General features: G+C 39.6%; 29 protein-coding genes, 3 long non-coding RNA genes and 2 pseudogenes across 61 annotated transcripts in view; 17 read left to right on the top strand and 17 right to left on the bottom strand.

Annotated features, from left to right (window-relative positions):
* Nucleotides 1-33,309: 33,309 nt before the first annotated feature.
* On the bottom strand, nucleotides 33,310-43,410 carry LOC139812974 (uncharacterized). The gene is given in 7 exon segments (XM_071778178.1): nucleotides 33,310-33,504; nucleotides 38,914-39,169; nucleotides 40,128-40,141; nucleotides 40,143-40,261; nucleotides 41,275-41,388; nucleotides 43,016-43,127; nucleotides 43,396-43,410. Coding segments are annotated over 7 exon segments (825 nt in total).
* Nucleotides 43,411-145,970: 102,560 nt separating this feature from the next.
* On the top strand, nucleotides 145,971-198,406 carry Twin (CCR4-NOT transcription complex subunit 6-like twin). The gene is made up of 8 exons (XM_071769516.1): nucleotides 145,971-146,044; nucleotides 163,833-163,901; nucleotides 173,194-173,506; nucleotides 178,252-178,403; nucleotides 189,894-190,124; nucleotides 190,253-190,430; nucleotides 190,501-190,640; nucleotides 190,719-198,406. The coding sequence occupies exons 3-8, from the start codon at nucleotides 173,208-173,210 to the stop codon at nucleotides 190,793-190,795; spliced, it is 1,077 nt and encodes a 358-aa protein (XP_071625617.1). The 5' UTR covers nucleotides 145,971-146,044; nucleotides 163,833-163,901; nucleotides 173,194-173,207; the 3' UTR covers nucleotides 190,796-198,406.
* On the top strand, nucleotides 187,270-189,024 carry Yip1d1 (Yip1 domain-containing 1). The gene is made up of 2 exons (XM_071769532.1): nucleotides 187,270-187,651; nucleotides 188,073-189,024. Exons 1-2 carry the CDS (start codon nucleotides 187,411-187,413, stop codon nucleotides 188,630-188,632), a joined length of 801 nt encoding a protein of 266 aa, XP_071625633.1. The 5' UTR covers nucleotides 187,270-187,410; the 3' UTR covers nucleotides 188,633-189,024.
* A 247-nt stretch (nucleotides 198,407-198,653) lies between the features above and the next one.
* Nucleotides 198,654-199,575, bottom strand: Mrps24 (mitochondrial ribosomal protein S24). The gene is made up of 3 exons (XM_071769544.1): nucleotides 199,421-199,575; nucleotides 199,069-199,249; nucleotides 198,654-198,991 (listed from the first exon to the last, which is right to left on the bottom strand). The coding sequence occupies exons 1-3, from the start codon at nucleotides 199,445-199,447 to the stop codon at nucleotides 198,702-198,704; spliced, it is 498 nt and encodes a 165-aa protein (XP_071625645.1). The 5' UTR covers nucleotides 199,448-199,575; the 3' UTR covers nucleotides 198,654-198,701.
* A 1,602-nt stretch (nucleotides 199,576-201,177) lies between these two features.
* Nucleotides 201,178-368,831, bottom strand: LOC139823365 (lipase 3-like; annotated as a pseudogene).
* Tsp26a (Tetraspanin 26A) lies at nucleotides 211,728-327,963 on the top strand. 3 transcript variants are annotated; one of them, XM_071795518.1, is made up of 10 exons: nucleotides 211,728-212,333; nucleotides 300,907-301,027; nucleotides 308,191-308,264; nucleotides 308,631-308,705; nucleotides 309,783-309,881; nucleotides 313,450-313,578; nucleotides 313,698-313,748; nucleotides 315,353-315,463; nucleotides 320,167-320,283; nucleotides 321,688-327,963. In XM_071795518.1, exons 1-10 carry the CDS (start codon nucleotides 212,244-212,246, stop codon nucleotides 321,754-321,756), a joined length of 936 nt encoding a protein of 311 aa, XP_071651619.1. In that variant the 5' UTR covers nucleotides 211,728-212,243; the 3' UTR covers nucleotides 321,757-327,963. The 3 variants fall into 3 exon arrangements, with proteins under 3 accessions (XP_071651619.1, XP_071651695.1, XP_071651741.1); XM_071795594.1 differs by lacking the exon at nucleotides 315,353-315,463 and having other exon boundaries at nucleotides 211,729-212,333; XM_071795640.1 differs by lacking the exon at nucleotides 320,167-320,283 and having other exon boundaries at nucleotides 211,730-212,333.
* On the top strand, nucleotides 343,745-362,812 carry LOC139823505 (uncharacterized). 3 transcript variants are annotated; one of them, XM_071796161.1, is made up of 3 exons: nucleotides 343,745-343,898; nucleotides 357,210-357,416; nucleotides 359,233-362,812. In XM_071796161.1, exons 2-3 carry the CDS (start codon nucleotides 357,251-357,253, stop codon nucleotides 359,592-359,594), a joined length of 528 nt encoding a protein of 175 aa, XP_071652262.1. In that variant the 5' UTR covers nucleotides 343,745-343,898; nucleotides 357,210-357,250; the 3' UTR covers nucleotides 359,595-362,812. The 3 variants fall into 3 exon arrangements, with proteins under 3 accessions (XP_071652262.1, XP_071652216.1, XP_071652181.1); XM_071796115.1 differs by lacking the exon at nucleotides 343,745-343,898 and adding an exon at nucleotides 343,905-344,364 and having other exon boundaries at nucleotides 359,251-362,812; XM_071796080.1 differs by lacking the exon at nucleotides 343,745-343,898 and adding an exon at nucleotides 343,905-344,364.
* A 17-nt stretch (nucleotides 368,832-368,848) lies between the features above and the next one.
* Nucleotides 368,849-370,549, top strand: Ccm3 (programmed cell death protein 10 Ccm3). Its single transcript, XM_071796231.1, has 5 exons — nucleotides 368,849-369,134; nucleotides 369,390-369,567; nucleotides 369,699-369,831; nucleotides 369,913-370,077; nucleotides 370,200-370,549. The coding sequence occupies exons 1-5, from the start codon at nucleotides 369,063-369,065 to the stop codon at nucleotides 370,282-370,284; spliced, it is 633 nt and encodes a 210-aa protein (XP_071652332.1). The 5' UTR covers nucleotides 368,849-369,062; the 3' UTR covers nucleotides 370,285-370,549.
* Nucleotides 370,550-370,967: 418 nt separating this feature from the next.
* Arpc5 (Actin-related protein 2/3 complex, subunit 5) lies at nucleotides 370,968-372,405 on the bottom strand. Its single transcript, XM_071796299.1, has 3 exons — nucleotides 372,138-372,405; nucleotides 371,978-372,050; nucleotides 370,968-371,389 (listed from the first exon to the last, which is right to left on the bottom strand). The coding sequence occupies exons 1-3, from the start codon at nucleotides 372,296-372,298 to the stop codon at nucleotides 371,150-371,152; spliced, it is 474 nt and encodes a 157-aa protein (XP_071652400.1). The 5' UTR covers nucleotides 372,299-372,405; the 3' UTR covers nucleotides 370,968-371,149.
* A 5,841-nt stretch (nucleotides 372,406-378,246) lies between these two features.
* Nucleotides 378,247-378,906, top strand: LOC139818090 (uncharacterized). The gene has a single exon (XM_071786527.1). The coding sequence runs from the start codon at nucleotides 378,247-378,249 to the stop codon at nucleotides 378,904-378,906; it is 660 nt and encodes a 219-aa protein (XP_071642628.1).
* Nucleotides 378,907-386,608: 7,702 nt separating this feature from the next.
* On the bottom strand, nucleotides 386,609-387,993 carry LOC139824019 (uncharacterized). Its single transcript, XR_011734979.1, has 2 exons — nucleotides 387,863-387,993; nucleotides 386,609-387,605 (listed from the first exon to the last, which is right to left on the bottom strand). It is a non-coding gene; the product is annotated as an uncharacterized lncRNA (long non-coding RNA).
* LOC139823949 (uncharacterized) lies at nucleotides 387,903-390,235 on the top strand. The gene is made up of 5 exons (XM_071796436.1): nucleotides 387,903-388,055; nucleotides 388,151-388,188; nucleotides 388,635-388,802; nucleotides 388,966-389,056; nucleotides 390,016-390,235. The coding sequence occupies exons 1-5, from the start codon at nucleotides 388,034-388,036 to the stop codon at nucleotides 390,063-390,065; spliced, it is 369 nt and encodes a 122-aa protein (XP_071652537.1). The 5' UTR covers nucleotides 387,903-388,033; the 3' UTR covers nucleotides 390,066-390,235.
* Nucleotides 389,988-398,326, bottom strand: LOC139822809 (uncharacterized). 2 transcript variants are annotated; one of them, XM_071794903.1, is made up of 14 exons: nucleotides 398,072-398,326; nucleotides 396,702-396,890; nucleotides 396,102-396,252; nucleotides 394,714-394,844; nucleotides 394,341-394,475; nucleotides 394,078-394,242; nucleotides 393,903-393,991; nucleotides 393,650-393,827; nucleotides 393,151-393,379; nucleotides 392,861-393,022; nucleotides 392,559-392,713; nucleotides 391,468-391,703; nucleotides 391,035-391,248; nucleotides 389,988-390,892 (listed from the first exon to the last, which is right to left on the bottom strand). In XM_071794903.1, the coding sequence occupies exons 2-14, from the start codon at nucleotides 396,757-396,759 to the stop codon at nucleotides 390,642-390,644; spliced, it is 2,154 nt and encodes a 717-aa protein (XP_071651004.1). In that variant the 5' UTR covers nucleotides 396,760-396,890; nucleotides 398,072-398,326; the 3' UTR covers nucleotides 389,988-390,641. The 2 variants fall into 2 exon arrangements, with proteins under 2 accessions (XP_071651004.1, XP_071651088.1); XM_071794987.1 differs by having other exon boundaries at nucleotides 390,710-390,892; nucleotides 391,168-391,248.
* Nucleotides 398,327-401,833: 3,507 nt separating this feature from the next.
* Gprk1 (G protein-coupled receptor kinase 1) lies at nucleotides 401,834-426,477 on the top strand. Its single transcript, XM_071769645.1, has 15 exons — nucleotides 401,834-403,114; nucleotides 419,312-419,388; nucleotides 421,578-421,651; nucleotides 421,780-421,881; nucleotides 422,018-422,092; nucleotides 422,198-422,259; nucleotides 422,349-422,400; nucleotides 422,489-422,680; nucleotides 422,781-423,088; nucleotides 423,166-423,340; nucleotides 423,814-424,191; nucleotides 424,282-424,336; nucleotides 424,417-424,565; nucleotides 424,748-424,840; nucleotides 425,155-426,477. Exons 1-15 carry the CDS (start codon nucleotides 403,002-403,004, stop codon nucleotides 425,311-425,313), a joined length of 2,064 nt encoding a protein of 687 aa, XP_071625746.1. The 5' UTR covers nucleotides 401,834-403,001; the 3' UTR covers nucleotides 425,314-426,477.
* A 244-nt stretch (nucleotides 426,478-426,721) lies between these two features.
* LOC139808044 (uncharacterized) lies at nucleotides 426,722-430,623 on the bottom strand. The gene is made up of 8 exons (XM_071769658.1): nucleotides 430,436-430,623; nucleotides 430,156-430,311; nucleotides 429,271-429,624; nucleotides 428,632-428,805; nucleotides 428,329-428,522; nucleotides 427,755-427,926; nucleotides 427,537-427,693; nucleotides 426,722-427,293 (listed from the first exon to the last, which is right to left on the bottom strand). Exons 1-8 carry the CDS (start codon nucleotides 430,505-430,507, stop codon nucleotides 426,878-426,880), a joined length of 1,695 nt encoding a protein of 564 aa, XP_071625759.1. The 5' UTR covers nucleotides 430,508-430,623; the 3' UTR covers nucleotides 426,722-426,877.
* Nucleotides 430,624-430,884: 261 nt separating this feature from the next.
* Mrpl50 (mitochondrial ribosomal protein L50) lies at nucleotides 430,885-434,606 on the bottom strand. Its single transcript, XM_071796008.1, has 5 exons — nucleotides 434,391-434,606; nucleotides 434,086-434,210; nucleotides 431,638-431,840; nucleotides 431,224-431,343; nucleotides 430,885-431,104 (listed from the first exon to the last, which is right to left on the bottom strand). Exons 1-5 carry the CDS (start codon nucleotides 434,463-434,465, stop codon nucleotides 430,971-430,973), a joined length of 657 nt encoding a protein of 218 aa, XP_071652109.1. The 5' UTR covers nucleotides 434,466-434,606; the 3' UTR covers nucleotides 430,885-430,970.
* Nucleotides 434,607-434,666: 60 nt separating this feature from the next.
* Skd (mediator complex subunit skuld) lies at nucleotides 434,667-469,966 on the top strand. Of its 4 annotated transcripts, XR_011734565.1 has the most exons (18): nucleotides 434,667-434,988; nucleotides 450,837-451,182; nucleotides 454,301-454,469; nucleotides 454,959-455,104; nucleotides 455,217-455,655; nucleotides 457,010-457,159; nucleotides 458,421-458,991; nucleotides 459,418-459,624; nucleotides 459,767-461,563; nucleotides 461,814-462,156; nucleotides 462,246-462,556; nucleotides 462,685-462,876; nucleotides 463,017-463,328; nucleotides 463,536-463,874; nucleotides 463,970-464,251; nucleotides 464,339-464,610; nucleotides 469,525-469,733; nucleotides 469,836-469,966. XR_011734565.1 is itself a non-coding variant. In XM_071794476.1 (17 exons), exons 1-17 carry the CDS (start codon nucleotides 434,920-434,922, stop codon nucleotides 464,829-464,831), a joined length of 6,078 nt encoding a protein of 2,025 aa, XP_071650577.1. In that variant the 5' UTR covers nucleotides 434,675-434,919; the 3' UTR covers nucleotides 464,832-466,356. The 4 variants fall into 4 exon arrangements, 3 of the variants coding, with proteins under 3 accessions (XP_071650577.1, XP_071650758.1, XP_071650695.1); XM_071794476.1 differs by lacking the exons at nucleotides 469,525-469,733; nucleotides 469,836-469,966 and adding an exon at nucleotides 464,699-466,356 and having other exon boundaries at nucleotides 434,675-434,988; XM_071794657.1 differs by lacking the exons at nucleotides 457,010-457,159; nucleotides 469,525-469,733; nucleotides 469,836-469,966 and adding an exon at nucleotides 464,699-466,356 and having other exon boundaries at nucleotides 434,676-434,988.
* Nucleotides 466,186-469,998, bottom strand: C1galta (Glycoprotein-N-acetylgalactosamine 3-beta-galactosyltransferase 1). 2 transcript variants are annotated; one of them, XM_071795397.1, is made up of 5 exons: nucleotides 469,858-469,998; nucleotides 469,554-469,729; nucleotides 469,149-469,356; nucleotides 468,935-469,073; nucleotides 466,186-467,585 (listed from the first exon to the last, which is right to left on the bottom strand). In XM_071795397.1, the coding sequence occupies exons 1-5, from the start codon at nucleotides 469,886-469,888 to the stop codon at nucleotides 467,042-467,044; spliced, it is 1,098 nt and encodes a 365-aa protein (XP_071651498.1). In that variant the 5' UTR covers nucleotides 469,889-469,998; the 3' UTR covers nucleotides 466,186-467,041. The 2 variants fall into 2 exon arrangements, with proteins under 2 accessions (XP_071651498.1, XP_071651421.1); XM_071795320.1 differs by having other exon boundaries at nucleotides 469,554-469,741; nucleotides 469,858-469,997.
* Nucleotides 469,999-473,715: 3,717 nt separating this feature from the next.
* Nucleotides 473,716-475,048, top strand: Trs20 (TRAPP subunit 20). Its single transcript, XM_071796372.1, has 3 exons — nucleotides 473,716-473,973; nucleotides 474,051-474,284; nucleotides 474,670-475,048. The coding sequence occupies exons 1-3, from the start codon at nucleotides 473,884-473,886 to the stop codon at nucleotides 474,766-474,768; spliced, it is 423 nt and encodes a 140-aa protein (XP_071652473.1). The 5' UTR covers nucleotides 473,716-473,883; the 3' UTR covers nucleotides 474,769-475,048.
* On the bottom strand, nucleotides 474,904-477,226 carry Taf7 (TATA-box binding protein associated factor 7). The gene is made up of 7 exons (XM_071795203.1): nucleotides 477,035-477,226; nucleotides 476,789-476,917; nucleotides 476,613-476,693; nucleotides 476,165-476,531; nucleotides 475,728-476,096; nucleotides 475,222-475,382; nucleotides 474,904-475,127 (listed from the first exon to the last, which is right to left on the bottom strand). Exons 1-7 carry the CDS (start codon nucleotides 477,119-477,121, stop codon nucleotides 475,107-475,109), a joined length of 1,215 nt encoding a protein of 404 aa, XP_071651304.1. The 5' UTR covers nucleotides 477,122-477,226; the 3' UTR covers nucleotides 474,904-475,106.
* A 2,808-nt stretch (nucleotides 477,227-480,034) lies between these two features.
* Nucleotides 480,035-485,969, top strand: Mfs10 (major facilitator superfamily transporter 10). Its single transcript, XM_071795092.1, has 7 exons — nucleotides 480,035-480,379; nucleotides 482,020-482,246; nucleotides 482,804-483,040; nucleotides 483,109-483,196; nucleotides 483,266-483,486; nucleotides 483,569-484,099; nucleotides 484,186-485,969. Exons 1-7 carry the CDS (start codon nucleotides 480,232-480,234, stop codon nucleotides 484,306-484,308), a joined length of 1,575 nt encoding a protein of 524 aa, XP_071651193.1. The 5' UTR covers nucleotides 480,035-480,231; the 3' UTR covers nucleotides 484,309-485,969.
* LOC139822749 (uncharacterized) lies at nucleotides 485,966-495,001 on the bottom strand. The gene is made up of 12 exons (XM_071794775.1): nucleotides 494,832-495,001; nucleotides 494,708-494,735; nucleotides 489,876-490,136; nucleotides 489,556-489,777; nucleotides 488,976-489,469; nucleotides 488,714-488,888; nucleotides 488,259-488,594; nucleotides 487,968-488,173; nucleotides 487,641-487,887; nucleotides 487,296-487,535; nucleotides 486,952-487,203; nucleotides 485,966-486,878 (listed from the first exon to the last, which is right to left on the bottom strand). The coding sequence occupies exons 3-12, from the start codon at nucleotides 489,975-489,977 to the stop codon at nucleotides 486,651-486,653; spliced, it is 2,502 nt and encodes an 833-aa protein (XP_071650876.1). The 5' UTR covers nucleotides 489,978-490,136; nucleotides 494,708-494,735; nucleotides 494,832-495,001; the 3' UTR covers nucleotides 485,966-486,650.
* Nucleotides 490,648-491,943, top strand: LOC139823302 (uncharacterized). Its single transcript, XM_071795753.1, has 4 exons — nucleotides 490,648-490,875; nucleotides 490,963-491,131; nucleotides 491,238-491,457; nucleotides 491,560-491,943. The coding sequence occupies exons 1-4, from the start codon at nucleotides 490,772-490,774 to the stop codon at nucleotides 491,853-491,855; spliced, it is 789 nt and encodes a 262-aa protein (XP_071651854.1). The 5' UTR covers nucleotides 490,648-490,771; the 3' UTR covers nucleotides 491,856-491,943.
* A 1,003-nt stretch (nucleotides 495,002-496,004) lies between the features above and the next one.
* On the top strand, nucleotides 496,005-503,535 carry Rab5 (RAS oncogene family member Rab5). Of its 8 annotated transcripts, XM_071788159.1 has the most exons (7): nucleotides 496,032-496,241; nucleotides 496,423-497,010; nucleotides 499,496-499,664; nucleotides 499,750-499,901; nucleotides 500,018-500,234; nucleotides 500,591-500,715; nucleotides 502,880-503,535. In XM_071788159.1, the coding sequence occupies exons 3-6, from the start codon at nucleotides 499,502-499,504 to the stop codon at nucleotides 500,701-500,703; spliced, it is 645 nt and encodes a 214-aa protein (XP_071644260.1). In that variant the 5' UTR covers nucleotides 496,032-496,241; nucleotides 496,423-497,010; nucleotides 499,496-499,501; the 3' UTR covers nucleotides 500,704-500,715; nucleotides 502,880-503,535. The 8 variants fall into 8 exon arrangements, with proteins under 8 accessions (XP_071644531.1, XP_071644260.1, XP_071644415.1 ...); XM_071788430.1 differs by lacking the exons at nucleotides 496,032-496,241; nucleotides 496,423-497,010 and adding an exon at nucleotides 496,005-496,025; XM_071788314.1 differs by lacking the exon at nucleotides 496,423-497,010.
* A 144-nt stretch (nucleotides 503,536-503,679) lies between these two features.
* Nucleotides 503,680-504,828, top strand: LOC139819332 (uncharacterized; annotated as a pseudogene).
* On the bottom strand, nucleotides 504,821-518,196 carry LOC139819268 (uncharacterized). The gene is made up of 43 exons (XM_071788509.1): nucleotides 517,811-518,196; nucleotides 517,468-517,650; nucleotides 517,201-517,394; nucleotides 517,081-517,096; nucleotides 516,605-516,684; nucleotides 516,221-516,404; nucleotides 515,717-515,926; nucleotides 515,382-515,522; nucleotides 514,078-514,125; nucleotides 513,966-514,007; nucleotides 513,736-513,855; nucleotides 513,457-513,603; nucleotides 513,298-513,348; nucleotides 513,080-513,217; nucleotides 512,906-513,001; nucleotides 512,643-512,774; nucleotides 512,448-512,558; nucleotides 512,256-512,351; nucleotides 512,011-512,151; nucleotides 511,668-511,700; nucleotides 511,481-511,564; nucleotides 511,197-511,289; nucleotides 510,965-511,123; nucleotides 510,791-510,883; nucleotides 510,650-510,709; nucleotides 510,378-510,467; nucleotides 510,165-510,308; nucleotides 509,884-509,979; nucleotides 509,545-509,607; nucleotides 509,371-509,466; nucleotides 508,750-508,833; nucleotides 508,509-508,652; nucleotides 508,021-508,068; nucleotides 507,795-507,945; nucleotides 507,499-507,728; nucleotides 506,956-507,204; nucleotides 506,779-506,859; nucleotides 506,555-506,692; nucleotides 506,256-506,444; nucleotides 506,034-506,180; nucleotides 505,611-505,858; nucleotides 505,311-505,503; nucleotides 504,821-505,233 (listed from the first exon to the last, which is right to left on the bottom strand). The coding sequence occupies exons 1-43, from the start codon at nucleotides 518,036-518,038 to the stop codon at nucleotides 505,027-505,029; spliced, it is 5,478 nt and encodes a 1,825-aa protein (XP_071644610.1). The 5' UTR covers nucleotides 518,039-518,196; the 3' UTR covers nucleotides 504,821-505,026.
* A 7,899-nt stretch (nucleotides 518,197-526,095) lies between these two features.
* On the top strand, nucleotides 526,096-532,276 carry Cycy (cyclin Y). 2 transcript variants are annotated; one of them, XR_011733435.1, is made up of 5 exons: nucleotides 526,096-527,217; nucleotides 527,307-527,527; nucleotides 527,723-528,009; nucleotides 528,158-528,517; nucleotides 529,113-532,276. XR_011733435.1 is itself a non-coding variant. In XM_071787189.1 (4 exons), exons 1-4 carry the CDS (start codon nucleotides 526,965-526,967, stop codon nucleotides 528,444-528,446), a joined length of 1,050 nt encoding a protein of 349 aa, XP_071643290.1. In that variant the 5' UTR covers nucleotides 526,096-526,964; the 3' UTR covers nucleotides 528,447-532,276. The 2 variants fall into 2 exon arrangements, 1 of the variants encoding a protein (XP_071643290.1); XM_071787189.1 differs by having other exon boundaries at nucleotides 528,158-532,276.
* LOC139817617 (uncharacterized) lies at nucleotides 532,051-545,238 on the bottom strand. Of its 4 annotated transcripts, none has more exons than XM_071785888.1 (20): nucleotides 545,032-545,238; nucleotides 544,063-544,258; nucleotides 543,749-543,807; nucleotides 543,395-543,578; nucleotides 543,132-543,304; nucleotides 542,928-543,044; nucleotides 542,460-542,585; nucleotides 542,254-542,384; nucleotides 541,791-542,152; nucleotides 540,846-541,707; nucleotides 540,444-540,753; nucleotides 539,504-540,310; nucleotides 538,123-539,016; nucleotides 537,479-537,856; nucleotides 537,229-537,329; nucleotides 535,719-536,899; nucleotides 535,092-535,428; nucleotides 534,442-534,561; nucleotides 534,229-534,354; nucleotides 532,051-533,714 (listed from the first exon to the last, which is right to left on the bottom strand). In XM_071785888.1, the coding sequence occupies exons 2-20, from the start codon at nucleotides 544,231-544,233 to the stop codon at nucleotides 533,173-533,175; spliced, it is 6,981 nt and encodes a 2,326-aa protein (XP_071641989.1). In that variant the 5' UTR covers nucleotides 544,234-544,258; nucleotides 545,032-545,238; the 3' UTR covers nucleotides 532,051-533,172. The 4 variants fall into 4 exon arrangements, with proteins under 4 accessions (XP_071641989.1, XP_071642192.1, XP_071642060.1 ...); XM_071786091.1 differs by having other exon boundaries at nucleotides 542,254-542,363; XM_071785959.1 differs by having other exon boundaries at nucleotides 542,460-542,576.
* Nucleotides 545,239-545,530: 292 nt separating this feature from the next.
* On the bottom strand, nucleotides 545,531-554,977 carry Ugp (UDP-glucose pyrophosphorylase). Of its 5 annotated transcripts, XR_011733374.1 has the most exons (13): nucleotides 554,961-554,977; nucleotides 554,048-554,206; nucleotides 553,876-553,918; nucleotides 548,190-548,426; nucleotides 547,666-547,848; nucleotides 547,343-547,548; nucleotides 547,191-547,266; nucleotides 546,970-547,116; nucleotides 546,749-546,887; nucleotides 546,498-546,635; nucleotides 546,180-546,346; nucleotides 545,806-546,081; nucleotides 545,531-545,723 (listed from the first exon to the last, which is right to left on the bottom strand). XR_011733374.1 is itself a non-coding variant. In XM_071786419.1 (12 exons), coding segments are annotated over exons 1-12 (1,710 nt in total). In that variant the 5' UTR covers nucleotides 554,963-554,977; the 3' UTR covers nucleotides 545,531-545,868. The 5 variants fall into 5 exon arrangements, 4 of the variants coding, with proteins under 4 accessions (XP_071642520.1, XP_071642639.1, XP_071642735.1 ...); XM_071786419.1 differs by having other exon boundaries at nucleotides 545,531-546,081; XM_071786538.1 differs by lacking the exon at nucleotides 554,961-554,977 and having other exon boundaries at nucleotides 545,531-546,081; nucleotides 553,876-553,923; nucleotides 554,048-554,210.
* Nucleotides 550,847-552,463, bottom strand: LOC139818819 (uncharacterized). The gene is made up of 2 exons (XR_011733540.1): nucleotides 551,982-552,463; nucleotides 550,847-551,654 (listed from the first exon to the last, which is right to left on the bottom strand). It is a non-coding gene; the product is annotated as an uncharacterized lncRNA (long non-coding RNA).
* Nucleotides 554,978-556,064: 1,087 nt separating the features above from the next.
* LOC139818795 (uncharacterized) lies at nucleotides 556,065-559,150 on the bottom strand. Its single transcript, XR_011733515.1, has 4 exons — nucleotides 558,964-559,150; nucleotides 558,786-558,876; nucleotides 558,609-558,681; nucleotides 556,065-558,470 (listed from the first exon to the last, which is right to left on the bottom strand). It is a non-coding gene; the product is annotated as an uncharacterized lncRNA (long non-coding RNA).
* Nucleotides 559,151-559,920: 770 nt separating this feature from the next.
* On the top strand, nucleotides 559,921-561,871 carry Dcps (Decapping enzyme, scavenger). Its single transcript, XM_071787308.1, has 5 exons — nucleotides 559,921-560,223; nucleotides 560,378-560,775; nucleotides 560,862-561,007; nucleotides 561,116-561,452; nucleotides 561,564-561,871. Exons 2-5 carry the CDS (start codon nucleotides 560,403-560,405, stop codon nucleotides 561,734-561,736), a joined length of 1,029 nt encoding a protein of 342 aa, XP_071643409.1. The 5' UTR covers nucleotides 559,921-560,223; nucleotides 560,378-560,402; the 3' UTR covers nucleotides 561,737-561,871.
* A 1,424-nt stretch (nucleotides 561,872-563,295) lies between these two features.
* On the bottom strand, nucleotides 563,296-574,263 carry LOC139817852 (macoilin-1). Of its 3 annotated transcripts, none has more exons than XM_071786154.1 (12): nucleotides 573,344-574,263; nucleotides 572,381-572,522; nucleotides 572,173-572,299; nucleotides 571,872-572,001; nucleotides 571,677-571,743; nucleotides 571,345-571,561; nucleotides 570,993-571,251; nucleotides 570,671-570,910; nucleotides 570,282-570,458; nucleotides 569,153-569,431; nucleotides 568,862-569,055; nucleotides 563,296-568,633 (listed from the first exon to the last, which is right to left on the bottom strand). In XM_071786154.1, the coding sequence occupies exons 1-12, from the start codon at nucleotides 573,421-573,423 to the stop codon at nucleotides 568,377-568,379; spliced, it is 2,169 nt and encodes a 722-aa protein (XP_071642255.1). In that variant the 5' UTR covers nucleotides 573,424-574,263; the 3' UTR covers nucleotides 563,296-568,376. The 3 variants fall into 3 exon arrangements, with proteins under 3 accessions (XP_071642255.1, XP_071642403.1, XP_071642317.1); XM_071786302.1 differs by having other exon boundaries at nucleotides 570,282-570,440; XM_071786216.1 differs by having other exon boundaries at nucleotides 571,348-571,561.
* Sting (transmembrane protein sting) overlaps nucleotides 572,444-576,716 on the top strand; it is a 6,236-nt gene continuing 1,963 nt past the window's right edge. The window contains exons 1-3 of one of the 4 annotated variants that reach the window (XM_071786971.1): nucleotides 574,470-575,037; nucleotides 575,396-575,555; nucleotides 576,030-576,716. The exon at nucleotides 576,030-576,716 is cut by the window's right edge and continues 1,963 nt beyond it. In XM_071786971.1, the coding sequence (XP_071643072.1) occupies nucleotides 576,088-576,716 (629 nt within the window). In that variant the 5' untranslated portion in view covers nucleotides 574,470-575,037; nucleotides 575,396-575,555; nucleotides 576,030-576,087. Of the gene's footprint in view, nucleotides 572,520-572,865; nucleotides 573,003-574,469; nucleotides 575,038-575,395; nucleotides 575,556-576,029 lie in introns of those variants that run through there. The other 3 variants (XM_071787060.1, XM_071786924.1, XM_071786886.1) reach the window with 3 other exon arrangements.

The following is a 576,716-nucleotide window of genomic DNA, read 5'->3' as shown; positions in this document are numbered from 1 at the left end:
CAAATATTAAATAGCGAAGAATACCTATTAAGAAATTAAACACAAGTTAATCCAGTGGTAAGTTAATCCAGTTAATCAAGTGTCGGACACGCAAGACAAATAGCGGGGGTTTTCGCTTTTCAAGTCTCTCAGCGGATAAAGTTTACGAATTCCGTTCTTCTCAAGATGCCAAGCTCGTCCAAGTGTTTAATTCAAGAAAATTTACACATCCGCACGAGAGAGCTGGGGAATCTTCGATGAAGTTTCCCCTGAGAAAGAGTCCGCTCGAGAGCGTTTCCCGCCGCACCAGTTTCCAGCTGCCACTGGCGCGCGCTTTTTTTGGGGACACCCGTAATAAAACGCGTTGCACGAGTCGCAACGGCGCGGCGCGGCGCGGCGTGATCTGCCTCTCTCGGAAGGTTGAGCCGAGCGCGCTACTTGAAATTTTCAGAGGAGGATGATTTATGGGGCAGGCCTCGAGACCTCGCCACTAGTCGACTCTCCACGCGTTCGAGAGGCATACATTTTAATCTTAGTCACACCGTGAGCCGCGAGTCTACGCGAGAGACATGCGTATACCCGGCACTCTCTCTCTCGAACCCCAACCTGCTCGAAACTTTTCCGCCTCGTACCTCGAAGAAATATGATACGTTAAGGCATAACCCCGCGGTTGAAAATCATCATGCGTTATCCCTTCGATATCTGATTGAAAACGTAATTAATTACGGACGTGTGTTTACGCATCATCCGTTGTCGGGGATCCGTATCCCGTGAGTTTCTATTTATTACATTGTTTCGTATTCATGATTGATCGATCTTTATTTATTGCCCGGAATAAATCGCTGATTTATCAGCGTAAACTTTGATTGATCGGAATTTGTTTTGACACTTATCAAATCGCGCTTATTTATTCCTAAGCTTTCAATCAATTGGTGATATGTTACTGTTACAAATAAATAACGATATTTAATGGTTATACACACATGTCCCAAGTAAAAATATTAAACGAAAACGCTTCTAAATCCAAACGAGCTATTTTCGAATTCCACCAAGATTCTCGAAAAGCCGTTAATAAGTTAAGCTTACTAATCAATCTTTTGAGGCGTTATAAAGCGTGGGAAACGAAAAGAAGAAATGGAGTGAAATATTCATGCTTTCTACGCGAGTTGGTATCGACGTTTTGTTAAATAGCCAAAGGCGTGTTCCTCTCTCGCGTTCCTCGAGAATCTCGCAAGGCGCGCGCGTTCGCTTTGATTCCCGGCCGGTTTTGACAAATGCTCAAGCCACCTGTGATAAAACGGGGGAAGTCGCGCGTAGCCGGGCAAAAATGCCGTGATGTATGATACCCGACGTCATCAGCCAAGGGGTTCCGAGATCCGACGGCAGGAGTGGCTCTAAAGGACCGCGTTGTATCGATAATGATCCCAACAATACAGCGTAATGAGGCGAGCAAAGACGCGCCATAGAGAGAGAATAACCCGATAAGTTACTCTCTTTAAGTGACTAGTCGAATAACGAAGCTGGATGCGTTAGAGAGAGAATGAACAGTCATGTGAAATAATAGATGGGTGAAAGATTGCGCCTGGAAGATGAAAAGTTTCGCGTTGCGCTGCTTGCGAAAAGTGCTAAATCCTGCATTAAAGAATATTTTAAAGCCCGTGTGACGTATCGTTTTAATATTTTATTTTTAAATGCGGTCTTTTCTCAGACATGCGGCGCTTTAAAAATGTATTTGTTCGATTTTCATTGAGAATAACATTAAAATTGGTTTTTATAATTAGTTTTGTGATATTTAATTGCTCGCATATTTTAAAGCATTCTGTCTGACTTTTAATTTAAATGTTTTTAATTTAAATTTAATATTTAGTAATATAATTTTCTCTCTTTCCCTCTCTCCCTTAACACAAAAACAGTATAATAAATTTTTCTTTATTTAAGCGAATTTTTGGAGGAGAAATTTTAACCGAGCTCCAGCAAACTATGGTTGCTTTTTATTGTCTATCATGTTGGATATTAAACGCACGCGGATCACGCGTGTATCTCGGATGCTGGAAGAACATTTCCGTTCCTCTTTCGAGATTTCGTCTTTTCGATGACGTCGTAATTCGCAGGACGGGCGTCTCTCCTCATATCGTCCCGTCTCGTCTCTTCGCGGCGCTTTCAGCCGGACTTTCAATTTGATTACGATTCCGCGGTGTGTGCGGTTTACGATGTACCGGCCGCGATGGTCCCTGATGAGAATTATATTGCGCTCTCGTCGCCGCCGTTCTTCGCCGGGACCGTATGTTCTCGTATTTTCCCGAAACGGCGCAATGTGAGCCATACGTTACGCGCAAACAGGGTGGTACTAGAAATACAGTAAAGTCTTCGTGGTTTTATTTGGATGGAGAACCGCGAGAGAGACGAGCTTAGATAAAACTCAAATTACACGAAATAAAAAATCTGCGAGAGAGAGAGAGAGAGAGAGAGAGAGAGAGAGAGAATGATAAATAACTTGGGACTATTATAAATATATAAAACGAAATTACATATAATAATAATTTAGATATTTAGATACTTTAGAGAGAAGGAAAAGGGAAGGGAAGATAAGAAAGTTACTTCGCCTCACTGAAAAAAAAATCTGGTTCGTTCATTTTCCACCAGAAAATACTGGTTGAATCCACCAGAATCTGGTTGAATTAACAGGAATTCTGGTTGCATTAATTGAAATATCTAGTTGCATTAATTGGAAAAATCTGATTTGTTCATTTTTCACTAGACGTCCAATTAATTCAACCAGATTTTTTTTTCAGTGCTCGTAAAAGTTATCAATGACTATTTTTAGCTTGCCTTGAACTATACGAAGCTACGAAACTATCAAATTTTGAAAATTATCGAATTTCCAATCACAGTACTTGAAGATATCGACGCTTTTGTTCCTTCAAGCGCAAGGCCAGAGCGAGAAGATAACGCGCGATTCTACGGGATAGAAAGGGCGACCGTAAGCTTCTCTCGAGCGTTTTTCGCAATGTAATTTAGAAAATTGGAGGCACGCGAGGGGATAAGCTGGTTTTGCCGGTGTCGCTGCGCGTCCGTTACTATTTTTATCACTTTTATAGTCGATCGTCCACCGCGCGTCTATTCCTTCTTCCCTCTTATCGCGCAGCCGTTTCTTTGAATTAATACAATATAAATGCAAATTGAATTGCGCGCGTTCAATGGCGATGGCAAGAAGATCCGTCGACTAATCGCGGAAGCTCCGCAATCGTCGATCCTTCTCGCGTCCGTTGCCTGTCGTCTTCTGATAATCAGATGCGACAGAGGATCCAAGATCGGATGAACTCACGACGGTGGACGATGTCGAAGATAAAATAATCCAATTAAACCAGCAGCGGGATTGATACTTGATATGAATCGACGAAGCTACTGACACATGTGTGCGTGAAATTAGAATAATTTAAGATAAGGTTTCAGGGAGATTGAACGTGTCACCTGTTCACGGATTTCAATTTTTTGTGCACGGTACATAACGGTACGTGCAAAACGTAACAGTGTACTTGGTATTTCGTTGAATTTACTGTTGCTGCTCCCCGTGGACACTATTGAAAAGTTAAGGGAGCGCATGTACAGGTTCGCTAGAGTTTACTTCGTAAATTGTATACACATCATATTTTAACGTGCATTTTGTCGAAACGATATTGTTGACGAACGGCAATGCGAGCTTTTTACCAAGATTTTAAGTAAATCGGCCGATCGGAGCGACAAGTTTTTCCGCGCTTTTCAATTTTTATCCAGTTCTTGACGACGAGAGTCGCTCTATCACCTGGCGTGATCCTCGCGTAACGGGAGGACGAGTTCTTCTCGCAAGCTTGAATCAAAAGCGATTCAGAGTAATCGTGTCCGTGCACATCGGTGATACCATTTAGCTTAGACATCCTACCGTATTATTACCTTCTACAAATAGCGGGCAGACGGACGGCTAAAACACTAATAGGACAGTGACCGTTGCGCGTAGAAACCAGGGCACTCGAACGCGCGCAGCAACCTTCCTCCCAGTCCCCCCTCTCTCTCTCTCCATCTCGAAGTGTCAGTATCGATTACGAACGCGCGGGTACACATCCCACGTCTCTCTATTTCTCTCTCTCTTTCACCCTGCCTCTCGTCTCTCTCGCTTGTCACGATCGATCCTAGGTGGCGATCAATCTTGCACCAACCAATTTCCCGATGTCTAATTAACTTGCGATCTTTGATGGCTCCTCTCAATCTACTCTACTAATTCAAAAAGGCGTATCCCAATAATTCATCGTTTCTCGATACTGGAGAGATTTCGCAAATTAGGGATGCAAGCACAAAATTAAATTTTAACTGTGCTCCAAATACAATTTAATTCACTTTTAATTTGTTACATAAGTAAAAGGGAAACTAATTTTATTACAGAAGATTTAATTTAGTGTTGCTAATTTTATTCTATTGAAATTTTATTTTATTGAAATAATTGATTTAAAAATAAGTGGATTTTCCTTTCTGGCTCAAAAGAAAAATCTGTATCTCTTTTATTTATTTCATTGTGTTTAAAAAAAAAAACTTTTAATGCGCTTTGCATTTAAAGCTTCTTTGTTTTATAAATTTAATACAGGTATACGTATGTATACATTGGAAAAATTACGAGAAAGTAAGTTTCCAAGATTGATTCGCTCGTCATTATTTTTTTATTTATTCTTTCCTCTTCTTATCTGCATAAATCTTAATCACGCTCGCAAGAAAGGGAACTAGAAATTTCTCCTCGAGGACTCGCGTATTATACGTCGTCGCAACGAGTTTCCAGCTGGTCGTACTCGCGCGTAACTCGCGCGCATACCTATTATCACGCCCATAAATTTTTATGCGACGCTGGATGAGCCGTCGTCAGTTGGCAGAGCACACTTCCGCCCTTATTGTAACTCCCGAGCGCGAGATTGCGAGTGCACCTCGCGCAGTTTACTTATGTTGGAAACAATAAAATCGTCCCGCAAAGACGAGTTCAGTCACGAGTTTATTTGCGTTATTTTCCGAGTAATATATTGAATAAAAAGTACATCTAATAATCATGAGATAATAAGGATATTGAAGCGCATAATGAATATATGAGACAATTATAGCTTCGCGGAGAAATGTACATTTACAAAACTTGGACCAATTTCTAGCCGCAAAAATTTCACGAAGAAGATTTTTTAATTATGAATATAATGGAGCCTATCGACTATATTTCAGTGAAAACGCGATAGGTAATCCTAAAAACTTCTCCCGTTTCTGTTTGGAATATTAACGAAGCTTTTCTAGCAGTATATCGTAAAAATATCTCATATAATATCGCGATCACGTACTCTTTTATTTCGAATTCCCGCTCTTTGTAAAAATCCGACATACTATCCGTCCGCGATTTTGCCTTCTCAAGCTTGATCATTTACAGTGCTTAGAGCATCGGCGAATTTTTATCGGGAGACCGGAAATTGCGGGGATGACTCCCGCTGGACGAACGAACGAACGCCTTCCATCATCGTCATTATCGTCGGCTAAACGGTCCAAAAGAGAATTTCGGTCGACTCACGAATCGTTATTAATGATCGCGTATCGCGCGACGAGATCTTCTCGCTTGAGCGCCTCGGGCGGGCGCCAATATATGCATAAATCGATTTACAGGCCCGCTTCGTTGGTCACGTTCGTGCGTTCATCTCGTCACGCCCCCGAGCGAATGTGATGAAAACATTCACTAGACTTGGCATCCGCCTCATATCGATCGCATTACCGAGCCGCACCACGTGGTGCGGTAACGAGATTATGCGCTGTCAATTTTATTCATCGGCTACTCGCCGACGGAGATTCGCGAGGCTCGAGATGCGCCGCTCCACACGTTCGTGCCGCCGCGCCGTGCCGATATCGTGAGAAAGTGTTACTTGATCTTCGCGATCAGTATACAAAACGAGTTCGATCGATATTCACCTCACGATGGATATTGTTACGTTGCAATCGCTGTTCACATGTCCTCGAATATCACTTTTGTCGTTTTGATTTTCTCCTCGTCGTGTTCCCCGTCTCGATTCATTCTCACGTCTAGTCTGTGCTGCCATATGCGCGCACGTTTCATATTCATTCGTTAAATAATAATTGCTTATCGACTTAAGAAGTACGCGCTGCAGAGAAAGCGTTCTTTTTTCCTTCTTTCCTTATTGAAAGATACTTCGTATGGTAGCGTGATCATCTGCCGATGCCATCTGCGTTTCCCAGGGTTAAGGACGACACCGCGTACCGCGTGTGAGAGTTAGAGAGTGATAGGAATCCGTTAGATTGGAGAGGACGAAAGCGCCGGAGAGAGAGGAATGGACGGGTGGAAGGAGGAGAATAGGCGAGAGACAGGCGTATAGGCAGGTCGAACGGAGTAGGTACACACGTGGCTTATTTGTATGCTCGCGTAAGGTGCTAATTTGCGAAGTACACGGCGTATATACGCGCGTGTGTGCATACGAACTACACAACGTGTGTCCTCGAGCGAAGCGTGCACAGGTACCGCAAACTGCGCGGGACCAGAGGTCGAGGGGAGGGAAAGAGGAGAGCTCGTAGGCGAAGGGAGGAGGCGCGGGAGGGACGGGGGAGAGAGAAACGTGGAGAACAGCGCGCGGAAACGTGTGACTGCATACTCGCCATAGTTAGGTGCGTTCGTCGAGTCCCGATATCGCGTACTTATAGTGCGAGAGCCCACCGCAAAAATTTGGGTCCATCGCTTTTATGGATAAATTTACTTGCAAAAGGTAGTTTATAAGTCGTATTATCATAAACGATTGTCAGCCAAACTCGTACCCCCTGCGTTATGAGCAATAAAAATTTATTAACAATTGGATTTCTAAGCGATTGGGTCCATCGCTTTTATGGACGAAACTTGTTTCATTCGAAAGGGCATCAAATTCCCTTTCAGAAAATACCCGGCTGATTTGCCCTGGCCCCTGCAAAACCCAGGCTGATCATGATTTTTGACTCAACGCGCGAGTCAGATCGAGCGTGGCGTTTGAAATGCGCGCCGTAAACAAGGACAGAGCGTCACGCTTTTATTTATACTTTGGATACTATCTAATATTATAAATTTTTAAAGATCATAATTGTTGTTATTGTTATTATTTAACGTTTATGATATTATAATATTGTGTAGGGATTATGAATATTTTTGATTTTTTTATCATTCATATTATTATATTTTATATGTTAATTATATACTTTTATCATTTATCATAGTTAAAAATATCATATTTCCAGATAAAAAGTATGGAACTGTCAGAGAACGTAATGTAAATTGGAATTTTGTCGAATATTTCCAAGTTTTTTACATTTTTTTATAATTAATTGAATTTTAACAAAATCATAGCAAATACTACACGGAAAAAAATAAACTGTAAAAAATCGTCAGAAATCTGATGACTATTTACAGTTTATTATGTAACTCGGCCACGGGTAATGATAAACTCGTAATTTTTCAATGAAATAAATGAGATACTACTAACACGTCAAATGAATTTTTGATATGCACATCAATGCTTTTTACAGTGTATAATAATATTACTATATATTCAAACAATAAGATTAGATGTTCATACATCAATTTATAATAAAAATTCAGTAAAATGACTAAATTACAGTGCTAAACAGTATCTTTTATTGATAATTTTATTATTTTTTACATATCATTTTTTTCCGTGTAGTATTTCTTCAGCGATTTTTATCATACTTTTTTTCCATACTTTTTATCTGGAAATATGATATTTTTAACTATGATAAATGATAAAAGTATATAATTAACATATAAAATATAATAATATGAATGATAAAAAAATTAAAAATATTTATAATCCCTACACAATATTATAATATCATAAACGTTAAATAATAACAATAACAACAATTATGATCTTTAAAAATTTATAATATTAGATAGTATCCAAAGTATAAATAAAAGCGTGACGCTCTGTCCTTGTTTACGGCGCGCATTTCAAACGCCACGCTCGATCTGACTCGCGCGTTGAGTCAAAAATCATGATCAGCCTGGGTTTTGCAGGGGCCAGAGCAAATCAGCCGGGTATTTTCTGAAAGGGAATTTGATGCCCTTTCGAATGAAACAAGTTTCGTCCATAAAAGCGATGGACCCAAATCGCTTAGAAATCCAATTGTTAATAAATTTTTATTGCTCATAACGCAGGGGGTACGAGTTTGGCTGACAATCGTTTATGATAATACGACTTATAAACTACCTTTTGCAAGTAAATTTATCCATAAAAGCGATGGACCCAAATTTTTGCGGTGGGCTCTCGGACTATTATACGAGAGACTTCCGGCTCGCCGATGTTTGAGACCGGAAAAATTCTATCTCTCGCCTCTTCTTTTCTTTATCGGTACCATTTTTTCGCGCCAAATTCGCCGACGCAGCATTTGATGGGGTAAATGGTCCGTACGCGAGTTGACCCGAGCTCAAATGGTTCCTAAATAAAATAAAAATTAGTTCTTCTTTTTTAAAAAAGTCGAAGTAAGAATATATTTATAGTCAATTTGGCTCATATTGAAACCCGTCCATTCTTGTGTACATTAAACCTCCGTCTATACGTGGGTCTACCGGCGTTTGAGCCAAAATGATATCTGCTCGTAAATTGTAAAACGTGCAAGTCTGCCAGGAAATATTAAATAATCGATGATTATTAAAATGAAAATAAAATCGTAAACTACAATGTAGACAGATGTTTTGTGAATTTTTTCAGATACTTTAAAGTCGGGAAAAATAACGTATACGCTCCAACGGTGTAAAAAAAAAACGATGCAGACGGAGGGTTAAAATAAGTTGATTTACGATAAATTCTGCATATAATTTTTATTAATGAGTAGTTATAAACTTTAATGAGAATTATAATTATGTGTGTCAAATTCAGTTTCAAAATAAATGAGCTGATTGATTAAAATATCTTTGCTTTGATTTAAGAGTAATGAATATGTATTTCGCTCTCTGCGAAATTATCTCAAAGCATTAATTTGCCAAAATTTTAAATTCTAAAGACAAAATAATAATGTCAATAGATCAATATCGGAACGACCGTTATTACTTGTAGCTTAGCTAAGCTTCTCGAGTTTGAATAACCGAGAATCTATAACCGAGGAAACGCGCGCGACTTGCGAGACATCCTGTACATTGGCGACCGAAAGGAAGAAACGGAAGGAAGCGACCGGTGGCAGTGGCGGATATCCATATCGCGATACATCTGTCGCTGACACGGACATTTCTCCAGTTTCCGTTGTGCACCGGCCGGCCAATTCCGCTTCCTTTTCTATCCACGCGCATGTACATGTGCATTTCTTTCTCTCCCACATACACACACTTATGGTATATACATGTATATATATCTGTGCCACCGCTTCTTTTCGTTCTTACCGTTATGAACTACGACACGTCCGCTCGTAAATCCCGTGGATGTCGAACGATCTACTAGCGGTTATCGATCGCCGATCCGAGAGACTCGTTGATTACACCACCGCGAGCTTAGGCCACAAACCGAAGTAAATACACCTTCTATTCTCTGACCTTCGCAGCCTTTTCACACGACCACACAGAGGGAGGGATAATTATCGGCGAACGGGGCGCATTAAAGCGCACGACACGCGCGCGATCTCTTCGGCGAGTTTTCTTTCTCTCCTGCTGACCCCCTGCGAGATCGGCCGGTCTTTTTTTTCCTGAAATTAATTGCGAATGATTGCGAGAGCGCTTCTCCGATGATTAGCCGATCTCTGCGGATTTTCGGACCGGTCCATGACGAATCGCGGCGTCCTTTTTTATCGAGAATCGCTTACGCTAATTATTTCTTCGTGCCGAGAACTTGTCAGACAAATTGCGGGGTGTCGTGTCGACCGTGATTTTGATCGATGGATTTCTCTTGAAAGTTACCCGCGTACTATCGATATATAAAGGCGATGTTCCATATGCAGGCGACCCAGCATATTCCTCTATCCGTGTATCCCGGATTTCTGCTGACATCTACCTGCTTATCTAATTCCCGTGGACGGCAGACACATAAACCCGTCAATGTAATAATACGATTCAGTAACTGGAGACTCGACGACTTCTATCGAAGTACCAGCCATTAAATTTTTTCGTGCGAGCATTCATATGCGCGGCGGCATCGCATTCCGACGTCCGTCGTCATCGTTGGCGTCGTCGTCGTCTTGGCGCATGAGATGCGCAGTTAAATGACCGTCCCAATCCCGCGCGCGACTATGCAACGCAGTCAAAAACACGTTTCCCGTTTATCCCGCGACTTCTCTCGCGGATACGCACGTACGACGACGACGGACGACAGACTTTCTTCCCGCGTCTCGTCCGATCATATACCTCGATCCTTTATGCGCGCGTGCCATAACGGCCGTATAAGTGGCACACAATGCGGTAACCGTCGAAGATCGCAGTTAGGGGTTAAACGTGCATCGCCGTCGGTCTATCGCCATCGTCGCCGTCGCGCTCTCGCTGACAAATCGCTTGACACCCGGGTGTATGGGCGCACGCACGCGCACGCGCCTTAATGATACGCTGCCGCGCGCGCGAGAGATGCCTCCTTTGCATCCGCATGACGTGGCCGCATCGTACCGTAATGATACACCGTGGCGTGCTATTAATTTAGTCGCGCGAAATATTCCCGTCCAAAACTAGAAAGAGAGGAGAAGCAAACGGGAAGGAGAAGGGGAGGAAGGGGAGGATAAAAAGGGAGACGAGCGGAGACTAGGAAGACGACGGGAAAAAAAGGATATACGATAGGATACGCCGCGATCGCTTAATTGACGGCCGCGTTCGCGTTCGCGAACAAGGATGGGAATTGTGCTCGACGATGGAACAAGTACACACGGCATATACTCGCATTATTCGCGATCTTTCGCGAAACGGCAGGCACAGGGGGGTCACGCTATCCTCGGCGCCTTAGCCCGCTGGCACACTATCTCGGCGCGTTCTTCTCCGAGAGTTCCTTCTCGAGAGCGTCTCTGTCCCGCGCCTTACGGTATTCCTCGACCTCCTCCTCCCTCTCCTCCTCCTCCTCCTTCTTCGTCTCTTCTTCCTCCGACAATATGAACCACCGCCATTACTCATCTTGTCTCGTTGACGATTATGCGCTCTAACAAATTGTACACGGCGTTATACGCTCTACTTCTCTTCCTCCTCCCCGCCTGTCCCCCCTCTCTCTTTCCTTGACCAAGATTACGACTCCGCGCTGAGAATGAGCGCGTTGTTCGTCAGTTATTTGCGCGGCTACTTTTTCTTCCTTGAACGAGCTACAATTCGGACGCACAGGTTGTGATTAACCCTGCAGTTGTGACCGACGATCTTACTGACCTCGATCTTGTTTTTTTTTTAACGGAGAAGAGTATATTTTTTAATTGCAAATTTTTCTAAAGATACACGTATAACAAATTTCTTGAAAATTAAGCAGGAAGACTTGAGATACTCTATGTACGATGCTTCCATGTTTTATCGAATCGTTCTAGCCGTAGCAATTTTCTTCATTTTTTGGGAAGAGTTCTTACAGTTTAAAATTCTCAGAGAGAGTTAGCTCGCAAGTCACTTCCGTCATATTGAACACAACTCGATTGCCTATTATTATTATAACAGCGCGCGCTGGTTCGTTGTCGGTTCGTATCGCGGATAACCGAAGACATTTCGCGACCGCCTCGGGCGGAGACGCGCGAAGAGACGCTGACTTCGGGACCTTCGGGTCTCTCTAATCACAACGCGGACATTATCTCCGGCGAAGCTGAAGAAAATCCCCGAGATACTCGCGCCTGCCATCTCGGCGATTTTGCTGTTGCATTCTTGGGGGCCAGGCGAACGTGCGCGCGAAATTGACGTCGGCCTGATAAGCCGAACGCGAAAAAGACGCGCGGACAGACGTGGCGTGCGCACGTCAACAATCCACACCGTTATAGAAAATCCACACCGCGCCCAGCCCAGTGCACCGCCGCGCCGCGCCGGCCGGCCGGCCCACATAACTTCACCCGGATAGACAGGGATTGTCTTATTACCGCAAACAACCACGTGGCCACGGGCCACGGGCCACGGGCGGGCGGGCGTGTACGGGTCCGCGCAAATTGTCTCCGCAAGAGAGACGCGCGCAGCCGTATATATGCGGGTCACCGCCGTTATATACAGAACTGTACGCTCTGTATACCGGGGCTGGCGAATACAACTACGGCATTCCCGGGCCGGCTCTGTGCAGATTCCTTAACGAATTTGGAGTTGACATTTGATGGCGAAGTTTAATTGTAATTCTACCTGCGGCTTTGTAAATCCAGAACTGCAACTGTTTACTCCCGTATAGTTGTTATATGCGGCTACGACATAATCTCGCGTCTGTTGGATTGGTTATACGCAAATTCCTGGTGAGATAGATTTTCCGATTTACTATTTTAGCGATTTAAAAACTGACGCGTACTCCATATTTGTAGTCATTTAATTCGCTCTCTATTATTTTTAAGAAATATCTACATTTCTTACTTCATTTTAGAATTCTCCCTCTTTTCAAGCCTCTGTACTCAGGCTTGAGATGATCTAACAGCAACGCAATTATAAGTTTGTAAACCTTAATCTCGAATTATAAATTACGCGCATACATAATTACAGTATCGACCTAAACACAATCGTAAATTACAATTATGCTCGAAGGCGGTGTCTAGTTTGTGTCACGTCTCCTGTACCTTATGATTAATCGCAACTGCGACTATTATTTCACATCTACAGACGTATGCGTTCTCGTATTCAGGAATTGTATGTACGTAGTAAAAGTCAAAGTGAAGTCGAGATAAAATCATGGCAAAATACGACGACGCCACGCGGCATCCATTTAGAATCAAATGCTCCCGGGCACTTTTTACCCTAGATATTTCTAAGGTTAACGATTCCTCGCGGAGATCGCACGAACGATCGCGAGTGGTTAAACGAGCGATCGTCCGATCGCGGCGAGGGAAAATTCGGCTTTAAATCTCGCCTAGCGTCGTAAACTTTAATCTCGGTACGAAATATACAGCAACACGCTAACGGTAATCGAGCAATTACCGGCGAGCCGCTCGGTTCCTCGCGCTCTAGCGACTCTTTTATATCACATGGCTCTCTTCTCCTCTCCCCCTCCCCCCACCCCCGTTCTCTCTTTCTCGGTCTTCTTTTTTTTCGCGTACGTCACCTTTGCCACGATGTATATAAACATGAGAAATCACGACGCGCCGGGCTTCTTCCAAGCCCGTCAAACTCGTACGCCATACGCGCTTCCCGCCGCGCCGCCGATTATTCCTAATGCCGCCGCTCGTCTAATAGGCTAATCCGTACACCCGCTCACGTCGACGCGATATTCGAGACTCGAAAGTCTCGAACGTGTCGACACTTGCGAGGCACGGAAGCAAAGTCGCGATCTCGACATATGATTCTCTCTGGGGGAATTTAGATACGAATTTGGAATCGAATTAGAGCGCGCTTCAGAACGTCTATATCTGCAAGAGGCTCTTCCCTGTTGGCAGAGTCCGCTTTACTTGCGGCGTTGCAAAGAGAGAGAGAGAGAGAGAGAGAGAGAGAGAGAGAGAGGGAGAGAGAGAAAATGTGTGCACCAATATTAATTTTCTCCTGCCCTTGTAACCCGTGAGGACAGAAATTTGCGTAGAGCTCTCTCTGGCCGTGCGCGCTCTAAATCAGCGTTAAGAAAGCTGTATAAAGCAGCGCCGTAACGTGTACCGTAATCGGTTGCTCTTTGTAAGCGCCTAATTAATGGTGATGCATCCTAATTCCGGGCTTTGCTCTTAGCACGTAGGTACCTACCAACTCGGGCAGTTATGCCCGGCACAATTGGCGACCCTCGCCTCTCCGAGCCGTGCCGTGCCGCTGGCTGCGAAAGTTGCGCGAAAGATTAATGCCTTCGCAACACACGCTAATTGTATTAGCCCGCGAGCATTCGCGTTACGAGCGCCGCGCCGCGCGCGCTCGTAAAGAAAATTATTTTTATTATCATATTTATGTGTGTTTCTGCACATATTCTATTTACGTTTTATTATATTTTACTGCGTTTCGTATTAGTAGCCTACCTATATCCTTAGTGGGCCGAGCATCGTCAAGTGATGAGAAGAAAAGTGGCCTTATTCGTATTATATCGTAGCTTTAGGAATCACGCTGAAACTCTCCCACTGGTTTTCAATTATTCCGCGCGACGCGATGGTGTCACCGGCAAAGGCCGGTTTTATATTTGTTTCAACGCGAGAATTATTTCGCCATATCGCCTCAAAAAAAAAAAAAAAAAAAATGGGCGAGTGAAAAGACCCTAAGCGAAGCTCACGGGAATTCTTCGGTAACACGTTTCTGCGATATGAATGAACGAGTGGCTCGTAAAAGGTTATTTCTCGATGCCAGGCCGACCATCGAATGCCGGATGAAGATCCACCATGGGGCATTAAAATTTCCAAGTGACGTTCGCGTGATGGATCGCGATACTCGAACGAACGAATGAACGAACGAACGAGCCCGTTGTGCTAGCTGTGCTTGACATTACGAACGCGTTCTATCTTTTGCAAAACCCGACGCCGTCATTGTTACGATTCCAGAGATAATCGACGTGAAAATGTGCGGACCTGTGGAAAAAAATCGCCTTTCCGAAAAAAACCTGAAAAATATCAGAGGGAAAATATTTCTCATATCAAGAATCGAAAGAATTTGCTCAAAAAGAATCTCCAATATGATTTTATTTATTATTATACTTGTAGCTCGAACAAAAATTCGAGTTATTCGACAATCATCAACGGTACATTCCCGGGATATCTCGGCGCGCAAATAAATCAATTTGCGTTTAACGTTTTCCGGTAAATAGCTCCGCGTTTGAATTATTGTTTGCAATTCTCGCAGTTTGTTGCACGTGATAAAATCCTTTGTGTACCGCATTTTTTTTTTGCACGTCATCCGTGTATCGCTTTACCACTCGCGCTTTTAAATCGCGCTCGATTCCATCGCATCGACACGCGATGAAGCGCTCCTGTTGTAACTTAACCCTCTGGGAGCTGAGCGGCCGCCGGTGTTTCACCGAAAGTATCTTTTTGAAATTCTAGTTTATGCGCGGCGCGGTGGTGGTCTCACTCGAACGAGGACATCACAGGGTTGGCCTCAAAGCGAAACCACCGAACCTTCAACTGTAACAGTATTAAATTTAAATGGAGTAACGGAGAAGTCGAAGGGAAAGAAAGTAATAATAATAGCGATTTATTTATTATTACTGTAATTCCGACATTTGATTCTAAGGCTCAATTTGGAGATGCGCAATAGCTGGATTTAAAAACTTTAAACTAGCTGCTTCAAGTAACTGAGAAGGATGTCGCATTTAATTAAATATATATTATTATATGTGCGTATGTATATGGAAAGTCCCGTCGTTTTTCAAATAGAAATATCGTTTTGCGCATCAAGCGCACGTATGAACATTCGAACATTCTGCACGCAATTCTCTCTCTCTTTCTCTCTCTCTCTCTCTCTCTCTCTCTCTCTCTCTCTCTCTCTCTCTCTCCTTCTCTTTCTGTGTCTCGTCAAGTGCGGCGATATCGTGAAGCCACAAGATAAAGCCGTCTCCTCCTTTGTCCCCGGTAGCTGCACCGGGACCTCGTTTCCATATCTCGTAAGTTATATATCGCGCGTACATCTGCCCGCGGATGCAAATGCACTTCAATATGACGGCGACGCGACATTGCAAGAGAGGATCAGAGAGAGAGAGAGAGAGAGAGAGAGAGAGAGAGAGAGAGGGGAGAGGGCTATTAGTCACGTTTATGGACTCGTTGTCCGGCAAGCACGATCCCACAATGAGAATCGATTTACGCAAAGGGGATATATGAAGGGAATAAACTACGTTGCGCTTATCGCAAGGCTGCCGGCGAAGGTTGAAAGGATACCTCGTGTTGACCCTGAAATCACGGACAGCAGCAGAAAAAGCAGAATAATATAAGATTGGATTGAATGGGATATAAAGTTTATATTGTACGTTCTGGGCAAGTCCTTTCAGAACGTGAAAGGGAAGTGACGTTAGCAAAGTAGATATTAACAAAAAATTATTATGGATTTTAAATGTATGAGATATAAAAAGATAAAAAGCGCAAATATAGGCATCGAAATTAGACAGAAAGGAGGAAAAAGAAGAAGAAAAACGATAGAAATTTATTATCTATCATTATTATCTCTTTCTTCTGTGTTATTAAATTGATCATTAAGTGAAAGATCAGAGTTTGAGCAGTACATGTATTTTGCCATAAAAATTACAGATATATTTTTACCTAGAAATACTCGGATACATTCCATCGGGCTCGAAATGCATAATCCTTTATTGAACGATACTCCGATCAAAGTCTCGAATTCTGAAACTCCGTCAGCGAAATGCTGACTCGATTGCAGACGAGTGAAAGTCGCGCTAATTGGGGAGCTCACCGAAACGCGTTTGAATCGTCCGTTGCAAATTAAGCTGGCGCACATTCAAACAAACGCGGATTTGCGCAAAAAAAAAGGGAGAAAAATTGTGACAGATATTCCTGATTTTTGCGAGTTAAGCTTTAGCTACCGAAAGCTTCGTTCTGGAAAGGATCGAGAATAAAATTAAATCTTTTATAAAAGTATTAGGAAAAATTATATATTGCAATTATATATACTGTTACGTAATAAAACTCATTATTAGTCTCTTTAAATAATTTTTTTATTTATGCGTATTTTTAAGAGAAGGACTCAAAACTCCAAAGCCATATTTTTAAATCAATTTTAAAAATTGATTTTTTCGCGACGAACATTTTTTATTAGATGCCATTGACTCATAGTTTCACAACGAGTTATTTTAACGAAGTTTAAATTAAATTTCTGAGTTTAATATTCCGAGGAAATTAATTTTAATCATCAACGCAAATCGTCTGCACCAATTTTATCCCTAATTTTTATTTTTCGCTCTTGCTCGTCTTGTTAGCGGGCAGGTGTAAGCAAGTAACAGATGCCTGCGATATCTGCCTGCGGCGAGAGCAAGTTCGAAACACGCGGAATGACGTCAGTCAACGTCACTGGATCGCCTGTCATGGAATCAACCGCCGCTAGGCTGACGCCGAAAAGTTAGTCGAGCGCGTTAGTCGATAGTCCGCAACTGCGAGACCTATTAGGCCAAAGTGGCGTGACTCCTCCTCCCCCCACTTTCCCCTTTCTCTCGCTCTTCTCTTCGCCTCTCTCGATTTCTCTCTTAGTCTCGCTGTTCCTCTCTATGGTTGGCTGCGCGGTCGTTGGCGAAGTTTATGCCACGTCGGTTATCAATGGCAGTCGCGTCGGAGCTGCCGCATTATGAACTTATCACAGAGACAGTCGCGGACAACTTCGCCATTAAAGTTCCAGCACGAGCAATGTTACTGACTCTCCTCCGCTTTCGCCTCTTCGTCTTCATGGTGGTGATACGCCCTTCCTACACACCGCCCGCGCCGCGAGAATCCCGGCGAACAATGGGTGGTACACTCGTACACTGTGCATTGGTACAAGCGTGCAGCTGCAGCAGCCTAAATCTCGTTTCGGACCGTGATAGAGCTAAATGTTGGAGAGAATCATGGATTCTCTTTTCAATAACAGAGGGAAAGAAATAGATGCCTCTTAGAGATTCTTTCTCTTTTTTTTTTCGGAAAATCTTTCCATTTAAAAGCTCTCTTATCTAGTACGCTAAGATTTATTACTTATTACGATAATATAGGTTACCTGTCTATATAAATTGTTAAATGTTGCAATAGTTTTGATTATTAAAGACAAATCGAAGACTAGACTTTCATCAAGTTCATCCGAGTATTTCACTGTAACATATTGCTTCCTTTGTTACATCTGCTAGATGTCATTTAAACGTGTCTTTGAGCATCCGTTCAATAATCGATAGACCGGTATTCAGTGAACTAAATGGTAAATAACTGATTTTGTTGAAAAAAGCGGACTTGCGCACAGACGACTTCCATTGTCGACGGAGTCTCTCTCTCTCTCTCGCTTCATCGGCGAACCTCCGCCGTGTTTGCCGGGCCGCGCCGGGTCGATAAAAAGTTGTTTTAATTGGCTGGGAATCGTGGAAACTCGACGACACGACGACTTTTCAGCTTTGTCACTGCTTCCTGGAGCGTTAAGCGCCGATATAAACGCGCGATATTGCCGTATCAGGCGCGCGTTTTAATCCTTTATTGCCGCCGAGAAGCTAAGTCATTGACATGGTCCCGTTATTTATTATCGCGTCGAGCGCGCAATTTATACTACATGACACCCTTCGTAATTTTTTTTTATTTGTATTTTCCGATCATTAATTTATTCTGCCTTCTTTTTTTCTTCCAGGTACGTAATTCCCGCCAACAGCCGCTTTTGCACGCGAGATGCAGTTTGCGTTACGACAACGTATATGTTTTCAACCATAAGTAAGGACACAGTAAGTCGTTAGCTTTTAGCTGATATACAGCGGGATAATATTGTGTTGCTAATAATGTTACATATTTCGCTATACGAATTACTATACTTTCCGGGTTATCCGCTGGGATAATTGGCTGCTGAATAAATAGGAAATTATCAGACTAAACCGCCTGTCTTATATTATCCCGGCAAGAATCGCGCGTTCTTCTCTTCTCTCCTTCGCGATCCGCAGGGACCTTTCCGCGAGAAAAGAAGCTGGAATCTAATTAAAAACTTGAAGCCGCGGAACGAACCTCCGCATGTTTCTGGACACTCTCCTTTTCCTTCCTCGTTCCCAGGAAGCGCGACTTAATTAACTTCGCGAAGAATGAACCGCGTTATCCTCGCCGGTACTCTTAATACATCTTTCGCCGCGTTTTAACTTTATCGGCTCGCAAAAAGTCGCGCTTTCGCGCGATTTATGTATTCCTCGCCGCGCGCGTGCGCGCGCGCTTGCCGACTTCCGAGAAAGCGACGGCGATGTTTCTAATTGGCGCAATTACGATTGCTTGTACTTGGTATCGCGCGCCCGGCGTTGCATACCGAAGAACGGGGAACTTCGCGATTCACGCGAATGCGGTTATTCTTGTCGCGGCAGTTAATCCTAAAAGCGAAAATTTCCTCCGGCAAATGAAGCGCGCGCGCGAAATAATTCGCGTGGCGCGAGACGGGAAATTTGCGGCGTGCGCTTTCATTTCACGAAAGGAATTTGTAATCTGAAAATTTTTGTGCAAATATGTCTTGACGCCACAGACGGTTTCTTACATTTCTCCGAGGGAGAAATATGCAGATTTCCATATTACATCAAAGACCTGTATTAATATTAAAATATTTTATATAAAAGATTCGGCGACCTACTTTTAAAGATATTTTTCAAAAATTATCATACAGACACATGACTGTGAGAAACTAATTTAGTTTTATTTTTTGTGATGTAATCTAATACTCTGTTATGTAAGAATTAAAAAAAAAAAGATTATTTCTGAAAAATATATTTCAAAAGTAGGTTGCCGAATCTTTTATATGAAATATTTCAAATATTTTAATATTAATATAGGTCTTTGATGTAATATGTGTATATATACATACCTAGATACATAGAATATAGATACCTAGATACATGTCCGTAATATTCGGGGAAAGTTGAATATTTTGGAAGGTATGCATTTTTGAGAAAAATATCTTACACAAAAGTTACAGGGTACAAAAGTGATATATTTAGTGATATTAGTAGTTTGACATTGGGTTGTGCCACCAATCAGATCAAAGTAAAATCGATTTTTTTTAAATAAAACATCCTATTTTTGATTTAATAACTGGCGTTAAGAGCTTTTCAAAACATTAATAACATGTTTATTTCCGTTTAGATTTATGCGAGTTATGAGCTTTCGAAATTAACTTACCGCCGACATTCGCTTTGCCCAAAGTGTACTATGTGGAGATTGCGTGGTTCTATTTACACCTCTTTATGTGCGCGTGTATGCGTGCGTGATTCTATGTGTGTGTAAGGGTGACAGAAACAAAGGTAGGGACACACGGTTCCGTCATTCCCGTGATAGTTTGATTCCAAACCTTCTCTGTTATGAGTTTCCTACCTCTATTTGTGTCACCCTTATATACACATGAAATCACGCACGCGCACGCGCGCGCACACATACACAAAGGTGTAAATCTGACCGCGCAACTTCTACGTGGTGCTCCTTGGATAAAGCGAATGTCGCATAAATCTAAACGGAAATAAACATATTACTAGTATTTTGAAAAACTCTTGACCCCAGCCATCAGATTCTGGAATGAAAAATAGAATTTTTTATATAAAAAACTGATGTAATCTTAACTCGATCTTGTTGACACAACCCAAAGTCAAATTATTAACATTACAAAATACATCACTTTATATCTTGCAACTTTGTCTATAAAACATTTTTTCCAAAATTCATACTTTCCGAAATATCCCGAATACCTTGTATGTACAATCACACAGGAAATAATTTGTTATAGACGAGGGAGTGTTATTCTGAAAAATATTTTCAAAGAATAATTTTTGAAATTAATGCGCAATATGGTATTTAGATTATAAAATGGTTGATTATATTCGGTATATTTAACACTTCTACAGAGATAAACGCGAGGATAAACGTATTAGATTCCTTTCGGTATGAGTTCCTTGTAAGACAGAAAAACTTAGTTACAACGAAGATTACGTTCCGCTGACGTGGCTGACATATTTTATACGTCGAACTTTATTATACCTTGTTCGCGGTTTCTCTTCTTTTTTTTTGTTTATTTTCCGAACTCCTTTCTCCTTTCTAGTTTGACATGAACAGCGAACTTTATTGAAGAAAATCTTAACGGATCTTTTACTCTTCCCACGATTTTGATTCCGCAAGGAACAATCTAAAAACTATTCGAAAAATCGAAAAATCATACAAACAAATTTTTGGATTCAGTGGGAAAAGTTCGGGAGTGAAATTAGGGAACCAATATCGCAAAAGCGGTAAGCTTTCCTGTATCAACTGCGAGCAACGGTTTCTAATGATTAAAGCACAATATAATCTCGATACCCCGCAGAGCTATAGTCGGCTTATACATTCGTTGCGTATAGTGAAATCAAAACTTGACCTGTAAATCGTCTCGCAATATGAGGCATTATACCGACTCGTATTAACTCGCGAATGAATAGAAAATGTTCCCTCGAGGGATTGACTCGCCTTCGCAAAACGCGAGAATTCACAGATTGCGAAGAAAACGCGTTATTCACAGCTGAGGGTTGAATGTTGTGATAACACGTGACTTGATTACATACGGCATCAAAGAGCTATAATAAATATAAACATGCTAATATAAATTAAAATATAGAACACAAGGTGAATGCTATTTTTTTCTTAATGAAAGCTATTTTTCCTTGAAGGAGAAATTATTCCATGTATATGGAATTTTTATAGCTTTGCAAAATAAAACTGTAATTGTGATCGGAAAATTGCAAGAATATGAAAACCGTGTTTGATAATTTCTTGGAAAATAATTTAAGGAAAGAATAATAAAATAGATATCGAAAGTATTTTAGGTTCTCATATAAAATCTCTCTCGGCGTTAATTTCAAACTGGACGTTCTTTAGATTTTCAAATTAAAGTTTTATTGAATTTTACGCGAAAAGATTTATATACTTAGATAGATCTGGGCTATCGGTTATCGGTTGCAAAAGGTTGTTATCAGAAAGCAGATATCTCGCGTGCGCGCTAAACTCGGGATAACCTTATCTCGAATAAAGCATGAACACATACACAATGCTGCGTGTTGCGTCGATTCTTTTCGCCAATCGCGAACAAACTTCTGCCAATCTCTGGCGATCAAACACGCGAACTGTGATGACGTATATCGGTTTAGCTTCTTAATTATTACGTGTTAGTATCATAAAAAAGCAGGATTAAAGAATCAAAATTTTCTATAAAAATTGCTCCTAAATTGTTAATTACGAATTTACGAATGTCCGAGCATTGTTTTTAACATAATTAATACTGAAATTAATTAGCAGGAGCGAATATTAATTTGCCAAATGATTTAGTTCTCTCACGGATTGATGAGCTCTGAAATAAAAAAAAAACCCTTAATTTAATAAATAATTTATTAAAATAAAATTATTATGCTGCATAAACTAAATTTAACCCCATTCTGTTTCTTCAAACATTAATTTGTTTTCAAATAATTTTCCGATATTTTTGCTGGAAAACCTATCGTTGGTTACATTGCTGTTCAAACTGTTAATGACAGAGCGCTCATCTTCATCTAGCAAAGCTCATCTCCGCGCGGATGGCAACGACAGGTATATGACAACAATGCAAAAGCGCGCAAGCCATTTTCCCGTTCTTTGTACAACGCAACGATCACAACGGGGCAATATTCACGGTGCTCGGCGACGACACGGGGGGATGGTTGAATGCGGTAAAAACACTCGGCGCTGTCTTTCATTCTCCATCCTGTAACATTCTTGAAAAGATTATGCCAGCGCGAGATACAATTGCGTTGAAATGTGCGTTTCATTTGCGTTAATGGAAATAATTCTCAAATTCGCGAAACGTGCGCTGTCAAAAACACGCTTATGGTTTTAAATTCAATGGAGGATGGGGAGGTAATAATAATTTCTTTATATTAATTAATATGAATTTAATATTGCTGTCAATTAACTTTTTTAATATTAATTAATCGTAATTTGAATTAACAAAACACTGATTGTCTCAATATCTTTTCCCACGTTAATAAAAATAAATTGCGATTGATTCTTGCGAAATTATCCGGTATGGTACTTTTTATTATTTGATATTTTATATTATATATAAAAATAAAAATTCCAGCAAATTAAAATTTTGTCAAAATAAAGTCAATTCAAAATTAATTGAGTAATAGCTTCGCATCATTTATATGTTTTTTTAATCTTGCGTTAAAGATTTAATTTCAATACCCTAAAAGTAATGTTTCTTCATATTTCAATCATTACAAATAATGTCCCGTACTATTTCAATCTGAAGTAATGTTCAAATTACAAGTTGCGTATCGATATTGTCATAGAAACGAAAATTTATCTCGAATTGTAATTGATGAAACTGCCATTAGAAAGTAACGCGGTGCAAGTGGAACACTTTACATGATAAATTGCTGTAAGATCGCTTAAAGCCATGCGTCAACGCGTCAGCGCAGCGACAGCGGTCTCAACCGCGACGATGCAGATCGCGCGAGCATCCCGCGTGCCGTTAAAAGAACAGAAAGGAGAGAAAGAACGGTGACTCCAATAGAATAACTTAGTAGCCTCGTTTATATCCTTCCGCTCGTGCTCGCCACTCTCGCTTCGTTTGTTCTCGAACGCGACGGGCGATTAATTAACGAACGCTCGACAAACGATCGAAGTGCTGTGTCGACTACGACAACGACGACGACGACGACGACGACAACGACGACGAAAGAGAAGCGGCGGCGTCGCGAGAGTGTCGTTCAGACTGTATACCCGGGCATCTGTCCCGCTCCTAATTAAACCGGAGTTGAATCATTACTGCGCGACTACCGGGAAGTAGTTTAGGCCAGAGCAAAAGAACGAAGGACTTATCTTCTCTTGTGCCGACAGGATAATGTTTTTAAGCGCAGCTCGCGCAAGTTCACTTAAGATGATTCCAAACATATTTGTGTCCTTATGCCTTTACCTTTTTTTATATAATTTTTTTTAAGATATTCAATCTACCTGCTGGAAGTAAAATTTAATTTCTTTATCCGATATCTGTTAAATTCTTAAGATCATTAAATCCAGTTAATATTCTCATGATATTTTCCGATACTTATATAACAATCTGTATAATATAATCTCGCAGTAAATCATCGTTAGCGTTTGTCAGTTAATAGCCCCTTGTAAATTAGCATTATCCCGTCTTTGCGAATCTATTGCTCATTCATCCGATGCACTGTGACGGGTTGGCGAATTATCGGCTCGTTTCTCGACGCGCGTTTCTCCCGCTTCTAAAGTGCTAATTATCGCAACGCAATTGCCGACGATCTATTCATAATCCACGAGCGCCTAATCTAAGTTCAATTACGCGCCAAGCGGATTATATGCACTCACTTGGAACCAAATTAGACGTAATCTCCTCTCCCTTTCGGCACGATCCCTGACGTTGATCTGTGAAATCGCACTCGATGTACCTTGCGCTCTCAAACGCGGCTTAATTAGACGCGCGCGTGCAAAAGGCTTGCCACGAATCTTGAATTTCGACGCGGCTCGCTTACTGTTTCCGATACCGCGCGCAAAGTGAGGGTATAATTTAATTCGCTGTCGTGAGTCGTACCTATTACCTATAATTAACATGCATCGAGAAAGCGTGATGCGAATGATCGAAATCAAGAGTAATCTAATCTTGCCCTTTCACGTGTCTGTACTTATGTCACTACTAGAGACCAATTCAGTGAATTCGGAAAATAGACTTTGTCTTAATCATTTAATTATCAAACTAAATAAATTTCCGATTTAAACGAATTTCTAGTATTAATACACTGAGGAAAAAATTGTTAATCCCAAGAAATATTTAGTTCAATACGTTCAACTAAACATTTTAGTTAGTTAACTAAATATTAGTTGTTTCAACAATTTATTTCGTTTTTTTAATCAAGAATTAATTAATTCAACTAATGTTTAGTTAACTAACTAAAATGTTTAGTTGAACGTATCGGACTAAATATTTCTTGGGATTGACAAATTTTTTTTCTCAGTGTAAGTATCTGATTTCTTTTAATAAATACTACCATATATTTTTATAAAAGCACGTTACGTCGAAAGTTATGTTTTCGATTCCAACAATATTAGCGTTTAAAGTAGCGGTTAATCAAAATTCTTCGTAATGTAATGAAGAAAATCGTAATTCTTTATATTCCTCCTTAAGATTTAGAGTTCGATCGCTTGGCGACCCGACTCGGTAGATTCGTCGCGCTAATTAATCCGCGCCCCATTTATAAAGCTGTAACGTCGAATGGAGGCCAAGTCTGAAAGTGGCCGCCATCACGAAGTTACGGTGGACGGGACGGCGCGGGCGGGTGGTTGGTATATTAAAGGGTGCCCGATCATTCGTCACCGGGGGGACGATCGTTTATAAGCTGAACAGGTTCATGATTCTCCTTGGTTCTCCCATATTTTGTCGAAATTAAATCTTCCAGTGGACCTAAAACATTTTTATTATTCTATCTTAATTAATGTATTACTGATGGTTTTCTAAAATTGTAAGATCAAGGATGATGAACGAGAAATAAAATAATAAATATAGTAAGAATAATTAAGAGTAATATTTAAATAAAAATCAAAGTGTATCTAATAATAACAAATATAGAGTTATATTTTTTGAATAGTTAAAAATATGTTTTTATCTCTAGTCTACTGTAACAAAAATTTATGAGTAATCCAATGAATTTCCACGAAGGGTGAGGATTAACTGTAAATTTGTCAGGAAATATGCTTCGGGAATTGATAACGCTAAATCGGGATATATGCTATAAAAGTTGGTAGTTATATTATACGAAACGTTCTGTGTGCACTGAGAGAAAAAAATAGTTGCAGTTACTACAATTTCAATATAATTTTCAGTTATATTTTCGATGCCAACTACATTTTTATAGTTATTTTAACAATGAGAATTGTTGCTGACAGATATACTCGATGATTCGCGATTATTGTATGACGCGTCTATAGAATAAATTCCTCGCCGAATTTTAAAACGGAATTAAAACGGAAATTCCAAAAATGTCATAGCTTTGACATGCATTTATTCAACCGTAACATGATTTCACTATAACTTGTGATCTATACATAGTAAGTCGTACTATAAATATGATGAAAATTACTATAATCAAAAAATCCATACATATAAGATTATTTTTATTAATATTATAGCAATAATAACTATAAAAATAAGAACCTCATGCAGTTATAATTATTTTATTACTATGCGATTATAGTCGTAAATACCAAATACTTTTCTCTCAGTATAGAAAGAAAATGCAAATTTTTAAATCTTTGAGAATTATTCAGAAGCTCTTAGGAAATCAAAGAGATTACACGTTCCCACAGCTTGAGTAACGTTTCGATCGAACCCTTGTCTATTACCTTTTCCCGAAGTGCTGTGGTATTTCGATTCTTCGAAATTCAACGCTAAGAGATCATCAAAGAGAGACCGAGATGTCAAAAAGAAGAGACTCCCGGAAATATGCGGAGCCGCCGCAAGGAACAACGGTCGTAAAATCCGACGAGGAAGAAAATATCGGTATCGTAGGTGGTCATAACGACGGCGATAGTGCATTGATTACAGGACGGCCCGCGAGTTAACAGCATAGGATTTCTCGATGGGAGGAGAAGCTGAGAGAGGGGCGGTCAAGGCTCCTTGTTGGCGCGACCAGTCAAGTATGCCGAATGAAAAAAAAAAGGGAAAACGCTGTTACCGCGAATGATATTCCAGTGAAACGGGAAATATATCACTGACAAAGAGGAGTAGAGACAGATATACTCGATGATTCGCGAATATTGTATGACGCGTCTAGAATAAATTCCTCACCGAATTTTAAAACGGAATTAAAACGGAAATCCAAAAATGTTGAAACACATAGTTTTTTATTCATGTATAAACAATGAAGAGTAAAAATAATTTCGCGAATTGGAGCTCGAGAATGTAGACGTAGACTTGGAAATAGATGAATAACGAAGCTCCTGTTCATTCCTCGATTTCGAGATTCGGGGCTAAATTTTTGAAAAAATAAAAGATGCAATTTAAACGTGCTAATTAAAGTTACGATAAGACAAGAGGAGTAAACAACACATAAATATGTCAGCATTCTCCAAACAATTAAACATTCATTTCTTTTATGAAGACAAAAATGAGAGATTGAGGGCCATATATTCATAGTCAGAACTTATTCGACCATCTTAAATTTGGTCTTAAAAGATTTCTCTATAACACTATTATAAAATGTTTTATTTTAGATATTATTTGGACATTGAAATTGAAATATATGTCATTATGCATTAATGTCATTTGTAATATATATGTAAAACTTAAAAACTTAACAATGTAAAACTCACATTCTCTACAATGGTTTTTACAAATCATTAAAGTTGTGAGTACTAAGCCTCTCTGGAAATCAAGAGACACGGTAGTGTCTCACGCCAAGTATACGCGAAGCGAGACCGCACCATAGACCTTTTACGCGACGCGACGAGTTGCGAGTACCCGAAATTTTGAAATCTCGATAACCAGTGATACAAGTTTACCCTGAAGAAAGAAAAAATAATATATTTTTATGAGATTGTAGTTTACAGAATATATTATTTTATATAATTTGACTACGATAAATATATAAAGCTTAACGTTTAGAAATAGAATACTTTATACGCGTTATCTCTCTTCTATAATATTTTTACAATAGAACTTTGGTGAAAATCTATGCAATTGCTCGGTAATCCATACAGAGGTTAGGTTAGGTTAAATTAACTAGTTAACTTTAAATAGAGCGCTGTGAGTAGGTACAGGAATGTAGGTCAGACAACCCTATTTACAAAATTAATAATTATGTATAAAAATACGGCACATAAGCAATTACATTAAAAAAATTAAAAGCACGTGACACGTGTATCTTACATATATATCGAAAAAGCTATTGCTTAAGATATATATAAGATATCGGACATGTCTTGGCGAAGGTCGTCTTAATTTTTCAATAACTGCACATTGAATTCAATATTCCCATTAAAGGAACTAACGGAAATATTACGGAAATATCCGAATCGAGAATAAGCATCGTCTTAAGAACGTCTTCGCCAAGTCGATCTCGAATCAAATAAGACTTACTTGAGCAACATCTTTTTAGCGAAGATAATCTTATTTCACGACTATGAAATCTGCTAACATCAAGACGGTCTGAATTGGATAAGACTGCCTTGGTCAAGATCGTCTTAAGTGCCGACTTGAGGTTCGACTATGAATACGTCCCTGAGTCAGGGCTATAAAGTTCTATGCAAACTAATTAATTTGCTTGTTAGGATGCAGAACGGAATATAAATGGTCAGATTTTTTCGAAACTGGGAATAGAGGTAGAGACCGGCGTTAAACGAATTCTAAGAGAAACGAAACCGGAAGGGAGCGGGAGCGAGGAACGTTTGCAATGCTAATTATATGGCTTTTCTTATAACACTCAGGTACCGCTTTCATGGCCCAGTTTAACTGACGATCTCGCATTGTGTTCTTCATCCCCGCGTGATCCGCGAACGTATCTTCGCGACCAGTATCGTGCAACTTACTCAACGGTCTCTCTTTCTCTCTCTGCCCTCTCCCTCTTTTCCTTTCTACCTCCCTCCCTCTCTCCCTCCAGCGGTATTGTGCACTCCCACGGTAGATTGAGGTTTAAGAGTACTGCAGTAGAAGATTCATATTCACGTATTTCGTATACTCGCAGTTCGTTATTTGCATTTCGTGTTTCATATTCGCGATTCCTGAAGCTCATTCACTCGCGAAGGGACGGCGCGTAATTTACATTTTTCAAGAATATGGATTTAAAGTGACTCCGAAATAAGCTCCTCAATTGTTAATTGCTGTTTGCGAGTTGAACTAAAACTACGCTCTATTATATTAATGCAATGTGTTCCATAGATTCTTACGTCCTCGTTATTATTATATTGTGTTTATGATGTCTAGAATTTGCATTTGATGCAAATTATGCAAAATATTGCGCCACAACTCAGCCAATAAACGTTTGCCGCTCGCTTTCTCTCTCCCTGTCTCTCCTCTCTCTCATGATTATACGATATTTATTATATTCGAAGTCCATAAGTTTTGTTTCCTCATCTCATACTATTAATTTCGCCAATTCCTTGGCTCATACTTAGCAAGTTAAATACCTAGGCCTTTTTTTAGACACCCGACGATGTGGAGATCACATAAACAACAAAATACAAACAGCTAACCAGTGCCTAACTCAACTGTTTCCAATAATCGACCGCTCTGCCCACTATCCTCATCTATAAATAAATTTTACGCCCACTTATTACCTATATGCGTGTCCGATATGGGATAATATCGCTGCCTCCAATCTGATAAAAATCCGAAGATTTCGAAATAAAATTCCCCGTTTTATCAAGTAGGCATTTACGATTCAGATATTTCAGTCTTGCCAATCCAAACATCTAAAATAGATTTTTGCTCCACAAATTTCTAATCCGACTATTTGATCTACTACTATTTGATCTAATAAACAATAACACAGGTAATACTATACTGTTTCTCAAATCCCCTGCAGTATCAATCAGAACAGGTAATAACCATACACCTAAAAATCTTTCCATTTTACATCCACTTTTTGTGGAGCGTTATCGCTGAGCTCGAAATTAATTTAAAAAAGAAAAATTTTGTCATCAAAAGATAAGCTGCAACGACGCGAAGACAATAAGAGGGACTAAACTCTATTAGGAGCAACGTGAATGGAGTGAAATCGAGCCATCTTTACGGGCGCGCTCCGGCGTATCGATCGCCGATTCTGGTAACCGTCTACGAGATCAGAGCCGAGATTACTTTCATCGTTTTATGCCCGTTACGTGCCACGTCGCTGGCTGGCTAGCTGGCTTGGCCGTGTTCTCTCGCTCTCTGCTCGGGGAAAACTTTCCTTCCACGAGGAGCGAGGACCCTTCATCCTTCTTCCTGCAGCCGGCCAATCAGCGCTTGCGGACGTACTATCGGCGACGACAATAAAAGGCGAAGAGGTGGCGGCCCCGACGGGGGTGACTCATCTTTTACGCTCGGAATGGAGAACTTCGCTGAGCCACGCGTTTCTCCTACGTGCTTAATGTGACCGTCGCTATAATTATAGCGCCGTTAATTCGCTCGGACAGAGGACGAACTTCGGGGATTGCTAAAGATATCGATGAACTTCAGTTTAATTCGAAATCGATAGAGTTCCGTTTAATTAACTGTTTCGAGGATAACAATCAATTCTGCCAATAGCGATTAATAAAAGTAACTTGCGTCCGATCATTAATCTTAAACATTAATTTCAATGGAAACCATTAAGCATACTTTTAGATATATATAATATATATATATATATATATATATATATATATATGCATAATAATCCGTATAATATTTCGTATATTAATATTTCCGTAAATAAAACGAATGATAACAACTTGCATTACTCACTATACTTTCAACCTGAACGTACGCGTAATTGCATTCATTTAGTTACGCGGTGCGATACGCTACGTCCATTACGGAACATAACGTATGCGGTTGTGATGGTGCATACTAATTGTTTAGATAAGCGCGAATCCCGAGCACTCATTTAGAAACACCGGAATCGGCGGCTGGTGCGAGACTCGTCGGTGCTTTTTTGCGACTTTTTTTCACGAGGATGCGATTTGCATACGTTGCTCGCATCCTCCTGCGGTTCACTTTTTGTTTCCTTCTTCCCGAATAATTTGAAACACATTACGCAATCGAGCGTACCTTTTTCAAGGGTGAATGTTGTTGTGCGATATTATGTGTGGCGGATAAGTAAATTCGTTAGATGAAATTTGCGACTTGTTTGGATAAATCTTTAGAGAAACTTTTACACACTTTATATTACTTTTATCTTGACGTATGTTGTATGTAGGAAACTCATTACTAAATAACTTTGCTTTAACAATTAGGTAGCGGTCTTTTATAGTTTTCAAGATATATGTTAAAATTCAGTAATTTTTAAACTGCATGAAAAATAAACTATACAAGAAAGCGGGCAGAAGATATAACCTTGATCTTGATCTACATATACTATATAATCAAGGTAATGATTCGATCTGAGTAATCTTAAAAAGTTTTTAATCGTCGCTCATTATTTCTTAAAAAATTAACGAGCATAATATTAACGAATAAAGTTGATGCAAATTAATATTAAATATGATAATTTCAGCCTTCTGCCTTACCGAGTATGAATTTCGCATTAGCTGCATATTTGCATATTTAAGTAAATGTGAAGGAGAAGTGGAGCCCTTTCCTCTGTACCCCTCCCATTTCTAAAAAATTCTAATCTAACTTAAACTAAATTTTAGTTTTAAATTAGAAATAGGTTTGGATCAAGTTAGAAATTTTTCGGAGTGAAGGTGCAGGGAGAGCAGCGGAGTCTTTTCTGCATCCACGCATTTACTTCAGAAATAAATATACAAACAGTAATTCAGATGTCTGCTTTCAGTTCGGAAGGCAAAGACTGTATCTGTAAAGCCGGGTCCACATTATCGAGCAGAACCGCGAGCCGAACTTCGCCGCGAACCGATCATGCGTCCACATTATCGAGCCGAACTTTGTCGGCTCGACATTCGACAATGTCGGTTCGCGGCGAAGTTCAGCTCGCGGTTCGGCTCGATAATGTGGACCCGGCTTAAGGCGTTAGGTAAAGTGTACTGAGTAGGAAACAACAGCAAAACGTAAACACTTCTTATTTCTTATTGTTTTTGTGTATAGCACATATATGTTACGAGAAAATAGCATTCTGAGATGTTTTACAATTCTCGGTTTTAGTTTTTTAGTTTTAGTACATATGTATTTTGAACGTAAAATACTTTTAGAAACCATAAGAGACCGCCACCTAGTTATTAAAGCAAAGTTACTCAAGAATGAACTTTCTATAAGATAGGTATATTGAGATTAAAATAATCCGAGTTGTGTAAGTTTTTCTAAAGATTTACTGAAAGTTTTAATGAAACAAGCACAAGGTTATATAAATAAAATCGCTATGTTAACAAACCTGTCTCTTAAAAATTACAATTGTGATAACACTTGTAAAGATTTCTGAATATCAATATTTATAACATTGCCTCATTTTTTATATGAAAAGGAAATTTTATTAAAAATCACGAGTAAAACCATTTGTGGAAAAAGTTACATTAGGTAATGTAACATATAACATTATATAAAATAAAATATAGCTCTTCTCTATATATTAATATAAATTGAGATAGTAATCTAATTATTATGTCAAAAGGCGCTTGATAAAATTAATTATATCACACTTTGATCCGTAATTTGTTAATGAATAGCCGAATTTGAATTTTAAAGGACCTTCTATACTTCATCTATTTATGATTAATAAAGCGGCCGATTATAGTAATTGGGGTGCAACGTGCGCGATTACACTTTCGAGCCGCGATTTATGCCGGCAAGGTTGCATTTAGCGGGATTCGCGCGGTTATTCATTCCGCGCGCGAGTTTTTCCCGTTTTACGAGCTAACCCCGGCAAAGAATTCTGGAAAATTATTATCCGGATGCACTCGGTAGACAAGTCGGCCGGCGTAAGATAATGAGATAATAAGGAAATGAAACGAATGTCGTCGTTGTCCGACGGAAAAAGGAGGCAAAGAGAGAAAGAAAGGTATATAGAGAACCATTCATTCGTCCCGGCGATCCGTTTATTTCATGCCTTAAACGCGTCGATAAATTGGAGTACGCCTATTAAATCTCCCGTTAGAGAATACCCTCGTTTATCCGAAACTCGCTCGCTTTAACGTAATTTCCCGGAATTCTTGCGGTCTTTTGCCGCACGAATATCGCGAAGAATCGCGTCAATAATTTCCAAGTTTCAAATAATTGCAATAGCAGGATGAAATAATTGAAAAATTGTGTACTATCATGTAGAAATCCTTTCGATTTACACGATTAAAAATGAAACTATAGAAGCTTCGAAAAAAAGCATGAAAAATCGAGATGAAAGAATTTCAGAGTTATAAAACGCAGAAATAATCGCTGGAACGTTATTTCATTCGGAAACGGAGGCTTTAACACAGTTTTTAGAAAGTTTTATTTCACCGTTTGATGTCACAAAATCTCTTTACACGAAAGCTCATCTAAAAACAAATAAATAACGGCGTAAATACGTCTCAAATACAAGAAATATATATCGTCGGTTGTTCTCGCAAAAAAGCAAGCGCTACGCCTCCTCCAAAAGTAGGACAGAGAAAAAGAAACGCGTGTACTTGAATATCCGTTAACGATGATTAATAAAGCAATAATAAGATGTGTCGCGTCTTGTCTTGTCCCGTTCTCGTCTCGTCTCGTTTCGCGAAGTTTCCCCGCGAAATTGTCAGTCAGCCGGGAACGCAAATCGCGTCTCTTGCAGCGTGAAACTGTTTGTGCCGCGAGTTTCCATTTAAGTTCTACGACGGGGGGAACTCGCCTTACCGCGGAATTCCGCAGAATTGAATTTGCACGGAATAACGAAGTAACAGTTCGCGTTTCGCGAGCGATGTGCAAATACATTTGTTCCGTTCGCGTTTCCTCCTTCGTTCGGCCATCCTCTCTTCATTCGTTCCTCTCTAGCCGCACTCCCGACAGCAAACCTGTCTCGCATAAAAATCGCCCGTCGCCGTCCCCGCGCCGCTGCTGCCTTCGGATTCGCTTTGTTCCCGAGCTTTCGAAGCTCTCGATTTGTCCAAGTCGCGCCGACGATCCCATCTTTTGTCGTCCACGCAATCGTCGCTGCTATACTCATCATATGGTGAACCACGATTCTGCACACGATAAAAATTGCGAACATTTGCAAGACGCGATTTTGGTCATCCGTTTTAAGAATTTGAAATAGCGCGGTATAAAAGATGACAGTGGTTCGTTTCGTCTACGCAAAAATCAAAATAATGCAAAGCGAAACGAGAGCTGATCACGAACTATATGAATTTTATTATTGTTTTCATAATAATAAATAATAATTATTATGCGTAATAATTATATTTGATATTTTCTAATAATTATAACAAAAATAATAATTAATGACCTCAAAAATGCACATGCATTTCTCAAATAAATGAAAAATTATATAGTGAATTTTTTGACGAATTTACAGATTTTTCTTCAGCGAATTTTCCGCGAAATTTCTAATTAAAAAGATATCTACAACTTCGAAATATCTATCGTATATAGGGAGCGTTGTTGTATCAAATTTCCGTCGCGTGAAAATCTGCGACAACCTCGTCAGAGCCCTGAAAATATTTTCCGGCGACGACCGGTGGGGCCATCCTGTATAGAATACCGCGATAACGACGACTCACCGTGACCTGGTTCGCACAAAAGGCGTATCCGCGCGATAGCTTCGATTGCGACCGGCAGCGACGAGATCCACCTTCTTCTCGCCGAGGACGCACCTCCGGGACCCTGAGAGTCCTCGTAGCCTCGTCACCCATGGAAAGTGTTTTCTTTGTCATACGAGAAATGTCGTTGACGTTAGCACTATCTGCGTATCGCTTTTCAGCCGATAAATGGAATAGATATCGATTTTTTTTTATTCCCCTCCGCGTCGACGTAATGACGCGTAAACGAACGCACGTGAGACAAGTGAATGAGGCGCATAAAACGCGTGTGACGCATCAATTTCTCTTAGAATATTATTAATTTTACAGAAAGGTGTTTTGGAGTAAAAGATTGATGGGATTTTAAAGACGAATACACTTAACGGCAAACGTAACGGTAGTTATATTTCAAAGAAAACAATAAATGCAATCTTTCATTTATGATAGAACTAGCTAATAAAAATTCCATCTCAAACGTAGATATTATTAAAATTAAATCACTGTAAACGTTACTACAAGATTTGTCTGATAATTTTTTTATAAAGGGTGTCCAATTTTAAAGTTTACAGTGTTATATCGCGAACTGATAATTTTATTGAAAAATGTTTTAGACAAAAGTTGCATGGTTTGGAGAGGGAAGCAATTATTGTAAAAAAACAGAAAAAATTATTTTAAAAAATTTGATTGCATTTTGTAGACGCATTCAATTTTACAAAATTGCAAATGTAAAACCTAATATTATTATTTGATTGATCCTTTCATTATTCTACGTATAAAACTATGCAGGTAAAACTATTGAAAAGTGAACACTTTACGAGATATTTCATATTTTCTATTAAAAACGTTATATGACAAAATTTAAAATATCTCAGGAGCTTTATTACAATGTTTTGAAAACGTCTTGACGAGATCTAAACTTTTATCTCAAGGAAAAAATCAAGTTTTATTTAAGAAATTAGTTGCTTTTAAAATGTCTTGAAAACGATGACGTCTACGACATGACTCACATCTGGATCATGTGTCCCCCTCCAATATTCTGTATATGCGTGTTGTCGATATTAGCATTTCGCGAGATAACCAGCAAATATGCAACGCGCTGGAACCAATTTGCTGACGTGATTAGCGTACAACAATGTGATACCATTTTACCTGACGACGTCCTAGTTCCATTCGCGAGCCACCGCACTTCGTCCGAAGATGACACGTTCGTGAATTTGCGAAATCACTTAATTTCCCGCGGCTAGACGCGCATTCGGGCGAACAGGCGATCAGCTTGCTCTCCGCTTCCGTACAAATTCCGTAATCGTGGCCGCAACACGGGCACAGCGTGCGCACGCTTTTGTCTCGTCTCATCATCAATGGTATAAAACAGAAGGGCCAACATCTATAAAAAGAAGAATGCCGATGCTATGCCTCAGTTCTTCGTGTAAGACTTAATTTAAAAAAAGAGAGAGGCCTGCAGAATTTCGCAAGATTTTTAAGGAGGTTCTACAGGTACTCTCTAGTCAGTTGAGAGATGAAGAGAAAATCTTCAAATTCATCGATTCTAAGTATTCATAAAATATTTTCGTGAATTTTGATGACGTTAGAGCTTATATCATACCCATATTAGTCAAAGCGAGGAATAATTAAAATATCGTGTAAGTGCTCCTTTGACTCTGGCGGCTTATAATGGAAGAAAATGTGGTAACGTCGCGAACTTGACAGTTCTGCTCATATGACCGTGGTTATTTCACAATTTCACATAATTCTAGAGCGAGTACTTCTCCGTAAGCGTTCGTAAACGTTAGTGCTTAAGTTTAAGGTGCTGTCATACTGTGGTGCTGTACTGGCTGTACACTTTTCGCGCGGGTGCAGTCGCTGCGATATTGCCAAATCTCCCTTGTTATTCGAAGCACGCTACGTGAACTGTGATATGCCTGTTTCAATAGCCAATATCACAAAATTTACGCGATAACCCTTGTTTTTCTCGATATTTCTGAAAAGCTTAGATTAAGATCTATAAGAGCTCCGTTTTTTGAATCTCTGGTAGGTCGCCTTTACATAATTAATATCTCGTTCCTGTCTCCAAGAGCCCCTCTGCCATATGTAGCTTATGTTAAAAACTGTGATTTCAAAATTCATTTTTGCAAATTTTTACACGGTAACCGATGCTAAAATTTTTCGAGCACTTTTCTCGCATCTCAATTTATACGTCCATAAAGTTTTTCCAATTTTTAGATACATCCATTATCTGTAGAACCTCCTTAAAATACAGAATTGTAAATTTTATGAATCTAAAGTTAAAAATAAACACGTTTTTCTTTTTTGTTTAAAAAATTTGAAATTTTTAATATACTGAATCTATTCTTATTATGATTTTGACACTGCTTTGTGTGTACCTTTCTAGATTCTCATCCTGAAAAGTAGTTCTGAGTAAGACGCGAAATAAATCATAAATGACATGCTCAAATAGTACATAACTTTGTACATTTTAAAATGATCAACGGATAATATCACAAGTGCCTTATTTCTTTCATTATGTCAATTAAAGGCTTATGTATAATTTAAAAAAAAAATTGCACAAAAAGATAGAATTATCTCTATAAATGCACGTAGCGAAAAAATCATGTAGATGCACCGTAAATGAGATTATTTCCCGATGGAGCTACATCGCTACATAAAATCGTGTTGCACTTCGCTAATCAGGTTTAATGAAGTGAATATATTTCATTTTGAAATACGGCATTACACACGCTTATCGGCAGTCGCCGTGATTTATGAGAGCGAGTAATTCCGCGATTTCCGTCGCGTATGAATTCAATTCGCCGAAAACGGACGCCGCCGCCGCGCCGCGACCAGAATTAAATTTAACGAAAGGGATTTACTGATTACGATTCGCGGCGATTCTCGCGTTTCAACCGTTTCGCGCTATGGCCGCGCACGCGTTGGTCTTTTGAAAAACCCGTATATTACAGCAGAGAGACTATTCAGAGAGTATCCGCAGGTGCGCCTCGCTAATTAGCGTCCTTTTTACCGCCGCTAATAAGCGATTATCGAAAACTTGTTTTACCGCGGTATTGCTTTATCGGCGCGAATTTATGCGAAATATGGGAGATAATGGTCGCAAACGAACGTTAAAATCCCTCTTTTTTCCCCCGATCGCCTCTATTTATTTAATATTAAATTATCGATTTATCATGCACTTTTGTGATTTCGCTCAGTAAATATATGAATATTATTTTACACATATACGCACGTACACACTGCAATCAATGATTGATATCAAAGTTACATAACATGCAATTTACATTGCTTTTCGCCACGTATTAATAATATCCAATCGCGGCACCCTTTTTCGCCGCTTTTGTTCCATAGTTAATTGAAATAATTTTTTAAATAACTAACCCCATTAAGCAAAATGCAGTCAATCGGGAGCTCATAAATTTCTGCTGTTTTAGTATTATCGGCACGTCCTTCACGCCACATGCTGGACAACGAATTGATTCATCGTGGTATTTCCATATTTCAACTGGAAAAAATAATATGTATATAGCGTTAAGACTTATGCTGGCTTTATATATTCAGATCTGTAATAAACTTCTCTTCTAATTTCGTAATAACGTTCGCACAATTTTTAATTAATTTAGAATTGAATAAATCCAAAAGGGAAGGGGGAGGGGAAATAGAATTCCCGCATCTAATTTAATTATCTCTTTGCAATTTTTAATTTACTCAGAATTAATAAGTGCTGTTGGCTCTGGTGCAGACCTTCCGTGGAGAAAACATTGTTCGGCCGTTTCGGCGCGCGAGTTTTACCATCGGGCGCTTTCAGTGTTGGAATCCACGGGAGCAGCATGCCACTCTGCGACGGCCCGCTCCGCTTGCATTCCGCCCTTTGTGATTTACAAAAGCGCGCTGTTTTCTAGAAGCATAAATTCATTCAAGAGCTCGCGCGCGCGATAAACATAAACCGGCCTGCAATGGCGCATCTCGCAGCAAAATGAGAACGCACGCTCGCGGGGCGTAGCGGATTAATGAACAGAATTTACGAATGCTATTTCTAATTACTGTTTTAAACGCGCGGCGCGCTCAATCGCGTTGTTTGCGGTAAACCGATTTGGACTACCGCTACGGCCGCTGATTACAACAAAATCCGCGGTTTAATTACGGGCGTAATAAGTCATTATGGAAATTTCCATGGAGCTGATGATCGCGCGCGTAACTACATATTGAAAGCGACGATGCATCGCGCGGATCGCGCACCAACTCTCGCGGCTTTTTCTTTTACCATCGTTGTATTATAGACCGAGATCGTATCTTTTTCAATGATTCAGTACATTTTAACACTGTTTTATGGTAATACATGTTTGTAGACAACCTTTTTCTCACGGAAATAACATTATTTTAATATTGCGTCTGAATTGTATATAAAATTATCTTCGTGTTTCCGGGAAATATATTGTATACATCAGCGAAGTACAAACAAGTCTTTGACCTTTCGACGTATCTTTGTATTCTTGTAAACAAATTTACAACATTGAACATATTTTAAATTTATAGTCTTATAAATTAATTTCTCGTTTTTGAAACACGTTCATTAGCAGAACGTATAAATTTCAGTTGAATGACAGGCCATTTGTTATTTAAAATATCAAGCGGGGTCTTAATTATTTACGTAGACAACAAAACCGTGTATTGATAAAGTACTTTATTAAAATGTAAAATAACAAAACGTTGCGCGTTAATTAAGCTCTCTCTTTCGCGTTGAACATAATTGCGTCCCCCTTTGATCGATATCGAAATATATATTAGTTTTAAAACGAGCTTAATGTTGAAAACTGCTTTATTCGGGAAAAGCACAATGACGTTTGTTACCGTCGATGTGTCAATAATGAACGTCCGCGGAGCGCTCTTTGTTAATTTTCCAGCTTTTCTTTCCTCGTGGCTCGCACGCGGAAACTCGCGAGTCCTAGCTGTCGCTTTCAAATCCTCGGAGTCAGCGGACTTGCAGGGCGTCAGCTTCGCGTTTTTGTACTCGAAGCCGTAAACGTGTCCGCACAATAACGGACAAATCATGCTAACCCTCTTCGCGCGCTTTATCATTAACGGAATAAAGTAAAACGGCCAACATCTGTTACGAATTGTTCTGCGGTGAGAAGCTGATAGCACGATTGTGCACGAATTGCGAGCATAAGACTGATCAAGTGCAAAAATTGCGTTTCACTCAAAAGGACGTATAGAGCGACAATAATGAAGAAAGAAGGGAGGAACACTTTTAAAGGAATGAAAATATTTATCTTAAGCACCGAAGAATTTACGTTCAATTTCAATCAACTTTAGATTTTCAATTTCTTGGATTTTCTTGGAAATAATGGACTAATATATTATATCTTATTGACTATATATTGATTGCGCGATAATTTCCGCGCGTGGCTCTGATTGCCTCTTTCACTATTTCCTATTTGATTTATTCAGGAGAGCCTAATACTTATAGTTTGTTATTCTTTTTCTTGGATCAAATTCTCGGAACAGAAAGTCTCAAAGTGATGCAGAAGATTTGTCGAATAGCGGGCGCGAAATTCTTGGTTGTTCACGCGCGACCCAAAAAACCGCAAGTTCTAAATTTTGTCTGGCCGATCATGCGTGTCGTGAAAAGATCAGCAAAAAGCTATCTCTCGTTAAGGCGATAACGACGGTCGCCACGGAAGAAACGGCATTACATAGGGAGCAAAAAGTTTTATCAGATAAACGCGAGAGTTCTGTTGGAGTCTATGTTACCTTATTCAAAAGAAGTATGATAAATCATATGAGATACAGCAGCAGGACGACCTCCTACCTGTCAGTAATATTACGCAATATATTTACCAGAGATAATGCTTTGAATTAACGTACGATCGATTAAATTAATTGATTACTTAACGAATTAAATATAAAATGATTTTCATTTAATTTTTTGTCATAAATTATGTCATTATGCGGTTAAAATATCTTTTAATAATGATTTTTTATTCTAACATTTTCTTCAAAGCTCTTCTTCTGTCAATCAAGTTAATTAAGTTAATTGATCTTTGATCCGAAAGTGTACGTACCCGAAAAGACAGAGGGGCTCCAATGTGTGAGGTCGTCAGTTTGTCGCCGCCCGTATGAAGCGTCGGCACAGCTTCTCTCTGGCATTGGGAGCAGACTTTCCTCTCGCCGTGCAATTTCCACGTGTCCACTGTGGGCGACGAAAGCGAGTGTTAAGCCTTAAAACGCTTTCACGTTCGACCACAATCGACATCACAGATTGTCGTCGCGCTGGATAGACCGCAGACGACAAAACATTCTTCCAAGGGCCAGTTTTACTAACGTCGCTCAGCTTTAATCATGTTTCAACCGTTTTTCTACATATTGTACGATTGTATCAATATGTATAAAGAAATCTTTTAAAAGAAAGGATTTAATCGCGACTAAGAATCCAACGTCACTATACACTGAAAAAAAAATACTTAGATCCAAGAAAATATTTTTTCACATAGTACCAATGGCTTATTTACTTAATATAATCACATATTTATTTAGAATTAGATATCTTTACTTAAATTAAGTAAAAATAATATACATAAATGAAGTAAAAATAATAATTTATTTAAATTAAGTAAAAATATTTAATTCTAAATAAATATGTGATTATATTAAGTAAATAAGCCATTGGTACTATGTGAAAAAATATTTTCTTGGATCTAAGTATTTTTTTTTCAGTGTAATGACTGGACTTATATGAAAGTTTTAATGACGATTTTGTGATTTCTGTTAACATTACAAAAAAGTTTAGATCCTATAAATTATTTATACAGTGTGGTGTACATATTTTCTAAATGCTAAATTAATATAAGATACATAATTAAAATTAACAATAAAACATGAATGAAAATGAAAAGTAATTATACTACAAATGACAATATTTGAGAATTAAATATTAATATCGCAATGATCTTTGCTGTCTCATATGATTTGTCTCGTCCGTAATTATTGGAATCCGAATGTTTCCTCGTTAATCAATGATTCTTTTCGTATTGGCCTAGTTCAGATATAGCGAGCGACAACATAAATTCAAGACGGAAATAGCTACGACGACTCACGCCAAACATAGAACTTTAGCATTTACCGTATCCGAATAAGGATATATCGCGAAAGCTCTCTCGGTTGCCGTGCGGCACGTAAGGCTTAATCGCATCGGTATCTACCGCGAAGTATAAGCGTAAACTTTCTTCGGCTCGTTCTTCTTGCTGCTACCACTATCGACTGGTGTGACTCGAGACGAAATCCGATTCGACGATATCCTAAACCCCCCGTTCTTCTGCAAAAAGTCAAAAAGAAGTAAAAGAAGTGTAGTCGTCGTCGTCGTCGACCGTTTCGTCTAACGTCACGTGATTCAATTTGCGAGTGCAAACATGCGAAATATTCGTGAAAAGTTCTTTTTAAACGTGACTATAGATGATCATTATAGATGGTATTGTTATTTTTTAAATTAATTTGAAGATTATCTTGTGATAAAAAATTATACATACCCAGTAAAAAAATTTGTGTTAAATTCAATAACACATTTCACATGTTCCAAACGGTCCACTCAAATTTTTGTGTTAATTTAACATAATGTAAATATGTAAAATTATGACACAAATATTATGTCCATAATTTAACACAAAATAAAGAAAAGTTTGATGATATGTGAACGAAAAATTTTGAACTAACATCTATATAATGTTAAATATAAATGAAAAAAATTTTAATTTAACATTTTTATATGTACAATAGACATCTGTATAATGTTAAACAAAACTGTATAATATAAACAAAAAGGATATTTTTTTTAACAAAACTACATTATTTTTATGTTAATTTTACGATTAAATATAAAATGTGTTATTTTAACATTTGATTTACTTAAATATGAATTTAACACAAAAAAATTACATAACATAATCAAAATTAAATTAACACATAAGTGTCACATTTTTAACACAAAAATTTTAACAAGGTCCATTTTTAACAAAAATACACAAAATTTTTTACTGTGTAGATGAGACTTTGTGATAAAGCGATATAATATATGTAGTTAGGTAATTAGTAACAATACATTTTTCATCAAGATAAACTTTTGTTTGATCTTAATCTATTGCAAAAGACAAAGACTTTTCCATAAATATGAAAATTAAATTAAAAGGTTTGGGGATAATTTTTTGCAAGTTATCATTGAATTACTTAATTACTTCAAATAAATTATTATAGATATGAAAAATTCTGTTATGAAGCTGTGTTTATCATAGGAATTTTCAACACTTATTGCGCGTGTAGCATTTATTTTGAGAATTATTTTGAAAATACTGAGTCACACTCTTATATAGTATATCCAGTTTAGAAACTTTATAAGTTCTCTCGACCCAAGAGACTCATGAGTTGAAGGACTGCAGGATGGACAAGAAGAAGGTCGAAGGTGGAACGCGAGACGATAAGGCTACCACAAACATGAACTAGCAGTCTCCACCTTTTTTGCGCGTAATTTCCGTAAGATCCCATCTATCAAGTTATCTATCCCATCTATCAAGATATCTAATTTCTCAAGCACCTCCAGGATCGAAAAACGTGGAAGTTTAAGAACCGAAATTGACCGAAATTTACGTTATAGATTTTTATCGTCACTAAAAGATAATATGACGTGAAATACGAGATATTAAGAGAGCAGTGTTAAGTACGTAAAATATAACATTATAAAAAAATTTTTATCATAAAGAATAATTTTTAATAAAATAAAAATTAAGACAAATATTTATATATACGATAACATTTTGTGTGTTTATAGCGTTGTATCAACATTTTGAGATTCCTTTATTGTTATATTTTACGTTTATCTTGATACAGAGGAATTGGAAAATATTCCTCTACGTTAGTAGAAAAAGCGAACATGAACGTTTGCTTTTTACCTGATTGTTCAAACATTTGCCAACGATCTCGAGATGATATTTATGGATATGTATAAGTCTGTACGTGTCTCGTTCCTCGATGCTTACTTGCTTATCACATATTGGGCACCAGGTTGCTACATATGACTATATATGTTAAGAATAAACATTTGGTTACGATGAACACGAAACAAATATTACTTTCTAATAATTTATTAGATAACTTTATTTTAGCTGCTCTATTTTAGCTATAATTCAATTTTCTGATATTATGAGATATCTTTTATTTGGCAAATTGAGAATTATTCGTCTCGTTGTGGCAATTTGACGACTAACCTAATTAACCACGATTACACATTTAGCTTTTCCAGGATTAAAACATAAATTAAAAGCCATATATGAAAATTGAACCAACCTTCTCCTTTATCATGTTCTTGAGAGCGTGTATTTTCGGCTTCCTACAAATCCATCGACAAACTCAAACTTTCTGACTATGATTGATGTATAGTTACATTGACAAACTGAAGGTTCGCGTGTGAGTGGCGGATCGATACCAGCGAATCGAAGTTGTTTTTCGAAAGCGATTCCATTACGTGCACGAAATTACTTCGACTTTTAATTTGAATCCCTCTGGAATTTGAATATTTAGTATGCAAAATAAGGAAGTTGGAGGCGAAATTAATTAAGTATAGAAAGTGCGGATGATATACAAATTTATTATTTATAATGAATGATAACTGTAATAAATGAAAATATGTAAACATGAAGTACAAATTGAAATATATGTTTTCGACAATTAATTTTTTATACGCACGTGGAACACTCACATATATTGAATAATAAAATAATAAAATAGATATTATTGTAATTAATAGTTAATATGTTACGAATCGCATGCATCATACGTCACGCGCGCTCGTGATGCAGTAAAGTCCTCGTAACCCGGATATTTTCGCGGCAGAGACTATTCTGAGTCTGGTGAAGACTTTGTCACGTTTTACAAGTTTCTCACCGGCGCGGAAGTGCTTCGTGAAGGAAGCAATCCACGAGGTGTCGCCGAAGGAGATACGAACCGGTAGGAAAAAGGAGCTTTTCCTGAATGCGCTATGAGAGGTTGAGTCAAAAGTTTTCGCAAGCGGGAACAAAGACGCCGGTGCAAAAGCTCGTCACGGACGATGGTCTTGCACGGTCTCGCTTCCGCTTTCACTCGCTCGCGGGAGGAAACTGCCGGTGGTAGTCGGGCGCTTGCTTCCGTCGAACTCTTTTCGCCATATATACGCTCTATTGAATCTTAGATAACGCCACGTATATAACTGTATAAGATTTCTCCTGGTGTTTTCTCTCCCCGGCCGACCGTAGAAATTATCTCTTCCTCTCCCTCGTCGACTTTTAGAGCGTGCCCTTGACTTCACGACCGGGAAAATGAAACGAACTTCCGCCATTTGCGCGAGGGTGAAAGTGAGAAAAGGGTGCTTTATAATAAGTACTTAATATCATGAAAAGTAGAGAGATGTAAGGTTAAAAGCTCATTCTCTCAAGCAAAACCTACAAAGACCTCGAATCATGAATTTTTGCACATTTTTGAGATAAATAAATATATAAAGTAAGACTATTTGAAAAAAAAAAAAAAATATTTTTCATTTTTCTTAAATATTTCCCAAATTTTGATGGCTGAAATAATTAAAAAGTAACAATTTTCAACGAATAATAAAATATGTATATAGTTTTTCATTATTTAAAAAAATAGGAACTTACTATTTCTCTCTCTCTCTCTCTCTCTCTCTCTCTCTCTCTCTCTCTTTCTTTCTTTCTTTTAAATGCTTTTCGAATATCGTGGCTAATCTCTCGATTTTATCATTATTTGACGTCAAACTTGCACCGTATTCGTGTTATGTCGTGACTTGGCAATAAGAGAAAGCAGCATTATCTGTTCGGAGATATAGGACAGCCGATCATTAATTATCCCTCAACCGCAGTGACTGACGTCGTTGTGCGACGTAGCGATATAATGCCTGAAATATCATAGCGCATGTCTGTCTTTCGATATCGGACGGACTACAAGTCATTGAAAATTAACAGAGGTTCGACGCGAAAGCCCGTAATTGAATTAGTGGCCAAGAACACGTCTCTCTCTCTCTCGTTCCGGTAGTGGGTCAGGAAATCAGGTCAGGTAGAGGAAGAAGAAGAAGAAGCAGGCAGGCGGACGTGCCTGGATGGAGTAGTGCCAGGTGGTGGTAGAGGGACTCTTCGAGTACCGTTAACCGCGTCTGTATCGCGTCGGCCGTTTCTTGCGGACAGACGTGGGCATGAGGAGACACCGAACCCACGGCGCCTCGTAGGTGAGAGACACCCACGTAGATGATCGTAAACAAAAGCTTCGACGCGTAAAAATGTCAGCCGGAAAAAACCGCGCGGCTTATAGGCGGTCGCTAATTGAAAGACATAATGGATGGAATGATATAGACCTAAATCGTATTTATCATGGCTTTGAATCGATATAATCGAGAATGGCTAACCATAGCTGTCCGGATATCACAGTACGTTTATATAATAGCGCGCAGCGAAAGGATTTCGCTTTAATCACGTAATCTTTGATCAATTTGTTGAAATGTTAAGTGGAGATTTACTTGAAATTGAATTTTTGAGTCTTATCTTTTATTTGATTATCAATACTTTATAATGTTGAATTTTTCTTGATGTATATTAGATATTCATTATACAAATCCCTCTTACACAGGTTCGTGTACTGCGAAATTTAGCCAAGTACTTTAGTTAATATCCTGTACTCTTTAACTAACCATCTTATCAGATATGACGTTATTAAAGCATCGTTTGTCTTAGGGCTAGTTGTTCCAACCTGTTAATAAACTAATTAATAATTCAATCTTATATCTATCTTTGTATAATTTGAAGGAAAGATAAAGACATATTATATGATTTAACTATTAGTTACTTTACGAACAAGTTGGAACAACCGGCCCTTAATCGCATTGTGGCACAAAGACGACAACTCGGGCCAGGCCCCGGGCATGATGCCTTCTCGATGCAAATCTTGAGAAAATACGTTTGCGTATGCCGCCCAGGGCGTCATTGTTGACTGGGAATGTCGTGCGTGGGGTTGCGACCCAAGATCCGTCGTGATCCGATCTGAGAGAAGCTTCGCCGAGCTGAAATGTATTTTTGCATATATACGCTCGCTACATCGTGGAGGATATCAGGGGATTCTTGATGCGTCGGTTTACGGTTAAGCTCAAGCTCGTACATCATTGAGTCTCCATTTAGTGGTAATACGATTTTTATAGGAAGAGTTGTTACATTTAAAGACTTTCTAAATTATATATTGATATATGAGTTTTTTTATGAAAAAAAGTTATGCAAGAGAATATTAATTTATATATAACAATAATTAATTTAATAGGAAAAATAATATTTGTTTATCATACCTGTTATGAGAAAATCGAAGAATAGGGTAAACTCGGGTAAGATGGCCATAGAGGAAAGATGGCCAACCTGTGTTCTTTCAATCTCGTCATGATACATCAAATGAACATGTGTTGGCCATCTTTCCTCTATGGCTATCTTACCCAAGTTTACTCTATTCTTCGATTTATTTCGAGATAAACGTTTATTTTGAGATGCAGAATTTAATATCGAGATTTTTATAGCAAGTCGACGTAGCTAACGATGCGAATATTTTGTTTCTTGTTATATCGGTCTTTATATATTCTCTCACGCCAATCTTCTATAGCTCGACAAAGGAAAATTTATCGTAATTAGTCTCTCCTGCCCAGTCTCGTCGATAAACGAAAGAAATATCCTGCGCACGCCTTACTCCCAATAAATATCACCGTTAAAATGCCGATAATCTCGAGTCAATTACTCGTGAAAGATACTTTGCTTCATTTACAATGAATCACGTGTTATACACACCCTTTATACTCCGCCACGTGGTCTCGAGATCCGGCGGATGCATTTCGCAGGCGGATGTATGGGCCGTATACCGCGATAGTGTCAAGTTACTGCGAGAGGAGAGAAAGGTATACATATAAGCAACGTGTTCAAGTTTCTTTAAAAACATTTTCTACAAAGTTATTATTCTATTATTCTTCATTACGAAAATATTAAATTAAATGCCTCGTAGAAATTGTTGTAGATGCATTTCATACGTTATTAATCAAGACTTATACTTGACTAATATAGAGCTTTTTTAAAGCTTGTATTTTTCTTAGAACAACAGCGATTTAAAAACTTTGAATTGGATAAAATTTAATTTTATATTAAATATCACAAATTTAAATTTTTCATAATGTAAATTTCGTTAATCGGACAAGAAATATATTACTACATTTTTTGTTAGTGAGAAAGGAGCTTTGTGTGTCGCGATGCACTCTCAAGGCTCTAGTAATCCGCTCCGGAAAAATCAGGATAATTGCAGCCCCACGTCTAACAATAAGATAGAGGCAGGCAGCTAGCCAGCGTGGCTTGGCCAAAGCCACCATGAATTAGCGTACACACGATTGTGCCGCGCGCAAAAAGCGGTTGCACATCCAGTTGTGGATGTAATTGCGGCAGCGTGCACGACCGCGCGCGCGGTGTTTTGCCCAGTTTAGATAATTGTGGTAACAGGAGGTTAACGTGTCCTCAGTTTAAAACTTCCTTTTTCTTCTCTCTCTCTTTGGGAGGGGGAATTAAGTGAGCAATTAAGAAATATACCTCCACCTGCCGTTCTCGATCGACACCTCGTGACATCTCGCGTTGGAGGAACTTGGCGCATCGCTTAGTTTATCAGTCATTATCAGTCACTTATCAGTCACTTTTTGAATATCATAGTTCGAGTTTTTCACGGAACTCAATAAAGTTCTTTTCTATTTTACAGTTTATACTGGAAAGCCCCAGCATTCCATTATCGCAACTCGACTACGTTGTCAACGCAAAATGGCTTATCTCGTCGGCTTACCAATGACAGATATTATTATCGCTTATCGCGTCGGTAGAGGCAGACGCTTAAGCTGAGGGTGATACCATTAGGACTACCTTGTGCCTTCTTATCGCACGAACGCCAGCAACTTAGTCATCTTCATCGTTTACGTGTGTTGCTACCACCCTTTTGACACTGAATCTTGAGTTCGAAATTATTAACACACTTAAGGTATAAAATTAGCAAAGTACTTTTAAGCAAAACATCACTATAATTGATTAACATATAAATTTTATGACAAGAAAAATAAGTATAAATATTACTCAATGAGATAAAAGACAACCGTCATACCATAATTATCCAATAATTGTAATAACAATAAAAATATGGAAATAATAACGATAATGGTTCATGGATAATGATTAAAATGATGATATTAAAGTTGCTGCAATGATAACGACAAAGCATCTCGCGCGAAAGTAACAACAGCTCTTCGAGATATTTTACACGTAAAAATGCTTATGAACGAGGAAAATGGTGCGTTTTAATATGCATAAAAATATGGCTTAAGGAAAACGCTCGGAGCAGAATGTTGCTTGCTGGACGACAAAGCATCGTGGAAGACGATGCGCGCGGAACAGGCGCGAGAAATATTACGGTACCGAGAGCGTGCACGCGCCGCGTCGTATATCTATAATAATCATTCCCCATTCAAGGCGAACGTTTCATTCGCGTGGATGCGGCACGCTCGCGCCGCAAATTGCGATAGAAGATGCGCGTGGTTGCAACGGCGGCGACGGCGACGACGACGACGACGACGACGACGACGACGACGACTCCCATAATCAACGCTCGCTCTCGCGCTCGCGCAACGACATACTTTCCAGCTTTCTTCTTCGTTTCTTCTTATCCGATCTCTCTCAGTGGGGTGCTGCCCGACACTCGCAACGCCGCTGTAACTAACAACGAGGCCGCGTCATGTATCATCTCGCCGCGTTAAAGCTGCCAGAACGAATGTGTATGTGTGTGCGCGCGCGCTTGGAAACGGATAGCAGAACGTGTTGCAGCGGCGGCACCACACATTGTAGACGACACAATTGCATTTTTCCGCGGTGTAATTTACCGGGAGATGCGCGATATTATTAGTCTTCCGAAGTGAAAGCGATTTTGCTTGCAGTTTTATCATTCGGGCTTTGAAGAATACGTTTTAGTGCGCGACAAAGTAAAAACGGAGTAAAATATATTTATCTTTGAGGAGAAAAAATAAAATATTAAAATTAATACTAGAATTTAATATATTCAACCATGTTTTATTTTAATAATGATGTGTTGTACAATATTGTAATTCCGAAATACACACGTATATGAACTCTGTTAATTACTATACTACAAAAAATATGTGTTTATTTTTTTATTCTATTTTATATCAAGATTTTCCTCCGAAATTTCCCAATTTTCTCAAGAGACACTTTCTAACAAAATTTTATAACGATATTTCGAAAACTCATGCCCCGCACATCGATCAATCTCGCGATACTGCCAAATATCGCTCAAAAGTCTCCGCTCAACATGAAGAAAAATTTGATACAAAATGCAGCAGTTTATACGAGCTAGCTTTTGGGCAAAAGACGCGGAATCAATTCGTTGTAAGGATAGGAAAGAAGGAGAGAGAGTACCTGACCGATCGAAAGTATAGACTATCACGACATCAAACGTAACGAACGGAACGAAACTTTTCGAGACTTATCAACGATCGCTGCGGGAATAAGATTTCGACTCGTCTCTTTTACGATATGCGGGGATTTTATGACTGGGACGGCTCTCTCACGTTACGGTGCTCGAAGAAGCTCTCGAGTCTTCTGTCGAGTTTTACGTATCGCCCCGACTTATTCTTTTTACTGCTTCTCCGCTATTTCGGATAGGAACTTCAGGATTTAAGACGAACATTTTCCGGGTAGTTTCGGCTTTTTTTCCGAGCACGTCGTCGCTCCCGAAGGACGCGCGAAAAAGTCGCATGAAGTTATATCTCCAAGTTATACAACCAAGAATCTCCATCATTTCGCGGGCGTTCAAGACCGACATGCACCATGTAGAAAACCTAAAATCTTCACTTTTTTTACGATATTGTCAGTTGAGTTCATAGATTCACGTGTATCTTTGAAGAATTTTGAAATTAGACGGGAAACGGAATTTACTTTTCTTAAAATCAATAAAAAAAGTATTCTTTTATAAATATTTCTTAACTGTCAGTGATTTATGCTTGGTAATAGTAATTTTTCTTATTTTTATCTGTATCAGAAAAGCAGGATATTATCTGTATGATAAGTACGTATGAATTTATGGTCCACTTCGATATATTTGACTATATTTGATTGAAAAATTGAATGATTGAGTGTATAATATGGTAAAAGATAAATTCGGTCAAAATCGATCTCTTCTTCTTTATTAAATAATAAATATATAGTGCAGTTTCATACATCTGATATTTATACTTTAAATAATATATTATTCTTATTTATTATAATATTACGTAATATTTCTACATATTTTAACGACTCTTTTTTAATATTTCGTTTAACAAAGAACAATGTACTCAACGTCAGCGAAACTTTTAATTGTCGGTGTCCCTTTGGTATGTCGACATCCGCATTCGCTCGAACCGTAGTTACGAGTAATAAAGCGGGATTTCGTCCGCGGTCAGTGGACGGGCGGCGAGAAATCTAGTCGCCGACACGTACCGACTTTACGAACAATCCGCCATTTCAGCCACGAAATCCGGCGCTTTGATCGCTACTGCGTGATATCGAATTAAGCTCAAAGAGAAGCCCGTTATCGCCGGAGAGACAGAGTGAGAGTGAGAGAGAGGATAGCGGGAGAACAGATAACCACGGAAGCGGGCTTCGTGCACAAATTTGTCTGTAGACATCCGGGAACATTGAACTATGACCCTACCATGCGACGTCATTCTCTCCTTATCCTTATGCAGATATTCCGAAGATTGAAAGAGAGAGAGAGAGAGAAAATAATTATTATCCATACGTGCCGAGGTGAGGAAAATTTGCCCCGTATCATTGCATAGTAGGTAGAGAGCCCTCAGTTAAGCCTCTAATAACTAGTCGTCTAATTCCGAGCAAGAGCGGTTTTAGCTAAAGCAATGCACACATAGAGCGTAGAGAGAGCAATTAAAATTTAGATTCGGATTAATATATTAATCCGATCTTATTGATGCATAAAGTATATTCTTTTCTTCTAATCTATCTCAGTGAGAATATAGTCAGGTCATCATGCTCAGGTAGTAGATGTAAATAAATAAATAGATAATTTTCTGATAAATATTGTTCAACGTAGTTTTTTCTAGAAATTTTTATTTTACTAATTTTTTAAAGACGAACGGATCCGGATTCCGAGAAATCTCCTGTTGAAAAATACGAGTTGTTGATGATGAGATCGAGCTTTAACTAGTTCGCGAGCACGGTTTCTGCCGTTACAAAGAACCCGGGGCCCGTTTTAATTTCCGTGGCCGGCACCCGATGATCGACCACCGCCACAGCCGGTGAAAAATACAGGCCCGTAAATAATGCCGTCTGCGAAACGGAAGGCCACAGCCGTGGGGCGGCGATGTGGGCCAAGGGAGGCCAACGAACCCTAGCTCTCCACCGCTTCTGCCGATAGTTGACTTCACGGAGATCGACATGGCCCCCATTGTGCCACCCACACAATCAGTACTCGATGCAATCTCAAAGTGCAACGACGACAATGACATTTTTAACGGATTTTTTTTAGACAATTAGCCTTGAAACATAATTTTAATGAGTTCAGAAAATGTCATATTACAGACACATGAAAACAGATCAGTGTATTTATTTTGTAACTGTAATTTGCAAGTGCGATAGTTGACGTAAAATAATTAATAATACTTAAATTTAATTCGGATAAATATTAATATCCAATTTAAATAAAGCTAATTGTCTGATAATTCAATACTAATTAATTCTAATTATTGGAATTTGCGATAGTAGAGCTGAGAATATTATAGCCTTAAAAAATCGTAACGCTTTAACTCGTCGCGAAGTTATTAATCGCAAGAGCACACGTCTTTCCGTGAAGTTGACGCGACGAGAGAGGGAAAAAAAATCATCTTGGAAAAGTTAACGCATCGTGAAGCGCGTCTTTAATACAGGATGAGCGCCTTTTCAGGTCGTTCGTTGAAAGAGACACTCCTGTGGGACGAGGAAAAACCGGGAAAATGGAGGAAAGGCGATCCGGTGATACGTAGACACGTAGTTGGGAAGAAGAGCACGCGGCACAGAAAGGGGAATTCTTTCCGCGAGAATGCAAGCACGCTTCGCGCTCCCTCTTCTTATAACCCGAGGACTCCTCTTTGTTGGTCGGCAGCAATATACCGTGATATGACATTCTTTTCCTGCTCGCGGCGTGCGCTGGCTCCTTGGAAGATCGCGGAAACGCTGCCCGACGGCTACACGCCGGAAAAGACACGCCATCTTTAATCGTCCCACCCCGGCCCGCTAAGAGAGAGAGAGAGAACTGCGCGCTTTTATTCCGCCGGCTATGTACTCGCGACTAGTATAAGATTGGACTTCGTCGCGATGGATTTCTTCCGGTCCGCTTTGCACCTCGTGCCATTTCCAAGAAACGGAGCCAGAGATAGGGAAATATATTAATCAACACGTGCATTAGGAAGAAAGTAAAAGCGAGAGATACACATGAATTCACTTTTTTAAAATTATTTATATATTTTCTGAAAAACGGTTGTAAAAAACGATATAAATTGAAAAAATTTAAATTTAAACTAATAAAATTATGGATAGGTATATTTATATTAATTTAATTTAAAACGCGAAATCCTGCAATAATTCGGTAATAATTTATCGATTTTCTTTTTTTTTGTGTGAAAGTTATGATTTTACATCCTGACGCTTGTAGCGAAAGTGGTCGAGAGAAATATTATCGCGGCGTTTGTTGATATGGGTCAGTAGGACGATCAGGTATAACCGGAACACTCTTTCCTCCATCATCAACGCGTGCTATCGCGAGCGTTAAATGGAACAGTCCTTAAAGGCCGAGGACTGAGTCATCAACTGACATCCGTCGTGACCCTGAGTACTCGTTCTACTTCGACGAGCTGAACTTATACTCAAGTCATTAGTCGACAAGAATGATCACGTTTTAAGCAACGTTAAAGATAACAAATACGTGTATTTTATCTGGAATATATATTAATAATGTGAAATTGTAGACTGAAATCTAGACGCGTCATACATGGTCAGCCTCTTGGCGCTCGTAAAGGTTAATGTAGCAAATTCGTAGACACGTACGTACAACGACGTTAGATGTTTCATGACGTATCGATTTATCTTCATACAATTCTGCTATTTGATCTACCACCTGACACCGCCAATACCGCGATGATAAGGGTATTTTATTGGCCGACTGCGCGTTTCCTCGGAGGGAAAGCAGATGTATGGGGAATAGTCTGCAAACTTCATGGAATATGGCCCGGAATATGTCAGCCCGTCGTCGTCATATATGCGGGAGGATGTTAAATCGATATGAGAATGAATTGGGTGATTTCGGGTGTTCGTGCATCGTTGCCTTTGAAGCGAGGGCTGAATAACGCGCTATTTTATCCGCCTGTTCCTTCAAACGACCCGCTTACAGAAATGTAACCCGAACAAAAGAGAGAAAGAGGGAGGGAGAGAAACAGTCGAGAAAAATCTTTACAGCTCACCAGCGCGATATTATATCGGTGAGTCGAAAATCGCGAAATATTACAAAATTTGATATACATGTATAAGAACATGTACAGATATATTAAAAGAAATGTAAGATACGAAAAATTTGTCTACTTTAATTAAACAAAATCGAAAAGAATATATAAAGTAAATAATCTCACAAGAAAAATTTGTACTACTTTGTTCCTCTCATAATTTTTCGTTCCGAAACTAGAACTCCGTTTCTTGTATAGGCGACTGATCTCTGTGACGCTCTCTGTAATTTTCACCACGTCGACTAGCGAATTTAGTGGGCTTAGAGGCGCCGGGATTTATCGCAACAGCATTTTCCGCAAGACGAGGTTTAAAAGCCACAACTCAGGGAAAATTCGAGAGGGACGAGAGAACATTTCGCGCGCGAAATCCACGAAAATCTCGCTTCGCGCTTTCAGCTCAGGCACGATCTTTCTCGCACGGCGCGTTCAAAGATTTTAATGCTCGGACCTGTTTCCTTCTTTCCTTCCTTCCTACCTTTCTTGAGGACAGGCTACACGATTATTTTCCGCTCCGTCTTTCGTTCGTTCGTCAGCTAATTCTTCGTTTTTTTCCCGTCGAACGATTCATCCCGCTCGAAGAAAGCGGATAAGCGCCCTTGTCGTCCCGAATCTTTTTACAGGAAAAATCCGGAAAAGCGTTCAAGGATGTTTAAATATAATTGGATATCGAATTTTATGTCCTTTAATCATATATGATATTATGTAATAGGATAAGAACTTCTCCATTCTCCATTCTCCATATTTTCTAAGTTTTTAATTAAGTTAATAAAATCTCTACAAATTTATTGAAATAATTTGTTAAATTATAAAAGCAAGGTATCGATACCACTGATAATGGCGCGATTTCGTTCGAAACTCTATACATATACCTAGTCACGTTTCGCTCGCCGTGATCCACTCCGCGGTAAATCCGGCGGTTAAGAATGCGCTGCGGCCGGTCTATATGGGAGGCAATTCCGACAGGAACACATTGTATTTGGTCTGTTAGGGCAGTCTTAATTACTGGATAAATTTACCATCACGTCTGGATCAAACGGACGTTTATTGTTTGCCGCATGTGCAACAATCGGCCGTAATATCGTGCCGCTGGATTTCTATTTGAATCTACCATTGCAAAGGGAACACATGCCGTAACCGAAAGGGAGCAATAGAACGAGAAGTAGCTCTTGAACTTGTGTATATTATTGGATTTCTCGTTTCGCAAAATATAAATCTTGTATCTGAGATCTAAACCTTTTTCGCAGTTACTTTCAGAAATCTTTCATATACGAAGATATAAAATACTTTTTTATTTGTAAAATAATTTGATCGCGTTCTTTTTTTGCAATAATTTAAATAAATATAATTTTACGCGCTTTTAATGTGCTTTATGATGACGGTGCAGATTATGATAGAATTTAAGTTTTACTGGATATAAGAAATATCCACCGACTGTGTATATATAGAGTACTGACTTATGTCCGATATCGAAAAAAGATCTTATGTTTCTTGCGGCGAGGGAAAGAGAAATCTGCATTCTGCTACTGGTTTTCTGCAAATAAGTTGGATGTTCCCGGTCGGTTATACTTACTAAATCCACAATAACGACGACTATAGGCGATATCTGGCGAAGACGCGTAGCACCACACATCGTACATCGGCGATATTGATCATGAGGGGTTGAAGGCTAATACGAGAGCCAGGAGCGAGTCGGGACGCGAAACGGCAAAACCAATTTCGGCGATGGCCAAACACTTCCGCCTCGCGGGCTTATTTGAGCGTGTGCCGCGCTGCCCGCGCAGCAGTGCTACACAATTTCATTCGCACGTCGAGGGCGACCGGTGTGTGTCGGCTCGTCGTCGATACACACGGCCGGGCAAATAAAATACCATGGCTGTATACTCTCGATCGCCACCGTCGTCTCCGCCGCCGCCGCCGCCGCCGCCGTGTGTACCCGATTCTCGGTGTATGCACGTATGTATATGCAAGCATGCACAGGCTCGGATTAAAGGCCTTTGAGCTGCGCGTCTCATGCATACGGTAGCCTCGTGCGGCGATTATAGCCGCGAGTGAAATCGAGCGCTAGAACGTGAGAGAAAGTTCTGTCACCGGATCGTGCATCGATGCTATGCAAATGATATATTTACAGACGATCGTACAATTTTTATTCTATACGATATATAATTATACGTGTGTAAACATTGATTAGCGATTTTTTATGTTATATTTTGGAGAAGTTACCAACTTTATTTCGACCAAAGATAGGAAGGAAAAGATAGCAGTCTCGTGAGAAAGAGATGGAAACGAATGGTGAAAAGTTGCCGATAGCGACATTTCAAAAATGTTTATGGGGGTGCTGATGTCAAATTTTTTAATTTGGTCGTAATTTGTCATAACGAATGCAGTTTGCATTTTATAAAAATTCGCATTTCGGGATACCAACTTCAAATCAGAGCTCGATATTTCCGTTGCCGTTAACGTAGAGTGCCAGAATAATATCGCGCGGTAACCGAAGAAGCGCTCTAATGAGAGAAAAGGACAGGGACTAACAGCTCCCCGTCGACTTTTTTTGCACTCGGGAACTTGATTTCCTGCGAGAGGAAACCTCGATGTATCTCATACCGTGAATTTATCTCCTTGTAACCGAGGTAGTCGGGTAAGAAATAAAATGACGCCAGATCCCCGCGGCGAGCCCCAATCTGCAGTTTGGCAGGTTTCGCGCCGCCGCGCTCATTGTTCCCAATGAATTATCCAACCCTGCATCCGCGCGCTTGCACGCTCCGTACACGCGAGCGCACACAAATGCATCCTCACCGGCTCACGATATGCTTCACGAGATGCCGCCTGGAAATGGAAATGGAAGTGGAAGTGTGCCACCGGGTCAATGGACCTTTCTTTTCTCCGTTCTCCTCCTCCGCCTCCTCCTCTCTTTTTCTTTTTCCTCTTCCTTCTCCCTCCTCCTCCTCCTCCTTCTTCGTCTTCCTCTTTCTGCTCCCAGGCCGCCTAGTTTCGTGACCCTCCGGACTCTACGGATGCATTAGCCTCGGACACGAACCGTTACCTTTTTGTCGGGCCCTTAGCCTGCCCCTTCACTTCCTGCACTCTTCCCTCTTCGTCGCTTCAGCGTTTCTCCTATTCGCGTCAAGGACGCAACGTCGTCGGTCCCCTCGAGTAAAAGCTCTTTTCTACCGAGTGAAATCTCACTGGTGAACGAGCTTTCCGACATCGTGCGCGTATCGTGATTTACCACGATTCTGATAAACAGGAATCGCTCTACCCCCTGGCGGGGTGGCGCCAAATCCCCACAGGGGTTCCGTTTGAATCACTTGCAATCATACACTTTTATGGAAAATTTAGGAAAAAAAATGAAATATCTCTGTTAAAATTTAAATTAAAATTACGTTGAGCAAGATAACCGTGAAATTAAATGAAAAAGCATATTTAACTGCATGACTTTAATTTCACAAGATTTTACCAGACTTATTCCACGAGGTAAATTTGCTTCCTCTTTTTTATAATTGGCAACTCCATTTTGTGTTAAGTGAGAATTTTTTCAGTCGAATATCAGTCCGAGAAAGATCGTTTGCATACAATAAAGAATAACTCGAAATTAGGACTGACACTTTGGACTTAGTGTAAAACACGCCGAGCTATACTCCTCGGCGCACAACAGACACCGGAATAAAACGACGTGACGCAGAAGAAGCCATCTGTTTTCGTAACGCAACGCGCGATACATTCTGAAGCAATATTTTTCACTTAAAATGCATTACGCTCGGCGTGACGCTATAGTATATCATTCTTACTTTAGGCCACTAACCAGCAGCCGCACGCCGTCTTGGAAATGCAGAGTCGCGCGAGACGCGGATAAAAGCGAATATGTATAGCGCAGCGTATAGATACTCGCGTGTACATTCGCAAAATATCGGTGACGTGCGAACTCATTAGGTATTGAATTGTGAAATATTACGGTTAGGAAATTGAATTGGTAAATCAGTCTATATTAAACGCATCGATTGTCCAAATGAGCAACTTCCTCGTGAGACACACGTTAATGGCTCCGAAATATCGTGTCGATATATACGGCACGAACGAGCCGCCTGTTCGACTCGCTGGGGGAATCGCGAGTCGATATTCAGTCGGGGGCAATCGCGTACTCCTCGTCAAGGTGTTCGTCTTGAAAGCCTCAGAAACGGTTTGCCTTCGCCGCATTACCCTCACCCCTGGCCACGTCGCACACACGATTTATACAAGTTTTATACTCCCTTTCCGCGATCGAGTATCCCCCGGGAAAGATCCCGTATTCACAAGACGAGAGAGGGGCGCACGAGAAGCAAGAAAAAGAGAGAGGGGTGGGGAGAGGGGAGCGACGACCCTCGGCACGGAAGTCTGGCGCGTTCCATACACTTTTCATGAAGTACATTTTCCAACAAAACTTCTCGACGACGTGCACGCAACCTCGTTCCGACAAGATCGACGGGAACGTCTACATATGGGGTAACGTGAAAAAACTGTACCCGCGGTAGTGTGGTAGTAGCGTGGTTTATTCTACAACGAGGCTTCAGGTCGGCGATTTATTTTGTTGCAAGTCCTAAATTACGACGTGAGCGAAATGTTTTCCTTGGCAAAAAAAATTGATTGAAAACATTTCAATGACCAACGGCACCAACACATGAAATTCAAAATATAGGAAAATAAATCGAACAATGTTAATAAATATAGTAATAAGCTAAAGTTAAATTACTTGCATTCTTAAGATTGTGTTTTAGTTTGCAACTTATTTAGCTCGTATACGTGTAAATACGATTGTATTTGATCACTTTTCGCGACGAGAAGCAAAGCGCGAGAAGCGATTAATTTTACTTAATCTCGACTCTAATTGATGAATCTTCGAAATTTGATCTTCGGCGTCGCGACACGAAATTAAATATTTCATCGCATTTATTGTACCTGCAACTGACGTGCACCTGTTTTCAAGCGAACGATATATATACGGTCCGCGAAATATCGCAAATCGATAGGATGCAGCCATAAATCTCTTGCCTCGCGTACCTCAGCGAATAACAGTTCCCCAGGCGAGCCGACCGACGTATCCTGCCTAGATATATCGAGTGTCCTCCGTGGAAACATCTTCGTCGGGCATCAGTCACGACGCTTGTTATACAACCGAGATTGCGATATGAAACTTTGAGCGGGTACGGCAACTGCGGCGAAATTGATCGTACCTTAATACGCCTTTACACGAGGACGCAAGTCGAAAGTGCGTGGGCTGGGGGTTTTGCAAAAGTAATGAACTTCTGCAGACCACTCTGCCTCGCAGCTTACTTTCTACGCAACTTATCTCGTTATATCTGATGCGATAAATACTATCTAACTTTTTTAACTAGCTATTAAAAACCACATTTTTTAATCTATAATTTTTATGACTAATTTTCTTTTTTGACTAAATTTCGTTTTATTATAAAATACACAGAGGAAACACAGATTTGGTAATACTAGTAGATAATATGTTAATATAATTGTTATTAGGGTGAAAAATACACTATACTGAATACTGAAAGATACAGAGTTCATGGTAGGTGCAATCTAGATGTCTCTCTCAGTAGCTTTATGCAAGAATCAGACAGTAGCTTCTGTCGAGTGCTGTCCTACGTGAAACTCGTTGTTGCAGTGCACGACGCTGCACAATGCGCATGTAAGGGAACAACAAGAGTATGTTGCAGGACGATCGTCCTTTATGTGCCACCAGGCACTTTATAATTCTTAAATATGGAGGCGCGCGAACAATGGAGAAACGACTGACTGACTAAAGGATGCATCTGTACGACTCGCCTCTGTGCTATTATTTTCGCGTTGTCTCGTATTTCCTTTTTTTTAGGGCACAGCCATTGTACAGGGTACAGAGTCCATTGTCGAACCAAGTATGATCTTGATAGCCCAGTAAAATGACAAAATCTTGAGGAAATAATACTGACTGGACTGAAACTTTGTAAACAGACTTGTTTTAGGGTACTATTCAACATATTAAAAGTCCCCACGTGTAGGCGCTACGTTGCGGGGAGGGGAGGGTCCAAAAGATTCCAAAAATCAGTTCTTTGCAAATAACTCGGAAAATATCGACTTTACACGAAATAAGACGCCTCATGCCGGGTATCGGAATCGATCGTATTATTATGTTAACATAATCAATTTTTTTTATAGAAGCTCGAACATGAACATATATATATTATATATTTTTTAAAATTTTTATATAAAAGACGGGATTATATCGGATATATGTGGCTTTTGCCTTGCGAAGGAAATATAACATGACGAAAGTTTGCGCGCCGTTATGGAGTTTGTGTCGGAAAGTTTTCACGTTATTATGAAGTTTCTCGCAATGGAGCTGTGTATACGTTTTTCAGGATAGCCGAGAAGGAAGATTGATTAATGTTTGAAGTCAGTCTCTCGAAAATGTTTTCGACGTCGTCGAAATTCAGGTCTTACTCGATTGTTCGAGAGCTTCGGGTGCCTCGGGTGCAGTAATGAACCTGGGAGATGTAATCAGAAGAATAGTTTTTAATCGCGGGAGAAAAATATATATCGATAAAACGCGCGAAAATATACTCGTCGCTTAAATGATGGGAAAGATTTATTACTTTCAACGAATTGTATTTATCGCGCTGCATTTGATATGCTGGTGCAAGCTTCATGAATTTACCACACGCGTGATATTAACGCTTCAATTTCCATATTTCCACGTAGCGTCATAAATGTATGAATCTTAATTAGCAACGTATTCATTTATAAATTAACTTTAACATAATAAATATTTACTGTTTGCAAATGATATTTGTTTATGTTCTTTTTACAACTGTAAATCCGCAGACAGCTGCGATTTAATTTATATACGTTGTCTATTTCAATTTTATTCTCTATTTTTCCTGATTATTTTTTTTTATTTGCCTTATTTACTACCGCCTTGTTTACTACATTTTTTTTGTTTATTTATTTGCCAGCTCGTTATCAATTTATCCCTCGCAAATTTATCGAAGCAGATACGAGCGTTTCACCCCGGCGAACTTTATATCGCATACTGATTTATGCGCTCGCATCGCCTTTGATCAATCACGGAATTCACTGACGGAGAGAGAGAGAGAGAGAGTCGCGTCCAATACTCAACCCGCATCGATGATTGCGCCTCATCCAGATGACGCGCGGAATTATCTGATCGACATGTGTTGGAGTCGCAAAGGGATTAAGGGTCCGGTGAGGGCAGCGCGCATTATCGCGCGCTCCTCGACCGCCAGGAAGCTTCATTTAAGTCGCGCGCTCATGCCGACAAAAAGGAGCAGCGCGAGTGCGCGGAAGCGCAAGTGGACACGCAAGTGCATCCTGCTGTCCCGGTGAATCTATCGGTGGAGAGCGCGGCATATTTTATTGAGCGGTCGATTGAAAGTAAGAGAGGACAGAAGGTAGATAAAATGCAGATAAACTTTTTTTCTCTACTCCAGAGAAAGCCGGAAGAGTACAATGCCGGGAGAATAAATATGACTTGCGCGAAGGTTGCGTTGGACGGTAGGAAGGCTTAATACGTATTATTCAACATTTATTGTCGCACCACGTATCGATTCCGGTAGAAGCGTCCGCGATGTCCGCGTCGCTACGTTTTGCGCCGTGGAAGTCGCAAGTTCGCCTCGCGTCAATAATTCCTGATTCTTCAGTGGTAGCCGAGGACGAACGGAGACCGAACATCTGACGGTCTTCTCACGATTTCTTCTCCGCCTCTGGGAAAAGGGAGGTCTATCTTTTCCGCGGAATTATTACAGGCCGCCGAAGAAGGACCTCGCAAACGACGAGTGGCATGACGAGGACGAAGGGAATAGAATCCTTTCGAGAATAGAGAAAGAGGGGGAGAGAAAGAGAAAGAGAGAGAGAGAGAGAGAGAGAGAGAGAGAGAGAGAGAGAGAGAGAGAGCGGAAGGGACTCCGTCGTCGTCGTCGTCGTTATCGTCGTCGTCGTCGTTGTCGACGCGAACGGAACATTAAAGGACGTCCTCGAACTCGCTGACGCGAACGCGGCTTTGAGATGCATCGCGTAATGTATACACTCGCTTCTACACATTGAGTATATGCATCAGTGTATTTGTGTGTGTTACGTGAGTAACGTCCTTATATAAATGCGAGCCGGGACGAAAGGAGTGGCCGGATATTACTTCCATGCAAACCTCCCGTCTTTCTTTTTCGCTCCTCTTGTCAGGGAGAACGACTTTTGTTTCTGACGGCCGTCTCGCTTTTCCGCGCCCGACTTTGGCTCCGCTCCATCGAGTTTTTCCTTATCTCAACGGGCCTCCTCCGAGAAAACTCTCTCTCTCTCTCTTTCAGTAAGAATTACTAGGAAGAGGGAAAGAAATATCGCCGAATAGAGAACCAGCGGCTTGCGATCGGTTCGATGCTCGTCGATACTTGTTTTCTGTTTGCTCTAAACGATCGCGCCGATTGAATGAATCAAGTGATGACGGCGCACGTATGAGTTCGACATATACAATTATTTTTAATTTACGCTGAAATTTGTCCAAGTATATGTCATATCGATGGCATCTCAAAAACATGTAGGTTACTCTGAGCCTTCGTGTGGAAACCGTTTCCGTTCCTTCTTTGACTTTTTTACGTGAAAAATGGATGTAAAAAGTACTTCTTTCTGTTAAGAAAATCTTTTTCAGGAGAATAAGCATTTTATTTTTATCAAGAGAACGTTTCTTTGGTAAGTTTCGGGATATTTAACCAACTTTTTCCACGTTAGTCACAAATTGCGGCATGTCGCAGCAAATTTTTTGAATAAAAGGAAATAGAAGGTTTAATTGCAGTATGATGTAAAATTGTGGCGTACATACGGCCACACTTAAGTTCAATTTAGAGTAGCATTTATCGTGATTACGAACGATTATTGTGCCGCATGAGATTCTCGGCTGTCGTTTTGCATCGCGAAATAAAGCCGCACGAAAATATGCGCGATGATGAGTGGGTAACGCTGTAACGTTACGATCGATATCGCGCAGTTTTACGTGCATTCATAGTGTGATGCCGTGCGACATTTCGCACAATGCACAACTAGAGGGTGGTCGAAAATGCGGGTTTGCATGCACGCGGCGGTTATATATGAATTAACGCAACATAACGAAACGATAGTGACATAGAAATTGGAACAAAGGGCTCGCGAAACATCCCTGATAATGGACTATCAGAGGGAGAGAAAGAGAGAGAGAGAGAGAGAGAGAGAGAGAGAGAGAGAGAGAGAGAGAGAGAGAGAAAGAGACAGACAGACAGACAGATTCCGAATTTCCGCACGCCAGCCTGATCTGCTTTTGAATCGATCTGTTGCGCCGTAATAATACGTGCTCATAAAGCGTTATATGAGCCGTTGGAATTGGCACAACACGAACCTTGAAGCACATTGGGCTTAAATAAGATACAGACGTTAATCGTTGCAACGTGTTTATTTTAACTTGTTTCTTTCCAACGTGTCGTTTATATCTCGTCTTTAAAAGTAAATAAAAATGAAATATTATTATAGGAATTAATTAACCGGAATTTTATATTCTCGGGTAAGTGGCATCGAATTATCAATTTTGCCTCCATATTAAATACCAATGTAATTGAGTAGGTAACTAGTAAATAAACTTTAATTATTCTTGCACGCGTAACATCCGGAAGCTTCGGACCGATATATTATTATAATTGTCGAACGCATGCTGAATATACCTGGTTCATCAGTAATACAGCGATATATTTTATTGCACGAACACGCCGCGCGCGGCGCGCATCGAGGGTGACGCCACTGCTGAAAATAATTGTTTTGCGAGCGCGCACGACGAAATAATGAGAATGTCGAGTCTCCCTGCCGCAGGTCGCTTAATCGAATGCATATTTATGCATAGCGCTTGGACGCGTCGCAGTGGATCGACGACGCGTCCGCCGATGTTTTATGAGCGATATTTTCATCGGCTTTCCATCCCGCCCGTGTTCCGGTATTAAGCGTGACACGCAACACACACGGCTGGTGTGTGTTTGCAATTTCAGTCAGCAAGTCATTCACAGCGAGCCGCGAGCCCAGAGGCAAGCCGAAATTCGAAAATCGATCACGCGAAATTAATCTCGTGACTTTGCCTCCTCTCCCCCTCCCCCGCCCTTACCGTATTTTCTCCATTCATTTTGAGCTTATGATCCCGTGTCTCCCGCGTGCCGCGGAGGGAACATTTAAAACGAAACGAATTCACTTGTGTGTGTGTGTGTGTGTGTGTGTGTGTGTGTGTGTGTGTGTGTGTGTGTGTGTGTGTGTGTGTGTGTATATCGCCACATCCATAAAGGCGTCCATTACTCATGCACGCGGATTCGCATTTGAATAAAGTGAATGCATGGAGTTTAACGCGTTCGTTCCTCGACTTCTGTCGCCGCGAATGCTCGCTGACCGCGAGAGTGATCGATTATTAATAGACACGCGGGCTTGCTTCCGGACTCCCCGATATCCAATCGCGCCCTTCGATTGCAATCTGGGAAGATATCCTCCCAGATAATGGCGGGGGGACGGAATCGGACTTTTTCCCCCCTCGGTAAAATCAAGCGAGGTCATCGTCTTTCCGCGGAGTTATACCGATTCCGGCATTCGGGATCTCGGTAATCAAATTTCAAGTCAGTTTCCCCAAGCAGATCGTTCGGATATTCGCGGCCAGCCGAACCTCCCACGGGTCCCCGGATCCACTTCGTCGCAGCGCTCGCGGCGGTGCCCGCGACGAAATGGCTCTAAATCGACCGACGGTCGTTCGTCGACGAGGAAATATGAGTCCGGCGACGAGTGAGTGGTATTCGCCACCGTTTCGCGCGCCGGGAGATTCATTCCGGCCGTCGCCGGTAATTGCGTTCTGCTCGATCGCGCCGCCGTGATTGTTCTATGAATATCAACGCGGCGATAAGTGCACTGAGACATTTGTTGCTCGTTACAGTGGATTGGGGTGTGTGTGTATGAGAGAAAGAGAGAGGGAGAGAGAAAGGAGGGGAGAGAGAATCGCTATTGATTGTCGACGAACAGCTACCTGATAATCGTAACGCGACTGTCTGACGTTAATTACTGACTTCCTCGAAAGCGCCCTCGGCTCGCGAAAAGCGGCTCGTTTGCTATCGGCTATGTTGCAGCGAACGACGTGTATCCGCCTTGACGCATTTATCATTCTACTGAACTAAATTGCCGGTCATTTTTCAGCGCACTTTTACGCCCGTCACAAAGACTATATCGTGAAGAAAACTCTGCCGACCGGCCGACGTCGTTTTATTGGCTGATTATTGACAGATGTAGCCAACTTCGGGATAAATTATCGAAAGGGTCTAACGCGAGACTGTAGAAAATATTTCCCTTTTTTACGGTAGACCTTTCAACTTTTGTTGAAACAAATTACATGATACATCCAGCAAAATAACAGTTTACTCAGACGAATTTAATTTAAAAAAGAAAAGCATAACTTGTAAAGGATAAAGGATAAACTTGTCAAAGATATAGCTGTTTTTTATATGACTATACCAACACCAATAATGACAAAAAGCATTTATCTTGCTGGAGATAAAATTGATGATAAGTGAAATAGCGACGGCTGACGTTTATATGAAATATTATAATTCGTCACGCGACAGTAGAAAACGAACAATTATGCGAAATAAAATTTCAGTTCGTAAAAAGAAGAAGAAGAAGAAACGGGCTCTCATATATCGGAAAGGTGAATCAAAATATCTGAGATGAAAATGGACAATTCGCGTCTCTGCGAAAAATAAGAGTATCGCTTACAATCCGGCGAGAGAGAAAGAGAACTCGCTGATAATCGTAACGGAAAAAAAGTATGATCCACCGGTAACAATTGTCCGGAGATTAATCACGCTAAGCTAAGTGACTGACAATGAGAAGAGTTAAGATGCACGGCACAGTCATGGCTGATCCCGGATAAATCGACGTTACAAAATCATTATGTTAAAAAATTCATATCGATCGTTCGCATCAATATTCTCGGTGCCGCGTGAAACGCAGAATATCGCTCTCAGTTCCGCGCCATTATTCGCTCGTTGTCATTCAGGATTGTACGCGCAATTATATATTTTTGCGAACGCGCGCCTTTTTAGATAAAGCGTAAAATCGCACCGAGCCCGATTGAATCGTATATCTAGAGGGTACATTGCATCTGTGAGATGCGGTGAAAGGCGCTTATAATTCCTGTCGTTGTCAGACGTAATTACAAAGACTGCGTGTCTTAAGTATGCGTTTCAGCTCGCGCAAATACGTCATCGTCATATACGTATGTCATATGGATCAACATGTGTATTTATTCTTGCACTTTTGCTTTGTGAAATGGGTATTCGTATCTTTTTCCGTTATTAAATCTGATGGCGATTTTATTTCAAAGTCGTAATATTGTATTTCGCCGCACGCAAACTCATCTGCGAGCTTGAAAATAGGTAACAGTAGAAACTTGGTTAAATTATTTTAAAAAATTTGGCGCAGCATATAGAAGAGATTGAATTTTCTTCAAAATTTGCAGACAAACTAAATAGTCTTTGTGTTTCGCACTTTATACACTTTTTAAAACAGATATTTATAAATATCGCAGGCTGTTTTTATTCTCTGAAATAAAATGCGTTTCCCTTCGCTTTCTCCTGCTGTCTCCTTCAATTTCTAATTCCACGCTGTCCCAATAGCGAAGCTTTCCGCCCTTTGATTAATTGCTGATTGTCGACGATCGCGGATTCCGACCGGGCAGGCGGAGCGGTCGGTTAATTGGTTTCGAGTCGCTCGTGAGACCGCCACAATGTTACTACTAGCGGCGTTACTTACGCTGCCCGAGCCGGGGAGAAAGAGATGACGGACGACGGCCGCGACAAGATTCATCGAGTTATGCCACGGCGCGAATTAAAGAGATTCTCGGACAGGACGCGCTCTGTAATTATTGCCGTTCGATTAATCCTTGCGCCATCGCTTCTAATTGCGGGTTCCACCGTTCCACGCAGAACCAGAACAGGACACGCGAAGAACACACGCACTTAGATTCCGTCACACATTCGTATTCGCGACTGTTTTTTGCACCGCCAGGATCTCAAAGAAAACGATCTCGCTCCGATCGCAAGCGACTTAATTTGTCTCGCAGCTGATCGCAGATCAAACATGAATGATAATTGCAGTGAATTTTTTCAAGAAAAAGAACTCTTCAAAACATAAATTTGTTTTTCTGTCTTAAATAGAAAATTATTGCTGCTAGAAAAACAAATATACGATTAACACACATCTTGTACATATAAGTGGATGAAAAAAACTAACTTAAATTAGGTAATGCCCATTCGCTGTCGCAACGGCGAAACGCGATAGCGTTGAGAAACAAAGCGAAGGATAACCGAGCGACCGTGCGCTATCATTACTCTTCGGTTTGCCGCGTGAACCTGACGAAACGCATCCTGTACATCCCGCGCGATTACGTTATCGGTGATCCGACACCGTACCGCGCGGCGCGGCGTCGGCGTCGGGAATCGACGGTAAGCGTGTGGAATTCGCGCATCCGATCCCGATCGGCCTGTGCGATCATAACGAGAACGGACACCCGGGTGGTGGTCCCGCCGTGCTCGCGGGAACGAAAGCCGACATTATGGCGAGGCGCGGATATACATTTACCACCTGTGTAAATCTACCATATTCGCGAGTCGATCGGAGTCGACCGAGTCGCCGTTGCCGTTGCATCCACGACCGCATTCAATTGTTCGCCGCCGCCACCGCCGTCGACGTCGACGCCGACGTCGCCGCCACGAACGGACGTTTATAGGACCCGGTGGTCGAAGTCCCTATCGATCGTATCGTATCGATAGAACGAGGGGAAGCCTCGCGGGAGCTGCGCAAAGTAACATATATACAGCACGAAATGGTATAGCACGAGCATAGGTGCCCCGGTTGATTTAGCCTGACAGCTTAGCGAAATCCACAAGCTACCTACCTTCTCTCTCTCTTTCTCTTCGACGAGTTATCGAGCGGAAGCACCGATCGATGTGTATGCCGATATATCGGCTGGAATACCAAGAGAGGAACCGTGTACTTTAACCGGCGAGAAATTGCACGGTTTGCGAATCGTCGTTCTTCGTCGCCGGAAATTTCACGGTGACGAGCGAGATTGCTAACCGCGAACGTTAACGTCGAACGGAAACATTAGAGGAGAAATGTGGACGTATTTGTTATTTTACCGTATATCTTTAATATACCTTTACGTTATTAGTATCTTGTTTCATTATTTATCATTGAATTTCATCTTCACCGCGCATTCGATAAATAACAAAAATCTGCTCGCGTATACTCTTCGTAGAAAACGGAGAAGAGAATTTCGCGGTGATTCTAACGACGCCGCGCCGCGCCGTCCCGTTGTTCGATTCGCATATACGGATACATTCTCAATGCATCTCGACGATCGGAGCTAATGCTACGGCACCGCGCTGGTGCAGGTGGGCGCACATGCCACGATCCGCATGTCGCGATAACACCGACTTTCTCTCTTTCTCTGTCTCTGTCTCTGTCTCTCTCTCCGGTTCTATCTCTCGACAACTTAATTCCGGTACAAGAGAGCGAACCGCCCGGTCGATGCCGCACACAAGTCCGCGTACATTCCTCTGGTATGAGACGAAGACCGAAAAAGAGGAGTAAGAGTGTGTGCGTGGCAACAATGAATACCCCCCTCAAGTTGCATACTTTCAATTAAGATAATTAACTTTCCCTCCCCTCGTGATTGCATATTAGTACTACCGTTATTTCGGCTTAATCTCTCCCGGAAGAATTTTGTTAAAGAATGAAGACAACACGATGAAATTTTCATCAACTCTTTCGACAAGATACGCGTTGACGTCACAACAGCGAAAAATCAAACGTTTCGATTTTGCCGCGATGCAATTTGTTCCACGCCGCTTCGTTTGGCGCCGTATATAGTCGAGCCACTCTACTTTATTTTATCGCGACGCCCCGCGCGATAGAGCGCGGAGTTTTGAAAAATTCAGGACGTAGCACAGCACAAAGTGCAGCAACGCGCGCGCTTTCCGACTGGATGCACTCGCTCGTTTCTTTCGCGCGAGATGAAAAGCCGGGCCGCGCTTTTTCGTCGAAAGGATGAAGAAAAGCGGCGGCGGCGGCGACGACGTACATACGTACGGGACAAAAAGACGTCGACGAAGCGCCGCACCGCTCCCTGTACTGGCGCGCGCGCTCATAGATTAAAAATCACAAACTTTTCGCGTCGCATCACACACGTTGTACAAAGTTATCTCCTGATGTAAACTTTCGGCGAAACTTCCGAGGGTCTCTTGCGCCGTAGTAGTTTGTCCAACTACGTGCGTCGCAGTCCGAGCGAGGCGAGTAAGTTCGGATCGGCTTGAAATTTTTACGACACTTTTACAACGTTTGTTCGGCTTCCGCAACGCGAAGCTGCGCATAAACGCGAGAGCGTTTTCCGTTTATATTATGTATAGGACGTCGCGAAAGCCGCCGTCTTAACGCCGAACTTAACTTGCTTGAAAGCTCCTCAAAAAAAAGTCCCTTCGTCGAAAATTCTTTTAATCACCCAAGAAACGTTTATCCCCGGTTCTCGTTGCGTCCTGAAAAAAAAAATGTGCTTCTCAGATACCGATATCGATGAATTTGTTGAACGTTTTTCCTTTCTCTCATTCTCTCTTTCATTCCGCGCGTCAACGAGACGACTATTTTTCTTCGCACGTCACCGTTAAATTTCTACGTGAATCGTGCAATTTCCTTGAAATTCGCCGCGAAACACCTCCGCTAAATTCCCCGTTTGCGGCACCAACGTGTTCTGCGCTTCGTCTTATCTCGATTAATTTGTACCGAGAAGAAACAAAGGTATACGAAACCCTGGACACGGAATGCGACAACTTATCCTTATCTCGCGGTGAAGCCGCGTGCCTAAAGCGTCTCGCGTTAATCAGGCGACCAGCCGATTAAACGTCTCGAAGCGGCGAAACGAGATGCGAGCCGCACTCGTGAAAAAAAACCAGAAACCAGGGACGTATCTATATACTAATTGCAAAAATAAATGAAGCAATAATGACAATTATATAGTATCCTTTTGCAGCTATTTTTACTACAGAGGAGAAAAATAAGATTAACAGGAAATTTTTAATTAGGATGAGTTTATTTAAATATCAAATCACATTATGATTGTTTAATGTAATGTGCTTTCTTTACATACATACTTATTTTGCAGGGGATATAACTTCATTTTTTTTTTACGTTATTTAAAATATTTTATATTTACCGGATATATTTAAAAAGATAAGAAATATTAATAGTAAGAAGAAATGAGAACCTTGTGTGCGTTACAACTGAAGGGTCTAAAAATTTCAGCTATACGCTGTTGCAAACGAGCCGATATAAACGAGCGGCGATACGAAACGACAACTCTTGCAGGGATCCTTCGCCATTCCGATTCTCTTTTTATTTTCTCGGAAGGAGGATGAGAGTTAAACGAGATAATGGGGTGGACGACGAAAATGGAGAGGTCATGTTGTTCGCGGCAATATATACTCTTTACCAGACATATTTTAGTCGTTGACTATGTACATACGTGCCGAATTTTCGCGATAAAGTGTGACATAATTGTCACAAAAGCAATATTATTTTCAGCAAATATTTTTCAGCAAAATATCGAAAAGACACATTTAATAAAATAAATGTTAAAATTGAACGTTGACTATACTAATTTTAGACTGTTATTTTACTAAGTTTTTATTATTTTTATCTCAATGTTTAAAAATTATTAAAACAGTAAATGTTTTATGAAAGCTTTTCATATCACATTAAATAAAAACGCATTTTTATGTTTTTTATTTATCTATATCTTACTTCTTTATTGTCTCTTTCTTTACTTTTATAAATTTTTATGTTCTTTCGACGTCTTTCGCCGAACACGCTCATAATTTTCGTACCTATACTTTTTTCTCTCACAATAATCACATATCTTTGTCTTTCTGTAACGGATACAATACTATATAATCAATATTATGTCAGATATCATGCGTTTCAAAAAAATATCCGATTTCTCATTTGTGTGCTTCCCTATTGTCTCGTTTTGCAATTACGATTTAATTGATCGGCTAAACTGTGTCTGCGCTTAAAACTGGTCAGATTTCAATTAACGCCTGTCTCGCAGTGCCGAAGTGATGGATATCGCACGATTCGTCAATCTCCGCCCCCTCCCTTCCCCCCCCCTCTCTCTCTCTCTCTCTCTCTCTCAATTCTTGCTTCTCGGCGGTTCAGATGTGTTAATTTAAACTATCGGCCAGTAATTAAATGCCACATCGTTAAGCTAAGCTGGTATGCGGAGAGGCAAAAAGTGATCACTCCATACGAGCAAATTGACAGCGTGTGGGAAATCAATGGAGGTATCGAGATACATAACGAATCAAGCAATTAAAACATTGTTGCGGCAATTTTCATGAAAAAGAAATTTATTGATAAATTATTCGAAAATTTTGCCAAAGGTGAAAATTTTTCCCGACAAAAGTCTTGCGAACAGCTAATAATTCCTACTGTCTGTGTTCGTGATAAACAACTTATGTAATATACTTAAAATTATTAAGATTATTATTGTAGGTATTACACTTTTCGAACGAATTAGATCTAGGGTGAGACCTAGATTTCCGGGGTTAATATCTGATTCACGGATTTTCATAGCCGTCCGATCTGTGGACGTGTGTACAAACTGGAATATGCGATCTGCAGTACGCTCAGAAGCCATGAAATTTCTCTCTCTCTCTCTCTCTCTCTCTCTCTCTCTCTGTCTCCTCCGCCCCCCTCCTCCTCTTTGTCGCTCTCTTCATCCTCTGACTTTCGGTAACGAAACCGCATCGTGTTTCTGGCGTTTCCGTTCGTGCGCTGTCTGTCTGTCAACAGTCTCGGAAATTACGACCTAGATGCAGCGATACGAATAACGACAGCACCGACACTCTCATGCGGGAAGTATCGAATCATATTCACAGCACACACATGAGGCGTGTCACTAAAGTGCCTAGAGAAACTTCGCAGACGTATCGCTTTATCGCAGTTCGCGGGTGATTTTTCCTTAACAAATACTTTTCGAATTTAAGTGTCGGTGATTTTAAAGTTATAAGAAATCGAGAATGAGGAAATGATTTTTTGGGAAATTGAACTTTAAAAAGGCGGAGGTAATAAATAGAACTTTTGGCATCCGACGCACACTTCTCTCCGATTTACCGTGCGCTTACCGATGCACTTTTGTTGCGAATGATTGAAGTTATTACCGTGTCCCTCGGGCATCCTGGCGGCGATAACGAATGTGTTCCGGCGATCGGCGTTCAATCCTACCGCACTCGGGCGTCCCTAAATCAAAGGCAAGGTGTCCCGCGAATAATTTGGAATATCCCAAACTTTGATCCACCGATCAAAGTGCAGTAACTCGTCGTTCGTGATTTACGTTTGTACGCGCGATCTGCAGCTTCCTGTGCCCGCGTATCCCTCTAACTCTCCGCTCAGCTACTTTCAAACGGTAATCGATATTTTACTTGCCATCATCGCGAAGAATGTCATTTAATCGAAACCTGTTGCTTCTTGCCGGGCGACCGCCGCGCACGTTTTTTATGCGATTTATTAATTGCGATTAAAAATCTAAAGTAGCGTAGGGAAGACCGGAGCAAAGTCGGCCTTTTTTTTTGGTGCCGATTTTTAACAACAAAATAAATCATTTTAGTGAAATATAGTATACCATTGTAAAGAGTGAACCCTTGGCTACAAAATTTATATAGGCATTTTTGGTCTACGTCGCTTTGTTCAACCGGTATAGAGTAAAAACGACAAAGGTGCAAAAATCGAAAAGTCAAAATTCCCGGGGCGGAGTCGTGTCTTCATTCTCGGACTGGATTTTAAATAAAGATACATAATTTTGATCATAAAAAATAATAGAATACACTTTATTCATTGTTTTTTAGTAGAAAAATGGAAAGCGAAAAATAATTTCAAGAAAATCAATTTTTTTTTCGTTAAGAGTTTTAATGTAAAAACAGAGTCTGACGAGCGCACGCACTCGTTGTGTACCTTAGGTACGCCTACACGAAATGCACTGTTTTTCATCGGCTTTGTTTTTTATTATCTCCGAGCATACGCAGCACATATTATTTAGTTTTCTTGACTTCGTTTTGGCTTGGAAACGACTTCGCCCCGAACACAAATTTTAGGTTTGGTCGCTTATAAAATAATAGAAATCAATGAAAAAATAAAAAAACTGCACTGGATTCGTGTTCAGCATGCATTACTCTTTAGAATCACTTACTTTGAGATTCGGAGAGACAATAATACTTAAGATATTACAAACTTTCGATGCGGAAGAAATTTTACTTTCGACCTGCGAAAACACGTTTGCTTCGATAAGAATCACATGGCACGTAACCTCACTAAACTCCGTTGGTTACGTGGGCACCATAAGCCGCGCTTACAGTATTAATGATGGCGAGTTCACACAACATACAGATTTCGAGATAATTGCAAAAACGACTTCGCCCCGGTCTCCCCTGCAGAATTTTGTTCAAAAACGCCCGGATTTATCTAAAGTAAGGAAAAATTAAACTTTTATAACTCTATGGGCAAATCAGCATCATGAAATTATGAACCAAGCTTATAATAATCTCTTGCTCTATTTCAGAAATATTTAATTACATTGGAATAACAAAAATATTGTAATGAATCGGTTGATTATCGATTGATTATCGGTTGATTATCGATTCAGTTTTTCTCTTCTTTGACACACACTCATATGCACATACGCATGAGAGAGAGAGAGATAGAGAGACAAGGAGAGATTGCGGGTGATAGGGACGGGCAGCCCATCGCATCGACGGTCGTGGTTCAGCTGAATGCCAATTATCTGATCCCGCGTATTGGCCGTATGTACTCCGTACGCCATTCAGACGCAGTACGTACGCAGGAGCAATATCTAGATGATTATCGTGTAGCCGGCGTGGCGTAATCTCCGGACCGGATCACCGGCGAGCGTGCCATTATGCGCCCGCGGCAACGCACCGCTTTGCGCAGCGCCGATTTCGGGGAGGGATATCTCTGCCCTTCCCCCCCCCCCTTTCTCTCCCTGTCTGTTTTTCTCTCGGGATATATCGGTTACATTTTATTAACGCGCAATTACGGCGGGAAGGCGGGTAGCAGCCGAGATGCCGGTGGTATAAGGCACGTCGCGCTCGTCTAAATCAGATGATCGTATATAATCGCATTAATGATGTATACCACGGTACCACCGTGCGACAGCTTTGATTCCATCGAGATAATTGCACGAAACACTTTGATCTCGTCGAGATGCCAGATTTGGTGTAAATTTAAAACGGACGTCCATGAAGCGTTGATCAGGTTTTTATCTTGTTGTATCGTTGTGTATCGCATCCTTGATCTTACATTATTCGACTTTGATTTAAAAGAACGATAGCAATAATGTTCCTTCATAAAGAAACCATCGATGGGCGTTTTGTTAAATAGATCATATTATAAACAGTTTTATTAAATAGAATTTATATAAATATATATTTTTAGAATCACGTTACTTCTTCACTTGTGTATATATGTGTTTATATTATATAAAGCAATCTTTATTTAACAAAACTCTTATTATAATTTTAACAACTTTTGCAGTTAGTGTTTTATCATAGTATAATTAACAAGCGACATATACTGAACTATAGATAGACGCGTTATTTAGTTAATATTCCTGCCATCTTTACATTCAATAATCATTTAATCCACCGTAAATCCTATCCGAACCGGAATTAAATTAACTTAGACCCTCGAAAGCTCTACTCGCGAGTTTCGCGTCGAGAATGTAAGATTAAACTGAATCCCTTGAATAGTAGTAGAATAGTAGCGGAACGAACGGGCCGGGCGTCGCGACGATGGCCTTTTGAGTGGTATCCTCCCCCGTTGTGCCGAAGTGGTCGTCGGTACTTAACCCGAGTTTGCCCCACTCGGTAGTAAGTAAAATAAAGCCCGACGGGGAGAGGAGAATCAACGACGGCATCGACAATGTAATCGCATTGCGACCTCCGCGATCGCTTACAACTTGCCGTTAACCGGAGCAAGATGAAGCGGAAACGAGGCGGAGGTTCGTATATAGAGCGAACGACTCGCACAAGGGGGGCGAGTCTCTCTCGCATTTCTTCCTCCGTCCCGCGTTTTGTATATATATAGCGTAGAGGGAGAGAGATACATCTCTTCTTTGACTGAAACTTTCCACATAAAATACTATGACTTCTTCGAGTTCGCCTTTAATTAAACGTTATCGTCCGCCATCGAGAGGATCGAATGTTTCACCGAAGACGCGCGTTGGAAAAGTAAAGAACGAACATTTAATTTGCAGGAAGTTTAGCCCGTGAACGGAAATTAGCTTTGGCTTTCGTTTAATTCCATCGCTATGCGCATTATGTACGAAATTTCGTTACAAGTACGAGTCTTTTTAATGTATATAACCGATTTAATGATATATTTATTGAAAAATTTGTCAAAATAAAAGTTGTGGCGCCGAGTTATTTTACATATCTAAGGATAGACGATTAAATTTTGAGTTTTAATAAAAATTTTATTAATTTATTATGTTTATACCTGTTAAAACGAAGTTTTATTATGTAAAAAATCTTTTCATAAATAATTAGGTATTTTCCTTAATTATTCTTAAATAAAACTGTTGTAAAAGTTATACAGTATAATACAAATTTTGTTACTTTGCTAAAATTTAATTATTCGAGCTATCCAAAGTATTCGCGCCTTTATGTCGCTATTAAATATCATAATACGAAAAACCATCTACCCGCTACCGTATGTAGCTTCGAATACGCCGGCGCGCGGCGTGCAAAATGTAGTGACATCTAATTTCGGTATCCGGTAAATGTGGAAAATTTAATTAACCGTGACAACACGGAAATATATCACAAACGTAAATAGATGTAACTAAATAAACTGATAAAGGATGGCTATGAGAGTCAAACGCAGTTATCGGTGCGTAAAAGATCCAATTCACTGATTTATTTACAGTGTATATAATCGAACGTTTCGGCTCGGGATTGAGCCATCTTCAGCGAAATATACAAAAATTAATTAGTGATTGCTCCCCTTCTCCATTCTTACTCAGTGAGTTTCACGATTGGAAGATCCAAAAACGACATTGACTATCGAATTGATGTCTGTAAAAATGTTAACTGTAATTCAAGTCGTTTTAAATGATATTGTAAAACTCACCCGATAGCCAGGAGAACGAGACCATTACAAAGCCATTACGAGTATGTAACTAAATAATAAAACGGGTAAAGTCAAATAATATAACAAGATAATAATGGCACTGGTTAAATATTTAAATTTTTATTTAATATTTACATAAGATACACGTGATCGAAATATGAACACGAAATATTGATTTTGCTACAATTATTATTATACTATAACAAGATAAGCGACGATTGTAATCTTATTGTTAGTATTTAGCACGTTTTGGAGTATGTGATTAATTGCATGCTCTCCAGAACTAGGCTACCTGGATATTACACCCGTATGTAGGTATGTGTAAATGCACAGGCAGAGAGAGAGAGAGAGAGAGAGAGAGAGAGAGAGAGAGGCATAGGTAGAGGCTAAACATTGGGCTACGCACAGAGAGAGGGTCAATACGATGTAACGGCTACGCCGTTTGTTGCTTACACGCTTGTGCATAGCAGCCGGATGCAATTAACTCAGCCGTCTCTGCAATTGAATGCACGAATTACATGTTCCGCTACATTTGTCGCGGGACGAGACTGATACGCGAATCTACGAAGGAACGGAGCAGGCATTCGCGAGGAATTGATTTGCGATTATTACTAACGATATTATACATCGTTTCTGCAACAGTTTTTTTCATTCATGTCTGCCTCGTCTATCTCTTTTTAAAATTTTATCGAAATTATCTTAATTACAAACTTGCTCTATAATTCGTTGATCGTCTTCTTTTTCTTCTTCTTCTTCCTCAGCCCATCATCATCCACTCCTGGATGTAGGCTTCTTCCATCCTTTTCCATGAGTCTCGGTTTGCTGCTATCTGCAGCCAATTTTTCTCCGCAGTCCTTCGAATGTCATCCAGCCACCTCAATTGTAGTGGTTGATTTATAATTTGTGTCAGATTCTAAGATAGAATTCTGTTTGTAATTTTATGTGATGTGTGTAATATGAAAAACGGGGCATGATTGCCAGTAATTTCCGAGAAACGCTGCTTTTCGCAATCTTCTCAAGTCGACGAATAGTATATAGGTACTTGGTTAGTAGCAGATCTTATCATATTTTAATTAAGGTTCATTAAGATACTATTTAATTAAGATATTTGTGGATAAATCTTGGTAAAACTAAAATTAGGAGACCTTCGAATTTATTAAAAATATATTATATAATGAAATAATTTTTGAAAGATTAAAAACGTTCGACGAAGAAATGTGAAACGTGAGACGATATTGAAGTTCTTCTTTACGTAGAAAAGTTATAAAATACTGATGGACATTTTAATAAGAATCTCTCTCTCTCTCTCTCTCTCTCTCTCTCTCTCTCTCTCTTTTGAAATTACTTTTCAATTTAGGTCTCGCGTAGTCCGAATTTTCCTGATACCGAAATGGAAATGCGAACGCCGAGGGACGTAGAAGTGTAAAAATAAGTGAATTAGTATCGATCGACGCACTTATGCAACACTTGAATTCAATTCTTACTCGTCAAGATAAGAAACAGAGGAAAGGAGCGCTTGTTTCTCGTTATCGATCGAAAAAGAGCTCGAGTCGATTCGCGGTTGAATCGCCGCTTTTTCGCAAGTATAGGTATGCCGCCGTTGTTCGTGTTTGGCCGCGCGTGGTTCTATTTACATACGCAACGCGAATTGTGTGGAGAACTCTCGGAGCTTTCTGCGAGATCGGTCTACCGTTATCTTGTAATCATATCTTCCTTTGACCACACTCGGCATCGATTGCCAACAGACCGACCGGCGGCCAACTCCAGCAACTCTGTTCTCTCTCTTCTTTACATTTGCGTGTTTGTGTGTGTGTGTGTGTGTGTGTGTGTGTGTGTATGTATGTGTGGCTGAATTTAATTCACTTAACTCGAACTATGCACTACTCCTCATGCCACCTGCCCGGGGATAGGAACTCGCGCAATTCTCGGAGACCTAGTTACCTCGAGAGAAGGAAAATTAAATTGGCATCCGGATGTAAATGTAAAACATCGATTTTAATAATTTGTTATATCATAATGAGCATCTCGAGAAAAATGTACAGGATTATTGAACTGACACGTTTTTGTCAAGAATAATTTGCGATATTTAATTGGAGAATATATAATTCGTTCATTGATAATTATATTCTTCAATAAAGCAATAAAGCAATAAAAATTTTTATAAGCATATTAAAAATTTCAGATGATAAATACATATAATAATAACCTATATTATATTTATATGCTTCTTATGTCATAAATATAATCATAGTAAATTAACGATTAATACTTCATTATCCGATTTTTCACGAATTTTTATGCTATTACTTTCATGTTACTTATCATGAATTTAAGATTATTCTATAAATCGTCCGAAATGGCTTTCAGTTTTAAAGAGATAGAGAGAAAATGAGAGAAACTACTGTTCTCAGAACTGAGCGAACTTTATCTTGCATCCCATGCCTTTTATCTCTTTCTGAAATATCTCTCTCTCTCCCAGTTTCTCTCCCCCTTCCTCTCTCTTTAGTATTTGCATAGGAAAGTTAAACGGTGAGTTCGATTGAGTTACGTTATCGTATCTCTCGTTGACCACTTGGACAGCGTCGCGGAGACGACCCGTACATGGAGGTGCCTTACCGTCGAGTGGATTTAATTCACTTAAACCGAGGTCCCGGTTTAATTGCGTAAGCTCTCCCGGCCCATTAAAAGCTCGAACGCAAAAGAGGGTGGGTGGGCGAAAGGGCCGATCCATTCGGCAGAAGCGAAGGAGATCGAATCGATTGCTGCTCCGAAGGTGCCTAGGTCTGACCGCGTCCGAGAGAGGAGACAAGGGTAGGAGTTGGAGGGAGAAAGAGGAGCGTATACGTTATCGCGATGGAATAGAACACCGATCCTTTATATATTGCTAATGGAATCCCGCTGGTCGACCAATTCTATTAACGATAGGATTACCGTCCACTCGCGGCGGCGGCGGCGGTCACTTGTGTCCGTACGAGAAGTTTTGCCTTCAGTCGGCATTCATTCCGTCGCGACGATTAACGTGAAAGGCGGTTAACGCCCGTGATATCTCATACAAATCAAATATCTAGTTTCTTGGTATAAATTCTTTTAGATCGACGATTTACGCTCAAATTCCTGAACTTGTTAAGATTCTTGATTTTATAGAATTTCGATCTTATACAATTCAACGAATTTTTGTTAGATTATCTTGGTGTATTTAAGAATCTCTGTCCTTTATATTTCAATTTTTAATGTGCTCTTTCTTCATTTTTATTTATAACATCCGTAAAGATCCTCGGATTTTTAAACTCTAAGAGAAAGATTTAAACTCTAAGAGCTAGATTTATGAGTTTTTTTTAACATCATGGATCTAAAAAATTTAATTTAATTAATTTGGACTCTAATTTAAATTCCATTTGACTTGATTCAAAATTTAGATATGCTTCCTAAGAGTTGAGGTCTTTTTATATTTCAAGATTTTGAGACAAGATCTTTGAATTCTCGGACTTTTCAGAGCTTTTTAAACACGTAAAACGTTGCAAATTACGTTTTCGTAACCACGGTTCATTTTAACACGCTCGTTAATTTGAGAGAGCTGCTCGTCGCAGTTGCCCGACGTGATGAAAGGCTGATTCGCGCACGTGGTTGACCATTTTTTAACTTTTTGCCTCTGCGGCCAGTCATGCACGTGCGCCTGTGGGCCCCGATACACGTGTGTCGCACGTTATTTTGTCACGATGAACGAAGTTTCGAATAAGCCGCGGCGAATGGAATCGCAGCGCGTTGCGTGCGAGTCTCTTTCCCGAGGGTCGGATATTACAGATATTGGCCGGAACGTGGAAACACGTACTACAATAAAACACATACCTCAACAATGTGTTACAATAAAACACAACACTCTAATTTGAAATAACGTGTGTCAGCTTCGTCACGGCAATATTTTTTTCCTCGCGGGTAGAACCTGACGTTTATCGATTTATATTGTTTCTGACATTATATCACGCATCTTTATATTTGTTGCTTTATATTATTAATTATATTATTTATTTAATCTTATTGTTTCTTTATTAAGTTTATCAGAATACGCGAAGAAGAGTGAGGTTTAACGGTAACACATATTTATTTATATACCACGTACGAAAGAACGACTGTTAAGTATTTTGGATGTTCCAGTTTACGTTTAACTTTAGTTTGGTTTTTAGTTCGGAATCCAACTCCTTAGATTCTGATTGGAATCCAAATGCGCTTCGAATGAATCACGATCCCGTGGGAATTGGCCTTAAGTGCGAGCCGAAAACGCTATTAGACACGTTTCCGTCTTTCGGTTAGCGTTGTTCCGCACCCGGGTCACGTCGTGTTCGCAAACGTAAAACGCGACGTACACAAACTGCGTTCTGGATTTAGGTGTGTGCGCGAGAGATACGCGAGAGTATCATTCGGCGAGAGGAACGTATCTTAAATATTAAGCGGTTCATCGACCGCGACTAAACAGAGGTAGAAGAAAAAAGAGAGAGAGAGAGAGAGAGAGAGACCCTAAGCTAGTTTTGATGATGCCCCAAGAGTGCGAAAAAATTATTCTTTCACCGAAATCGCAAACTTATCACCTCTTGCCATTCTTCCCTGCCCAGTTCTTTTCGCATTTCAACCTTCCAGAAAGAAACTCGCTTTTACGACGTTACTGATTTATACATTTATGGAATTTCTGAGTGACTTTCCGCAATACAAACCATTTCATCTACAATGAAGAAAGAACGCATGAGTGGAAATGGTCGATGAGCGAACGAGAGATTTTTTTATAATTTTATATCAATATTAAAGTTGTGTATTCTAAAATGCAATATCTCGAAAGGCAAGGATATTAGGATATAAAAAAAAGACTTGCGAATTTGTAAATAGGGTAGGGAGCATAAGTTTAACATATATTGAGCTATTAAACTCCCTATTCCATCCCTCAATTCATCTACCTGTTTATCTTCGCGTCGAACATCGTGAAAGTGCGTCGTTAAACCCGTCAACTTTGACGACTTGATCTAATCTAAATTGCCCGAGCAAACCCCTCTTCTGACGAAACCCATTATGTTACTCGACGTCTTATCGTCGAGAAGGCTAGCGAGCGGCGACAATCCGCCTTTATCGCGTGCGAACGCGCACCAGAGAGCGCGTTTTATCGATAATATTCAGGTTTACTTGTTTGCATTCAGACGGGGAAGCTTGTAAAATGGCCGGCGCGGCGATATACGCCGCGGAAAAGCGTTCCGTACAATATCGCTCTTGAGAGCTTAGAGAACAAAATTCACATTTTGCGAGGGAAATTCCAACGTGCCGCGAATACTCGAGCGGGAGCCGGCTGCATTATGTAGACGTAAATAATTTTGCGATTTGTAACAATTCTGGATCGCTTCCGATTCGATGTGCATTCTCGGGATCTCCATTTCTAGCGATACTGACAGTATATTAAAGGAAAAAATAGTTACAGGTGCGGAAATCGGTGATTTTTTTTTTTTTAGATCTTATACCGAATAACAGCTAAAGAATATTGAAGAGGGAACGAAGTTATATGGAATCGCGAAGAGTAATTTCGTGAAAATGTCATTATATGCGCGGATTATTCCGAGTAACTTTTCTACTCGTGATACTTTTGCGCGAGGATTTAAAGCGAGAGAATTCTTAGCTTTCATTTCCCATTCACGTTGTCGATCAGAAATAAGTACCGGGACATCGGGCGCGAAGTATGGATTCATTTGCATATTCTTGGCTCCTCAGACAATCGAATCCAATTATGACGCTTCGATGACCACGATTGTAGGATTGCTCCTGGCAAACGCGTCTGAATCTGGTTTTCAGAACCATCGTGCCGGCAGAAAGAATATTACTTCGCGTCCGGAAATCCGTTTCAATTACGTCCAATGGCTGTCATAGATGTATCAGTTCTTACTTTACGACCAATAATAATAAGTGCGCAAGAATATATTAACGGAAAAATTAAACTAAAAATAAAAATTTTGATACATGATACTTGTTGATATATATGATAGAGCTTTTATCAGTTCATTTGAATTCCATAATACAATTTTATTTTGAATGTTTTCTACTATTTAAGTTTGAGATATAAAGGTATATATTATATAACGAACTTTATTAAACGTCTTATATATATAACCTTCTGTCTGTATACGTGGGTCTACGACGGCCGAGCCAAAATGATATCTGCTTGTAACTATGAAACTTACAAGCCTGCCAGAAAATATTAAATAAACGATGTTTATCAAAATGGCTATAAAATTGTCAACTACAATGTAGACAAATGTTTTGTGAACTTTTTCTGATTTTTTTAAATACTTTAAGGTAGGGAAAAATAACGTCAAACGTGACAGATTCACGTATGCACTCCGAGAGTGCAAAAAAAAACGTTTACAAATGGAGGGTTAAAATTATTTTGTACACTAATGAAGTTACCAAATCTAAGTTCTCCTTTTTCTTTATATATGTTATCTATTATTTCATCTTTTTTATCTATTATTTTATTTATTTTTCTACTGTTGATCTATGTATAATGTATATATATATATATAAAGTTTTGCTAAAATAACTCTTGACGTAATGTGTAACACGCTCCAATAATTATAATCAATTTCGCGATGAGGAATGACCGTTCGAACAATACGCGTAACAGAATGTCGAATTGGGAAACGTTCCTTACATAAAGCAATTTTATCGGTCATTAGCGGTCGTCTGATCCGTATCGACACGTTCGTTATTAATGTATCGCTACTCTACGAGCGGATAAATCATTGCCCGAAAACTACAGTACTCGTAAAACGTGATCGGTTGACGGATTGATTCTGAAATGGATATCGAAAATTAACTTTTCACGTTTCAATATCTCTACGACAGCTACATCATATGCTTTCCGCTGCACATTGATCTTAAAAAGGAAGTGTCAGTCTCGGGCTCTCTATTTATTAATAAACCTCGTTCGCTTCATATATACAGTAATTTACAGTAAATCAACATGTTTCTCTCATGTACACAGGCTTTTTTCCCTTATACGCGAAGATACATATTGATGCATGAGCTGCCAGTTTGAATGGAGAAATATTCACTCGCGAGACCCGCGCATCCTCCGCTAAATCAGTTAAAGCAGTTTTTCACTTGCCCCCGACACGCATTTGCATTTTGATTGCCGCAACTCGAAGGCTGCAAGTTACGCTGATTAAGGATATTCGTGGCTTGATCTAAAGTATCTTTTTGATATATGACGGTTGATTAATAGGCATAATTAAAATAAAGCGCGCGTGTACGCGGGCCGCTAGTCTATTTTCTTCGTTAAAGCGCGATCCGTATAGATAAATAAGTATCGCGTAACGGTGCGGATATCCTTTTGCATCGCGACACGAGAATCCGCCATAAAAGTGACGAGTTACGCGATACGCTCTGAACTCGAGTAACTCGATCCAATGAATTAAGATTCATACAAGCACATCCGCTGATTGGGTGTTAACGCAGAAGCTGCAGCTTGACAAGATAATATGCGAGCCGATGGCGAAACGGTCTCGTGATCGCGATCGGAAATCTTCTTTGCCTGAATAACGAACAGTTGCGCGAGTGCACGCGTGAAAGCATGCGTGATAGAAGCGGCAGCGAATATCCTGGCAAGATACATAATCAATTAGTTCAACTTTTTCATGAAATAAGACCTATACGTTCATACACACACACATTTCTTAGAGACTAAATTAATAATTCTAAGATTATTTGAAGGATGTATAGTCGTTGTTCTAATTTTACAAATTTTGGAAGATTTATGATTTAGATCTCACAAATCACAGTACTTCAGTTTTAAATGTACTTATTTTATGATCTTTTAAATTGTAAGGGTAAATTACACTTTTTATGTAACTACAACGGCAATTCGAATTTATCTGCACTACTTCTCGTGTCGAACGTAAAAATGAGTATAGATTCAGTGGATGTCTTGCAGAGGCGTGTTAAACTTTATGGCATCTTTAATGGCGTTGCACGCGAATGCGTACACACGGCCCTGATATCTTCCTCCGTTATTCGCGATCTTCTCGCAAAACTTCTGCGAGAAGCGCGCGCATGTAATGGCCGGGAAGTAACGACAACCGCGTCGTCGTTTATGTCGCAACGAACAGTCCTGTGCGGTATAAGCCGTAAGGAATGAAGTGTGCTCGCTCGCACTTTTCGTGAGAAAAAAAATCGCCTGTCTTTTAAGCGCCGTAAATGTGTTTATTTACGCATACAGCGTTTCCATTTACGATTGGCGCGTGAAGTTGTTTTCGAGTAGTACCACCATTGCGCGCTTCATGAAGGACATCGAGACTTTGCTCGGAAATCATTTTCGTTCCGAAGGATTTCAGCACAAAGTTCCCAAGTAGTGCAATAAAACCGATAATAAATCTCCCAAGAAAGATATTCGCTGTAAACGTGAAGATAATGTTAATATCAATGTACGAAGCAAATTACACGAGTAATTTAGATTTTTATCTAAATTGCAATTTATCTCAATCTCTCAGTTTTCTTAATATCATTCATATGTCGTTTCATTAAAAATTGTATGAAAGTCCGTAATTGAGAGAAACTTCCTCAGAAAACGTAATTGCGTAAAATTTAATCGGTGTAGATTGAAAATAACGATGCGTTAATTACACGCGACATTAATATATTTACTTAAATGTCCCACTTTGTAAGGTGTTTAAATATATAAGCGAATGCGGGTGTATAATTAATCGGGAACATAATGCAACCGGCTATTTGATATCGACCATGTATTTCGATATCATGCTAACACGTCTACGACATAGCGGAACGAGTCGAGAACCGCCGCATAATATCGCACTCGCGGTAATTTGGCGAGCATGAACTTAATTAACGGGCAAATTACTTTGGAATAACGCTGAAGCCGTGCAACGTTACAACCTGCCCACGATTTTGTAAACAGCGATCTGCGACAACGCGTATCGTCGCGTCGATATGAAATCAAATTCAGTTTCGACGTGGGCGTTATCGAGAGAACGGGGAGGTATTTGACTATATAAATCAAATGGAAAATTACGAATACTTGTAACGGGGGTCGGTAATGCGATTTCATAAAGGCGCCAGGCGGAGTGCGTAAGTACATAGACAGAGCTACCGGAGTTACGAGCCGGATGATTTATGACTAATAAAGCTACCTCGCGCGCTTCCACGAAAACAGCCGCAATATAAACGTGAGATTACTTTATTATAGCCTTATTTTACAGATCGGCGTCGTTAACGTCATATTTGCCCTCATTCCGCACAAGCCCCCGCCCCTAATTATAAAAGACTAGATCTGGTATCGAGAGTTGGCGGAAATATATAGGATAACATTAACATTAACGATATAAAAAAGTAAGGCACTGCATATACCTAATACTAAAATATCACTATAAAGTGTCTCGAAAGTGTCACTTTCTGGGGATATCATTTTATTGAAGTACTTTTGTACCATGCTTTTTATTCGTTGAGTACAAATCTTTTTCTGTTTCCAAGATACAACATTGTTCCCGTTCTACGAAAACATGCACGTTTGGAGGACGTGTTATTGCTCTATCTCATTGTTAGAAGCACTTCCGGGAGAGGGACGGGCGAGTGTTGCGCGTATGCGGACGTGTGCGTGTTTTGTGTGCGAAGAGAGAAACGGGTCGTCGCACAGCACACGGCATGCGCGCGCGGAGAGCATGTGGCAAAGTGCGGTAGACACTTTGGTAATGGCGCTGGGGCGGCGTGACGAGATTGGCGATGCTATCAGGTGTATCTCCGCTGATGAAGGTTGTAACCTCGCGCGGACCCCATTTATTAAAGCCGCGTCTCTGCCACGGCAGATACAAGGTTACCGCTGCTGCCAGCATCACCGGTTACGACGTTGAGAGCCGAGAGAGAGAGAGAGAGAGAGAGAGAGAGAGAGAGGGGCAACGACGAGAGAGCAGCCACCCTGCTGCAGCCCGCAGCAACAGGGATGGATCGCCAGAGATGTGTTGCCTTTCTCTTCTAATACGATTTTACGCTACTTTTTCATTTTGCATTTTGCCCAAGCTAATTTGCCGGCCCACACCGACTCACACTCGCGCGGCTCAGCCTATACCTTAAAGATTGAGGCTTACGCGCATGGCAGAGATTGTATAATTAAGACTGATTAGAGGTCTCCGATTATCGAACGTAATCACAGAAATTGCATACGAAAATTGCGTCGAGTTTAATAGCCGAGAGTTAAAAGTTTCATTTAGTAATTAATTACTAATTTTCATTTTACCTTTCGCACCCTGTGATGAAGCTTGACCTTAGGAATAGGTAGAATTTTTCATAGCACATTCAGAAGAACCCGAATAAAATTCTTTGCAATAACGCAATAAATTCTTCTAATATAATCTTATGATAATAATAAATTATTTTAAAATTTTGTTGGACTTATTACAATTATTTAATCGTAGAAAAATACTTACGTTAAAAAATTTTATTTTGCAGGAGAATTTTCTTTAATTATTTATAGTAATGAAATATTTATGTCCTATATCCACGTACTGCTTTATACTTATCATATCAACTATCAACGATATACTACAAGTAAACCGAAAGTTGTTCCGTTTCTGACTCGAGTGCTCTCTCTTGTCTCCATTAATCCCGGATTAATCTCAGGATCCCTAGCAGCGTCCAGGGCACGCGAAGGCCCACTCCGGCCCTACGTCTTACCGGGCAGGCGTCTCTCGCGCAGATTGCAATCAGTCATATTAGCCGGACACACCTCGGATATGTGCGCGCGGCCATCTGGCACGTAGAAGCTCGGGGTTGTACGCCGCGTCGGGAGTAACGGGTCACCTGACGTAATCATCGGTGCCGGCGGCTCGACATCACCACCGCCGCCGCCGCCACCATCATCCGCACCGACATCGTCGTCGCCGCCGCCGCCGCCAAGTGCAACACGTTTCTCCGTCGCTGACTGGCTGCCCCCGGAGACCTGGCTCCTGCCGCCGGCTGGCTTATCGGCTCCTCACGGCCCCCCGAGATATACGATATCGCGGAAAATCATTTTCGAGAGACAGCGCCTGGCGAGAGATGTATCGCCCGTGACCCGGATCGCCTCTGAATGTATCGCCACGCCTTCCTCCAGACGTGTCGGTATTCCGGAGTCTATTCCCCTTTTTCCTTTACGCTCCCCTTTTCGCTCTCCCCAGTCTCCCCCGTCTCTTCCCTTCGCGCGCGCTCTCGCGCGCCCAGCGACAACTGTATGAAAGTGGTGGGATACAGCGGGAGGGTCGACCATCGATCACGGATTCGATGCGGAATGATTTATTTTATAATCAAATGTGGAACGAGGCGAGGATTACTTGAAAAATTGCAGATGGACGCATAGCATACCCCCGCATGCAGTTGTCGGCGCGCGGAAGAGGTCTTGACGTTCCGTTCGAGAATTATGACGAGGATGAACGATCGCCGTCACGAAATCTGTACGTTACCGCGGGGGCCTCCTAATGCATAGCTCAGTGGCATTGCCTTCATTAATCACTTTCAATTAAGAGCGCGATAAAGCCACGGCGGCGTGTCGGACATTCGGTCAAGTTAGCGGTGCCGTCTCTTCGCGAGATAAAATGATCGCGAGAGCTACCAGCTCGCGCGAGCGAGCGAGCACGTTGCCACGGTTCGCCGCTCGATGGACGCTGTAAGTACGCGCTCTCGCAAGCTGTCTCGGTACCCTGAGAACCCTGAAGAGCCATCCTCCGTACACAGCATCCTACGACGGCGATACGATATCGCAGAAAATCGTTTTCGAGACCGAATGCGAGATAAATCATGACCCGGCCATTGCCGCCACGAGGCGGCCACGCCTTTCCTAGACGTGCCGGCATCCATTCGCCGGCATTCGGATAGGATAGGCAGCGCAGCGCAGCATCCCGTTTTCTCTCCCGGTGGAGAGAACAGCTCTCTGCGAAAGGTTCATAAGGTCGCCGCTGGGTGATACATGCGCCCGGGGGAGATGCGCTTCTTCTTTCCGCACACGGGAGAAAAGCTCTTTGCGCGCACCTGCGATTATATACTTAGCCGGGCGGTTTATAATGCCCGGGCCGCGTATCTACGCCAGGAAATTATCGCGATAATTTCATCGGGGCGCGGCGGACGCGATTAGGATCGGGCTTCGCTCCGCGCCGCGCTGCAGGTGTAACGAATCGAAAATTGCATCGCGCCAGCTCCAAATTGCACGCCGTTCTTTTTTCAACAGTTGTATATTATTAGCGTTACGATTTAATTAGTCTCTCTTATCGCGCTACTGCGATCTGTACACTTTTGGACCGCGATTTTTATTGTATCTCACGCGCGTTACCTGCAGTGATGCGTAAGTGTACAAGGTAGAACTATTGAAATAGAGAGAGAGAGAGAGGGGGGGGAGGCAAGCGCTGGAGATACCAGAATAACGCGATGTCGAATGAAATTCTCGTTAGGGAAAAATCCACTTCGAGTTAGACGGACAACGCAACGCTGCCGTAAACGAGAAGCGACAGTTTCAGGTCATCCTATATACCTTTTCCTCGTTCAACGCTGATGGGAATTTCTGGTGCGTTCTCTCTGTATATGCATTTAGATTTTATAGAACGCGATAGGTATCTATTCCCCTTTCCTCCCCTATCTGCGTTGAGATAACTTCGCCGTTGCGAGCCACGTTGGATGACACTTGAAATGAGAAATCTCGCAACGACTCTTTCGAGGTCATCCACGTTGCGGAAAAGACGGTGTCCTCGAGGATACGGCTCAGCGAGCGACGCGAAAAAGCGACCGCTCGACGGCGCGGCGGGACTCGACGATCTCGTTAAGATTCGCATTACTCGCGGATCAAAACGCGAAACTTCTACTTTAATACTCGTTTCCACTTCCGTTGCGTAACGTCGTTCAGCGTGCCGGAATTAAAAACGAAGACATTCAAAAGGGCATAACAAAAAGTAGATAAATTCGCCGGAAGCGAATATCTCGATGTGAGAGATGCAACATACTTTTATCGTCGTTTTTAAATTGAGTTTTTCTAGCAAAAAAATTCAAAGAGGATTAAATGCAGCGTATTTAATCCTGAAATAGAATTTCGTAGTAATTTATTATACTCCGAAACAGGAACAAAAAAATTCTCTACGGGCAACGATACAATTTTACACTAATGTTATTAAAGTCGCGTAAGGAGCATATCGTGCGTATATAAATGGTAATACTGCTGCTCCCATCTCCGGATTAATTTAAAGCCCCTGAAAATACCCCGATAATTGGTCGCGCTTTTGCCTCAGTTTAATTCTTTGACGACTCCACCACGTCGAGAATTCGTTCCTTTCTCCGTAATGAAGAACGTCGGCTTATTCGCTTAACTCGATTATCATATAATAGGCTTACGTCTGCCAATGAAAACAGCGTTTAATAAAGTCCGCAGAGCATAATGCAGCTACCTTTTCGATCGTATGACGAACATCTCGATTAAATATTCTCGCGAATTAGCATTATCCGTGGAATTATGTGCTAATGTACGAGCCGAAGAGAGTAACTAATGAATTTGACCAATATATTATTATAACGCGTATCCTGCAAATAAAACACTTTGTCTAAATAAAAAATAAAAATGAAACTAATAACTGTAAATAAATATGAATAAATTAGATAAATAATAAACATATTCCATATTTTTATCATAATTTATTATTATCTATTTTTTAATAACTTATATTTTATTAAAGCAATATGATTTACATTATATAAATTTAAATATTGTACGGAAAAAATGCAAAGAGGAAATTTTTGATAACCTTTCAACGGCGGAGCAAGAGACTTCGTGATTTCGGGAACACCTGGTGCAGGCGGGAAACCGCGGAGATGAATTATGCAACGGCCAATTAATAAAATTCCAATCACACTCGTCGGTCACGCGCGCGCCGTCGCCTCATAAAAACGATTCCATTGATCGAACGCCTCGAAGCATCCGGAATGAGCTCCGAGCGGGCTTTAATTCGCTTCGAATCAGCTGCGGAAAATTTTACAGGCATATTGAAGATAGATCGGAGAAAAGATTGGTCCTCCACTAGCAAGAATGTAATAATCTCGTCGATGTTGATTTCTATAGATGGCATAAAACTGTGTTGCACTAAATTAATTGAAACACACACATATGTGAAGCGAGCATTGTTTTAAAATAAATTTTTGCTACTTTGCTACTTTTGCTTATATATGTCTTTATCTCTTACATTAGACAAAGATAGACATATGATTTAACTATTAGTTAGCTTACCAACAGGTTGGAACAACCTGCCCTTACACACGTATCCCGCGATGGATTCTGCGCGATATCGGCCGTTCAAGTTTACGCGGCATTCGAGTTTTACGCTGCTTGTGTATAAAGAAAGAAAGAGAGAGTTGCGAACTTATCGAGTGCTAGAAAAATTACCTTCGACTGCGCCTGAAATTAGATCGAAGATTCAGATTCGCAAACGACGGACACGATGCCGCGCGGAATCCGATCCCGGTATGTGTTAATTAACGTTTCTCCCGCGTGTTGCTCGCTTCGTTATAGATTCCGCGTGGTGATTTCAATCGTTATTAATTAGCACTCTTTTTGCTGCTTCCGTGATCTCTAACCCTGCCGCGAGATAAAAGTGATTCACTGCGCATTTGCTATAAAAACATGTTAAAAAATATTTTATTTATTTCAAAGTAATAGAGTTAATTTAAGTAAATTGTGTATTATTATTATTTCACATGTTATTTATGTATTTATACACTGAGAAAAAAATATTTAGATCCAAAAAAATATTTATGACAGGTGGCTCCTAATAGCTTACTTAATATAATACACATATTTACTCGTATTTAGAATTAGATATTTTTATTTAAATTAAGTAAAAATATCTAAATAATGTGTATTATATTAAATAAATAAACTATTAGGAGCTACTTGATAAATATTTTTTTAAATCTAAATGTTTTTTTCTCAGTGTAATATTACGTATTACTTTCATGATTTATTTTTATTAATCGTGATTTTTTTCTCATGATTAATACAAATACAGAGACTTTCAAAACGTCTTTATACGTATAAAAACTACATCTCGTATCAATGCAACGTTATACTCCGAACACTCGTCTCTTATACAAGCATGTTGTCGATTGTTATAAATATTTAAGAGAACATTTCGATCATCACTCAACTGATATCTAATCCAATCCTCATTCGTATGTTCCAGGTAAGAAACGGGACGTAATAGAAGTCGCACTGCGCTGCGGTAAAGTGCTGATCCTTCGCTGGGTACGTGCCACGCTTGCCTAACAGAGTACATTTTCGTTACCTCGCACTTTTCGTCATACATTTTATATTTTATACCCCACGATCTTGAGACAAGTCTCCTTCTTCAACGGGGAAAAAAAGAGATATTTTCGCGAGTGCGCTGTAATGGTATTCGAAAGTTTCGCGGCACGCGACAGAAACTAGTAGAACTTTTCACAAACAAAAAAGAATCGGAAAAGAGATTGCATTTCCGACAGTTAGTAAGTTTGAAATTATGACAGATAAATCAATCACAACGCGATGTTAGACAAGTCTTTTGTGTTACGCTCGTGCGCAGACACTCGGACAAATCGCGAGATCATTTCCGGGATAACAAAGATCAAAGCTTTAATCATCCACCTTGGATTTCCGAGCGCGTTCACTGCCGGGTTAAGGCCGCCACGCCAGGAAAAGAGAGAGAATCGTCGGTATTCGAGTCGGGCGAAAAAATCGACCTCTCTCTCTCTCTCTCTCTCTCTCTCTCTCTCTCTCGCTCTCTCTTCTCGCAGCGGGGCCCCGGACGGGGCCCGGTCGGGCCGGGCCCCTATTGTCGGCGGCCCGCGGGGCCGCCCGCTCGCCTCGTGTCGGTAACAAATGACGCTGCGTGTTCCACGCTGGATGTCACTCGGTATCAGACCGGGCAGATCGTCTTTAACTCGAGCGGGCGCGGGCACTCTTGCGAGACGAGATTCCGCGGAGTGTTCTCGTTACGATTCCCGCGAAGAATCCCATCCCGTAGTCGTCGTCGTGCTTTGGCGGGGTGCGCTCTTGATGATCGCGCTGGATGAATCATGCGAAATGAAATGCCGCGAATAAACGAGAGTTTCCATTTGAACAGTCTGCCGCGAGATTTGTTCAATGGCGCTCTTATTCGCGCGATTTATACGTAATCGAAAGAAATAAAGTCTACGGCGTAAGCATGCGCGTAGAAAATTGTCGCTCCTTTCTTTCAACGAGAGCCCATTTTTCCTTTCCGCGATATTTAGCGCGTATCGCATGCACTCCTCGACGTGTGCAACGCGTTGCTTAAATCGCACAAACTTGTACGCCGGCTGACCCGCGTATACAGTTTATAGACGGGTATTTTCTTTTACAACTCGGATAGTAAAGACTTTTACGAGACGCCGTGTTCGCGTGTGTATGTAAAACCATCTCAGCCGGTCCATCCTATTCTTTTAGGTTTGTCTCATTCCGTCGGTCCAGCGATCCTATTTAATCCCTCCCGGGGCTACATTTGCCTCCGGAACCCTCATTCGGCCGATATGTTTGCGTAGGTCTTTAGACTGATTAAACGTTCAGCTTACACACTGCTGTGATCATCCCTAATTTGTAGCTCCTCTCTTTCTCGTCCCAACCTTCCGCTTTATTTCTGGAAAATACTGGAAAATTGCGTATAATTATCCCATTAAATTTCGGTAATACCTATAAATCACATTTTCCATAATTCATAAGATACTCAGAAATATTTCGTAGAAATATATTATGTAGGAATTTTGTTTCATAGATGTTAAACACTAGCTGTAATATCCTCGTGATAATATCTATTCTTGATGTGATGCCTTCATATAGACAATTTAAATTCAATTTCATTTAATATCGAGTCTACAAATTGATATAATGCACGCCGTTTAAGATACATCATTGTAACATCAGAGAACATAGTTCCCCCAGCCAAGTTTCACGCTAGGCGAGGGTTTAAAATACCACCTGCTACTTAAAGCGTGCAAAATGTCGGGGATCCGGAGAAAAAGGGGGAAGAAGGAAGGAGCACTACCGCCGGTTAAAGGAAATGGCGCGGTCTCGCGCGGAATTTTGCCCGCACGCAACAAGGCAGCAACATTTTAACACGCTCAAGCGACAAATAACCGCTATTAAGTGCAACAGCTGTACCGCGATCGCGATGCAAGTATGTGCCGCTTGCGGCTTCGGCCCGTACCCTCTCGTCGTTCTGAAGAATAAGGGTCCGCCGATCGAGAAAGGGTCCCCCTAGCTCTTCCACTTGTGTGGTCGGATCGGCGACGACGCCTCCGTATAGTGTCTAGAAACCACAGCGGTAGTTACCGGTGCGCGGGATCGATCGACGGATACCAGACATATGCCCACTGCCAATCCGTTCAGTTCGGTTTGGTCGAACACCAAGGGTGGAGAACGTCACATTCTTTTCTCAAGATTGTAATGTTTCTGCCATCTGTTAACTTACAATCTTTTGGAACGTTTTAGAAAACAATTTTTTATTGTCTATTAAAGAGGAAGAAAGAAAAACGTCGAAGACATTATGTTCAATATACTATACTCAATAAAGTATAGTACAGTTTTGAATTTTAATTTAGCTAAATAATATAACAAATTAAAATATATAATAATATTCAGCAGTCTGTAAATTCGACCTATTTTTCTACAAAAAATTACTGACTTCTTTTTTAAGAAGCAAAGACAATATCTACCTTGTAATTTTTTGACATTTTGTTGACAAAACTTGTTCCTGCGCTGTAGTTTTCAATTCATAATTGCATCAATTCGAATGATCGATCGAAAAAATCGTAACGCTGCGGAACTGCCGCGAATCGCGGGGACACGATCTTAAATGATCGGCCGCGAAGGGAGCTCGGAAACTTTTATTTCCTTCTAAAAAGACGGAAATCGCTTCGGTGTAGACCGCAGTAATCCGCGCGATATGCTACACTGTGTAAAAGAAAAAGTGGCAGTTTCGAGATCGCGACGAAGTCGAACATTATTGCTTTTTACGCTTTACAGTTCTAGTGCGGCTGGGATTTTGACATATTTTTCTCATTGTTAGCCATTTGGCTAAAATAAATCTATAGATATGCCTTGATCGCTGATTATTCAGTAGTTATAAAAGAAATAATATTATTTATTGTGTATTTAAAAAGTGGCAAATGGACTTGATCATATATCGTTCATATAATTTTCATCTATTAATATTACAATACCACCAATAAAATGGGATTTAGCAGCCACAAGTGTGTCGCAAGAATTGTTCGCGAACTCTTCAACTAATTTGGGTTCAGTTTTCATTAATAGAAACTTTAGCGGACATTGCCTTCCTTCCTAATTCCTTAATTCCTCATCATATTAAATATTTCCGTAACTAAAACTTCAGTTGGAATTTTATGAAAGTTTATATACGTATATACTTGAAGTTAATTTAATATGTAACTGTCAGCCGACTTTAGAACAGTAATTCTATTTTAGACGGGTGGATGTTAAGTATTGTACTTTTACGGACATAAAAATTTACTTTATACAATTATAGTAGTAGGAACATTTCTCATCATTTTTGTGTTACCCGTCAGTTGACGTTTCTCATAACAAAGCATTAAAAATAAGATTTTAATTCAATCAGTCTTTTGTACCGTACAATACTCATCTTCGAGAGAGAGAATCCGTGAAAACACAATTAATTTATCCCTTTTCACTCCGTTAGAGGTCGAATTTCTAAAAATCCCTTCTGAGTGGGTGCTTACATCATGGAATTGGAATATACTCCCCGAATTTCATGTTTCTGGATTTAGAGGTATGGGCTGGACGTTGATGAGTCAGTCAGTCAGTCAGGACATTGTTTTTATATGTATAGATAGATTATATTTAAAAAATTATTTTTAGGATTCTTGCGTTTAAGAGTTCGTTTAAGAATAGGTAGAAAAATAGAATGTTACCTCGATATTACATCACTCATCTGACATTTCCATCATCCGTCTCGTCTAGGCGAGAGTTTCGCGATTTCTCTTCCTAGTCGCAGGCCGGAGAGGCAATTAAAGCCGCGCGCTCGCGGGTACTTCAGCGCACACTAATAATTATTACTCGAAGCGACGATTTGTGTCGCGGTCGAGCTCGCGCACTCTAGATTGATACCACGGACGCGGCAGGACAAATAGCTACAATCCCCCGTGTGTCCCATGAAAAGCGTAATACGCGTAACGTCCGGTCCGGCGACCGCTCCATACGAGATGTGTATTATACATAGACACGCGCGCGCGCGACGGTCTCAGCACGCATGCACCTCGACGACTTCTGGGTGGTAGATCGTAATTACCATAAGTCGTGAAATATGACTTCATGATGATGCGCCCGTGCACGACAAATGGAACGGCGCGGCCGGCCGACATCGGCGGCCTTTCGTTTTGTTGCCGGCCGGTTGGCCTACCGCTCCACCTTCGTTCCTCTCGGCCACGGCCTCCGTCGGAGATTACCTCTAGCTCGTTGGACAAGGAAATATAGAGGATATTCCGGAACCATCGGCGTATTGCTATAGATACCGTCACGTCGGCTAAGGGACATTACGCTCTAACATTCCGTACTCGCGGGAAAATAATGGCCCTTCAGACGATCTCATCGCTGATCGTCGCGCGCGTCTTCAATAATCCTTAATGAAATCGCGAGCATAATAATCGCCGTAATCAAAATACTAGAAGTACTTTGACTACCGTACAATTTTCCCGCTCGCCGCTGTTACCGTAGCTCGGCGCGCACGATAAATCCCCTAATCTCCTCCCTGCGGTCGAAGTTTATGCGTCGGGATACGTTGCTGCGTAGACTAGCTTTCCATCGTCGATAATAACCAGTTTATATATGATACTCGTAGTTTACGCGAGTATAACTCTCCACGAGCTGCTGGGACGGACAAGTAGAGACGAGTAGACTGCAGCAGAGAGACTCGCTCGATCGCTCATCTTTTTTTTTTTCTACCCGAGCAGATATCACTCTCTTCGACGGAGAGAGGACGTTTCAGATTCTTGTCCCGTGCGCGCCGTAATCGAGTCAACAATCAGCCGCCACCCCGCTCTATGCCCCGTCGGCTACGCGTGCTACGATAGATATCTCGATAATATCTTCATTGTGATAAATGTCTCTCCCCACGACGCGATCCGTTCGATTCGCTCGCAAATTAATGATACGCGCGAGCGTAACAAAACGAGGACCATGACGCGACAGTCGCTACGGCGATCGGGTATCTTCAATCATAGCTTCGATCATATGAATACGAGAGAGGGAACGTTCGGCTATCAGTTGCTAGATTTTGCTATCGAGTCACTCCAGAAAGAAAAGATATCTAAGACAATATGTCAGATTTACCGGGCAAAATTATAGTGTAAAGTTGGCAATTGATGCTCAATCAAGCGTTATTCATACGAGACTTCGTCATCAATCAAGAAGCGCACGGGTGACTTTCCAGTTTGGCTAATAACTCTTTGCAATTTCTTGTCGGGTAATTTTTTAGATACTCGGGCGGAATATAGATAGACCTTCTCCCCTTTTCTTTTGGAAACTTGGACGAGCTCGTCCATTGTAATTGAAATGAACTCGACGGGATCCTCGCACGAGGGTGGCGCGACGGAAGCAGCGGCGAAACGAACATCGGTTTCGAAAGTTCCCTGAAAACGTAATAAAGAAAAATAGCAAACGTTGGAGGGAGAAACAATTAGTATGCCCGTCGCGTCGTCGCCGGGACAACCCGCGCACATACCCGCGCGAGGGTGCACGTAGAAATTTAAATATAATACCACGGACAATGACAGCGCGTGGGACGACGAAAACGTAGGTCTCGGACGGATGGATTCTACGAGGACTCGATATTACTCGCTGGTAGCGACCGATTAATATTCAGTCTTTGCAATATGAAGAAGGAGGAGGAGGAGGAGGAGGAGGGAGGATTTTTATTAAAACGTAACAATACGGAAAAGTAATACTCGGCATACGCCTATATACGAATCGTCTCGTCGAACCTGTCGATTTCGTCGACCGCCTCGAAAAGTCTTTTCCTCCTCGCGCGGAACGCATCGACGCTGCAACAATGTCGCTTGACAACGGATGCAGCATGTGGTCTTGAGATACGTTAACGACGTTGCGCCCGTTAGAGTAAAATGTATCGGGTGTCAGCCGGTCTGCATTCGGAGTAATGAGCGCCCCGAGCTTACGATTGAATAGAAATATATTTTCGAGAATATATTTACATCGTCTTTATGCGCACGTATTCACATGGAGTTTCCTCGTAAATGCGTACATAAAGAGTGTTTAATCGTTAAAAACTCTACTGGTAATTTGTGAAAAAATAGTTTTTTACATTTGTTATTTTATTTAGCGTCCATATATTACACTCTTTAAAAAATTCATTAATTGCAAGAAGATTTCCTAGAATTTAGTTTTCTTAGGAAACTAAATTTAAAGAAATCTATTTGCCTGCAAATAATAAATTTTTTTTTAGTGTAGGTAATTAATTAAATTTAATTGTATGAGAAATGTAATCTTGTGAAAAGTTTATGAGAATTATATTTAAAAATATGTGACAATATACGACATATAATTTTGAAAGATATATTAAAAATATAATTATATAAAGATATAATATTAAAGATATAAAATTTTGAAAGATATTAAAGATATAATATAAATTTGAAAGATAAGACGTAATAATGAAAGATATTTTACTGTGCGATAAACATTTAGCTATTATTCTTGGGATATGAACGTATATAAATTATCATCGCTTATTAATTTTATGACAAATGTTACGTCACAAGTCACAAACTTTCGACATATGTGAAAGGCCACAATAATATACGACGTAACGTCAGAAGTCGTTTTCCAAGCGGAAGTAAGTAACCCGACGCTAGCGAACGAGGAGGGCAACCGAGGAAAGTTATTTCCCATATAGAAAATTGCTTCCCTTGAGTTGTAACTTTTCCTTCGCACGCACGAATAAATTGAATTTCGGCCAAGTTCCGGAAATCATCCCGTTACCCTAACGAGGCTAACTTGTGGGGTAACTTGCGATCGTCACAAGCATTTGAAGGGAACCTTGTCCATCGAACTCGAAGTTACCGCGTAATTTCCCTTTCGCCAAACAACGGGTTAAAAATTACTCGCGCATTTATTTCGATACAATTGTCCAACGTCTGGTTAGTATATTTTCTGCCTTTCGTTAAGCGGAGTTTACTTTTATCACGTTAAATATAGCTCAATTTTTTCTCGTCTCCACATGCGCGGGCCGCGCCATAATCGTATATTACAAAACGCGTAATGTATATGTACACGCGACGTGATGAAAAATGTGCTTCTGTCGCGAAAATGTCGCGCCATGTCTGACAGATAATTTTACGCGATACTGCCGTCCGCGTTCTCCATTTGTTATGTGGCAATGTTTATAAAATAATACGAGTTCGGATGTGTTTTGCCTCGGCGTAAAATGCAGCGAGACAACGACTTTATTAATCGCCTATGTATCATTTTTATTAATATTTATAATATAATACTTTTATACGATATGGAATTCACGCGAATAATAGAGAAATACGATATAACTTCTATTTTACCTATACGCATAAATATAACAGATACGAAACGTTACACGTGATTTTACGTAAATAAATCATATATGAATATGCAAACGGACGTTTTACATATAGAGCGCGTCAGGGTCGCGCTGGAAAGCGGAGTTAGTAATTCGCCGTCGAGATTAATTCCGCTTCGGATAATCTTCCATTCGATCACCATGCGCCTTTTTCGAGAGAGCGCGCCTTTTTTCCGTGGTACACTGTATTATCATGCTACCATTTCCCGCGATCATTATCGGAGTAAGGGATATTCTATGAGAACGCGTATTGTACATTCTAACCACGCCGGTGCCGGTCGCGTACTACCGGCAATTTCATCCGGCGCACACGCCATGCGCGATATCTCTCCTTTGTAACGAGAAAGATTCGCTTGCGGACTCGCTCGCGGGCGGATAACCAAGCCCAGGGGGATGTATTGTGCTCGGAGAAGGAAATATTGATATTTAATAATCGGTTGAGTCGAGAGCCGGCTACTGACGGAAGATCCTTGAACCCTAAAACGGGCTCGAAAGCGCGAACTGCGCAAGATGAAACCACCCGAGAGCAGCCGAACAACCAAAACAACCGCCGCCGCGTTTTAATCGCGACGATGACAAAAGCCGCCGGGCTTAAAACTAGAAAATTTTAATTAAGTAAGTCGCGCACGTACCCGCGTTTCTACCGGGTGCGTGGAATTAGCCGCGGGAATTCTGCCGTTTGGCATTGTGCGCCTGTTACACGCGGCTTTCTTGCACGCCAACTTGCGTAAAGTAGTTTCTCGAGGGGAATAGTAAGGGGTAAAGGCAATTTCATTGTCCTCTCCAATTTTGTAACTAGCAGAGCTTGCTTTTTCATTACGACTACGAGGAAACGATGGTTTTCGTTTTATTTGCGCTCTCTTCTTCTCATATTTCAGTGCTCTAACATTTTGTCTCTTGAATTATTTACTGTTAGCAAAGTTCGCCTGTCGACGGAAGACAAAACGAAGGACTAAATAATAATTTTACTGCAAAGTTAATTATGATCGATATAACGGAGCTCATATGAAGATAAGTATTTCGAATTATTATCGGTTGGTACTTACGGTAATGCAGTTGTTAATGATTGGTTTGGTGGCTTTGAGGACCATTATTAACGATCTGTTAAAGTTTTATGATGTAATAACTGTCTCGCTTGTTATTCACCGGAGTTACTTATCAACGACTGCGATCGTTTTCTTAATTGCATCTCTCCTACTTTATTAATTAAAGTTAAGTTTATGCCTCCTACGTGCTCGCGCAGCCACGCGACAGCGTATACAAAGTGCACATCGAAACTCCCACACTTCTATTGTTCGTGCATTTGCGAAAAATGCACGTTTTCTGAAACGTTTTCCCATTTGTGATAATTAATATACATTTTCATCTCATTTATAAATTACTACGTGACTTTAATTAGCGACATTTATCTTGTCACTATCTTATTTTCAGTGAAACGTGAATTTGAAAATCTAATTTGCAATATATAATATGTCAGGTATCAAATTAAATATCTCTCAAGACAAAATTCGTTATAAATTATTCGTTATATATTATATTTTGTCAATGTTCTACTTTGATTATGGATATTAAACCGTACGATTATAGCCCCATTATAGACCCATGAACCTCGATATCTTCGTAACTGTAATATCCTCAAAACAACAGAAGCGTGCAGTTGCGAGCAGAATATTACAAAGGGAGGAAGATCTCTCCTCTAGAAAGAGGAAGGGGGTTTTTACAACTGGCGCGACATTTCACGAACGCGAAATGGCGGAAAGGACATTGAATAGGACGATCGCCATTGCGGGTATGTATGTACGAGCCGTTCCGCGACGATGACATTCTTTCTCTCTTTGCGTGAAGAGAGCGTGCTTGCCCTTTACGGTCGCGGCACTCGTATTTGCAAAACGTCCTTCCGTCGTTTTATCCCCGCACGCCCCATAAAGCACAAAGATCACGCGCGAATTGTCCAGCCAGATGTGACCGATGCTGGCTCTTCCCGTCCTTTTGATGGTCGCATTAGCGGACCGTCTCGCTTGTCTTGTCTCGTCACGGTGTTCTGTCTCTCCCCTTACGACCTTCGTACGATCGTTCATCCTGCAATCTCAGCTTTCTTAAAAGTAAAGGAGCTTGTTAAGTTACTTAATGAAGAGCTAAACAGAGTATCTGCCTGAGAGGCAGTTGGGCTTAAAATAGGAATAACGCGGGAATACGGGGGGGATGTCGCGTGTAGGTTGATTTGATTCATCCGCGGCAGTTAACGATGTTAAAGTGAGCGACGTAAAAATTGTCTGCCTCGCACAGCGAGCAGGGTGTTTTCCATCACGACAACGAGACGTTACACGGCTGGTCGTCGAATGAAAACGCGAGATCTACGTGAGTGGACTACCTGGTTGTCCCGCTGTTTGTTCTTCGCCCATTTCTCTCCCTCCCTCCCTCTCCCCTTTCTCCCTCTTCCCTCTCCCGCCGCCCATTAATTAAGTATCACTTCTCGGAAGAGCGGTGCATCGTTGACTTTTTCCCGTCGACTCGCCGGCCTATACACGCGGCGGCTAAGAATAATAATCAGGGAAGAATAATAACACCTGGCCCCGAGAGACCGCGCGCACGATAACGCACTCTCTTTCTTTTTTTCTCTCTCTGTCTCTCGCTTCGCATGCAGTTGCACTTCGCGACGTGTTACTCGATGAATCGCGCACGGCGATGCGGGATAATTATCGTGCCAGATCGCGTAATCATACGTGCGACGTGGATGCCGATATGACAGAGCGTGCGTCGCGTGCTCTCGCGCTATTTTTCTGGAAAGACGCACGACAAGCACTTGTTTCGCCGATTGTGAATGTTCAAGACGAACGTAAGAATGATCAAACATATATAATATTTTCTAATGTTCGCGAAATAAGAATTAACTAAAAATTACAAGTAAATGTCTTTTCCAAGTTTCTACGAGTCTTAAGTAAGGAGAAAACCGTGTTGTACTTCGCGTCTTTATATACATTCGTCTCATTAATTTCACTAATATTCGTCCCCTCGTTTCCCGGAGGTCCTTTTATCATCCGGTACACTTTGCTCCCGACGTTTACATTGTCGTAACACGGCGGAAATCGTAAAGTGGTCGTTCGAGAATGCGCTAAAGACGTAAAACAAACTGCAGCGAAAACGTGATCGCCCTAAAGGGGCTTCCCATCCACCCTTCCATCTGCCTCTCATACTTTCTCGGTCGTTATGCAAATGACACGCGTACGATAGGGACACGAAGAAAAAGAGCCTCTTTTCCTCTGGCTCCTCCTTTGCTGGGGAATACTCATTAGGCAGATACGTCAAGTATTCTAAATACCTCACCCTAAGATTCCTCGGCTAACTCATCCCTCACTCCCTCCTCTCTTTTTTACCTACCTCCACCGTTGAGGTGTAACAAGATCGTTTCTCGAACCAATGAATCTTTCAGTCTTTTCACCATTTTTTTTTCTTTTTCAGGAGATCTACTTATTCTAGGAGTTCTGAGATAAAGTCTATCCTTCAGTCTTTTATTTCCTCTCTTTCTCTCTGATGATACAATATATTACATTTTCTATTATTCAAAGAACTGGTATATTTACCTATTATTTGTATTGATTAATCAAGTAAAAGAAAATTTTTAGAGAATTAAATCGTTCGATTTAATTTCGGGGATGGAAGGGTTTTAATGTTCCAACGATAGCTGGGTTCAATCCGACATTTATCGGCTCGCAGTTATTGAAATATTATTCGTCGATTGTAAGATATAATTATAAAGCACTACGAACGAGCTTGGTTCGCTAGCCCCTTTCATGAAATTATTTATAATGTGCGAACATGACAAACTAATCGTTTAAAAGAAAATTATCTAAATTATTTTATAAATATAGATATAATTTATTATCGGTAAAATAGGACATTAGGAGAGAAAGAAAGAAATGGAACAAAGTAATTTCTGTGTTATTAAATTTGTGTACAAAAGTCAGCCATAGGAGATAGCTATAGAGAAAAGAAAGATATAAATCTATAAATAAGGCAAATCAGAAATCTTTTTCGACCACGTTAAAACTGATCTTTTATGCAGGTCTGGTAACAAAAAAATTTACTTTTTTGCAACTCCTTCTCGCTATCTTGTTCTTTGTCCCCTCTTATAATTAGTCTCGCTTATCTTCTGGCTTTTCCGACGTGTTTTGGCTTTCGATTTTGCCGACTCCATCAACTAGTCAGTACTTACAATTACCCGCGAGTAACGCGTCGCGCGTTAGCGCGCTATTATGGACATGCACGGGAGCGGGGAAGTAAATAGGAAGAGGGAGAGAGAAAGAGATAGGGAGAGAGTATGTAGGACGTAAAGTGGGTCTCGGTAGACACGTCTAGATGGATAGATCCAGGTTGCACGCTCGGCGAGCTCTCTTCCACGAAATCGTTAGCATACGCCGGGATAAACACGCGGTTATTTGCCGGCGACGTGAGGCCTCTATCAAGTCTCTCGATTCGCGCGAGGCGATCGAATCGTACTCGATCAACTGCGTACACATTCCGCGATTTTTTTTACTCCCGCTGTCCGGTGGACGATTCCCGACGACTCGCGAATAACGTTCTTGCCGAGCATAATCGATTAAAATCATCGGGGACATGATGTGGCGGCACTGGCGGCAGCCGCGGTTATAGCGCAACTTTGTTGTGTACGTTGTTAGTATAATAGACCCGCTCTATATGACGGGAGCCGTCTCGTCCGCGATATTTTATAACAGCCTGTTTTAAATTTCCTGCTATTAAATTAACGAAGCTCAAACGGGGGCCTCGAGTGCTCGACAGTGTTCGTGAAGTATCGCGCTTATCCGAGAAACACATCCGCAAAACCGTGTTCATAATTTTTAAATTAACGAGGAAATGCAATCCTTTCTTTTTTCTTCTTAATTATCTTATTTAATATCACACAATCCTTTCTTCTTAATTATCGTATTTAATAGTAACGCGTATTCCATAAATAATAATTTCATACATATGTGCACGCAACGGAGTTGAAAAGAATATTTTGTGCATTTATCTATTTTCCCGATGATATCTTCGAATGGATCTCTCTCAGGTTTTCGTGGTGAATACAAGATGTACTATCTTTAAGAAGGGCGCGTGCGTCACGCTGATCGTAAATTAACGCAGTACGCTCTACAAATGCCAGGGGGGGTTTAACGATCTCGTAGAAAATCGCGCGCAAGAGAGAGATCCTGATGGCGATATTTGGTTTCCGTTGCCGTGTTCTCCAGGCAGGTAGAAAACGATTGCGAGAGGCCAATTAGACGGGAACGCAAAACATCGATACGATGTTACATATTTATGCATACGATCGTCCCCGCGCTCGCGCGCGCGCGTCCATACCTCCGTATACACGGGGGTCGTTTCCTCCTTCGCGTTCCGTGTAATCCGATATGCAGATGCGTACGCGAATCGCCCGATATGGCGCGGGGGACACGCGGAATTGCAGTGATTTATGAGAAGGTCACGGCACCGTAAATGAGTGAAAACCTTGAAATCGCCAGCGGGACACCGCGCCGCGACCGCGGCGAACTGGCGGAAGAGAGCTCGCGTGGATCGCGAAACTTCTTACTCGAAAATATGGAACAATCCACTTTCTTCCAAGTTGCGTACAAATATTCAAATATAAATGAATAATTCACTAATGACTGTCGATGTTGAAATCAACAAGTAACAAAGGAAAAAGTGTAGAGCTCCAAGAGTCAAATAAATCGTCGTGATAATTTACTTCGTATTGAATTGTTAAATTAAATGTTACATATAACGTTATGTCTATCTCACGCTCATAGCTAACCACGTTTCATTTGCACAAATCCCATATTTCCTTATTACATACAAATATAATACATATGAATGTCGTTGCGAGATTGAGAAAGAAAATCGGAGGATATTCTAGAAGATAATTGTCTCTCGGAGAGATTATATATATGTAAGACATTTTAGAAAATTATTTAAAAAATTGTATTGATTGAAGAAAATAAATATTTTATTTTTTTGTTGAATTTTTATTAATTGTATGACAAATTCGTCCGGACAATAGCCAAACGTGCTATAGTGATACGGTCTTCTTACCTTACGACCGAAAAACGAAGGAAAAATATACGAGTGGATGTGCCGATGCATCGCACCGCCGTGCATGCCGCCCCGAGGCGCAGGCCGCGATGTAAAAGTGAAAATTACAATGAAAGCCGCCTTTCGATGCGGAACACAATGGGCTGCACGATGTTTTGCGAAACGTATTTCGGTGCCGAAGTAAATCACGGCCGCGGCCGCGGGTAAAAATAAGCGATGACGAATGGAGCGGCGGACAACCCGTAATCCAGAAACAATGTGCTGAATGAATAAAAATGAGATAATGGCAGGCGGGCCCGGTTGCGGCAGCGGCGCGCGGCGGTTCCCTCAACGAAGGGAAAGAAGAAGTGAACTCGGGGATGTCAGACGCACTCGACGCATTTGGTATAGAGGTGCACTCACCTCTCTCTTTCTCTCGTCCTTTTCTCGATTCACGATCACTTCCGCTCTTCCTTCTGCCGTGCATGTATATACGGGGTGTATCGTAAGTCGGACGTTTTCCCCTCCAGGACCGAATCCCCAATGAACACAGCATCGATTTTTCCGCGCGGAATATTTTATGCATTTATTCTGAGTACAGAATCGTTTAGCGTTGGAAATTTATTTTAAAAGGCGACGAGAAAAGAAGATATATTTTCTGGCATAGGATATATTTTTTAATCTTAGACTTGATCAATGAACGATTTAAAAAAACATTAGCAGCTGAAATAAAAAAGAGAAGAAACGATTTCTATTCGAAAAAATATCTTTATCGAATTTTTTCCAAAGAATTTCCAATCGGAAAGACAGCAGCGAGACACCGAGTATATCAATCTCCACATATGCCATTCTCTTTTGTTTTTTGCTGAGTTATAGATCTGAAAACGTATAACTCGGAGCGGGCAGCACTTATAATTTCATACTCTTTATACTTGTGAAGAAATGTGTGATCCGAGAAGAATGACTGCTTTTTGCAAGAACGAAACTCATGGCTTTCATCTTCGACCCGGGCAGAGTCGGGCGCGTGAGGAAATCGCGCGTGTTCGCACACAGTCGGCGATCCCCGAATAATATTTGTTCTTAGTTTAATCTCTTCACCTTTTTTTTTTTTTACGCTATTTCCCTCGCGCCTGAAGTTTATTTGCGCCGAGGTGAAACGAACGTGCCGAATTATTTTTCGCGAAAACGTGGGCGTGTTTATCGGGCGCGGTATTGGTTTTCCCGTAAAAATATACAAATATTGATACAGCGCGGAATAAGCTCGATTTAGATTCCAGTTCGGGCTATTTACGGCGAGGCTGATGGGACAAACCCGAATATAAACCTTCGATATAAACCTTTCTGACCAAATAACGCAAATTTTATAAATAACATATCTGTCGTTCTCCTTTTTTAAGCGAGCATTTGGGGTGTCGTACAAAAAATTCCTTCCACGTGTAACAGCGCGATGTAATTTCGACTATGGAAGTCGCTAATCAAGATCTCTCCATTGTTCCGATTTTATCGGGCCTGTGCCTTTCTTTCCTCGCGCTCCACGTTTCAGCGTTTTTTGCGATGCTAATGTAATCCGGGCGTTAATCAAAGCCCAAATTAATGTTTGTATCGGATCGGAGGCGAGCCCGCCGTGCGCGTCACTTGTTTCACTCGGGGGATAATAACGAGCGACGCGCGCCCTCGCGCATTTTTACAAGTGCGCTCGTCGTATCTCCGTCTCTCGGTCGGTCGTCGGACGACCGTGCACTGTGATGCAAATGTAATCCGGACACTGATATGGGAATTTCACGGGTGGCATCGGAAATTCAAATTTATTCCGCCGCGCCGTCTACTCGCCCGTCGTTGATAGAGATGCGCACGTGTGTGTGTGCGTGTATTGTGTGTATACTTGGTGTGTATATGCATGTGTGGGTGCGCGCACACGGTCGCGTTCGCACGGCAGGTTGTGCATCCAGCATCCTCCAGGGCGCATGAGGGCTTGGCGAACTCTTGCGCGCGCGGCTCGCGGAAATCACATATGTTCCGTAACAAAGTTGCGTATCTTGCATACCGGGCTGACCCGGTAACGGTAACGTATAACGTATCTGACATTTTCAGACAGATAGCGCGCGTCGAATTAAAATGTGCACCGCGCGAAAGGTTTTCGGTATTTTCGTATTTGCGGGGTATTCACTCGCGGCGCGTAATAGCACCGCGTAACGGCAGAGTTTACCTTGTTCGATTCTCCCTACACGTAATACGAGGAATTTTCATACTTTCTCGAAAGGTACGAATCTCATCGCGAAACGGTTTCAAAGTGTTCGCGCTTGGGAAAAATATCGCGCACGGCGGTTAGCTCTGATCGTGTCTTCGATAATCACAATTTTCAATTCGGTACGGGGATAGAAAGAGAAATAGAAGAGTGGAATCGAAGCGCGGCAACCCTGCCCGTTTGGCCTTCGCGGTGATGATCGTGCCACGCCATAGCCGGTCGCCGGCCTGGCATCGTATCGTGAGTGTATCGGGTGGCCGATTACCTCTTTGTGAGATTACCACTCGACGCGTCTGTCCACCACCGGGTGTGCAAACGGGCATACCGCGTACGCGACGGCGCGGCGGTGGATCAATTGCGCGTTCACTCGCTCGCGTTACCCGCCAGCTAGAAAATCAGCCGCGCGCACGAGGCCGCCGAGTGACGGATGAGAGCGCTCGAGCAACGTGCATAACTATGTTTGTGCCGAAACCGTTAGCCATTTTTGCGGTTCCGCACGATGCCCGGCGCGAGTGGTCCGCGCGCCGATCAGCGAAACTGCAACCGCGATGCGCTGTTTGCATAAGCATCTCGTCCCGCGATATCGGACGCGGACCGTCAAAACAGCCGCCGAACGACGCGCGCTGGCGCTAATGCCACCGCAAGTGTCGCGTACAGCCGCGCGGACATTGCCGTCGTTGACGTGCGTTACATCGTCGAAATAGTTGACTACGACCGCGCTGCGGGCTCGCGATGATTTTGCCACTTGAAAGGAGAATAAGTCCGGAAACGATTTTGACGCATTCGTACTGTTCAACTACGAAAGAAAATAAATTTAATAATTGAAAAAAAAAAGAATATAATTAAATACAATGCAGATGATTTATCTTCTGATAACACAGTTTAAAAAAATGTTGTTTTTTTTTCGAATACCAGAACGAGACTAATCATATTCTAGTTTTTTGGATGCCGAATACAAATCCGGTTTCCAAATTGCTCCATCATGTCACAATTTTGAGAAATTTGCAATTAAAGTTGCAAAAATAATTTTCAGATACTTTGACAAATATGACAATTATAACTACGTTATATGTGACGTATTTGGAGAAGTTTGGAGGATGAAAATTAACACTGCACGGATACTGTGTTTTTGGAACACTCACCTGGACATTCTGGGACTTTAAGTCCAAAGCGTTTTTGATAAATTTATAAAAATTCATGTATTATCTTTAAGGTTTCAAAAGTGATTTCTATACATACATAGGCCGAAACTGTTGTATTTTTTTCCTTATTCCCGGAATCATATATGAAAAATCGACTTATATGCTTTAAAAGGCCCATGGTGTCCACGCAGTGTTAAATCATGTTTGAATTATAACAAATAGTCTTGTATAGGAATTTTTTCACACATTACTTGATACAAATTTGATATTTAAATTGACATCGGATTTTCGTATTCAGCGAAAAAAACCTTTAAGTTTAAATAAACGTAATTGAAAGTTATTTATTAAATCGTCAATGATCTAATTCACAGCTTTTCCGCAATAAACCCCATATTTAACCACGAATATCTTAACCACAGCCGACACAAAAAATTCCTTTTGACAGCTGAAAGTATTAATATGTTTAATATTTCGAATGCAATAAAACTTCTCTAGCACGTCGCATATCGCAATTATAATATAACAAACTATGTGAAAATAGCCCTTTTTGCAACTTTAACCGCAAATTTCTCAAAATTGTAACGTCATAGAGCAATTTAGTATTCATATTCTGCGTCTAAAAAACTACAGAAAATGATGAATTGTGTTCTGGTGTTTTTTTTGTTTTATTTTTTTACTGTGTAATAGTGCTGTGATTTTATATAAACACATATTGTGTTTTCTAAAATAGAACTGCAGTATGAATAGAAAAGTTCCCGTGATTGAATTTATCTCTTTATACTTATTTATCTAATTTGTCTTGAAAGCGCGCATTCGCGTTGCTATAGCAACGTAAAATTGAGTCTTTACGTCATTTCAATTTTCTGCAACGATTTTGCATACCTATTGAGATATTTCAATAGCGTATTGTCTTCCATGACACAATTTCGCTTACGTAAGTCTACAAAGACTTCGATCGTCACATCCAATCGCGACGTATGAAATTTATCATCGGGGACGATTCACATTGAGCTCTTTGTAACGGATTTCTGAAATTCCGTTGGTGCATCAAAGGGAGGTTCTTAATGAGGATTTTCCGTCGGTATTGTCCGCTTCCAATTACATTTCCTACATGGAAAACGCGGTTTTCCGCGGCCGCGCGGCTATACGTATACCGCGAGAGTCGACTCTTGTAACGGATGGGATTTTAATCCGAGCCGAATGTATCTCTTGCGGAGACAAAAAAAAAAAGATCGCGTCCCAGAGGCAAACGTTCGTCGGTATTTCACGACAACGAGACGCCGAGCCGTGTCTCGGTCCGTTTCCAGCAAGGGGAGAAACACGCGTGCATTCCCTGAGAGACCGCGCTCTTCATTAAGCGAGTGCATCGAGTAATTGGCGCGACTGGTACTGTCAAGTACTTAAACACCAGGTATCTAAGTACCACGCGTCGCGATTTCAATCTTCATCTCGAAGTAAACTTCCGAAGAACGCTACATTGTTCGATCCGATGTAATTCTGGATTACATGTCTGTTCGTTGGTATTTTCTCAGCTATATCGAATCCAATTAATCTTAATCATCGCCGCCTCCTGCTTTCATTTGCCTTCGTTTCCATAGATGTATCGTCTCACGCATTAATCTTCCTGCCTGTACTTACATTATTTCGCAACCGACACCCTTTTTTTTCTCTTTCAGCTTGGAAGAGGAAAAGAGATTTAAATCGCGAGACGGTATAGTAACTATTCGCTAAGTCGAAATAGGAAGCGCTTGTTCTCTCTCGTGAGGTTCGTCTTTTGAGGAAATATGGAGTGGCGCACGCACATGCATCGCGACCGTCTAGACGGTCGGTTCGTTGTGCGAAAGGCGAAAGCTATCTGCATCGCGAATCATAACGCGAACGACGGAACAAAGTATCCACGGATCATAAAGCATGACAGCCATTATATCCCGCGGACAATAACGTCTCATACGAATGCAATGACGCATGCGGGGAAGTGCATCAATTGCATCAAGTGTATCATCGAGGAGCGCTCGTCGTTTCTTCTCCCTTTCCTCCTTCATTTCTTAACTGTATACGTCACGCACAATCCTTTTCGCCGACAAACCGCTTCGCTTCTTTGTGATGCGTGTGAAAGGTTTTCACGTTCATATTATTTTAAAATCGTTAAAATAAGACAAGTATATTTAGTTTATTTCTTAATATGTATAATGAAACAAGTATTAATTATTTGCTTCCTTAATACATATAAAATAATATTTTATGTGAAATTGATTACATTATATTAAGTTGTAGGAAGTATAAAGAGAGGCAAGTATTTTGCGCATTTAATCGAATTTGTTTAAAGCTGTTCAGAGTTTTTTTACCGTAAATATTTATCAGATGCGTGGCGTGCGATAAACATGGAATTCGGATTGCGTGTAAACGCACGATGCGATTGCGTGTGTCGGAGAATGGATTACGTTGTGCGTAGTCTTGATGCAACACGGACGCAATGATTTTGTTCTGCCGTGAGAAAAAAGGTGTACGTAAATTACGGCGGCGAGACGGCGGCGGCGGTGTTTTTGGTCGAGGTTTTACATATACCCCCTTGTTATGTCACATCGTAATGGTCGCATGATTTTCCTCCCTCTAACGAGCCGTAAAGGAAGCGAGACTATTACCAACAAAATATCCCTTCTAATTTACTTTAAAAAATAGCGACTTAAAATGAATGCATCACAATAGGCGAATAAATATATATACAAATTCAAATAATGAGAATGCAAAACTGATGAAACGCAGAATGTTGCGTTATTTCTTAAAAGACAGAAATTTTCTACACATTTAGGGCCCGTTCAGATAAAAGTGGCTTCTCTGTAGGGCCCCAAAGTGTCTCGTCTGTCCGCGCTCTAACGGTGCAAATCCCGAACTCCGACTGGCGAGATTCAAATGGATTTTTTTGCGTGCAGGAGCATCGCACGACGCGGCATACATCATTTATCATCTCTCCGGACGAGTTACAATTTGCAGCTTTAATTCCCAGCTTAGCTCAAATGCGATGTTACGTGTTAAAGCATTTCTTTTATATTATTTTTTTTTCTTCCTCCTTTTTGGCCACATGTCAGATTTACATCCTTTCCATCGCACATCTTGCCACATTCTCGTCCACTCGTCTAATTTGCTCCCGGATTCTCTCTATCTCTTCTAAATGTCGGAGAGAGTAGGTACATTACCACCGCACCGTCGCGTATCTCGGGGCGACGCGATTCAAGTATATCCCCTGGATTCGGGGGAAAGTACACCCCGTTTCTCACCCCCTGTCGTCACCGAGATGCATCGCGCGGTGCAAATCCCGATAATAGAATCGTTTGTTACACGATGGTTCTCCTCCCGCGGCAAGGATTCTCGCGCAAAAAACCCCGCTAAGCTTCAGCCTTCGAACGAACGGAGCAACGGGATTCGCAAATAAAAAGTTAGTTTCACTCTTTGCGTTGCAAACAAAGTTGAGTAATTATCTGACTTAAATATACAAATATCTGACAGGTATATGCAGAGGGGTCACGACGACGTTTGCTCGAAATCGAGCAAACGACTAAGGAGGAAATATACAAAAATAGTGTTATATAGTTTCGACATAAATAGAACGCTATTTAAATACTGTAATGTGGCAGATTCTTTGAAATAATAAATTAATAATAATTTGACTTTCAATAATTATTTTGTACAAGAAAGTCGAGGTGCTAATAAATGATTTTTTAAATAATCATTAGTTGAAAGTGAAAGGCGTCTAGCTATTTTCGCGAGGATTTTGAGAGATCGCGGTGTAAAGTATGCAGTGCGGAAAAATGTTTACATATAACGAAGAGTACGTGGGGAAATGGAGCGCCATCATCCTCGACTTATTATCCGTGACGGCGGGCGTTTCTGACGGGGAATTCGCGAATTTGTTATCCGCTCGCTAGATCGTCGGGCAGACTGCCATTTTTATTATTTTCCGCGCGCGCTGCTCGCCAATGAGGAACAATATTTTCTCGGCCGGCGTTTTCCCATCAATTTGGAGTACATCACCTAAGTAAACTTTGATGTTGATAAGACTGCACAGGCACTAACAGAGCGAACAGGGTAAACCCATTACGGGTACGACGAATGAACTTGCATCATCGTGAGAAACATGTCATCATCGAGTGGGGCGACAACCTCGATAAGCGCGGAAATCTCGATATAAACGATTGCGATGTGTTGCGATTAAATGCAACGTAATTGACTAGCATTGATCGTTAAATATTTTAATTCTAAATCTAATTACGTGAATATTCTAATCTCAAAAATTGTTATAATATTCTGTGATATTTTAAGTACAATATATCAAGAGACACGGTAGTGTCTCGCGCCAAGTACACGCAAAGCGAGACCGACCGTGACTCTTTTACGCGACGCGACGGGTTGCGAGTACCCGAGATGTTGAGATCTCGATAACGAGTGAACGGATCAAGTTCTAAGTAGGCTTGATCGATAGCTTGGGGTCCAATTAGGGGGGGGTTTCTCTCATAATATTCCGCTACGTGCTCTACGAGCGGAGATATTGCGACGCAAAGTCCAAATGTGAAAATTTATTTTTAAGATACTTCTACTTCTAACGCCGACGTTCTTGTATGATGACGTCATAATCAGAAACGTTACTTTCACTTTTCGACGCTGGCGGCGCAGGTATCGCCAGTTTCGATATCGCGCGCGTATTTCGAAATTAGGTCGATAGACTTATCGGTCAGAAGTAAGATTTCTATTTAGGTATTTTAGGTAAATTAGGTATATACTTATATAATATATATTGAGTCAATTCCTTCATGTTTATCTGGAGAGATTTCGTATCCTTACATCGTATTACCACCGCTGCCGGAAAAGAAGGTTCTCTACGCTTGGCAGAAAGTGCCGCTAGGGAATTTTTAAGTCGATTCTTATAAATCAAGCTTGAATTCGATGTTGAAGTATCCCAGGTTGCCGATGACGAGGTCCAGATAGTGCGCTTCATAGTTTTCGGTGTCCAGGTGTAATAATACGTTGAATTCGATGTCTACGTGTCCCAGGTTGCCGATGACGAGGTCCACATAGTGCGCTCCGTAGTTTTCGGGGTCTACGTGTATTAATACCTTGAATTCGATGTCCACATGTCCCAGGTTGCCGATGACAAGATCCAGATAGTGCGCTTCATAGTTTTCGGTGTCCAGGTGTCATCGTACGTTGAATTCGATGTCTAGGTGTCCCAGGTTGCCGATGACGAGGTCCACATAGTGCGCTCCGTAGTTTTTGGTGTTTACGTGTATTAATACCTTGAATTTGATGTCCACGTGTCCCAGGTTGCCGATGACGGGATCCAGATAGTGCGCTTCATAGTTTTCGGTGTCCAGGTGTAATCGTACGTTGAATTCGATGTCTAGGTGTCCCAGGTTGGCGATGACGAGGTCCACATAGTGCGCTTCGTAGTTTTCGGTGTCCAGGTGTAATAATACGTTGAATGCGATGTCTAGGTGTCACAGATTGCCGATGACAATGTCTAGATAGTGAGCTCCGTAGTTTTCGGTGTCTACGTGTATTAATATCTTGAATTCGATGTCTAGGTGTCCCAGGTTGCCGATGACGAGGTCCACATAGTGCGCTCCGTAGTTGTCGGTGTCTACGTGTATTAATATCTTGAAATTGATGTTTAGGTGTCCCAGGTTGCTGATGACGAGGTCCAGATAGCGCGCTCTGTAGTTTTCGGTGTCTAGATCAAGAGACACGGTAGTGTCTCGCGCCAAGTACACGCGGAGCGAGACCGACCGTGACTCTTTTACGCGACGCGACGGGTTGCGAGTACCCGAGATGTTGAGATCTCGATAACGAGTGAACGGATCAAGTTCTAAGTAGGCTTGATCGATAGCTTGGGGTCCAATTAGGGGGGGGTTTCTTTCATAATATTCCGCTACGTGCCCTACGAGCGGAGATATTGCGACGCAGAGTCCAAATGTGAAAAATTTTTATTAAGATACGTCGTCGTCGTCGTCGTCGTCGTCGTCTACGTCGACCGCTCTCATCTCAATATTATTATGATTATCAGAGAAACGTCACTTTCACTTTTTCGACGCTGGCGGCGCAGGTATCGCCAGTTTCGATATCGCGCGCGTATTTCGAAATTAGGTCGATAGACTTATCGGTCAGGAGGAAGATTTCTATTTAGGTAAATTAGGTAATATATAATATATATTGAGTCAACGGAAAAGAAGGTTCTCTACGCTTGGCAGAAAGTGCCGCTAGGGAATTTTTAAGTCGATTCTTATGAATCAAGCTTGATATAATATATATTAAGTCAACGGAAAAGAAGGTTCTCTACGCTTGGCAGAAAGTGCAGCTAGGGAATTTTTAGGTCGATTCTTATGAATCAAGCTTGAATTCGATGTCTAGGTATCCCAGGTTGCCGATGACGAGGTCCAGATAGTGCGCTTCATAGTTTTCGGTGTCCAGGTGTAATAATACGTTGAATTCGATGTCTACGTGTTCCCAGGTTGCCGATGACGAGGTCCACATAGTGCGCTCCGTAGTTTTCGGTGTCTACGTGTATTAATACCTTGAATTCGATGTCCACGTGTCCCAGGTTGCCGATGACGGGATCCAGATAGTGCGCTTCATAGTTTTCGGTGTCAATGTGTAATCGTACGTTGAATTCGATGTCTAGGTGTCCCAGGTTGCCGATGACGAGGTCCACATAGTGCGCTCCGTAGTTTTCGGTGTCTACGTGTATTAATATCTTGAATTCGATGTCCACGTGTCCCAGGTTGCCGATGACGGGATCCAGATAGTGCGCTTCATAGTTTTCGGTGTCCAGGTGTAATCGTACGTTGAATTCGATGTCTAGGTGTCCCAGGTTGCCGATGACAAGGTCCACATAGTGCGCTCCGTAGTTTTCGGTGTCTACGTGTATTAATACTTTGAATTCGATGTCCACGTGTCCCAGGTTGCCGATGACGGGATCCAGATAGTGCGCTTCATAGTTTTCGGTGTCCAGGTGTAATCGTACGTTGAATTCGATGTCTACGTGTCCCAGGTTGCCGATGACGAGGTCCACATAGTGCGCTCCGTAGTTTTCGGTGTCTACGTGTATTAATACCTTGAATTCGATGTCCACGTGTCCCAAGTTGCCGATGACAAGATCCAGATAGTGCGCTTCATAGTTTTCGGTGTCCAGGTGTAATCGTACGTTGAATTCGATGTCTAGGTGTTCCAGGTTGCCGATGACAAGGTCCACATAGTGCGCTTTGTAGTTTTCGGTGTCTACGTGTATTAATACCTTGAATTCGATGTCCACGTGTCCCAGGTTGCCGATGACGAGATCCAGATAGTGCGCTTCATAGTTTTCGGTGTCCAGGTGTAATCGTACGTTGAATTCGATGTCTAGGTGTCCCAGGTTGGCGATGACAAGGTCCACATAGTGCGCTTCGTAGTTTTCGGTGTCCAGGTGTAATAATACGTTGAATGCAATGTCTAGGTGTCCCAGGTTGCCGATGACAATGTTTAGATAGTGAGCTCCGTAGTTTTCAGTGTCTACGTGTATTAATACCTTGAATTCGATGTCTAGGTGTCCCAGGTTGCCGATGACGAGGTTCACATAGTGCGCTCCGTAGTTGTCGGTGTCTACGTGTATTAATATCTTGAAATTGATGTCTAGTTGTCTCAGGTTGCTGATGACGAGGTCCAGATAGCGCGCTCCGTAGTTTTCGGTGTCTAGATGTAATAATACCTCGAATTCTATGTCTACGTGTCCCAGGTTGCCGATGACAAGGTCCACATAGTGCGCTTTGTAGTTTTTGGTGTCTACGTGTATTAATAATTTAAATCTGAATGTAGGACACGTAGATATCGAATTCGAGGTATTAATACACGTAGACACCGAAAACTACGGAGCGCACTATGTGGACCTCGTCATCGAAAACGTGGGACACCTAGACATCGAATTCAACGTATTATTATACCTGGACACCGAAAACTATAGAGCGCACTATCTGGAACCCGACATCAGCAACCTGGAACACGTGGACATCGAATTCAAGGTATTAATACACCTGAATACCGAAAACTATGAAGTGCACTATGTGAACCTCGTCATCGGCAACCTGGGACACCTAGACATCGAATTCAAGCTTGATTCATAAGAATCGACTTAAAAATTCCCTAGCGGCAGAATCAAGAGACACGGTAGTGTACACGCGGAGCGAGACCGACCGTGACTCTTTTACGCCACGCGACGGGTTGCGAATACCCGATATGTTGAGATCTCAATAACGAGTGAACGGATCAAGTTCTAAGTAGGCTTGATCGATAGCTTGGGGTCCAATTAGGGGGGGGGGTTTCTCTTATAATATCCCGTTCCGTGTCCTACGAGCGGAGATATTGCGACGCAAAGTCCAAATGTGAAAATTTTTTATTAAGATACTTCTTCTTCTATCTACTTCTAACGCCGACGTCTTATATGACACTACAAAAAGGCGTGATATTCGTACAAAATTACCTTTTTCAAAAAAAAGGTAAAAAAATGCGCCAAGTACACGCATAGTAGTATATATGTATTATGTTGTTACCTCGAAAAAAACAAAGTGGTAGTATTCTCGAAATAACACCCTGTACATATTGTTTATACAATGCGTAATACTACAAAAAGGCGTGATATCTGTACAAAATTACCTTTTTTAAAAAAAAGGTAAAGAAAGGCGCCAAGTACACGCATAGTAGTGTATATGTTGTTACCTCGAAAAAAAAACAGTAGTAGTATTATACCTTAAAAAAATCTAAGTAACAAGTGGTAGACGAAATCTTTGTATCTTGAAAAATCTCGAAAAAATCTAAACAGTAGTATCTTCACCTCGAAAAAAAAAAAACAAAGTAGTAGTATTATACCTCGAAAAAACCTAAGTAACAAGTGGTGGACGTAATCTTTGTATCTCCAAAAATCTCGAAAAAACCTAAGCAGTATTATTTTTATTTCCAAAAAATTATTACTCAAGTGATACACATCACAAAATTACGTTACCTTATCAAACAATGAGTCGCGCTTCAAGTGATTTATTATTGCAATTACAAAAAAGAAATATCTCTTTTTAAATTACAGCGCCAATTACAGAGAATATATATTTTTCGAGATACAAAGATTACGTCTACCACTTGTTACTTAGGTTTTTTCGAGGTATAATATTATTACTGCTTTTCTTCGATTAGAATAAAAAATTGAATCATGAAGAATTACACAGAGGTAACAGTACAAAATACAAATATTTTATTAAAATATTTAAACCCAACAAGGGAATACAAGGTATTTAAATACAAAGTTTATATATGTATTTTAAAAGATTTAATCGCATCGCAAAGAATTACAGAGGTAACAGTACAAAAAATAAAAATATTTTATTAAAATACATAAATTTTTCTTGTCAAAAAACTTGGCGCTGCTAGAGAGAGAGAGAGAGAGACCTTTTACAAATGTAGATATTACTTATTCTATACTTATTCTATACTTAATTCTAATCGCTTTAAAAATCTAAACTTATCCTAACTTATCCTATACTTAGTAATAAGCCGCATTATTCACCGTCACACACACACACACACACACATCGCCCACACCCACTCGCTCGCACATACACACCAGGCTGACCTAATTTTGAGGTCTAGCAGCGCCAAGTTTTTTGACAAGAAAAATTTATGTATTTTAATAAAATATTTTTATTTTTTGTACTGTTACCTCTGTAATTCTTTGCGATGCGATTAAATCTTTTAAAATACATATATACTTTGTATTTAAATACCTTGTATTCCCTTGTTGGGTTTAAATATTTTAATAAAATATTTGTATTTTGTACTGTTACCTCTGTGTAATTCTTCATGATTCAATTTTTTATTCTAATCGAAGAAAAGCAGTAGTAATATTATACCTCGAAAAAACCTAAGTAACAAGTGGTAGACGTAATCTTTGTATCTCGAAAAATATATGTTCTCTGTAATTGGCGCTGTAATTTAAAAAGAGATATCATTTCTTTTTTGTAATTGTAATAATAGATCACTTGAAGCGCGACTCATTTTTTGATAAGGTAACGTAATTTTGTGATGTGTATCACTTGAGTAATAATTTTTTGGAAATAAAAATAATACTGCTTAGGTTTTTTCGAGATTTTTGGAGATATAGTTATTTACATTGTAATATTCTGATCGTTTGCATCTCCTAATGCGAAGAAATTTAATTATAATATACTTAATAATAGATAATTATAGAAATTTTTTTCTACACTGTTAAATTCGTAATGTCAAGTTATACTCAATTTGAGTTATTTTTAACTATTCTTATAGGTCGCTAATGCTCTTAATCAATATGTCGTTAATTTAACTAAAACAATATTAATTCAACTAAAAATCAATGGCATTGAAATAATATTATTTTATGTTAAAATAATAAATTCCGACGCACATAGTAATTAAAAATAACAAAATGTTATTTAACTTAAGGCTTAAGGTATTGGTTTAGATTTTATCTTTTAATATTTAACAGTGTATATAAGATTTTTCTATTTAATTAGAAATAATCGCGATGATTTTGCGCTTGTTTAAAGTACGTTGCGCCTACGTATATATTTCGTATTATATAAATACGTGGCGCGAACACTTTTCCAATTCTGAGTTCGATCAGTTTTCATTGTGGTACCTTTGCTATTCACTTCCGGCGTTATGGCTCAAGCGAGGATCGGGCTCACTTGCGAGTTATCGTAACGGGACGCAGCATATTCAGAGATTTCCCTGAGGAGGGTGCTCGTAACACTATTACGTCGTAAAATTTCAAGAGCCACCGATCCGAGGCGAGATGGGAGCGCGGTCGCGTGCGTCCAGGCGATTTCTCGAGGAACAAAACCCGTGTGCCGCCTTTTCGCCCACGCATACGTGATGCATTTGATGCGATAGTGGCTCTGACCTGTAAAAAGAAAAAGAAGCGAACTGTGAAAAGTTTTCTGTATCAAAACATCAAGATCTATGGGTGTAAGAAACACATGGTCTAGATCATTTTATTCTAAAACAGAGGAAAATCCCAGTACAGAGTTTTCGCTATTATTCTTCAGTTATCATCTAATACTGGCATTTAAAGAAACATTAGATGATTCCGGAATATTCGGAGAGCGACGAATGTGTAACGCAAGAGTACTTTTCTCTTGTGATTGAAGAATCGAAAGAGCCATCTAGTCAGCTTCCACATAAAAGCTTTTCGGTTAAAAGACTTAAAAAGAGAGGGAGAGAAAAAGAGAGGGATAGAAATAAAGGGGGAGGGGAGAGAATCAGATGCTCCGCTGTAAGAGAACCTGTAAGAGATTGAAAAAGAAGTAAACTTGGAAAATTCACGGTTCTCGATTTGCCATCCCTTTTGCGAGATAAATTTCTAGGCGGTTACAGGTTGCTCACGGCTTGCATCCCGTGTATTTGTCCCCCGGGCACATCGTTCCCCGTGTCATCCTTGTGCACTAACTTCTCCCCTTCTCGATCTCCTTTCCATCTTCTCTCCCCTGCATCCCCTCTGTCCCTCTTCCGAGACCGCGAAGATTTCCAAGATTCCCCGGCAACTTTATCGACGATCGACTAGCCTCCGGGTGTTCTACAAAGAAGAAGAAGAAGGAGAAGAAGAAGAAGAAGTAGACGAAGGGTGCTCGCAAATCGAATCGATCGTATCGACCTGGAGCGAGTCCGAGTCAGCTCGGCGCTAGTAGTTAACGGCGTGCCGATGTAATTCATCGATCGGTCATCGATATATCGCGTTTAGACATATAGGATGTCTGAAAATACTGCGCCAAAATAGCGTCAGTTGCTCGGTCAATCTAGAGTCTTTACTGGCACAAATAGAGTCGATTAAAAATTATTTATATGTGTCATTAATTTATTTTATTTATTAATTTATGTTTAATAGAAAAATACATGAATTATGCGTTTAAAGGTACATTAATGAATAATAACATACATATATATAGATATTGATTATATATGTATACATGTATTGGTATATAAGCAAAAATGTGAACTGCTCGAATAATAAGTAATTAAAGAAAACATTCTCTTTTTGTTTCAGGTATGTACGTCATGCAAATAGCCGTGATTTATCGAACTTCAACCACAGGATAAAATTCGCATAGGTAAAGATAACTGTTATACTTGGACTTCGTACAAGTAAAAATATTCCAACGATAGATCTTCTTTAGCACTTCTGGTAAGAATATTAGAGTCAAAATACCACTTTGAGCATAGAGGTGATATCGAGCGGAAGTGGCAAATGGCGGGACACCCTGTATATCAATATTTCTCGGCGGATAGGTTGTAGTCCCGGGACGCTCTTGCGACTGACACCCGATGGGGCTCTCGACTTATGAGCCAAGTATCGATCTCTCGCGTCCATCGCGATGTTTTCCCCTTTATCGGCGCGTTAACCGGTTGTCGATCGCACCCTCTCCGAGGAGGAAGATAGAACAGGGAGAGAGGGGACAACCTCGACATTCTGGATTCGTTCCCTTAATCGTCCGGGATAACTCTCTGCCTTTATTTCGTTATGCTGATCTCTCTCACCCTCTCCCTCTCTCGTCGGCAGATGTATATCTCTCGCTCTCCGCGATCGCCGCTCTCGACTTAAATTCTGGAAAGTTCAGCAGTTTTATTGTCCCCGATCTCGTATTTACAACTCGCTTCTGCTTGTTCTTACTTATCTAAATTGCGAAAATTTTCGAAAAATATCCCCGGGGAAAACTTTCTCAATTCTGCCTCGAGCAGCCACAGTTGCTGCTGTTTGAAAACGAATGTTACATTCGTCAGTATTGCTAATCTGCTTTTGCAGCCGTGCTCCGCCCTTAATTCTCAGCGACGAGGACCGCAGAAGAATTCCTCGCACATCGTAAAAAATATTGATATAATTAATAGCACGATATAAAAAAAGTGCAGACTTTTTTACAAGGTGATTAATCATTTGATGGCTATATAAATCTTATGATTTTAATAAACTTTTTTTACGGGCCGTAAATATCCCACGGTGGTAAAAGCTTAACAGAATTTATAGTCTGCCGAGGGCTGAAGCACAAGAGGAAATAAAAAATATGAAGAAAATTGTGTACAAAAAAATATCATAACTTTCATCTCGCGCGAATCATATATCTTATGTCTATCTCTCTCTCTCGGAGAGGGTCGGAATAAATGAATTCATCATATTCATCTATGCACTCTATACACTCGCCATATAGCTACAGTCAACCGGCCAGAGCAACGACTATTTCATTTTTCAAAAGGCCTCGATCATTACAGTAGCGAGCGGAGTTTCCCCACTCGTTTCACTCCCTTCCGTTCGATATTCCTCGTTTATTGCTCATGTCCATGGAAAATGTTCCGCGAATGGTAAACCCTCTCTGTGCATCGATCCCGAGAGGCATCGATGTCCACGGCAAAGCCGTTCATGGACACGGCTATACCGGCGTTACAGCGCAACGCTACTGATACTCCCCCTCCTCCCAACCCCTCAATCGAAACACAACCCGTCCGTTCTCTCCACTCGAGACGAGAGAACGGCGAACCGGTGCCGGTATTCACGGAGGGCCCCGGAATAATTTCTCGTCCGCGTCCTCGTCCCCCCTGTCCCCTCTCACTCGAACGATATCAAGTCAACGTGAATTGCGCCATGAATCTCCGCGGGAGCGTTTATTCGCGCGGCGGCCGCGTAACTCTCGTAGATTTAGTGCGTTCGTCGTCGGACACACCTGACCGGAGCGCGCCGGACAGAGCGCCGCAACCGGTTGCCAGTCCGGCCGATTCCGCTTTAGTTAGCCTGCCGACGGACGCGGAGAGCGAGACTAATTTGGGGTCGTCTCTCGACGACGCGAAGGTTTCCGGTAAGGTGTGCGGGCACGGCCGATCTTCCGGTGAATAATTTCGTCACACGGAACACAAGTACTCGTGCACATTATTCTTATTATTTTTCCATGTGTCGAGAGTTTATCCTTTCGAAAGTTACGACTGCAGTAAATTAAAGGGGCACACTTCCGCGTATAGTAATAGAGAAGAAGATAGAGATGGTTATAGATGCCAAAAGATGTTAATATTTTTCGGAAAATATTTTAAAATGTATTATTCAAAAATATTTGTCAACTCCGAAATGTTCAAGCTTTTCATTTAAATGTCACGTTTCGGTTCGCTAAAATTACGCACAGTTTCCAACGTTAGTAATGCGGACCCACGATCGCTGCATCTGTAAAACGGCAGAAACACCGCGGGTGTCTCGATTATATCGATCGCATTCGACCAGCGGTAGTCGGAGTCTAATTAAAAGTGGGGAGGTACGTCACGGACATGCCGGTTCGTTTTTGCTAATTACACGGGCGTAAGGGCATTATCGGCCGTTCGTACAATGAGCAGCGAGAATAATACGTCGCTCGTAAAGCTCGTAATTCGATTCTTCGTCGAGGCGAGGCATTGTTAACGGTTTTAATCAGCATCTCGCCATGCGCTCGCGTCTCGCGCGAACACAGGTAGCATCGCGGCGCATTAAGGGGAACGTGACGATAAAGCGGACGCGAGCCGTAAAGAGGCGGTCGGTGAAAGTGTTTAAAAGGAGGGTAACGAGCTTAGCATTAATTTGCCGGCGGTACAATAACTCTTTGTTAATAAACAATAACGCGTACGTTTTTTATTGAACGAAAAAACGATGAAAATAACGACGTGATATTCGCGCTATCGATGGCGCGAATTATCGTCGGTACCAGCCGATATTAAACCTGTATTTGGGATACAATCTAAAATCGCTTTTTTTCTCTGCTTTCCTTTTGTAAGTAAAATAATACCGTTTTCTCAGAAACTATTGGCTCAACTTCAAAAAACTAATTGTAAAGAAAATTAAAAGATTTTTAAAATGTGTCACTTGACTTCTGTTGCCATTAAGATTTTTGAGAGAATTGCTACCCCGCCTAGGGGGTTAATCTAAAGTGAATTAATTTTGGTATAATAAAAAATATATGCATTTTCTTTCTACAGTAATAAGTTTTACATATATATACACATACAAGCAGGTTTGAAAGTATTTCATTTGTAAACGCATTTAAAACTTTGCTTAACAAGTAATTCTCAGACGGTAAGTTTTAATAAGTTAAAATATCATGATGTATACGCCGTTCACTTTCGCAATGTGAGCGCAGTAATATTGGAAATTAAATATGAGAGATTAAAGCTCGAGGAAGAGAACGTCCGCACGGTCTTCCCTTCAGTTCCTTCCGAAGCATCGTGGAGAAAAGCAGGAGGAAGGAGAAAAAGAGAGAGAAAAGGGAGAAGAAAAAAGGCGTGGAAAAAGGAAGACAAGGATAAGCATGAAAGCTGAGCTCGCCGGCGGCTCGTTATTACGCCTTTCGTTTTTTCCCTGCTTGCGAACTTCATAAAGGGAATATGTATACCGGGATACACTGCCGCGCCGCTTTCCGAATTGCCTTCCCTTTTACTGAAATTTCTGAAACCCATAGGTTTCTTCGACGTAACTTTGCACTTCCTGCTTTCCACAAGAGAAGCCTGTACAGAAACTTTCTTATTATCTTTACCTTAAGACTCGAGAGAGCTCGACACTTTTCTTGCTCTTTCTCTCTCTCTCTCTCTCTCTCTCTCCCTCTCTTCTCTTTCTTTCTAAATTTCTCTCCGACTCGGTCTGACCAATGCAAGGAATATCCACTTCGGTCTCAATGTTGTTGCCCTCGCTCATTCCTTTTCCCTTCGAACGACTCCCCGCGGACTCGCTCTTCCGCTCGTTTCCTCCATCTTTTTTTTACACTGAAGACCGGGTTTGTCTGAAAGCGCAATTCCCGATGCAGCTTCCGCTCTCCGCGAAAGGCCGCCTAGACACATCCGCTTCTCTCGATGCATCCTACGCCAAGGATATCTCCGAGGAAATTCGATTCGTTCGCAAGAAGGAACACCTCTGAAAGATTTATGATTCTTTGTCCTACACGTTATACAAAATAAATTAGAAACAAATAGCTTGAATTTATATCAGGATTTTTTTTATTTAAGAGAAGGATTTGTTTTTTTAAGAAATAAACTGTGAAAAGTGCTTAAAGTGCTCAAGTTAAGCGCGAGCCGTGTTGTATATAATTTTCATCTTGCTTAATACTTACAACTTACAAGTAATTCATTAGCGCCGGAAGTTTAGTCCCTCCTCGCGATCCATTAGCCTTGAGAGAGGAGGCGAGCTGCGAACGCGTCTCGTTTTCGAGAAACTACGGGCATTAATTTTCCGACTAATTTCTCGGAATAGTTCTAGCCATCGGCGGCGGATATCCCACAGGAATGAGAAGTAAGTCGGTGTACTATTGCACGCGCTGTCCCCTACCCTGCCCCTGTTCCTGCGGAAACTTGGGGAAACAGTCTTCCGAGTATAAAGCCGTCCCCGGGTTATCGTGAGATATTTTCCTCGCGACCTTTCTGACGACATGAAATGTTGTCGGAGACACGCTGGTTTACATTTAATAAAATATACTTGGACTTGGTACACGCAGTATTTTAAAGGGATTAAACGTCGAGATTACGTGACAGGTATAACACATATGCTTCACATGCACCAATTAAAACGGCACGATTTGCATAATGCTCGATTAAGTTAATACACAGTACGTAACACAATATGCGTTTTTCACATATACAATTTCTACAATTTCATTACATTGGAATATATTATCATTAAATTACTTTAATTTCATATAGTTTTTAATTTCTAAAATTCTAATATGCGAAAATGAATTATGAAGACATTTAACGGCGAAGATCGTTACGCCTCGTTAGCTAAGAAAATTAATTAACAATGATTCCGAGAAACACGAATATCATTCAGAATTAAAGAGAGAGGGAGAGAAAGAAAAATCGTATCAGAGTTCTTTATATTATCCTCTATTACTAATCCGTTTTCAATAAGTGAAACCATTCCTTTTACAGCGGGGGAAAAATAATTGCTTCCGCGACGGGGGGTTAATATTGATATCCGCGCGGATCGATTCCCTTACGAGCGTGCACCGGGGCCCTCGTACTGCCTCGTAGTCGTCTATAACGTAGCGCGATGCACCATGGGAAAGCAAGGAGTTCGCAAGGAGGGCTACCTGCAGAACAAGGGGATGGCAAGGGGGTCAGGGGGAGGAGAGCGGAGGCAGAAGGAGTATCGTATATGCTGCGACTAATTCATTACGGTTCGCCGGCGTGACTTATTGCCCCGGTGTTGCGGAGCGCACGCGGCCACCGCGTATATATCCGCGCTCCGTGTATGTACACACACCCGTCGTGGACTGCCCTTCTGCATATGCCGCATATAGTGGCATATACTACGCGAGCTCTCCTCTATTCACCGGCAGCGCGCACAACAGCCCGCCGTATTCGCGCGACGTATTCGCTGAATCCGCCAATTATTTCGCTCGATCTCTAGTCGCGCGCAATGTCGTCGGCTTATCCGGCAAATGGGGGGATCCGATTCCGTTTCGCTTGGCGTTTTCGCTACGTGAACGTTGTGAACGACGGGCGGGCAAACGCTAATCTCATGAAAACGTTTCGTCGAATCGTTCAAAGATCCACCGGGATTTCGTAGCGTCTTTCTCCCGTTCCTTCTTCACGTTGTTGCTCGTACATTCGAATCGCGAAACACGGATCGAGATTTTCAGCGGCAAAGATACAACGAAATTGCATTCTCCAACATGCATTTACCTTTTATACATTGTTAATTATTATACCGATTCGTTATTTATCATTATCACGTAATGTAATTGGTTTTGTTTATTGTGTGCTCGTTTCATAATAAACGCTGGTGAATTATAGCGCGCTTTTGTACCCGACGAAAGGTCGACATGCACGGCGTTAATCTCATTTGACATTGGTTGTTTGGTATACACGGGGTGGTAATGCGACCCGGTGCAATACACCGCAATGCTCGTAAGTTCGCGTTGCCAGGTATGCGTTCCGCAAAATAATAGTTTAAATTGCTTTTGGCAAACGCGCGCGCGCGCGCGGGCAAGGGCAAATAGTAACGAAAACATAATGGCGTTTCCGCGGCGGACGCGGCAACCGCGTCTATATCAGCCCACGTGGTTAATGAAATCCCTGGTTAATGAAATATGTTGGCGCACGGAGAAAAATGGCTTTGAAGAGCTGTTACGCCGAGGGAAAGGGCTGAATGCGCCTGAAACGCGGACGAGACAATTAGTCAGCTATTGCCTCGTAGCAGTAATTAAACTTATGGAAATTACGTGCCCGGCGCGAGTGAAAGAAAAGTGTAGGGAACAATTAAAATGTGTGCGCGAATACATATTCTGCGCGCATATTAAATTCTGCGAAATGCGACATAATGGAGAAACCTGGCGCGGTAACTTATCGTGTGTAAAATAGCATATAGCATTGTAATGAAATTTTGCCCGCTATTGTAATGAAATCTTCAACCAGCGATCGTTGTAAAAATGTAAAACAAGAAAAATTCATTTTTCTCTTGCCCATATATTGTTTCTCAAAATATCAGGTTGTCTATGAAATAAGGGATTGCTAAGTGCTGGGACGTACTCTATAAGAAAATCTCCTCACTTAATATGTAACACCTGATTATCCGGAAGCATAATTTATTTTCCAAGTTTCGTAGAAACTGAAATTTCGGAATCCCGACGTTTTGTACGTGATCGTATAATGCCTTCTCGGCGTGTTTGCTTACCCGCGTGTCAAGCTTATCCGTATCACCGCGTATATCTCTAAAGCTCCGCATTGCCGAGCGCAGAGTGCGCGCTCGGATCTCTCTCGCACGTCCTAATTTTGACGTACCTTGCACCGGTAGGAATAGATTGATTCTCCCGTTTCCCCCCTCCTCCGCTGCTCTGTCTCTCGTCTTCATCTCCGCGTTTCGCGTTGCTTGGAGACGCAGAACTAACGCGGTTACGGAAACCGCTTGGGTCAGCCCGGTGGCTACGTAACACGCGCGCTGCGGCGGTGCATCATACTTGTGCCGAGCTGGACACTAACGAGCATCCCTGGAAGGCCAGTTCGAATACTCGGCTGACTGGGCGCGTGCAGTTGGCCTGTCGGTTGGTCGGTCGCTCGGTTGATCGGTCGGCCTTTGGTTAGACCATCGTTTCGGAATTCGCTGCTCGCGTAAGACGTGAGAGAGAGAGAGAAAGAGAGAGAGAGAGAGAGAGAGAGAGAGAGAGAGAGAGAGAGAGAGCTGATGCCGTCGAGAGAGCTTGATTGAACGTTCTGTGTGCGCACGCTCCCCAGTCCTTTCACCGCCAGAAGTCTATAGAAGCGTTGCGAAAGGACTGCGTATTGGCGGCTTAGAAAGATATTCTCCGGAGGCATCTCCGGCTGACCTGTCTTCAGCGAATAGCGTATCTTTATCTTAACGGCGGTGTCTTTCTAACGGAAAATTGCGAGAAGGCCAAGGCGTTTTAACGCTACAATTAACGTTAATATAGGCGCATACTGTCAGTGACGTTGAAGTTCCCTGGGAGAAATTTTATTGGAAAACTGCTTTATTTTACTGCTTTATTCATCGTTTTGCAGAATATTTACAATATTTCATTGATCAATGCCAAAGAGAGATTCTTACAAGGCTGGCTTTGTAAGTCATCGAAAGCAGATGTACTCGCGGGATACGGGAAGATGAGCCTCGTAGATGCCGCGAGAACCAACAATGCTCGCGGCGGCGTGTCTTTAAAAGCTTAGTAAATTACGCGTTGTAAAAAGTTCATGACGCAGTCATTGAGTGGTCATTAGCGACAAACCGCGCCGGTACATAGTAAAGAAGGAGATCGCGGTCGTATCCTACGTACATACACCGGAATGTACCCTAGCCGGGGCTTTTCTTTTGTTTCTCCGAGATAGGAGCGCGTCGCGACGAAAGAAAGAGAGAGGGAGCAGGGTGAGCGAGAGCGCGTATCTCGATATTTCATCTTGTCCGACTTTAATTAGCCCGCGTGGCATATCGCCGCTCGTATAGCCAGGCAACCACACTCGGGACTTTTTCGATGAGATTAGATCGCGATTACTGGGCCGAGCGGATAGAAAACGAAAGAGAGAAAGGGAAGAGAGAGAGAGAGAGAGAGAGAGAGAGAGAGAGAGAGAGAGAGAGAACGAAGGGAGCCTGTTAGCGTTTTTCAGAGCTTCGCTTTGCGCGTCGAGACGTACGTTTCTTGCGCGGTAGAAAACGAGGTGTATGACGTGAAGAATGCGCGACAGTGGAAAACTGATGTGCTGTGTGCTCGGTAGAATGAGATACCAAGTTTCGTTTACGAAGCGTTTAGAGAATGCGCGGGCTGCACGCAAAACTGCCAGAGCGCATCCTTTGAAAACTGGAAAAGATGTATAATGTACGTTTTGCGCAATTTGGGATACAGAAGTTGCTCTTTGAAGGTTGTCTATAGGTTTCTGTGTTGAATTGTTATGCGCATATTTTGATAGCCTTTCGTCTCACTTCTTTGCAATTTTCGCAGCACGCATTATTAACAGTCTTGCTAACAGTTTCCTGTGAACTATATATGACTAAAATTTTCTAAACGTCCCACAAACTGTCGAATTAATATTATTTACATTAATTTTTACATATATTATTGGGGGGCGCTGGTGTGATCTAGTGGTAAAGCGCCAGACTTGTAACCGCGAGGAATCGGGTTCGAGTCCACCTGATCACAGGAATTGGAGGGCAAGAATGCCTCGCAACCAAACCGCGTCCCTTGCACGAGTAATTAACGGGGGACTCTCGTGCGGAGAAACTGGACGTCGGTACCCCGCAGCCCCTGCCTGCTACAGTAAAATAATAATTTGAAAGGGAATTGTTACAAAAGACCTTCTAGGGGTGACCAGGGGCTTTGTAGCCTACTTCCCTCTTATTGTTAGTACTAACTACTAACTATAACATATATGTTGTTTCTCTTCAACATTGTAAAATACAATAGGGTGTTTTAATATCATGTACGATTATAATGACCATGTTTATCGAGTGAAATTTAATCCGTTGCTAAACAAGGAAACCTTCGAAATGCGTTCTTCAACGGAGTACCCTCCAAATACACCTCCGGCATTTATGCACATTGCGCCGCGCTGGTTTCCTTGTCGAAGCATTATCTTCCGTCAAACTTATTCGACCGACATAGCGAGCGCGATGGGCTTGCCTCTGTCATACACAAACATATTAGCATGTATGTAAATATGGTGGCGGTATGCAAACAACGGGTGGCTCATGAGTTGCGCGATGCATGCAACGAGCGCATCGCGCTGGATTAATCGCGAGATTTTGCGTGTATTTCGCGTGTGTGACTCGAGCGAATCGTCGCGCGAAATATACGCGCGCGGGGACATAGAAAAGCGGAGAAGCAGAACGAGCGATAGAAAGAGGAAAAGACGACTCCGAAACAGCGCGGTCTCGCGTTAAAGTTTTATCTCGCGAGTAATTTACGATCGCGGCATGGAATGACCGCCGCAGCGCGTCGGGTTTGTTGTTGCAAGATTAGACATGCGCGTATGCCCGGAAGTGTTATAACGGTACTATCTCTTCACGCTGATAAAAGTTTGGTACAGCTGCCAAATGTGCTACCAGGCTTCGCCGAATATGCTAATGCGCAACTACGTTATGAATACAAAAAGCGGATAACAACATGGAAATGTTTACCTGCATATGTTACGTGTATCACATAAAATGCATTAATTGAAAAAAACTCAGCTTTACAAAACATGACAACAAGTTAAAAAAGTTGCAAATTTTTTCCAACAAGTTTATCTAGTCCAACGCGTTGCATTAAATTTGAAAATTTTCACATAAAATTTAAAATTTCGTTCTTTATTAGTTTTGTCAACAAAAATAAAATTTGAAATTATGACATAAAAATTATTTAGAATTTTATCAATCTTCTGTATTTACTCCTTGATACTTTAGGAGTAAATAGAAGTGACTGCTACATTTTTGTATTTGCTAGGAAGTTACGTACACATGCAGGAAGTCCTTTCCTGTAACAGACACACGGTCAGAATGTCGCCAAATTATACGCTGTTTACGATCCTATCAGCACCGCCTTAATCTCATAGGCGGTTATATACTAACGGTGAGGGAAGATGTTAAACTCTTATACACGTATAGACAGTAAACACAAATTTGCCCCTATTAACAGTAAGCGTCCGTGCTGCGAGAAAGAAGGCGATATCACGCTCCCGTGCCTCTTCCATACTTTCTGCTTTTCGCTTAACCAAAATCAGGTAGAAACTGCCGGTATTGTTTTGCGTAACTTTTCATTCGCGATCAATTTAGTAAAGGGCACAATTTGCTGGGGTTAATAGCTATTCGCAAAAACTGTGTAAAAGCATATACGGAAAAAATAGATTCGTGAATCGAAGTAGGATAGGATGGGGGAAAATATTTTAATCGGGACTGTCGGAAGTAATTACGGAAAGAAATATTTTATTTTATATTTTTTTTATTTAAAAGCGCGTTGAAAAGTTTATATATAAATATATTTTATACATAAAGAGTGATGGCAAATTTCGCCCATTTTTGGGACCTCGAATTTCAAACTTTTTTTCATGGCAAATAGTACTGTTAGATAAAACATTAATCCTAGTAAAATTTCAAGATGAGCATATAGGCACGGTTCCGGAGATTTTATATATATTATATATATATATATATATATATATATATATATATATATATATATATATATGTCATAAAATTTATAGGTTAGCTTCAGGCTAGAAGATTGGGGAGCACATGTGGCACATGTATTGCCTCAGGTGTTTTGCTCCAAGTTCTTATCCGACAAATAAATTCTCGTTTCGAGATCGGTTACCATAAAGCCGCATATGTCGCGCGGAAATGTCAATCTTTCTGAGCTTGAAAGACAAGTAGGTATTCCAATTTCGTCGCTCGAGCCTCCCGTCATATCTTCCGGGAGGCAACGACGACGCGCAGCCTCCGGCGATCGCCGTTATCGAAGAGTCAGTAAAAATTCTGGCCGTTCGCCTCGTGGGTCGCGCGGCCAAAATCTTCTCTTGTTTGTCTTGCGGCTTGTGTCGCAATCGCGCGCTGCCGCCGCGAACAAAGAATTTTACAAGGGTATATTCTCTTCTTCTACACAATCTACACCCGCCCTCGTGTAATCTCGTCTATTAAACACACGAGCGCGCGGACGCGCCTTTATATATGCCCGGGTTCTGCGCTAGCTCGCCACCGGCTATTTTGCCCGTTCGTCTAACAAAGGAATCCACCCACCGGCCCCGGCTTATCTTGTGTGCCGCAATAATGAAATAATGGCCGATGCTCGCCGATTAACGAAACAATGTGGATTGTTTGACGGCCGTTTTCTCTCCCTCTCCGACGGGCGCCTTGCAAACTCAGCTGTTATCGCTTCATTTTCCGTGGAAAATGAAGAGGGGTACCCTCCCCTTCCGCCTACCCTCGCGTCCCGGAGTTGCTAAGACCAAGGGGGAAGGTAATGTCTTGGGGATGGTGTCTTTGTTAGGAGTTTGTCGTCGTTCATTATGCATAAATAACAGACGTTAATGGGGGAGAGCGGATCTACAAGGCTCCGCTGAGCACGTTGTAATCGGGAATGAGTGCAGTCGAGAACTTGAAGTGTCTGCTAGTTAGCGCGATGAGAGGATACTCTGAAAATGTTTTCAGAGCGTGTGCGAGAACAAGGATACACTTTGAAAAAACTGTGGTATATGAAGAACATTCTGTAAGAGAATACTTTAGAAAGATTTTTTGAGAACGAGGAGGATGTTTTATTTTTTTAAGAAATGGAATTTTCTGAGAATGTTTTACGTACTATTTGTATATGCAAATAATATAATTTGAATTAAATTAATTAAAATTAAATTATTTATTATGGAATAGACTGATCATTGCGTTATTTTCCGTAACAAAATGTTCAAATTAATTATACATAAGAATTATTAAACAATTGTGAAAATACGCTTTTATATATTTTCTTTAATATTTTAATTTTTAAGGCTTAGTCAGAATAAGATAAATATCTCCATCGCTAGGAAGAAATAATGATAAGATTTTCAGAATTTGCTATGAGAATCAACAATCCAACCATCACGGTTGGCTCATTAAAACTCTTGCGCTCGTTACGTAATCGGAATTGCCAGGGCGTTCCCAGTCAGGAAGCGCACAGCTGAAGCAGACTGTGCATCGCTGATGCACATCCGCATGGTCGAATAGACTCTCTCTGCCCTGCGACCCTTCGGGTGGTCGTCGTCCGCCTGTACGCGGAGCCATTCCCGACCGCAACAGCATACAATGGCTGATTAAGCCGCTTCCAAGCGTTTACAATGTCCACGTGCTGATTCTCTCTCCGTTTCTCTTCCTCTCAATGCTTCAATCAGACAGCCAGATCGAGCCGACGTGCGCTGGGAACGCGGACTCTTAGACCTTACCGCTGCACACTGCACTGGTAAAGGAAGATCGTGCATTAAAGTTTTCCATAAAACTAGGAAATTAATTCGTAATCTTCTATTTAAAAGATTGTTACGAAAAAATGCTCGGAGCCATTGTTACTACGTAAATTATATTTGTAGGAATGTTTAATTTAAGAGAAAATAAAATATTTTCTTTTTTTTTAACAGAAGGAAAGAAGTAGATATTAGTTAGTCTCGGCATTTTCTTTTGAATCTCTATTTTATATAATAATATAACTTTACATGTTTTTTTTTTTATCTTTTTGTGGTAATAAAAAAACAAATATCTTTATAAATAATAAGTCGAGAAGTAATTAAGATTTACGAATATAATCATTTAAGAAAAATAATAATTTTGTAGAAGTTCGAAAAATATGTAAATGAAGAAGATAAATATATGATCGCAATTTTTATTATAGAAAATTAATTAGCTTTTTCGTAGTTTTTCTTTATTCATGGACTTTACTGTTTTTTTATAATCTTTAGTCAGTCAGACAAAGTCAGTTTTAAATACATACGTCATAAATTAACGAAAGAAAGATATACCTACAATCTAAAGGTAGACTCTGAAAAATCAAATTTAATTGTACGGATTCTATTATAGTGTGTTGAATAGGATTGACGAGCGAATCGAAATCCTATACGGAAAACTCTCTCGCATTTTAACTTACTCCATCACTAATCCCTCAATCTCGTTTACCCGGTTTTACCGTAGTGTCGAGAGTTAAATAGCGAGCATCGTGCGCCGGCTTGTGGAATTTCGCGAGGCCTGGCTCCGCATGGCGGACGACGGAATTGCTCTTCTGACAGATTCAAAGCGGCTTTCGCGTTATCCGCAGCTGCGCGTATTGTCGTCCCCGCGCGTAAGCTCCCGTCTCTGAGAAATTTAAGCCGACCGCAATTATTCTCGCCGTACTCCGGGCTAGATTTCGGGCCGACGTATTTATGACACGCGGCGATGTGTTCCAAGTTATCGCATGTTAACAGACATTTACTGAAGAAATAAATAATTCATGAATTAATTAATAATAAACGGCTATAAAAACGTATATGTACGCATTTTTTATATTTCCACCAAAATACATTGATAAATGATTATAATTTTATATTACATAACTTTGTAACTTTAATTAATATTATATTGTAAATAAATAAATAAATTACATATATTTTTTACATATAATTTATATTACATATAAGAGTTTAATTTAATCTAAATCTATACATTTTATGATTACTTTTACATGATGGTATATGGTATTGACACGCAATTTTTTACTATTCAATTACGATATGAGATTTGATTTTTATGCGAAAAAGTGATGATAAAAATTTCTTACTTTTTATTTAAATATAACGTATGAGCGGTAGAAACAATTTATGAAATTATATTAATTAAAAAATGCAATTATTCTAAATAGAATTATTGATATAGAAATAGAAATTGAATTAATTAAGAAATAAACGTTTAGACTTGATATAATTTTAATAACTTTTTTATAAAATTTTATTAGTCACACACGAAATGGATTTAAATAATTTCTTTTGGCTTTTCGAACATTGCGTATAGCGATTTTAGAAACTCCTTCTCTCTCTCTCGCTCATATCGGTACAACGTGAAATATTAATCAATTATTGAAAAATCCAATCCGTTATGAAAGCTGTCGACAATGCCACTGAATATTACACAAGATGTCTCTAAAAATTTCCATACAAAAATTTTTAAATTTTTGATGCGGCGCTTTAAAATCGGAAATGTTTTTGCAATATTTATTTAATAATTTTTCAGAAAATGGTTCCACGAAAACAGAAAGAAAAAAAGGAAGTATCGCAATAAGCGACCCCAAGAACCATCAATCGAAGGCGGTCGAGTCCATGAGAATCCTTTGCTTGTGTCGCCTCTGTCTCTGACGTTATCAGAGACATGTAACAGATACACGTGTCGTTAATTTCCGATGACACGTGCATCGTACCTTCAGAAACTTTTCGGATATGATGTACCCGTACATGTGCGCGTATTTCTAAGTAAGTTTCGCCCCGACGCGACGCTTTGTTGGCGTCACGCTGATAAAAATCCGTCCATCCATCCATCAGCTCGACGTTCGCTGACAAATGCATTCGTTCCGATAATAACGTATTTATATCTATCTACGGACAGGCAGCGTAATGGCGAAACCGCGAAACTATTCTCGCACCGTGAATGTACTGTGAATTCAGTTCTATATGCGCTCGCGCATCGTAAGAGAATGACAAATACATTTTGCAGGGAGCGACGGAGAATTTGCCTTAACTGACTTTGACACTCGCAGCTTCCGTAGTTTCGTGTGATAAACTGCTAGCAGATACCTGCAGTCTGCACATAGATGTATAATTTTTTAAATTTATATACGTGCAGATATCTGTACACGGAAAGAACAATTTTGCTGAAGTATCTGAAAATTTAGCTACATACAGATCTGAAAATAATTTTGTTGCATCAAAATAATTATAGTAGGTCGCTGAAGTATAATGATAATGCTGTAAAAAATTTCGACATTTTAACAATCAGTTTGAGTGTTCTACATAATTATTTTAATGGTGCAACAAAATTATTTTTAGATAGCTAAATTTTTAGACTTCAGCAAAACCGTTCTTTCCGTGTACATATGTGTAGTTCAACTGTGTTTTTAACTAGATTATATCGAGTGAAGTTATTAGTCCGAATTATATGAAATGTCCGTGGAGGATAGCGACTTGCGCCTCGAGGTTTACGATTGTCGTAGTATGTTCGATCATAAATTTCATAACTACGGCGAGCACGAATGTGTCATTTAGTTACATAATGATGTCCATCCGCGCAGGCGGGATAATGTACCCCACGGACTAAGAGAATAACGACAATTAACCTCGGCCATTCTCTGAGAATTCTCTGTGTATCACGGTGTTCTCGTGGCGCGTCCTCGACCTAAATGCATCTGGTACGCTTCCTACTGACAACATATAAGGTTTCGTAAAATTAATCTCGTTTAATTTCTTTTCTCTAAATGATCAATTAATTCAGTAATGATCAGTTAATTCAACGAAGATTTCGTCATTAAAAAAGTAACACGATATAAATGGGACACTGTACAGACGCTATACTCTTTACACGATTATGAAATTATATAATTTCGCTTTTTCCAAAATTCCAGTTCTGCAAAATTTCAACGTAATTCCATTTCAAAAGCTTGCTTCAAATTTTAAACAGACGGCGGGCGGCTCGCATTGAATAGATTTATTATTTTGTTTTCATTCATTTTTCATCCGCAGGGCAGAGAGTATCCCTCTGCGATGTTTCAAAGCAGATTTCACATATTAATTCTGAAAAATTACTATCCATTGTAAATGAAAGTTTGTTCTGTAATATTACTCCGACAAAGTTATCTTTTTAACGAGCCGCTTTCCATTTATAGCAGATTTGCATTGATGGCTCGGCGTACGTTTTGCTGGCATTGATATGATACGCTTTAATCCATTTATCGTATTTATTGCACAAATATATGAACGCTTTTATCTTAATAAATTTGATGCAGGAAGCTCTGTTTCCGCGAGCTTTGCGGATTAAAGTTGTAAGCCATTATTGCGGCGATATATAGAAAAAAAAGAGCAAAACGCGCGCGGCGGTGATAGCGGATAGCAAATTGGAAATCAAAAGCCACTGATTTGTATAGAATTGGTAGCGTTTTATGTGAAATTATACCGTTTATTGTTAACCATTAATGTGTAAATCCGAAGCCTTTTAACGAAGCATTCAAAGAAAATGGATTACCCGAATCTGCCAGATGAAGAAAACGATGTTCCCGCTCGTTTTTTTTTTTTGCGTCGAGAATTCTGCGCTAATCACAAAGCGAACGCCACTAATTAATTTGGCGATGCGGACGAGCCGTGTTTCGTAAGTTGCCCGCGCGCAAACTGCTTATATCTCGACCCCGCTGCGAAATTAAAAGCGATTCCAACTTGTATCCCATTTAAGGAAATTAGTTTTTGAATCGGACGAAAATCCGCGATTCCTTTCACGATCCTTAACTTATATCTATTCGTTCTACTTCGTGCTTTTTTTGTACCGTAATCCCGCGGAATTTCGAGCCATCAAGTCGGAATTACTTCGATTTCTACGACAGTCGTTTTAGAAAAAGATTTACTTTGAATTTCTTGGTCCAATTATAGAGATCCTTTCATCAACATTATATTCGTAAATATCGTTTGAGAAAAGAAAAAATATAGAATGTTTCCTGATTTTTAAATCAATTTTGTATGTCGCTTATTTATCGTGTTAGTTAAATTAGTTAATATTAGGTAATATTATATTGTATTAAATCCAAATAACAATGGTCTGCTATTCGCAGTCGTGTATTATTTGCAATTAATACACGTTATATGTACAATTATGTTTTAACAATACCGCATTTATACATATCGACTATTGTGTTAATTTCAGATATCAATTCGTCATGATTTAATCTTCCTATACATATTGGTATATTTCACAAATAATACGCGAGTCATCGCTTTTAACTCGAAATTTCCAATTTCTCGTTTCCCCAAGTGCCGCGTTAGCGGTTTCGTCTAAGTATGACCGACGTCTGCGGTGTATTCCCGCGTGCGCGCTCAGAAAGAGCGGCGCGGTAACATCCGTTGACGACACGATGAGATTAATAAATAATCATTAGACGGCAATAAATAGCCCGCCACGTCCGACCGGGGGACCGGACCGGACCGCGCACGGGTGTCTCTAATTATTAATGGCGAGGCCAGAAGCGCCGCCGCGTTTGCGGACCGCACGTGGAGAGAGATCGTCGTCGAGAAGCCGGTGCGCTTCGGGCCGGCCGACAATTTATGATTTCGACGCGGCCGGTCCGAGCCGCGATTACGCTCGGGCCTGCATTCGCCGCGCACGCATGTTCGCCGGAATACGTCTCTATGCACCGCCAGTGCAGCGCCTTTGACGTTCCCTTATTGTCGCAACTGTGGCTGAAAGCTCTGCCGAGATAGCGACCGCGTTAATTCATCTCGCGCGCTAATGGGCGCGGCAATTTTGTGCGAACGTCGAGAGCTCGACGACACGCTTTGATTGCGCGAAGCAGAGCGATCGTCGAAGGGTTGTTTCTCGATATTTAATTACTGAATTAAAAGCTTAAACTTTGTATATGCGAGTAAACGACAGTGACGTCACTTCGAGTTCGATCACGGTAATTTAAGGCAGTTTTGTTTTGATGATATATTGATCCGCTTGGACGAAATTTCTCCCTTCCGTTTGCACGATGTCAAATCATTCATACCGCAACAATTGTTTGAGATCCGAGGAGTTGGGCAGCTCGCGATGCGCCCATTCGTCTCCTTTATGTATACGGCTACCATTAGAGGGAACTTCATTACAATTTGATCGAATTCCGCGCGAAATTACGCTACATTACGTTCCGACAGCGTAATTGATAACAACGGCAACGGTTACACGGCTATTAGTTAGTTTCCGCCTAATTTACGGAATATCTCGAATTCAACGTTAAACACCGCCACAGAATCTGTACCGTTCATACGTGTGTGTAGGTGCGTTTGCGGGATAATAGCAGCAGCAGCAGCAGCAGCAGCGCAGCATATAGACATCACGATACAGATCACCGTTGTTATTATAACGGAGCAGCGAATATATATATGTATTTCGGCTCCGTTATCCGACGCCATCGTTCCGCTATCGAGAATGCGTTGTTACGTTCGCTATGTTACCGCTAATATAATCGCGTGAATTATTCTGTTGTAGTTAGTAAAATACGAGACGCGTATAATACGCGTAACGCGCAAAACGAACACCATTATGGGCTTTACTGCATTCGATGCGCTCCCGGGGGCCGTTATAATCGTTGCAATCGATGTTTCGTGATAAACGCAATTGAACAGAGGGCTGCCGAACGAGCACGCGCTGTCGCGAGTGAGACTTCCTATTAATGTTATTAGGGGAGACCGGGGCGAAGTCGTCACTATTTTTTCCGTGATTTTTAACAACACAACAAATAATTTTTGTAAAATGTGGTATACCGTTGTAAAGAGTGAACTCTTGGCTACAAAATTTATACGGACATTTTTAGTCTACGTCGCTTTGTTCAACTGGTATAGAGTGAAAACGACAAAGGTACAAAATTTGAAATGTTAAAATTGCCGGGGCGGAGTCGTCACTCCATTCTCAGACTGAATTTTAAATGAAAATTCATAATTCCGATCATGAAGAATGATAGGATACATTTTATTAATCATTTTTTAATAGAAAAATGGAAACATTAATTAGAAACACGATGGCGAAAAATAATTACAAGAAAAGCGCACACATTTATGTGCCCTACGCTCGCACGTTTTTCGTCAACTCTATTCTGTCATCTCTGAGCACACACAGCACATATTATCCAAGTCCTCGCCGGAATCCGACCTGCTGCTTCTTTGACTTTGATTTTCGCCCGAAGCCTCCATGATATGGCTTGGTGACGACTTCGCCCCGGACACAAGTTTCAAGTTTGATCGCTCATAAAATATTAGAAATCAATGAAAATAAAAAAACTTCACTGGATTCGTGTTCAGCATGCATTCTCTTTAAAATCACTTACTTTGAGATTCGGAGACACAATAATATTTAAGATGTTACAAATTTTCGACGCGTAAAAAATTTTACTTTCGACCTCCGAAAACACAACGTTTGCCTTGATAAGAATCACAACATGGCACATAACCTCGCTAAACTCCGTTGGTCACGTGGGCACCATAAGCCGCGTTTACAGTAGTAAATGGCGAGTTCACACAACATACAGACTTCGAGATAATTGCAATGACGACTCCACCCCGGTGACGATTTCGTCCCGGTCTCCCCTAATGGTAAATCAGAACGTTATCTCTCGCTCTTGTACCCCGAGATATTTTCAGATATTTTTCCAGTCCGGGATATTTTTGGGAATAATGTCAATCGAAGCTCTCTTCGCGACACATATTTTATTCCTGCTTTTACTTTACTTGGCAAAGGAGAAAAACCACAACCGGGTTAAAACGCGCCCCGCTCCACCCTCGAAAGATTAATTATGCACTCGGTGCGTTCCTTTCCGCACGGAGCACGAGCGAGAAAAGGGAGCGAACAAAAATCACGTTTTCTACAGTAGCGCGCAAGAGGGCTTGGCTGCAAAGCAAATTTGTTTACCCTATTTACGTATGAGCTTCTTGTTTGCGTACTTCCTGTGTGCGGAATATACTCCGTGAATACGATTGTTGTCCCAGTTCTCCATTTCAAATTTATTTTATCGCACTTTGCCTCGCGAAACTTTCGCATACTCTTTTTCGCATAACTTATTTTTAATTTATATAAGAGCGGATTTTATGTCATCGCGCTCGGCATCGTGCTGCTGAAAATCATAAACAACCGCGCGCCGCGTACATAAATTTAAAAATTTTTATGTTAACTGTAAGTCACAAATTTTCACAAAAGTTCTAATAATCTAGATTGCCGTTTTATTTTGTACTTTTTCTCGATATAAATTATATCTGATATCTTTTTAGTATGTTTTTATAATAATGTTTTTTAATTTTGACCATCTCTTAATGAAAACTTATAATAAAAAATTATGACAAATGGCAGACCTTATTTTATAAATTAAATATAAATTTTATAAATAGAAAATCTTTATCTTGGATTTTGTATGCATTGATAATCGGCGTTTTAGTTCCACTTCCAATCTTTGACTGTTGCCAGGCTTTCCAAAAGCTCGTATTACTGTTCCGCAAACAACCAGAAGGAAGGGCACACGAGAACTGTCAGTGGATGGTCACCGGCTCTTTTTCCTTTCAGCTTGATTGCCGAGATCGTTAGAACGCGTGTCTGTGGCAGTTAACAGCCGTGCTTCAGGTATCATTCTCCCGGAACAGTAGTCGTCGGTTAAACACAGGCTGCATGTACTACGATTGTTGGTCTCTCTCTGTACTAGCGCGTAACAACAACCGAGAGTTTATGGCTTTTGTACTGACGATACTGCATCTACGTCACGTCGAATGCCTCTTGACTTTACACGAAATCCACTTCGAAAGAACGAATATCACGAGGAATAGTACAGAAATAATTTTGCATTTGAGCAAAAATATTTAAAATTCTAAGAGCGTAAAAAACTTCAAAAAAGATTTTTTAATTTTGATTTTATCTTCGTAAGCTTACATTGTCTTTAATATCTCCGCATGATTTATATTGCGGATCTTTCTTTTTATATTTTTTCGATAATACATCGAAAGTTCTACGTATTTCTTTGCGTTCCGCATAACCCGTTCGATCTTCGATACAAGTAAAATGTTAACGTCACCGAAGCGCAATGATACGTAATGTATCTTTTTAGAACGACCGAAGGATTTCTTTCGTGCATGACGCACTCTCGTCATTGCCTCATTTTGTTCGGCAAGAATTTGCTCGCTGGTTCGCTCAATAAGCATAAAAATTAGCGGCCTCGTAACTCTTAAAGAGCTGTGGCGCGTGATCCATTAACTCTCCGGTTACCTTGTACCTACATTCAGCTTGACGCGGTTCTCCTTGAGCCTCACCTTGTGTTCGTGTAACACATTTCATATACTGTAGGACCATTCCATAATGATCAAACATAAATATAATTCTGAAAAATGTTTTTATAATTTGAAGTTAAGTTAGTTCTTTATACGTTAAAATTATTTTATATTTAATATTAATTATCTAATTAGTACCTACATTTTTAAAAGAATTCCTACCGGCGTAAAATTTACTTAAAATTAATCAAGGAACGAGATTTCATTACATATATATTTATGGTTGTGAAACACTTTACCCAAGTTCACCAACAATACTCTTTGATATTGAAAAAATTTTCAATATCAAATATTTGCTAGTTGAAATTTTTCGCAAAAATGCATCGCAGTTTTTTTTCCTCACAAACTTGATCATCAAAATTTCATGCATCGTCGACGAAACGCTTCATGGAGACATGATTGTAAACACTTAACCGCGCGGCGAAATCGTAAAAAACAAAACGGAAAAATTTGGTCGTGTTGCCGCGATACGGTAGAGAAAAAAAAACGCGTTACAGCGTTTAATTGATCAGACGAATTGCGCAACAACGATTCGCACGAGCACGAGATATCATCGCATGCAGTTGTTACCGACCAATAAAACTGATCGCTGCGATTTAGTCGTGTTTAACGTGGCGATCTCCAACAACCCTATCAATAGCCCTTCGTGCAATTCGGTTTTGTTATACAAATCATAGTGTATTATAGTTATCTAATAATACATCTATCGGTGCATACTCTCGGCTCCATATATTCGTTGATGTTATGATACTCACGATAGCTCGACCGCTACCAATTGTCCAAAGTGACGGTCCTAATGAAAATTAATGCGGTTCGACAGTATATTGACAGTCGGTTTTGCGTTAATCCACTACGACCGTGAGTTTATTTCGAGCAACGAACGTAACAACCATATCAGATGTAATCAGATAAATGTCATAAAAGTAGGAAGGTAATTAAATATAAGAGGTACCATGACTGATCTCAAAATTTATTATGCAGAATAGAAGAAAATCGAACAAAGATACAACTGTTAAAATTGAGATTTTTTAAATAACGATCATATAACATAAAAAAGAAGAGCATTTTTGTTACTAAAAAAACAAAAATATATTCTTCAAATAAGCTTAAAAAAACATGCAAAGTTTATAGTATTATTCGCTTTTTCGTTTTCCCACAAAAAATTTCTGAAAAATACCTTTTTTTACGAACTTTCAACAGAACACTCCCTTAACGAAACGCGCCGTCAGGGAGAAATTGTGCGGAATTACACGCACCTGATATATTTCGACATAATCGGTCGCGCGTAGCTGTGCGACGCGGAATTAATCTTGGGTCACTTGGGTGGACGAGCAGGCGACGAGTAACGAGTCCGACGTTAATCCGCGCTTATCCTCGCGCCCGAAGTTTCGACTCGCGGTACGTATTCAATTTATTATCCGGCGTGAAATGATCGGGGCGAGAGAATCGCGCTCGTCGTTTTACGGATGTTCCGAGTGTAATTCAGAACCGAGCAAGAGCGGTGCAGCGTGGCGTCCGTAGCCGTGGCGGATTTAATCGGGAAACCCCCATTGGAAACGTTTCTGTAATTGATCTCCGGTCTCGCTCTCGAAGTAAATAGCCGCGCGCAGCGTAACGCGGTTACTTTGATCTGTTTTCAAAGCTTCCCTTTACCCGAACGAAACGAGCTATCTCGGAACCGCCGCGCTACTGCTATACTGCTGCTGCTGCTGCTCTGCTGCTGCTAGAAATTATATCAAGCTAACGACCACTGCTCGTTGCAGCCAAGCATATCCCTGCCATCCTTTTGAAAGATGAATTTTGTTTGCTAAAACTTCGCGTCGAGGCGATGGCGACGACGATGTCGTCGACGATGAGGACGACGACAACGACAACAACAACGACAACGACAACGACGACGACGACGACCGACGACGACGACGACGAGGAGGATGGTTGGAGGAAGTAAGTATTAATTAAAAGTTGAAAAGAGCCTCTTGCGCGTCTCGCTCGTTATTCCGTTTTGTTACTGAGAGATATTAATGCAATGCCACGTGCATTTGCCGTAAATTTCTTTCCCAGGGTATTTCGTTGAAGTCATGGTTGGTAGTTTACATCTCAAATCACATTCGCAGTTCATAATTCAGATTATCATTTCTCATATCTCGAGTATCTCCGAGGAATATTGTGTATAATATCTCTGGCTACGTTTCAACATTACCGCGCTACTTCATTTTATAATGTAATCCGAAAATAAAAATGAATTAAGATGAACCGGCTGGAATAAATAAATTAAAATAAGTATGTACATGTATATCTCTCTTGCGCGTGGTTCATGAAATAAAGATGAGACTAGCCCGGCGATAAGCGGACGGAAATTATCTCCGCGTTGGGTATCCACCGTTCCGTAGAAAGCCGCACAATTTACGCCATAATGCCGATCCTAAGCGTCGCACACGCACACACATATACGTAAGCACGCGCGCGCGCGAGCGAGGTGGGGAAATTATTCCCCGGGAATTGAAGCTCTTCATCCGCGGTAATAAGATATTAAAGCGGGGCCATAGATCGCCGACGGAACGACGTCCTTAACGTAATGCTCGGCGCATAAGCCAGAGATGGGGAGGTCGAAACGTAGATGCGGTCAGATGTCCGAGATTAGAACAATGAGATATGCCCAGCCTGCTAAACTCGGCCGAGTTTATCTGATAGTCCGGCCAGTCGTTTTCTCACGTTAAAATCCACCGGGGATAGATCTGCCCAATTCTTTACATCCGTTTTGCAGCGGGCGATAAAATTCGGCGCCGCGTACTCGCGCTAAAATAGCACAATGCTGCTCGTTATAATCTCAACTTGTTGGTGCCAAAATTTAGCGTGTAAAACATTTTTTTCTTTTTTTTTACGGCATGTGAACAAATTTCAGATCTTCCTCTTCGCGTAACTAGATACGAAAAAGCGAACGCTGTACAATTCTCGTCGACACGTGTTTGCGCCACGGTTCGCGTTCCGCGCTCCCGAACGCTGCGTCAATGACATGTGCGGGCTCGCGTTTACCAAACGCAACGCCCCGGCCTTTTGCGCCCGAAAGAGGCGAGTTTACCTTACAAAACGCCGGGCCGACGCGGGCCATAAATCGCGCCCGCGAGACGACAAAGCGAGCCGAGCGGCGGTCGTGCGCTGCCACGTGAATTATTGGATACGCCGCTTGCGAACGGCAGCGGGATACCCGCACGCCTCCTCCTATTGCTGTTGTTGGAAAAATCGACGTGGTCCAGATCCTGCCCTCTTCCTTTTTTCCACTCTCTATTTTCCCCTGGGGGCGGGAAAGGTAGAGGAGGGTGAGCGAGGGAATGGCTCTTCCTATTCCCGGCACATCGGGGATGCTGTCCTCTCTCTTTTTATTTTATTTCTTTTTTTGCGCACGACGCCAAGAGCACAACATGATAGGCAGTATCGATTATCTATAGGCCGCGACCTGGCGTCGTGCCATTAATGTCTGGGGAAAATCGCTCGTCGATTCGCCAGGAAGAAGGAAGTTGAAACTCGGCTTTTGAAGCTCCGTTTCTTATGCAAATATTCGCCGTAGCACGGTCGATACATCGACCCTTCCCTCTTGCGAGAGGGACTACCGGGAGCCCGGCGCTCTTCCTATTGTCGACCGGAATAAATGGTGATCTTCTTAGCCTCGTCCAATCGTAGCTCGTCAAGCTTCTTTATGTCGCGGAAAAACGTCGAATCTTTCTTATCATTTCACTTTAGATTTTATCCCTGAAAGTTTTCTATTTGGCTTCGTAAACGCATAACAAGATAACAAGCCCCGCGTCTTCTTTCTTCTTGCTTTTGCGAAATTTTCGTTTTATGAAAGATGATGTACTAAACTTGGGGACGCATTATTATGACACGGGAGCTCCATGTTTATATAGTCACGTTATATTGTCAAATGAACGCAAATGATACAGTAACGATGATACATGTATTGATTTTCTATAAATAATATATTAATCATTATAATGTGCATTGAAAAGCAAGAAGCGCGCGCTTATATTTTTATTAACATACTATTTTATAATTTTTAATATATTTTATATTTTATTTGTTCGTAACTTTTTATTGTCCTATTTCATATTCAAATTGCTCATGTTTAGAAAGTTTTATCAAATGTGCTTTTATATATATCTCTCTCTTTCTTTTAAATGTACTTATCTCTGTTAACATATAATAAGGTAATTTGATAGTACTATACTCCTATCCGCGATCCCTCTTTTCTATCTCTCAGACAGTCTTTCTATGCCAAACTACATTTCCGCGATTTTCATCGCGAACGTTTTTGCTCGCCGGCGTATGCATTTCGTGGCTGAAGAGAGAAACGTACTGTGTCGTATGTTGGGCCGTTATCTCAGCAGCCAACCCCGGGGGCTCAAAGGCAACCTCCCCGTCGTACTTTGTTCCAGCCCGGGATTTTATCTACCGCCGCTTAAATTCCGTAGGAAATCGCCGTCGCGCAAACGATCTCGAGTCAGCAATCGCGGTGAAACTTCGTGATCTAATAACTGCTACTCGTCCCTGATAAGAAGAAAGATTACCTTTGATCTGACGGCATCCCGAAGTGAATGCCTTTCGGAGATCTTGTCACGAATTCGTCTCCGAATTTAAGTAAAATTAACCGAACCGAAAACCGAAGGTCAAAAGACACGCCATTTTTTGGGATTATTGCGTACAGAGTGTCTTAAAAAATTCGCGACCTTAATCTTAATTGCATTATTAAAGGCTCGTCGAGTCGATCAGAAGTTAAATAAGACATCGCGAAATTAATTAATTAACTCGCATATTTCCTCTTTATTCGTAATTAACAACGCATTTGATTTCTGTTGCAGGTAAGAAGCCATTGAGAAACTTCTCGACGTGGAGAATTGATCTTTTTGCGACAGCACTCAAGGCAGGAACACTCGTGAGACATATAATGTTGTTACGTTATTACTACTTATTCCTACTAATTTCATTATGCATTACATTAACTAAGCAACATACGTTCTACGCTGTAATTAATGCGCAAAATGGGGAAGAAAATTCCACGTAGGAACTCGTTAAATACTGATTATCTCTTATTGCGGCCACTACTACATTGGCGCTTGTATAGTAAGTACGTCGGCACTTTTGTTATACACTTTATCATAAATAAGAGCTTCTCATCCCGCGTCGTTGCAGGTAGGAAAAAAAAGAAGAATTTTTCCAACGATCTACCGGTCTTCGATTACGATCTCGTTTCGCCCGTCTCATTTTATTATTTCGGGAGTTTTCACTTTAATGCACAAGAATAGTATCAAAGTCCATAGTATCGCGCACAAGTGTCTGCGGGTTGTAATGTGTTTCTCACTCGATTAGAATCGCTCTTTTGCTCGAACAAGGAAATTGCCCATAATTTCCGCGTTCCGTACCTCCCGTAGATGCGGACTTGCATCGACCTAATCCGTTAGATTAACGTCAACCCGAAACCTCACACACACACACGCATTTAACGTACCTCTGTTATATTATTATACACCACTGTTGTATTATTAAGTGTTCGGGAAAAGAAATCGGACGCTAGCTTGATTGAAAAATAATTTATCGCGATTATTATTATTTTAGAAAAGGGTGGAGTTCCAAAAACAAGTTTTATCGAAATCAGAAGTGCCAAGTGGACCGTTTTCGAAACTTTATCCTAAAAAAAATTTCTTAATTAATCATATATTAATGTGTGATCTGAAAATTCTGTTAGACTTACAATCTGTTAAGAACGGAATACATAGTGGCATAGTGCTACGAAATATTTCGAAGCGGTATGTATCGAAACAAAGTTTATTCATAGTCTTCTACTTTCTACGAAACACTACTGCATCTCTCGATACAAAGCATGATACAAAATATTCACCTATGAAGTCAGATCAGTGATATCAGTCAACCGATTGTTGTCATCGCGTCTTTGACATACACGCGTAAGTTCCTTTGATCTGCTCGTAAGGACAAGTCCCTCGACCAGATCTCTCATCGTGTCCCGCCACTGAGATCATTAATGGAGCAATTTAATGGAGCGAGACACAGGCCCAGATTTATTCTAAAAACCTGCCGGTTGCCAATCACCGTCGTCATCGTCGTCATCGTCGTCGTCAGTATATAGAGAGGAGCGGAGCAAGTTACAATTAAGATCAAGATTATCGATATACATTTTGTTATTTATCGCTTTCGTTTTTGCATATTATTTGTCGTTAATACGATGAAAATTGTGTGTATCGTAATTCTGAATTCACAGCATGAAAGCAGCATTAATATTCTCTGAACGTCAATAATTCGCACGATAGATATGGTAATGGTAAAATCAACTTAGTATTCAACAGAGATACACATCAATAGCACGAAATCATCGAATGACATGTATATTACAGGGCACAGAATTATCAAACGACACAGAAATTTCTCTTTTTTTTTTATTGCTTTTCTATTATCATCTTTTTTCCAGCAAAGGCATTTTACGTCCTCCTCATTGCAAAACCTCTGTGCAAAAGTTGAATCGAATATATCTTGCGGTTTCACTCTAATTGACTTGATAATTGCACGCTTTGTTGAAGCACGTTCTTTAATCTCGACGTCTCGGACGAGAGACGTCTTTGATACTTTTATCTCGATATCCCGCGGCTGGCTATTCACCGGCGAGAAACGCTAATGATCGCCGATGCGGAGCTTAACGAGATAATGTGTTATCATCGGCGATCAACTGGACTGACATTAATTCGAGGTTTGCTTCTTTACACCGACACCTCTCGACGGGGCCTGATCGCGAGTTAAAGCGCTTAATTATGTTACACCTATTCGTGGGGGCTCTCCGCGAGCGCATTGGGTTAATGAAACAAGACTTGCGAGAGCACGTTGGCAGATCGACGAGTTACTTACTACGATCCTCTGAGAGGCAACCTGTAATTGCGTATACTTTTACATCGTCAATCTGTTAGTAATTATATTACAATGACGGTGTCGATAATCAAACTACAATTCACAAAAGGCACGAATTCAAGAGGCGAGAAAAAAAGATAATCCAATCCGAATTACTCCGAAGAATCTGTCATTTATTAACGCGGTAGAAGCGGAACATCTCACTCGACAAATATCTTTGTTTATTCTCGCTCGTTTTATATTCGAGCCGCCACAAAATTATATAATAAAAAATTCAAGTTCTCTTTCGTTTAAGATGCAATCGGTATCGAGACACGATTCTTCTTTTACGAATGACGGAGCAACACCTGGATTATATTCTGTGTTAATAGAACCGTCTGCTGATTATTATGCAGATATCGCGTGATACGGCAGATCGATCGATCATCGTCGTAATGGCTTTAAGAGGCAGACCGCTTCTTTGCGAAATCCCACGTATTTATCCGGCGGCCGCGGCCACCGTAAACCCACCTCTGCAACAAGTTGTCGCAACCGGGTTGTCGACTTATTTCGATCGGCCCGTAATTACGCGCGCGGCGAATCGATCGGACGCGCGAGATGCGTCGCGTCGCATCGCAAGAAGCGCGCGTCGAGAAAAAAACCGCGTCTGTCCGACGAGTGACAGAAATGTACAATGTGCGTGCGTCCGTAAGCTTATCGCGAGATGTTGCGCTTCGCGATAAGCCTCGTGACATACGTACCGAGAAAATTAACGAAGTCGAATCGGCGCGATAATCTTTACGGAATGTCGAACCGGCTGTTTCTCATTTTATAGTTATCTCGCAGCTATCTCGCCGGTACTTTTTTTATATAGTACGTTTTTATATAGTACGTTCTTACATTCTTTTTATTTTAATAAAGCACTCTGTTTTATCTTCAATTAATATTTACAATTAGTGGAAATATAGCTATATGATGAGAATAGCTTTATATGTTTCATTATTTTATATATTTTACAAGTGTTGATTTAATTTAATTCTCGTAAATTCTTTTGTCAAAGAACCGCTCTTAAATTTGATATCTAGTATCTACGCACACGTTAAGTTTTAATTGCCTTTCACTAGATCCGGTTTTGCTTCATTTATATAAAATACTATAATATTAATGGCAAAGCTTTTTACCTCGCTTCTTTTACCTGTCGTGATATTGCTGTCGGAAAGATTGTGTTCAACGCGCTTTCACATAGTCAGCGGTGGGTAGAAATACGGGCAACAAAGAGAAAGCTGCAAAACTCAACGGAGAAAATAAAAGCTTTGAGCTCTCGCGGAGGAAAGTCGACGCGCCGTGTAAAAGCGAAGGCGGAGGAGAGGCTCGAAGAAAGGAAAAATATGTCCGCTCCCGGGGAATACAAAAGTCACCCCATCCATAGCCCCATCATTCACCATCCGCGGCAGCAAATCTTCAATTAACCGAGCACCGAGCGCGTTCTCGTCATACCTGGTTATTCCTTCCCGCCCTAAAGCGATGCGAAAACTTGATAGACATCTCTTGGAGCAGGAGACGTAGGATCGAGTACGGTGTTTTTCGACTTGTCACATAATATTTTGTCTGTCTTCTTCCTCTGTCACCTTTTGCCAGCACTAGGCGAGGAAGTTTTCAAAAAAACATTTTCGCCCGATGGCCGCGAAACGCGAGAGATAGGCCTGTATATAGCGAGATTATTTTTGCGCGAATATTTTTTCAAATGCCAGTCTTGCCGTTGTCGGTGTTTATATTGCCGCAAAAAATATTTTTAGAAGATATTTGGTGGTAAATATTCTCCTTTTTTTTAGGGGGAAGGAAGAACAAACCATTTTTTCTTTCAGTTTTTTTTTGTTGTGGTATATATATATTCAATAGGAATATCGCGAGGTAACCGTGGCTTTCGTACATTGCGAGCCTACGAGTGTTTCCGTGCAAGTATACAGGAAAGTATAACAATATCCTTAGTTCCGGAAATGAGGAAAGACGGGAAAGACATAAGAAGGGGAAAGGAAATACTTTAAGTGAAGCATTGGGAGTCGAAAGAGAATCGTGTAACAATTGCGGAAGTGTACAGAAGTTCGGGGGAGGCCGCCGCCAACTATACAAGCGGCTCTGTCTCTCTCGTTAAAACTTTCAAAACTACTCCGGATGATGCAAATTACATCGCCGCTTCCGGCACGGGAGAACGCGGAATGCAAGCAACCGGTCGGTCGGTCGGTGAGAGCGGGTGGATTGTTACAAGTTCGCGAATTATTCGAAAGAAGATACGAATTACGCTCCCGGCGTAATGTCGCTCGACTTGTTATACACAGAAACGAGGAAACGGTTAGACAAATATGAGAGTATCCTTGCGAGGAAAATATCCGCACAGCGTCGTGCGTTTTCTCCGCGGTGCGCTCGGTTCTTTTTACAACGTGCTTGTTATATATGCACCTGGAAATTGTCGGCCGCATTTAGAAAGCTCTTTGATATTAAGTTAATATTATAAAAGATATAATTACATAAAAAATTTATTATAAGCGATTTCAGTGATTTTTGCCTTCATCTCGTTCGTCATATTATCGAATATTTATTATAGCTAGGTAATTATTATCTAAATTATTTGTCGCATTTTCTTATTAAATAAAAGTTCGTTTCGTTTTGTCGGCTTTCCTGTAGCACTATGTATATTACAATGGGGACCGAATGTTGCGAGTCGAGCTGCCGTAGTTACACCGTCGCGTTCACACGCGTATCACAACATATCCGACGTTGCGCAAAAATGGACCTTTAAATTCCGCGCGACGCCCTTTCGGCCTTGAGGCGCGATCGCTGCATTAGTATGCCGCCGCCATGTATAACACGAGCTCGGCAGCCCCCTTCTTCCACGCTGAAGAGCCCGAACATTATTCTGAAATATGACACCGAATGCCATTCGCCTCAGGTTACACTCGCTCGCTATACCGAGCGGATTTCGCATAAGGGAGATGCGAGAGGACTTGAATAAACCATCGCGGCATGCATCGGGGGGAAAGGAATGAGAATTACACAGATCGCGCGGTTGTTCAAAAATTTAATTTTTGAATGCGATTAGCAACAAAAATCGAAAACGCGATTACACGAATATTGTGTAATATTTATCTATCATGTATAATTATAATAACATGTACCTCTGTTAAATTTGCAATCATAGGAATATTATTATAACAAGCATTCAGATCTACAGGACATATATTATTCTCTTTTTAACTTAACTTTGTTAAAAGCAAACTTTTTTCTTTTATTGCGATGATTTTGTTACTTAAGAATGCATTATAGAATTGTAGAATTGTTTGATGTGGACGACAAATGATTTTGTAAAAATTTTTGTTAAAATTTACAACGCTTCCTTGATATTTCTCGCTTCCCTCGGGCGCATTACAACCCAAAGACACGTTCGTGAACTCTAGAGTGTCTTCATCCATTTTCCCGGATTACGGGCCGGGGACCCAGGGAAACCGAGATCGTTCCGTACCCCGGAAGACGTATCTTCGCCGCGTGCTCCTGATAGTCCGAGATATAGCCGCGAATGAATTCGTAATATCCCGGAAGCTTAGCGTCCGTCGTCCCCGTCACCGATCGTGAAGTATGACCGCGCGCGGTCGGGTTAAGCCGCTGCCGAAAAGAAACCCGGACGACGAGCTGCGATTTGATGAAGACGGTAGTTCCGCGCGTTTTTCTCTTTTTGTCCCGTATGGGAGATTTATATCTCGGACGTCTTGTTAGTGGCAGGCTACCGAACGATAAATTGGTATATTTCCCTACCATCGCGATTTTCATTTATCTTTTTGCAAGGTTCGGCGAAGCGAAAGCGTAAACGTCCAATTTGGCAATGACAATGAGAAAGTGTATAATAAAATCGACCGTTATTTTTGCGCCAATCTAATACGCTCATATGATCATCGGAAGGATGTTTAAGGTAAATGCCGGGACACTTAACTCTCATCAGTTATCTCACCGGGGTCTGAGAGATCCTGCACGTTGTTAAAACAGGGTCTTTAAAACGTCCATAAAACCCTTGAATCTTTTTTTAGTCAGTACTACGTCAATTAAAAAAAAATCAAATTTTTTCGCTTCTTCAGAAAAACAAGTTTTCTTTTTTTAAATAACATTTACATTTTTTAATTTGGAATAATCTAACTTACACAGTCTTGTAGATCTTTAAGGTAGTTCGATGATGAACAACTTTTGCCAAAAGTGATAGGTTTTATTTTTTATATCGAAAAAAGGAACTTTTCTGAATCGATTAAGCCCAGAAAAAAGATAATTCACCGTCTCGTTCTCAAGATATTTAATTTTAAAATTAGGTGATTTTAATGATTTTAACATTGGTCTAATAGAAAAAGAGGTTATTTTCCTATGAATAACACGAGTTTGCGAAAAATCTTTTGCCAAAAATGTCTGAACAATATATATCGATGGAAAGAGGACACTGTGAGGAAGCCTATAGTTGAAGGTGAACACGATCCACCGTAGTTTTTTTAAATAATAATTAAAGTTGAAAACTACAGTCAAGCGACGCGTTAACACACACTTTATTTAATCTATTTCAGGCAAAATATTATTCTACAACGTAAAAATTATTTACTAATGGTCTTTTTACGTCGTTACGAAGCTTTGCGATGCGTTATTCTATTTTTTTATAAGCATAAAAATAAAAAAATTATAAACATTGTTTTGACTTCGGCCCTTCATCATCGAACTACCTTAAAAGATGTATCGATTAAAAAAAAAGACGTCAAATTGATGCATTTGTCTTAAAGATACAAGCTGGAGAAGACGACAGGGGTCTCTCAGACCCTGGTGAGGTAACAACGGGCAGTGAAAACGTAAGGTAACTGAGGGTTAAGACCGTTTAACGTGAATTAAAATCAAAGATAAAAATATAATACAAAAATATTTTTATCTTTGATTCTTTGATTTTAATTTGCGTTATAACTTATTTAAGGACTAAAATGATAAAAATGTCCAGACATAGGTATGTGTCCAGGCATTTGTACATTTACCTTACCGCGGAAGAGAAGATATCGCTTTTTGAACCGCGCCTTCGCAAGTCGAATGCGTTTATTAAATATATCGACGATGAAACCGCGACAAAGCGAAAATACATCTCTCGCGAAGCCGGGGCGTTCTCAGATCGCGAGGGGGAATTACACAAACAATGATAGCATACCTATAGAATAGCTATGAGTTTACACCTGTGCGCAGTTATTCCCGCGGATTCGATACGCCGGCTTAGCCCGACTTACCGGGAGTTACTGCCGATGCGGTACCTACTACCTAGATATAGCAGTAGATATACGAAATATATTTCTCTCGTAGGATAAGGCCATTTCGTAATACAGTCTCGATATCAGGGTAAGGGGATATCCTATGTTGTACCGAGTACAAGTATGATATCGCCGACATTCAGCGTGTGGACTTGAATCGCGGTATTCGCGATAGCGTTTATTTTACGGCGGCGTAAATGCACAATATAAGCTCGGCGGATATTTATTAATCATCAAACAGTAGTAATTACAGACAATTGCGTGAAAATGTATTTAATATTGTCGAGGAGAGATATTATAAAAGAGCGATATCGAAACAACGTTTCTTTTTTTTTCGCAGAAAAGACACTCGTATAAAGTGCCAATATGAATGTAATGCAGGGATTACTTCTTGAACTCATTCCAAGCAATGTCCGTGATTCCGGGAATAGGATTTCGGGAAGTTTGATCCCGACGAAGGAGGTCGTCTCACGAGATAAAGAAATCGTTCAGTCGATCGCCTATTGCCAAATCGCCGAGCGAGGTCCATGTCCGCTCCACATTTTCCGTTTGATTTCTTGATTATTATCCGCCTGAAACGCATGCCTTCCTCCGACGAGACCAATTCCGAATTTCGTTCCTCGGAAACGAGTACTTCCTCGAATTCAGTGCTTTTATCGCTTTATAGCGGTCGGGCGGAAAGGATGCATAATTTTTCCCGATTGATGTGCAACGAGCAATGCATTATGCATTTCCGACATTAAGTATCGTATGTCGCGATAAAACACAGCTGAAAAAGACAGCTTCGATGGAAATTTAATATCGTTTAATAGTGGATAATAAATTTTGAAGATAAGGCGCGCGGGGAGGAAATCATAAAGTTATAATACATTTATAGAATAACAGATATTACAGTCGACTTTCGTCGATTACGTCAACATCGTTATATCAACGGATATTCCTTCCCCAAATATACATTTTTATATTTTCAAATCGTCAGACGACAAGATTACACTCGAAGAAGTTGCAAATTGCGCGTTATCGCGATCCCGCTGTGCCGAATTTAAATGTCCGCATAATCTTCCGGGGGTGTACCCCACCCCGAACGCGATACCTACTTCGGCTGGATTCTCCCACGGGGAAAGGGAGGCGAGGGAGGAATCGATAAAAACGCACGTCTATATAATCGGAAAGCCGTACCCTATCCCGGATTTTTAGATAATAAGGTACTATGGTATGCCACGCGGCGCGTTCTGAAAATGGATCGACCCTTTCGAGAGTAATCTCATAAATACGAAGCTTCACGCCCTCGTACACGGGGTGGTTGATACAAAGAAAGTAAGGGGATACACGCGAGTCAGCGCGAGCGGGAGGAAGGGAGGAGGAGGGCGTATGCGGGAGAAAACGAAGAATAGTGACGTTCTGAACTATTTGTCTGTTACCTCTTGGGATCCCGGTAAACGTGACTTACGTTAAAAGCCAAGCCCGAGCGCGTGTGATTCAATATTGACGTACCCCGTCTCTGCGTACGGCGGAGCACGGTGTATCTTTAAACTGTCGCTGACAAAGGAGAATATACATGTGAAGGATAAAGGCGGAAAACGCGAGCGACAGCGTTTCCCTCGACGAGAGCCCTTTTTGTCGATCCCTTTTCTCCTTCCCCCTCCCTCACCCTTCTCGCTCTTCCTCCTCTACCTTCTCTATCCGCGAGAGTCTAAAGAGAAAAAAAAGTGAAGGGAACGATAAAGTGTTGCATTTTTCATGCCTCTCGTGATCAGTCCTTTCCGCCCGAAGCCTTCCATTACGGGTATTCGTTATTGATGCGCGAAGAAGATTGGAAAGTGTTTCAATTATAATTATGACGGAAGCTCTTTAAAGAAGAGAATATTGCTAACGTCTCAAAGCAATTTGTTTTGCGGATACAATCTAGTAGCATTTTATAATCGGTTTTATTTTAATTTTGATTTTAAACTTAGGCCATGTTAAGCTCAGGTCTTGTATTCCGGAACACTCAATATTCTATAAAAAGTAAAGATTTTCTTAATAAATATAAAATCACACGCACGATATACAGATGAAGTCTATGATTAGTCTACGTAATAGAATTTTCGCAAGATTGTTAATTTTTAAAGAAATAATCTTTTTAAAAGGTAAATCTTTTGACCATTTTGGAAGTCTGAAATTAAATAACAAACTTGATCGTGAGCATCCCTAAAAATGTGTTTCTTTTAAATTATATATGAATTTCTTTTGCCCACCATTTGTCCATATTGTTTATAAATAATCGTTTTTTGTCCAACTTGCAAGAAAATTAAAAATAAACAAAGGAGTTGAACAAATTTCATTATAAGGACCCCCAAGTCTGAACAACATTGTCTTTCTCAATTAAATAAAATATTATTTAATATTTATTTTTTTAATTGTTAGATTATTCGTCTTTATTCCGTTTGAATACATCTAACAAAATGTAATTTATCTCAATACATGATTTATGTTAAAAGAAATGTAAACATAATTCTACGCTGTAATGTTTTTAATAATTTTAATATATGTGTAAGTTATACAAAACATATTTAAAACAATGCTTAGTAATTAAATGATATGTTGTGCTCGTATATAATTAATAAGAAGTTTATGAGAAAGAACAGTACATGCATTAATGCATAATTGAATTGTATTAAAGGAAATGCTTATTACAAAATTTGCTAGATATTTTATTTGTTTGTAATTTTTTTGCAAAATGATCAAAAACCGGTTATTTATAAAGAAATTTTAGACAATCAAAACCTGTACATAATTTTTAAAAATGCATTTAGAGATATGTATGACAAAATTGGCTCAATTTTTGTTTGTTTGTTTATCACCCCTCTTACAGGTCGGACAAAAAACAATTGTTTATAGACAAATTGTGAACACATTGCGGACAATCGAATTTCGTATATAATTTTACAAAATTGTACTTAGAAGTCTTTGTGATAAAATTTGTTATACTCTTTTGTTAATTTTGAATTTTTTGGTAAACAAAAAACAAAAATTTATTTATTGATAAATATGAATAAATAGTGGACAATGGGAATCCATATATAAATTCAAAAGAACTCACTAAGCAGAAATGCTTATAATGAAATTTGTTCAACTCTTTTGTTTATTTTTAATTTCTTTAGAAAATGGAAAAAAAAAGATTATTTATGGACAAATATGGACAATCAGAATTCATATATAATTTTTAGAAACACACTTAAGGGTGCTCATGATGAAATTTATTCTTTTATTCATTTTTAATTTATTTGTAAGGTGGACAAAAATGATTATTTATAAACAAATGTAGACAATCAAATGCCATATCAATTTTATAAAAATTTGCATTTTAAAGTCCCAACTTTACAAACTTTCCGAGTTCTGACAAGAGGACGAACTACTTTAGCCTTATTGTTAGCCGTTGAAACTTTTCCAGCTTACTTAGCTGATGATAACCGGCAATAAATATCGGCTGATATTGTGGCTTGTCATCGTCAGCTTGAAAAAGAAAGAAAAAAAGGCATTAGTTTGATATTTCACGGAAAAGATTTTACAAATTCATTATTGTATCATCGATTATTCAAAACAATTCTATAAACAAAGGAGTATAGTACTTGTATATATAGTACTAAGACATTACAACATTTCTATTTTTAGTTTCTAAAAAAATTTCAGAAATTAAATTTTTAATAAGACCATTTGCATTTTTTATTATTACAAAAGACAGAGAAGAGTCAGAAGCTCGTCGAAGAACCGAGAATAAAACAAAATTGAGAACCACTGAATGACTATTTGTTCGTTACACTTTTGTCATATATTTTTATCGCGAAAAATGTTAGCTCGCGTGCGTGTGTGAAAATAAAATCTCGGAAAATTAAAAAAAATTGTTATGCACATAAAAGAGAAAAAGCGGATCGCAACGGGAGTATGACGCAACAAATACGACGAGCGCTCCGACCGGCGCGCGGCGCGGCGGCTCTCGCGTCCCGGTATTTAATCCGCTATTCGGTAACAATTCAACGCATTTTATCGAGGCCGCCGGAGTAACTCTTATCGCGATTTGTCAGGGGTCGTTTGTAACACGGGTGAGAGACATCCGTATCGCGGAAAACGCTTCCGTCTGTCTGTTTATCGTATAGCCGGGAATGTGTGTTCCATTTCTGGCCTCGCAACTGCCTACGATGTGTCCGCCGAGTGCGTGCCACAAATTACCGTCGAGCCAGTAATTACCGTCGGTAAAAAGCGAACCCGTATTTTAATCGGCGCGCAATTAAAGTTTATTGGACTACACGCGATACAATTTATCGTATCGGGGGCCTTCCGCGCTCGCGTTTATATTAATTCTATGACTGCAGAGCCGTAACTAGAATTGTAACTGGCTCGCGCATCCCGTAAATTCAAACATGGCTGAATCTCTCCTTTGTAACTTCGTACGTAACGAGAGCACGTATAAGCAATGTATTATGAGAAATTTTAATAATTTGGATACGCGCGGTTATGCAATAAGGAACCAAGTGCCAAGCGCTCTCCTATTTTGTCCTAATATAATATTTTACATGGACAGGAGGTTTTCTCCGCATATAGTGGAATTGCATTTGAGGAGGATTATAGTTCGGTCATTATATTTAAGATACCGTTGGCGCAGAATTTTTATTTCTAGTATTTATGCGAAATTTACTCTAGCGGAGAAGAAAGGTTTCGGAGTTGATTCCGCATTGCAGAACTGCGTCCATTTAATCAAAATTTTCCTTGAGACTTCACATTTATGTTTTGAGAAAGTACAAGTTCTCTATTTTTTAAATAATCTACTGTTACGATTTAATTTTTTGTTAAGGAAGATTTTTATATATACAAATCCTCCACTCTCACAAAGATAACAAACGTTATTATCAGGTGGGGACAAGAAAATTCTAATTAATTAAAAGGTTATTTCTTTTAGACGAAGATTATATGAGGAGAGACGCTCGTTACAGATCTCTTCCCAGATGGATACCACTTTCGCCACGTTATAATCACGGCACTGAGCGCATATAATAATTTTCGCTGATGCTAGGCGAGCCATTCGTTTCCTTCGCAGCAACGAGGCGAGCCCTTTAATAAGGTAGACAGCGCGTAATTACGCGCGATCAGCATACCGGGGAATTGTCAGTGTTGCCAGATGGGAATTAAGGGCACGCATGTCGCAGGATGCACACGTCGATAGTTTCCTCTCATTGATTCGCACTCGGGCAGTTCTCGCTTTGTGCAGATCTCAAAAGGGATGTGCCCCGACGATCTTCCCCGTCCGACTCGGCGAAGGATATTTATGAACGGTGATTATGTAGAAATAACATCGGCCGAGTCACGAGCCGCGATTAAAATATCTAATTGAATGTATGATTAACGAACGCTGTCAATTTGCTGTAATCGATTACACTCGGTAAGACCACCGCGAAACCACTGCGAAGCAGCACTGCAGTTGTAGGTACACAGGATGTTGCCAATATAGATTGCCGATGTCTTTTTATTATTAATCAATAATAAAATTATTAACGTTAAATTTTCTTTAAAATTAATAACGTCGAATCGTCAGCGGTTCTTAAGTTAATTAAATCTTGAGGGAGTTTCGCGAGTTCGATATTTCAGGACTGTAAATAGATCATTAGATCAACTCTCATTTAATTCAAGACTCAATTTAAAAGGAAACGGTAAAACTAGGTTAAATAAAAAAAAATATCGACTTTCTTTGTGCCGATTATTGTGTTGTCTTCGATGCTCTTATGTGCCGAGTAATAAACAAACGTAATTACATAAAATTTTTCTCACAACTCAGCCACATCAAAGAGAATAAATATCGTGAACGATCACCGAGGAAGATTAAATTTTAGCGATTACATTATTGAATAAGGACACGGTGAAAATTGTAATTCCAATAAAACGAGAAAGATAGGAACAAGGTACACAACAATGGGCGTGCGGATTTAGTCTCTGTTTTATTTTCGCTTGAATTATACGGTTCCGTGGGCTTGATAAAAAGCGTCATGACGGAGCAATTTCTAGATTAAGGAGACACGAGGCCGCAAACTGTTTTGTGAAATTTTCAGGCATGGTATTAAGAAAATTTTAATATACGCGCGTGTACCACGGCCGAGACTCAAGAAGGAAGATTAAATGCATATCCCTAAATAAAATAAAAGCGCGCATAAATTAAAAATGTCGCGACTGTAATAGCTCTAACAGTCTTCTCTCAAGTCGTAAAATGAGTCCGCTTTAAAAACGTCAGGATTGAGCCTCGGCTTAACTCTCATCCAAGTTGCTGCAGACATGATTATTTATTGCAAAAAATTAACGAAACGGAGATTAGATAAATTAAATTATATTTTCTTTTATTACATTACATATAATTTAATATAGTTTAAAAGGAGAGAAACATTTTTGAGTTTTCGGAATTAGTGATGAAGTCAAAGAAATATCTTATGTATGAGCCATCCGTTCATTTAACGTTTCAAAACCAAATTGAAACCCGCTATATATTCTTCCTTTCATAAATGCGCATCTCCGGTCGTTTTAATCGTCTCTAGATGCTCCTTCGCTTAATCGGCACGTCAATTCGCGAAATCGAGATGTCTCAATTCGCGGGACGTTAATTATTAAGGCGAGCGAGTTTAGAGAGCGCGGATCGCTTCCCATGACGGCGACGGCGTGAAGGTTCCAGGGAAACGAGCGTGTAAAAGGGAGAAAAGGACAGAGACGAGAGAGGAGTGAGTCTCCGGCGCGCGCGATAAGCGAACACGAAGTGAAGAAGCTCGAACACGTTGCACCGGGGGGAAATTACGACGGGGCCGTCTCGCGCGTATCGCGTCTCGACGGGAGATCTTAATTGGGTCTGTAAGACTCGGAATGCGGACGACGGACGGGTCTCGGCGTAATTGTTTCCGCGCATATCTATGCCGCTACGAACAGTGAATCGTACAGTTGTAATCGCGCTTCTGTCGCGTTCCTGCCTTCTCTCCCGCGTGGACCCGCGGCGCGTGAGATTTCTGTGCCCCGCGTAAGGATTCGACGCGATCGATTGCGATGTCCAAAAAGGATATAATTACTAAACTTCTCGTCCAGGTATCTCTTACGCGCTCGTATATACATTTATTAGTCGTGCGTAATAAATATAATATATCTTTCTGTCTTTTATCTTATCTTGGAATTAACTTCATAAAATAGGCGCTCGTCTCATAATTCACATTGTAAAGAGCTTACGGTCGTCGCAGCTGTCCAGGAAGGGAGAATCCCGGACCGTGGAAATTAATATACGTATATGTAATTATGCAATCTCACGATCTCTTCGGGTTGATGGCTCAACTTTGAACAGATACTCATCTCATAATTCACATTGGTAAGAGGCTTACGCTCGCTGTATACGTTTAGGGATCGTCAGGAGTCTACCGTGAATATTAAAGTCGCGGATTCTATACAATTAATGATAGCGAATATCGCGATCTCCGCTCGAATTTCGCGTAAAACGCTCGCCTCGTGCGCGCACATGCGCGCGCGCGTGTGCGTGCGTGATAGAAATTCAGGATCAACGTTCAGGAGCGGCCGCTCTTAGGTACCGCGACGTTCTACGTCCTAAGCTGTACGCATTTAAATTCATTGAACCCAGAAATACAACGTCGAATAAATCGCCGCGACGTCAACCGCGACGTGAAATACGCCCCTTTGCATGCCGAGCGCGGATCTCTCTCTCTTTCTTCCTCTCTCTTCACCTTTCTCGCATGTCGCCTATATTATCCCACACCGATGCTCCCAGGGGCACTATCTCTATCTTCTCGCCTGCGGCTCCCGAGGGAGCGAAATAGAATTCTCAGTTTCAATTCTACGATCCTCCCAGCTCCCGCCCCTCTACCCCTTTACGCTCGTCTCTCTCTCTTTCTCTATCCCGTGTCCCTCCGCGTCGAGATAGATCTTCGCCGGCGACCCTCGTCGGAGTATCACCTTCATCCCACCTCCCGCTTCTCTCTGCCCCCGCGGGGCAGATATTTTATCGAGATCAATCGATACGCCGATACGATGATCTCCGAATTTCTCCTCGAGCGCGGCTCTTATCGCTCTGAGCGCAAAATATTGCGCGGATAATGACAAGCTTGCCCGAAACGAGGCAATTGCGAGAGCGAAAAATCTTATGAGAGGAAAGGAGGGTAGGCATTTTGGATACTTCGCTCTCCCGACGTGTCAAGTGCAGTTATATCGATTTTAGGGAAGAACGTGTATTCGATTAATTTCTTTACTCCTTTGTTTTTTTTAAATTTTTGTCAATTATAACGAGTTAAAAGAAGCAAATAGCCACACGTGAAATTACGAAGATATTGGAGAAACAGATTAAACGCGCGGATTCTCCATTTCCTCTGGTGCTTCACATTGCAGCAGATATCCTGCGCGCTGAGATCTGATTGTGAGTAAAATCGCCGTGGTAATTGAGGCTTACCGGCGAAACGTCTCGTTGACACTTAACGCGCACGGAAATCCCCGGGTTTTCGATTATGACGGCGGAAAGTCCCCCCGACGCCGACGAGAACCGTTTCGATTCCTCGTTTTTGCGCGCATTCAACGCCATCGCGCACGAGTTATTCCCATCCGATTAATCCCCTACGTGCCCGCGGCAGCGACGCTATGATTGGCACGCATGATTGTAACGCGACGTGTTACGAGCTTCGAAAAGCGTTCGGATTAATCTCGGATGGACGGTGCGGCGCGATTGAGTTGGTCATCCGCGCGCGCGCGCAAGATAATACGCAACTTAATGACGATAATCAGTGGAAAGTGACTGCAAATTGCTCACGCTTCGCTGCATAAGAAAAACATGTTATTACATTATATGTATTATGCAACGTCGTGGCACGTACTTTACATGCGTCCCGTATGTCCTCCCCATTACAAAAAGTCTCATTCGCACTTACATTAGCCACGGTCGTTAATTCCAACTTTATATTTTCTGATTAATTAAATGTATCGCTCTAGTTTTATTTTCCTCGTCTTCGTTTTCTTTTGAAATATTAATTTTTCGTTTTACTTACGCAAATATTGTATTTTTATGCATATGTGCCCTTCGTACGTGTATTTAAATATTCTCGTAACGCTAAGCGAAAGACAACTCCATTTTAATGGGGAAAAAGTAGGAATGTCCACGAGTTATTTGCGAACAGATCCTCGGTGAAATATCGGCGAAAGATCTCTCGCCTCTCCCGGGAAGATTTCGCGCAACGACCACCGAATAGATTGCGAAACTTCTCCCGCGTCGTAAATAACTCTCCTGTAGTCTAGAAACAACGAGATTATTCTTGAAACTTGGAGGATATTTCAAGAGAGAATCTCGAGAATGCCGAACATAAACGTCCGACAGATCGACCTATTTTCCTATTATTAAACCTAAGCCTGATACACGTCCTTCTCGCGTCCGTTCTGCGCGAAGGATCGGGAAGAGGAAAGGTCAGGCAAGATAAATCTCGCCACTTCCAAAAATACGTTCGAAGACACCAACAATTATCAACGACGAAAGTAACGCGAGGTTCCGCTCGCGGAAGCTTTGTAGAGCGTTTCTTGCACGACTTTCGATACTTAGCTAACCGGTGAAGGCTAAAACAGGAATCTCAACCGCATGGCCGGGCGACCGCAGGATCACGTATCCCTTCCTCGTTTGCGGTGCGTATCGCGCAAACGTGCGGTTTGTCGTTAAAAACTAATCAAGGGGAACGACGTCAAGACAATCCTCGATCGAGGCAATTCGTTCCCCTCTGAAAAAAACCTCGGCGTTCAATATTAAAATATTACATCGGTATAATGATAATCATGTCCGACCATTTTTTGACGGTGACGGGTGTTTTTCCCGTGGGAGCGTACAACGTTTGATAAATTTGGTGCTTCTCCCGAGAACAACTTCCATTAGTCCTCCCGAGGATAAGTGGGCAGACGAGGCCACGAGGACACACGGTATAAACCCGCTGTCACGTGCAGGCGATGCGGCACGGCGCGTTTTCTTTCCTTCGCGTTTCACGTGCGCCGCGCGTCGTTCTTGGCCCCGTACCCTGTTAATAGCACAGGCAGTGGGGGAGGGGGCCCGTGCAAGTGACATTCGGTTGAACGATTTAATTATCGGACCGCGCGCTTCCCGTAAATGAGCGCCATTAGACGTAATGAACCGGGATGTAATGAACTTTAACGAGCGCGCGCAACTTCCCCCCTTACCCCGTCAATTTAACGATTATAATAACCATAATCTTTGCTTCGCCATCTAATTAGGTTACTCTCAGGATGGTAAAATGTTGCTTCGCCTAAAGAAAACCTAAAGAGGAATCGTAAATTTTGAGGTTGTATCTTCGGAGGAACACTGTTGAGACAAAATGTAGAGAATGACCAATGCAAACGTTCATGATAAATTAAACAATTAGGGCGAAATAAATTTAGATGAACTTGGTTTACTCCAGTAATTTTTAATTTATTTAGCTAATTTTGCGCGGCTACTAAATGATGTATTTCGTTTTTGTTTTCTAGTTACGGCAAACGCTCCGCCCCAAAGACCATGGATTCCATTGACGAGGCCCAATAGGACAAGACCAACATGTAAGTACTCATCCGTTCAAGCCGCTTATATCATCAGACTCAAAAAACTTTCTCATCTTTCCGTCGCGAATAAAACAAGTAAATATATATAAATTAAATATTCTTTATCTCTACTGACGAACTCATTTGTCGGGTATAGAATAAAATTTCGCTTATTTTTCCTACGCTGACTTTTCACACGATGAATTAATTTGTTTATAATTACACCGCGTTGCGAAGAACAGTCCTCTTCTAATCTACAGAAACATCAATCGCAGATTCGGAATCGCGCTGATTTCCTTCGCGATCAATATAACACGCGGTAAGGTTTTCATTAACGGACTCGTCAACGTCGTTTCGCCCCATCGTACATTTGTTAGGATGCGCGAGCCGCGCGCTGAATCAATACATAAATGTTTACAACGCGCGCGCACGCACGTCGCATCGGGAAGGACTAACGGGCGAGTCTGAAGATAACGTATGGGAAAACATACGGCTGATAGTGAATAATGTGCCGCTGTGACAATCGCACGTGGCGAGTCAAAATATGACAGGGCGCGCGGCGAATGCGCGACGTAAAACAAATTACAATTTACGTCCGACGGTGTAATAAATTCACGCACTAAAGGCCACGCGGCGCCTGCCTTCCCTCGCGCCGTGATATTGAACTTCCCCGTTACTTTGGGTCGTTACTTAAAGCTCGACGCCGAGTCGCGTTTATATGCCTGTGTACGAGGCCGTAACTACGCTCGTCTCGTCGAATTAACGAAAATTATTTCCGCGTCCGCGTTCGAAATGAAACATCCGTTTCAACAGAAGTGAAATATCAGGAGTCTTTCGTTGATGACCATGACTTGGAAAGCTCGTGCTTTGCACTTTCTTAATTAATCTTAATAATTATGTCATATTGCTGTAGTATTTCCCTGGTCTCTTCTATCTCCTAAAATACCTATTGCGATATCAAAATCTTTGAAGAATCTTTATAGATATATTAAAGGTAGAATTTTTAATTATCAAATCTCTTAAAAGTGTAGTTTTCGTTTTATTTTTCAATGTAATCTTCTAAAATCGGTAATAAAAGAGACAAAACTCGATCCTAAGATCACTAATATTATTCTAAGCTCTACCGTCTGTCTAAATTATTTTTCATCTCCAATTAAAAAGGAAGAGGTCAGAAAGACGTACTAGTAATGATTAAGTTCAGAAGAAGCGGAGAAATTCCACGTGCACCTGCACACGCGTCCATCCTCTCTTATCTCAGTTTTTCGAAGCAAGGGACGCTCGCTCGCGCGCGGCGCGATATCGCCCAGGAACCCCAGAGCTCGCCTCGCGTAAATTCGCCTTAACGTACCCCGCGTCCGGACGATGTGGCATCCTGACCATCGGTCAACGCCGACGAGTTTCGCAGGGCCCCCGGGGCGCGCGCGCGGTGCCGCGCGTCGCGCCGCATCCCGTCGCCGCCGACGGCTGTATACCGCACCATCTGGACAGATTTATTGCACGACACGGGCACGGCACGACGGCGGCGGCGGCAGCGACGGCGGTCGAGGTAGCAGGAAGAGGGTGAAAGAGGGAGAGAAAGCGCGCGGAGAGAGGTATACAAACGGCCGGCTGGGCTGGCTGGGTTGGCTGGATGGCGGGTTGGCCGGTCTGCCGCCGTCCAAAAGGAAGCCATTGTCGGCTCGCGCTGGACGCGATAAATCATTTCGCTACGGTTTACGCTATTCATTATTTACGAGGAGGCCCATTATACTTACGACGGTCACTGATTAGTTATACCGTTTGCACGCATATGCAGATGCGTATTGTGCGGCTCTTCGGCAAACTCGCGATTGGCGCTTACGTTTTATAAATATGTTTCTTTGAATTTTTCTTTCTTTTTTTTATAGAGGAAGCGAAATATCTCAGGAAAGTATCTCCGGTTCGATCTACGTTTTGTGATTCATATAGAGCCGCTGTTTTCCTATAATTGCGGCGATACAGAAACGTGACTTTAAACCTGATTTTGAACTTAATATTAGACTCACGATCTTTTATGTTACATACAGATGCGGAAAATTGTTTTTAGCTTGCAAAAAAATTAAAATTGATGACATAAATGTTTACGATATGTGCACAGCTATTTCCCGCGCGGGTATAGTATTTGCTTCTGGCCGGTTAGATTGCCGGTCTCGATCACGTATACGTGCAGTAAGTAGTGATTTATCAATAATTTAGAGAGGCACTAAAGCGGGAAATGGCGAATGATTTGACGTTTCGCTGACTTTACTTGAACATATTACGTTTTATTTCAAAGGAAAAAAAAACGAAGCGGGTCATTAAATTCTGGATAAAAATTACAGATGCCTTCTCATACCAGGTCATCTGAAACGCTCTCGTCGTAATTCCCGCGAGTGAACCTCACGTACAAGGTGTGTCGTAAATTACGGCAATCAACAGCGGAAACGCATTTTCCGATATATTTAAAGACGATCTTCTCGTAGAATCGAAAATTCCATTCTAAACTGTATTTAGATTAAAGTTCAATTAGTGAGAGATTTATTTAATAGATATTTAATAGAAGGGATCAAGCAGTTCATTCTTTAACTATAGCGAGCAGTTCATTCTTTAACTATAGCGAGTTTGTATATGTAATGCAAATGTTACAAGTAACAGTTATATATTATTATAATGAATATAAGAAAGCATGCAATTATTATATTTATAATGAATATTATAAGTAATCTATATGCAAAATAAATAAAATAATATAAATTTTAATTAATAAATAATCAAATACAAATTACAATTATAAATTATATAAAAGACGGCGTAAAATAGATTCACTACTTCTTCAATGTCAAATAACTCCATAATTAGACCATCGTTGAATTTCCGACAAAGAAAATTTAATGTCAAATCTATCGACGGTTACTGCTAATTATACTTTACTCTCGTTCCTCGAGAAATCCGGTACACTGTAAAGATATACCGTTGAATTGGAACGCAGACATATATTATTAGTAAACGGTCATGATCGAGCATTGCATACTACGAGGGTATTATGTTAGGAGAAAGAGAAAGAAAGGGAAAAACCGCGCGCTGCAACGCCGCCCGCCGCCGCGCCGGTGGCTGCGTAATCGCTCAATGCGCGCCGGTTGGGAGCTGCCGCCTTACGAACACGGCAATTTAGGAATTACGCGTGTGCGAACGCTTAAAACCAATTTCACCGAGAACGCCGCAATTATCGCGGCGACCGAACGAGCCGAGCCGAGCGGGCCGAGCCGCGCGCACGTTGCGCGATTCCGCTGTACACGCTCGGGGTGGTAGGTCTCGCCGTGCTGCCGTCATCGCCACCGTTATACCACGGGACGCCTCGATGAGAATTATCCTCGTGTACGCGTTCCGGAACGCGCGGAATCCCCGTCGCTCCGGTGATGGGGATTCACACAAGTGCCAAGCTCCACCGAACGGAACACCGGCGATACCCCGTTCCCCATTCCATAGCCGATGTGAATTTTAATTTGCGGACAGCGAGCTCGAGTCATATCTCACCTTGTTTTACATAGAGAATATATTTACTCGATCGCAAACATTGATAAACATGAGAATTATTTTCTTCTACGTTGTGAGAGACTACACACATCAGCTAATGATTATCCGTATACCGGTTTTATTGTTTGACTGCGACCGATGTAATACGTGTTACAATCTATTAATATTGCGCTGATCGAGGATGATCCAAAAAAAGGTCCATTAATTTCATTTAATTTGTCTGTTTAATAATATATTATATTGCGCACTAATTACTACGCCTGGCTCTTATTGCCTCTTTCATTATTCTTATTTGATTTATTCAAGAGAGCCTCCATATATTTTTATTTAAATTCTTTTCTTATTTCTAAATCTATTTAAAAAAAATGGGATCGATAATTCGAATGTGACTATCACTGTGATTTCGCCGATTCGTTATCTCGCCAATTGTGTTGTCCGGAAGGACGAGCCGGGGTGCAAAGCTGGCGCGCGATGCCGGCAGCCGGACAGACCCGTGCAAATTACTTCTTGCACCTCGGCGACGACCCTCACAATCATACTCATTACGGTGGCCCCGTACATGGCCGGGTCGGGTTCTACGGGACATGGAGCAATTACGCGCCATTATCATTCCGACGCCTGTAACTGCTTGCGCGCGCGCGATTATATTCTTATTAGAAATCGTTATTGCCGTAGCGCGTGGTAATCATCGCCGTTGCCACTTTTGTCGTGATTATTACCGTCATCGCCGGCGTCGATGCCGGCGTTACACGGGCGAGCGAGCGAGCGGTGCCTGCGTTTGTTACTGTTAGTTAATATTGCGCGAAGGGCCCGACCATTACTATCGCGTTCGCCTCGCCGGAGGATCATCGTCGTTGCCTGTTATTTAATTACCGCGATTATCCCGATCTTACAACGATAAGTAATGAAATAATGGCGCTCAATCGTATAGGATTCATTTAGATTCTGGGACAAGGCTTCAAGATGCGTAGATGGGTAACGCGGTATCGCGCTTTCCTCCGATCATTAAACTCCCGACGCTTAAAATAGAACCCAGCACGAAAGTATGAAAGTCAAGTTTTCGTAAAAGAATATTTCCAATTATTGATCAATTTTATTAATTAGTAGATTCTGTTATCGTTATCGAATCTACATCCCAGCGAGAAATGGATTAAAATTTATCTACCACGAAATTTTTATCAGATCGTAAAAACGTTTCCAATAATCGTAATGTACACTGCAACGTATAAAGCGTATATATACGAGTATTATAAAAAAAGATACGTACGTATATCGCGATGTTGCATAGAAATGTATGCTACTTTACTTTCCTCGAATGTAGCGTTCAGAGGCGAACTCCCTTTCTGCCGATTTATTTCGCTGCATTTCCGCGAGGCACGCCGCGTTTATACATATATTCGCAAAGTCGGTCGAGCACGGCGCGGCGCGGCGCGGCGCGACGTTTCGATCTGTGAATAACTCCGGTTACTACGACGAGGAGGCTGCGCGCAAAACTAGGTCAGGCTCTTGAATTTCGACTTTCCAGTCGGGCCAATTACTCGCGGGCAGATTTTTACGTTGTAAATATCCCACCGCTGCTGCGGACTGGAGATTCGCGGTAATACCGATTTACGAGCCAACTATTTCGGGGCCGTGTGCAGCTGCACGGGTTTGTTGCGCCGCAAAGTCGGTTATTTATCGTCGCTGGGATCTTCGCAAAGTTGATCCCCACGCTCGGAAATTTCGGCTCAGCTCTCTCGCAGCACGAGACGCGTCGCGTTTTATAAAATATTTCGCGAGTGGCAATGGAGCTTTCCCGAAGCACTCGCCCGCCGGCGCCCGTCGACTCGATTCGACTTTTCAGACGCCTTCTTTAACAAACGTTACTACCGGTCGCCTGGAAAATACGACGCCGATGTCGAACCTGCTAATTTATTAATCCTCAAGCCGTACTTTAGTCGTTTGTCGAGCGGGACATCCGGTGCGAGAGCAGCTTTACGCGGCACGCGAGAGCCGAGCGGCGGTCTCCCTCTGGCATGTGTAAATTAGGTAACCTGTTCGGATCTTCTCTCGTGGACTGGTTTGGCAACTCTTGAGGCAGGTCGCGGCTCGGCGCGCGGCATCATTGACCTCGGAGAGGATGCCTAGCCCGTGAATGGACTACCGCTCGCACCGCTGCCATTGACTGCCGTCGCCTTTTGCAACGTAATACTTGTGGCCTGACATAAAGCAAAATCGCATTTCCTTTATATTAGATACTGTATTACAGATACAGTTTACTTATTTCCAATTCTCCTTTAGATTCTAATGTACTTCTGGATCGTATTCAAAAAATATTTTGTTCGTTCATCTGGATAGTAATTTATTAGTTACTTTTTTAAATTATTATAGTATTGTGTGGCATGAAATTATATAACGTGGCAGCTAATATTTAAGTTCTCTTCGTGAAAGTTAAAATTATAATTCACGGATGACTTTCCCAGATCTAAACGCTCCTTTTGCCGCGACGCAATTAGCCTTTTATTTTAACGCGAAACCGCAACGTGTGTAGCATTTACGGCGAATCGTCTGCCTATACCTGCCACTCGATCGAAGTTCGGGAAGTGTTCCTTCAAGCATATATTCCTCCAAGCTGCTAAAACACTTCGCAGATTAAAGTGATTAACAGGTTGACTGTCGGCAGCCGACTATATGCCCCGAACACACCGTGCCCATCGAACTTTAGCTTACGTCTTGCGGAATACCTTGCCGACAAATTTGCCCGCACGTACTCGCAAAATACTTTTACGCCAAGTTTCGCTACCACTAAATATTCACCTTATTATCGTCCGGAGTTGATAACGAAAATTGCAACCCTTTATCAAAGGGTATCGTATTTGGAAGTGGAATTTATGGAAATTTTGGTGGAATAATTTTTCCCGTCTCGACCAAGCGATAAGTGCTTGTGATATTTATCTAGACTTTTCGGAGAATTAATTAGACGATTAAAATTCTTATATATGCAGAATTGCACGATTAAAAAGTTATCTTTGTTGAAACGTAACGTAAGTAGCAAAAGGTTTTGCTACTATTGCTAAAAATGTTAGTTGTCCATATTTTACGACTAGATTTGCTACGGTAGCTAATTTTTTCCGTGAACTAAATAAATATTATCAAAATTTACTGCATTACTTTCTCGACACAATATAACTAACAGCATTTGTCCCGGCAAGTGATACTGCGGTACTATATCTGTTCAGATGCGATGCCGGATGTGGAATATATATGTATATATTTATAATTAATATTGGTCGGCGAAACTTGAGCTTGTTTGACTTAGTTCGTTACCAATAAATGCGCCGTACTTCGAGGAAGCGATCAGGTTTCGCTACCTCGGGGACATGATCGTAGATCGTAGCGATGTGTACTATAACTATTCGGTAACTTTGGTTATTATCAGTTTGGACTGGTAAACGGTAAACCCCGGATTAGCCTAATCCTCTCCGAAGCAGTATTCGTCGGGAGAAAAACGTCTGCAAAAAGACATTCGTTCCATCAATCATCGCGTGAAATGTTAAAACCGAAGATTTAGAAGATATCTTTTAAAACTAAAGAGAAGAGTAAAAGAAAGATGAAGCGGAGGAAATAAAAGAAAAAAAGAAAAAAATAAATATATATTTTTTATCCCTTATTTGACCATTTTTTACATACATCGATGCACTTCCATATAATTTTATATTTGAAATATTTGAAAAGTATAAGAACAATAATATTTTATTAAAAGGGAGATAGAGAGTGAAGAGTGTATTAAGAAATTTTTATAGTATTACAGAGACATTCGTAAGAGCTCCGACAAAATATCAAACGAAAAAGATTCATAATAGAAGTTTGCTTTCATCTTTCTTATCACACAGTCATCGCGAACGATAAAACCACCCCTTGAATCCGATGTATACATCCTTGTCTTCATCTAAAGAGGACGAAGGGGGAATAACGGCGGGACGCCCATTAACGTCGCATATCTCACGCAAGATCGAGCCAGAATAATGCCCTCTTAAGATGATCGCCGACTTAGTTGGCGGAAGGACTTGTCGAGATGGTTAACAATCCCCTCGCGAACGAACGAACGAACGAACGAACGAGGCTCGAGGGAAACAAATCGGCGAATCGTTAACGATCGTATTTATCGGGAGGAAGCTAAATTAAAAAAAAGAAAGAAAGTCGGCCTATCGGCCGGCTTTATCGCCGCGTCCGTCGGGGAACAGATAATTAAAGATTAAAAGCGCTCGCGCTCCGCGCTGCGGAACGCCCTGTGTCTAATACGCAATCAATGTTGTCTCACATTTTACATTATCTTTACGTTTTGCATCTCGCTTTGGTAGCCAATAAAAACTGAAAGTAATAGATATCTCATTAGGCATTTCGAACATTCGAACGTAAGAAAAAATTACGTCACGTCGCGTTACGCTATTCCGGCTATTCGCAATGAAGAGCGAAGGATCGGCTGTTTCCGGCTGCGAAGAGCGAATTCGCGTTCGGCTGAATGATTAACGGCGTTTTGGTAACGGCGGTTTGGGGCGAATCCGAGATGCCGATACTACCTTAATCGTTTCTCCCCTCGCCGGCGGCAGCTGCGATATCGCGAGCTAGGTACTCTCGTAGTGGAGTTCGCGTACGCGTTATTGGATTGCGGCGGATACCACGGCTCAATTATTTACCCTCGCGCTCTCTCTCTCTCTCTCCCTCCCCTTCTCCGCTCTCTTTCTCTGTCTCCCTCTTCCACTCTGCACGGCAGCGATCGCATTCGCGGTAATAGAACCGCTGATTTACTGGTTTAGCTCGGCCATCTATCGCCCGGGCTGCGTTTAAATTAGTTCCAGAGTATCAACGGGAGATGTGTTCTTCGAAGCGCCTCGAGATCGCATTCCCGTCGCCGATACCCTGATATTAAGTTAAGAGATTCGGCAATTAGTGCCGTGAGTCGAAAGATTGACCTGTTAACAAGTCGGATCAATAGTATAGTTTGTATAGTGCGCGAGGATCTTCGAAGTGGACGAACCCGACGAACGCGTCTGAAATGGGACGAGAGGCAGTAGAAACGGAACGGCCGATCGTCTCTCGAGCCCGTAAACGCGCCGTTTGACGAGGGAAGGCGCGTCTCGATGCAACGACGTTGCGTTCGCTCTAATCACGATTTGATACGCGCGCCGAATAACTCGCGGAGTGGCGCCAGGACTTGTAAGTGAAGCGCGCGGGTGAGAAGAGAGACGTCGGGGATTTATGCAGACAGCCGGGCGACGTTGGCAAGACAACTCGCTTTATGTTGATCCTCTTATCCCGAGCCGTGAGAATCTGCGCGCGCGCGTGCGAATCTAAGCGTGCAACACGTATCGCGTTTATGGCACGTGGAGAACGGGGGCGGGGAGAGAAATCGGAAGACGGGAGAGAGCTCTCGAGGAAAATGGGACGGCTTACGAACTGAGGCATGAAGCCGCGGAATCGGGATCGCGCGCGAAAGAAACGTGCGCGCCGACACCGACGCGCGGAGTAAATCAAAGCCCTCCCGGTATTATTCGCGTCGTGATCTGCGGACGTTACGTCGCTCGAGATGACTCGGAATAACATTTCCGCGATCTGGGAAAAGGGAGAGAAATGCGCGGGAGGAGAGACGCGTGAGACAGATTTAGCCTTTCATCCGACAAACGGTAAAAATATGTCAGCGATTGATCTCCTTGGATTTTTGATCGTTATATGTATACGTTTGTACGTATGGAAAAAGTACACGTGGTATATGTGGGTATGTTTCGTTGAACTGTCGCAGGTATATTCACCGTGATGTGCTACAACGTGCTGTGCGACAAATACGCGACGCGGCAGATGTACGGCTACTGCCCGAGCTGGGCGCTGGACTGGGAATACCGGAAGAAGGGGATCCTCGACGAGATACGGCACTACGCCGCGGACATCATCAGCCTGCAGGAGGTCGAGACGGACCAATTCTACAACTTCTTCCTGCCGGAGCTCAAGCACGACGGCTACGACGGCATATTCTCACCCAAGTCTCGCGCGAAAACGATGGCGGAGAACGACCGCAAGTACGTCGACGGCTGCGCGATTTTTTACAGAACCGCCAAGTAAGTGCATTCCCCTGTATCTCCCGATTCGCATCGCGGCGATAATGCGGCTGAGACGTGAGAGACGAAAATGACGGAGAGCCGTAAATATGGATCGCGACCAACGCAACTTTAGTCATAAGCGTCACTTGCGAAACGGTTTGGTAATTTATATATTAAATGGAAAGTTTACGATTTATCGCGTTAGCTTTTCCCCGCATCAATGTGACACAGAAAGTTCAACATAGCAAGAATAAACATGTCGCAGAGTCTGCCACAGTACACATAAGCTTGAAGGTAGAAATATTTATTTTTACACTTTGTTTTTTTTTTTCCATTCTTCAACGATATTTTTTTCAGATATTTTTAATAAACTTTTCCTAACATCTCGTAATTTTCTACAACTATTTTTATAACGGACTGAAAGAAAATTAATATTATGATATATTAATAAACGAATGTGAATAGCATCGACAGATAATTGTTATAAAGCGATGTAATTTGCGGAGAATTAAAAGTTTATATAATCGTCAGACGCGAGAATTTTTATGTTACTTACAGTCTCATAACGTGAAAGGACGTCGCGTTAATTTGTCATTTCTCTTTGCATATTTTCTTATCACACCGAGCGTTCTAATTGGCTCGCCGGAGAAAAAGAAGAATGATTATCGATAGTCTAGACGCTCCGGCGATTCTTCGATTTATTAAGAGGCGTGGTAATTTAATTAATAAACGCAGGACAGCGTAGCAGAAAACACTGTCCGACGTAATACAGTTATCGATCATGCTCGATCGAATGCTTCGCGAATAAATGCGCCGTGAAGCTTCTCAAAAGATCAAATCGATAACATTCTAACGCGTAAATATATTACAGCAAAAGCAGTAAAATGTTAATAGACAATTGATTTTTTAAACAATTTATTATCCCGGTATGTTTATTTTTTTTAAATATACTCTTTATCAATACGTGTCCAATTCCATCCTGTATTTATTAGCTGTTTTTAATTTTAAAGAAACATAAATGACAAGCGACAATTTGAATATGAAATGTTTGGTATGCAAACGCTTCGTTGCTTTGACATAAAGAACAATCGGTGGTAAAACAATTGTTTAATTATTCGATGTTACCGCGATGTTTCACGAGATTCCGCATTTTCACGAGGTTCGATATTCGAATTATTGCGTTAAAGATTATCGTTTACCGCCTTTGCGGGATCAATTATAAAGCCGGTTATCACCGCTTCGATACTGAAAACAACGGAAATCTCCCAAAGCGCGACATTTAATTCCGAACGGGAATGAAAGATGCATCCGCTCGTAATTTAACAAAGCGTCGCGCGCGTGTCTGGCGTGTAATAACGTCATGGTAATCCAATATCGCGTCAGATAGTAACGTCACGTCGTAAATCGCCGTCTGTGTTTAATAGAAAAGCGAGCGCGTCGTTTTCGCGAAGCGAGCATTTTCTCGTATTCGATCAACAAATTAACTAGAAATCGATGGATCCCTCTATAGCGAAAATAATATTCGCGCTCAAGAGAATCGGAACCATGCAAGTCTTCAAAATCAGTTTCCAAGCGAGAAATAATAATAACAATAACAATAATAATAATAGTGAGAAAATGAGATAAATGAATGATCTTAAAGAAGTGTGAATAAAAGGAAGATTCAATTAGCTCGGAATTGATATATAAAAAAATGACACATTGAGATTTTAGATCTTAACGGGATATTCTGGTTTGAAAGGTAAGAAAGAAAACTAATAAACGTATAATGTTTATTCTAGTTCAGACGATAGCCACACTTCTCCTGAATAAGAAAATTTTTTACGTTTTATATATCCAGAAGAGCTAGAATCATTTACACTGTTTGTATACAGTTACCTATTAAAGGATGAAATTTAAACCAATACCTTGAGTTAAATAACATTTTGTTATTTTCCACTACCATATGTGTTGAAATTTATTATTTTAGCATAGAACAGTAATATTTTAACTCCATTGGTTTAGTTAAATTAACATTGTTTTAAATAAATTAACGACATATCGAGTAGGAGCAGTGGCGACCTATAAGAATGATTAAAAATGACTCAAATTGAGTATAATTTGACATCACGAATTTAACCGTGTATGAGTTTTTTTGCGAGTTCCTAATGACCAGAACATAAAAAAGAAGTGTTTTTGTTACTTAAAAAATAAAAATATATTCCTAAAATAAGGCTAAAAAACTTGTAAAGTTTAACATTATTCGTTGTTTTTCGTTTCTCTACAAAAAATTCCTGAAAAATACCTTTTTTATTACGACCCTTCAAATCAGAATACCTCCATAAGAATAATCCCAAAACTGCCGGACATCCTCGCAATCATAACTTTCTCAGCTATTACTCGGAGACAATTTCTTTTCGAGAAAAAGCGAGGAGAATCTGACAATTTCGTGCTTATTTTCTTTCGCACGTCGCGTATAAACGCGATATAGTTCCGATTTCAATGAACCTGATTTCGATATCGCCACGATATGTTACTGCACTGATACGCACAAATTGCTTTTACGACGGCTATCGAACGGAGCGGAGCGTCCCAGCTGCACGTGCACATTGTCTATGACGCATTAATCATCGCGCCCGGCCGCTCCTCTGCCCGAGATATCTATATTTCGACTAATGCTTATTTTCAGAGTATCACGCGACATAATGGCAGGTCTCTCCGCGATATCGCGTTCGCAATGTCGGGCCCCGAGGCCATCGAGATGCGATTAATGCGCCCGTATGCATATGTCGCGCGTAACGGTTCCCTTTATAACCCGCCCTGTCGTAAATAGACGAAGTAAATGTCTGTATGACAATATTAAGGTCGATAGCGGCAAACATGACCCTCTCTCCATCTCGCCCGTTAAACGCTCTGCAGGATGCAAACCGTTTTAACCACCGCATCGTTTGCAGTATTAAATATCGGTTGGTTTTAGGGGGAGAGGCTCGTAACTTGAAAATATACGGGCACAAAATTTTCAAAGTTTAATCAAATTATTTTACGAATCGTGTTTTCAATAAAAATATCTTTTCCTACAAATATTTTATTTTATTAATGTCCGATTTCTACCAATGTGAATTAACTTTAATCTCGGTTTAATTTACTTTTTATCTTTTTCTAATTCTTAAAATTAGAAAAGGATAAAAAGTAAGTTAAACTGAGATTAAAGTTAATCTATATTGGTAGAAATAAACATAAGACACGTTATTTAAAGATATTCCATATGGTTTGGCCATATATGAAGCCGCAAGGAATCATCGCACGTCGAAATTCGCGATTGAATAGCGATCGCCGCGTCGGTTTGACCAAAAACGATTCGTACTACTGCGACGCGAGACTGCCGCGCATAGCTCACATGAACGCTTTATCTCCTTCTCTGCTCCGCTTCTCGCTGGATCGGTCGAAGGTGAAAAAGACAAAAAAAAGGAGGAGCTTACGGTCGCTTTTACGGCTCGCAAAGACGCGGCCGTTGATTTCAATCCGGCTGCGCAACGCGACCAAATCGACCGAACCAAATCAGCGTTCACGCGATGAGCGTAAAGTTCAACTCGCGTTCAATTTCCGCCTTCGGCGCTCGCTCCTCGATCATTCCCGGCTTTATTGCCTCGTCGCGGGTTATACAGTGCGATGTCGAGTGCCGTTTGAAAAAATAAAGAAAAGGAAAAAATCGGAGGAAGGGAGAGAGGAGGGAGCTTAACATTCGCGCGGTAACAACGCTGGCAACAAAGTTCTGCAGCAAACCGTTAAACGATACACATTTTTCTGGCGCTCTAGTTTCACTTTGGAATGTAAGAAGTTCATATAAACTACGTACATAAACTATATTATAATTATTATTATATTATATTATATAAACTCTAAATTTTTTAACTATATCAGACCTTTTCTTAAGCTTTCGCAATCTTAGCATTAAAGTGACGTCTTTTCAATTTTAATAACGAGCCGAGAACGAATGAGAAAGCTGTTTCAGACAGCGAAGGAAAAATCAATTACGCATTCAGGATTTCCGCCCGTCAACCCTCTTTCTTATTTTTGGCCAGTCCTTACCAAATCCTCTTTCTTCTCCCTTGAGCGACACTGCGAATGACGTTGATTCAATCTTGTTTACGAGCGGGGGAGAGGCTGGCCGCGAGCGGAGGGGAATGACGGTTCGTATAATGGGTCTTCGGAGAAGAATATATTTCTCAAGCATACGTGCCTTACATATCGGCCGTGCTGGGAGTAGGGCAGGGGAGAGAGAAAAGAAAGCCCGGATATTCTACATCGCGTACGTGATACGCCTCGCTCACGAAGCCCTCCGGTTGTGCGACAAAAATCGTCCCGCGCCGAAAACGACGACATCGCGTCCTGTCGTATCCAAGTAATATCGCTCGCGCAAATGTCAAGTTTCTCCGCATTCTCACGGGACGAAATTGAGTCCCGTCGACCATTTAAACCAGGGACTTAAACAACTGATTGAAGAAGAACCATTGCAGGAATGTTGCTTTCCCGGTGACTCGACCCTGCGACGGCAATCGCACTGCTGTCTTCGATGCGACGACAGGAGAGATAAATCGAACCTTTAATCCTGAATTATCTCTCCTGCTTGATAATTCGCTAATACTTCTCTACTTATATCTACGGATCTATTTGAATACATTTCATTTTCAGTTCAAACATATTTAATTTTTTTCACGAAATATACGTGGCCCAATTTTGTATCTCTTTTTTACGTCTATTCTTTCTTTCGTTTTCTTTTGCAGATTTTCTTTGATAAAGGAGCATTTAGTGGAATTCAATCAATTGGCGATGGCGAACGCGGAGGGTTCGGACAACATGTTGAATCGTGTTATGCCCAAAGACAACATCGGACTGGCTGCATTACTTAGGACTAAGGAAGCTGCTTGGGATAACGGTGAGTGCAGTATATTTCTGAATTTCATTTGAATGAGATAAACATTTCTTCTTTATATCGTATTTCGCAGTACATAAATAAGTTAGGAGTATGTGATACAGCGAGCCGAATATCGCACTCGGTGCGATTCAAATGTATTTGCTCGATATTTTTCAATTTTATAATTTTGGCTGTTTGAAGCTGTTTTTAGTGAGGAAAGTAGAGAATATAAAACAAGTTTCATGTTTCAAAAAAAAAAAAAACTGATCAAATCAAACTCGCTTTTAGACGAGAAAACTCGATTCGATGTAACGAGTATTCGCGTAGCTTTTCAAATGTAAATCTTTGATCGTGTTATCACGAACCTACATGGCACTGAGCATGAATACAAATCCATTTAGATATTTCAGCAGTATCTAGAAATAATCTCGAAACGCCGCGCAAGAGAGGGTTAAAGATAACGCGAACCGTCCGCGGAAATAAAAAGGAAGGCGGAGTGTGTAGTTTTGATGTTAACTGTAGCGTCTGCTCGTTTCGCACACGCCCACGGTGGATAGCGCGTATCCCAGCCGCGTGTTTGCACACCCTGAAACACGAAAGTAATTAACGCGCCGGTCTCCCGGTAACTGATGAAGCCGCCGGACTACTACCGGACGTGCAATACACAGAAGTCCGCGTTTTTCCCGCGGCTCGCTGACCGAGGAAGTGCACGCGTACGATGATTGAAGCGAGTAAATCGAGTACGATACCCCGATCCAGTACACGTGCACAGGGTGAGCCAATAATAATTTCGCCACGCTTTTGCCGACTGACGTAAAAGCGACCGTTGATTTTTCCTCATTACGAGTATCAAATCATCGATAACAGTATTTTAACTCTAATGGATCGAAAATCTGGATATTGCTAAATTTCAAAGCCGTATACTTATTTTGTCAAAATTTATTCTTTACCGCAAGGCAATATATTTTAGCAAACATTTAAATTTGACAACGGGTCGCGTAGTTATTTCAAGTTCAAGTCTATAAAGGTCCCGTCACTCGATCAGATCTTTCCAAGAATAGATCCCCTGTGAACTGATTGGAGGGAGCGCGATGGCAAAGCTCGGACACCCTGTATAAGCGACGTATCGCGGAATGCGCGAGCAAACCAGGCCCGAGATTTATATAGCGGCCCAAAGGTCGAGAGCGGCTCTTACGGCTCACTCGGACGCGTCGGAACGTGCTCTCGTTAATGAGCCATTACCTACGTTACATTAATCCATACCGGGCGCAACGACCGGCTGGGAAAAAGCGACGGACTCTTCTCGCTCTCCGGCGCAGGGAAGGTAATCGATCGCGTCTGCGAGACCGGCGACTCCTCTCGCGGCCTCTTGCGCGCTTCCTGCGCCGCGGTTAACACCTGGTTAGCTCCTTGTATATTGCAAGTTATTACTACGAGGTAGTGGATGCCAGATTATCAAATCGTCTCGTAGTATTTCTAACTTATATACGCGCGCACAATTATAGCGTAGATATCTCGGTACAGTGTTTAACACTGTATTTAATATCGAAGGATGAAATTTAAATCAATGCCTCGAGTTAAATAACGTTTTGTTATTTTTAACTTATACCATGTATGTCGAAATTTATTATTTTAACCCGATTGGTTTAATTAAAATAACATTGTTTTAGTTAAATTAACGATACATTGCGTAGGAGTGGTGGCGACCTATAGAAATGGTTAAAAATGACTCCAATTGGGTATATAATTTGACATATATTTTATAACTCTTGTATAACGAATTTCACAGTATATAACTCTTGACTGGTTTAAAGGAAGTTTTTTTGTAAATATCTACGAAATTCGAAATTTTTTAAACTTGACAAACGTTCGTTATCGCAATTAGTCGTTCTTGTAAACGTCTAACTAAACATTCTTACTCGTTGTGACGAGCATTGGTAATTTTAAATTTTTGAATGAAATTTAAAAAAAGGTAGCGCGATTACGAATAAATGTTTTTTCGTAAAGAATGAGCGAAAGAGCTCACTTATAGCCATCGCCGGCGTTCTTTGGGTACTTGAAAAATGTGGAATCTCCGATCTTTATTCCGGAGAATTTCCGCGCAAATGAGATTAATCCTATCATCCGAGAACCCGGCATGGCTCGCAGAAGTTCTGAACTTCTCCGAATTTCGCGGAGTATTCGCGTTGCATTCACGCCGCATTTCTCGCTTTGATCCCGTCGCTCAATTCCCCCCATACGCGCATGCTTAAGACTTGGCCAATTGAGTAATCGTAACCAGAAAATGTAAGCCAAACTGAGCTGCCGACGTTCAAATGAGCAAACATCCTAAATCAAATATAACCGAGTACATTCATCATTTTCTCGATGAATCTCACAATGAGCTCATTGTCAATGTGTTTCGGTAATTCTGATATTTAGCCAACTCTTTACGCCGCCTTGCCTATATCCTCTCCACTTCCAGACGTTGCAATTGTATTAGCCGCGTGGGAAATGGTTTTATATCGGTTTTATATCGACGATATTTTCAGATAGTTTCAACAAAACGCGTGATATGTAATTGGAAAACAATCCAAGCAGCGTACTTATAGTGCGCGATAGAGGATACTCGTTAGCCGACGTTATTTCCTCGCCGAGAGATAGATGCGCTCGCGCCGAGGAAGGATATCGAGATTAGATCTCGATATCGTAGAGCTAAAATCCATGTAACCATGCCAGTAGGGCGCGATTAATGATCCCTCACGCTCGAATACGAGCAAACCTCGAGACACATCCCGATCGCCTTATGTGGGACCGAGCTGATAGCCTCTCTCTCGGCCTCGGTGAAAAAGGATCGCCCGTTCCGGAGGAGGAAACACATCTCCGGGATACGCGAGCCTCCATCGCTCGGACTAATAGTGGTACCATTGGCGGTACTAATAGTCCGATATCAGCTGCCGGCGCACGATGAACGATGCGCCGTCGTTCGGAGATATGAGGGTATCGTTTATTCGCCGGATTCTTTTCCGCGCGCAGAAATTTAAAGGCGACGTCGGAGAACGTTAATCATTCACCGCGCGCGCGCGCGCGAGAGAACGTCTTCTCGAAGTCTCTGATAGCATCCTCGGTTCTCCAAAGCGATAACGTAACGACCATAAAGACGTCGCGCGCCTCGCGATGTGCCGTCGTATCTCCCTGAATTTTATACGTCTCGTGATGTAATCGTGTATCCAGATGCGAGTAATGTCGAAATTTAAACTGGACAAGTCCTTAAGTTATTACCATTACGGTTCTTACTGCATTGTTTACTTTGAAATCACAGCTGCAGGAATGTTTTCCAAAAGTTTACGTGTGCATCCTTTTTTCCGCGTCTCGCGGATAGAAAAGCAAAGCGCGGGCTTTACGCGCGGTTAACCGGATGAAAGTTTTCCCCGACTTAAAATGCCGGCGAACTCGTTCGGAGATCCCACGGGATTATTCTTCCGTACCGAGGATATAGCAACCGTTCGGTGAACGGAATGCATTTAGATACGACGAAGCGATACGAAGTATCGAATTTCTCGACGGTAAAAGAACGAGAGAGAGAGAAAAAAGAAGGAGAGAAGGAAGGGAGTTCAATTATTCGTGGAATAATCAACTGCCGATTACGCCTGCAAAATTAGAGAGTAGTAGCTCTAAAAGCGCGATTAACGTTATTCAATCCGGAGTTAAAATAAAACGACACATCATCGTATTAGAGAATTCGGGTAGATTTAAAAGAAATTTCGTTACTGAAAGATTTCCGTAATATCTGAATAATATTGAACAATTAAAACATTGTTCGATAGGTGGGAGCTCAGAAAACCGATCGACTCAAAATTTCTTTCCACATTACACCAATATAAATATACACACATTCGCGAGCCACTTGTAACTCAAAATTGATAAAAAGGCAAATTGGGTTTGTATCTTTTTCTAAAAGAGACGCACGTTCGCTTGAAACGTGGGACGTCCGAGCGCGTCGTGTATAATGTTACGATGATTCGCCATTTCCACGACCTCGTAGCCAGTCGTAGCTATCGGCAGATAAATCGCCGGGTAATTGAATTCGCGAGCGAGCGAATAACCACGGGAACCCCACCCCACACGTCGTCCGTTACACGCGGGACAGCTTGTCGCTTAATTAATCGCGCCTGGCGACGCGTCCCGCGAGAAGAGGAACAGCGCGTACGCCATCCTCCCGCCCGAGGCTGAGCGAAATCTCGAGCAGGCTCTCTCGCGAGCTTTATAATACGCGCATACTGCAAAGAGGCTGCCGAGACGACCAATCCTATCTCGAATGAATAATCTCGGGAACGTGTGTTCCTTCGCGTATGTCACTCCGCCCGATTTTTCACAGATATATTGAGCCGCCACACATTGAAAAGTGCATAACTATGCACATATGCATGCATAACTAAGTGCGCGTGGGTTTGGTATTTTTTCACTCATTTTTTACTTAAAATAACGTGCCCTTCTAGTGCCTTCTACAGACTGTTTTAACGATATACGCACTGAAAGAAAATTATTATTTGCAAGAAATAGATTTCTTTGAATCTAGTTTCCCTAATTCAAACAAGTATTGAGTAGATTTCAGAAAACATTTTTCTAAGTTTAAAATATTTTCTCGAATCTACCTAATATTTCTTTTGAATTAAGAAAACTAAACTCAAAGAAATCTATTTTCTTGCAAATAATAAATTTTTTTTCAGTACGGATATATATATATATATATATATATATATATATATATATATATATATATCATTAACACTAATAATAAGCAATTAGTAAATAATAGTAATAATATATATATATATAATCGCTACTTAATTTATTTCAGTTATTCAATATTTATTTAATATTATTCATTATTACTGAATAACGATGAAGTGGGATTTAAATCAATAAAATATGAGAATTGTTGCCTGCATAAAATCTTATCATTTTGTTTTGCATTAAAATTCTCATGATAACATTCAAGATCCATTCTTTTAAAAAGAGATCCAAGAACATTTCTCCAATTAATTTCTACTTCAATCAATAGTGAAACTTTCATCTTGTGTTTCGTCGATATGAAGGATCACGTCTTCGCTACTGTGTTTTGAAACGTCCTGTGGATTCGTCGGAAGATTGACGTATCGGCATCGGTTGTCTCATTAAATACATCAGAACAGTCTAATTGGATAGGTGACTCCCGAAGTACCGAGCAATGTTCGCAAAGACGAAACGAACTCCCCGCGAAATGACGCTCGTAATCATTCACGAGCGCGCTTTAATACCGGACGCATCATTCCTCGCATGAATATTAATGCAAAGCGAGAGATGAGAGAGAGAGAGAGAGAGAGAGAGAGAGAGAGAGAGAGAGAGAGAGAGAGACATGCGTAAAATAACGTGGCGTGGCACAAGTCAATTATAAAGACGAATCTGTTCATTTTAATGACACGCACTGATATTTAATTTTATTTTAGATATCCTGCAATGTTACACCACCATTTCTTCGAATTTCACATCATGATTCTTCCCACATATTTTCTTTTTCTGAAAAAGAAGACATGAGATAAGTGAAAAATTTTCATCTAATTAATATTATATGTTTTCTTTGTCCTGATATTATTTCTACGTGTTTTTTTTTACGTATTTTATCAGAGATTAAAATAAACTTCTATTTTTGTATTATTGTTAAAAATATCAATCGAAGATCGATGTAATTTTTTTTACTGTAGTTAAACAGTAAAAAACACTTAAGAGTTTCGAAGCGAAATCAGCCTCGGATTGTGATTCTTCGTAAAAGCCAGTTCGCGGAATTGCATGGTCCCTCCTGTAAAAGCTTCTTCTCTCCAGAGGGGTATTCGGTAGCAGAGGAGGAGAGTCGATATTGATTCCTTCAGTAATTTACGAGACGGCTCCCGGCTCGAGACCTGGCGACTGTGGGTTCGCGAGTTCGATTGTCGTACAACCGCTATCAAAGGCACACCTTAACCTTCTATTCTAATCTGGCTTAATTTACACTCCAGAATATCCGTATTGCCGATGGCGAGCAGGCCGGGCCGCATTACCGACTCTCTCTAATCTCGCCGCGTTACGCAACATGAAACCGAATAGTAATGTTCTCGCGATGAACCTCGAGTGAGTAACAGGAATATTTTATTGCTCATGATTCAGAAATGTATACCATTCGTTTGGCATATGATAAATAATAATAGTTCATCAATAGTTCAATATTACTTTGTACAAGCGATAAATAACGATAAGCAATAAAATGCAATAGTTTTAACTATTTAAATACTAATTTTCCCCGAGCGAATCATCGTGTGTTTGTCTTCACTCGCAGGACAAGGTGATGCTACTGATGCTTGAGGGACGTTGAAAGAACACAGTGCGGAGGAATTGAGAACGCAAAGCGAAACAACTGGTTAGAGTAGGGTTAATCTGTAAGGCCCCGATAGTAAAAGCGGATCCTCGCGGGCGCAATTAAACGGTGAATTTACGATATTGTGTTCGAGAGGACAGAGTACGCCCCCCCTCCCCCCTTTGGATTTCACACGGGGGTATTAAATAACGATTTTTGCGTCTGATAATCCCAGAGAGAGCCAAAAGAGAATCGCCACAAACTCGAAGGCAATGAAGAAGAACTTGGAAAGCTGTTTAATCATCAGGGACGGTCGCGATTTTTGCATTAAAGTCGATTGCTCGAAAAATTTAAAAATTATGTTAAAAAGTTTCATAAGGCATATCGCGATTAAATTAAAAGTTATCGAGGAGTTTAAGTAAAGTATCTCAATTAAATAAAGTATCTTTATGATCTAATTCGACGCAATAAACAAATCAAGTTTCTTCTATAATTTGTCTTCTGATTATATCCTTGTGCTTTATTTTAAATTTAAAGAAAGAAGATTTATTCCTTGCTTTTGTTACTATTTGTTACTAGGCGTTAATTTTCTTTTAACAATAAATATTCTTGGATCTAAAATTTAACAACACAGTATTTTAATCGTACCGTCAGATAATTATGCTAATCGAAATAAATTTTACATATATATTGAAAAAGAAAGGAATATATATATATATATATATATATATGTATATATATCATCGACAAAGGTGAGAAATCATCTCACGGAAAGATTAATCGATTGAGAAGGTCAGTAACACGGGTTAACACGCTGATTTCCGTAATAGAGGCACTCAGGCGTTAATTTCGAATGACCATCTCAGGATCGTACCGTTAGCATCTCCTTCATCGCGAGCAACTTTACTTCCTACCACGTGCCGGGAATTACTTAAGTCACGAGTGAGTTAATATACAGTAAAGGTTGAATTGCTATATACCCTGAGATATCAGTCCGTTCGAGAGCGAAAGAGCAATCGTACACAGGGCTCGTGAAATCGCGAAGCTTTTCAGACTGCTTTGACTCTGTCGCGTTTGAGGAACTTAAAAAAATCCACGTTTTCAAAAAAGCGGAGTTTACGTGCCGTGAATCTGTATTGAAAAGCTCTAAAACATCGTCATTCTTTTTAACCTCTCCGGGACCGGAAGCCTAATATTAGGCGCTGGAGTGGCGCTGTCTTTTTCGTAGTTCAACCCACTGACAAGAACAAAAATGTTCTAGCACTAAAACTAAAAAGGTCGTCCAAAAAAGGGGCCGGTCCTCAGAGGATTTGAAAAAAATTAACCAATGTACTCCTCTCTGGTTTGTGAAACACATTGTGCGCGTACTTGTTGCGGCAAAGTGTTTTCTAGGCGATTTCCAGCCGACCGACCGACGAAGGAATTTATCGGCACCGGAAAATAAATACGGCATTAATCTGCTGTAATTGCGCAACGGGAGAGTATCAGCGACGCTAATTTACGGGCCTTATTACAGGGCTCGAGCCGAGTAGCTCTAGCTCCGAACGAAAGATTCGGGATTTACACTCTCTTAACGCTGATGAATGTTCTAATTGTGTACTGATAACTTGATACCGGAGCACCACTGTATCCGCTTCATTTCACCTTAATCACCCTTGCAATTAATAACGAAGGGAGAGATTGTGAATCGAGCTGAAAGAGGATGAGCTTCCGCAATTTTGTGCATATCAAGTCCCTTTATAAATCCCATCTAATAAATTTTTACTACTACTATCTAAATAAATATTTTCTTGGATCTAAATATTTTTTTTCAGTGTACTTCTAATAATATGTATAACTAAATTATTGTTAAATTATGTGATTATATATATTTAAAATTATCGCAAAAGAAGAAGAGAAAGGAAAAAACAAGAGAATTAGTAAAAAATAGAAATAAGAGAAAAAACAGATTATCAGAAAAGAAGAAATAGAAGATAGATTTTAACAATCACATTAGAAGAAACGAAAAGAAATCGTCATAAAAGAAGGAAAGAATAAATAAAAAATAAAAATACAAGAGAATTGAAGAAAAAACGGATCATAAGAAAAGAAGAAATATTCGAAATAGAAGATAGATTTTAACAATCACATTAGAAGAAACGAAAAAAAATCGTCACAAAAGAAAAAAAGGAAAAAATAAGTAAAAAATAGAAATGAGAGAATTGAAGAAGAAACGGATTATAAGAAAAGAAGAAATATTCGAAATAGAAGATAGATTTTAATAATATATAAATTAGAAAAAATGAAAGAAATAGTGAAAGAAAGATATGAAGAAAAGAGTGTTGGAATAACATTCATTTAAACACATCATTTAAACGATCGACATTATAGTCTATTTATTTATTTAAAAAAAAATTAGTATTTTTTTCTTCGCGAAAAACGTTCTTTGCAAAATGCAGGCAAACTGTTACTTTACCGGGCGTCGCTATAAGCGCGCTGTAATATCGGTAACGTCGACGTTATTTCGCAGTAGCGAAATAACGTTCCAACCTAACCTCTGCTGACTTCCGTCATTCGTCGATCCGTCCACGGTGGAACTGGTGGAAGGTGGAAGGTGGATCGATGTGTTGTTTCGAGCCGCTCGAACACAGGAAGAATAGAATTCGTTGAAGAACGAAGCACACGTGCGATAACGTCGAGATGTCCGGATACGCCGGCCAGGACAACAGTTACTGGGCCCAGTCGCCGCCGCCGCCGCAGCCGCCGCCGCAGGACCAGTTCAACTTCGAGGCGTCCGGTTTCGGCCAACCTAACCAACAATTCGAATTTCAGACGTACGAGCAGATGCCCGGCAATTACTCGTACGGATCGAAAACTTTTCTGGATCCCACGCAGAGCCCCTACAGCAACGATCTGTTCACGCAGGACGATTATGTGAAAGGTAGAGAAAGAAAAAATGGTCGAGACATCTCACCCGCGATTATCTAATCCTCGAGCTGGCAGAATGACATCACGCGTTCGTGGCACATGACAATTTAATAACAAGCTGGCAATATTTTGAACACGGAACTCGCGTGTCGTTTGAATGTGATTCGTAGAACATTTGTGAAGATTCATTATTGCACATCAGAATCAGGACAGCTTATTGTATTTTGTTGTATCAAGACAACCCGTTCGAGGATTAAAATAGTAATTAAACCTGTTTTTTTTAGCTAAACTTTTTGTACAGTTCATCTTTTTTTTTTTTTTTCCTCCAACGTGAAAAGAAAGGGAGGAAAGATAAACCGTGCAAGAAATTCAGCTAAAAAGAACAGGCCAATGGTGTAAAAAACAATTGGAAAACATGTATGGCGCTCTTTCAGGCACCAATGGCTTTGGCGATGAAGAAGATGAGCCACCTTTGCTGGAAGAGCTCGGCATCGATCCTGATCGGATAATACAAAAGACTCTGGCTGTGTTGAACCCTTTCCATAGGAAAGGACAAATTGACGACGCAAATTACCTGCTGCAAGATTCAGATTTGGCGGGACCCGTGGCGTTCTGCCTAGTCCTTGCGGCGTTTCTCCTATTAGCTGGTTCCAAAGCGCACTTCGGCTATGTATATGGATTGGCCATGATCTCCTGCATGCTCATGTACATTCTACAATCCCTGATGAGTAGCAGCGGTAACATCACTCTGTCATCCGTCGCATCCGTACTAGGCTACTGCTTGTTGCCGGTCGTTGTTCTGGCAGGTCTCGGTGTCTTCACTACGTTACGGGGTCCGATAGGCTTGATTTTGGCAGTCCTTGCCGTCGCCTGGGCATCCCTCTCTGCTTCTAGACTTTTCTCCACGATGTCGGGAGAGTCGGACCAGAAACTTCTCATAGCGTATCCGTGTATGCTTCTCTACGGCGTATTTACGTTGATAATTATATTTTAAGTAAGAAATATATCGGTTGTACATATATAAGTTTCACCCTTGATTAATGATCAAATAAACTTTTCGGATCTCAACAAAAAGCGGATTTGAGCAGGAAGCGTATTTTGTTTACACCTAGATCGGTGCCAATGATTATACGATGATAAAACAAAATTTATTTATATTTTTTGTAATTGCACTCTGAGTATTAGTAAACAATGCTGTTGATGCAGCAGTCAAAACAATACATGATTTTATATCTTTAACAATGTTCCGAATTATCTTAATAAGCATATTTTGGTAGATACGCTTATTTTATAAGTAATAAAGCACACGAATATACGTCATGTTTAGTGCTAGCATTAGATTAAGTCATTTGTTATACAATTTCTAAATAAAGTTTATGATATTAATTTGTGTTATCATTGTCCAAATATCGTCACTATGGGTCGCAAGGCTAATCTAATTAATTATTAAATGAATAGTTTATAAAGCATTTCATTATTTTCAAGAATATTATATTCATATATTGTTTCCAATAATGTTAATTTTTATCTAACGTTTATTTTTAGTTGCTCTTAAATGTATTTTTTACATAGCATGTGACATGTGAAAACTTGTAATAATAAATAATATGACTGCATAGCATTTGAATAATCTTGGCAAAACGATTAATTCAGCAGTATAAATATGCAAGTCATAAGAAAATTTTAATAACGATAAAAAATAATGATCTTTTTATATACTAGGATATTATAATTAATATATGTTGGCAACACGTATATATGAGATACATGTATATTTTTATAATGTTATAATATTATATTGCAATATATCCAATTAAAGTATCTAAATATGAAAAAAAATATGGATTGTTATTCTTGGTGTGAAGATTGCATCATCACATTTCCAATCGCTCTAGACACACACACATTAAAAACATAGATACCTAAACAATCATAATAAAAAGACGACTAGTGCAAACTACTGCAAACACCTTGATGGTGCAAAGTTGTAAACAATCACGAATCGGTTAACGTTTCAATTTTTCTTATTTTTGCTGAGTCTTAAATTTAATTTGATTAATTTCTTTTTTACTAGCTTTTCTCTCGCCTCGCCGAGAATTTATACCTTCTCAGTTTTCTTCTTTTCCTAACACATAAACGGCTAAATTGTATTTCCCTTCTTTTTTTTAAATTCCTACTAAGAAGATTTAAGATCCTGGAAGATTGTTTGATACACTATGTATCTGAACACAGCGTGCATTATCTTCTGTTTGCAGGTGTTCCATCTGATCCGGCACAAGTGCAACAACCAATTTTAGTTTGTACGGCGCACATTCATTGGGATCCCGAATTCTGCGATGTAAAACTGATACAGACGATGATGCTGAGCAATGAATTACGTTCCATTTTGGACCAAGCTGGCCAGTCGTTCAGACCCGGCCACAAGCCTGACTCTTCCAACGTTCAACTGCTGCTTTGTGGCGACTTCAATTCTTTACCTGATTCTGGTAATGCGTCTACCTCATCTCGCTTAAGCTTTTCTTTGAACTAACTGTTATACGTTATTTAATGATGCAATTGACATGTGTACGTGACTGATAAAAACGATATTAACATTAATAAATCGCTGGCGCAGGTGTGATCGAGTTTCTTACATCTGGACGCGTGGCGGCCGATCATCGTGATTTTAAGGATCTAGCATACAAGTCGTGTTTACAAAAGATCTCTGGCTGCGATAAACCCAACGAATTTACGCATTCTTTCAAGCTTGCATCCGCCTATAGCGAGGATATCATGCCCTATACCAATTACACGTAAGTCTATACTATTTTTCCGTACACGGTAAATGTGTACGGATATTTAACGCATTTGTTTTACTTTCAGATTCGAATTTAAGGGAATAATAGATTACATTTTCTATTCGAAACAAAGTATGGTGCCGCTGGGCCTCCTGGGTCCATTGAGCCCAGAATGGTTTAAAGAAGCTAAAGTGGTAGGATGTCCTCATCCCCATGTTCCATCGGGTGAGTTTCGTCTTGTATTTCGTATCGTTCTCCATTCCGCTAATGAGGATGACGCCAACGTTTCGTTTCTTGTTGCAGATCACTTTCCTCTGTTAGTGGAATTAGAGATGACACCGACAGTAGGAACAAGCAACGGTTTGATCTCACGCAGGTAGCAGCCGCTGCGATCTAGGCCCAAGTAACCGTAAGAAGACGAGAAATCAGTAACGAAGATAAAAAGGGGGGGAAAATGGATTTGCATCACTTCTTCTCTACTTCTGGCTCTAGCAATATCACTCGCATTACTCTTACTACAATAGCGAATGCGAATGTTACACACGTACACACACAAATACTCCATACATTGCCGCACATTCAACCAACAGCGATCGCTCGCTGTCAACGAGGTACCGACGAACATACAATTCTAACGATCAGGTGAAGGGAGCCGTGTTGTAATGCGTTTAGCTAGCCCATGTATAGTGTATTGCATTTTTAAGAGCTATCTTACTCCCACACGCCTAAAGATTATTGTAACCTCTCTATTTACCATCGTAATATGTGTAGATACCTATTTTCCTACAAAAAAAAAGTAAAGAAAATGAAAACGACGATATTCCGATCAAGAAGCCTCTGTGATATCGACATTTAACACAATTGGAACAAATTCACACATTTATTAGTAAATGAAACTAGTAGTGATGTACTAGAGAGAGAGAGAGAGAAAGCGAGAGAGAGACATACCTTAAAGAAAATCTCCCTTCGCCCCTTTCTAAATGTCATTACAACATTCTCCAAGCCAACCTTTTGATAAGAATGCTGCCATCCACACAATGAGAAAAAAAAAGAAAAAAAATTGTATTTTTAAACAAAACGAGAACAAAAAAGATAATGAAAACATACATGCTATACTGGGCTGTGCGAAGTGATTGGAGTGATCGACTTAAAACAATTTCAATGCAAGTACAAATCTGTTCTTATTGGCCACGTATATATTGATATAATATGGTAATGTTATATAAGGAGAACAAGAAAACATATATAGATGATATTGTAGCGGGTGTATTTGTAAGTATGATATAATGTAATGATGTTCATCATACTCGTTTGTCATAACGTCAAGTGAGATATCAGTTCTACATTCACACATTTTAGGTATCCGTTTGGGTCTGATTATTAATGTATATGTGCTCTATATTACAAATCTACTACTTGTTAATTCAGTTGCCTCCGGAGGAACACGAGGGAATATTATTTTTTTTTCATACATTCGCGCGCGAACGTCTTCGCGTTCTTTCCGCCACTGCATTTCTATTCGCATGACATCTTGCTTATCCTTAGGCGCAGCTACCAAAAAGAAAAAATTGGTAGACTCTAATTATTTTAGTTACCGTTAGAAAATTTATTAGCAGTTTTTAACAATATTGTAAAATAGTCAATATTTTGACTGCATGATCGCAGTGCAAACGTACTTGCACGTTAAATGTCTCTTTCCGGATTGATCGAAACTTCATTTGCAATTTTTATTCTTTATCGATTTATTTAATGCAAATGATTAAAACGTGCAATCAATATTTACAACACTTTACAGATATACACTGATTCACTAAAGAGTTTTATCGAAATAAGGAGAACTTTTTTTATATTGCTGTATGTAATCTATTCTTTAATTTTATTTCTCACAGCAATAATATATTATCCATATATTAAGAATTATGTAGATATAATTTTTTTATGTATGTGTTGTAAATATGACAATGGGATTTTGCAATTAATATATAGCTTCATTTTTGCTTTAAAGAACACATAATGGAAATTTGTATTAAATAATTTAATATGATACATATATTTGTATTCTGTAACCGCGTTACAGAAATGAATATTGTGCTTTGTATACCATTTCACAATTCTTTCTTTTTCAAAATTATTTACCAAGATGCAAAAATACTTAAATTTTTCGTCTGTCAATTGTATATGCGCAGATCTCGTAAAAATATTTTTTAAGTTTTTATAATGTGCGATAAACAATGTAATTATAGTCGCGTTAATTCATAAAGCAGGATAACATCAACGTGAACGGTACCGAATACGTTCGGAAAGATACGTAAGTTCATGCACAAATTACTATTTGTAAATGAGTATCTTATGAATATTGTAGTATAGTAAATTGATCTCGTTATATACGCGGCACAATCGATGACTAAAACATAAAAAATTTTCCATTTAAAAGAGCGAAGGGGTTTTAGTTTATACATTAATTCGAGATTCCAACAACTGAATTATACAAGTAAAAGATTAGTTTATCAAAGACATGTGTGTAGTAAATGTTGTATAAAGTAGGTAATTACGCTATAGTTTTAATTATCTCGAGAAAAGAGGCGGCATATCTCTTTGGTATTTGTATATTTCTTTGTATTATGCATGCTTTCACATGGCAAGCGAATGATGTGACGTATTAAAATCAATTGCCGGCTGCTCTGGGCCTAATTTAAAACCGTCGGAACAAAGTTGAACGAGGGGATGAGAGATGGCGGATTTTTCTCCGATATAATAATATAACGATGAAAATATCTGGATAATCTTCTAATTTCTGCTATCTTAAAAAAAAGGAGGAAAATAACAAGTACGATAATGATCATTTTTAACTCGCTCCTCTTTTAATATTATGATGTATCACGTAGCAAAAGAAAATTAGTACAATTCGTAATGTCTCTTAACTAGTGTATCAAGTGTGGAAATGTATTTTGCAGCATGAAAGTACCTATGTTTCTTTCGCGGTAAATGGTATCTTTCGTGGCGGATTTGGCGATCATTAACGCGTGAAAATTCTTCGGATTAGAAGCGATTTCTTTGCAAAAAAATTTATTCCTCCAATAAATTACAGGACACAACGCGAGAAGCGGCTGTGAAAACCAACAATTTTACCAGCAGTATTCGAGATCGCATGGGTATTTTCATCGCTTCGTCCGTAAAAGATCACTCTCTGTAATTATCTCCTAATCTACTCTAGCGAAGAAAAAAGAAAACGGAAAAAACATGGGTGTATACGTTGTATTGATCGCTATTCAATTCTTTTTAAATACGTGGATACACGGATTGCGTTTTTAGGGTAAATGTAATGATTAATTGTAATATGTGCGAATAGGAAAGCAAGCGTTGGGACTTTGTCCGATTGGTCGCCGACGAGTAAATAAAATCGTTTACGTAAAATGATAAAAAAAAATAAGAAGAGGAAGATGACGAAGAACGGGGATAAACGTGCAAAGTACGGCACACATACAGCGGCATTTTGCTTTGTGAACGGAGGAGGAAGAGCGAAGCAAGTCGGGTAACACAAACACACATGTGCTCTCATGCATTTTTGGATGTCGCGCGAAGCCGCCTATACGCCATAGTATTTCAGATATATTAGCTTTGAAGTAACGGAAGCTCTCGACAAGATTAATGATTCAGATAATATATACTTTAACTTATAGGTAACACGAGCACTCATGTCGCATTCGTCGAACGCGATGATTTTGCAGAACGACGATCTTAGCCGATTCCCTTGAGATTAACATTTAATAACATGGTAGAAAGACAAATCGAAAAGAACTGACAAATCGATCTCTTTTATGAAAAAAAATATATATACCTCGCGAGAAGTATATTTCGTGCAGCTGACTTGCACTTGAACAAGAGAATGTCTACTTTTTTAAATATGAGGATTGTCCAGAAAGTAACACACATTTGATTATTTAAGTTACAAATTATATTTAAATACAAAATCAATATATACAAGTAATACAAGTGATACAACTCTCCTTAATCTACTTCTCCACGTAGTCACTCAGACATTGAAGCACTTGTATCGACTAGTTTCAAGATGCCTTCATCGTAAAAGTCTATCACCAATCTATTTAATCAGTTGGCCATCATCTACGATACGTTTCCCACTCAAAAACCTTTTCAGGTGAGTGAACAGGTGGTAGTCATTCGATACAACAAGTCAAGTGCCTCAGTGTCTTAGGTATCTGCGCTCAAGGTCAGTTGTATCATTTGTACATATTGATTTTATATTTAAATAAAATTTGTGACTTAAATAATCAAACATTGGACGACCCTCGTATGTGCAGTAATCTAATTCTCATGTTGTAATGATGTTTACCAGGGATATTTGATTATATTTGTCAGCTTTATAATAAATGTAAATTCTTGTCTTACAGGTACAATATTATCGCGCTACTCCGTCGCTTCTGAAATCATCGCCTTCTCAGAACGTTAATTGTTCAATGAGAATAATTTTATCACGCACGACCGACACGCGAAAATCATTGCGAAAAGGTGCAACGTTTAACGATGAATTTGTAACACGAGAAAAATTTTACGCTATAACATTATAATTAGGATAACGTGTTCTCTCGTTTCTTCTACAAGGCAATATATAGCGACATTTTAAGGAAATTATGCATATGTACTGTAACGAAAGTTTGATGAATCCTGATTGATTTTAGTTTCCTTCTCTCCTCCCACCCCGCCCCTTCTCGAGCGGTAGATTGTACATATGTTTTTTTATCGACGTCGTTTGCAAGGAAACTTCATGCGCGTAATATACTAACGATTCCGCTAATAAAGCTCTAGATATCGTATTGGAATAATGCGTGACGCGTATTATATAAAGTAGATATAATAGATCTATATATCTCTCTGAATAAGTTTATTGTAATCGCAATTACATTACAAAGTATCACGGCACACTCGATTTAATTTAATACTTTCAAATAATCAAATAATTGGAGAATTATCGTAATGATATTTTTTAATTGGGTATGCTATCTATATAAATGAAATAGAATTTATTGTTATCTTAAATCGTAAAATTTACCCAGATTTTGCAACAGTAGATTGACACAATATTTTGTTCTGGCAATTTCAATATCGTTGAAATTAAGTAATTCTGTTCGAAAACAACGTATTCATTTTGTTTCTATAATATAAATGTTGATAGATGACGTCATTAGCGAGGAATAAGATATTTATCTAAGCTTGACAATAAACGGATAATTCTAACGGACTATCCTTCTCATTTTACGGATTTTAATAAAAAAAAAAAAAAAATGCTTTGTGTGTGTGTAGTGCTCTTACAGTGTCGGTGATAGGCTATTGGCCTACGTCTCATTTTATCATTTTATTAAAAGGATTACTTCAAACATATTTATCATAAGGAACTCTTATATTGGTCTACTTACTCTCTATTTTTATTTGCAACAAGTATATGGAATTGTAATTTGTGCAGTCGTATGATCTCACAAAAGACAGTAATTTTATTCTTACCAATACTCTAAGTATCAAAAGTTTCCATTCCATTCTGCAAACAGAAAAATGTACAATCTCGGAAATGATACATTTTAAGACACTGTATTTTCGGAAATTGCATTTGCGATGATAGCATTTGCAATAAAGTCCGTAAGCTTCATAGTATTATATTACACGGCTCTAAACAAACTCTGAGAATCCGAATTCAAATGAAACGTCGATTTGAACTAGTATTATTGCCGATATGGATATTAAGCGAACAAGCGATTAATAAGGATTCATCAAACTCTGTAGCGTAACGTAATAGTAACGTAATCTTTATCTATACGTTGTCAAGAAGAAGCCGCTAAATTGCTTTAACTCAAGTTAGTGAGGGTAAACACCATTTAAGCTTCTAAAAAATGATGCATTAAACATGTTTCTCTGAATACATTAATTTTCAATGTTCTGAGCTCCTACAGCAGCGCGTTCAAATCTTAGTACTCTTTTCTCTTTTTAGATATTACTTAATATTAAGTAGGTATTTTTACTTGAATCGATGGATATATAGCGACTTTTTAAAGTCTTGTACAATGTGAACGCTGTGTTCTCTTGCTTTTCGAGTATTTAGCTATATACTTTTCGATATAATTTCGATTGATATAAGTAGGATTTAATGCCCGCGATTCTCTTTCATAAATACATGGGCACATTACATATATAACGACTTAAGAATATCTATATATATAAATATATAAACATAAAAGAAGGGACGCTGTACGCGCAATTTGACATAGAATAATACGTAATCGTCGATCTCGTAAATTCACTATAGTTTTTGCAAACATTTGTCAAAATCAGTACCGTAAGTAAATTCTTTTACTTATAGTATTTTTATTTGTAATTTCCGGCTATTAAAAAATTTATAATTATGATTACAAATAATTTTATTAATATTGTTATTATATAATATTGCATTATTATGTATACTATTAGTATCGATATAGTGATAATTAAAAAAATATAATATATAATATATACGTATGTGTGTATACATATATATTATATGATACATATATATACATATATATACATATATGTATATATAATAATATGATTATAATATAATATTACAATATAATTTTATATGATTTTAATGAATAAATAATGTTTATAATGTTATGAATATCGCTACTTGGTAAACACGCCTTATTTGTAACAATAAATATTAAAGCATCCGATAAAAAATTATAACATTTAATTAATATCCGGAAATTTTGAGTAACATATATACTCTACTCTGATGAAACACGATGTACGGTTCTACTCCAAATTTTATATTTTTTACTTAAAAAAGCGCATTGAATCAGAAAGTTATTCTATACAGCATTGCGATATAGCGTCAAAATTTTGACTTCCATAGTTAAGAATACTAAGTTGTACTAGAATATGAAAAAAAAAGGATAAGACGAGCACAGCACATTTCAGCCTGTACTTTTATAAAAAGAGCGATCAAAAAAGTTCGTAGACATTGGAACACAATTGTTGCGTCCATCATCTAAAATCAATTACATCTCCGCGTTTGAAAATTTGTAATTTCAATCGGGTTTCGTGTGAGCTCTCTCTCCCTCGCTTCCGAGAATCTATCATTTGTATCAAAAATTTCTCACCTGTCGGAAGACTTATTACTTGATTCACGTACAAAATAAAGCTTTAGACGGCAAAGAAAATTGTTATTATGTATATAAAAATAATCTTACTTACGTTTGGAATTCAACTTCACGTCGCATTATTTTATAAGTTACATTGTAAATAATATGTAATATGTAATATGTTTAATTTATATGTAGTATTAATGTACGATTATAATCGTATGATAAAATGTGTTAATTTGTTTTGCCGATGCACATTTCCAGAATAATGTATGAGAAAGTGCTTTTATCTTAATTACTTAATACAGTTCTGATTACATTGTCACATTAATATCAACTGTATGCACACTATGCGATTTTTTTTTATATAAAATGATAATTTTAATTTATTTAATGATAATAATTATAATAATTCGATTAATGATTTATTATCTAACACGGGAAATATAGAGTGAGATCAAGTAATAATATTCTTTATCACGGACATCCATGTAAAATGACTCAATGTGAAGCGTATGAATAAAAGTACAAATGCAGCAGGAGAGAGCTACACGATCCTGATCGAATACCGGATGAATACATAAGCGTTGTAAAGGCATATAACGAAGGAGAGAGAATGTGGTCTCCAATAGAGAATATATAACATTATTACACTGTGTCATGTTTGAATGCTCTGTCTGCTCTTGATTATCCTTTTTAGTTTTACTTGCGTAACCCTTTCGTGGTACGATGTATGATTTCTCTTCTATCATAAAGATGCAATGATTGTATATGGGCTGCGTTTGAGTCATGATCGAATGTAACGATTTATTATAAGTATAAAATAAATGGATGACATGCAAGAAATAAAAACAAAACAAATGTTTGAAATTTTATTACCGCACCCTCGCGAAGGAAACGAGCTACGCAATATTAATTTATTTAGCTATTCCAGTAGCATATATGTAGATTTATATTTATGTACACGTACGTGTTTCTCATATATTTTTCTATAATTACTAAATTATATTTGAATAAATAAACAATAAAATTATAACAATCACGTCACATGCTGTTAAAAAATATTTACGTAAAATCGATGGTAAAACATAAACATTGTAAAGTCTGGTTTGTTAACAGAAATCTAATTTATTATTATATTTACATATACTGGTTTCTATATATACTTAAATATCACTTCTTTTTTATTATCAATCGTGACCAACTCCACTTTAACCGGACACTGAAGCCAATAACTCAGGAGTTCCTCGGTATAGCCAGTTAAGAAATATATCTTGTAAGGCATTATAGCACGAGTAATGATTCCAGCTATCCTAATAATGTTGTGTTGCCGCTTAATGATGACTTCACTCGCGAATAAGTTGTGCCACGTCCCCGTCATGAACTGTCGAATGAACATATCTTCTATGGCTGTCTCAGATGGTCTGTTGCCATCCTTTATATTTGCTAAAAGGATCAATGTACTTGCTAAAATTGTGAGAGACCAAAATACATATTTCTCATTTGAAAAAAGAACAACATACAGGTGTTCCAAGAATTCCAGGATTTTCTGTGAGCGAGATAATGAGGCGGATTTGCCATTTCATAAGTCAGTGGCCTGTCCTTGTTGATTGTGACTTTGTAGCGTCCGGATTGCGTTTTGCTGACTACTGTGCTCGTGTGGAAATGCCTTTGCCTAAGTGTCTGTTGCACGGCCGGTAATATCTGAGGAATAACAACAGTAACATTGTCATTACTATATATATCTGCCTAATAATTTTGTTTTTAACAAGAAACTTGATATCTATGCTGATGAAAGGTTTAAAGAGAGGTTATAACAAAAAGATTCGTCAGTTAATTGATTAAGCTACAACTTGCGGAGGCAAATTTTTATACATTTCTCATGTGTCCTAATAAAACCATCTTGCTATGCAATTCTTGAGTGTAACTTTCGATATTAATCTGCTACAAAACAATCGGCTCTATTTGCTCCGATGTTACAACAACACAACTGAACAGAAGTTGACGTTACAACCAGCATTGCCAACATCGCCACCTGAAGCCCTGAAGCGGTCACAGTGATAAGTGAAGTTGCCTCAGGCTTGTGTATATTCGAATTTCAAATGCATGTATTGTTTTTAAATTCTAAAAAACGTCATAACATCATAGCAGCTGCTTTTGATAGCTTTACGTTCGACATCGTTGACACAAATAAAATATATCGTACAATTAATGAAAAATTGTAATTCTAGATTTAAATTAAATTTTATTTAAAATGCATAACTCTACGATTTTAAAGTTTCTTAACATTTTAATTCAAGAGATTCCAATTTTACTTATTAATTTCTCTCTTTAGCTTGCGTTTCGTTTGCATTGAGGATAACTATGATCCGGAAGGAAGCTGGATAAATTTAACTGTTGCTACAACTCGTCTGTCATAGTTTTCACAAATAATTATAATCGATATTTACGATTTGGAAGAAGTTTGCCTTCGACAGAATATTAAGTGCTTATTATTAAGAATATAAATTGTTGCGAAATGTCCTTCGATAGAAAAATTACTGCACGATCATTATCATATTTCTACCTTCAATTTATGAAATAAACAAAATCTTTTACTTCGACCGAACTGGCAGTCTTTATTTAAAAAGCACCTTTTATTTAAAAGTCAAAACTTATTTAAATATCAAAACAACCTGTCGTAAAAATTAGATATTTATGAAGTAAAATGATAAAGTAATCGTTACTTGTACTGAATAGTACTAAATAGATATATACTTACCAAGTGATATGAATATAAAGTCAGAAATTTCTAAAAGAGTGCATTATATTGCAACGAGGACGTAAAAGCATACATGAAAATGAAAGAAGGATATTATATTTATATAACATGTTTTGTAAACGTTAAAATTTGAACAGTATTCTCTTCATTAGCAAGATTTAAATTTTTTATTTTTCACTCTTTTTCTCACTGTAAATTGATTTTGTTCATTTGTCAAGTAGGGGGAGAATAAAAAAATATGTTGTAAAATATATTATTATCATAATTTTTATTTTTCAGTTTTCACGAGATTGGAACAAAAGATCTGCCGGCCATGTGTTCGATTACATTCTCAATTATACAAAGCAAAAAGATTCATACTATATCGGTCATTCAATGGGGAATGCTGCGCTACTCATTCCTCTGTCATCAAAACCAGAATACAATATAAAAATAAAAATGGCTATTTGTCTGGCTCCAACTTCTTTTTGGATGAAAGTATCACCTGCAGTTAACGAATTTGCTAACATTCTTCCAACATTCAAAGTAACTGATATCATGCATTTTGTAGTGTTAAACCGGGATCGGCAAAAAATTTCCATTTTTTAATTTTTTTATTATTCACGAAATTAGAAATAAGAACAAATTAAATTTTTATAATTATAGTAAATTAGTAATTAGTCACAAAAAATTACTAATTACGTAAAAATTAATATTTAGGCAAAAGTGAATTACTCATTACTTAAAAAATTAATAATTTGAATCGTTAAAGAAAAATTTCCAGTTACGTGAAAATTAGTATTTTCAATAACAAAAATAAATTAATTTCTTTTGTAAATTGATAATTAGTAAAAATAAATATTTTAATATTAAAATAATAATTAATAGTTTGTCAAAAATAAATTACTACTTATTTGAAAATTAATAATTAGTGGAAAATACTTATTAATTTTTTTAATAATAAGTAATTAGTCTCATGTGAATTACTTATTTCAAAAATTATTAATTGCAGGTTTAATATAAATAAGCATATAACTTGCTGATTTTTTACCAATTCTACCTTTATCAACATTTCAAATTATATAGAGAGATTAGGCTTTCTCTCTATTTATCGACTAGATTCATTTTATAAACTTATTTTAGCCAGCATCAAACTTTTGTAATAGTTCTAACACACGGTCGTATAAAAGAGTTTTCGCGTTGATTGCCCACATGAAATCGAAGCAATTGAAAAGTTTAAGTGGAACTTCCTCAGTTAGAAGAACATTTGGTAAGCGTTTGCCAAGTTCCAATACATTCTGAAAATTAAAAACATGATGAAAGAAATCGTATTAATTAATGACGTAATGATTTAAATGTATGAAGAGTAGAAAATAGATCCGATTGTTACAAATCAGCTGTTTTCCCTTTTACACTTTGCAATTATATTCAATCGGATTCTTTCATATTGTTAAAATATTATATATGATCATTATTTCATTATGTTTGTGTAAATATTTCTTTCTCTTGCTTTTATTTCAGAGTAAAAATTAGACAATGAAAAACTTAACGGAGAACTATTACCTCTTCTAAGACAATCACATCGTTTGCTGAGTAAAATAAAATTATTGGAGCAGTAATCTTTTTCAGATCATAACCTGGGGGGTGTTTCCTGTTTGTATCGTTTATAGTTTTCAGCTATTCCATAATCATAGTTTCAAAAGTCCTCTGCAACAATTGATATTAATCATACATTTATAAATATCCAAAACTTGAAAGTATATTTGGAAAAAAATAATTACATGTACATACAATTATAAATTAATCTATAAAAAATTATAAAAATTAATTTAGATCTTTCAACGATATCTTATTTTAAATAGCAAGAAATGTTTTATTGCAACATTACATCAACCGGAATATTGCTTTATAAAAGGAAATATTGTTTTATGAATGGGGGAATACTCACTTATACGAATTTTGGTAAAAATGCTCTAATGTTTGTACAGAACTACCGGCTAGGAAATAGGAGAATATATCTGGCAGGGTTGTCTATAACAAAAATAATTTTATAGATGAAAAGCCATAAAGCAATGAGTAATTAGAAGAATAGGATAGGGGGTGGTTAAAGCCGTAAATTTATTTAATTATAAATAATTGAAAATTTTATGTAGTATAATAAAAAGTATTCACGCACATTATGGACATAGTATTAAGTTCGTGTGTTATATATGTTAAAACTTACAATGTTAAGTTGTGCTGGATCAGGACCAGTTATAATGAATAATATAGTGACACAAATAAATTGAGTCAACGTATTGTCATTACATAACATTCTTCCTACCGTAACAGTCGCTAAAGATTGTGGGAAAACATCGTATGTTTCACGCTCTCGTAGAACTTCCTGAAACATGTAAAACAAAGAATTCAAGTATTAGCTCATACTAGATAACAAATATTTGTAGCGCATTAAATAATAAAAATTATGCTTATTTAATCTTGTATTTTAAACACTACTACTTGTAGTAAAAAAATCACAGATTTCGACAGTTACTTTGAACGTTGGAAGAATGTTAGCAAATTCGTTAACTGCAGGTGATACTTTTATCCAAAAAGAAGTTGGAGCCAGACAAATTGCCATTTTTATTTTTATATTGTATTCCGGTTTTGATGACAGAAGAATGAGTAGCGCAGCATTCCCCATTGAATGACCGATATAGTATAAATCTTTTTGCTTTGTATAATTGAGAATGTAATCGAACACATGGCCGGCAGATCTTTTGTTCCAATCTCGTGAAAGCTAAAAAATAAAAATTATGATAATAATATATTTCACAACATATTGTCTCAAAATAATATATTTCAAACATATTTTTTCGTTCTCCCCCTACTTGACAAATGCACGAAATCAATTTACAGTGAGAAAAAGAGTGAAAAATAACAGATTTAAATCTTGTTAATGAAGAGAATACTGTGCAAATTTTAACGTTTACAAAACATGTTATATAAATATAATATCCTTCTTTCATTTTCATGTATGCTTTACGTCCTCGTTGCAATATAATGCACTCTTTTAGAAATTCCTGACTTTATATTCGTATCACTTGGTAAGTATATATCTATTTAGTACTATTCAGTACAAGTAACGATTACTTTATCATTTTGCTTCATAAATATCTAATTTTTAGACAAGTCGTTTTTCGATTTTATATGGACTTTTAAACTTAAGATCTGACGTTCTCTCAAAATAATTGTTATGACAATGTTTTACCTATATTGTCAGAATTTGAGATCGTATGTCGTCATATTCACATGCGATCTGCAGTAATTATTTCCTCTCATATTTCCAATCCATACGTCATATCCTTGATCTGCTAATAAAAATGCTGCAAAATAAGATAATAATAAGCTAGTGCACTATTAGTAAAATATATAAACTCGACGAAATGCATATCAAAATGTATGTATTCTAACATTTAAAATTAGTTTTTCATAAACATTAAAAAGTTTGTCAAGTGTAAAATAATTTGTTTAAATATTAATTTTAGTTTAGAGAATAACCGTTGTCTAAAAATATATTAATAATCAGTTCTAAAATTTTTTGTGAAACATGGGGTGGGAAAGCAAAACCGCTCTTTCAAGTTATTGGGATGAGTCTACATGGCGAATTAGTAAGACAGTATTTTATTTTCCTTTTTAAGGCTGCGTTCGGGAAGCGCGCTATTAGCGCTATTGCATCATTCTATCTTTATCGCTCATCTGGTGTAAAACAAGGATAAAATAAGCAAATAGCACTAATAGCGTCTTCCCGAACGCACCTTAAGTATCTTATATAAAAAAGTTTTTTTTCTTTATTATATTATATGATTTAGTACTTTTGTATTCGTTTTAATAAATATATGTTATATACTTTATATATAATAATTCAATATAATGTTTTTTTTCTTATAACTTGTGTAATTATTTGTCTAATCTATTTCTTTAATATACCTCTCACATAGTGTCACCATCTCCAGTTAATTTAACCAACCGATTATTCCATTGGAATTAATCAATCGCATTTGTCGTTAAAGCAAAATTAACAAATGCGATTGGTCAATTTCAATGGAATCGACCGGTTAAATTAACCGGAGTTGGTGAAACCGGCCCTAAGGATGAATATTTGACTCCAACCGTAAAGTGATTGTTCACTCGTAACAATAGAGTGAAAGTTTCACTTTAAGAAAAGGTGAAAAATTCACTCTAAACGAGTGAATTATTTTATCTATAATGGAGTTAAACATTTACTCCAAACGAGTGAAACAATCACTTTACGGTTGGAGTCAAATATTCACCCTATGAAAAGTGCAATGTCACTCCATTTCGCGCGGCAGTATTTTGACTATCGACCCGAGTGAATTTTGACTCCTTTTGAGTTAAATCTCACTCGAAGAAATTTAGAGAGTAATAGTATAACAAATATTAGTCGTAATAAAGCTTATCACAATTAATTGATAATTAATGTGAGCAAATTTAATCTCAATCGAGATTACATTTATTCACATTAATTCTTAATTAAACGGTTTTTAATTATATTTGTTTAAAATATTTATTAATTAAGTTGATTGCGTTATATTTATCTAAATTATTGCAAAAGAAATCGCAAAATTTAAGTCATTTACTTGACCCTCCCCCCTTTAAGTAAGATATAAGTTTTGTGACCACTTACCCGTGTTACTTCTAGCTCCGGTCTCTCCTACTGATCCTTGCAGATTCACTCTTGAATGACATATGATTCCCACCGAAAGTTCCATCAGTTTTTATAGGGTTCGGGGAACGCGATATTAGCATCATTCTATCTTTATCGCTCATCAGGTGTAAAACAAGGACAGAATAAGCAAATAGCGCTAATAGCGCACTCCCCGAATCCAGCCATAGTAAGAGACAACCTTGTAGCGAGGCCTGATTGCGTCATGAATTTGGCGTTTATACGAGCTCTGGCCATCCTTTCCTTTCTAAAAAAGGGAAAGTTGATAATCGAATGTATCACGGTTATTGTTGTCTCTTTTCCGCGATGCCGATTGGTTCTCTCGCTGTGCTTACTTCATGAGCAGCTGTCATCGTATATTTTGACAGTTGTGTGAAATATTAAAGCTAAATAACGCACGTGAAGCGCGCGTCTGTAGTGTCTAGTCCATATCTAAAAAAGAGATGTAAAATTTATTGTTGTCGCTTTTCCGCGATGCCGATTGGTTCTCTTGCTGCACTTACTTCATTTGCAGCTGTCTTTGTATATTTTGACAGTTGTGTGTATCAAGGAGTTAATAGTGTAATAGTAATAGCATAATGTTAAATTTGGGAGTAAATTAAAGTCACATTGAATTGCGACGTTTCGGGTCAGTCAGCACAATCTTTGATGCGAGTTTTGTTTTCTGTTTTTTCTCGCATACCTGCATGCTAAGCTAGGACCTCTAACCGGCCATAAAATTTACATATACATATACATATACATATACATATATGTATATATATATCACTGTTAAATTCATAGGGTTAAATTCAACTCAATTTTGAGTAATTTTTAACTATTCCATAGGTCGCCACTGCTCCTACTCAATATGTAGTTAATTTAACTAAAACAATGTTAATTTGTCTAAATCAATGGAGTTAAAATAATCCTATTTTGTTTCAAACTAATAAATTTTGACGCACATGGTAGTTAAAAGTAACAAAATAAATTTAACTCATGGTATTGGTTTAAATTTCATCCTCTAACTTTTAACAGTATACATATATGTCATATACATATCGAAATGTCCAGGCATTCCTGCTGGTCAGTGTACATACGTGTTATGACTGCAATGTGAATTCGTCAGGCAAAGCCAATGAGTATATAAATATTCGTATAAATATTATCAAATTACTTATTATATACATATTTATTTTTTAAATAATTTGTGAGACGCATTAACTTCTTTAATAATTTAGTGTGCTGCACATTTATTTTTAATTGTTACAGGTTTTAATATTTAATTATTCTTGTCGTGCCATGCTTCTGCCTCTTCCTCTTTGTTCTTGACATCCTTGTTTTCATCGCACTCCCCAATTCCACTCCGCTGAAGACAAGCAAAATAAAAATTATATAAACCTCTTTTGCTGAATTTGTCTTCCTAATCGAATACCTCGTGGTCTCCATTCTGTAATAGAAAATAAAGTATTATTTAAACTATTTATTATATAACACGGCTGAGGGATTGTTTGAGAACTATTTGTCTCAAAAAGAGACCTGTTTTTTAAAGAGAATAAGAACAGGAGGAAGAGATAGAGAGGAAGAAAAAGAGCGAAAAAGCAAGAGAGCGAGAGAGCGAGCGAGAAAGCGAAAGAGATATATAAATTAGCTATAAAGAATTACCTGGAAAATTTTGATGCTCGGGTGCTTTGGCATTGATGGCAGGCGACGCAATGGCAGCAGCAGGAGATATGACAATTACTGTAATTAAGTGATTAACGAGTGTAATTAATGCACACTCGTTGGAAAAATATGCAGACCGTAACGCACACGTGCACCACTGCACAGCGCCATCGCGGTCCTTGCAATTGGGACACCTCGCGGCGCGGCGCGCGCGAGCTGCATTGCAAATCGTTCGCGGCGTTTTCCCTGCAAAAATCCAACATCGCAGCCCGCAAATCTCCCTGCCGACAAACAAGTTTATCATCGTCGAAAAAAAAAATCAATCCTCTCGATCGAAGCACCATTTCGCTTTTATCCGAAAGCTTCACGGTAAATTTGAACGAGCCCAAGTCCCGTATTTACACGTCGCGTTTAGCGGTGATCCACTAAATATGCCATCATATTTACCTTATAATCTGCCGATAATGTTATTTCAAACTGAGGATCGAACAATCGTTCAGCGTTCAAGAAACCCGATATCATGATTAGAATAAATCTGTGAAAATCTAGTTGATTTAGTTGTATTTTAAGTTTGTGATTTAAGGTATAATTAGATTTAATTTAATTTTTTATAAGAGGATTAATAATTTAATTATCAATTTTGCTTATTAGCACCGACAGAGCAAATCATAAGCTACCGATCGATTCTAATGATATTTCAATCTCGATGGAGACAGATTTGAGTTTGAGCTTTATGTGTCTATATATCGGATGTAAAAGCTGCCTAATATATCGTAATAAAGCTCAGTATAATAAATGACTCAGCTTACATTTACGTTAGGAATCTGTTATAGCGACAAATAAGAGCTTTGGTTGTAAGGCATGATAATTGATATCTGTCTAACTGTCCGATAGCGTTTCACGTGGAAACTCTTCGACGTGACGTGATAGACGTAATCTCATTCTACTAGCAAGATTTTATTGTGAAAAGGCAGAGGTCTTTACGAAGGGTTGGAGGGACGGAACGAGTGCTTCGCGCGTCAATGACTTTCCCATTTAACATCATTATAAGATAAGAACGCAGGTTATAACGGAAAATCGTGATTTATAAAATCACTTGACCAAAAGTGTCGTCAGCTCTTGGACTATCAGAAATGAATTCCACGCGAAAACCTTACAATAAAATGAGAAGTATAAATGCAACCTACGACCAAATTGTCAATATTATAAGAGCGTTCCAAGCCGCCACTGTCAATTCGGCCGGCAGCACCATCTGTGAGAAACATGGGGGGGTCGGTATGGTAAGACCGGTCAGTATGGGACCACTTTCAAATTCGCGCACTTTTGCATGCGGCCACTGAGCATGCGCATGTGGCCGCAGGGCATGTTCAGTATCGATTACCGAGATAATTTTTCGTTTTTAAGACTAATAATAAACCAATAAACGCTAAAATTAGACCAACAATCATCAGCAAACGATTACGCATCGATTAGACCGTTTTTTAATTAAAAATGAGATTTTTCCGGCTAACTTAACGCTAATTTGTTTTTAATTAAAAAAAAATTAAGAACCAACAAACGTTGTAATTAGGCCAATAATCACCAACAAACGATTAAAAAAAAAAAAAAATTAATAAAGTCAAAGTTGACCGGCTAAGTTACCGGAGCTTGATAAGTGAAGTTGCCTCAGGCTTATGTATATTCGAATTTCAAATGCAATATTGTTTTTAAATTCTAGAAAACGTCATAACATCATAGCAGCTGCTTTTGACAGCTTTACGTTCGACATCATTGACACAAATAAAATATATCGTTATAATTAATAAAAAATTGTAATTCTAGATTTAAATTAAATTTTATTTAAAATGCATAACTCCACAATTTTAAGGTTTTTTATTCAAGAGATTCCAATTTTACTTATTAATTTCTCTCTTTAGCTTGCGTTTCGTTTGCATTGAGAATAACTATGATCCGGAAGAAAGCTGGATAAATTAACTGTTGCTACAACTCGTCTGTCATAGTTTTCACAAATAATCGTTATACAGTTTAATTACAACTACAAGCGCGGCAATGCGGACAAGTTATATTCTTAAGGAAGAGTACATATATATATATGTATATATATATATATATATATATATATATATATATATATATATATATATATAAAGAATGAGAGAGATAAATCGGCGATTGGCTTTTGGTTTCGTTCTCCGCGAGGAACAAGCGCTTCCCCGTCTCCCGACGTTTTTCCCTCTTAATGGCTTAAGCGATTTCACAAAGTAACAAAGAATTCCTCCCTTGCCCTGCCGCACCCTCCCACCTCCCTATTCGCCACCCGAAATAATGCTGCGGCGAAACATTAAGCCGGCTGGAGAATAGACAGAACGAGAAACTGGCTGCGATTGTCAGAATCGTTCCTGAAGCAGGAACGCATCTAAAACATGTAATAAAAGATTATTATTATAAAATCAAAGATTAAATTTCTTTGAAAATATATATCACAAAATTATTGATCATATTCTTTATGTATTTATATTTCATATAAAAACCTTTCACAATAACGAAGAAAAGTCGACAGTTTTAATAAAATTAAAGATTTTAAATACATATATAAATATGTATTTATTGATATTTAATAATACATAAATATAGATTTATATATTAGATATAAATACATATTTATATAATAAATAGAGAGGCACTCTTTTGAATTAATTACTTTGATCTTAATTGCTTAACGTTTATAATGTCTATATATATGTAAATATGCGTGCATGCATGTGATCGACCATTTATAATAAAGAACGAAGCGTATGTTTTAGGAGATTCCGGGGAGATTTTTTTTTCATACAAACTAAATTTCGTAAGAGGAGGCCCACCGCAGTTCATAGCCTCCCCTCCGGAAGCTTCAACGGGCGCATGTGCGTATCATAAACAGCAGGTAGTTGCATCACGCACGCAGAAAATGAGGGGAGCATGAAGGGAGATGGGAGAGAGGGAAAAGAGGACGAAGGATGGCAAATATTAACGTGGGTGGCTAAAAAGAGAGAGAGAAAGACAAGATGCTGTAATCTCATACTAAGAGCGATGAAGATAGAGGAAACCGAAGTGGAGTAGAACGTGCTGAACGATCGGGGTGGATATGCAAAACATAGTAATAATAAAGGGGGGGGAGAGTACGCGATTCTAGGGTGGCCCTAAAGGTAACGTTTCCATTCGTTATTGATATTTCTGCACCCAAGAAACAAATAAGGGATATGCATTGTACGTGTATGTGAGAATTTTAACACGTAAAACACATTTTAGGTCTAAAAAAATCATTTTACTATTTAATTCTCATTTTCCTAAAGTAAAGAAAAAAGGATAGTATAAAATTTATGGTTTAAAATATATATTATATAATTAGTATACGTGACGTGACATATAATAATTCATCCTTCCTTTCTTTCCAATTTCGATGGTTGGATCGGTTTTTATTTGATCTCACTGTATAAAAATAGTTTTTCGATAATTCGTGAATGAAATAAAAAATAGCCGTTTCTCTTCTAAAAATACGTATTTAGATACTTCCAGTGTATAAAAAAAACTAAAAAACCCAGGTAAATATTGACAATTACAATCGCTGGATGTCGAAAATAGATATCGTTAGCTTTAATGGCCGTACATACTTGTTTCGCGTTAATTTAAATAAGATAAAACGATATAAGTTAATTCATCATCATTAACATGGGGCGATTACTCTGATAAAACTGCTCACGTAATGTCCTAAGACGAGCTGTCACGCCATCATACGAGGATATAAAAAATGTTATATCATGAAACTTTTATACAGTATTATATTTAGGCATGTATATTTAGCGGCGTGTGTGTAGATAAAAAAGTAAATAATCCAAAAAGTATATAATACATAAGACTACTTCACATAAAATATTGGGGACTTGAACAAGAAAAGAAGTAAATATATTAAGGAACATACGAATTCGTAATAAATCAATAAAGAGAAAAACTATGTACAAAAATGGACATCGTACGTGGCGCAAAGAAGATTTTCGTGTCGTCTCAATCCGGATCGCAAACTCGGCGGTTTGTATGGAAATTGTAAGAATTGCGCGAGCAGAGGTACGAAATCGTGAAAAAGCGCACACGCAAACGCGCAAAAGGGCATTAATGGAGACCTTAAAGGACGTCAAACGATAAAGAGAGCGGAAGAGATCCGGGAGAAGAAGAGCGGAGAGATCGAGTGGGAAGGGAGAGAGAGATGGAAGAAAAACGACGAAGGATGCAGTCGGGCGAGAGAAAAGTGAAGCGAGAAGGCCATCGAGTGACAGAAAAGAACGAGAGAGAGAGAGATAAAGGAAATGAGAAAGAACGTAAAGGAGACAACAAGATTGGCTTTTTCTTCTTCTCTTGTATCTTGAAAACAGGTCTTAAAAATTTTTTCATCGTACAGACTTTTTTCAGATTTTAATGCTCCATTCTGTTTTATGAATTCAATATTTTCGATTATCTTACGATATTTACGATTTTGGAGAAGTTTGCCTGCGACAGAATATTAAGTGCTTATTATTAAAAATATAAATTGTTGCGAAATGTCCTTCAATAGAAAAATTACTGCACGTTCATTATTATATTTCTACCTTTAATTTATGGATTTATTTTTGATTTTTTACATCGATAAAATAATGAATAAATACGAAGAAAATAACTTTCAGTTTTTAATGCCTTTTAATACCACTTAATACCATACTGTGATATTTGCAAACCCTTAAAACAAACACGTGCTTTTTTCATGAATATCTAGCGTCGGCCCTGGCTGAGGGAGCGATGGATAGAGGGGGGAAACTATTGGGTAGGGGGAGGGTGGCGAACGGCAAACCGGGTGGGGGTCGATCGCGAGGAGGAGAATCACGAGCGCGAGGAAGAGAATGAGAAAGAGAGGGAGCGACGAGGTCGTTCGAAAGTGGGAGCGCGAAGTGTCGGAGCGACGGAGGAGAGGTAGACGTCCGACGGGAGGGGGATGGCGCACGGGGGTGGCGGAGCGCGCAATGTGCAGCGCGGGGGCAGGCGGCGGTCTCGCGACTCGCTGGCAGTCTCGTTGATCCGGCTGCGAGCAGTGCGCGCCGTGACGTGACAATGGCCGTAGTCGTAATTGCGGTACGGTGCGATACGATGATCAGCTGATCAACCGAGCCTGAGAGAAAAGGGTAGAGAGAAAGAAAAAAAGAGAGAGATCGAAATTGAGATAGAGAGTGAGAGAGCGAGAGAAAGAGCGCGGCGGGCATTGCTTAAAGGGGCACCGAGAACGGAGAACGAAACGGAGGGACCGAAAGAGAGTTTGTCCCCCTCGCAAACCACCTCCTCGCTTTTAGTCATGTCGACGTTTTCGTGATCGGGCTCTCCCGAAGGTGCGCGCTCTCCTCGTTCTCCCCTGGTTGTACATGTGAATTACGCAGTGTGCCACCCCGGCGCTCTCCCCGCCACCCCGCCACCCCCTTCGTCCCCCCCTTCGTTTCGTTGCCACGCGTGTACATCCGCCCCGGTGTGTTGTGTCTGTGCGGCACGTATGCGTGGGGTTCGCACGACCGATAGATAAATGTCTCTCAGTCATGCCCGCCGTGCGGAAGTACCGAAGGGATACCAGCGAGGTGAGCTGCTGCCTCAAGTACGTGATCTTTGGATTTAACGTCATGTTTTGGGTAAGTACCAAGTCACTTTAAGGACGGACGGACGTCATTCACCTTCGACAAGGGGATGACGTCCGTCATCCCCGAAAAGAAAACTTTGCACGTCTCATCGCCGAGAGAACTCTCTCAGCAAGTTAGAACTCCGCGTAGCTTCATCAGCCGTAACATTTAACGGACGAAGTTTCGAGTCTTAGCCCGAAGAAATCCCAGTCGCTATTTCCAAACGAATCTCTCGAACTTCTCCCAGTGCAGTGTCACGTAAAGATTTTGAACGTTACGTCCGAACAAATCTCGAACACATTACTGCCGAAGGGTCTCAAAAGACATGGTAATTAACGCGGGACACAGATCGTGTATCTATACGCGAGCCGACGAGTTGAGAGACCTTTAAATTATCGAATCTCAATAACAGCTGAATCGACCAAGTTCTGAGTAGGTACAGTCGCGATAGCTTGGGCTTGAATTATACGTATATAATAAAGTGTTTCCACTTTTCGTTTCGAATATCATCTTCGAAGAAAATCCGAATATTATCTTCCGCGAGACGATGTTGCCTCAGATGAAATCTCGATCTTGAGACACTCCTAAGATAAAATCTCGTTAGTTCGAAAAAATCCACGATATTTCGAACATTATCTCCCTGGGAATTTTCAAACGTTAATTCCGAAAAAGTCCTAGCTTCATTAAAGGAAATGGCACGGAGCTAGAGACGAGCTTTGGTATAGCTGTAAAGCAGTTCGGTAAACGGAGTTCTATAATGAAGTTCCTTTTAATTTGTACAAGCTTCGTGCTTTACAAAGTCATCATTAATTTTCCGTGTGCCAGTGCGAAAAGTGTAATGTGAGCAAACAATGTTTTCAAGGTGGAGTAAAATTTGCGCTGCCTTCCCGGGTCGCTTTTGTTTGCATCGCAATGAGAGTTTATTGTCGCGTTGCATGCGAGCCCTTTTTCAACGTCCGAATGAAGTGTGTCACGTTGTTTGTTTAATAACGCTCACGCAGATTGTTTGAAAATGTTGATAGATCGTGGCAAACGCTACACCCTGCGTACATTCAACAAGAAAATGCACGAGGGGCGGGGGGGGGGGGACTTGATTCTGCGTAAGCACATTTGCGAAACCTCGGCTGAAGTACTATACTTGTCGCTCCGTTTTTCGATCTAGGGTGCGTCGTTGCACTTTGCGCGTTCTTATCTTATAATGATGTTAAATGGGAAAGTCATTGACGCGCGAAGCACTCGTTCCGTCCCTCCAACCCTTCGTAAAGACCTCTGCCTTTTCACAATGGAATCTTGCTAGTAGAATGAGATTACGTCTATCACGTCACGTCGAAGAGTTTCCACGTGAAACGCTATCGGACAGTTAGACAGATATCAATTATCATGTCTTACAACCAAAGCTCTTATTTGTCGCTATAACAGATTCCTAACGTAAGTGTAAGCTGAGTCATTTATTATACTGAGCTTTATTACGGTATATTAGGCAGCTTTTACATCCGATATATAGACACGTAAAGCTCAAACTCAAATCTGTCTCCATCGAGCCATCAAGATTGAAATATCATTAGAATCGATCGGTAGCTTATGATTTGCTCTGTCGGTGCTAATAAGCAAAATTGATAATTAAATTATTAATCTTCTTATAAAAAATTAAATTAAATCTAATTATACCTTAAATCACAAACACCTTGCGTTAAAATACTACTAAATCAACTAGATTTTTACAGATTTATTCTAATCATGATATCGGGTTTCTTGAACGCTAAACGATTGTTCGATCCTCAGTTTGAAATAACATTATCGGCAGATTATAAGGTAAATATGATGGCATATTTAGTGGATCACCGCTAAACGCGACGTGTAAATACTTGGGCTCGTTCAAATTTACCGTGAAGCTCTCGGATAAAAGCGAAATGGTGCTTCGAGAGGATTGATTTTTTTTTCGACGGTGATAAACTTGTTTGTCGGCAGGGAGATTTGCGGGCCGCGATGTTGCATTTTTGCAGGGAAAACGCCGCGAACGACCCGCAATGCAGCTCGCGCGCGCCGCGCCGCGAGGTGTCCCAATTGCAAGGACCGCGACGGCGCTGTGCAGTGGTGCACGTGTGCGTTACGGTCTGCACATTTTTCCAACGAGTGTGCATTAATTACAAAGGCGTATAAGGAGAGTCAGCCTCGTTTCAGCAAAAACTCGAAAACTTAAAAAAAAAAGTAAAAAGTAAAAACGTGTGTGTGAATATCTTCTTTCTTCTTTTACTTCTGCGGTTTCAGCACGATTTGATACACTCGGATTGCTCTTGATTTGTCCATTTACGGCTGCATTGAAGTCGGAAGAGCAATGAATAATACACGAATAATCTTTCGTAGAAAAAATACGCGAATCAATGCGTATCAACCTATCAACAGTGCGCGACGTTCGCATGCTTAAGAGGGTAGTCGGTAGACAACCTTGACAAGCGAAAAAATATATCTTTTTTAAAGTTAAATATTTAAGAAATAAAAAAAATAATAAAATTTGGAGTATTTGAAACTGGCACATAATTCTATAAATTATGGTTATTTTAAAAAAGAATCAATTGAAAAAATATTAATAATAACGAAAGTTATTGATAATAAAGGAAAATAGTTTTTTCCATTTAGTAGCTGGTAATTCCGGAGTAACAAAAAATCTAAAACAAAATTAAAAAACGATTTATGACCTAAAAAAAGTCTCTAAAATGTGTTGGAAGCAAAATTTAAAAAACAAATTTTTTTCAATTTTATTGAAGAAAATGCAATTTTATACTTTTTTTATAACTCAAATATATTTTTTAGAATTTTTTTCGAAATGCTGTTTCGACACATTTTAGATATTATTTTCAATTTATAAAAAATTTTTGAAAAAAATCGGAGCCGTTTTCGAGATTTCATGTCCACCACCAGCTACTAAGCTGTTTTCCTTCATTACCAATAACTCCTGTTGTTATTAATATTTTTTAATTATTCTTTTTTTAAAATAATTATAAAAGACTACCTATATAGAATCATGTGCCAAAATTTTAAATACTCAAAGTTTTTTATTTCTTAAATATTTAATTTGATAAAAAAAGATAAATTTTCTACTTGACGAAATTGTCTACCACCTTAAAGGGGATGATACGAGCCGGTCTCAAACAGATTCGGAATTTCGTTTGCGGGACACACCGTTTACGAGTCGTGCCCGCGTTCCTTTGATTTAGGTTCCGTTTGATCGAGCGGCCGTTACAACCCCCGCCGCGTCGCGCCGATGGATAACGCGCGCACGACGGAATGGTCACGATAGATCAACAATACCGCGAGCACGTTGGCCGCGCGCATTGTCGCGCCACGTCGCACGACACACGGCCTGTTTACAAATCGTAATTTTATTTCGTGTACGCGTGGTGCAGCACGGAGAATCCGCGCGACGTATGTATGTTACCACGTTTCGCAAATTGATTTACGTGCCGTAAAATAGGCGTGCCTTGAGCCCGTCACATCATGGATTTCCGAGTAAATCCTATTTTCTCAGGGAGACTTGCGTAAGCCTTACGCGCTGTCGGCGAGACGCGAGACGCGAGATTTAAGGTCTTCCTCGATATAGAGACTCCGACCTGTTATCAACGAAAAGATGTCAATAACGTCGCAATCGAGGTGAAAGAGCGGACCTTGTACAAATTCGCAGGCATTAACACGTAACAAAATCGTAAATAAAAAATTGTTCAAGTCTGACATCCCTATTTCTTCGATAAATGTTTGCCGATTAACAGCGAATAATTACAACCGCTTTTACGTCTTGCGATGCCGAACAGTGAAAAATACGCGTGCGGGTCGCACCAAGCCGACCGGGTTCTTCTTAACTGGGTTAAAGTAACCGCACGGTAATGAACTCCGTGCGAGCTTATTTCACCGGACGGATTAAAGGTGTTATTGATTTTCCCGTAGCCAGGCGGCTGGCTCGGTTCGGGGGTTTTCGCGAAATGTAGCACTGGCCTAGTGATATGTGGAGAGTTCTTCCTGCCAAGCATTCCGTGTAATTAAGTAGCGGTCGTGCCGCGAAAGACCACGCTCGTCTGAGATACGTTTCGTGATTCGCGAACGAAAGTATGAAAAATAATATTAATTGCGATCGCAATTTATTCTTGTGCGCGGTACATTTTAACCGAGTGGAAAATGATATTTGTAAAATATCGTCTGCACAAAAGAAATAGTCGCCGCATTAAACGAAAAATTTAACATATTGAAGATAAATAAACTTAAAAAAAATATCTTAAAAATTTAAGATGTGTGACAGATTTTATTTTCATTTCGAAATCAATGCAGTATATTAAAAAATTATATATTTATTGTTTATCGTACATTATACGATAACAAAAAGTATTGATTAATTATTCATCTTTTAATAAAAAGAAAGATTGCCCAATTTGAGAATTATCTATAAATATTCGCGCTAATGACCAATAACGATAATCATCGTCGAAATTTTTGTATTGTATATATTTTATATAGTATTGGAAATCGAACGCAGTATTTTTATTCGCGGGGAAAGTGCTACAATTAATATGCAGTCGTGTATCACCCGACCACGTGAAAATCCGCGAAATTGGTTGGATCAGGATTCTCGACTCGCTCTGAGCTAATAAAAGTTACAACTTCGCCAGTACGGTCCTGATATTCTTTCGGTGAACTTACAGACATTCGCCGGGGTCCTAAGTTTTGTAGTTCGGAAGTCGCGGCGAGTTAACCCGACGACTACCAGCGTTCCCCGTTGTCTATACAGGGTGAGATGTAAAAGGGACAAGAAAAGGAAAAGATAGAAAGAAAGAAAAAAGGGAGAGGAGAGAGAGAAGGCTTTGAGGGAAACGCACGTTTCACGCAACAGCGGCTCGTAAAATTTTTACGCGTCGTTGAAAAATAATAACGACACCGTCGCGCAAATAATTTCATCGCCGAGTTCTTCCTCCACGATAGGGCAGAATGATTTTTCTCGCACGAGCGGAAACCCGAGTCGCGCCGCTCGGTTCGTAAAGTTGGCGCGCGGAAAATGAAATACCGCGCGCGAAGCATTTATGGCTTGTTGGACGTGAGCGCGCCTCCGAGATCGTCGTTCACAATCCCGTAACAAACTCGTAACGCAATTTTCCGGCCGCTCGCCCCTTTTTCGCTCTTTGAGTCGCGAGGGAAGAAAAAAAATGGGACGCTCCTTCCAACGTTTCTCTCATCTCCGCGATTAAACTGTGCTATCGGCCGATGCTCCTATTCTGATTGCTTGCTATTTGCATCTCCAATTTGGTTAATATCGTCGCAATATCGTATTGATGCAGTCATTGCGCTTATCGTGCTTGCACAGCTGGTCCAGTTCCGTTGCAATTCGCTCGAATTAACGGTGGCCGCTTCAGTGGCTAGTTTGGATATTTGTTTTCGTGCAAACGCGCGGAGAAACAAATTATATTACATCGTTTATTCTTCATATTCTATCCGGAAAATGAAAATAAACTGTGCAAGCGACAGATTATTGAAATATGTGTTCTATATGTATTATATTTATCACATTCCGTTTTTCCGTTTAAAAAATAACAGTAACTCGCCTGAATAATGGATCGAAAAATATCAGGTAACTATTTTCTATCCCTCGATGTTGTAAACTAAATAAACTTTACCATTAAAAAATGATATATAACAAAAAAGTTGGCCTTTTTAGTCAAATCTCTCCGGCAAAAAAACATCGGCTCATTCCACTTTCAATTTTCGATGAGATTATTTTTCGAATCTCTGAATATCAATTGTTAAAATATTCAATGAAAAGCGTCGAAAAATATTTAAATCAAAATTAACGATTCCATAGGCGAAGTTTATCGCTCGGCGGATCCCGAATGACTCGGTGAAAACGTCCGAATCTCCGCGAGCAGGCAGCCGCGTTCTCGTATTCGACTGAAAAGGATCCGGCTATGAGATCGGCATATTTCACGAGCCGAATCCGTTCACCGCGCTTTCTGCATGGCTGCCCTCGAACAGATGACTGGCCTTGCCGGCTGACGATGACTCCGAGCTGCCGCGGCCGCGGCCGCGGCCGCGCCGCGCCGGGCGGCACTCTCCCGCTTTTACACGCCACTCCCGTGCGTGTGAACGGCCGCTGAGCCCGTGCGTGTCCCGCGTGATTCCCGAGGTGCCCGACCACACGAAACCAACGCCGATACTGCTCTTCGCGAAAACGTCAGTCTGTCCACGTCCACCTCGCGTAGCATTATACTCCTACTGATATACTCGGAAGAAAGAATTACACGCAATGACATTTTCCACTTTTTACACACATTTTACTCGGAGATATATGGAGGGGTAAAAGCCACAGTGGCGTAAGTCAAATTTTGTAAAATATTGACTCGTGTGCATAGATGCAATTTATATATTGAATAGATTGCATCTATGCACACAAGTCTATATTTTTAAAAATTTGACTTACGCCACTATGACTTTTACTCCTCCATATAATGCAGTTACATTAAAAATCTCGATGCATATCCGATGCATTCTGAACAGTGAAAGAAAGTAAGAGTCGATAAGTTCAAAACTAGTTTCGAAATTATTGTTTTCCTTGTCTAATTGTATATCTCGAAATTATATGTTGTTACAATCAGAATTATATAGAATTTACAGAACAAAGCAAATCGAGTTAAATCTAAATTATGTTTATTTGGAAACAAGGTTATAACGCAGCGAGTGCGCGTTGTAATAAAATAGAGACACGTCCTTAACACTGAGGATCTCTACGTTGTCTTATATATAGAGTTGCTTCGAAGTGAGTGAACTTATTCATATCTAGTTATTTGTATGTACAAGATTCTATTTGAATAAATTCATTCATACTTGTTTCTTTAGTCTGATCTCTTTACGCGAATACACGATTCGCCACAAATTTCCCTTGGAAAAGTGACTTTTCGGACTTACCTACATCTTCTCAGGTTCGCAGCTAGAGAAATATATAAGAGAACGAATTTTATATATTTCTTTAAAAGCATTCCCAAAACTGATAATTCTATGAAGCGATACGTTTGAAGCTTTCAGCTATATAATCTCTCCGAGAACTTCCTAGATCCGTCCCTGCCAACTTCCTCCCTTCACCCGCGGGCCCTCACCACCGTTCTGTATCGCCGTCGGCGGCGTTTGAGGAATCTCATTACAAAAGTTGCTCGTACAACCGGTTTCTAACCAGTGCAACCGGCCACCATGCCACGGAGATTCGCGGAGGGATTCTGGACGCGACTCCTCATTCGATACGTCCTTTACCTGCCAGGATGTACGAACTTCCGGTAATGGCAAATGGGTGGAGAAGAGAGCGCGCAGTAGGTACGCGTAGAGTTTCCGCGGGAATTCCATTCGGGACGACGACGATGACATATACCACGACGATCAAAGCGAACCGCTCCGCGCTCATCAATTCGCCCCGGGCTCTTCGCGGTTCGACAGTGACAATGTGGAGTGGTTTCGACCCATTCCGCGGTGATTTAAACGCGACGGATACGAATTTTTCACAGTAATTTTTTTTCCGTCTTCGCGCGTCGACAACTCTGACCAAATCCGATCCGTGAAGCACATCGATACCTCTTCGTTTATGTTAGAGCAAAACTTTGTCAATTCGTCGGGTTGAATGAACAGGCCAATTATCCTAATTGTTCAAGAACTATCCAGGCAAACCGCACGTTTTTTTCCACAAAAGTATAGATTCTGACAGTTATAGACAAAGAATATGTCGTTAAGCCGTAAATTAATTTTTCAAAACGTCGTGCGAGATATGATAGAGGAATATAATTTCCTCGTTGTATATCCTACGGCGACGTAATCGCGACCGAAGACTCCACCGTGCGAAAGAACACAAGCGTGCGCGCGCGAGAGGCGTCGTTAAAGCAGTTTTGACTCCGTCCGCCGGCGCTTGAATAGAACCGCGGCACACATTCTCGCGTGTCCTTTGCAAAATTCTCGAGAGAGAAGAATTTTGAGATAATTTCCCTTCTTCGATATTTCTCAAGTCGTTGCGCCGCATGTGCAGCCGCGGAAGCGGAAGTCGTCTCGTTACTCGCGACTTAGACTGCATATTAACCCGACAAACGACGTTACGAGGAATCCTCTTTACGAATAAAGATACAAGACTCGCGTACGACGCTACAGTGATCATCAACAGTGAATGCAAATTTTTTCATATTAATTGTATGTATACAGGGTGGCGCACATAAAACTGGCCTCAAATGCAAAATACAGTTTTAAAGTTATATTTCGTATTTCCGCGCGCATGTCGCATTCACGAAAGAACATGTGCGAATGTACTCCTCCATACAATAATAAAAACGCAATTGTTCAACTGAATACGACATGACTCACGTAGACGAAATATAACTTTAAAATTGTATTTTGCGTTTTAGGCCGATTTTATGTGCGCCATCCAGTATAATTATATGTATATTCCAGATCAGGTCAAAACTTCAAGGTATTATAGGAAATTGAATTTGGAACAAAAAAGTTCCTATAAATATAAGTCCGAAAACGCTTTGTTGAATATATCTAATAAACTTTGAAAAATCACGTTTTATTGACGATTTTTTGAAATAACTCTTCAAAACCCTTCGTTTATTTGAAAAAAGTAACAAAATTAATCTGATAAGTAAATAAACTAAATTACACCAATTTTATTTAATTCTGATAAGGCATTTAAAAGAAAATAAGCTCGAAACAATAAAAAAAAGCAGAAACTGGGAAAAACCACCTTTCTGATGATCTTTGCGTAAATACCTACTACATTCGTAGCGTTCGCTTTAGTATAACAATTAATAGCTAGTTATTTTCAAAAATTATCAAAAAACCGTGATTTTTTAAATTTTTATTAACTATAACTTTTTAACGAAGTTTCCGGATCTATGTTTATAGGAACATTTTTGCTCCAAATTTAATTTCCTATAAAATCCTGAAGTTTTATTGACCTGACCTGGAACACCCTGTATAAATAATTATACGTATATTTATAATATTGATAATTATATTCATTTTATACACATAACATACATAAGTGTACATAGTGTACGTATATTTGCGCATATATGTATATATGTATATATATGCGCATATAATCATCTGAAAGGCATGCATTCAAATTACGTTACGGTTATCAATAATTCTATTTTGCATTCTAGAACTAATTGAGTGAAATTGAATCTCCAGTTAATACGGTAAACAAATCAAATTATTGTTTCATTGTACGTACGAACAACAAGGAACATAAATATATTAATATCAATGTTAGTAATTGATATGAACCTGCATGTCTGGTGAATTAATTAAACGCGCTTAATTAAATTAATTAATGAAAAGATAAATGTCCCCGCAACATATCAACTATAATATGCATATACACGTTATTTATCTTTTTTATACTTAGGATAACTACACTTCTTTACATGTAATTAAGATAATAGAACAAACAAGCGGACTATTAAAAGGATATGTTTTTATGTATTTAATAAAAATGATAAAAATTATAAAAAATATCCGCCATAATCTATATCTACGGTTCCGAAATCGTAAATTGAAATCTAAAATCAGCAAGATCTTATATATATATCGATTGTAATCGCTGGGTGACTCGAGAGTTTTATACATATACCGACGAGATCGCGTTAAGAATTAAGAAGCTACAACTGGAACTTTGAAAGACAAAGGACGAATTTCGGGTATTTGGAGCGAGCGAGCGGCCGCTGACGTCGGAGAGATGCGCGGTCGAGAAGTCTTCTGGGAGGCAGCGAGGAGCGAGATAATGGCATTCTAAGGGATGCGCGCGCGGTGGATGCGTTGAAACGGAACGTCGCAGTGGTAGTGTTCGCGCATTCTGCCGGAATCGCGAACATCAAAGGCCACACACCGGTCGTGCGCTGCAGCAGCACAAAGGTGCACATACGACCGCATCGCGGCATCCGGAATAGTTCACGGTACAGACCGAATGCAAAGCGTTCTGTGTTTCTCTCTCTCTCTCCTCCTTTCTCTCTCTTTCTCGTTCTGTTCCGGAATTATGTTAATGTGAAGCGAGGACGGCCTCAAAGCCGGAGTCCGCGAAAACGTCAGGATGCAATCGGACTGCTTTCATCCTGAGTCGATAAAATTGTATCTATCACGTCTACAAAGGGAGATTGCAAGGAGACGCGCAGGAGTATCGAATCGATTTGATTATTCGGAAACTCGATGTAACATCCATCAATTCATCCATTTACTCAAACGAATTAATCGAAATGTGTAACTCAATCGTTCAATTAGTTGACTATAAATCCCAACAAATAAGAACTCGTAAAATAGTTACATGAAATTTAATTCATTTTCTATCGTGGCAATCTGCATCCTATATCCTCTAATAATATGTAATAATTATTAATATTACATATTATTATATATTATTATATATTTTTAAAAATTAATTAGAAATAATAGAGCAAGGCGCGAAGTCGCGGTAGCGCAAAAATTTGAAAGACCACTGCGCTACGATTACCCATCCTCTGTTGCAACTTTGATAAAGAATGCGCCGAAGTTACAGTCTGTAGGATGCGGGCAGGAAGGAGGGAGGCGAACGGGGGGAGAGGAGATGCTTAACAAGCGGCTACTCAGGGAACAATTTTAAGAATTAAACTTCTCGCCGGAAGTCTGCCAGCCGGTCCCCGCACATTCTCTCGAAGAAAAGGGGAAAAGGGGAGGGAGGTGCAGCTCTTTGTAATCTTATCTCACTGGTGTAACGCGAGCCGCGCGTTACACCGCCAACGCCGAGATTATTAAAACGAACTCCCAGATTTTAACTCCGCCGGGCTAGCGGAGTAACGGCGAGCCGCCGTTATTTCCGAAGTCCGATGAGAACTTTAACAGGTGGGCGATACGCGGCCCTCTCCCCCCGCCCCTCTCTCCGGGCCCGCCGCCACGCCGTTGGCTTTTACACGAGTACTTCTCTTCTCATAAACAGCTCGACTTTCATCGACGTGCTGCGAGTAAGCGAGTAATTAGTTGCTAATTGAACACCGTCGCCCGATTGAGAGCACGTCATAAAAATACCGTCTCCACTCCGAAGTCTCAGAAACGCCGAGTTTTTAATAGCAAGCGCCAATGATCAAGCGCTAATTAAGCTGCAATCAGGTACTTGTTTATAGACTTGTTGAAACAAACTAGTATTTAAATTTGTTCTGAAGTCCTGATGCACGGTGAATAATTAACAACTGAAATAATTTCGAAACTCAAATAGTAAATGTATAGATATCCTCTGGTTGCACGTTTGTTTTTGAAATTGGCAAATATTCGAAAACGTATTATTATAAACTTGAAAGTTAATTTCGGATATAACCAAATACTATCTTATATCTTCTTTCGAGTAGAATCTCTATAAAAATCCGTATAATTTCCTCATTGTACGTATTGTAGTTGCTATATTGCCAATTCATGTTGACTAATCTGCAAGCAATCTGTAAAGCGTTAGATACTCGTTTATTTTGCTGAAATAAAAAGATGCGCTGAAGAAATATGTTCGATTCCAGCGATCACAATGTTCGGCGAGGCTGCATTTAGCAACTCGAAGTTGCGTCCGATGAAATCGTAGCGGAACCAACGTTAAAAGCTTTCAATTACCGACGACTAACTGCACCGGCGGACTTTATACCGATCGTTACGCCGATTACGCTCGACGATAATACTTTTTATCATACGCGAGCGAGCGCGCATAGCCACGGTCTCGGCCGTGCGGTGCGGTAGGTATAATTTGGCGAAAGCATAAATGCCGCGTTAATGGCGCGCGCGGTGCATATATTCTGCAACCGCTACTCGCGGTTTCGACGGTAGCTCGTAAAGTTCGTGACTGACGACATCGGCGACGACGGGATGTGTATCTGCCCTTCGGAAACACGATACAAACGTAATTCCTATTTTTAGCGATACGCGCCCATGCGCGATTTGCAATTCTTTTCTTTTGCTCTTCCGCTGACCGCAAACCCGTTCCTGGGCTGGCTGTCTCGCTATCGTTTGCGGGTCCCGTCCCACGTGGGTTTCGTCGCTGAACTTTCAGTTTCGACTCGAAATATCGATGACTCGATCCGGATTAATCGCGGGACGATCGCGCGAATCTTCAAAACAACCTTCCAGAACATCCAAAACAACGGAGAGGTGATTTATCGCCTTACAATCCTTACGGAGTTTAAAACATGGCGAAGGACAGCGGAAACCGCGCTTGATATTCTCCCATGTCCTCCGTATATCATCGGCACCCATCGCGCGGGATAATGAGCGATGCTAATTAAGAACGCAAATAAAGGCCGCGTGCATACAGTCGGTGTATGCGAACGAGGCCCGTAACGCGACTCGAATGAATGTTACATCGGGATAAGGAGTAACGCCGATTCGCTTTCTAATCATTACGTAACCTGATATTAGAGGCCCGTAGTTACGGTATAGTTGCCGACATGTATACATATTGTATGACATACTCTCATGCAAATCGTTAAATCCGTCGTCGGGGATGAGATTGTTTTCAATTATAATTAAATCAAATAAAATATAATTAAATATAATTAACAGTATAATTAAAAAAAATTAAAACGCATTTAATCTCTCAACGCAGATTTTCGTCTCATGTAAAATTCATAATTTAATTAATGCGTTTTGTACAACAAAAAGTATAATATTTCAATAGAGATACATGCGACAAATAAAACGCAGTTTTATTAGTATTTTCCAATCTGCTCGCAAATACAATAAATTTAAATCGTGCAGCGTAATTCAATTAAATAAAATCAAACGAGAGATTCGCGCGAGTTGCGACGCGCAACTCGACAGACGATGCTCTCGCGTTTCTTCTCGAAAGCGGAAGGAACGATTCGTTTCCTGTCGCGCTTATACGCGTATTTTCATTCGATTTATCGTGGGGAGAGTGACGCCGCTCGGTCATCTCCGCCGGTCGGTCAATTTACGTCTCTATTAACGCCTTCCGGCTAAATAACGAGCCGAAGCGACGCGCGCGCGCGCGCGCGCGAACGTGAATTAACGGCGATGACAGAAAGTATATATCCCGCGCAAACGCAGCATCCAAAACATTTCGCGATAATTACTATCCGCGCCGGGACCCGAGAGCGCGCGAATTATTATATTCACAGCGAGCGCTCGCATTGTTTACATTGTTGCCGATCGCGCAACTAATTACGGTAGGGTGACCATTAATTTCCAATCGACGTCGAGGGCCGTCACCATCGAGAAATTAGCGGCGTCGCTAATTGATCACGCGGAGATGCGTTATCTCCGCGTTAATTATTAAACTGCATCGTTAATCACGGAGATTATTCGAGGCGTTTGCATTATTTGCGAACGAAATAAAAACAGATACCTAAGTTTGAAATTTTACCGTATTATAGTCTTTCTCTAATATCAATGAACTTCTAGTGAAAAAAAGTAAAAAAAAAGTATAACGTATATAGGTTCTTTGGTTATAATTACATTAAAAATTCAGACTGTTGAAGATGAGAATGATTTTTGCGATTCATTATTTAATCGGCACACAGTGAATCTATATGCGTATGTTTGTATGTGTAACCAACGACCTATATATATCGTATAACCGAACGATATTCTATCGAATTGCGACGAATCGCATCAAAGAGCCCAGGGCATTTCGGAATACGTTCCGTATTAACTCCCCTCATTAATATTCCCTGTAATTATTGCAACAAATTTCGGCCGTATGATATTGTCGCGAGGCGCCCGAAATTTCAATATCGAAATTCCGCGCAGCGTAATGCACGCGCGCGCGATCGGGGGGGGGGGGGGATCGGGTTAAACGCTGGCATTCCCGCGAACCGCCACGAGGAGGCGAAAACACACACGCGGGGCTGAAATATCGAGCGTATTTTATCAACGGCGCGTTACCTTCGTAAATGAGAGGGAGGAAGTTCGCGTGCTGCGCATTCACCGTGTGCTGGTGCATTGTTAACGCGCATCGGATATAGCGTCCTTCCCGACTCAAAAAGCCTCCCGGACTCAGCGTCTCTTAGCTAAATTGCCTCGTTCAGACGACGGACGGCGGTTTCCGTCGCGCTCGTTTGTCTCGCGATGCGGATTAAGAGATTTTCGTGCAAAATGCATTTCGTTGCGAGGACTGCAATACAATTTATCCCTCCCGCGCAGAGATCTCCCCCTCCCCGTCATTGTATAATTGTCACCGCTGGATATACGCACGCAGAGGGTGAGATTGATGTTTCATGACAGATTCACATATGATACTATTGTATATATGTGGACGATGACGAAATTAAATAAAATTAAAGTAAATGAATATCCATATAATTTTTTCCTCGCTGTTAATCTAGAGTCGCACGCGAAAACAATACCGTTTCGGCATTCCACCGGATGTAGAAAGAAAAAGCCAGCTAGTTACGAGTGTAATTCCGACTGGTGTAGATTTCTTTTTAATAAATATGAGCGTGGTATTCTCTCTCGCGCGTCTCGGTTCGTGCCGACTACACTTCGTCTTTATTGCGGCGTGACGAATGCTGGACTGGGCGGTAGAAAATCGCGCGTTCTTCTCTCTCGGACAGCTTTATTTGTTTGAAAACCGGCCTGTTGCGTTGCCACAACAGTTGCGAGCGAGCTCATAAGAGATACCGAAAGAAAGAGAGAGAAAGAAAGATATTATAAAAGGAAAGAAAGAGAGAGTGAGAGCGAGGGAGCGCAAGGGGTTCGACGACCCTCCTCGCTTTGTCGTGAGTCACACGGATGAATAAGTGCAATGACGTGAGTGCGTGCGCACGTACGTGAGTCCGATGCGTGCGCGAAACGTACTCGTCTTCCGGCCACCGGAAAATGTCATGAAGAACATTATACAGAGCGATCCTGCTGTCCGCCCACGCTCACGAACGCATCCTAAACGCATTTCCCACCAAGGTAATCCCTTTGTCCCGATTACTTTGGCGGAAGCCTTTGATCTGCGAGATGAACGGCGCGGCGTGACGCAACGAACTTTGTGCGCGCCGTCGACGACGGCGGCGGCGGCGACGACGACGACGATGGGATAGGATGCTAATGCCCCGGTTATCACGCGCGAGTGAAGCAGCAGCGGTTTCTGCCGATACGCATAATTGCCGCCATAAAAACCGCTCGGCGCAATAATGACCTTTTCACGAAGTATAGTTCAAGTTTATAGTTCAAGAAGTCCTTCCTATGGGAAAATGTCAATTCAAATCCTCTCGTTCCATTTTATCTATTTATATATATTTTTTTTTCTATCTGCATATAAATACTTCTTTTAAAAGTTTAAGAATTTTTAGAAATATAATTTTTCTTTGGTATTCAACTCAATCTAAAATATCGCTTCGATTATTTTGAGCTATTTTCGAAAATTAAATTCTCATTTCCACCCTCGCGATGGATAAAAGTTATAATTTTACGACAAAAAAATATATGCACGGCGGTAGGGTAAAGCCCTTTGCACAATAGGCGATAGCGACAACGATAGCGACAGCGACAAAGTTGCCGACAAAGCTACAGCTATTGTGCAAGGGGCTTTAATGAAGCATCGTTAATATTAAAGTCGCGTAACGATTTCCTCAATTATGGTAATAACGTAGTTGAAGAAGGGATAAGTACCTGTACGATAATGGTCGATCATAGACTTTTGGTTTTTACCGGTTTATTTAGGAACACCCCGTGTGTTTTCTCCGGCGAAACTTTCGAAGCGAGTTCGCCGTATAGACTGACTCGAGAGAAGCGACTTGTTTTTGCGGCGAAGCTCTCCTAATCCAGAGATGGCTGAGCTTTACGGGATCGAGGGTTGCGTTTATTTTTATCTCGTAGACTGATCGATCGATTTCTATTCTTCCACGGAAGCAGATATTTTGTCACTGTCCCTCCTCAAAAAAGATAGAGATATACTTGGTCATACGAACGAAAAGGGCAGCACTTTGGGGGATTTACCTTATTCCGAATAAGATAAAAAAAATAATACGAAAGATACGAGAATACGCGAATAAAATTGCAAGAACCTACCGCTGAAACGTTCCTTTTTGGGCGGTGGACTATCATGCATTGGACGTGTTCCTACTCGACGTAAACTTCGGTCGAAGATGTAATGGAATCTCATCGTTCTAGTCGCGACATAAAAGCGTACAGGCACTTTCGTGATCCACTCGAGGAAGGGGGGAAGAGAAAGGGGGGAAGGCGGGAGCGTAAAAAGGATAAATCGATATGCGGAATTACCATACTCTCAGGACGTTTACGTCTTGCGGTTCTTGTTCGCTAGTATCCACTACACACTCGGTAATCCAATATTCATGAAAGCCGGATGTACGTTTTAGCTCTGATAATAAAACGACGGTAAAATATGGATGCTCGCCGTCGTCGACGTCGCCGTCGTCATCGTCGTCGTCTTCGGCCGATCCTTTTCCTCTCGGTGGGACGTCGTCGTTTCGACGTGGCATGGCCCTCATCCATCGACTGGCGGACGATTTTATTAACGTACAACGCGTCATTACTTCTCCGTTAATTGGGTATTCGATCTTTTGTGACGCAACTGTGACGACACCGCAATAACGATGGACGATGGACATCGACGCATCGATAATTACGCCGACTCCGCGTTTGTTACGCGGGGGGAGTGGGGGAGTAAGGGAAACTAGTTAATTCTCTCTCATTTTAATTAATATCCTTGTTTACGTTCGTCGCTTTCGCGATACGTAGATTATCGTCTCGCGCATTTTTATATCGTCTATCAAACCCTCGAACGGAAGGCGACGCCGCGACGTGGGCGAGTAGATCCGTCGGCGGTAGGTGAACTCAGACGCTTATATGGCGACAATAACTATATATGTATAACGATATGCTGTTTTTTTCGCTGCACTCTGTCTCCGCAATTCGACACGATTCGGCCAGTCCTTTTATTAAGCGAATGCGCTCTCCGCAAGTAGGTCAAATCCAGATACGTATAGGGCTAAATGCGACGCGCTCGGACGCGCAAGGAGAGTAAGTGCACTTACGCTGTTCTTGCATCCGCGTCCTCAATTGTTGGTGCTCCCGAAGCGGTCGCTGAATGCCGCGGATAGGGTTCACAAAGGGAAAACTCCCTTCGGCCCCTATGAACGAGAACCTCGTCGCGCGAATCCTCCCCCTGAAAGAATAGCATTTGATACACGATGATGCACGTGGATGACACTTGCCGTTCGCCATAATGGGACCGGAAATGGAACATTCCCGCGCTCTATACCCTTTATCTGGAAATTCGCCCTTGAACCCCCAACCCCCGTACAGAATAATCGCGCCGAGAAGAAACGTAGTTGTCGGATGTGCTTATACAGGATATTCCGCACGAGTATCTTAAATGTTTCCCAGAATATCCTGGACTAGAAGAGACCCTTGAAGTTGAATCGCTTGTAACCTAGAAACTGTTGTCGTCTAACATGTAGTTTTATGTCAGGATGTCACGGTCTGTTTATGTCATGTCGTACACATTTTATTTTTCTTTTCGATCTACCATTCTCAAGAAAACTGCTGTAAACCGTCAATTACGGCACAAGAAAAGCTCTGTATTTATCCTGGACAGGCTCATTAGTATTTTTTTTCCCTCGCCACTAATTATTTCGTACGCATTAAATGTAACTGTACGACCATTAATTATGCCCGTGCAATTAATTATTTAATTATAGCGAATTCAAGAAGAACGAACTTGGTGTATTATTTCGTTTAAGCTCACTAACTAGCTTTTAGAGCGCATCACAGCTAGCGGGGTCGAGGGGGATCCCTCGCCGGCTGCGTGTTTCGTGCACGCGCGATTATATTGCACGTTACGCACAATGCCGTTCAGGCGATTCCATTGTTTTCCGGCACGTCACGCGTTAGTCCCGATGAACGCAACCCCTTAACGCAAATTTCGCTTCCCTTCGTTCACCGTACCCTCTATCTCTGCTCTCGGCGCCACCCCTGTAAACGCCCTGTCGACGGCGCACAGACGGGTGGTGGGATTATTTTCAAAAACAACGCGCGAACAATAAAATCTCGCGATTAATATTCGCGTTCCCGCCGCCGGCGTTCGGACGCGGAATGGAAGGAAATTCGAATTCGTGAGTGAAAACTTCGTTTACGGCGATTATCACGACGAACAATACAATCGCGGTAGAATAAAAACGAACAAATATCTCGTTTTAGAACTTTGGCTTTGAAAAAATTAGATGTTTTGCGGAACAGCGTCACTTTGGAAAACATCTCTTTTATTTTAGGTTTTTGCGCGTTGTTGTTTACCAATCTTAACGAAGATAACTGTAAATATTAATTGATAATTAATAAATAAAGTTGGCTTGCAGACGGCGTGTTGTCGTCGGACGTGATTGTCCGCGAATTATCAGCGAGCCGCTTGATCTTACAAGCGGTTCCTCGCCGACACTTTACGCCAATTTTCATTGATAAATTAATGTCACGAGTTAAAGCGCTTTTCAACTATACGATATACGTGTATACGTACATCCTAATCAGGCACGAAACTACAAAAGGCGGTGAAAACGGTGTCGTAAAATTTACCTCGCGACCACTCAAGTGATTTGAAACGTCCTCTCGACATCTATCATGAGCTATTAACCTGAACGATAATGAGAAAACAGATAACGGTTCATGTTAAAAGAAGATGTACAAATTGTAATTAAGTGTTAAACTGTCACGATGATACAAGTAATCTCACTCTCCTTCATTAGTAGATAAATGTCATAAAATGAGGCGCATATTGCGGGAACACCAGAGAAACCTAGTTAAAAAGTTTATGGCGTATTCGCTAACACAAATAGAGATATTATAATAGTTTGTTTAAACACTGCGCACTATTTTCAGAAAGCTCTTCTGTGCAAGCAAAGCAGCGTATTTCCACTTGAATAGTTCAAACTGTTTCACGTAGACATACAAAAATTGAAAAAGAATATATTTTTCCAAATTACCTCCGCTCCATTAACTTTCGCAGACTTCTAAATTTTCCAACATTTTTCCTGTCATAAATAAAACTACGTTTTTAATCCTCTTTGCAAAATGTATGCCGGTAAAGATTTTAAAAGCCATTGTCGGTATTAGAAAATATTTATAATTTCAGCGGAAAAAAGAGCGGGATATTTATGTAGAATGTTTCTGTTCCTGCATGTATATAATACGTGATACTTATGAATGTACGCTAGATAATCAAGCGTAAAGCTAATGGATGTTCCGATAATCAAACACTCGGTTAATGGCTGTTCGAATAATCGAGATTCTATCGTGCACCATGTTAAAGTACTCTCTATATACCGTTCTACGCTGATTTACTTAAGCCATTGGCTTTGTCTACTCTCTATGACGACCTACATATCCTGAAACGCAATAATTTCAAATGCACGCCAACATTAATAACAGAATAATGATAGCAAGGATCGAGCGAGGCCTTTATCACAAGTCATGCGAGATACACTTCCTTAATACTTTACATATTAGAAGTGACATATTAGAAGTACGAATAAATATTCAAGGTTTTTGCAGGAATCGTAAACAGATACTACATATCCATTATATAATACGTGTATTCACTTTACTATAAATTTCACTTTAATATAAATTCAGTCGTAAATGCAGGTATAAATTAGCATGTTGTACAAAGTGATTTGTGGTTATACACGAAATATCAAAGCTTTTTTATTTAAATCCAAACCATTTTTTACCTCGAAACATGTTGAAATATTTAAATCTATTTTAAGAAGATTGTGTTACATAAAATGATTCCCGCAGTATTGCGCATTATATACTCTCCATTTTCCGAAAATACGAATTTTAAAGAGAATATCTGAAAATAAATTCTTCGATTATTATAGAGAGCATTATGCATACATTATTTGTCGCCTCGAACAACAGCAACTTTGCTAAGGATATCTGACACCTCGAAATTACATCATTACCATCGCTGCATCGCGGCTTTTCGGCTATTATAAAGTCTCCGAGCTTCGCGCAAGCAGCGGAATTAAATTTCCTTCGAGTGCTGACTTTTACGCGTCGTGAAATCGCAAATGTATTCGGGAGTCTCACGGACCGCCGCCGGGACGCAACGCTGCGGTTAAGGTCGGCTTAATTGCGTCCTCGGAGATTTATCGTGAAAGTAGCATCTTCCGTCCGTACGGTCCACGGGCTTTTTGGACTCCCCCCTCCCCTTTCTCCACCGAAACGTGGTATGACTGCGAATTTCGCGTCTGGAAACGACAGGGAGTCGAGAGGCCGACCCTTAACATCGTCAAGAGGCTGAGAAACGCTTTGTTCTCACCCCATCGTATTATAACAAAGACTTTCTTACCGTTCAAACAAAAATATCAGATTTTCGATATTACAATAATACTTATAGAACCCCTCTCCAAGCGGTATAACATCGTTTTTATCTTACACTTACGAAATTGAACTGCGCAAATAGTTCAGAAACTCAATTGGCCGTTTATAAAAATACCAAAATACCCGAGGGAGCGATCCTCGGTATTAGTAGAACGGACACTGATCCTCCCACGAACGTTTCGTCAACGGGAAACGCGAGAAACAGTTAATTTCATCGGAAGACGCGCGTAGGCGAGTTTTATCGGGACAAGGTGAATTTCGTGGACGCAATGAGACACGCTTCTTTCAACTCGCAATACTGAGGCTGATTGATTATTCTAGACTCTATTGCGAAGACTAAGTAGGCGTCGTATCGCATCTCGACATCTACATCATTAGAAATACACGCCGTTATTGTCATTCCGGATCACGTTGGCAGAGAAGAGGCGATTATTACCAACGAGAGACTGCTATATCAGATCGAAACCGTTCGCACGAGCTCGCAACGATGTTTCCTCATTCCTCGCGAGCGAAGGTTGCACGAGAAATTAAATTGTTCTCGTACGCCCACATTTATGCGGAATGTCCCAAAATCATCGTAATCAATATAACGTGTACGTGTCTCTTATCTCGAATCGCTCCGCATATTCGGAACTTATCAAAATCGTGTCGGAGCAGTCGTTTATTTGAAGCAAGTAAAGGTCGCCAAGTAAAGATACGTTGAATAATTTGCGCGTCGCACATAATTCGTCGACGGTGAATACGTAATACAACGACGGAGGCATATCTCTCTCTTTTTCTGTCTCACTCTCGATGAAAGAAGAAGAAAAAGTAGTAGCAGTAGTAGCGGGCAACTTCTCAGGGGTGGCTGACACTCGAGAGATGCTCCATTTCTTGGCTCGGTTTTCTACGTCGACGAGCCTCGTTAAACTCCCATTGGGCCCGTTCCAGCTTCCGGCGCGGCGCAAAAGTGACACGATTCACGTGTAGCGTACGAGGACTACGAGGTCTTCCTCTTTCCATCTCTCTCCTTCTCTCTTTCTCCCCTTTCTCCCCTTCTCTCACTCTTCCCTCATCTCTTTTGCTCTTCTGTTCGGCGACACGCATCGCATCCATACGTAAGCATAACGCTTTTCGGTAGTTATACAACCCGTCTCGGACATATAGCATGCGGCGAAGTTGCAGCCGCTGCGCGCCGTGGCTCGTAAGGACACACATTTCTCCGTTTCTCTCGCGCACAAAAGAGCGCGAGATTACCCATATTTTGCATTTGCCGCCAAGGCTGTTTTATCGCGTGAAAGTTGACGCATTACTCAGAAGCATTTGGACGCCGCGCGTCGCCGCGCCGCGCCGCGCCGCGGCAATTACTCGCGATATGATACATTAGCCCGGAGCCCCAGACGCTCCTAGAAATTACTCACGTGACGTAATTTTGTGCAATTAAAGTTATACTTCTCTTCCAACCGTTAACTCGTCTAGCGCGATCTATCCTGCGCGATAATAATTTCGGCGATCCTTCAACGCGAAACATTTTCGACTAAGGCCGGACGTTTGAAACACGCCTGTACAAAACCATATAAGATATAAAATGTTAATATCGTATACGCTCTGAAATTACTTTTGATTGACCAATCAATGAGATGTAATCGCGAAAACAATCGGAAAGTGTATACTCACATTAGAACGTGCACCTCGCCGTCGTAATTTAATATCGCGCGATGTGTAGTATTTCCTTGTTGATTAAAACTTCGATAACGGTGTCAACCGTACACTCATTCACTGCGTGACGCAGCACCAAACTAGTTGAAATTTCGATACGTAATAACACCGATGTAATACTAGTCACGGGGTATCAACTCTTTGAACCCGTGTCCATTTCTCTCTCCGTTCGTTTAATCCCACCGATCGGATTTAGATCGCGCGATTTCGCGCGCACGCACAATCCGTACCTACATGCTGTCGCGCACGGCGCGCGGCGATATACCTTTGAAATTATTTCGCCAAGGTATTATTACGCGAGTGAAACTGTCGCCGTTTCGCGTTTACAATTGACATAATTTTCATTCGAACTCGACACGCGGCGCGCCATGTCGGAAAAATGAGATAACAAGAGCGGGAGAGAAAATACATTTCGACCCGCATAAAGCTCATAGCTGGAAATTGTGCTTTACATCAATATTATGCCAGTACGCGCCGTGTAAATGTATATCTCTGTGAGCTGTAACGAATATTGAAATTTCCGCGAATATATATCGGCAATCTCTCGACCACGCGATCGACGCCATCGCCGCCGCCGCCGCACGTGTTTTGCCTTTTCCCCACGTATTACGAGAGCATTATTTCGCTGCGCCCTTCTCCGCGAAATTTTCCCGTCCGATATACATTCTTACAATTTTCCGCGCACGTAACAGCGAACTCTATACCGTTGTTATCGGAAAATAAAGCTTCGTACAGCAACATAACATGGCAAATGTTTCGTTCATGGAAAAAAAAAATAATAAAAAAACCGGACGGCCAATTGTTGCGAGCTGCACAATGAAGATAGTTGTGCATTGTAACCAACGTGGCGGAAACATGTTTTACTTCTTCTATGTATGTACGATTATATTTTGAATAACACGTGCCCGGAATATCGAAGTACAGTTGCACCGATACGAGGCCTATGTATGGTCTTTGGTTGCTTTTGACAAGGGAACGGTATGAAAGTGTCAATTTAGTCTTAAGGGCGAACCAAGATTATTCGATAGGGGATTAGTAAGTAATAATTATTTCCAGAACAGTAGGTGCGGAGATTAAACTCGGTTGCCGAGATACACGGCTCAAAATGGAAGGTAAAAATTTCTGAATTAATGTAGACTTATTGTAATTCTATCTTTTTTTTTGTGCACACCGTGAAAGGTACTTTTGCATAAACCACACTCCAATTCAGAAATTGCATACAAATTGTATCCAATAAGTCTGCGTTAAAGTTGCGAATTTCAGGAATTTCCTGTTTAATCTCCGCATCTGTTGCTATTCTAGAAAATAATTATTCCTTAACTATCCCCTATCGAGCGATCTTGGGACTAAATTGATACCTTCGTTCCCTTGTAAGACGAACGCCTCGTGCAGAGATCAGTTCAGGCACATCGCACATCTCGATCATTCGTCGCAAATAAATGCGCGCAAGACGATTTGAGAAAAAGTGTCCGGTTGTTGACACTCACGTGCGCAGATCACGACGTTTCCGCGCGGTATATGGAAACCGCGTCAAGTGCGTTTACAAAATCGCGTGCGTCGTCGCGGGGGCTACGAGATACATATATACGACACCCGGGCGCATTACTCATTGGGCCAACCGGCGCAAATTGGTATCGACGCGCCCCGGTAATTTCCCAGGGGAGTTAACTTGTGACTTACGAGGTGGTAATACTACGTGGAAATCCTGACGCGGAAGATCCCCGCCGCTCTTCCGTCACGTACTATAATTTACATCCTCCACGTGGCATCGTTGAGATAATACGAGAAGCGACGACGGTAAAAGTGGGAGAGAGTAAGACGCACGGCCGGAAGACCGAGGAATGTATATTAACTTCTGAAAGATGCACCGAGTATTTTTACTTGTTCGATACCACAGAACGTACCTATATTTAAATCTACGACTCTCTGAAAAATCTCGTTTTTCTTTTTTTAGTTTCCGCAGTTCTGTGAAATAAAAGTCTCAAGCTTGTGTGTTCGCGTTACACGGGACATTTTGTTTGTGCAGCAAAATAAAATACTTTGATATTTGTAATTGTTGTTAAAAATATTTATGACTAGTTATTGCAGGGAAAAATAGATAAAGAATGATACGAGATATTTAAAAACAATGATTTAAAGCAAATAAGATATGAATCAAGTTGGTATATCGCAATACCCTAAATACATTTTGGGATTATCAATAATTGTAATTTTTGTTTTGTACGCCTTTTGGATCCTTGTATAATCTATTTTCTTAAATTTATACATAAAATTTGTCTCCGATTATTGTACGTTCCACATGAAAGGTTCATGAGGGATGACACGCCTGAGGGTCGAAACTCGTCGAGGGTTCTCGACTCGTCGCTGGAATTGCTGGCAACGATTGTTTAATGCATGCCACCGAAATTAATTTCTCGTGTCGTGCCGCACCGACGAAATATTCGCGGTGCAACGGTGACGTATGCGCTATGAAACCGCATAAACGTCGCCCCCTCAGGAAGGGCCCTGCTGCCTCTAACCCACTCTCGACGGTCGTGTTCTGCTTACTCACAGATTTACCATCCATTTCCGAGATGGCATATCCATGTACTTATCAGATTGTCTACCTTGTAACGGCGCGGCAATACCATCGCTCAAAAGCGCCGGTGTGCGCGATTGTGTGTCACGCTCGAGTTCGTAATATCCACCTACGGAGCCTTCCTGAACATTTCCCATCGGGCTCTTCCGTCCCTCTCAAATCGATAACCACTGCGCCAACGACGATAAAGAAGTGCTCCTTTGAGATTCATCTCGGGCGGCCCTCCCCCTCCCTCTCCTCGTGACAAAAATCTTCGGCTCAGATCACACATGTTTCGCGCTTCTTGTGCTTCTTTGATCATTATTCCATTTCCTTCCTTTGATCATTATTGCTTTCCCAAGTGTCGATTCGAAAATCAAAAAAATTAGAAAATTGGGAAGATAAATGTACCAATGCTTGGACACGTACCTATGTCTGGACATTTTTATTATTTTAGTCCTTAAATAAGTTATAACGCGAAATAAAATCAAAGAATCAAAGATAAAAATATTTTTCTTGTATTATATTTTTATCTTTGATTTTATATAATTCGCGTTATATAAAAACCTTATTGAAAAACTAAAATGATAAAGATATCCAGACATAGGTCTTAAGTGTCCCGGCATTAGTACATTTACCTTACCTTAATGTGCAATTAGTACTTTAACGTGACCCGATTCGACTGACTCTACATAAATTCAGAACTCTGTAAAATGTCGATTGTATAATATTCTGTATGTACAAGAGAGAATCGAGAAACTAAATGTGCCAACTTCACCGGACGAATTTCTTATTGTTACCTCGTTATAGTATATTGTGTTTGTTCGCGAAAGATTTTGTAAAAGCGTTCACGGTTCCTTCGTATTCGCGGGGCGTGATGGAATCGAATAAAACAAAATTTCGAAATGGAAAATGCCATTTCCGTCGAAACGTCAATCTCGGGCGCGGGACGTGCTGGAAGTTCGAGCGATTACATTACGCCGGATTCGTGTATACGACGCCATTTGTACGCATAAACGTCAGGAAAATTTTGAGCGATACGCGGGGGTGAAAGGGCAAAAACCGGCTCAGTTGGACGAGCACGGGAGGGGAGGGAGGGTTAACGGTGAAATTCGCCGGTCGTATTCCACCTCGTTGAACGGAACGTTTTGTATAATATTTGCAACGGCCGGCCCACGTTCGATAATTTCACCGCGGAATGGAAAGGGAGCTCATATTACGGCTATTTGGTGTAATACACGAGCGGCTGCATCATCGCTTTTCGAAACTCGTTTTAATAGAATCGTTTCAACAAGAGACCGTTGTCAAAAAACGCGTGAAATTAAAAACGTCAGTCTTTTTCAACTCTCTATTTAGCAATCGTTTTTCCTACTAATTTCGATGAATTCCAACGAAATCCGATTGCGGCAATGGCCCAATTACAAAATTTCAGTAATCTCGAGATTTAAATTTAGACTTCAACTCGCGCGTATTCTATTTTGATATTATCGGGTCTAAGGGCGATTGGCATAATACTCAGTGACATCATCGTCCATTCAATTCGCCAAATTACACGATTCAGCCAATCGCGGCGCGGCGTCGGGACAATTTAGTTGGGAAAGAGGTTCCACGAATCTAGTTATCCCAGCGATTATCCGCGCATTACTTAGTTACCTCGCGTTCAAGAACGCAGCCATTCGCGGAGCAGCTGAGGCATAAAAGTGTTTGCGTAAGCATTGATGATAATGAGTTTTAAGTGAGTTTCGCCTTACTCGCGCGAACGTGATCGACGCCACTGACCCTGACGTTTCTCCGGTGTCAAGGCTGCTCGTCCGTCATCGGCGAGTCCGAGTAGATTTATCGTCAGTCATTTGAAAGCCGTAGAAAACTTCAATTGCACAATAGAAGTTCTGTATTTTTTATTTTATTTCGTCTGCATTTTTATTCGCGTACTTTATATTTTTTATATCTAAACCTGAAATTTCTTTCGTAGAGGGACATTTATCTAATTGCAGTCTATTTACTATCTCATCAACAATTATTATATCTATGTTATATAAGAAGATCGGTGATTGTCAGTCCCCCAACTAAAGGATATAGGACCGTTGTTTTTACGCTCAGTGTGAAAAGAAGACTTCTTTCACATTTGGCAGCACAGAAACGGAATTTTTTTTTTCACATTTGGCTACGATTGCCTCTCTCCCGAGATGTCCGCCCCTGCAATTTTTTTTCATCGCAGCGTATCTGCGCGAGATCTTTCTTTCCCTCTTTCGATCGCGAGGGATTCTAAGAGTCAGTCGCAGCAAAAAAGGTCTCATCTCGAGCGGTGTCTCTCCTTGGTTTCGCGGACAGACAAATCACCGGAGCGAGGGATGAATCAACGCTCGGCGATAATTTATGCCCAATGCTCGTCTTTCGGTGTACATATACCATTGCGCTCCTCCTGCCTCCCCCGTCACGCGACAAGAAGGTATATTTACGTGCCGTCGGTATTTTATAGTGTTGTTGGTACACCGTGTATATCCAGTGTGGCGAGCGATATCGGGAAAGAGGGATAACCAACCGCGACGCGCCGGCCATTTCGTTCGACTTGCCGGGGAAACTGCGATGCGCGACATCCACGAGAAAATATATCGCGCCGCCTGGATACTACCCGCTACCGGAAACGCGTCGTAATATCCAGGCGGGCGTCGCTTCGCCTAAGTAACGGCCCTACGTGACGACGTTAGCTCTTGCGTTCGTCGAGCAATGGAACGCTCGTGTCGGACGAGTGCCACCGTTACAGCGAAACAATGCACGCAAACCTCAAAGACATCAAAAATATAAGAACACGTAAGAACAAATAAAAAATTGACGCCCTTTTTACGGTATACCTTTTAATGGGCGCTCAAAGACAAACTCCAAAAATGCTGCAAGTTTCAAATTAATGGATTTTCCAAGATAAAACCAAATAGATTTTTAATTAATCATCGATAATAATACTTAACCCTCCGTCTGTATATGTTTTTTTTGCACCCTCGGAGTGTATACATGGGTCTGTCACGTTCGAAGCTATTTTTCCCTATTTTAAAATATTTTAAAAAAATCTGAAAAAATTCACAAAACGTCTGTCTACATTGTAGTTGACGGGTTTTTTTAGTCATTTTTATAAACATCGTTTAATTGATATTTTCTGGCATCAGGCTTGCAAGTTTTACAGTTACAAGCAGATATCATTTTGACTCGGACGCTGTAAACCCGTTATACAGACACGTTATACAGACGGAGGGTTAAGATAAAGATTTAAGACTTTCGCTATTATTTCGTGACATCGCTATTTTGCGCTCGTTGATACGAAATTGTTTCTTAATTTGTTTGTCGTTAAGAAACCTAGCGCCGCGCAGTCGTACAACGAATATCGCACATCGAGTCGCTAATTTGATAGATTAGGACGGCGCTTAAGCTATTCGGGCGAGCTGTTAAATCTTGCAGCAGCGGGGCAAGCAACTGTATACGTGTTCCATTGTGCAAGTTTGATCGCGCTTGCTAATTGTAACGGGCGGACTAGTTGAATTGGCACGGACGGCGCGGTGCGCGGCGCGGCGGTCCGCTGCACCCTGCGTGCATTTGTCGAGGATGCAGTGCGGGGCCCGCGGTTCTTCCGCCGTCCGCTCGCTTCAGGACAGCAACACATGGCGAATCGGATTATGACATGAAAGCGGCGGCGCGGCGAGGCACGGTGACAGTAACGTGTAACCGGAACGCGGCGCGCGAATCCGGCCACGTCGCTGGACCATTAGCATTTATATGGCCGTCGAGAGCCCGGGTGCGTCACGCGTGCGTCGAAAACGCGGCGATGCAAATCGCGCCGATTAAAATCGCGTCACGCGCTCTGGCGCACATTGCACCGCTGCACGCTGTACTGTCGTCCACGTGTCCGCACGTTCCCGCATTATGTGACGATAGGCTTGCGGAAGTTCAATAACCGACAACAACGCAACAACAACGAGCTCTCGTGAACTTTTCTCGTACCCAACTTCGTCCCTGAAAGTTTCGCAAATCTCCTGAAAAGTTCGGCATCATAGCTCTAGGTGTAATTACCTAAGCTGTTTAAAATATTTAACGTCAAAATTGTTGTATCTCTTCAATGCATTTTTGTTTCGTCAAATAGATATCTTTATTATTTTTTATGTATTTGCAAGTTTTTAGATAGACTTACTCGAAAGAAAAATGTCTTTCGTCTGTATCTCTCGATTATTTCTATATTCTCATCTGATACTTTATAGTAAAACCATTTCGTTGTTTTCACGAGCTTTCAGCCCGCATTGCACTCACGCCGCTTATTTTGAAAGTGAACGACCGCGCGTATGGGCCTGCATATAGTTTCTCGCCTCGCGGATGGGTAGGTGAGTAGGATGGTTGTTAAAATCCAATTTCGGCGGATTTGAACGTCAGCCGCTCGCTTTTGTTGAATCAGGAGTGCGTGTGCGAAGTTTGTGCTTGGCTGGTTGCGTACGCGGTCCGTATGGAGTAGCATAAGCCAGCGTCCTCATGCGCGAGGACGCCGTCTCGCGAAGACGTTCTCAAGGATCCTGTTCTCAGCCTCCCATCCACCTCGGCATTCTCGTCCTCCTTCTGGTTCTCCTTCCCCCCCCCCTCTCTCTCTCTCTGGTCGAGATATCCAGGCGCCACGTTCTCGGAATATCACGACTGCTTGTCACGTCTGTCCTTAGCGCGCGGCGCGAGCGAAAGCCGACTGTTACCATCGCGAAATCGCGATCGCTGTTGACAGTCGTCAAAATGACACTTGACTGGCTCGGGTTATGTAGACTTGCCGCCCTCGCTCCGCGGCTTTTGCACACTTTCCTCCTCTTCCTCCTTCTGCTGCCTGTTCGTATTCCCCGTGCGAGTGAATTTTCAGCGAACGGCTTCCTTGCCGGGGGATCCTTGCGATTTCGACGGGGAGAGAACGTAAGCTCCGGGGCTTATCCCGTCGATTCTTCCGCCGTATGCTGCATTCACGAGCGAATATAAACGATCTCCCGATCTCGTTGACCTGATTGCATTAATGCCGCTATCGTTACGTTCACGTGGCTCTACGGCGAAGCGAAGGTGCCAGGTTGCATAAATCGGTATTCCTATGAGCGCTATAGATCAAACTTTAAAAACCGATTTACTCGATTGTGAGCTAAGTATTGGTGGTTGTAAATTAAAACACGAAATGATAAGTAATAAGTAAAACCGCTGTGATATATAATCAATTAGGAAAGAACGCCATTTTCGATCAGGACTGGATCTTGGAAGCCTTAATAAGATGTTATTAATGTAGGTATATAATATATTATTAAGACTTCTAAGACTCAGTCGTAATTGAAAATGGCGTTCTTCCCTAATTAATTGTAAAATACGAAATCTAAACAATCTATTAGACTAATTAGACTTTAACATTAAATCGTACAATGGATATTCTTCTTGCAATTTTGTTGTAACGTTTCATACACAGTTCTCTCGATCACCCACTTGCTAGAACAAATTACCTATAAAAATCCAACAAGATGACATATACATAAAAGAAAAAAAGTGTGCAAGTAGAAACTTGCACATTGCTCCCTCATAGTTTTTAAGTGTGCAAGTAGAAAGAGAGGCTAGTAGAATAAGGAAGCTTTTATTTTATTCAATGTATAATTATTAGTATTTATATGTTTTGGCTTCCTCATAGAGAAAGCTTTGTGAGCAAAGGTTTCTACTTGCACACTTGAAAACTATAAGGAAGCAATTTGCAAGTTTCTACTTGCACAGTTAAAAACTATGAGGAAGCAATGTACAAGTTTCTACTTGCACACTTAAAAACTATGAGGAAGCAATGTGCAAGTTTCTACAGAAATCGGTAACTCCTTCACCGATCCTCGCAAAATTCAAAACAACCTTTCTTTAATAATACTCTATATAAAATTACATGTACATCTTATACACTTTTTAAGCAGAAATCGATAATCTCTTCACCAATCCTCGCCAAATTAAATAACAATCTTCCTTTAATGATACTCTATCCATCAAATAACTTAGGGTAGATCGAGGCGAATCGGATCAATATAAGTTTTAAGACAGTTTTTGTTAGTGTTTTATTTCAAACGAGCTATTTTATCGTGCTAATTAGTAATCCGATTCACCTCGGTCTACCCTATACATTTTTTAAGCAGAAAGCAGTAACCCTTTCTTCATCAAATTCAAAACAACCTTCCTTTAATGATACCTTGTATATAAGATTACATGTATAATTTGTACACTTTTTAGGCAAAAATTGGTAAGCCTTTCACCGATCATTGCCAAATTCCACACCAACCTACCTTTAATGATACTCTATCCATAAAAAAAAAATTCAGCTCGATATCTCAAAATTTACGGAAATTAGAGCAATCACGAACATTTCTAAAAATAGCCAAAAATCGGTAATCCCTTCACCGATCCTTGCTAAATTCAACACCAACCTATCTTTAATGATACTCTATCTATAAAAAAAATCACGTAGATTTTTTAAAACAGAAATTGATAACCCCTTTATTATTAGCAATTTTTATTAATTCTATTATATTCTTCAGTCTTTTCTACCCTTATTTCATATATAATTCTTTAAAATTTGGTTAATCAGTTCTTGAGTTACAGACATTTCAGTAAACTTGGTTGTTTTTTTAACAGAAATCGGTAACCCCTTTATTATTAACAATTTTTATTAATTCTATTATATTCTTCAGTCTTTTCTACCCCTATTTCATATATAATTCATTAAGCTTTGGTTGATTAGTTTTGGAGTTATAAAAATTTCGGTAAATTTGGCACATGCACACACACATACATACATACGGACATTTTTTTTTAATGCGATATTTTGACGTTTTAGAACACTGAACATATTGACATCAAAAACTCAAAAAACAATCTTTTCTTTGGTTTCTTCTACCCCTATTTTATATATAATTCTTTTAAATTGGTTGATTAGAGCCAACTTTATTCGCAATCAAAGGTTCATACACGAATTTACGAAAACAAAGCTTCCTCTATGAGGAAGCAAAACACTTCGAAAATTTTCTAACTAGAATGTTCAGTCACCCCGATTATTCTATAAACGGGAGAATCACTAATGCATAAGGCGATGAGAAGAAAAAATATAATTCCGGCGAAAATACATTTTTAAGATAATCGGTGATTTTAAAGCCGCCGATCCGAAAAAGCACGCAGCTATCTCAATTACTCATCCCCCACGAGAATCGACGGGATAACTGCCATTCTCTTTAGGATCTCTCCACTCTATCTCCCTCCTCTCTTTCTCCCTCTCTTTTATTTTCGACGCTGCCGCGCGTTGCTCGATTCGTGAAATTAGTCTGCGTCAATAATTGTCCTCTTTCATCCCGGATTTCGATCAGAACGCCACTTCCATCGGAGTACTCCGCATTCCGACGTTCCGGAAATTATTTTATCCTCTCTGCAGAGCCTGCTCGTCCCCCTCGTTCCTCCCTTCTTCCGTCGTCATCCCGCTAGACCGAACTTTCATTTTCCCCCGGTTTTCCTATCGGTAGCTTCTACGGGGTGGCCCACCGTTACCGGAAGATATTTTAATGACAAATACTTGGACAAATTTGCGATCGGTTTTATTCTACGAAAACTTGGATGATCGGCCTGGTTACCAAAGACACTTAAAGTTAAACGATTACTTAGGTACTGTTAAAATTAAACATCATTGAAATCGTGCTTAAAAAATATTCTATTCCTCTGCAATGTCTCTTATTAAATTATATAAATTATTACATGAAAAATATGAGATTTAAATTGATAAAAATAAATGACATATCGTTGTCTTGTAAAATCGCATGCTGTCAGAAGATCAATTCTGTGACGCGAATATATTTGTTATGAGAAATATTTTAACAGCAAGTCCTCAGAGATTTATTGTTATCGAGAACGAAAAGATCTTGGTAAAAGTTCGTGACATATAAATTGATTGTGAAAGATATCTTAATTTTCGATTGATTTCGATCTGTTATCGAAAACGTTCGGCAATAACGATAGAACACCCTGTGTATCCAGTGTTCGCGCTTTTTGATCTCTCTTTTTTCGTATCGGCCCGCAGACAATAGATCATTGTTTCCGCGGTTATGGGAAAAGCCTTTCACGCGGATATGCGAAAGGGATCCTTTATTGGTGCGCGCATCGCGCCGACATTTCAGGTGCTAATAAAAACGCCCAATGAGGATTGATTGCTTAACGATCGCGAGCGAAAAAACCGAAATGCGAAAAGTTAATCAAGGGAGATCAGTCAGCGTTACGTACAGTGCGTTTCTACAATCGCTCGGATAAACTTCGCGGAGACGGTTAAGTTCCTAATTAAGGATTCTTCCAGCAATTTAGACTAATTAGAGTTATAGTATGAATATAAAAAAAGAAAGATTATATTTTTTAAATCAATTTTTTAAATTAATAGCAAAATAAATTTTTAATTTCAAAAGACACATTCACGTCTTCTCCGCTTTTCTCCACCGCCCGTTGTTCGGCTTTAAGCGTATCGGACAATCGCGTAGGTATTTCTCCCCGTCGGCGGACGATTATTATTTTACCCGCCATCGCCGTAATTGCACGCTTTTACTCTCACTTCCATCAATTTCCTCCTTCGCGTCTGCGGTTATTAAGCGCGAAAGGGGAGAGAAAGGGGCAGAGCAGCGCATAAATCCTTCGCAGTTTTCTAGCAACGCGGCACTAATTAGAAGACGCGCGAAACCGGTCGGGTACAATTACCGGGGGAAACAATTGCGGGCAACTATTAGAGATAGTTTGTAATAAGTATTGCCAAATATCATATTATGTAATATTATGTCTTTTTCACTTCTCGCTAATTAGACCTATTGCTATTGCGAGCGCGTCCTTCCTTGTCAAGCAATTTGATACTTTTGATATTATATCGTCTTCTATCTTGTAACACAAGATGCTCGAAGTTTAACGGATGTTAGTACGAGATAAACTGAACTATCACGGGAAGCGATTCTATAGTATGCGTTTGATAACTTTAGATAAAAGAAGGAGGGGCAAGAGAAAGAAAGAGAGATTAGCATTTTAAATATCGTATGTCCGAGATGTGCAATTATTACACCAGAAATTAATAGGAAAACTGTCGAAATAACGATTAGCGTGCTTGCAAAACTTCTTGATGATGATATAGTATTATATATCTGTCTTCTCGCATCATCGCCGTTGTTTACTTATTACTACAAAATGGGATGAGAAAGGCTGAATATCTTTTTCCAAAATAAGGTCACGTAAATTTCACAGTAACCGAAAGCTTAACGAGATCTGTGGTACGAGCGGGAGGATTAAGCGTTCTGAAAGTGACATTTCTAAAAGCTCTTTTGCAAAATATATTACTGTTTTTCATTTCTATCTCGGTCACTTCGTTCTGATCCCATGCGACGTTCCATGCCGTCACCGCCCGCGCTGGTCGCTTTCCACTTCCCGAAGAGGCTTGCGACGCGGAAGAACGAGAAAATCCCGGGGCTATCCCCGCTTGTCGTGAGTTCCAGCGGAGGTTGCCTGCAGCCAACCGTTTTCTCTCGCGAGCCGCTAATTACAAGAGCACGCGTAAAAGGCCTTTGAGAGGGTGACACGGGACGCTTCGGCAGCCGGATTACAGAAGAGCTATAACCCCTATTGTCTTTCAAGCTCGTTAGAGAAATAACTCGACGAGCGTTCCTGCTGACGCCACGGCAAAGTCTTTTTGCGCCGCTCTTTTCCGCGCTGAATTCCAGCGGAACACGCGCGCGAGCCGCGTTCTTACGTCGTTTCGACGACGACGCTTTTTTTCGCCCGGGACGGGCAGGAATCTTAATTGGAAATTTAAGCGGGGTTGCGGAGAGTTCGTTCTTCCGCCATCGACGGAAGCGTCGAAGAGCGAAAAAACCGATGTGCTTTAAATACCGATAGCCGTTTTTATTTCAGTTCGAGAAGGAAATCTACCCTACGGAATATCACGATTTTAGTATTATTAGAAAAAATGCGAAGTACGTTAATTACGGTTTACACATAAAAATTACGATAACTTGCTGGAAAAATGCAAGTTGACAAGACTACAAAATCGCATAGACGTCCTCTTATTGCCACCGCACTCTTTCAATTCTAATTTACATGACTCATTACCTTTAGCGCGTGTGTTCCCTGCAAACGCAGGCGCACACTTTTGCAAGCGTGCGAAATTGCGCTACCTGGCGTGCAAGAAAAAGAAAAGTTCTCTTTATAGCATCGTAAGCGGCCGCTTTTACCGGAGTGCCACTTTTTTGCGCGCACACACATACATGTATACACACACACACACACACAACACACATACACACACACATTACACTCACAAAAATTAGCCTGGCTGCCCGCTCCTTTTATCAACGTAGTGATACGGCGAAACTTAGTGCGGCGGATGGCCGGACGCCGCGCCGCGCGCCGCGATGAACCGCGATATCATAGCGTCTCGCACACAATGGGTACGTACAACGTATCTGTAGAATAGGATCGCAGAAGGGGTGCTGGCTTGGCAATTAATTTCCAACGTGTAATTAATCGCGTCCCCTTATCAAGCCGCGATATTTCGCCATCCCCTTCGATCCCCTTCCGAATCTATCGTCGCCCCTGTGGGCGCTCGCTCGCTCGCGGCTTCGATTCTCTCGCTCGACTCCAATTTCTCACCCGGTGTAAAATATGCACGGGCACAGGAATATATGTGTATCTAACTGCCGCCCCGCCGACGACGCGGCTGCTGAAATCGGGTTAAGCCTCGCGCGACCTGGAAGACTCGTCGACGCAGGTTTCCAATTTAATTGTTCGCTCAATATGACGGTGTATCAAAGACTGACCTAGATCGCCAATTTCGCCGGAGCAGCGAACCGACTATCCATCCCTCTCGCCAATTTCCGCCCCCCGCTGCCGCTGCACACCTTCGCGTCTCCGTTTCGATGCGCTTTGCCAAGTTTGAACTTACGTCATTAGCGATTCGAGGCACATATCTTGTTATCTTGCTGTTGCCAGCCAGTTGCCGCAGTCGGGCGCACGTCGATGGGATTGCAGTCGGTATGACGACATCGCGATAATAACACCGCGCTCTCTGGCTTATATATATATATATATATATATATATATATATATATATATATATTGTTACGTTGTACAATATAATAACGTTGCACATTGTCGTTTTGCCATTACTTCTCATGAGACTATTTTCGTTCTAATTTAAGTTACAAGCCGGACAACGTGGGTATCCTACACGGGGAGAAAGGTTCTCTGGAATAACGTATATTCTATCTATAGGAAACTTTGTAAATTATCAAATGCACAGCAAAAAAAGAATTTAAAAAAAAAACTTTTATTTACCGAAAATGTTTCTGTAGAATCGCTGAAATAAGACAAACTTATGTTTATTAACGAAAAGCAATAACAGTTTCGCTGTAACTTAAAAATACGAGTGCATTTACTAAAAAAAAGAAACACCGTTTTTATTTGGCAGCAAATTCATTAACGAGCAAATTTACCTAGCGAGATTTTTTTCTTCTATCATCAAAATAGGTCTCAACTCAAATGTTTATCGAATAATTGCGCTACGGAAGCGAGACAGCGAGAGTCGATCGCTCTTGCATCAAATATATAGCGAGCTTTCCCGCGACGCGACGGCTTTCCTTTTGCAATCGGACACTACGTGACATCAAACACGATGTGGAAAATATGGGCAAAGTCCGCCCCGCGGGCGGGTGTCACCCCGGCTCTCGTAATTCTCGCATGCGGCGCAGGCAGGGTGTTGCCGTTGTAAACGCAAGGAACACACGGCGCGATCAATCTCGTGCGGTTCGCCGGCGATCAATCCGCGGTTCGTTTCACCGGCACGAAAACCGACAGCGCGACACGGCTTGCCCGGTCTCTTCCGTGTGTGTTTTCGTTTGACCCTTCGTTCAACCTGCCGGTACTTCACGACCGTCCATCAGTCAGACCGGCACCCCCAGGTTCCTTTTACGAGCACGAAAGCGGAGATTACACCGCGAGTTTTATTTTTTCAACGCGCACCTTTCTAGCCGCGCAAGCACCGGAATCGCGGAACCGTCGAAGGCGTTCTTTTACCATACAAGGTCAGATGTCAAACTCCACTGGGTACTTCTAAGATTTAATATTAGACGTAGGGATAGTTGGCAGGTAATAGCACGATTTTATTGTATAAAAATTACACGATTCTGTTTAATTAAAAATCTTGAACCTCTGAAAAAAGTTAATATTGATAAGAAAATGTAACATTCATCAAAATTGGGATGGAATACTTCTAAAAATTGAAAGATTTTAAAGAAAAATTTAAAATCTTTCAATTTTTAGAAGAATTTCATCCCAATTTCTATGAATGCTACATTTTCTTATCAATATTAACTTGTGATAAAAGTGATAAAATAAATTATTTAATATAAGTTATCAGAAAAATGTGAAATACCGCAGTTAATTAATTATTACATGTCTACCGCATACACCCGGCTTTGCGAACGTTTACTTTCTACGTCTGGAGCACGAGCCGGAGCGTTTGTTACTATCTCGTTCCTCGACTCTTGTAGCGCAAGCGTGGCTTTTAATAAGAGGATTTGCTCGTGACACACAAAGGGCTATTGTTCCCAGGGCTATTATCAACTTACAGGACTTCCGGGCGCGCGCTGCACGGCAATTTGCGCCACGTATTAAAAATTATCTGTTAACATTTTGCTCTAGCTGTCACGTCTGTAAAAACCGTGCAATTAATTTTTGTCAGCGCGCAATTTTTACGCCGTTCTTCAATAAAACATACTCCGTATAATATAAGCATGGCGTATGATGAAGAATCAATATCCTTTGTGTAAAATTATTAATGCATTATCTGGTTTGAATTAGTTTTCCGACAAATCTGAATAATATTATTTGAAGAAAGATATACTAAAAAACGGATTTAATAAAAATAATATTATTTGATTGATATTAGAAATACAAATTCGTGCCAACCGTACGTATACGTTTATGTAGTGCGTTTAATTCTTATAAAACCATTTTCAAACATGATTTAACGTAATACGAAAAATGGGGGAAAATAGAGACAAGAGGGCGAGGATGATAGCGGCTCGATGCAGCGCAAATTAAGTTCACTTCATTAGAAGTAATTAACATCGCTGCATTCTCCCGCGAGAGTGTGCTGCTGCGAGCGGGAATTAAAAAGCATTCGCGTAAAGGGCTTATATTTTAATATGCGAATCTATTTCGGCCCGTAATCTGCGCGCGGCAGCCCCGTGCTTTTTTAATTAAGCCGTCTCATCGGGTCGTCCCTCGACTTTCTCGGCCTGCTTATGAAGTTATTACATGAAAAAAAAAACCACCGGGTGAACTGAGAGAACGAAAGGGGAAAATGTGGGCAGCGGTGGCGATGGTGGTAACGGCGCGGCGGCTATCTTTCCGCGGCCTTTTAAAATCCACGGTAAATGTTTAATCGGTTAATATCGGAAAAAGATGAGTAAAAAGCGCTGTGGCATCTGCGGCGTATCGATGTCGGTACCCGACTACCTCTTCCGCCTCATTTTTTCACGGGCTCAATCTAGAAAGGCGAGAAAGAGAAATGGCAAACGAGGAAGGAGAGAGAAAGAAAGAGAGGGGAGGAACAGGGAGCGAGAAATTGTCAGGGAAGAAATATTTGCAGAAACTACAAAGAATAGTCCGCAGCTTCCGCTGACCGTATTTTATCGTTATCTAGTGTCTCTCATTACGCCGATACTCCACTCCCGTTAGGCTGCGTTTGGAAACGTCACCCGGGGTACACACGGGTATACTCCCTTCTCCTTCTAACTCGCTAAGATAGAAAGAGAAGGGAGTATACTCGTGTGTACTCGGGTGACGTTTCCGAACGCAGCCTTATTGTGCAGTCGTATTGTAACTTAATATAAGAAAACAATGGCCTGCTTGAAGGAGGGCGATCCGATTCGTTGCATACTTCCCTCTATATTCCAATTATGCCGCACATTCCGATAATTAAAGATGTTAAACGAGCTATGTCCGATTAATAATTCTCATGGACAAAAAATGTAATGAAAAACGGTCCGTTTGCAATGATAACAACCGCGGTAAAAATACGCTGACGGTATTGTCAAAACGGTACTTACGAGTCCATTTGCTAGCACACGATTGCTACCACATTCCGTTTCATTTTTATTAAAGCGGATACGCTCGCGTCCAGGCTTTTTCTCCTCGTCAAAGCGACGAGATACCACTGCGAGGTTAATTTCGCAATGAAATATGCCACGGTAACCGCTTAATGCGCATTGCGATTCCCGCAGGACGGTTTTCTTTTGTGACGATGGTAAATAGTTACCGTGCGCCCGGTAGCTAGTTACTTTCGACAATTGTTAGTCTCTTTTCCAGAATGGGAATCGTTTATATTCCGCGAAGCAAAGCGCGGAATTATCCAAAGTGTAGGCAAATATATAAAGAGGTATCACAAAGCGCATTGTGCGAGTGAAGAAAACAGAGCGAGCATAGATAAAGATATATATGAACGAGACGAGAATATATTGCGTATGATAATGCAAACTATACTCGTAATAAAAAATAATACAACATATTTCACATGAGTACATTTATTGTGTAAATTAAATATAAAATAAAAAATACTTGGGATTAAACGTTATGACCGCTAAACGTCACGTTGAATAATTTGATGTCATGATAATAGTTATTCAAAGCAAATAAGTAACATTTGCTTTGTCAGAGAATAATTAACACGATTAAGAATTTTTACATTTGCGAAGCAAATGTTACTTATTTGGTTTGAATATACACCTTTGACTGAAAATCGGTATTCCATCTTATATTGTTTGTCATCTTAATACATTGTTATTGCGATAAATATTACCACACATGCCTCAGTGGTCGAATTGGTACGATACCCGCATGGAATGAGGGAGGTTCCAGGTTCGAACCCTGGCTGAGGTAATATTTTTCGCAATGAATTTAATTATTTAATTAAGACGCTTATATTATAAGCATCTAAAATATATATCGAGGATATAAAAATAAAAGAGAGGGTGTGAGAAGAAAGTATAAGCATCTAAAATTACATTAATTTAAAATGACTACAATCCTTGGTCGAAACGCGGTGACGATTTGTCACGACGATTATAATCGTTGCCACGATTATAATCATTGCCAGTATATAGTCAATTAAAAATTCTTAATTGTGATAATAGTTATTATTATTGACAAAATATTAATTATTTCAAAACCAAAATATACATTAGATTTAGCGGTTCGATCTCTATTAGCTTCATCGGATTTTAGTGTAAACATTTTCATTTTTCTGAAGCACTAAGATATCCATTTTTGAGAAAATGAATGAACTTTTATCAAAACCGCTTTATGCTCAACCGCACACACAGCGTTCTTTGCGCGAGATTTTCCTAAAATCCAGTTTTCCTGGAACAATCGTGCAACTTCTTCTATTCTTCGGATGACATTGCGGTCTGTTCGCGCACGCATATACGAAAGTTTTATATGAGAAGTAAAAAGTAAATAAAAACAGCTGGAAAGTGCAGTTTTCCGGATTACGAGATGTGCTTCTCCAAGCACTGCCGCTCTATTGCGACGATCGCAAAGCGAACTCGTGCAAAGCGACATAAGAATAACTGACCAGAAAATTCCCCGAAGAATATTAAATCCCTCCTCTGGGCCGCTTTTCGATATTTGTTAACAGAAATATATGTATATACAGTGTGTTCCATTTTAATTTGGACAGTCAAATATCTCGATATCACGTAGTTTTAGAAAAAAAATGTCTCAAACAAAAGTTGTATGGTTTTGAGGGGGACATAAGATGGTGGCAATAATTTGACCTTGGATAATCGTTTGAAGGTCACGCGAAAGTCACCTTCAATTTCTTAAATAGAACCCCCTGTTTTTCATTGCATATTTTTGTAGTCCTTGTTGAGACGTTTTCAAAACATTGTAATAAAGCTCTCTTTTGTTAAGAATTTCCTGAGATATTTTAAATTTTGTTACGATATTTTTAATATAAAATATGAAATATCTCGTAAAGTATTCACTTTTCGACTTTACCTTGATACTTTTATACGTAGAATGATGAAAAAAAATCGAATAATATTAATTTTTACATTTGCAATTTTGTAAAATTAATCGATCGGCCGCCGTGTTCCTCTTCGCGCTCCTTGCGCCTGTTCTATCTGGCGGCAAAACAAAAATATCCGGCGCGCATTTGCGCGGAAACGTGCGATTTTACGGGTCGCGGCTCACCCCGTGTGTGTATATGTCGCGACTCGGGCTGCCGAACCCGCTCTCTCGCGAAAGCAAGCGGAGGGCGCGAACCAGGATATCGACCGCGTTTTTCTCCCTCATGGACCACATCCCGAACGAAGCGTGTCTCGGAATTGCTTTGATAGCTTTTCGTAGCTCTTTTCGAGTCTCGCGCAATGCTCCGTCGCGCTCGCACGTACGTTTGAATTATAACCCGCGCGTGCGGCGAGTTCGCAATAATCGCCGACGTTTTATCGCCGCCGCGCCGTACGGGTCACCCAGTGTACAACGGGATGCATCCCAGAGGGGCGCAACAAATCTCGCGTGCGGCAGAGCTTCGTGAATCGGAAGAGCCATGGATTTATATCTGAAAACAGCTCCGTTATTCCCGATAGTTTTATGGGGTTGTTAATCGGGGAACAAACTATACTGTTACCGATATCATGTGTACGTTATTTGAGTATCTCGTGATATGGTGCATGATACGCGAAGTATATATATATTATTCAGTGTTACCTGTTTTATCTAAATTCGTGTATTACTCATATTAAATAGAAATTATTCGAATATTTTCGAATTTTAAAGCTTGTAGCGATTGATAGCCGATCCTGCCACTATAATTTATGCGAAATTCAGATTCGTGTCGCAGTCCTAGAGTTTATACCGTACGATCTGCATCCGAGATCGAAGGTCCGAGTCGTAAAGTTCCGGCGGATGCTCCGCGAAATGCCTTAGTACGTCACCCCCAGTGGGCGATACTTAAAACTTTACTCCGGAGGAAGCCTGCAAGCCCGCCGGCCAAGTACTACTCGGACACACTCGTCCGCCAAACTTCAAGCGTAAGAAGGCGCGTTTCCGAGCCCCTTTTACGGCACACTTCATCTCGGGGCGTAGTGTGTCAATCGTCCGCTATTCAAGTTTCACGCTAGACCGGCCGGTAGTTTATGGCGAAGGCGCCGGCGCGCTTTCAAGTATTAAAATTTCCGGTGGGAATTGCCGGCGTTCTCGCCGTCGTCTCTCTTTCCCCTTCACCTTCCGGGCATCGACGCGCGAAGTGTCTCCCCCGCGGCTCTCCGCTGAAATATTGCACCGCGACTCGAAGAATCCCGCGCGTTAAGACCTAATCGGGCGTTACGGGCGGAGCGCGATAAAGCCAGCTCTCGCGGGGAGCGAGAGAACCGTGGAGGCGGCATAATTACGTAAATACGATAACGGCGGCATTACTTATGCGTCGGGTGTAAAGGAGATTTACGGCGAGCAACGATGTGACTCCGCGCTGCGTGTGATCAAATTAAAAGTTCATCGTTTAAGTACCGCTTGATTCAATTAAAAATGACACATTACACCGTATTTATTATATACAGAGATTCCTGCATCGATACACGTGACATATATTTCTCTTCCAATTAAAATCTGTTGCATTTAAAAAAGATGATCGCGGCGTTCGCCGAAAATACAGCTATTACGGTACACCGTTTACACTCACGTGTCTGAGCGCACGTTTTTTTCTTCTTTTTATTTAACGCCTTGTAAATTAGGACCGACTCGGTTCTCTCATTTCTCTTTTCGTCGGTGGTGAGAATTTTGCTTCTTCCTCTTGGCGAATTCATGAAACGCTCGGAAGGTAAGGGCTTTTTCGTGATACGTTTCTTAAGCGCCGGCGAATGCAATCATAAAAAAGACCTCAGCACTTTTGTCGAACCAAAATTTTCACCGCGGAAAAAAAAGGGGACTGACTCGTCCGCACGCCGTAATTTCTCTTTTTCGACGCTCCAATTCTCTCTCGTACAATTTTTCCATTCGGAATTAAATTATACGTTTTTGTTAAACAATGTTAATATTACAACTCTCTGATCGTAAATGCTTTTTCAATAAATTTACTGCAGATAAACATTAAATACTATTCGCAATAAAGAGATATATATATATATGCGAATTGCAATTAATATTAACACAACCTTGTTCCTTTACAGTTATAATTAACGGAGCTTCATGAGCTTCAACCTTCATTTAATTTCAAATTAAATAAACTTTATTTCTGTAATTTATTGGAATATTTAGCAGCAAATTTGCAAAAAGGTTTCACGTCTGTTGCATTATTTTTTAATGATGGAGTTTCCGCCGAGTTTGGATAAGGAGTTTAAAAACAAAGATGTCAAGATATCTGTAATTCAATCTTCTGCTACGTTCTCGTTGTTTTCCACGTTATTTGTCGTTTTTAATTTTAAAAGAGAAATTCTTAAAGGACTAGGAAGAATTCAAATCAATCATGCAACTTCGTGTGTACACAATATTACGAGTCTTTCCGCATGAGTCGTCCATTTCGTCGTTCCTTTCCTTGTTATACCAGCTGGTAAAACAATACAGTTACGTGGACACCGTATCCAACAACCTTCGGATTGCCTGGACCTTGTGCGAGATAGGGAGAAGGAATCGTAACTTGAGCGTCACAAAGCGTCGGATGTCACGCATCTCACTGCCCGTGAATTATTGCGACTGTGCACAGGTCACAAAACTTAAATCGCCGAGAAACGCTGGTTCCACCGAGATCGACGGGTTTTACTAGCCGGGATATACCGTACAGTATATAGTGTAGCATAATGTTTCACTGCATAGCCACGAAGAAGGCGACCTGGAGCCCAATTCTATACACGCTTACCGACAACTATCGGTTCGATAAGAGTCGTTGCGCAACTTTTATACGATATGAAAAACCTGCGCAACGACGCTTATCGAACCGATAGTTGTCGGTATGTGTGTACAGAATATAAACCCTGGCCGATTAAATTAAACGAGGGTGAGTGGCGAGATGCACGCGTGCAATGCGGAGAGGAATACTATACGAATGCAAGAATGCATTCGTGGACAAGCATGAGGCTTGACGTGGTCCACAGGACCGCACATTTCCATGCACTTCTACAAATAAATACGTGTAAAGATCGTAAATGATACAAGAAAATATGTGTGAAGTATCTAATTGTATTAAATCTATTTATCGGCCAATTAGATCGCATCAAAGACGATCAGACAAATGTAAGATTAAAACGTTACAAGGCTATTTTCTCTTTAATACTTCTGCAAATAACCGTTGTCATCAAGAACATAAATATTTATGTATTTATTACGGAACAAACAATTTATTTCTATATAAATATTTATCTTGATTTTAAAATCAGGCAAATACACGGAGAGAATTTTTCGTCATATTTTACCGTTAAATTCACTAAAAATGGGGGACAACTTGGCGATCAATCAAATATTATCGATACCAATAAGAATTTTTGAATATATACAAAAGACATTTTACAAACAACGTAATAAAAATTAGCACATTGATAATTTTTGAAGAATTATTGAAATTTTACTGCATATTTTAGTAAAATTAATCAAACATATTTTATATTTTATTGTGGTAAATATTCTAATATTTTTTATTATTGTAAATATTAATATTAATCAGAATAGCTCGCATAAAATATTCTTTGTAATACAGGTTGTCCCACAGCTATCATGATTTTCAAGGTAAATTCTAAGAGAAAATTCTCTCTAGAAATGTCAATGACCTCCGCGATTCGGTGTATACATGTATATCTGACATTTAACGACGCGCAAGAAATTGTATATATCTTTTAAAATGGATTTAAATTATATTTAGAGGCCACTTGTGGAATATATATTTGAGAGATATTTTAGGATGAACTAACGACCTCAGACTAACTAGAAGAGGTTCGCGTGAATATACATATAAATCTATGTCAAAAATGTCTTGCTCTTCAATCTTTTCCATTTATACCGAAAACAGACGCCTTTTCATAATTAAGAAATGTCATACAGATTATTTAAGTGGCCTAAAGATTAAATTATATAATACAGTTTAAGAGTATGAACCCTCATGTGGTATACATCTTGACGTGCGGGGAAGACGAATAAACCTGGCGCGTCGCACACATTTCATGAAAGATGCACGAGCGCATATTGTATTAGGGTACACACATGCGCTTAAAATAACGCACTACGTCGTCGAGGGCTTTCGCGCGGCGCGGGCGAGAGGGTGCGATGTCGGAGTGGCGTCTGAGCATGCAAATCCGCGCGAGAACCGCCCCGTGAAAAGTAAGTACGCTGCGAGAGAGTCGGGCACGCGCTGCGCGAAAAGCATAATCGGTCGCCGCCCTTTACCGCGTCGCGTCGAATCGTTCGAAGTGCGAGCGCACTTATGCCCGTCCGTTTTACTTCTTATCGCGGCGCAACTATAATAAGAATTTGACGCACTCGTCGCGTCGCCGCGAATCGTTCTCTTTTTCCATCTGCATCTGCATAGGATAGGGACCCGCGACCCTCTACGCCGGAAGTTCACGAGCCAGTTCCTATCCATGTGTTTAGAAGATTATTCCAAATCACGTGATAAACCGATTATTATGTAACAATAAGCGTTCAAATTCTTCTTTGAAAAATTTTCGAATATGTCAATCATATAAAAATTTGAATGGCTCTTAGAATATTTAGAAAATCTTGAAAATTCTTATTGACATTATGAAATGTTGGAATTAATGATATACACACGCTATCCGCTAAATTTAGTGATTTCTTCACCCATAGAAATGATAATTAATGCATAAATACATTCAGAATAAAAATATTTTATTATAACGGTATTATTATAACGCAATAAATATTCAAAAGTTTTAAATGTTTTGAAACTCTCGAAAAAGTCGTGGGTGTCTACAAAACCAATATCGGCTAACGTAACATTGGCCGCATCGTATTGGCAACCGATTTAATGCTAGTTAGCCTTCAAAACTTTTCAACATTCAAGACTTTTAACACATTCTTCCGAAGAAAATATTTCAATAATATTTTAGTTTTGAATAATATTCAAATAATAAACGAACTAGTGCCATATTCAAGGATTAATTAAGTTAAGGCAATTAAATATCTCGTTGTCGTAGGGTAACTGATAGAAAAATAAAATAAAATAAAAAGGAACTAACAGTTCCTCATCTCCAGTTAATAGCGTTTCTTTGCATTGCGTCGTTTCTCAAAATTAAAAAAAAAAGAGAGAAAATCCCGAAAAATTTAAGGATAACTCGGTAAATTAATGAGACCGCCGTCGCGCGCCGAGGCCGACCATATTATTTCGTCCCGCGATGCGATACACGAGCGTGTCGGTGTCGTAAATTCTCGTTTGTGTTGCGATGGCGTGGCAGGATACAGGTGCCAATGTTGCATGCATGCGTGGGTGCATGCGTGCATATGTTAAGTTCATGCGAACGCTGCACGCCGGGAGCTTTAACGTACTCTCTCTCGTGTCGATATTAAAGTTGTAACCGAGCCGCAGCGAGAAAAGAGGCCGGAAGGGAAAGAGAGTTGATGACGCGATGCGGGATGCAGGATGCGGTAAGGGTGGGCGAGAGAGAGAGAGAAGGGGGAAGGAGGCTGATGCACCAGCCACAACCTGGCATGGTTGGCAGCCAGGAGTAACTGTCGGAGCTATGTTTATTGCAACCCAGTTTGTAAAGCCCACTTTAAATGGAAATAACGTATCTCTCTCTCTGCTTCCTTTCTGTCTCTGCCTCCCTCCCTCCCTCTCTCTCTCTCTCTCTCTCTCTCTCTCTCTCTCTCTCTCTCTCTCTCTCTCTCTCTCTCTCTTTCTCCTTTTGTTGCGGAAACAGAAATTTTCACGTTGAAAGCGGCCGCGCCGACGCCCCACATATGCGCCTTGCATCTGCATAGCTGCATCTAAGTTCGGCCATTTGGGAACCCTTGGCGACGTGGCGGCTGCTTTTCGCGTGGATCTGTTCTGTGTTCTCGCAATAAGTTGAAGAGACTAATTGGGTGAAAGAGCGAGAGCGTACATATGCAAGACATGTTCTGTTTATGAGTTTTGTATAAAAGCAAAATGTACCTACATTTAATTTCGGATCTCGTTTTGAAAGAAAATATAGCATCTATTTAATTTATTTAGCTTCATAAAAACAAGACGCGTGCATTTTATTTCCAATTTTTCCTCTCTCGTCTGCTACGTGGTTATTCCGGTTAGATTTGAAAACTACGGAGAAACCGGGTGTGTCTCTTTATATGTGGCAGTTTCCGTTATCGCTTGACGCAATTTTACGTATTTTGTGTATTGTAAGTTGCACGTCGTTGCGCGCCGGTATTACGGTGAATTTCGCGGGAAATGTAATATCGCGGTCGGATGCCGCGACGAGCTTGTCAGATAGCGGTAATCCAACAGCAAGCAGGCTCGGTGCTTCCCCACGGTCTCTCTCTCTCTTTCTCTCTCTCTCTCTCTCTCTCTCTCTCTCTCTCTCTCTCTCTCTCTCTCTCTCTCTCTCTCTCTCTCTCTCTCTCTCTCTCTCGCATCAAAGGACGTCTGCGCGTCTGTTTGCGAAAAGTAAATTGGAGAGCGGATATAGCTGATAAAAAAAATTCCGCGATCCAAAAACGTCGCGAATAATCGGAAAAACGTTACCGTCGCAATTTGAATTTCTTCATTCACTGGTGGTCTTCAATTCTGTTCGACATTTTCCCGCAGCTCTCGTATTACAACGGAGCACCTAAAACCTTTAGCTAATTCTTTCAAGTTCCGCAAAGTGTTAATATCCGTGCAGTTTTTAGGCCAGGTCAAATCTTGCGCATAATTAATACGCGTATAGCTCTAGCCATCATGACGTTAACACGATTTCAAGATGCGAAATAATGCCGACCATGACGACTAGAACCGTCAGTGCCGCGCGATGTGTTAATACGGTTCGCGTTCGCGCACAGCCGTAATTACTTTAACAATTCTATAACACGCTAGTTGCATGGGTTGTTAGAAAATTGCGTGCTTTTAATTATTGCGGTTGCGCTAAACCGTTTCGTTACCGCAATATTTGCCTCGCGAGTCGAAGGTTCTTTTCTGGAGCACGATCAAACTTACGAGCCTATAACGAATGGATATAAAAATACATAGACTACAAAAGGCCTCGCTACCTTTCTGCGCAGAAAGAATCTTTTTAAGTCGTGTAAACCATGGTGTTACTGTCGCGTGTATAATTCACAAATATCTCCAGATACCTATGCATTTTGTAATGTCTAAGAGTCTTTCTAGAAATGCTCAATATGTGTATATATTGAGCATTTATGTATGTATGTACGCGTATATAAACGTAAATATACCTTGTGTTTAATTAATATTTTAATTTTAATTAATATTTTAATCACGCGATGCAGTTCCTCTTGTGATTTTGCAAATCGATGACGCCGAAATGATGAACGTCTTTTTAAGACTGTATTTTAAGAATAAGTTCAAGAGAGAACAATGGTAAAATTTGCATAATTTTCGGGAAATCGCACGGAACTTCTCTCTGCGAGGAAGTAAAGTAATTAAAATAAATAAACTGGACAAAGTTTTGCTTCATAATTAGAGCAGCGCGATGATTAAAAAGTTACATTTTTACTAAAATATTTCTTTGTTCACATAATTAAATTCTTTCTGCGGAATTTTTATGTTCAATTTGAATCGTATTCAACATTGTGTTGAACAGATTGTTAGTCGAAGAATTCATCTGTTCACAAGAAAACGCACGTTGGCTTGAAAAGTGCTGTCTTCCCCCTTACGGCCAGTCCTCTGATTCTCTTTCTCTGTTCGTATACGGCCAGCGAGCATACGCAAAATTTAATCTCAAGCTGACTGTCAACCGGCAGAAAAGTGTAATCCGGGTACAAAGGTTTAACATGTCACAGCGCGAGATGTTACCGACAAAAAAAATATAAGCTAACCGGGCCGTATACGTACCGCGTACGTTGCAGGTGCTCGTGAAAATTTCACGACATTAATAAAAATACAGTGCGACCGCTGTAACACGGACTGTTTCTCAAGTCCATTTACATTGAGAATTACGAAATATTGCGTTTTGTCGCAATCTACATTTAAATTCATCCTCTTCAACGTATCAGAAAAATTGATAAAAATACGCTGTGTCTCAAATCTATCTTTTCTCTTTTTTACCTGCAATTTGTTACATTATTTTAGAATTAATTTATCCTTAAAATTACAAATATCAAAGTTGTGAGAGATTGAGAATAAATAGCTTTTTTCAAAAATTAAATTTCGAATAAATAGCCATTATTCTTAGGGGAAAATCATTATTCTTTTTCTTAAATAGATTTTACTTCATTTTTAAAATTACTTAAATTTACTTAATTTTTAAAAATTAAAATATCTAAGCCGATAAGTTATCATATATATGTATATCTACTTATATCTGTTATTTTTATTCCTCTTTTCAGGTAAGTGAAGTTTGCATAATGAAAATCACACGCGTTATCCCACTTATATGGTAAGTAATTTTGATTTACAACAAAATACAATAAACTAGTTTCGGAATAGTTGACATGTTATTAAGTATAGTCATTTATATTTTATATACATTTTTTATCTCGTTTTTATTAATGGCATTTTTCATATTTTTCTTTATATATTGAAATTATATATTAAATATTATAATTAAAAATATATTGAAAGTAGTACAAAACCAATATCTCAAAGTAAATGATTGAAAATGAAAAGCTTCTCAAAAGTCTCAGAGACGCAGCAGACAGTAAAACTTTTTAACTTAGTCTTTAACGCGTATTTGTAATTTAAGAGACAGTTTACAAAGATACTTGATATTAAAAATAACTTGCGGCGGAAGATAATTTTCCTCGACATTTTCGCTGAGAAGACGTTTGATTTCAAATTGATCAAAGAACACATAAATGTAAAGTAGCTTGGCCAGGATCCTACATACAGGAATTTTTATCAGTAAAAAGCGCCGGGGGCTAATTTAGACCTCCGCGACTTCGATTAGGGCTTAACGAGTAAACTTTCGCTTTGATATGAGACGCCGGTGAATCGTTACACGATAACCGTCCCAAGACAGAAAGGAGAGAACGCTACGCCGGGAGATCACCGGGGAAAAAGGATGAATTCACCCTATCGTTCCTCGTACTTTTTCCCTCCCGCTTCCCCCCCATCCCTGTTTATTCCCAAGCGCACGCGCGCGACTCGGAAATACGGCGCGCGGTTGGCCATTCAGGGCTTTAAGAAGATTCTCATAATCCAAATCACGCCAGGTGAGCCGTCTACTCGGCCGCGAATTGGATATTCAACCTAATTCCCGCGCGCGGCGAGGGCCGTAATGTAACTCCACTTAATTCCCAATCGGCTTAGCCTACATGCAACGCGCTCGGCGCCGCGCCGTGTTCCGAGGAGCCGTTCGGAGTTCAGAGCCGGCCCGCGAAGTACAACCACCAATAACACGTCCGTATGGAACTCGTACGATCGTTTTTCACGTTTTGTTTTAGAATCAAGAATTACGGACACCGCCGTATTATCTCGCGCCAACGCCGTTGACAGAGAGATGTAAGGCCCGCCCTCGAGATTTTGTTCGCGTCTGCCTCGTTTTCTTCCCCGTCCGAAGTTCGCTCCTTTATTTCAGGGATTTCAGGTGTTCCGGGAGCGTTGTGCGCGCGGGATAACCGAGTTTACGTAGAATTCCGACAATAATTTATATCCGACAGTCGAACAGATATTTGCAATCCGCCGCTCCATTATTTATTTATCGGGCGGAGAATATGAAGGAAAAAAAGTGTACCGAGAGCTGCCGCGCTGCGTCGCGCCGGGCCGGGCTCGTGAATAACGAAGCGCGGATTGAAGGTACCACCCCCGGAGACGGTATAGGGAATGAGGGTTGCCGCCAGGCGGAGGGGGGCCGGATGAATAGAGCGGAAACAGCGGAGCCGAGGTTATAGCGTTGCGGTGTGCAACCGTTGTTTCGATGGAAATGGAATTAACGTCTCTTCTCTCGGCGAGAAAGAAAAAGGGATTTTCTCGGAGTCCCGCGGGACGAGCAGCCGGTAATTAAATTCGCGATAGTTCGCTGGCTGCCGGCTGCTTCCGGGATATCTGATTACGGCGGACGACTGCTACCGCCGCGCCGCCGCATCTCGTCAACCGTGCGGCGCGCAAGGCAAAACGCCCAAGACGAGCGACGATAAAGCGCAAGCGGGACCAACAAGATATTTCACCGTCCATCGAACTTCATTTATCGAGCTTTGCGCCTTGTCGCGGCCTGCGGGACGCCGTTTATCGGACGAATCGCTCATCGAAGGCGCCGCGTCGGCGTCGGTGGATCCTGGCGCAGCAGATTTCGCGTGACGGTTGCAAGTTATCCTTCGATAAGGATCTTATCCGTTACAAGCGATTTCGAGCTACGAATATATATCTCGGTGCTCGCGCACCCCGTCAACAACGCAATTCAGTTTCAGGACTTCGCACACTCCCAAACGACCCCTCAATTTTAATGACGGCAATTCGGAACTACAGACCAGATAAAGTTTGCTCGACGGCCGCGCCGTTAAAATGAGATGCAGCGGAAACAATCTGGCGTTAAAGGGAGACTCGTGCGGGCATGATTCTCGGCAATTGAATTCGACACGACGTGCACGTGCCTTAATCACGTTAGGCTCGCGAGGAAAATTAAGTTGGCAGTTTCCGCACGTGGACATGTGCGCCGCGCATAAGTTGGGCGTATAGGCGGTACGTCAAAGGCCGCTAATGTGGGACTTCCATTAAGTGCGGTGCTATTATTGTTATACCGTGTAACAACGTTTCCGCTATCGGAAACGTGGCGCGTTGTTACGCGATTCCCATCACGCGGAAACTTTGCACGACGCGATCCGCAGGAGAGTTTATCGTCGGTCCTGCTCGCGGCCGGGGAGCGTGACCGGCAATTAACTTCACGAAAGTTCCCTCCCGTCGATGTGATCGATAAAAAGACAACCGCCGCGGCCGCGCGCGTCGGTTCAACTTGCATTCTCTTCACGTTCTAACTTCTATCCTCTCGTAACTCTAAATCCTTTTTAGATCGCGGCGGAAGTTCTTCGCCGACCGCGTCCGTTGGCGTTGCCATACGTGATTGTATTTATAGGAAAAATTTTCAAAAACATACAGACGCGTCCGTAGTAGGAACATCCCAAAATTCGTTCCACCGAGTTCCCGGGGCCGTCGCGCCGTGTACCAGATCGTATTTTCCGGTAGGTAACAGCTGGAACTCGGCGACGATCTTCCGGCAAAGTTCGCGGGTAGACGGGTTAGCTGGCGCGAAGTTGGCCGCTCCCTTCTTATCGCACACGGCAACGACGATAAGTTTCAGTTAGGTCAGCGGAGGATAATCCGTGCGACGCGGGCGCACGGGGATATACATATGTACGTATAATATAATATACGTACATATGTATAATGTGTACGTATGTACATGTAACGCGACGCGGCGCGGTCGTATAACATAAGATTCGGAATGGCGGGCGACGTTGCATGCGCGACATAAATCATTAAGTTAGTGGTTCCTCGCATATCTGGCCGCTTTACGAGGGCGCGGCGCGGCGACGTCGTTGCTCCTTTTGCGAAAGCTTTCCACCGGACTTGCAGTTCGTTTCTATTTTTACGTCGTTAGCCGCGAGCCCGATATCGCGACTTAGTGCGTCGTTCCATTATGCTTCGCGCGAAATTTATTATGCCCGCGTGGCTATCTCGCCGCCACCGCTGCGTGCCGGAAGGCCGGAAGGGCTCGACGGGCAAGATGACCTGGGAAATCGGTGGCCAAAGGTACACGGTGCTCGCAAAGTACGCGGCTAAATCTGTAGTCTGTCTAGGAGATCGGATGAATAAAAAAGTTCGGATATATTCGTCCTCGATATATAATTCAGCGGCATGTCTTCTGAGTATTATGAATTTGTAAAGAATCGACCGCACATTCTGTTTTTACCAGATTATCAGCAATTATATTTTACATTATTCTCTGTTAATTAAATTGGTAAAAGTATAATTGGACACAATTTTAATGAAGAATGCATTAGCTTTAAATCTCTCTACTTTTTATTAAATTTATAATGAATGTATCGATGACTATATATAGTGATTAAATAAAATCAGAGAGAAAATTTGTCTAGCTCTTTAAAAATATCTCTAAACTTAACAAAAACTAACAATGTGTTATCTCCTATTTGTATATAGTAATTCTGCAAATATTATGCAATATCGTTTTGTCCCTGGATTATCCCAAATCCATGGTTAAAAAAATATATATAAAAAAATACAATGCAATACTCAATATGATGTATAATCATATGATATACATATATAACAAAAAAATTATTAAATAGATTGTCTCTCTAATATCCGGCGAGGCTTTTTTTTTCGAAATTGGCTCGCAGAAATTTTGGACGTAATTTATTTCGACGTAACTACATTTTACCGAAATTGCTTTCTCGATAATTCAACTTCTGTTCGTGAAGATTTCCGGGTGCATCGATTCTCGAACCCATCAAATCGAATGTAACACGACTGGCAGTTCCGAGATTGAATTAGCAGTCCCAATTAGAATCTATTTTTATCAACATGATCGAACTACCTAGTTGCTATCTACGTTATATCCTACCCTGCGCTACGCTATGCCTATAGTGAGGCGCGGCAACGTGGATTTTACAACGTGTCCTCGTGTCGTACAGATCGAGTGGGCGTAACAGCTATGTCGTGTTAATTAGGAACCGGTACGTTCTCGCTGCACCCAAACACCGCTAGCAAGCGATAATTTCACTTTGGTCGTTTGTCGAGTCGCTATCTTCGCCGTTATAAACGTATATCAAACGCTATGCCGTGGAAATTATTGATAATTTAAAATACGCTCTACCTCATTATGCTGATTTAGAGTAAGTAGTCTTTAACATTTCTACAAGATAATTAAAAAAACCATAACTTTAGATTACGAATAAATTATTTCTAGTGATTGACCGTGTGACTTAATTTACGACTAATCTTCAAAAACTGTTACAATAGAACAAGGGATGTCTCTTTTAAAAGTACATCGGAGTAAATTAAGCGACATGTTTTTTTCCATAAAATATAACAAAAAAAAATTTGTTTTTTTAGTCCATTTCGAGCGTACAAATATACTTCTACAAGTACGTTCGATCGTTTAATTGCACGTGTATAACTTTAGAGATTTATTTAAAATTAATTCACCCAGAGTTGTTTTGTTTAATCTACAAGTAACTCCGAGAAACATAGAAAGCGGCGATAGTGACCATTGCTACAGATCGATACACGGAAAATTTACATCAACGCGACGTGTGCCACGACTAGTTAGATACCGGTTACGTTACGTTGGTTACATATGCATTTTATGGGGTTAACAAGTTACACAAGTGAATTGTTCGCCAGTGCGGCGTCGCGTTAAATTATTCCGCGGCGTCCTACTGCCATTATTCCTAAGCCAGTTAATCCAGCGTCCGTTTCGTCAGGACCATTGCATTCGCTGAATTTTTCACCCCCCCGCCAAACTGAAGTAAATTCCTGCTTTTAAAGCAAGTTTAAAAAAAATAAAACGTGATTTTTTTCACGAGATTCCCTCGTTATCGAAATGGTGCAATTGTTATCATGACGTAAAAAGCATAAGAATTATAAATCAGCATTTAATAAATCAGATAAAACATGGCTTGATTTACAAAAAAAGAAGATATTTCTCTGTGTACAGAGTAGGATCGATAACGAAAAGTGGGGAATGGAATGAAACCTAATTAATATGCGAAACGTTCCTAAAACACTTGGACAAATTTTATGACAAGCCAAAGCCCGGTCGTTCTATAAATCGAATTGCTCAACAATACGCGGTAATTGCAAACTACGATCCAACTCTTGCGCGTCATACTCGCCCCGGTCGACTAGAAAATTGCATTAGGCAAGATTGTGTCTCTCGCCGTTAATACAACTGCATTATTCACGTCGGCCGCGATGCATGACGCTCGCGTCGATCACGTCGAAATACGGTTTTGCAGGCTCGACCGAACTTTTCGGCCGTTTCCGTTCGGCACGTATAAACGCGTCGAACGTGAATGAAAATAAACGGGGATGCGATAGCGCCGCGCATCGACACGATTCCCCGTGTCCTTCCGGTCGGTTGCTCGTTCGATTACAGCAAAATGCCGCTGTATTGTAACGTTGCATCGTAACAAGCGATATACCGTGAATACATACGCGTTAATACTCGGATATTGAGGGACATTTACGCGTCGCGCAAGGTCGCCGTGGTGCACAGTGTATGGAAGTTAGGTGAATCGCGTGCGCCGGCGACGATGTCGTGTTAATTACTCTACAGCCCGCTTCGTCGCCTTCCAACACAAGGAGGAGCCACAACGGTCTCCGCTTCGAAACCCGTTAATCCGACCGCTCATTGTTCCCGACGGCGCGCGTTCACCGGTATTCGAGCACCCTGCTAATCCGCGAAAGTCGCGAACAAGGATGCCGCCGCCGCCGCCGCCGTCGCCGGCCCGGGGACCGACAACGACGACGGGAGAATGGGGAGAGGAGGAGCGACTGCGAAATGCTCGCACCTCGGTCGACATTAACCCTCGACTACTCACGACCAGCCTGGTTAACCGTGCTCAAATTGGGGCGGCTTTCGCAAGGGGTGATAGCGCCTAGAAGCCCTTAAACTAATACGTTCGTGCAGATTCGATGGTAATTCCTTTTTGAAGGACATTTTTTTTACTGTGAATTATTCAAACAATTTTTAGAGTCAATTTCTTCTCAGTAAAAATATTAAATATGGATATATAATAATATATTTAATAGGATTAAAATAAAATATGCTGTAATTCTAAATTAAAACTGACCGGGTAAAATATGACGCGACATAAAATGGTTTTTTGTATTTGTAGTCTAGCAATCTTTTAAAAATTTGACAAAACCAAATTAAATTATTTTATTTAACCGATAAATAAAAATCGGAGTAAATAAATAAGTCACGCAATTTATCGATAACAATTCATAAAAATTGAATACATAACTAACTGAATATTCTCTATTGAAGATAAATTTTCTCAAATTTTCAAGGGATTAGGCCGCTACTGCGTTGAAGCCTCTCCAATTGTTAAAGATTAATGACGTGTATGTCTTCATGCGAGAAGGACGAAGGCCGCGAAGGAAGGGAAATCGTTAAACGCAGTGTTACAAGATAAGCTCGACAGGCACGGTTGTACCAAACTCGGCTATAAATTCAACGAACCATTAATTTTCGGTGCTTTCACGCTCGAATATGCCTCGAATCTGGAATGTAAATCTCGACAATTTCTGTCTTCGCGGATCTCCCACGGACTTTTTGCGCGCATGCACGATCGTCCCGTGCACGCGTGTGTGTAACTGTCTGTCTGCGAAAAGTGCGCGGCGTATATACTTTCCGGGCACGTATCCGCGGTACGACGACGCGCGGAATGGTAATATGGCTTGCATATAATGTTTCGATCTTGCCTGAGGGAAATAACGTGAAATATTTCCGATTACCGGTGTCGCCCTTTACAGCACTTTATCGCGCTACATCGACGTTTAATCCCCAAAAGTGCCGGAATTGTACGTCACGAATACGACGTTAAGCTGCGTTTGCACTGTATAATAAAACACAGTAATATAATTTTATTTTTAACATTGTCGTACAACTTGTTATATAACTTTATTTAACTTGTTATTGGATAATACTATTTTTGTAAAAATAATTTTATGTAACAAGTTGTAAAACATTTTTCATCTCAGTATTGAGGTCTCGCAGTATTGATAACGGCGTCAAACGTAAAGGATGCATATTTCGCAGTAGCAGTTTCTGTAAATTTTGGCTAGACAACATATTAGGAATAAACGGCAATTGTAGGTGTGACCATCATTAGAAGCTCGAAAAAAAAAAAAAACATAGCGGTACAATCCTTTTAGCAGATCTTGAAGGAGATGATAGAGATCTATTGACGGGAGAAATTTGATGTAACGGACGATAGTTTCAAAAACTTTGCAAGGATAACAAGTCCTGATTTTGGATACCTCATAAACAAAATCGGCCATAAGATATAGGTAGAAAAGACGCAACATTTCGAGATGCAGTAAAAGCAAGACTGAACTTCTGAACAAAATCAAATGGATGTTTTACAAACAAGTTTCAAGTGTGGACTGACTAAAATATGTTATACAGCGAAGTTTTATAACTTCCTTTGATCTTTACCTACAACTGATGGATAACATATAACTTGCTATATAACACGAAAAATGTTAAATAACATCATGTTATATGACATTTTTTCTTCTCTTTTTGTAACAAGTTGTATAACTTTGCTATATAACGTGTTTTGTTATATAGTGTAGACGCAGCTTACTAAAGACTAGCAGTTTTATAACTTTCTTTGATCTCGACTGACAACTGACGGATAACATATAACATTGCTATATAACACGAAAAATGTTATATAACGTCACGTTTTTTTTCTTCTTTTTTTGTAACAAGTTGTATAACTTTTCTATATAACATGTTTTGTTATTGTACTCGTAGTGTAGACGCAGTTTTACTCAAGTGCCGAATTCGTAATTGGAATTGCAATTTCGAAGCCGTGTGTCAAAATTACCTGGACCGGCATCGGAAATAACAAGCAGGCGAAATTTTGTTTCAACAAAATACGAACGTGCATACATATAACTAGCGATCGTTTCATTGTTTAATTATGTTTAATGTGGCCATCAATCGAACTTGCACTTTATAATTTTTAACAAGGATTCCAAGCATCATATAAAGGAACAATCACGAACTCGCAAGAATCTCTTTTATCGACGATAATTTTAACGTGTTCTTCCGATGCACAATTGCAGCGCATAGCAATCGAAAATTTCCGAAGCACGAGACTTTGGTCAGAACTTAAGGAAGGTAGAAAGTCCACAAGGCGGAAGCAAAGTTTCCAGCGAAAGAAATCTTTTTCCGACAAAGATGGTCAACGGAAAATTATTTACTATTTTCATTTATCGGTTAATGACACTCGCCATCTTCCCGGCCGTCTTCCCGGCAGTGTTCCCGGAACTTTCACCGTTCGCGCAATACAACCTTCACGATGACAAAAGGAAGCGATACTTTTCCCGATACACGACCGATAAATCATTTCGTATCCAGGCCTGGAAAACGTTGACATTAAACGATCACCCTTTCCGAGAATGTAGCGATTAGCAAAGTCCCCGTAGATTGCGGTGTAGTTTTATTGGTTCACTTGTCATTCGCATCGCTATTCAATAATTCATTATTGTCGATCCCGCAATATTTCCTTAAGATGTAATTATTTTATTCTATCATCTTTCTCTTCTCTTATTTATATAAAACTGAATCCATGGAAAAGACTTTGTTGTTGTTAAACATAGAAATATCTCGACTGTTTTGATACTGACTAAACGGTATGATGAAAGAGATTGAGCGAGGCTCTCCCGGCTATAAAGAGTATTCCTACGTCGCTCGCGTATCGAGTTCCTCTTCCCGCGGGAGGTTTTCCTATAGATTTGAAAACATCGAGCAGAGTGGAGGCCGACTGGTAACGACGAAAGGTATATCCGCTGCACCTGCAGCATAACGGTTCCGCAGAGTTCGCAGATTTAATAAAACGTCGACAAAAGTTCCATGCCGGGGCCGGTACGAGTATTGATACACCAAGTATGACTCGTCCCTGTCGTAACGTGTACGCCATGTGGCTCGTAAATTTTAGGCGGGCATCTTTGATCGTACCGGTATCGCGTGCTCTTCCGCTTAACCCGTCCATTCGATATTGGTTTAACAACAAAGACGATAAAGATTTATCGGCATTCGGGGAGAAAAATTTCCTAGATAAATGCACAATAAAATATAACTGTGGTTAAGGGATATCAAGAAAAAAAATAAAGGCTTGTATCCGCTAGATTGGAATGACAGATATAAAATGAATAATATGTCGCAAAGTTGGCAGGATACAGGATTATCTAATATATCCGTCGTTTGCCTTGAGAATGATATAACGAAAATTTTCAGGGTAAATTGAGGTAAAAATGCGGATTTACGTCGCGTATCTGCTTTAACGAGCTTTTCAAAACCTGCGCCTCCGACAAAATAAATGGTCCATGTATACGCGCGAACTTCATTTTTCCATTCTATATTCGTCGTTTGTACCTCGAGAGGATAATAACTTCATGGAACTTCAATTAACGTCGGTTCTTTTACTTTACGTGTCCGTGAACGAAGACCGACAACCGAATTACCGCTTTTCGTCTGCGGACAAGCGTCGACAACTAAATTATTTCTATCCGTTCGCGTCGACCGAAAAGCAGACGACTAAATCGACGTCAGCGACGCGACGGAGGGAGCGACGGGTTCGCCGGGACGATGTTAAAGGATCTGGGCTAAAAAAGAAAGGCTTTTCGCACTTCAGCAAAAGAATTACCGTCCGCCTGTAAATATATACCGGGTGGAAGTTCGCGCGCGGATTTGTCGCCGCAATCCCGAGGCCAAGTGTTGTATTCAAATTACAATCACGACGTGCAAGTGGCACCGATTTAACGTATTAAAAAATTTAAATGGATTATTCGCACTATTTATTTATCGATTTATTTTGCGCCGAGAAATCGCGTTTCTATATAATATAATTTTTTACGAATGTCTTGTTTATGAAAAGAAGCTTAGGAGAAGAGATTCGTCATGTTTCCAAGAAGATTGACGCCTCGACTTTCGATCTCGTTATTGAAGACGGGAAACGCAAATCCAGACAAACGATCTAGCTCGCGACGGGGCGAATTATCGTTCCCATTTCCGGGCTCGTACGTTTCGGCCCGGCCGTAACTGGGCAGTATTAAATATGCGAGTACACAGCGGTGCGCGCCACAAAGGCGCGAATCATATTTCACGACTTAATTCGAGGGAACTTATCTCGCGACGGCGAGAGATTAGCTTTAATGGAATCGAATAAATTCTCGCTTTTCTCTCGCGCGCCACGCGGCCACGGCGCGGGCGTTTCGCGCGCGCGGAATGCGGAAGAGCCTGTCCGCGTCATTCCGCTCGACGTCTCCTTAATGCCGCGCGCCAGTTTCTGAAATATCGCGACCATTAAAACGCGCGGTACCCGAAGCAGCCGGCCGTTCTTATTTTGTGAAGGAAATTGTCGCGACATTCTCGCTGTCGTCGGAAAACGCGGGGCGGCTAGACAGTTATAATTGGCGCGAATAAAACGTTCGGTCTTGTGCTCGAAAAGATTTTATGCGCAGGTTACATTACTTGCTACTTTTTAAAGCATTAAGGCTTTGCTAATTATGTTTAAATATTACCGCCTACGAACGATAATTCACTTTATATTTTAAGCATTAATATAAACTATGATTGATCATGACGGATCCGAGTGGCGAAGGCAGCTTCAATGGCTTTCAATTTCGGACAAATAAAAATTTGATGATAGAATTGTGACGATGAGATGCCACTCGTGACATTGATATTGACGTGACGTTGACACGACGCGTAGCGTGAATTGACTTTAATACTTTGATGTGAACTGTCAATGCCATGAAGACCATGATAGCCATAGCTTTCTCTTGGAAACTTCATACAGAATACAAAAAAAATACTTATATAAATCAAAATTCTATTTCGAATTATTTTCATTCTGTATCTATTAATTCAGATGCCCTCTTTTATCGAAGACCTACTTTTATTTTGTGTGTTTGTTCTTTCCAAAATGCTATTATGTATTAATTAAATCCGATACATCTTGGAAATAAATGTAAGATGTATCGTGATAATAAAGATCGGTTATTTGAAATTCAAAATTTTCAATTCCCGCTCAACTGCATATCATTTACTCTGTATTATCGCTCGAATCCGCAACATCGACAAATTAACGTCCTCCTAATGTAATTTGCTGGAAGTGATCTCGGCGAACTCGTCGCACCCGAAAACGATCTTTCGGAAGTTTCGCGAGGTGTTCTACGCCGGGACGCGTATATTGCGCGAGATATTTCCTACGGATGTCTGCTACGTCTTGATTAATACTCGCGCCTTAACCCTTTATTACAAGCCTGTCAGCTGAAACCGGCGAAGGGGAGAAAGAGAGAGAGAGAGAGAGAGAGAGAGAGAGAGAAAGGGAGAGCGAAAGCGGCAATGGCAACGGGATCAAAACTACTCCCGACCGTCGGAAGCAACGATGACGAATGCTTTTCCTGGCGCGGACTCCCGTGCCAGAGAGAACAGAAGGTGCCGCGATTCTTTCTCGTTTCGTTTTCAAGGACCGCCCGGTATCTATACGTGACGACGGAGCTTCGACATTCTCGGAATGACCCTTGGGAAATTAACGAGTCGCGCGAATTCAATGTCAATTTACGCCGAGAAAGTGTCATCTCTGCGCGCGTCGCGCGATGAGAGAATTCTTCCGCGAATCGAATCATTTCTGGAAGAAAATTGGAGACCTATTCCGAGGAATTCTAGTCTCTGAAGACTTGTTCTGGAAAAAAAAATTTCTCATCCAATTTCAGCAATTGACTTCGTCAAATGGTCTCGATGTATCTTTTTTTGATACACACTCTCCCGCACGCATCAAGATAAATGGATGGCTCCGTTCATGCAAGTAGCGGAATAATTACGAGATTAATGCCTTAGGAAGATAATGCAGGTAAAAGATTAAAAACTCTTTTCCAACTTTCATCCCAGAATACACACGCGCCCACACACACACACACACACACACACACACACACACACACACACACACGCAAGAAAGGATTAAAAGTTGCGGGGCGGTATGCAAGAGCGGGATTTCCAGTAGGAGTTTAATAGTGTTTTGCCCTCGCATGTATATTTACGCGAACGAAGATACCTACTACGGCTCTTTTTCCCCTCTTAATCACTCGGGAGAAACACAAGTGAGACGATCAAGGGCATAACAAACGAAAAAAGTCACAAGATAGGAACGAAAAAAAGAGGAGGAGAAAGAAGTCTCATTCGATCGTCATTACGCGTCACTCGTCAACTCGTTTAACGTAAAAATTCTGGAACGGAAACAGCAAGAAAAAACGGTAATTAGCGCACGTCACTTACGCGAACAGTACGTTCGCCCGTAAGAGCCGGTACCTTTATTTTCCCGTTTCGGCCTTGGAAGCGTAGCTTCGTGTCAGAAGGTAGAATTAATGTTGGAAAATGAGGTATTACCTTGGTAATAAGGCCGGGTGTACCCGGCCCAGTCGTAAATCGATTCCGCGATAGCGTGCGATAACCCGCGCGGCGCGGCGCGGCGCCCGCAATTTTAGCCCCCTACGCCCCGAGGAATTTATCCTCCTCGGGGATAATACCGGGGCGCATCGTTTTAATGAAGAGCCACGAGCACTGCCGGCCTCGAACTCCATTTTTTCCGCCGACCGAGAAACCGATGCTAATAGCCACAGCTATTCCACGCCGAACGAAGCCGCGGACTCCCGCGAACTAATTAGTGGCCGACTTCGGAATAAGCCCCGATGAAATTTTCCGAACGACGATCTTCTCCAAAGATTGGATAACGTTACTCGGTTAGACTCGGAGAGAATAGGTTGCAAATGATTAAACGGCGTTTCCATTAGTGTCGCGGTTTCTCCTCCCCCCCCCCCCCCCCACGAGACATTTTCTCGAATGAAAAAGGAACCGTTGCAAAGAAAATTCATAATAAACCGGGCGCAGCATTTTCTCTCTCTTTCGCCGATCGATAAGGCACTACCACCACACCGAAATTTAATCCCAACAATCCCTCCCTCTCTCTCTCTCTCTCTCTCTCTCTCTCTCTCTCTCTCTCTCTCTTTTTTTCTCTTTCTTTCGCTTTCTCTCTCTCACGTACCATCGCGACGAAAAGGCGAATCGCCTTCCTCTCGCAGCAGACTTTTATGAAGACACGTCTTGCGGGTTTCCTATTCCCCGCCTTTCTCGCACCAGCATTTTTCACCAGCGAGTCGGCCGCTTCGCACCAAAGGTCGGATGCGACGTACGTCACGGGAAATTTTCACCCATGCAATTCCTGCAGCTCGTAAATTCCCCGTCCGCTTCACTTTGCTCCGCGGAGACGCGGTTAAGGTAGAATGCACGTGTGAGTGCACAAAAGTATTAAGCCGTAACGAACCTGGCACTTGCCTCTCCATCGAGTGGAGACCGTCGGAAACCGCCACCGCCGCCGACCGCCTATTCGCGCTGTGCTTCTCGCATTAAATGTGGTTAGACGAAATTTCGCTGGAAACAATAATTACGTTGTGTTGCCGTTTTAAGCACGAAAATAAGTTGAATAAGACGCCGAGAGTATACAAGAGCTAAGTGAACATTTTGAAAAATATTTCGTCGCTAACAACTCTGACGATCATAGCAAATGTTTCAATTTAAACTTCATTTCGCTCTCTGACTGATATATTTTCGGTAAATGCATCGTTTATTTTTACCCTTAACTCCTCGAATGCAGCGCTCGAATTAATGTAGCAAGGTTGGTGGAGCGAAACAATTTTGCTCCTATCTTTCGCCAAAAGCGTTTGCGCTTTACTTTTAAACCCATTATGCAGACATCGCTGAATCGAGTTACAAAACTCAGACCCAATACAAATTAAATTCGACGTATATAACGAAGCGAATTTCACCGACAAGGATTTGTGTAACGATACAATGCGACGATTCCGAGAGAGCGAACTGCACTATTTCCACATCATTGAGTCCCGCGATTGTCTCTTGCTCGCTACACAACGATATTTCAAGACAGCTGAAATTGCTCTTGCCGAGGCAGCTGCCGTTGTACCGTGGCATGCGAACAGCAGTTCGGAGCCGAGATTCCCGAAACTCCTCCTGTCGGCATTTCGGCCTCATAAGCGAAATACTTTGCCATGCGTTTGAACTTCTCGCTTTCGCCTCTCGATCTGAACGCGGCATGTGCGATCCGACATCCGTAAGACATTTCTGGTTTAATAGATAGCTGGGAAATTATGTAAGACTGTCAAGATTGAATAAACGCAACGATAAAAGTCAGTCGCGCGCCGGCTTCGATTGTATCTGCTGCGTCTCGATTTAGCGCGCGCGACCGGGCCACGACAATTAATTTGCCGTCCGAGTTTGTGAAATGCAATATTTAGATGGAATACGCCTGTATTTCCGATGTAGCGTTGCCGGAAAGAGAGATTACTTTATAAAGCCCGGCTGATATGTCGATATTCTTGCGAAACGTACCATCCTCCCTCCCATCTCGCCTCGCCGGTAATATTCGAATGAGAATCCACATACGATATCGGAGAGATGAGCAGCTTCATGCAAAATATCGAAACGGGAGAAGAAACCCTTCGTGAAAATTGGCTCAGTCGATTCTCATCTCCGCTAATTGACGTTCGGTAATGAGAGATTCTCTAACCGCACGATGCTGCTCGTGATTTCTCATGCGTTCCGACAAACGGAAAGTGAATTCCTTCGCAAATCGGTCTGAGCGTGTAAATCTTTATCCCGACATGACGTTTCCATGTTGTTCGATCGCGCAGCTTCGGCTTCACGGTTCTGCTTACAAGTACGTAGCAGATGTTTGCCGGCGCCGAGACAGCCAATATACGGCGCTTTCGTGTGCTCTTCTCGTACACTTGTAGTTACGTTCATAAACGAAATACCGCCTTCTATATGGGCGAGTCCCATGTTTAATCTCCAAATACGCACGCGCCCGCGTCGTTTAATTCCCGAAAGCCTGTGGAGACAGAAAGAGACTTCAATTTCCGTAATATCGTGGAGGAGCGGTGGCTTCAAATCTCAAATCCTACATAAAATGAAAGCATAAGGTCTACTTGAATGAAACAGACGAGTTCGAGAGAAAGAGCTAGATGGCGATTCATTGTTGGTTACGCAACAGTGGAGACAATAACGTTCTCAAAGCAGATGAGAATTCTACGTGATTCGAGAACGTGGATTCATTCAAAAATTCATGAACACCCCTGTGCGACGCATTCGACGACCCGGGCGCATCGTAGATCCTATAGCTTGAACTCGCCTCGTGTACTCGTCTCTTCAAAGACTGGTAATCGATTTTCTCGAGCGGCATTCGACTCGAACTACCACGAAACAGCGGCATTGACGACAGCCGAGGAGAGAGGAGTGGGAGAGGGGGAGAGAGGGAGAGATAGAGGAAGGGAGCAACAAAGAGAGCAGAAAAGAGAGAAGGACCGAGACGAAGGACGAAGGGATAATCGAAGGCGGGTAAAAGGGCGCAGCTTCCATTTGTCATTCCGCTGATGGCATGTCTGGAGAAAATCGCGAAATAGGTCCGAACCGATCGTGTTTGAATTCCCCGCGGGACTCTCGTCCTGAAAAGCTCAGCGCTTTCGCGAGCGCCTACCCTCCCCTTGCTCTATTTCTCGTTGTAAAAGTTGGCCTGCCATTTTTTTTATCCTGGCGCATTCGCCTCTCGAGAGTATTCACCCTCAATGTCCTAAACGATACTTCTCTCCATTTCTTTCCCTCCCTGCTGCGGCAGAATAGCTTCCGTCCGTCGAAGGACAACGTCCGATCTTTGAGACTAAACTCTAAGATCGAAACGTAATAGAACGTGAAAGAAATATATATATAAGAAAAAAAGCAATTATTGCGATACAATAATAACTACCGAAAAGTAATTGGATTGATCATACGTGTACAAATTTCATCGTCATGGCTCGCCCGAATTGAAGCAATTACATGATTGACATGATAAGAAACTCATTCAATTATCTCTGTACTACGCCAACTATTTCCGATGTAACGTAACTGAATGGGAAAGCAGAAATCCGTAGCAAACGATTGTGTTCTTTAAAGAGTTGATTGCGTTTCTCGCGATGCCCAGCGGCAGTTTCCGACGTTGCTCGTACGTGTCTTCCGCAGTCTTCCGCTTTCGGTTTCTCTATTTCTCCTGCTCCTAATCCTCCCGCACTGAAATCGCACGTTACGTAATTTCATTGGTTTTTCTTTTTTTTTTTTTTTTTTTGAACGTAGTCCGAAGAAGCCACATCTCGATCGATAAACAAAAAATGTATATAAATAATTAAATAAGTGCACCATACATCACAAAATGAGACATTTATTTCTTAAAAAGTAACAAAATTCAAGTGTCAAAGTGGGCAAAAGCAAATTCCATTGACATCATTCTTTATATCGAGAAAATATAAAAATAGTTCATTCATCGATTCATTCTAAACTATCTGAATTCGACATCTTAGTTCCTGATTTCAGTTTCTCTGCAACCCTACCGGCAAGATCGCTTCACTGAAAAAAATATTGTTCGTAGATCAATGAATGAAGCTCATTGACTTGAAATTCATTGATACAATGAACTTTTTTAATCGATAATATAATATGACATTGAATATTTTTTATTAACAAATAATTGGATTCATTAATATAACAAATCACTGTTTATTAATATACTGTACTCAAGTGTATCATAACTTAATGTAACATTTAATTAAACCAATGAAAAAGTTCATTCTTCCAATGAACGTGTTCAGTGGAATCAAAAAGTTCATTCATTAAATGTATATACCATAAAATTTCGTAGAAGTGATGAAATACATTCATCATATTAACGTATTATTTTATAAATTAATAAAGTGTACATTGGCTCAATAACCGAATTCATTGAACCAATGTATCGAAATATCAAAGAAAATCGTATGCATGATTCAATTACATTATTTAATGACTCAATAAAGTTTTCCGTTATTATAATAAATCCATGGCATTTTTCAATGTACATATTTATTGTTACAATGAATTGTAGTAATAGTTTAATATTTAAATTATTCTTTTATAAACCCTAAATCATTATGATAATAAAATAACTCATTGGACCAATTTTAATAAATTTTTTATTACTTGAATGCTTTTACTGCATTCATGTACGGTTTTGGTTCAGTGTAATATCATCAGCATTAATAAATCAAGCCTCGCAAGTTCGATTAACCGTAAGCTGTTAATGAAACTGTAACTTTGATTAAGCGTGCATGCGAGATGTATCACGCGCCACTGTGAAACGATGAATTCATTCGCGCGCGTCCTCGTCCTCGAAAATCGATAGCGGCGCCAATCATGCAGAAGCATTTTTTCTCCAATAAAAGATTCAGAGATTCGCGTTCTACCCGAATATATATGCCACTGCAATTCACCCTCCATAAACTCGGTAGATTCTCTCTCTCTCCCGGCGTCTGATCCGCAAGTTAAGTTTTATGGTAACGCACGTGGGGGGGGGGGGGGGACGAAGTCGCGCCGGAGCGGGCCCACCTCAGTCAAATCGATGAGGAAAATAAAATGAGCAAATGTTCCAAGTGCATTCCCTTTATTGCCCCTTCTATCGGCACTTTCGTAAATCCTTAACCCACCACCCCCGTTCGGCATACTAAAGTCGCTGTCGCCGCCTTTACGGGCTCGCGGCCGGACTTTACCCAAGTGCCAGAAGAGTAATGCTTTCGTGCTCAATCTGGGAAATACATTCGATAGAGACGAGGACGGAGAGAAAGGAACGGAACGGTCGTAATCTCGTGTCTGAGACTGATGCTACCGTTAATGCTATTATTTATCGTATAACTCGCTAAAAACTGCGAGCTCACATCATAACGGTGCGCGCGTCTTCTTCAGCTTCGTGCTGTTGCTATGGAGCTCTCCGCGCCGAACCCATCCTCGTAGCGTAACCGCGTAACGCCGATAATTAAATCCGAAAATTGACGAGTGTCAATTGCGAAAAGTGGAAAAGTTACATGGACGTGCCCCGGTCGTCGGGTAACTACATCGCTCCGCTCTCATTAAGGGAATGACAGCCGCGGAGTTTCCGATCCAATCTCTAAAAAAACAAGGGAAGGAAAAAAGCGCGGATCGTGCTTTTCTCACTCGGAAACAACCGCGCAGCTGTCGTATAATGAAAAGACTCCAACTCCAGGGAAACTAGACCATACTTTTCGGGCGTGCGTGTCGTTGAAAACCGCGGCAAGTTGAAAATAAGCGAGTTCGTCGTACCGCGGCAAGCATTTCTACACGATATATATTTGTCGCGCTTTCACAATCAAATCACGCTCGCGATGCCGTAATTGTTTATATCGCATTCGCGAAGCCGGCGAACCGAGTTCACCCTATAATGTCGTTGCGTCAAAACGAATAAACGTTGTTATAAATAGAGACCGGATCACGGTGCCGTTTTCCCCATTCCAAGCGCGTGCTAGCAGCTGTGAGAAGAAGTACCCTCTACACCGTGCGGTGTAGCGGTGTAACGTAGCAAATATATTTATTTATTTATTTATATAATTATTCTCACGGCGCTCGGCCGCTAGCACGCGCTTGGAGTGGGGAAAACGGCAACGCAATACGGTCTCTACTAGTTATAAATTACAAGTTATAAAAACAGAGGCTACGTAAATCCACGAATAATCTACATTGAAAAATCACGGTGGAACTTTCAAGTGTGCTGATCGCTCGAATAAAAACTGATCGCGTCGGAAAACTGATTTTATAATTCAAAAGAATCGCCCATAGAGAATGTAAATTGAAATTAACGGATACGGCAATTAAACGGGAACGATTTTTGTCGCGAGGCGGGCGATTCAGAGCGGCTTCGTGCCGAGTTTATACTCGGTATCCGTGACATTAAGGATAGTTAGTAACGCGCGCGCAAACTTTATTCAAACGAGGTTTGTTACATTTTCGAAGGCGCTCGCTTAATCACAACGGAATTACGTAAAGAGGATGAAACTCTTAGGGTAAGAACTGCGACAGCTGCGCGAATAACTTCCGTCAGCCTGTTGCACGCCTCGCACCCTCACCGGGATGGCAGAAAAAAGGATCGATACCCCTCTGTCGACAAGGTGATAGAAATTTCAGAGGCGCTCGACCGTAACTTGATATTTCTTATCACGGTTGCAAGCTTCATCTTAAATAATCTATCGCGTTGATAAAGTCGGCTTGTACTGCCCGAGCCAGAATGGACATCTATAAAACTAGAAGTTAGTCGTATACACGTATAGTAATGACAGTTAATTAATACCTATTATCAAATTTTACATATGAGAATGACAGTAACAGTTGCTAAAATGCGCTAATGCGTTCACCAAAACAGAATTAGTGTTATATTAATGTTGTTTAATATGTATAACTATTATATAATTCTATGTATTATATATTTATTATATAATTTTATAAACGTAACATTTATATCATTATTATATTACAGATTATATAGTATATATTAATAAAAAATGTAATTACCATATACATGTTCGAGTTATCCTAATTATCCTGGTACACCGATTATATGTATAGGTATGAGTTTTCTTGTTAAGATGCTAAAGAAAATCTCGTATTGATCACCGTACAGGATTCACCGAACAGGTTCTCGCACTTTTCTCTCTCTCTTCCGTAATTACCTCATATATAAACCGCGTGCTCTATAAAACATGTATCCGCCGGCCGCATCCCAATTTTTTATTCAAAGCACTTTGCGACTTTGCCGCTCCTGAAAACTTCCCCGGCACGTACCACGTTCCACGTTCGCGACGGCGGAAGTTAGCCTTCCGTTTGGGCTCTCACTTAAAACTTATAAATGCAATCCGGTCATGATGTTTGCCCGTCGATGACTTTTCCACTGGCGCTCCTCTTCGGTATCTGAAGATTATTGACCCGACCGCGCGCGCGGCGGTGGGATGTATTCCAAGTCTTTCCAACTTTTCCTCTGGAAATTCTATTTCCTCCAAAAATGATTTCACTTCTTCCCCCTCGTCTCTCTCGTCTTTCGGTCGAATCGCGGAGAGCGATGGCGAACGGGGAAAACGCTTTAAACCACCCAGAGATTTCTTCCGGTGAAAAATCTCCGGATTTTTAATTCAACCTACGACCCAGAGAGTTGCATCGGTAAAGCTATGCATGTGACTCTTCTAGCTGGCGGAAGGTAGTTTTTCAAAACGCCATCCTGGTTTCTTTCTCATTTATATCTTTATAACAGTAAAATACAATTACTGTTTATTTCATGAAAAAGACTAATTTTAGAATTATTCTTCGACAAAATATACGTGCCTAGTGTCTATATTTCATGCGTTCAAAATTTACTTAAAAATATTTTAATGCGGCCGCATTTTACGTGATGCGCATTTCTGAAAGAACTTATTTATATCTCTAAAAACCTGTATAAAAAATTTAAAACTAATTTTCTCGTAGAGGTAAGTGATTCATGTTATCTCGATTTTTGCGCGTGTTGAGAGAGACACATTTTCACCGTCATTTGCATCGTATTATTTTGAATACGAGTGGACGGTACTAATCGACCTCTTTCCAACGTTTGCTTGAAACTAACTGCAGTAGCGTCTCGCGGCGAGTGCGGTGTTTGTTTATTGGCAGTTCGCGAATTTCATCGGGCTTTTAGGTCGCGTTTACACACGAAAACTGGGCACAAAGTTCAGTAACGGGCACGTGCGAAGGAATCGATGTCGCTGCATTCGTATGCATGCGCCGTTAGCGAGCGAACTGCATCCCGGAGTGTGCTGGGGGTGATGTGTGTTTACACGCTGTTATAAAGCACGACCGGCGAGATACCGGACGGGGCGCACTCATTCGAATTCTCGAGAATTGCATCGTAGGGTAAGTTTGATATCGAAGGTTTGCACAAGAATGTTTGAGTGTTTTTCGGCATGGGCTTCGATTTTTTATATAATATTCTCCTTCGATTTCCTGTAGCTACATATAAGTAGAATAAAACCATTACGACATTGTCTTACACACTCAAAAAACAACTATTTTAATAAACCGCCAATTTCTTTACTATTCCTACAAAATACTATAAATATAACCGCGCCTCAAGAAAAACACGACAATCGCTCTGATATACACATAAGTGACGACACGAATTGATTATCTTGTAAGTGACTCTTCTCTTTTCATCGTGCGTTCCATCGAATTCGTGATCGGTTTCATTCAGCGTTCAGACGCAGTATAGACGCGAAGTTTATACGCGAGGGGAACGAATATCTTCAATTTTCTTACGGCTGGATAACATTCGCTTCACGGCGTGCAGCGATAAAATAAAAATCGGCTTAGCGCGCGGGAGTAACGACGGACTTCCGTGTAGCCATCGCCGGTCGCATTTATCAGTCGGCTATTTCATTTCGGTAAACACGCGCGCCGCATCCGTAATCCTTTAAAGTAATATCGGTACATCCGCGTTACATCGGATTTGCTGAAATTGATTTACAACGCCCCGGATGCACGTACGTCGCGGTCGGTGCAACTGTTTGCGCCGAGTCGCTAAATAACTAGTAAAAGTTGATACACGCACATGCACTGCACACGTAAAAGATTTCTGACAATGACATATATTCGATGTGGAAGCGAATCGTTACACATCACGCGGCAAGATAAGATATATGCGAAATATCTCCCGAAACGTTAATTTCCCGTAAAAAAAAGTAAACGAGAATGAAAGCTTTATCCCAGGTAGCTCATATTAGTTTCATATACGTTTTTTTAAACGTATACATAGTTTCATAACCGTAAAGAACCATTAAGAAATGTTTGAACAAAAATGTTTTTGAAACCATAATTTAAGAAACGTATTTTTTACGTTTCTACGGTTAACAAAAATACCTATTTGTTAAATTTTTCCTTTCAAAATTATAATTTGCTTTATCTATATATATATAATAGCTTTAATAGCCTTTTTTGAAATATTTAAATTTATGTTGCACTAATTATTGCACAAAATAAATCATTTTATCTATGCACATATATCCACTTATTTACTTAAATATATCCACTTATTTACTTAAATTAATTTTGTCCTACCGGTCTTAATCTATTTGTCATCGGACAAATCTGAACTTAGAAAACTTCCAACAGTTGCAAAATAAACGTTTCTACTGAACGTGGCCATTGAAAGAACATTTATACGTGTGTTCCGTTTTGAAAAATCCTTCCTGAACTGGTGCACATCAGTAATACAAAGTTAGAGTGAGACAAGTATATTTTGTGTCACTTTAACTTATTGCACGAATGTACACCAGTTCAGGAATTTTTTCGAAAAAGAATATACGTCATAGATGGTATATGCATAAAGCTTCTAGAACATTCTCACGCATGTCTCAAAGACGTCATAAACACGTTCAAAAGACGTGAAAAGTAGGAATTTTAAATGTCTTTATCTAAAATGTCTTTATCATTAAAACAAAACGTTTCTATAATAGTTTTTTAAACGTTATTTTATCAGAAAAGAAACGGTCCATCGAACGTTTTTCGAATGGACATTTTTACTCATGAGTAACGTTTCTAGAAATCGGTTATAAAACGTTTCGGAAAAACGCTTATAAAACATTTTTGAAACTTGTATGTGCTACCTGCCATGGGTGTGTACATATACGCAGATAGGTATATTTTTTTAGTTGTGAGTTGTAAAATTTAAAATTGACGCATTTGGATATTAGAATATTGTATTTTTTTAACATCATTTCTCGTGCATATATGTGCATACACGCAACGCAACAGACCAGGAAAATTTATTCCACAATGACAGTTCGATTGTTGCGCGTATTATACGTGACGTATATTTCCGCTACGATTTTTATCATACAGAGAGAGTCCGACGTGTTGTTCATTGGCACGTATACGCGTAATCCGCCGGAATATATTCCGGTCCCGGATGCTCTCCATCCGGTTCGCTTCTTCAATGAGAGAAAGGAGTGAGAATAAAAAAGAGGAATATTGACAGAGAAAGAGAGAGAGAGAGAGAGAGAGAGAGAGAGAGATACACAACAAGCAGAAAAAAAATGGAAATTTATTGAAACGGTTGTCCAAAGCGGCGGTTTCGCTCACTCGTCGACAACTCGTATGCTTTTCGGCTTACGTAAAATTGAATTCACCGGAAAATTTTACACCGACCATGCTATTGCATTTCCAATTTTCAGTGCTTTCCAGTTTTTAAACTACGAGAGAGAGAGAGAGAGAGAGAGAGAGAGAGAGAGAGAGAGAAAGGGAGGAGGGAAAGAAAGAAAGAGAGAAATTTACTCGACTTTATATATATAGTGCGCCATAACTTTCTTGGTTCTTTTTTTTGCCATCCGCCTTTGATCGACTTCCATCTTACGAAGATGATATTCCGCAGGATCCATCGGTTTATGATGATCTGATAGCGACTGAGGGATCCTCTCGTATGATGATACGAGCTTCGAGCTTCATTCCCCGTTCCCATCCGCGAACCTGTCGCATTTCCGAGCTGACGACGCGACAAGAATTTGACAGTCACATCGAGCATATTGCACGTTTCCGGGTCGCACGCATTATTAGAATATGGATCAGATTATCTGGCATATGTAACACGCTTGTGAATATCGAAGCAGACAGTGTGAAAATTCTGAGCGGGAACAAAATTCTATAACGAAAATACCGAATAAATCTAAAAACTATTAATCTCAATATATCAACGCTTCAATAAAAAAATTGTTGTTACAAACTATAAATATTGATATTTAATTGTGTCTCTTGTATATACAATACTTACATATACTCAGCTTTATTTGCACACGCATTGTCCCAAATATTCTGGGACACCCTGTATTTGTAATGATTACTACTTCTACATTAATACATATTAATAATGTGTTGCACTTATTTGTATTTATACTAATATAAGTTAATAATATTCAATGTTATGTTATGCTAAATTATATAAATCTTAGAATTTAGAGGACCTAGACCGAGACCAATAATATATATAGTTATCAAATTCTGTATATTTCTGTATAAGTTTATGAGGTCATCATAAAGAAAATTAATAAATAACAACGATATAAATGTTAGATTAAAAGCTCTGCCAATGAAAGAATTATATGTATACAAATAGATTTTCGTAAAGAGATCTATTATAGTAATTAATTACATACAAGCAATTATCCCATTCTCGAAAGTCATTTGCATGTCGATTGTCATATGCTGTACTGTACCTCGTTAGCATATTCGGTTACACTTCGGTTATTTCGACGATTTTATAACGGCCACTAATAAAAAATACGCTTGCGGATACGTTTTCGAAATTCGAAAAATATTCGGAGATATGACAATTATTTGATTAGTATTCACGATATAAAATGCATCGAAATTTACGTAGTATAAATTTACGTAACCCTGGCAGCACTGGCGATATAAATTTTCAACAGAACATCGGCGGAAATATTGGCTTCAACGCATTAATAAAAACTATACTTTTGATAGTTCATGTTTTATTAATGGTCGTCACTGTAATTAGCCTTATTACGACAAAATTCCTGTTATTGCGCTGCGATTTTCCGCTTTAAATGCCTGCGACACAATCGGTTAATCGGCTAATAGTAATTCGACAAAATTATCCAAACACGCGACCCACATTCTGACGTTCCGAGGTACTCCAATGCATTTTGATAAACTCCAGTTACTGCTTCTGATTGACAATCAAATTTGATGCAATAAACTATATGATAGCACAACTCCCGTAGAGCTGTAATCTCGGTTAAATAAATTATCCCACTCTGTTTATATCGGTCACCAGTGCCAAAAACAGTTTACATCGCAATGGAAATTAACGATTAACAATTCTACGATGGCGAATCGATTTTATAATACAGGGTGCGCCGCGCCGTTCCAAAATCGCGTGGGCATAAACGCGCCCACGGGGCATCTGACAAAAGACGAACGGCGCAAAGCTTTCCCCCGATAAGCTCGATTGCATCCGGAGAATGTCGCGGAGACGCGGTACATGATTAATCACTTTCCGACATCTCTTTTGCGCGTTCCCGACCACGCTCGCATCCATTCGACAGACGCTGCATTTTGATACTTCGGGAAAATTTATTCGGAATTTCGGCCCGCCGCGGCGCCGCACCGCATCGCTGGAAGGTCTGATGATCGACGAACCCGCACGCAAGTACTGTTGGAAGCGGAGTGCGTCGAATAGATTGAAATGCTTAACCGCGGTTGGGCGGAACATCAAAGCTTTACAGCTTTGTTTCCGCGGCTACCTCCCCGCCGCGGTAGCGAAAGAGAGACAGAAAAAGGCAACGAAGGGATGAGGAAATATAGAGGAAAGGGAACGCATATCTAACCGTACGCGCGAGGAAGAAGATGGAGTGATACTACACCGTCGCGTCGGAGGAAGGACTGCGGCAGGATATACGATACGATCGAGAGAAAGAGGCAGAGAGAGAGAAAGAGGGAGAGAAAGGAAGAGGAAGATAGGAGAGAGCGCCGCATCACCGAATACGAATCGATTTGAATCGTCGAGCCAGCTTCTACAGACGTCCGTTTTACCCTGTCTATATTGCGTTCGCAAGAACGACGGAAACATCCCGAAGAAATTCTCACATCGAATGCACTACGACACCTATTGTTAGTTGTACGTCCACATAGTTTCGAGGGAATGCGAGCAATCTCTTGAAACTGATTAAAAGTTTTCGCGTTTTTTTCACCTTTAACACGGCTGTTAAATATTTTACTATATTTTTGTTAATTTGAAAAACAGAGTTCCATGGATTGAAAATTACTAAAACTTAGATATCTGACAAATCTCCTCATTTTTTACAATTCTTAAATCGCGATTATAAATCTCTCTCTCTCTCTCTCTTTCTCTCTCTCTCTCTCTCTCTCTCTCTCTCTCTCTCTCTCTCTCTCTCTTTCTTCTTGGCGTGGAAATGTTCAGGGTGCATCATGACTTGTCCCCTGCTTATATCTCTGAGATTTTCACCGATCCTGACTCCTTAGTTAGGCGTTCTTCACGTCTGGCGCAACCACATTCTTTCCATGTCCCCATCCATAGAACGGAAGCGTACCATAAGTCCTTTCATCTTGCTGGCGTCTACTTCTGGAACTCGCTTCCCGATGAAGTAGTAACAGCAACGTCTGTCGCCGTCTTTAAGAGCAAGCTTTACAACCATCTTTTCTCTCTCGAGTGTAATACTGTTTGAGTCTCATTGCCCCTCCTGCCATGCATGATCAGATTAGGAGTGTCGACTGATTTTACGTCATATTAGTTCTTATATTTCTGTTTTGCTATTTTAGTTTTATGATATTCTTTTGTTATTTCAGTTCGTTATGTTATGCGTTAAGGTATTCTTTAGTTTTTAAGTATTTTTATTTTTATTTTATTTTCGTTCGCATTACTTTATTTTTGTTTTTATTTTTATTTTTATTTCGTTCTCACTATTTTATTTTTTTATTCTTTGTATTATGATACACTTTTTCTGTTGTAATTCACTATTAGCCTAAAGTCCAGACTATGGCTTAAAATAAACCAATCAATCAATCAATCAATCAATCTCTCTCTCTCTCTCTCTCTCTCTCTCTCTCTCTCTCTCTCTCTCTCTCTCTCTCTCTCTCTCTCTCTCTCTCTCTCTCTCTCTCTCGCACTTGTATGTATATTTTGCCACAAAACACACCAATCATCGTTTTCTTAAAAATGTTATTCTGCAATCTCTTTCATCTTTTGTTATTTGTTTATTAATTTTTTCTATTATAATTGTATTTTTATAAATATTTTTCTTTATATAATCCTTTTTAATCAGGGCATATTTTTAATTTTCGCTCCAAGCTTCAAGTACATAGGTAATTTTAATTGTAATCCGCATGTTATAATCTCACGCGCGCGACAAGCATTCTTTTTTCTTATTTTAATGCAACGGCGATTCGTCGTGTTGACTGTCGACGTGTACGCCAAAATCCATGTAGCACGTCTCGTAACTTTAAACATTCTATTTTTGTTTATACTGCGCTAAGAAAAAAATGTGAAACTCGTAGCTACAATTACGATACGCTGCGCGTTCGCGCGGGCATCAAATTTTTCAACAAATTTCAGGTCGCCAAATATTACGGTGGACTAGTCGCGGAACTCGCGGAAAATTCGCAAAAGCACGCGCACGTTGAAATGTCAAGCTTTGTCGTTTTTTATTTTATTTTATTTTGTTAGATTCATTTGGAGCGCGCATTCCGAAATGCCGGAAATATAAGAAAGACAAAGCTTCGCGCGTAAAAAAAGATTTCTTCTGGCGCATATTAGTTGCTTTCCATTTACACTCAAGTGATATGAGTCACTCAGTTATGTGAGTATCTTATACTCAGGTAAGATATGTCATTTTGTATTTATTTTGGTATTTATTTTGGACAAAGCTATCGCATATAATAATACAGGTTCATATAGCCTCACTTTTAATGTGAGTCTATTAGATTCATTAAAGCACATGGTCTCAATTGTGGATAAAAACTCAGTTGAATCTCACTTGCCAGCATGCAAAAAGAACGTGCATTCAACTGAGTTATGACGTCACAAGTGAGAATTATTTGAGTTTTGATGTAAATGGAAAGCAACTATTAATTCATTTCGCGCGGGAAGCGCGAATTTGCGGTGGCGTAAACTTATGCGAATATAAATGAAAAAGTAATGCACCTCCTTGTTGGATGCGCAAGGGCTGAATTTTGCACGGGCGACGGTATGCGGCGAAGGAGTGAGTAATTATACAGTAGCCACTGTGGTCCGTTCTGGAATTTAGTATACATGCACCGCACGAGCGCGTTTCGCAAAAACAGTTTAAAGTAATTGAAAACGACGAATGTGGGAATATCAACAAAGCGAGAAAAGCCAACGATATTTTATCATTAATAATAAAATTACGCGCGTACGATTACGTTTTGTTAAACGCGAATCAGATTTAACGTGTCTTGTCGTCGGATTCGGGCCGCTTTTCCCTGAAAATGTGTGCGCATTATCAACCGTGCATTTATGAGTTACAACACCGATATAAACATTGCCAGTTCGAGTCGGCTCGAAGCGAAGCGTCGATAAAGGAGATGAGAGAACAGATCCATTTCGCACGCGCGCGCGCGCTGTTTAATCCGCGAACATTGCAGGGAAATTCTCATGTCGCGTCGGGCGAGCGTCAGTCGGAAAATGGTAATCGGCGAGCGAGTTGGAGCACACTCGGCGTCATAATGACACGCTAGCTGCCGTCCCGCTTCACTCCGTTCTTCTCCCCGTCATCCCCCCCCCCCCGGGCTTTTCACTGTTTTTATCGAGGAATTGGCACCGAACGAACAGTGCAGACAACTGAGAGGACATTCTAACCGTCCGTCCGTTCTCATTGCCGCGAGGCGTCTCCAAGTTTGTTCGAGTTTAATTGAGCTTGAAAGTTTTCCGACTTGTTGTCCGGATCCACCTTCTCGATACCTCCATCTTTTGCCACCCCTCGTCTTACCCCGTATTACAAACTTCGTCTCGGCGCCCGTCCTGAAAAGTCCGATCGCCACGTTCTCGCGAATGCAAAAAAAAATCGCTCGAATCTCTCTCGATTCACGGTGAAATACGAGTGCCGAAATGTTTGACGTTTCAGTTGATACATCCAGATGAACAAACTTTATCGATCTCTCGGTGTCGTATTTGAATAAAATTTTATTAACAATTCGCCGCGCGGACGAAAGCTTGTCCGTAAATTCACCATGTATTTAGCGATGTGGGCAATTTAGATTAGCAACCGTGGTTGATCTGCGGTTTAAATGTCAGGGCCAACGTTAACGATACATTGCCCGCGTCCATTAATGATGCGGGACGGGGTGTCTGTGGGGAGTGGCGAGCGTGATAAATCAATCGCTCTCGCGGCCAAGTTTGACAGGTACATTACCCGTTGTGTTACACATGTTTTCTCAGCGCGTGGCGATCCGACATACGCCCATTATCGAATTGCGCCGATCGCGGAAATTGGATCGCGATCGTAAAACATGTTGGCTGGCGAATAACTAATAGCCATTTAGCGTCTTGAGAGGAGAGAGAGAGAGAGAGAGAGAGAGAGAGAGAGAAGGGGGGAGGGAAGAAGAGGATGATTATTCCCGAACGCGACGCAACGAGAGAGATAGCATTAATTAAAACAGTGAGAGCGAAAATAAAACGCAGTCGATCGACCGATGCAAAAACGCTTGAATAATTCAGCACCGAAATGTCACGGACGGATAAGCTTTATCGCTTCGCGCGCACTGGAATAAATTAATTCGGGATCAATTAAAGTCGCGCTGAATTGCGACGCGCCGCGCGCCGCGCCGGATCGGCCAGTGTACAATCTTTAACGCGAGTTCTGTTTTTCTCGCATATCCGCGATCACTGCGATCTCGAGCCGGCCATAAATTTTCGGCCAATCAAACGGTCAATCCTTTTCTCCTTATTTCCATAAAATGCGTAAAACTACGCTCTTTTCGCAACTAAAAAATTTTCTAGTTTTTTTTCAGATTCCTAATTTAATTTTGCACACATAGTATCGCAAACTTTATTTCCCCAAGGAGAGACCCGCCGCGCGACCGCGACGAGTTTTTCGAACTCTGTTACGCGCAATTGCAACTAGTGAATTCCGTTGGTTCACCAAGTCAATTGTTCGGGCACACTTTCAAATTCAGACAATGGGTCCGAGCCCAGCGAGAAACTCATTAAACGAATCCATTTATATAAGCAATTTGAGTGCGCGAGGAAAATGGCATTCGCGAGCCCCGGAATCAAACCGCGCGGATAAACCGTATAAATATTATTCACCGTCAACGATAATTACGCTCCATTCACGGCACGCCGTCGAAATTACTTTAACTACGCGATTGTCATGTAAACTTTGTGATTGCGCACTTCGGCGCGTAACGCGCGAGAGAGCGCGCGCGGACGGCTCTTAATTCACCGCTTGTCTTACAATATACCGTGCATTCCGTACTCGCGATTATTTTATTATTTTACGTCGATGTTTACCCATAACGACCAGATGTTGTCGATCCGGACATCGTCAAAGGTCTCGGAATCGATTGTCGTACCCACAACTCGCGAATTTCCATATTTTCATTGCTGCTTGCACCACACACCCGTCAACCGCAACGGCTGTTTTGAAAAAAAGAGAGCGGAAAAAAAGGACATTAAATTTACCCGCCGCTGCCAAACGTCGACAAAACGCATTTTACCGTTAATATCGCTCTATATACTCTATACGTGACACGTGCGTATATGTACCGCGAGCAGCTCGTTCGACTCTCAGTCGAAAGCAGGTGCGCGTAAATTTATCGCCACGGCATCGCCATTAAATCGCCTCGCCATTAAATCGACCGCTAGATATCTCTTTCCGACTATGCTTTGCACTTTGGAGCGCGCAACGCCTATCAGCTACCCTGCGCCGATCGGTTTCCCGACGCGAGACACGCAGCTTTCCAGCGGCTTTAAAAACTGAACGAACGAACGCGCGCAGGTGTCACCATCTCAATTATTTGCGCGCTTTTCCCGTGTCGAGCGATTTACTCTCGTAGAGCGTATCACTGGATCGCCGTCTCGCTTCTTCTCGCGCGATTCTCGCTGAGATAAAAATAGTCGATGTATAATAAAGCAGAAAATGACTTCTTCGCTGTTGAAATCAGCATATTTCGATATCGGCATTGATGAGCAAATAACGTCATTTAGAATTGCTTTGGACTGTCATTTTATTGAATTCGACATAACATTAAAGGTATAATATTTGCTCTCTCCCTCTCTCTCTCTCTCTCTCTCTCTCTCTCTCTCTCTCTCTCTCTCTCATTAATGTAGGATTTATTAATTCGCGTGGACTCGCCGCGAAAACGTGATGTGAATACCGTTTAAATCCGGAATTCAGCAAATATTTAAAATACTCGACGAGAGTACGCGCTCTTTACTAACGGTAAACGTGATCATCAGTTTTAATCGCTATCAGGGTAACACGTTAAAACATGTCAGTGCCTGCTGGCCGTATCCCACGTTCCCAATTTTTCCGTTGCGAAATGCAATGAAGTGGATATTTATCGATAAACGAAGGGATGATTGAACGATCAAAATATTTCATCAAAGTCATGCGAGTCGCAGTTATACTTGTATAATATTTACAATTTCATTTATACCAAATATTAATATGTCATTCAATATGTCACTCAAATCTATGTGTGTGTGTGTGTTTGTGTGCATTTGTGCATGTCCAAGTTCATAGAGTCTTTACCTTCATTCCCGACTCGTTCTAATGATACAACCAACCGACCGTTGCTTGTTATATATGCATGTAACTTTTCCTTTTTGCAATAGACAGAGAAAGTCGTTTGCGCGAAAAAAACATGGATATATCGGTTATAGAATCTTGTTTATTATTTTTTTGCCCAAGGACATTTGCCGCACGCCATTGACATTTTTATTTTAAAAAGTTAGAAATAAAAGAATGAATCCCGCGTATAAACATTTCAAAAAGCATTTTAAAAACGACATACATTTATAAAAAAAAAAAAAACAAAAAAAAAAAATTTTGCTTTACCGATTAGAACAACTTGAACGTGCCAAAATCGATAATGTTGACTTTACACCCTTCTGTTGCTTGAGTATCGAAATATCAATTTCGCCTTTCAGGGCGTTTTAATTGCAAAGTAGCTAGAGAGCACCGTCTGCTAATATCTGTTATTATTTTATTATTAATCACGTAAAACTTTCGAAAGGGGTAGTCCGATTACACTTACAGCATAATCACCGTGGCCCGTGACATCGAACGACCGTAGCTCCAGCCCTCGTTACCGTCAAGACATAACAGAATTACCATCGATTCTCCGTAGTTGCTTTTAATTAATGCTATTAATGAACTCAGGGCTAACCGTCGAACACGCTCGGACTATTCGGCCGGTCCGCGTCGCGCTAGACCGGCATGGTAGTGTCATCACGCGAGTTTGATTGTTCAACGGGAAATTGCGAATTCCATATTTATGACGCGCTTGGCTGAGAGCTCCGTTCGGGAACTTTTAAATAATGCAGACGGCTATTTCTATTTCGTGCAAGTCTTCCGTGGCGAGTTCAGGCTTCGTCTACTCCGGCGAGAGATTTTTTCCTTTTTAGAAGCGTCGCGATCACAAGACTTCCTGAAAACCGACGACGATGACATATGAAAGTTTTAGGCGTTCTGAGCCGATGGCGTACAGCGTATCGCGATAGATGTATAGCTCGGGCTCGAAATATTTTGCGACAGATTCTTTAAATGGCATACGAAGGTCGAGACGAGATGTAGAACGACGAGCAATGTTATCCCCGCGGCACCGAGAAACATAGAATAGAATTAATAACTTATTTAAGCCTCTCATATTTGCCATCGTTGTTGAAATTCCTCGCTCGGCTCTACGATCTCTCAACCCCCCCCCCCATCATCTGTCGCTTCGCTTTGTCTCGACCTTTCTCGTCCGACCTTTTATTTGCGCGAATTCAAATTACGTCGAGCGCGGCTTTTTGCAGTTTGCGCCCAGACGAGGATGCTATTGCCCTTGGAAGATGAGATAAACGCCAGGCCGATAAATTCCATTTTACCCTCTTCTTTATCCTCTCCCCCTCCTCCGCCGGGTTTCGCGACCCCGAAATCCTCTGCTGTCGTTCCACGCGCCTCTAGTCCTTCCATCTTCGTCGGATGATACTACTTGATTATACGATAACAACGGATCGGCTGTGTTTAACTTTCGGGTCGGCAAGAGAAAATGAGATTCCCGATTGCCGACGTCGTCGGATTTATGTTACGTCCGCGACGATATCTCTCGCTGTCCGTGCCGTGCCTCGTTCTGTCTTACCGTGAATCTTGTTACCGATAATTACGAGCGTTCCCTTCGTTAGCCAAACATTTTCCTGCGCTCACAGATTTTCATTCGGCAAAATTGTCCTCCAAGACCGAGCTCGCAAATGAGATACGCAGCGATTAAGAGAAATATAGAAACAGACGTATAGATGCTTGTTGAAAAAATAATTGAGATTACAAGCAAAGCTGCATTTATTCGTTTCAGTGACAGCCACGAGAAAACTTAAAAAGTGTGTAAATTAGAAACTTGCAGAAGCTTTATAAGCAAAAAATTATGAAGAAGCAATGTGCAAGTTTCTAATTTGCACACTTTTTTTATTTATTTTTTATAAAATAGACAATAAATAAAAAAACTAAATTTGAATACAAATTTGACATTTTCTGGGAAAGAGGATTGATAGAGGGCCAGCTCAGTAGCACAGGTGGGGTTTTACAATCGCGCAATGTCAACCCGATGTTGGCTTTAGGAGTTCAGATGCTGCAGTATATGCAGTATTTTTTAAGTATTAACACTTACAGATTCTTTTTATTGTCACGAGATTATATAATAAGAATTTTAATAATAAGAATTTTAATTTGACAAAATCCTTAATAATAGCTTTTAATACGTAAGAGAGCATGAAAGTTAAATTATTTCAAAAAGACGATATAATTTAGATTAAGCTTTAATTTTAATATAAGAAAAGACACACGTAAGACAGTAACAAGAAGACATATAAATCTTGCCGATTTGAGCGGTATTGACAGCAAATTGTGAGTTATCAAGAAATCTGTCAAGAAATAATAATGCTCACGACATGGGTAACCGCTTATGTATATACAATTTGTATATACTACTTATTTCTAATTCTGAAAAAAACCGCGTCTCGCTAAAGTCGTTTGAAAAATTAATATCATAAAAGCGGGCACTTTTTTTCCTGGCGCTATTCGGGAGCGGAATATACCGCGCGGATTTCGACCGCGTTCCTGCGAACACTCCACTCCGGATAAAGAGCCGTTAGGAAAATATTAACTCTACACAATAAACATTTTATTTACTCGTTGCCCGGCTGCGCCAACACGAGCGTATGCGTTCAAAAGAAAAGTTTCATTGTGACTATATTGCCGATTGTGTTATTTTTTCCGAAACTTGTTTTCCACTTGCACGTTTGCTGCCCGTCGCTGCTTTCCACCGTTGAAACAGTTATGATAAATTGGATAAATAACTGTCGATAATGAAATTAACAAAGTGACATGTTAAAAGGAGACGTTGAGAGTTCAACACGGTTGAACTCTTTGACGGCGTAAGTTAATATTATATCTATCGGTCTTTAATAACTATTAGGATATACATAATTATAAATCGAACGTTTCGACTCCGCTTTGAGTTATCTTTAGCCATGCGGTAACAATTAAATCAAAATCATCTCACGTTTTGCCGGCGAGAAATAAGTGAGTAACTTCAAAAGTTGATAGTCTAGAAATAGCGTAATTTTCCAAGCGAGGAAATCCAAGTAAAACTTAGCTAATGATCATAGTTTATTATATGATCGAAGTTAAAATGATAGTAATAACTTGAACAAAAAGAGAAGTGAAGTCACTTACCCACCAGCTCAGAGAACGTGAGAATAAGCATTGAAGCTGCGGTAAAAAACATCGAGAAGCAATACAAATTGTAAGTAGAGAACGCCGTTACAATTGAGACAATGATACACTTAAAAGACAATCCTGATTCCAAATAACAACCGTCTCGTCCGACTGTCCAACCAACTCTCACTACACAATTTAAACGGTATTGTAGGTGAAGGTTTAAGAGTAGGAAGAATTTAAAATTGATGACAAAGACAATACTAAAATCAAATTCAACGATTAAATCATGAGTAAATTAATAAATAAACAATTTAAAATAATGACCGGAGTGAAATTAAAAACACTAAAAAATGACGACAATTAAGTGACAATAATGGGCGAGGTTTACAATTTACTTAAAATTGAGACGTATACATGGTGTAGATATTCAATGTCTGATTGTAAATTAAGACCATTCTTCTGAAGTTGAATGTGCGTCATTTCGGAAATCAAACGTTTTGATAAAAATTTTTCATTGTCTAGCATTTTAACATTCTCGCAATTAAATTCATGTTTGCAGTTAATTCTGTGTGTTCTGTGATGACAGAAGAAATGGGTGTGTGTTCTCTCGAATATGGTAATAATGTTGAAATTCTGGTTTTAAGTATAATATCATCGTTCGTCTCACATAGAATGCGTTGCAATCCTTGCAGAATATTTTATAAACGTTTTTTTTTTAATTGATTGTCAGAAAATCTTTATGGGCCTTGATAAAGCCTTTAAGTTTATTGAAACTAAAATAAAATCTGGCATCGATATCTTTGATAATGCTCTTGAATTTTTCCGAAATAGTAGGACATACGGTATCGTGAACCAAGGTAGCTTGATTTCAGTTCATTAAAAAGAGACCATTATTTTATTATTAATTATGTCATGTATAAAATTCAAGAGATAGTCGTTATGTAGCGAAGTTTCAATTAATTATCAGACTGAGAACGTCCAATTTATAATTATGTATCCTTATAGGTAGTATTTAAAGGATCGATATAACTTACACATCGTCAACCGCATTGAACTTTCAAAGCTTCCTTTTTACTCAGTTATTTATTTATGTGTTATTTAGTTATGATAAAGCTATATATATGTTATCACTAATTATTCCAGCGAAAATATTTGCTAGTATTAATTGCTCTATATAAATCGGTTAATAAATTTTATGTCCCGAATGTCCCATTTTCTCGATAATGTTTACAATCAATTTTATTCGTGGTCCGTTATAAGAGCGACAATATTAAAATTTATAGAATAGCTCGACGTTACGCCACAGAACCAACATTTATTCAAGCTATCATGAGCGCAATTATTGCGAGAAATTCGTAAACAATAAATAATTTGATTAAGTAGACATAAAATGTACAGTCAATCTTTTTTTTAGCAAATTGTTGTTGGAGGTTATGCTATGTTCGATACCAAAAAAGTGATTTGTTTACGCGAAGACACGAGAGACGTTTTTACGATGGAAAAATACGCAGACAATGGAATAAAACATTGAATTCGTTATAGTCGCGAGAAGAGAATCTAAATGTATACGGCACGTAAATCGATTAGCCGAGTTTAGCTTTTGAAAAAAAACGCGAAAATTATAAAAGCATCGATAAAATACGAACACGCGCGCAGTACGCGTTTCTTTCTATTTTCGTTTCGCGATATAAATCGTGCGAATGTTCTAAAAGTAGCTGCGTCGCAAAATTAATTCAAAATATTTCAAACCAAGTAAAATCTAATTATAATTTTAATAATAATTTCTAATTTAATTTTAATTTAATAATGTAATTCGTATGGCGAGACCCCGTTAGTTTTCGCTTTTTTTCATCACACAATTGTATTTTTGTATTAAAATTGTATTTTTGTCTCGGTGTAACGAGCGGAAAAAAGAGGACGTGCGTCACTCGCGTCACCTTCGCACCTCAACGTCACGAGCGTGATCGCGCGAGAGCCGTTCGATCGTGAATTATGCGCCGTTGAGAAATTGTTTGCGGTTACCGGGGTTGACACGCGACGCCCCGGCCGTGTTCATGACATGTATTCGAAGATGACGCGAAGGGACACAAAATTTGTTATCGCGTCACAGGGGAGGCCATTCGCGAAGCCGAACGGCCGCGACCGTCGCGTCGCTTTTCATTTCTCTCCCTTTCTCCCTCGCAGTCTCTTCTCTCTCGTGCAACTGCATCGACCGCACAGGAGGCGAGAGAGCGAAATACCGTCTCGACGATTTTTATGAACGGGTAGTTTTTGGCGCGAATAAAACACCGTGCGATGAACCTCCGCAGTGAAACGGAAAAAAATTATTCATACGCCTTCCCAAAAATAAAAAGGAAAACTTTGCGCGCAGAATTCGACGGAGGACCGTTTGACTTGTGATGCAGTTTGACTCTTCTATTTTTTATTTTGTTTGTCGATACACATTGATCGACCAATAATTGATGCGCCCGACGAGAATTCCGGTTATTTATTAATGCCTAGGACAGATATGTATTTATGAATATAAATAGTAACATAAATATAACAAATAGTTCAGTAAAAAGAAAACAAGACATACACTAATGTGTAGAACTACAAAATAAAGTGGTCACTTAACATTGATGATCATTCATTGGGGTAAGCTTCATTCGCAGCTATAAAATGGGCACAATTGGTAGCTGCCAATAATAAAATATGCAAACGCACCGCGTATTTCAAATTATATTTACGGGGAGCCGCGTATTTGTGCGCGCGCGTGTGTACATTTCAACTTCGAGATGATTTATCGCGAATGGCTTTCCAACAATTCGACGGGTTCGACGATTCTTTCTCGCTCGCTTCCCCTTTTCAGCTTCCGTCAAATTGGTCACGATGGAAAAAAACCACAAAAGAAAGAGGCCGCCCGCGTTCGCTCGTAAGATATTATCGCGTGTGGCAGTGTACGAATCGTTTAACTTTTGAAACCTGCGATAAATAATTTTTTTTATTAATATCAGCTTTCGCCGTCGGTGATAAGAACGTGGATCCGTGCGCGAAATTTTTGCAAAACTGAATGATTGCCGCCTGCAAATGTCGAGAACGAGATATCGATCTTTATCGTGTATAATAAAAGGTTCAGAATAGAACAACCTGGTTTACGACGATACGTAATTATAGCACGTATATCATTAGACACGCAGACTGATTTTACGTGATAATCTTATAACAATTTGCGGAATACAGTACTCGCCTTTTAATTCACCGTGTTACGAGGCCGTGACCCATTTGTCCCGCGCGGCGCGCACGTGAAAATTATCGAACGTAAAGCAAACGCGGAGAATAGTTATGTATACCGTCATACTGCGCCCCGTCGCTCCCTGTCTCCCTCCGGGGAGATTAGAGCCGATTACCCCACGAAATGCGTACGCGTTATCAGGCGCAGCCTCAGGTGTGTTGCAGCTACTTCACGTTAAGTCGGTCTTGTCACGCGACATGGTCTACGTATGTCATCGGTAATTGCGTGGATTTAATGTCAGTAAATGCCACGGCGCCGAATATCAATCTCACCGCAAATGCGGTTGCCATGTTAATCAGGCTAATATTAAAGCTGCATTGTGTAATTAACACTCTTGCTGATGAAAGGTGTTGAACCGTTTTATATCCTCGCGCGAATTGACGAGCTCATTCGTGAAAACGAGTTGAAATTTGGATAAAAATCGTTAAAATTTAAATTATTAAATCGAACGAAAGAAAGTATCTCACGAGCGACTGAAAATCCGAGAATTCGCCGAAAAGACGAAATTTCAAATTTGATTGGTACATCAGCGACAGAGGGAATTCGTGTGGACGATCGATCTCGGTGGACGTTCGGGAAAGCGTTACGCTCGGTCTATCAAAATCACGATCTCAAAGCTTTGCGGCCGGTTTTAAAAACGCGAAGGAAAAGAATTGTTGACAAAACGGCCCGCCAGAGGAATACTCGGCAAACGTTGTCGTTTGTCGTTTGCGAACTATTTGAGACGTAACTACGCGTACATACACGGGCGAAAGAGTCTCCATGAGACCGTTAACGGTCGAGAGCCGTTAGACTCTCGTTCGATTCCCTCTCTTCTCTTTCGCTCTTTCCCCCTGGTGCTTTTCTCATTATTCGCGGGTAATCGTATCCGCGGCGCAATCGCACGCGACCGGGTCCGTATAATCGAGACCCAAACTCGCAGTTTCGCCGAGTGGCTGTTTCGCCAGAAGCCCACAAACCGTGCGTGAACACGCGCATTTACCTTTTTGCACCTACAAGCAATTACGTTGATCCAACGATTATATTCTAATGATCCTTTTTTTCTTATACCTCCCCCCTTTCTATACAGTAAAAGTATTAAAGTCAACGACAACGATCTTGATCGACAAAAATAATCTATTATTTTTTCTCACGAAATTACATAATATTTTCAGTTTCATTTGGCAAACACACGACTAATCGCATTTGCATCAATCTAATGCGTTACTTATATAATAGCTAGAATTTATATATCTCTATCCTGGGATTTATATCTCTCACGTCGGGATAATCGAAAAACTCCGTTCGCAAATATGGCAGACGGCGCGAAAACAGTTCGGAGGAAGTTTCCGGTTAGCTGAAACTTACCGTTGATATTCGTCTTCACTTAAGCCAATCTCTAACTCTCACCCCCTTTCTCTCTCTCTTTTTGTCGCAGTGGCTCGGTCTGGGCATCATGGCAGTGGGCGTCTGGGCATGGACCGAAAAGGACACCTTCAACAACCTGTCCCGCCTCACGAACGTCGCACTCGATCCAGCATTTATCCTCATTCTAGTCGGTGAGTATCAGAGCTTTTTTTTCTCTTTTTCTTCCTTTCTCTCTTCTGCTCATTTCGCGACTCTCAGAGACGCACGGAGAGTTATAATGGCTCTCTTCGAGTGGTACTGAACTAAACTTTAATTTTAGGATTTTCTACAAAAATGTTCTTAGGAAATCCTAATTATAAATACGTACGATACAAACAATGCTTTACTTCAATGAAGAGTGACAGAGATTTTAACTCATTTCGTGAAATTATTATTGCAATATATTGGTCGCTTAAAAATATCAAACATTTGAAGAAATTACATCGGGACCATTAATTAAATTAATGCATGAATAGAACAGATTTTTAATTAAAAGCGCTAACTTTTAAAAATTATTTCTTTAAATCTTCAAGTATAAATTCCAAATAAGAGATATATTTGTCATATCTAATTTTTCAATTCAGAAAAATGTAAAACAATATTAGCAGCATAAAGTGATTTTTGTGACAGAGAATGAAAATGAACTGTAATAAAAGAAGGAAACTACTCCCCATAATGCACCGACTGATCATAGTAAGAATCGTAGTTTTCCGACATTTGGTGCTTTCCCTTGGCGGGGTGTCGGCGATAGCAATTTTTCCTCTCAGGACTGCCTGCAAAGGGGCTATCGTTTCCGTCGGCGGAACCATTTCGCACGACCGCGCGGCCATAACTTGATTTCTGTATTAACGCCACTCGGGTGGTCTCGTAATGGTTGCCCGAAGGACGACATTCGTTCTAATTCGTCCGCGATATTTCGCGCGCTTCCTTCACGCGGAAGTCGCGTAATGCGCCGACCGACAATATAGCGCGGATTTGTAATTTGGATAAGATCGGAGAATTGTAGCTTACCTCTCCGAGAAACGAAGCTCGGCGCGAACCGGAAATTAAGGTGTCTGCATAGTCGTAAATTTTTCGAATAGTTTAAGTTCTCCGAGAGAAACAAATTTGTTAAAAACCGCATACTTTCTAACTTTTTTTTTCTCTCTCTCTCTTTTTTTTGCTCTTCGGACTCGGTAAAAAGAATCCGTCAAAGTTAAGGTCGCGAATTCCGGAACGTCCTATAGATGCCTTTCGGAAACGAGGAATTTAAGGGAGCGACATAACGTAGAAACAGGACTATTTACCATTTCCACTTCTTATAATCATTCAACCGAGACTCGTAGCAGATAGAGATATACATATAGCCATGCCGCGGTGCTTTGAAATTCAGCCTCTGTCTGAAGTTGAAATTCAATATCTCATTGTCTTACATTATTTAGGCACGCGCTCTGCGCTTCGCTTTTCAGAGACCTCTGTACAATTGCGTACGTTGGAGATTTGAAAAATTTTCATCTCGATAGTCTGATTTATGGAACGCTTCTTTCCTAATGCGTTAGAGGGCTAATAGTAAAAAATTAATGTGGTACAAGTAATAGGAAATTTATTCGTTTTAATTATTTTGGAAAAGAGAGAGGCAAGAAAGACGACGTCCTACGTGTTATTATAACAAGAAAGAACTTTGAATTATTCTTTTAGCGCTCTACGAGACGCGCTTATTATGATACCGTAAATAGCCTTTTATGTTCGCGGATGTTAGTAATTTTATTCATTCACAACTGACAATTAACAATTACATACAATTTTTTTCTTTCCGCGAGCGGATATAGTTTCATTTACCAAGTAAACATTTATCAAAACGTTTCATGGAGCGTGTTTGCAACATAATAAGCCCATTTCAATTAACAGAAAGAGCGCATCAAACGAAGTGAGAATGAAAGAATGAGAAAAAGAAAGAGAGAGAGAGAGAGAAGAAATAATCGGTAGTTTCCCGGGTGAATCGCTCTCTTGTAAACGTAAACCATGGGGTAAATTAGGTAGAATGATGGAATGAAAAATAATGTCGGAGTCGTATAATCATAATGTATAAATGATACCACGTGCGTCCTCACCGAATACGAGGTTTTACGAATCGGAGTCCCAAAGGCAACGACACAATTCCCTCGCCACGAGGGTGGAAGATAAGCTACGTACACGCGACATTACCGGCCATTACAGGGTGCGTTTTGCGCGAGAGGAAAGAGCTTTTTGTCGGCCGCGATCCTGACAACCTATTTTCCCGTGATGCACGCGGTCATTAGGGTGTACGAAGTACGTGCCAGTATTGGTGCAAAGTGAATACAGAGATTTCTCGTGAATAAGTTTGAATCGAGTTTTATGCTAACACTGAAAAGTATATCATTGTTTTAAACGTCGAAGGATAAGCAATTTTTCCTACGATATCTCCGAACCTATCAGATCCCGATCTTTGTCGAAAAGCACTCAATATCCAATTTTCGTCGAAGAACTATAAATATTGAAGCACGGAAACTTGCCAGGAATTCTGCAGGAGAGCCAGCGGAACACTAATTAAAATGGATACGGCGGATACGGAAGGGTTAAGGGCGCACTGACAGAAAGCGCGTTCGCTGCGTCCCCCTCGATACGTTTCCATTAACCACCACAGACTCTCTCTCCGTTTCGCGACGCGAATGTAATATTCCGTCGGCTATATAATACACGTGCTCTACCGGCAAATAGACGCAGATTGCGCGCTGCGGCTCTTCCGTTCTCTCTCCCTCCTCCTCCTCTCTCTCTCTCTCTCTCTCTCTCTCTCTCTCTCTCTTCTTCTAACAGGGTGCCAAAGTTTTAATTGGATACGAGGTGGCAGTAAGGCGACGGACATAAAATTAGGACGAGGTCTGGGTCCGATTTATTTCGCCGGTCCTCTGGGTTGCTGTTCTCTTCCCCGTTACGGACATCACGTTTCCGGACGTAGAGGATGACATTCCGAGACTCCGCTGTTGCGGGACGTGACGCTATATGAATCGAATTCGGAATTACACACCGGGTGTGTACACGTGGATTCCCGGAGATTCCGCGCGCGCGCTTTCGAAGCGGTCACCCGCACGCGGTTTCGCCGAGCCGTAATATCGAGAATGCTTCCGGGAATGTGCCCGGCGACCGAATTCAAGCCGGTATACGATGGGCTGGCCTGTGGTACGGCGTGGTTCTCTGCGGGACGTCGCGGCGGCCCAAATCGAATTTGCACGTGATCCGGTATAGGTACACCGGAAGAACAACGGTACGCAGGAGACCGCTCGAGTACGAAAGTGGGGGCCGATTTGCGGGGGCTCATCCATTTGTTTGCCCCGTGTCCGTGGAAACAATCCCCTCGAAGTTCGAAGGGGACGGCGACAAGAGGCCAGCGCGTTCGTTCTATCGTCGCCTTAGTCGAATTCACTAGTAGTAGTAGGAGGAGGAAGAGAAGGAGGAGGAGTACTTACTTCAATTGTTCGTTTGACACTATTGAAAGATATTCGCGCTAAATTTTTGTTGAAAATTATACCACATTAAAGATAAAGAGAGAGGAAGGAAGGATAATAATATATCAGATGTAGGTACAGAACTAGTTCGCTCCTTTATCGCGCTGCTCCTGTTTCGTGAAGATAAATGTACTCGGTTAATTTTGTTATTCATCGTACCATTGTAATGCAACCTAAGCGTTATTAGTTTAATATTTACCGTACAAAACGATATTTGCGCTAATATTTAATTCCGTAGAGCCGAAGTGAGCGGCGAACTATCCCATTGTTTAACTTCGAGCCATTAAACGTTTGTTCAGCACGGTAGTATTTGAAATTACGAATTTTCGCTGCAGCTGATCAAACGTCAATAGAGCGCCCCTGGCTGAAAATTTTAATATAACTGTATGTAACGTAAAAGAAAATTTGTCAAAAAAAATGTTAGGCCGTCATTCAAGCGGCATTTTCATCGAAGTAATCGACGTCTCCTCATTATGTGTACCTTGTGTACTTAGGAAAGCGACGCGCGCTTGTTAATTATTTCGTACTTGCGTAGCATACTCCATCGACTTGAGCCTGGCTTTTCGATTATCTCATGCTCCAATTACTTGCATTTACTTTGACGAGTAACTCTACCTCTTCCGGCTTGCGCTTAATTTAGCGGAACGGTTACCAGATAAATAACAACAATTTAGACTTATAGCTGCACTATTTGAAAGTTAAGGGGATCCTATAGCGACGGCCGAACTTCCTCGATGTCGATAATGTCAACATTTCTAATCCTGTTTTCTCTATATCTGTCCTTGTCTAACGAGAGGCATCTGTCCTTGTTTGATTGCTGCGCCATCACTCGCTACACGCAATACTGCTTATCCCATCAACCTGAATGTTCTTTTGCACATATAAAAGTTAAACACACTAATCTTGTTTTCTAGGCTTTCAATCTTAGTTCTAATTGCACGATATTGTTCTGAAATGTTTTCCCTATGTCCCAGCGTATCTCATTTTGTATATATATAACCTGCAGTATTTTTGTATAAGCAAATATTGTCGTCAGTGATAGCTCTATATGCTCAAATTTTTAATTTTTTTTTGTTTTTTATGTAAAGTTGACCAGACGGAACTACATTTTTGTACATACTTCAATTCTGTAAAAGAATTTTGCAATTCCGTAAAGCCAGTTAAAAGTTTAATGCATTTAACTAAATGTCGGTAACGACTGCCACTATAGGATTCCCTTAACGCTTAGAACAAAAATTGCATTGTATCGCAGATATTCTAAACCATTTGTTTTATCCGTCGCAACACACATCTGCCATTTAGCAAAATTAATCTAAGTTTGACAATTATTTTACAAAATTTTCTACAATATACATCTATATAAATATTTTATATAATTTCACCTTTGCACAAAATTAATCCATGCTTTTTAAAGTTTATCAATCCCAATGCAAAGCTCGTTTGGAAAATACGCTTTTGGAAATCCGCCTAAAACTATTAGCGCTGCCGCCTGCCAAAATCGCGCAGCATTCCAGATAAATCGTAACTTGTGCAAAGAGAAACACTAAATCCTGGATTATGTTTGTTTTCCGCGCTTAAATAAATGCGATCGCAATTGAGTGCTGCGTTTTGATTTCCACCCGTGTATACACCTGTCTTGAACGTCATCGCGAATTCAAATGCTCTCCATGAAACATCCATAATTTTGCGTGCCACAAGTTAAACCTAAATTAATTGCAAGAAACCGGATCTAATTAAAATCACGCTACAAAAGAATTGACTTCAAATTTTGTTCGCGGAATACGAAGAAAAGCACGAAAGACCTGGATTACTCTGTATATGTATCCTCTCTTTTTAGTCAACGAAAACCTAAAATCGAAACAGATATTATCGGCTCACACTCTCTCGCCGTTATATTCGCGTGTCGCGAGGTGAGATCAAACGTATGCGTTCCTCTATCATGCAATTTTATTACCATACGACATAAAGCAACGTTGCGATATTGCAAGAGCGGCAAAGCTCTTTCGTCTACCATTGGCCCACGCCTGCCATTGCTTCCTTTACGAAACATTGATTGCGTGCCAAATATTATAATCCAAATACGAGCTGAGTTGTAGCGTGAATAAAACGTCTTTATAGTAAACATAAGTATATATATATTTTTTTATAGCAACAATTGCAATAATGGCTAATCAAAAAATTCATATAATTTAAAATAGATTTCGTTTATGTGGTTAACGTACAAAAATGCCTCGTAATAGCCTTATCCTGGTATAAAAATTTTCCAACTGCACTTTCAAGTATATACACGTTTCTACATTCGCACTTTTCGTTTTTCTTCATCGAGTTTTTCGTCCGAGCGCAAAGCGTTTCATCGTTGCCATTTTCTTCTAGTTCGTGGCAAGGCTTAACAAAAGTTCCGAAAGTAAGTCTGGACTAATTATTCAGTTACTTGAAAGAGCTTCGTTCTACGTTGCCCGTCCCTGCATCGGATTAAAAGTTACCCCCTCATTTCCGAAACACGTTCTAAAATCTTATAACTTTCGATGATAGATAAAAATTAAGTTCGATAGCGCCGAGTTTGACTTATAATCGTTTTCTCGATGCGGTTGCAAATTTTTTAATGGACCGAGTCATCGCCATCTCGTTGCTACGTGTAATTAAATTTACTCTTCATTGTTTCGAATTTATGAAAATTATACTATACATAGAAATATTGTCTAATATCTGATTAGGATTCATCGCTGAATCCTTGTTAAGAGTTGACGAATGTTCTCTACACTATTTTCTTCAATATAAATGAATAAAATTCAATTTTTATTCGCAAACATTTTTATGACGAATTTATATATGTATACGCATGAAAGTTCTCTTAACAGTTTTAATGCAAACGTATCGTTTTATATCATATAAAAGTTAATGTTATTTACATATTAAATATAAAAGGCGAAAAAGAGTTACTTGAATCCACACCGATTAATTGTGGTAGCATGTAGCAAATTTTAAGCGTGTGTGCTCGCGAACTTTTTGTACACGCGGAATTGATTTAGCGCTCATTACGCGGCACGCTCGTTCGCGGGTAACAGATAATTTCATAAATATTTCGCATTACCATCGGTGCAGCGCGGTACTGTTGATGACGCACTCTCACGAAATTCAACTGGAACGCACAGGAATTTTAATATAATTACTTGTGTTACTGCATGCATTCGCGAACCTACGTGTAACTAATACATGGCGTATGTTCGTAAATCAGAGTTGTTACGCAGGTGAAATTCCAGAACACTTCGAATTCCTTGGTTTTGCTGGCTAATAAAATCTTCTCGACTTCAAGGACCAAAAATTAAAAGGAAGAATGAGAACCAGACAAGTATATATATAATAATGTTAAAAATAATTTTAACACTATTTACAGTACGTATATGTATATAGGTATAATTTTACTACTTTTTGTGAACATATCTCTAAATTTCGATTTACTATGATTTTTACGATTAGTCTATCGATTTAGAACTCAATTAATGGTACCAAATAAACAACTCTTTTTCTCAATCTCCTCCGATATTGCCGGACCGTTTCAATCCTTCTGACGCAGCGTTCACCGTGATTAAGTTTCCAGTTTTCATGGTTTTTTCATCTACCTCGTTGCGAACCTATAAATGTGTCTGGGGAATTCACGCCGGGATGTCGATGTGGGAATGAATTCACCGGTGGGACGCGCGCACCCACGCTCATAACTCACGATTATACGATATATTGACGAATGCATTTGTGTTCTTCACGTTACATTTCGCGCGATGACGAAGTACCCGATACTATTTATTCTGTTGCAGGTACAGTGACATTTATCATCGGTTTCACGGGATGCGTCGGCGCGCTACGGGAGAACACATGCCTCCTCGCCGCGGTGAGCGTCCTATAACGGAATTCAATTAAGTTCTTTCTGGATTACTTTAATTGCCCAACATCTTTCGGAAACTTCGAACTTTGATCGAGCTTCCGGTTCGTTACGTGATATCTATGGTCTATCATTGGCTGGCCACCCGCGCCGCGCGCGATTCAACGAAAGTTCGCCCTTTGAGAAATGTAACGTTTAAAAGTACTTAAAACCGAAAAGCTCCGCTTTCTTTGATGGTGAACTCTTGAAATTTAGAGTTCCCCGTAAGGGAACGAGTCGTTGAAAGGATGGTTCTAACGGGTAGTAAGTAGGGCAATAATGGGTACTAATTAATTTCTCATGGGATCTTGATAGATTTAATTTTACGTGTTGCAGTACGCGATGTTTTTGGCGCTACTACTGCTGATGGAAATGACTGTCGGTGTTCTGGGATTCATCTTCAAAGATTGGGTAAATATTACGTAGCTTCATATAATTTATAAAGTCATTTTATATATATATATATATATATATATATATATATATTATAATTTATAATGTACAATAATAATTATACAGCAAAACTTCCAAAATATGAATATATTTACACATTATATTTAAAGATACGTGTAATACTATGTGTAAATCTAGTAAATATTAAAATGCGTGTGTGAGATATTATAGATTATTTTACAGCTATATAATTTAATATTGTTCGATGGATACCCTGTGCGCATTTAATTATTCGCGCAGATGATATTTCGCGAAGTATACAGCTTTACTAAAATTTATCCTGCAGAATTATACACAACATTTCCAAGACAAGTGTTCCTCGAGATAGTTTCGTTGCGTTCATTCGTAATCGTTTCTGCTTACCGTGTTTATTAATTCAGTAGCTACGAGAAACGTGGCTGAATTATCAAAGCGAATATGCCGAATACATTGTATAATATTCCTCTCCCTCTCTCTTTCTTTCTCTCGTCGGTGCATATTTCACAATCTCATTCGCTCTGGATATATGTACACCCGTGCGCGAGGAAGATGTAGAGTATAGTCTAGGCGCCGACGAAGTTTGCGTATAATTATGCAGCAAGAGAGTTCCTGGATTACTAATTAATTCCATTAACCGTATCCTTTAAACATGACGAGAATTTTCTCCCGGTGGAAAATTTCGGACAACCAACAAACGTGCCATCATATCCCCGTATTCGCACGCAGCTCGCGTTTTAATGCGCGCCATTCTATTTCACGACTGGCGGCAAGTTAACTCGTCCTTGAGCAATTGCACCTGCAACACCTGTGACGCTCGTCAATTGTCCGGAGAGAATATCCCGGACTAGAAATCACCGACCGTAACAAGTCTTCGTAGAGACTACGAGGTTTTCGGTGTACGGTCTTATATCCAGACACTTTTCTTTTCTCTTGTTTCGGGCAACAAAATTGGGATAGATTGATTTAAAAAATTTTAGGCTAGATCTTAGAACAATAATTAATTGATAAAAGACAGATTGATTGACATTAATTAATACGATATTTTGTTCATCGCAGATAAAGTCACAAGCTACGGGAGGCTTCCAAGCGTTCATCATCCACTACAGAGAGGATCCCGATCAGCAGAACCTCATCGATTGGATTCAAGAAGATTGGGCAAGTTGATTATATCAGGATTCTTCATTATATTAATATAACTAGAATAATCCGTGCTTCCCTCGTGCTCGTTACCCCGTCGAAGTATCGAATCACCGAAGCCGAACGTATACCGGCGCGGCGGCCTTAATAAGCGCGCGTGCTCGCATTTCCAAGTAGTGCAGGAAATCGTGCGGTCAGACGCGGTTTCCGAAACGCGGAAGCTCGCGCAAACTTTATCGAGTCGCCGCGGCCGCAGCACGAAAATCTGGCCAGATCCAGATTCCGAATGCCACGCGGCAGCGCCCAAATGGCGCGTAATATAGTAGCGTTCGACCATCGATATCCGGTTATCCAATTGTGGTTTATGAGATTTCAATAGAACCGCCCGGGTACACTGCCGCAATTTCGGTAATCCTATCAGTAGGAGCTAGTCGACGGTAAACCGCACACGCGCTCGCTCGCACATTGCAACCACACGTTACACTGCCGAACCGGATCCACCGAAAATTTCATTCGATCCGCCATACTTTACGAACGCGCGCGCGGAGCGCGACAGTGATTTACGTTCGGCCAAGTATCCAGCGGAACCGCGAGAATTAATTTAGTCGACGAATCCGTCGCGCGGTTAGCGGGATTCAGTTTGAGTAAAAAGCGGACGTCTGCCACGGAGGATGGATGAAGGTCGGTATCGAAACATGCCGCGAGAGGTTTGCGCTGTTCATATAGCCATGTAGATGCGACGTAGATTACCACGGATCCATCGATCAATATGTATGTACACACATAAATTATTGCGCGACGCGGGGACATACGGAAACATTTGCGGACTGATTCGGTTAATGTTTGAATGCGCGCGGACGGCGGACTCCGGGACCGCTGATGAATCCGCAAGCGTTGAATTACCACCACGATTCCATCATCGGCAAACCATCGCGTCCAAACTATCGTCGTGTTGTCATAGTTAATACAACGGTTCACATTTTAACAAATTGAATAATATGAGATTGATAAAAGACACGGCATAATACTTTTTCTCAGTTTAATTAACATCAGTTATCAGAAACTGCATTAATTGAATACGTTTCTGAGTAGAGCGACTGTATCGATACTCGAGTTCCAAGGCACTCTATAAGATTTATAGACGCTGCAATGCGAAAGATGATTGTGACACTCGCGCAGATAAAAATTGTAAAATACCATAGTACACTCATAGATACACAGATTCAACGTTGTTTCCGAGGATTAAGATGATTCCGTTTGAAGATATGACAGTCGATTTCGGCCGAGAGCGCGATAGCGTCGAATTCGTTAATCGATGGTCGCCCGACCAATTGTGGTTTACGAGATTTCAATAGGGACGCCCGGTATGCCGGCGCGCAATTCCGGCAATCCTATCAGCCCCGAGGAAACCGAGGCACCACCGAGTTGCCATACACCGCATTGTCTGACCCCGTCGGGATTCACTCGGTACCATTTATAGGCGGTTAATGAAATGCTTAGTACTTCGACTTCGTGCGGTAGCGCGGAGCGTATTTACCGTCGCCATCCCACTTATCAATTGGCTCAACTCGGCCGGTTCGGTCCGGCGCGATCGATATACAGGATGTATCAAGAGAGACGGGTACGTCGGCAAACGAGAAAAATTCTGCCCCTGGAGGAATCTCGAGTCGATTCTTCCGTGGCAGAATATTTCATTCTGCAATACCGTTTTGCGCGCGCCGCGCCGCGCCGTTCCTCAACGTTGAACGCGCCCTGACCAAAAAGTCAAAGTTAATTTTCTTGTCGTCGTTCGGAGATCGTCAAGAGATTTAATAACGATAACGAATTGAAATACGAACTGAAGATTCCGTTATATTCGCGTGAATTCCAATTGTTATCTGCGTGTTTCACTGTGTTACATGTTCTCTATCAGTTTAAGCTTTGCCAGTTACGGCGAAATTCTCGCCCAAAGAGAAATCGATGGCGAATCGAGCGGAGCGCCTGTTGTCGATCTCTCTTGATACAGCCTGTACGGCCATCGAGCGAATAATAATTAAATCCAGCTACAATCGGAAACTCGTATCTCGTATCTCAATACTCGACTCGCATTCGCATCTCGTATGAATATTCCACGCGCCCATGTTTCGTATTATGAATATTTGATTGGAACGAATTGAAACGTTACCGCAACGAATAATTGAAATAAAATAAAACGAGCACGCTGAAAAACAAATCAACTTAAATTACGGTAGTTGCCAGGGGAAGGATCCGCCTGATATTATCTTTCGGTGCTCGACGCTTGTCCTTTCCCTTTCTCCCTTCCTCTCGATAATATTGGCTTCGCGTGACAGCCACTTCTTATATCGCGATAACGAATCGCCTGATTAATCGAATTCGTACGAAGTACGTGCGAAACGACAAACGCGAGGCGCTCTCACATCATGCAACCCCGTTATTAATAATTGAATTCGTGATATTTCCCGTATCGATTCTCTATTTTTAACCCCGGCGAGAGAATCTAATACACTTCGCGTCGGGTAATTCATTTTTATGCCTTTTAATTAAACGTGAAATATCTCCCGTCCGCGGCGCGAATGTCGTACCGAGAAATACGAATATTCCCATGGTTAATTAATTATACGATAGTATTGCGAGATACGCGTGTGCGCGCTTGCCGGCTGATTAATCAAATGCATATATAGCATAATATTAACTGGCGGTGTGCAATGTATGTTATACTTATTGGCAAGAGATTTTCCCAAATAAATTAGTGCCTGTAAGATCTACGAATTAATTACCCGTTGTAGACGATTGTCGCAAATGACGCTACTACTCCCAATGGCACAGTTATACGCAGAATTAATGTTTAGGAGAAACTTTATCGGGTATCCTTTATATAAAGAGAACGTTTCATTGTTGGCCATTTGGCCGGTGGGATTAGCGTGAAAAAATTACCGAACTAACCAACGAGGACACATACGGGTAGCCGAGGAAGAAGAATAAAGCATCTCGGATTCGCAGAGGAAACATATATTGAGGTTTAATGAAGGTCTCGGGACTTCGGTCGCTGGCCAAGCCTCGTTGCGAGCCGAATCCCAACTCACATGATCCCACAGACTTTTTCTCCTTCCCTTAATACCCGGCTCCTTGCAACGAGATAATTTCGTTCTCTTATACGCTTATTATAGCCTGGTGCTTCCGAACCGGACGCGACGTTCTCTCTTCCTCGCTTATCGAACGATCTTATCCTTTAAGTCGCGTATTTAATATTGCCTCGTCTGAATTTCCAGCGTCATCGGAATTATTTATGACGACGTTTGAAATTCATACCCGCTCGTGATATTCATCGCAAATTCGACCGCGATTGATCATATCGGCGCTGACTTCGGCCTCGCCTGAGGATAATATTCTCGAACTGTCTGTGCGAACGAATTGCGATGAGTTTCCTGCCAAACTACTACATCGAAAACGACGAAATTCTGTGTAGATGTGTAGATCAAAGAATCCGTGTGGGAATCTATAAGCAATTAAAAATTTAGCGGTTTCTCTTAACATATAGAAGCACGTTATATCGTAATATTATAAAATTTGTTGTCTTATTTTTCAGTTGCAGTGTTGCGGCATTGAGGGTCCGAGAGATTGGGACCGCAACAATTATTTCAATTGTTCGTCGAGCGACATAGGCTCAAGGGAAGCATGCGGCGTGCCTTTTAGCTGTTGCAAGCGAAAACCTAATGTAATTTTCTCCATACTAATTATAGTACTCGTGATTGCTACCGCTGTATAAAATCATTTCCCATCGAATGCTAATTCTACGGTTGAAAGTCAAATCTTCTCTTCTTTTATTTGTTTCAGGAAATCATTAAAAATAAACAATGCGGTTATGATGTAAGAAAGCCCAGTTACGTAAGTATAACATCTTTATTCTATCGCTAATATTGATTAAGAATTTTTAAATTGAAATATTTACTTTTGTCGTATGACAAATAACGCTTAGAAAACCGGACTTAAAAAGTTCATGATTATAAAAGATACGAAAACAACTTTCCCTCGAAACATATTATTTTCGGTTAAATATTATACTCTACTTTCGTCTCTTCTTATGTTCCGCGTTTTTAATGTGAGTCTTTAAATTCATCCCATCCAAAAAGTTCTTTTAATCATATCTTTTAAACTCCTTTACCTATTTCGTAACTATCGTAACTTACATACTCTACATCCACATATTACGAATGACACCCGACCGTAACATTCCGACCGTGGTATCCTAGTTTCGCCTTGTTTCCGATTCGAAACTTGCGTCATTTTGTGCCGCCGTTACGAAAGTACGGTAAACCAAGTGGAACGTGCCTCGGAGGGGCCGAATAATTTGTCTTTGGAATCGCGCTCCATCGCACGGGGCCAGATTCGAGATAGCGGTAGTTCTCCGGGGTAGTTTTGCGCGGGTCGCGCGCGCACGATTACACAATGTCTACAAGCGCGGGCAAAAACGATCCGGGTCAAGAAACTGTGGAACTTAATTAGAGAGAAAATAGTCGAGTCCAGGGGACGAAGGGAGAGGAAAGGGGAGAGGGGTGGCAGAGAGCGAAGGGAGAGGAAGGGGGGATAAGAACTTCTGTGCAGGCTTTATTTTAAGAGCGGGTATATCATTCCCGATGTAATGGCTCGGAGTCCGCCCCTTCGCTAATTACGCTTTCATCGAGAGAAGCCCTCGTCGCTTAATTATATTTTTTGTCGGGAGATCGTTAATGTGCACCGCGATGCGTTACGGACCGATAAAATGCGACTAAATAAATAACGATAAAGAGTAAAGAGCTTTTTCCGTGGCGGTGTATTAAACGTCACCGATATTTTTCACCCATTATGAGTGTGCCGTGTACAAATTAATAAAAATTACATTCGAGACGATTATCGTATTTGGTCACAATTTGCAAATAAGAATATAAATTTCAAATGCGGTTGAATCCCCGCGGGTGGGTTCCTCAAAAATCTGCTACACGTGACGGAGAATCGACGTTACGTGTATACCATCGCGAATACCGTCTCCCCCTCGTTACACCCCGCACCCACACTCCGCACCGGATCGCTTCACGCAACGGCGAGCATCACGAACACCTTATTACATTTCTCTTACTTTCCCCCCTGTGGTTTAAACCGCTAAGTTATGCCCGCGTGTCAGTCGATAAACCCTCTTAAGTTTTTCTCTGCCCCTTGGGGCGTGCTTTGTGGGTTCTCTCGCGCAGCGGCATAAAAATATATCTGTATGTCGTGAGTCGCGATTAAGAGGAAAACGGGAGTCGTTTTCTCATTCACGCCCAAAGAGCACACCCTCGTTGTCGTTGAGCGAGAGAGAGAACGAAAATGTATAGTATCGATGCTTGCTCGCGCGTTATCGGTGGACCGCAGCCCACAACCGACGGCGTAATTTCGAGTCTCTGAGCTCGAGCAAGCACCCTTGTGTGTTACCGGTTTTTTAAACCATTTCTATTTACTCCCTCGGGCCAATGCAGACGGGAGAGAGAAGTATATTCGAGCGGGGTTGCCTAAGAGCGGGTGAGGAGTGGCTAGAATTGAATCTCGTACCCGTCGCCGGTACCGTGGTCAGCACCATGGTTCTGCAGGTACTTTTAATCCTAAAAACTGTCGTCCGTTAAGCTGGGAAGCCTCAATTTTCTTCGATCGCTTTTGCCGCAAAATATTCCACTTAAAAAAAATCTGTAAATTAAAATACCATACTTTTTATATACGTAAACGCTTCACGAATTCGCTAAGAATCGCGCCAGGATATATTAAACGAAATTCTGAAGAAGGTAGATATGTCTATAGATACCGATTCTATAATGTATATATTTTCAAATATAGTTGTCTACGTAAACAGCAATCTGCGAGTGATATTTCTATTTCCGCGAGTATTCCTATTTTATTCGGGCGGAATTGCGCGCGGCGACGAAGAATCTCGCGAGAAATATACGAGGCAACGAGGATTTTCAGAGAAACACCGCCGCGCGCGTATGAATTTCGCGGCGCGGCGGGAGAAATACCGTTCCAATATAACGCTCGCGAGCAGCCGGAGATTGATAGCACGACCGCCGTCACGGAAAGGAAAGGAAAGTATATACGGACTATCGTTCGTTGCACTCGGCGTGACATCCGCGCGCGAGCGTGTATTTCTACGGTCTAATACGTAAACGCGCCGCTATTACGCCTTAATGGCGTTGCCTTACTTACTTCTCTAAAGGCGTACGTGTGTGATGAATATTCCAGACGCGCCGATCGATCCGTTTTTACGCCGACGCGCGGTGCAAAGACCGGAAAAAGTAAACTTGGGCCAAGTACCGGCGGGCAGGCGGAGCGCGATCGACCGAGCGATGCAAAGTGGTTTACCGTTAAAAAGCTTTAATTTCATTAAACGCGATGCTTTCCGCGTGGCATGTCTCAGCTGCGACGCGACATGGTTACTAAGGCACACGCGCGAGAAAGTTGCAGTTCCCCAGCTTCTCGGTTACCTCGGTAAAGATGATTCGCTGTTTACGAACATGATCGCATGTATGTTAGATGTAGACGTGACGAAATTCTGCACGGGACGTCTCGGAAATCACCGCCGAATGCTCTTTTAACCGCGAAGCTCGATATTTTCTCATATTGCGAGAAATTCGATTTCGAATTCGATCCGCAAAGAATCAATAAAAAAGATATCCGGTGATTCGTGACAATGTCCCAGTAATATGTCTCACGATATTATGTACAAATTTGATATATCGTTTTTATTTCTCGTTTTTAGTTCTGCTTACGTTTTGTTTGATAGCGTATAATGCTTGTCGCATTGTCAAATTTAGAAATGTTACTATTGTTACGTACGCTTATAAACATATCTCTCCATTATATGGGTCAGATAGTAAGTAAGTATAAGTATCAGAATGACGTGTATATTCTCGGCGATGCATTTTGTATCGATACGCGATAGCTCGAGGGAGAATCGATACGGTAAGTACTATGTATATCCCGCTTCTAAACAAAAACGTCATAATGCGTGTAATAACGAAATGCGTGGTATGGTATAATCATCGAAGCGTACTCGTCCGAGAGAATTTTGTTCTTCATAACAAAACGCAGTTCACATTATTTACAATTGATTCATTTGTGCGAGTACGTTGTGCAACAAATATCATCTCTATTGAAATATGTGTACTCATGTAGATTTGATTTTGCAAAAATCGAGTGTACAGAGTAGTCAATTCAAATATCTGCCAATACTTGCGACGAATATTTAGATAACAATTATCTCGTCGATACGTTCCCATATTACACTTTACACATCGGTATACTCTTACGCAAATATCACGACTATCGCGTATCTCTTAAAATTTTCAATGATTATTGTTAATTTGTCGTCGCATAATTTCGTTCAATAACCGCCTCTCGTTCATTCTCTTTCCTCTCGGAAACATCACTTTCCGCATAGTTAAGCGCATTATATATACTTTAATGAAGATAGGAATATAAGTCATAAGCGCGTGCACCGTGCAACTATTCTATAAAAGTGTTTATACGAAGCTGGCACGCGATGCAATAATACGAGTTTTTCCCGTCCCGTAATCAGTATGGTAAATTACTGCCAACTCGATGGATAATCTTGACAGCTAGACCGATTATATAGTACCTCACTCCGATACGCAACAAACGTCCGAAGAACCAGTTTACGCGTCATAAACATCGAGCATTTTTCTCTCTTGGCGCGACTATATTAATTCCATGCTAATTATTCAAATTTCAATTTCACGGCCGGCGCGAGTTTTATTGTTTTATTGTTATTTGGACGGTGTGTTTGCATCCAATTACATCGCAACAAGATTGCATATTGACATATCGGCTGGTAAACTGGCGCGCATTAATATTACATTAATTGACACGTTTAATCGAAAATTATCGAGAAATTCATCATTAAATTTGCTATTAAAATACGATTAACCTAACCGTCGGTTCGTCAATATGATAGCTACGAAATTAATAAACGACTCAATGGAATGGTAAATTGATTTGGGAAAAATGTATGTGTCGTATTGCGCGGACAGAAAGTGCATCTAAAATTGCATTTAGCAATTTTCCACGTACCTGAATGTCTAAGATTTATGTTGATTCTTTATGCTGATTGAGGAAGATTATCGCAAACGATATCGCAGCCATAAAGTATCGCTCGAGCAATTATACGTCAGAATTACGTACATACAAGGCCAGCCGACCCGGGCGAGGCACAAAATCATATTACGTTAAAATTACCGGATTATACTAGTAGGCTAGAGCCCGAGATTATGCTACGCTATAATCGCGCGCTTATCTATACGCTAGCGCGCGCGATTGTACTGCGCCAGAATTGCGATGTTATCTATGCTAATACGGGGAGATTATAGTACGCTAAAATAAGGAGGCTGCCATCGCCGCGCTATGCTATCCCGATTTCCACGGCGCGGCTCGAAAAACGCCCGGGAAAGGATCTCGTCGTGGAGTGAGAAATGTTGGCAAGTAGCTGAACGAACAGTGGAGAGATGAATAGAAACGAGTGGCACGTTGGCTCGGAAGGCTTTTTCCACCGTCAAATTAATCTTCTCTCGCCGCGCCGCTGAAAAATTTTCGCCACTAGCTTACGCCCTGTCAGAGCCTCAATTAACTGCGCTTAACCAAAGTCACGTTGGGTACACACCAGACCCTCGTCGTCTATTTTCCGCCTTCGGTCTTCCCCAATCTCGTCGCTGTCATCGCGCGCATCGTCGGCCGCTTTGACACGCGCGCGCGACGTTGAAGAGCCAGAATAAATTAGCAGTTCCCGCACCGGGAGACCCTTTAACGTAAGGGACGTAACGGAAGAGTGGCGGAGAAGAACGACAGACGAAAACTCTTAAGTAATTAGGGCATCTAACGCCCCGCTAATGAGGCAGTCGCACAATATCGTCCGCGTATCGAGAAGGAGACGGAGAGGACAACGTTGAGGGAAAAGTTGGATAGCGGAGAGGTATAGAAGGTGTAAATGAAGTAGCAGGTTGAAAGCTCGCGTAGTTACTCCCTGGCTCCTTGAAGGTAAACGCGCGAGGCACGGCGTAACAGAATGGGCTTGTTACTTAGGATCCCTCTTTCCTCCCCTATCTACCGTCACCCGACCCCGTAAATGCCCCATACGTGCTTCCTCTTTCCGCCTTCCGCGCACCCGCCGCTGTAACGTGTATATATATTTTCTCGAGTACGTACGTGCCCTCCGTTCCCTCCGCTCGAAATCCTCCTTCCGTTTTCTTTCTCCTCCTCCTCCTCCTCCTCCTCTTCCTCCTTTGGATCCACTTTACGATCCCGGCTCGATTTGCGCCCCTCCGGCGCAGCCCCTACCCATTCCTAATAAATCAAGTTGCTACCTTTATATGACTGGAAATTGAAGTTACCGGCCGGAGACTTCGCTAGAAAATTTAAGCGGCGAAATTCATTGTTCGGGGCCACGACCGAGCGGGATATCGCTCCTTTAAGAACGTCATTCTCGTATATAACGCACGTTACTGTTCTTTCGTTCCTCCTGGACGAGCTTCCCTCCGAGTGATATAGTTCTCGCGACGGAATCGTGAAAAACGCGCAGAGAGAAAACACGTCGACTGGAGTCCGAGTACCTTATTGAGTTTTCACTTAACGGAACGAAGAACGAGATCAAGCGGGATGTAAAACCGAGAGCAGTCCTGACCTTTTCAGTGTTCTCGCGAGTTCTCGTCTTCGGGCGACCGAGAGTTATCATCGTGGATTTTATCCTCGCTCTCATTTGCGAGCAGTTTTTGCGTTCCGCGCGCGGTTATTCGAGCGCATCGCAATCTTGCGAAACACCGACGTGTCAACATTATAATTCGTTCGCGATAAATGTCTCGTCGGAAGGACAGAATAAGATTGCTGTGATATGACTTAAAATATATCGAACATGAAACTTTAATTAAAGAATCATGTTCACGTCGTAGCTGATAGGTTATTAGCTATCGTTAAATCTAGCCTCGATTATTACCGCAATTCGCGTAAATGGCGAAACGCGAAACGCGCGTCGCGACGAACGTTTAAAGGGATTGCGACACGCGCGCATTAAAATAGCGACCGATTGACGCGATCGACGGTAAACCGGAGTTACATAAACAACGGTGCAGCTATCCTTTCACTTTCTCTACGGAAACCTTCACGGAACTAATACCACCACCACCACCATCGGAAAATTGTCCTGGACTAACAACTGTAATAGTAGCGTGACATCCAGGGAAGGGGGGACAGCTGACGGTAAGCAAAGTAGCCTTTTCCTTTTCTTCTTTTGCAGAACTTTGAGGTCGCCAAAGTGATTTATGAAAAAGGTTGCATACAGGCCGGCGAGGAGTGGATAGAACGAAATCTCCTCGCGATTGCCAGCGGTGCGGTTGGCACAGCATTCACTCAGGTATATGCTGGTAAAATGCATTAGCATAAGTACAAGCTCCGATCTTCGGCACGCATCGATAAACTTTCGACGAGTACGTGGAAGTACCTCGCGACTTGACTCTCTCGCGATTAATTAACATTTGGAATCCGTACGTTCAACACTTGACATGACCTAAGTTAAATGATGAAGCGTCAATTGCGAGGCGTCAAGGTGGAAATCTTGGTCAAGAATTTTCGAAAAACGTTATTTTCAAGTAACCGCGTGTGGGCGTTTTACGGTAGTTAAGATTCTTTTAAAATTCAGCCCGTAATGGAAAACTCAAACTCTTGGTGCGAACTCTCGCTTAATTTTCAATTTGCGATTCAGATATATTCTATGTAGCTCAAGATTGCCATCATTGATTCAGAGTGTTAAAACGAGTTTTTAGCACGTTTCTCGCGATGTATATTCGTTGATGCGGACCGCTGTATTATGGAGCCGTTGCATGCCCTAAAGGAAATAAGGTGAGACTTTATCCGTGCTTGCAACGTTGACTGTTACCAGTTTCGTTCGCAGTGTTACACGCGGGAAGACGTAAAGTAGATGCGAGATACATAATAACACGTAGCTATATAGGCGGCGCAAGTGCGTTTATCAGTGTAATATATTGAGCCTCTCTTGAATTTTATTAAAGGATTTTAAATTCATGCTTACTTTACGTAATGAATTTTCCCCTTACTCCGTATGTGTCAAGTAGATGTTGATATTGCTCAAAGCATGTTGATATTGCTCGTTCTATTAGAACTTATCGATTGCATCTCGATGTGATGTATGATTTAATTATTCAGATTAATTATACGTACGTACGTGTATCCAATTATCCAAAATTATAGATGTATGCATATTCACCATGAGCACAAATACTACTAAATGGTAGCGAATTAAATCAATTTAATTTCAGTAGTTTTCTTCCAACTAAAAAATTTATCGATAAATTCTTTCGATAAATTTCATATATTCTATATATCAGTACATTTTATATATTTTATATAATTTTAGTAGTTATAAATATACTTTTAGCATTTTCATAAACCTGATTTAATGCAGACTATTTATACATCATTTATACATCAGTTATTTTAAGTATAAAAATAATACATCGTTTCACGAATACGGTGGACGATTAAAGCAAATGTAGGTATCGTTTTAATTATTCTGCTAAATTAAAAGAATATTCTCTCTATGAAATATTCTTCAGAACCGTCTTGACGGTAACAAGAGAAATATTATTTCTACTTTTAGAATACTATATCGAATATCAATTGAATATCGTTTCAGACATTCGCGAATATTTTATGAAAATGCTAAGAGAGCGTTTCTCTTTTTAATTCTCGCGGATGCTTTACGGCACAGCGATAAACGGAGTGTTCTCACTGTTTTCAGATTCTGGGAATCTGCTTCGCGCAGAATTTGCGCGCGGATATATTCGCGCAAAAGGCGAAGTGGCATTGACAATCGCGTGCCCCCACGGCAGTCTAGCATCTTGTCTTTATAGATGCTAACCGGCTACGTTGATCGAATCACAAGGTCTCGACGCGGACTCGGAGCTCCGGAGCGAGCGGATCGATTGGATCTTTTCGCAGACGAAGAGCGGACGGATATCCTCGAAGGATTTTCACGATCGAGCCAACACCGATGACCGGATTGCGATTCTCCGACGATAATCAGATCCGCGCGATAGCGCTGCGACTCGCACCGCTCGAATCCTTCGACTTGTAAATATCCGAGAAACTTTGCAGTCGCGCGCGACGACCCCGTCCTGCTCCTTCCGTACCGTCCAATCGATTAATCGTCTGAATTGTCGAATAATGAGAGAAATTGATTGTTTTCGAAGTTCAGTCTTATCGCGCCCTGATTAACGTCGCTTTTGAGTAGATTTCTTATCGCAGATACAGATGGAGCAATCGCCAAAAGTAATGAAGAATTTCTTAAAGATATCTACATGTTATTTATTTGTGGCATTGTGTATAATTTAATTGTATTTTATACAAGGATTAACAGAGACATAAATTTTTACATATTAATAGTAGTAAAATGAGGATCAACACAGTTTACACAAAAATAAAAATTGGCATTGTGAATTTAGATTAATAATATATTTAATTCCAATCGGATCTCAATTTTTGGCAAATTATAATCGGATATTAGAAATAGAAATTTTTTCTTGCCATATACGTATACATTTCTTTGAATTAAGATCAATTTCTCTCGCTATCAAACGACGTCGACGAGAAGACGTTGGTCGTCGCGACGCAAGCGTTCAGCAGGAAGGTTTTTCGACGAGTGCATCGCAGTACATCGTCACGAAATATCCGATGTAACGTTTGTCTTCATCACCGAAGCGGAACGTCTCGATGTTTCATCTCGACGTTGCTGCCTGCGAAACGTATTTACTTTTTTGCGAGAAAACGTGCGCCAAAATATTTTTCTTAAGAATTGCGAGATCTCCAGGCATCCCCTTTGCAATGATTGCTTCAAAATTTTCACACAAATCTAATATAATCAAAATTGAATCTTTCGAAAATCATGGAAGGGCTTATTTTTTTTAATGAGTTACTCAATCCGTGAAATATTCCTTGTACGAAAAAATTTTATTATAGATTTTTGTACAGCAATAATATATTTTTTTCACTAGTATTTCTTTAAGATAAATGAATTTTGCTCAAATATATATATGATTTGACTTACAAGTGTCTTGAGTAACGGAAGTATAGCTAGCTTGACTGAATCGTTTGATGATTGTACAAAAGGGATATTTTCGAATCGGATATATTCGTTCTGGTATATCAGGCTTCTCAAATCGACGAGTCAACAAGCGATCACAAGTGACACTCAAAGCAGCGAACTCGATTCCACGGAAAATCGATACTCCTAGGGCAAACAATGGAATCTCATCCGTGGTGTCTGGTACTCGCAATTCGATCTCTCTCGAGACGCCTTAGGGCTGATTGCATCAACATCGATTATCGTCGCTAATCGTGGTTAACTGCATTTCTGTTTTCTACCTATATAAATCGAGGCCATAATTTAAAGGAATTATCAATTAGAATTAATTAATCAAGTTTGTCAATGATGCAGTAAATTTTTAGGCCTGATCGTCAATTATCGCAAACTATTGTTAATCGGATATTTTTTATTGGAGTTCAGTCGTACGAAACGTGTACGAAAGATGAACGAAATTAGCGAAGTTAAACGATAGACGCAACCAGCTCAGCTCCTTCCGGGCTCGCGCGGAACCGCTCGACCGTTGCAGGACACGGTCGACTGCGAAATCCCGTCCTCCTGTCTGGAGATGAAAAAAGTAGATACGTTTCGCGCATTTAGAATAGGAAAAGACAGACGAGAACGCCTTCGCCTAGGATTCGCGAGCTACAATGTGTCGAGCCATTATAAGATCGGTCAACGTGACGTCGTCGTGGGGGCGCGGTGAACGAGAAAAGTCGACTTCACCGCACAAGAATTCAGCAACAACTTTTCGCCGTGATAGAGAACGGTAGCCATACAACATACACAAGTATACAATAACTTTCCCTTGTTCCCAATTGGTCGTCAAAATACGACGCAGTAATGGATCCACTGTGCCACCTCGGGCATATCGATTCCTCCTGAATTACATTCCATCCCTCCATCGTTGGGCCAGATGTCCGTCGTACCCTGTGTCTACCGCACATATCGTATATCGAGAAGCACGTCGAAAGCCTGTTTCGATTTTACAATCATGACTATTTATCGCTACTATGGTAACTGCGAGCGCAAACAACAAGTGCATTGAGTTTCGAATTTCGACGTAACAAGTAATTCTTTATATTTCGTTATATATATTTTTTTTAAATATAATTAAGTTTAAAAACAATTTAATCTTTAAAATTCCCGTTGAAATGTACATACGACAAATTTAACGCTTCAGGCTGGGAAAAATTATGACAGCTTGCGCAAACAAATACAGTCATAAATTACAATAACCGTTTGAGTGTTCATCGATTTGAAATATCTCACGAAAAAGATATTATCGAGGGACTTCGACATGTGCTGCTGAAGGGCCGATGGTAAATACGATAGCGGTAAATACCGCATTTTATATCGTGTAGTAAATTACATGGGGTAACGTGTATTATATACTGTGCGAGTAGACGCGGGTGGCATAACGTGGCTAACTTGGGCTGTTAATATTTATAAATCTTGTGTGCTGGGAAACATGACGGTTCTATGTATTTATTTATGCTCGAACTTAACAACAAGGGAGCAAAAGTTTGCGGGAATGGCTGAGGAAATGTTTCGCGAGGCTTTCCCGAATGTTGGAAAATTTATTGCTTTGCTGCAAACAAAAAAGACACTTTTCCGAAAACTTGGTAATAAGGTGTGATAAGGAAATTTTTACGCGGCTGGCCCGCGCGCAAAACTGACTTGCAGTATGCGTAAACTGCCGATTTTTGTAACTACGCGATGCAAGTTGTACCTATGCGATGTATTATTTAAAGCGTAATTCTTAATTAATTTAAAACTAATTAAGTTGTTTCAAATAACGCTTACATATGAAAAAAGACAGTTTACAAACAAGCGTATATTCTCAGTTAAGTTTATGTTTCAGCGTTTTGCGTCAGAAAGCTCTCTTTAAGCGCCGCAAACCGCAAATGCATTGTCTTTGGTCGATCTACGTGCCAATCGATTGCACGATATAATACCTGTTGCTAAGCGGTTCGAGCATGAATGCGAAATATGTCATTCCAATATCTTTCTCTTAAGACGCTTCTATTCCTTGTAAAACTCGTCGCGTCACAATAGATAGCCGAATATATTAATATAATTAACGAGAGATACTCGTTAGAGGAACGTTGTTGTTATTTCACAAAATTTGCCGTATGAGTTTACATCTTGGCTCATCCGAGGAACTTCTCTGTCGTGAATACACGATGCTGTGATCCGTGACGTTAATTAGTCGCTCGTTTCGCCGCAAGTAAAGAAGTTAAGTTAACCGACGATTGTAATTTTTTACGAGCCATCGACGCGAATGCGGAAGCGGGTTTAGCAAAGGCTGTGCTATTTAAGACGAATACTCTCGAAATAATACTCTTCTTATATATAATTGTTTGAATGTTGTCCCTCTTTCCTCTTTCTCTTTCTCTCTTTTCCTCTCATGTGTTCAACGTTAGCAACATGAGCAGCAGACGCGTACACGTTTTAACGACGACTGTGTACATACCGACCTGCAATGATCTATTTTGCCAAGATTGAAATGTAGAAAAAAAAGAGTCATCCCTAGGGAAATAAGATTTACTCTTAAAGAAAAAAAATATATATAATATATATTTCGATATATGCGTAACGATGTGTAGCTCATATGCAAAGTGTGTTGCGGTTTCTATATATTTCATTCGCAAGCACGCGCTTGCAAGCAGATACATACATACGTCTAGTATAAAATCGTCGAAACAATTTGCTAAACCCGACGTTCCCAGCCCGTGCATCGTCCCATTAACTCGAGTTGTTAACCTGATCCGATATCCTCGTCGAGATAACCGCAACAAGCAATCTTGCCAAAGAATATACGGATCACGTGACACGAATTAAACCAGTTTCGATTTGAAGATATACTGTAGTGCGTTGAACGTTAAGTTAGTATACACGATTTTACCCGTTATTATATGTCTCCGCAAGATTGTCTTATCAATCTTTTCCCCCTTAAATTTAGTGATTGATCCGAGCCGCGGATCGAACTCGTCGATCATCGCGCTTCTCCGTTTTACATCGCGTCGTTAAATATCAGTTATTTAGGTTTGTAAGGTATCTAATCGTTGCCACAAGATCGAGCCAGTAATCTGGTTTAATTTTAGTTATTCGCGAGAGATCTACGCTGCAGCCGTCCTACGAAAATTACAATCCGAGACCAGGTTTACTTTGAAGACTAACTTACTTCTAAAATGGCATTATAGTTTCTCATACTTCGTATCGTATTCGAACGAATTGACAAGTTTTTAGTCTCTCTACGCACGATTCGTCATCGCATCTTTGTAATGTCTCATAAACGTTTACACATTTCGCCTTTCCATTGTGATGACTAATTGCGTATAATTTCTTTTTTATTAATAAAGATATGATTTACATTTCTGCTTTCGTTGTTTTTTTTCCTTCTTTCGGTAATTTTATTTAATTTTATCTATATATACATTTATATAGCTTTTTTCATATCCTGTATAATTACTTGCGATAAATTCATTTTTATACAAATTCACAATCTTTAAGTGTATCATATTAAGAACAGGAAAGCTCTTGACAATTTATTCATAATATCTAAGGTACTTCTTACAATATCAATGGCAATGCACGAAGTAAAACTTAAATGTTATTGATAAGTATTCGTAATTGCCTCCATAAAGTAAGTCGACAATGACCCAGCAACTTAACACACGAGATAACTGATAATTTAAATCTTACTATTCGATCCGTCTATTATGTCTTACGGACGATTACAACGTTACATTCCTTCTTTCAAATTCGTGTAAATACTGTATATGTATACTTGTAAAAAAAAAAAAAGAAAAAGGAACTAAGGGATAGTTTAATCGCTTGACCAACACCGTTACGGTGAACAAAGATGATGTAATATAATGTTCTTTCCGTGTAGACTATAAAACGGAGTTTATTAGCCGATCGGCAGTATCCGAATCTTGTAAATATGTAACCGCGTACGATCGTGTCGTGATAACCGAGCTAAATCACTTATGGTGCCAAAAACGTGCAGACAAATTTGACACTTATTCAGTGAATTTGAGAAGGTGATCGTAAAAAATATATGATCGATAGCTTTTTAATGCGTACTCCACGTTGTTTAATGTGGATTTAAAGCGGTTTGGAGCTCTTCAATTTAAACTCGATGTACGATGTTATTCAAAGGATCAAAGTAACGTAATTAATAACGAAAAAATTCGCGAAGCCCGGCCACCGCAATTACGCTGCACGATTATATTTATCTGTATTTTATATGGCTCGTGTATGTACATACAGTACACGCGCTTGTACATCCAATATAAATAAGAGCTAAACACGTCCGAGTAGACTAAACTGATCAGACAAAACCGATGTTCTTACTGTTTCGATCGTACTGATCCTCGCTTCGTTAAATTGTAGCGAAAAATTCTGAGGAAAGCAAAACGAGTGCTTCGTTATTTCGCGAAATCGTAATGAAGCTTACCTCTCATGCCACGAATGCGTTCAATAATCCTCGAAAAAGGGTCACGAAATTCAGGTTCGTTAATTGTATTAAAAAGGGCAACTACGCCGTAGGGAAAGCTCATATAAGTTGATTACGATTTATGTACTGCCTTATTTTTAATATAGCCTCGATTTAACGTTTACGAGAAATATATACCCACGTTTGTCAATCGCGCGCTTTGAACCGTCTCTGAAATAATTGCAACGACCACTGCCATTGTGGTGTTTGACCTTTTGATAATTTGCGATTGTATCGGTGCGACTATATACATATGTAATATAGGTAAATAGCACGTATTCCTAAGTGTAATCATTGTAATTGAACTAATGTAAATACAGTCACATACTTTTCTTGTAACGGCTAAGAGATTACTGTAATGTTTTTATGGGCAACAAATGGACATTTATACCCGTCGACGTGTGAGTCAATAAAAATTACGATAATTGATATTTTTTGCACAATTTCGTTAGGGATATTTATGTTTTTGCGTAATGCATGAAACGCATACACGTTGAAAAAAAAATACGGAAAAATTTAGAAATATCAATAAACATAAAGTAACATAGAATACATATCCTCCTTATATTAATGTTTATTGCATAATTTGTTTAGCAGTTTTATACAAACATGTTATAAAATTTTATTTATGTCTTATTATATTCTACGTAGCTTTTATACTTTTTTTTAATAAAGTATATTAAATCGTATATCAATATTGCGCGTGTGTTGACTATACATTAAAATAAAATTATATATTAAAATAAATCGTTCTTTATTATTTATCGATCGAGAAATGAACAGGAAATAAAACGGTTTCATCGGCTGTAGCATCAAACGGTAACCGGACAAACGCAAAGTTCATAACCGCAGTTATACCGGCTATTTCCGCAACTTTCCAGGTAAGCTTACACACGTTCCACTAGATGACTATACTTCTTTTATTACAGAAAAAGAATAATTATGCATATAAAGTATATACATGTATTAATTATCAAATAAATTTTTCCTATGTTTACGTCGAAAACGGCAATGCCTCCACGCGATAAGCTTATCAATTATTATGAGTATTTTATTGTAAAGGAAAGTATTTAATTACCGTTATCAGATTTATAAAGATTTACGACCGTTCATTGAAATCTCTGAATCTTTTGTTTATTCAAACGTACTTCCTCCCAGGAAATCCTGTGCAGCCGTGCCAAAACGTGCTTCGCGACGCTCGACGGCGACGCGTTCACCGTCAGAGGATTATTCGCATGGCTCTTCACTGTCAAAACACGATAGCTTCCCCTGGCGCGTGACCCAGTTTCTGACAGAATTGCTCGAAAGTCACGGCGCGGCGTACGTGCGGCGTGAAATTCGTTCGATCTAGGACGAGAGTACTCCGACCGGCTGCATGTAAATACATAGGCGTGACGTTTAACTACCCGCATTAATTACACGATTATTATGTTGTTATCATATTACGCGGTTCGCGCATGCGGGAAAACCAGTCGTTTTCTCCGAGAGATATCCTTATGCCGCACGCAATATATATTGTTATACGCGAACACGAAAGGGTCTACGTGAAAGTTGCAACGTAGACCACGGTGAACCAGGACGGTCATTATGCCAGCAATCACCGTGATTATTGTCCTCCCAGTCGAACCGGGAGAGAGGAAGGGAGGCAAGTTACTCAGGGTTATCGTTTGTTTTCTTTTCGTTTCTTTACGTATAGTCACCCGATATTTCTCTCGACGTTTTTCGTGCCGACTCAATTATGGATCGATTCTTCGACGTATGAACCCGTTTTCGTCGGACAGAAACGGACAAACTTTAATTTTTAAACATTTTATAGAAGCGTCGGTCGTCGTGTCAGTCAGCGCTTCATTGGCTACAGAGGAGGATACTCCAATCGATAAGATAAAGCCACGATTAATGTTGCAAATGTCAAACTTATATGGGATGGGTATCTACATACGTAGATATTTCCGATCTCCAAATAACGATCACTGCACACGAAAGGGAAGGTTTAAATTATAAATTTAACCCGATTTCCTTCCTTATCCCCCTCCTCTGCGAAATTTGAGTGACAGAATGACGAGCTGGCAACAGCGTGAATATCAAACGAATCCTGACATAAAAATCAACTAATTGTAAGACAAATATGCGAGCGCGGTATCGCGAAATCCTTTCGGCCTACTTTCGCGTTTTTTTATCTAGGACGCGTAGCGACCTATAAAGAGGAAGAGGATTCGTCGACTTCTTCGGCGGTGCGATATCACGGTTAGATTTCTATACGGCTAGCTTTATCTAATCTGTACGTCAGGTTCAATCCCCCTTGATATCGGAAAACGATCTCTTGTTTGCGGCTCATCCGAGAGAGTCCGAGAGAGTTTTTGGCAGGTGTGGCCCGAAATCGATAAAAATATCATATTTCACGAGAAGCGATAATTCCGCGGTGTATTGCGTTTTTGTCGACCTATGCTCAGTCATTGCGCCAGCCGCGATTACGCATTCTCGCGTAACAGCAATTGGAATATCTAATCATCGTTCTCCGTAATGACGGATAATTTCTAAATAATAAAGCGCGGATGAAATCATTCATCGAAACGTGTATTAAAGTGCAGCTTTATCTGGCGGAGCCCGTAAGATATAAAATTTATTTTTATTATAAATTTTTTATATTTCTGTTAAGATAATATTCTCTAAATGTGGAAGATTACTTATAACAATTGTCACAAAATATATGTTTTCCTTTTTATTTATAACATCGAAGAATCTAAGATTATTGCTGATTGCAACTCTTGATCGTTAATGACGATTTACGTGACTTTCAGATATCTTTATCGCGTTGTGCTGTATGATATACTTTATAGCGTGGTATCGCGAGTATTTTTTCACTCTATGGTCTCTGGACCAAACTAAAGTAATAAGTTCGCGGATACACGCTCATAAATGGCTGCGATGTAACGTGTTAACGCGCGCTATGTGAAACAAGCCTTATATTCTCCATCGCAGCGACACGATATGATCAATGTACGTAAAAGGAAAATTTGCGCCGACGGCAGATGCACACGAGCGCGGCAATCTGACGCAAGTACGAAACTCCGTTGGATAATTCAATTATTTTCCAATCAGTGCCGAGTAATCTCGAGAATCGCAGATTACTCGTCTGTCGAATGAGCCGATAAATTGATGCTAACTTCTAAGATGCCGTTTCAGTGACGCGAATGTTCACGGAACGTGGGGTAATTATTCCACGTATTGTTTTTATTGTTTTTTGACGTAAGTGATTAGGATTAAGGATATTCTATACCAACAGAATACCATCGATGGATTTTCGTGTTGCGTCGCGACGTGCGAGAAATTACGAAACATTGCATTAATAACTTTTTGCAAGATGTGCGGAGTTCGCCTTCTAACTCTCATTTGTACAAAAAATAAATTTTTAAATGTGCTAACCTTTTCATTGTAAAAATTTTTTCTATTTTTTTAAATGTCAGATAAATAACAGAATTAATAAATTAATAAAGGTAATTATATTCCAAAGAAAAGTTTAAAAAAAAATCTGAAAAAGACAAGTAATTTGAGAAAATCATCATCATGAATTATGTCAATTTTTTACATATAATATGACTATTTAAAAATTAATAACTATTAGAAATATTATATATAATTTGTTTTATATTTTATTCGGATATTGAATTATGGCAAATTGTTTTATCGTCTGTCTACTTCCATAGATGTGGCTTATCGTCTAAGCAGCGTAAGGCAGAGATCCTCTTCTAAAAAGGAGATGTGAAGTTTATTGTTGTCGCTTTTCCGCGATGCCGATTGGTTCTCTTGCTGCGCTTACTTCATTTGCAGCTGTCATTGTATATTTTGACAGTTGTGTGTATCAAGGAGTTAATAGTGTAATAGTAATAGCATAATGTTAAAGCTAAATAGCGCGCGCGAAGCGCGCGTCTGTAGTGTCTAGTAAAAATAAAAAGTACATTTGATGCGAACGTGTCGCTAAACCCCAAACAAAACTGCTAGATATTATTCGATCGGAGATTCACTGTAGATTCAAGGCTGTTATAACGCCAGCTTGAGACCATTACATTTGGCACGATCATAGCTTGCAGCTGAATACTCACGTCATAATCTCATATCAATATTGAAGTATCAACCGGCAACTATAAATATTTAAATTGCGCCAATTTATCATCGTACAAGTGATGAAAGCAAACATGTACACGATCGTGTAATTTTGCAGACAGGTAACCCGAACAACACAAAAAACTTCGCCGAACGCAGCGCATCGTTACATTGCGATAGAATAAACAATCAATAAAAAAAAACGAATTATCGCACTAAGCGATAAAACAGCCAGTTAGATCTCACGTAGATAACTAACGATAAATAAATAAAGAAAGAAAAAGTCAACCATAGGTTAGTATTTAATTAATAAAAATATTTTCGAGACGCGTGATACGCGTAGAAATCTTTTGCTAATTTTTTATAATTTTTCTTAAGTGGATAAGGTAATAATAGCAGTGATATCGTGAAGTCTTTCAGTATCGCGAATATATTAGAATACAAAAAATAACAATTGATATCTGAAAAGTCTTATCGCGAGTCTCGTTTTCGCTTGGAAGTTTCCGGATTAACCGGTTCCTGTTTGCGATACTATCTAGATCTTTATCGCATTGAATACTAAAAAAAAGATAAAGAAACGACACGCGTGATGTAGGAAGAAATGTATTTTTTTTTTCTTAATTATGAGTTTGATGAAAGAAATCTTTGATATCTTCCTGTTTTCCGCATATTATTAAGTTAATGATATACATTTAATTAAATTTAAAATATCCAAGAATTAAATTCAAAGGAAAAAAAGCATTTTTTTTTTTTTATCACTCACTGTAGTTAGTTTGTTAGTTACTATATGTTTTGTTTGTTTTAAAAGCATCTTGTCCTTTGTTTCAAAAACCTACTTTGCCAGTCTATAATAATGCTGTTATTGTTGTTTACAAAATTCATGTTATATAAATTATTTGTATAGAAATACATCAACGTTTTTTAAACATCGAATAAAATTTAATGGAACAAAAAATTTTCGTTAAAAAGTAACTAATTTAGTAATTAGTTTAACTTGGAAATACAATCGCAGGTCGTGAGTGCTTAGATGAAATCTTAATGGAAATATCTTAAATAAACACTGATATTCATTAACATCCTAACAATATACGAACAGTCACTTATTCTATCACCCGTTGTTTGAATTTGGCGAGTGTAAATGCATTATTTATGTTTTTCGTCCATTTCACGCTGAACATCCGCCAGATAAGTCATTTTTAACATCACGCTGATGCTAAGTGTTCTATGTAGGTATCGAATTTAAAACGTCTCGCTGATAAATCGAACGAGAAGCATAAATGCGATATAGTAAAGTATATTTTGAGATCCAATTATTTTTAGACTGGATGTGTGTGTTTCAGTGCTGTTTGAGCGCGATAAAATTAATTATGAATGTTTTCCTTCACTTAGTGTCTATTATAAATTTGAATATTTATTTGAATTCTTTCTATAGACTTTCTATACTTAGTTCACCATTGACGTAATCTAATTTGAAGTGTACGTGATGACAGCAAATTGACATTTCCGATTCCGATAATTCCAACATATTTGATAAGAAAAAGATAGATTCTAAATTTAACGTTAAATAAAAAATTACGTTATCTTATTGCTATTTAAAATTGAGGTCATTGATGGAAAAAGGGCACATAGGCTTACTAAATTTCATAAATCGTCTAAATCGATTCAGGTATGTGTTATATATATATATATATATATATATATATATATATATATATATAAAATCATATAAAAAATTATATATAAAAAATATATATATAAAATTTCGTAAATCGTCTAATTTATATATATATATATATATATATATATATATATAATTTAGACGATTTACGGAAAAAGGGCACAAGCCTATGTGCTCTTTTTCCATTAATGGCCTCAATTGCGTCATTTTTATAGTTATTTTATATAACATTTAATAACACACCGATAATCATCGTTACAACCCAATACAGAATGCGATTACAGTTTGACACTGAATTACGCGATTGATGAGTCTCCTATATTGAAGCGGATTCAGGATCGTCCGAATATTTTGAATGTTTTGTTCGTCCGTCACATCAATTGAGGATCGTGATCTACGGCGCACGAGAAAATCCAATATTTTGTAATTGCACCCGCCGTGAGATACTCAGCCAATTATCTTTTTCTGTGCCAAGATAACGTTTGACACGCAGCACGCGTAATTTCGCGAGAATTAATGAGATTCTTACAGACAACGCCAGCGAGAAAAAATATCGAACGCTTATTTTGAAGAGCTGGCGCCAGAGAATACGTTAACATGCGTGTCTGTGCATATTAACATATATAATTAAAAGTGGTAGTCCTCGTTTGCGACGTCAGCTCATATCGATTCCGTAAACATGGCTCAGCGATAGAGCTGCAAATATTACACGCAGAAAAAAAATGTGCGTATCATTTTATCGTGCATATAAGACGTTTGCAACATTTCGCTTTTGAGATAGGAGCGATTAAACGATATGGAAGTATATGTTATATATCGTTATTGCAAATATACCGCGCGATATCGGTAAAGATCGAACGATAAGTATAAAGTAACATACTAAAAAATCTCAAAACTTACATTCCTCTGGATCTCGGATACACAGAAATAATGATTACACATAGAAATAATAAATACACAGAAATAACGACATTTTCTACGTCTAAATTTCCAAAAGTTTCCGAAACAGGGTGTATCGCGATATCAGAGGTATATATGATTACCCAGAATATTTAACAGGCGCATATTTGATAGGCGCGTATTTGATGATCGGCGGATGACGACGGGATAATGTACGGTACATCGCGCGCGCGAGAGAGAGAGAGAGAGGGAATTTAGATATCGTGCGCGAGCATTGCGTAATGCGAAAATGTCAGGTCTTCAGATTAGCATAAGACAACAGTGGATGCAGCGCTGAAACGCCGCGGTCCAACGAGCGTGAGTCCGATGCGTGACAAGAAAGCCACGAAACTAAGCCTGACGAGAAGCTTCATGAAATATCCACGTTGAACTTTCCTCTAGGTAGGTATTTGAAATTTAGTCAAGAAAATCAGCCAGACGAGCGATACGTTACATTGCAAAACTCAAACTCCTCATCTGTCAACACACACCATCTCCGTGAAAAGAAAAGAAAAAGAGCGTATTTGATATTGTCTGCAATAAAAAAAACAAAGCTTCCTCTATGAGGAAGCAAAAGAATATTTTTCTAATCGCACCTGATTACCAAACACTTCATATGACGCGAGACGTACGACAATAAATTTCAATCACCAATAATAAATTTTAATCGAACGTCAGTTACCATATCTTGCGCTTAACTTCTCGTTTACGTACATACATTTCCGTTTTGCATTCGTGAATCAACAGGATATAAAATGCAAAAGAAAGAAAAAAATAATAAGAGATTAATTGCGCTTCGACGTTCGTCTGTCGATTAACTCTTACATCATTTATATGTATCGTTAGTCCAATGATATGCTGGTGCGTCAATACGCTCTCTTTTTTTTTTTTTACATCGACACTGCGAATTATACCTGACAAGTTCGGTATAATCGAGATTGGGTAGCGGTGAGATCTTTCATGCTGCCGAAATTCCCCCGTCATCGCGCAGTGGACGGTCTTGAAAAACCGTGATAAATATCATCGCGGACGTATCGCTCACTACGTTAACACCGTGAGATACATCATAGAAATGTGAGATGCTTGTTAAGTCTCGTTCCAGGTGGCTCGTTACCGCCAGTAGCTCTATGTCAAATCGTATAAGTTAGTCTCGACGCGTGACACTCGCGTAATACCGCGTGAAGGAGGGAAGAATTATGAAAGGATGGAGAAAAAAAAGAAGTGGTTGAGAGAAAGAGAGATACGTCGATCGCGAACCGTTATACGATTCCGAGCTATTTTACCATATTGGTCTCTTGAACAGTTAGAGAACAGTCTTAAATCTCTCCTTTTTAATATAGCAACATGATAAAAAAAATATTTCATTATTCAGTTATTCACTTTTAGAGTGGAACTCATTAATTTATTTTAAGAATACCAAAAATGTACTTCCGTTATCCGAGAAGGGGATATTTTTTCCTGTCAATTTTATTTATATTTCATTATATACGATGTGGTTGCAAGTTTAGCGCGGATTCTTCTCGTCAACAAATCGATAAAACTCAGAAGAATCAATTTAGCAATGCATGCCTCGTGCTGTATGAATAAGCAATAGTATATGTCAATCCATTCGTCGCCTGCTGGGAATAGCAACAAGTAGCTGCGTGCCATAAACTGAAAATACTGATGCGCGTGGAACTGCATAGACAATGCGTCGGCTTGACGCACATGTTTGTGCACGCAATTCCACGAATTGTTATTACATACAAAAATATGTTGTTTACTGTGTTGTATTATGCGCAGTGGTTTATATAATTGCGCTTCTGTTGTCACGATAAGGTGTATGAAATGTTAAGTCCCGGCTTTACTTGTGCGAAAATACTTGGCTAGGAATTAGCGCGTACAGGCGCAACTGTATACACACGCAAACGAAAAGATTATGTTAATTCAGTGGTTTACTGCAGTGATTTACCGGCGTGTGGTGACGTTTGGATTTGCGGACGACTAAATATGACTCGGAGAGACGAAAATTCAAATAACGTCCGTCGAATCAAAGTTTTGCACATTGCGATAAATAACGCAAAGGAAAATCGATTATTTCGTTCGATGATTTAATTTTTGTCTTCGTCGCTTATTTAAGAATAGAAATATAATCCTCTTCTCTATATGTATATATAGAATCTGTTTTGTGGCAAAGTCCCGATGCAAAGTTAACTATCTAGTTTCGGATTTATGTTGATATTCAAATTAATGATATTTAAAAAGTTATAGATGATAATTGATTAATTCGAGAATCGACTTTTAGAATTAAAGGAGAACAATAGCCTTTTTTCTCGAACATGCTCATGTGAAGTACTTTACTCAATGAAAAATTTTTGCAAGTAATCTGGAACTACATTTTTTATATACAATAGAATATTACAAACATATATATGCTACGGGCACGCTTTTATTATTTGATACTATGTATTTTTTAATAAATTGCAGTTTTAAAATAGAATTTTAAATTTATTTATTTGCGTGCATGTGTAGATATAAAATTCTGAAGATATATTAATATTTTCTTCTATTAAAAAAAATGTATAAATTAAGGTAATAAAATAATTTAAATAATATAAATAATTAATGAGTAATAATTCTTAACATTTATTAACACCTATTAATAAACTTACATACTACTAAGCCACTTAACATACTAACTGTGAAAACGCACAATGATGAAAGCGAAATGTATCGAATACGTGAATTTACTTTCTCTTAACAGCTGCCGTGTTTGCTTAGGCCCGGTTTTTTATTCTCTGGTTAACTTGTAGTTTAGGCTTAACCTAAAGTTTAAAATAAAAATTGCGTTTTCCAGTTCATGATTGATTACTAAACTAATAACTTCGTAGCGCTAACTTTTACTATCAGAAAATTCACTGGTTAACTTCTGGTTTTACGTTTACTAGAAGATCATAACCCATCTTATAACTCTTTTATAAAAGTTATAAGCTGAAGTGAATAGAATTTGAGTTTTGTGTGTATTATTAAGCAACATGGATTTCGATAATTGTGATGTGAACATTTATAGCAGTGATGAAGAATTTATAAGAAGATCTAAAATATTTTGGTGAATTAGATGTTCTCAATTTCTTTTCTAAATTTCGACTATTAGAGCAGACAGTCGAAATGATTGTAGACCAAATAGACGACACTATTTCATATCCAACGAATGAGAACAATGAAAATCCTGAAGTACAATGAAAATATTTTCTTGCAGTAATCGCAGTACCTAGTCCGAGGACTGATATATTTCAAGATAAATCGATTTGTTAACAGTATAATTCTCTACAGCAAAAAGATATATCAATACTTTCGTTATCCATTACTTGCATTCTTACACTTTTTTCATGCTCTCGTAGTAACTTTTCGTTAGTTTACGTTTAATAACAAATTCTCTGTAATTATTTATGGTATTCAATTTATATTCTTTTGTATAGTCTCGATTTCTGGTTGCACGGTTTCTGCTTTTTTAAAACTTTAAAACTAAAACTTTTATTTTCAACATTATTCTTGATTTATTATTTATCTATATAGTAAACGTTACGTAAACTATAGATAGCTATATTACATAAACTAAGTTTAGTGAAACACAATCTTTTTCTTTGGAATTTCCTTGGAATTATAATACCAACATTAGGAATATCAACATTTCTTTTTTTTTAGGTAAAGATTTACTTTTGGTAACAAAACCGAACCGGACAAAACCGAACAGAAATAATAATCATAAAATTAGAAAATTATATTAAATAAAAATTTAATCAAGAGACACGTTAGTGTCTCGCGCCAAGTACACGCGAAGCGAGACCGCACCGTGACTCTTTTACGCGAACGCACGAGTTGCGAGTACCCGAGATTTTGAGATCTCAATAACCGCTCAATCGATCAAGTTCTAAGTAGACTCAATCGATAGCTTGGGTTTGAATTATAAGAAATTACTTATAATATTGTTATCTAGACAGTTTTAAAAACAGAGTTCTCGAAAAGTTTATTTTATGAGCCTAGACTTTAATTAAATTATTAAATTATTAATTAAAGTTGTATTTTTTCGTACTTGTTACTGCGTAATTGATTAGGTTTAGATCAGGCATAGTTACGAATTCATTACGTAACATGTTAAAATTTATGTCAGTAAATATTTCAGCTTTGACAAATTCAACTTTCATTCTGTTTCTTGACTTTGTCTATATTTGTTCCATCAATGCTCGTTTTCACCAACGTCGTTTAAGTTTAACCTTAGTTTAACTCACTCTCTTCGTCTCTTTCTAAGGGAGACTGTTAGAAAGAGACAATGAGTTACAACTAAGCTTAAAGTTAAATGACGTTGGTGAAAACGGGCATAAGCTGAACACTCCTTCGGGAAAGCATTACTTGTTGGTATTGAAAGTACAGCCTAAACTATTTTTAGTAAGTTATTTGTAAATATGATGAGCAACATCATTTTTAATATTCTATACTCTTCATATAACTGATCTCCATCAAATTGTAATTTGAGAACTTCTGTTGTCTTTATAATATCTTTTAATGAATCAAGTTTTGACAGACAAAGATTTGAAAAATGGAACGGGCTATCTTTGAAATTATACCATTTCTCAAAATAAGAAATCCATGAAGATAAAAAATTGGTAGCATTTTGTTCAAATAAATTTCTTCCATCCCTTGACAAATTTTAATATACTCAAATGTATTAAGTATAATAGGGTATACTTAAAAACCGACTTAAGATGCCCGGTTTGATTTTTTAACCGGACACCGGACAAGACTCCTGAAAACCTGACAGTCTGGTTCAAAACCGGACACTTGACAACCCTAGGGCCTGAACAACAGAATCATTGAAAGTCACAGAATAGAACAGCAGGTTATTTTTTATCCATGAGAAGGCAATACATATATTTAGCATTTTGGGAATATTTTCTTTTCATGGGTCAAAAATGACCTGCAGTTCTATTCTGTGACTTTCAACGGCTCTGTTGTTAAGAGTTCTATAAATACATAATAGACCTACAGGTATCGGTGGGACGAAGATTTATGAGATAAAATGCAGTTGTTTTTGTAGCCCTGCTTTTGTAGCCTATTTTTTTACTTTTGTTTCTCGTGTTTGTCTTTGACGATAAATAAAGATGCGTCTACTGTCTATCATTAGTTAAAAAGCGTGTAATGTCTGTGTTCTTTTTCGTTCGTTTGCTCGATGTTCTGTAATATCTGGTGGAAATGGGGTCTAGATTTCGAATCTCCTATTCTTCCGATTCCAAAACGCGAATGTTCTATCAATTCATCTTGCAGCTCGTTCTCAACAGGTCTTGGCCGTGGCATTAGATCAGCGATGACATCACAACAAGTAACATAACAATGACATAAGAGCCGCAACGATAAAGATGTTCATTTATCGTCAAGGTCTATTTGGTGGAAAATGTGAGGTTTTCCGAACGACCGCGACGTGTCGTTAAAAATATTAAAGCATCGGAATTATAATCGGTCTTTAAAAAAAAACGAATAAGTAAAATAAAATAAGATGTAAAAATAAAATTACAACACCCTAAAAGAGAAAAAAAGAGAAAGATATAAAAATATAGTATAATATCATGTAGAATTGATTTTATATGTATCTCTCTTTTGTATATCTCTCGTAACATGCATTTCACGTTCGGTTCTGTTGTGTCTCAGATGTTGTCTCGGATCAGGATGATGACCTCAACGATGAATTCTGAGAATAATGCTAGATAAGATCACATATTAAAGATATCGCGTATCAAGGTCTATTATTTCAATTTTAAAGCCATTGTGATGGCGGTAGAAAATAATTGTTTGCGGATCAGCCTTATCGCGTGGATGGACGATGACACGAAAGAACGATGCAGGTATCAATATTACAATATTTTTAGTCGATCGTCACGATCGTTCGCGGTCGGATTAGCACGACTATTGGCAGAAGAGGTTTTAAAAGTAATAAAAATATTCGATCGGAAAACAATTTTACATTGTTTTTATTTCAGCGCTGCATCTGCGCGGATAATGCAGCAACGTAAGGTAATATACGCATAACGTCATAATTAATTGCGACGACTATATAATACTTCCGAGGAAAATGACGCAACGGGATTTTCATTGAGTTTTCTCACTCTTTTCTACAGCATTTATCGTTTCATGAAAAATAAAGCCTTTTCATCATCATGACTGAATGATTTTCTTATCGGCAGAAATACATCATATGATTCTCATTAATCATTACCTCTCGAACGCATTGCGTCGTATCGGTAAAACATATGCCAAATCTTATCGAAAAAACTGTATGTATAATTTACGCAAGATTTTTTTGTTTATTTCCATCGGAGCAGAAAATGCGCATCTGTTTTTAGAAGGCATGCCAGTGAACAATTTTTCATATAAACATATATAAATATATATAATCAATATAATCATACTAGTAATCATATAATCCCAGGTAGCACATATTAGTTTCATGTACGTTTTTTGAACGAAATACATAGTTTCATAACCGTAAAGAACCATTAAGAAACGTTTGAACAAAAATGTTTTTGAAACCATGATTTAAAAAACATATTTTTTACGTTTCTACAGTTAACAAAAATACCTATTTACATTTTTCCTTTCAAAATTATATATATATATATATACATATAGATAAAAGCAAATTATAATTTTGAAAGGAAAAATGTAAATAGGTATTTTTGTTAACTGTAGAAACGTAAAAAATATGTTTTTTAAATCATGGTTTCAAAAACATTTTTGTTCAAACGTTTCTTAATGGTTCTTTACGGTTATGAAACTATGTATTTCGTTCAAAAAACGTACATGAAACTAATATGTGCTACCTGGAATTATATTAAAGCTATTAAACATATATATATATATATATATATATATATAATAAGAAAAAATATATATATATATAATAAGAAAAAATAATATATATATGTATGTATGTATGTATAATAGCTTTAATAGCCTTTTTTGAAACATTTAAATTTATATTGCATTAATTATTGCACAAAATAAATCATTTTATCCATGCACATATATTCACTTATTTACTTAAATTAATTTTGTTCTACCGGTCTTAATCTATTTGTCATCGGACAAACCTGAGCTTAGAAAACTTCCAACAGTTGCAAAATAAACGTTCTGCTGAACGTGGCCATTGAAAGAACATTTATATGTGTGTTCTGTTTTGAAGAATCCTTCAACTGATCCAGAACTGGTGCACATCAAGAATGCAATTAAGTTAGAGTGAGACAAGTATATTTTGTTTCACTTTAACTTATTGCACGAATGTGCACCAGTTCAGGAATTTCTTCGAAAAAGAATAGACGCCATAGATGGTATATGCAATAAGCTTCTAAAACATTCTCACTCAAAGACGTCATAAACACGTTCAAAAGACGTGAAAAGTAGGAATTTTAAATGTCTATCTAAAATCTTTTTATCATTAAAACAAACCGTTTCTATAATAGTTTTTTAAACGTTATTTTATTGGAAAAGAAACGTTTCATCGAACGTTTTTTGAATGGATATTTTTACTCATGAGAAACATTTCTAGAAATCGGTTATAAAACGTTTCGGAAAAACGCTAATAAAACATTTCTGAAACGTGTATGTGTTATCTGGGATATTGTAGAAAATATTATATAAAATATGTCCACATATACTTTTTTTCTCTTGTATAATCTCTGTTCGTATGTATAAGAAAAATAATAAGAAATAGAATTAGAAAATAATGAGAATTTTTGCATTGTTTTTTTATTGTTTTTGCATTATTCATTTATTTGCCTATATGTAATCATATATATAATCATATATAAATGTAATAATTGTATATAAAATATGTTTATATATATAAGCAAATTTTTCACATTTGCTCAGACTTTATTTTTTTGTAAAAAAAAACAGTGCAAAAATTATCCTTTTAATTATTTTCTAATTCTTTTTCTTATTATTTTTCTTGTACATACAAACAGAGATTATGTAGTGTTTACTATTTTTTTGTACTGGAGCAGCATGATACACGAAATTTTCGTTGAAGTTATTATGATTACTACATAAGTTTCTGAATATCTTTCCACTATTTCTGCACGGAATGCCACTAGAAAGAGAAAAAATTTTAAATATTTATAATTCCGGTAACTTTATAGAATTATAAATATCTGTTGTCTCTCCGTGCCATTTCATGTGTGAATTGCGTAAAGATACAGCCGTGAGCTGAAAAGGCGCCACGTAAATTATTTCCGACGAATTTTTTCAATCGTACGGCGATACTGTAAAGAAATATGACGATATCTGCCGTCGTGCGATTCGAAGAGCAGGCGTATGTGTGAACGGAGGAGAGAAGGCTTATAGAAACGTCGGTAAGCTCGGAGAAAGAGGATTTCAGATGACGTTCGCACGTCCGACGCCTTAAAGGACGTTCACCGGTCCTTATACTAGAGAAAATCGATTTTCTATAGATTTTCTTGAAACTGTGAATATACGTTAATAGGTGCTTTATGTGTTATAAATTTCAGTACCTTTTGCGGTATAAAAATCGAGATACTGAGCCTCAAAGTTTCAACTTTTACTAAATTTTGGCAAAAATTGAAACTTTGAGGCTCAATATCTCGATTTTTATACCGCAAGGGGTACTGAAATTTATACCACGCATAAAGCACACCTAAATTAACGTATATTCACAGTTTCAAAAAAATCTATAAAATTTCGATTTTCTCTAGTATAAAGACCGGTGAACGTCCTTAAAAGATCGAATCGCGTCTCCGCGTTTCGTCAAAAATCCGACGCGCAGTTCGGCGAGATCAACAAGCGCGGAAGTAAGCATAATAGCAATCGTATTGTGTGCAATGACGAGAGGACTTCGAGCCGTTTCACTGATTGACTATTAAGTGACCTTAACACTTTGAGATCGACAGTGTCAATATTTTCACAGCATGACTGAGAGAAACTGTGCGACTTTTTATAATACAGTCGGACATAGTCTTTTTTCATCATTTGACGATCGACTCGCCAACTATCAACGAGAGACCTGTTAAGTGAACATCTCTACGCCATTGGTATATCTGAAGTTACGTGACCTTCAACAGACCGCTCCTTCCTTTGCACATTTTACATCTCAAAAAAAAAAGAAAAAAACCGCTGTGCGCTTCAAGAATCTAGATATACGAAAGATATATCAATCAAATTGATGATTGTAGATACTGATTAAATCGAGGATACACAACATCATTAATTGTATATGATACTTAAAATTACGTTGAAATTGTCTATTTATATAAATGCCGCAATGCCGCAGGCTATATATCGTTAATTGGAGCGCACTAATCAACGAGGGTGCGAGGAACGCTAATTGTAATTACAGTGAAGAATATTACATGCTCACAATGAAGAATTACAAGCGTCGTGACACCTATCGTCCCACAGCAGGGGGGGGAGGGGACAGGAAAGACGAGCGAAACCACGCTGTGCCTCGCGTCGAGACTCGAGAGGCGAGGATTTCAAGCTCTCCTTAGCGGCGCGCACCAGAGAGCGAGCAGAAACGGGCCGTCCCACGACGAGGCGCGTCCGTGGTGGTGGGGTGTCAGCCGTGGCTTATCTGGCGACTTTATGTATATTACGATACCCGAGGTAGGAACACGAGCAGTTCACTGCTGGCTAACCGGTCGGAGAGAAGTCTCGGCGAAGCCGAGTCGTCCGCGCGGCGCGCCTCGCCGTGAGAGTACATGAGAGAAAGAGTGGAAAAGCGTGTTCGTTCGCTTTTCGAACGAAAAACCGTGCCCTCTTTCTTTCTTTTCTTTCTTCGCTTTTTTTTTCCTTCCGCGTTTGTCGCGTGTGTATGATAAATAACGTCGCGCGAATTTCGCTCGCACGTTAGCTCCGCAAGCAACGATCGCGTAAGTACACGCGTGAACGTCAACGTGGTGCACGGATCAGCTCAGCCGAGCGGTTCAACAAGTCGATTGAACGGAGCATATCGGGTGCTGCTCAGAGATCTCAATCCGATCCAGGATGATCGTTCTCGCGTGGTGCCTCTTCGTCATCGTCTCGTTCCTCGTGGCGAGCAACCAGGCCTTCCTCAATGCTCCCATACCAGGTACGCGTTTTTGACGAAGTTTTACAGCGCGCTTATCTCGTGACGGTGTATCTCGGAATCAACGGTACGAAGCGAGATCTCGTGATTCATTGTAGAATGTAGATATAAGTTTTTCTTGCCGGAGGCTACGTCACTTTCAGTGAATTTAAGCGTTAATGATAAGAATTGTGGCAGGATGGTGAATACATCGCGCGTTTCTGGCTTTCTAATATATATCCATCAAAGGCACGGATCAATTTTGCAAGATCTTTGATCGCTTTTGGTGATGGCCTGTTTCAAATCGACACTAGTACGTACGTGAATTGCCTATCAATCGCGTGATCGCGTTTAAATTGTTAAAAACCGTAAATGACTTATTCGCGCAGCGCCACGTATTTTGTTCGAAATTAACCGTAAACACTATTTAAATGTTTCGCTGTTTTTAAAAACGAATATCGTGAAATTACGCTCTCGTACGGTCGCACTGGCCACGACTGTCCCAAGAGAGACAATACAAAATAATAAAAATACTTTTTCATAGAAAAATATTGGATTAATTTCTATCCAATTTTCAAAATTAATAGAATTATATAAATAAATAATAATATAGAGGAAAGTCCCCTATTATGAGATACCACATTTATTTTGCGTGATTGCCGAAAGTTTATGTGCAGAATTAAAAACTGTAGTAAGCGAGTGCACGCACGATCGAATAATGAATTTTCCACTAAATAGGTTTTTACTCTAAGGGCAATAATTCATGATGAAACCAATAGATAGAACCTATTAGTTTAGCAGAAACCTCGCTATCGCATATTAGGAGCCTATCTCGTAATAGGGGACTTTTCTCTACATATATAATTTAAAAGAAAAAGCATTAGTGTAAAATATCTAGTTTTACGAAAAAATATTAAGTGTGTCAGATATTTCACAGAATCCAATACTCTCATAGGTCATATGGACTTGCTTAAACCCTTACTTAAACTGCTTAGGATTAAATTTAGCGTCGTTTTCGCGTTGAAACTGTTCGAATATTGCACTCAAACCGTGGAGTATTAAATTACCAGAACACAAAGAAATGACCTCTATAACCCGTGTGCACCAAACACTATGGAAGATAACAAAAAAAAAGAAAGAAGACCTCGTAGAAGGTTTTATCAACACGCTCGAAGAAGTCTGGTTCGTTGGACCGCATTTCGATCGATCCAGCTCCGAATATAGATAACGTTATATTATTCGAAGTACGAAGTAATCAATACGTAATTATGAGATTTCGGTAATTCGATTAAACCCTTCAGTTTGCAGAGTAACGTTATTAATTAACCCGAGTCTAATCCGTCTCGTGTCCAATCTTAATTTTTCATAGTCAATTAGCACATATCTTAGACAAGTATTAATGCATATATAATGCATAGCCAAGTTCCTTCTATCAAGGAAGATGGGTAATTCTCCAAGAATTATGTCAATCATAATATCACTCTTGATATTACGCGTAAAGTACACAATAATCTAAAAATAAAAACTCGTTAAATTTTAAAATTAAAGGACACTCTAAGAGAGAGATTCACATTATTTCAATTTTTTATATAGAATCTGTGTTATTGATATTAAGATTAAAAAGTTATAAAAATATTTTAATTTAATTATAAAACTAATAAATACTACATTATGACGACAATAAATACATAAACGGTATTTTCTTTCAATTTGTAAAACTTCGTGCACTGCAATCAAAACGATATTTTATTCGATTTTTGTTTTCAAGATCTCTCCTTAAAATTATTAGATTTCTCAATACGACTATAAACACGATCCGACAGACAGATCTCTAAAGAAAAAAGAACGTAAAAGAACGTAGTTCTTCCGTAAATCTCAATAAGCGCAATTCGATTAACGCTTCTTTTATTTCTTTTGCATGATGTCCTTATCGAAACAGCTCGCATCGAATTCGCATTCGAAGGTCGCACAAACGCGCCAGGAAAAGCATTAATCGCACAGGAGGCGGTTCTCGAAAGAATTCTTATCGTGACGCTCGCGGTTAAATCTGCGATTGCACCGTGTATACTCTGACGCGCACAGATTTTGCATACTCCCGTTGTGTGAATGACAGATTTAACTCGCGTGCGCTCTCGTAGTCAACGAGAATTTCGCTTGAACTGTGTTGCCTGCCGGAATCAGACGGGCTTGATCCGTTTCCAGATCGTACGAAAGTTCGATCGGCACCAAAGTTTCGATCGTTCTCCCGCAACTTGTGCCCTCCTTCTTTCTCCCCTCTTCCCCCTTCGGCGCATTCTTAAACGAGAAATATCTCGGATAATCAATAACCGTGCTATAAAGCGGTTGGACCAGACACTTGACCCTGTGCTGCCTTCGCTCCACTTCGTTTTTATCTGACCGATACATCGGCAATAGACGATGCCACATGACTAAAAATGTCACACTTGATAATTATTTGATGTTTGAAATATATATAAGCATTATTAAGCTAAAACAAACCCGATAAATTTTTGTATAAATAGAACAACTTTCCAGAATAATACTCTGGAATATACTCTGGAGTTAAAACGAAAACATTCATTTAATAATCACATCATGATTTTATTCGGTGATCAAAATTTTCTCCATGAAAATTTAGATTTCGAGCAAAGCGTCGAAATCAAGCGCGGCGTTTGTAATAAACGTTACTTTATTAATGAGAATACGTCGTAATAATTCACTAGTGTCTGAGCAATGTCGATGTGACGGCTTTTTCGATACCCGAATTCTTGAATAATCTATACTTCAAATACCTATCTGGAGAATGCGACCGTTTTTGCCGCGACAATTTTTATAAAAAGATCGATCGTAACAAAATTTCTCAAACGTTTTTAAAATGTAACATGTTTTACATTATTATTAACACTACAAGAATTAGCAGTGCGTCTTTTAATAGGATAATTACATAAATATGAATAATGGAAATAAATCCTGTTAAAAATATTGACATTAATTAATGTCATATGCAATTTTACCATGTGTATGTGTAGTAAAAGGTTAACTCGGAACTTTCTAATATAGATATCGTAAACATATTTAAGCCATGCTGAATGTCTTTCAAATCTTTATTCAACCAGTCGGATAACCCGTTTAAAGTTTAAACGCCAGTTAGCGGATGTACTAACGTATGTACGTACAATCACACACATAACGTTCACGGTACTAAATATAGAAGTACAAAAGCGTTACTGGGAAACCGTTACATCTATCTCTATAGCCTCGAATACATCCTGTGGATCCTTAGCATACAATTACGATGAAACTTCCTACATTCAGGTAGACTTAAGGCCACGAATTTTCTCGTTACTTTGTCCCGAAGGAAAAATTAGCCCTGAACTTAACAAGAAATTTATTATTAAAGTTAGCATCGCGGTAATATGCTCGTGGATTAAAAACGTTAAAAATGGGCTATGTCATACAGAATTTTTGCGTAATTCTTTGTTGGCCCAATATAACCGTAACCGGATATTTTTATCATTTTGACATTGATACGCAATTAGTGTAAATGGCGGCATTTAACGTATGCGTTACAGACAGTGGTCGAAGAGCTAGATTTCGATATTGCGATTTATACAATATCCGCTAAAGTTGTATGCGTCGCTCGCGTATGACATCACATGAAGTCTCTTACACACACTTGACTTTTAAATACTTCAGCAAAGGACTTCACTTTAAAACTATACCTAAATTAAATAGAAAGAGAGAGAGAGAGAGAGAGAGAGAGAGAGAGAGAGAGAGAGGAGAAGGTGGTAGAGAGAGAAGAAAGAGACAAAGTCCGATAGTCTCTCTTGAGAGAATGACACTCGCTGTATGTGTTCAATGACAATGCTCTCGGTACCCTCTTAAACCTGCCTAACAATACTTCCGATAATAATACACAGTGATCACGGAACTTGAAGCGATGCCAAGAAGACTCACGGGGGGACTTGGTCACAAAAGTACAGTTGCGGAGTACGAAAACTTCCTAGGCGGATAAAGTTCCGGATAATTTCGCGATTCTCTGGATACAATTGTGCTCTTCAGGTACAATTAAGAGCGCTTCTACGTCTATTTCGGAAAACTACCGCAATCGAGTCATTAAGTAGAATCACGAAGCAGCGCTCAGCGTAACATTTTATTAGCTATACTGCGAAAACTTTTCTACTGGTGAATCGTGAATGTAATGAAGGTCCGCCCTCGCACGAGCAACTTAGCTTTATTCCTATCAGTGGCAAACGTGAAATACAAAATAAAACAACACAATTTTTCTATATCTAAATATAGAAATATAATATACTTTTGTGTTCTAATTTAATTTATCTAACGTAAAAACACAAGATAACAATATCACCAGAAAAGGAATTCCCTGATTTCTGAGTATCGATATAATATCGATCGTGGTGACATCACACATAATAGACACATCTACTTTACTGATTGTATGTATCTTAAGAGGAACTAAATTTGGAACAATGACGTTAACAATTACTCGATATCAAGAGCTCATCTCAGTTTCAGCTAGACTCAGCCTCTTGACGAGACAAAGACGTGAAGTATTCAAAAATGGAGCAGGCCGGCAAGAGCGTGAGTTAATGCGAACGAGACGAGCAAGCAGAGAAGCTCAGAGTGTACTTACAAAACGGCAAACTTGAACGCGAGCGATACTCTCGAAGGCTGTAAGACTGAGTCGAGCGATTTCCGATATCGCGAAGGTTGCTGTAGAGGAATAAAAAAAAAGTCCAAATTTCGTTCCATACTTCGCGGCACGGCGTCGGTACGATTTCGTGGTCGGTCTGTTTTCCGACCGACGTATCTCGATGATTACATCACTTGTTTACACCATCACCGACTGATTTGATTACCTAATATTAGAGAACAATTATGCAAGGCACCTGAACACGCGACTCTATTTCTACTTGTTTTTCCTTTTCTTTTTCTACCCTTCTCACGCGAGTAAGTGTATTAATGATATATCGCATTTTAACACGGCAATATACGCACAGATGGCCGATTGTCAAAGCGCCGATTCCAATTATTCAGTGGTTACGTAAAAGCGACGGTTATAATTGTTGATAGAGCAAACAATGTTATCACGATGGTACCATCGAAACTAAAGCAGCTTTGAGAGACGCACAGAATGATTGTACATGCACGTTCGTAGTTAATTGGACCAATACCATTTACTTGTCGTTTAATAAAATAATTAATTGCGATCGAGGTTTCTAGGAATCTATTTGCGTGTTTAATCCTATTAATAAGAGTCGTCATTAATAAATTCTGATAACACGATTAATTAGTATTTTTAATTTGTAACGCCACCAAATATATTTAATTCGAAATTTTATATTGCGCTCTGCGAGTCATCTTCGACCGTTACAAATAAAAACCTTTTGCGTGCCTTTAATACTTTTTGAAATAAGAATACAAATCTTAAGCGATAGCTTTACAATTGTCTGTAATGAACAATTTGTTTATCCAGTAACACGTCATCATGCATTACTTTATCAACGATAGTCTTCGGCTGATAACTTTTTTGCCTAAACACACGCGCGTGCATATTGCTCGAAACAATTAGCTCTAATTACAGACATTCCAATTAACGTGATAAATACTGGCTCAAAACTTGAAAATAGCATACTCCTGACACTTTCTTTACATATTTGTTTTCGAATGCGCGATTTTGAACGGATGGAATAATCAATATTCTTTGATAATTGCACGATATTTGAATATGCATTCCCGATACTCACTCGCGCGCGATTAATTCCATGAAAAACGCGACAAACATCCGGATGCGATGATAATTTTTGTCAACACCAACGACCGGAATCGTTGCGCCGCCGTCGCGAGTGTACGGCGCGAGTTACATGGCAACCACGTGTATCACCTGTAATTATTTTACATTACTTATATGTACCGTTAAAATACATGAGATGCGTATGCAAGTCTTCGTACTTTAGATCGCCGCTTTTATCCGATAGTTGTTATAAATATAGAAATCTTATTGCTTCTAAGGAACTTCAGTTTAAAAACGTTATCTGCACAATGTAAAAAGGAATGAGGTATTGTATTTCCTATTGTCGTTCAAATATTCAAAATATACCGCATAAGCATATACGAAATAACCATTAAAATACGACTCAGATAAGATACTGCTTGCCTTACAAATTTTTTCCTTCGTTATGGCACAATAAACGAAGCAAAGTACACACGGCACCTAGTAAAAATACTGTAAACGTTCGTATTTGTCGACGATAATTTGCAAAATTTCATATACTTCAGATATGAGCATTGACGACAATATCTGACGAAAATGTAAAAAATGACAAGTTAAATTGCATAAATAACGGTGGCAATATAGGTAGGGGAGACTGGGGCTGGTTGTTACAGAGGTAGGTTGTTACAGTGCCAATGGTAGCTAAACCGGAAACGCTATAGTAACGTTAGAAAGAGATAAATGATCACGCCAGTGTCGGCCGACATACCGCGCGAGTTAGTGGCGCTGGCGTTCTTGTGAGAGGAGCCCGGACAAGCAGCCGTAAAAAACGCAGATTTGTAACATTTTCATTTTTTAGTATTATTGGTCTAGCACTTGTTATCTAAATAAGCAGAAATGTCTATGTGTGGTATATACTCTCTAATTCCTTCTGTTTACAATAAACCTTACTTTTATAAGCTTTACAAATATTTGTGTTTTAATATTTAATCTTAAGAGGTTAGTTTTGGTGTTGGGGCTAAAAGTGACATTTTCTCGGGGCAGGTTGTGACAAACCACAATTAATTTATGATAGATAATTTATGATGAATAGAGCTTATAACTTTTGTTTAGATTAAAAGTTATTTGTATTTTTGTTTTAAAGAATTTTTATTTAAATAAGAACATAATTTTACTTAATTTTTATTTTTTTATTTTTATTTTGTTGTGATAAAGCAAAGATACCAAAAAAAAGTAAGTTTTTCGCTAAATAAGAACATAATTTTATTAAATTTTATTTCAATGTGATAAAGCAAAGAGGCCAAAAGAAAATTGTATGCCTAAGTTTTTGTTTAAAATAACACTATAATTTTATTTAAAGTTAAAAAGTACTATATTATTACTTGGACTTAAACTTTTTTTGTAATTTGTTATAAACAATAATATTTCATTTTTGTTCGAATTAAGAAGACAAACCATGATTATTCTTAATAAAAAGTTTGAGATTACATTTGTTTTTTTGTTGTAACAATTTACCCCGTGTGGTGTAACAACCAGCCCCTGGTGTGGGGTAAAAAGTTACATGTCTCTTTTTTCAGAATTTTTTAATTTATATAATTTCTAATGAGCGGTTAGATAAAACTATTATTAAATTGAAATCCCGATTAGTTACTGAATCTAGCAAGCCTAGATTCATTTATAAAAACAACATAATCAAAGAGTTGAGACATTTTATAGAAAAAATGTCACAACCAGCCCCGGTCTCCCCTATACAAGATATTTTAACTTGGCTTGCATTCACACCAGCAGGTAGAATTTACACAGAAAGCTATATATATTATTATTAATAAACGAGACAAGCTATAAACGTTTATTTCCAGAATTCAGCTTTGAATTTCTTGTTGAAGTCAACGCTAGGATCAGTTTATATTCGCGTTTCGTTAAACTTGTGATATTTTAAAGGTGAATTTTTGCACCGGTTTGAAAAGGAACAATTACAGTAATAAACACTAGCGAATTATACTGTGATCGTTGAACAAATGCGTGCGTCTAACGGCAATTTCATGAATTGAAAAATCATCAGTGAGTCGGATTTATACGATCATTAAAATATCATATCAAACCCCGCGTAAGCTGTTTACACGCATGTATCTTTCCACGTTACGATAACGCACGCACATAGCATAAGGAATATTTCATCACACGCGATATACATATACATATATTTTATGAGAGATGAAAAAAAGAAGATATGATACCCAACCGCTGCGAGTCTTATAATATTTATCGCCTTCGTATCTTCTAAACCTTTTAATCAAAAGACCGATTTTACGACGAAAAAAAGAATTAAAAGAAAAGAAAAAAATAATCTCAAAAAATTTAATTCAAATATTGCGGAAAACAGCTTATAATTAACCTGATCTTAAAAAAGAAAGAAAAAAATTGATCGAAGATATAAGAATGTCGTAAAACAAATTTAATTTCTGGGCTACCGCAAGATGTAATTTACGGTTGATATGTTAATGAAACTGCAATGTAAAACATTCTTTTTTCTTATCGTGCTTTATTCCTGTAATCTTCACGAGACTTATCCGGAAGATATCATGAAATATTACTCGTCGCTCTACCGTCGGCGATTTATCTCGATTTCGTTGCTGCCGGGAGTTTCGCAAATATTTCGATCAACCCGATGTCTCCGTAACCACGATGTACTACGGTTATACTTGCGTCAGGTGAAACTTTACAAACATCCGCGCGACAGAAGGAGTCGTTTTCACGAGGAGATGCTTGAACGCAAAGACTTTAAGCAGACTTCCGTTACGAAGTTCAAAAGTTTGTGCGAGGAGTTTAGTCAGTGCGAAACGACGTGAAGTGTATAGGTATATACGATGCTTTTAACAATGATGCAATAAATATGTCGCGGCAATATCAACGTGTGACACACACATACATTTATAGTGATTATTTACTTTCTCTCTATTTCATGTGTATGAAATAAAATCCAGCATATCGTACCAAAAATAAAATCTTCTATACACATTTATAGTGACGGATATTATCTTCAAGGATAAACACAAATAAGTGCGAAACCGGTCTTGAACCCCATTTAGAGTATACACGTCAAGAATAAAACAAGAAGCATACAGAGTAGAGTTAACGAGCTTTAAGCACTTTGTCAGATATAAGTAACAATGTCGCAGTGTCTCATTTCGATTGCGTCTCTTTCTCGAGACGCACTGCATTTCGTATCTGCACCACAAATTAGCGGATAAGGTTCATATAATTATCGTACTAGCAGACAAAGACGATCGACGACGCCATCAAGTATCGACAGACAGAGATCGAGTTCCAGCACGTGATGCGATCAAAGTGAACGTGTGCTCAAAATATAACTTCACGTCGTAAATATACGGAACGCGTAACCTTGCGAGCTTCATCGGTCATTGGTCATGCATAGGCGAAAGATTTACATTTTGAGCGTAGCCGACTACTCTGTGTTTGAACATTTAAACATCGATCGCTTGGAACGTGTCTCGCGCGATTACGACTAACAATAACAATAAGAAAGAGAATGAGAGAGAGAGAGAGAGAGAGAGAGAGAGAGAGAGCCGTTACGTAAACACGACGCCCGTCGCATAATATCGTAACGACGCTAATGATACCGTTTGCCGCCCATATGTAGTATACATACGCCAGGTCGATTGAGCATTTTTATCGAGGTTGATGGCCTAAGTTAACGTTTTTTTTATGTGTTTTGGAGTTTTGGGTCGTAGAACAAGAATCTGTAAATAGTTTTTTCGTAAGTCAATGCAATAAAAAGTTATTAACAATTTATTTGTTTAATTGCCCTAGCGATCAAACTATACATCCTATAAAAAAAATAAACTGGAGAAAATTTGTTCCTCTTTTCACGACGAACGAAATGGCGTTTGAATTTTTCCAAAATCTTGATTATTGACGGAAATATGTCAATTTTTAGGTAATTACTGCCTACGCGTCGCGGAGTACCCTAGGCGTGCGCGCTCGCGCTCAATTGTATCGTTAAAACAATTGAAACTCCGAGCTTGTCTAAACTTGTCTTGTGGTACAATTGAGCGCGAGCGCGCACGCCTAGGGTACTCCGCGACGCATAAGCAGTAATTACCTAAAAATTGACATATTTCCGTCAATAATCAAGATTTTGGAAAAATTCAAACGCCATTTTGTTCGTCGTGAAAAGAGGAACAAATTTTCTCGAGTTCATTTTTTTATAGGATGTATAGTTTGATTGCTAGGGCAATTTAAACAAATAAATTGTTAATAACTTTTTATTGCATCGACTTACGAAAAAACTATTTACAAATTCTTGTTCTACGACCCATAAAACATAAAAAAAACATTAACTTAAGCCTTCAACCTCGATAAAAATGCTCAATCGACCTGGCGTATGGACTATAATGCGCTTGCGACACGTCTCGACGATTGAAAATCGCGAGCAGAGACAGAGTATTCGAGATTTCTCACATGTTTAGCTGTTTTATTACTAGCGGTTACGTCAACCGCACGCGTCCTATAAAAATCGCGAGATTTTCATTTGTCACGACTTAAATTGCCCCTTGTGTCTCTACCGGTTGAAATTTCGTAATTGTTTCTCTTTAACGGAAAAGCGTACGTGATCTACGAAACGTAGGCTTCGCAACTCGGATTCTGACAAGTTAATGAGAAATAATGAATATCGCTCATAAACACGTGTACAATGTGCATATACAATGTCATGATGCGTCCTTCTCTCTCTCTCTCTCTCTCTCTCTCTCTCTCTCTCTCTCTCTCTCTCTCTCTCTCTCTCTCTCTCTCTCTCTCTCTCTCTCTCTCTCTCTCTCTCTCTCTCTCTCTCTCTCTTTCTCTCGTGACTTCTTTAATTATATGAGCGACCTTCAATAACGACTTACACGGATCAACAGACGGAAAATAATGTCAGAGAATCATTTCCGCCAGCATCATAAATCGAGCATCTCTTTTGTGTGTCTTTGAAAATATGTCCAATTTTTTATATAAACGTAAAAATGATATTTACCTGAGAAGCAATCAACCTGCCCTCATAAAATTCTTATTTAATGCGCTATCTCTTAATATATCCAGTATCTTATTTATAAAAAGAAATATTTAAATTTTAAATTAAAAAGAATTATTTATTGGAATGGTATTTTTCATCCTGAATATTTAATAAACCCGATATATTGGCTTTTTAATGAAGTTTAAATGTCTGTACAATGAAATTAACACATGTTCCAATCTGCTAAAATATATTCATAGCCTATTAGAAAATTATAGTAAATTAGCATATTAGATTGGATTTGCACTTAACGCGAGAGCAACGTTAAGCGTGGTTCGTTACACGTTCTTACACGTAAGTAACTTTGTCCATAAAACCGAAGCGAAATCTGGTCGGGCAACGATGTTGCTAAGTAGTGCATAATCGTGTCAGGGTAGAGACGTGAGATTCTGGAAGAACTGATAGACATCAGCCACGCCTCACTTTAAGAAATTGTAGTAACAATATCGGCATTCTTTCTTTCTCTCTCTCTCTCTCTCTCTCCCTCTTTCTCTTTGAAAAGGAAGACCCGAGCTTCGATCGATTTTACGCTTCACCACTTTGCAACGCCTAACAATAAGCTAAAAATAGCACAGAGCGGCGATAAAATGTTCGTCATATGTACAATTCAATAGAAAAACGAGGGGAATTGTTTTATTTATTTATTTATTAAAGGAATAACGGCAACAGAAATATTTGACCATCGATGTAAACATAAATCAAGTTACCAAAAACCAAAATTATTAATTATAATATTAATAAAATTAATAAAAATATAATATTATCAAAAATATTAATTATAATATTAAATATAATATTAATAAAAAGATGGTTAATACATAACTGAATATTAATTATTTATTAACTATCTTTTTATTCACAATTACCTTCTTATATATCAAAGTAGGTGCAGCTATTATTGTATAATACAAGTAAGATAAAACTTTGTAATGCATAATCATCGATTATGAACTCGCGAAACCTCTTCCGAGCTGTTCATAATTATAAAACTTCCTCACGATAGTTAATACTAACATGACTAACATCTCAAGAACGGATTTAAGTTGCCGAGCGAAGTTAATTATTAATACAGCGATAGGTAGAAATAGCTCTCGAACATGCTAGCCGTACGTACTAATCTCGTTACTTAAGAGGAGGGACCATTTGGAAGATTGCTTGAAGATTGAAGAACTTTATTATGTCAATCGAATTCGTTCGATCATCGGACTGTATATACGCGTTTCTGACATTTAAGGAAGCAGCAGCTATGAGAAGTTCTCGTCTACAAAATCGCCAACGTATAAATGTTCGTATAAATGTTACTCTAAGGTCTCTGAGGCAACTTTTCAAACAATGTAGGCAGCGGCATCGGTGACCTGTTATTAATTATTACGTATATCTGTTTGCGCGAGTCAGTTCTCCCACTATTATTCGTATCCGATAAAAATACGCATTCGCTAACAAGACGGAGCAAGACTGGCGCCGGCTGCGGCGACAGCGTCGTCTTCGACCATTCGACGTGCAATGTGCATCGACTTCACGCCTATGCCTCGCAACAAACGGCACGTGAAGTACCTCAATACAGGTTAACGAGCAACAGGCGGAGTTGTTTATTCGGTGTTAACACGTTTAGCCCCGAGATTTTGCACGATATATGTCGCAAGATTGCAGTTGCATCTTCGAGAATATGATGTGCCAGGCCACATCAGCAAATAACGACAAATACTGCATTTCGACACTCGGAAATTCTTTTAGAACGAAGAAAAACAAACCAAGAGAGAAAGAAATAGAAAAAAAGAGAGATTATTAACAGATACGTAACTTAAATAAAATATTACTGTTTTAATATCGGATTGTAATAATCATATTTCAATTAGATTCGACGTTTAGAATAATTAATTATTAAATATCGAAAATAGTGATGCAGTTATACATATAACTAGATACTAGATTCATTACGTTTATAAGTATATTTGTAATAAAAAGGTGAGATAAGCGCAAACGATCTCAGAGAGAATAACATATATGCATTTTCACGCGCATAGAGTTAAGTGCAATTAATTAAGTAATCGCAATTTGTCGTAGCTCACTCGGTGTCGAGTTACAGCATCGGTGCTGAGAGACGAATGGAGAGCAATAAAGCGACTCAGGGCACAAACGACAATCGTCAATCGGTCGACTCGAAATCCAACGACAACGACGACGACGTCGACGGCGGCGGGACGGTCTACGTGATTGCATTCGAGGGGAAGGAGGAGAGCGCGGAGAAAGAAAGAGACACGGAAGAGAGCGGTAAGAACATGAATCATGTTTACTAGTGCACGAGAGTGACTTCATAGCAATAGCATCGCGCACCATCCTCGTGTCATCATGGATCATCGCGTGTTTCCTGTTGCAATTCGAGATCACGTTTTCGTGCGTCTCTCCTTTGAATATAATATTTCGGTACATATTTCGATGCCAAATGCACAGAAAAACGTACCGATATATTCACTTTACATTCGTTCTGTTTACATTCGTTTCTGTCATTCGTTTTACATTAATATCAAGTTTGAAGGTCAAAAATCACTAAAATAGCATAATTATTCATTAATCAAGTCGTGACCTTCAGCGTTTCGTTGAATATTTACGTACATCGGTGATGACGAAAATTATCACTACGAAATGTTACTTTGCTCCATCATTATCGCGCTACATTCTTGACCTCGGTAATATTTTCCTGTGACAAATCGTCAAATTCAAATTTATCTGTTGTGAGGCACGACGTAATATTTTGTTTTATGACTCGGCGACTAATCTAATTCTCCGTACGAACCTCGATACGAACGATCTCGAGAGATATGAATTTGTTTATCAGAACCATAAAATGCCAGTAGAATAGAACTTTTAATAGTAGAAACTGACGTAATGTAATAAAAGATGTAAAGAATAACCGAAAATGTGTGTGTGATGTAATTTTTGAAATATCTAGCTACATTATTAGCAGTATTATATAAAGAATCTTATCGCGCTTATCGTTAGCTGAATAAAGTGATACGAAACGAGATTCGAAACATGAGCTCTCAAGTTCGCGCGCATCCTGTTAAAATCACACCTGCAGACAACAATTCTCGCCGCACGCGCCAAGGATTTATGCAAATCTGTAGTAGTTCCATCTTCATTTGCATCGCCTTTCTGAGTTCGCATTGTACACACCACGCGTTAATAGCGATCGAGAATGTCGGTTCCGCGCGTACACGTCATTGATTGGGAGAAAAAGAATGTAATTTCTGAAACTTTCCACGCGACAATAATATCGCGAGAGAGCCAAGAGTGCAAAATATGCATCTGATCCTATCGCGCGAATATGAAGTCAGTTTTTTATATTACCACCTGCTAGTTTCTTCGATGCATATAGAGTAACAAAAACACGCTACGCTATGACAAACAGTATTTTCAAATCTAATATGTAAATTTGCAAAATAAATAATAATGTTCTTGACATTCCATTAATACTTTAACGGCAAAGTGTCAAGCTAATTTGAAATCAATTTTTTTATTATTACCACCTACCAGTTTCTTCGATAGAATAACGAAACACGCTGCGTATGGTGACAAACAATATTTGCAAATCTAATATGTTTTGAAAAATAGATAATGATGCTCTTGGTATTTCCTTAATACTTTAGCAGCGAAGCGTCGAGCTAATTTTAGATTCGACTCACATTTCTATGGCAGACAACAAAAGAGTAACGTGGATCGCAAGTGTGTGAAAACATCGACATCGACTTTTAACACTTTTCACAACTCAGGATATTTCTTATTACCGCTTTGATTTCGCGGAAACAATATGTCAAAAATATCTCGTAATTCATTTCCGTTGCAAAATTTCCGATTCACGAAACTTCTCAATAATCCTTAAATCCTCCAATATTCGAAATGATACACCATTCACACATACAAACGTAGAGAGTATACATTTCTTAATTTTTTTATAATTTCTACATGAGTACACCATTCTGTTGTGGCATTACATGAATGCCATTCTTGCATCCCCGTGATTTCATCGCATGAGCGTAGTTCGCGAAATCAAGACATTTCTGATTATTAACGAGCTCCTCGCTCACAGGTCCCCATTTTGTTGTAGTCAACGGCAGCGACCTGCAGAACCCGTTGGATCCGTGGTCGATAGTCTGGTACATCGGCTCGTTCGGCGGCTTGGTGGCGTTCTTCCTCATCGTCAGCTGCTCCGAATGGTGTTGCCGACGAGGCAGTCGACCTATGACGATGCCCTACGCACAACGTGCCGATGCAATAAACACAACCGGAATTACAGAGACCCCGCCGCCGCCTTATCACTTGTTCGCTCCTCCTTCTTACGATTCCGTCAACTACGGCGAGATCGTCGACAAGACGTCCGGCGAGAAGTTGGACATCTACGTGATCTCGGTGCCGATCCACAGGCCACAGGTGGTGCAGGCGCCAGCGTAGAAGACCTTGAAAAGGCTTGTCCTCTTGGCGAGGATCACAGTGCCCGATTCAACACTAATGACAGTCGATGGTCGATCGCAAAGAAGCAGTGTCGCGATCCCTTCATCAAAATCGTCGATAAGTTCGACGTTGAAGAGGACTGCTCGAGAGATCGAGAGAAGCGCAGCTGAACACCGTCATTGCAATTGTTCGAGTATAGTGACAGAAGTGACTACGTGTGTGTTTTCGTTGTAGCTGAAAAATTAACTCACTTTTGATGCTGTTGACAGCATTCATCAAGGCATTGATGTCATTCCGAATCAAATAAATTTCCCGTATTTCTGTTGAAATTCTGATGTTTTTCTGGGAAGGAATTCTGAGAAGGAATTGTACGAGAAATCGTCATCATACTCGTTGATCTCAAGAAAGATTACGACTATAGAGAAGATTACTTCGATCGACGCTTCAATATAATTCTAGGTAGAATTTAATTTTGTCATTATTCCGGGAAATTCAATCAATTTTTCGCATTCTCACATGAGATTCTATGACCAGATTTTGGAAAAATTATTACAACAGTTTCCTGGAATCAACGAGAGGAAAGAACGACGACTAACGATATTAAAAAGATCTAAATCAATTATACTTGTGCGGAAGACTTTATTGCAGGAGTAATAAATTGAGATGTGACACTTATAGATGATATATTTAGGTATATGATCAAATTCGAAGAGTCGAACATTCTCCACAGACAAGTTATAAAAAGTTAACGAGAAGAAGATGGAACGGGTCTTACAAGAAAAGACACGTTCCTTGAATTCCTTGAACTGATGAATAATATGAACTTCAGAATATGTTACATAATTGCAGAGCGATAATTAATTTAGTCGGCCTGCGGAAAGTGGCGAATCAAATCGTGCGGTGAAAATGTAATCGTCAATGCGTTTGCGAGAATGTTGATCGTCTCGTATGCACGGTGTTAAGGGATGTACTATAGTTTGATAGGCAAATTAACAGTAGAACACACAACATTTCAGGATATATATACATATGTATAAATGGAATAAAAACGACTCAGTCAGTCACTGCCATTCCAAGACGGAATAACCACGGTTTAGTTTTTAAATCCAGATTTTTAAATATTATCGACGTTTCTTTTCTTATATATACTTTAAAAATAACTGCGTCTTTAAAAACAAATGTCAGTAGACCTACACGCACACACACACACACACACACACACACACACACACACACACACACACACACACACACACACCCAACACACGTACACGACGACTTTGAGAAATTTCCGTATTATTTCTCGCCACAATCGCGATGATATCGTCATCGATTCGTCGACTATCGTTGGCGTATTCATGCGAGATGTAGCATTATATACGAATTAAGAAAACTTTACACGTGATATCGTCACATGCGATTGGCCCCAATCGCCTATCGACTCCGTCAATTAGGGACGATTAGTGTAGATTACAAATCGACTGCCATGAGAAGTGTCTCCCCGCAAACGAGGCCGCGAAAATAATTTAAAATGATAAAAGCGAGAGCGCGAGAGAGAGAGAGAGAGAGAGAGAGAGAGAGTGTGTGTTTGCCGCGGGACAGAGCTGTGCGCGAGTGCGGCTAAGCGATAAGGACGAAGGAGGACATCGTAGCTCCTCGCGTGAGCAGCGAACCGCCGGCGATCAATTATACGTTAATTAACGTCGCATTCACGACGGAGTTTCCGCACGCAGAGACTCCTCACCGTCGGAGAATACGCTCTTGACGCAAAATCAGATTCTGTAAACACGCGGAAACGTCGGCGAATATCGGCGAGTGATTTCGTTATAACGAATCCTCGGCGAAACCCGATCGAATGTGTGCCATGTAACCCTCCGGACTGGAAGATATTCAAGTCAAATTGATCGCGCGTCGTTTACGCCGATACACCGAAATAAACGCGACTGAACGTGTAACGAAATCTCGACCTGACGCCGGAGACAAGATAATATTTCATTATGCTTATAATAAAAAGAAAAAAAAAGCAAAAAATCAAGAGAGGACTTTTCTCAGAATCTATAGAGAGCGACTGTTGTAGAGTTTTGCGTATATAAAATCATAATATAAAACTGCAGTAACATATATAAAAATCGAACCGTTTATATCACATATAAAAAAAAAAGTGTCAAATCAACACTGATATACTTGTATATACGCAACAATATATATAATCTCAAAATGAGATTATATTGCGTTAAACGAAGGAAACTTGCTTGAATGAAATTATTTATATAATTAAACGAAATTTTATATAGTTCAATTGAGAAAAAAAAGTGAAAATAAGAAATTAAAATTTTTATAAGAAGATTATATATTCTTGCGTATATATAAGTATATTAGTGTTGATTTGACACTTCTTTTTTTCCTGCACACTTTGCATTCGTTGAAATAGAATGAGGCCTAATTATTATCGGAGGATAAAAGTTAAATTCTAAAATGTGCAATATCTGCTGCAGATACTCTTACAGTTTAGTCTTTCGAACTCTCGCAGGATATAGTTAGTAGATATAGGTATGTGTGAGAGAGAGGCATGTGTGTTAGAATGCTGTAATGTAATCAATTAATTAATAGCAAATCAATATAACTTTAATGCAGCGTCAATTATAATTATCGAAATAACAATCACGGATTATACTATTAGCGATTGAACCCGACCACTTTTGCTGCGTCCTGTCCCAAAAATCGAAGTAATATCTCGCAATAATGTACAATCTCTATTTGCGATCTGCGATAATAAAATCCAAGGAAATAACCTTTCCTACATTTCGCGTTTTTTTAATAACGTCAGAAGGTTGTAACGTCAGAAAAGCAAGAAGTTTATAAATACTGTGATTCACGTAACAACAGCTGAATAGATGATATAAATAGATCATAAAAGCGGTCTCAGCGTGTGTTATCTTTTTCAAAGTGAACGATTCGCCTGTTTTCCCTGTCGCTACTGTTAAAATTATTCTTACTGTTACTATCGTAGCTATATACTCTTGACTGCGCTCACGAGGCATTCCCGATCGCGTGTTCGAGAGTGCGTCGCGACCCCGACTCGTCGTTATCCATAAGACTCACGAAATGACGGCGCGCGCGTGCGCTGTTGATATTTATTTTTTATACTTTTATACACGCTGTTTATATATTTTTGGACGTCCCTACGTTACCAATAAAATTTCTTTCCTCACGTAAAAGGCGATTGCGTTACTTAAGTCTATCATCATGCGGTAAAAAAGGAAATTCTTCTTCAATATTATTGAAAATCGAATTCCTTACGCATTTTTAATTAATTAATTAATTAATTTTGCGGAAACCCTTACTATATGATTTCGTGACCAAAAAATTCTTTTACCGGTATGTGTAAACATATATTTAGAAATTAGCAATCACGTCGAAATTATTATCATGTTGCATGCAAAACAATTTTATTTAGCCTTAAAATTGCACTTTTGTTTATCGAATATTGCAAAAGTTTATTATCACAGATGCATTGTATTGCTGCATTTTATTTACAGCGCAATCCTTCCTCCAAGAATGAAGAATATTGGCCATTAATATTTAGCACCTATACCTTCCCTCGCTTGCTGCAAGCGAACAGGATTTCCGGCATCCAGTCGTGCACGATATTCGATAGGGGCTACCGGATCCTCGGTCTTCCGTCGTGGATTCTGCGTCCGGTGTCCACGAGAACCTCTCTCTCCTTCCTCGTTCGAAATCGTCGCAACGTAAATATCCCGAAACGCGTAAAACACAGTTTTTCGCACTGAACTTTCGATTCTCCAGTTTTCTACGCTCTCGCGACAACTCGTCTCGAGGGACTCCGCACGCGTTGGACGTTCTCGTGCCGCGAAACTCGACGAAGTTGCGACAAAACTCACGCGATTGCATCGATGCATGGACAAGTGATACCTGAATAAGGCTGTGGCCCTATTTAGGTATCACTGTCGCTGAGCGCGCGTAACCATGTGTAAAATATAAATAAATAAAAAGTCGGTGGTGGTAGAGGATTATAAATTACAAAAATATTTTCTAGGGTCCAATTTATCCATTTCCGAGCCTATCCACACATTTTAAGGCAATAGATCATAATATATTACAATATATTAATTCATTTGTAATATATTTTTATATTCTTAATGTTCAATGTTTTAATTTTTTCTGTAGGAATAAATAATATATTCAGATATGAGATTAAGTAATACAGAATACAAAACACTTTATCGCTACATTAATTATCATTTTAAATAAAAATTTTGATATAATGTCGTATAATGTCTAATAATTGTTAGAAAAAAATACTTGTTCGTGATTCTTTTATAATATCTCATTTTTCATACATATATTTTATTTACACTTGTAATATAATTTTTACAAATCGATTGCCTCGACCATGGCCTCGATAATGAAATAAAAAAATAACTCACCGGCTGATGCGCAACAGCGCGAAGTTGTAACCCTGCGTTGATCTGTAACATATAAATTTTTTTACATTAAAGCAAAATCCAAGATGATCAATATTTGAAATAAATAATTATCGCGCCCGTTAAATTTTTAAAATGTTATTTTAACAGATATATATCTGACTTCTAAACGCTAATGCAAGAAACAATCGCGGCCATGTACCGCAAGCCACCGCATATTTCCGCATTAATTCGTTCGCATAATTAATTAAAATAATATTACGATGTAAGTAATATTGCGAATAAGAAAGACGCGACGTTCGCAACGTGTAATATCTTTTCTCGTGTATGTAGGAGATCGAACTCCGAAATTACGAAATTGCGTCGGAGTTCGATAAATGACGATAAACTTCGAACAATGTATAATAATAATCAATGGGCCAATAACCCAGATAGCACACAATATTCTATGAATATTCTTACAAAGTATGAATGTTCTTAATTTTGGAATATTCGAATAGAATATTATATGAATATACGTAAAATGTTACAATAAAAAATCGTATATTTATATAATAAAGAAGAACATTTTTAGAATGTTCGTTGAGTTTATTTATTGCACATTTTAAGTTAGGTTGCCATATTCGTAGTGATAGCGCCACTCTTTTCGTTCGTCGTCATGCTTCGCCGTGCATTTTTGCCGTGCTGGTACGGTGCATAATAAAACATCGTTTTTGGGCCGATATCAAAGTCTCCGATTAACGTGATCCTCCGATTAAACTTACTCTGCATCTCTTTCTAAACTGTCCCCCTAGAAAGAGACGAAGAGTGAGTTTAGTCGGAGGGAGGATCACGTTAATCGGAGACTGTGATATCAGCCCTTAATCAAAGATAATCATCTTTTTTCCTTTATTAATTCTGTTCTATGAAACATTAAATAAGGTTTAAGAATATTTTTTTATATATTTTTGGTAATATTTTTCACATCCTTAACAGTTCATTAAGATAAAACTCTTTAGAAAATTTAAAGTTATATATGCTTGAAGAAAGTTGCAGAAGTCGATGTCTATGCCTCAAGGGCGTCACATGTTCGTATCGCGTTCCATTTAATGTGGCAGCCTATTCCGTCGGGTATTTTTAGTGTATTACTGGACTTTAGTTGGGTTACTTTCTCGCGTTTATAGTCGAGCAGTCAGTTTTTAAAAAGAGTGTCGTCGAAATACATATCGCTTATCTCGAACACACGTGTTCGTCAAAAATAAGTTATTGTCACCACCAAGTGCAAATTCTGTTTGTCCGCCCTTCCTTAATATTCCTGACGTCGCCGAGGTTTCTGATGGTGTTATACCAGATAACCTCTCCGCTTTAAACCAACATCTTATAAACAACTTATATTTCTTTTCTTATTCTTATTCTTATTCTTATTCTTATGCTAAATTCTCTTTGTCGGAAGTCTTTATATTGCAGCGTTAAATAAGGTAAGCCTTATTAATATCTGCATATGCAGATAATTATATTATGTGATATTTCCTGCGCACAGAGTACACGGAGATTGAGATACAAAGCATATATATTATATAGAGCAAGTACAAATCAAAAACTTTCTTACTAGTTTCATTTCTTATTCTTTCATTGTTATGTACACATGTAATTGCCAGGGAAAATCCTATAATTATTCTTCTGCAGTTTGAAAAAATATTTCTGTTTTATTTTAAATTTAACTTACTTGAATTTCTTTTTTCGATTTCAAATTATATGGTACTAGCCTTATATTGCATTATAATAGTATTTTGTATATAAGTTATAAATAGTATTGTAAATAAGAATGCCTAAATGCAAAAAATTAAAATAAAAAATAAATAAACTAAATTAGTTAAATTTGTGTATTATATTCGAATAGCACTACTTTAAATGTTTTTTTTAATATAAGTAGAATAATCTATCGAATATTCTATATAACATTGTATGCATATTTATAGAATATTCTATATATAAGCATTTTAATAAAATGTTTTATAAATGTGCATAGCATATTTCACAGAATATTTTATATAGATCATTCTATATATTTACATAGCACATAAAATAAATAGGGGTAAACAGTACTAAACAGTATTAAAATGTTTAAAAGTGTATTAAATATTTTGTATTTATAATAAAAAACATTTTAATAGTATTTCTTTTATAATCCTTAATTTTTTATAAGATGTGGCCAATCATTGTAGAGTGGCCAGCAACTGTACTGTTTACCCCTATTTATTTTATGTGCTATGTAAATATATAGAATAATTTATATAAAACATTCTGTGAAATATGCTATGCACATTTATAAAACATTTTATTAAAATGCTTATAGAATATTCTATAAATATGCATACAATATTATATAAAATATTCGATAGATTATTCTACTTATATTAAAAAAACATTTAAAGTAGTGCTATTCGAATATATTATAAAGATACTGTAAATATATATAGATATATAAGATTGATTTATAGAATATTCGAAATATTCTTGAAGATTTTTCATAGAACGTTCATAGAAATATTTATTGTTAGTGCTATCTGGAAAGTCGCGCTTGAGAAAATAGCGGAATCCGCCACGGGACAGCAAAATAGTAAACGAATAACAATTACTCACACACCCCACGGTTGCTCCGCCGTCGCCCGATGCCTCCCAGCTCCCAGGCTCCCTCCTCCTCTTCTCAATTCTCCTCCGTTTTGTCATATCTCTATCATCGGCGCACTCACTCACGACAGTCACGCACGAAAAAACTATCGTTTATGATCGCGCGACACTTTGTACAACACACTCTCCGTATAATCTCGCGACGCGGCGCGTACTTTATTACATAGCAACAAAAAAATTACGGCAAAGAATCTACGAACGAGGCTATATATACGATCCGCTCGATGCCCGATTGCCCGTGACGTCCCGCAGAGGTAGACGCTATGGCGGAGAAAATATTCGTAAATCGCGCGGCCAACTTCACTCGCCAGGAGCAACCGTCGCGAGCATGGTCGGCCCAGTTAAAAACGCTATTTTTCTAAAATAAATTTCTGTTTGTTTTAGCAAGAAGATGCATGGCAGAGAGCCGGGCGTAATCGGGACACAAGAGGAAGGGGAAGAGGAGAGATGAAAATGTATACGCAAACCGTTTATACTTTTCGCATTTTGAACAACAAATATAATGTCGAGATTATTTTTACGTATTGCGTATATGTATAAGCGACGTAGAGGAATAAATGTATGAATTAACGTTAAAGGAAACATCCGCGGTACATGCCAACCAAAAATAATACAATCGTTGCTTTACTGCGATTGTACGTAAGGCAATTTTGGTTATAACTGCAATTAAATCATCGATTTATTATGTCTATCCCTCACGATCGCCAAATATCGAAACACGATTAAATACGAAGTTAAACATGATATTATAAAGTAGTTTTGATCTCTTTTATCTCCATTTAAAATCTATTCGACCTTTGCCTGATTACAGAATTTTTGGAATTAGTGAATTACGCGATTGTGATACTAGTTCACGGTTTTATAGTATAACAATAAACCATATATCCATTTCCTTTGTTGAGACTCGGAAAATAGAACTGCCGGAAAGAGTTAACTTCTCTTTCTCCGTCAGCATCAGTTATATTCGTATTACGAATCTCGTTGCCAATTGTCCGAGAGAGAAATCGTGTGAAAAGCACCGATATACCAGAGACAGAGAGAGAGAGAGAGAGAGAGAGAGAGAAAAGCATCAGAATGATCATCATTGAAATAATTAGCGGTGCGGCTAATCAACTAAAGTCTCTTTCTAAAATATATTCCGCGGCCTCAGCCGCGAAAGGATCTCGGTGATCTCGCGCGCCAACGTGATTAATTCAGAACGAGTGCAAGTGACCTTTCGCACGGGAACGCGAGTTAAGGCCTTCACACATAAAATCCCGTAAGAACGTAAAACGTAAGCGTAAGAAAATCGACCAATCCCAATCGAGTATTGTGCTGTTCGTAACCCCAGTAGGGGAAAATACTCGATTGGGATTGATCGATTTTCTTACGCTTACGTTTTACGCTCTTACGACATTTTATGTGTGAAGGCCTTTACCTGTCAGTCCTGTCACAGATTTCACCAATACGGAAATAACATTTGGATCATAACCTGCATCTCTCGCGTGCATTTTTCCCTGCTTAAAATATATGGCACAAGCGTGAAGTTTCGCATTTCGAGGAGAAATAAGAAAGACAGAGACAGAGACAGAGACAGACAGAGACAGAGACAGAGAGAGAGAGAGAGAGAGAGAGAGAAATGAGACGAGCGTTCGCGGCATTCACGAGTTGAGAAAAACAAATCTATTAATAGATTTGTTCCTCATCATATATTGTACTAGATTTTTCGCATTAAAAGTGACTTCGATGAATTAAACTTCGATTAACTAGTGACTTCGATCAAACGATATACCTGTGTACCATTTTTGTTAATATGAATAAAATTAATAATCTTTCGTTGCACGTAGAAAAAGAAATTATATAGTTAGAAATATTACTTTGAGCAATTCTGACGGTTGAATTAATCGCCGATCAGTCAATAATCCAAGTCGCGGTTTAAAACGAAACGGTTACACACCGGCCGTTTAGACATTAGGAAAAGAGAAAGAAGAAGAACGAGTGGTATAAAAAGTTGAGCTGTGAGGACTGAGGAGCAGATTTGCTTTGCCGCGGTGACCAATGACGGCGCGAGGCGCGAGGCGCGAGGCCTTTCGCGACAACTTTCGACTCGTCCGCATAATGGCGTAATGTTGGCAGCGCCGGGTAACCTCGTTTCCGCGTGTCTAGCGCCTATTGTGACAGCTGTCCACAGCTGTCATAGAGAAAGAGTTAATGCTGGTTCGCCGTGTTCGTGCCAGTCGCGCGTAAACAACCCTATCGCCACGACCAGCCACGACCGTCCCGCGAAGCAGCCTCGACTTTGCGCCTCGTCTCGACCCGCGACCGAAATAGTTTTCATTCTCGGCGTCTCGAACGACAACACACACGGTGAAGGATGACAATGGGCGATGAGACCCCGGTTACATCACTGGTTCTTCCCGTCATATTAAGGCCAATATTAACCAAGGTATCGTCTGAATACATCCTTCAGGACACCCAATCGAGTCGTTTTCATAAATAATATTTCCATCCGTTTTACGTCTCTTATTGATAGTGAATAGTCATCTTTTAAATATAGAACAATGGATGGACGTGAAAGAAATTTGAGTTATTGCACAACGAGTTACACATTGTCAATACATTGGGCTTTGCATCTTTCAATGAAGGGCCTTTTGTCAAAAATGTCGGACAGCAACAGATATAAATAGTTAAATTTTTGCAGTTGGAGAGGCAAAATGTCATGGCAGCGCAGACCCTACGCGCGGCTCTCTCAAAAGCAGAGAGTTCGCATCCTGGGATTACGTACGACTTGATTATGGGCATAATACGCAGAGCAGAGCTGAATCTTGATATGAACGAGAGTGTCTTACGATTGCAAGGCGCTGCTTCTGATTACGACGGTAAGATATCTTTGTAGAAATTATCTTGCGTTTGATATTAAAGCCAACCATCGTAACAGTCTACTGTGCATTTGACTTTGTTTACTATAAGATTTAAGATAAGCCAATACACGTTTTGTCTTTGCTCGCAGTTGTGGAGTATCGTTCGGCGCGTTCAGAAGACGCATTTCAAGAACTGAATCGTAAATCGACTTCCTTGAAAAGAATACTTAGCAGAATTCCCGATGAGATCACGGACAGGAAGACTTTTCTAGAGACAATCAAGTTTGTAAAAATTCATATCTACAATCTTGTATATACAGAGGGTGCTCCACATCTCTATCAACTGTCTACTTTTTTTTTCAGAGAAATTGCGAGTGCAATAAAGAAACTATTAGACGCTGTGAACGAAGTTACTGCATTTATACCCGGTTCAACTGGTAAACAAGCCTTAGATCAACGCAAGAGAGAATTTGTGAAATATAGTAAAAGGTTCAGCAATACATTAAAGGAGTACTTCAAGGAAGGACAGTAAGTACATAAATTATCAGAATATCCAATCGCAAACGAAACCAATAACGCACAACTAGAAATTAAAAATACATATTCATATTATATTTGTCACAATATAATGAAATATATACTTGTTGCAGAGCAAACGCAGTATTTGTGAGCGCATTGTACCTGATACATCAAACAAATATGATTATGCTCACAGTAAAGGACAAATGTGAGTAAATAATTTTACAATGAATTTCCAGTGTTGTATGTGATAATATCACGAGAGTCAGATAAACCATAAATATTATTACAATCTGTATAACATCCTAATCACACATATATTCTATTATACGAGCAATGATAGAACCTAAATATCCGGTATAGAGGATTTAACATTATTATGTTGCCGTTAATCGGTTACACTATAGTTTTTGTTATAGATATATATAGATATATAAAATAATAAAGATGTTGGGGTATATTATTCCACAAATTATATATTTATACTTTTATTTTGTGCCAACTCAAACGTTATATTAATCGTCAATTCTTATTATAATAGTCAATAATAGTATATACAAATGTTCAAATATGAAAACAATCTTATTGTTGTTATATGAGAATAATCTGTGGTGTGTATATATACATATATATACATATATATATCTTCTTTTATCTTCTCAGAACTCTAAAGAGTATAAGATATTAGTAAAACATACAATCTGGAAGGTAACATTGAAATTTTATATTATTCAGGCTTAATTATTACTTATAATAGTATTCAGGCTTAAAGTAAAAAATGCATTTTACTTTATCGGGGATGCTCTTCATTTAAACAATTTCTATAAACCATCTATTTATACTCTTTGGAATGAAATAAAGGTGAAAGATATGACGAGGGGAAATTACTCCTCCAAATGTACAAGAAATAAAAATTACTTTATTGATAACAAATGTACACAAATTTGTTGTATTTCCCATATGGAAAATTGCGAATGGCTTGCCTATCTACATCCTCATCGCATTAACAACGACGATGAATAACAGTAAGAATTAATGGTAATTATTATAATGAACGTGTTACTGCGAAATTTACAAAATTTCAAGCCCGTTTGCTGTCAGAGAATACACGGACGATGCAGCCGACACCGCTTACGTTAAATACCTTTTCATGCCAAAGTAACAAGTGACTACTGCTACCTTCTGTCGGGATTTCGAAACCTCGGTAAATATACTTCATTAGAACATCCACTAAGTCACGATCTAATTGTGCTAAGCAATCGTCCATTTGATTCGACTTTATACTTAGGAGCACCTTCTGTGTTAAATTTCTAGCACTGTCCTGCGAATAGAAAGACATATTTTATATATTTGCGCATATGGAAAATATTTAGTAAAATACATGCGACTCTAGGTCTGTTCTGTTTAGCTGAACTTTTGCACAGTTCATCTTTTCTCTTCTTCCCTCCAACATGAAAAGAAAAAGAGGAAAGGTAAACCATGCAAGAAATTCAGTTAAAAAGAACAGATCTATTATGCAAAATGACGTTAGGAGCATATTGGACTAGTCAAACTGGGCGCAAATTTTTTTTCCATGAATCATACATAAACTCTGCCATCTATATTCGAATTTACAAGAATATTCCCAGAACAATATATAACCCATAACATAAACATAAAAGACTGGCAAATCGCGAAGTAATTTTCATTAATGAGATACAACATGCTCCATTGATTATGGACCTCGATGAAATGATAAATTCTTAATTCAAAAACCTAAATCCCACTTACTTTAGAATAACGACTACTTTCTACAATTAATTTATACAATCGTCAGATCCATAACGTCACTCCGCATTTAGGAAATCGCAAAATCGCTTCGCGATAGCGAGGACAAAAGGTGAATCACCATCATGCATTTTGAGGTTACCTTCACTTGCTGGTTCTTACACTCCAACGGTGCGGACTTTAATACCGATATTAACGCCTCCGCGTTCTTACCCGTGATAAATGGTGTTAAGGAAAATTGCACGACGAAATCGCTGAAAAGCAAAGGATCTACGAAAAGCAAGAGTTTTGCAAAAGGATATTGGCTAAGAAGTGTCAAGATCTCGTTCTCGTCCGGGCCGGTGAGCGCACCTACACCGCCGTCCGCGTCCTCCTCTTTGAAATTGTTGTCGCTGTACTGGTCCACGTCGATCTTGCGGAACGCGGACGCCGAGGTGTCCTTCTTGCCGTCGTTCCTCGACATCTCGGCTGCGTGTTTGACGTTTCCTGCGCGTTCAGTTCACGCCCGGCTTATCGAACAGCGATAGAGTCTCGCCCACAGTACGTTCGGAAGCGGGTCGCGCGCATCGCGCCGCGCCATTTTGGCGCCGATCGACTCGTCCGCATGAGACTTTTTATTGTCCGTTTCTATCAACGCAAGTAATCTTGGTATCTTGGGCCGGTATTCATAAGTCGGATCTTATAATGTCTTAAGATGCTAATACGGCTCTGTGATTGGTTCATAACATCTTAAGATTGTACTTAAGACGGTCTTAAATATAAGATCTGACTATGAATACCGGCCTTGGTTTAACTTTCCCTCGTGAAAAAAATGTCTCAGAATGTACATTATACTTACATATATACAAATTTTTAGACTTTCTCAGGATGCTCAAAATTTTTCAGATTTTTTATACAAATCGGAATGTTTTTCAGAAAAACTCAAACAAAATGAGAATAAAATATTTCAGTAGATAAAATAAAGTAAACGCTCGTGTGTCAAAATAAACTGTAAGAATAAAGGCCAACAATCGAGCATAGACGTGGATGTCAATTTAAAGTTCGTTTATTAAACATAAGTATATGTAGAACGGGACGTTTCGACCGCACAGGGTCTTCTTCAGCCGATACAAATTAAAAAATTACATAAAGTCGCGCAATAATCAGTAAAACCGTAAACGGTAAAAGGAAACAAATTCGATGGAAATAACAAAGTCATCCGGAATCCGGAGTCACATCTTACATGAGAGCATTCTAATGGTAAAATATAAAATTGTATATATGTATATAGAATTCTGTAGTCAATTGTGCAATGTAAAATTGTATATACGTAAATTCGCAAGTCAGTAGTCAGAGGTAAATCCATGATTATTCTTCGTTGATTGGCGAAAACGAACCAGTCAGTTGTTAAAAGGCGTTAAATCTTATGTCCGACAACGGTGTGGTCAAGTTTAAACTACGTTCTGAAATTTGATGTCTCGATAATGGGAGGAAGCTTATGTGGTTTAAAAATTCTCCATATGGATTTACAAATTACAGAATTAGTTCGTGGCCCGATGTTTCGCGCTCTCACGGTCGATGTTTTCTCCTTTCTGTCTCAATTTCTGTTTAATAAACGAACTTTAATTTGACATCCACGTCTATGCTCGATTGTTGGCCTTTATTCTTACAAAATATTTCAGATTTTTCCAGCCAACATATCTTCGTAAAAATTTGAATAAATATGAAAAAATATGTGCAATTTATCAGAATTTAAATTGCCATGTATGCGGATACTGAAATATTCTGAAAATTTTCACCCAATTATTTCTGAAAATATCTGAGAAATATAGATTTTATCAGAATTTTTCATAAAAGTCTCAATTCTTACAAAATTTCTGAGAAAATAAAAATTTTTTTACCAAGATTATTTTTTATCTTTTTTAGTTTCAAAAGTTAGAAAAAGAAAATAAGTTAAACCGAGATTAAAGTTAAATCTGCACTCGTGAAAATGGGCATATGTATATATGTTAGAAAAAAATAAAAAGTAAGTTAAAACGAATTAAAATTAACCAGCACTGGGGGGTAGAAATGGGCATTAGATTTCCATACCATTGTTGCATCCATTTTACGTCCGAACACCAATGATATGTCTTACCCAGATAGCACTAAACATTTCTATGAACGTTCTATGAAAAATCTTCAAGAATATTTCGAATATTATTCTATAAGTCTTATAGAATCGAGCTCGGCAAAAAATGCACTTTTCGGCCGATTTTCAGCTGGCTCCGCCTAACGCCTTCCCCTTACCTCGCCGTCCCGCGCGCAGCCAACGAGTCGCTCGAGACTCAGGAGCGTAAACATATGTGTTATTTACAATAGCTTTCCACGTCATCCGTGAGATACTATTGTTAACGCGTTTTTTTTTAAGTGGTATCCTCTGTAGACCTAATCCATTGATGACTGAAGTGACTCTGAAGCAGAATTAAAGAAATAAACAAAAAATGAAGAAAGATCAACTTTTGAGATCTTTTATAGGCGAGAGCGGGAACATCGATTTGAATATTAAACGTAGCAAGTCGCATAAGACGCGGTAAAGAATCGTCGCTTAAGAAAGTAGAGTATTATGTAAGAAAGGCTGGTATTGAATTTGGCGATGATCGATAAAGGGGTTCTTTTTTAATAAATTTTATAATTTTTGGAAAAATGTCTGTAGTTGCTTTAACGTCCGCAAATTTTGAGATATCGATCTATTTCTATTTCTATTATATTTCTCAGTTTTTTTCTACCCCTATTTCATATATAATTCTTTAAGATTTGATTGATTAGATCCAGTTTTATGAGCTCTTATACTTATTGTACGTATCGTTCAAAATTTCAAACGGCTATATCTCAAGAACTATTCAACCAAATCTTAATGAATTATATATGAAATAGGGGTAGAAAAGACTGAAGAATACAATAGAATTAAAAATAACCTGATATCTCAAAATTTATGATCATCGCCAAATTCAATACTAAACTCTCAAATTCAAGATCGATTTGACATTGGATCAATTGTAAAACACTTATGCTACTATGTCGACCTTTTTTCAATTTATAAAAAGGTTAAATTTAAAATGAAAAAAAGTGTGCAAATTAGAAACTTGCACATTGCTTCCTCATCATTACAGATCGCTACCATTGTTCCTATTTTATTACGCTCATGAAGCTTCCTCTGTGAGGAAGTCAAATTAATAAACACTAATAATTATTTATCAAATAAAATACAAGCTTCCTCATAGAACGAAATAAAATAGGAGCAATGGTAGCTATCTGTAATGATGAGGAAGCAATGTGCAAGTTTCTAATTTGCACATTTTTTTATAAATTTTATTTTTGAAAATGTCTTACATAAATATGTCTTACATAAATGTCTTACATAAATATGTGGAATGTGGATTCAAACATGAAATAAATTCGAAGGTTGGAGTTTTGGGTATAATAATTTTTTTCAAATTTTGTAAAAATCAGCACCGGTGTCTTTAATCGTTTTGAGAGAAATATGTCAATCGTGAAAGTTTATAAGTAACTGATGTTTCACCAATGCAACAGATTTATTTTTAAAGCTGCGAGACAAACAATATAGTCATCGACAAACGATATGACAATTCGCTGCCGTCAATTGTTTTATAACAATCTGATGTGCATCAATGTGCATTTTGCCTCTAAAAGTCGTAGTGGGCACATCGGTCGATCGAGTTAACAGTTTTTATTCTTCTTTGATCACATCGATCTTCAGGATGGATGATAAAAGGTATGCTCAACAATTTGATAAATCTTGGGAAGTTAATTATTTCTTATTCAGTTATATTTCCGATCAAACGGTTTGTTTACTTTGCGGTTTTAAACCTTCGGTAGTAAAAAAATATGTAATAGAGAGGCATTTCAGAGCACGTCATTCGGTTGAACATTCTAATTATTCAAATTCAGAAAAATTGGATATTATCGAAGGACTGAAATTAGTTTATCAAGAAGGTGCAATACCTTCTTCTAGTTCTTCTTCTAAAAAATCCCTACTAGCCTCTTATGCTATTTCTTTGCTTATAGCACAAAATTCAAAGCCATTTACCGAAGGTACTTTTGTGAAGAACTGTATCATTGAAGCAGTAAAAGCCTTCGGCAGCTCCTTGACTCTTGACGAAGCAATGAGCATACCTCTCAGTGCAAAAACAATATTTTCAAGAATTACTGATATCAGTAATTCTGTAAGAAAAAAATTAAAGAATCTCTAACGTCATGTACATATATTATGCTTTATGTCTTGACGAGAGCACCGATATTCGACACACGAGTCAACTGAGTATTTTTATTCGAATCGTGCAAGACGATTTCTCGTGTGTCGAGGAGCTTTTAGATTTCGTCCCTTTACATAGCACAACAACGGGTCTTAATATTTTTTTAGCAGTTGAAGAATTGCTTAAAAAATTTGAAATAGATTTTAATAAATGTTCTTCGATTAAGTACTACTGATGGCGCGAGAGCTATGACCGGTTCAAAGATAGGGATTCGCTGGTCAATTAAAGCAGCGAAATTTTAATATCCCCGTTATACATTGTATAATTCATCAGGAAGCACTAAGCGGCAAAGTTGTAAAACTGTCAACAGTTATATGGAGACTATGACAAAAATAATTAATATAATTAAAGGTGGACAGAAGTTCCTTAGTCATCGAAAATTTCAATTATTTCTCCAGGAACATAATTCTGTTCACACAAATGTCCCACTTTATTGTCCAGTACGTTGGTTTAGTGCTGCAAAATGTTTGGAAATATTTTTTGCCATAAGAAAAGAGATCCTCCTTTTCTTGCAAGAAATTAACAATCCAAAATTTCAGGAACATATAGCCGTTTTGCAAGATGTCACATTTCTCTGTGAACTTACCTTTATTACTGACATAACTATAAATCAACTTAGGCTTCTCAATTTAAAGCTGCAAAGACCAAATCAGAATATTTCCCAATTAGTTAGTCATGTCGATTCTTTCCGAAGAAAATTATAGTTATTCAAATCTCACTTAAATGATAATATTTTTCACTTTTTTCCTTGCCAGATTCTTCTCGAAGAACACGGCAGTAACTGTAATTTCAAGGAATACATTCATTTCGTAGATATTCTCATAGAAGAATTCAATACGCGTTTTAGTTGTTTTGAAAAACTTAGAACCGAATTAATTCTTTTTGAGAATCCTCTTACAGCGCCAATCGAAGAACAACATCTTGATTTGCAGGATGAACTATGCGATTTGCATAGTGATATATATCCCTTAAAACAATTAAAGAAACCGGTGTTGATTTTTTCAAAATTTTAAACAAATCAGTATACCCAAAACTTTATAATTTCGGCCTTCGGATTTATTCCATGTTTGAGTCTATATATTTATGTGAGACTTCTTTTTCAAAAATAAAATTTATTAAAAATAAAAAGCGTTCTTCTTTAAGTGATGAATCTTTACCGCGTCTTATGCGCGGCTCGCAACATCTAATATGGAAATAGATATTCCCGCTCTCGTCTGTAAAAGATCCCGAAAGGCGACCTAAATTTTCTTAATTCCTTTAATTTTGCTTCAATTAGAGTCCTTTCAGTCGTCAGTGGATTAGGCCTACAGGGGATACCACTAAAAAAAAAAACGCGTCAACAATAGTACCTCACGGGTGACGTAAAAGCTATTGTAAACACATGTTTACGCTCTTGACCCTCGAACGACTCGTGAACTGCGCACGGGATGGCGAGGTAAGGGGAAGGCGCTAGGCGGAGCCAGCTGAAAATCGGCTGAAAAGTGCCGATTTTTTTGCCAATCCGCGCTATTTTCGCTATTATTTTTGAGGTGAGGCACGAAATGCTATTGGCGCTTAAGCCGCGTTCGGGGAGCTTGCTATCGCTATCGCGCTATTGGCTCCTCGAACGAAGTTCATAGCGTTTGCGTTTATAGCGTTAATAGCGTCTCCCCGAATGCACCCCTCGCGTCTATTGTCGGGAAGCAATTAGCGATCCGTAGCAGGTGGATTGCGGGACCGTGAGATCGCGTGTGCGTGCGGGACGAGTCACTCTCGTTCGGAACCGGCAAGGGATAGGACGTGCCTAGCTAAGAGCACGAGAACTCACGGCCTCTCTCTCTGTATATTAAGGACTGTTAATTAAAGTAATTGTTGTTCAGCTAAAAACCCCCCTGGTTATTCCGAGTCCTTCGTGATACTTCAAAATATAAAACAGTGTCGACGAGGATAATTTGGAGAAGTTCGGAGGCACGTCGCAAACCGGAAGTCAAGGGAGTTCAGGAAGTTTCGAGAAGGCCACGTGGCAGGAAGAGAGACGAAGGAGAAGACGTTAGTCTGGAGTAAAAGCGGAAAGAGAGAGAGAAAGTGAGCTGGCTAAATTAATTACGAGTAAGTAATTGAACCGAAAACCGAAAGAATGTCGAGAGACCGTCCGGATACGCCTAGCCCCGGAGTAACGTTCGCGAATCCAATTCGAATGGATTTCTTCGAACCAAATCAGCAACCATTATTGCGATGGTTACAACGGCTGGAATGGGCGTTTCGAGTTTTTCAAATAACGGAGGATAAAGCTAAAGCGGCGTATCTTCTACATTATATAGGCGTTGAAGCCTTCGGGATTTTGTGTGACCTTTTGTATCCTGTAGACCCGTACGCACAGTCCTATGGGTTACTAGTCGACAAACTAAAAGAATTTTACGCGCCCGAGCCACTTGAGATAGCCGAAATATACATTTTCCGGAACCGAATGCAACAACCGGACGAGAGCACGCAGGAATATATGGCCGCTCTGCAAGAACTATCCCTTCATTGCAAATTCGGGGATTATCTTCAAACGGAATTACGGAATCAATTCGTTTTTGGCTTGAGAAACCAAAGAATCCAATCCAGGCTGCTGGAAACGGCGAATTTGACGAGCGACTCAGCCCTGCAAATTGCTTGCGTGATCGAGCTGGCGGAAAAGGGGGTGAACAAGTTGAAGGAGGAAGTCCCAGAAGCGGCCGTGTCGGGGCAGGAGCAAAGCACCAAAGAAAAACCAAAGACCGAGGAAACGACCGAAGAAAACACACTTCTCTAGAGGAGAACAACGAAGGGCGAAATCCACTAATCCAGATAATCGAAAGGAGTTAACATTAGCGAAAAATAATACTGGTTATAAACCTAAGCGGCAAAATTCTAAAAATAACATTATTTCTTGTTTCAGGTGTGGACAGGCTTATTGTGCGCACAGTTGTACCCTTCCTCGAAGTGTAAAATGTAGAGAATGCGGAGGTTTTGGTCATCTACAAAAAATATGCAAAAAAAAAGACCAGACGAATATGTTAGAATGTTAGAAGAAGTGTGCCGCGTGGACGAAGTAGAACACACGGAGCACAGAGGGAAATTCACGGCTTTGCTGTATGTTGAAAATCGAAAAGTGAGTTTTGATGTAGATTGCGGTTCGGCAGTTACTTTGGTAAGCAGAAAATGGTTTAAACATAATTTTCCGAATATGGTTTGCCACGAAATGCGTTTAAAATTGCGCTTTTATTGTAAGCAAAATTTTGTGCCGTTAGGGTATATTAGAGTTAAAGTTCGCGATGTCGACGAAATTAAAGAGTTAAATATGTATGTTGTGCAATATGATAGAGACCCGTTGTTAGGCCGGGAGTGGATAAACCAGCTAAATGTATTAAAGAAACTTAAAAGTAGCTTAAAAAAAATTGAAGACATTAAATTGTTGGAAGAGTCAAATGAAAAAAGATTAGATAAACTTTTAAAAAAATACAGTAAGGTTCTGAGTGACGAATATGCGTGCATTAAAAATTATAAAGCGCACTTGAAATTGAAACCGGACGCTCATATTGTGGATATTTTTCAAATCGAGAATGTGGAAGCATTATTGCCTGTAACGGCCAGAGATATAAGAAACGAAACAAATAAGGATGCGTTATTAGTTAAGATTCGAGCGGCGCTGGAAAAAGGGAAAAGTTTAAAAGCATTAGGGTATAAGGATCAGGAATTTGCGCTACAAGACGGTATAATTTTCCGAAAGGATAGAGTGGTAATTCCAAAAGTGTTAAAAAATAAAGTATTACAAGAATTGCATTCCGGCCATTTTGTTACAGTGCGAATGAAACAATTAGGACGAAATTTTTGTTAGTGGCCGAACATGGATAAAGAAATCGAGAATATAACAAAAAAATGTAATGCATGTAGCACTTTTAGTAATAATCCGAGTTGTAAAATTGAACATCATTGGGAAGCGGCAACGCAACCATTTAAAAGAATACACATAGATTTTGCTGGCCCATTTTTGGGACACAACTTTTTAGTTTTAGTCGATGCATACACGAAATGGCCTGAAGTGCATTTTATGAAGAATATAACCGCGGAGAATACGATAGATAAATGTAGAGAAATTTTTACCATTTTTGGATTACCCCGCAGCCTAGTCACAGATAATGGTAGAACATTTATTTCGAAAGAGTTCCAAGAGTTTGTTAAAAGCAACGGTATTTTTTATAAGCCCACTGCTCCTTATCACCCAGCAACAAACGATTTAGCAGAACGATTTGTACAAACACTCAAGCAGGCGTTACGCAAATTAAACCTAACAAACGGAAATATTAACGGAATAAAAACGGAAACATTAAAATCAATCTGCAGAAGTTTTTGTTCCATTATAGATTGACTCCTCACGCAGAGGAGGAAATCTCCCGTTGAAGCAATGTTAGGGAGAAAATTAAGAAGCAGATTGGACTTAATGTTTCCGGAAACAAATAAAAAGGTCCCAAATATACCAAAAATAGATATTTCAAAATATTTTAAAAAGGGAGAAAGAGTCGCGGTGCGAGAATACTTAGATAAAAATATAAAATGGCGTTTCGAATGTGTGATAAAGAAATTAGGTACACATTACATTATGAAATTAAATTAGACAACGGAAAAATCTGGAAGCGCCACATAAATCAAATGCGGGGTTTAGGAAAAGACATTACGAAATACAAAAAAAATAGCGATTGCGACCATGATAAGCAATGGAATACAAACTACGACGTTGTTAATTCAGAAACGTATATAGGATTGAAACATGAGCCGCAGAATTTCGCCTCTGATGCTTCGGGTGACTCTCAAGAAAGAGAGTAAACAGACTTCGAGGAGGGAGGAACTCTCTGTATATTATACGTTATACTGTATATTATTATATACGACGTGGTGACTGTTAATTAAAGTACTTGTTGTTCAGCTAAAAACCCGCCTGGTTATTCCGAGTCCTTCGCGATACTCCGAAATATAAAACAACTATTATTTAATTATAAATACAAAATATTCAATACACTTTTAAGAGAAACACTTTTAAACATTTTAATAGTATTTCTTTATAATCTTTAATTTTTTAAGATATGGCCAATCATTGTAGAGTGGCCAACAACTGTATTGTTTACCCCTATTTTATGACCATATAAGTTTTTATTTTCCAAAACAGCTAAATTAATTTCACCTTTTTTACAAGAAAAACAAAAAATTAGTTAGAAAATAATACAACATGAGAATGTTAGAGTGTTAATTTCATCTATTACTTAACTGATATTATCGGTTTCTTAATTTTAACACTTATATATTATCAATTTCTATTGTATTTTATCTAATTTCTGTCTTCCTTATGAAAAAGATAAACTTAACTGCTTTTGAAAATGGACAACTCCATGTTTTTTAGAACAACTGTGATTATTGGAATATGTATAGATATATTAAAGACAATATAATGATAAGTTGCGTTTCGGCGACGATGTCCGTTAATTTCCACGTGGTGACTGTCAGGTAATACTGTTTGTCTTCTGATTCCTTATTGATTAGTCAGATTTTGTAAAAGTTCTTTGTGTAATTAAGGCAACAGTCGCCCCGGGAAATTGCATCGTCCCGCCTTTTAACGAATTGAGATGACGTACTCGACCAACGGATTTATGGCGATGCGGACTCTGCGGAACTGACAGCATGGCTGGAATGACAATCTTTGATTGTTTGACGACGGCGTGATTGCATGTAATTTTTTTCCATTTTTTCTTAACTGAAGATGGTCTAAAGCGAAGGACCGAAACGTTTGCTGGTTTATATGTAATTAATAAATACAATATGTAATTAATAAATACAAATTTAATTAATTTAAAGTTTATTTTTTTTAGTTGTTATTGCGATAAATATTACCACAGCCCCAGTGGTCGAATTGGCACGATACCCGCACAGTATACGGGAGGTTCCAGATTCGAACCCTGGCTGAGGTAATATTTTTTCGCAATGAAATAAAAATTATTTAATTCAGAAATTACATCATCTGACCAAAAGCGTTGGTCGAAATTAATAATGTCTTGACGATTGATCCGAAAAAGTGCTGTGTGAATCCGACAAAGCGAGTTGGCTCATAGTTTTTTCAATGGTCACATCGAAGAGATGTTATATATTGCCAGTCTGTCGATTAAGCTGCTTATTTTTTATTTTTTTTTATTTTAATTTTTTTGCATTTAGGCATTCTTATTTACAATACTATTTATAATTTATATACAAAATACTATTATAATGCAATATAAGGCTAGTACCATATAATTAGAAATCGAAAAAAGAAATTCAAGTAAGTTAAATTTAAAGTAAAACAGAAAGATTTTTTCAAACTGCAGAAGAATAATTATAGGATTTTCCCTGGCAATTACATGTGTACATAACAATGAAAGAATAAGAAATAAAACTAGTAAGAAAGTTTTTGATTTGTACTTGCTCTATATAATATATATGCTTCGTATCTCAATCTCCGTGTACTCGATCTGTGCGCAGGAAATATCACAAAATATAATTATCTGCAGATGCAGATATTAATAAGGCTTCCTTATTTAACGCTGCAATATAAAAACTTCCGACAAAGAGAATTTAGCATAAGAATAAGAATAAGAAAAGAAATATAAACTGTTTTATAAGATGTTGGTTTAAAGCGGAGAGGTTATCTGGTATAACACCATCAGAAACCTCGGCGACGTCAGGAATATTAAGGAAGGGCGGACAAACAGAATTTGCACTTGGTGGTGACAATAAGTTATTTTGTCTTTCGATGTCATCTAACTATAGTCTTAAAAGAATGTCTCAAAAAACCTAGATATGCCTTTAACGATGAATTTTGTATATTTTACTTCAAATTTCTATTTTATTATAATTACCACCTGATTTTACTTCAAGAATTTGTTTTAATTTGTCTTTTATTCTGCAAGATTTGATTGTAACAACTTAAAACAAACTTATAGTATATACAATGTCCACAGTACGACAACTCGTCTTTCGTTAAAAATCTAGGTCTGTCAACCTTTACTTGTGACGTCAGAAGCGAGAATATGCAGATGATTCCTACAACTCACGTACTTGTACATCATATATTTTATTAAATGAAATCCATAGTTTGTCACAACAAAAGTATTTATATTGGATCTCAGGCAATACAGAACATTCCAACAATGTTGTAAGACTCTTGCGATAAAACTGAAATATTACAATGTTATTGCAATATCACTAGAATATTCTGTATAATTTAGCTGCAGGGATGCAAGATTTATCGTTTTAAACAGTCTTGGAACTCGACTATACGAGCATCATGAGCAAATCGTTTATCGCTCTTTTTCATACATGTACATACAATTAGCCGTTTGCGTTTTTTAAGAAAACGATTTGAAATTCTTTTGCCCAGGTATAAAAAGCGTTATAATCCAGACAATGTCGACTCTATTTCGCTATGCGACCCAAAATTCACCGAGATTAATTTCATTTTTGAAAAGTTGTTTACGTAGATATAATCGTATATCGCTCTTTTTCATACATGCACAATTTAGCCGTTTGCGTTTTTTAAGAAAACGATTTGAAATTCTTTTGCCCGGGTATGAAAATAAGCGTATATACTAATCCAGACAATGTCGACTCTATTTCGCTATGCGACCCAAAGTTCACCGAGATTAATTCCATTTTTGAAAAGTTGTTTGCATAGATATAATCGTTTGTCGCTCTTTTTCATACATGCACAATTAGCCGTTTGCGTTTTTTAAGAAAACGATTTGAAATTCTTTTGCCCGGGTATGAAAATAAGCGTATATACTAATCCAGACAATGTCGACTCTATTTCGCTATGCGACCCAAAGTTCACCGAGATTAATTCCATTTTTGAAAAGTTGTTTGCGTAGATATAATCTCGTATGATAATGCAGCATAGCTTTCTTCGGTTCTGACGTCACGCTCAAAAGAGCTGACGTATTTTACAGATTCTTAAAGAACACGCTTACAGATGCAGGAAGTACGAGCAGGAAATCGATATCTCTGTGTGCGTGCGTGAAAAAGAGATAAACGATTTGCTCATGATGCTCGTGTACAAGGCTATTAGCTTTTGTCTGGATGTTATATAAATATTTATAACGATAAAGAGAGGATCATACATTTTTTACTTATACCAAGAACGCTGCTATTTTATCTTTTATGCTATTCCTATGAAACAAACTTATAATACGAGCAAAACTCAACTTTTTTTACAGCAAATTAAAGACCAAATTATTCACAATTATATGCAGTTTAACGGCTGTAGTAAAAGATAGTGCAATGATAATTTCATGCACATTATTCGATTATATAAGTTAGCCAGTTGACTAAGGGTCAAAAGTAAATAAAAAATTCTAGCTTGTTTTTCGATAACAATTTGAACGCGAGATAAAAACGGAATGTCCCGTAAATGACTCGATCATTATATGCATGAAGTCAACGCTAGTGTGACAAGTGCGCAATGTGGATATCCCCGAGACCGCCGCTTGCAACGCATCTCTCTTACTGGTTTTTTCTTCTATATAAGGAAACAAGTCGGAAACAGATAAAAGTAGACAACGATATAAGTGGAAAAACAGCTCGCTAAAGACTGTCATTTGGTTGCTGTTCCGAGGATCGTTTAAGTCGCTTCCATTTCGCGTCTTTACTCATTTCTTAAACTTGACATCGGATTACTCGCACGGATACAATCATGAAATATATTTTTACACGTGAGTACGATATAACGAAATAGCTATTGACTTTTTTCCCCAAATGTATAAGATATCAGAGGTTTTTCTTTCCCCCTCTTTTTAGAATATTTTTGTTAACATCCGATACATCTGAATTTGAGTAATTTATTTTCTATATTTTGTCAAGTCTTCTAAATACTTAGAGTGCGATCCACTTGGCGCTCCAAACGCTCTTGGAAACATTTTATCCTTGTTGTTTATTAAATGTTAAACAAGGACAAAATACTGCTCTGAAGCGTTTAAAACGTCTAGGGGATCGCACCCTTAGTCTAAATATTTAAAGAAATATTTAAAGAAAAAGAAAACGGAAAGATATTTCCTCGACGCTTTATTCGATAGTTCCAATTTCGAGGTTTCTGGATTTGTCTGCAAATTTTCGTTAAAATGCGCGTACGCACGTCATGACACGTTATTTTACTCGATAGCTGTGCACGTATTGACCATGATTTGGTTGGTCGCCTTGGCATTCCCGCAAAGAGACCCGTCGGACGGGATCGCCAATGACTCTATAATATTCGATAATAATGAAGCGAGTAGCACCACACCGAGAATCACCGCATCGAGTACTTCCACGCAAAGTACTGCAGCTAATTGTCCGTGTGTCGCGACTGCCGAATACAACCCGGTATGCGGCACCGATAACGTTACCTATTGGAATATGGGAAGATTTAATTGCGCGAGAAATTGTAATCCAGGTACCATTAATTCTACTTTATTGTTTTATTATTGTATCATTATTTTTTATTATTATATTAAATTTAAATTTATTTAACGTTTCTCTGTAATATTTTTCTGTAATGTTTCTCTTTATCTCTTTTATTTAATTATTAAATTATTTATCATTTCTGATTTTGTGCCACTTACTTAATAACACTAAATATTTTATAAGGACTCGAGATAAGAGTGATCAGGGCTTGCGAACCATACATCCAGCAGAGCAGTAATTGAATATTGCATGGCCTGCCATATATAGGTACAGATAAATGAGGATTTTTTAATATTGATAAAATTGTATAACATTATTTTATTTTATCTCTTTTTCGTATATAGTAAAACCGGCACGCTTTGAATGTTACAGACGTGCACACGTCCATTAAAGGAAATTCCTGATATGCGATCGCAATCATCAGTTCCTGGTCATCGACATGTCGCAAACTCCATGTGTTATTAATGTTCGATGTATTACTACATTTAAACATGTGCATTTTTAATTTGTTATTGCTAATACTTTATGTAAAAACTACGATCTATTATAATTATACTGTATATATTTGTGTATACAGTATATATATAATTATACTATATATAAATTATATTACATAATATACTATTATATTACATAATATACTAGATTACATTTCTACTGTTATTATATTAAATTAAGATTTAACAATCCATACAAATACAAATAATTACTTGTTGTGTTCTAACATCACCGCGGCTATCAATTATTTATATTAATGTCCACAGATTCGTAGTGAAGAAATTTCTCATATTTCTCAGAAATTTTGTATTTGAATTAAGTTTTATGAAAATTTCTAAAAATATATATATAATTTTTCTTAGATACTTTCAGAAATAATTGAATGAGGATTTTCGGAATATTCAGTATCCTGTATGAAAATTTCTGATAAATTGCACAGATTTGTCTCATATTTATTCAGATTTCTACAAAGATATGTTGGCGTGAAAAATCTGAAATATTTTATTCTTATTTTGTTTAAGTTTTTCTAAAAAAAAAAAAACATTCCAATTCGTATAAAATATCTGAAAAATCCTGAGCATTCTGAAAGTCGAATAATTTTTATAGAAATTTTTATTTATAATATGAACAATTTTGAGACATTTTTCCACCAAGGATGTCATGATAGCAGCCGCAACTCTAAATGATTTTTAGTTTTAAAACACTGCGACATAAATAACACAATCCTATTGTAGCTGCCAAAAGATGTATTCGAGAAGATAATCTTGCTGATAGGATACTTACTATTAGCATTCTCTTATGTGATTTGCAAGAATAAGTCTGACGAATAAACGCTCATTCGTAGGAATGCGACGACCTGAGTAAGTCATGACGAATTCTCGGCAGTTTTTTTTTTTTTTTTTTTTTTTTTTTACAATTTTAAGTTAATTTATTTATAAACTTTTATACTTTTTTATAATTAATTTAATATTCTGATATTGCTATTTCCATAACTTTTTGTTAGAAAAGGAATTCGAATAACAACATCGCGTAAATGTTCTTTAAATTTTAAATATATTACATAGTACGGCAAAATTAATTGGTGTTAAATAAATGGTAAATTGGTAGCAAATAGTATTTAAGCAACGGTACTTAAAAGCTACCTATTTATACTATTTAAAGATATTTCAAGGTAAAAAAGGTATTTTATTTAAAGGTAAGTTATTTTAAAAAATCGAAAGGTAAAGTTATTTTAAAAAGCAGATAATTACAGCAAGTTTTATCTCGCTATTTGCTGCCAATTTACTACAATTGTATTGTGCCGTGCCTAATTCTTACTCGATCGTTATGCCGTTTATTTGGTGTTAAAAATCTTGCGCGATTTTTTACGTCAATTTGCTTTTATTTTATGAGAAGTTGTATTACATGTCTGCTGTTGTTTTGCAAACATCGATTTAATTAACGGATTTTGCATGAAATTTGTTACCTCGCTTGTTACCAAGGAAATTTGTTGCAGATGATTGACGAGGTAAACTCTTCCTAAAGAAAACAAATAAAACAAAAAATTGAAACAATAATTATATATTTTTTTCGTATCGTGTATCGCAGTTTGAAACAAATCAGAAATAAACGTTGTTTGTGATACAGAATATGAAATGTATAATTAGTGGAAGAGATTGTCATGCTATATATTTAATTCGCTTTAATATTTTTTTATTTTTACAAAAAAATTGGCAATTAGCATGCAATGAATAAGTCATTTTATATTAGGAAATTCCCTCTTTGCTCATACTTACGCGTACTGTAGATAGGAGCGCTGGTTGGCAACCGGTTCTATAAAAAGAACCGCAACTAAGGCTGCCAAATAGTAAATCGTCGAAGTCGGACTTCTGTAGATCATCTTGAGCGTATAAGACGTCGCGCAACGTCGATACTTGGCAATCTCTTATCAAGCAGACTTTAGCAAAATGTTATTTTATTTATCGCTGAGTAAGAAAACTATTTCAAACACTGCGCGTGACGTATTATTCTCATACATCAGCTGATTTTAGTATCATCTCAATGGTGTTAAATAATTCTTACAGTTGCTGTACCACCATTTCTCATTGCTGCATTTCCACAAGTAAGTAAAATGTCCTTTCGTACGATCTGTTGTAAGAGAGAATTTGAGAAATATTTAAAGAATTTGAGACATTTGGATATGTTGTAATGTTGAATATGTTGTTAAGAAATATAATCGTATGTTATGCTAAGCGCAATAAATGACGCCGACATATTATAACGTTCGTGGGTCCATTGAGTCTTTAATATTTCGAATTTTCTTTATATAACGATAATCTCTTTATTTTACATGTCCTATGAATAGAAATATTATAATACGAAGTTTGCACACACTTTGTTTATATTTCAATGTTTATTTTAATATTCTGAAAGCAATATCATAAAGTTTTTCACACACATTCACATTCTTTTTGTGTTTGTTAAAAGTAATATTTCTGTATTTTCGAAAAAAGTATTTTCGAGAGTCTAATATTTGTAAGTTTAATTTGATATATATATTTCATATAGAATTTGGATAATGCAGTTCAAGCAGATGGCTTCGTTTTTGATGGTGCAGTAGCTTCCGAGCAATCTAATGGAAGCCAAAGAATTCCTTCAACATCCACACCGACAATTGTGACGTCTACTACTCTGACTAATAATGACATATACAATGCATGCTTAGATAATTGCCCGGTAATTATAATTCTTTTCTTACTGAAATCATCAACGTAAATTTTATTCAAAGCTAACGTTTTAATCGAGAGAGAACCTTTTGAATTTTGCACATTTGCTTCTGAAAAGTAATTTTAATATTGAATCTATAATGCATTATTTTCTATTAACACTTCTATTATAGGTAACACACGAATACAATCCTGTTTGTGGTACAGACAACGTCGATTACACTAATCCAGGAGGATTGGGTTGCGCGCAACGCTGTGGAAAAGGTGATATATTTTATAAAAACTTTTTTATATTTAACAGGTGTATTTATTTTGCTATATGAAAGATATATGCGCGATAACAATATAAAACAAGCTTTCTATCAGAGTAACAATGATCTCCAAGATCAATTTTTTGCTTTAACGCTAGAACGGTCGAGCTAATCGTTTTATTATTTTTCAACGAGACAAATAAATTATTTTGATCAATTCTTTTAATTTATCTTTATTATTATTATTGCTTAAACCCTTGAAATTATATTAGGGAAGACCGGGGCTATTATCGTGGCACATTTTTGTTTTGAATTTTTTTCTCGCTTCGTATAAATGTTTGACTTACAGATAAGAAAGAATACCATAAAATCTACTCATGCATTATGCTTAGTGAAGTCGAGTGACTGAATACAATTTACCGTTTTGGATCTCTTATTATTTTATTCGGCGAGAAAACAAATTTTCGGGATTTAAAAAATTTTACTTTGAGCACCCGAAGTCAGACTTTCTGTCAGAGAGAAAAGTGGTTGACACGCAAATGCCATTCCGTTGGTAACTAGAGGATACTAAGAGACATCTGTGATTGATATTACAGGATTCTAGCAGCAAGCATTTTAAAGTTAGGCCCGCGACAAAATTTCAGCAGTGTCACGAACAGCCCCGGTCTCCCTTAATTATATTTATTTAGCAAATTGATATTAATGTGTAAAGCATTATGAATAAAAAGGCTAAAATTAGATAAGAAAATTTTTCCTTTTATATCACACAAGAGATGGAAGAAAACCATTCTTCCAAATATTTTCGGTCGTTCTAGCATTAATGGATTTTGCAATAGCAAATTTATACATTTAACGATCTTTGCCCTGTAAAATATATAAAATGATAAAAAAAACTCATATGTAATTACAGTATAAGGCAGTGCGATTGTGAACGCATTAAAATGTTCAATACACAATATTTTATATTTACAGAGGTGACACTAAATCATTATGGACGCTGTTCAACAGGCAGAACTGGATAACTTGCAATTTTCATTACACAATACAATTCATGATAATAAATGTTTTAATGAAAGACTGGCAAGTATAAGAAAAATAAACATATTTACACACCGCTATATGTATACATAATATATTCAATGTAAGTGTATTTATTTGCTTTTTAAGCGAGAATAATAATTTGTTGACTTTATTTTCACTTTGGTCTTTTTACTTTGTATAGTTATAAAATTAAAATTAACAATTACTAACATTAAACGAATTATATAAATGGATTTTATAATATTTATAAATCGTTAATAGACATATATATCTCATATACGTATTACATTTAATGCAAAAAGTTTATCTCTATTTTAAAAGTTTAACTTTTGTTTACAATAAAATGACTGGAATTTCTTAAAAAACAAAAACTATTTCCTATTATTACATAAATAAGTCAAAAGTAACTGATTACTTTACTTAAAAATTTTATGACTTGAAACTTATATAAAAGTGTAACAATTTTTTTTTCATTTTTTCTACTTTAAAACCTTTTACACAAATCTATATAATATCTAAGTTATCCTTGCGTTTGAAAAATGGGGAAAAAGAATCTGTCATCCGATCGAGGAATCGTTTCGGTCGGCCCACCTGACCCTTCGTGCAATTTCGAAGTTTCCTCCGTGAATGCCATAAAGGTGTCTCGCCAATATCTCAGCTCTGTCCTCTTCGGCCTCTACGGCCATTCTTCTGTAGCGACGAACGGCTATGATGCAACCGGCAGTAAGTACAATCTGAATTATCAACCAAAAGATCAGAAGACCTAGAGCTAGACTCGCGTCCACGCAAAAAAGGCTGTCCGTAGATTCTGAAAATAAAACAAGACTCGTATAGCTCCATTAACTCTGCAGTAATTTTATTATTTATAATAAATATCTATAGAATTCGGAAGTGCAAATCGAAGTTCCCGACGCTTGGAGGACGTAGCGGTACCGATATATTAAACTCACTTCCGCCGGTGATCAACAGCGTATCAGGATTTTCCCTGGATAAATGGCCCGCTGTTATCACTGGACTTTGAACGACGATAGATAGTTGTAACGGTAATTCCGCGGGCGTGAGGTTTCTGAAAATTTCTGTTACCTCGGCGGTGACCGGCTCCTCGACCGGCCCGATCGACCGTCGCTTCCTGCCGTACGAGAGCTGTCCTCCTCTGCATGTGGCCTTCAAAGAAATCATAAATTTCTAATTTTCTCGCTCTTTAATTAATACACTTGTAATTTATACAAAGTGCTAAATTAATATTTACTTATTAAAAAAATATATTCCTTTATGTAAAAAATTATCATATCTTTTAATATTATATTATATAATACAATCACAACTTAAGCAATGTAAAAATCATGTTAAAGTGTTAAAAAGAATAGTTTTAAGTCTACTTACCGGTTCACATTCCTCGATACAAAATCTGACGATGACGTTGAATCGGACAATTTGACTGTCGGGAAACTTGAAGGCAGTAAATGTTGAGATCAAAGAACGGTTATCGATTGGATCTTTCAACAGCGCGGGAAACGTCGCCGGATCCGTCGGACACCCAATCTCGTCCAAAAGAAGATACGAGGATTCTCCAGATGCGCTACTAGCTACTAGGTGTCCAGCTGCGATGTCGTAAGTTCCTGTCAAAGAAATTATATCATTCTTTTTTTGGATAGTCGAGATAAAAGATGTATTTCATACACAGCTAAAACTGAATTCGTAAAGTTTTTTTTTTACATTTTAAACATTTCTTAAAAAATTATTAAAAGTTTTTTATATAAAAACATAATATAAATATATACAATTATATATGAAATATGTCCATACATGTTATTTTTCTCTTGTAATAATCTGTGTTCGTATATACAGGAAAAATAATAACAAAAAGAATCTAAAAATAATTAAAAAGATTATTTTTGCATTGTATTTTTTATAAAAAGTGAAGTTTGAGAAATTGAGAAAAATTTCCTCATATATAATCATATATAAACATAACAGAGTAGTTAAAATATAATAGCTGTTACATCTATATATGATTATGGCTGGGTTCGTCTTGACGCTTTCAGCGCTGTAAGCATCATTCTATCTTTGTTGCACATCGAACATCAAACGAAGATAGAGCGATGCTTTCAGCGCTGAAAGCGTCAAGACGAACGCAGCCGACATATGGGCAAATTTTTCTCATTTCCTCAAACTCCACTTTTTATAAAAAATACAAAATGCAAGAATAATTTTTTTAATTATTTTTAGGTTTTTTTTTTATTATTTTTCCTGTACGATATATACAAACACAGATTATACAAGAGAAAAAAACATATATGGACATAATAATTATATATTTTATATATAATTATATATATTTATATGTTTTTAAATGAAAATTTTTTTACCGGGTAAGAAAATTCTAGTTTTGATAGAATCAAATTCAGTGATAAAAGAGAAACCATAAAATGTATGGGAACATCCTATGTAAATGCCGCACAAAAGATACTCACCGTTCACGGGATGAATTTCAATTCTGAGCGTTAGCTTCTGCCCCAATTGTGTAACGACGGCGTCCGTATTGTCTTCGTTGAGAATTCTCATCGTAATCACTGGCACCTCGGATGATACGTTCACTACAATTGACCCAACTGGCGGTACGCCTGCGCTAAAAAGAGTAACCAGAGCCGGAATATCGGGGACGCTTGTCACAGTTTTGCATCAAATGGTGGCAAATTAAATTATAAAGAGTGAACATGTCACTCGTTTGAAAAAATTGTGTACGCGATTCTATATGAAGAAAAGCTAGACTTACTTTGGATCCTCGAAAGAGAAATTCGAATGAACGGTCACGTTTCTCGGTTCCGGTAGGCCGCTATCGTCTAAGGAGCATCCGACTCTCACCGACTGATCTCCTAATCGCTGAATGATTGGATTGTATTGTATCACAATAGTGGCCCAGACCAACGTGTGCGTCCTGCAAAAAATAAAACCCGGTGGCTTAATAACATTGGCCTTTAATTTGACCAGTAATTTATTGTTTCATTACATTTAACAACGATCTAAAATTAATCGAGCCGATTAGATGGTTTCGAGGCCAAGTACCGGTTTTCATTGTCGATGGAAAACGCGGGTGTAAGGCCGCACGCAATGCCGGGCTTCTCGATTTGCTCTTTCTTTGGCAGCGGCAATCTTAATATCGTCACGTTGTGCCCAACACCGTTAATGCTGCAAGTAGTGATGTCTCCGTATCCAGTCGCGTACATCCGTCCTACGAAGGGCTCCGGAGTGGTCAGTATGACTGTCATGGTTGATTCGCCGCACTCCACTTTCACTGCGAAACAAGGTAGTGCCTCAGTATGAAAAATGTTGGACAATAAAACTTGTAAACTGTAATAAGTAAACAGCGATTGATATGTATATAGTGTAGAATAAATAAATATTGACATTTCCGGTCACACCGCGAGTAGGATCTTATGTCTAATAATAATTTTTGTAAAATTTATATATTTTGTTTTAATGCTTTTTTGAATCATGTGCCTTGAATCATGTGACCGTAGTTTTATGAGCAAAACTTATACAACTATCCACATTGCAAACATACGATCTAGACAAGGCTCTTGTTCCTTGTAGACCACGTTAGGTCTGGTAACCAGCGAACTAACTCCAAGACCGATTGTGCTATCGGAATGCAGGAGACAGAGCGGTTTTTCTTCCGAATAGTCGACAGTGTAGGCTCTGCAAATGAAACCATCCACACTGCGGTCACATCTCTCCTCGCACTAAAAAATAATCATGATCAAGTAACAGAGTGAATCGGCTCGCCTAAAAAAACGGACAGGAAATATATAGAATACCTGCTTTAGGTCAAGTCCTGGCAACGCCACATCCGAATATGGCAACGATACGTTCCGGAATTCTGCATAGGAACAATAGCTCTTCTTCGCTATATCAGAACGTACAAATTAAATTCAATTCGAATGCAGTTCGGTCTTACGATTTACAAAAAAGCAGATCGGTTTAGCGACTTACTTATATTATGGCACTGATCCTGTAGATACTCATCTCGATACATCGACGATCTGTAGGCTTGCGGTCTGGTACCCCTTTCGAGCTTCGACAACGAACACGTACCAATGGTATCGTTGATTGACAAAGGCTCGCCCGTACGGTATTGCGCGGACGCACATTCTTCTCCTGAGATTATTTCAATCGTTCATATATAGCTTGCAGTTTCTTGACAGTTTCAATTTATTTGATAGCTATGGCACAATTCATATGATTACTTTGCATACCTGCTTGCAAACACTTCTCGTAACACTCGCTTCTCTTTAGTGCTTGATGAAACCAGCCGGACTGCCCCTCTTTCAATATAGCTCCCAAGGTTCTTTCTACTTGCCACAATCTCTGCTGTTTGCAGCTCGGTGGGACTGAAAGTGCAAACGCAAAGAGCTTTAAAAGATGCATTTCCGAAAACATTTCCAAAAGTTTCCTTCAGGGATGAGATAAATTATTAACACTTTTTTTCAACGCTTTTCAGATGATTTCCTTCTATCAGATAATTGAATTCAAATATAACTTGATTTATATTTTATATAAAAATATAATACTTTATATATTTTATATAAAAATGTAATACTTTATATACCATGAAAGAACAGTTCTTACCTGTAATACAGATCTGATGGAAAAGTGTGGCATTCGTTTCGGGAATGAGTTCCTCGCTTTTTACTTGCACACTGTAGCAGATGTTCCTCGCGAAGTCGACTACGAAAGCTGTGCAATTCAGACTTTTACACCTATGGACAAATTTTTAAGCGGTAAATCTACATACTTTTCTGCACAATAGAGAATCATACTTATAACAATACTCGTAACAATACTCTTTTTTTGAAAAAAAAAAAATTTATATTAATTTTCCTAATGAAGATGTTATGATATCAAAGCATTAATCTTAATTTTCGCACAAGGCGAGTATAATTCACTGAATGCATTTACGAATACATATGTAGGCAATTCCACATCAAGTCGAACAAGAAATGACCTCGTATTTTTTTAATCGATCGTGCGCGCGCACGAAACTTCTTTAACGTGAAATATATAGGTACAAAATAAGGAGGTAAATATTTTTTTGGTCTAAAATATTTTTTTGCGATACAATTTTCGTGAAAAATAAAGAAATTATCAACTAAGAAAAATTAATATTTCTATTATTTGCCGTAGAGAAATCTTAAATTTTTTAAATTATTGTTTTTATAAAATGTAATATTTATAAATATGACTTGTATAATATTGATTATATTCAACATTGTAAATTATGTCATTCATATACCGTACATTCTTCCTGCAAAAGATTTCTGAAGAAATCGATGCGCCGCGCTACTTGGTCAAGCCAGAGACGCGATCATGGCGCAAGGCTCAGTCGTTAAAAATACATAAAAATAGAATCCATCGTTTCTCCATAAAATAAAATAAAAGTATACTTTTTGGTAGAAAATAATAATTAAGCATTTCAATTTCTTATACCAAGTAAAATTTGCAATTTTTTGTAAATTTAAACTATTTTTATAAAAAAGATTATCTCTTTAGTTTAAAAATACATTTTTTAAGATTTCTCAATAACAAATATAACTATAGAGATATTAATTTTTAAAGTTGACTCCTTTATTTTTCACAAAAATTATATTGCTTATAACTTCTGTGAAAAAAATATTTTGAGCAAAAAAATACGTATCTCTTTATCTTATATATATTTTATACATATAAAAAAAGTTTCACGCGCTCGCGATCAATTTACAAACGAGTTCATTTTTTATCCGATTTAACGTGGAATTACCCATGTGTAATACAATATTCATAATTCATCTAAAGATTGTATTTCCTTATGATATCAGACTTCCTGGAATAACTGAGAAATTTATTTGTTGGAATATAGTTATAAAGTTGACAAAAAAGAGGGAGATAAGTAATTGATTAAATTTATTTGGAATTATTGTTGGAATATAATTATAAAGTTGACGGAATTAAGAGGGAGATATAATTAATTGATGAATCACCTGTCAAAGCAAGGCGCGATGATACCATTGTTACCTATGGACGTTTCTGTAACACCGTTTCTGTAAATTACAGTCTCTATAGCGTTTGCTGGCTTGGCCCCGACGATCTTTTCCCATCCCGTATCTTGATCCTGACAACTCTCAGACCAACCTGAAGGGCATAAATGCGCGTTTTGTTAAGTATGGAGCTGCAGTTAAACAGCCTTGTGTCATGCCTACACAATGCACTACGTGCTATCGCTGATGCTAGATAAAGAACACGATTGTAAATGCAACTCGCGGACGGACAATTGTTTAAACACGTCTTGCGATTAGTCAAACTTATAGTTAAAAAATACGTGAAATAAAAGATGACGAATTAAAAATTGAATGTTTTCGCTAAAAAAAAGTGCCTTTTTAAAAATAATAAAAAATATATTTTTAATTTAAATTATTTTTAAAAACTTCCCAGTTTAAAATAATATTTGTCTGTAATATTTGTTCTAATTAATCGTATAATTTTACTTTGTAAAAAAAAAGAATTCTTTTTTCACACTTCACGATGTGATAATGTCTACAGCTATATTTTTCGTAGTGTATTACTCGCACGTTGAGCCTCACCTGTACTTAAAACAAGGCAGTAGGTGAAAACCATGCCGGCGAAACGCAATGTCGTCATCTTGTATGTTTGCACTACAAACGACGGGACAAGACCAAATTGCGACAGATGATTTTTTTTTCAGGAATTTTTTCCAGATCGTTCTACCTCCGGAACGGCATCTCCTGCTTCTAATCGCACCACTGATGTACCTGTGCAAATGTCGTTACGTAACGCCGCTATCACGTGTAAAAACTGAAATCGGCACGCGTGACACATTGGGTCGCGTATAGGTTTGCTGTCGAGTGGAAAAGCAGTTAAACATGATCATCCGCGATTAGCGCGGCTCTCTTCTTTAAAGACGCCTCCCTTTTAACTTCAACGTTTTAAAATAATGCAACGTTTCTCACAAGCGAGTTCCTAACGTTAACGTTTTATGTGTGCCATTTTTACCTCGCGCGCTTTTGGCTTCGCTATCTCTTAACACTACGTAAGCACACATAATCCGCGCGATAGCGGCTTATAGCATTGCAGGATTTATTTTGTTGAACACGAGCTCTGTTGAAACTCGTATCCAATAAAATAAATCCTTCTGTAATCTGCTTGCCGCAAAGCTTTATTCCATCGAACACAAACAGATATTACGTGTAATACATTTACCTACCTCTCGCAGTAAAAAAAAATTTTCTATATATAATTGTACAATCCAATGCTCTCTTAAAAAAAGAAAATTTCTTTTTGCTTGCAAATATTTAAAAAAAATGTTAAGTGCTAATTGATTAAGTATTCTTCTGAAGGAGTCACGCGTCATTAATGCATCCGAATGTGCAATGCATACGATTGCAATGTCGATGACGACTCATACTTAATATTCGTATTTAAAACAGTGAAGAATAACGGAAGATAATAATTAAGCTATTTTTGCATTGACACGTAATCGCGTATTCAACTGATAAGTTTAAAGCACAAGTAAAAAATAATTTTTTTAAGAGAGTCTACGTTTTACAATCTTATTTTACGTTTTATTTAAAATACAAAGAATTTTATAGAGTATCGTAAAATATGAATTTTATATGAATGAGCCAGTGGTTTACCTCAATTATATAGCCGGGTATTTTTGTGACGATATGATTCTTATATTCTACAGAAAAAGCCCCAAGAAAAGTGTTTACAAAAAATGGTTTAAATAAAAAAAGGTGGTATTCAAGAAGTAAACAGCATAAAACGTTGGGAGACAAGATAAATAAATTCATATATCCTAAGGTTTATATTCTTCGAGCAAAAGAGAGGATCAAACGCACGATCTCGAGGGAGATTCGCCTCGGACACTCGTTAAAAAAAAAATTGTGAGCTCAAGTCTCTTGCTCTTTGTACTTTGAAAGCGTCCACTCACGCGGTTGTGCAAACGCCGATCCGTCATTGAACTCTCTTTAGTAGCGATCGTCACACTTAGCTGGGACGTGCATCGCCGGCCGGATTAGAGATCGGTGCACCTCCTGCGCGGCTCCAGCTTCTCACGCGCTTCTCTCATCGAGCTGCGCTCGCGATTCACTCTCGATGGACATCCGTCCTTACGTTCGTTCTGCCGGAGCGGAGAGTGAGATATCGGCGCCGGGACCTGCGCCGGCTTTACCGTGCGGCAGCGAGGCAGACACGTAACGAAATGAAAAGCGATCCGCCGTGCACCGTGCACCGTGCCACAACGGCGGATACGACGAGGAAGAGCAGAGGGGCATTCCCATCCGCCTGCCTGTGTGTGATCGAACGATCGGATGCGGCTGGGTAAATACCGGCACCGCGCGACCATCCATTCACCGGCATTGTCGTTAAAAAAAAAAAAGGAAAAAGAACGATGGCGAGGTCGGCAAACGATTATCTGGGATGTTCCGCGCCGCCCAAGTGTGCGACGTTCGCTCACCGTTGACACAAATTCGGCCTTCGTGTCGTCGCATCGTTATCGCTACAGAAGTGCTCACTTACGTGAGACGATGACGAGTTTGCTAACTATTGATGTTAAAAATGTATTAAATCGTCTGGATGGTCATTTGCATAATTAAGTATAGGGCGGTCCAAAAGAAAGTGCAAATACAGTTTGCCAGTTTTGATTCAACCAGCATCCATTTTTACAAAGATAAAATCTAAAGGAAAAAAGGACTGTTTTGAAATAAATATCAAAAAGATTTGGTTATAAGCCTCTGATCAAATAAATTATTTTAAGATGTTACCCAAGGTTGTTTTCTTTTTAGTGCGGCCGCGAAATGTTCTAGCTGTTACAGCGTTAACAGAGTTTTCCCACGGTGTAGCCAATAGAATTGAACAAGCATTGGAAGCCTATATCGATGGCGAACATCGAAACCCGTGTCCTTCGTTTTACGTAACTACCTGGCATCGTTTACGCTCGTTAGCCAGTGGCATATATATGTACATCGATACAGCAAGACGGTATATCTAACGCGCTTTGCAAAATAAGCGACTCTTTCGTGAACATATAATAACAATGTGATATAAGGGAATTGCATATTGCTGCTTTCTCGGAATGTCGTTATTCGATAATGGCGCGTTACGGTAGATATTTTTTTTTAAACATAGGTTAATGACTGTTGCAAAATAGCAAAATAGCTCGGATATTTTGGGATGTCTCAAGATCCTAGATCGTAACAACGAATTTTAATGTTGACTTGGACAAATTACTTGAAAGAAACTAAATCGGGAAGAGGAAAAATTGCTGAATCCACATAATTGCCTGTTTTCGTAGAGAAGAAATCAAACATTAAATTAATATCCAATTTCAAAAGTCAGATACATATTTAATGTCGCAAGAAAAATTGCTGTCAATTCATTTTTATTAATCTATTTTTGTAAAAAATTGTTTACAAGTAAATAAATTTAAAATGAAACACGCAATTACAAACAAAATGTTATTTATATTGGGATTGGGAGATAATCTGATTTACGTTCTCATTTCTATATAGATCCCTTCGCTCTCACTTTCAACTGAAAACATGTGTGTCTGACTTTCATTCCTATATCACCTGTTATGTTAACACGTCTTATTACTACATATAAGTGAAATCTTCGTCGATTTGTCGATTTCAGAGGTAAATGCATCAACCTGCGGGTATGACGGTCTTACGTAAATAACGCATTTCTCGCAATGACTTGCGAAATAAGTGTAATAAACATTACCCGATATTCCAGTTTATGCGCTTGTGATGTCTTCAAAGTTATGAAGAAGATCTCGGAAGAGAAATATAAATTCGAAATTCTCCAATATAAATTATGCAAGGGATCCAAATCTAAATGAGATATATAAAGAACGAGACTTACTTACTTTGTTCGGCATTATCTAAATTACAATTGCAATATTATACATAGAACAATATTAATTTCTACTCTCTTACTTTAAAATTGCTCCGCAACAGTTAATTTTTAAATTACTCCTTTAACTTTTACGATTGTTCTATCTCGTTTAACTTTCGTTTCACTTTTCACCGCTTTAACGTCATTTTAAAACCTTTAGGTGCTTAGTGATTTTAAATTATATACGATACAATTGTTCATTCAGCATCACAATCTACATAATATGATTTGGAATCCGAATGACGGTACAACAAAGAACGCAATCGATCCGATCAAATTTACGTAAATTGACCTCATCGTTTTCCGATGAGCAACAACGGTGTCGTTGGCCCGTATAAATGAAAGCCATTTCCTCATTACGAGCAGGACGTATGAAAAGGCACATAGAATTTCGAACAAGTAAATGACAGCAAATTGTATTAAAATAAAAATGCATGTTTATTGTTTGGATAAGAATGTTTATAAACATTTATTACACATATTTCACTATTTATTATATCTTCAACAAATATCATTATTAATTTAAAAAATCTCAACAATAATTAATATAATATTAAGATAAATGTACTAATGCCAGGACACATATACCTATGTCTGGACATTCTTATCATTTTAGTCCTTAAATAAGTTATAACGCGAATTAATCAAGTCTTCAAATCAAAGAATCAAAGATAAAAATATTTTTCTTGTATTATACTTTTATCCGAATAAGTATATAATTTTTACTTCGCCAGAAAATAATAAACACAATTAAGAATTTTTATTGACTATATATTAGAAATGATTATAATCGTGACTGGGGTAATATTTTAAACCCTGGCTGGGGTAATATTTTCCGCAACAAATGTAATATTTAATTAAGATGCTTATATATAAGCATATAAAATTACATCAATTCAGAACGACCAGAATCCTTGGTCGAAACGCGATGACGATCTGTCACGACGATTATAATCGTTGCCGGTAGTCAATTAAAAAATTCTTAATTGTGTTTATACTTTTATCTTTGATTTTAATTCGCGTTATACTTATTTAAAGACTACAATGATAAAGGTGTCCAGACATAGGGCTTTAAGTGTTTCGGCATTGGTACATTTATCTTATAATATTGGAATATTACAAGGATAAAATATTCCAATACGTTGGAGGAATATTTTTAACGTGAAATAGATCCAACCAAGGTTGAGCGTTTTTACGCATAAAATTTAATAATCTACATCTATACATATGTATGCAATGTAAACTATATGTTTACGTGTCATGTAAACAATGATCGAGTAATCCCATGAATCATCGAATATTCATATTTCGTCAGAAATATATCGGAAAATGTTTTGTTTGCAATTTTATTTTTAGTTACCAAATAACAGTAACTGAAAATAAAATTGCAAACAAAACATAAATTCCCGATATATCACAATTTTTAGCATCCCACGAAGTTAACAGATCAGACCAGTAAATAATAATAATTCCATATTAATATCACATTTTTCCACCAGGGTTTAGACTGTTTACTAAACAGTGTTTAGAGCGTACGATATGTAAACAAATATTTTTAAAGAAACACTTGACCTGCAGCATAGAACAATTTAATATAAAAGATTACAGAATGACTACCTTATCGACAACCACTCGAATTTAGCGAGGACGCAAAAGTTGGACTAGGGCAAAGTCGGATTACAGAAACAGTGTTGCTTTACCGACGATGATTCGCGACCGACTCGTAAGGGGGAAGAGAAGAGGGAGTCGAGCCAATTAGGAGTTAGGAAAGCCGGAGGCCGGAGCAAGTAGTACGTAGTGCGACACTCGCCTCGCGCGAGCGCCGAACACCGAACAGTTGTAAGTTTGCGCTCGACGCGAGTCGTTGTCATCAGTTGTCATCGTCTCTCGTCGGTGCTGCAACACAGCAGCGTTCCGTCGCGCCCGTTCGCAGAGCGAGTGTGAGATTTTCGTGGGTCTCTTGCTTCACGCGGGGCGAGTGAATGCTGTGAATGCGCGCGTGCGACCGCGGCAACTTGAATTGAAGTCGAGCTCGACGGTAGTACGACGGGCGACGTCGATCGCGACGAGAGGCACGGCATCGCGGCCGCTCCGCGTGAAATGGGTGCTCGCGCGACCGACGGCAGGCCTGCTTCGTCGCGGCGCGTAGTCCCGTACGTGCGAGAGGCGGCACTGTGAAACGAGAGGAAGCGGCGGACGAGGAGGTGGAGGAGGAGGAGGAGAGGGAGAGGAACGCGGCGCATCCCGCTCGAGAAAAAAAAGCTTGACAGAGTGGAATCTTAAATCTCGTCGTGAGTGTCGTGACGAGGACAAGAGAGGGCGAGACGGGAGAAGAAAGAGAAAGAGAGCATTGTCCTCCGCGAGGATAGCATCGTGTTGTCCTTGCCACGACACTAACCTCAGTGTCCTCAGTCCTCAGTCTAACTGGTCTCACAGACCTCGCGGTCTCAGGTCTCAGGTCTCAGTCAGCAGTCAGCGCTGCGCGCACAGCCACAGGCACAGCCACAGCCAAAGCCACAGTCGCGTCACGATCGCCGCTCGTTGATCGACGTCCGTCCATCCGTCTCCTCGGATCTGTCAATTGAGGGGGGCCGCCGCCGTGCGCGAGGGAGACCTGCGAGAGAGGCGGGTATCGGTCCGTTCGATCGCGCACGGGATGCCATCCCCGCCGTCGCCGTCGTCGTCGCCCTCGTCGTCCCCGTCGTCACCGTCGCCGTCGGCTTTACGCTAAAAATATGCGGCAGTGAGAAACGGACGGCGGAGCACCACCGCCCGTGGCAGAGCCGAAGCTCTGCTGCTGACTCTCGGCTGCGTGTGTGCTAGGTCCGCTGGTGCCGGAGGGCGAGGGGGGAGGGAGGAGGAGGAAGACGAGACCAGACTAGGAGGACCCCGCGATCGGGGACCACGACCAAGGGGGGTGATCATCGCGCGACAGCCCACCGACGAAAGGAGCACCGAGGAAAATGGCGGACCTCGAGGCGGTGCTGGCCGATGTCAGCTACCTGATGGCCATGGAGAAGAGCAAGTGCACGCCGGCAGCCCGTGCCAGCAAGAAGATCATTCTGCCGGATCCTAGGTACGCACTCCTCACCGCGACGCGATTTCCGGCGGCGTTGCGTGCGGTTCGATACGGGGTGGAGGAGGAGGAGGAGGAGGAGGAGGAGGAGGAGGCAGCGGCGGCAGTGGTCCGTCTATCCGTCTATCCGTCCATCCGTCCATCCCGTCCGTCTATCCGCACGTCCGCCGGAGAACCTCTCCCCGTTTCCTGCCTCTCCCTTCCGCTTATTTTCTTCCCCGTTCTTCCTTCGCGAGAGCTCTATCTCTCTCTTTCTCTCTCGCGCCAGGAATAAATAATGTTTACAAACAAAACGCCGCGGTTGACCACTCGGGGCCCGACGCGCGTGCCTCCGATCGCAGCCGGCGTCGCAACGTCAAAATTCTCGCTCTCCAATGCCCCATGTAAATCCGTTCGATAGCTTCGCGGTCCTCCGGATCGCGAAGCTATCGAACGGATACACGCGATCTCGGTAACGGCAAATCGGATTCACGTGCTCGCCGGAGGATCGATCCCCGCTGCACCTCGGAAGTTGATTAAATCGTCCGCCCCGTGACATTTTGACGTTAAAAGTTTCTCTCAACTTTCTCTCGAGGGAGAAAAAGACTGACCGGTCTACCTCTGATCCCTCACGCGATGATATCGACATTCCGTATCAATCTACGTCTACGTGCACAAATATATAACGCACACCCCGTATATCCCGGTGTTGCACTCGTTAAACTTCGGTTTACCTTTGGAAGATTCATACTCGGGATAGAATAAATTTTGTCCCCTCCCCTGCCCCGCGTTCTCTCTTTCTCTTCCTTTCGCGAAAACCTCCCCGCTGATCGGTACTTTGCATCGATTATAACTTGCCAATGTTTACACCGTTCGCGTTATTTTCGGTCCGCGAACCGCGGATGTTAACCGTAGCTTTCGGCCTCGTGAAAATATAAGTCGACGCGGTAGGAGAGCGGGACTACGTTTTTGCTGGCGACACGCCAAGCAAGCGCGAGCGTTTCACGTGCGCGGCTGAAAAACGCTGAATAAGGGAAAACTGGCGCGAAGGGCGCCGCGCCGCGCGACGGACAATTAAAGCGAGGCCAGGAACTTTCACGCGGGTGACCGTCGCTCGAGAGCACGTGCTTTCCCTCCCGTACATCATTTCTCATTATTTCCCTTTGTAGCCAGAAATAAATGCAACGAAATTGAAACTATTGCAGAGGCTTACACAAGTTTTACAAATCGCCAAGTTGAAATGACCGGGGAGAATTTAGCCTAGATAACCAGATCTGGAAATATCTCTCATCGAACGTTTCGAGCATTAATTTTTTTATTCTCTTCATCAATCTATATATATATATATATATATATATATATATATATATATATATATATAATCGAATGTTCCGACTGACTCATCAACGCCCAGCCCAAACCCTTAAACCTAGAAACATGAAATTCGGGGAGTATATTCCTTCCATGACGTAAGCACCCACTAAGAAGGGATTTTTAGAAATCGACTCCTAACGGTGTGAAAAGGGGTAAAATGTGTTACCGTAGCGAAGCACGGGTATCAAGCTAGATACTTAATTAAAATCTTAATTAAGCGTTAAGACCCTAATAAAGTTTGGGGAGTGTTCTTAACGAATACTTTGGTGACACGCGATTTAAATCGTTATTTAGCTTTTTTAAAACTCTTCCTCTTTTCCGCTCCTTCCGCAAATATTCATTTTAATTTATCTTCGGGGCTTACGTAAAATCTCTAGAGTGCATCAAAGCGATGCGTTCGGCGGCGGCCCAATTCCACCGTAATGCTCGGAATCCATTCATTTACGTAATTAATTTTATGGCTCGGCGGTGCTTCACGCTCGCGAAGAACTGATAGAATCAGTGGGTCGCGTGTTACGAAGTGTCCTTGTGTAAACACGCACACACACATACACACACGTACGCAACACCCCAGACACATCCTATTAATACATCCTATCTCGTGCATCCATATTCTTTACGTCAACGATATTCGTGTATAAGTAATTCACTTTTATTACTCTCGGCCTGCGAGATAAAGGAAGGAAATGGCCGCGTAACCGTTCCGTTTATCCCCCGAAAACCCGGCGCGCAGTAGTTCCTTTGTCGATTATATTCCCCTCGCGTATAATCACAGAAAATGGTTTCTTTGGCGCGCCGAACTTTTGGTGCGCGAATGAATGGACCGCGTTGAATATCGGATTACATCTCGCTGCGTCCGTCAATGGAGCCTTAAAGTCGATCGTCTTGAAACATTTCGATTCGCCCGTCGTCGTCGTCGCTTGTGAACGACGCGACGCGTTTCTCTTGTCCTCACCTCGCAGTGCCTCGCACGATAGAGCGAAGGAGGCTCGCCGTCGCCGTTGGCGTCGGAGCGGAGCAGCAACTCCGGGTATCGATTTATTCGACACGCGGTATCTGTCTCGCGAAAGTTCGCTAAACTGTATTCAGCCAGCGGCGAAGTTCTAGGAAACGTGCAGTCGATTTATGAGCGATTCCTCCGAAGCGCATCGCGAGCGACTCCGCAGCAGCGATTCCGTGTAATTAAACGCGTATAGACACGCTCCCGAGCGCATCGAAACATTCTGCGACGTTTCTGCACAATCCGCGACTCTCGCGGTCCCCCTCACGATCGAAAGACTATGTACGGGTTGGATTTATCTTCGCGTTTACGCGAAAGTCGGGCACGGCTTTGATCGCCGATATAAGCGAGATAAACTTTTGCATGACGGGATAATGGGAAATTCTCTCGGCGTTAACGAGTTTACGAGTCGCCGTAATATTGTGGACGGCTCCTCCGCGCGGTTCGAGGAAGAAACTGAGAGCGAAACTTCGGGCTCCGACACTTTTTTTCATTTTATTGGATTAAGCTCGCGGCTCCGAGGTAATCAAGAATCGCGCGGGTTTGTCTCACCCCGCTTAATATCGTCTCATTTAGAACTATAATACGGGCTATTAATATACAGGGTCGGCTTATAGCAGACGGACGGGCACGCAGTATCGATCCCGTTTCTGCGTTTCGGCCCGATTAATCGTCGTCCTCTGGTCACCCTACCCTGTGGCCATTAAATTCGGATTAGCCAGCGTGAGATTCATTACCGGTTTGCACAGAGTCCGCCTCGCGCGTTTGCATCCGTCAGCTACTCCGCGTAGACCGTAACGCCGCACAGTGGGGCGAATCTATCAAAAACCGGATATTGGACGAAAAAATGAAAAACGTATAATTCAAATTTTGACGAGATTTTATGTTAATATATGTATATCCTGAACTATAAATAAATGTCCTTATAATTAATTTTATCCCTTGTTTTTTCCTCAAAATGATCTGATAAAGTATGACATTTTCGCGAATACTGAAATTCTAGTAATTCGATAGGTTACTTTCTAAAGACTCTGCCGAAAGCCTAACTGCGAATATGAGTTAAATGCCTATCAGAACTTATTTATTAGGGTTCAAAAAACATATTTATTTTAGTTTTATGTCATTCGAGTACTATTATATATTAATAAATATACACGACATATTCGACTATTAAAAAGCTCTTACTTCAATATTCAAACAGGAAGAAAGTTTGTGGATTAGAATGGATTAAGGTTTGCTCTGCGCCATTTGATAGGGCAAAGTGTATAGTTTTTGGACATATAAGGTTGTTTATCCGTATACGTCCGGCTTTTATGAGAAAATTGACGTCGAAGTTCACTCGACATGGTCGAACGTCGTCCACGAATAGCTCAGCGGACGCCGTTCGAATCATGTCGAATGAATATGGATGTCTATTTTCTCATAAAAGAAAGACGAAGGGGGATATATAATTTGTTTAAATATTGCTATTTTTTAATGATTAATTACACCCATATTTTATAACAATTAATTATGTCAATTAATATAATAGCGATGAGTCGAGGCTCTATTGGAAATCCAATCGTAGGGAAAGCGGGCTAATTAAGAGCCGTTTGCTGTTGACAATGCGAAAGTTTTGTTAAAAATATTATTAAAAATATTGTTTATTAAAAATATTGTTCTCCTCGAGGGGGTAGGGGGGGAGGGGAGGGGGAGGAAATAAAAACAGCGGAGATAAGAACTTTTCGTCAGTCTTTCTCGATCAGTAGTCGATTAAAGACTTTTTGATTTTGAAAGTTTTGCTTTATACAATTCACTTTGCGTCCTTTTCAGGATACAGTGAAAATATATAGAATATATAAAATATATAAAAGATTATACTTTTTAACACGCTCGTAAAATGGAAGCTAGCTCGTATAGTTACAACACATTTATTACAAAGCATGAAAGTTGGTTAAATTGTGAATTTTCTTTTTCGAACGAAGTACTGAATTTAATTCCTACTTCTTCACGTACGCGTATAAAGTACGGAATAATCCGGAAATGACTGATTTTATTGTTCGGAAAAAGTTAAAATCCGATGACGCGCTATTTATATATAATTTTATCCAGAGACATCCCGAACATGTCAAAAAGATTAGACAATTCTGTGAAGAAATTGAAAATGGAACAGATTTGATTGATAGAGATTGCATTAAGTACGACTTTAAAAAATGGAGGTTCTATATTCGGCGTGTATGTATGTATGTATGTCTACGATTTTTTTTTAAACTACTGGACGGATTTAAATGCGGTTTTCACTGTCCTATAGAGCAATTTTCCAAGAAGGTTTTAGTACATAAAATATCGCGCTAGAACATCAGGGTACGGAGCAGTAAGGAAATATGCGATAATAATTATTCATATTAATTTAATGAAACACTAAAAAAGTATAAAATAAAAAAATTTTTTTTAAATAAAACCGATTTTTCAAAAAAAAACTAAAAAGTATTTAAAAAATTAAAAAATCATCTATGCGTTTTATGAAAAATTGTTAATTAAATAATTTTGATTTCATACACAAAATGTATAATAATCGTATATTATTTATGTCAAGTTTCAAGTCATTTCATTGAAAAATGTAGAAGTTATAAGCAAATGACCGAAAAATAAGGCGTTCGCCCCACTGTGCGCCGTAACAACCAAGCCCGCAGTGTTGCGCTTTTATGGATCGCGTGCTCGCGAAACTTACTCGCGCGCCGATCTATAGAAGCGAGATTCCTCCCGAGCGCGCCGCAGAAATAATACTCCGATTTTTCTGATCAGCCTTCGATTATTACGGCCGGATCGGATTCTCCGATATATCCCCCGCAATAGGTACATTCTAAAAAATGTCAGAGTGCGCGAGTTGTTTTTAGCTCATTATTTTTGCAACGCCTTTGTGGAACTTGGCGAACGGCGCGGCGGATCTGCATTAATCGTCGCGAAGCTCGTGCTCGTCGCTCGAGAGAGGCAGAGAGATTCGCGAGCCGCGGGACGCGTTCGCGAGACAAATCGCGCGTTCCGCTCGTTTCGACGATTATCGGCGCGATAAGGATTTCGTTTCCCGCGACTTGTCATCCCGCCGACGTTATCGGAAAGAGGAGAAATGCGCGGCACGCGCTCGTTAGGCTCGTCCGGCGCGACGGCGGAGTTTGAGCGACCGAATGGGGACACCCCATCTCGTAGCGACCATCTTTTTTTCTCAAATAAACTATAACCAGGTCATATGCTTAGCTTACGTAGCGTAGTAATCGCTGAGAGAAGAGCTTAGTCGACTAATATTAGACTAAAATTAACCCCGACTAAAAGCGTTGACACTGGTCGAGTATACTCGACTTGTCACACCGACCCAGTCGACCGTACGTCGGCTGTATAAATCCGGTATAAGTCAACGCTGTCATCGACGACGTCGCATCAGCCTCTCTCCCTCTCGTCTCGTTCAGCGCCGGCTAATTAAAAGAGGAGAAAAAAATTGCACCTCCCGAGATGCGGCGGCGACGACGTCGAGATTATTCATGACAGCATTAATGCGCGTAACGGTATATCGCGTAGCCGTTGTAACCCTCGCCGCTTCACGGGGCGCTTGAGTTAAAAATGCGTGAACGCGCATCTGGCGGCGCGTCGGGGGATAACCGCGTGCCCTTCGAGTGCATTTTGCGCTCTTGCGAACCACTTGCAGAGGGATCGTGCCCCGTGTGCTTGCGTAAAATAAGATTCCGAAAGGGGAGAAAAATCCCGAGAGCCCGGGAGCCGGAGAGATCGAGAGAACACACGGTGAATTACGAGTCGCGTTCATAAATCGCGTAGAGGAAAAAGTATATACGCAGTTTACGTAATATTTCAAGCGTGCGTGCGGTACGAACGTACAAAATTACGATGCGGAAACATAGTATTTAACAGAGGATCTCGCGAAAGGAGAAAAAAAATATACCGCGTGATTCATTAGAATGTCACGTATAGCGGGCGATATCCGTCGAGCTCTCTGTTACGTGCGAAACGCGACACGTAACATTTTAATAAAATAAAGGTAGACAATTGTTCGCTTATAAGACTTTATTTGGCACAGAGCAATGGTATGAGTCGAAGGTGTGTTTGCTCAAAGGAATGAGGTTTAATTTCCGTTGATATATGTGTTATAACCAATAATGGAACGCTTTATAACAATGTCAGAAGTAGGAGTTGCGGCTTTTTAGAAGAGAACTAGAGACCAAGTAAAACAGAAAGGTTGACGCATGATGCAAAGATTCGTTGGAATGGAACTGGTTTTTGTAATTATACATGGTGACGCGGAAGTTCAGAAAAAGAGTTTTGGATAAAAAGTAGGAGAAAGTAAGTGAATCACGAGGTATAAGGGTTTAGACAGATAGCGGGACTTGGGCTTATTAGACTTTAATTGTTACTCTGGAAAAGTTTGTCTGGAAAAAACGGTCTTGCAAAAAATTTTATAAACACACGAGATATACGTTATGAGATACGCGGCACGTAACAGCTCACGAGGGACCGCCGGCTCTTTCCGTGGCATTTACTTTCTTACGAGCTCATTCTCTACGTTTTTACATTCGACATTTTACGGAGACCGACGCCTCGGAGGCACCGAGGGACACTTGGCGCTCGTGCGTGCCGTAACATCCTTGAATTGAACTACAAAGTATACGACCACGACCCGATGCTGTGCGATGCCACCGGTATACGTGCCGCCCCGGTCTAATACAGTAGAGTAGGAGCTCGGGAACAACTCAATTTTCGACTTTGATTAACCGCCGTCGTCCCGCGTGAGATACCTAGGTATAGTAGGTATAGGGGCCTCGGTATCGCGTCGATACAGCTCGGTATTCGGTATCCCACTGCGCGATTCTGCGTGCCGCGGCGAGGAACAGTCGTGGTAAATTTCCTGGCTGGTGCTTACAGAAAAAATATACGTAGCGCGGAGATAGCGGTTGCGTAGGTGTACAATGCAAATGTAAACTCTGGTCTTCTCCGTATTTCTTTTTTTCCCGCCTCTTTCCTTCTTTTCCTCTCTTTCTCCCTCATCTATTATGAAACATTGCGGGGTTTTCGCGAGCAAACGGGCGTATTGCCGCGGCAACGAATTCTTGAAAGTGGGAATCTTGCAAGAAGACGCGGGGGCGAAACGGAGTACCTTGTTTCGGTCCATAAATAGTCGAATCATATTGCTAGTGTTGATGCTCGGTAAAGTTTGTTCTCTACTCTATCTATTTATCTCTCTTTCTCTCTCTCTCTCTTTCTCTCTCTCTCTCTTTCTGTTAATGCGCACCATTTTGTTCGTCGATGTACGCTTCTCCGATGCCTCTTTTTCTCTCTCTCTCTCTCTCTCTCTCTCCTGAAATTCTTCCGATTCGCAAAACGGCTTCCTATAAATCCCCGGATTATTACGACGAAGCGAGCCGTAACCGTATTAGTTCGCGAGGAATTATCGATATATATCTCTATCACCACGTTAATCCTCCGCTCGCTTTCGTAACCGATTCTTCCACATGTTTCTTGTTCCAATTTAATTATATATATATTCTCTGTAAATAGAGTTTTATTCGTTAGAACACGGTTCTCTTGTTGAAAGGATTCAAGCGCGACGGTATTGGCGTTATCCATCAGTGTCGTCGGACGGGATCGGTTAATCGTTGATTGGCTCAGGTGGGATCGATAAAATACTGGGCCACTCGCTCTTCTCTCGGTATTCAGAACGGATAACTGCTATCCCGTTTTCACGCGCGGAAGGGAATAACTCCGGGCAAACACGAGGAAAAAGAAGCCTATAGCAACACTCCCGGAAGGACGTATATCGGAGGAAGCTGCGGTCCCGGATGTAATTAAAGGTAGCAATCAACGAGCCGGGCAAACGCGCTCGTCGTCTCTCGCTAGCCTCGTGTGTCGCTATAAAAACGTCTCTGGCTCGGTTGTAAAAACAGCTTTTAGAGGGGAGTAAATAAACGGGAGAGCATCTCACGAGAGGAGAGAGTCACGAGCGTTATTGTGAGCTTTCGTGATTGACTCTCGCTATAAATTAAGTAATTATGTTCGAGCAACATATGTGCTTTAACCCGCAATGGATAACTTTTCTCGGAATGCTCGAAGGAGGTCTTTTTGACTCCTCGCGAGTCTACCAATACTTTTTAAACTCCGATATGTTTCTCGTTTTCCGTCGCAGTGATAACTTTTAAATGTGCTCAACTAACTTGTAACTTTGCGAATAAAAACATTTTTAGTACGAGAGTCCGCGAGCATTTCATTCGTGTCGTTAACGTAAAACAGAACGGAACTTGGAACTCATTAAGGAAAATTACATGGCAAGAGTGAGTACGGCAAAAAATAAATGTTATGTAATATTATATATAAAAGCGAATGAATCATATTGTGCAAAATGAAATCGTATAAAGTATTCTGAGACGCGATTGACGAGTCTCGCGCTGTGTCGTGAAAGGCCATTTTCGACAGCCGCACAATTGAAATACGGTGGCGTATCTTTTCACGCGATGTCGCGCTCGCATTCGCTCGCTCGCACACGTAACTGTCGCCATAAATAATGAGGATACCCCATCCGGCGCTACATGCATACATTAATTACCTCCTTTTATCGGCGCCGCAGCGCGCGTACAGTCGCCTGAATGGCAACCGCGAAACTACCCTATTCACGTTGGAAAAAAAGGGAGATTGCAGTCAAACCGAGGAGAAAGATGGTGGAACGGTGGTACGGAAGATTGAAAGTCCGGAAAGAGACTCTCGTAAGAGCCGCTGCCGAGATGAATCCGCTTTTCCGTCGCGAGCCTAAAAGTACATTCGAGAACGTGCACTCGAGGGCGCTCGTTCGTTAATCCGAAGATCCGAAGCCGCTTTTACGGACAAAGTGTAATTTTCCCGTCGTCAAATTGCTCGCGGAAAACGACGGCAGCAGAGCCGACGGAAACGGATAGTAGCGCCGTCGGTTGATGGAAATATCGTCTAAGTCTAGCATGAGTTCTCTCTCTCTCTCTCTCTCTCTCTCTCTCTCTCTCTCTCTCTCTCTCTCGCTCTCTCCCATCTCTCTCTCTCTCTCTCTCTCTCTCTCTCGCTCTCTCTCTCAATCTCTCTCTCTCTCTCTCTCTCTCGTCTCTCTCTCCTCTCTCTCTCCTCTCTCTCTCTCTCTCTCTCTCTCTCTCTCTCTCTCTCTCCTCTCTCTCTCTCTCTCTCTCTCTCTCTCTCTCTCTCTCTCTCTCTCTCGATGCGCGCTTCGCTCGCTTGTTTACGCGATTTTAACTGTGTTCACGATTTTAGCCTGAGAGGCAAGCAACTTTGGGAATGATTAATATACCGACGCGCTTCCACACGCTCGGCTGCAGCTGGATCGCGTTATGCAACGCGAGGATAAATGACTTTGTCGAATCGAGTTGGCACCGAAGAGTATCCTGTCTGTCTTCGCGTACCACATCGACAGTGTGATTTCTTTCTCGATATAATAAATGGATCTATCTCAGTCCGGAAACGCGCTCAGCGCGTTTAGAAACATAATGTAGTGGAGCGTTAAAGATCCCGGTCTCCATGCGCGCGTAAAAAGGTCAAATGTCGCCTCCTTAATTTTACGTTGCATAACGCGAGTCAATCAGTTTTGCAAGCCAGTATTTTCTCGAACTTTTGCAACGCGAATTTTGTTTCTGGAACGACGCAATTTTCAGCAACAACGAATAGATCTGCGCGGTCGGTCAAACTGCCGAAAAAGAAGCTTCGGATTCCAATTTTTTTACTGCAGCGAAACAATAAGGATTGTAGCAGAAGAGGAAAGACCAGTTTTAAGACGTCAATGAAAGTGTTTATGCATTAATCACAATTATTAAAATAGCGGTTGTAAAGATACGAACGTACCGGACGCTCGCTTCGATTTCTTCTCATAAATGAAATTGAGGAAAAAAACACATCAGCGGAATGTACGGGATGCTCCTCTCGTAATTGACGTCGCGGCAATTAATTTTATTTGTGTTTCGCTACGGGAAAAATACGAATTGTTTTGATTGATGCACGCGCGGCAAAGTGTGACGCGAGCGAGTCTTTTGCGCGTCCCGGATATGTACTTTATGGAAATAAGTAAACGGCGGTGATCGTTGCAGCTTGGCTTTACCGCGCCGCGCGGTCGGCTAATGCAACCGAACGAGCAATCCCCGTTTCAATAAACTTCTTCATCTTCCTGCAGCAACGTTTACTGCGACGCACGCACGCCGCGCGGAGGTTTCGGTTTGATTTTTGAGGCACGAACAGAAATACGCCGGCGAGCGGCACGGTTTACGCGGTTTTAGCGCCGCGATTTCGACACAAGCCGAAAGCTGACGGTCAGTCGGCCGGTACTGTATGATTGCCGTTCAAAATCAAATTGCGTGCGGCTAATCGAGAGCGCCATTGTTACGAAAATCATCCAATTTTCATTATCGCAGTATCGACAGGGTCGATTAGGATAATAAGATCTATCTTTGTAATCACGCGATTACCGAGATGATACGCTCGGTGGAATCGATGAGATGGTTTGACGTTTACGACATAATATTGATAATTGCGATTCTCAGCGAAGGAACCCCACGTGAAGCTTGTTTTGAGATTCAATCTTCCTCGGATTTCATTCTTCGCGAAGGATCGCAGTGAATTTTGTCCGCTTCTCCGCTGAATAGTTCTCAAGCGTCCTAATAAGACTCCTGACTGATTTCTGCGAAACACGACGATCAAAACTTTCAAGTTTTTGTTCCACGCGGAACTTTATGCTAAGCATCCTGCCGGACGCGAGTTTTGAGTTAAGATTTGAATGACGATTGTAAATAAACGTAAAAGACTGGCCGATCCAAAACCGAACTGATCGTTTTAAATTATTTTGATACTTTTGGGAATGGCATTTAATTTAGCAACAGGAAAGTTTCGGTCGTTTCCGTTTTTACGTGTATATTTTTTTTTCTTGCGCTCGAGCAATTCGAAGCAATTAAAACAGAGTTCGCGTTCAGACGGATTTACATAACTGCCCACTCGTGTCTTTTTTCATAACCGTATAACATTGTGCTAGATTTTGAATTCATCGCGTCGATCGAACACGGTCCGAACGGCGAGTGGAAGGGCCTGCCCGTTGCTGGATATACGCGATTATCTGGCGACGCTCCAACCAATCACTGGAAACACGGATTTATTTTGATCGGTTGTAAAGCTCATTCACCCCCGCTCGATACTCGGTGTTCCACTCTACCGTGGGGCGTGGATTAAAATCTTTCCCCCACGGCTACCCAGAAATTGACTCGAATCAAACTTTACAGCCAACCGAGCCTTTATCCCCCGAGCTCCATCACTTAAATTGTCATGTTTACGCCGCTTCTACCTTTATATTTTTATAAAAGCCCGGCATTATCGAAACACTTTTAAAATGCCAAGACTCCAGCTGTTTATTCGCATTCCTCTTCTTTTTATACCTCCGATTAATTACAGGAAGTGATACTTCATCAGCACTCGAGACACTTGAGACATCTTTGTTCCTTCACATGTGGAATCAGATAGAACGATCCCCTATACGCACAAATATACATTCAGAAAGAGACAAATGTGTGCGTTTTAGTCGATGAAGTCTTTTAAAGTCATCCTTGGGCAAGCTTCTTCGTTTCATTCTTCGCTTCCCTCAACGGCTTCCCTTTGTCAAATGATAATATAAATGATAAAAAGCGCTTTTACGTCAGCGTGAAATAAAAGTCGGCGTGACGTGGCCCAGAAGCGCGTTTGAGAATAAATTTTAATATTTGTTTTATAAGTAGTCGCTTTACATAATAACTCCTCGAGACTTTCGAAACGGTCCATGTGTCGTTTTCTTTTTTTTTTTAATGTTGCGCGATCGCGAAATTAAAAGTCCGCGTCGCCGCGCCGCACAGTGGGGCGAACGCCTCATTTTTCGGTCATTTGCTTATAACTTCTACATTTTTCAATGAAATGACTTGAAACTTGACATAAATAATGTACGATTATTATACATTTAGTGTATGAAATCAAAATTATTTAATTAACAATTTTTTATAAAGCGCATAGATGATTTTTTAATTTTTTAAATACTTTTTAGTTTTTTATTTTATACTTTTTTAGTGCTTCATTAAATTAATATGAATAATTATTATCGCATGTTTCCTTACTGCTTCATACTCTGATGTTCTAGCGCGATATTTATGTACTAAAACCTTTCTGGAGAATTGCTCTATAGGACAGTGAAAACCGCATTTAAATCTGTCCAGTAGTTTTAAAGAAAATCGTAGACATACATACATACATACACGCCGAATATAGAACTTCCATTTTTTGAAGTCAGTTAAAAAATAAAGTTAATTTGATTTTCAATGATAGTCTTAAACCTCGGGATGTTTAATTTTTGTGAGTTTTATAATAGAAAAGAATAAATGTGTTGTAACTGTGCGAGCTAACTACCCATTTTTACTTCAAATTCTTCGTGAAAATCATGATTTTTCTTTTCAATGCTTCCAACGCGACTTTGGGTAATTCAGTATTAATACATAATGTTATGTGGCTTATTAAAGCCTGATAATTTGATAAATCCAGATTATTTGCACGCATACAATTAAAAAGTTGACGATTTGTTCGGAAATTTTCCATTTTACGAGCGTGTTAAAGTATAATCTTCTATATATTTTATATATTCTATATATTTTTCACTGTATCCTGAAAAGGACGCAAAGTGAATTGTATAAAGCAAAACTTTTAAAATCAAAAAGTATTTAATCGACTACTGATCGAGAAAGACTGACGAAAAGTTCTTATCTCCGCTGTTTTTATTTCCTCCCCCTCCCCTCCCTTCCTCCCACCCCTCCCCTTCCCCCTCGAGGAGAACAATATTTTTAATAATATTTTTAACAAAACTTTCGCATTGTCAACAGCAAACGGCTCTTAATTAGCCCGCTTTCCCTACGATTGGATTTCCAATAGAGCCTCGACTCATCGCTATTATATTAATTGACATAATTAATTGTTATAAAATATGGGTGTAATTAATCATTACAAAATAGCAATATTTAAACAAATTATATATATCCCCCTTCGTCTTTCTTTTATGAGAAAATAGACATCCATATTCACTCGACATGATCGAACGGCGTCCGCTGAGCTATTCGTGGACGACGTTCGACCATGTCGAGTGAACTTCGACGTCAATTTTCTCATAAAAGCCGGACGTATACGGATAAACAACCTTATATGTCCAAAAACTATACACTTTGCCCTATCAAATGGCGCAGAGCAAACCTTAATCCATTCTAATCCACAAACTTTCTTCCTGTTTGAATATTGAAGTAAGAGCTTTTTAATAGTCGAATATGTCGTGTATATTTATTAATATATAATAGTACTCAAATGACATAAAACTAAAATAAATATGTTTTTTGAACCCTAATAAATAAGTTCTGATAGGCATTTAACTCATATTCGCAGTTAGGCTTTCGGCAGAGTCTTTAGAAAGTAACCTATCGAATTACTAGAATTTCAGTATTCGCGAAAGAAAATGTCATACTTTATCAGATCATTTTGAGGAAAAAACAAGGGATAAAATTAATTATAAGGACATTTATTTATAGTTTAGGATATACATATATTAACATAAAATCTCGTCAAAATTTGAATTATATATGTTTTTCATTTTTTCGTCCAATATCCGGTTTTTGATAGATTCGCCCCACTGTGCGCCGGCTGATCGACTCGGCTCCGATATTGTATAATTTAGCGCGAGAAATCAGCGCCCTTAGTATCTCTATTCTCTATGGTGACCAGCTCCCGAAAATACTGTTGCGTAAATAAGAAATTCATGGTAGGTGGAATGTTGCGGCGAACTCAATTATTTGTTTAACAAGACGTAAGGGCCGGCCGGAAAGGTGAAAAATCGATCCCCACGGACGATCGAACGAACGAGTGCGATACAAAGACGATTAATCATTGATAAAACTGACATGAAGATTTCAAAATCTTGTAGTGGATCGAAGTAGGGTATTTCTGATGACAAAGTAATTTCAGTGGCAATTGCCCGATCGTCAGCATCGAGTTGGTTAGAAGAAAATGAAAATAGGCGGAACGGTTCAATAATATAATTAGGTTCTTTGCAAGTTTATAAGATGCTTATATTAGCAGTAATATAAATTGATCATTAATTCAAGACGAGATATTACATTTCCAGCTTTAGCACGGCATAATAGCTGCATTTTAAAACCATTCGCAAAGACAGTCGGCACGTGGCTCAAAACGTATAAAATTCTCCAAAATTATTATTAGGCATAAAATCCCGTCCAATGATTGAAAATGCTTATTTTAAAAAACCTGTAATGTCGTTGGGATTAAAGATAAAAGTGAAATATATTTTATTGTCTTATATTTTTTCGCAAGAATTAAAATATTACAAATCATTTTATCTTTTCCTGTGGTGTATATTTCCCAATAAGATCGTGCGTACGCGAAAATAAATTGTCGCGGAGAAACGCGCGCGTCCCGAGAAATGCACTCTTGACGCACACGCCCTTTAACGTTATCTCTTCAAGAGTCATCGATTACGTTCTTGTTATCGCAGGCACGTCGCTCACTTTCCAGTCTCGTTTGCCTCTTTTTCAATCGCCTGGTCACTCTCACGAGCCAGTTCGACTGAAATAGCCGCGCTACCGATTGCGGACGATCGAGTTGCGTCACGGACGTATCCTCGCGCGATGCATCCATCGCGAAGCAATTGACACGCGATGCTGCGATGATAATGGCACTTTACGATACTTGATTTGACTCGATACACCGCAACTGCGTCTGATATTTCTCCCTTTTTTCTCTTTTTCTATCGAGCATTTGCGCAAGCACTCAATATATGACAGCCGGATCGAAACTTTAGAGTTAAATTAATGTTCCGAATCCTCGTCGATTGGCGAGAATTATTTAGCCCATCGCGCTGCGTAGTATTCGCTAAAACACCGGTTTGTGAAAGATGCTGCTCGGAGGAGAGGAGGAATCTTCCGCTCTCATTGTCAGTCGCTCGCATTGAAACGTCACTACGGCGCGGGCGTATAAATATTATAATATATACGCGTCGCACATCGTAGGATGTCCTCGACCAATTTATTATTTATGACGGTTAATTGGTTGTTTCAATATTTCAGCCGTACCCCGACAAAAATATCCGCCGGGATAACGAGAAGGACACGCGGTTTTATTTATTTATTGACTCCGCGGCAATGCGAAATGAACCCTCTTGTGCTCTAACACCCTAACGCCCACGTGCTTTCGCGTGGTACGCGCGGATCATTTGGATAACTGGATACGAAAGAGATGCGCGCTGTATTTTTTGTCAAATTGGCTGTTATCTGTCCGGTATCTGCGGAGGCAGCGCTTTTGTTATTCGAGCCCGCGGCTCTTGTCGTTCTTGATGCTTGCACCCGCGGATCGAGCTGTATCGATGACACAATGAACTATAATAACGGTTGTAATTCCGTCGTTTGACATTTTGATCAATCTCATCGTGATGTAGGCGCGACGGTGGCGATGGCGGATGACGGGATTTCGTGTCGCGCTAATATATTCCTCGCGAAACGCGCCGGGCACATTTTCGATAGATTTACATCGACGGCGACGCTTGATGGAATAACTGATCGGGTTTTGCCGCCACCCGGGCCGGAATCTCTCCGGAAATTTCAGGGATCTCTCCGGGTGCCCCGAGTTTTCCAACGAGAAATATCTTTATGCGACTACATATTCGCTTCTGCATTTTTCCCTTTTGCGCTTTTATCAGTCTCTCGGAAAAAGGACCACGTCACCGTAGGCGACAACGATAAACTGTTGTTGATGGGAAAAATCGATCCTTTCTGTTTCAGCGTTCGGAGCGTCATGCACAGATATCTGGAGAAGAATAACGAAGTAAACTTCGACAAAATATTTAATCAAATGTTAGGTGAGTAAGCTATCGCTCCGATAGTCCCGCGCCCTTCGTTCGCCACACTCTCGGCCCTCCCGCCCTTTGACGAGATCAAAGACAAAGGAGGCTTACATTTAGTTCGTAAATTCGCCCAAACTTCCCCAATCTAATTGCGCAGCGAGGAGAACCTTCTCTCAACGTGCCTTTTTATCTCTCTGTGTTCGGTAGTAGTACGATCCAATTATATATAGACCTCAAATATCGGTATATTGTCTCTCGCTCTCTCTTTCTCTCTCCCTTTTTCTCTTTCTCTCTAATTAATGCAATCATACAAAATGCATGCGTATATTATTCATAATATTTATACATACACTGTTAAAATATAAATAAAGGTCAGGCTCGTATGTATCAAACAATAAAATAAAGGTTACCGGTCAATAACGAGCAAGAGATTGTTAAAATTCAAAAAGGTATATTGTTACAAACAATTGTTAAAATGGGACGTTTCGGCAACACCGTGCCTTTCTCAGCCAAATTTAATAGAATTGATAACATTATATATACGAATAGTCAGGAATCAGACATTTCTATACATCCAATAAGTACAGTAAGAATGTCATAAAATCGTAATCGCTGTACAAGTACGGTCCTTAATTGAAAGTTGAGTCATAGAATTGTTTTGAACGAAAAAAACCGGAATTGCTGCACATTTTTAAAAACCTTAATTGAAAGCGAATAATAGGATCGAAACAAACTTAGTAACAAACTTAGTAACAATTCATAGGAATTTAATTATTTGTCTATTTACATCCTTTGTTGGCAATCGATTCCTGTAGAGCAATAATGCTCAGTCACACACAAGATTTGATACAGTACGGTTGCTTGGGATACATTTCTATAGCTTGATCCTACATTTAGTCTCAGTACGTATAATCGTAACAAATTCTTACATTTACTCGCTCTTACAAGTTTTTAATTTACAATTTTTACAGTTTATATACACATTCTATTTTAACTATTGACTCTTGATTGTGACGTGATAACATCGCTGACTGACTCGATTCATTCCCACTGCCGACTGAGGAATAAATCATGGATCCTATTATTCGACTTTCAATTAAGGTTTTTAAAAATGTGCAGCAATTCCGGTTTTTTTCGTTCAACAATTCTATGATTCAACTTTCAATTAAGGATCGTACTTGTACAGCGATTACGATTTTATGACATTCTTACTGTACTTATTGGATGTATAGAAATGTATGATTCCTGACTATTCGTATATATAATGTTATTAATTCTATTAAATTTGGCTGAGGAAGGCACGGTGTTGCCGAAACGTCCCATTTTAACAATTGTTTGTAACAATATACCTTTTTGAATTTTAACAATCTTTTGCTCGTTATTGACCCGTAACCTTTATTTTATTGTTTGATACACCGTTAAAGGTTAAAGGATGAAATTTAAACCAATACCATGAGTTAGATTTATTTTGTTATTTTTAACTACCATGTGCGTCAAAATTTATCAGTTTGAAATAAAATAGGATTATTTTAACTCCATTGGTTTAGTCAAATTAAACATTGTTTTAGTTAAATTAACTACATATTGAGTAGGACCAGTGGCGACCTATGGAATAGTTGAAAATTACTAAAAATTGAGTTTAATTTAACTTTACGAATTTAACAGTGTATAGATAAACATAGCCGCGGCCACCGTACCAATTAATTTCTCGCAACTTGTTTCGCACCGTGAATTTCGGAGATTTTCAACGTAACGCGGCGCAACGCGAGCGTAAATATTCGTCCATGCAAAAAATTTCACCGAAAACCATTCTCCGAGGTAATCGACAGTCTCGTTTATGAATCGCTAATTAAGTGTTCCCTTGTTCGTAAAGCGTTATTTTAACACGATATTAAATCGAGCAGCAATTAAATTTGTTATCTCTCAAATTAATTGATAGAATTGAATAATGTACATTCCATCCTGAATTGTAGAACGCGATTTGATCGCCGGCCTGAGATGACCTGGGAAAAAAAAAACACTTGGTCCCTTTGGCGGGACCGCGCCAATTTAACACGGATGATTCGTCTTTCGGTCGCCAGTTATCGTTATTATCTATCTCTTTTTTTTCGCGAGAGTAGAGAAACGGCGTTAAATGTTAGCGAGAGCTGTGACAATTTACTGAAAGTTCGCCGATGTCAAGCAAACTCCACATGTACTTCCAGGTTACCTTTTATTCAAAGACTTCTGCGAGACTGTAGCGGAGGAACCGATTCCGCAACTTAGGTTTTACGAAGAGGTTCGTGTTTTTTAGTCCGCACACACTATATATATTATATATAGTTAAGTTTTCAGTACCGTCGCATATACCACACACCCGCTGGCACCCCGACTGCATAAAGAAATTTTGGTGTTTGTGCATTGTAGATCAAGGCGTACGAGAAGCTCGAGTGCCCGGAGGAGAGGAGAAAACTCGCCCGGGAGATCTACGACAATTATATTATGAAAGAGCTACTGGCGCATTCTCACGTGAGTGTATATATCGACACGGCACCGAATTACGTTTCCTCCTGTAATATATAATAATTGTAGGAGAATTTTCTCTCCCCCTCTCTTGGTGTATGTGACTTTTTAATGCACACGACGCGTCTCTATCTTTTTGCAGGAATACTCGCAAGAGGCGGTATCTCACGTGCATAAATATCTCATGAAAAATGAAGTCCCAGTTAACTTGTTCGAGGTAGGTCATTGTCTCGTGACCTTATCCGCGCGATTGCGCGTACGTGATCGATATTGTTCGTGACTTACGAAACTTTTTCTGTTTTTTTTTTTGTTTTGTTTGTAGCCGTACATCGAGGAAATATTTAACCATCTGCGAGGGGAGCCGTTTCAGAAATTTCTGGAAAGGTACAAATAACATCTTGAGCTCTCGCGAATAAAAATGAGCCTGTGCGTGACGTAACTTGCGATTAAAAGAAAATTGTGTATGTTTCTAGCGATAAGTACACCCGTTTTTGCCAGTGGAAAAACTTAGAGCTGAATATCCAGGTAAAGATTTGTCCCGTTTTTCTCGTTCTTTTTCAAGGACGGAATTTTCGAGATTAAATTATCGCTCGTTTTATAACGGAAATTGCAGCTGACGATGAACGACTTCAGCGTGCATCGAATAATAGGTAGGGGCGGCTTCGGCGAGGTGTACGGTTGCCGGAAAGCGGACACGGGCAAGATGTATGCCATGAAATGCCTGGATAAAAAGCGCATTAAAATGAAGCAGGGTGAAACGTTAGCTCTCAACGAGAGGATAATGCTCTCGCTAGTCAGTACCGGGGTAAGGAACTTGTTTTTTTTTCTCTCCTGTTGTAAAAAATGATGCCCTCGCGTTTAATCACGGTGATACGACGTGACATGATAAAGCGTTTTTATCACAGGTGGACTGCCCATTCATAGTGTGCATGACGTATGCGTTTCACACCGCCGACAAGCTGTGCTTTATATTGGATCTGATGAACGGCGGCGATCTGCATTACCACCTAAACCAACACGGAGTCTTCAACGAGCCGGAAGTGAAGTTCTACGCCGCGGAAATGATCCTCGGCCTCGAGCACATGCACCGCAGGTACATCGTCTACCGTGATCTGAAGCCCGCGAACATACTGCTGGACGAGCACGGACATGTCAGGATATCGGATCTGGGATTGGCATGTGATTTCTCAAAGAAGAAGCCGCACGCGAGTGTGTACGTACATGTAGCTCAAGTCCGATCGAACTTTTCAATCTATAACGCAACGATCTGAACTTGTTATTCTGTAATAGCGGCACCCACGGATACATGGCGCCGGAGGTACTCTCGAAGAACACCCCATACGATTCGAGTGCGGATTGGTTTTCCTTCGGTTGCGTGCTGTACAAGCTCTTGATAGGACGCAGTCCGTTCAGGCAACAAAATACCAAGGACAAACACGAAATAGATCGTATGACGCTAACCATGGTGCGTTGTTAAGATATTCTCGCTGGAAATTTCCCAGTCGCCGCGATCATATTTGTTTGTGACGATATGTCAAAAGTCAAAAATTTACATGAATCTTTTATGTATGTCGAAATAAATTACACCTTTGTATATGCTGCCACTTGTGTTGATAGAATAGATCTGCGAAAAAATACCAAACTTTTTAGTGAGTTAATCGATAGCTGTTAATCTTTATAAGATTTCTTTTACTTCGGAAAAACAAGGTGTACATTGCATTTTGATTATTTTTCTATTTAGTAATAGAAGAATTATTAAAAACTAATTTATTTTTGTATACAGTGTAGAAAAAAGAAATGTAGTCTTTTTGCTTCTGATATCATAATCTGATGTGGATCGCAGTGAGCGATCGGAAGATTCCAAGCGATTTCACAAAGATCTCTCGAGAAACTTAGACTCACGACAATTCTCAACTTAATTTTTTTAATCAATTGCAGAACGTCGGAATACCGGAGACATTCTCGCGGGATTTGCAGTCGCTGTTGGAAGGTTTGCTACAACGGGACATCAACAACAGACTCGGCTGTTGTGGCAACGGCGCGGATGAGCTAAAGGCGCACCCGTTTTTCAGTGGTATCGATTGGCAGCAGGTGTACTTGCTAAAGTACACGCCGCCGTTAATACCGCCGCGCGGTGAGGTCAACGCCGCGGACGCCTTCGACATCGGATCCTTCGACGAGGAAGACACGAAAGGAATCAAGCTGACGGAGGCGGATCAAGACCTGTACAAAAACTTTCCTCTTGTCATCTCCGAAAGATGGCAGACTGAAGTGGCTGAGACTGTGTTCGAGACAATCAATAATGAAGCAGACAAGGTAAGATAAATATTTCATCTTATTGCCCATAATAACTTGATTATCGACTCTTTACTAACATAAAGATTTCACTTTGTTTCGTCCTCGTAGTTGGAAAATAAAAAGAAGGCGAAACAAAAACAGCGGTTTGATACAGATGAGAAAGGTAAGTGTGTCATACGTATCGCATGGATACTCTAGAATCCGAATGGAATTGTAATCGGCATCGGTCATTTATACTTACAGGTTCAGACTGTATATTACACGGTTATATAAAGAAATTAGGAGGTCCATTCGCGAGCGCATGGCAGACGCGCTACGCGAAACTATATCCGAATCGGTTAGAGTTACATCCTGAATCAGCGACTAAGCCTGAGCTCGTGTTTCTCGATCAAGTAAGTACATACATCATGTACCAAGGATGACAGAGTATATTAAAAGAGGTCAAAAAGTTAAATTGTGATTTTTTCAAAATATATAGTGATCTTGTTACTTAATGTGTGATATGATACGTTTCACATTTCACCTCGTTCGAGAAAAAGGGTAACTTACATTATGCAATGTGAAACATTTTCAGGTTGAGGAAGTAGGAGCGGACTTACAGCTCGTAAAAGGGGAACAGTGCATTATAATGCGTACGAGGGACGCGAAAATCGTACTTACAAATGCCGTAAGTGAATCTTTCAGTGTCTCTATTGATGATATACTTTGCGATAAAATGCAACAATTAGAATTCAGACAAGTGACCTTAACTGTTCATGATCTAACTGTTCAAATAGTTCAAGGTGGAAACTTTCAAGTTTCAATGTTGGATAGTTCATACATTAATGAAAACTATTAATGAGGGCTAGAGCCTATTAATGAGTCTCGAAATGGAAGAGATTTAAGATTCTCAAGCAGAAAATTTGAATAACACGATCATTGAACAATTAGAACACTCGTAAGTTTTAAACGCTACTAATAATGATAATTGACTTGCCATAGGATGAGATAAGCTTGAAAGAGTGGGCGCTCTCGTTAAGATCGGCACACAAATGCTCAATGGAGATGCTCGGAAATATGGCGAGAAAAGCAGGCAAGATCTACGGGACTGAACGGGACGCAGTGATCCCGGCGACGCAGCGGTCCACGAACGGCAACTAGCCCATTGTCGTCATGTGCGACGTCGCACCGTCATACTCCAGTCCCACTGCCCCGCAGCAGCGACAGCAGCAACAACTTTTTTTATACTAAACGGATGATGGGGAGAGCAGCGATGGATGGGAGAAAGAAAAAGGATTTAAGAAGAGAGCGCGAGGAACGTTTCATAGAATGGCAACGCAGGTAGTGCCTCTTTCTTCCGAAGGCTTATTCTGGACTTTAACGCTATAGTGTTAAAAAAAAGTGAACAAATCCTTCTTTTGGCGCACCTCGATCAAACGGAACGTCCCAAAGAAAATTTCGTTATATGGCGGATAGCGCTGCGCTGTGTATTATAGAGACTCTAGCCAAGTAGTGTCGTACGTGCGTACGTTCTCCCAGGGCCATGAGGATTATGCGCGCGCGCGCGCCCATAAATACATACACATATTTACATACATATATACACGTACACCAAAAAAAACCATATGTACACGCAAGTAATCGCGGCTCCTTCTGGTCACTGGTGCGAGCGCGTAGGCATCTCATTATATTTGTACATTAGTTGTATGTGCAACATGTGACATAGCGACTAGCGACCGACCGAGCGACGAACAAAAATTAACGGATAACACACGAAAAACACAAAACATACATCCGGTAGTGTATTATTATGACTTAGTACTCTCTACGCGATCCCGTACTCTTATTACTTTTTACGCGTTTTGTCGTACCGCTCGTTTACTTAATTTATTTACTAATGCAGAGAGAGAGAGAGAGAGAGACCAGTTTTATATTATCCTTATGATGAAACAAAAGTGACTCATTATTTATTGTGTTGTTAAGTGCGAAAGAATGAGAGAAAAAAAAGAGAAAACTCGTTTGTATATTAACCAAAAGTGAATCGAATACCGAATGCATGCAACATATGTACGCTCGAGTGGATATACGCGAGTCCGCTCTGGCAATAAAATATGCGATGAACGTAGATGAGAAGAGCTTTCTTTCGTCCTGCATCATGTATCAGTAGAGCAACGCTAAAGTCCAGTAAGTATTTGTGATCTCCATTATATCATGTTTTAAACAGATCGTAAATCTTTACGTAATCGTGATTGATGTACGAAATTAACAAATGTTCGATTTAACAGTTGTACGAGAAAAGAATTACATATCAATGTCACGAATGAATTGGTCCATGGTCCATTTTTTATACCGTAACAATCGGAATTTGGTACTTTTATGAAAGGTATAGATTTTATTTCAATAATCACGTTTATTGATCAAATGGTAGTAAATATCCTGTAACAGTTTTTCATTCGTGATTTACAGACGAATTAATACTCATAATTTATGTACGCGTGTTCGCTTCAAGTACCAAACTATTTAATATCCGCTGCGCACTTTTCGTCGAGAATATACATATATATAGGGATCGTTTGTAGAACCGTGAAAAAGTTTTATTTTTTAGGCTTACATCATATGATTATAACGTATTAAACTCATCGTAAGATTTACACGATACGAACATTATAACTAGCGATCACTGTGATAAAAAAAAGAGAGTATGTATAATAAGAAACGTTATATTTTATCTATCACGAATCTCCTTCAACAATAACGTCAACGTGGAATCCACCGATCCGGCTGACTTGAGTCTTCGTTCCAGAGCTTCGAAGTCCGTTCTTTCGAGCCACGTTGGCGGATCGCTCTCCCTCGACGGCAGAGGACACAGCAGCCTTTCGACAGCGGCGCACAATCCGCACCACTCCCTAAATCCCAGTGGTTGCGTTACGTCTCCTATCACAGACTTCATATAAGATCGTTGTTCGTCCGTTAATACCTTGCCGACCACTTCCCGAAGAGCCTCTTCGACGTCGCTCGGTGAAATGCGTCGCGCGCTGTGCAACGCCTCTTCGTTAAACTTATTAAATATTCGACCGAATATCAGCTTTCTTCCCGACGTGATGTACGCATGCTTGCTGAGATACTGAAGCGACGTTAATCCTGTAACGATTACATCGTCATGAATGAATTATAATCGATGAGATAAAATAGGTAAAAAAATATACGGCATACATATAATGTATCATAAGTTATAAAATACAAAAGTTTAAAAAAATAATAGCTTGCAGGAACGTCTCGTCTAATATCTTTTACTTATTTTAATAGAATCACATTTTGAAATATCGATACACATTTGTATATCATACAAAATAATAATAATAATAATAATATATATAAACATACCACGAAGACTCTGACTGTCGAGCAGTTCAAATCGCGCCGTTTGACGGGAGAATATCCGGGGAGCGTTTTCCACCGATGGACCGGCACTGGTTTGACGAGATCCGCGCGAGTACGTATCGCCTTTCACCCGCAACGCTTCCTCTAGTGCGATCCGTCTCTAAAACGAATTGATTTATAGACAAAATGTTTACTGGCTGAATTTAGATCTACCTGTTTACCTTGATTGAGAATTCCGTCTCCACCTTGTCACGATCTAGCTCTCTGCACAAGTGCTTCAAGACGTCTGGCGCGAGGAAACTCGGAGGCATCGTGTGACTCGTTGTCTGCGCGGGAGACGTTCTCTTGGGAGACGTCGAGGAGCCATCGACCTCGCCGGTGTTTACGTGAAGCCTGTTACGGTTCATTAAAGAGATATCATTCTTTTTCTAAATGCTCAATCGACACTTCCCAGGTAGTCAAATGCTGTAAGTTTGCTGCCATGTTGCCAACAAATTAATGCATAACTAATTTTGACAAACTCGGGACAAGGTGAGACAGCATTATTCAGATAGCCAAGCGTGATAGAGCATACTGAGCAAAACTAATACATTGCATGTGTTTTCATATATTTGCTGTTGCTGACATCGAAATAGAACACGTTACAAATACAGCTACATGATTGCTTATACATGCAATCAGTTGACGCAATTAGTTTGCTCAATCAATATGCTCTATCACGCTTGGCTATCTGGGGTATAAATAAACATATAGGATTATCGCATGCAGATGCGTATTTTTTTTGCGGATACTGACGACGATCGCCGCGATCCATCCCCGACCTGCGAGACCTGCGTCACCGTGGGCTCGAGCGGATCGCGAACTTCCGTTTGTTGGCCGTAAGTCGAATCCCTCCTACACTTTCTTTTACGCAATCGCTTTCCCCGTCTTCGTGTAATTGCCGGTTGCTGCTCGCTGTCGGCCTCTTCCTCCACGTTTCGAGACGAGCTCTTTCACCGATAAGCGACGGTAACATCATTTTTTAAGTGACAGAAAATGTCCAACGAGAAAAAGGCGGCGCCATGTATCTGCCTCATCTAAGGAAAGAAATAGACTTACCGTTTCACATTTTTCAGCGATAGGCGAGGGAGGTGACGGAGGAGGCGGCACAGGCACGGGTGCCGCTAACGATTGTTGTGGCCGCGAGATCGGTTTGCAGACAAATATCTCGCTTTTCCGAGGCGTAGGCGGCAGTTCCAATGTGAGAGCGTGCCAGCTGAAAGTCTCATTTTCCTAAAACCCGGACAAACGGCCAATAACACCTTCGCGAACGAACTCAAATAAAGACAAACAAGAGTCGCTTCTAGCTTGATCACCGCTCCAACATGTAGAAACGTTTAAGCATTCCTTCAGGATTACAGAATCTACTCATGGAATGTCTGCTCACAAACTACAATTCTACAGTGTGCTATTACATAAATTAGTTCGAATTTTGTTATATATCCTACACCTAGTATTTCGTTTAGATTTCGTTATATTTTCATTCTCTTTGTATGCCTATCTTTATTAGTGTGCTTGTAGTGGATTTCTATATTATTTGAACTATAACAATTACTATTTTTAGGTCGCTTTATCGTTTCCTCTTTGACGAGGAAATTTGGAGCGCGCAATAAGCCAATCTGTCTACGGCAAAGGCCGGAAAAAAAGGTACCACCAGCGGCGATAAATCGGGGTAGAGATTCTGTATCTGACACCGACCACCTGCTGATTCTGCGAGCTCGTCCGGAGATCCAGGACCAGGGTGGTGCGCTCGCGCGGATTGCAGGTCACCGGCAAATCCTCCTGGGCCGGGCGGCCAGTTAACGCCGTTGGGCCGCTGGCGAGCGTGGGCGCCGGGGTCAAAGGTCGCGAATCGGTTTCCGTGTATTTCCGGAAGAGCTCCTCGGGCACCGCCGAAGCGGTCATCTCGGCATTGTAACCATCACCGCCGCCGCCACCTCCGACATTTCCAGCCGTGGCCTCGCCTCCGCCTCCGCCTGCGCCCACTGCCAGCAGGCTCGTCCGTATCATCTCCATCTCCTCCGGCAGTAAAAGAGCTTTTCCCTCAGTCGCCTAATGAAAAATGTCGTGAAAAAATGCGCGAGTGTCGCTGGGCGACACGCCGAAATTTGTGAAAAAGATGATAACAATTTTTCTAGTTTTTTCCCCCTATAGCATTCGTAAAACGGTTGTTTACATTATAGCTCTATTACTCTGCATTAAGGTACAAAGTGGATGAGACATTGGAGTCTCGTATTACTAGTGGGACTTTATTCGCTGTAAAAGAAATATGTATATAAAATTACTCGAACAGGAATGAAATGTGTTTACACATTTAAATTTTCAAATGTATAAAACAATGAATTTTACAATTAATTAGAGAAATTGCCATTTAAGGTCTGAATCTATTGTTAGGCTGGTAGCCTATAACAATAACGTTCTGTGAATTCATAGCAATTTTAAATGGCAATTTGTCTAATTAATTAAACATTACGTGTCCTGGTACAATGAACATATTTTACTCTTGTTTACGTAACTTTTGACATATATCTTGTACAGCGTCACATCCGTCTTTTCTATGTACGGCGGATGAAACTTTTTTACCCATGTGTCCTTAGCGCGTCGAACCACCTCCTTCGCCTCGCAATCCGCCGGATGGTTGCACAGCACCGAGCAGCCGTAAGGATAAGGATTAAAGAGGCCGGCGAACGGTCGAAGGGCGAACGGTGCCGCTCGGGTACAACCCGATAATTCCACGCTCTGGATATATATACGTGATCTTTGAATAAATAAGGACAGGGGCTGACGTAAAGGGATGAAGCCGAGCGCACGTGTGGCGCCCGCCTCGGTTTCGCTAATATAGCTTCTTTTCTTTTATCTTCACCTTGGGCTTCGGTCTGCGAATCGGTCGAATTCGCGCGGACAGGAGGCCGGTCGCGCTCGCCATCCCAGGCATTCCGTTCCGCGTTCGCGATGACGGGGTTAATCTTTAGCACCTTACGCGCAAACGAGCCGCCCCACGTCCGTTCGTTACTGCCTTGGTACCACATCGGCACGTTGCTACGCGTGACCGATGGGTCGATCGCGGAGAAACTACGGCTCGCATTCGTGGTTACGCGATCACGTACTTGGCTTCCCTAGTATTATACCTAATACCTTACGCGACATCGACAACAAACTCCCCGTCTTCCCTGGAAACTTTAATTTCCCCCCCCCTCCTCCAAAAAAAGAATGTCGATATATCTATACAAATCAGCGAGAAGCGTTTTATCGCGGAGATTGTAATATAGTTGCCGCAACATTAGAATGTCCGTCCTCAAGGAAATTGCAGGGTGGTGGTTGTTTAACAAATTTATTGCCTTTAAACAGTTTAAACGATACTTTCGCAATTTGTTTTCGTAATCTACAACAATGGCCATTTAGATCTTCATCTGCTCGTTCAGCCATGGATTTTCCTGCATGTGTCCGGGATACTTCTTCCTGTACTTGAGACCGGTCACGAGGGTGGAGCTTTTCGGGAACGCCGTTTTGCCGTTGAACATCGTGTCGGTATCTGAGATAGAGAGAGAGAAGAAAATTATCGCCGTTTAAGCGTCGTTAAAAAGTCGTTCGTAAAAGTACGCCGTTGTAAAAGCGGCGCGGCAAGTCTATAAATTCCGCGGGACGTCTCACCTGGATGGAATCGATGATAATCCTGTTGGATGTGCAAATTCTTGGGCAAATCTACTTTGCGCAGCGCTTCGTACGGCGTCGTGCTGCTAACCGGTGTTGAATAAAACCGCTTCAGGTCCCCTACGCATGCGAGATTCACATTTATTCATTGTCAATTGATCGATCCCTCGTGTCAGATTAGCGCGAAAAGTTCGTCGTTTCTCATAATCGAGCCTTGTATTAATAGGAAAAAAAAGTTAGAAAAGCCAAGTTTGAAAAGGAGATTGGAAGATGGATCTCTAAATAAATGAGAAAGAAAAAAGTTGGAAAGTTCGCCAATTTCGCCTCGATATTGCCGGGATTCTTTTCTACGATTGACAGATACGACGAACCTTTGACGCTTGCTTAATGAGAAACTTTTTTTTTTACGCTAACCGATACTCTCGATAGTGTAAAGCAGCGAGTTCGGAATGGAATGCTTAAATTCCCCCTCGCAGGCGACGAACAGTTTAAAGCGAAGGACAGGATCCTCGAGTTTCGTGCCGTCGTTTTGGGGGATGGTTTGACTCTCGCAGATTCTCTCGATCCTCTCGGCCGCGTCTTCCGGGGGCTCGTAGGCCTTTTGCGGCCTTAGAAATCTGAAAGCAGGATATCTACATTCGCGACTCGATCGCGCCTCCTCGCGATCGTATTTAAAATACGGCAACGCGAGATTTCTCGGTGTAAAGCAATTGTCGAGTAATTTAGAGCCGTAAAATAATTCTCCTCGAATTTCTTATTCTTCGCGAATGATGTTTGGTACCTGTTGAAACGACAATCTCGTGAATCTCGAAATGAGGGATCCCTCATTGAGGAGTAGGACGGAAAAGGGAGAAGGGGGTGGGGTGAAGGAAGAGTTTTATTATTTGTGTCGACGAATGTCCTGCGTCACGAATGTCCTCGTCAATTCGACGATTTCCCATCCGCGAATCGTGACGTTTGTTCGGACTCGCGCCGAATTTTTCGCAGTCCGGGAAAGATCGCTCTTCCTATCTCTCTCGCGCGATGAAATTCGTCGTGACGCGCGAGAGGAAAGGACAAAGGACAAAGGTCCTGGGAGGGGGATGGGGGATGCGAAGAAAGGAGCGGGGAGGAGATCGATGCCCGTTCGCCATCCGGTGCTGCCACCGCGCGCGGCTCTCCCTCTCATTGGACGGCGGTGAAGATCGGCGCGTCCGGGTGCCCCGCGCCAAAACTCGCGAAACGACGCCGACACGGGCTCGCTTTCGTATAAACAATAATCAATAATCAATCTCTCCCCGTGTATCGCAGGCACCGCGCGGCGCCGATCGCGACCGCCTCTCCCCTAATGGGCGCGTCGACTCTCGAGAGGAGGATCGTTCTCATCAACGATCGTTTCGCATCTAGCCCGAAGAGTCACCTTTCGTCGATTAGTCTGTCCGTTAATTGCGAGAAGAGAAAGATTCGAACGGAGAGTCTTTCCCGCGATGGTATTTGATTTCCTCGCGTTCCCGGAGTCGACGAACTCGATATATCGAATCGAATCGTTTTTTCCACTCTACGACTATTGTAGTTGCGACATTTCGCGTAGAAATAAATCTAGACATTCTCTCCCCCGACCCGTCCCCCTTCTCTGCCTAACGCTGCAGCCCTACCCGCTCATCTTCCGCTTTTGAAAAACTCGACGCCGATTCTCGCTCGGTTCTGATATTTAAAGGAAAAAACTCACGCGAGAGACACGAACGTAAAGAAACCTGACGACAAAAACACAAACAGAAATGTAAACAGCAGGCGACTCGACAATCGCGGTCGAGCATCATTTTCTTTACTCCTTTTTTTTTTGTTGCGCTCCGACTTTAAGATAGGAGCGGAGGTTGAACTTAAAAGTCGGAGCGGAGCGTCAGGAACGTCAGGAGTGGTACTCACACAGTGGTACTTAATTTTTCGAGGGACAGCGACACCCGCGCGCCGACGAGACATCGCGGGTCAATATCACCGCGTGTCTAATCGGATTAATTAGAATAACGAAGGCAACCCAACGAAGATAACAATGTGGTCGATCAAGCGGACTTGGGCGGGAACTTCAATTGAAAAATAATCGTCTGTAACCGCGCGCGAAATCCGAGACATCGATGAAGTGAAATTCGTGGAAACAAAAATCGTTTACTTCTCAAACAGGATATTTGATTTTCAATATTTGTATAAATAATTAACCGCGTTCAAACAAAGGGGAATTCACATCGATGTGGGATAAAACATCATTAAAAGCTAACGGCGAACCCTATAAGAACAAATAATTTTTGAATTGCAAATCCGACATTTCCAAAAGGGGAATTTGTCCTGTGAAAAAACACGTCGCCCCCTTTATTGACGAAACGTTCGATCCCATAATCCTCGGGTGATTAACCGAGATAAAAATTTCCCATGGTTTGGCCCGCTCCGGATTCGATCGATACCCTTGACATAGCTGCGGTCGCTCTTTTTGCAATAAGGTGTAGCGTCAGCTTGAAAGGTGTAATTTAGTGGATAATATTGCATATATGGGAATCGGTTTATCTTGGTGAAATCGATCAGCTACTTCATCGGGTATCGCGTCTCGTGGCAGACCGCTGAGATCAAGGCGACGGAGCGTCAGGAGGGGGAAGGGGGAGGGAAAAGCGAGGACGCTTCGCGCACGGCCCTGAGGACCTGTCAGATTCGCCGGGCGATTGGCCGAGGCACGGGGGAGTAGTGGTAGGAACGGTTAATATGGCTGCGGTGCGGCCACCGTTAGTCAGGCAGCGCCGCGACGTAAGGCGAATTTCACCGTACGGGCCGTACGGCTACGGCTGCGCGACGCGAGGCGTTACGGAGTCGTGTCGGAGGCGAGCAGCGCGCGCTTACCCGCGGGCGGCGAGCGATTCCCCGGCGGAGTCGATCCGCGCCTTCACCACCACCCTGGTGGCCTTTCCTTGGCCGCTCTTGTGCCGGGCGATATCGCGACGCGTCGCCGCGGCCGTCGCGGTCACCTGCGAAAAATGAACGACGTCTCGTTAGTGACGCGCGTGCTGTCGTCGCCCACGAGCAGCGGGTGACTCTCGCGCGCGCGCGCGCGCGTGCGTGCGGGACGCGAGTGGCGCGTGAAACGACGCCCGGGAGTGATGGAAGTGGTGCGCGTGGGTGTCCGGGTTATATCGTAACTCACTGACCGTGCCGGCGGCGAGGATAGCCGATGTACTCTTCAACGCGCTGGCGAACGAGCCATGCCTGATGAGCGCCGCCATCTTTTCCACGCTCGTTGTCGTCGTCGTCGTCGCCGTCGCGGTGTCAATAGCGGCAGCAGCAGTACCAGCACCGGCAGAAGCAGCAGCAGCAGCGGCAGCAGCGGTGGTGGCAGTGGTGGTGGAAGTGGTGCTGGTGGTGGTAGCGGCAGCGGCAGCAGCACCAGCGGCAACAGCGGCGGTAGCCGTCGACGGCAACTAGAACTGCGGCAGTGAGCGTTAGGGGGCGCACCCGGCAGTTGCGCTTGTTGTTTCCCATCCGCCGCCCGCCGCCATTTTACGGTCGCCATTGAGAAGTGAAAACCCTCCTAAATGTACGGGTCCGAGTGAATAAAGCCGCGGTGTTTGCCCGCCCGTAGCGCGAAATCCCCTCGTGCGTGCGGGGATAAAGATCGACGAACGGTGCCGCCGTTCGAGTGTTAGACTAAATGAGTGTACGGCGTACGATGGAGAAGCCATGACGCATCCGTCGCATCAAACCAACGGCGCCAGCCTGGAGGACTGCCACACGAATTTCTTCGCCCTGGTGAGTGATCGTTCGCGTGAGTGCGCTCGCGCTCGTTCGCGATTCCGCGTCCGATTCCCTCATCCCTGTCCCGATCCTGCCGATCGTTCCCACAGGATTCGACGGTCGAATTTCTGCGAGATTCGAAACTTGGGCGAACGCGGAGGCGATCGCTGGAGAACGGGAGCGAGGGCCCCCCAAGGTGGCCGCCGCTCTGCCGCCGCCGCGCCGCCGGCATCCCGCGGCTCCGTACGTCACCCGTCGCGACGACGCGAAGACGCGAGGACGAGCGACCGAGCGAGCAATCGAATGAACGAATTTGTAAGAGCGAGAGAGAGAGAGAGCGTGTGCGTATGTACGCGTATGTGTGGGTACGGCGACCACCGTCGCGCCCCGAACGTTAACCTATATTCGCCGCGGCGACGTCGCCGTAGCCGAATGTCTCACCTCCGTTTCGCCGTTGTTGACGTCGACATCAATGTCAACGTCAACATCGTCAACATCGTCATCGCCGTTGCTGTCGCTCGTGCTGCTGTTGTGTACCGCCGGAGTCCTTCCCCCCTCCCCGTCGCCCGTTGCTCCGCGGCGATCCCGTGCGTGCGACATACGCACGCACGTACGCACGCACGTACGTACCTACGTACGTACGTACGTACGTACGCGTGCATTAGTGAGATTTGAAGTTTTGTTGTGTCGAGCCAATGTCACGCCTGATTCACGTCAGCCGCCAAGTATTACGGTACGTTGTACGAGACGGAGAAAAAGAGAGTCGACGAGCGAACGTGCGTGCATGCGAGCGAGCGAGAAAGAGAGAGAGAGAGAGAGAGAGAGAGAGAGAGAGAGAGCAATGAGTGGGAAGTGCGAGGAAGGGGAGGAGAAGTGACCGCGAGAGAAGAGCGGAGAGAGGGCGAGAACACAAGCAAGCAGGCAGGCAGGCACGCCGTGTTCCGTAGTCTCGCTCTCTCTCCGTCTCCCTCTCGCTTTCTCTCTCTCTCTCTCTCTCTCTCTCTTTCTCGTCCTCGTAATATCGCGCTCGTACCTCCGAGCGCACACGGCGAAGAGATACTCGATTCTCGGTATCGGTCGCGCGGGGTCTTTTCCAACCGCGAAAATTCCGCGGAGAGAATCGCGTTCCCGCTTCCCGGACTCTTTTTCGCGAGCGCGCGAGAAGGAGAAGGAAACGGCGGCGGCAGCGGCGACGGCGCGAGAATGGATAGCGGTGATCTCTCTTTCTCCTTCCCTCCCTCTCTCTCTCTCTCTCTCTCTCTCTCTCTCTCTCTCTCTCTCTCTCTCGTTTTCTTTCTCTCGCGTAACATTCCTTTCGCCTCAGCGACTTGTCGCGAGGGAGGCAACAACGTGCGGCGTCTCACGTCGCGTCGCGTCGCCTCGCGTCGCGCCGGCCGCCGTGGCATGAAAACTGTGTCAGGCGATTTTACGAAGTTCGCTCCTCCGCGCGTAGCGCGACGAGGCGAGGCCTCGCCTCACCTCGCTATATACCGCCGTGTTCGCGTTTTCGGCGGCCGCGATTATTTCCGCAAAGACTTCGGAATCGCGAGATTGGAGCGCATGCGAGATTGGTTGTTACGCGTTCTATCTATCTACCTACCTGCCTGCCTGCCTGCGCGAGAGAAGGCCCTCTTCGCGCCTCTCTTCCCCCCTTGTTTCAAGCGCTATCTGCGCTATCTCTTTCTTTCTAGCTCGCTCATTTCGCGCGCGCGTGTGCGTGCGTCTCACGTATGCACGCGCCCGCACGCACTCGACGCACAGGCTTAACGGCGAGGCGGACGCATTTTTCTGCCGTTCGTTGCTGCATCTCGCGTTCCCACCAGAGTATAACTAAACGTCACTGCGAGCGGACGACGCGCCTTCGTTGTTTTCGGAGCGCGTCGCACCTTCGGCGCGTTACGATTTACATACGTTTTACGTTGCGATAGCTGTACGACAAAGTTGAGATTTTTTCGAACGTTCGTTGAAACGGCGATTGGAAATGTCGCGAAAGAGGCCGCTCGGAGATTTTACAAATTTCGAAAGTAAAATAGTCTCACGTATATCCCTTGCCTAAAAGGTAGTTGACACAAAACAGATGACAGGTTGAAGGTACACAATGACCGGATACTTTTCTTTTCTCACTAGGGACATCTCGACCATTCATTTTTTTTCTCCAGAAACGTGCGAATTTGGAATATATCGTAAAGAATACATATCAATTTGAAAAAAAATTTTTTGATAGAAGCTATTACAGAAACATTAATAAAAAATGTTAATAGAAATAAATATATCGATATTAGAGATCAAAATATGAATATATGAAAAGTCGGAAAACTAGGCCAAAATAATGAAAAATGGAAACAGAACAAACAAGAATTTTTTTAATGACAATATTTAATAGAGTAAGGAGTAAGGAGGGGCTTTTGAGTCAGTTAAAAAAAAATCAGACAAATTTTTAGAGAGAAGGGAGCTTTTTGTCTCGCTGATTTTTTATCCGATTTTTTTTTAACCGACTCAAATAATTCCTTCTTACCCTACTTATGAAGATAACCTTCGATACAGACGCAAAATAATCGCCGATTAATATTAACATAATTTTATGAATTATCTGAACATAAACTTCGTACGAGGAATAGATAACGTCAACTTAAATCGTGCATATTATAAAATTATCGGAACTGAGAATTTTTTTTGTGAACGGTATAGTAAATTTTTTATATTCGGTTTCGGGCGAAGAATTGTTATGAAACACTCGAAACACACACTTTTTATAACAACTTGCAATATGTCACTTGTCACAGAATTTAACTGCAAGACGATTTTTTCGCATGTAGTGCGACTCGATAAAACGAGCCGTTTATCGCCGTTGAAAACATTTAGCGTGAAACCACTGATAAAGAAACTGCTCGATTCTTTTTGCGACGGGATTGTCGCGCGACACGTGCCCTATCATTCACTAACGGTTGATATTTGTTGTGTTCCGAAATCCAACAGCGAGCTCGCGCGACGATCGCGTGTTTTCGAAAGGGAGGGAAAAAAAAGATATAGATACGTTCGCTTATTCGCATACTTTACATTCGCGAAATTTGCGCCTGTAACATGTACATTTTTTACAATGTATAAATGTAAAAAGCCGACAGAGATCCGTTAGTTTTATGCGGATGCTCGAAGTTGCGCTTTAAACTGGCCGCGCGCCGTTTCATTGAAATTCCGACGAAGCGGCCGGGCTTTTGGAGCTTTATGAAAACCGCGCCGCGAGCTAATTCGGCCCGTCGGCGAAGCTGCGAATGTATTTTATTAGATTAAACGCGATATAAACACACACGAATTTATTTTAAAATCCAGCGAAGCTGTGTTTGATCGCAATGGTAGCGCAGCGGCTATTGACATCCCAATTATTTTCTTTATGCCGTGCGAACATGTGCATGAGAATTAACGATATTTAATTAGATGCCAGTCACAAACCAATGACTCGAATAATTATATGGATGAAAGGAGAAGCATTGTGAAGCTTTCGTTGACGGATAGATTGTGCATTAGCAAATTATTGCTATCGTGTAAATGTCCCTTCGGTCATAAGGTTTTACTTTCAATCGTATCTTTGTACATTCGGAAATTCGAAAGGATAATAAATTCACGTTTTCGTTTCTTCGACACAAATTAATTCGCGTGGATTCGTGGAACGCGTGCGGTCATATATACATATGCCGCCTAATTAATATTTACATACGAGTGTCAGAAATCGATTTGCATAAAGTCGCGACGCCGCGTTTCCGAGTAAAGGAGGCATAATTAGTCGATAATTTTTAGAGTTTGTTTAGAGCTGATTAGCATTCAATAAGAATTGTAATGTACGATCCACGTGTCGGGATTGATGCGTCACGATTATTCCCTCCGCTTTTATTCACGCGACATAAATATTTTTTCCCGGCGTCTTAAAGTAAACGGAAAACAACTGCATACATTACGGCACAGAGGAATGACGTAAGCGTATAGAGAGTGCGCGGTGATACGTATACGTAATCCCATTATTATTAGCATCGTCAACTCTTAATTACTTAAGAGCCCGCAATTCTTTTCTCCGTAGAGTGTCATTTCAAAAGACTATTGTGTCCTTTCTGGAATAAAGCTGGCGTAAACGCCAGAATTGTCGAAAGAGACAAGTCTGACGATGCGAAACGTGTAACGATTAAGTTTAATTAAGACGACGTGTAACACCGGTGGATGATGTACACACGCGACTTACAAGTCTCGCGCGTACTTACCGTCAAACGTCGCGAAGGAATCGCTCGTAGCAGTTTTTGTGCCTACGGTGGCGTGTATTTGCGGTAAATAAAACTCGAACACGGTGTGGGGCACGTAAGAATATTCTCACACAGTGGTACTCAAATTTTACGGGGTACAGCGACACTCGCGCGCCGACGAGACATCGCGGGTCAATATCACCGCGTGTCTAATCGGATTAATTAGAATAACGGAGGCAATCCAACGAAGATAACAATGTGGTCGATCAAGTGGACTTGGGCGGGAACTTTAATTGAAAAATAATCGTCTGTAACCGCACGCGAGACATCGATAAAGTGAAATTCGTGGAAACAAAAATTGTTTACTTTTCAAACAGGATATTTTATTTTTAATATTTGTATCAATAATCAACCGCGCTCAAACAAATTCACATCGATGTGGGATAAAACATTATTAAAAGCTAACGAACTGAAAGAACAAATAACTTTTTGAATTGCAAATCCAACATTTCCAAAAGCGAATTTGTCGTGTGAGAAAACACGTCGCCCCTTTATTGACGAAACGTTTGATCCCATAATCCGCGGGTGATTAACCGAGATGAAAATTTCCCATGGTTTGGCCCGCTCCGGGTTCGATCGATACCCTTGACATAGCTGCGGTCGCTCTTGTTGCAATAAGGTGTAACGTCAGCTTGAAAGGTGTAATTTAATGGATAAGATTGCATATATGGGAATCGATTTATCCGTCGTCTTCGTCTTCTCAGCCTCGTAGCGGCGACGTGTGTTGCTATCACATTTGGTGCGGCGCGGTGGAAATTACATTGGTGAAATCGATCAGCTACTTCATCGGGTATCGCGTCTCGTGGCAGACCGCTGAGATCAAGGCGACGAGGCGGTATTCCCACCGAAAATTTCAGATCGCACGCGTGAAACGTATTCCGCGCGCGTGAATCAGTCGGAAGTGATTATGTAAATGCGATCACTCCGCGCCCGCCGGTCCATTAGCCTCTCGCGATCATTAAATCAATGTTTGTCGATAATTGGAAGCCCCCTAATTCTGGAGTACGAGCTTGATATTGAAAGCTTTTTTAAAAGGTTATTAAATGCTATTAAATGCTCTTAATAGAATAGAATTTATTACTTTAGCGTTTACAGCCAAGAAGGGACTTGGTTTACATTTTTTTTCTTATCCTCACTCATCCATCCACACCTTACAACTATTTATGACTAGATGCCAGTCGCTATCCTTGTATCCTTGTATTTATCCAACAGTTAAAGTTTTAATAATTAAGTTAACCGAATTGACATAGTAAGGTTTATTAACAGATTTATTAACAGCTGATTTCAAGATTATTTCATGTCATTTTAGAGATTTATGTTTTATTACTGAGTTTATATCAATTATTCAACAGAGGAAGATTCTTTTGATGATTTTATGAAGAATGTCCATTGGATGCTGCTTGAATTGTTGAATGCGAGGGAAAAGTAACGATTTTATATGAAAAAATGTAGATCAAATTTTCTTTGTCTATACTACACTGAAAAACAGTTTCAAAATTGTTTAATTAATTAAATAAGGTATTTCGTCTTCACTACTTAAATATAGCCACTGTTAAAACGAGCTCGCCGCGGCACAATGTCAATGAGAGCTGCGCGAGCTACCGATTTTCGAATTTCTGTCGATCCGATCGTGTCTCCGAAAGCGAGTCGTCGTGTAAAAGAATGTTTCGCGTCCCGGCACTCCGTGGCTAAATGGTCCCTCTCCGCTCAGCGGATCGTCGATAAAAACGGACCACCCTGTATACGTCTTTATTCGCGCCGCGGGTTTGGGAACCGCTGGGGCAACTTTACGCGGCCACGTCGTAGCGTTCCAGCGACTCCCCGCGTTCTCGCAGGCGTAGGTACGTCAGGCACGCGGCGGCGGCTTCTCGCGCGGCACCGACGAAGTCACTCGGCTAGATTATGCTGAAACTGGTGCTCCGGCGCGGCGGGAGGAGAGGCGGTAGGGGGAAGCCGCGAACGGAGGTCCCCCGCCCAGCCTAGGTGAAAGCCTTGCACTGACTCTTGCGAGGACGCGGGTTACAACTATGGAAGAGCCTCGAAACACGAAACACCGTGTCGAGTTTCGCTTTGCTTTTACGTCGTTCTCCCTTTATATCCTCCCGTTTGCCGGAGGCAACCGTTAAAAAAATACACACTTGTTTGTCTATTTGTTGACAACCGGAGACAAGCGGAGCGACGCTTCAGCGAAAATTTAGCGCAAATTCACGAGGACGTGGGGCACGATATGAATAATCTTGTGAAAATGACTAGTAATAAAATTAATTACGTCTTTGCGAAATGTACGAATTTACAAAGGACATTTTAGACGGGTATTTATCTACATTTTTCGAAATAGGAAATACAATCTCTGAATGTTTGATCGCCTCTTGTTGCAATAAGATTTTGCAAAACGCAGTCGATTGCAGCTCACTCATACCGGGTGTCCGGATACGAGTCTCTTACTCGTGAGTGACTTGCTATTGACATTGCCGTATTCAGAAATGCTCAATCATCCTCTCGTTCCCAAGACGCTCGGATAAAGATGTGTTTTGAGGAGGCTCCTTACGCTGACTCGCCGATAGCTGTACGTTTCTTCTGCATTGTATTTGGTTATTGAAACGTCAACGATTAATCTCGTTCAGATCCGATCGGATTCTGCTTTTTTTATCGTAATGGTACACAATTTTATTTGTGTCGCGCGTTCAGTGATATTACTCGGAATTTTCGCCATTCTTTTAGCGACCCATGCTTGGTATCGAAATCGTGTTCCGCTCGTTCGTGCGTCGTTCGTAAGTCGTCGACGCGCGTGTCAACGGATCCAGGCCAAACCGTTTTCACCGTTGACGGTGATCAACCGTCTTAAGGATAATTGGAGGGAAGAGACGGAAGCATTACGGCGAGAGAAATATCGAGCGACGGCGAGTCTATATTCACCGAGAGGGGCGCGAATCCGAGAAAGGCGGCGGTTCCGTTACTGCGTGCGTACGGTTTCCGAGGAAAATGTACCGGCGCGCCGCGCCGCGCCGGCGGGATGTTCGCCGGTTTTGAATTGACCGGTGGTGCCGCGGTGCTCCGAGGCACAAAGGCGAATTGTTGGCGAATTTTTAACTATCTAACAGCCGTGATTTGGCGAACCGGACGGCGCGAGGGGTAGAGGGACGGGAGGGACACGCGACGAGGAGGCCTCTGGCCTCCTCGACCGATTCCCCCCGCTGAGACAACGGTCGACCCTTCGAGTCGTCGTCTCGGGTTCGAAGCCGCGCCTCTCCGCGTCTTCTTCGCCCCCTCCTTCTCTTCGCTGCATCCTTTGCTCCTTCTTTCGATCCTGGCGACTTAAAAATAGAACGAGTGCGAGGATATTGTGACCGATTAGGAAGCGAACAGAGTATATACAAGGTGTCCCTCGAACGCTAAGAATGCTCTTTCGATCCGTTGATTCTTTGGCGATTTAGTGTTCAGATATACAAACGCGCTCGTCTCCTAAATGTTCCATGATATTTGCCGTAACGTAAACTTTAGATGTATACTTTATCAATATCTTTCGGGGTCGTTAATGACGTAAATTTAAAAAATCGAACTTTCCGTAGAAGAAATTTGTCACAATTCTCACGGGACGCTCTGTAAATTATAGAACGCTTCACCTCGGCGCTTGTTATAGACTGCTCGTTGCGAGGTTTTCATGATTTTACAATAGGTAGTAATTTCGCGAATAACCTGCAAACAAGTCCGCTATCGCATATAATTAAATATGCGTTACGTGTGGTCGCATATGGTGTTTTAAACAAAAACACAATTTCTAATAAATATTCATTGAGGTCTGGAACATTCCGCGCAAATATCAAAATGTTATTGAAACGGCGCGTATTGAAACAGCGAAATCTGGGGGAGGTTTGAACTTTAAACTATGTCGCATTTGATACAATTCTACCTACTGTTCTCTTTGTTATAAAATATAACAAAAAAAATATTTACTTTTTCCCCCAAGCTTTGAAAGCGGCACGGAAAAGAAATTAGATTGAATCATCCGGAGTAACCTTACGAAATTCCAGAACGAAAACGAAAAGGCCCCGAAAACGTGAAGTACAGTAGTGAACGAGCGTCAAATAATCGCGAATATAATGAGACCCGTTATTACATCAACGATCTGCTTTCTCTCGGCTGAAGAGATCATCTGCCACTTAACTTTACTCCGGTTTACTTCGGAGTTGGCCAGTTTGAAGTTTACTTCTCTCGGCGACCGGTTTGTTTGTATCGTCAAGTATCGGCATAACCGTTACGCTTCATTGTAGCTAATAATCGCGCCATTACTCTTCGAGACACCATTCTTGTCGCGCTCGTAACGTCGTCTTTGCGAAAACACAACAACTCGCCGTTTAACTTGTATACCAATATTATTTTGAAGCTAACTTGCGGAGATAGAAGGTTCTTCTCAACTCCGCATTGGTTTTTAAAATATCCGCGCTCTGTGGCAACTCACGGCAACTAAACCCGAAGATAAAAAAAATCACGTACGCGATGAGCAAACTCACCGGCCGTGCCCTCGCTTTCAATTTCCTCTCCGTGAATCTCTCTCTCTCTCTTTCTCTCGCGGGAGAACAGTTGAGTTACGTTATAAAGCCTTGCGCGTCGAACGGGGCAATAAAAAAAAGGGAAGAGAAAAAAAGGTTTACGCGCGAACCGATAAGTTTACACGCGCGATAAAAGAACGCTTCTCTCGCTCGTCGCCGGGAGGTTCTCGCCGGTCAAAAGCGATTGGTCGTGCTGCAAATCGACATCGTCGGTGATGCGCTGCCTCGCGATGCAACGCGACGCACCGCAAGTAACGCCCAAGGCATTTTCAATGAAGGGGCTGCTGGAGTGACGGCCGAACTTCCTCGATGTCGATAATGTCAACATTTCTAATTTTGTTTTTCCTATATCTGTCTTTGTCTAACGAAATGACATCTGTCCTTGTTCAATCGCTTCGCCATCTCTTTTGCTGCTCTGCTTACTAGCCTGCGTGTATATTTTTGTGGAAAAATACACGATTTCTTCGACGCCCAAATTTTTTTTCCATAGGCTTTCAATCTCAATTTCAACGGTACGTTATTGTTTGTGCACGTATTCTGAAGAGTGGGAACATTTCATTTCGTACATATAACCTATACAATTGTTTATATTAGAAAATATGGTTATAAGGTGACAGCATTTTTAAATTTTTTCTCAATTACCACTAATTTTTTTAATTCCCACTCTTCATTAGTACACCTATACTTTACTTCTGTAAAAGGATTTTGCGATCTATAAAGCGTTTCAAAGAACGAGCCCTGACTGTTTTTGTCGGTAATTGTCCCCTGTCCAGGATCCCCTTAACGCGCCTTCTATCTATCGCGGCACGTCCTATACACGCCGATACACGGGGTGTCTCGCGGTAGCGCCGCGCCGGGGCGAGATGGAGATTCGAATCGAAGCTCGTGGAAGCGGAACGCTCGATGCTGAAATCGACGCGGCGCGGCGGGACGAGCTTCCGCCGACTGTGATTTTTGTCCGGGGGGAAAAGCCGTGTCCGGATTCGCGGGCCTTTCTAGGCGAAAGGCAGCAGGCGCGCAGCTGTGGGCCGCGCGGGACACCCTGTATAGACACGGAGAACGTCAAGCTGCAGGAATCTACCGTGGCGGAGGCAGCAGGCTCTCTCGGGCTAAGGCGATTACGACGTCGAGGATCCGTGAATCTACTTTCGAGCGAGCGGCTCGCTCGCTCGTTCGCGAAGAATTCTGCGCGCCTCGTTACGCGCACGCACGCGACGTAACGTTCGTGCGGCTTTAACGGCGACGGGCGTAAGGAGGGCAGTAACAGAAATGGGAACCTATAGCAGGCGGGAATGCTCTCGGGTACCGTAAATACATTGCAGCGCAATAAAAATAGAATGCGGGATACTCCGCATTGATGTTGATATGCCACATGATATTTTAATCGTGACTGACTCGCGCGGCGCGTGTCCTTCCGTGTCCCCCCCTCGCCGCGCACATCGAGCGCAAGGTTCTTTCTTTCTTTTTTTTTATTTTTTATTTTGCCACACACATTCGTGCCTTATCATCAGGGACGACGATACCTGCGAATTTTCCGCTCGGGTGGCATTGCGGTTTGGTATCGCGCATAAATTGCCACGCTGCTGCCGCGGATCGTCTTCGTAACGTTTAGCATTACCTCGCGCGATTAATAGTTAGGTCTTTTCTCATAAGCGATTTCATATAAACGTTTCAGCGCAACGGTGCAATCTACGTTGCGGAACGTTCGCGGATATCAGACGCTTACGAAGGATCGTTTACAAATTCCCAACAAAATTTTTACCCCGTACACCAAATTTTCCGTCATATCTATCGCGTGAAACGTATCCTCGAACCGCTGGAGCATTACCATAACAGTCGTCTAGAATGCGAACCTCGCGCGACACGTCGACCATCGGCCGGATCTTCCTGTGGACGCGCGAGAAAAAGGTACAGCCGAGTGGAGGGGAGAGAAGGAGTTGGCGGAGGCAAGCCATCCGAAGGTAGAGAGCGAGAGAGAGAGAGAGAGAGAGAGAGAGAGAGAGAGAGAGAGAGAGAAGGACGGAGAGACGCCGCGGCGCGCGTGGACGGATGGTTCGAGGGGATATGGGGGTTCCCCGAGTCGAGTCGAGTCGAACGCGCGAGCCCACGCGGGCGGCCTTGCACGTCGCCTTGCTTGTATTGATCAGCGGGCTTGACAAGCCCCGTAGCGTTACGGCGGGCGCCTTTGGTACTCTCGCTCCTTCTCTCTCTCTCTCTCTCTCTCGCTCGCTCGCTCGCTCCCATGACATCGAAGCGGTCGGTGTGCGCGAATATTTTGTCTCGTCGCCGCCGCACGGCGGCGATACATATACACGCGCGCGCGCGAGAGTGCGCTTGCACGAGGGAAGAAGACCACACAGCCGCACCGCACCGCACACCCGGTGCGCGATAGGCGCCGCTACGCGCGCGGCGCGGCGCGGCGCGGCGCGGCGTTCCTACCTTCCGACGGTGTGCAATGTGCCGCTCTCGTCCTCTCCGCGGAAGGCGCGGAGCGTATCGACCGATCGTTACGCCTCCACGAGACTCGGCCGCCCGCGTACCACGCACTCTCTCTCGAGAAAGAGATGACGCTTCTCTCTCACCGCGAGGGAAACGACGGGATAGTCGCGCGGCACGAACAGTCGAGATTCTCGTCTCCGGGGGTCTTGAAAATTCTGCGGCACGGACAACCACGGAGTCGTCACTCTGGATTCAACGACGCGGGAACGCGACGCCGCGAGGGATAATCTCTCGTCGAACGACGAATCCTGACCCGGTCACTAACTATAGGCGCCACCGCTATCCTGGGAGGCGATGCCCCCGATCTTTGGGGGAAATTCCTATCGATCGGTTGCCGCGTTTCGACGAAACTGCCATCCGCCGCCACGGCGAAAATACATGACCGGGTCAATGCAGAGAGCGCTGACATCTCTCCAATTTGCCGCGAGAGAAATCGATATGTATACGCGCTCATTCGGATATGTCCCTTCTAAAAAAAGCAATCTCTTCGAAACTGGCTTTCAAAATTAAAAGCCCGTACACTGATATCGGTATACCGCTAAGAAGCTCTAACGAAAAAAAGCCGAATGGTTGCGTGTTTGAATATAGATAAAAAAAACATTACATCTTGAAGTAAACTTCGTCAAGGAGGTAATTACTTTATCTCTTTATCTATAATTATAAAATCTATGGGAGTAAACCATATGCAATATATGCGGAGCGGATTTTATTTCATCTGAATTTTCATCCGTGCCCTCTTGGCGCGGCCAACTTCACGATCCCTTCGACCTAACTCGCGCGATCCGCGAGATTCCCGAAGGCGCCAAGATCTCATTACCTGCCTGCACGGTGGTTGTACACACATTTGAATCGTTCTGATTATGTCAGCTGGTTCTCTGACGTAAGGAGACGCCCGGCGCCGATTGGACGACGGGCGCGCGCCCACTACGCGGCTGTGCGCGCGTGCGCGCTCGCGGCTCCCCCCAAAGTGGCCCCAAGCCCACGAATGCATCGGCAATGGCGTCACACGGTATCTGCCATCATCCTCCGGAATGCCTCCTGGTTGGACGCGTAGGTCGCGATTTTACCACGCTCCCGTACTGCAAACGTACCATTTATATCCGCAAATAATTATTGCAACGGAACGAGATGACACGGACGAAATTCTCGACAATTTTCACCCAACAATCGGCGCCAATCGTACGCGCGATTCGAAGGATTCGCACGTTAGCGGTAGACAGCTACGAGAGATTCTTCGACACAGACCCACGCATACCAAAGACATATAAAACTGCAGTATACACTGCGAATACAAATAAATTTTAAATTTTAATTTGTAAATGAAAGACAAACAGAATAAATGAAATAATAATGAGTGAAACGGAATCGTTATATGTCGTATGATATACAATCAGAGAGAAAAATAATATAGTAAATGGAATGCTTTCCTGAAATTCAAGCCACAGATTGCCTAAAGTGAGCTTGATGAGCGCGCATTGTTTATACGCGCGCGTCACTCGCTTCGTGGTCAATCAGAGTTTATGAGAGAGAGAGAGAACGCGCGCGCGCGCACGCACCTCGGAGCGAGAAGCGCGCCGCGCACGCGTTCGGTACGATCGACTCCCGTGACGCGCGCGTCGATGACTCCGCCGTTGACCGCGCGCGACGGGATACCCCGTCCCTAATCGCGAGGGACGGCGGGGCGGCGTGACGCGGCCGGGAAGCGCGCACGGGATCAGGTGCGATGAAGATACCGAATCCGGGGTGAATGGACTCTCTCTCGTTAACGGAGATAGGACATTTTCCGTCAATGCAACGAGCGAGCGGATACGGGCGAGCGCGGCGCGCAAGAGAACTTGACGACGGCTTTGACGTTGACCTTACGCGACGCGCGGTCGATGCCGCACGCGCGTTATTCTTGATCTAGAAAAATCTCGCTGTTTCCCCGACGGATCTTACGACGCCCCTCCGTTGTATTTTTTTTTTTTTTTTTTTATTAATTAACGGAGAAAGTGGGAAGAGCCTCTGCCGTTGAATCGCTATTGGTGGTTCGCTTTCAATATACCTCGAGACGTACTGTATTAAGAATGAAATACTGATGTATATATGCGCACCAAGGGAGAGAAACAGACCTTCTGAAAGGCCAAATTTTAACAGATGTTTTTCTTAGAATCAAACGCAAACAGAGTCAAAGTCTAAGATACAAAGCAAGGTCGGAGAGAAAGTTGTTTTGCGCGGTCGCGCGACACCTGGCGCGAGGCGGGAATTTCTAAAATTCCGAGAAGCCTGTTCGATGGCTGCATTCGGAGAGCGTGCTATTAGCGCTATTGTATCATTCTATCTTTATCGCTCATTAAATGTAAAACAAGGATAGAATAAGCAAATAGCGCTAATAGCGCGCTCCCCGAATGCAGCCGATATATTAGAAAATATGCGCGATCAAGTAGAATCTCCAGATATCAAATGTCTGACGAGTGACGAGAAAAAAACGCGCGCATTATCCGCCGTCAATGAGTACATAATTAATTTTATCTCAAATGTTGTATGAATAAGAGATTATACATTTCCCAGAGATATGTTTTTCTCCCCTTACTGTAACCATGAATCGTCGATCAAGGTCGAGTGATTTAACGGAAGAGGAATTATCGTCTCGAGAGCGGAATATCGAATATTTCCCGAAATTCAGTCCCGGGATCGAAATGGACCGACGCGACGGGTCGGAAGTAACGCGCGTCTCAGGCGGAACGGTCGAAATGTGATTAATCAATCGAGCGATTAGCTCGAGTCGGGCGGCGCATGCCTGTTTGTTGAAAACCGTTTCACGGCACGGATCGTACGCGATAATATGCGTTTGAATAAATTAGCGGCTTGTCACGTCGCGTGACAAATAGAAACACTGTGCCGTAAGGTCAAGGACCGACTCCGATGTCGCTTTCTCGCCGCGCCGCGCGTTCGCCTTGTAATATGTCTATTTTACTGGGTAATACACGTTTCGCCGCTCTCAAAGGATAATTTATTACCTCGCGATTTAACGTCTCCGTTCACGAAGACGTTATTGCCGCCGACCGCTCGGCGTTCACGGCCAATGTTATCTTTTGTTCGGTAAATGCGAACGCAAGATTTTTACGTTTGCATTTTCATCGGAGTGTTGTACGGCTGCAGCGGCTTGATACCTCGCCGGCGGATCTGACCGACTATTCTGCGAAGGATCTAGAAAACTAGATACCTCATACCTCATTGTCGCAAATTAAGCAACAACGGTGAACTAACGGAACGTGGATTATTTTTAACAGCCGTGTTAAATCCGAACGATCCCGTTTGATAATACACACTCTTTTTTTATCACTAGATGAATATATACAGTTGCATTCATCCGTTCAAGATTGCTATAGAAAAAGAGTTTTAACGAGTGCAGTATCTTTGCATATTTTTTTGGCAAAAAATTTATTCGTTTAACTTATCAAACGGATAATGCTTAGGAAAGAAAGCAAAAGACACGAATTGAAATCGGAAATCCCAAAGCTGTTTACCGCGATTACGCATGGCATATATGCCATATATGACGCATGGCTGCAAAGCAGGAATTTCTCAATTCTGGAAAACCTCTTATTTCTTTCCGATATTCTGAAAAGTATGTATGTCACATAATCGCTCACGCATAATCGCCAATCACGATTCTATCTCTCAAGGAGGTTCACGTGCTACAAAAAAATGCAACCAGCTTCATGAAATTTTAATATATTGTTCTGGAATGCAAAATAGAATTATTGATGTGAATTTTTTTGGAATTTTTCATGGTCACGTTTTGAAAAAAATCGACTCTAAAAATTGTACTTTTTACCATAGGTTATGGGAAATGACTTATTGCTTACCTTCAGAATGAAATAATGCAAGAAAAAATACAAATGATAAGGAAAGAAAAACATACACATGTAACTTAATAATTTATAAATAAATGAGTGAAAGAAAGGGGTTGGTTATCGCACATTTCGTAGAAAAATTAATTATTAAAGCATAAATTGCATGATTTTTCGTCTGCTAGAAATGAACGCAAGCAAATAATGACAACAGCGCAAACGAGTATAGTAGAGGTTGTACGGCGGGGAATTTGAATAGAAGTTGCGTTGTGTTTGATAATATAAAAAGTTTTTAATAAATTGTGCATGTTATTAAAAGTCCTGTTATTAGAAGTCCTGATTTCCATATACTTGTATTTTTTTTACTCACAAACTTTCCTTTTTATCTGTATTGTTTATCAGTCATTTTTAAAGTTAACGCTTGACAGAAGCAGCAGCACGCACTGGATCCCCGCGTCCCACTACTCCCCCGGTGAAGCACCCGAATCTCCTTATTAAACGTACAGCGTTATCGCGTGCGATCGCCGAGCGTTCGTGGACAGGGAGACTCCTCGCGTAGAATAATCTCGCGTTAAATTTCGATGAAAATCACAGCTCTCTCGAACAATCCCCAATGCCCTCGAGATACCTCCCGCGCCTCTCCCCTCCCCGGATTGCCCGCCGATTACTAATCGTCGCTAATTGTTTGACAGACATCCCTCTGCGGGATTAAATGGAGGAAACTCGTGTGGGGCGAGGTGGCCGGTGGCTTCGGCGGCACGCCCCTCGAGGACCCGGTGCTGTCGAGCTTCTCGCGATGTTTAGCTGGTGACATTCTGTGCGTGTGGCGACGAGTGGCCGCCACGCCGTCCACCTCCGGCCCAGCGGCAGCCGCCACCGCCGCATCGGCGCCCGGGGCTGGCATCTATGACCTGGGCATCGCGCCCTCGCCCGCGCCCCCGCCGCTCTCCCTCACCGCCGCCAAAGAGCTTTGGATCTTCTGGTACGGCGAGGAACCCGATCTCTCCGGCCTGGTATCGCCGGAGCTCATCGCTTGCGGTGAGTATATATCTCTACTCGTGAAATAATGTCGAAACGCGCGCGCTGCGCCGCGTCGCGCCGCGCCGAGCTCGTCCCGGAAGTCGAGCCGGGATAACGTTGAGACTCCTCGGGCTACATACGCAGACGAGCTGAGGAACGCACAGGATAATTTATTTCCAAAAAAAAATTGTTATATACGTGAGTTATTTCAAGGCGATGAATTTTATGCGATTATTATGTCACCTTGATTAAAATATTTTTTTCTTCTTTTTTTTTAAACAGCGAACCGTGAATAAAATCGCCAGAACGTCAAGGACGACGAAAAGTGTGTTCGAGCGAAGATGATCGACGTCGTTGTTTGATCGATGCGTGGCAAACGTGATAATCTCAATTGGTATAACATTCAGGCGCGATATACGGTACGTTGTGTACATCGGACGGGAAGTAGCAATTACGCGATGTTTATACGCCGTTGTATGGTGTTTTACCTAACGCCAGCCAAGAAGACCGTGACTAAGCTAACTCTTATTACGTACTTTCCAAGAGGAAGTTTCGACACGTAAGAGACCACGAAGGGACCACGTTGCGTTAACGGATTTGCAGACCGTGCTTGACGAGGGCAAAAATCCTAAGACTGCACAAGATCTATAGACTATACGTGTATACGTCGTCCTATATCGATATCGCCGCGGACTAGAGACAACATCAAAGTCACGGCGAGCGGGGGGAAAGGAATATAATTAAAAGTGAAACTCGCTTTAGTCTTTAGATCGCCGCGATAAGCAGTGACGTGTATAAACGCGTTAGCCCGTGAATCACACATAAAATTATCACTCCGACGTGCTTCCTTCGGGCTATCGAACGATTCTACCTATTTTGCGTGTGCAGCAAAACGCGAGCTATCTGCTTAGCCTCGAACAGTGTCGCGAATTTTCACATTTCTCTAGCTACGATCATTTTTCCGCGTTTTGTTTCTACAGTCTTGTCGTGAGTAAAGGCGATAAGTTTGCGTCGTTCTGAAATAAAGGAGTGCCCAGCCGGTCTCGTTTGAGCATATAGCTGCGTAGTCTAAAACCTGGGACACGCGACAAAGCTTTAAAAGCAGCAAGCGAACCGACTAATCACAATTCTCGAAATTAAATTGGGTCAAGGAGTACGCTCAACCGTGACCGGTCGATGTAACGAATTAAAGCTCTCGTTTCCTCTGTCCGTAGATATATCGAGTCGTAACAGTTCAAAGCGAAAAATCGTATGAATCTTTCTTTGTACTCGTCGAGATAAATGTTATTCTTCGTGGTGTTCGCGTTCCGTACTAGCGATTGGTAAAATACTCTCTCCACAAAAACTGGAGCTTCGAGCAACAAACGAATTAATCGCAGTCGAATGTTCTTTAGGATGGTAGATCGCGAGGAATGCTCAGTTAGATTTGTTTCGCTCGTACGTAATTTTTTTTCTCAACGCTCAAGTATCACTGTTTAAACTCCGACGACGATGACGATTATTATTATTATTATTATTTCATGCCTCTGAGAGACGGGTATATAGTAACGTCGTCGTCGTGCAACGGACCAGCGTTCGAGCCGCGCCGGACCGAGGCCCGGCCGGCGGTGTTTCTCGACCGGCGAGGTCGCTGAACCATGCACTTGTCTGCAACTCGTTGCAGCGCGCAACGTATAGATCTGCCGTGTTGTGCATCGCATCGCGCCGCGCCGGCACTGCTCTGCCGGAGAGTGCACCAATTGCGAAACTGCCGCAGCCGTCCGACCGCACGGTGAACCGTTAAGACTGAAAACAACCAACGTGGCCGGCCTGCCGCGACGGTGACAGTTTAGCGCTATCGGCTTAAAAAAAAAAAAGACGGGTTGATCATTCGACTCGTCGGAGAATCGAGATAAGATAAGACGCCCCTCGAGCGCACCTTTGCTCTTATCGGATATCGATCTTCTTCGACAAGGGAGAACATTTTTGGATTATTAGTTTAATCGTATCAGGCGTAGGATTGATAAACGTAGCGTTATCCTTTTTTATCCCGTTAGACACGTGAGATAATTAATATTGAAATAGTAATAGAGCTACAAAGCGACCAGGTCAAGCCGAGCGCGCGTTCTACTTTTTAAAAATAAAATATTTCACCGTCGCTTTTATGTACGGTTACCTATCGCGATGGAAGTTTCTCGAATAAACATTCGGATTTTGGGAGACGCAGCCTGCAGCGAGACCACCGCGGCTAGTGGTCCACGAGAGATGCAACTCCCTCAGGCTCCGGTCATATCGATCGACAGAACACGTGTTCTCCCACCCAGTGATTCTCAACGTTACTGCAACTGCGTGTGGTTGTAAAAGGCCAAGCCATATTTGACTTTGAAATTTCTCGCGATTTTCTCACTAAATAATTTATATATATCTCACGGTTAAATTATTTCCGTATATAGTTACGGTTAAGAAGAAAGCGCGCGTCTGCTTAAGATAAATCCTTTTTCAATGATCGTGAGTTCTTGAAACAGAATGAAATGTGCGTAGTATCGCATTCGCATGTTCCGAATGGGCTCCCTCGAGCTCACAGATCCTCACGCACCTCTTCGCATTTCGAAGCGTACTCGTTCGCGTGAGAACAAAATCAGGGGAAAGCTGGGCCGAGCGCGCGACTCAGGATTCTAGAACTTTTCTGTTTTCTCGGCCAACTTCTCCTCTATACCTTCCGCGAAACGCTCACTGAGTTGCTCGACGTAACGTCGCTATGATTTTACACGCGAATCGGATTACTTTCACGTTAAATTCCGCCGCCGTTTAGACGCGCGCACCGCAAATAAGAGCGAGCTTCGCCCGCTTCATCGTATAGCGACTATGATCATTGAATCGAATGATGACGATATCGAACGAAAATTACGCACACGCATATTTGCTGCCAGGATTGAAAGAAGACGTATCGCTTCTTCCCGCTTAATTGTAACAACAGCAGCAGCGTTGTAACCGTTATTTCCGCGTATTTTTAGAAATCGATCGTCCATACGAAGCGCGCATTAGTGTATTCCAGTTCCTCTCTACGCCGTTCATCGCACAAAGTATAAAGAGGAACGTTAGACTGACGCGCCGACGGCTTTGTTTACGATATTTTATTATTTACTGTCATTTGCAGAAAGCGAGCAGGGTTCTTGGGAAAGCGGATTGTCGTACGAATGCCGATCACTTCTTTTCAAGGCTCTGCATAACTTGATTGAACGGTGTTTGCTATCCCGTGACTTCGTTCGCTTAGGAAAGTGGTTTGTGCAACCTTACAATGGCTACGAGAAACACCGTTGTAGCAGGTAAACGATTGTTTAGTAATAATATATTTGTTATCACATTCTGCATTTCACAAAATATTTTTGAGATTAACGACACGACACTTTTATTTTATTTTGAGAATGTACCCTTTTTCGGTAAGAACACTTGGTATTATATATGCTTTATCACATAAAACTAGACACATTTAAGATGTACAATAGTGTTCAAGCTGTACATATCATATCTAAATATTTTATCATGAAATAAGTACGTAAATGGTCATCATGAAATGAATGCTCGGAACTCAGAGCTATATGTAATTAGATATTTGTAAATGTTTTATGTGAAGGATTAAACATGACGCAGATACGTGAATAGGATGCGTAAATCTAAAGTGTGCCCAATTTAATGTGATAAGGAGTACAACACGCACCAAGTGTACACAGTATAAAGTACTTTTGCAGTCCAAAACAGTACAGAAAGTATAGATTTGATCGATAAATCTTTAAATTTCTTTATTATATTTGCAGCAGCCACTTGTCGTTCTCATTTGCATTCTTCGTTCACGGAGAAAGTACTGTGTGCGCAAGTGTGGACGTCAGGCAGCATCCTGCGGTGCGACATCTTACAAAGACATGTCTACAACGTACCCAGACCTCCCAATCTGGCGTTAAAGGTAAGTATTGCTTATTACGAGAGAGATAAGGATCTACAGCCATAGTTGGCACGAGGAAAATTTGATCGTTATCAACTATCAACGTCAACGTATTTCTTATCTTGTTCCACAGTGATCCTAGCTCCTTATGGACTAGCAGGCACGTTAACGGGTCAGGTGAGCCGTATGGACAGTCAACTTCTCGAAGAGTGGAAACACTTCTATCCGATCAGTACCGGTAGTAACTCGGAGACCGGGCTTCCGCCTCTCGTGGAGGTCCTCGTCGGTGGCGTGCGCATGCGTTATCCCTCTTGTTACGTCTTGGTTACGGATATGGATGATACGCCACCCGAGACTCCTCTCTCGCCACCAAATAGCCCCGTCACTTGCGAGCGACCGCTTTTAACGCAACAGGAACTGAGCGCAGCTACCGAATTGCCGGAACGCGTGTGGGCAGAATGTACTTTGAGTTCACCGATGTCCGCTTCCAAGACAGAATCTTCCACGGAACCTGGAACCTGGACGTTCGTGGAACCGACGCAAAAGTCTTCCTGTACCTGTTCATGTTCGAAGTAAGGATAGAGGAAATTTACGCCTCTTTTTATTCCGACTTTATTGCATTGTGCAGAACACTGTCTTTAGATTCCTGTTTCTTAGATTTTAATTATATATATAAAAATTAATTGTTTACTATGTAAATTTTAATAAGTTTATTAAATTGTTTTAATTGATACAATTAATAGCGGTCTAAAGTTAATTACGATCTTTTTTTTTATAATATATTGAACGTAATAGTAAACATTTAATTTTTGTTATATAGCGCGTTATTTGAATAATTAGTAATATTTGCCATCATATTGGTTTCTGTTTGCATGTAATAGCACAGAATATAGAATCGTAGAATATCCAAATTATTATAGATAAGTAGTAGTGTGTGATGGCTGTTGTAATGTGTGCATGGAAAATTAGTCTTTGAACAGATGGCTCAAATGCAAATATTCTTGATAGCCAGCTTGTTAATGCATTTATTATTATAAAGTTACATTTAAAGCCAATTAAATTTTTTACTTATAATTTTAAACCAAAAACGTAAACATAATTTTATTGACTACTTTATCGTCATTACAACAAGATAAGAAGATTGTAATATTATTATGCGTTGCATTTGAGCTTTTATAAGAAAAGTATATTAGGGCCGAGTATTAATACATAAGATATAGTATGAATCCAACCAAAGGCTAAAGAGACCTGAAGTATTGTGTTTAAATGAAAAATCCTACTGTAATTTCTACAGTCGCCACGTGTATTTTCTTACATATTTAAATATGAAGACTAGCTTAAAATGACATATCGTTAATATAATCTTAGCTAATTCTTCCTTGACATTTAAGTATGTGATTGCTTAACTTCCATGTTTGAAAAATAGTGTGGCTGTCAAAATACTCAGGTATGCACAGGTTATTTTTTGTAGTCATTAATTTAAAAAAATAGAAAGCTCAAAATAAGTGTGACTTTAAATCAATAATTTAAATATAATGGGACATTCAAAACATGTGGTTAAGAAATAATATATAATATTTATTAATAAAAACTATTAAAATGTAAGAAGAAATATTAATAGCAAGATTATTTGAAATAATTTAAATAATTTACTAGAATTGTTAATTCGCAAGCAAAACATTTAGCTTTTTGTTTACATTTGGATCATTTTTTAAAAATAAATGATTAGGTATTCACCATTAGAATAGTGCGATAAAACAAACATGTGTCATTTGATCGTTACAAGTATGTCGTATTTTAAACTAGTCTTCATATATGCAATTTGACGAAGTTGATATATGAGTTGTTGCTTCAGGATTCTATAAGATAAAATGATAGAGGAGATATGTTCGCAAGAAAACGAGATGTTAAATGCATCGGTTGCAGGTATACGACCCCCGGGGGTTGGAAGAGCCTGGCCTCCTCTCAGGTTCAGAGGGAGAGGGTAGATAAAGGTGGACGGAGGGTCGTACCGTTTCACCGACGGTCTACCACTCAGTGGGACGCTTGTCCCTCTGTCCCTGCTAATGCCCCCAGGTGGGTAATTTTTAGGCCCCCAGATATGAAGGGAGAAAGAGATCATTTTCATCATTTCTCTTAATCAATCACTGCAATAACGCCAGTTTTACGTATGATCGTAATGATCTTCCATAACTTCACATGCAGATTCATCGCTTTCGACAGCTCCATCATGTAATATATTCAAATAACTCGGTACACAATATAACGTATTAATCAGATTTTCATTTTAACTATACAAAGGTGCGAGGCATGTATCTTCTTAAACGCGATCGAGTCACGGCGTGAAGAAAAACGAACGGTAGACTAATATTTTTTTTACATTTGATGTGTGTAAAACTGTGCAAAAATGTCTTACAGAGTATTTAGAATTTTTCAGTGGGTAAATGGGACTTTCTAATGTCAATGTTATGTGAATTCTACGGTATAAGGTTGCCAATTTTTTTACGTGTACTAATACAACGTAGTAAGTACAGAACTTAACGTCAATGACTAGCTCTATAACAAATTTATACCAACAATATATTTTCTCAACGAATTATTTCTATATTAATTATAAAAGCAAAAACAAGGAATAGAACTCGGTTAATAAACTTTTGCACACGACTTGTCGACTTAAAAAAAATATTATCATGCGCATGATTCGGTAGCAGATAGGATCTGAGCTTTACACACGATTGGTAGTGCACTATCTTCTAGCATATATCTTCCTCTTAGTTGAGTTATTTATTTTGCTTGAAATATACATAGAAAATGGTATATGCTTTGCATGTGAATATTGTTCGATATTTCTAGCATTTATTTTGCCCTATAAGTTGTCGTTTTTACGTTCATCTATAACATATAACAGGCTTCTATTCATGTTCATGCACATTGACAGGCGCGGCATATGCTTTTTCTCGAACAATTCATCTCAGTAATACGCACAAAGTTATTACTTTAATAACATTATTAATATGTTGAGAGAAATAAACGAAAATGTATCGCTGTAACGCTAAAATATTGTCAAATATATATCATCGAGATGATCACGATATAGGGAAAACTGTAGTCTGAAATAGCATTTTCATAATTTAGTTTTGAGAAATACTGTTTGAATGTTGTTTTACTCTAATGTCATTCTGGACTGCTCTTCCCTGCATCGAAATATATATTGTTCAATGCTTTCTCTCATTCTTTCATGCTCGATATGAGTACTAAACTTCTTTTTTATTGCAACCTAACGACAAATATTCTAGGACATATCCGTACGTAATCAATCTGTTTAAAAATTGAGTAGGTCGGTACTGAGTAGAACGGAAGCACCTAGTACACCACCGGGTGGTCCACCTTCCTACTCGCGCGGACCACCAACGGGAGGAGATTGCTTACCGGTGCCGTCGGTCGGCTCGCCAGGTTCTCCGGCACCATCGCCTCTTCTAACTCCGCACTCCGAGCCTGCGTCGGTCCCGCCCGCGGAACCAACGATGCCGACTCTTAGCCCGCAGCCTCCACCAAGTCACACAAACACTGCCCCACCCCTAACCCCGTCACAAGGGCCCAAGTCTATTTCTTCCGCGTGCAACAACCAGGTGCACAGTCCATCGGTTCCCGGACCGATACTGAAACGACCAATCTTGGTGTCCCGAGAATACGAAGGTGCCCTTTTGGATGACGAGCAACCGTTATCCTGGCTCTATGATTATTCACTCCAGGAGGCTTGGCTGAATCATCCTGTGAAGCGTTTCAAATCCATGAGTATCAGCGGTCCTCCGACCAATCGAAGCAACGTTTTATACCCACCGATGAACTCTCAAATGCTCCAATCTCAAGCTCCTAAGCTGGAAATTAAACAAGAACCTGTCGCAGTTGTAAGTAATATCCATTAATAGGAAAGAGATCAAGATAAATTAAGTCATCTAAGCAAATTACATCTGCTACGAAAATATTTTTATCAAATTTATAAGAAGAATTTTAATCTTTCTCTTAAGTGGCTATTGGAGTCTTAGTGAAATTTTATGTAATTTATTTATAAAATTTACAAGTTATTAGAAATTTGCAATTGATATGCTTTACTTTCAATCCAGGGCAAAATGAAATATAATTAACATATGCATAGGAAATTTTTTATTCACGAACTTGAAAAGGAAAAAGACATTTATTTACAAATTTTATTTGCAAAGATCATAAAAATATTTTAAGTTGTCTTGAATTCCAGAGCAAGTGCCCAGCTTCTTCTTTATTTATAAGATGCATTATAGAATGCATTAATGATAAACTATGTCTTGTGATATCAGGGCGAGTGTATCGGAAGAAGAACAGATCCGTACGAGTTTGATGCGACAGGCGAAGAAAATGGCACGAATGTCGATGGTCTCCGACGACAAAGGGACGATCCATCTAAACCAGGATCTCTTTTCACTAGCGAGGGTCTCCAGCCATCCTACAAAGATCTAGATCAAATATTCGACAACTCTGATCCTGATACTTCCAGCGACGAAACGGTAAGTTTAAGTTTATATGTTACAAGTAGTTGATATATACAATCCTGCATCCTACGACACAAGGATAAACAAGGAAAATAGGCGACACCGAAATGCTTGAAAATCATAACGGATGTTGGATAAAATACATTTATGTTCACAGAATTTGAATCAACTACAGATACAAACACCGCCAGGCTCGAACAAATCTGGTGGATTGCATGAGGAAACAAGGGTGGACGGTACGAACAAAAATAATAATCGAGGAGTCACCGTTCTACGACCAGAAGAACTATCCAAGATGTTTCCAACTCCTCCTTCTCTGGAGCATAATCCTGTTGCCTCGCCTTGCCAACTGAGTGATCCCCTTATGGACCAGACTGAGCTGTTGATGCCTTCGCGACCGCTCAGACACCTGCCCGACATCTATCCTAATATGGGTTCTCCGCAAGAAGAGCCAATTGACGATTGGTCATACGTGTTCAAGCCGGCGGCCATCAGCAAGATGGTCGGTTCTTCCAAGTACGCACCTCTCACGAATCTGCCTAGCCAATCTCTGCCATCCATCACACTGCCATCGCACTGCGTGTACAGACCTTCCTGGCAGTGCAATCCTGCTTCCACCAATCAGGCGGACAAACCTCTTCCACCAACCAGGCCCGGATCAGTGCAACAGCAGCAGCAACAACAACAACAACAACAACAACAACAGCAACAGCAGCAACAACAACAGCAGCAACAACAACAGCAGCAGCAGCAGCAACAGTCTTGTCCACAAAGTCCGGCGCCACCTTATCGTTCGAACACTCTGCCCGGTAGGCCACCTCCACCTCCGTACGACCAACCCAGTCCAGCTACATCTACCACTTCCTCGTATCTCAATAAAAATCTCAACAGCATCGAGGCGGATACACCGGGACCCGCTCGCGCGCCTGAATCAAATTCCCTCGTAGTAAATATTCTTCTGGGTGACACCGCGCTCAATATCTTCCGCGATCATAACTTCGATAGTTGCAGTTTATGTGTGTGCAATGCTGGGCCCAAGGTTGTAGGCAATATTAAGGGCGCCGATGCGGGCGTTTACCTCAGCAATTCGTGGGCTGGTTCCGCGCTCTTCCAGGACGACGATCAAATCAGATGTAGTTGCGGCTTCAGCGCCGTGGTGAATCGTCGACTCGCGCACCGAGCGGGTCTGTTCTACGAAGATGAGATGGAGATTACGGGCGTCGCCGAAGACCCAGCGGAGAAGAAGAAGGGCTCGCTCACCGCGGTTGCGTGTCCTGGAGCGAAAGCGACCCCGGAGGGTCTCGACACGATACTACCGAATGTTCTCGAGTTACTTCGCGAGCAATGCCTGATCGTCCAAAGTTCAGCTAGCAGTCTGTACAGAGCAGCTAGGATATGCGCTACCATGAAAAGCTATCCGACGTTGACGCCGACGGTGAACACCCTGGAGTTCAACGATGGCAACGAGGTGTGTGTTGCCGCGCTCGATCAAGGCAAGCTCGACGGCGCGCATAACGAGAGAGTGGCACGCGTGAATGGCGTGCATCGGTGGGTGTTCCTCAGGGCGCGAGGTCCCCAATGTAGCGGCGACATCGTGCGAATGATGAGGTCGCTGCAGCCGCTGCTCCAGGACGCGGTGCAGAAGAAGTGTACGACACGCATGTGGGAGGCGCCGTATACCGTCACTGGACCGCTCACGTGGCGACAGTTCCATCGTTTGGCCGGTCGCGGCACCGACGATCGTTGCGAACCACAACCGATACCCGCTCTAGTCGTCGGATACGATCGCGATTGGTTGTCATTGTCACCGTACGCGGTCTGCTTCTGGGAAAAACTGTCATTAGAACCGTTCGCCGGGCCCAGGGACATCGCCTACGTGGTCGTCGCACCCGACAGCGATTGTATTGTCAGTAGAGTCAAATCGTTCTTCCGAGAACTTTCTTGCACGTACGAGGTAAAAATACAAATATTATTTATTTTATATAAATGATTCTACTCTAACACTAAAATTAACTGAAAAAATTATTTTGTTTAGCGTTACTGAGATTTTTGTTTTTCTGACATTTTTGAAAAACTACATTAGAAAAATTTTTTTGGTATTATTATATCTAATTTGTAGTTCTCGCGCGATTTGCTCAATTAATTTTGTCTTCAATTAAAGGGAATATTATAGTTTAAGACTTCGCTTTTTAATTTTGTCGCAGATTTGCCGGTTAGGAAGACACACGCCAATCTCGAAACAACTACGTGATGGAATTCTGCGCGTCGGGAAATCGACTGTGCAGAAACTGGCAAAGCAACCGATGGACGATTGGTTCAAGTTTTTGGGGGAAAATTACATAGGCGAACTATTGAAATTGTACGCTCAAGTGTGTAATCATCGATTGGCTCCGTATCTTACGCAGGTCATACAAGATCGCAGTTTGTTGGATCCCGGTGATTCTCAACCAGCCAATAAGCAGCAGCAACAGCAATCCACAACAATTCCCATTCCCGATACGATGCCAGCTACACCCGATGTATTAACGACAAAACCCGAATCTGTCGGTATGTCTCGTCGATAATCGCATTTTAGCGATATGATTTTAGCGTGTCTGCTCGGGTTGGGGTCTAGCGAGATTCGTTGCCTTTTGCAGAAGGGGAGAATCCGAGGAGCGAGACTCCCTCTTCGAGCACAGCGACGAATCAGACCACTACTAATACAACCGGTAATACGACACCGACCTCGCAAACCACAAGCAACACGACACCGATTACTACGACCACGGGCCCGGACGAGGAGGAGATCGAACCTCCAGCCATCGTTGTCTACTTTGTCGAACCTTTCTCCTTAGGCGGCACCGAGGATCCCGATCGACGACGTCTCGCCATTTTGGCTCTACTCAGAGCTTACTCTTCCGCGATCAATAGCATGCCTGAGAATATGAGATCGAATATTCACGTTCAGGTAATTAACCGAAATTCTAGTACAAAATCCCGACGATGAAGAATAAATAGTTTTAAAACTCAGCTGGTCAGTATTCTAAATTGTGTTTTTACGGCATGTTTTGACAACTGCGATTAATATGCTTTCAGATAATATCCTTGGAAAGCATAATGGAATTGGGTCGAGCTCGAGAAAGGCGAAAAATTCAAGACGAGATGAGAGCCTTGGCGTTGAATGTCTTCTTGCAAGGGCGTCGATTATTGAATCATAATTCTACGGTGAAAAGCCTCACTGGTTTCGGTACCGCCGCCGCTGCTGATCTCTTCCTCAAGAGTAAAGATGTAAGACTTCATTGTTAGATCGATTGCTTGCTAGGTGATGTGAATATGATCCGAGTTTCGTTTATGCGCCGCGATATCAGCGAGAACGATATATAAATTGTCTTCACTCATTTAGTAATATTCTTGCAATTATGTATCAGGAACGAAACAAAGCGTCCTATCGCCTCTACGCACCGGCCTTCGTGCTAGCACCACTGCGTGCGAAGAGCGAAGCTCCCGAATCGTTCGGCATGCCGAGACCCGAAGAATGCGCGGTGCTCTACTTGAGTTACTGTTTGAGCGAGGATCAGTCTTGGCTGTTGGCAGCCGCAACCGATGACAGGGGCGAAATTTTCGAGACCGCTACTATTAACATCGACATACCCAATAGAAAAAGACGAAAGCGCGCCTCGGCTAGACGCATTGGCCTTCAAAAGCTTATGGACTTTATATTGGGCGTGATGTCCCAAGGTGTAAGTAAAAGACGATATAATAAATTTACATAAATTAAACCCAGCGATATCTGAATATTTGTTATTACAAATGTATACAAAAAATCGATTCGAGCTTCCATTAGTAATTTTTACTCTTATTAAAAACATTTGTTCTTTTTCAGTGCATATTATTCATTTTGTAAATACTGTCTCACGTTTTGTATCATTATATTATTTTTATTGCAGGTACAACCATGGAGATTGGTTGTGGGTCGAGTAGGGCGTATTGGGCATGGCGAATTAAAAGGATGGAGTTGGTTACTTTCTAGGAAAGCACTTTTGAAAGCTTCAAAACATCTGAAAGAGATATGCGGACAGTGCAGTCTCTTGTATCCCTCAGCGGCACCTTGCGTACTCAGCGCGTGTTTAGTCTCGCTCGAACCGGACTCTACTCTGAGATTAATGGCCGATCAATTCACTCCCGACGAAAGATTCAGTCAGGCGTCTGTAAACTGCCAGTTATCCACACCTCAAGATGTCACATGTACTCATATACTTGTTTTCCCTACATCCGCTACCACTCAGGTAAGGAAATTTAATTATATATATACGTAAGAGACCAATTATATTACTTCTCGGATACAGTCAGGCTAAACACCGCTGTTGTTTTGACACTTTAGTCGTCGCAGACCGCATTTCAAGAGCAACACAACGTACCCGAGTTGGGAGACGACGAATTGTTTTCCGCTCTGAACGATGACATGCCGGAAGGCATGGAGGGAATGGGTGATTTTAACGATATTTTCAACGTTTGGCCTGAACCGGGCGCAGGTGGTGGACAGAGTCCAAGTGGAAGTCCGCATCGTCCGGAAGGTTCGCCGCATGGAGGAGACGGCGGTGGATCAGGCTTAGGCAATCATGACGGGCCTGGTAGCCCATTTCCGTGCAGCAATACGCCAAGAGTAAGTCATTTTTTTTTTTAATGAAGTATACAGTTGTACTATATCCATGTGTGTAAATTTATATGCAAGTTTTTATGTTATTCACAGATAGCGACGACTGAGCAAGCAGAAGAGGTTGGCACGCTCCTACAACAACCGCTCGCTCTTGGCTATCTAGTATCGACTGCGCCAACGGGACGAATGCCACCATGGTTTTGGGCAGCTTGTCCGCATCTCGAAAACGTTTGTCCGGTATTCCTGAAGAACGCGTTACACCTGCACAGTCCCGCGATACAACAGAACAGCGACGATTTACTTCAGCAACAAAACGCACCCACTGCTCATCCATTGGACTCGCAGTACACCACTGACGTGCTTAGGTTCGTATGGTATTCTTCATTTTAGCTTTTCAGATTTGTCGCGCGGAATTTGTTATCGACGTTATCGTGCAATGTACGTGATTGACAGGTACGTGTTGGAAGGGTACAACGCACTGTCGTGGCTTGCGCTGGATGCAAACACCAAGGACCGACTGTCCTGCTTACCAGTGCACGTACAGGCGCTCATGCATCTCTACCATGCGACGGCAGCTCTCGTCTGACCCACACCCTCTCCCGTTGTAGTGCAGTATATGCACCTCTCTCACGCACTCCTTATTGTACCGTCACTCGGGGCTTTACGAGAGCAACTGATTTCCTATGCCCTTTACCTATACTACATTAGTTAGGTACTTAGAGAGAAAGAGATTGTCTAGGTACAGAGTACGATCCTTCTCGACCACATGTAAAGAGAAACCGAGCCTTTTTTACCTCGGACTCTAATTAATACACAAGTTAGCGCAATGAAAATGCAACGGCTGAAAATGCAAAATCCGGTGAGAACAGCGACTCTCTTTACCATTTTTCTATTATAACAGGCGACATAGATTGTACTTTGTGTTTATGATCGTATCTCGTATTTCGTAAGGAAAAATGAACTGTGCATCCAATACGACCATTGCCAGCGAAAGCAAATATGAGACTTTGCGAATGGTAGAAGCGAAGATGCGAGTGATGAGAGATACTGTGAGAAAGAAAGAAAGAAAGATAGGGCAAGAGAGAATGAGAATGAAAGAGAAGGATAACGAGAGAAAAGTACGAAAGAGAGCACGCGCGAACGAACGAGCGAGTGAGAGAGAGAGAGAAAAGGTGTAAAAGAGAGTGCATAATAAGAAAATGATTTTCGATTGCCTCTCTATCGATAGATAGTTGAATTACAAATCAGAATCTCTAGAAAAATTACGTAACTAAAAGTTTTTAATTGTAAATTGAATTTTGTACAAAGCTTTTATTATTAATGACGACGAAGTAATATAAATGATATTACGTTGTTTTTTAATTTTATATAGATGATATAAAAAAAAGAGAGGTGGACTTCTTTTTTATAAGCGATGCCTCGTACAAGCCCCTGGTGTGAGATATAAGTATGACGATTATAATATTATATTATGCTCGCGCGGCACTGGGTCGCTGTTATCATGTTTCCTGGACCCGTTAGCGCAATTTTTCGATGCTGTTTGACAAATTTTATTCGGATTAGGTGACCTCTATATATTATACATACATTATACATATAGTGTAAAATATTGTTTTTAAATAATTTATGAAGTGAGACATCGCCGAGATTAGATAATTGAGAATGAAAGAGGGAAATATCGCAAGAGTGTGAAAGAGAAAAAGAGAAAGAAAGCAAGCGAGAGAATGAGGAGAGAACGAGTCAGTTATGCAAAGATTGTTTTCCTCCAATTTAACTTTGAATGAAAAAAAAAGAAGAAAAGACACGAAGAGCGAAATGTGGGGCGCGTCTGAGTGGAGCCACGGTGGCCAATTGCGTCAGTCGCATAGTACAAATATGACTTGTACATAGAACCCCTAACTCCCTAATTAATTGGTTAATTTACTCACACCCAAACTCACTCTGTATCTATAGTATTTATTACTGGGTAGTACGTCATTATTGGGATTATTATTATTATTAAAATTATTATTACCATTATTATATTAATATTACGAAATACAGTTTTATGTGTATATATATATATATATTATATATATATATATATAATTACATATGTGATTTCTCTCGTATTTGCAACGCCCAAGAAATTTTGTTGCAAGCACAGTAGAAACGCGTAGAAAAATGTCTTTTGCTCCTATGAATATATCACTTATCAGAAAAAAAAACAATGAATAATTGAATCAGATTTTTTTTCGTTTGCCAAGCGATTGCTTGCATATCGAGCCTCGCGTGCACTAATATTTTTCTACTAATCTACATCTCCAATATGATATGGGAATATCAAGTATTTTCTTAACCAACAGATACTTCTAAAAAGAAAGGAAAATAAAATATGGTATCTTCGACACATATACAATATGGCACTAAAATATGAGACTTATTCTGCGGATCAACATTTTATTATTTAGGAGCTTTAAGAAGTTATTATCACATCTCATCTTACAAATTTAACACGTGATTTGATGCTCTAAAAAATGATAAAATCCTGAATCTTCATGACGCATATCTATTGTGCTTGCACTATCTCCCTATCCTTTCTATTCTACACTATAGTTATATCCATTATGGCCGTAGTGTCCTGACTTTAACTTTAATATAGATACGTATAAAGACCTCGTCTATTTAAGAAGTACGATATATCACACTTTATCCGCTGAAAGTATATTACAGTTATATCGTTGGCTCGAATGGACTAGTATCATGTATATAAAACAAGAATTATAGAACCTTATGATCTATTTACGAGTGTACGGACTAGTATTCGGTCAACGTCGACGGTCGGTCCGGAGAAGGTCTCTCCAGACTGTGATTGATGCCATATGGCCTCAAATGGTAAATTAGATACTCTAGAACGTACATCATGTTCGGTGACACGTAGTGGAATGAAACGGCACTGTCCGAACAGCAGTTCAAGCCATCCTTGGTATCGTAATAGATATACTTCCAATACCAAAAATTCTTGTCTACATGATTTGGTATCAAATGGTGCTCCGGCACGAACGGAAAGAATCTACCGCGCCCGTGAGGATCTCTGGTATCCATCGCGCGTACACCAATCTTTTCGAGACATTTTCCCATCTCCACGTCCTCCGCACCGCCGTTATCCGGTCGGCACTTGGTCTTGTCGGGTAAGCCCTCTTCCACGAATTTGCGTAAGCCTTCCTTACTAAGTACATATCCTGCGCCACCGCTCATGTAACCTTGTTTCACGAAAGGTTTAAATCTGCATCCGAAGTATAATGACGAATTTGGATTGTACGACGACAACATATATCGTAGATTTTCTACTACCACGTATCTGAAAGCATATAAATCCAAACAATAATTTATATAAGAGGGTGAATCAATAATTATTCGCATTCTATTTCTATAATTTATTAGAACAACAATAGAGAACGTACAATTACATCATTTTTCAACATAATCTCCTTGCTTTTTAATGTACTTGTTCGAACGTTCCACAAGCTTGCATACATCCTCAGGGAAAAAAATGGGACAAATCGACGCCCTCTTAAGAATCCAAGGAAGTGAGATATGGACTATATGCAGGATGCTCCAATATCAAAAACTCAGTTTCTAAAGTGTTTGAACAATGTGGACAGCAGTATGTGGGCGTGCATTGTTATGCAACAAAAAAACACCTTTCGACAATAGGCTTCATTATCATCGCGATCATCATCTGTTTGACCCATTTAAAAGAGATCGTCGATTTGGTACAAACCAACATGTGCAAAAAGCGGCGCATGCATAGCTGAGAGATAAACCAAAAACATATTTTTTCGAAGATATATGCAGGTTTGTGGAACGCTAGAACAAGCGCATTGAAAAGCAAGGGGACTATGTTGAAAAATGATGTAATTGTACGTTCTCTACTGTTCTAATAAATTATAGAAATAGAGTGCAGATAATTATTGATTCACCCTCGTACATGTGTATACGATGTATATACAATAAAGCAACTCCTTTGATTTTGTCGGACAGTGTTATTCATTTAAAATGACAGCTAATAACTATGAATTTTTTCTATCACATATTTTTATTTTTTTTCTAATTTGATCGCTATGCATTTTTTGACACTGCTACTGAAAAAGATACCATTAAACATTTGTGCTACTTATTTTTGTACACTACGCCGTAAAGATAAAATTTATCGCAAAGACAGAATGTACACTACCGTTCAAAAGTTTAGAAGCACTACTTTTTTAAGAAAAACAAAACAGTGCACAGTGGTGCTAATACTTCCAAAGAAAAATGTCATATGAGAAACTTTACTGTCTGTTTTAACTATTCGACATAGTATTATTTGTTTCTAAACATTTTCCAAGGAAGTATTTCATTTAAAGAATTTTACGGAATAAACATGCTATTATTCTGTTATGAAGAAAGAAAAAGTTTTCATGGTTTTGAGTAAAATGTAATAAATATGCAAATAACAATTATTATATTTTACTCAAGCCATGAAAGCTTTTTCTTTCTTCATAACAGAATAATAGCATGTTTATTCCGTAAAATTCTTTAAATGAAATACTTTCTTGGAAAATGAAGTACCGTTTTTTTCTTAAAAAAATAGTGCTTACAAACTTTTGAACGGTAGTGTATATGCAATTAGTGACTACGTTGTAAAGATCGTGAACAGAATATACTTACGTATCGTCGTCGGCTTTCATGAACCAATCTACTTTATCTTTGTACTTCTCATAAGCGTATTTAAACGCTTCTTTGGTTTTAGCCCACAGATTATCTCTACCCTCCTTTACTGGCAACACTACAGTGGGTAAGCTGGCGTCTAAAAATGACCGGTATGAGTACAATCTTTTTATCTGTATATCACAATCTTTATTTTTATCTTATGACGAAATACCTGCCACAGAACTCATAAAAAGAAGTACATTGCAGCGTTTTCCCCATGTCGCTTTTACGTGACGAGCCTTGCTCTGATGATTTTTCGGACCAGTCATAACCCAGCAAAGAACACGCACTTTTTTCGCCATATCCTGAGCTATTCTATCTTCTCCTTTGTGAAAATCTTCATCATCGCCATGAAATTTTACTTCTGTTTCAGGACCAATCTATTAGAAAATTTAGCGATAAGATATAGAAATCATTTCACAATCATCTAATAGTTGTAAGAAAACATCATTTTTTTTGCATATACTTTAATCGAAAAAGAAAAAAGATTCTTTTAATTTTCCTCAGTGATCGGTTTGGTCATAACCAATCTATTAAAAATGTTGTAGCTTGGAACATAAAATATACCATTGCGTACCTCTGACTCCAACTCCGAATAATGATGAGGATCTCTGGAAAGGCTAGAACTACCTGGTACCCAACTGAACATGTGCGGTACATCTCTCGAGGATGTGATGAGCAGACATGCCGATAAAAAGCCGAAAACCATTCCAGCAGCGAGTGTCAATATAAATCGCCGTCCACTTCGACCACCTGTGTAAAAAACTAATTACTGTATTTTCTAACTGCTATAATTTCACATTTACAAACTATGGATTAATACAAGATCAGACAGAATCAAACATGAGTTCATTTACAGGGACTTAGACAGGGACACTTACTATCGAAACTAGGAAGCCGCTGCTGTACCATGATATATAATATAAATTGTAACTCAACTCAATAACGCTATAAATGCTTGAATATAAATTGCAGTCTCCTTTGCATTCATTTTTTCTCGTATAAATGCATGATATATTTTATCACTGCCCTCTGAAATATTATATAAAATATTATCTAATTTTATAATTAATATTAATAATAATCTAAAATGTTATATAAAAAGATATATTACTGTTTAGTGATTAATAGAAAAGAGAGAATATTGTGTTGAATATGTGAAATGGAGTAAATTAAACGCTTTTGAAGTGTTACAATATCTATATTAGTCTCACGTCTCACGACGTGTAAAAATCTATTTATTATTGAGCAAAACTTAATATCTTATCGCTATCGAATGGTTAGATTTATAACTATGAATCACAGGAATAATCAGGTACAAAATTACATCTTTATATGTTATTATTGAAATGTCAATTGTTATTAATACTTCATTTCAGTTCTCTTTCATGTAGCAGTTAATCGTTTCATAACATAGAAATTAAATGTTGTTACATCAACTAGCCATTCCAATATAAATGTAGTTCATGTAAATTTTTAAAAAACCTCGCTTATTTTTTATTAACCCTTCGCAGAACATATATAATTTTGCTGTTTCCGTCGAACAACGTGGGTCTTTTTAGGCCAGTTAAGATTTTCAAGCTGTAATAGTGCCATAAAAAATTTGAAAAAATTCAAGTATACTTATATATGCCTGATTCTTGTTTAGGTTTTTTTTTTATGAGTCCGTAAAGTCTCCGAAAAATTCAAAACTGAAATATCGACTAGGTCTTTAAAGCCCCACTTGTTCTGCGAAGGGTTAAGGGGTTTTGGGCCATGAATGTACACACTTGACTATATGCATTTGTAGAGGAGGTTGATAGAAATAATAATAACATGGTCTCAAGTCTCAAAAACATAGGGAAAGATATTTTCTGCGGCGTGAATTTCGCATATCACCATATGTAATATTAGCTAATTGGCACTAAAAACTTTACATTATTTAACTTAAATATTATAATATTACTAACTTTATATAAAATAATATATTTTATAATATCCAGATGATTCAATGTTGTACGTCAATGGCCCACTTTGGGCGAGGTTCTTTATAAGATAAACTCATTATCATCTAATAATTTCGTATACATACCTGATCAACAGGATGTTTGATAACACGATAAACTCTTTAAGGCCATATTTTAAGCTCGTATATCAAACTTGTTACTCACAATAGGATAGATAAAAATGTGCTTCGCCGAGCACATCTTTTCTCTTCTCCTCTTCTGTTTTTAATCAAACAAGATTGGTAATGAGTGGTATGTATATGAGTATATCTGATATAATACAATTTCTTCTCCAATTCAGAGGACTGTATCTGAAATCAAAAGAATCTTGAAGACAACAGCCAGGAAGGTAAGAAGCGATGAAACTACTTGGAGACAACGCTACACTTTCACAATACACGTTAACTTTTTAAGTACGCACTTCTTTCTCTGGACGTATGAACGGCCCGTCGTTGACAAGTGATCTTTGACAATTGTTTATGATCGTCGTGGCGATGTTAGATATGACCGTCGCCTTACTGATAGTACTGCCTCAATATTGCGGGACGTTATCTCCAAGCAGGCGAAGCGCGATTTATTACGAATGCATCGGTGCGCCTGAGCCTAGGTGCGAACACAGAAAATAGTAAAATATGCAACGCGCGGTCTGCTATTATGCAATGCCCTAATTACGCGCACATGTACACCACATGCGAAAACTGGGAAGAAGCACGTTCGACGCGAAGCGCGTTGAATAGAGGCGACACGTCAAGCGACGTTGCATTACCTCGAAAGTTGGCGAAGAGAGAGAAAAATGAGTCGTGCAAAAAAAGGTGGTGATACGAGAGCGCGGAACGCGGCGGGGAGGAAGGGACATTTTTGCGACAGTCATCTGTTTTCTTTTATTCGTTCGCGCTTATGCCAACACTGCTAACAAGTAACAGCAAGCTGCACGGCGCGCTCGTTTGTCAGCACGGCTTTTATTACTCTATTTGCGCAATTGCGCAAATATTGATGCGAACCTGACCGATATTGTTGCAATTCGATATCGTCGTCGCCGTGCACCTCGCGCGCGTAACGCAGAGTTTTCATTCACAAACCGAGGGTATCGTATCGCCCAGTCGCCGACGGTGCGCTGGAGAATGTTCGTCGCGCCTCGTCGCAGCGGTAGTCGCGCAGCTCATCGGGGAAGAATCCTCCTCGTCCCTCGAACCTCGGATATAACGCGCCCCTCGAGTATCCACACTCGCGGATCCGGGTACAGTGTACACACGCGGATCCGGACCCGCCTCCTCGGAGAATCTTCCGAGAAGCGCGCGCTTATCGCGAGAACGTGTTTTTACCGCATCGGGAATGCCGGAACCGAGCGTCGTCCGCGTCGGCTCGCGGCGATCAATTACGAGATTAGACGGTGGAGTCGACGTGTCCGCATCTCTCCTCGCCCCGGCGGCCCCGCGGGATTTTACAGACGAGCGCCTTCGAGCCGCGGCGCCTTCGTCCCGCGTTGTCGCGAGCGGCGCGTGAACGGGCACAAAGGAATCCGCGAGCATTCAGCAGCGGCGATAACAATCTGCGATGATGCGCGCGTCTTGCTCTCCCCTCTTCTCCCCCATCCCTCCCAGCCACCCTTCGCGAATCGCGATGAGCGTGCATGCGCGCGAGCGCCGCGAGCGCGACGTGTCGCGTATTGTATGTACATACATACGTACGCGCTCACTGGTCGAAAAATGTCCGTGAAAAGGTCGTCTCCATTCTGACTCGCGGCCACTCGCGGCCACCATGCCGTCGACCGTCGACTTCGTACTTCGTCCCGTATCGCGAGGAAGCGTCGGGGGAGGCGACCACCGGCGAGATACCGATACGAGATACGACGCCATCCGGGACGCGCGGTTGCGCGCGTGTGCACTGTGCACGCGCGCGCGCTGGTATACGCTGGGACGCCTGGGACGCGCGGCGTGTCGCGCAATCTCTTCATTATCGCGCGGAGATTAACTTCGTCGATTATTTCGAAATTACAGATTACAGGCGTTTCGCCAGCGTGTTTTTTTTTCCGCGCGCGGTCGAGAGGGACACGGGGCTGTCGTTACTTGTCGTTTCTCGATCGCGCGCGTTTATATCCCATTATATCCTCGACCTCTACTCTGTTATTTCGCGGCGGCGGGCGACAATCATCGTCGATGAAAATTATTGCCGTCGCGTGTACAGGACACGCCAAAAGCCAGGGACGGAAAACGCGACGCGCTGTCGCGTTTTGTTATGAACAGCTGACGAATTTGAAATTCGACTCTGAAACCCTGAAGTCTGATAAAGAGAAATAATAACGGCGCAGATTGAAATTGGGATAATTTTCTGAATAAAGCATTCCGTGTGAATTTAAACAAACTTTATGTATCTTAGAATCCAAGATATAAAAATAATAATAAAAATCAGTATTCGACATTAAAAAGAGGCGATAATGATAATACATCAAAATGATCAAAAGTAAACGCTTTTTGAGGTTAGGTATCCGCTTTACTGACTAGATGAGGACAAACTAGATCTCTGTAAGCGAGAATTGCGTGTTTTATTTCAAATTTAGGTTAGAATATATTTGATGTAATCGAATATTATCTTATAAAAGTTTATATGCGTACAGTTTATCGCAGAAACCAGAATTAAAGCTGAAAATGCATAAATTTAATAGGCGATTTTCAATTTTCGAAGTCATCTTTTTCGAACACGCAATTGATGTTCCATTTTCCGACTTATATATTTTTTCAACTGTTTTTTAATCGTATCGCGACGACTGAAAACTTCTCGAATCGCGACCCGCGACGTTTGACGTTTCGAACCTATCGAAATATTCGAGACGAAATCAATATGGCAGCGCCGTGCGCGGAAGACCGATGTTGACAGACAAAAGTCACACATCGCGGTAACGACGCGATCGTTTATCGTTTCGCGATGACCGCGAATTACTATTTCGCGATCGTTGGCCACGCCGACAACCCGCTGTTCGAGATAGAATTCAACAATGCCGGGAAGGACGCGAAGGTCCGTTCGTTTTTAGGTTAAGTTCCGCGACTCTGCATCGACTCCGTCGTTGACCACCCCTTGCTCTTCTGTTTCAGAAGGAGGACCACTCGCATTTGAATCAATTCATCGCCCACGCGGCGCTCGACCTCGTCGACGAGCACACGTGGAAAACGACGAACATGCATTTGAAAGTCGTGGATAAATTTAATCAGTGGTTCGTCAGCGCGTTCGTGACGGCGACCCACATTCGATTCGTCATGGTGCACGACAGCAAGAACGAGGACGGGATCAAAAACTTTTTCAACGAAATGTACGAGACCTATATAAAGGTAATATTTATTTATATGATATTGTAGGTTGAGCGGCAGTGTGGTCTAGTGGTAGAGCGCCAGACTCGTAATCTGAGGAACCAGGTTCGAGTCCACTAGAGCCATGGAATGTTGTTTTTCCGAAAGCTGCGCCCCTCCGTGCAAGATTGAGGCCCTTGTGCGGAGAAAACTGGGCTCCGTCTTTCGGAAAGAGACGTTAAGTCCAAAGGGTTAAAGTGAGAGGAGAAGGATAGTATTGGTAGTAGATTGCGAACCCTACGGGTATATTGCAATAAATTACGAAAAAAAATGATATTGTAGGTTTATTGATTGATTGATGTTTGATTGTGTACGCCGCCTCAACAACTTTATCAGAGAGATGCTCATGACTGCTTCTCTGTTTCAGTATTCGATGAATCCATTTTACAAGCTCAACACTCCTATCAAGTCTCTGGGGTTTGAGAAAAAGGCACAGTTGTACGGCAGAAAATATTTATCTTCGTGAACGTAACGATTGCTGTTAACAAAAGTAGGGATGTTTATAATTTGCTTCTCTTTACTTTATTCAACATTTGTATGCCACAAAAGGTACTGTTAACAAGCATTAGAAATGAAGGTGATGAATTTTTTTTCCATTAGCTCCAGTATCAAGGCATATATTTAAAAAAAAGTGATTATTCATATTTTGATTTTGTACAATGTATATGTGTAAGTTAATTGCACTGTGTAATTGTTGAATTGTTTATATAAAAATTGCTATAAAAAAAAACTTGTCTTATATAATATATCAACTGTTTTTTTATACATCCTAATGCAAAACTCTTGCTGCATTTTCTATTCCGATCACGGATTCAGATCTCTTATCTGAAATATCAAAAAGAACATAATATATATATTGCAAGTCAAAATATTTGGCAAATAAAACAAAATACAATATGCAGGTCATTATTTGTTATACCTCTTGTAATTTCTGCATTTCTTGAGTCAATAAATTATCCAAGATCTCCTGGAACCGTTGCTTCAGTTTGAAGTTTTCGATATTAGCTATTTCGACCTCCTGTTGCTGCCTTCTTTGCTGCAATTCCGCCAATTCCGCGTGAAGAGTAGCGAGACGAGAACCTGGATGTTTTTAAGTAAACAAAGTTAAGGAGAGATGGAAACAACGCTTATTTAACCCGAAAACCGGCTTTTTTCCCCATGAACGGTCACCTGAGGCTACTTTTACACCCCAATTAAAAGTCATTGTTATTAATTACATATTGCATATTTTGAATTGTTCTACAAATTTATCAGTATTTGAGAACAATATGTATATAGATTTACTCAACATATTCCGAAAAGAGTAAGGAAAAACCAAAAAAATATTTAAAAAACGAAAGCACATTAAAATTACCGTGACGTGAGCTTTTTTTAGACCCTGGGGTGTTTAAGTAGCTCCAGCGCCCATTCTCGGGTTAAAATTACCTTTAGATATCGATGGAGGTGATTCAATGTAATCAGGAGCAATATCATCTGGAATAATATATTCCGAATGAAATTGCTCCAATTTGGGAACTTTTGGCGGAGTACTCTCGCCCTGCAGCTTCTCGGTTTCCATATCGCCGTTGTTATCATTGTGGAACATATCTTTACTGAACTCGGTAACTAGTCCACTGCTCGTCGTCGCGTTGTTACTCGACCTCTCCGAATACGCGGCTTGCATAGAATTGGAGTCGGAAACTCTACTGTCCACCGAAAGTCGGCTGTTCTCGTCTAGCTCCATCACGTTTATGTTCGCCTCTTCGTCGTCGTCTTCGCTGTCGCTCACGGGCTCGCCAAATATATCGTGTTCAGCTGAAATACGAACCCATATAAAGCACATAATTCCTATATCTATAAACTTTATCTAAACCAACACTCACCAACATCCAGACTTTGAGATGTGTTCCCATTCATACTCTCCCGTTTAGTCTTAACTGTGCCAGACGATGAGACCTTGCTGGGTTTCGACGTATCCTCATCTTCGCATATCACTTCCCACTTAACGTTAACAGCGTCATTGTCCACTCGCAACAGACGTTTAACCTCCTTCTCGATCTCCGGCGCCTCTACGTACTTCTTCTTCAAAGTTTTTCTAAATCTCCTGCGTCTCACGTTTTTAGCGGGCGGTGTTATACCATGAGGCCAAAGGAACTTCTTGTCGACCTTGTTTGGATCCTTCTTCTTCTGCTTAACGGGAGATTCCTCATCTGTCGCGGTATGATCGTCCTCCTCTTTACATAATAGCATCTGAAGAAGCGTTGCAGGAAAATAATGTAATATAAGCTCTTCGTTTTCTATATTATCTAATAACGTTCTTTCCATTTTTACCTGGCATATATCGGCAGTTTTATAAAAGCTTTTGTTATCGATGGTTTTTAAGGATTCCACTATCGTCGGCAGGTCCACAACCTAAGCAAAATTTATCAAATGTACAAATTCGTCTTCGTGATCAATTTTTATTGAACGGCGATTTAAATTGAACAGCATCATGCAGCAAAATTTACCTTAGTATGGAGTAACCAGTGGTCAATCCTAACCTCACCGTAACGCATATCGTTTTCCAGTTTTATAGTAAATCTATCTTTTAAAGGCAAAGTACTGCGTAAGGCTTCCCTCAGTACTTTGGCGGGTTCCTTAAAGAGAATTAATTCAGTATATATATAATTTCCGATTCTTTAATTCGTCTATGTGATCTCTGACTAGGTTAAGTTCAAATCGGATTACAAGATAGCATAATATAGGAACCATACCGGCGGTAACCGCATAATAAACTGACTCTCTAATTCAACCTGCAGGTCATTGCGATTTTTGTAGTCAGTATTCGGATGGCGATTCATTTTCCTCGGATTTTTACGCGATAAACGACTGAAATCGCGACGAAAACGAAATACGAACTGTTTATTAAACAATTAAACGGACAACACCAACACTACTGAAAGTACTGAAACTGAACACCAGCGCGTGACCAGCGCTATTCAGTTTTGGTGGCGTACACGATAAACTTTTGAGAAACGTTTCCAGGGATGTCGATACATTTATGGATGGGAAGGGAAACAATATATACGAATATAAATATTATATAAATAATAAATTCAGAATAGACGACAGATTTTATTAATAATTTTATTAATATCATGTAGTGGAAAGAACAGCAAATATGTAGTATAACGTTCCCCTCCCGTCCCCGATTCCTTTTCATTTTTTCAAATTTTGTGTATTCTTGGGTCGTAAAAAAGATTCTGAGAAGGAAAATATTAAAATACTTATACGCATCAAAGTATAAGCGGCATATATGCGGCATATAAATTTATAAGTAGAGTTAATTATATATATTCTGAATTCTACTAATTACTATATAGACCAAAGTAGACTTGAAAGATATAGCATATATGTATACATTATTATAAAAAATTGTTTAAATATAGTTTTTGAAAATTAATAAATTAAATAAAAGTATAAAAAATTAGCATTATATTTAGTATGTTATTATAGATATTACAATAGTATTAGTGTCTCATTTTAATTTAAACAGTCAAATATAACGCTATCGCGTAATTTTAGAGAAAAATGTTCCAGACAAAAGTTGTATGGGGGACATCTTTTGATTTAAAAAATTTGACCTTGGGTGGAGGCGTTATCATCAAATGAAGGTCAACTTAATTTTTTTAATAGCAATATACCATTTACAAACTATATACGTTTGTAACCATTCTCCATTACGCGCGAGTTCAACGCGTATTACTACGTTTACACGAGCGTTATACTTTTGTTATGATAATTTCTTTGCGTAAACGGGATTTTGTAGTAACTTTTACGATAATTTACTCCGCATAAATTAGTGAATTATCGGCGTAAGTTACTACAGAAGTAACGCTCGCGTAAACATAGTATATATATGACCCAATTACATATAATATATATATATTAGGTCGCCGAAGGTCAAATGACCAAATGCGCGAGCTTACGATGTTTTTTTTTTTTTTTTTTTTTTTTTTGTTGATCCGATGTCCACGTTGCGGTACCCAGGAACTAGCCTACAACCCGCATATAGCATAAACATAAATAAATATAAAGACAAGTAAATCTTGGAAGTACGTTTCATTCCAGAGTGTAGCGTTTGGGAAAAACTTGCAAAAAAACCCATGTGAGCTTACGATATTATTATCTCTGCCATTATAAGGATCAGAATAAACGAAAAGAAACGCCGATAAACGAAGCCATAGTCGAGTCGGGCGGACGCGTTGCTGTGTACGTACACGACATATATCACATAAAGAAACAGTTGGAAGTGTTTTTTATCTTTTCCTAGATAAAGAACAAGAACGTTTTTTAAAAGAAACATTTTTTTAAACGTTTATCGAGGATATTTTAATTCATAACAAACGTTTCTTTAGAAACCGGTTACGAAACGTTTCAAACAAACATTTCTGAAACGAATATAATGTGCTACCTGAAACGTGATATCGAGATATCTGACTGTTCAAATTAAAATGAGACACTCTCTCAGTATATATTAGTATATTATATACAATGTTAGTATTATATATTAACATTATTTTGTCTTTGTTTTCCCTTTAAATTAGACAAATATGTACATATGATTTAACTATTAAAGACTATATATTGCACTTAACAAAATTTATAATAGTCGGAAGGCCGTAGGAAAATTGACCAATCATAACAGATTATTTTTCGACCGCGAGGAGAATATAATCGACTGTGATTGTTCAATTTCCTTACGGCCTAAATTTTGTTACGTACAATGGCCTTTAATTAGTTTACCAACAAGTTAGAACAACTGGGCCGATTTCACCGTCTCCGATTAACTTGATCCTCCGATTAAACTCACTCTTCATCTCTTTCTAACTTTCCTCCTTATGTTTATTTAATTATTTTTATCAATGTAAATTAACCTTAATCTCGGTTTAACTTACGTTTTATCTTTTTTTAATTCTTAGAAGAGAGATAAAAAGTAAATTAAACCGAGATTAAAGTTAATTTACATTGATAAAAATAAACATAAGGGGGAAAGTTAGAAAGAGATGAAGAGTGAGTTTAATCGAAGGATCACAGTCTCTGATTAACTTGATCCTCCGATTAAACTCACTCTTCATCTCTTTCTAGGACAGTTAGAAAGATATGCAGAGTGAGTTTAATCGGAGGATCGGAGACTCGATATTGGCCCTTTTTAGTGTTGATGATACTAAAATGTCCGAGGCTAACCGCTCTTCCCTAATCAATATTGCTCGATTTACCACGAAGTGACGTCAATATATAAATTATTTCGAAGCTCGGGGCGATTTAACCAGAGAATCAATTATATATCTTAATATATCTCTAAAGGCTCAGTATATAAAATATTAAACTCGATTAGGCAATAAGAGCCAAGCGTAGATTGTCTTCGCTAAAATCTTTTTAATAAAATGTCAATCAAATGTCAATTACAATACGTAAAACGAGGTGAAAATTACAAAAGTAAACAGATTTACTAGATTTCGACAAATAAAATTGTAGATACTCTAGTGAATTTCCTCGCACTTTTGTAATTTTTACCTCGATCCAAGATACACAATCGACCCCAATCGACCCTTAGGTCAACTCTGGTCAACTCGGCCTTATATTCTCCATATGCTCCGAGACCGCGTTCGTCTGCTACGCTCGCGCTGGTGTCCATGTCCAGGATTCGTTCCCACCAATCCCACCATCTCGAATGTATACTGTATATACATGTATTGTATGTACATACATATACATATACTGGTCACTGTACTCCGCGGCCCGCGCGAGCAAGTGACAGGGCTGGACAGACAGGCTGACGCTGACGGCAGTGACGGCACTGACAGCGGATCCGAGATCCGAGTCATCCGAGCTCCGGGCGTAACGCGGCCGTAACGACCTGTTACCGCGCGGACGCGCTGGAGGGAGCGGAACAAAAGCGCGACTTCCTATGCCTGGCGCGGCAGTGAGTCATCGTGAAAGTGCGGGATCGCTGTACAAGAGCGGGACGACTCTCGGGAACGGCGTCATGGAAGTCCTGGATCCGAGCGTCTCCAGGGACGATCAGCCGCTGTGCGTCAACGATTCTCTGGAGCCAGGTATTATCCCGACTACCGCGGACATCCGCGTTCCTATCGCCCGCGTCCGCGTCTCCGCGACCGTCGCCGTCGTCGCGTATATCGTTGTCCCCGTTCACGTAAGTGCGTTCGTGTAATTAGTTTTCCCCCGCCCGCGCGCGCGGGACAATTGATGTCGCATTGTTTGGAAACAAAGGGACGATAACGGCAGGACGAGGCGTCGCAGATGTTCGCGAGTTATATCGCGGAAGTGGAAACTGTCTTGTTATCTATTAGCGTCAATCTCGCGACCTCCCTTTCCACCTCCGCCCCTCGCGAGAGACGTCATAAACGCGAATACGTCAGATTTATTTTATGCTGAGTTATGTCGCTACTTTTTTTTTTGCCTTACTGTTTTGGCGGAACAGCAGGGAGATGAATAATTGATTATTGCCTTGGAAATATTAAATTAATATTTAAGAATGTTAGTGATTGTGGAGTTGCAATGCATTCGCTGTTAAAATTTTGGGCAGATCTGTTTTTAAAAGTTTTTAAGGCTTCTCTGTTCGCTCACTGCAGTCATCTCGGATTGATGACGTCAGAAACGAGAAAAACATGAAAATTCTTGCGACGTTACATTAAAATAAAAATGTATCGCAATAAGATAGCGTTTGTAATCGATAGATTAGACTTGTAAAATATACCGAAAACTCCCCTTTTGATTGGATAATCCACATGCCGAATTGAATTGTGCCTAATCAAAGACGAGAACAAGTTGGTAGCTGCCGAATTGAAATGAAAAAATATTTGCTTTCACATATTAAATTATAACAAAATGAGAGTCTTTGGTGTATTTTAACACTATGATTATTTTAAATATATATAAAATTTTAAATATAAAAATTAAAACACAAAAAACGCGGTATATTGCGAGAATAATTTAGCTTCTTTTATATCAGTTTTCACGCCTTTTAGTTCATAATTTTGCCAGGTGTGACACTGTGTGTACTGTCAACGCAGATTTGGCGTTTACTTTGGTTTACTTGGCAATCGAGCAGCAGGAGCCTCAAGAAATTAATAATATGGACAGACCTGTTTGATAGTTTTATAATAAATATCGTCTCAAATCATCTAAATCATATAAAAGATTTAATCTTGTTCACTGATGAATCCTTTTAACACCAAAATACCCCCTTCCACAAAAATTATCTTTGCTAGGTCTGTTTAAAAAATATAGAGAAAAAATGCATTAAGGGCCGATTTCACAGTCTCCGATTAACTTGATCCTCCGATTAAACTCACCCTTCGTCTCTTTCTAGGGAGACAGTTAGAAAGAGATGCAGAGTGAGTTTAATCGGAAGATCACATTAATCGGAGACTGTGAAATCGGCTCTAAATGTTAAAAGGGGGATCAGAAATTTTACCACTTTCTCATCCTGGAGTAAAAGCTAAGCGTGATACTAAAAAAAGAATATCAGACCAAATAATTGTACCGAAACACTCCCCATTATCGGCGTCATGATCCGCTAATGATTTTCTTTAGCATAGATTAATGTTCTTAGAACAACCAAGAACTGAATTACATAACTCAAGATCTTCTATTCTTTTTTAAGACTGTTCATAATATATTTCAACTTCTCTATTGACAATATAAGTATGCTCATAATGTAATATTCTTTCAGTTAACACATCGCAGATTCCGCCAGACACCACTTCATGGATAAAAGCGCGTCATACCCTCGGTGCCCTGGGCTTTCTTGGCTTCGCCCTTGTATATGCTATGAGGGTCAATTTATCGGTAGCCATTGTCTCCATGGTTAACCAGTCAGCGATTCCGCACACCGATGATAACGATACTAGTGACGTTTGTCCTAAGTATACACCCAAGATAAACCTGACTTTCGTACCGGTAATTCGATCATTGTTTTCTTCAAGTAGCTCTCTGAATCTTCATATATTACATTACCTTTATGCCTCTTGTATTATTCTCTTGTTATTATGTCATTAGATATGAGTTATCACATATGGTGTTAGTCATTCAAACTTATCGTGTTGAAACATAAATGTAACACTATACTGTTTCTTCTTTGTGTTAATATATGATGATATGGATTTATGTCACTAGTACCTCAACATTTGTTACAAAATTTGTCAGACGTTTAAGATTTGGGATAGTATACAAACTAAATAATGAAACTAATTATAAACCTGTTATAACTTTTCCGTTATTTCTTAATTTATTTCGTTAAACATTAATATCATCAAATATATCATTTAAGACTAAAAGAATTTCTTTTCTTAGTATTCGAACAAGAGAAATGTGTCTAAATATTATTTTAATTTGCAGTAGGTATCTTAAATATGTGGCACAACTTTTTAATCAAGTCTTTTCTCAGGGCAAATTCGTACATTGTAACATTTTTTTTATTATTTTACATTTTGAAATTAATTTCAATGTTATTTCAGAGCGCGGGAGAATTTGCTTGGGATGAAAAGACTCAAGGCATTATATTAGGCGCATTCTTTCTCGGCTATGTAACTACAAATGTTCCGGGTGGTAGAATGGCTGAGAAAATGGGCGGCAAGTTAGTTTATGGTCTGGGAGTATTTCTGACCGCTATTCTGACCGTGATAAGTCCATTCGCCGCGTATTGGGGTCTGGTACCATTTTTGGTTGTACGAGTCGCGGAAGGATTTACTGAGGTAAATGTCCTGTTTTCATAACATATGTCTGTATAGAAATTATTAATATTTCTTCGTATGATACGTAGGGAGTAACGTTTCCTGCGATGCACAGTATGCTGGCACATTGGGTACCCCCGTTAGAGAGAAGTCGATTTGCTGCTACAGTATACGCAGGTAATTTGTTTGTTTTGCCTTTTGATGGATAAAAAGAATGCTCAGGGATACTTACAATACTTTTTTCAGGTGCGAATTTTGGAACTGTTGTCTCATTACCAGTGAGCGGCTGGCTATGTTCCTTAGAATTATGGAACGGTTGGCCCCTTGCATTTTATTTGTTCGGTAGTCTCGGTCTCGTGTGGTATATATTCTGGTTGATATACATTTACGATACTCCATCGCTACACGTGAGCATTGATCCTGCCGAAAAGGCGTATATCGAAGCTAGCGTCGAAAAAAAGAACGAAGTCAGTATTATATTTAATACGTAAATATTTCCGCAAAGTTATCATCGTGTTTGACTTAATGATCGAATAATTTAAACAACAGGACGATGACCCAGGAGTACCTTGGCTGTCCGTCTTCACCTCTCTACCTATGTGGGCTATTACTATTACGCAGTGCGGCCAGGCCTGGGCCTTCTACACTCTTCTGACCGACCTGCCGACGTATATGGATAAAATTTTGAATTTTAATATACAGCAGAACGCAGTTTTCTCAACGTTTCCGTATTTGAGCGCTTGGCTGATGGGTCTTCTTATCTCGATGTTCGCGGACATGCTCCTCGCTCGTCGTTTGATCTCACCTCTGGCTTCATTCAAACTGTGGAACACGGTGGCCTCGGTGGGGCCCAGTCTCGGTTTTGTCGGTGTTATCTGGGCCGGATGCAATCGTAGAATGGTGATGCTGATGCTCACCATGCTGGGATCTCTTCAAGGCGCGGTGTATGCCGGAAATCAGATGAATCACATCGCATTGGCACCACGTTACGCGGGTACCCTGTATGGATTGACAAACGCCGCGGCCAATGCGTGTGGTTTCTTGGCACCGTATGTTATCGGCAGTATAATACAGGGACATGTTAGTATATTCGTCGCATTCCTCGTTTCAAACGTTCATTAGGCTGCAGATGTACATATGTTGTTTTTTTTTCTCTTGCATTACAGGAAACCCTCGCACGCTGGCATATAGTCTTCTGGATGGCAGCGGGAATAAATGTGGTTACTAATTGCTTCTATTTGATGTTCGCGTCCGCAACTGAGCAGCCGTGGAGCAAGGGCGGCAGTTGATGACAATGCCGCGTTAGAAGTTTAACGATATTAAATGTGGAAAATAATATACTTTTTAATCATGTTGCACATAGTACATTTTAATTTGGCTGGCCAGTTTTACATAATTTGATATGTATTTATCATTCATTATTATTTTGAAAAATAATTTATTTTCATGGCTTTTCTAAAATTATAATTGTATTTATCGTTGAGCGATACATGCAATGACAAATGAATCAAATTTCAGTATTATCAAGTTTATTACTGACACACAAAGGAGATAGATGTCGCCGACTGGCTTTTGCATCAGATAACTGGGATTGAGTAACATATTTTTCAACTCCCCATTTTGCTTCACCATTTTATTGATCCAGCTATATCTTGTCTGGATACATAAAAAGGTCTGCAATTCCATGAAAAAATGAAATTAAGTAAAATCGCTGATATTGATGTGATATACAGGGTGTCCAATGGTACAGAAAAAATAATTGTATATAGTAAATCAAAAGTGTAGAGTAAAATGTTTTCAGGACTTTGTTTTTGAAGAAATGACTTTAAAGAAAAATTATAGGAAAATTAATATTCTTATACTTTTTAAACATGGATGATTAGCGACGACACTACGCACATAATGCTGAACTTATTTTAACGATTATTAATACATAAATAAAAAAGTGCAACATTCCATTTTTAATAAAACGATAAGTTACTTAAGAGATCATGTGGAAAATATTGAGATTATTTTTATTTTTTCGATAAAATTTTGTATTTTTTATGCATGTTTGCATAGTTGCTTTTGAGACAGTTTGATAATTTATATGATATAAGATCGATCATGGGAAATCATTCAAGAAAAGTACAGATGTTGAATTTTTAATTTTAATATGAATTTTCTTAAAAATAAAGTTGTACGAAAATATTATATTCTACTCCTTCGATTTATTTTTACATATAGAATCTCTTCTTGTACCAGTTATAGACATCCTGATTATGGGTATAAAACAGCATTTAATTTTATAGATAGAATATATATATATATATATATATATATATATATATATATACAGGGTGAATTTTAATGGATGTCCCATTCACAATTGTCATCTGCCAATTTGTCTCAATTTTCTTTCTATATATATAAAAAAATTTTCCATTTTGTAACGAAAACGTAAAGTTTAACTTATTGTATATAAGTGAAGTGCTCTTTATCAAAAAAAGGATGCTCGATGAAGTATTGATGGTAAAAGGATGGGACATCCATTAAAATTCACCCTGTATATATCACGCAACAGTATATACAGTAGACCAAAAACTTTGCCGTTCAAAACATATATATATATATATATATATATATATATATACACCTCTTTTTTATTATTATATTTGATAAGAATCATGTATATGGATGATAAACTAGAAAAAAGCAATTAAAATTATTAGCAATGTTATTAAAAACAGTATATAAATATTTTCTATTTATAATTTAATAAGGTATTTGTTATTATCTCTAAATATTTTAATATTAATTCATGGCTTTAAAAAACAAAAGTATTAATTATTTTATAATGCCAAAGGGGATAGTAAGAAGTAAGGCTTCTCCTTGATTTAAGTGAAATTGTAACAGTATTAATATATCATTGATGTATAAATGTCTGATAGTAAAGTATATATAAAAATGATATATGGAGGCAAAGAAGTGATTTTGTCATTCAAAACAGCAGGATACATATATAATTATTCACAGAAATTTTGCTTTAAGTATTTCGATATGAAATAAGTAGAAATCGTTAGCGATTACATCTAACATGACAGAAAAGTAACCCACATTCTATGCATGTACATTTTTAATCTACTTAACAATATGTTTAACATATTAGCAATAATATGTTTTATGTTTAATATGCTAAATATATGCATAAATATGTTCATGTGCATACTGGTATGCAAAATGATATATTTGTGTTTTAATTTACGATAAAAATATAATAGTTGTCTCATGTGCAATATTTATTATACAAGAAATTTTCTTGAAATATAATGATCATGTTGAATAAGCAATGAATATTTGTACAATAATGATATAATTATTTATATATAAATTTTCTGATCATATATCACATATCTCTTCAATAAATTTTGTTATGTTAAAGCATACACTGTGCCGTTTTTGTAATTTTCCTAAAGCAAGAACACTTCAAAACATCTATTTTTTATTTTATGTAGCAAATAGAAATTAAAACATAATTAAGAATAAATTGATAGATACATTCACATAAAAATGTAGATAAGAATAGAAATTTATATTGATCAATTCATTTACATTTCCCATATTTATTAATAATTCTAAAATGAAAGGATTGCTAACTTGAATTTATATCGTCTTTGTTTTTAGCAGTAAGTTCAAAGATCATATCTCGCATGCGACTCAATTCTTTCAATTCCCCTTTCATTCTTTGAATATTCCTTTCCTTTTCCGATATAGTTTGTTCATATGTTTGTAGCATATGTGTCATTTGTTGATTTTCTTGCTTAAGCGCAGATATATCGCTTTGATTTGTTTCTATCTCCGCACTCTTTTCCTCTAAGATCTACAATATATGAAATATAATAGAATTTGCTTAAAACTTTTTTTTGTCAAAAATGTACAAAGAATTACTGTACCTGTTCTTTCTTGCTAAGAGATTCTTTAACCTTTTGTAAAAGTTTACTTAATTCGTGATTTTTATTGCCCATGTCCATAGCCTTTGCTTCGGCGGCTAAACGTTCATTATCTAATTCTTTGACTTTTTTGCTTAATATATCAATTTGATTGTTACAAGCTTCTAATTCTTTTGTACGTTGTATTAGTTTTTCATTTAGATTCTCCACATTTGTCGACTTCTCTATCACAATTTTTTTCAAGGATTCAATCTCCTAGAAATGCAGCAAAAATGCAATAGTATAAAAACTACTATAAAAATATTTCTTAGAGCTGCATATCTCATACATTCATGATAAATACTAACTTGTTTTTTTATAAGAAGCGCTTTCTTGGATTGATCTTCCATCTCGCTAAGCTTTCCCGCTAATGCAGACTTTTCAGCTTTAATTCCTTCCAAACATTGTTGAGTGTCAAACAATAACTGATGTAATCTACTAGATTCAGCTACTACTTGCGCTAATCTGTGTTGGAGACTAGTAGCATGATTATTCGCTGCTTCTAAACTTGATTGCCACGCCCTTTCAGAATGTCTCATTGCTGCTAACTTTAAAAAGGAGTTAGTTACAACACAATAAATAATATCAAGCTGCACTGTAAATATAAAAAAATATATATTATATCATACATATATGTGCATAATTTTTTTCACCTTATATTCATATAATTCCATTACTGCAGACGTTGAAATATCACTTTGATTCGATTCAAAAGTCGATTTGAGCTTAGTTAAGAATGCATCGAGGCGCTCTTCTTGTGCAATGGAAAATAACGGCGCCAGTTCATTCCCGGCGTAACTCAAGGATACTTTATTTGTGACTTCCAGTATGTTGCTATTAGTACTTTGAACTAATATCAACGGTTCTAATTCTTTCATGCAAAGTGCCACTGCGGAAACACTTGTCAAACAGAAATTCCTTATGTACAACTGTCACATATTAAATTAGGATAAACGTCTTATCGCATGTGAAGAGCTTACCATTCTTGTGGAAATCCAATCGACGATGTCAGCTGCAAGACTTTCTGCTTAACTTCTCCGTCACCGGTGAATAATGCTAGCGCTATTATCATTTGCATTTGTTTTCTACTGAGCAATTCGGAATACAGTGTTAACCAGTTGGAATGATTTGCTGCCAAGTCTGCTGTTAAGGCTAACGCATGAATGTAAAGACTGGTAGAAACATTCTGCAAAGTTTGAAAATATATATTCAGTACAGCTAATATATTTAACACGTGCTGCACATATTTTGTATTAAATTCTGTATTAAACCTGGATAAAGTTCCCAGTCCAATCTCCAGCGGCGGAAAAATCATTATCCAGCACGTGACTGAACAGTTTGCGCATTGCATGTTCGCTGAAGGATTTCATAATCTTCTTTTTCAGCGCAGGAGTTTTAATCATTTCTTGAAACAACTGCATCAATTCAGCTTGCTTCATTTCCATTTCTGCGTTTCGACCCCCATTTTGCCCATTAATGTCGTCCTCTGGATTCGTTATAAGCATAAGGACCGACGGATCTAGCTCCGTTAAAACTTCGGCAGAGGTCTTGGTGCGTCGGGAATCAATTATCACGCTTCGTATGAGCGCTAAAGCTTTCGAACATACCTACATTTGTCGACAGAAACTTCGATTAAATTGCTGATTAATTTCTCGTACCTGTCTTTTTTTTTACTATGTTTTGAACTGCCACGTTAATAAGAGTTACGATAATAGAGATTACGTACTTGTTCCACAGGCACCCATGTCATAGCTGATTTTATACACGCGGGATACAAAGGCGTTAAGGCAGTTAATTTCAGCTTCACTAATGACAGTAAAAATTCCATCATAAGGGCGACGCATTCCGGATCTGCGTTTTCTTCCAAAGTGGCCAATATATTTTCAATATCTTTGCCATAACTAGTCAATACCGAAAATTTAATGTGTCATTTTTAAAACATTCCACCCATTATTACGTCACGTAAGAACCTGATTTGATCGACTTACTTTGAATATGTGAGCAGTGCATTTCGCGAATGCTCGTTTTGTCCGACGTCGTTAAAAAAGTCGACGATATGTCTCAATAATAAAACGTCCTTCTGTCTCAGCGCTGTTCTGAGATTGGCAAACGTCAGCGACGCAAAGTCCATGATATACTTCTCAGATATGTTTGTATTAGTCGGCTCCAATATAATCAATAATTTGCAACATTGCACACTAGTGTTGAAATGATCTTGGAGTTTCAACAATGTTCTGATAAATGCTTTAGTATTGACGGTCCGCATCAGCGTATACACCGCCGGAAGATTTTTATAACACAGATTGACCAGCACACCTAAAGAAAGTGCGATAATCTCTTCTTCCTTTGATTGTACTACCCATTGAGTTAACGTTGAAATTAAATACGGAAGATGAGCCTCTTGCCATGATATCTTAATTCCGTATGTTAACTCTTGCAGTAATTTCAGCACTCGTATCCTCTTTTCAGTCGTCAGATTTGCCTATACGCGCCCATATAGGAATAAAAATCCATTACGTTAATTTGATCGTATAATATATTTCTAATAATGTCGATTAAATTCCATACCTCCAGTAATCTCGCTAGTATCGGAGCAAATTTATACGTATGGATGAGCGATTGTCTGGCAGGTACGTTCCGGCAAGCATTTTGCAAAACATCTACGGCGCTCCAGATCAAGGTAGATCGCGATCCTAAGGAGTTCATAAGCTCGTACAGGCTCACATAGAATTCCGCGGCTATGCTCGTCCCAGGATCAAATATACTCAGGTCCAGCGACGCGCTTATTACCTTAGAAACAGAAAATGGTATAAATAGAAGCACTCTTCGAAATGTAAACGCGATATGAACGTATCGAGCATGAATGTGTGCTCCCATATTATACTTACTCCAAGGCTCCTTTGTATAGCGGAGATCACATTTTCGCAGGGGTGCTTGGTGTGATCCAACGCCGCGGATATGAACGCTCTCATGTGCTGATACTTTTCCATTATCGCCCTGAAATATCTCGCAGGGAGATTCGCCAAGTTCTCCTCGTCGGAGGCGCTAACGCGTCACGTATAAGCTCGACAGTTTTCCTTTGAAAATTTATCGAGCAGTCACAAATTTAACGCGGTCGCTCGACGTCAGAACTCGGCGGAAATGTTTATCTGGAAAGTACTGAGAATCATAGCTCGGCGAATGTCGCGTTTTGTTGTTGACAGTGCACGTGTTTTCAGACATAAAAGGCAGCGGATGACATGTGGTAGGGGACGACTCTTCGCGTCCATTTTTAAAAACCGACCTAATTCAAATCGGCGAATTGCGTCTCTCGTTGCCGCGAGGACCAATCGGTGGACAGTCTCTCTTTTTCTCTCTCTCTCTCTCTCTCGGCTCGAGCTAGCTGAACCCCGAAGTGCACACTCAGCACACTGGGATCGATATTAATTTTGTTATAATTTGAAACGATCGGTAAAAATTATAAAAAAACTGAAGAAATTCAAAATGTCTACTAGAGTATCTACGATTTTATTTGTCGAAATCTAGTAAATCTATTCACTTTTGTAAATTTTATCTCGTTTTAAAATATAAATATACAAGTGGACGAGATGAGATGAACTGTGCCTACTTTTGATTGGCTACTATTTGGCTATTTGGCGCAAACGCAGTGATGCAAATGTGCCATGCAGCAGGCAGAGCAGCAGCATCAGTATCGATAGTAAACACTTACAAAGTGTGGTTATATCCGAAAGAAGCAATACAGTTTTTATTATATTAACAAATACTCTTTTTATGGTTGTGAAAAATGGTGCAGTGCTTTATACAGACTTGCAGAAACAGATCGGACGGTCAAAATGCGAGAAAGAGAATATATAATATTGGAAATAAATTAAAAGTTTCGTTTCACAGGTATCGAAAATTGTTTGTCATATTCATAATAATATTATATATTCTATTTTCAGAGTATAAGTTGTTATAAACATTGTCTTTTTTTAGTTTTCCCAAAAATCCTGCAACTCGCAAAGAGTGGTTAGATATTTTGGGACCAACCATCCCATCAACAACTGTCCCAGATACAGCTCGCATTTGCTCTGATCACTTTGAAGAGAAAGACTTTGACAGAAGTTCATTTATAAACCGACTTAGGCCAAATGCATTGCCCAGTGTATGAATAACAATTGATTTTTTATTTCTCACGACATAGAGAACAGATGTTTTATACTATAATGTTTATTTTTTTTATTTATTCATGGATATATTTCTTATTTCAGAAAAGACTCATAATACACCAGATATCTACAGTACCTCTTTCACATTTTATTGTGGCAGAACCACCTGTTAATGATGAAAATCCTGTTAAAACAGTATCACAAAAAGTAGATTTAGTAGATAATTCATCAAAAATAGATCATTTATTAATGCCAATAAAAATAGAAAATGCCGAAGAAATCGATATATGGTCATCATCAACAATGCCGAATATTTTTCCATGTAAAAATAATTATTAATTGACACATTATATTTATCTTGAGAGAAGTACTGATAATTTCAATATTTTGAATCCGATATAATTATTATTTATTATTATTTTAGCACAATCTTCAACATCTAAAGTTGATAAAGCAACAATGGTTACTAAGGATCTTACCGATTTATCCGAGAAACGTCCATTACCAAAGCAAATAGTTAAAGTGGACAAAGAAACGATGGTATCACCTGAACTCATCTATTATTCTCCAGAAATGTTTCGGTTGAGAAGAAGAATTAAATTCTTGCAAGCAGAACATACGAGAAAAATGCGAACTGCACGACAAAAAATACGTCGATATAAAGATCAAGTGGACATGCTCAAAAGCATTTTGGGCACATTGAAAAATAATGTTAAATGATCCAATTGATGAGATTATTAAGTGATTTATTAAGCGATGACTGAAGAAAGATGACTGTGTATTCAAACAGTATACACTGAAAATATGTTTGTTTGCATTAACTCTTTACTATTGTTTTCCACATGCTTATGCATATGTTTGTGATCATTATAATAAATACTTACCACATGCAAAAATTATTTCTTCTTGATATAGAACTGTTAATGGAAAACCTGGTATTAGTTTAGAAAAGTTAATATTACCAAACGTCCAAAAAACTATTTATATGTCATTTAATTAATTGACTCTTTAATATTTAATGAAATAGCAATTTTGAGAATATTTAAAGTATAAATTTCAAAATTTAGCGGTTGATTTGAAGGAAAATATTACATGTGATCGTATTATCTTAGCAAACAAAGCCTTAACTTTTATGATTGTTTGCATCATAACTTATCTCACTCCAACTTATTGCATTAGTGCAAGTCACTGTCACTAGGCTAGTTCAGGAAGTTCTTCGAAAAAGAACAGACGATAGATTAGATTAGATACATTTTCAATTAATTCACTTATTAACTGCACAGTGACATAAAAGATGCATGATATTAATATAGAAATATATATATATATATATAATATATTATTATTTACACTGATCTCTGTGAGCTCTTAAACGATAAAAAGCAGTATTGTCTAGTTTACAGTTGCAACACAATATGCATGACGTTTATTTTCTTTTTCTTACAGGTATAAAATCAATATCTATAAAACCATTATTAATTTTTTCTGACATTTTAAAAATTATGCCCAAGCTAATTAATAGAGCTGAAAATAAAATTGTAAGTAAAATATATAAATTTCCAATATTTCTGATGAAATAAATAAATCTTCGATGTGTGTGTGACTTTATCTATAGATTACTCATTATTTACATACATTCATGTACGGCATTTGTATGAATTTGAAAAATATATATATTCGCGATAATATACAGGGTGTCCCATTTTTAATGTCCCAGGCAAATATCTTGAAAAATATAGAAGATATGGAAAAACGTTTCAGACAAAAGTTGTTTGGTTTGAAGGGGATACGATGAATCCAATGTGAGTCATGTCGTACATACATGTCGTTTTTTTAGAAATTTTAAAAGCGATTAATTTCTTAAATGGAACTTAATTTTTTCCTCGACATAAAAGTTGTAGATCTCGTCAAGACGTTTTCAAAACATTATAAGAAAGCTCTTTTTTGTTAAGCTTTTTCTGAGATTTTAAATTTTTTATCATGATATTTTTAGTACAAAATCTAAAATATCTTGTAAAGTATTTTTGATAGCTTTATCTTGATACTTCTATACATTGAATGATAAAAGAAATCGATTGTTGTAAAAATATATATTATATATATTTTTAATTTGATTGCATTTTGTAGACGCATTCAATTTTGCAAAATTGCAAATATAAAAATTATTATTCGCTTGCTGTTATTATTCTATGTGTAAAAATATCAAGGTAAAGTAATCGAAAAGTGAATACTTTGCAAGTTATTTTATATTATTAAAATATATGTATACATATATAATAATAAATAAAGAATTAAATACTGCATTATAAGTTAATTTTTAATTATGTGCATCGGTAATTGAAAAATTTATGTCGATATAGCTGCAGACAATATCGATACTGTCTAATTGTCTCCAGAATTCAGGACACTATTGACAGTAATAAAAATTTTCTCAGAGTCAACGATCTTTACTAGTATCTCGTCGATGTATAATTCATCCTTTCATAGGATTCCTTTGTAGCTTGGAGCAAAAAATAAAAAATTGAGGACGACATCACGCGGTGTTCCCTGCAGGTGCAAAATTGTAAATCAGCAATGTATATAGCGACTTGCTATATGCGGAACAAGGAATTCAAGTGAAAAGTCTTTAGTTGTAATAGATAGATAAATACTACATATCAAAATTTACAAATAATCTTTAAATCGATATAAAAAACAGTTATTTCCACTCAATCCTTAAAGCTAGTCTCATAAAAAATATTGGAAGATGTCTGATAATCTTATATCTGTTTGCGGGGATACTAGAAAAACTCGAAAGTAGGTATATGTCGAGTAGGAAGTGTGATTTTGGAAAATTTATATTTATTCGGGTATGTATTGCGAAAATAAATTTTAATTTTAATATATGTGTATTCAACATATATTTACAAGTCACTTCTTTCTTCCGGCTCGTTCAAGTTTGAACCTACTTACAATTCTTTTTTCGTCTTTCTTTACCGAAACATCATTTATTGGCGACATTTTATTTTCTTGAACTTTCTCTTGGATTACTTGCAAAATACGTCTATTAGTACATTCAATTTATTTATGTAAAAACAACATTATTAAATTATTATTTTTACTCAAAACTATATGCAGAATGTTTAACTTATTCGTCTTCATCTTCTGTATCTGTATTACTATACTCGTTTAAAAAAGCAGCAACTCGATCTTTTCATATGCTCATGCGCCCGCTCCTCAGCCTGAGTGTGAGTTTTTCTACACACATTCATGCTGAGGAGCGGGCGCATGAGCATATCCGAACACATTTGGTAATTCGATTGGAATCTCCAAACGAATTACCAAGTGTTCGGATATGCGGCCGGTGCCCTTGAGGTGGACTAGAGAACTGATGAATCGGTAGTTGATTGTTTTCGGGATACACTGATTGCTGATGAAGGCCCGGTGCAGGCACGTGTCATGTACATAGATCGAAGACCGTGCGTGGACTTCACTTTGATCTATGCATGTACATGGCACGTGCCTGCACCAGCAAACTAGCCGGATGAGGATATATGGCAGGCGGTTGCCCTTTGCCCTCCACCTCCACCTACTCAAGCCATCCCTACCACTGGTGTTTCACTGTTGAAGTTGAAGGTGACAGTTAGAAATTTTTTGAAAAATATGTCAATAGGCGATTTTTAGCGTGACGGTAATTATTTAGTTTAGGGGCCTCACCTCAAATATCGATGAAATTTTGCTCAATTGACGCGTTTTTGCACGAAATGAAAGAATCTGGCAGAAAAAAGTGTCGCTCTGCCCCGCGACGCGAGATATTAAACATTAAAGTTGACAGGAATCAGGTTCTGATTCCCGTCATACCGACGAGATGTAGCAACACTGAACATGCCTAAAGCCCGGTGTCCACGATGCAAGAACTGTGTCCAAGTTTCGGTTTAAGCCAATGAAACTGCTACTTTTCTGTAAGAGCTGCAAGTTGATTGGCTTAAACGGAAACTTGGACACAGTTCTTGCAACGTGGACACCGGGCCTTATTCTTCTTCTTCTTCTTGCCCCGAATGGATTACTGGTTCCGCGTGAACCAAAGTACCATGCTAAAAGCCCGTGCCCACGATGCAAGAACTGTGTCCAAGTTTCGATTTAAAGCCCGGTGTCCACGATGCAAGAACTGTGTCCAAGTTTCGGTTTAAGCCAATAAAACTGCTACTTTTCTGTAAGAGCTGCAAGTTGATTGGCTTGAATCGAAACTTGGACACAGTTCTTGCACCGTGGACACCGGGCTTTTTATTATTATGCCTGGTGTCCACGATGCAAGAACTGTGTCCAAGTTTCGATTTAAGCCAATCAACTTGCAGCTCTTACAGAAAAGTAGCAGTTTCATTGGCTTAAACCGAAACTTGGACACAGTTCTTGCATCGTGGACACCAGGCCTTTTATACCAGAGTCACGCCAAAAGTCATCGCCAATCGTCAAAGATTGGTAGAAATGGACATTAATTCGCGTTTCCAATGGCCGCGTTCAGCAGACACAACTGTTGAGTTCGTCTTATCAACACTCTGCGTTGATTGGTTGGTTCTAAAAGTAAGAGCCAATAGGCGCGTTCAGCAGACCAAGCCGCTCAGTAACAGTCGAACGTGATTGGCTCTTACTTTTAGAACCAACCAATCAACGTAGAGTGTTGATAAGACGAACTCAACAGTTGTGTCTGCTGAACGCGGCCATTCACGTTCGACTGCTACTGAGCGGCTTGGTCTGCTGAACGCGCCCAATGAGACTCTCGTCAACTCTCATGAGGCCGAGTGCCGGATCGCGACGCCAGATGGCGCCGCGACGACAACGCGTGGAAATTCTGACGCGATACGCCGTCGGGATTCGCAGTTCGCACTGCTTCCTACTTGTTCGTAGTGGTCGGTACGTATATGCTCTCGGTGAATTCGGCGGAGAGAGAAAACCGAGTCGGGTGGGAGCCGTACGAGAGGCGTATCCGCTGAGACCTCGCGTTCCGTTTGCCGCGGACTCGGCGAGACAATCCGACGGGTGAATCGCTTGCGTTCGCGCGATTCTCGGGAACCCGAAGCGGAACGAACGGCGAAAAGTGACGCAGCACCGTATGCATCGCGCGTGTCGGTAATCTCCTTTTATCTCTCTCTCTCTCTCCTCTCTCCCTACCCCTCATTCTTTGTCTCTCTCTCTCTCTCTTTCTCTCTCTCACTCTCTCTCACACACACATACACACACATTCGCTCTTTCTTCTGTCTCTCCCTCTCCCATCGGAGTGTCAAAGTTCCGAGACTACTCGTCGATGTAGGTTACGAGAAGGAGAAACGAACGGATCCGGGGTGCGAATCGTGGAAGTGTGACGCGGCCGGGCGGCGACACGCACCTCCCACGGGGGAAGAAAAAAAAAACGAAACGAAACGTTCCACGGCGGTATCGCGTTTCGCAGTGCGAGCGGGCAGGCGAGCACGGTTGTAGCGGGGGAGAGCGAGGAGTCGAGGAGAGGAGATCCGGAGTGCGAACGCGGAGAGTGTCGGAGACTGTTCCGGTGGGACGGACCGTGGTGCGAGAGACTGCGAGAGAGGAGCGAGCCTCTCCGGTGGTGGAGAACTCGCGTGCCATCCGGGTGTTGTCATAAATGTGCAGGTTCTACGTAGATTGCGCGATCTATGCACGGTCGACGACGGGGCGATCTATTGGTGGCGAGTGCTGATCGTGCCTGACGCTTCCGCGACTCCGACTCCGGCAGCGAGTCGACGTTGAGATTCATCATCGGTCGCGCGGCGCGTTGCGCCTGGTCGTCGTCGCCGCCGCCGTCGCCGACGTCGTCGCCCCGAGAAGCAGCTAGCACAGCGCGGCGTACCTATCTAACGGCGTGCCCCTCGACAACGCAAAACAGGTTAAACATAAACTCTCGAGACTCATGATTTCCACTCTTGGCAGGTGTCCGTCATTCGGCAAGCGTGCGCGCGCGCACGTTTATTAGCGGGCGAGCGAGCGAGCGAGCGAGCGAGAGATAAGGAACCCTGAATTAAACCCCCGTCGAAGAAACGGAACGACGCGGACGGGAGGTGGTGGCAGGAGGATGTTTATACCGGAGGATACACTGGCTGGTACATACATCCGGACGAAGGAGGCGAGGGGACGGCGAGCGCGCGTGTCACCCGATCGCGCTTCCCTCCGTTGCCCCTCGTGCGCCAGAGGGGGGGGGGCAGCGCGCTTACGGTGGTGAACGAGGAGAGAGCTCCAGTTTCTTCCCCGGAAGCGGGAACAGGCGGTATTTCGGATGTCGCTGACGTTTCGACGGGCGGTGACAAGTTACCTCAGGGCAGTGACAATCGTGGCGCATTCATTCCCGTTCCCTTTATTTGCCTCTCTGTCTCTCTTTCGCTCTCTCTCTCTCTGTTCTCTTCTCGCTCGCTCGCTTGCTCGCTCTCTTTTCCCCCCACGATCTTTTTCCGCTATCTCATATCGTTCATCTCCGTCTGTCTCTCCCTCCTATTTACACACATACACGCGCGCGCGCACGCACACGACGCTTGGCGCTTGCGCGCACACATACAGCAAGTGTATGTATACGTGACATGGCTGTTCTGTCTTTCTTCATTCCTCCTTCCTTGTGCTACGTCGATGCATCGTTTTAACGGTTTCTCGTAATTTTACGATAAACACCCCGACTGCTCAAGGTTACGGAAATGTCGGTGACGTAGCTGATCGCATTCCGACGGGTTTTTCCTTTCGGCGACGGATGCCGTGGCGGCGAGGAGGCGAACAGGGCAGGCGACGACACGCGCACGACGGTATACATATAGAGCCGCGCGCTAGAGTCCGGAGCTGCCCTCGTCGGTGGCCCTTTTTCACACGAGCGTTCCACGTACCTCTCGGATCCGGATCTCGTGATCGCGCTCCAAGTAAAAGTCTCGGAGCCTGGGTGCATCGCGCTCCCTCCTCCTCGGCCCCTCCCTCCACCGTGTACATTCGCTCTCCTTCGCACGAGCCTCTCCCGCCGGCGGAAGGAAAGAGAGGAGAGAGAAAAATAATAATGCCGGAGGACGTATTCGACGACGTTAGCGCCGAGACTAATTGGATAATACAATTAACAGGATCCCCTAATGGGTTAAAGAGAGCTCGCGAGATTCTGTTTTTCTTCCTCGCCTCCGTCCCCCTCGCCGGAGGGGGGAAGATAAGCTTATTGCTACCTTTGACTTTTTATCACACGGTGCACGCATAAGTAATCCGTTGATTCTCGGTCGCGGTCCCGCGTGCGGGCCGCGGGGTTTTATTCGATTAACTCCGGTAGGCGGACCGCGCTAGTGATTCATTCGACACTCGCCTCTCGCCTCCGACGGTGATCACCCATGCCGGTGCCCCATGCGCGCACTCGTCTTGTGGACAATTCTTTTTATTATTCATTTATTCCCAATAATACTCGTTTTCACCCCGCAATATATCTGTGTTTTTCTGGACATTCTTATCTTATCTGCTCTGGTGCATTCGTGTTTCATTGAAAATATCTTGCTCTTAAAATGATCCTCTGCCTCTCGCGCACGTCTCTCTCGCGATTGTTCTTTAATTATAACTGTCGCTTTCGGTTGTGCGATTAAAGTCTCTGTCGTGTCTGTGTCTCCCGTTGTTACTTGTTATTTGGAGTTCCGTTAGGTACGTAGGCTCCACAGGTGATCTAAAAACGTAGGCTCCACAGGTGATCTAAAAATATTGTAATTAATTCCTGTGTGTGTGCGCGCCTGAAGCGAGATCTTATCTGTCAAGGTACAAAGCGCCAGTACAAAGACACTTATCTGTCGAATTGAGCTTTTTGCATTGTGCGACGACAACTGGAAAGAAACGTATAATATATTGTAATGCGTTACTTCTTTGTATAAAGTTTCCTTGACGTGGACATTAGAAATAATGTTTGTTTTTTATTCAGGAGTTATATTAAATCCTTAATATTGCTGATATTAAATTTTTGTGTCAGATTATATACATAAAAATGTGTACAATCTAAAAATCTTACAAAATATTTGTTTTTATTTAAGTATTTAGTTGTAGAATACATTTTTGCTAAATACTCTTAAGAAACTTCTATTGAAGCGCTGCATCACTAGGATAATGTATTAATCTTTCAATATATTTTAGTCCTTCCATTCTACTTATATTTCTGTTTTTTTTTTTTTTTGTAATACTTAACTGTAGTAGAAAGTAGACTGAAAGAAGATGTTATCATACGTGCAATCTATGTGCAAAACTTGTGAAACAGAAGACTGCTTCTCAATTTAATCCCATAAATGTATCCTATGGTTAACAATATAGCCAGCGATATTGTTAACAGCCAGTAAAATTGCGAGATTGATCAAGAATTGAAAAATTAATTTTCTTTCTAGGTGATCATGGCGAATCGGGGTACGGCCCAGAGGCCGAATGGATCGACACAAGGAAAAATTTGTCAGTTTAAATTAGTTTTACTCGGTGAATCGGCAGTCGGGAAATCGAGCCTTGTCTTAAGGTTTGTCAAAGGACAGTTCCACGAGTATCAGGAGAGTACAATTGGTGGTAAGAATATTTATCTGCAATTGCTTTAATATCACTTTTTTTTTATTGTATTGTCACTGTCACAAAAATATATCATTATTTCCAGCTGCATTTCTAACACAAACCGTATGTTTGGATGACACAACTGTAAAATTTGAAATCTGGGATACCGCGGGGCAAGAACGTTATCACAGTCTTGCACCGATGTATTATCGTGGTGCACAGGCAGCCATTGTCGTGTACGACATAACAAATCAGGTAGATAGTTCGTCAGTGGTCCATGTAAATGTTAAATAAAGGAAAAGAATATTCGTAACAAAGATTAAATCAACTAATGTAGAACTAATTGATACGTGTTCTTGTTATTTTACTAGGATACATTCTCACGTGCCCAAACATGGGTAAAGGAATTGCAGCGCCAAGCCAGTCCGAGCATAGTAATAGCATTAGCTGGAAACAAGGCAGATTTGGCAAATAAGAGAGTCGTCGAATATGATGAGGCTCAAACGTATGCGGATGAAAATGGCCTTCTTTTCATGGAAACATCTGCTAAGACGGCAATGAATGTCAACGACATATTCCTTGCAATTGGTGAGTTGTGCTACACCTTTGTTTCTTTCCTGTTGACATTTAATTATCACAGATTACATTGTAACTGATAACTGCATAAAAATTAAACTATAAACGTAACGTTGGTATTTTCAAGTTATATAAATATGTACCTATTATTAGTTCAACTTTAAACTGTTTAAATTTTCTGTTTTATTTGATAATAAGTACACAATCAGAAATGTTATCCCATCTCGTATTACGCGTTATCACTCTAATCAAAATGCATGGTTACTACAACTTTATATCTGCTGATAATTGACAAAAAAGCTGTTTTTAAGAAGTTTTAAAATACTTTGATACAATTTGGCTACAACGAGATGATATTATTTTTACAGCTAAAAAGCTTCCTAAAAACGAACAATCAGGAAGTGCAAGTACGAGTGGTCAAGGTCGTCGACTAGTCGAGTCAGATGGGCAAAAGGCAGCAACCGGCAATTGCTGCAAGTGATTATCTAAATCCGTATGTGTCTCACAATATATTCGTATCTATATTTTTACATTATTTGAATATATATATATATATATATATATATATATATATATATATATATAACATCTTTAATATTAATTGAATTGATGAGAGACGTTATTCCACTGATGAGAGAAACCAGCAAATATTTGATATGCCTAATGAATATGTTACGAATCAAACACACGTTCGGTGTAACAACATGTTCACATATTTTTATAATATTAGAATATATAATGAAACGAAAGTGCGATCAAAAGAAGAGAACGGGAAAACGGGAAATATATCAATTTGATATTGTGTAGAGTAGACATTTGCATTTTAAAATGTTTTTAGCAAATTTTTGTATTAGTATCAATAATATGGGGATAACTGAGTAGTCATGCAGTTTCATAGAGTATATTATATTTCTTGTTATGTTTATGATATTTTTTATAGCGTATAATTCTCTTCTCTCGACTTTTGCCTTCTTTATATTTACTGGAACAGTAGATAAATAAAGGCTGGAAATAAACAAGAAGATAAAGAGCGCGGATTGAAAGTAAGATCCAATATATGACCATCAAATATATAATATGCAGGATATAAATGTAACTAATATTGCTGTATAATATTTAGCTACCATTGACAGTTTCTTGTAATTAAAAAGTGGTTTACACAAAATGTGTATGTGAAGAAAACGATTCTAAATTTTATGATGTTTCCATGTTAATAATGTATCTATACTTATTTCTCAGAGAAATTTTCTTTTAGCATTATCGTAGTATATATTTGTTCAAACCGTTCAATACATACAAACTTCAATACAAACACATATAATATAATGATCCCATATACTCTTATAAAATAATTCTTTAGCCAAAAAATCTTCTATTATTTTATTGAATAGTCACATTGAAGGATATTATACGGTACTGCTATTAATCGATTCTTTAATAGCAAATCTTTAATATTCTTTTAATGTATTTCTACTAGATTTAAATATAGCATTTACATTACTGTGACAGCTTTATTAAAGTCAGAGTCTTTATTTGCGCATAAAAATTGTAATCTATGTGATACAACGTCTAAAAGCATAATACTTTTTTATTAGTTTCCTCGTTTTATTGTATATTCATCCGTGATTAATTTAAGTGCACTATTCAAAATTTTGTGAAAAGAGAAGTTGTCTAATGTAAGGCACTAGATATCCCTTAGGCACATTGTAGTGTTTACATGACACTCTATATGTTTATAGATATTATAAATTTGTAAAGTTTCCTTTTCTTCTTCGGAGGACACTAATTTCTGACTGATAAAGGTGCTACAAGAATACATGTGCATGATATTTATTGTGCAAGCTTGTAAAAATGTTTTCTTGTAATTTACGATAATGCTCCTATTTCCTGTGCAATGATTCGTATCATTGGATTGTATATCTGAAATATTATTTTGTAATAATAATAGGTAAAACTGTTTAAAATTGTTACGAAAAAAAAGAAAATTCTCAGGGTGCAATCCTTCTCTTCAATCTCTAATATTGTTGTATCCTAAATATATATTTATTTTTATTTCCGCTATAATATACGACTATCTAGATATGTTTCTGTTAAAAATCACAGGTAGGTTCGATTATTCCTGTATAGAGAGGTTTTTAATATTCACCAAGTAAATAAAATGTTTTACAGTAGTTACAGTCTTGTGCATTGTAGATATTCAACAGTTGTAATACAGTACATTATGGAATCATACATTGTAACTCATTTTCCTTATCATTTACATACATGTAATGGAAAAGACGATCTTTATATACGTTCGTAAGCTATATACTTTACATTACACTTCAAAGTAATTAATAACGATTATATACGCTATTTAAACGATTATTTATTTATTACGTAGATTTTATTTCTACGGGGGAAATTTATTTATTTCTCAGAGAATCTTGATTAAATTAGGTAAGTTGCAAGTAAACGTGTTAATTATCCGAGAGAATTTATATCTCAACGCAACGTTATCGACATAATTTTGTATCGCTGACCTGTAAAACTTTTAATTAAGTTTAATTACCTAATTAAATTGCTTGATATTGCTTCTAATTATTATTAATTAAACTTGCGTTTATACGTATTTAGAATAATATTGCAGTAGACGCGCTATCTATTTCTGATTACAGATATGTACTATAATCTACAAAGATAGGTACACCACGAGTGTGCTACGATGAATTTGAGAAGAAGACACACAACAGGGGAAAAATACAGAATGGGAAGTGAACAGTGTGGGACATTCGCAAACATTTGCTTGAGTGATTGACTAAGAGTCTGCGTCTCAATGTAATCGACGATATATCATCTATTTTGAGTATCAGATCTATTAAGAGGTGGTAAAAGAAAGCTCCCATTTGTAATTCTAGTAGTGTAATGGGCGGTGTTCGTTATAAATATATAAATATATATAAATACACATTATATATTATAAATCATATAGGTAAATATGATTTATATATGTAATAAGTATATAAATGCTAATGATAATAAATAATAATAATAAATAAAAATATAACACCGTAATATTAATATTACCGTAAATACTGATAAAATAACAGTACATTTAAATTGAAATATGCAACGTCTAATGAATTTTTGGCACGCGGAGATCTTGTAAGATAGGAGAGGCTATTCCTGCTGCTATTACTATGTATTTCCTTTCTTAGTTTGTAACACGTATAACAATTTCTTGCTCTAAAATATATTGTATATTAATTTTATTGACAACTCATAATGAATTATAAATGATTACACGGCAAAAAGAATAAACTTGTGAATATTACGACGGCTCTTGATAATTGCCCATTTATTCGAACCGGAACTCTGTAGACAACGTAGATTTATACAGAGAATTAGACAGTTTATTGCTTTTTGTTTTAAATATATTAGATCTTTTGTTATGAGGATTTATTTATATATTCACTTGGTGACCTTGGTGTATCACATAAATATTAATATGCTTCTATGTTCAGTAGTAACATACTGGAATATGTTACAGAAATGAATGACGCGTGTAATCGCGAGTCTGATAAAACGAATGCGACAATAGATATAAAATGCAAAAGTTTCTATCCGAATGCATAACCATGCCGAATGATACGAGAATTTTACATTCCGCGCCTGAGTTGGAAAGTAATACAAATTATGACGGACCTTGGAAATTCGACAATGTACCGTGGCAAAGCCAACGTAGTCTATCTTTTAAATTGATAACGTCCGAAGATGTAACTTACATGAGAAAGCAAAGAGATCGAAAATCAATTTCGCTATTTCTCGGTAAATTTGAACTTTGGTTAATTTATTAATTGACAAACAATAGATGCTTCTTATAATTTGTTGCATCCATACTACGTTTTTAAAACTAACATACACGATAAATACGCGCTATTTTTGCAGAAGAAAAGATTTTATCTAATATATCACAGGAGGAAAACAAAGAGATACTTGTAAAACTTCTATGGCAAACTTTTAGGTTTTTTAAGTAAAATATTTAACGTTTATCTTATATTCTTAATTAAATGGAACATATCTTTGCTTCGCAAATCGATGAAAATCACGTATTTATGTTGCAATCAACATATTTATATACTTATGTTTGTTTTTTTCATATGCAATTTACATAATAGCTTGATTTGGAGAGACACAGTGCCACTTTTTATTTTTTAGAGAGAATCTATTCAGTGACCAACAAATTGCGACAGTTATGAAATTAATACTTTCAACTCATAATTTTTATCTTGCAAACTATTGGAACACAGCTGAAGAAACGTATAAATATTTTTTTGAACGCGTTCTTCAATGTACTGTCATGGTAATTATTTTAATTGAGCATTTTAAGTACATGTATTAATTTTATATCGAGTGTATTTATCTTCCACGTACGGAAATTTTAGGATCCACCAAAATGCGCAGAAATATTTACACCAGATCAAGCTGAAATGGTACTTGAATTTTTTCGCAAAATATATTTGGAAAATCTCGTATTATTGCATCTCGTTTGTATGACTCATTATTGTATCGTTATGCGATTTAATGAAAGTGAATGAATAATGATGTTCTCGCACGCGTCACACGATATGTTTATTTATTTTAAAAAAAGGATACATTTAATTATATATGTATATATTATATAGTACAAAATTACATTTACATAAAAGAAGATGCAGCACGGGCTAATGTAAATCGCGTTACAAATTTCTACGTTCCATACTCAAACGTCAAACTTTCACACTGTTTTCTTCAGTCTTCATCAAGATGAATCCCCTGTTCTCCTTCATTTGCTTGTAGAAGAGGATTGATAACCGTAATCGCGGTTTTCTTCCAATGAAGTGTCGGATTCTGTTTCGTTCTTAAAATTTTCATGCCACCACCGATTATTTTTTCGGACCTCATTTATTAAGTGTTCCATCTTGGGAAACCACCATGAATTGCCACATGTTGATGTACGTCGACCGGTTTTGATTGGCTTCATTAAATATTTCTAAGGAATTGCAAACATAAAGCAATTAAATATCAATCAATGCTGAGATTTTCTTTTTGTTTTTAATAATCACTAACCTTGCGTAAATCTGTACAGTTCAAATTCGAAATTTGATCTGTGTCCGCGGTCTGATGCGCTGTAATTGACGATGATATATAACCATTTGTATGTACTTTTCTAAAACTTCTAGCAGTTAATTTATGCGTTCTTTTCAGTTTCTGCGCCAATAAATTAGTTTGTTTCATCTTCCTGATTTTAATTAATAGAGCTCTAAAAATAAGTTTTATTTAAATAAATAAATGCCTGTTGAAAAGGAAGCACTCTTGATTTTAGATCATAACAAAATGCATATTTCGAATTATTAAATATGTACTTACTTTTTCTCGAATACAAGCTGCATTAGAAGCTGTTGTTTATTTTCTAAATTTTTTGTCAGGGTTTCATTGTATTTTTTCTGTTGCTCCATACAATCACGGATGCATGAAAGTATATATTGAGATTCTTTGCAGAGTTCTGATCTACTCATAGCTGTTTCAGTTAAATCAGCTGACATGTGTGTTAGAGATCGGTCCTTTAAATGACATTCCTTTTTTAACTCGAGCAAGGATTTGCGCATGTTTTGCAACTAATAAACATAATAGCTCGAAATTAGGAGTTGTAATGGATAATAAATATATATAATTAGAATGAGAAAAATTATATTTACTGATTATTATGGTTATGCATAGTGTGATAAAGAAAATGAAGGAGATATTGTAAATTAATATCCCTTGTTCGAGAGATAGAAAAGAGTATCATACCTCAATTATGTACGTAGAATTATTTCGTTCGAGTGAAATTTTTTGTTGGTCGAGATGGTAATTGTTTTCCATGTATTCCTGCAACTGTTGAATCAAGTCACGGTTTACATTTTCGGCCTTCGTCAATTCTTCTTTCTTTTTCTTAAGCTAGAAATATTAAAACGAAGATTTATTTTACCCATTTACTTCAATATAAAATTATTGGATAATATGTAAACATACATCTTGACGTACGATATCCAAATGATCGGTGTGATCCTTCCATTTATCTTGCGCTTGACAAAGTTCAATATCTTTCGATGCGAGTGTTCTTTTGGTCTCTTCCAATTCCTCGCTTAGTTTGTCCACTAAATTACGAAGATAAACGGCTTCATCTTCTACTTCCACAATCTTGGAACGATAATCTTTTTCCTAAATGAAATAAATACGATTTTGATAAATAATATATATATATATATATATATATATATATATATTTTTTTTTTTAACACAGTAAAATCTGTTTCATAATAACGAATTACCATAATCGTCAACGATTCTTGCGAGTCAGCTTCTCGTTCTGTTGCAGATATTAACTGTTTTTGAATTTTATTGAAATTTTCAGTCATTTGTTGATAATTGTCTTCTGTTTGGCGCAATTTTATGCGTGTCTCTTTGAGCTAAATAAGTTTCAGACAAAATAAGACACAGAAAAACATTTGTTTTTTTTTTCAACAAAAATATAAAACTATTATATATACATTACCCTTTCCTTCAACTGTAAGATATCTTCTTTGGTTTGAGTTTCAATAATATCATTCTGACTTTTTAATATAGAATTTTCATTCTGCAAACGTGAATAATATTTCAATAGATATCTAAGTCATTTCCTATTCTATTATGTACCTATTAGATGATACAATTGATACAATTATCTACATACCTTAAGCAATTCGTAATCTGCTTGCAATTTAACCATGTTATTCGATTTCTCTTGCAATAGAATTTTCAAAGAACACATTCGATCACACAGAATAGTCAGCATCTCGTGCTCTGATACATTCAATTCAGATAAATTTTCCTCTGCCTGTTGGTCATTTGCGAGCAATCTTTTCCGAAGTACTTCAAGTTCGTGAGATTGATGTTTAATAATCTCTTCGTTACTGATAATTCGATCGTTTAAAGTATTGATCTGTAAATTTTTTATTGATCAATTCAGTTGCTTTGAAAAACAGATATGTATAACATTTTGATATCAAAAATAGATATGTAATATTCATTGTCACTGATTGAGATCTAGTAAATGTTATTAATATTTGTATAAATTTTAATTGTGAAATATATAAATTGTTAACAAAACTTTTTACATTTTTACTTGGCATTGTTATTACACTGTATGTGTGGTTAGGGACATTTTATAAAGAAGTAAGATAATTTAAAAATAACACAAAACTAGTGTAAGAACGGAAAGTTTAAAGACGATCACCTCTTTCTTCCCATTTTCTAGTTTCAACAAAAGCTCCTCGTATTCAGTTTCCTTCTGCTTAATACGCTGTAATTTCTTCATTAGATTATCAGTCTCTGATATGTGATGCTGTAAATTGATTTTAAGCTGCTGATTTTCGCATTTTAAACCGCTCTCGGTATCTTTCACCTTTTTCAATTCTGCTTTTAATTGCTGTATCTGAACGATGGTCTCAATTTCTGCTTCTTTATCTAAAATATTATTTTAATTAACTATAATTTTAATTATTTTAATTAAATTAAATTAAATTAAATTACCTGAGCGTCTTTCCACATATGATATTCCACACGTGATGCTGTTTGAATAGTATTCCAAATCTCGAGTATCACAGTATTTGTCTTCAAGATATATCGCGCACGATCTATTTTGGCTTTCGGAGTAATTCTTCGTCTGTATAAAACTGTCCATCTGTAACAAAATACATTCAGATATATATACAGAAAGTAGAAATGTCATTGTAGAATATAAATATTTCCAATATACCTTCCATTTTAGTTCCCGGAAATCTTTTACATGATCGCGTATTCGTTCCTGTGAAAAAATTTAGATAAAGTTACCTCCATAAAAGATTCCTTTCAATTCTTTGAATATTTATATCAAATTAATATGGTAAGCATGTATACATAAATACGTTTAATATATGGAGGGGTAAAAACCACAGTGGTGTAAGTCAAATTTATAAAAATATTTTCTCGTGTGCATAGATGCAATTTATATATTGTACAGATTACATCTATGCATACGAGGAAATATTTTTAAAAATTTGACTTACACCCCACTGTGGTTTTTACCCCTCCATATATACTATACTTTTTAAAATCACTTGTCATAAACTACTTTAGAAAACAACATTTATTCGATATGATCGTTTCTTTATTGAAAATACACAAGACATCTCATTATTTCGATTATTATAAAAATGTAGATTATAAAATCAATACACCATTAAAAATAAAGTCTATATACTATACCTGTATTCCGCTTAAAATTGAATAATACATTGCGTGTAACGCGGTAGTGCTTAAACGTTTATTATATTCCAGACAACGAATTTGTTTATGCAGACTTTCAATAGCATCTCGTTGCAGGTCCAATAACATGTCTTGATTAGTTGCCTTTGCGTATAAAAATACAGATTAACAATAAGATTAAAAAGATGTTAGCTAATCAATCGAGTAATAATTCTGGTTGATATAAATAATTTCTATTCACCTGTGTAAAACATTCGTTATATTGATCCTGCGTCTCATCGATGCGCATCGTTAGTTGACGTATAGTTTCATCCTTCTTGCAAAGCTGTAAAAATACTTACAATACATTTACCGTACAATTCGTTTTTAAATTTAGAAGCAGAGGACACTCACGCACGATCGTAGTTCATGCAGTTTTGTTAACTGCAAAATGCAACAGCTACAACTTGATCATCCAGGGCACTTGTTAATCCAGACAGCATGTTACGCTTGTACATGCCACAATCTCGTGTCATTTCGTTGACGGGATATTCAAATATAGTATCGCGAAAGTTTTAAATTTAGTTTTTTAGTTAAACAAAGCACACGTCATGCATGGCACTCATATTCCTCACATTCTCAATGTCACAACGTAAATGTAAATTAAAGGCAAAGAGAAATGTAATGGTCCGCATATTCGAGAATCAATCTTTAATAAGCACTTATATATATCAACAATATTTACAATTGTAATAAATACATGTTGGCGCGAAAGCTATATGGCAATTTAAACTATTTATAATTCATATTTAAATCATTAAACATCATGCACGTTTCTATGATTAAAGGCCGAAGACGATATCGCTGGCCTCAGTTCACTCACATCACTCATCGTTTTATGAGCCATTTGATCCAAATTTCGTTTAGCTTCAACAACGGCATTTTGTAAGTGCCCGATAGTTTGTATCTGAAGTTCATTCTGCAACGCACCGCACAACGTTAGAAAATAAATCTTATCACAGCTAAGCGTACACGAGGGCGAAAAAAAAGGACAAACCTGCTTCAGCAATTCGTTCTTCTCTCTCTCATATTGCGCGATAGTAAGGCCTTGTTTATCTACCTGTAAGAAGATTTCTTTTATATTTTAATACCATACATACCTCAAAATTTCATGCTTGACAAGTAGGTAGAATCTCTGTGCTTGCATTTAAATAATGTGTCGTTCGTTCATGCACGAAATGCATTAAAAAAGCGTAAATAATCTTGATAAGATAGTCACGGTACAATAATTTAACGCTTTCAATTTAAAAATGTACGACATTATATCTTCAATCCAAAAGCTGCTATCATAACAACTCTTCTACTTATCGCTTAAAATATACACTACTCAATTTACCTTTTCTTGCAGCTTTTGATGCAGATCTTTTACTTCTGTTTGACTCATTGCTAATGAGTTCCGTTGTATCCGCACGATTTCCTCCATGTTTTCTAACTAAAATAATTTTGGTTCTTTAATTTACATTCAATCATATGCAATGCTTTCCTATATATTTATGGATCCAACCACGAGAAAAGATTTAATTTTATTCAGAAATAAAATAGAAATATTTATATACGTCGTATTTTATATCATTAAATTCATATAAATTTTGCCACATAATAATAAACATCACTTACAAGTTTTTCTTTAGAATATACGGCATTTTTAAGTTTGCTCAATTCGTGAGAGCAAGTATCCAGCTTTTCCCTACATTTTCCTAACGAATCGGTCAGTGTCACAGCAGATTTTGCCGAGACAGAGGAGAGAGATTCTTCATGTATCTGTAAATAGATATTCATAACAGTCTCTTTAATATTGCCTGATATTAATAATAAGAAACAGATACAAACCAATTTTTTAAGTTCACTCTCAAAGTTTTGAACCGCCATTTTTGCAGATTGCACAGCACCTTGCACGGTTTTGAATAAGTGAGATAAATTCTGGAATAATAAAAGTACAAAAGATATTATCATCTTATAAAGAATTGACGAGTAGATGCATCTTCTATTAATACAAAATTTGTGCATCAATATGCGTAAACAAATACGCATTAAATTTTATATATATTTTATATATGTTTTATATAACGTTTGCAATAGTTGCAATAAGTTGCAATAGTTACCTCATGTTTAGATGGATAATCGCAACGTAAAAGCATTGCTTCTGTGCCGCACTCCGTATGCTTTGTAATAAAAATGAAAATTTTAATAAGGAAAAAAAATGTGCAAATATGTACTTATATAATTAGAAAATTGTTACTTACGTAAGCATTTGGGATTTCTGCAGATTTCTTAATATTCGCTACATTGTTTAAGTTTTTCCTAAGATCATTCTCCACTTCCTTTTGTGCTTTGATCTAAAACCCGGAATTATGATGTTAGTATCTATCTTAATGATGATTTTAGATATATGTATGAAAAAGAAAGCTGATGCTTACAATATTTTCTAATTCTATTATCTTCTTTTTCAGTTCCGTACTATCTTTGCTGTGACACTGTCTATAATTTTCTGCCTTTGTTCGTGCAGCAAACAGCTCCTTCTCCATAGATTGAATATTATTCTTTAAAAAATTAATTGCTTCTTGTTTGCATTTTGCCTGTTACAGAACAACATTGTATAACTCACAATTGAAAATAAGATTTCCTATTTAACTAAATAATAATATTTACCTCATGTTGCAACATTCTGACTTGGTCTTCTAAATCAGTTATACGATTTCTCCACTTATTTAGTCTTTCATCATATTTCATTTGACACGTTTGCTACAAACATGTACATAATATATATACATATATATATATATATATATATATATATATATATATATATATATGCATATAAGTTAATCAACAAATAATTTGCATAGGTTGTTACATAATACGTTACAAGTAACTTATTTGTTAAATATAGCTTTTTTCTGATAAAAAGTAAATTTAAAAAGTCATTTGATTACCTGGATCATGTCAAGTTTTAGATCATCGTATTCCTTTCTTAGTTTATGTAAATCTTCTTTTGCTTTTATTATGTCGTTTACTTCCTATAAAACATAGTGCATAGATATAGATACACCATGAATTAAAAAAATTTTAAAAATTAAAAAAAAAAAAAAAGCATCTAATAATTATAACTTGTTTTAATACCTGATTATCATAAGTGTAGTGAGAAAACTGCTCCTGTGAAATAATATTTAAGTTAATTAATAGGTAATTAATTAATAATTAGGTTAATCTGTATATTATTTATTTATACTTGATGCAAGACTTGTTTTTTTTTATTATATGAAAAAGTATTTTATCTTATGTCAATAAAGAATTTAGTTTTAAACGTAAACGAAATTCAAAGCATTTTAAAAAGCTATTTAAAATATTAAAAAAAAAAACTGATTTTAATACATTTAAGAAAATTTTATTTTTTCCAAAAAAGAATAATAAAATTAAAGTTTCTTAGAACAATCGAATACATATAAAAATTACAAACAATAACCTTTTCTTCCTGTTTTGTGGAAAGAAACGTTTCCAATACGTCTTGCATTTTTGTATGTGCACAATCGACTTCTTCTTCGAATTTGGCCAACCTGATTTCTCTTTCACAGAACGTTGTTTGTGCGATTTCGTTGTTTAACAGCTGCGTAGAAAATCGTTCAATTGGAAATATATTAAAGACATTATTTATATTATATAATAGGTATTATTTATTTTTCTAGATATATACCTTTTCAAGACACTTACCACTTCACCAGCTTTTTTCTGTAATTCCTTTAAAGAACTATCTACAGTGCATAACTGACTTCTTAATCCTTTTAGTATTGACGTCATACAACCACCCTAAAAGACGATATTTATATAACATGTAAGTTTATACGATATGTGGTTAAGCTCATACAGAAACTATTTTTCTTCTAATTTTTTTTCAGAACCAACCTGAGTTTGAAATAATTGCAAATTAGTCAATATTTGTTCAACTTCTTCCATTACCACAGTTAGTAAATCACTGTTGACGCACGCTTTTGTATATTCAGATTCGTTATATTCCTAAAATTCATTTCACACTTCATATTTGTTGACGAATCGATCGATAAAGTAATTTTAAATAGTTATTTAATAAATATTCCGAACCTGTACATTTCCCTGCATACCATTAACGCAACGAGACAATTCTGATTGAACATGATTAATTTCATTTTTTATATCCTTCAGTTTAAGATTGCCATTCACGATTCTTTCGCTGTGCCTTAGTCTCTCCTCCTCCTGATAATAAAAATATATTTTTCAATTGCACGATAAAACTGTAATCAATTGATACTCTAAACTTCAAGAATTTTATTTCAATGATGATATCATATATGAAAGTAACATGTGTTTTGATATATAAATATTACTTGTAATTCTAGTCTGTTGATAGCTTCTATTAGTCCTTCTCGCGTTTTCGCCAAATAACTTTGTGCATTAGTAACCATCTCGTTTAAATCTTCATACTGAAAATACAGTAAATCAGCATTAATCGCTAATTTGATCACGAACATTCATGCGCCTATCTCTTGATCTAGACATACATTTTGGTGTCGTGAATTAAATGTCGAAATAACAGTGCTTATTTCCTCACGAATATCTTCTGTTGCTGCTTGAGCTTCTACAGTGCATACTCTAAATTCCTCCATCAACTTGAATTGCCGTACACTATTTACGTTTTCCTGGAAGAAGCAAAAAAATTAATTTTTTATTATAACACACGATAAAAATAAAATAAATATTAAAGTACGTAATCTCTTACTTTAATGTTTTTGGAATCACCACATACGCAACGACTTTCTTCTTTCTTTACCTACAGGAAAAGAAAGTATAACGTGATTAAAATAAAGCTAGTAATGCGATTATCCTCAGAAAATAATCAACAAACAAAACAAATTTCGTTTGTACATCATATACATACCATACAATCAAAAACAATAACTTCGTTTTCTCTTTCTAGATACATTTTAGTAATAATTTCAATACAATCGATCAGCTTGTCCGACATGCCACTTGCACAAAGTTTGTTTTTATTTGTGCAATTATTAGATATAATACAATCACCCACCTAGAAAATATATTGTTTTAGAAAAATAATCTATTTTTTGCTATAATAGATTAATTCAAAATAGTAACGAATAACATTCTGTAACAATGTTCACTTTTACTTTGTTATAATCCTAGGAAATGACGTTTTTACCTCGTTATCTTTGGTCAATTTATTTACAAACTTCTCGAGTTCGAGTTTCAAATCCGATAAAATTTCACATTCTTTCTGCACGTGTGCTTTTGTACTATTCAGGAGGGATACAAATTCATCCTAAAAAAATTAATTTAAATAGTATAATAAATGTTTAGGATATGCATATATATAAATGAAAATATACTTCTTCAAATACATCAAAACATAATATACAATATTGTGCAAACCTTTTTAGAATGTGGAGTATCTATTGAAGGCAGAGGACATTTCTAAGGAAATAAAATACCATTATTTTAATATAACATTGCGTTATATATGTTTATATTTAATTTGATTGACCTCCGGAGAATTATTCGCATCAATGCGAACTTTTCGAGAAGACGTATCCTGCAACAAATTTAGAAAGAATAAATATATATTGGCGAAATAGTGATATACATATAAATAAAATTATTATGTATATTATTAAACTCATATTTATCGACAAAAATAAAGAAATAAAGCAATTGTTAAATTTGTGTAGTGAGTTGTGCTAAGTCACGAGATGTATTTCATAAAATTAGAAACATATTTCTTGAATTTTATGAGTGCAGATATCATGTACACTCGCAAATAAAATATATTTAACAATTTACTTCTTTATTGTCTTATTTCTTAATTCTTGTCGTTAAGTGTATATTTGCCAAAAGTGTATCAATATATAAAAGTACAAAGTTTAATTCAAATTTACTATGTTAATTCTGTAAGCGAGGCAATCATGTTGATGTACATATCCTTGTTTTTCACAAATTTGTATAGAATACAAATTTATTAAAATATTTTAAACACATTAATAATAATAATATATAAAATTCACTGATCATAAATTGCATGTAAATGTATAAATTTATTAAAAATCTAAATATGTAATAATTTATTGATTTGAAAAGATCTGTCTGATTTATTTCATTATTGAATCTCATTTCATACAGATGTTAAAAAGGAAATGATAATCGAATCAGTATAAAAATTCATATTTACCTTGCTACACACATTTAATTCTAAAATACTTATCAAAAAATGTCAATTTTCGTTAAAAAATATTTAACTTTGTAAAATGCCTTAATGCAGTGATTTATATATAAATACATTTCATTTTATTTCACAACTGAATCATTGGTCTTGAACGTGTGTTGCAGGAGAACAAGCGTAAGTGTCTGTCACAACTCAATCTTGTAGATCGTTATCTTTACACGGAGGTGACAATTTTCTAGCAGTCTGCAGAATTTTTCTATCAATATTCTTTATGTATTTATATCGACCAGTTTGAATATTTATGCAAGGTCGAGATCGGCTCTGTAGATTATGCAATCTACTTTGAAACTTTGCATTAATCGTTGATAAACTTCGTTTGCCACAGTTTAATAGGACTCCAGAATCGTCGTGCAAAAATGCAAAATCGTTCTTTCGCTGTGTAGATATATGTAGGAGGTTCGATACAGGAAATTGCTCAGGAGATTCATGGGATGATTTCATTTTAGTGATAGTAGCGATACGATCGTTAGAATACTTGCGAGGGCGGAAGGAGGGTAGGGTCTTCTACAAATGTAGAAAATTGTAAGCTCACAATTAAAAATTTTACAAATATAAAAAATGTGTTGTACCTCTAAGGCCGTTTGCTTTAGTCCTTTGCGCATTTCTTTAATCAAGTCATCCTTTAAAAGATTGCCGATATTGGCATGATAATTTTGTTTTTCCAAAGCCACGATCTCCGCCGTCAGTGTATCCTTTGTTTCTACAGCTTCCTGAAAACAATAAAATATATTCATAAAAATAACAGATTATATACAGATTTATGTATAATTGATAGGATCAAAATAATTAGATAGATTAAACGTACATATATAAATATTTATATATGTAATATACATATAAAAATAAACTTGTATTAATAATATGATTTATACATCATAGTTATTTTTTAATATAATAAACTAACTTTTTCGAGGCGAGCCACTTTGTCCTCCAGTTGTTGTACTTTTTTACATTTCTCTTCCAGTTGCAGCTGTAGGTTAATTGTGTCGACATTGTTTTCGTAAGTATACACCATAAGCTTGGATTCAACGTCCTGGAGTTGTCGATGTAGGCTCTTGTTTTCTCTATCTTTCGCATCTAGTACACTTTCCAGAATGTCAGGTGTTAAGATAATCTGAACAGCAACATAGATTTTAAAAGACTCTCTTAATTTCCGATGTTGGGACAGGTGAGCTAAATTTGATCTTGCTTGCAAAATGTAAAGCTCAGGGCACGTTATAAATAGCAACAAAAGAAATTATTACAATGTACTAAAGTTATTGCTATTTTATACATGTTATTTTTATATATGCTACAACATGATTGCCTCTAAATTAAATCTATAGGGGGGAATCAGTACTCAAAAACCAATCCAAAATTCATTAAAATAAGTTTCCATCTGTACAATAATTATGAAAAACGTACTTACATTGCAATCTTGATCAGAAGCGAATGTCAGTGGATGACTAATAACTTGATTCGCTTGTTTAGCATGTTCTTTGAGCTTTTCACAAAAGCACTGAAGTCTAGAAACATATTTTTTTATAGTATCGTCCTTTATTGATAACTCTGTCGTAAGATCCGTTACTTTTCTTTCCAACTCCAATTGACATCTGAAAAATGTGTTTGTCCATGCATATATAAATATATATGAAAACGTGGAAAAAAAAGATAATATATATAGATAGAATAAAAATAGAATTATATTTCTGTTTGTACAAATATGATACCAAGATTTGAAACCGAAATGATAACTGTCTATCATGAATATTTAAAAAGTAATAACAATATTAAGATTTTGTACATATCTTACCTGATCATTTTTCTCTCATTTTCCTGAAGTTGTTCTATTTGCAGATTCAATGATTTTATATGGTCAGTATCTGTCTGCTCCTGATATATAAAGATATATAATTGAATGAAATATCGAAATATTATTATACTTAATAAATAATAAAGATTTCTCAAAAACATAGTACTCTATCAAATGGGACTATAGGCAGTTTATTCAACACTATGTATGCATATATGTATATAATAATAATTTAATTTAATAAAGGTGTAGGGAGCTACAAAAAAACTTTCTGGCTTGTTATGCATGTATGTATATAATAATAATTTAATTTAATAAAAGTGTAGGGAGCTACAAAAAAACTTTCTGGCTTGTACGTGGCGAATACATGGTATAGTATCACATGCTTTTGCTTAACACATAATTCTCTGAAATTTGCTGTGCTCTATATCTAGAACAAATCTGAGCTTTTTGGCTGGATTCAGGCACATATTTACCTGACTACAAATACAGCTGTAATAGTAAAAAAAAAATTCGTCATTATATGGTTCACAATGCAAGAATATAAGAATACAAAAGATATGTTAACGCATTAATCGATAATACGGTAAACTTACTCTTGAACTGGGATATCCTCAGGTTGAATCTCAAAGAACGTGATACCCTCGAGACTCCAAACATTCTGCCGGCGCGCGCGACGAATCACCTCCAACAATCCCCTAATGTCGCTTTGCAGATATTCTATTTTTTGTTGCAGATACTCCTCATCCTTTTCCAGCTGACTGACGCGATTCGAAAGAGTATTTAAAGTCTATAATATAGAGACATTACAATTTGATTTTATCATGAGATTACTAAGGCAAAAGGTAAATAATTTCTCTTGCCTTTTCCATAGGATCGGCTCTTGTTAAATTATCCATGACTATCTGCGACGATTGGTTTAGTTTCTCCTCTAACAGCTTAACTCTATTACACGCAGCCTGCTCTAAATCTTCCACCGTATGCACCAACATCGCATTTTGCTCCCCCAAATCCTTAATCCAGTCGCTCATCACTTGTAACTTCAACTGTAAAGTTATCTTTTGATAATGCGTCAAATGTGAATGTAATAATAGTTTTTAAGCAGTAATTTCAAACATTTAAAGACTGGACGCAGAAAGTATACGGACAGAATCGAGCGAAACCGCATGAAATTAATAATAAACGCAAACAAAGCTGGTCGCTTACGAAGACTCGGTCGGGATCGCCGCCAGATTCTCGATCGATCTTCTCGATGCGACTCTCGTACAGCTTGCGGAACTCATCGAGGATACGTAGGCCCTCGGTTTCGCCGCACGGCCCGTCGGTGCCGACGTCGGCCGCTCGACAGTCCTGAATGTCCTGATCCCGCTTAACCAACCCTGGGCCGTCACTCACGTCCGTGGAGCTCGGCAAGCTGGCGCTGACCGAGTGCATCGCTTCTCGCGAGTGTTATCACCGATTGACGACGGATTTCAAGTCCTCCCTACACCTGGTTTTCCGAGAGACGAGAACTCGCTCCGAGCAGATGTCAACACACTATCTCGCCATTTTAACGGTCGCGCGACGTCGCGGGCAGAGAGAAACCTGAGAGAGGCCATCCCGGCATTTTTCGTCAATTTTTCTGTGTCACATTTTCCGACGCGCCGCCTGAGAAAGTGCGTATCAACTACGTCGTTTCGCTCGGTAACCGCACATGGTTTGCGTCCGTGCTAATGGTTCGTGTCCGAACTAGCCAGTTAGAGGGGATATGCTGCGGCCGCGGCGCACAGTAGAGCCGTTTGCGCGAATCGCGGAAAAAATTATGTTACTTGTAAAATATGCAATGAATGATCATAGAACCTTTCAATGTTGACTTATAAAAATTGCAAAAGTGTATATTTATTAAAAATAATGATAGGAACAAGTATTTGATTGAAATTAAATAAAAATTCAATTTACATTTAATTTACGTATACGAGCAAAGTAATTCTTGCGTCGATCATCGCTTAAGTCTAAATTTTTTTGATGTGGTTTACTTCTTAAACTAGTTATTAACGGATCGGATGACACGAGCATCATATGCATAACATCTTCATTTGTAAACAGACGGCTACATTTTCTACTATGATTAAGTCGATATCGTTTTATAGTCCTTAATTATTTCTTGCTTCTTGAGCTTCTTCCGATAATGTCCCAAACAGGTAACGCTGCATTTTCCGAGGCATTTTCTATAATTTCCTTACCGTGAAGAAGAATTTTATGAACGGTAATTGGCATAAAGTACCAAGAATATTTTTCAATAAATATTTCCGCTGCCTTGTACGCATAAGAACCGATTTTTCTGAATTTATTTCTTCACCACAATTAATCGTTTGTAATATTGTGGAAAATCATCTGATCAATTTCTCGTCAACTCCAGTTATTTCTGCTGTGATTTTTGGATCAGCAAAAAATCCTCGAGAAGTATTTCCGTCATTGGATGATCCGGAACCTTGTTTAACGATGTTACCCTCCAGTCCAAGTTTATTATAAAAAGCGTCTTGTATTCTTTTTTTTTTTTGTTCTTCTTTTTTAACGCGTGTTTCTGGCGTTGTTGACCACTTATTCTTGAAAGACAAATTGCTTTCTAGGCAATATGTAATATACATTCCATGAATTTAATTCGTGCGTGCAAGAGTGACATTCCTAATTGAGTGCTTCTTTTCTTGTTAGACCTTTTATTAATTTCTGTTAAGTTGTTCATTTGAGATGGTTTGGAACCGCAAATGAACCACGAAGATGATGAAGAACGTGTGGGTTACAGCTTGAGCTACCTTACCGTTTATCATCGTAAATATCATTCGATGATTTATTTTAAATGTGGTTCCGAACTTTTCTATTTCTGTTTCTCGTAATTGAGCAATTTCGTCATCCATACGTTGCTTTTCACTTTTTATTTTTTCAGCAGTTTCTTTTGTGTATTCAAATTGTATTGCTCTGCAATATTCGTTGAAGAAGGTCGATCATTATTCCAAATAATAATATTTTTATCGTAAAATGAAGTAAGACGATAGGAGATGGAAAGCTTTTCATGTCTTGAAAGGAGAAAGGAACGCAACGGATAATTGTTGTTTTCGAGTGCATTGTTGCTGCAAAAGTCTTTTATAACAATTGGCACTAACTAGTCACAGATGGTGCCCTTACGTCTTACTTCATTTTACGATAAAAATATTATTATTTGGAATAATGATCGACCTTCTTCAACGAGATATTGCAGAGCAATACAATTTGAATACACAAAAGAAACTGCTGAAAAAATAAAAAGTGAAAAGCAACGTATGGATGACGAAATTGCTCAATTACGAGAAACAGAAATAGAAAAGTTCGGAACCACATTTAAAATAAATCATCGAATGATATTTACGATGATAAACGGTAAGGTAGCTCAAGCTGTAACCCACACGTCTTCATCATCTTCGTGGTTCATTTGCGGTTCCAAACCATCTCAAATGAACAACTTAACAGAAATTAATAAAAGGTCTAACAAAGAAAAGAAGCACTCAAATTAGGAATGTCACTCTTGCACGCACGAATTAAATTCATGGAATGTATATTACATATTGCCTACAATTTGTCTTTCAAGAATAAGTGGTCAACAACGCCAGAAACACCGCGTTAAAAAAGAAGAAACAAAAAAAAAGAATACAAGACGCTTTTTATAATAAACTAATGAGGGGGGGTAGAAATCGTTAAACAAGGACTCCAATGAGGAAATACTTCTCTGAGATTTTTGCATCCAAAAATAACAGCCGAAAATAACTGAAACGAGAAATTGATCAGATGATTTTCCAACATATTACAAACGATTTAGTGTGGGTGAAGAAATAAATTCAGAAAAAATCCTTATGCGTACAATGGCAGCGCGAAATCTTTATTGAAACATATTCTTGGACTTTATGCCAATTACCGTTCATTAAAATTCTTCTTCACGGTAAGGATTTATAGAAAATGCTGCGGAAAAGCCGTTAAAATTATCGGAAGAAAGTCAAGAAGCAAGAAATAAGTAAGGAATATAAACGATATCGACCTTAATCATAGTAGAAAATGTAGCCGTATGTTTACAAATGATGTTTATGAATATGATGTGTGTCTATCGACAATAACTTAGTTGTAAGAAGTAAACCACATCAAAAAAAATGTAGACTGAAGCGATGATCGACGCAAGAATTACTTTATCGTATACGTAAATTAAATGTAAATTGAATTTTTATTTAATTTCCAATCAAAATAATTGTTCCTAGCATTAATTTTAATTGAATATACAATTTGGTTTTTTAAGTCAACATTGAAAGGTTATATGCATTGCAATATTTTACAAGTAACATAAGTTTTTCGCGCGATTCGCGCAAACGGCTTACTGTTGCGCCGCGGCCGCAGCCATATCCCCTCTAAACTGCTACGTTCGGAAAAAACCATTAGCACGGACGCAAACCATGTGCGGTTACCGGTACGCACTTTAGGCGGAGCGGCGGAAAAATGTGGAACACAAGAAAAATTATGGCCGCTCTCAGGTTTCTCACTGGTCGCGGGGGGATAGCCGTGGGAGCGGGGACGAAAAGGGGGATCCACGAGGACCACGAGCGACAAGCGTAATGAGAAGGGTGCACGAGGGTGACAGCGGAACCGCGGCATTCGTAAAGCCTATAGGCTACATCTATCGTAAAGGCCATTGCACGTAACAAAGTTTTAGTCATAATCGTAAGGTCGTAAGAAAATAAACCAATCACACTCGATTATTCTTCGTGTTCAAGGAAAATAATCGACTGTGATTGGTCTATTTTCTTACGGCCTTACGGTTATGACTAAAACTTAATGTTCACCGTAAGCTCGTCGTAACGGTCGTAACGTTCGTCGTAATCGTAAGGTCGTAAGAAAATAAACCAATCACACTCGATTATTCTTCGTGCTCAAGGAGAATAATCGACTGTGATTGGTCTATTTTCTTACGGCCTTACGGTTATGACTAAAACTTAATGTTCACCGTAAGCTCGTCGTAACGGTCGTAACGCTCGTCGTAATCGCTATCGTAAGCTCATCGTATGAGTTGATTCAGCTTGAACTCTTTACAATTACGATGCTTGTCTGGCGTTACAACATAACCTAACCTGTCAGCTTTTTCGACGTGCGAAGAAAAATGTGTTTAAGTAAAATGACTCGAAATTTGTCGATTTGGAGGAAATAAAGGCTGATTTATAGAGGCCGTAACCGTTGATTTAAGCCGTAATCTTTAAGAAATTGACCAATCACAGTCAAATGTGAGAAGAACAATCGACTGTGATTGGCCAATTTCTTAAAGATTACGGCTTAAATCAACGGTTACGGCCTCTATAAATCAGCCTTAATACTGACTGGGCTGAAACTTTGTAAACAGGCTTGTTTTAGGATACTATTCAACATATTAAAAGTCCCCACGTGTAGACGCTACGTTGCGAGCAGGGGAGGGTCCAAAAGGTCCAAAAAATTAGTTTTTCGCAAATAACTCAGAAAATATCAATTTTACGGAAATTTATGTAGATATCAAAATTGTAGCTTACAAAATTCCGCACAATTTCGTTTTTTATTCAAGTTTGTACGACCAAATGGAGCAGAGATAGAATTTTTTTAAACACCAGTAGTTTTGCGACGCAACGAAAACGCGTACGCGCGTCGTGCATTTTTCGCTAATATCTCGAAAATGGACTTTCGAATCGAAAAATGTTTTAAATAAAAGTTGTAGAGAATCTAATTACGAACAATTTCGTGTTTTATTCATTTCTGTACAGTGAAAAATCGAGGAAATATGAATTTTTAAACAATTTATAACCGCTATAGAAGAAATACGATGGAAATTAGTTGTTAGTCTTCTTCTTCTTCGTTTGCATAGTTCTTCATTGCAAGACTATTTGAATAGTCTTTATCCGATTCGGAATCGCTTATTTCGTCAGATACGAACATATTTAGGCAGCCGTTCTGTTTGCAATTAGCACAGAGGTCAGAACATCCCCTGCCTTTTTACAGCCACATGACCCGGTGCAATTTGATTTGCATTTACATGCTATTAATTTAAGAAAAAAAAATAAAAATAAAAAAAATTAATAAATTAATAAATTAATTTAAAAAAATAAATAATAAATAATAAATAAATAATAATAATAATAAATAATAATAATAATAATAAATAATAATAATAATAATAATAATAAATAAATAAGAATAATAATAAATAATAAATAATAATAATAATATTAATAATAATAATAATAAATTAATTTTTTTACAGAAAAAATATCTGTCACACTTCAAATTCGTTTTTTTTTATTCAGAAAAATTACCAAATTTACGGCAACGAAATTAAGTATTCTTAATTAATTAATAATTATCTCATATTTTTTTCTCATTTGCACTACTTTTAGCTTTAATTTGCGTGTTTGATCATTAAGCTTCGTCAATTTGTTCGTGAGTTATGATTTTTTAAATAAAACGAGTCGTAACGTGTATGCTGCGCCGCGCGCCGCATACCGACTTCGGACTCTTCTCAATCTTTAGTACCTATGTACAGTACTATCGGTCCTAAAGATATCGGCCTAGTACCAAACAATTCAGAAAGACCCCAAGAATAACTTCTGACACTTCAATAAGTACAGAAAAATGTTAAGGACACGTTTTTTCATCATTTCAGGCGACTCATAGTGATGATCTGCTACATACGTAAACTTACCTGTCTTTTGAAACGCCAGTTTCCCATCACGATGCATTCAAAATTACATGCCATAAACTCTATTTTATAGGAAATTTTGTCAGCTTTAATTTCGGTCTCTTAAAGTTTTTTCGTAAAGTTAATAGAAACGGAGATATTTACAAAAAAAGGAATAATAATGCAATTTTTCCACAATTTATCAAAAATACAGCAATATTCATGAACTTTTTTTTTAAATAAAACATACTTTGCGAAAAACTTATACTACTCCAGCACGTTCATATATATATAAAGTAATGAAAACAAGGTAAAATAAATTTTTAAAAAATTATTATCCATATATTTTTGGACTAAAATGTTAATTTAACAAAAATTGATTTTTTTTCTTCAATATTTAAACGCCTGTAATTCATCAACGTTTCAATGAAAAAAGGTCTACGACGTCTCATTTTAAAGATAATTAAAATATCTTCAAGAAAAATACATAACATTACTGCCTCCAACCAATTAGAAAAAGTTATTTTCCAAAATGCACTAAAAAATGACATTTTTTCATGTTTTTTGCTCTTATCTTCAAGCTATCTTTACCAAAATGAATTCATGCATACATCAACATGTTCAAAATTTTATTCTCTTTAACTTTCATTATACATACTATATGTGTACGACCTATACTTTCAGAGTTAATACTGATTTTTACATGCAAAACATCCACTATCAACATAAAATAAAATTGTCTTTTAATTATTAACTCGGCGAATTTGGACCGTACAGAAATGAATAAAAAACGAAATTGTTTGTAATTAGATTCTCTACAACTTTTATTTAAAACATTTTTCGATTTAAGAGTCCATTTTTGAGATATTAGCGAAAAATGCGCGACGCGCGTACACGTATTTGTTGGGTCGCAAAACTACCGGTGTTTAAAAAAATTCTATCTCTGCTCCATTTGGTCGTACAAACTTGAATAAAAAACGAAATTGTGCGGAATTTTATAAGCTACAATTTTAATATCTACATAAATTTCCGTAAAGTTGATATTTTCTGAGTTATTTGCGAAAAACTAATTTTTTTGACCTTTTGAACCCTTCCCTGCCCGCAACGTAGCGTCTACACATGGGGACTTTTAATATGTTAAATAATACCCTAAAACAAGCCTGTTTACAAAGTTTCAGCTCAGTCAGTATTATTTCCTCCAAATTTCGTCATTTTACTGGGCTATTATAGATAAATTATTGGCATAGATATACGGTTTACGACGACTTCATTGCTTACGACCACGATAAAGGCGTTTAGGGCCAAAGCACATATGACAGTCGTAGTCGTGGACGTAAGTAACGCACAAGCTTTGGCGTATCCTGATCTGTCAGGTCGGGGACTACGACTGTCGTATATCGCTATGCCATGTTATGTGCTTTGACCCTTACCATAGATGTAGCCTAGGCCTAATGGCCGCGTTCAGCAGATACAACTGTTGAGTTCGTCTTATCAATACTATATGAGCGCGTTCAGCAGACTAAGCCGCTCAGTAGCAGTCAAACGTGATTGGCTCTTACTTTTAGAACCAACCAATTAACGCAGAGTGTTGATAAGACAAACTCAACAGTTGTGTCTGCTGAACACGGCCAATATATCAGCTAAATACCTAGCTTAAAATGGGGCTTGGTCCGCCATCTACAAGAGTTTGAAATATCCCTCTATAGGTAGAGAAGACCGTTAATTATGTACATACTCATTCACGATTTTTTTTCAACATGTTGCCATTTGATTTCTCACAAAACTGCAGTTGTTTTATATTCTAGAATGTTCAAGATATGTTCCAGAATTATTTGAACCCGATCGGACCGATACTATTAAAATGGCAACCGTTAAAAATCGACTGGGTCAATATGACCCAGTAAGACTAGAATGGGATTCTAGAGAAGTGTGACTACGAAGGGTTAATTTATGAGATATCAATAACACGCTCCAGTCGCTTTAATACATGCTCCCCGCGATATATTGTCTTACAAAGAATAAAAAGTATGTATGTACATTATAAACTATAATTTTTATTATAATTTTTAAATATTAGCTAGTACAAACTATAATTTTTTAACAGTTACTACTTAATATTATGCAAATTAAATATTATTACGCTAAAGGCTAAAGTTAATTTTTTTAAATGAAAAAAAGTGTATATATTGGCCAAAAGAGAGTGAATTTTTATACATTACGTTTACAAATTTTAATTTTTTATGCTTATAAATATTTATTAATTATATTTAAAGGTAAGAATATATATAATGGACTATATTTGAGTCAATTAAAGAAAAAATGGGGTGAAAAATTTTCAAGACAGAAAGGAGCTTTTCAATTTTTAGGATAGTGGGGTTTTTTGGCTTTTATCCAACTTTTTCTTCAACTGACTCAAATTTCAAATAGCCCCTCCTTACTCTTATACAGTTTTTATTTTTACAAATTTTAATTTTGTGTAACAGCACACTTATATTATAAATATATCAAAATCTTGCAGGAAGAGAATTAATAAATCAACAGTAAATAAATAATTGCACATCAACTCGACGCTAACTCAAGAGTTTTTGAACCTGAATAATAGCTATAGCTCGACAAGAGGAGACAGCGGATCTGCAGTCCTCCCAGGTGTTTGAACGTTTTGAAGCAGCTGCCCAAGTGTCGAGCGAACACGGACGTGGTCTTCGCTTTGGTTGGGCGCGTTACCCCAGCATAATCCCCTCCACATGCCGTAAGCATGCTGCTGAGCTGCTCTATCTCCGTCAGCTCCGTGCTCCGGCTTCGTCTGCAGTCTGGTATCACCGCGGGGAGGAGCGCAGGGCCGTGGATCGCGGACATCGCGGTTCGTTTCGTCGCAGACGTCGCAGTTCGTGGAGCGCGTTCGCGGCGGTGTCCGAGACTCCGAGGTACGAGCCGGATAGACGCGCGACCGCGATGAGGATGGGATTGCCGCCGTGCGGCCGACAATGAATCGCGCTGCGAGTCGCGACCGCGGCCGACCGCGTAGCTCAGGCTGCTCAGGTGCGATCGTAGAGCCGGAAACGGAGTTGACCGGCGCGAACGCGGCACCGAGGCGTCACCGCCTCGTTCTCTGACGATCGCGGGACGAACGTCGGTCCTCCCCGAAGGGAAAGAGAAAGAAAGAGAGAGAGAGAGAGAGAGAGAGAGAGAGTGTGTGTGTGTGTAAGAGAAAGAGAGGGAGGGAGATAGAGAGGAAGAGGGAGGGAGAGAACGAGACGCGAGGACTGTGAGGAGGTCCCCGTCGCGCGAGAGCCGTTGCTTTTTTTGGTCGAGCGTCGCCGACATGAGCCAGACGAGCCGCGGGCGAGCGAGTCGCGTCACCAGTCGCGCGAACGGCTGCCGCCCCGTCAGCTGATCGTTCATCGCACAACGAAATGTGAGGTAGCGAGCGTTACCTCTACACCTATCTCTACCTATCTACCTGTCTACTTACCTTATAACTATACCTAAACGTCAAGCCAGAGGACGTCGTGCTTGCTGCCGCGCGCATCGCGGTTCCGATTCACGCCCGGCCCGCGGTCCCCCCGCCCTCCTCCCGCGTGCGAACTGTGAGACTAACAGCGTGACCGCGCGCGCGAAGTGCGGGAAGCGGGGAGCACACTGGCAACCGGTTAGAGTTTATATGGGAACATGGGGAACAAGAATAGCTGTTGCGTCTACTCCAGTCCGCAGGTCGGGCGCAAGGAAGGCGGGGCGAAGATACGGCCCGAGTGCAACTCGCGCCTGGGCCCGGGCCTGGAGGAGCACCTGCCGGAGGGTGGGATTAGCGTAAATAATTTGCAACATATCAGTGAACGCGAGCCGGAGGATTGGGACTCCGATCCGTCGTTGCACCCGTGCGCGGGAACTATCTTCATGGAGCGTTCCAAGAAGTCTATCGAGAGTGAGTAATACCCAGGGAATGGGCGCAGCAGGCTAGTCTTTAATAAACGGGCATGTATTTGATCGCCTCCCGGTCTCTTCTTTTTCCAGATGGCATGGTGAGGAAGAAGAGTCAACATCAAATAGCGGACACAAGGCCTTTGAAGAAGAGTAGCAGCTGCAGTACAATATATTTAGACGACAGCACGGTTTCACAACCTAACTTGAAAAATACCGTCAAATGCGTTGCCTTAGCCGTTTATTACCATATTAAGAATAGAACGTCGCAGCGACAGATCGATATATTTGATGAGAAACTGCATCCATTAACGGTACTAACATCAAAGAGATACGACGTTGTGCATTAGCTGCCTCCATAAACCACTCATCTATTTCTGTATTTTCGTATCTCTTCTCTATATGCTCATTTAATACCAATCGAATTGATTGCTATAGATCAGACAAATCTTAAGATTTTTTCTTACACGATACTTACATCATACTTGAACAGTAAATCTGTCTTTCAGAGGGACGGTGTTTCGGAGGATTATGACAAGCATAATCCGGAGCATAAGCAAATATATAAATTTATAAGGACTCTGTTTAATGCCGCTCAGCTCACTGCTGAATGTGCCATCATAACGTTGGTTTATCTCGAACGCCTACTTACTTACGCGGAGATAGACATAACACCGGCTAACTGGAAACGTATAGTGCTGGGAGCTATTTTATTGGCGTCCAAAGTTTGGGATGATCAGGCGGTGTGGAACGTGGATTACTGTCAAATCCTGAAAGACATCACCGTGGAGGATATGTAAGTTTTTTTTTCAATTACATTTTAGATTATTGCACTTGCTCGTTTTATGAAACTAAAACAAACTGAAGCCCTGAAAGATACGAGTGGAAGTTTGAGATGCTACTATTAACCATATCAATCGAATAAATTTATAACTTCTAACTAGGAACGAATTAGAGAGGCAATTTCTGGAGATGCTGCAATTCAACATAAATGTTCCTTCGAGTGTATATGCCAAATATTACTTCGATCTTCGTACACTTGCGGAAGCGAACGAATTAACATTCCTTAGCGAGCCACTTAGCAAGGAGAAGGCGCAGAAGCTAGAAGCTATGTCCAGAGTTTACGAAGATAAGGTCACAGCCGAGGCTCTACGTACCGGTATTAAAAAGTGGTCCAGCTTAGACAATGTATGCATAGGCGGACCTAGACGTAGCATTGCTATTTTATCTTAAACATATGCACCGGTGTAAAAACGGATCTAAACGCAGAGACGCAAACGTTACTGCTCAGATTTTAAATGAAGGTACGTGAAACTTTGTAAAGACATTGTTACCGATCAATTTTAATGATTTTTGAAAGAGATCGTTTGGATTATACCAAACATTTGTGTTACATCTTTGTTTAATTATTGTGGAATATTTGATGTATTATATACATCTCTTGGCAAACTGTTTTTATATATTGTCTAAACTAGATGTAAAAATATCGCATATATACCGTAATGTACGACTAAGTTGTATCATATTTCCGTCGCAAGTATGGTTTGCAATAACAATCTTAAATCTAACAATTATATATGTACTCTAAAAAATGTAGACGTTTCTCAATTTATTATAATTTCCAACCTTAAATCTAACCGTTATATGTGTACTCTAAAATTTAGACGTTTCTCAATTTATCATAATTTCCAATGCGTTATTCTAGTTGTCTTCATTAAAGAATCGTGAGGTGATCCGATAGAGAAAAATTTCAGATTGGTCTTCTTTCTAGATACAATTCCCAATTCCAAATTCTAGATTCACTTTGATTAACCGTGTTATACCGCTAATTACGGAAAACTATAAATATTAATCTTATTTGGCAATAAATGTCAATATATTTCTGTTGATTGTGCAAAGATTCTACTGTCTGGGACCTTAAAATGTGGATATAACAAAGCATACGAGAATGTGAGGCGTACTGACGAAACAAAGGGTGAGAAAGAAAATGTTTTAGTCGTAGCATTATCTGTACTGTCCTTATGGAAGAAAATAACTTGTGATATATATTAGTCAACTGTTCATTATCCAAAGCATTTTATATATTGACTGAATTTAATAAGAATCAAACTTACGGCTGATTTACTAATAACATTCTAAAAAGCGAAAATGTATACAGCACGCTTCAAATTAAAGATCATTGATATTTGTTAATAAACGCTACGTAATTTATCAAGATAATCCAATTAGAAATTTGTAAGCCAAAGTTGTAATGCATGTCACTTGATATGTCCAAATTATTTTTTAAGTATATTAATATATTTCTTTGATTTGCCTAACTTCTCACTGTCGTGTACATCGAAAGTTTATTATATGAGAGAGAAATTATCATGGATTTAGAAAATGAATTATATACGTTTTTTTAATATATAATATTCCTATGTACTTTCTTTTGATATATTTCTGTAAGTACACACGTTTATTTGTTTTCATTATTTTGATTTAGAATTATTGCTATTATTATTAGAGTTTCCTTTAACCTTCCTATACCCGCGCATTGGTCTGTCAAACCGACGATATACGTTTGCCTTGTTTTCCATTAAAAAAAAAACAAGGCAAACGTATATCGTCGGTCTGACAGACCAATGCGCAGGTATAGGAAGGTTAATGACAAATGTACAGCATAACAATTTATTTAAAAAAGTTTTTGACACTTAATTCGATATATCGGATTTGATAAATGATTTATGTATATTGAATAATGGTACATAGCGAGAACACCATTTACAATAAGTATATTATAACGTAAATATTAGCAAATCAGCCTTTGTAGCTTATTAAGAATGAAGGGCACGATTAAATTAGTCTGAATAATTGCTTTTATATGGCGCTACTTCCATGGATTTATAATTTTAGATAATGCGCGCGATAAGGATAAGCCATGATATCAGGGTTGCATCTTTTTTCTCTTATAAGATTACTCAGTCTTGCAAGGTTATTCACATTATTAATGATGGAACTTCACTTATAATTAATTTATTTTAACAGGATTATTGAAGTTAACACAATGTCAAGTCCACATTTGTTTGTTCTTTTCATTATGTAATACGTATTACTTTTAGATACTTTACAGAGATGTGTCGAATATTTACCAGCCTTTAATGTAATAGGAAATTATGAAGTGATCACATTTTTACGGCCATAAAATTTCTATAAATACTACTATAAAATATTTAAATCGGACAGCTATGTAAAGTATATGCGTTTTGTATAGCATGCAATTAAATCTTCCAAAGATCATCGAGGAACACGCTCACTAAAAAAAAAAAAAGAAAAAAGAACTTAGAGGTTGTATCATATTCACATTTTACTGTATAACAAGGTCAAATTGAAATACCATTAATATAACGTGTACCATATATATTACTAATTGACTTATATATGATATAATTTAATATTTTGTACCTACCAATTAGAACTTAAAAATATAAGATAGTCTTATTGTATGACTGGTTGTACGTCTATAAGAATTAAAGAGTGTAATCTGAAGTTCCATTGGATTTTCAGAATGCCCGTTACGGAGGAAGAGTAATTGCGATTTATTATTATTTTTATATTTTATTACACGAAAGTCAGAGTATTGTAACGGTCGAATTTATAATATAGAGCGGCTGCAAAGCCCGATGTATGCGAGAGGAAACGAAACGAACTACGTACGTTCTCAGCTTTTAATGCATTTGTATAGTATATACCGGATGATAAGAGCATGATGTAACGTATTTGCAATTTCTGTCCATATTGCAATTTTTTATTTCGCCTGTCCGATAAATAAAAATATATTTTTACTGCATTACTATATCATAGGTAACTACATACATACGTGCTATGTATGCTGCGAAAGTGTTTATACAACTTTACAGAGCAATTAATACACCGTGCGATGCCAAAATGTTGTTAAAATTATATTGTATAGACTATTGCACACACACACATACATACACACACACAGGAAGAATGTGTACTGCACTGCGATTTCCGGTTCGTTTTTATCTCTGTTCTAATTTCCTGATAAAAACTAGATCTTTATAGATTTTCACGCGCATGACTATTTTTATAAATAGATATTCATTATAAAGACAATCTTCGAGTCTTATTGCGTCCTGTAAATAAATTGCCGAATTCGTGTAAGATTCGTAAACGTGTGTATCATAAATCGTACCACTTTGTTAGTAGTTACCCGAGTACTAAAAAAAAACCGCTTGAAGGTGATATTTCATAGGGTCGCCTTTAAGTCTTCCATCCTCTAGCGTCTGTATAGAGTCCTACAATACTTCAACTCCATGTAATAAGTATTATGTTTAACATATTATGAGACCGATGCTTTTACGATACGAATTTGTGATAAATAGATATACCAATACATTATAATATCGTTTTGTACATATATATATAGATATATAAATATCTGCATAAAACACGCCTGTATCTATTTTCATTGTAAATTTTATTGTCCGATTACAAAGGCAGATATTATAAGGCTATGAAATTTATACTCTGTCACATCTTTCACGTTTACTAAAAAAAAAGGAAAGAACAGATAACTAGGAGTCTCTCTTCTCCCTACATTTTGCCCGATATTAAAAGAATGGATGCTTCCGCTTAAACACATAACGCTTTCATATGATTATCGCGTACGAAGTAGCGATATTCCTTGGGAATGTAAAGCACAAGTCGTTCGCGTTTTCAGCACTCCTTTTTAACACTACATCCTACATCTTATCCGAAGAATCGCGATTGGAAGCATAGAAAGCGGTATGTGCGCGCGTACGTATGACAGTAAGATGTATAAAACGTGTGCTTCTTTTTTCGCAAAGAAATTATTATTGATAACGATTATACACAGAAATACAATTACGTGTTATTCGACTATGTATACAATGGTTGTATCGAAACGATGATTGTATACACAAGCGAAGTCATTCTCATCTTTCCGAAAAGCGCCAAATTTCTAAAAAAAAAAAAAAAGAACGCAACTTTTTACAAAAATAAATTGTGCCTGAAATAATTTACTTAACCGACATGTATATTTGCATTTGTATATTTATATCCTATGCCAAAACTTTTAATATATATATATATATATATATATATATATAATGTATAGATGTCTAAAATGAATATACATGGAATTTTAATAAACATTTCATCTCGTAATACAAAAAGGTAAAACGAACAAAAAAACATCATCTCAAAAAATCACATTGTAAATATCTCTTTCCAGTTAATGTAACTATCAATAGATAAAAATCCATCAGATAAAAGTATTGCAAAGAGATGGCACGACAAATTGCTCTATTCCTTATGATTAAGATAATCAAAGTGGGAAGAAGTACGTTCTGAATGATTTATTTGATGGCATTTAACGTTCATCCGATCGGTAAATACATATTAATATTATATAACGACCCAGTTCCCCACACTTTCATATTATAAGATATAACAGAAGCATCCCTAAAAAGGACAGTATCGTACTACAAATTCAGTCTAATAGAAACGATGCAAAGAGCGCTTTTTTAAATTATAGGAATATAAAAACCACATAAACTATACAATAATAACTAATTGATCGAACATATATTATTTTATATTTATACATTATGTGTTTCTTATGTCTCTTTGCAGAACATAAGGAAATAATAGCACAATATGGAAAAGAATAAAATACAAATTGTAGTCCGTAGCAGTCTCGTGCTATTTATCACTGTGATACAATTAGCCGAGATTGACAAGCGATTGCGATAAAAACCTATTACCGCACATCGCACATTGGCATATCCCTCCTTGCAATCTATCGAAAAGAAATTTGTTTGGGGGCGAACCACGATACTGTGTTACATCTTACGTGTATGACACATTCATTGCAAGCATTATAATACGAAGAGAACGTTTACTTTCATCTCCGTCTACTACGAGCGTAGAATCACTGCAGGATATTTAATTGTCCAGTGTTTGTCGCGTAAACCATCCCTTGACCCGGCTGCGGCGCCCATCTGATGCAATTTAGACTAAGATAATTCGAAACCTCCCGGTTACTTTGCAACAATTCCCGGATAAGCACCATGCTCTCCCTGTGACGTTTGATGTCCATGTCCAGCTCGTTTCTCATCCGAATGTCGCGAATCCGCCAGTCGCGAATATGTCTATAACTGTTGGCTGTAACATTATTTCGTCTTGGTATACTATTCGTAGAAACGTTATCATCGAGCATCTCATCGGAGGAATCGTATGTCAATTCCATGGTCGGATCTGTCGACGAAACATTCTTTTCGTCGTCGGGCTGCTTCTCCTGCAGCTTGTAAATCAGAGCCATCGGGAATGGTCTGGCAGGTACGTGAATCCTGCGTGCCAAACCTACCAAGAGATGTTGTTGCGTAGGTGATATCGAAACAGACACTACCGTTTGATCGATATTGGTCGAATAAATCTTTTCTCCCAGCGTTTCCCATTGCAGGCTGTAAATACCTAAACCGAAAAAGTAAATCGTATAGCTTTAGTCTTTCGACAATTTAAAACAATCGAGTTTTTACTTCATTCTATTTCTTTAAATTTCCATGTCTTTGTCAAGTAATGAAAAAATTTCATAGTAATGCACAAAGAGGGTAAGTTCACATTATTTGTATATTGTTTTACTACCCCTTGTGGAAGAAAAGTTATCGTTTAAAAATATCCCTCTGCAAGATTATATTGGCGTAAAAGAGATGCGATACAAAAATAAGAAATTATCCCTTCAAGATAAAAAAAAGTGCTGAGAACACGCGCCCTGAGAAAGAATCGTTAATATATTTTGATATATATATATATATATATATATATATATATATATATATATATATATATGTGTGTGTGTGTGTGTGTGTGTGTGTGTGTGTGTGTGTGTGTGTGTATATATATACATACATATATATATATATACATACATATATATATACATACATATTTCATGAATAATGGGGATCAACATGCATTCCTCGTTTACCTAATGTGGTCGTCACATTGATACGACCAGACTGCAAAAGCGTCGCCAGCAATTTTCCATCTGTAGATATGTCAATACTGGCATCGTTATGAATCTTACATTCAGGCACCACGACGTTTTTCTCAGCTGAAAAATCGTATCGGGATATATAAGCATACGCAGAAAAAGAGTATGTTTATGGTTAATAATTTGTATTTGACATTTTATACTAACAGTCCGTAATGTCAGGTATGTCACCATTGGAGAAATCCCATGCTTGAACGCGATAACTCTGAATTTCCAACGCTGGATTGAATGGTATACCCACAGGTATATGATGTTCTGAGAAATTATCTGATTTTTACATCTTCACATGTAGTGTATATGCATGTACACACATTCGAAAATAAATTTTGTATTTAAATGCTATATAGAAAATGATCGATTATTGGTGGCAATTTTATACAAAAAACTACGTGGAAAAAAAAGATGGTAAATCTTTTTCAGGTTTTGTTCTTGAGAAAATCGCAATTGTTAATAACGTATCTTATTATTTTGGAACTTGCATAATTTTCACTAACATAAATTATTCAACGTTATTGAAGTACAATTTGAAAAATTCGTTCAAGAACAATAGGAAATATTTAAAGTTATCGAACAAATATCATTCATCTTATTTATACAGTAAGATAATAAATTTATATTATTTCTTTTTTTAAACTAAATATTATATTTTTGTTCGTACTTGTGAATAACTGCTGTTGAAATAAATTCATCAATTTTGAGAATCAGTACCTCTCGATTGTACCACCAGTAGAAGACCATTCTGTATGTCGTAATGTGTATTAACTGTATGTATTTAAAAATTTGAAAAAAAGTGGTACCAAAGTCCCAATAATAATCGTTTTCGTCATTTCCTGGATCCTGTCCTCCTCCTCCTCCTCCTCCTGCTCCTCCTCCTGCTCCTCCTCTTCCTCCTCCTCCTCCTGTTCCACCACTTCCACTTCCTCCTCCTCCCCCTGCTGCTCCTGCTCCTCCTGTTCCTGTTCCTGGTCCTGCTCCTCCTCCTCCACTTCCTCCATCATCACCACCGCCAGTATTACTGGGATTGGCACTCCCTCCAATTCGTGATCCTGTATTAGTCACGAATTCAGTGTAACGGGGTATCCAGGTGGGCCCAACACGATTGCGCCACAATGTCAGGAATGTTGGAGTAAACACCTAATATAAAAATTAATAATGATCAGAAAAGATTTAGCCTTCAAATAAGCAACGATCGAACCTATTATTTATCAATTTAAAGATCGGAGAAACAAGAAGTGATTCATAAATAGATGTCAAAAATTATTTGTAAACTATAAATTTTTGCAAGAATTAAGTACAAAATAAGTGCTCTAAATAAAATCATAAGAATAATTGAAAATTCACGGAATGATTCACCATGATTAGTCGTCAGATGATAATCGACTCAGTTTTATAAAAAACGCAATGTCTCAAAATTTATACTATACCGAGGTTCTAGTATTGTTCGATTGTCCAGCCCAACTTGGTCCAGGCTGATCTGTGGACTCGTTTGTTCGATCGTTGTTCCTGTTAGTGGCGTTGTAAAGGAAATTATTGATCAAGAACGGCGGAGGCGTATGTGGCGGAGTTGGCGGCGTGTTCTGCCTTCTTCGCGGATTACCGGAAAGATTGTCCAAGTCATTAACGGGCACGTTGTTCACCTGTAGCTCAGGAACGTTAAATTCTCGTCGGAGAGACGCGCCCTCCCTGTTGTGGGGGAATCTGCGATTGTTATTCGGATCGGAGTTGCCGTATCTGTGCAAAGGACGCTCGAGCAATGACGAGCACGCGCCCCGCGCATATTGGCGAGCCCAACGGGTTCTCTGATGCGACGGTCTGCCGCTTTGTTCATCTCCCGATGAAGTGTAAGAAATGTAGTTCCTCCAGCTCTCGCTGGCACGCGTACTGGAGTCAATCTCTTGCGGACCCCTCGATTCGTTGATGCGTCTCACCGCCGGCTCGGATACCGTAGCATTTCTGTAATTCCGCCTGTAGCTCTCATTCGAGTTTCGCGACTCGTTTGCAGCGTCTATTGTACGATTCTCAACTCCCGCCCTGACATCGGCACGTTCGTCGTTGTCGATCGAACTGCTACTTTGGATTCTCTCCACAATACTCTGCACCTCTGCCGACAGGGCGTTTTCAGAAGTTGACTGGCGATTATCTTCGTTTTGTGCATTATCGTCGTAATTATTATCGTCACCGTTATTGCTAGGTCTAGCTGTCGCTGGATTGTTGGTTTGATTTTCGGATGCATTATTACCGTTTTGAGTTCCCTGTCGATGACGAAACAGCCGCCTTAATTGTTGCGCCATAAGGCGATAACGTCTATTCCCGTGTACTGAAAGGAGCTCTTCCGCATTTGGCATCTCGTCACGATTCCTCGGAAATCTCTCTCTGTCGGCGCTTCGTCTTGGCGCGTTATCGCTCGCGCGATGCAAACTTTCCGTTTGCAGACTATTGTCAACGCTGTTATTACCGCGCGTGTCGCTTCTGTTTTGGTTGTTAACTGATAAATCAGAAGTGAAAGGTCCGTATTGACTAGATTCCAGCTCTCTTCTTGTTATTACCAGCTGTGCTAACAATAAGTCTGTTAGCTCCAGTGCCAGATGTAACAATACGTACAACTCTGAAAAGAAAGAAAAACATAAATCGATATAAATTAACAATCAAGAGATACACAATTTAGAGAATGTGGAAAACATGGGATTACTTTATATAAACATTCATGTTTTCAAGAAAATCAAATATGTCAATTTCAGATACTTTTTCCCTTTTTAAAATTGACGAGTAATATTAACTTCTCAATATTCAGAATTAATACTTTTGAAAATGACACTGCATGTAAAAAAATTTTATCTTGCGTTTCGGGGTTACTTTTTCACGTAGAATCATTACTTTTCCAATTATATTACATTTCAATAATTTATAATCTTACATAATACACGATAAACTTACTGTACATCTGTTCATAGAGAACATTGCTTTGGGAACCGTTTCCTGATCTTGTTACTTCGAAGAATTGGATCAGAGATCGCACCATCAAGCCGAGGACTTGTCTGAAATAATATTAATTGGTCCGAATATATTACTAATTATTCGCATAACAAAAATTCTTGGAAATAATGTATACTTGCTCAATATCTTAATTTCGTTATAATATTTTAATGTTAATATGTTATATTATAGAATGTGTTGTCCTGCCTACCTAGCTCTTAATCTTGTAGCTTCGCGAATCTCTTCCATTTCCCGATTATCGTTCTCTCTATTAGTTTCCGATTGGCGATTATTACCATTCAACCTTCTATTGCTGTTCCGAGCTAAGGCCCTCTGTTGTCGGACTAGCAATTCCAGTCGTAAGATCATTTTTTGTAGATACTCAGATGTATTCGAACCTCGCGTTCTATCCCGGATATCTATATCTACATCTAAATTGTCGTTATTACTGCTGTCATTATTTTGGGATGCATTTCTGCGTAAATGCCACGGTCTTCTGACATGTTCGCAATGACGAAATGGATTATTGGGAGCCTGAGACCTAGAGCTTTGTCTACCACGAAGCGATTTCAGCGACCATTTTAAACGTCTGAAAATTGAAATATATTAAACGGAATAACAATCTATTTTTAGAAAGACAATTACAATGTATTTAATATATTTTTTTTTCAACTAATAAATTTGTGTAAAAAGATTTTTTCACATAAAAGTTACTTTACTTTTTTAAGTAATAATCTAACTATAAATTCAAAATATCACTTGTTTTCGTATCTTTACTAGTTAAATGCATACTTGTTTAATTAACACTTTTAAAACAAAACGCACTGTCTCTATAGAATATATGCACATAAATACCGGAGATATATCTTTTGTCTGGTATATCTCATAGGTTCAGATGATGATGTGGAAGGTGAAATCCTGGCCCTTTGATTCGTTGGATTTCGCTTAAAAGGAGAACTGATTTTACTATCGCCGTTCCTGCTGTTGCTACTGGTCGCGTCGCTGGTCGCGGGATAATTAATATTCGTATTCGATGCCTGGGTCGATCTGCTGGGACCGGCACGATCGAGACCGCTGACGAAACTCGAGATGCTGGGTAACGGTTCCGACTCGGTCGTTATCGCAGTGACCGCCGGTAAATTCGAATTAGCCCCGATATTCGACACGACGCTGGACATACTGGGCAACTGCACGTCACCGTCGGTCGTCAAACTGGAATACGTGTGGTCGTTCATCGCCCGCGCGTCGGTGACGCGAGAATCACAGTTTTGGCAGCGCGAGGTCAGCCGCGCGTACAAGCCGTCCAGCATCTCGTTCAATTTGAGACACTGCATCCGCCGTAATTCAGCGTCGCTCGGCAGCAGATTCGAAAGACTTATATTGCTCTCCTCGACATTACGGGTGCTGGACGTTGGCTCGTCCGCGTGAGTCCTCTCGAGGCCGGTAACTCCGCTCGATGTCGACGGCTGACTCTGATCGTATGATCTCGCGTCAGTACGATCGCCCTCGTTACTTTCCCTCTGATAGTTCTCCAAGAGCGCTTTCTTGAAATTCCTCGCCGATTCATTCGATGAATTTGTAGCCGACGTTGACGGACCAGGATTACCAGCCGCATTGTCTCTTTGCGTCTCTGCCTGATCGCCGTTCTGTCTCTCTACACGGACCGTCACATGCAATGATCGTATTTGTCGTTGTAGATCCTCCCACATTTTGCGCACTTGACACAGCTGGACTATTTCTAAGCGTGCTCTGTTAAGAAATTGAGAAAATTGTTATTTTTTTATTGACACAGGAACCAAAAGAAGCAATACAAAATATTGTAATTCATTTTCTAATGTTGCTTTAACAGTATAGTATAGTATATACTTAAAAAATATATATATACATATAATCTACAATCTACGTAATCTCGTGTTTATTTATTTTATTTCCATTTTAAATGCTAAACAAAAAACTTTCGAAAAAAGTTATTGCGTTCAAATAAATTCCCGAAAAGTTACAATTCTTGCAGTTTACAATATCGATTAATATTGAATTTTTTAATCAACATTGTATCAAATCTATGCAAAATTTAATAAAAAAACATTTCATCTCTAAATTATTACATTAATTGTAATAAATTCATGATACATATACATACATTAATCATAAAAAATCTTATAAATTTACATTTTTAAAATATAATTCGAGTTATATAATAATAGCCATGTAAAATCCCATCATATCGTCAACTTACCGACACAAGCGATGCATGTTGTCGATATGACGACTGAGCAACTGAATCCCTTGTCGAACTCCCAGTGAACTCTCTCTTGGATCTATATTGTCAGCACCGAGCATTATCGGATCTATAATGTAGTCGATATCCGGGTCATCTGCGTTTCGTTGCTCCTGATTCTGTTGTTGTTGTTGTTGTTGCCTGTCGCTCGTTGTCGATCTGCCCTCGCGGTTAGTTACATTAGCGATTCTCGTTGCAACGGGATCGTTAACCGTTCTCGACAATTCCGCAAATCCCGCTAATGTCGCACGCGTTGTGCCTGAATCAGACGTCTGCGATTGAAGGGGAGTACTATCGGAGTTGCTGGTATTGGGTGTTTGATTTTGTTCTACCCTTTGGGATTGATTTTCTCGTAAACTTCTAAACGGGAACAACGGTGGTTGCTCATAACGAGTAGGATTCGCAGACACAGGTGATAACTGATTCCTTTGCTCTCTGTTATCGTTAATATTTTGTTCTGCGTCTTCCGAAAGGGGCCTCGGTAAAGTTTGTTCGTTCGGTGAGTCGTTGGTATACTCCGAGTTTCTGCTAGAAGTATCCAATTGTATCCATCGACTAGTCCACCGACGAGAGTTCGAGTTGGTGTTGGAGTTCGTATCATCCAAATTTGAATCTGAATTACTGTTTTCCTCGAGCAGCCAATATCCATTCTCCGAGTCGTCTAATAATACTTGTTGGGTAGTATTATTGTTTTCCATCCGGTCCGCATGCAAATTTCGAAGGATTTGCAGAACATCTATCACTCTCCTGAGTAAAGGTGAATTTCTAAATGTTAAAAATTTCAAATATATGACATCTTCAAAAAGTGTACATAAAATGTATGATGGAAAAAAATCTCAACAAAATATATTAAAACTTAAAACTTAAAAATAAAAAAGATTCAATGAAGTATACTCACCCTTGTCTGCGACTGAGTTCTTGAGATCTTATTTCTTGCATATTTCGCGTAATCCTTGATGCTCTATTATCTTGGTTATCTTCGTTTAATTCGTTATTTAAACTGTCAAGTAAATTGTTCCTATCGGTTTCGTCTAATCTGGGAGAACTAGTTGTCGCTTCTTGATTTTGCGAGCTGCTCGCTCGCTGCGCGACGGGTTTGGGGACATTTGGTTGAAACGCTGAGTGAGTTGAAACTGTAAAGTTAGATGCGCCATTACGGGATGTCGATGCTCGTGAATAACCTTCATCACTCGAAGATGAGGTGTCTTCTAGAATAACAGAATATAGATTTTAAGTCAACAATAGTAATCTTATTTTTCTATTTTATATACTTGCAGTTCTGTTCAAGTAGAAATATTACCAATATAGGATAACGGCATTGGTATGGAAAACTCAATAGGCCCCAATTTACGCTTTCGCCGCCTCGGCGGTTCGTCCTCCGTGTTCAAGGCATCAAATCGTCTTCTCGTTGCCCTCCCAGTACTTCTTGATGAAGTACCAGCGTTTTCACTATTATTGGCATTGGCATCGGACCACATCGTGCCACGCTCTTCGTTCTCACCGGCGTAACTTGTGCTAGGAAACACATTGGATTCCAAATCGCGCAGTCTCGAAGACAGCATTGATGATGCGGAACTAGTGCTGGGAACTTGTCCGTCATTCGGAGTAAGAGCTCTCCATTCGGCCTCGGTTAAATTCACCTGCGAAGGGTCGGTCGCGATATGCCGATTTCGCGGCAGAATACCATACATGGTGAATTCATCTCGCAACCGCTCGATTCTAGAACTCGTGTTAGTAAATTGCGCCTCCATATTGTTAAGCGCTTCGATCTCGTCGTTCAGAGCATTTCGAAGCAGCTGAAGGCGAGAGTTACGGTTGTTAGAATGCTCGAATAAAGTCGCGGTCTGCCGCTGTAGCCTTTCCCGCAATTTCTGCAATCGCACCAAGCACGAGCTATTATTCTCGGCGGCGGCGTTCAGAGCCTCCCTCAAATTCTGAAGAGTAGTCCCAATCTCCTCTTGCTCGGAACGTTCCATCAATAATCGCTGACATCGTTGCAACCTTTCCAGATTCGTGTTATTCGCTTGCGCGCTGGAATTCAATTCGTTCCTTAATCTTCGTATAGATGATTCAGTCGCCGCCGATTCGTTTCTATTACTAGACTCCTCAAGATTAGAGGATAACGCTTCCGGCATATCCATGGGGTCAGTGCCACGGTCGATCTTCAAAGAAAATCAACATATTCTTTACACACGCTTGATAAAAGGGAAAAAATTCTAGTGAGATTGCAACATATATAGCTCACGGTATCTCTATTTCTGGAAACGTCGAAGTAACGTCTTACGAGCGTCACATATTGATCGACGAGATCTCTGTAACATAGATTTATTCTTCTTTCCGGATCTTGAGAATTGCTCCCGCGCAACCTTTCGTCCACGCCGAACCACACGTTGTTCAATCGCTGGTTAAACTCGTCCCTGGGACGAGAGTCGTTTATGGCGCTAGGTTCTCGATCGCGCCTCCTCACGGAGCTCGGCAAATCATCGTCGTTGCTGTCGTCCGCCGATCTGTTCTCGGCATTGTCCGTGTTCGCTGGATTGCCGGTCGGACGAAGTGGATTTCTCGTAATGCTTGGAGAAGATGTAGCCTCCCTAGTTTGATTCAGTTCTACATCGTAAGGCATAAAACTATTACGATGAATCTCGATTGTTACAGATGGAGTTGCATTAGTTCACAGTATCCGTAATTGACACGATAGTATAATGTACCTTCGGACAGATTTCGTCGCCGATGAAACCGCGTTTCCTCTTGCCGCACGCTGTTTCTAAACTGTTGGTGATAATTGGCAAATCGTGAGAAGCTGGACATTTCATGGCCTCTGCGCATAAACAGATACGCACTGAAAAAATTTATATTCAAATTTCGCAAATTTCCCGATGAATTTCGATGATTTTGCATTGTATAATTTAAATACCGAGAAGGTCTGTCTACAGTATGACTGTCCGCCGATCCTCTTCCGTAAAAAGAGCCATGGTTCCACAAGTGAAAAGGCGAAAGTTCGATATCTGGGAAATTTTCTCGTGGCTGATACCTAAAGTTCCTAATTTTTTCAAGATTAGTTAAAATACAAAGTTATTTGGAATGACGCACATATAACAAAGGAATAAGTAAAAGATTAAGAATTGTCGATAAAAAGAAATACAATTCAAAACTGAGATATTCAATTTTACCTATTTGTTTGTAAAAATAATTATAAATAGAAAATAAGATTATTAATAGATTTATAATAAATATTTCATTGTTTTTGTATTCCAAAATTCAAACTTTTTATTTAAAATTGCGAACATTTTTTAACATTTCTAACAAATTGTTAATGACAAACAGATCCATATCTAAAATTTATTTATACGCGCAATATTCACGTCATAGTGTTTTTACTTACATCAAACTAGTTCTAAGTAATTGTCCCACGGGAGCCCGATCCCATTGTGATTGTACTTGCGGCGTATTTGCAATACCTGTGATTAGTTTTCTTCCTAAACTGTCAAAAGCTACATATCTGTAATTTTTACAACGTAAGATATAGTTTCTCGTAACATTTTTTTCCGTATATCATAGTCTATGATGCAATTTCTTTTAAAATTACCTCACTTTTTCTTTGTCAGTCTTTGTAGCAGTTACAGCAAACGGTTGAGACTTACTCCAGTCCCAGAAGTGAATTTCATTATATGTGGCTATAACTAACAATCTTTCAAAGGGATGGAACGCGAGTGAAGCGATAACGGTATGGCTGTCAGCATTCCAAATTTCGCTACCACCCTACACGGACAAATTTGCGTTGTGAGTCATTAAACGCATTGCCGTTTCATGCCGAAGTAAATTATATATAATTCCAAAAATTGTACTCACACTTAAATCCCACACGCGAACTTGACCTCCTAAGCAACCGGACGCTAAGATCTGACTGGAGGACGGGTGAAAAGCTATGCACCAGGGAGTACGTGGGTGTCCGGACAAAGTTCTAATATTCTTTCCCGTTGTAATTTCCGTGATATAAACATTGTGATTCCCATGTGTAGATGCTACCATGGTCCTGAAATTATTGTTTTATAAATCTGTAATTTCCTCTAATGTTCTCCATTGCATTATTATAAATAAAAGTAACTACTGTGCGCATGTTACTTCGTTCTTTAACTTATTAGCATTACTTTCTAGTAATCACACAACGAAATATATTATTATATTTTGCCCATTGCATCTTACCCATCAGGACTGAAAACCATTAGGAAAGTGGCTCTAGGAACACCAGGTAATTCACATTTCTGCAAATAAACAGACAACACTTAGTATGTTACTTTGCTGTAACATATGTAGCAATAAATATGTGTCATTATTAACTCAGCCATTAGAAACTGATGAAGTTGGAGAACAAAAGTCGTTGTAGAAGGCTATTTTATCAGGCATTTATCGTTGTACTACATCTACTTGGGCCTTCATAAATTAGAGATACAGACACACGAAAAACACTGAAGTTACACAAGTTGTATTATACGGCTATTGGATATAGAAGTATATACCAATTCCTTGTGGTCCCTCAGGACAAAGTTTGCTTCAGCTATGGGCTCCAATTCGCGCGTACTGGTCTTATGCGTCGTGCGTAACCCAAAATCCCTCAGCATCAAATTGCGCAGTATATTGTGCGACTTGCTGCGGTGGAGCAACTCCGGTCTTTTCTTGACTTTCCCCATTTAGTTGAATGTCCTTGCAACACCTCTAAATAAATTGCAAAATATATTACGGCATATAAATACAGCCCTAAGAATATATATATATTTTTTAAGAAAATAAAAGCACTCTTCTGATATACCATAAGTAACTCGTTTGACAAATTTAAATATTTCCTATTACCAGTTCTACTTTGTTTTTCTATCATTATCTATCTTTCCTCATCTTTTTCTTTGCTATATATTTTCTTATATTTTGTTATCAAGCTTTTTACAGTTTCTATGCCTCAAAATATATAAAATACATGTGTATATTATATATATAAATAAAATTATATATGTACATATACATATATAAATTTATATTTTTCTGTCGTAATTCTCATTCGAGAAGATCGAGAATAAGTGCATGTAGAAATACTTTCAATTTCGACAAACATCACGGTCCTACTGCTGTCTTGCTAGAATAATCCGCATCAAAGATATATAATATATTGTTAAGGTAGGTTAAGCTCTCACAGAAGCGCCCATACCGATCCCAACCGAGAATCTCGACGAAGGGCAGCGCGACTACGCGAAAGGATTAGCGTACGCGGCGTTCGTAATTCGGACAGTATTGGCGATCTCCTTCTGGCGGCGTTCGCTCGCGGGGTTCGATCCACGTCGATAAGCTAATTACTGATGCGCTGGGTGGCCCGGAAATAGCAATGTCGTACGAGCCGAGACGAATTCCGAATTTGCGTCCCCTCCCTCTCCCTGAGTCTCTCTCTCGTTCCTCTCGGCCCCTTTTCGCACGGACGGACGGACGGCGATTCCGTTTACCTGCGAGAGTTATCGTTCCGCCAGGATGACGGGCATGGAAAAGAAGGATACGCCTCACTCCGCGTACACGGCGAATGTAAATTTCCAATCGCGTATCCTATCGAAACACATCGTTGTCCTCCATTAGCTCGTTCGGACGTTCGGAGTATCGTGGACTATCGCGAGGCACTGCGGACCCTCGGGCCTCGAGCTCGTCGGTCACGATGTTTTTCGACTGATTAAATTCGTGGTGCATCGCTAGATGACACTAATCTTACGAGTGGCGCGGAGAGGGGGAAGAAAGAGAAAGAGAGAGAAATAGAGAGTGTGTGTGTGTAAATAAAAATGCAATATTCTCATGGGAAAGCAAGAAAATAATTTTAATCTTCTTCAATTAAATAATTTTAATTATTTTCTATTATTTTTAATTGATAGTACAATTTTTATTGGCGCAAATCGCCTATTTATTTAACATGTTTGATATATACTAGAGGGAGTTTTTCGTCAATAAACAAATAACTAAAATTTGAAAGTATTTATTTATTATAATAGAATAATATGCCTTGTAAGCTTCCATCGCGCCTACACAACAGTATATATTTTATACATTACAAATTTCTCTTTGATAATCTCATAATTAAATTCTTATATAAGTTCTTATATACAATTAGGTAAAATAATTTTTGTAGAAATATATTTCCGGCCCTTTCTCCCTAAAATAACATTATGAATATATACAATTGAATTGCTTGACTAGTTAATTTAAGCTGGAACATGATTGCTGAAAACACAGACCCCTCATTCTTTCAGACATGTACGCGAGACGAATTAAAGCGGTCCTTTGCCTGCCGTTGTGACTTAGTGATCCAATATGCGTAGATTGCCTGATACAATTTTATTTTCTAAAACGGTTCCAGAAGGTAGATCTATACGTTCCCCGTGATTGGCGATTATAATGACGGTGCCTTTCAGCGTTACCCCTTTTCCGAAAGTGACATCGCCCGACACCGTCAAATGATCCAATTCGAGGAGATCTGGTATTGTCGGAAATCTGATGAGAAACTCTTTCACCTGTAAGAAAGGCAAAAGAGACTTAGACATCGCTATAATGCAGTTAAAGAGTTACATGAATTTTAACAAAGATTAAAATAAGAGTTAGTCCTACTGACTTTTGAAAAGTGATTGTCTCCTAATTTGATGAGAGGCGTTGTGGGGAACATCCTTTGAGGACTCATCACAAGAGATCCGTTGCGCAGTGTATATAAATTGCTCATTACGAGCATCAGATCAGAAGTCTTTTTCACCGGCAAGAATCTACTGCGCGGTACATTTATACCTGTAGCAAATAAATAAACATTTTTAATTAATCACAATCGTGTACAGAATTGATATAAAATAAAGCAGAATCCTTGAAGAGATAAAGAATTCAGATTAAAGAATAAAGAATTATTTTTATTAAAGCAGGACTGTTATCTCTTTAAACTTACCAACACTTCCTTCGAATGATTTCATAGCGGCTCCTACAGCTGTTTCAAGTTGTATTATATTTAGGCCATTGGGAAAAGTTTTGTTGTTTACAATTATCTCCATATTCAACGCTTTTTGCTCAAGCACTCTCTCAATAGCTGTTAAAAAAAACGACATATGTTAAATACGGCTTTAATATTATATGGCATACATGATATTTATTATATGGCATTTATTTATTATGTGGTATGACAAATTTAAATATACACACCACTAAGTTTAATCCAGAGGTTGTTAGTGTTGAAATACTTAAATGTCTTAATGGACTTAAAATCGTCGATATGATCCTTGGGAACTTGAGCTATTTCAAGGAGACGAAGTTTATCCTCGTATTTTATAAGTGTACCACCCTACAAAATGAAATATATGTATAATTAGGGTCTGTCTCATAGCGCTATTCCAGACATATGCCGTAGTTCTCACGAAACGCACCTTGACATCCGCTCGCGTTTTGTCGGTTACTTCCATCACAAATTCAAGAGGTGGTTCCGGCCTTTTACTCAACAACGACTTCAAGATTTTAATATCCACCGTAGCACCAAGATTATCTATGTTTGAGATAAAACAATATTCGCGGCCCTGGAAAGAATCAGAGTTTCTTTTAAGCGGATTGTTGCTATTATTTACGAACACCGAAAATGAAATCTCGTTACCTCACGAATGAATTTTTTAAGTAAACCAGAGTTTTGGAAACTCTCGTAGAAGTCTCCGTGGCCGGGTGGGTACCAGCTGTTAACAAATTATACATTATTTTGCATGAACGTTTAAAAAAATATTAATGGTGACTTTATGAGAACTGTCTTACGCTTCTATATCCTCATCGATTTGACAGTGCTTAGCGATCGGGAGGAGGGAATCCCTGTTTATGCGCGGATAACAGCTCTGATTAAAAGTGTAAATATCTATATCGATTCCTTTGTACTTCCTAATTATCCGTTGCGTATCGTCGTCCGTGTTGAACGAGTTCATCAGTATGAGTGGCACGTTAGCGTTATACGTTTTATTTAGGTGCTGTTACAACAGAAATGCATTATCAATTATTATTTATTGTTATAGTCTTATAACTAATAAGTGACTATATATGTAAATGGTAAAAATAAACTGTTAGCTATGATTATTTTGCGATACCTCGATTTGTTGAACGGTAAGATCAAGAAACGTGAGTCCATTTCGCACAGCGATAACGGATTTCGGCCCGTGGCATCCCATGCTTGTTCCAAGACCACCGTTTAATTTGACAACAATCAACTTGTCCAGCAGCTCCTTCACCTCGTTCGTCTCTGGCGATGGCAAGGAGTTGTAATCCTTGACCTATGAAAAAAAGCACAATTTCGACTTAATTTGATTTTCCTAGTAGTTAATAGAATTCATTAATCAAAGCAGACTGACAAGATACGTCTCGGAAAATTTCTAGAAGATGGTTTTATAAAATCTCAATGTTTCTTCAATAAATCATCGTAATAATATCGATACAATTTAATTCATTATTAATCAATACAGAGTTTGTTAATTAAAACGGACTAAAGAGCTACACAGAAGTCACAGAACTACGGCTACACAGGATATCGTTTACATTTCTTCAAAGGAAGAAAAGGAGAGCGCTAGATCTCCTCGCGGCAGTTTTTCCGTCTACACGGTCGGGTTTCACTCACCGCATCTTCGGACAGCTTCTGAATGTGGTTCCACTCCAAGGACGGGCCCTCCTCTTGCAGAAATCGCTCGAACAGATGCTGGAATCCGGAGAACTGCCGGCCGATCATCGCCTTCTTGTCCTCGCGGGCGGTCGCCCCCAGCTTCTCGAGCTCGCGCTGCAGCTCATCCCGTGCATCTCTCTTCGTACGCTCGCGAAACGCCTGTGTATCTGAAGAGCTGCGTTGGTGACCGCGTGCCTGTGGAGTTTTCCTCCGAGGTATAGACTAGATCTTTTATTATTTTTTTTACCTATCCTTTTCGCGAAGTCTTCCGAGTCCGATCCGCTAAACTGCTCGCCGCAATTCGAGAGATCGCGCATGATTTTTCGAGACCGTAAAAAATCAATTACAAAAAAATAGAAGAGGAAAAAAAAGGAAAAAAATTAAATAAATCGTGTATATGCGTGCGATGACTCGGGGTGTCCGACCGCCGTCTCAAAAGTTCTCGTTTAAAATCTCCCGCGTCGGGGCAAAATTCCCATGTAGAAATGCAATCACGCAAAAATCGCCCGCAATCCGTAATCAACTGCGTCGCTAACAGTCGCTAATGAGCGAAGACGAACTCCGTTTTTTCTTTTTTTTCTTTTTTTTTTCTTTGACATGCGACGAATCATCGTGAATTTGTCTGTCTTGAAAAGCGACCAGCGATCGCGTATCGCGTCGTTCACGCCTGGGAGGTCTCTCAAGGGACGAAATGAATAGATAGTGAGAAAACTATTGGGAAAAAAACAAGCAGTAAAATAAATTAACGCCGGGATAAGTCGCGCGCGATAACGATAACGAGTCTATAGCACTATTAAATTCGTAGTGTCAAATTACACTCAATTTGAGTCATTTTTAATTATTTCTATCGTCTATCACTGCCTCTACTCAATATGTCGTTAATTTAACTAAAACAATGTTTATTTATCTAAACTAATAGAATTAAAATAATACTGTTTGTGTTGAAATAATAAATTTTTACACACATGGTAGTTAAAAATAACAGAATGTCATTTAACTCAATGTATTGATTTAAATTTTATTCTTTGATATTTTTAACAGTGAGAAGCGAAAATTATCATGAAAAATACGTAGGTGTCTCAGGACAGGACAGGAGGAAAGAAGAATTTCTTCCGACTCTTTTTCTCCGGATTAATTAAAATTAATCGCGCGATCTGTCTTTCATTGTCTTTATGTCGCGGCTAGATATGTAAGTGGATATCTTCGACTAAGCGAGGTGCAGGCAAACGACGGTAGCAGCCAGTAGACCCTGAGGGTGAAGTCCCATGGAGCCAGCGTATATGGCGTACCGGTGCATTGGCGTACAGAAGCTTGGCTAATCACAGGTTTTACGCTCGTTTTCGTTACGCCAGCACAAACATCGGCTGTCCCATGGAGCGTATTTAAGCAGCGTAATGATTAATAAGCTAATCACAGTGTTGTACAAAGCTTATTTTCAAAATGGATGCTCAAGGGGTCTTATGATTGGCTTATTGATCATTTCGCCGGCGTAAATACGCCCCATGGGACAGCCGATGAAATTTATGCGTGTACGTGCATTCAGCATAAACGCTGAAACGCTTCAAAAACCAGAGTAACATCTGTGCTGGCGTAACAAAAACGAGCGTAAAGTCTGTGATTAGCCAAGCTTCTTCACCCTGACCCAGTGTCGCGATCGCGTTGATCTCGCTTGCCAAGCGATAATCCGAGATGACCCCTTCACCGGGGACTCTCGGTCTATTGTCCAAAAAAAAAAAAAAAATTAAAGAAAGAGAATAATGAAAAATGAAGATAAAGAGAAGAACGATATATTTCATTTTACTTTGACTTAAAGTTCAGATGATATGCTCAGATTTATATAGTCTTTTCCCTCTTTTTTTTCCATTCTTTTCCCTGCGGATGAGTCGGACGTAAAATGCGCGGGATGTATAATATAATCGCCTATTTAAATATTTAACTTTCAAATGTGTGTGCCGCGATAGTAATACGCCACATAATCGCCGGATTTGCATTGAAGGTGCGTAAAGCTTTAGGACGCGAGAGAGAAGTTTCGCGGCTGGTTACCGTGACTTATATACCGTAACAAGACATACGTGAAAATCATCGTGGAAAACATTTTTGGCGTGTTAAAAACAATTAATCTACTTTTCATACATAGCGTCGAGGACCACTAAATTCATAATCGACGAAACAATAATCGATACTCGTACAACGCTGGCTCCCTCGCCCCCGCAGTTGACCCTTTTACGGCTACGCGATAAGATAATTTCGAGACACGGAGTCCACGTCGCATGAATTTTATCTTTCCGTTAAAATAACAGTCGTTAGTCGAGTTACACTCGCGGAATCAGGAGAGATTAGGAGATACGAGACCTGCCACGAGAAGAGAAGAATTTGGAACTGCTAATAATACGCGAACATAATTTAAACGCTGTTGTCACAAGTGTTTGTGATAACAGGTATTCGGAAGATTTAATCGGAACGCCAGACACTTAGAATCTACCTTTTGCGACACATATGTGGTGATAAACTAAATCGCAGATAATTCTTGCGATTACTATCTCGGTTATCATCTCGCATCAGTTATCACAATGTCTTATGTGTAAAATAATTGTTGGATGACAGAGGAGAGAGAGAGAGAGAGAGAGAGAGAGAGAGAGAGAGAGAGAGAGAGAGAGAGAGAGAGAGAGAGAGAGAGAGAGAGAGAGAGAGAGAGAGAGAGAGATCAGAAAACTCAGCAAAACTTCGTCATTTCTTACGTAACGATGTAAACGTCAACGATGACAAGAGAAAAAGAGGAGTTTCTTAAGGTCGACTGAAGGTCACAGCGTGTTCTCTGACCGGGACATCATTTTATTTAAAACATAAGTTGATTTTACTGATCTTCCTGCGCGGTAAAGTCGCCGCGGATACCGGCGCTTTACGAAATATCTCGCGGCGTATTTACTATTTTGACACGTGGATATTCTGACAGAAAAAAGAAATACAAAACAAAGCGTGCGGAGCATTTCCGCGTCACGAGCTCTGTTCCCGTCGCCTTTCGATCTCTCAGAGAGAATCTTTTCGTTACGATCCACGAATGAGGGAATAATCGTCGTTTTCGAGAATTAAAGGAGATAAGTCGCACGGGTCGACGCGGGTTCGAGGGTTAAACGGCCAACGAGATCGGCCAACGACGATTACACCTCATTGTCAGCGTGACGCTGCGAGACGGGTATCGCCTATCATTAGCTTACATAACGACAGATTAACACGCGTGCTCGTCCAAGGACACGCACAATTTTCATCTCGCAGCAAAGACAAGCTGCCGAGGTGTTATCCTGATCCCCGACGGATTCCCGACGGACACGGGACGGAACGTCCTCCGGCGGGGATTTCACTCTGGGATTACTCCGGGCTGGGGAAAATGTCGATCGAGGCAACGACTTAATCGCATTAGGATTTCTAAAGATAGACGATTATCTCACGTGGGGGGATAAGGCACGAGAGAGTTTAAGGAAAATCGTCAACGTTACAACGTAAACAGGTGTACACCTCGCGGGCCGGCTTCTGCTAGGATCAAGGTCCCGCTTTAGATTCTCTCTCTAGCCGCGATAAGGAGAATTCGCGGATCGCTTATGCTTTATTCAACGATATCGCCCGCGAATGCCCATTGATAAGCGTATAGATACGTCAATGAACTACAATATCTATGTGTGAGTTTACGTTATGTAATATTCAGTTATTATGCGAATTAAATTATTAATTGAATATTACATAACGTAAACTCACGCCACAAGTAACTGCACTTGACTCTCATAGCCCACTTTTCCCTTCGTTAGTTTTAATATCGAGTGTCTTTAAAGTTAATTAATCGAATAAATTTAATTGAACTAGAATATGTTTCACAAGTTCCCCGACAGTTCGTAACGTTTTTTTGTGTGCCTGTGTCGATGTTTACTCCTCAAGCAACCGGACGGAGCGATTAGAAGCCGATAACGTTGTTTTAATGAGCAGATTGTTAGACGCGACATTCTTTCCGCGACAAAACGCTCGTGGGTCCCTTGAATTTATTCGGGCGCGAAATTCTTTTCGGTAAAAAAAAAGAACACTCAGAAATCCTTCGGATTTAATTCGAGGTCCTTTCCGCGAGGGAGGAAAACGCCTGGAGAATCCTTCGGATTCGATTCGAACGATTTCACCACGCTTGGAACTTGGAATCCCGGAGGGGCGACCGGTCAACGGGGGCCCGCGACGGTTATCACTTAGCTTCTTATCACTTACTTGCAACAAGTACTCCATGTGCGCCACTTTGTACATAACATACGAACGCGCGTAGCGGACGATCGGCGGCCGTGGAATGCGACTGCAGCATCGCGCGCGTGCGATCGGCGGCGCTCCACCAAACACGACGTGAATGCGTGGGGTATAACACGTGACGTGCGGAACGAGACCCGAGAAAGAACGCGGGACGTCTCTTTCAAACGCGGGTTTTCCTCGGGGATGAACGTGTGCGGAAACGACGCGGAACCCTAATCACGCCGGTAACGTATGTCGAGACGTCGAGAAAGTCGGCCTATTTATTGCATACGTTTGGCATTGACGAGAAATTATAAATTGTATTATTCCTCCCGCCTTCCTGCGACGTTCCTATTTGACTTCTTAAAACGCGAAACAAGTGTCACTTGGGCTTAAAACATATTTCATGAATTTGCAATAAATTATCAACCGGACATCGCGCGACTTGCAAAAATGCAAAAAGAGTCATATACATTATACATACGCGTCATTTTTCCTTCCACCTGTCAACCCGAAAGATACGGCGGATCTATTGATGAAATGGTACGTGCCTAATTATGCGAGTAATGCCAGTGATTATAAGCGCGAAGGCTGTCTGGAAAAAAAAAAATATATATATATATATATATATTCGTCTCGAATACCGAATTGCTCCCAGCGAAATATTTGTGACCATAAAATTCGTCTTTCCTAATCTCTCTTCCTTTCCTACGAAAAATTAACAGATCTATTCATGTCGGGGAACAATATGGTACGTAATAGTTTGAACAGTAAGGTAAACGTCCCAGTGGCCGGACACGTACCAGTGTTCGACTACATTGGAGAAAAATATTTACTATTTATTTGAACAATTAAAAATAAAAATAATAATTATTGTAAAAAAAACCAATATTTAACGATTTATTGGGAAAAACCTTATTTTTATTTTTAATTGTTCAAATAAATAGCAAATATTTTTCTCCAATATGGTCGGACACTGGTACGTGTCCGGCCATTGGGACACGTTTACCTCACAGATATATCCCAGACAGCACGCATCTCCAAAAGCGGGACATAAGATGTCTAAAAGACATCTTTTAGACATCTTACGAAAAAGATGACTAAAAGACGTGTAAAAGACGTCTTATGTCCCAATTTTTAACATGATGTTGTCTGGGATAATATCTTAATTGATAAGTTAAGCATTTTGAAAACTAACGCTTTGACTTCTAGGGTCACCTCAAGAATAACAGAAGCCGCCCGTTAAATGTCCAGCTAGAACATAAAGCATAACCTCAACACGAATCCGTAGCGAACACTTTTGACAATCGAGGGTGAAACCGGGAGAAACGAGGAAAACCGTAGGATTTCGCTTGATCGCTTGCAAAAATAAGATTCCAGTACTTACATGGCCATACGTCGGCTTCTCATCTTTTACAACCCTGTCGGCACTGTCCTTGACAAGTGAAAACAAAAGAGAGACGTGTGAAGAGGAGAGGTTCGCGCGCGACGTCGGGCAGGCTTAATTGGCGGACAAACACGGCAAAGGACGAGGCTCTAGAGAGCACGAGAGGATTTACCTTTCTGTCGTCGACTTGCAGCATCGTCGATCGAGATTGCGAGACGGTTGACCGTGCCCTTTAACGCCGCGGCGAAGGTCACGACAGGTCGCAACGGTGATCGAGATTCGTCGGGGCCTCGGGTGGAATCGCTCCCGAACTGGGATCGTACGCGGCCACCTAAACACCGTGCAAAATCTTTCGTTTAATTGCGAAACAATCCATATATTTTTACCTCGAACGTATAAAGATACTCTCGACCACGAAAATATGCCGATTGCCGGCTCGTGTAACGTGACGTGTCCTTGCGGTCGATAAGTGACGTTACAGGACACCGACTTTACCAACGACGGTGTTCGCTACCTGGCATTACGTCACGATCTATTCGCGGGCGAACGTATTCAAATTCAGTTTTAACATATCGCAAATTAATGCAAGTTGATACTGATTGATACAAATTTAAATTAAACCGGATTGAATGTAATGAAGAAGGAAAGCGAGGCGGCAAACTTCTTCTTCTTCTTCTTCTTCTTCTTCTTCTTCCGGTTATTGGCACTAGCAGCGATTTCCCTCTCGGTTTGCAACGGCCATTATTCAATTCGACTGTGAAACTGCGTAGTATAAACTCGTAAACTCGTAAGACTTCAAACTCGAGAATGTGAACGGGCCTAAGCAGAATGGCTGTCTTGGCAGTGTTTAATGCCTTAAGTCTTTGTCTTATGTAACGCACAATACTTTACAGTGCGTTACATAAGACAAAGACATAAAACACTGCCAAGACAGCCATTCTGCTTAGGCCCTAAGTGTATGTGTGTATGTATAATTGTACGTGTATGTCCGCGGTGTCTTGAACTCGGTAATGCCGTGAATAGGTGCGTTAGGCCCAAGGAATTGCGCGGATCACTTCCCCCTGCGGCCGTCTCCATTACATTACATGTGCCTTATTGTCGAGGCGGCAAACGACTCCCCTTTTTGAAGAGATGTCTATTTTTCGTGTTACTTATGTACATGTACATACATACAACAGAACTCTGATATCAACGAGTTAAAATCGATCACGTGATCCCGCGTCACGTGGACGGTTGAGTTGAATTCAAATCCGCGCGCGCTTATATATGGCGGTCATATGAAATCATCTTTGTCTTACATTACTTTCTGCGCGCAGTTTTGGAATATGTTATGGCCGGTATTCATAGTCGGTTCTTATATTTAAGACCATCTTAAGTACAATCTTAAGATGTCATTAACCAATCACAGAGTCGTATTAGTATCTTAAGATATTACTTAAGACGGTCTTGAAATAAGATCTGATTATGAATACCGGCCATAGTTTAAAAAGTGCAGCATTGCAATAATTGACAGTATACGATTAATTAGAGACCGTCCAGATACATAAGAGTCTGGCCACTTTGACAAACAACGGCTGCGTTTAAGAACAATGCACTTTATATAGTTTAATATATTAATTAGAGACACTTGACATATTTTGTATGCTGGTTCGGTATTTATGGCAAATATAAGGCTGGATTCGTTTTGCGCGAAAACTTTCAGTATTTTGGATTAGTTCTGCCATTGTTTGTTAACACCAATCAAAAACGGACGATCAGTGACCAGATTCTTACTTGAGGTCCTCTACGTTAGGTATAGATATGTTCAGCGTTATGATTTTTATTAACGGTTTTCAATCTAATTTAATTCTATTTATAAAATTTTTTTAAACAAATTAATTATAAAATGTATACTTTTATATAGAAATAAGTAGAGACTTATGTTTTTTGGTATTTCATAAAGTAGGAATAGTTCTAGAACTTTAAAAGTTAGAATCAAGGCTTTAATTATATTATAATACGAAAAGAAAATTGATAATCTCTGATAAAGATTCACTATTTTATATTATTTACCGTTAGAATGATATGTATCAAATAGTGAGTGAGTGAGAGACAGAGAAAAATACACGATATATATAATAATAAACTGAAGAATATAAATTAATGTAAATATAATGTAAATGTGATGGAAGAGTAAAATAAAATATATATTTATATAGTTTTTTACATAAACATCTTTTATTGAAGCCTTAAAATATAAGCTTAGCATAATTATGTCTTATACTTAATTGTTTAGTTTTAATATAATGCGAATCTTCTCATAGCATATAATATGATAGTACTACGTAACAAATTATTTCTGTGGTTGCTAAAAAGGCACTGATCATTAATATGTTCGTTTAACTTCGCAAATATATTGCTATCTATAAACTCTTGCATTACTCTACATGTAAAACTATGCATATTAAAGTGTTTTAAAGTTTTATTCGTATTTAAGAGATTACTTATTGTATTTTCAGTTATTTTACAAATATATATAAGATCTCGTGACGGATATTTTAATTGTCTTTTATTTTTTTTATTTATTAAATTGACGTGTGGTTGGTCTATTAAAGTGTTGAGACATACAGTGCAATGTAATGATATTGTAAGTTCTTTTAATATATATCCAGCTATATAACTAATAACTTCCGTTTTATATTCTGTAATAGGACTTGAATATCGTGTTTGTAATGACGAATAATCAAGATGAATCTTATGTTCCATTCTAAACATATCAGGCCATTGTATGCGTAATGCTATGTTTGTCGTTGCATTTATGATATAAATCGGCTGTTCAGATGACATATGCAATACTGCAATATCCTCTAATGGTGTACAAGTGCCACTATTTTTGTCTCGCAATTCCGTGTGTGTAATTAATTTTTTATACGCAGATTTAAATTGTACAACTGTAGGATCAGTATTATATTCATAATGAGGTTTTAAATAATTAAAAATTAAATCAAGGTTGTCCAGACTTAATTTATACGTAGGAATGTACTTAAGAAGATCATTATCAGTGCATACAAATTTGTACATATGCAACAAACTTTTGATATTCATTAATAAACCGCGAAACCCCATTTTTACTTTTGAATTAATTACGCTTCTACGTTCTGCCCCAATTGACAATGATTTAATATAAGTTGCACATTCTTGAAGTTTTCGATCAATTTGAACATAATTACTGTTATGTATGGGCTTTTTGAGACCATGTTGTCTTAAATTTATGGAGTTGAATATATCGAAGAGATCGTTAAATAAAGTTATGAATTTTACAGTTGGCGAACAATCCCTAAACTCCGGTAATCGTAATTTATTTTTACACATTATCATAGCATTAGTCATGGGACAATTCAACAACTGCATGCCTGACTTTACTTTTATTTTACTGTTACTGTGATATTGCATATGTTTAATCATTATTTTATTTGTTAAATATAGGCGTTCAGCTTCTTGTAGTTTCTGTAGATTTGCAACATGTTTCCATTTAATGATGTTTTCGGTATCATCATATAGTTTTTCCTCAGAAGATAACGCTATTCGCACGAGTTGCATTAGACGACGCGGATTCATAAATATATATACATTACTGTCATTGGCTGGATGTTTAAACCAAGGCTGGAATGTTAATTCCATCCTTGGGTTGAACGGTTTAAGCTCCAAATTACATCCAAGTTTTCGTAATATGTCTTCATAAAATAATGAGTAGCCACCGCATAGTGCTGTAACCAATAGTCCAGCTTCCTGAACAGCTATTAAACATTGTTTTATCAAATTGACTTTTTGTTCGTTACTTGTGTAGTTAATTAAATAATACGCAATAGGTAACTTCCAAGATGCATTAAGGCACACAATACAAAATACTAACGCTCGGCTGGCAAGTGCTGCTGTGTCACATGCGATATTATTGCCACAATCTGAATAACCGACGAATTTACCTTGATAATATTCATCGCCTTCGCGTATATATATTTCTTCGAACATTAATGAACCTATTAATTTGTAGGGAACGGAATCAGCAAATTTACGTATAGCCTTTAAAGATTCGGAATTAATGCCTGGCTCCCCGTTAAACGATACGTACCATTTTGATATGGTCTTTGTATGTGGTAAACATTTGTAAAATTTATTACGAACGTGGTCATATGCACTTGGCGAATAAAAATGTAAACTTAAGGCAAATTCCCGTATACTAGGTTTATATATTTTTGATACGGGTAATTGTTTTCGCTTTCGTATTTCGCACTTAATAAGGTCTCTTGTACATGACTCAAAATCTTCCAGCATAATGATTTCGTCTTCTCGTATGAGATTATTTTTCTTCAGTTCTTTCAACACGTACCGTATTGAGTGAAATTTTTGTGGTGCTGTTGGATATTTATAAGCAGTGACGGCCAGTTTTCTCTTCAATGCTCTCATTTGACGTACGTGTACTTCTCGCATTCGCTTCTTTGTTGGCGAATTCAATATTCTTTCTGGAGAAATACTTGTGGAACGGCTCATCCTTTCAGAATTAATACTATATATTTTTGTTGTAGAGGCCTCTTCTGGTCTTTTCACTTGTTCACTACCTATAATAATATTATAATTAAATCATATTCATATCTACATTTAATAAATACAAATCAATGAAAAGAAAATAAGATTGTTAAAACCAATATGCTAAATTATTTTTTATGTATATAAATTTAATGAATCGCAATACTAACTAGCTCCATCATTTTTTATATTTTCCTCACTGAGTTCTTTGTATGTTCCGACTTTGCAGGCATCTTCAGTTAACTAAAACATGAAAATCTGTTAAGTATCTCATTATTGTATATAAAAATCTCATTATTGTACATTAAAAATGATTAATTAGAATAGAATTTGTATTATTTACTTACAGAACACATAGTATCCCGTTCCAGTGGATTACATTTATCCATATTTAACGCTTCCAAAGACTTTTGTTGCATCCCATTGTCGTTTGGGAATCTAAACAAATAATACAATTGTTAAAATCATCATATATGAATTTCGTACATAACCTAAATGGTAATAGTTTATATTTTATATACTTACGAGTGATTTATTGTTTGCTCTTTCTCCTCTTGCGGAGCGTTTTCTATAGAGATCCGGTTTCTGCAACTAATACAAAAACTCATGTTACTTAATACGTTATATCCTTCGCGTTCACTCGTGTTGCTGCGCAAAATGGTATGGCACAAAAACAAAAGCTTGACGGCACCGGGCACCGGGCACGCTTGAAATCAATACTCCGAATGTTTCCGAGTCTAACCGAAGATTGTCGAGTTCGCCCGTTCTTCCGTCAATTGGCTGATTTAAAATAAAAATATCTGATTGGCTGGTTCAGTAGAAAAACTACAGGCACCAGGGGCTGTGAGTGGCTGTGGTAAATCGCAACGTGGTCAAACGGGGGTGCATTTCACGCATGATGCGCATGTGCGTTATTTATCCTTGGCTACGGTCAACGTGACGCTACAAATGCTTCGAAGCATTCCTCTTCTTTTTTCTTTCAATGAAGAAAGAAAGAGAAGAAGAACGCTCCAAAGCATTTGTAGCGTCACGTTGACCGTAGCCGTTGTTCATCGAACGTTAAGGTGCGATTTCATTGACGCTAGAAACCAGCGGCAGCGTCAAGAAAATGTAGTGGGGGAAGAAGTTTCGTTGAATTTTGCGGTACGTTAAAAAGTTGAGACGGTCTGAACTTCTTCCCCCACTACATTTTCTTGACGCTGCCGCTGGTTTCTAGCGTCAATGAAATCGCACCTTTAAACAAGGATAATGGCCGCGTTCAGCAGACCAAGCCGCTCAGTAGCAGTCGAACGTGATTGGCTCTTACTTTTAGAACCAACCAATCAACGCGGAGTGTTAACAAGACGAACTCAACAGTTGTGTTTGCTGAACGCGGCCAATTGATGTATCTCGGATCTTGGGACCCGGGACGCTCCCGCAAGCTTACGTTCCGTCTATGTTTTAAGTCTATGGTTTCGATTGAGTTATTGTTATTATGATTATTACAATTTTTTATCCTGCCACAACTGGACGATTGATTTGTCACCACTTGTCACGACTTGTGTTTACCGGTGTTTATACATCAGTTTAATTGTGGGGTGAGAACTGTGCTAAAGGAAGGACGTGCGAAATACGAACAGGATTATCGCGGCGCCTGCTATTTTCACACGGCGATCCACATACTCGATCTCACTCACGATCGAGAAAATCGCGTAACGGTAATTCAACAACCATCAAACCACTGTGCATCGAGAGAAAGAGTGAAGAGAATAGCGAGTTCTGACGCGCTTTTTTTCGCAATTACCGGTAAAAAAAAACTTTTTTACATAATATTATATATATAACGACGAATAACTTGAAGAAAAAAGTCTTCTTAATGTAATGCTATATTTTTGTCATTAATTACAACAAAAAGACAAGTTCTTGGATCGATATCTAACACGTTTTACTCTACTTTCAGGTTTTTTAACATTAAAGTGACGAGCATGGCAGAAAAATGTACGAGTGAAAACGATAAGGACTGTCCGCCGGCGAAGAAAGTTAAATTGGACGACGAGAGCACCGATGTGGTCGAGAAGAATCCAGATGAGAATGATAAAAGTAAGACAGAACTGGATCTGTCGGGCTTCAAAGTGACGAGGGTACTGCAGAATAATTGTGCACGGAAGTTAATATGCATGGAAGGGACGTTCGAGGGCCACGAGGGCTCGGCGATTGTTCTGTTGGAGCAAAAGAGTTTTCCTCATGACAAGGTGATCTTAGAGAAGGATTTCTTCGACGGAAAGACGATCTTCCGGGAGATCTTTAATAATGACATCTACAGAAACTACAATTGCTGGCCGACCAAAGAGCATAATGGTATATCAATTTGTCTATTTTTTTAATTTTTTTATGTATCTTAATGTAGTCGACATTTTATAAGCAAATCTCTCTTATTCTTTAAGGTCTGCATGTGACCGTGATATATCCTGCTACGCAAACACACATCGACAAATACAAGAGACAGGAGTTATATGTGATAGATGAAACATATGAACTTTATCAGCAGGTTACTCTCCCTTACATAGAATCGAAGAGTCTGGGCTTGGAGGTATAATTTATTTGAGATATAAGATTGAATCATACTTGGCATAATTTTACTTGAAAATCACTAGAATATAAAGGGTATTTTATTTCTATATTATTAATATTTTTTCAGTGGATAACTAATATTCTGGAGCACAAGGCTGAACAGGAAAGTGTTATTTATGAGGATCCTGACAAGGATAATGGTTTTGTGTTAGTGACCGATTTCAAGTGGGATAAACAGATGGACACGTTAAAGTTATTGGCCCTGCCATTTCAAAAAATAAGGTCATTGAGAGAGTTGAATGGATCTCATCTTCCTTTATTAAAAAATATACGAGATGCCGGGACGGCAGCGATTAGTAAAAAGTTTAACATACCTGCGTCGCAGCTCAGAATGTATTTCCACTATCAGCCATCGTATTATTATCTACACGTGCATTTCTGCTATCTTATGTTTGAAGCGCCAGGTAAATTGGTGTAAAACTACAAAAAATTAACTGAAAAAGAAAATATGTATTGTTTTATGGATAATTTAAAAATGAATATTTCTAACTGGAGGATTTCTTTTCTTTATCTAGGAATATATGCGGAAAAGGCGCATCTTTTATCAACAGTTATAAGAAACTTGGAATTGATGTCGGACTATTATACGAAAGCAGTACTTTCGTATGTAGTGTTTAAAGGCAGTCCGCTTTATGAAAAGTTTAAATCACATGGAGCCCTACAGACATCGACATGTGAAACGCAATAGACTGTAAATATAGCGTAAATAAGACTGTTTTACTTTGAACGAACGTAAGTTATATTTTACGTTTTTATATCAGACTACAAGAAATTGATATGTATTTTATTTACTATTTGAAAATAAGAAAAATGATTAACAAAACATGCAGTGTTGTTAATCAAAAACATCTACAGTAGAAATTAAGCGTATTAAATCTTCGTATTAATAAAATATATTAGAATCACAGACGTCAAATTACTTACAGTTAAAAATTAACAAATTGAAAAAAACAGATTGAGAGAGAGAAGAGTACTTTTATGAGTAATATATATATTACATAAATGAAATGAAAGATATGCTAGTATTTATTTAAAAAAAAGATTTATGTGAAATGCAATATATATCATAAAATTATAAGTTTTTGTTTTTTTGTTGTAGTCGTATTAAGAATTCTGATAAAAGTGAGATAGTGTGTAAATTTGTTCCTTGCATTATACATCAAAATGAGAACAAATTATTTAATTTTTTTTCCCCCAGTATAATGAAAAAACAGGTTATAATAAAAAAACAGAATTTTGAAAATTAGAAATAATTAGAAATTTGCATGCTAATACGTAACGCACAATTGCGAAATCAGAAGTGTTATATTCGCATAAGAAAAATTTACATAAAAGTAGATTGTGTTAGACATTTAATATAGATTAGTAAGGGCGAAAATAATATACTTCACTAATTATAATTTCTCTTGTCGCTTTGAAATCTTTTTATTCGTTTGTATTTGTATACGACGCATTGACACATTTAGTAGAGAGCAGTAAAGTATTTCTGGAACATGAGAAAAGAAACTTACACGATATACATACGTATTACGTATCTGTGTATATGCATTCTTGATTTATTAAAAATTCGGTCACAATCGCGTTGTGTAGTACAGATTTCTTTAGATTTGTGGTAATCGTTCACTTTCGTGTGTATCCGAGAGTAAAATAAAACCATTTGTTCTCAAGACTAATAGGAACCTGTAAGTACAACTGTGCTTTTTATTAATCAACATATAACCCGAGTGTGTTAAAATCAAATTTCATATTGCTGCGTTCTGTATATACTGCCAGATAACGCGCTTGCTTCTTATATTGCTCTGTAGTTACTATTACATTGAATGCATCTTACTCTGTTTACAAAAGAGAGACCATCGATCAGATTGACGTTATTCAGTAGACCGACCTCTACAATTTTAATTGGTTGCTTCTACTACAAGCAAATCATCTACGAGAGTTCGTTCATTTTCATTAAACGAAATAACGTTTATGCAAAATAAATCGAAAATACCGGATTGTGTCGCCAGTGTCAGCATCAATATATAAGCAATTCACATACTTAAGTCATGGAAATTCTGGAAATTCCTCTTCTTGTTTTTAATCACCGTGCAAAAGAAAGCTGTATCTGCTGTATACACGTGAATATGAAAATAGAATCGTGCAAGAAATAAAAATGTAATGTCATTAATCGTATCACAATACAGAAAAAAATTGGAGTTTAATCAATATTTATGTAGTCGTCGATATATAAATTGTACGCAATATGTATCAGTTTTTACAATGTTTATTTTAATAAATATTGCTATATGGAGAATATTTGTAGTGGTACGTAATACACAATAAAGTCGTCCATTATTAATATCATGGATAATCTCTACTTCCTTAGGTTTCGAAAATTGCGGTCTTTCTGTATAATTATATATGATTTGAATGTATCTCATGTATATTCGAAAATAATTTTCTTTTCCAGCAAACAAATGCGTTTATTTTTATACGGTTCTAGAATTTTTCTTTTTTAGGAACAAAATATGAATTTCTAATAGTGAAGCTGTAGTAACACTGTTCCACACGTGTCGCTATCAATCTACAAAAATCATGAAAGAATCGCCTCTCTTCTATGAAACTCGCGCTATCAAGATATTGCAAGAAGAGGAATCTCAATGTTCTCACATCTTCTTTTAATAGGAGATTATGTATGATCTCGAAAGGATGAAAGGAAAATTTATAAAGCGTGTATTTTAATATGAAAACAAAAGTCAAATATATTCTGTATGACCGACTGATAGACAGAAAATATGCAGAAGAGAGAAGGATCATTATAAATATAAGATTGTTGTAGCACCAGGGCCACAGAAGTGCCATCGTTCGAAACAGGATTCTCAAGCTCGGTTACGAATTAACAGTAGAAACGCATGTATGATAGTGTCGTACATATATACTGGTTCACGAGTTTCACGATCAATCGTAAAAGAGTTCTTTTAGCCGGATTCTTATTATTCTCCTTTTTTTTTTCCCTTTTTAAATACTGCCTCATTTATGTGATATAAATGTATACGTAGTACGTTAAAACGCACTATATATAGTTCTCTTCTCAGTTAGGCGTAATGTCACATACTTGCTTGATTTTATAAAAAAGAAAAAAAAGAAAAAAAACCGTTACAATGTGTTAAAAATTTCACTCGACGATCCCGCGTGTCGGTTTTGTAATGAATCGTTAATAAGGGCATTTGCGTGTTACGGTCGCACGATACATGAGATCAATAGCGGTGTTGCTAGTTATTGTTGCATTTAATATGCTACACTCGTCGCTCGCGACGGTAAAACTTAATGCTACACGCAATGACAATAAGTACGTAGTTAAGTGTTTATGGAAGCGCACAAGACGTTAATAACTAATATGTAAAAAAAAGGAAAGAAAAGACGTCCGCGATACTTTTCCCATTGGAATTGCTGATCGGATTCGACGTCGAAATATCATTATAAAAACGAAAAGGCTTTTTATTGTCCTCACCAACTTAATAAATTAACTATGTAATATCAGGAAACTTACAAATTATACAGGAAGCAGGTATTACAAAAGTACCTGAATTTTCTTTTGTGCATGTCTCTAATCTTTCTCTCTCTCTCTCTCTTTCTCTTTCGCTCTCACACATGCATCCGAGAATGCTGAACGAAATCTAACGTAAAAATTAAGTACCTTGTTTACGCACGTCTTCTTGTCGCGCGAAATGAAACGATGCATTTGGAAATAGAAAAAACTTACCTATTAAGCGATCGATTAAAAGCGATCTCATTATTAATTTATTATAGGAGAACATCGTTATGTAGTAACTAAAGTAATTATACACATATATGTATGTGTATACGCGTAGACGGCTGTATGTATTCCAATGTGCACGCGATGTACGAGTAAGCACAAATAAATATGTAAAACGAATGTATATTTACATATGATGATTATGTACGTGTTTATCTGTGTGTGTATATTGCGCGTGTTTCTCTTTGTGTATGTGTATGTTTATGTTTATGTATATCACAATAACTCAATGTATACGATATTATCTCGCATAATATTAATTGCTTATCAAGCCAGCCTTCTCTCTGGTAGAATCAAGTCCAAGATAAGTAAATTAGCCAAAAGCAAACGAAAAGAAAAGAAGAAATAATCACTATAGCACACGTCCTGGTCAGGTACACGTTATTTACGATCGACTTTTTTGGGAACAAATCAATAGTCTCTTTGAACTTTTTTTCTTTCTTTCTACCTCACTGACAAGCCTGTCGTTTTAGCATTTAAACCTCGTTATCCAATCGAAATCGGCAAATCGTGCTAATCGTTAACGTAAATCAAAGTGACTATGCCACGCAAGTGCCCCAACAATTTACACCGATATGTTTACGTAGCGGTATCAAAGTTCCTTTCCGGCAAATATTTACATGTCTATATCGTCTTCGCTACATTATCTGTGTATAAACGAGTGTAAGCAAACGCAAATCTAAATCGAAAACTTATTTAACGATTTTATTCGCAAGATCAAAAGTAAAGTATAAGTAATATCTTTGACACTGGGACAACAATTCGGAAACAGAAATGCACATACGGTTTACCATTTCTTTCCCCCGTAAATTAGCAACCGTCGGAGTTATTTTATGCACTGAAGTACACCACAAGTATACACGATATACACGTCACTAACATATGCAAATTAGAAAACATCTACGTAACTTTCTTAGAGTAACAAACTAGCACTGCTCTTTTGAAGACAAATTCAAAATTTAATAATATACACATTGTGCGGGAAAGCCTTTACAACGTCGTTCTTTATATGTGGATCATCCGGGAAATCGTGGACTCATTATTCACATTATCCAATGAGTCCAAAATACTAAATCTTAGTAAAGTGAAAGGGATCTGTACGCTTCTTTCCATAGAAGGCGAAAAACTTTTAATGTTGGATACCTAATAAATATTTGTGCTTGTAGAACTTCCTCCCTTCGCTTGACTAGTTGGTCATGATCCACTACTAGTGTCCATAAGTAAATTGTCATGACAGTGCTTTGTATGTACAATTATGGAAGAATGACCGTAATAGTTAACAAGTTTACACAACATTTTGACGTAATGAAGCAAGTACTGGCTTTCTTGCGGATAGAATAAAATCGCAAACTTTATTAACGTCGATTAATTATTCAATCAATTCCACACACACACACTCACACACATACACACAATCTTTGATCACTATTGATTAATTATTCGTAATGCCATCGTGTGCTCTTTCAAACAACTCTTTCAAATACTCCACGTAAGCCAATTAAAATTAAAGTAACAATTTTTATCAATTTCCAAGGTAAAGGTACATACATCTATCGAAATCGAAATTATAATATATAGCACCCGCTCAAATAGCGTAATTAGTGAATCAATAGACTGATAGAGATCGATTTTCGCGAATATTTAAAATTATTGGCGCTAGATGTACGCCATATACAAATAATATTTTTATAAGAGTAAACACAGATCTCTCTGTAAACATTATGTACCATACCTTCAATGGTGCCATAATTTGTCAAAGTCATGTAATATTTGCATACATATATGTATGTATATGTAGACGTATGTATTTGTACATGTGTATGTATATATATGTAGCTATGTATATAATTAATATATATACATACATATATATCAACATATAGCATAAATATGTACATATATATATATATATATATATACATATTGTATGCAGATATATACGTTAAGAATAATAATTAAAAAAAGGAAAACAAAACTTCTCTTTTTAACTTTGAAATTATATTAATGGACGTCACATAGAAAAAAGAACTTTATCCATATTTATATCTAGTCACAATGTAGTTTTATCAACTCTTTTTCAATGCTAAATAACGAAATAAATATTCCTCTTACTTAAATAAAGTGATCTTATAATATGAAAATAACTTTTTCTATCTTTGTACTTGTAATAAAATTATCATTTTGCGTTTAAATTCTTCTTTTTTTCTTAACCAAATATATACGGCATTACATAGTTTCATTTACCTGCATGATTGTTATATAAATGCCAAGTTTTTTTTTTAATTTAGATCAAGTTAGCCATCACATCTTTTCATTTCTAACGAGTTTTACGAGTCAATCGTTCTTATCACATTGGAATTTATATACTTTTGCCTACACAAAAAATGTAATGGCCACTTCATACCGTTTTGAAAGCCAATAACATAAAACAAAATTCTTAAACTAAAAGTATGAAAATTTAAAAGCACAGAAATATGCGCATGTGTGTATGTGAGAGTATCATCGTACGGCTTATGATTACCTAAAACAAATTTGGCGTCGTGACATTTACTTTGATCCTTCTTGAATAATGCTCATATTTCTTTTTATGTTGTCAATGGCTATTTTCTGCATGATGATCGCATAACATAAAATGGCTCGACACGCCAATGATATTTAAATAGTTTGTATGATGGACTAGCTTCAGTTATACGACTTGAATAAGAATGCATCTTTGACAAGTCATTGTATGTTTAGGCATATACTGCAGGAAGATCGTAATATGGATATTAACTTTTCCCAGCTTCTCGTTTACCGTGGCTTTGCTGAGAAAATAAAATACCTGTCATCATTTTCCTGCTACTTTACATAAAGATCGATTTGAATTCTAGCATATAACTCGCGAGTGCTCTGAGATAATTAAAAAATGTACACAACGTTCACAAAAAATCTATATCATAACGTTAAGCATATGACAAATGTATGTATAAGATAAACTTTCAGAGATACTCTTTTAAAATATAAAACACATTTTACTTACATATAAACTAACGATCAGATATGATTTTTTCAACTGTTAGGCATTATTATCGATATTTATGCACGTGTAAAAAGAAATAGTTTATGATTCACTGGTTATTCATAAATTGTTATATATCCGTAAGATCGACCTACAGCATAAAATGTTACAAATTAAGACTGTCACTGGATTTCCTTGACATTCTAGAAACCAGTGCCGCGTCGCATGATCATAAGTAATGTCAACGGGTCCATTCCTTTTTGAAACGACAAGACACGATACAAAACATGTTTCGCGAAGTTTCTCATGGAAGACTTCCAGGTTTCTTTTACATTAGGAGGATCCATATATAATAAAAAATATGTCTCGTCTTAAAGAAGATGGATACAGAAAAGATCCAGCAGTTGATAACGATAAATCCATATTTTTGCGTACTTGTAAACTGAATGAGAATATTTCCACGGAGAAACTTGAAACATTCTTTTGTAGTTGATGTATCCTACTATCGGGTTCTGATGAGAGAATTGCAGTTCCTTAAGCTTCAGTCGACGCTACAAGGGAACTTTTAGGCGTGTACGCTGTCGCATTCGGATCCAAATTCGACACGGTACACCCCGGACTTTCATTCGAACGTATTTTTGTTCCTGCTACTCTCACTTCACTATTTAAACGGAGCTTGGACGTCGCACAGGTTGGCGCTGGACCAAATGTGTCTTGTGGCATCACAGCTAAATCTTGCGCTATTTTTGTTTTCAACATCTCAATTTCTTTCTCTTGAGATCTGATTAAGCCTGATTTGAACAAAAAAAATATATATGATACATACATTGCCGGGGCAATAACAATGTGCAGTATAATATATGCGTTTCTATTTTCTTTAATAAATGTTCACACTTCCTTTGATCGTATACTACGAATACTCAAAAAATAAAATCTAAAATATAAAAACAAACAAAAAAATGAAGCAAAAATATATGAAACAACGCGAGTAAAGCGTTGTTTTAATTACGGTTACTTACCTTCTCGGATTTCTAATTGCCGCTTGACCTCGCCGAGTGCCGAAAAAAGATCAAGTTTTATACGTGTTTCTGCGCTCAAGCTGTTTTCCAAATGTGCGTTTTTATCTTGCAACGCATTGAGTGCGGAGAGTAGAATTTCACATTCTCTGTGGTTCTCCTTAAAACGTGCTGCGTCGTTTTCCAATGCGTTACACCTGAATCAACGTGTCATATATACATTTGCACATTGCTCATATTTTGAATCTTATTATTAAAACAGTTATAAAACAGTTTACGAATTTATGCTCTTACCTTTCTTCCTTTAATTTGAGTTCTCGGCGCAGACTTTTAAGGTCTTGTTCCATTTGAGATCTTCGACTTTTACATGCGTCAGTGCACTCTTGTCTAATAAGCGGAGGTGGCGGCGGTGGAATCGCGGAGCGTGCCTCTTCAGCAGCTCGTCGTGCCCTTCGTTCGGAGAGCAAGGACGCTTCGCATGCACTACGTTGTTTTCGCTCTTCTGCAACCCGCTTTTCCAACGATGTCATTGTTTGTTTATCCAGTTGACGCGCCGTTACTAGACCATGTAATCTACAATGTTAAAATTTATGTTATAGAATTCGTTCAATTTTATTCAAGAGTCGAAATAAAAATTTCCTCCAAATCCAAAATTTTGCATATCTGATGGTAAAAATAATACTGCGTTATTTTTTGAAAAAATTTATGGAGGATTTACAAGAGAATTTTGGTATGAAAAAGAAGACAAATTCTCTAATATTTAAGAAGTTTTTTTTTTATATAAATATCAAGTATAATAATTATTAATTATTTATAATTCATTATTGAATCTTTACAATATAAACTATAGTTCCACATGTCTTTTATATACTTTCAGGTTTAATGTTAAAAAAAAGAACTAAAAGAATTAATGACTTTTTTGCATATCCTACCACAAATGATAATTTTTCTTTGAATATTGATACATGTAGAAAAGAACGTAATGATTAATAATTCCAGTATATATCCAAATCGTAAGAATATGTAAAATAAGCATAAATAATTATATAACATATGTTGTATATTTAAATTTAAATAAAATTTGAAGTTACTAAAAAACCTTTATAATAGCTTATGTAAATATATTTATATATACAATTTTTCTGTTCAAATACTAACAGACAAAAAAACAAGACAAAAAAATTATCCACAGATTTGTAAAATACATCATAGTTTATACATAGTTTAAAATTAAAAGTTGGAAATTTAAAATTATGTTAAAATAATAATAATATTATTTAAAAAATAATATTAATTTTTTAAATATTAAAAATACTATTTTAAAATGTAAATAATACTAACTCTGGTTAGGTTTTTTAAGTAAATATATAAATTCGTAGTTATAATTGCAGTCATAAAAATAATTTACAAATAATACACTTACTTGCTTTGCAATTGATCATTATCATGTTGGAGTTGTTGAATGTCGCCTTTAGCTTGTCGCTCTCCGTTGAGCAAGACATTGACTTGTGATCGTAATTCTTGTTCCATTTGCCGACTTGACTGCAAATCTGATTTCAAACGTTTTATGTCTGCCTCGAGCCTGCGACACACCAGTAACCTATTTCAACGACAAATCATGCTGAAGAAACTGATAGGAAGTCTATCAAAGAGATACAAGACGGTATAGAATTTGACATCTAAGTGTGATATACCAGATTTGTCATTAGAGTTTCAATCTGTGCCTTCGAAAACATGTGGGATTATCAGCAGAATTTCTGTAGTAACTTATAGTAATGTATTTAAAAGAAAAATTCCTCTCGTATGATATACCTTTGATAATAATCGTCTTGCTGTTTCTGTTGCTCTGCCGTGATATCACTCGTATTTTTAACCTGTCGAGTCTTACGCTCCCGTTGGGCATTGGTGGTCGATGATGAATCCCGACTTTCTTTCACGTTATTCCATTTACCCGTTACCGAACCGTTCGTTTGTGATTTTATCGTGGTGTGTCCGCAACCCTTGATAGATTTGTCCTTTTCTACCTCGTTTACGTCAAAATCATTTACAGATCTGTTTTAAGAAATTACATCGATAAGTATTTTCAAGTGTAATTAAAGAGAAATATATTTTTCAATATGAAAATCGACCATACCCCAGCCTTTCGATGAGCTGTATGTCACTGTGCGATACTGTACTTCCATTACTGTGTATAAATCTCTTGTCGCTCTTGTCCGACGGTGAATTATTTGATACATTGTGTTTATTATGCTGCTCTTCCTGCTTTTCACTCTTGTCTAAGGATTTTCTATGAGTACTTTTGGTAGTAGCACTCTGTGTTTGTGATGTGACCTGGCTACTATTGTGCACCCCGCCATTTTGTACGTTCGTTTCTATGGAATTGTTATTGCCCTCTAAAAGACCAAGCAGAAATATTAAAACGCGTGTAATCGCAACAATTACAGGCACACACGTATACGAGATAGTAATTGATAATAAATACAAGCTACCTCTGCTTTTTTCAGGACTTGGGTTATACTGTGGACTCAATTTGTGTGCTTGAGTTTTGACGTGCTGTTCTAACGACGTAGTGACTTGTTGCGTTTGTGACTGCACTTGCGATTGGATTTGCTGCATCGACATAGCTTGTTGCTCTAGAGGCAGTGCTTGCTGCAGTAATTGTAGATAGAACTCGTTCTCCTTTGCCACGTCTTTCTGTTTTCTCTGTTGAAAGCAAAAATGAGTTAAGATACATAAATATTATATATCAGCGTGATAGTGTGCGTTATGCAGATATATTTATTTACAATAAATCAATGTAAGATTGTTGAAGACTAACCTGCCTCATTCTGTAGCCTACGTAGCTCTTAAAACCAAAGCCCAATGTAACTACAGGATAGCCAATGCTGGAAATACACATTGCAGAAAAATTTACTTGGAGATAAACATCAATAGATTATTTTGATAGGTATATGTGAGGCGTAACGTTTTTTGATGTTATATTTGTCTGCAAAAATAATGATAAAACTATTACCAATGTGCTGCAAACGGCCGACAGAGGTCTAGGTGAAATGGCATATGACGCAAGTCACGCAACCGCACTGCTGCCTCTATATATAGAAATAGTAGCCACAGCATCACAGTTGGTAGACACACTCCTTTATCTGTATAAAATACGAATGTTCGATTATTATTTTATATTCATTAAAAATCAGGGTTCCTATGAGTAGTGTTCTAGGTTCTACAAATATGACGTGAGCATATCAGTATGAGAAATTATTTTGATAGACATTGCAAGCTTGTCCATATTTCAAATAAATTTGTTTCCCACGTACCTGTGTGCCAGACGTATTGCACCCAAACATAAGTGCTGGCAGCGAAAAACAGCCAATGCACAGGGATGAAAAAGAAGCAAATCATGTCTGACGTAAGTGCAATACAAATAAAAAATACAGAGAAGGCCTAAAAGAAACAGAAAAAAAGAGACAGTGAGATTACGCCAGTACGCGCGATAGTCTCCAATTGCGCAACGTTGACACTCACCAAGCCTTGATATTTAAAAGAATCGTAAACGCTTCGGAGGAGCAGCCAGAACGGCCACAAAAATTCAAAACGAAATTCCAAAATGAAGTCTGCCAAGATCACCATTGCCCATAGCAGAAGAAACTTCAGATAGAGCAAGGTACTGAAACAAACAAACGTGGATTATTTTGATTGTACGCTACATTCGCCATTCGCTGAATTACAATTCACCGATATACATCTGTATACTTTATACAACTACATTGTGTTGGCCTCTGCGAGGCACCTGTTTTCCTTTCTCTCAAAATATATTAAGTAAATATGTTTGGGTCGCGCGATATGCGATACAAGATACAAGTCGGCGTTATCGAAAACACACGGAGGGCTTACATAACGCCGAGATCTCACGTTCTCCGAGTAGAAAAAGAAAACGAGAGGGAGAAGTTCATCGGTTATCGCGACCGTTTTACTCCGTTATCGCGGTCGCTCGCAAGCCGCTACGCGGCCCATCACATGGAGTCATTGGAACGAGAGACACACGTATGTGATAAGTATGTGGAGAAACGTTTGAACGAGAGGCCCCGGGGCGAGAGAAAGAGCCCGGGAACGGAGACGCGGATGGCTAAGGATATCTGACCCGGAGGTAAATGTCAAGCGGGACGAGAGCGGCGTCAATTCGGCGTCACTCGGCGCGCGCGATCGTCGCCGCCGCCGTATTCATCACCGTCGTCGTCGTCAACATGAGCATCATCATCATCATAATCAGCATCGTTATCATCATTAATGTCACTGCCGTCGTCCTGACCTGTAACATTTGCGTCCTCCGGTGCGGGATGAGGCAGGGGGGGGGGAGGGAAAGAGGAGGGGGAAGGGGGAGGTTTTGGTTACGTTTTTTGATTACGAAGGGGAAACGGCCATTCCCCGACGTAGGTGTACGTACGTACGCGTACTCGCGTACGCATATGGCGCCGCGTGAGAATTTACCTTCCGTAGATCCCCTCGGTGAGCTTGTTGCGTTTCAAGGGCCTCCGAAGCTTACCGCACTCGACATTTCTCCTCTTCATATTCCTCACGGCACCTTTCACCACCACCAAGGCTTAAGCGACGTTACTCGCTACACGCGCGCGCTACGGGGGGGTAAAACGGAAAAAAAGCGGGCCGCGGCGACGGCGGCGGATACACACGCACACTCTCTCTCTCTCTCTCTCTCTCCCTCGAGGGGGGGACCTCTTCACCGCGCGGGGGTAACACTCGCGTGCGAAAAAACTCGGGCCTCGGCTCGTTCGCTCTCACGCGCGCGCGACTTCTATCAGTCTCTTTTGTTGTCATTCGTCTGTGGCCAGACTCGAGGTCTCACGGCGGTTTACCAAGCAGCTGATTGGTCCATCGCGGGACATGGCGCTTTAATCAGCGGACGCGAAATCACCTGCCGATTGTATTAATCGCGCGGCGCCGCGCACCACCGACGCCACCACTACCACCACCACCACCGTCGCCGTCGTCGCCGCCGCCGCCGACACTGTCCTGCTTGCGTCGCGAAAAATCGCTAGACGTTTTCCTCGCTCGAAGCGTTTTCTCGCTCGCTTCGCTTCAATCGCTTGCTCGCCTCGCTCGCCGGCTGATCTTTCTCTGTTTCTCTCTCTCTTTGTCGCGCGCGCGATTTTCCGTCTCACGACGCGATTTCGGGCTCTCTCAGCTCTCTACGAGCCTTTATCGATCGTAGATGTCTCCCGACCGTGCTGCGGTCGGTCCATCGGCTCATTCACTCGCGTTAACAGCAGCGCTCCGCGCGACCTGGCAACACGCGCCGCGACCCGCGCCACTTCGTCTCCCCCTCCAATCCCACCCCCTGCCACCCACCCGTCCCTCCTGCGCGTCTCGCTCCTCTTTTCTTTCCGTCCTTCTCTCTTATCTCTTTCTCCCTTCCTGGCGCGCGTTACCAAGCGAGGACGCGAGGAGGTGGCGGCTTCCTCCCGCGGCGGAGGGACTTTCGGCGCGTGCAGCTGCGTCCGAGAACCGTTATGGGGTGATCTCGCGCGTCGCCTCGAGGTTACGAAATCGCGAGGAGCTCCCTCGTCCCTCGGCGCGACCGGCAGTTGCGACACGGAAAGCGGAAAGCGGAACCGCGCTTTCCATCCTCTCCCCCTCCCTCCTGTTCCTCCGATAAAGGGCCGTGTCGCGAGTCGCGAGCGAACGGCTTTCCCGCCAAATCCGAGCGCTCGTCGACTCGCCGAAAGTTCAATTCAATTGTCCTCTTGTCGCGCTGTCAAAAGTCAAAAGTGTTATAAGCTCCTTGCACACAATAGGCGATAGCGATAGCGATAGTGACAGCGACAAGGTTGCCGACAAAACTATACCTTTGTCGGCAACTTTGTCGCTGTCGCTATCGCCTATTGTGCAAGGGGCTTTAAACGCGGACTGTCAACTGTTCAGTCGTCGTATTCGCGTCCCTGACGAGTGGTTCATCCTGGCCTGGCCATTTTAGAGCTGTACAGCTCACAGGCCAATAAAGAAGAAGAAGAGTCGTAATAGTCGTATTCGCGTCTGATCGCGGATCCCTGCCCGCTGCGAGCCTAGCGAGTCGGAGAAGATCGAGAGATCGCGCATAGGATCGTGCCCCTGGGATCAAGATCAGAGAAACGACGTTAGAAAGGACCGACCTTCGATATATTTGCCTGGTACAAATATCTAATATTTTCTAAACGCGTCAAGAATCACGTCTAACCTAACAGATAACCTGATAAAAGTATACGATTATGTCCTGTGTGTGTATTCAGGTGTAACATGAGAAACGGATACCTAATTCTATTCGGAACTCGGTCGAGTCGATATATCGTAATATCGTTTCACTAATTTGCATTTCGTTTTAAATCAATATTCACATACCGTAAAATGATTAAGAGCCAGTAAACGAGCAATATTAAAGCATAAAAAAAATTTTATTTGTTTGTTTATTGGCCCTTGATCACTTTACAGTATTTTATTATACATCCGAGTTTGCTCCTCATTTTTACTTCATCAATATTCACGTTTCAGGGAATGTATATTTCATCTCAAACGTGTGCTAAAATGAGAAGAAAAAGGATAGCAATATACAGGATCTTTTCTTCCTGAAATAAGCTACGGAATATTCCCTTCCAATTTTTTGCACTTAGGAAACACTCCGTATAATTCATAGATAGCAAAAAGAACAAAGGTAGTAACGTCATAAATACATCAATACCTAGTAAGCGAGAAACATCAAGAAACGTTTCAACTACACTTACAACAACGTTGTGGCATTAATGCAATACAGTTAAAATGTTTATTGATGTTTCTTGCTTACTGGATATGCAAAGTACGTAAATACTCTTCTCTAGTTCAAGTGCAAACTATGAATATTTACAATAGCGCGATGTAACACGTCAATTAGTTATTCCTCACGTTCACTGATTACGCAAGTGAGATAAAAAAGCGTCGTCCGGTTGGCCGGCGATCGTTAAGCTGCGCGATGCATATGTATATATGAAGAAAAAAAAAAATAAATCGACCAATTACGCGTTCGATGTAGAGCGCGGCAATGTGACGTTGGACGCGCGATTGGTCGGCTACGTCGCGGCACGTTACGCGCGATTGCAAGCTCATCTGGACAAGCCTTTAAACGTCTTTCGCGTTGTATTTCGATATATAGAATTCGCGGAAGGACAACGGGTGTCGGGTGTGTCCATTTGACGCAAGCACGTCACTTGATGCAGCGGTGCCCCACACGTTTCCTCGGGAGCTTATCGCCCGGTGGATCTTTCCCGCGCCGGATCGAACTGCCAGCGGATCGAATTGGCAACTCGATTGGATTTGACTCGGATCACTCGGATGAACGACGGCAGAGCCCGGCAAGGATGGAGAACGAGAAGTATTCGTCGGACGATCGTAAGTTGATGACCTACGTGGCGTACAGCGTTATTCTCGTCGCCGTCTTCGCCTCGGCCGTGTACAGGGCGACGAAGGACCGGGCGGTGGTGTCGGTGGTCGCGACCTCCTTCGTCGCCTCCGTCTTCCTCGTGATCCTCCTGCTCTGCGACATGACGTTGCGCCTGTGCCAGACGCTGGTCACGTTCACCACGGATGTGGGCCAGGAGTCCGAGGAGAGCTTCTGGTCGGTGGTGAAATATCACTTCACCCTCAACACCCCGTCGGCGATGGTCGTCGTTGTCAGCGTGCTGCTGGTCTTCGGCCTGATCGGCGGCATCGGCACGTGTCCGTTCAACTATGCCTGGGACTTCGGACCCTGCGTCTGCGTGCCGCTGATAATGTTCTCCTTCTGGTTGCTCAGGATGTGCAACCTGGCCGAGTGGGAGACGGGATCGCTGGCCGACCTCAG

This window comes from Temnothorax longispinosus, chromosome 1 (genome assembly GCF_030848805.1).
Source record: "Temnothorax longispinosus isolate EJ_2023e chromosome 1, Tlon_JGU_v1, whole genome shotgun sequence".
Taxonomy (NCBI): Eukaryota; Metazoa; Arthropoda; class Insecta; order Hymenoptera; family Formicidae; genus Temnothorax; species Temnothorax longispinosus.
Note: the sequence above shows the minus strand (reverse complement) of the source record. Positions and strands in the feature narration are given on the sequence as shown.

Coding starts and splice junctions, on each gene's coding strand:
- Twin (XM_071769516.1), top strand. CDS start 173,208: ATGTGCTACAACGTGCTGTGCGACAAATACGCGACGCGGCAGATGTAC. Junction 173,507..178,251: donor ATTTTTTACAGAACCGCCAA/GTAAGTGCATTC, acceptor TTTCTTTTGCAG/ATTTTCTTTGATAAAGGAGC. Junction 190,641..190,718: donor TCATCCCCATGTTCCATCGG/GTGAGTTTCGTC, acceptor TTCTTGTTGCAG/ATCACTTTCCTCTGTTAGTG.
- Yip1d1 (XM_071769532.1), top strand. CDS start 187,411: ATGTCCGGATACGCCGGCCAGGACAACAGTTACTGGGCCCAGTCGCCG. Junction 187,652..188,072: donor GCAGGACGATTATGTGAAAG/GTAGAGAAAGAA, acceptor GCGCTCTTTCAG/GCACCAATGGCTTTGGCGAT.
- Mrps24 (XM_071769544.1), bottom strand. CDS start 199,447: ATGGTTTTATTAGGACACATGAGAAAT. Junction 199,250..199,420: donor TATTAGGACACATGAGAAAT/GTATAAAAATTT, acceptor GTTATTCCTCAG/ATATTACCGGCCGTGCAACA. Junction 198,992..199,068: donor CTGGAATTCTTGGAACACCT/GTATGTTGTTCT, acceptor TGATCCTTTTAG/CAAATATAAAGGATGGCAAC.
- Tsp26a (XM_071795518.1), top strand. CDS start 212,244: ATGCCCGCCGTGCGGAAGTACCGAAGGGATACCAGCGAGGTGAGCTGC. Junction 309,882..313,449: donor ATTGGATTCAAGAAGATTGG/GCAAGTTGATTA, acceptor CTTATTTTTCAG/TTGCAGTGTTGCGGCATTGA. Junction 313,579..313,697: donor GTTGCAAGCGAAAACCTAAT/GTAATTTTCTCC, acceptor TATTTGTTTCAG/GAAATCATTAAAAATAAACA.
- LOC139823505 (XM_071796080.1), top strand. CDS start 344,280: ATGATCGTTCTCGCGTGGTGCCTCTTCGTCATCGTCTCGTTCCTCGTG. Junction 344,365..357,209: donor CCTCAATGCTCCCATACCAG/GTACGCGTTTTT, acceptor AATTTGTCGTAG/CTCACTCGGTGTCGAGTTAC. Junction 357,417..359,232: donor AAGAGACACGGAAGAGAGCG/GTAAGAACATGA, acceptor CCTCGCTCACAG/GTCCCCATTTTGTTGTAGTC.
- Ccm3 (XM_071796231.1), top strand. CDS start 369,063: ATGACAATGGGCGATGAGACCCCGGTTACATCACTGGTTCTTCCCGTC. Junction 369,568..369,698: donor CGCTGCTTCTGATTACGACG/GTAAGATATCTT, acceptor CTTTGCTCGCAG/TTGTGGAGTATCGTTCGGCG. Junction 369,832..369,912: donor ACTTTTCTAGAGACAATCAA/GTTTGTAAAAAT, acceptor TTTTTTTTTCAG/AGAAATTGCGAGTGCAATAA.
- Arpc5 (XM_071796299.1), bottom strand. CDS start 372,298: ATGTCGAGGAACGACGGCAAGAAGGACACCTCGGCGTCCGCGTTCCGC. Junction 372,051..372,137: donor ATCTTGACACTTCTTAGCCA/ATATCCTTTTGC, acceptor ACCATTTATCAC/GGGTAAGAACGCGGAGGCGT. Junction 371,390..371,977: donor GTAAGAACCAGCAAGTGAAG/GTAACCTCAAAA, acceptor TTCTATTCGCAG/GACAGTGCTAGAAATTTAAC.
- LOC139818090 (XM_071786527.1), top strand. CDS start 378,247: ATGTCGAGAGACCGTCCGGATACGCCTAGCCCCGGAGTAACGTTCGCG.
- LOC139823949 (XM_071796436.1), top strand. CDS start 388,034: ATGTTATTTTATTTATCGCTGA. Junction 388,056..388,150: donor GTTATTTTATTTATCGCTGA/GTAAGAAAACTA, acceptor TAATTCTTACAG/TTGCTGTACCACCATTTCTC. Junction 388,803..388,965: donor CATGCTTAGATAATTGCCCG/GTAATTATAATT, acceptor CTTCTATTATAG/GTAACACACGAATACAATCC.
- LOC139822809 (XM_071794903.1), bottom strand. CDS start 396,759: ATGACGACATTGCGTTTCGCCGGCATGGTTTTCACCTACTGCCTTGTT. Junction 391,704..392,558: donor TGAAATTCATCCCGTGAACG/GTGAGTATCTTT, acceptor TTTCTTTGACAG/GAACTTACGACATCGCAGCT. Junction 391,249..391,467: donor GTATCGAGGAATGTGAACCG/GTAAGTAGACTT, acceptor ATTTCTTTGAAG/GCCACATGCAGAGGAGGACA.
- Gprk1 (XM_071769645.1), top strand. CDS start 403,002: ATGGCGGACCTCGAGGCGGTGCTGGCCGATGTCAGCTACCTGATGGCC. Junction 422,401..422,488: donor ACTTAGAGCTGAATATCCAG/GTAAAGATTTGT, acceptor CGGAAATTGCAG/CTGACGATGAACGACTTCAG. Junction 424,337..424,416: donor GTTTGATACAGATGAGAAAG/GTAAGTGTGTCA, acceptor TTATACTTACAG/GTTCAGACTGTATATTACAC.
- LOC139808044 (XM_071769658.1), bottom strand. CDS start 430,507: ATGCCTGGGATGGCGAGCGCGACCGGCCTCCTGTCCGCGCGAATTCGA. Junction 430,312..430,435: donor TTCGCAGACCGAAGCCCAAG/GTGAAGATAAAA, acceptor ATATATATCCAG/AGCGTGGAATTATCGGGTTG. Junction 427,927..428,328: donor GATGGATCGCGGCGATCGTC/GTCAGTATCCGC, acceptor GAACCGTAACAG/GCTTCACGTAAACACCGGCG.
- Mrpl50 (XM_071796008.1), bottom strand. CDS start 434,465: ATGGCGGCGCTCATCAGGCATGGCTCGTTCGCCAGCGCGTTGAAGAGT. Junction 434,211..434,390: donor CTATCCTCGCCGCCGGCACG/GTCAGTGAGTTA, acceptor CATTTTTCGCAG/GTGACCGCGACGGCCGCGGC. Junction 431,344..431,637: donor TTACACTATCGAGAGTATCG/GTTAGCGTAAAA, acceptor TCGCATGCGTAG/GGGACCTGAAGCGGTTTTAT.
- Skd (XM_071794476.1), top strand. CDS start 434,920: ATGACGCATCCGTCGCATCAAACCAACGGCGCCAGCCTGGAGGACTGC. Junction 454,470..454,958: donor GAGAAACACCGTTGTAGCAG/GTAAACGATTGT, acceptor TTATATTTGCAG/CAGCCACTTGTCGTTCTCAT. Junction 462,877..463,016: donor TCTTCCTCAAGAGTAAAGAT/GTAAGACTTCAT, acceptor ATTATGTATCAG/GAACGAAACAAAGCGTCCTA.
- C1galta (XM_071795320.1), bottom strand. CDS start 469,888: ATGGTACAGCAGCGGCTTCCTAGTTTCGATA. Junction 469,742..469,857: donor GCGGCTTCCTAGTTTCGATA/GTAAGTGTCCCT, acceptor TACAGTAATTAG/TTTTTTACACAGGTGGTCGA. Junction 467,586..468,934: donor ATGAAAGCCGACGACGATAC/GTAAGTATATTC, acceptor ATATGCTTTCAG/ATACGTGGTAGTAGAAAATC.
- Trs20 (XM_071796372.1), top strand. CDS start 473,884: ATGACCGCGAATTACTATTTCGCGATCGTTGGCCACGCCGACAACCCG. Junction 473,974..474,050: donor ATGCCGGGAAGGACGCGAAG/GTCCGTTCGTTT, acceptor CTTCTGTTTCAG/AAGGAGGACCACTCGCATTT. Junction 474,285..474,669: donor TGTACGAGACCTATATAAAG/GTAATATTTATT, acceptor TCTCTGTTTCAG/TATTCGATGAATCCATTTTA.
- Taf7 (XM_071795203.1), bottom strand. CDS start 477,121: ATGAATCGCCATCCGAATACTGACTACAAAAATCGCAATGACCTGCAG. Junction 476,694..476,788: donor ACTGGTTACTCCATACTAAG/GTAAATTTTGCT, acceptor AATTTTGCTTAG/GTTGTGGACCTGCCGACGAT. Junction 476,097..476,164: donor ATCTCAAAGTCTGGATGTTG/GTGAGTGTTGGT, acceptor TTCGTATTTCAG/CTGAACACGATATATTTGGC.
- Mfs10 (XM_071795092.1), top strand. CDS start 480,232: ATGCCTGGCGCGGCAGTGAGTCATCGTGAAAGTGCGGGATCGCTGTAC. Junction 482,247..482,803: donor TAAACCTGACTTTCGTACCG/GTAATTCGATCA, acceptor ATGTTATTTCAG/AGCGCGGGAGAATTTGCTTG. Junction 484,100..484,185: donor GCAGTATAATACAGGGACAT/GTTAGTATATTC, acceptor CTTGCATTACAG/GAAACCCTCGCACGCTGGCA.
- LOC139822749 (XM_071794775.1), bottom strand. CDS start 489,977: ATGGAAAAGTATCAGCACATGAGAGCGTTCATATCCGCGGCGTTGGAT. Junction 487,204..487,295: donor CGCTTCTTATAAAAAAACAA/GTTAGTATTTAT, acceptor CTGCATTTCTAG/GAGATTGAATCCTTGAAAAA. Junction 486,879..486,951: donor CTCTTAGCAAGAAAGAACAG/GTACAGTAATTC, acceptor CATATATTGTAG/ATCTTAGAGGAAAAGAGTGC.
- LOC139823302 (XM_071795753.1), top strand. CDS start 490,772: ATGGTGCAGTGCTTTATACAGACTTGCAGAAACAGATCGGACGGTCAA. Junction 490,876..490,962: donor TTAAAAGTTTCGTTTCACAG/GTATCGAAAATT, acceptor GTCTTTTTTTAG/TTTTCCCAAAAATCCTGCAA. Junction 491,458..491,559: donor AATGCCGAATATTTTTCCAT/GTAAAAATAATT, acceptor TTATTATTTTAG/CACAATCTTCAACATCTAAA.
- Rab5 (XM_071787914.1), top strand. CDS start 497,398: ATGTCGCTGACGTTTCGACGGGCGGTGACAAGTTACCTCAGG. Junction 497,440..499,495: donor CGGTGACAAGTTACCTCAGG/GCAGTGACAATC, acceptor TTTTCTTTCTAG/GTGATCATGGCGAATCGGGG. Junction 500,235..500,590: donor CGACATATTCCTTGCAATTG/GTGAGTTGTGCT, acceptor TTATTTTTACAG/CTAAAAAGCTTCCTAAAAAC.
- LOC139819268 (XM_071788509.1), bottom strand. CDS start 518,038: ATGCACTCGGTCAGCGCCAGCTTGCCGAGCTCCACGGACGTGAGTGAC. Junction 509,608..509,883: donor ATCAAAAGCTGCAAGAAAAG/GTAAATTGAGTA, acceptor ATCTTCTTACAG/GTAGATAAACAAGGCCTTAC. Junction 507,946..508,020: donor TCCGGGAACTAAAATGGAAG/GTATATTGGAAA, acceptor ATTTTGTTACAG/ATGGACAGTTTTATACAGAC.
- Cycy (XM_071787189.1), top strand. CDS start 526,965: ATGGGGAACAAGAATAGCTGTTGCGTCTACTCCAGTCCGCAGGTCGGG. Junction 527,218..527,306: donor TTCCAAGAAGTCTATCGAGA/GTGAGTAATACC, acceptor TTCTTTTTCCAG/ATGGCATGGTGAGGAAGAAG. Junction 527,528..527,722: donor AGAAACTGCATCCATTAACG/GTACTAACATCA, acceptor TCTGTCTTTCAG/AGGGACGGTGTTTCGGAGGA.
- LOC139817617 (XM_071785888.1), bottom strand. CDS start 544,233: ATGGGGAAAGTCAAGAAAAGACCGGAGTTGCTCCACCGCAGCAAGTCG. Junction 537,330..537,478: donor GCTACAAGATTAAGAGCTAG/GTAGGCAGGACA, acceptor ATATTATTTCAG/ACAAGTCCTCGGCTTGATGG. Junction 536,900..537,228: donor TCTCTATGAACAGATGTACA/GTAAGTTTATCG, acceptor CTTTCTTTTCAG/AGTTGTACGTATTGTTACAT.
- Ugp (XM_071786419.1), bottom strand. Junction 553,919..554,047: donor TGCAAGTCGACGACAGAAAG/GTAAATCCTCTC, acceptor TGTCAAGGACAG/TGCCGACAGGGTTGTAAAAG. Junction 548,427..553,875: donor AGAAGCCGACGTATGGCCAT/GTAAGTACTGGA, acceptor AAAACTCCACAG/GCACGCGGTCACCAACGCAG.
- Dcps (XM_071787308.1), top strand. CDS start 560,403: ATGGCAGAAAAATGTACGAGTGAAAACGATAAGGACTGTCCGCCGGCG. Junction 560,776..560,861: donor GCCGACCAAAGAGCATAATG/GTATATCAATTT, acceptor TTATTCTTTAAG/GTCTGCATGTGACCGTGATA. Junction 561,453..561,563: donor TCTTATGTTTGAAGCGCCAG/GTAAATTGGTGT, acceptor TTCTTTATCTAG/GAATATATGCGGAAAAGGCG.
- LOC139817852 (XM_071786154.1), bottom strand. CDS start 573,423: ATGAAGAGGAGAAATGTCGAGTGCGGTAAGCTTCGGAGGCCCTTGAAA. Junction 572,300..572,380: donor CTTTTAAATATCAAGGCTTG/GTGAGTGTCAAC, acceptor TGTTTCTTTTAG/GCCTTCTCTGTATTTTTTAT. Junction 569,056..569,152: donor CTCAAATTAAAGGAAGAAAG/GTAAGAGCATAA, acceptor ACGTTGATTCAG/GTGTAACGCATTGGAAAACG.